Here is a 576,716-nt window from a genome sequence, read left to right as displayed (position 1 = left end):
TGCTGACATTGCTTCCAAAGGCAGTTTGGAACTCGGCAGTGTTACGAACCGGATCGTAGCCCGTAACAAAGAGGGAGACAATGCGGAGATAAAGGAATAACAAAAATATATTTGTTAAATAAAGTAAACTAAGTAACAGTGGTGTGTGTAGTCAGTAGTGTAAGTTAGTGTATGTGTGTATACATGGTGATAATGAGGGGTGATAAAAGGTGCCAAAATAAACAAACAGAAAAGAGGCGTATTTATCCGCGGGACACGTGCCCTTTTTCGCTGATGACCCTCCCAGCTCCACCCACCGACCTCCTATTAAGGAAAACAAGAGTAGAGAGAAAGAATTCAGCAGACAGAATCCTCCATAGGACCCCGGAACACCAAACCAACCAGAAAACTAGAAATGTAAACTTCAAAAAAGATATATACATAAACACAAACAAAATCCTGCCCTGGTTAAAGCTGCCCTACTGCCCCAACCAACCTCGTCCTCCCCAGACCTCACTAACCTTTGCACACAGTGTCATGGTTTTCTTCCTGGGATGAAGGAGAGGACCAAAACACAGCACGGCTAGTGTTCAACATGATTTAATAAAGAATATATTAGAACACTACAAACAACAAAACAAGAAATGTGAAAACCGAAACAGTCCTATCTGGTGCAGAACACAAAGGCAGAAGACAGGAAACAATCACCCACAAAATCCCAACACAAAACAAGCCTCTTATATATGATTCTCAATCAGGGACAACGATTGACAGCTGCCTCTGATTGAGAACCATATTAGGCTGGACACAGAAACAGACAAACTAGACACACAACATAGAATTCCCACCCAGCTCACGTCCTGACCAACACTAAACAAGCAAAACACATAAGAACTCTGGTCAGGACGTTACACACAGGAAGCATCCTTTAAGAGGAAAGAAAAAAACGAGGACAGCAGGGAACAGATGACAAGAGTGACAGGACAACACAAGAGAACACAAAATAAACAGTGGCCGGTCACGTGGATGACTTGCATACGTCACAACACTCAGGCACAATGCGTATGAGAAAATGCGTGTTCACCAGTATCTGCATAAACCACTACGTCGTCCAGATAAACAGCGCGCCCGACAAGATCGGAAACAACCCTATTCATAAGGTGCTGAAAAGTGGCAGGTGCTTTATGCAGGCCGAAACTCATAGCCGAATGCAAGTACAGACAGGAGGGTGCAGTAAAGGCAGAGATTTTGTGTGACCTACACATCAGTGGCACCTCCAATAGCCCTTTAACAGGTCAAACATTCTCACAAATTTCGCTGCGCCAACCTGCTCGAAGCAGTCCTCTGTCCGAGGAAGAGGAAATGAATCTGGCTTAATGACACTGTTTACCTTATGGTAGTCTGTACAAAATCTGTTTGTCCCTTCCGGTTTACCAACCAGGATACAGGGAGAAGCCCAGCTGGAGAAAGAAGGCTCTGCAATATCATTCTCCAGCATGTACCTGACCTCAGCATCCAGACAACTACGTTTCTCTGAAGAAACTCTATAGAACCGCTGACGGATGGGTTCAGCATCCCCATCATCAATATCATGTTCTATTAAATGTGTACGTGTAGGCGTATCAGAAAACAAAACTGGAAAACTCTGAATCAGACCGCCTCGCCTATCAGCAGGTAGATGAGTGAGAAAACTATCCAAAACATCCAGTCGCTCTGAATTTTTCAATCTACCCTGCAGTACGCAATTGTCGGGACCAGAGACATCCTCCTCACCATGCACGAACACAGCATGAAAAAAAGCCAGTGATGTAACAGTAACAGCGTAATAGGGTTTTTACATGGCACAGTTGGTGCGTTTTCTTCCGTTACGGAGTGGCAACTAGATAGTTTTGCTCAGTGCACTGGTGGACAACCGTATATGAACCTTGACACTTGGCTTGAAAAGGAGAACCAACAATTGGTAGCAGAGCAAGGATCTGGTCACCTGGACTAAAATGATGAGGCTCGGCTCGCCGATCAAATATTCCTTCCATCCTCCCCTGTGACGATGAAAGCTTCTCTTTAGCCATCTCACCAGCGGCGTACAGGTGTCGCCGGAAATCACACACATAAGATAACAGGGACTGAGGTGGCTTGGGAGACTTCCAATCAACCTGGAGCACCGCTAGAAGCCCCATACACGCAATGTCCAAACACTAGGTAATTTGAACTGAAACCTGTGCTCTCCTGTGAAACCTCCCTGGTGGCTAACTGTAACTATGGTAACCCCTCCTCCCAATCCTTATCCATCTCAGTACAATAAGCTCTCAACAAAGACTTAAGTGTTTGATGGAAACGTTCCAGTGCTCCTTGACTTTGCGCGTGATAGGCGCTAGACAAATTGTGTTTAATATGGAGCAGTTGGAGAACCTGACCCAAAAGATTAGAGGTGAAAATAGAACCTTGATCACTCTGAATAACATTAGGGATTCCAAACAGCGAGATAAACTGAGGCAAAACCTTTAGCACAGACTTAATCGTGATATACCGGAGAGGATAGGCAGCAGGAAACCTAGTGGTCTGACACGTCAGAGTGAACAGGTAACTACTACCATTCTTAGAGCGAGGCAGAGTGCCAACAAATTCAACAATCAGATACTCAAAAGGTTGGCTGACTACAAGAATAGGAAACAGCGGTATTGGCTTAATAGCTTGATTATGTTTACCCATTAATTGACAGATGTGACCGGTTTGGATGAACGCAGAAACATCCCTCTTTAACCTAGGCCAAAAGAAATGTCTCAGTATGCGATAGTAGGTTTTCTTCACGCCCAGATTTCCAGCAACATCGTTGTGGGAAGTTTTCAACACCAACTCACGAAACTTAACTGGTACAACAATCTGACTAATAGCCTCCCCCACAAAACAACTACTATGAGGCACCCATTTTCTCATCAGGACATTATCCTGCAGAAAATAGCCATGGGCGACATCTCCGAATTGTTCAATAGGCACAATTTGGTTACGCAACTCTTCTAATGTGGGGTCAGCCCACTGCTCCTTGATTAGATCGGACTGGGGCACAGATAACAAGATAACAGGGAAAGTAGTGACAGATGTCTTCGTAACATTATCGTTAGCCAGCGCAGTGACCAGGTCGCCACGGCTCATGGAACAGGTCACTGCCCATTCAGAGAACTTTGGAAAATCTGTGCGCTCTCATTGGGAATCCCAACAAACGACAGCTTAATGGAAACCACTAGAGGTGGAGACACGACAGTCCATACGCTCACCAGCCAAGTTATTCCACAGTATAACGTTGATACCCTCAAAAGACAACGATGGTCGCACCCCTACAACAACCTTGCCTTTCACCAGAATCAAACATCAATTTATGCAATAGAACTGACAGATTGTTCAACCCCCAATACTATTCCCCAAATCAGTCTCAGCAGAGAAGGGTAACACAGACTCTAACGCAAATGACTCAGAGGCACCTGTGTCACTCAAACTGGTTGGATTTTGGCGCCATTGTTTGGGTACGGCCCAGTGTTTTTGTAGACGTGTTTCTGTTGGGTGTATTAAAATTCCCCTACTGTGTATTCCTGCGCCTGTCTCCAAAATCCTTTTTACAGTTGAAGTTGGAAGTTTACATACACTTAGGTTGGAGTCATTAAAACTCGTTTTTCAACCACTCCACACATTTCTTGTTAACAAACTATAGTTTTGGCAAGTCGGTTAGGACATCTACCTTGTGCATGACAGGAGTAATTTTTCCAACAATTGTTTACAGATTATTTAACTTATAATTCGATGTATCACAATACCAGTGGGTCAGAAGTTTACATACACTTGACAGTTGACTGTGCCTTTAAACAGCTTGGAAAATTCCAGAAAATTATTTCATGCCTTTAGAAGCTTCTGATAGGCTAATTGACATAATTTGAGTCAATTGGAGGTGTACCTGTGGATGTATTTCAAGGCCTACCTTCAAACTCATTGCTTCTTTGCTTGACATCATGGGAAAATCTAAATAAATCAGCCAAGACCTAAAAAACATGGTAGACCTCCACAAGTCTGGTTCATCCTTGGGAGCAATTTCCAAATGCCTGAAGGTACCACGTTTATCTGTACAAACAATAGTACGCAAGTATGAACACCATGGGACCACGCAGCCGTCCTACTGCTCAGGAAGGAGACGCGTTCTGTCTCCTAAAGATGAACGTACTTTGGTGCGAAAAGTGCAAATCAATCCCAGAACAACAGCAAATGACCGTGTGAAGATGCTGGAGGAAACAGGTACAAAAGTATCTACAGTGGGGAGAACAAGTATTTGATACACTGCCGATTTTGCAGGTTTTCCTACTTACAAAGCATGTAGAGGTCTGTAATTTTTATCATAGGTACACTTCAACTGTGAGAGACGGAATCTAAAACAAAAATCCAGAAAATCACATTGTATGATTTTTAAATAATTAATTTGCATTTTATTGCATGACATAAGTATTTGATCACCTACCAACCAGTAAGAATTCCGGCTCTCACAGACCTGTTAGTTTTTCTTTAAGAAGCCCTCCTGTTCTCCACTCATTACCTGTATTAACTGCACCTGTTTGAACTCGTTACCTGTATAAAAGACACCTGTCCACACACTCAATCAAACAGATTCCAACCTCTCCACAATGGCCAAGACCAGAGAGCTGTGTAAGGACATCAGGGATAAAATTGTAGACCTGCACAAGGCTGGGATGGGCTACGGGACAATAGGCAAGCAGCTTGGTGAGAAGGCAACAACTGTTGGCGCAATTATTAGAAAATGGAAGAAGTTCAAGATGACGGTCAATCACCCTCGGTCTGGGGCTCCATGCAAGATATCACCTCGTGGGGCATCAATGATCATGAGGAAGGTGAGGGATCAGCCCAGAACTACACGGCAGGACCTGGTCAATGACCTGAAGAGAGCTGGGACCACAGTCTCAAAGAAAACCATTAGTAACACACTACGCCGTCATGGATTAAAATCCTGCAGCGCACGCAAGGTCCCCCTGCTCAAGCCAGCGCATGTCCAGGCCCGTCTGAAGTTTGCCAATGACCATCTGGATGATCCAGAGGAGGAATGGGAGAAGGTCATGTGGTCTGATGAGACAAAAATATAACTTTTTGGTCTAAACTCCACTCGCTGTGTTTGGAGGAAGAAGAAGGATGAGTACAACCCCAAGAACCCATCCCAAACGTGAAGCATGGAGGTGGAAACATCATTCTTTGGGGCTGCTTTTCTGCAAAGGGGACAGGACGACTGCACCGTATTGAGGGGAGGATGGATGGGGCCATGTATCGCGAGATCTTGGCCAACAACCTCCTTCCCTCAGTAAGAGCATTGAAGATGGGTCGTGGCTGGGTCTTCCAGCATGACAACGACCCGAAACACACAGCCAGGGCAACTAAGGAGTGGCTCCTTAAGAAGCATCTCAAGGTCCTGGAGTGGCCTAGCCAGTCTCCAGACCTGAACCCAATAGAAAATCTTTGGAGGGAGCTGAAAGTCCATATTGCCCAGCGACAGCCCCGAAACCCGAAGGATCTGGAGAAGGTCTGTATGGAGGAGTGGGCCAAAATCCCTGCTGCAGTGTGTGCAAACCTGGTCAAGAACTACAGGAAACATATGATCTCTGTAATTGCAAACAAAGGTTTCTGTACCAAATATTAAGTTCTGCTTTTCTGATGTATCAAATACTTATGTCATGCAATAAAATGCAAATTAATTACTTAAAAATCATACAATGTGATTTTCTGGATTTTTGTTTTAGATTCCGTCTCTCACAGTTGAAGTGTACCTATGATAAAAATTACAGACCTCTAAATGCTTTGTAAGTAGGAAAACCTGCAAAATCGGCAGTGTATCAAATACTTGTTCTCCCCACTGTATATCCACAGTAAAATGAGTCCAGTATTGACATAACCTGAAAGGCAGCTCAGCAAGGAAGAAGCCACTGCTCCAAAACCACCATAAAAAAGCCAGACTACGGTTTGCAACTGCACATGGGGACAAAGAATGTACTTTTTGGAGAAATGTCCTCTGGTCTGATGAAACAAAAATAAAACTGTTTGGCCATCGTTATGTTTGGAGGATAAAGGGGGATGCTTGCAAGCCGAAGAACACCATCCCAACCCTGAAGCACGGAGGTGCCAGCATCATGTTGTGGGGGTGCTTTGCTGCAGGAGGGACTGGTGCACTTCACAAAATAGATGGCATCACGAGAAGGAAAAATATGTGGATATATTGCAGCAACATCTCAAGACATCAGTCAGGAAGTTAAACCCTCACTAGGGTACGTGGGACGCTAGCATCCCACTTGGCCAACATCCAGTGAAATTGCAGAGCGACAAATTCAAAAACAGAAATACTCATTATAACAATTCAGAAAACATACAAGTGTTATACATAGGTTTAAAGATTAACTTCTTGTTAATCCAACCACGGTGTCAGATTTCAAAAAGCTTACCATCCAATTATCTGAGAACAGCGCCCAGCAGACAAATCATTACAAACAGTAACCAGCCAAGTACCAGAGTTACACAAGTCAGAAATAGAGATAAAAGTAATCACTTACCTTTGATGATCTTCATATGGTTGCACTCAGAAGACATTCATTTAAGACATTCAAATAATCGGTAATATTTCAACCGGACAATAATGTAGTCAATATAAAAGGTAAACAAGAAAGGCGTGCTCTCGGTCGTGCGCATGAAAAAGCTCTGTGACACTGTAGGGTCCAGTCATTCAGTCTGGTCTTACTCCCTCATTTTTCAGAATACAAGCCTAAAACTATTTCTAAAGACTGTTGACATCTAGTGGAAGGCATAGGAAGTGCAATTTGAGTCCTAAGTCAATGGATACTGTGGATGGATCAATGGATACTAAATGGATACTAAGTCAATGGATACTAAAGGCATTCAATAGAAAACTACAAAAATAAAAAAAATCCTACTTCCTGGATGGATTTTTCTCAGGTTTTCGCCTGCCGAATCAGTTCTGTTATACTCAAAGACATGATTTTAACAGTTTTGGAAACTTTAGAGTTTCTATCGAAATCTACCAATTATATGCATATCCTAGCTCCTGGGCCTGAGTAGCAGGCAGTTTACTTTGGGCACGCTTTTCATCCAAAATTGCTAATGCTGCCCCCTACCCTAGTGAAGTTAAAGCTTGGTCGCAAATGGGTCTTCCAAATAGACAATGACCCCAAGCATACTTCCAAAGTGGTGGCAAAATTGCTTCAGGACAACAAAGTCAAGGTATTGGAGTGGCCATCACAAATCCCTGACCTCAATGCTATAGAAAATGTGTGACTCAGTGACTCAGTTACAGCAGCTCTGTCAGGAGGAATGGGCCAAAATTCACCCAACTTATTGTGGGAAGCATGTAGAAGGCTACCAAAGTTAAACTATTTGACCAAAGTTAAACTATTTAAAGGCAATGCTACCAAATACTAATTGAGTGTCTGTAAACTTCTGACCCACTGGGAATGTGATGAAAGAAACAAAATCTTAAATAAATCGTTCTCTCTGCTATTATTCTGACATTTCACATTCTTAAAATAAAGTGGTGATCCTAACTGGCCTAAGACAAGGAATTTTGGTGCTACATGTGCTACATGGTGCTACATGTGCTACATGGTGCTACATGTGTCCATGCTCATCATGAAACAAGAGATGAGAACCTCTGTGAATACCGGTGACCCTCGTATTTCTATGTTTTATTCTTGTAAAAATGTTTTGTTTTCTGGTTCATATTTTCTCTAACCCAAGCCCTCCGTAGGCTACCATTACCCTAGGCCTGCTATACCGAAGGCTGGTTCAACAGCAATGAGTCATGTCTTTTTTTGCCGATTTTACGATATCATTACATTTGACACTTATTTGTTGTTAAAACAAAAACAGATTGCTTGTTTTTCGTTTCATTTATTAAAACCAAACTTATTAGCATGAATTACCTTCCTGGTTTTATGGTGACTATGTTTGTGGCGCACATACAATGCAACTTAGAGAGATGTGTGAATGCGATCTGATCTGTGAGATGGTTCCGATTATGTTCATAAAACCGGAGGGCAACATCCGTCTGCTGAAGTCTAGAAAACATATTGCATGTAACAAACAGTCACATGACCTACAGCATGGTCAATCATGTTAAAGGAAACTATCTTTCAGTATTTGTTTCATTAGTCCATTGTTGACACATTTTCCATTACGAAAACCCTGGCATGCACACATACACAAACACACACTGTAAAACAAGCATGCACACACACGTACTGTATCAGGGTTCTGGTCAATTCGGAATTTCAACCCTTGAATTTGATTTCAAATTATGAATTGTGAAAGTAGAATTTGAATTGAATTTGAATTAAAGGAAGAAAAATTCAATCCAAAGCAATTCAAATAATTTCAACTGAGACATTAGTCTCATTAATGTCTTTCCTTTGACAAATCTTTTAATAAAAGCATGTGCCACTTATTACTGTAAAGAATACAGATACCAATCCAAATATTATCTTGATTACATCTCAAACATGCCCCACAGTATTTGTTTTTAATTTTGTCATTACATTAGGTTGATCTCTCCCATTTGGGATTGTTTGATGCATTATGGGAATTTTCTATGTATTTTCTTTAATTTCTTTCAAAGTATCTTAGAATATTTCCAGACTACTGTAATTTATTTAAAATTCATTTAAGGAGAAGGAGTCTTTAAAAATAAAAAAGATCATCCATATGTTAACATAGTATTGGTCACCATATGTCAAAATAAACAAATGTATAATGTGTAGAATACATTAACCATTTAAATTTAATTGAATTCCGTTTAATTCAAATCTACTTCCTTTAATTCCAATTGAAATTAAATAGCAACTCAATTCATAAATGGCCCCAACCCTGACACATATAATGTATACACACACACACACACACACACACACACACACACACACACACACACACACACACACACACACACACACACACACACACACACACACACACAATGTAATCCATAGGGTAAGCCTTGTGTCTCGTTGACCAGGTCTTATTTGGTCCTGCATTATTGAGTAGCTCTCAGTCCATGAGGTAATGTAGTAGACATGCAGTGGTGGAAAAAGTACCCAATTTTCATACTGGAGTAAAAGTAAAGATACCTTAAAAGAAAATTCCTCAAGTAAAAGTGAAAGTCACCCAGTAAAATACTACTTGAGTAAAAGTCTAAAAGTATTTGGTTTTAAATGCACTTAAGTATCAAAAGTAGAAGTATAAATCATTTAAAATGTCTTATATTAAGCAAACCAGATGACAGATGATATTTTTTATTTACGGATAGCCATGGGCACAGTTCAACACTCAGACATAATTTACAAAAGAAGCATGTGTGTTTAGTGAGTCTGCCAGATCAGAGGCAGTAGGGGTGACCAGGGATGTTCTCTTGATAAGTGCGTGAATTAGAAAAATGTTCTGTCCTGTTAAGCATTCAATATGTAACGAGTACTTTTGAGTTTCTGGGAAAATTTACTGAGTACATTATTTTCATTAGGAATGTAGTGTAGTAAAAGTAAAAGTTGTAAAAAATAGAAATAGTAAGTACAGTACAGATACCCCAAAAACTACTTAAGTAGTACTTAAAAGTATTTTAACTTAAGTACTTTAAATCAATGCAGACATGTATCCACAAACTGCACTTGTATGCATGCACATGCGTGCGCTCACCACACATTCACACACACACAAACTCCCACACCAATGCACGCACATACATGCGCACACACATGCACACGCACACGCACACACTCAGACAGCACTGTTTGTGGGAGTCTGTTTAATCACCGAACTTCATTGCACTTGCGAGTCTGACAAAATTACTTTTAAATAATGCTGTTCAATTCCCACTTATGCTCTGAAGTGTTTACACAATCCACCCATGACTTTTCAACTTCAAAGCTTGAATTTATGCTTTATTTATTAGATGCTGATTCAAGTCTGGTTCTCCTTGAGTTGGCGAAACAACGACTCCCCATACAGCCCTTTCCTCCTCCAACCCAGTAAAGCAGGCTTTGTCCTCCAGCTTTATCAAAGGCAACCTCTCAAAACCCAACTGCCTGTAGTCATACTCTATTCAATTAAGGGCTCTGTTCAATCAGATCCGCTTTAGCTGACATCCGCATAGAATTTGTTTTGGCGGTGTCGGAGATGGAACTGCATTAGAGCTGTCAAGTCGACAAGCGGCTCCTGGCATTATACCTAAAGCGGACATTGCCATTGGCTAAAAGGAGTCGCATTAAGAGAAATCCCATGCAACCTTGTTTACAAGTTTAAACTCTGAAATGTGAGATGTAACCTACACCTCAATTAAGCTGATAGAATTCCTCATTATTTAATTTAATGATTTTCAATTTGAGTGTCAATATTTCCATATGGCTTACCCTTACTCCTTCTGACCTAACGTGAGTGGGACGGGTGGCTTCGTGACAATGATCAAGAGGAGCTGCTAACCGATTTGACAGCTCCAACATAGTTACAGTTCCGACACTGCCAAAACTATCGCTAGTTAACACTTGAGCTGATTGAATCTAGGCCTAACATTGTATAAAGCAATGTTTGTTTATTGTGTATGAGAGTGAGTGTGTACGTGTGTATGTACTTGAGTGTGCATGTGCTTGAGTGCATGCAGGAGTGGGTGGGCATGAGAAAGACAGAGAGAAAATAAGAGCTTTACAGATTTTTTTTTAAAACAGCTTCAAATCAACGTTTATTGGTCGCGTACATAGTTTAACAGATATTCTCATACAAATGCTGTTATTTTATCTAAAACATCAGGTGTACGCCAAACCCCAGCGAAGTAAATCATGCAAAGAGTTAAAGCGCAATTATGTGTTTTATCTCCAGTACTGTGCCATGATTGTCAGTTATGTAGCTGCTCTACTGATAATCTCAGTGCGTCCTTGCTGGGATGACACAATCAGTCTACTACCGGAGAATATCAACACCAAACACATTGGTTCACCGTTCCACGGGAGCGGACAGTACACAGCATACCATAATGTTCTGAATAATGGCCAAGTCTACCTCGCTCCCTATTCCACTGAACTGCGTAACAAACACAAGTCCAACATTTATCGGAAACTGTTAATAAACTACCTGTTCACTACCCTCCTGCTCTCCGGGGATGTGCAACTCGATCCTGGGCCTAACATCACAGAGCCAGCGATACTCCCCGGAGTGGAGAGCAGTGGATGGCCTCGTCCACTGATCGTCGCCGCTGTGGAAGTGGGTGAGTGCTATGGTCCCATGGTTTCTCTCGACTCACCCGGCTACAGGATAGATTTTGACTCTTCAAACATACCCAAGTCGTTATATGCGATCCCTGACTCTGCTTCTGGTACGCAAGCTGTTTTAATTAGTTCCCCGCATCCACTGCAGGCGGGAGGGATTGTTAATTGTGCTACCGAACTAATCAAAATGAAACAAAAGGGCCTAAACCCAACCTTCAAAAAACACAGAAAATGTAACTTTTTTCAATGTGTCAATCACTCTCGAGTCATCTGGGACCCACGAGCTAAGCCCAAGGGACTACTAGGGGGGCACTTGAACATTCGTAGTGTCATTTCAAAAAGTGATAAAATTCAACATCTACTCACAGACTCCAACCTTGACTTCCTCTGCCTCTCAGAGACATGGCTCCATAAAAACTCTCCATAAGTTGCTTTGATTGTGCCTGGCTACAATGTTGTCAGGAGAGACAGGATTGAAGGAAGAGGAAGGGGTGTGATGATTTACATTAAAGAACATATCCGATGTAAACAAATTGAGTGGTCATGTGATAATGAACTAGAATGTATTGGCCTGAAAGTTACACTGTCTCCCCAAATGTATTTTACCCTTATTGGAATGTAAAGGCCACCTTCCACCAAAAGTGTGTTTTTTGATCAGTTTAATAACATGGGAGAATATAATATAATATAATATAATGGGAGAATATTAATTATGAAGACAAGTCTTGTAGGAAAACCCTCAAACGGATCACTAATACCTTTGACCTTACATAGCTAGTTAAAGGACCAACCAGGGTGACTTGTTGCTCTAAAACACAGATTGATTTGGTGTTCAGTAATAAACTAGAGAGAGTGACTAAATCATTCAATATGGTTACGGGCTATCTGATCATAATCTGACACTTATAGCCAGAAAGCTGTCTAAGAGCAGGTTTAACCTCTCTACTGTTAGAAAGCCGGATCAACTCAGAATACCTAAGAGTGAATTAAACTATTTTGAAAACGCAATTAAGGGAATTAACTGGAATGATCTCTTGTCCTATACAGATGTGGAAGCTGATAGTCAGGTTCTTCTATCCACAATCCAGACTACAATAAATGGTTTCCTAAAGAAAATCAAATCCAAACCTGGCCAAAAGAGCACTCTTCCTTGGCTAAATGGAGAAATCTGGAAATTGATGAAAGAACGAGACTATGCTCTAAAAATAGCACTAAGATCCAAATTAGAGCATGACAGACGTAGGTTTACCATGTTGAGAAATAAGGTGATGAAAGAAATCAGACAGGCCAAGGCAAACTTTTTTATTAACATAATTGGTGAAGCAAAGGGAAATTCTAAATTGATCTGGGAGAATCTAAAAAAGTTAACAGGGAAAGACCATAGTAACACTGCAAAAATACTAGAAATCATGGTGAATAACAATCTAACACAGGATGCAGTCGAAATAGCAATAGCCTTCAATTCCTACTTTATTGACTCCGTTAGGGTACTGACACAGAACCCCTCCACTGGTTTCTTGGGCTCAGTGCTAGTGAATGACGCTCAACCTGTCTTCATCATAAGGGAGGTTTCTGAGTCAAAGGTGAACAAGGTGATTAGCTCACTAAAGACCTCTAAAGCCAAAGATGTGTTTGGGCTGGACTCTACCTTTCTTAAAAACTACAAAGAGTCACTCATTGGCCCCATTACTAAGGTCACCAACACATCTATTGGTCTGGGGGTGTTTCCAAGGGTATGGAAGTCGGCCATAATAACGGCCAATGGCCATCTTTAAATCGGGCGACCCTGCTGACGTGAGTAACTACAGGCCCATTAGTATACTACCTGTGGTGTCAAAGGTTGTTGAAAAGTGTGTAGCAGAACAACTGATTTCCCACCTCAACAACAGCCCCTTCACATTACACTCCATGCAGTTTGGCTTCAGAGCGAAACACTCCACAGAAACGGCCAACTGCTTTCTTCTGGAAAATGTGAAGTCAAAGATGGACAAAGGGGGCGTTGTTGGGGCTGTGTTTCTGGACCTAAGGAAGGCTTTTGATACTGTTAACCATGAGATTCTCATCACAAAATTGTCCAAGTTCAACTTTTCCCCCGATGCCTTGAAATGGATGAAATCATACCTTGAAGGCAGAACTCAGTGTGTCAGAGTGAGCAATGAGTTGTCGCCCACTCTTAGTTATGATGTGGGCGTGCCCCAAGGGTCAATACTGGGGCCCCTCCTGTTCAGCCTGTACATTAATGATCTGCCTTCTGTCTGTACTGGGTCTGAAGTTCAAATGTATGCAGATGATATAGTGATATATGTGCATGCAAAGAGCAAACAACAAGCTGCACAAGAACTCACAACTGTAATGGTCCAGGTTACAAAGTGGCTCAGTGACTCGTGTTTGCATCTCAATGTGAAAAAAACTGTTTGCATGTTCTTCACAAAGAGGGCAACAGATGCTACTGAGCCAGATGTCTATGTGTCAGGGGAGAAGCTCCAGGTGGTATCTGATTTTAAGTACCTTGGCATCATACTTGATTCCAATCTCTCTTTTAAAAAGCATGTGAAAAAGGTAATTCAAATAACCAAATTCAACCTAGCTAATTTCCGATTTATACGAAATTGTTTGACTACAGAGGTAGCAAAACTGTACTTCAAATCTATGATACTCCCCCACTTAACATACTGCTTAACTAGTTGTGCCCAAGCTTGCTGTACAACATTAAAACCTATTCAGTCTGTCTACAAACAGGCTCTCAAAGTGCTTGATAGGAAGCCCAATAGCCATCATCACTGTTACATCTTCAGAAAGCATGAGCTCCTGAGTTGGGAAAATCTTGTGCAATACACCGACGCATGTCTTGTATTCAAGATCCTAAATGGCCTGGCTCCCCCTCCACTCAGTATTTTTGTTAAACAGAAAACCCAAACATATGGCAGCAGATCCACAAGGTCTACCATGAGAGGTGACTGTATAGTTCCCTTAAGGAAAAGCACCTTTAGTAAATCCCCTTTCTCTGTGAGAGCTTCCCATGTCTGGAATACACTGCCATCAGACACACATAACTGCACCACATATCACACTTTCACAAAATGCATGAAGACATGGCTAAAGGTCAATCAGATTTGTGAACATAATCCCTAGCTGTGTATTTCCGCTTTCCATGTTGTCTGTTGTCTGTAGCTTGTGAGGTGTGGAAACACTTTGTTGCTTTTATGAATTTTGTCTTGCTGCTTTTTGTTCTATGTTGCTCTGTCTGTATGCTATGTCTTGCTTGTCCTGTTGCTCTGCGTGTGCTCACTGCTCAATGATTGTCTATATTGTAATTGTTTTTAATAACCTGCCCAGGGACTGAGGTTGAAAATTAGCCGGCTGGCTAAAACCGGCACTTTTACTGAAACGTTGATTAATGTGCACTGTCCCTGTAAAAATAAACTAAATAAACTAAAACTAAACTATTAAAGCGGGTGGATCAAAATGCGTGTGTTAGTAGCAATTAGAAATGAGAAATCAAATAACCCAAATAACATAGTACTCCAAATGCAATCTATGTGTATATACACCAAGAATATATACTTAAAATTATATGTACATTAGTAGATATATTGTATTACAGTGAGCTATGTTGAGAATCCAGTGTATAAATAGTGTAAAAACAAATCAGCCAGATCGTTCAAGATCGACTTCAAAATTGAACGTCGGTCCATGTCCTGAAGACGTCAGGAAATGCCTTCAAAACCGGCCACTGGGGGCAACAGTGAGCGCTATTTCCATCAAGTAGGCTTGGGTTTTGCTAGGGCATTGTGGACGGGGATGGTGGATGGGTGTAATCCAATGACTCTGGATTCAAAAGTTGCATGTTCATTCGCAGTAGTATACTTAAAAATACTTAAAAATAGTTTTGTTACAACCCTATCCCAAATGTTAACCCTCAACCATTTGGAATGAATGCCTAAACGTAATGTTTTAACCGTATCCCAAACCTTAACCCTTAACTTAAAAACACTTTGAAATTTGACATTTGGAGAAAGATCCTACTTGGAAGGAGCAACCCAGGGTGACAAAAACACTTTAACATTTGACGTTTGGAGCAACATCGAAATTTGATGTTTGGAGAAACATGGATAAACGTCAGAATATGAAGTCAAATTGGTAAAACTGTGAGATCGTTTTAAACAAAATGCAATGACCAGTAGTATATATATTAGAATGAGCTATGTGAAGAATGCAGTATTTAAATACACAGTGTGAATAACAGTAATAAAGAAACGGTCCAGTGTTTAATATCTCTATATACATGGGGCAGCAGCGTGTGTGTGTGTGTTTGTATGTGCATATGTTTGTGAGTGGGCATGTGTGTGTGTGTGTGTGTGTGTGTGTGTGTGTGTGTGTGTGTGTGTGTGTGTGTGTGTGTGTGTGTGTGTGTGTGTGTGTGTGTGTGTGTGTGTGTGTGTGTGTGTGTGTGTGTGTGTGTGTGTGAGTACAGGAGTTTGCGTGTGGGTGTGTGTGAGTATGTGATGGAGAAAGTGCGAGAGAGAGAGCTTGTTTGTGTGTTTTTGCGTGAGTGAGTCTGATCTGTGTCTCTTACCACAGGGGATGACGTGAAGGCTGTTCAACTGTCTGATGGCCTGAAGATAGAAGCTGTTTTTCAGTCTTTTGGTCTCGGATTTGATGCACCTGTACTGTCTCTGTCTGCTAGATGGTAGCAGAGTGAACAGACCATGACTTGTGTGGTCCTTGATGAGTTTCTTGGCCTTCCTTTGACACCAAGTGCTGTAAATGTCCTGGAGGGTAGACTTGATGTGCTGGGCTGACTGTACTATCCTCTGGAGAGCCATACGGTTGACGGCATTGCAGTTGCCGTACCAGGTGGTGATGCAGCCCGACAGAATGCTCTTGTCCATCTATAGAAGTTTGTGAGAGTCTTAGGGGCCATGCCGAATTTATTCAGCTGCCCGAGGTTTAAGAGGCGCTGTTGCGCACAATGGTGTCTGTGTTTTGGGACCATTTTAGGTTAGTGAGAGTCTGCTTTTTCGAAGAAAGACGAGCAAGTCATCATTTGATCATTGTCTTACCCATGCAAATCAAATCAATCAGTAACTCCACAACTCTCACTAAACCTTATTTTACAGTCTGCCTATGTTCTCTTGCATCAGCCACATAACAAACTCCACCACATCTGAGGGAAAGGAAAAGCTCTCTTTCATGCAGGCCGGCTGCCCGTGAAACGACTGTCCATTAATAAACATGGTCATGGAAGTTAGGCTCTGCAGGGGTTTGTTAGTGATAGCATCGGTAAATAGAAAAATCCCCAGAGGAATACTCTAAGCTTTGACTCGTAGAGCTAACACACTACTGCCAACCCGCCAATGCATGATAATAAGTCCAAAGCGAATCAAGACGGTCATAGATTAGTGTTTATTTGAAGACAGAGAGAGAGGGAGTGAGAGAGAGAAGGAAAGAAGGGACAAGAGTGGTAGAGAAAGAGAGGGAGAGGGCACAGAGGAATAATTCTCTCGTTTCCCTCCGAGAGAACTGTCCATGAATTTCATGGCAGATTATTGCCTGTCTAGCTCAGTGTCAGCCATGTTTGTCAGGCTATTCAACATAGCATTATCACTTCTTTTTAGGGCAGAGATAGGGTTTTATGTTTCAAATCCCAGCCAGAGAGCATCTTCCTCTTTGATTGGCCCCACCAAACTCTCCTAGAAAAACACATATCAGATTAAGACCAATGTAAGGCCCAATGTCTCTCATTGAGATTCAGGAAGTGTTGAGTTCCTCCATGTTAATGCTAATCATACTTAAAAGTACATATTTTCTCTCGCTCTACCGCCAAGATGGAGGGAGTGAGCAGGAGCTTAGGAGTAATGTCAGATCTCTTGCGCTACGTCTGCCTCTTCTGCCTCTCCAGATCTGAGTGCCAGTGAGACGATTATTGAAGTGTAAACTTCATCTAGGGCTCCCCAGGGATTGGCTGAGGATAGCACCTTGAAATGGAGATATAGTTACATCAAACTCACGCCAGCATTTAGACTTCTGTAGCAAAGTGTTTATCCCCTGTTATTGTACTTATTTTCAAACACAGAGTGAATTAATCTATGTTAGTGTGGTTTGTTAGGAAGTTTGTCGATGTGTGCAGTGCATTCTTAGAGAATAAGGATTAATCTCTGTCAAAAAAACACTACACAAGCCACACCAAAGACATGCTAATAGCAAGCCAGGGTGGCCTTGACCTGGATTAGAGCTGAGCTACTAGCGCTAGCTATCAATACTATATCTAGAACATATGTGATCTTGGTGCAAATTACAGATCAAAGCAGTGAGGTATTTGGAACACAGGATCAGGGTTCTCCAGGGAGAACCTTGGCCATCCCCACCCAGCTGACACACTAATCCAGTCCTCCAAGCATAGCCTCTTAGACAGACCCATCTCTTACACCCCACTGCTATTCATCTTTTTTTACTTAACTAGACAAGTCAGTTAAGAACAAATTCTTATTTACAATGACAGCCTACCCCAGCCCAGACAACGCTGGGCCAATTGTACGCCGGCCTATGGGATTCCCAATCACAGCCAGTTGTGATACAGCCTGGAATCGAACCAGAGTCTATAGTGACACCTCTAGCACTGAGATGCAGTGCCTTAGACCCCAGCGCCACTCGGGAGCTCTTCCTCCTTTTGTATCCAGGGACAAGGTTACATATCGTTGTCTCAGGTTGAAAAGAAAACAGCCGGAGTTCATTTTCATTCGGTTACATGTTGGTTTCTTCCATTTTGTTAAATTCTCTTCAAATGTGTTACTTTTCTCGATTCCTAATTGTAATATCAAACGAGGATGTTAGTGGCAAACACAAATACTTTCCACCAAACCTGGTTAAGAGGTTTGGATCAATTGCCTATACATATGGTCTTATGAATAACCATTATCCTGTAGTCAATCAGCTCCCCCTTCTGCACCAATGACTTCTATATAACCCCCATCACAACATTGAAGTGCTTCGCCCTCCCTAGTACCGACCACATGGTTGCCACAGCACCTTGTGTAAACCACATTAAAACAGCGACAGAAACGTAATTACACTTTAGGCATCACTAAGCATTGGCTCAGCAGTAATTCACTCCTTTCTTCTTCTTCCCCTCTTGACGACTGAGAAAAGGGATGAGGAAGGAAGATGCAATTTTCTGAGGACCCGGGATTCAGGGAAATGCATACGGAGGATTAAGCAGGAAATACAAAGACCCCTGTACTCTGGTATTAGACGGGCTTAGGTTCTCCAATAGGTATGCATAGAATCATTTTCCTCTCTGATGTTCTTTAGACTGGCAACCTTAGATGAGGAATATGTGGAGAAATATATATGCAACTCCTCATACTGTGGCCTTCTGTCAGAGTCAGAGCTCTTGTGGTTATGAAGCATTACATTATTAAAAGTATCTCATATTCAGCAAGCAGTCATCAATATAAAATAGCTAAATGAATCTGACTGTGGCTCGTCCGTTGACTGATTGCCAAGTCTTCCCTTGCACTAAGTGAATTAATTACATAGCCCTGTGTCAGCTATAAGCACCTGCAGAAAAGATGAATAAGAGGGAATAAAAAAAAAAAATTGTACAGTCCATTAGTGACAAATCAGGTCTCATGATTTAAAACCTGCAATTAATATGCGTACGGGCGTATGGTAGAATGTTAGAGAATATCAAATTAACTTTTAAGACCTGGGCCCTGTGCGTTGCATGAATACCAACTAATGACGATCAAACATTTAATTGGCGGATAGCGGGCGTGCACAGGTTTTTGGCATACGTGTACACCCACCCTATGTTAGAAATGTATGCCTGTGTTAAGGCCCCTGGATCTAATTAAACCAATTGAGGCAGTGCGGTGGCACACTGGATTTGCTAATGCAGTGCTGTGGAACAAGTGGAGGCAAACCCAGGGAGCTCAGAGTTGCGTGGCAACCTATGATGGTGAGCCTCTGATAAAAGCATGGCTGATTTCTACTGTGTGTTTGTGGGGGGGGGGGGGGGGGGGGGGGTTGTTATTGGTGTGTGTTTTTGTGGTGTGGGGTGTGAGTGTGGGTGTGGGTGTGTTGGTACGTGTGTGTTTATATAAATGGGAGGGGGGGGTTGTTGTTGGTGTGTGTGTGTGTGTATTTGTGGTGTGCACGTGTGTGTTTATATAAATGTAGGTGTGTTTGTGTGTGTTCAGAGGGCTCTAAGCAGCCGCATATTTCACTCAATTAGTGACACAGCAGGGAACTCTATGGCTACTCACTGGAGGAAGTTTGAGGGGGAATAGTTTGCTTTATGATCGTGATTAGTGATGAGGAGATGAGGGATTGAATATGTGTTTGAGAGTTGGGGGTGGGTGGGTTTGTGAGGAGAGAAGACTGCATAGTATGTAGAAGAGGTGGTGAGGAGTGTGTGTGTGTGTGTGTGTGTGTGTGTGTGTGTGTGTGTGTGTGTGTGTGTGTGTGTGTGTGTGTGTGTGTGTGTGTGTGTGTGTGTGTGTGTGTGTGTGTGTGTGTGTGTGTCACATCAGCCCTTCTTAATCAAGTCCAGTCAGTCTACAGCTTAGAATACCAACCGCATGTGTGTCCGCATATCTACTGGGAATGAGAACCTAGTCAATTTTGCTGCTGCAGCTGCTACCTGACAAGAGTGATGTGAGTTAGATATGCAGAGGCCTGGAGTAGTGGTCCGATGACTGATCCTTATCCACGGCTCCACTGGCACTCTGGGTCTTTGGCTTGGCTTTGCCTCTTTTCTCATATTGGTAGAACTTTTTAGTATTGGATGCAGCTAACTGGCTAACACCATCTATACATTTCATAAAAGTTGAAAATATAACCCAAGACTCCTTATTTATGCTTCAATTTAATATCTACCTCTGTCGACTTTTCTTAAATCTGTAGGTTACCTATGTCCTCCTGTTTTTGTTTTACGCCTTCGTGGGAATAACAGGTGAAACATGTGCAAATATTCAGTAAATCTGTCCCTAGAGTGGTAGAATAAAATAGACAGTAAGTCTGTCCCTAGAGTGGTAGAATAAAATAGACAGTAAATCTGTCCCTAGAGTGGTAGAATAAAATAGACAGTAAATCTGTCCCTAGAGTGGTAGAATAAAATAGACAGTAAATCTGTCCCTAGAGTGGTAGAATAAAATAGACAGTAAGACAGAGGGAGTGAGATAGAAAGAGTGGTAGAGAGCGATTGCTGATACTGAGATCTGCCTCCTATATTCAATAGTGACAGGAATTGTAGCAGTATTCTGGGTCTATTCTTCACCACACACGGAGCTTGAGAGTCAATAACATGGGTCAGCAGCCTGCCCTGGTTTATATCAACAATGTTCTGATTATGCAATCAAATGGTTTATTTATTTTCTGGTCCGTTATTAACTTAGAAATTACATGTTAGAAAAAAAGGAAAAATAAATGGTAAAATGGTAAAATTATTATTTTATAATAAATATATGTAATTATTAATTCATCTGCACGAACATAAACAACTGCCATAAACAGCTGTGGTGTGTGTGTTTCAATTTTCAAGTTTTTTTAGCTGTATGTGCAGGATACACATGGTATACACCGTCCAACGAATGCTTACTTGCAGGTTCCTTCTGGACAATGCAACAACAATAAGAAATAATAAAAGATAAGAATACGTACATAAAGTAAATGGCTCAGTAGAATAAACATTTTAGCATAAGTATAATACAGGAAGGCACAATTTGCAATTTGTGTGTGTGTTTGTGCACTTTTGCATTCGTGTGTAGACAGTTAAGCTCTGCCTGCAACTAAAGTGGTCCAGCTATAGCTAGTGTGTGACTTGAAGGTTATCTGTGTCTGCATCATCTCTCATGTTGCTCCTGGCTAGCTTCCTGTGCACTCTCATTTTTCTTCCTCTCCCTCTCTCTCTCACTCTCTCTCCACTGTTTCTTGCTGCATGCCCGTGGATTGTCATTGACTTCATCGACAACTTACCTTTTGGCATAACTGAGGAGGCTGAGCATAAATGTACACACTCATCAAATATTCTAAACCTTATTGCGTTATAGTGTATCATATTTGGCTGGCTGTGCCAACGCTTTGGGGACGCAGTCATTTTTCTGCTCCCTCTGCATTTTCTTAACCTTCGGGCAGGGGCTTTGTCCTCTCTCCACCTCCTCTGTCCCCTTCACTGGTTTTATTTGCCATTCCCCTTTCAAAAAAATGGGACTCTGCCCAGACATGTCCAGCCTATTGCCTACAGTAGTTTGGACAAGAACAGAGGAGAGGAGTCTGGGTCAAGATTGCATCTGCAGAGTCACAGACTGGGAGTGATTAAATTAAGGCACTGACAGAACAAAGTGTCCTCTCTCCCCTCACCTCATCTTTTCTGGGTGGGTCTAAATACCTCCCTCTGGATCCATTTTCCCCAGGCACAAAAGTTGGAATGGGCCTGTGGCTGGCAGCTGCTGGACTGAAAGGACAAGCTCCACCTCGTAAAGTTGAAGGGATAATAAATGGCTTAAATTCTTATAACTGCACCACTGGTGTCCATCTCTGCTGTCCCCATAGGATAACCTTTTTCGTTCCAGGTATGACCATTTTTTGGTTCCAGGCAGAACCCTCTGTGGAAAAGACTCTACATTGAACCCAAAAGGGTTCTACCTGGAACCAAAAGCGTTCTACCTGGAACCAAAAAGGGTTCTTCAAAGGGTTCTCCTATGGGAACAGCCGAAGAACCCTTTTAGGTTCAGGATAGCATTTTTTTGTAAGAGTGTAGGCGGTATATTATGGACTTTTAGCTAGGGATTGGTTGTTGACTAGGGAACTGGAAGAATGAAGAGGTACCACTGCCTATAATGGTAGAGGATGGTTGAGACCACATCGTGGTAATGCTATTCTCAGTCAACCCTTGTAACTAGCAATCACTGGCATAATGATTATTTTGCAAACATGGGCAAACAATCAAATGTTAGGGTATTTGGGTCATGAAATAGCATCCTTGATTGGCAACAGTAGGATCTTTAGCAAGCTGTGCTCAATGGAGTTAAATCTGGTTGGTATTGAATTACGAGCTACTTAATTATTCACAGTTTCACATTCAGACAAGACCTGTAATAAAGTGCCATGTAAAAAGCCCCATGAGCACTGACAAGTGATGTTCATAGGAGCACATCAAAGTTGGTGTTGAATGAAAGCTAACATTGTTGAGAAATTAAGGCATATGAAAATTATTTAACCATTTTCCATCCCAAAAATGTGGTATAAGCAAAGACTTTGATTTCTGGTCAAGCAGATTGAAAAGGGGTCTTAGAAAACATCTATCAGAACAAGTCTGAAAAGGTATTAGAAATATATTAAAAAACAATAATACTGAAGTAAAGACCCTGCCAACTAATAAATATTTAGATTTAGTTTGGCACAGATTATTTTCATTCTGTAAGTTTAAGAACTATTTCCTAGTGTCTTGTCATTCTGTTACCAAAAACCCACATATCTTTCAGATATTTTCTAATTTCTCTCCCTCATGACGAGGGAAGATAATGAAAGTTCACAGAAGTAACAAGCAAAGGTAGAACTACCAATTTGTTTTATTATTTTTACTGATAACAATTTGGTTTATGATTTATAGAGTGATGAAAACGCATCATTCTGTTACCAAATCGGCTACAACGGGAATTCATAGTAGTCACAAACCACAGTTGGGTGGAATTCATAGTAGTCACAAACCACAGTTGGGTGGAATTCATAGTAGTCACAAACCACAGTTGGGTGGAATTCATAGTAGTCACAAACCACAGTTGGGTGGAATTCATAGTAGTCACAAACCACAGTTGGGTGGAATTCATAGTAGTCACAAACCACAGTTGGGTGGAATTCATAGTAGTCACAAACCACAGTTGGGTGGAATTCATAGTAGTCACAAACCACAGTTGGGTCACCCGCTACTGTCCTCCCTTCCACTGGGATACAGTTATGTTGCGCTCATAGATGTTTTCTTTCTGTTTCTGTCACGTGGTGGTCAAAGCAAGAGATTGAACACAGTCGATCTAGAAGATCTGTTTCACAAGTTTGGGCAGTATAGTAGTACAATAAAGAAAAGTAGCGTATAGGTCAGCTCAATACAGTACTGTATTGTACAGTAAAGTAGAGTTCAGTACTCTACAGTGCAGCAGAGCACACTAGAGTAGATTACAGTATAATTTACTGCATTGTACTGTATTGTACTGCACTGTACTCTACTGTATGTACAGAACTATCCTCTAAATCAAATCAAATCATCATTGGTCACATACACGTGATTAGCAGATGTTATTGCGGGTGTAGCGAAATGCTTGTGCTTCTACCTCCGACAGTGCAGGAATATTAAGACTATATACATATGGACGAGAAATGTCAGAGCGGAACGGACTAAGATACAGTAGAATAGTATAGAAAACAGTATATACATATGAGATGAGTAATGCAAGACATGTAAACATGATTAATGCAAGATACGTTTTTTTATTTTTTTATTTCACCTTTATTTAACCAGGTAGGCCAGTTGAGAACAAGTTCTCATTTACAACTGCGACCTGGCCAAGATAAAGCAAAGCAGTGCGACAAAAACAACAACGCAGAGTTATACATGGAATAAACAAACATACAGTCAATAACACAATAGAAAAAATCTATACACAGTGTGTGCAAATGAGGTAAGATTAGGGAGGTAAGGCAATAAATAGGCCATAGTGGCGAAGGAACAAAAAAAAAAAAACATGGGATGAGGTAGTTGGATGGGCTATGTACAGGTGCAATGATCTGTGAGCTGCTCTGGCAGCTGATGCTTAAAGTTAGTGAGGGAGATATGAGACTCCAGCTTCAGTGATATTTTCAATTCGTTCCAGTCATTGGCAGCAGAGAACTGGAAGGAAAGGCGGCCAAATGAGGAGTTGGCTTTGGGGTTGACCAGTGAAATATACCTGCTGGAGCGAGTGCTACAGGTGGGTGCTGCTATGGTGACCAGTGAGCTGAGATAAGGCGGGGCTTTACCTAGCAAAGACTTGTAGATGACCTGGAGCCAGTGGGTGTGGCAATGAATATGAAGCGAGGGCCAGCCAACGAGATCATACAGGTCGCAGTGGTTGGTAGTATATGGGGCTTTGGTGACAAAACAGATGGCACTGTGATAGACTGCATCCAATTTGCTGAGTAGAGTGTTGGAGGCTATTTTGTAAATGACATGGCCGAAATGTAAACAGTGTAAACATTATTAAGCGAATTAGATATCGTAGAATGGTATAGAAAATCATACATACATATGAGATGAGTAATGCCAGATATGTAAACATTAAGTGACTAAGATACAATAAAATACAGTATATACATATGAGATTAATAATGTTTACATACCTTGCATTACTCAAGTGACTAGTGTTCCATTCCTTAAAGTGGCCAGTGAATTCTAGTCTATGCCTATAGGCAGCTGCCTCTAATGTGCTAGTGATGGCTGTTTAACAGTCTGATGGTCTTGAGATAGAAGCTGTGCTTTTCAGTCTCTCGGTCCCAGCCTTGATGCACCTGTACTGACCTCACCTTCTGAATGATAGCGGGGTGAACAGGCCGTGGCTCAGGTATTTGATGTCCTTTTGACCTTCCTGTACTATACTCTACTGTACTCTACTGTGCTGTACTGTGTTGTACAGATTTGGTCCAGTCCGGGCCTAGTACATTTTGTCTTGTTTGGTGCAGAGGTCATTAGAATATTTGCCAGTGTGTAGAGTAATACCCAAACACGCAAAGAGAATATTACATTTTTCTACCTTTGTGTACCTATTCAGGATACATCACCATGAAGAGAATGACAGTCATATTTATGGATTTCTTTATACACTGCTCAAAAAAATAAAGGGAACACTTAAACAACACAATGTAACTCCAAGTCAATCATACTTCTGTGAAATCAAACTGTCCACTTAGGAAGCAACACTGATTGACAATAAATTTCACATGCTGTTGTGCAAATGGAATAGACAAAAGGTGGAAATTATAGGCAATTAGCAAGACACCCCCAATAAAGGAGTAGTTCTGCAGGTGGTGACCACAGACCACTTCTCAGTTCCTATGCTTCCTGGCTGATGTTTTGGTCACTTTTGAATGCTGGCGGTGCTTTCACTCTAGTGGTAGCATGAGACGGAGTCTACAATCCACACAAGTGGCTCAGGTAGTGCAGCTCATCCAGGATGGCACATCAATGCGAGCTGTGGCAAGAAGGTTTGCTGTGTCTGTCAGCGTAGTGTCCAGAGCATGGAGGCGCTACCAGGAGACAGGCCAGTACATCAGGAGACGTGGAGGAGGCCGTAGGAGGGCAACAACCCAGCAGCAGGACCGCTACCTCTGCCTTTGTGCAAGGAGGAGCACTGCCAGAGCCCTGCAAAATTACCTCCAGCAGGCCACAAATGTGCATGTGTCAGCATATGGTCTCACAAGGGGTCTGAGGATCTCATCTCGGTACCTAATGGCAGTCAGGCTACCTCTGGCGAGCACATGGAGGGCTGTGCGGCCCCACAACGAAATGCCACCCCACACCATGACTGACCCACCGCCAAACCGGTCATGCTGGAGGATGTTGCAGGCAGCAGAACGTTCTCCACGGCGTCTCCAGACTCTGTCACGTCTGTCACATGTGCTCATGTGCTCAGTGTGAACCTGCTTTCAAACGTCCTGCACGGTGTTGGGCTGTAAGCACAACCCCCACCTGTGGACATCGGGCCCTCATATCACCCTCATGGAGTCTGTTTCTGACCGTTTGAGCAGACACATGCACATTTGTGGCCTCCCTGTTTAAGGTCAGCTGGGATCACCACTTTATTTTAAGAATGTGAAATGTCAGAATAATAGAGAGAATGATTTATTTCAGCTTTTATTTATTTCATCACATTTCCAGTGGGTCAGAAGTTTACATACACTCAATTAGTATTTGGTGTCATTGCCTTTAAATTGTGTAACTTGGGTCAAACGTTTTGGGTAGCTTTCCACAAGCTTCCCACAATAAGTTGGGGGAATTTTGGCCCATTCCTCCTGACCGAGCTGTTGTAACTGAGTCAAGTTTTTAGGCTTCCTTGCTCGCACACGCTTTTTTAGTTCTGCCCACAAATTTTCTATAGGATTGAGGTCAGGTCTTTGTGATGGCCACTCCAATACATTGACTTTGTTGTCCTTAGGCCATTTTGACACAACTTTGGAAGTATGCTTGGGGTCAGCTTGCGACCACGCTTTAACTTCCTGACTGATGTCTTGAGATGTTGCTTCAATATATCCACATAATTTTTCTGCCTCATGATGCCGTCTATTTTGTGAAGTGAACCAGTCCCTCCTGCAGCAAAGCACCCCCACAACATGATGCTGCCACCCCCATGCTTCACGGTTGGGATGGTGTTCTTCGGCTTGCAAGCCTCCCCTTTTTTCCTCCAAACATAACGATGGTCATTATGGCCAAACAGTTTTATTTTTGTTTCATCAGACCAGAGGACATTTCTCCAAAAGGTACGACCTTTGTCCCCATGTGCAGTTGCAAACCGTAGTCTGGCTTTTTCTATGGCGGTTTTGAAGCAGTGGCTTCTTCCTTGCTAAGCGGCCTTTCAGGTTATGTTGATATAGGACTCGTTTTACTGTGGATATAGATACTTTTGGACCTGTTTCCTCCAGCATCTTCACAGGTCCTTTGTTGTTGTTCTGGGATTGATTTGCACTTTTCGCACCAAAGTACGTTAATCTTTGGAGAAAGAACGCGTCTCCTTCCTGAAAGGTATGACGGCTGTGTGGTCCCATGATGTATATACTTGCGTACTATTGTTTGTACAGATGAACATGGTACCTTCATTCATTTGGAAATTGCTCCCAAGGATGAACCAGACTTGTGGAGGTCTATCTTTTTTTTCTTGAGGTCTTGGCTGATTTCTTTTGATTTTCCCATGATATCAAGCAAAGAGACACTGAGTTTGAAGGTAGGCCTTGAAATACATCCACAGGTACACCTCCAATTGACTCAAATGATGTCAATTAGCCTATCAGAAGATTCTAAAGCCATGACATAATTTTCTGGAATTTTCCAAGCTGTTTAAAGGCACAGTCAACTTAGTGTATTTAAACTTCCAACCCGCTAGAATTGTGATACAGTGAATTATACGTGAAATGATCTGTCTGTAAACAATTGTTGGAAAAAATACTTGTAATGCACAAAGTAGATGTCCTAACCGACTTCCCAAAACTATAGTTTGTTAACAAGAAATTTGTGGAGTGGTTGAAAAACGAGTTTTAATGACTACAACTCCAACCTAAGTGCCGCGGCTTTTGTGGAGCGATGGGTAACGATGCTTCGTGGGTGACTGTTGTTGATGTGTGCAGAGGGTCCCTGGTTCGCGCCCGGGTCGGGGCGAGGGGACGGACTAAAGTTAAACTGTTACATATGTAAACTTCCGACTTCAACTTTATATGGAATGTCTACATGTTATTTTGTTTTTAAATGTATGTAAATTATAAAGTATTTTTGTCTGTAATGTGTTTTTCATTATGTGTCGGACCCCAGTAAGACTAGCTGTCGCCATTGATGTCGACTAAATAAAATGTCATTAAAATCAAACCCTACAACAGCCATGTAATCACAAATCCGGGACCAACCACCTTTTCCTCACTGAACAATTGATGATGGCGACAGGACCATTATTTTCAGACAGTGTGACATCCTGAATTTAAAATTGACTAAAAAAAATTGTCACTGCAATACCCCATAATGTCAAAGCCGAATTATGTTTTTCGAAATGTTTAAAAAAATTATAAAAACGTGTCAGTAAGTATTCAACCCCTTTGTTATGGCAAGCCTAAATAAGTTCAGGAGTACACATTTGCTTAACAAGTCACATGATAAGTTGCATGGACTCACTCTGTGTTCAATAATAGTGTTTAACATGATTTTTTAATGACTACCTTATCTCTGTACCTCACACATACAATTAATTATCTGTAAGGTCCCTCAGTCGAGCAGTGAATTTCAAACACAGATTCAACTACAAAGTCGAGAGTTTTTCCAATGTCTCGCAAAGAAGGGCACCTATTGGTAGATGGGTACAAATTTAAAAAATCTGACAGTGAATATCCCTTTGAGCATGATGAAGTTATTAATTACACTTTGGATGGTGTATCAATACACCCAGTCACTACGAAGATACAGAAATCCTTACTAACTGAGATGCCGGAGAGGAAGGAAACCGCTAAAGAATTTAACCATGAGACCAATGGTGACTTTAAAATAGTTACAGAGTTTAACGGCTGTTATAGGCGAAAACTGAAGATGGACCAACAACATTGTAGTTAGTTCACAATACTAACCTTATTGGCAGAGGTAAAAGAAGGAAGCCTGTACAGAATACAACTATTTCAAAACATGTATCCTGTTTGCAACAAGGCACTAAAGTAATACTGCAAAGAATGTGGCAGAGAAATTAACACAAAGTGTTGTGTTTGGGGCAAATCCAATACAACACATTACTGAGTAACACTCTTCATATTTTCAAACATAGTGGTGGCTGCATCGGGTATGGGTATGCTTGTAATCGTTAAGGACTAGAGAGTTTTTCAGGATAAAAAAAGAATCGGAATGGAGCTAAGCACAAGCAAAATCCTAGAGGACAATCTTGCTCAGTCTGATTTCCACCAGACACAGGGAGATTAATTCACCTTTCAGCAGGACAATAACCTCAAACACAAGGCCAAATCTACACTGGAGTTGCTTACCAAAAAGTGCATTCGAAAGGTATTCAGACCCCTTGAATTTTTCCACATTTTATTACTGAACATTACAGCCTTATTCTAAAATGGATTGAATAAATAAAAAATCCTCATTAATCTACACACAATACCCCATAATGACAAAGTCAAAACGGGTATTTAGAAATGTTCCCAAATTGTAAAAAATGGAAAACAGAAATACCTTATTTAAGTATTTAGACCCTTTGCTATGGGACTCGAAATTGAGCTCAGGTGCTTCCTGTTTCCATTGATCATCCTTAAGATGTGTCTACAACTTGATTGGAGTCCACCTGTGTTAAATTCAATTGATTGGACATGATTTGGAAAGGCACACACCTGTCTATATAAGTTCCCACAGTTGACAGTGCATGTCAGAGCAAAAACTAAGCCATGAGATGGAAGGAATTGTCCATAGAGATCCGAGACAGGATTGTGTCAAGGCACAGATCTGGGGAAGGGTACCAAAATATTTCTGCAGCATTGAAAGTCTGCACGAACACAGTGGCCTCCATCATTCTTAAATGGAAGAAGTTTTGAACCACCAAGACTCGTCCTAAACTTGGCCGCCCAGCCAAACTGAGCAATCGGTGGAGAAGGGCCTTGGTCCTCTTTGTAGATGGGAGAACCTTCCTGATGGACAACCATCTCTGCAGCACTCCAACAATCAGGATTTTATGGTACCTCTGCCAGACTGAAACTACTCCTCAGTAAAAGGCACATGACAGCCCGCTTGGAGTTTGGCAAGAGGGATCTAAACACTCTCAGACCATGAGAAACAACAAAACCTCTTTGGCCTGAATGTCAAGCGTTACATCTGGAAGAAATCTGGCACCATCCCTACGGTGAAGCATGGCGGTGGCAGCATCATGCTGTGGGAATGTTTTTCATTGGCAGGAACTAGAAGATTAGTCAGGATCGAGTGAAAGATGAACGGCGCAAAGTACAGAGATCCTTCATGAAAACCTGCTCAGGACCTCCGACTGGGACTAAGGTTCACCTTCCAACAGGACAACGACCCTAAGCACACAGCCAACACAATGCAGGTGTGGCTTCGGGACATGGCTCTGAATGTCCTTGAGTGGCCGAGCCAGAGCCCAGACTTGAACCCGATCTAACATATCTGCAAAGACTTGACAATAGCTGTGCAGCAATGCTCCTCCCCATCCAACCTGAGCTTGAGAGAATCTGGAGAGAAGAAATACAGGAGAACCAAGCTTGTAGAGTCATGACCAAGAAGACTCGAGGCTATAATCGCTGCCAAAGGTAAATCAACAAAGTACTGAGTAAAAGGTCTGAATTCTTTTGTAAATGTGATATTTCCGTTTTATTTTTAATAAATATGCAACAATTTCTAAATGTTTTTTTGCTTTGTCGTTATGGGGTATTGTGTGTAGATTGATGAGAAAAAATAACAATTTAATAAATTTTTGCTAGTCTAGCTTTTAGAACAATAATATCCTAATTAGCCTGTCAACCGACACACAAGAGGAAGAAAAACTGCCTCACACTTGACTACTAACACCCTTTGAACAATGAGTTGGCTACACATTCTTCAAGTATACAACACCAGGAGAGCCATCAAGTGTATTGTGGCAGGTAGCTTTTCAGTTAAAGTTTTGGGCCAGTAACCGAAAGGTTGTTGGTTCGAATCCCCAAGCCGACAAGGTGAAAAATGTGCCCATGAGCAAGGAACTTAATCCTAACTGCTCCTGTTAATTGCTCTAGATAAATTTTAGTCGCTCTGCTAAATTTATTGTGCCATCAATACGGCTTATAAATTAATATGCGTAATGATCTCTGAGCCTGTTATATTGTATGGTATATAGGCCTATTTATTTTCAGTCTCAATAGACAATACAGACAGGTCTCTTTTTGGATGACCCTGGAGTGGATGCTGAAGGGATAATAGGTCAAGGCCAAAGATGGGTACTCCCAGCCAGAGCATGTGAGCCGAGTTGAGCATTTGGACATCCCGCTCATCGGTGGCACTCCATGTCCTATCCTACATCTCAAAACTTTTCCTACATCTCTGCTAAACACTGCTGCTCCAAATTCGCTCCATTCATTAAAATCACAATTTAACCAAAACCCATCTGTTTTTGTGACCTAGATCTACCGTTTGGTTTTGAAGTACTGAAACCATATGATTTGAATGAAAAGTATTTGAATAACGTGAATGTAAGAAGGGCACATCATTTCAAATAGGCTACATGTTCTATTAAACAGCATATAAACACTCTAAATAGGTCAGGAGCCTGACAGGGAACCATAACAAGGAACGAAAATTTATTATTTAAGCTATATTGTTCAATTAATTCAACGCTATAGCCTACAAAGAAATACATTGAAGCATTTGCAAGTGCGACACAATAGGCTGGTAGGGACATAAAGCGCTCAACATGTCATTGTATTAAATCATTATAGTCTATACATTTTGCATAGTCTTTGACTTCTAATTAAATACAAATGAAACTAAAAATGACTTAGTGCTTTTGAATTCATTTTTGTAATTCATTTTTAGAAACACGAGTTTGGCCAGTCTGTGGCTTCAGGCTCATGCGATGGTACCTGGAGAGCTGACCAGCAACTGAGAATATCCTTTCCATACTTGCAGAGCAACTGGGGATGCTAAACATCCTTTTGGTCATTCTTGACAGGCTAGGCAGAGATGCAGAGTTGTTTTTATTCATTTTACCAGTCCCCATTGTAGACAGTGGCCACAAAGTGATCACTGGACACGGTCAACTGCAGCTGTTGAATAACTTCAGGCGTTGTCGTATTGACACCATGACTTATGGCATAAGCAGGATGTCAGATGGCCTGTAGCCATGCTTGACACAAAGCTCTATCGCAGTCAGGAAAAGAGTGGTAATGTATTTGTATCTGACCGGAACATAATTGCATTTCATTTTGACCAACGTCACTCAGCTACTTGACCACTAACGTTATTCGCCTTACTATACTTAAATTGCTAACCGCTAGCCTAGCTAGCTACATTCTCTTTGATTACTTAATTTTGTTCTGATTTCCTTTCTTGAAGACCAATAGCAGGACGCTCCTTCGTCCCACCTCCTGTAATTATCCATTTTAGAGAAAGAGGAAGAGTATCTGCCACGAGGAAGAGTATCTACCGGATTACAGACTAAATGTGACTAGTTTCAGGAAACTAGCATATATCGCGTGTCACTACTTCACAGGAGAGCCATTTGAACGTAAACATTTTTTTTTATGGAAATTTGTTTTGGGGCAGAAATGCCTTCTGGAACATGTGAACTTTCATGTGCCTTAATAACACACTTGTATGCCAACTGTAAATACGAATACAATTGTTACATTATGAGCCTAGTTGGTTTAGCAAAACAGCAACCTTCCCACTTGCCATGATTGGCTGAGATAATGAGTGGGCTGGACATGGTGAGAGACGTTCGGATTGGTCTGCCACGCTTCTGTCTATTTGAGCTGGTCTGTATGTGTAGGTAATCCTGTCGAATGCTGTTTTAAATATATATATATTGCGTTGTAGAACTGCATAAGTGTTGCTCTCCATTTTCTGGAAGACCGAGTTTTGAAATCAGTGGAATTAGAGTATGATAGCTAAGGAGATGGAGAAAACACCTGTCTCCGGATTACATCTTCAAACTAAGGGCAACCATGGCATCCGTAGCAGAGGGAGAAGTGTCCATCCATGTATATGGGTAAGATAGTCTACCAAGTTACATTTTCAGATATTACACGTTTCTAATTTTGTCAAGTCATTTTCATTTCAAGTTAAAGTGTACTATTAGCTAGCTAATGTCACCTGGCTCGCGAGCTAACATTACGTGTATGATCAGTGTAGTAATAGTATTCGTATCTCAGAGCCATTTGCATTGTTAGTTATAGCCTAATGTTAGCTAGCTAACATTGAACCTGGTTGGTTAGCTACCTGCAGATTCATGCAGGGTAGTAACGTCATGAGTTGGGGCTATGGTTCATTGTTTAGCTAGCTAGCTAGCTGCATGTCTTAAGGATCGGTGTCCCGCTAAACATTTAGGTACATATAAGTATCTTAAATCGGCTGAAAGCTTAAGTGCTTGTTAATCTAACTGCACTGTCTGATTTACAGTAGCTATTACAGCAAAACATGCCATGCGATTGTTTGAGGATGGCGCCCCACATCAAAATATTTTTCCACCGGCATAGGTTTCATACATTCACATATAACGATTAAATATTCACTTACCTTTTGAAAATCTTCCTCTGATTTGTCATCCAAAGGGTCCAAGCTATAACATGTAGTGTCATTTTGTTAGATAAAATCCTTCTTTATATCCCAAAAAGTCAATATAGTTGGCGCCATCGATTTGAGTAATCCACTCGTTCAACTTGCAGAGAAAGGATTCTGAAAATCTACCCCTAAACTTTGTTTCAACAAGTCAGATACCCTAAAATGTAATCAAACCATAATACTTATTTCCGAAAGAAGTATGTCCAATAGGAAACCGATTTTAGCAGGTGCGTAATGTCTTCATGGAGCGTATAAACACAAATTTCCAAGACTGTGTCCTTCTACTAAAACAAATATTTGTTATTCATTTTTTAACTTACAAGCCTGAAACCTTGAACAGACTGACACCCTGTGGAAGCCATAGGAATTGCATTCAGGGAGCTAATTTTCAATATCATGTTTCTCTTGCATTTCTAAGAGGATGGTCTCTCAAAAAAAGAATTTCTCCTAACATATATATTGTGTTTATATTCTCCTACATTATTTTAACATTTCTACAAACTTCAGTGTTTTTTTTCAATTGTACCAATTATATGCATATCCTGGTTTCAGGGCCTGGGCTACAGGCAGTTTACTTTAGGCACTTCATTCAGACAGGAAGTGGAGAAAAAAGGGCTCTAGCCCTAAGTTAAATAGCCATCACTAGCCGTCTACTCAACCCTGCACCTTAGAGGCTGCTGCCCTATATACATAGAATCACTGGCCACTTTAATAATGTTTACATACTGCTTTACTCATCTCATATGTACAGTACCAGTCAAAAGTTTGGACACCTACTCATTCAAGGGTTTTTATTTTTACTATTTTCTACATTGTACAGTCGTGGCCAAAAGTTTTGAGAATGACACAAATATACATTTTCACAAAGTCTGCTGCCTCAGTTTGTATGATAGCAATTTGCATATACTCCAGAACGTTATGAAGAGTGATCAGATGAATTGCAATTAATTGCAAAGTCCCTCTTTGCCATGCAAATTAACTGAATCCCCCAAAAACATTTCCATTGCATTTCAGCCCTGCCACAAAAGGACCAGCTGACATGTCAGTGATTCTCTCGTTAACACAGGTGTGAGTGTTGACGAGGACAAGGCTGGAGATCACTCTGTCATGCTGATTGAGTTCGAATAACAGACTGGAAGCTTCAAAAGGAGGGTGGTGCTTGGAATCATTGTTCTTCCTCTGTCAAATATGGTTACCTTCAAGGAAACACGTGCCGTCATCATTGCTTTGCACAAAAAGGGCTTCACAGGCAAGGATATATCTCCTTGGAACAGTTGATGTTGAGATGTGTGTTACGCGGAGTGGAACAGGGGAACCCAAGAGCAGACTCAGACGAGGGATGATTGAAAGGTATTTATTGAAACACGGGGGAGATGGAGTGCAGGTCAGGGGAAGCTCGGGCGGGTTACTGGAAACCAGGTACTGAGGCTGGAGCGAGAGGGTTTGAGACAGTGTAAACAGGTCCGGAGGGGAATCCAAGGGAGTAGTAGAGTGTGGAATCCAGGACAGAGTAGCAGGATGACGAGACGTGGGACTGGAAACAGGGACCAGAGTCAGAATAGGCAGAACTGTAGCAGAGAGGAAAACAGCATCAGGCAAGGAAAACAGGCACAGCAGGATAACAGGATCTGAATAGCAACAAATGGCTAGAAACGTACACTGACTGAGCAGAGATTACGAAGTGGCAGGGCTGAGTATTTGTAGAGGTCTTGATTATGGAACAGTTTACAGCTAGTGGGGATCTGCTCTGACTCCAGCACACCTGTCTCTACCCACACAATCACACAGAGAGAGAGAGAGAGAGTACTGGGGGAGTGGCGGCAGGTCAAGGAGACACAGGAAATTACCTTTCAACTAGGCACAGCTGTTAATTGAAATGCATTCCAGGTGACTACCTCATGAAGCTGGTTGAGAGAATGCCAAGAGTGTGCAAAGTTGTCATCAAGGAAAAGGGTGGCTATTTGAAGAATCTCAAATATATTTAGATTTGTTTAACACTTTTTGGGTTACTATTGATTCCACATGTGTTATTTCATAGTTTTGATGTCTTCACTATTATTCTACAATGTAGAAAATTGTAAAAATAAAGAAAAACCCTTGAATGAGTAGGTGTGTCCAAATTTTTGACTGGTGCTGTACAGTATATACTGTATTTTATTACACTGTATTTTAGTGAATGCCACCCCTACATTGCTCGTCCTAATATTCATATATTTCTTAATTCCATTATTTTACTTTTGGATTTGTGTATTGTTGTGAATTCTTAGATGCAACTGCACTGTTGGAGCTAGGGACACAAGCATTTCGCTACACCCACAATAACATCTGCTAAATATGTGTTTATGACCAATACAATTTCATTTGAGATAAAGCCATGCCCTTATTAAGCCACACCTCCACTCCAGGAACACGTTGCTAAATTGAACAATTAAGGGTTCCTCCAAGAACCCCTCAACTAACCGAAGGTGCAAATTTCACCATGGAGGTCACCATTTCCTTACTGTAACTGCAATGGGATTATCATGCAGTGCTGCCCTCCCCTACGTTTCATCTTAACTGATCCTGGTTCTGCTGTAAGTCATGACATTGCACAGGTGTCTGGTGTGTGTTTGCAAGTTTCAAGGTGTTTGTTATTGTTGTGTGTCTTTATGTATGAATTTCAATGGGTGTGTTTTGGGTGTATATGGTACAAGTGTGAGCTTTTGACACTGTGAAAGCAACTTCCGTGTGTGTATTTGTGTGTTTGCTCGCGTGTGTGAGAGTGTGTGAGAGAACATGCTGATCAATAAGAATAAGTCAGCAGCATCTCTGAGGAAATGTCTTTATACTTTATCTGGTGAGGACTAGAGATCGTTACAGCCTTCTAATCAATCTCCATCACACTGCAGTTCACTCAGAATCACTGAGAGTTATTGATCTAGCGATGCACTGAAAAGTCCACAAATGGAGGGTCAGAAAATGGTAAATGATTGAAGTGTGTGTCCAAGATGTCAAATAATTGGTCTTGGATAGGAATTGTCTTGGAAAGGGATTGCTATAGAAAACTTCTCATGTTTTATCTGATGACATGTATCAATGATATGATAGTATTTCATAATGAGTTATAGTGACGGTAGTGCACCAGACAACGTGAATACATATTGTGTAAAAACAAATCAACAATTCTCAGTTATCTTAATTATTGTTGTAATAAATAGCTTCTTACTCAAAAGAGTGAAGGAATGAATATCCCTCTGTGATCCATTCTCAGATCTTCAAGGTTACCGATGATATCCTCCCCTTGGAATATGTGGCATTGTGGCTTCTCTGTTTAGCTTCAGTAATAAGCTCTGATTCTTCTGAGGTTTCTCCCGCCACAGAGGGGATGATTCCAGACATCCGCGTAATAACTTCTCAATTTGTTCAATTTTCAATTAACAGGCAGCTATTGCGAGGCGGCGAGATTAAACAAGGAAGAGAGGGAAGGGAAATATGAAAACAACAGGATGTTTCTTGTCGTAGTCTTTGATCTGGGTTTTGCTTGACAACACAAAGGATTAAAAGACTTACAAATGGAGAGAGATGGAGTCCCCCTTTAAGCTGCTTTAGCCCAGCTAGCAGATCCACTGAGTTCTGTTCTCTACTCATGGCTCTCATTTAGAATGGAAAGCACATGTGCCCGTCACTTAGAGTCTGTCAGCTCTCCTTCCTCTCTCTTTTCTCCTCAAAATATATTTCAAACCCCCTTATCATCTCACACCTTGTCATGCCAGGACGAATGAAGTGTTAGCAGGAGCACACATTAGCAGGAGCATGCACACACACACACACATACAAGCACACACACTCCTGTGTGTGTGAAAAATGCATACACAGGCACACACACCATTCACACACACGCTTGCGCACACACAAACACTCACACACTCACACACAAGGTGCCTAGCGTACACACAAATCAGGAAGAGTAGTGTCTGCCATTTTTAAGCCTGTTTGACAGTGTCTGTGAGGGGGATCTATCATTGTTTGTTGTCAGCTGAGATACTGAGATAATGGATGGATTTAATGGCTTGATTTAGGCCTCAGCCTGACTGACTGGCTAGCTTCTGACTGACTGGCTTGCTAGCTTCTGACTGACTGGCTTGCTGGCTTCTGGCTGAATGACTGACTGACTGGCTTGTTGGCTACACTCTTAGATATAAGGTTACGGTATTGTAACCTGGGGTACAAAAAGATCAGAATACATATAATGTATCTTCAGAGGTACACATATCATCTCACATGGTACTGTTTGGTACTTTTTTGGGTACATGTGTGGATAAAGAGTATAACAGTACATTTCTGTACCCAATATTTTGAATATGAAAAGGTGGTTAAAAAAAGAAGAAACCCGCTCACTGCTCTTGATAGTATCACTGTTCTTTAATAAACCTTACGTATCGGCGTCAAGGCCTTCGTCAGAGCTTTGACGACGGTGTTGAAGCCGATACGTAAAGCTTATTAAAGAGCAGTGATACTATCAAGAGCAGTGTGCAGGTTTCTTCTTTTTTCTCATCTTATTCAACTGTTACCATGCACCTGCAAAAAAAGATAGCTCAGATGTGCGAGTGCCTTTTGAATATAAAAAGGTACAATCATCACACTCTCCCTTTCAATGTACAGTGAAGGTACACTTGTTTCCCAAGGTACAAACATATTTTGTGTACCCTCAACTCTTGATGGTACTGATCTGTACCTTTGCTTAGCAGAAAAGCAATGTATTGAAGAAATGTACATATTTGTACAATGATGTACAATGATGAATTTAAAAATAACTAATGGCTTTGTCACTGGGGTGGTACACTAAAAAGGCACATTTGTACCATAATCATTATCACATTTCCCAGCATGCTCTACTTAAAACTGTTTTTAATATCTGTATATCTATATCTATGTTTTTGCATGTAAATTGATTGATTGATTAAATCTCATGCTACACAAAGATAAATAACATACATTTTTCTAAAGTAATCTAATCCGTTAGTAATATTATTTTTTACATCCGTTACTGAAATGGTTGTTTCAGTTTACAAAATGGCTTAGGTAGCCTTCCCACAATGTTCCTAACCTTGGCTGTCATTCTGAATGCTGGTTAAAAAAAGACAACTGTTGGATATCCTAATTCTGCCTGGATTCCAATAGAAAGTACACATCACTTTGCAAGTCAGCATAATGTGGCTTGCAGGTAGGGTTACTAAACTCTGATAAATTTCCCAGGTTTTCCAGATATCTCAGTTGGAAGATTCCTGGACACAGCTGGGAATAAGCAGGAAAATTATGGGAAAGTGAACAATATTTTGCAACCCTACTTGCAGGCCTCATGTGGCCTGTAAACCACGAGGTTCAGGCCACTCTATTAGGGTAAAATTAGGCCTCAAAATAAGACCTTATGACTGGGTTACCCAATGGGGTTTTATTTGGCCCCCCAAGATTTCTGAGCCAAAAATGTTTTGGGGTGTGACATTTTTATTGCTAGACATAAACGTGATTTTAATTTAATAAATCTGTTCCCAAGTATTCCCACTCATAATAGAGAGCCAGGATGTGATCGTATATAAATGCAAGCAAGGTTTGAATTGATCATGTTTCAGTCAAACATATACTATATATTAGTGGATGTGGCTATTTCAGCAACACCCTTTGCTGACATGTGTCATATTAATGCCTGACATACCTGCCCTAATGCATAGTGCCAACTGTAAAGTTTTGGGGGGGAGGAATGGGGCTGTTTCTCATGGTTTGGGTTAGGCCCGTTAGTTCCAGTGAAGGGAAATGTTAATGCTCCAGCATACATTGACATTCTAGATGATTCTGTGCTTACAACTTTGTGGCAACAGTTTAGGAAAGGCCCTTTCCTGTTTCAGCATGACAATGCCCCCATGCACAAAGTGAGGTACATACAGAAATGGTTTGTCGAGATCGATGTGGAAGAACTTAACTGGCCTGCACGGAGTCCTGACCTCAACTCCATCGAACAACTTTGGGATAAATTGGAACGCAGATTGCGAGCCAGGCCTAATCGCTCAACATCAGTGCTCGACCTCACTAATGAAGTCCCCGCAAAAATGTTCCAACATCTAGTGGAAAACCTTCCCAGAAGACTGGAGGCTGTTATACCAGCTAAGGGGGGACCAACTGAATATTAATGCCCTTGATTTTGGAATGAGATGTTCGACGAGCAGGTGTCCACATACTTTTGGTAACGTGGTGTATATGTTTGGCCTTCTTGGGTTCAATTTGCAGTCTACAAATTATTTGTAATTATGTTCCAGCCCCCTGACCATCCGCTGAAGAAAAAAATAGTCCAGCGGCTGAATCTAGCTGATGATCCCCTCATTATGAGATATCTAATATATTGTCATAAGAGTGTAATTGTTGTGAAAACATTCGCTTAGGAACTCACTTGGTGAAGGTCACAGGACTGAAAATGAAGGAATTCAACAACCATGTCTCTGTCACTACAGTCATGGGTGGTCACTCAAAAAAGCAAGGCACACTGGTAAATTATAGTGGAGGTGTGTTTTAGTGGGTTCGTGGTTTTCAGGTAGTTGTTTTGGGCCACCAGTGAGTGGAAGTGTTGTACCAGTTTAAGTGGTCTATGGTAGAGGTACATTTTCCTTTTCTAAAGGCATGCTTTTGTGCCTGCGGAATACATGTAAGAAAGGTCGTTTCTGAGGTATGAACTGGGGTACAATTATGTACATATAACTAGTGATGGGGAAACAACGTTTACTGAAGCATTGAGGTTTTCCAGCCAAATGTGTCAAAAGTAGGTTCAATACTCAAGGCTTTGATCAACACAGTGTACACTAGTGGCACCTGCTGGTCAAAATAATTTATTATAGATGACGTCCCACACACCGTAGCGGGTGCTTAGCGTAGTCTTTTTGTCTTTTACAAAACCAATCAGGTGATTGTTTGACGAAGCAAAGTTTCGTACATCATTGATCACATGCTTCTGATAAAGTGATACCGGCATCAGCACACTGCTTTGAAGTACACTGCTTAGCGATTTAGACTCATGCCTCGGCGCTCCGGTATCAAACATAACATCACTACCTATAACTAAAGGTACAAAGAACGTAGCTTACAGGGCACCACCCCAGTGACAGGCGTTTGTACTCCTTTAGGAACAAATCTAAACCTTTTTTTCTGAGAGTGTAGAATCTGACTGGCTGGCTGGTTGAGTGAGTGATCAAGGGAGCGTTTACCTCGAGATAGTGGAGGAGGGAGATGCTGGCCGACTGGCTGAGTCTACTAGGGAGGGTTTACTTCGAGGTAGTGGGGGGAAAATGCACTTACTCTCCAACTTCTCCAGAGTAAAGTTCATCCATCACTCCAGTCCAGTGTCATGTTAGTGTCTCTCTAAAGGCCATTGTCATGCTTTATTACATGACAAATGATAGGGAAGTGAGTGTTTTCTTCTTCTCTCGCTTACCTTGCTCAACCGCCGGTAACACATTTACCTAAACAACAAGCATATCCATGGGGAAACAATTCAGGGGAGAATAATGCACCAACTGAACATACCTATAATGTGTCTCTATAACGTATAATTCCAAATAACAATGTTTCGTTGACATTAACCAGGTTTCTATCAAACCACTTCAAGCCAATGAATTACCTGATGCTTAAAAAATAGTCATGACAGGGCTGATGGAAAGAGGAAATGTCGGTTCAAATTCATAAATGTCGACAGACAATTTGTTCGTTCGACATGGTGGGATATTTTTGTATCTGTAAAATTGATTATGTGAGAAATGTTGGAGGAAACGCCTTTATGCGAGAATATTGATAAACAGTGTATTCGAAAAGTATTCAGACCTCTACCCTTTTTCCACATTTTATTAGGTTCCAGCCTTATTCTAAAATTGATTAAATGAAAATAATTCCTCATAAATCAACACACAATACCCCATAATGACAAAGCAAAAAACAGGTTTTTATAAATGTTTGCAAATTTATAAAAGCTGTTAAACTGATACCTTATTTGCATAAGTATTCAGACCCTTTTCTATGAGAATCAAAATTAAGCTCAGGTGCATCCTGTTTCCATTGAACATCCTTGAGCTCTTTCTACAACTTGATTGGAGTCCACCTGTGGTAAATTCAATTGATTGGACATGATTTGGAAAGGCACACACCTGACAGTCTATGTCAGAACTAGGCCATGAGGTTGAAGGAATTGTCCGTAGAGCTCCAAGACAGGATTGTGTCAAGGCACAGATCTGGGGAAGGGTACCAACATTTTGCACTACAATAACCATCATATCGAAGTAAACTTGTCAAGGCCTACCACCACAACGTGGAAAAGCATTACAAGTTTATAGGCATGGTGGTTAAGTGCTAAGTGTTCATGTACATTTACAATTACAATAGGCTAAGTATCGAGGGTAGGCAATTATTTGAATGCTGGTGATGATGGTCGGTGCTTGGCTGCCAATTATCAAATACAATTAGCTAGCTCTTATTCTTATCTCATGATAAAACCTGTTCACTTTATCAGGGAACTCTTGGCTAGAGAGCATGCATCAAAATCAGTTTGGGAAAGTTTGCTTTTTATCGTAACAGTTTTTGTAATAAAACCATTGGTAGAGTTGAAAATGCAATGGAAACCCATTTAACTTCAGTTGTTCTTTTTATGTGCACCATGTCATCTCGCACAGCCTTTTATCCGCAACAAGTCAGTTTAATGGAAATACCTCTGGTGGGAAAATGTGCATATTGTTTTTATGCAGATTTTAGAATATTGACATGAAAATCTGTCGCCAATTGGAAGGAAATCTAGCTATTAAGACCAAATTCCACTCATTGTTACTCTACAAGGACGGACCACTATTATCTTCCTGCAACTCAGCAGCCTCGTCTGGTGTGCGGTAGGTACATTTCTTTAATTTCTTCAATCTACTGTACAAGGAGGTAGCTGATAGAATTACTCACTGATCCTCTCGTTATCAAACATTCATACTATGGGCCAGGGGTTACACACCCCTCCATGAACTGTATGTATCCATCCCTGAAGGTCACTTCCATCATCCGCACACTCTTTTATTACCGTCTGTCCCTGCAGTAGCTCAGCACCGGTCAGAGCTCTGGCACTATCAGATAGTACTAATTACCCTGATTTAGCATGGTTTACTGTCTACTCACACTTAATAACTCTGCTAATGGGTGGTCTTACGCAAGGGAAAGCAGGGGTCCATGGAAATAATGAACGCCAAACAAAGCAAATGCTAATGCTTATCAACATTATGTAGTGAGCTCGATCTTGTGGAATTTTCAGTGAAGGGAATCAACAGTGAAGTAAATGTGAAGGTCAATTAAGTAAATATAAGTGATTAAATCATGGCGGAAAAATATGTTTTGTTTCATCGTGAGTAGGGAATTTATATAAAGGCAAATTGAATGAACAGTCGCATAGAGAAAAACAAATGTGTCCTGACTGTGTACAACGGAAAAGTAGATGTGTGGTTATCGTTGGAAGAAAAAGAAAAAGGTCCCTAAAGGAAAGAGAAAAAAATCGATCACCGTGTAAATGATAAAATGATTGCCAATATGGAAGCATGCCTTCGGCATTGCCTTAATGTAAACTGACTAAGGTACAATTTGGATGGAATTGCCTGTGTGTTCTGTAATTTACATATGAATAACCTGCAAGCCATGAATTTATAGAGCGAGATTGACAATAGTACGCATTTGCTACAATTTTCCGGTTAATATTACTCACTCTCTCGGTCTCATTTGATCTGCAGAAACAAACCCAATGGAGCAGATATTCAACCAATTGTCAAAGATTATAATGCAATTTACAGATGCAAACTGCGGACTGATATATTTTAATATGATTCCCCCTCCCTCCCTTGAGCTGTACTCTCCAGCATGATTTACACGCTTGAGCTGCTACCACAGACCATGAGTTCTGGCACCCTACCTCAGAGCAGGTTGCTGTTCATTAGAGGTCTACCTGAGTTCAAACTGCTGTTGACACTGCATGGACACTGAGCACTAGCACTGGCTGCTGGTGACAAGTCACTTTTAACAAGCTGGTTCCTGCCCTCAAATAGACCTGGGCCTGTTGCTATGAGACCACTTTACTTTGGCATTATCAGTCTCATAAAAGGAGATAGTGGCATTTAAAAACCACACACAAGAGGTCTTTGTACTATTGCTCGATGTATAATACATCAACAACATTACAACGGAGCTTACGGCTAGAACTTCAGAAGACAATAATAAGAATCTCCAAGCAACATAAAAAGACTATAACAGGCTACTCAACACCTGATAATAAAGGCGACTTGTCACACGCTTGTCATTTGAGACACATATGTGGATTGTTAATCTTAATCATCAATCTATTGCCAATGATATTATTCAGGCCTAAGTCATTTCACAGGCCACCTATAAAGTAGCAGGTTGCTATGAAGTCCTAGTATTTAACAGTATCTCAGAGAGCATTATCTCTCTCCAGTCTCCGGCCAATGACAGTGGCTCTAATTGGAGTGTCAGATAACCTGGTCTATGTCAAAAAGGAGACGGGTTGGAGAGAAGCTCAAGGACTTCAGTGATTAGAATTGGATGCAGAGAAGAAAGCCTTGTTGTTAGCCTCATTAATCTTCTCTTGAGATAATGTGTAAATCACTTGTTAATGTCAATAGAACATTTGCATAAAAATGTACAGGTAACTGCCAAAATAAAGGAAACGCCAATATAAAGTTTCTTAGTAAGGCATTGGGGCACCACAAGCCAGAACAGCTTCAATGCACCTTGGCATAGATTCTACAGTTGTCTGGAACTCTATTGGAGGGACGTGACACCATTCTTCCATACGAAATTACATAATTTGGTGTTTTGTTGGTGGTGGTAGAAAACGCTGTCTCCTGAATCTCCAATAAGTGTTGAATTGGGTTGAGATCTCGTGACTGAGACGTCCATGACACATGGTTTACATCGTTTTTATGCTCACCATTTGTGCCATGTGTATGGGGGCATTGTCATTAGTGGTGGGAGTCGACTCCAAAATAATAGATTGCTCTACTCCTTGCGTCGACTCCCGGTGTCGATTTGCATTTCTGGTTGTCAAACTCGACTTCTACAATTCAGTATTTTTGCAACGGAGGAAACTATTTGCCGTTGTCTACTTTGAGAACACAAACTCACATCTTTCACAGCAAAGAAAGAGCGAGCTAGCGAGGGGGAGAGAGAGAGATGGGAGGGGCAGGTAGGCATAGGTAGGCATGTTAACCACCAGGCAGACAGTCAGAACCGTGCATCGTAATCAAAACATTATAGGCTATAGGCTATTGCAATTTCTTGGCTTACAATGTCTCGCACAAATTCACTAAAGTACGGGCTATCAATGAGTAGGTTGAGCTATTCTACATGCAACAGATCCGAAGACCAAACACACACGAACGTTTTTTATAGTGAAGAGAAAGAGCAGCAGGCGAGCCAGTGAGGGTAAGCTCAAGGGAAAGGATTGGGGCAGGGAGTCAGACAGTCAGAACTGTGCGAATAGGCTATATCTTGGTAATCTGTATCTAGCAATGTCTTGTCTAGCAATGCTTCGTAAATTCATCAAAAGTATATTACAGTATTTATTAGGCTATCAATGAGTATGGCTAAGCTATTCTTCATAGTGCCAGTGAATTGAAGTTGAACATTGCCAAATGCATCAGTTTAATTAGGCCTAAATGTGCAATAAAAATTGTGCCTAGAGATTATTTAATGAAACCCTGGCTGGCTGTTGATGTCCTAGATTAGGGCTCTCCAACCCTGTTCCTGGATAGCTACCATCCTGTAGGTTTTTGCTCCAAACCCAGTTGTAACTAACCTGATCCAACCTATCAACCAGCTAATTATTCCCGAGGGCTCCCGAGTGGCGCTGTGGTCTAAGGCACTGCATCTCAGTGCAAGAGGCTGGTTTGAATCCAGGCTGCATCATATCCGGCCGTGATTGGGAGTCCCATAGGGCGGCTCACAATTGGCCCAGTGTCGTCTGGGGTAGGCCGTCATTGTAAATAAGATATTGTTCTTAACTGACTTGCCTAGTTAATTAAAGGCTACATTTTTAAAATTATGATTATTGAATCAGCTGAGCTAGATTAGGGTTGGAGTTAAAAACCTACAGGATGGTAGAGCTCTATGAACAGGGTTGGAGAGCATTGTCCTAGCCAATAGATTGTAAAGCAGCATCCCCGCTAAACTTTTTGGAAATGTCAAGTTCACGTTCTCATCCATAAACACAGCCAAGTGCAAATACGGTTCAGCAGCTCAAATCAGCAGGATGGGGAACATTGTTATTAGGAGGCACGTCTACCATACATCACTGAAATAATGATTATTTAAATATTAGGAGACCTATACATTTGACAGCCAAGCACGAGTTATCAGTGTAGCCTGTTATCAGTGTAGCCACATAACGTTGAAATATCTTCTCACCTACAATAAAAATCTCCAGGCTCCTGTCACAAGAGTCAATTCATTTAGAAAAAAAAAAGTGAATTACAGGCAGATTGGAAAAACTAATCCTGTGCGAATCGTCCTCTGGAATAACGCACCTGCTTGAATAATTACAAAACCAACGTCTCCAGTAATACCCGTCCGCATAGGGCTATAATATGGCAGAGAATAGGCTTATCATTGTAGAGAGCGCCGCATCATCCCATGGGATCCGGCAAGGCTGCACACAGCAGAAATATCACGGAAATATTCTAGTTCCTACACATCACCTTCTATATTCAAACAAAATAGGCCTTTTATGAGCTGAGTTGATGAGCAAATGGGCAGCATCATGCTCATGTCAGTCCACTAGAACACAAATGTAGTCTTCCTAGTTGTCACACCCTGATCTGTTTCACCTGTCCTTGTGCTCTGAACTGGTTTTGACCGTTAGACTGTCCACGACCATTCTCTTGCCTACCCCTTTTGGATTACTAATACATATCAAAGACTCAAACCATGTGCCTCCCGTGTCTGCATCTGGGTCTCGCCTTGTGCCCTTATACTAGTAAGACTCTGCCTTAATGAGGTGGTGTGTACATGTGTCAAGCAAGCGTCGACTTCAACCACAGGAGTCGGAGTCAACTGTCATCCTATGGGGGCATAGCCATGGTATCCTTTTTATACATGACCCTAAGCATAATGGGTTGACTGCTTAATTAACTCAGGATCCAAAACCTGCTTTGAATATACTGTACCTTGTATCCCTCATTTACTCAAGTGTGGATCCAGAAGGTTTTGTTGGTGGGGAGTCGGGTAAAGTCCCTCTTTCCTTCTCTCTGTAGCTGTGTGGTTTACCGTATTCATGCCATTGTCGTCAACTAGAAGCAAAACAGCCAGCGCCAACTGTTTGTGTGTTGATAGAGTTTTGGTGCCAGGGCTACCTGTTTTCTGAGATTAGTTTGTTCTATCAGCTGGCTGCCAGCTGCCTGTCTCCCATAAAAAAATGATCTATTTTACCTCAGTTGTTTTCATTTTACAGCCTCCAGCTGCCCTATTAGCCCAGTTCACAAACCAGCCGCGCTGACAGTCAGAGAGAGTTCATTGTGGGTTTGCTCTCTCTGGTTTTATGGTATGTTTTTGATGTTTTGTTCTCCCAGTTTCAGAGATTGGAACATTTTAGGCTACTTCTGTACTCTGTTAACAAATGGAATACTGACAGGAGTTTGGAAACTTAAAGCATATCAATTCACCTCTCCCATGCATGATCATAGGAAGGAAAGAACAGAAGTTCATGACCAATCATTTTACCAATATGTCTCCATACATCCAACTTATTGTATAGCCTAGTTGTTACTGTGAACAGTGACACTACCACAGTTGTGCTCTTCCAACAGTATCTTTACTCTTGTCACTTCATACTGTAAACAGAGGTCTCTCTCCCTGCTGAAAAAAACAGCATAGACCAGCATAGGCTAGTGACCAACCTAAGCCGTGTTTTCGCCGGTGACCAGCCTTCGCCGTGTTTTCGCCGGTGACCAGCCTTGACCGTGTTTTCGAGGGTGACCAGCCTTTGATGTGTTTTGGACACTAGTGACTGTCACCCAACAAAACCAGCATGAAGTCACATTATGCTACCTTGCAAAGTGATGACTAAATCCTATTGGAATCCAGCCTGAGTGGGAATAGACAAATGTGTAGCATAAGATTAATTAATTAATCAATCAATGTACATGCAAAAATACAGATATTGAAACAAACAATTATAAAAATCTAACTGCTATAGAGCATGCTGGGATATATGATAATGATAGGCTTGATTTTGCTGACCAGCTTGACCATGCCGGACTAGCATACACTCCCCCCCCAAAAAAGGTTACTAAGGGGTTCTTTGTCGGTTTGTCGGTTTCTGACAGTTGGTGCAGGAATTTTTTGGTTGTGCAATCAATCCTGCAGGTGAAGAAGCCGGATGTGGAGGTCCTGAGCTGGCGTGGTTACACGTGGTCTGCGGTTGTGAGGCCGGTTGGACGTACTGCCAAACTCTCTAAAACGACGTTGGAGATGGCTTATGGTAGAGAAATGAACATTACATTCTCTGGCAAAAGATCTGGTGGACATTCCTGCAGTCAGCATGCCAATTGCACGCTTGCTCAAAATGTGAGACATCTGTGGCATTGTGTTGTGTGACAAAACTGTACATTTTAGAGTGGCTTTTTATTGTCCCTAGCACAAGTTGCACCTGTGTAATGACCATGCTCTTTATTCAGCGTATTGATATGCCACATCTGTCAGGTGGATGGATTATATTGGCAAAGGAGAAATGCTCACTAACTAGGATGTAAATATATTTGTGCACAAAAACAAGTTATTTGTACATACAGAATATTTCTGGGACCTTTTATTTCAGCTCATGAAACATGGGACCAACAAACCAGGACATCATAGTTTTTTGCAAGATGTCTCCGGTCTTGCACTTGCTGTTTCCGGTTTCTGGTTGATGACAACAGCCACACAAATACGACAATAAGTTAATTTAGCGATATTGATCATATTGTTTCTTAGATCATATTGTTAGAAAAACAAGTCAGTTCGTGGCCACTATAGTCATTTAAAGAAAGGCTATAGGTTCCAAATTAAGTGATTGATGGTTATGTTGTCAAAGGTTGAACAGCTCTTGTCACTATCATGTTACATTAAAGAGATGCACTGTTAGGAGGTTTTAATGTGCATTTCACAGCAACTTAATGGAAGTTGGAAGTTGCTGTGAATTTTGCATTACCTAACTAGTAACCTAACAGTACAATAATTGTAAAATACACAGTGACATACTAGCAACTACTGTTTCTGCTAGTAGCTCACTATACCTTTGCTGAAATGTTCTGATTACAAGGAAGCTTATAACATTAGGTGCCAACTATTCTATGTGGTGAGCACACTTGGGACCCAGCCTCACCTGGCCTCAACCTCTTGGTTGGCAGCAAACTGACCTTCCTGCCACAACATCAGGTCAGTGAACATGACAGAAAACTGACAGTAAGTTATTGAAAATTAAACAAAAACTTCCCAGTGACCAACGCCATTAAGTAATTGAAAACACACAGTAACCTCTTGACAGTCCAACTCTTGATTGTCACAAGCTCTTATAAAGATTGCAGCACTGGGATTGGACAAATAAGGTGATCAACATAATGATAAAATGACTTAACCTGGTACAACACTTCCACTAACGGTTGGCAGAAATGTAAACATCTTTTAAACCATGCCCCCAAAAATGCTAATCATCCCCCTCCAGCACATTGCCCCCACCTACATTGCAAAGTGCAGTGAAAGTAAGGTAAACAGCAATACGTCATTTTACTAAAATATTTTTACCGAAACTCAGTAGCCGTTAACTTACTGTCAAATTACAGGTCATTTTTATATTGTGTGCCAAAAGCACAGCTGAAGTATCCTATAAGTATGACTGTAGAACCTATCATTGGATCTACCTGGAAACATAGGGTTCTTCATGAGAGGGTTATAAATGGAACTCAAAATGGTCCTCCTACAGAGACAAATAAAAGGGTTCTACGTGGCACCCAAAAGGTATCCCCGATAGAACTCTGCAACCAGAGGGTTCTTCATGACAGAGTTCTACAGTGCATTAGGAAAGTATTTAGAACCCTTGACTTTTTCCACATTTTGTTAAGTTACAGCCTTATTCTAAAATTGATTAAATTGCCTTTTCCCCCATGAATCTACTACACACAATACCCCATAATGACAAAGCAAAAACAGGTTTTTAAAAATAAAAAAATATATACACTACCGGTCAAAAGTTTGGACACACCTACTCATTTAAGGGTTTTGCCTAATGTTTACTATTTTCTACATTGTATAATACTAGTGAAGACATCAAAACTATGAAATAACACATAGGGAATCATGTAGTAACCCAATTTATTTATTTTTTATTATATTTTATATTTGAGATTCTTCAAAGTATCCATCCTTTGACTTGATGACAGCTTTTCACACTCTTGGCATTCTCTCAACCAGTTTCATGAGGTAGTCACCTGGAATGCATTTCAAGTAACAGGTGTGCCTTATTAAAAGTTAATTTGTGGAATTTCTTTCCTTGTGGTGTGACAAGGTAGGTGTGGTATACAGAATATATCCCTAATTGGTAAAAGACCAAGTCCATATTATGGCAAGAACAGCTCAAATAAGCAAAGAGAAATTACAGTCCATCATTACTTTAAGACATGAAGGTCAGTCAATACGGAAAATGTCAAGAACGTTGAACGTTTCTTCAAGTGAAGGCGCAAAACCCATCAAGCGCTATGATGAAACTGGCTCTCATGAGGACCACCACAGGAATGGAAGATCCAGAGTTACCTCTGCTGCAGAGGATACGTTCATTAGAGTTACCAGCTTCAGAAATTGCAGCCCAAATAAATGCTTCACAGAGTTCAAGTTACAGACACATCTCAACATCAACTGTTCAGAGGAGACTGGGTGAATCAGGCCTTCAATTGCTGCAAAGAAACCACTTCATGGTCGATTTTGCTGAAAATAAACCACTACTGAAGGACGCCAATAAGAAGAAGAAACTTGCTTGGGCCAAGAAACAAAGTTGTCCTTTGGTCTAGAGTCCAAATTGGAGATTTTTGGTTCCAACTGCCATGTCTTTGTGAGACGCTGTGTGGGTGAACGAATGGTCTCGCATGTGTATTTCCCATCGTAAAGCAAGGAGGAGGAGGTGTTACGGTGTGGGGGTGCCTTGCTGGTGACACTGTCTGTGATATATTTAGAAATCAAGATACACAACCAACATGGCTACCACAGCATTCTGCAGCGATATGCCATCCTGTCTGCTTTGGGCTTAGTGGGACTATCATTTGTTGTTCAACAGAACAATGACCCAACACCCTTCCAGACTGTGTAAGGGCTATTTTACCAAGAATGAGAGTGATGGAGTTCTGCATTAGATGACCTGGCCAGATGACAATCCCCCAACCTCAACCAAATTGAGATGGTTTGGGATGAGTTGGACTACAGAGTTAAGGAAAAGCATCCAACAAGTGCTCAGCATATGTGGGAACTCCTTCAAGACTGTTGTGAAATCATTCCATGTGAAGCTGGTTGAGAGAATGGCAAGAGTGTGGAAAGCTGACAGCAAGGCAAAGGGTGGCTATTTGAAGAATCTCAAATATAAAATATATTTTGATTTGTGTAACACTTTTTTGGTTACGATATGATTCCATATGTGTTATTTCATAGTTTTGTTGTCTTCACTATTGTTGTACAATGTAGAAAATAGTAAAAATAAAGAAAAACCCTTGAATGAGTAGGTGTTCTAAAACTTTTGACCAGTAGTGTATTTATATATATATATATATATATATATATATAGAAATATCACATTTACATAAGTATTCAAACCCTTTGCTATGAGACTCAAAATTGAGCTTAGGTGTATCATGTTTCCATTGATCGTCCCTAAGATGTTTCTACAACTTGATTCGAGTCCAACTCTGGTAAATTCAATTGATTGGACAGTCGTGAAGGGGACACGACAAAGCCTATTCCCCTTCAGGCGACTGAAAAGATTTGGCATGGGTCCTCAGATCCTCAAAATGTTCTACAGCTGCACCATCGAGAGCATCCTGACGCGTTGAATCACTGCCTGGTATGGATACTGCTAAGCCTCCGACCGCAAGGCACAACAGAGGGTAATGCGTACGGCCCAGTACATCACTGGGGCCAAACTTCCTGCCATCCAGGACCTATATACCAGGCGGTGTCAGAGGAAGGCCCTAAAAATTGTCAAAAAATCCAGCCACGCTAGTCATAGACTGTTCTCTCTGCAAACCCGAACGGCAAGCGGTACCGGAGTGACAAGTCTAGGTCCAAGTCTAGGTCCAATCAGCTTCTACCCCAAGCCATAACACTCAAGAACATCTAATAAAATGGCTACCTAGATTATTAGCATTGCCCCCCCCCCCCCCCCCCTCCTTTACGCTGCTGCTATTCTCTGTTAACATCTAGGCATAGTCACTTTAATAACTCTTCCTACATGTAAATATTACCTCAATTACCTCGACTAACCGGTGCCCCCGCAGATTGACTCTGTACCGGTACCCCTTGTATATAGCCTCGCTTTTGTTATTTTACTGCTGCTCTTTAATTATTTGCTACTTTTATTCAATATTTATTTATGAATTTTTCTTATAGCTGCGTTGTTGGTTAAGGGCTTGTAAGTAAGCATTTCACTGTAAAGTCTACACCTGCTGTATTCGGCGCATGTGACAAATACAATTTGATTTGATTTGGTAAGGCACACGCCTGTCTATATAAGGTCCCACAGTTGACAATGCATGTCAGGGCAAAAACCAAGTCATGAGGTCAAAGGAATTGTCCGTAGAGCTCCGACACAGGATTGTGTCGAGGCACAGATCTGGGAAAGCACCACAAAAAAAATTCTGCCGCATTGAAGGTCCCTAAGAACACAATGGCCTCCATCATTCTTAAATGAAAGAAGTTTGGAACCACCAAGACTCTTCCTAGAGCTGGCTTCCCGGCAAAACTGAGCAATCGGGGGAGGGCCTAGGTCAGGGAGGTGGCCAAGAATCCGATGGTCCTCTAACAGAGCTCCAGAGTTCCTTTGTGGAGATGGGAGAACCTTCCAGAAGGACAACCATCTCTGCAGCACTCCACCAATCAGGCCTTTTTGGTAGAGTGGCTAGACGGAAGCCACTCCTCAGTAAAAGACACATGACAGCCCGCTTGAAGTTTGCCAAAAGGCACCTAAAGGACTCTCAGACCATGAGAAACAAGATTCTCCGGTCTGATGAAACCGATTGAACTCTTTGGCCTGAATGCCAAGCATCACATCTGGAAGAAACCTGGCTCCATTTCTTCGGGGAAGCATGGTGGTGGCAGCATCATGCTGTGGGGATATTTTTCAGCAGCAGGGACTGGGAGACTAGACAGGATCGAGGCAAAGATGAACGGAGCAAAGTACAGAGAGATCCTTGATGAAAACCTGCTCCAGAGCACTCAGGACCACAGACTGGGGCGAAGGTTCACCTTCCAACAGGACAATGACCCTAAGCACACAGCCAAGACAATGCAGGAGTGGCGTTGGAGAGACCTGACAATAGCTGTGCAGCGACGCTCCCCATCCAACCTGACAGAGCTTGAGAGAATCTGCAGAGAAGAATTGGATAAACTCTCAAATACAGGTGTGCTAAGCTTGTAGCGTCATACCCAAGAAGACTCGAGGCTGTAATCGCTGTCAAAGATGCTTCAACAAAGTACTGAGTAAAGGGTCTGAATACTTATGGAAATGTAATATTTCAGTGTTTTATTCTTAATAATTTAGCAAGAATGTCTAGAAACCTGGTTTTGCTCTGTCATTATGGAGTATCGTGTGTAGATTGATGAGAAAAAAAACTTTGTATTTAATCCCTTTTAGAATAAGGCAGTAACGTAACAAAATGTGGAAAAAGTCAGGGGGTTTGAAATACTTTCTGAATGCACTGTACATAGAATCCAAAAGGGTTCCCATACAGGAACATAACAAAGAACCCACAACTGTTCCTTGTGAGAGTTCTAAAAAATTGAAGGGTTCTACGTGGCACCCAAAAGAGTTCCCCCATACATAGGGGCAAATTGCAGAATGTCTATTGGTTCTAATCGTTTAACAATCTTTATTATACCCACAGATCCAGTGGTGTTGCAGGAAATTCAGGTCGCTGGTCAGTGAGCGTGACAAGTTCAATTCCCAAGTATTCAGAACTGTGCTGGTCTACAAACCACGCCCATCACTATCATATTTCCCAGCATGTTCTATTGCAGTTAGATTTTTTTATAAGTTTGTTCCAATATCTGTGTTTTTGCATTTGCATTGTGAACAGATATTGAGGCTCTGAGTAACAGTTTTTCGGCACCATTTGGTGAAAGCGCAGAAGCCTTCAGAAAGCCTCAGGTTCCCATCGGAGCTGTCATTTGTGAATGACACTTGTAGAAGTTTGTTTTAAACAATGTACATTTGTTGAATGCTAGGCACACAAATAAGATGATTTCTTGGTACATTTAAAACAAGGTCTAGTTGTGACTGCAAACGAATTAGACTGCGAACTACTCTTGGGGGGATGCATTGCTTGACTGCCGTGAGGGTGATAAGCACTATATCGCTCTTGAACTGCAGCCCCACAAACAATTTGTTCTTGAGTTCAAGTTTGTTGAGCAGAGGCTGTCTGTTTTGGTTCTATAAAGCTGTTCCCATCATAAGATTCAATTATCAATTAATGAATTCTTGCACCATGCAATAGTTTCTAAACATGTATTTTTCTTCTCTATGCTGTCTGCAGCATGATCTATTTTTCTGCACGAATATATGACATACAGTTGTTGGTGGGAGCACGTCTCTTGAGCCGCTGTGCCGGAGGAGCTTGTGTCAATCCTGCTGTAAGACTCATTGTGGCCAGCAAGTCAAACGAACAACTAAAATGAACGAGTCACTCACTCTCAGTAAAAAGAGTTGTTCAAAAAGAATGAATCATTCACGAATTGTGCATCACTAGTTCCAATAGGAATAAACATCACTTTGCAAGCCAGCATAATGTGACTTGATGCTGGTTTTGCATTAGCTTATGTGTCCAAAACACAACAAAGGCTGTTTACCTGCGAAAACACAACAAAGGCTGGTCTGCCAGCGAAAACGCAACGAAGGCTGCTAAACCAGCTAAACCATGCTGGTCAGACCAGCTTGAACAGCATGGACCAGCATGGACCAGATTCAAATGTACTCTGGTCTATACAGTTTTTTTCAGCAGGGATTTTCACTCTCTTTCTCTCTCTCCCATTTTCCTACTTGGCATTAAAGAATAGAGAATGTTAGATCTGTGATTGATGTGCAATATCCTTTAAGTGTGACAACCGAGGTGCAGAAGCCAATAAACTAGTTGTACTAAAAAACTAATGTCACCGAATGAAATGAGGGAACTCTTAAGTAGACTTGTTCGGCTTCAGCATTGGTCAATGTGTCTGATTAGGGACACATTGATTGCCATGTGTCAATATAGACACGTCATGACCAGTGGTGTGTGGTGCTTGAAGAGAAATCATTCAGGGAGAGAGGTGGTTCTGATGATGATTTATGCCTTTCAACTGGAGAGAGGGAGAGAGATGAAGGGATGCTGCAGCACGGAAAGCAGCAGAGAGAATTCATTGCATGACATCGGACTTAATTATGATAATTTGCTTTGATCTGCAATTACAGATATAGGATCTTAATTTGAGCCCAGTTTGCTACAGCAGGAAAATAATCCTGCAGCAACAAGAAATGTGAAATATTATGTGGATTATAATTCATGGATATTTTTGTAGGGGTTGATACAAGTCTGAAATTTCAAAGTGGGATTTACAAACTTGAGAAGCCTTGTTTGTCATTTAGCAGACACTCTTATCCAGAGGGACTTACAAGAGCAATTAGGGTTAAAGGGAAGATTGCAGAATTAGGTTGCTGTTAAACAGGAAGGGTTTCATCCTTCCAACTAAAAGTCTTAATACGACATATCACTTTACATTTGTATTTTGGGAGAAATGTATATTTTATCAGAATTTGTTGGAAAAGCTTTCGGAAAAGTGACGTCAAGGAAAGAGCACGAGTGAAGCCACTGCCCACATAAGATGGTAAACAAATACATCATACCATGTCCTCATTGTTTTAGAAAAAATATTTTGGCACTGAATAAAGCCAAATTATTATCTGGCCATATCCTGTGATTTCTTTATTCTATATCAGCTAAAAATGTTTTTATCACTTATAAGCGTGCAGGCTTTTAGCATAGCCCCTTTTGTCCACTGCTGGTTTACCCCTACTAGATAACCACTAACAGCCTTGAAACACATCACTTATTAGCAGTTCAGCAAATCAGTATTTCCCGTACTGTTACAGAACATCAAGATAAACCTTTACCATCATAGTAGACATTGAACGTCTATATCCAAACTAGCTAAAACTCTGTTGTTGGCTGATGGTAGATACAGCTAGCCACATGCTAACTTGAGTACTAATGTTACTAACAGTCACAGTAAATACAGGTACAATGGCTAACACAAACATTAGCTACCAATGTATCCTCAAGTTATATCGGCCAATAAAGATCAGTCAGTTCAGCAAAAATAAAGACATACCTTGAAATAAACAATCACGTTAATCCGATTGGTATTTGACCATTCATTTCTGTAAAACATGCAGTGTTGATGGACCTATTGTAGCTTGCTTGCTAGCTAGCTAGAAAGCTATCTTATTACATCCCCAAACACCATGCTAGATCCAAGTGGGCCAGTTAGTTTTGCAAGACCAGGTGTACGTATAGATAGCTATCTTCATTTTTTAGCATCTACTAGCTACATAACATGATACAACTCTTTGGGCACTTTAGTGCCTACTTACCCAATTCGCCTCCATCACCGAAGCCACCAGCAGGCTGTTCCTTTCTTGACATCAATGTGTTTTTGATAAATGTAATTCAAATTGCTAAAATAGAGGTGTATAATATTTTTTTATAAAAACTTTTGCATAAAGACCATTTCAATGGAATATAATCAATCAACATTGTTAGATTTCTGAAATATATATTGTGGAACATTTCCTTTAAAACCTCTACAGGATCGGTGAGTCGGGACGGTTGAGCTAACGTAGGCTAATGCGATTAGAGCCTGGGCGCGAACCCAGAGACTCTGGTGGCGCAGCTAGCGCTGGGATGCAGTGCCCTAGACCACTGCGCCACCCGGGAGGCCCCCTCGATGCACTTATTGATGAAGCCAATGACTGATGTGGTGTACTCCTCAATGCCATCGGAGGAATCCCGGAACATATTCCATTCTGTGCTAGCAAAACAGTCCTATAGCGTAGCATCTGCTTCATCTGACCACTTTTTTATTGATCTAGTCACTGGTGCTTCCTGCTTTAATTTTTGCTTGTAAGCAGGAATCAGGAGGATAGAATTACGGTCAGATTTGCCAAATGGAGGGCAAGGGAGAGCTTTGTACGCGTCTCTGTGTGTGAAGTAGAGGTGGTCCTTTACTCCAGTTTTATTCCCTCTGTTTTTGCCCCTCTGGTTGCACATGCTGATAGAAATTTGGTAAAACGGATGTAAGTTTCCCTGCATTAAAGTCCCCGACTACTAGGAGCGCCACCTCTGAGTGAGCGTTTTCTTGTTTGCTTATGGCGGAATACAGCTCATTCACTGCTGTCTAAGTGCCAGCCTCTGACTGTGGTGGTATGTAAACAGCTACAAAAAATAAAGATTAACTATCCAGGTAGATAGTGTGGTCTACAGCTTATCATGAGGTACTCTTCCTCAGGAGAGCAATAGCTAGAGACTTCCTTCGATACCGTGCACCAGCTGTTATTTACAAAAATACATAGTCCACCGCCCCTTGTCTTACCAGACGCCTCTGTTCTATCCTGCCTGTACAGCGTACAACAGCCAGCTGTATGTTGATAGTGTCGCCGTTCAGCCATGACTCTGTGAAGCATAAGATATTACAGTTTTGAATGTCCAGTTGGTAGTTTTATCTTCCGCGTAGGTCGTCTATTTTATTCTCCAAAGATTGCACGTTTGCTAGCAGAATGGAAGGAAGTGGAGGTTTATTCGATCGCCTACAAATTCTCAGAAATCAGCCTGCCCTCTGGCCACTTTTTCTCCGCCTCTTCACACAAATCACGGGGATCTGGGCCTGTTCCCGAGAAAGCAGTATATCATTCGTGTCGGGCTCGTCAGACTCGTTAAAGAAAAAAAAAGGATTCTGCCAGTCCGTGGTGAGTAATCTCAGACTTGATGTCCATCAGTTTTTTTTCGGTCATATGAGACGGTAGCGGCAACATTATGTACAAAATAAGTAAAAAAATAAGTTACAAACAACGCAAATAAACAAACAATCGGATGGGGACACATAAAATGTCAGCCTTCTACGCGCCATTGTTAAATCCACAAGCGTTCTATAATTACAATATTAGTTTGTGTTTCTTACATCTGCAAACAGCTAGTTTGTATTTTCTTAGCAAGTTAAGCTAAATCGTGGTTAGCCACTAATGCTAATCACTAGTTAGCTGACTAGCTAATAAAAGTACAAACGTAGCTAGCTAATACAGCTGATACCAGTGCTGGTGGAGGCCTAAATCACCATGTTGTTTTTGCAACAGTATCTTCTAAATCAAAGAGGAACAGGCGAAGTATGAATATGTTGGCTACATTAATAAATATTTAATATATCCAAAGATTATAGGGTCCCCTAGGAAACAGTGAACATCACTTTAGTTCCTACCCTGTCACAATAAATCGTCCATGGCATTTTCATTCGTTGTCATGTCAAACAACACTGTATTCAAAGTGCCCACTATTATTTATATTCTAACTATAGAATTTGAATAAACATTCTATTTCTATGATTCCAAAAGTTCACCCAAGTGTTTTGATCTAAATCGCAATTGCAACATTTGGTTAAAAATAAGGCCTAGGTTTTTTGCCCATATCGTGGCAGTTTGTAAATAACTCAAATGAGTGCAGGAAATGCAGAAATTGATGGAAATGCAGGAAATTATTTTAGGTTGATGTTGAATTGAACAGTATAAAACAATCAGAATGGAGGAAGACCCATTGAAATCATTTAGAATATATGTGTTGCTACCCTAGGGTCACGCACTACTCATAAAGCAAATGTAGAACTTTTATTAATCAAAAACATAAAATACCGTCAAAACTGATATGAAATTTTGTCCATATCGCCCATCCCTAATATTATCCTACATTCATTTCACATTTACACAATCTTCAAAGCGTTTCCTTTCAATATCAATAATATGCATATCCTTGCTTCTGGTCCTGAGCTACAGGCAGTTAGATTTGGGTATGTCATTTTAGACACTTTAGGGCACATAAACAGATTTTTCACTTTGTCAGCTCGGGATTTGAACCAGCAACCTTTTGGTTACTGGCCCAATGATCTTAACTGCTAGGCTACCTGCTGGTCATGCCTCAAATACACTACAAGTTTAAATTCTCCTGAAACAGGATGATCAAATTAAGATCCTACATCTGTATCAATGGCCGTTGAAAGAAACACTGAAGCTGCGGAGGAATCCATTAAGCATCCACAGTGATTGTCGTTTGTCGCGTTTAGCCCTTTTTCTCTCCACCACCACGGTAAAGGCAAAGTGACAGGCTGAAATCATCAACGTTAGGTGTCACTCATTCTGTTTAGCTGCTCTTTTGTTCCAAGGCCTCTTGATGCATTTACCGTACTGAAGGCAGCCTTTTGTTTCCCATATTTCCTGAGTCTGGCGAGACGATGTGCGTCATTGTCTCTGTAGAATCAGCTGCGTTTGGGAAAGAAAAGAGGGGGATTTTTGAGTGATCCTGAAGAGTCCATGCATAATACATGCGAGCGATCAGTCGGAGGCATATGGCTGAGAGCTACGCTCGCCATGTGCAGAAATTTATGCAGATTACATTATCTAGATTAAAGGAAACGGTTGGTTCAGGGATAATAAAAGAACTCAATGAATTAACACAGCAGGTTACGCGTGGCAGAAACATTTAGTTTTCAGCTGGTGTTTAAAATGTGCTTTCTGGGTCATTTTATGCATCCTTCTTAAAGTATATGTGCTTATAGATAGAGAGATTATTCTCAGAATGTGATCAGAATACATTTGTTTTCTCGGTTCTCGGTTGAAAATGACACCTCTTATAACGATGATTTGGATCTCCTGATCGACTGCATGATCAATGTCAATAAAACACATCAATCACTTGATAAACCGTGACACGTGAGACTCCCGACACCGCAGTCATTAGCACTTTTATTGACACTTCATGACATCAACATCGTCATATTGTGTCCTAATTGGGGAGATGGCTTTATGATTGTGCCATTTGAGGAAATCCCTTCATGTGGGGGTGATTAGTGAAACACGTTAATTTTCCCCAGGTCGACAGTTAAAAATCCTCCCCCGCCTACCCTCCTTGTGATAAACCATGTTTCCAGTTGGAACAGAGTCAACAGGGGAGCTCTCATTAACACATCACAGGGACACTTGATCTCTGTACACACATAGCTTTGGGGAGTACAGAGCATCTGAGACACCACAGACATAGCCATAAGAGAAAATATTAGTTGTTTGGAGGCAATGGTTGATTTGAGACCAAGCAGCCATTTTAAAATGGCCCTTGTTTGACTTTGAAGCGTTCCAACTCATCTGCAAAACACTGTGTTCTTGGCATCACGGTATGCAATTCTCCCGCAGAAGAGTATTAATGGCCAGTCCCTTTCACAGCAAAATGGTTATGGTAGACAATGACCAATACCTTTCATGGTGTACTGGGTATTCTAGCCAATGACCAGTCAAAGGGACTGGTCATAGCCTACTGAGAAGTCTGTGATGGAGTGAAGGCTGATCAATTAGTTCTCCTCCAACCTGGTAGAGCAAGTGTCCTCTGCTGATACACGCCGACCCTGGCTGCCATCCCCACCTCCGCCGGCTATCCATCAACCCACCACGTTAATACAGAACCTTCTCTCTCACTATTATCACCCCTCCTCTGTCACATACGCCACACACCAACCAGCCCCTCACCTCCTCGACCTCTGCGTGCCCAATGGAGACCCATGTCATGACCCATCACCTTGAACCATGTCTGACGCACGTCTCTCCAGGGAAAGAGCACTGGAGTGGGGGAGAGACACGCAGTTAGCCCCTGGGGTTGCCAGAGAGCCAGACCTCTCATTTGTCTGAGATGACACTCCCCTGTGTTTTTCTCTTTCTCTCTTGTTGTGGAGGAGAGGAGGATGCTGGGTAGGAATGATTGGGCAGGACAGGTGACTGTTCTGGTTTGAGTCGAAGCCGATCCCTGACGCTCCTCTGCCATGTTTTTTCCCCACTGAAGGTCGCCAGTGAAGAGGGAGGTTAAGAGGTGTCACTCTGGCTTCTCAGACGTATAATTTGCAGTGACAGACAAGTGAAACGCCTATGGCTTTGCGTTTTGGTGCTGATTCAAGACCTGGGGAATGTGTTCTCACTCTGTCTTCTCCCCTGACTCTTATTAAAGATGCACTATGCATAAATCACTCCGCCATTTTCTGGTTGCTGAAATTCTAATAGTTATGTGACAACACAAGCAAGTATAGTGTAGAGAATCATTGTACCATCTAAACCGCTATGAAATATATTTTCCATAACCAAAAATATTGTATTTTCAGCTGTTTGACACTGGTGTACAAAACCGAAAGAAAAAGGCACAATAACTAAACTTAGGACCGGGAAGCATAGAAATAGCGCACAAAAAAACAGATCTACTACTTCTTAGACTTGCTTTAAATGATAATGACAGCGCTATAACTTACATTTCTATGTGATTTTGGTTGGGTCGCCCAAAAAGTTACATATTGCAGCTTTAAATAAAGATGTATGTATTTTTTGGCTCCTTTAATGTGGTTTGAATTTCCCTTAACAAGTCATATAACAGGTTATCGTATGTGGCAAAGTTACCTGTCATGTCAGTCTCGCTAACAATGTATTTTCTTGCCCAGTCTTCACTGGGAATGCCAATGGCTGAATAATCTGGACTACTTCATCCTTTCTTGTGCGGGATGGATCCTGTAGGATCTGGCAAGGGCTTGAACTATTTTCATCAATAACAACACTAACAGACAGCATGCTTGATAGATGAGGTTAAACTATCACCTGCACTCCAGAGGATTCTCTCTGATAAGAGTTTTCGCGTTCGCTAAACATTCAAGCAGTGTTTCCCAACCCGAGTCCTCTGGGAACCCCGAACCGCTAAACATATTTGTTTGATGGGACCACTAGCACGTCTGATTCAGCGAGTCAACTAATCATCAAGCATTTGACTCGTTGAATCAGATGTTCTAATAGAATAGAACAACAAAAAAGATATGTAACAGAAATGCGTCAGAAGGACAGATGACTCACAAGGCCATGTTTTATACAGAAGATTTGTGGGCTGGGTTCTAGAGTTCATGTCTCCTGCTAAACAGTTCTGTTTTTTCTTCTCACTTCTCGTCACGCTGTAGTTGTATGATGAGGGGAATGTGATAGTTGTGCGAAGAGAAGACAGAACCTGCTAATTGGCCTCGGTGGATGTGATCTGTGATGTTGAACTGAAATAGGTTCAGCTTTGTCTTGTCTTAATGTTTTACCACAACGCTGCTGCTGGCTCACACATGGCACCTCTCCCAGTTTACACACATACAGTGGGGAGAACAAGTATTTGATACACTGCCGATTTTGCAGGTTTTCCTACTTACAAAGCATGTAGAGGTCTGTAATTTTTATCATAGGTACACTTCAACTGTGAGAGACGGAATCTAAAACAAAAATCCAGAAAATCACATTGTATGATTTTTAAATAATTAATTTGCATTTTATTGCATGACATAAGTATTTGATCACCTACCAACCAGTAAGAATTCCGGCTCTCACAGACCTGTTAGTTTTTCTTTAAGAAGCCCTCCTGTTCTCCACTCATTACCTGTATTAACTGCACCTGTTTGAACTCGTTACCTGTATAAAAGACACCTGTCCACACACAATCAAACAGATTCCAACCTCTCCACAATGGCCAAGACCAGAGAGCTGTGTAAGGACATCAGGGATAAAATTGTAGACCTGCACAAGGCTGGGATGGGCTACAGGACAATAGGCAAGCAGCTTGGTGAGAAGGAAACAACTGTTGGCGCAATTATTAGAAAATGGAAGAAGTTCAAGATGACGGTCAATCACCCTCGGTCTGGGGCTCCATGCAAGATTTCACCTCGTGGGGCATCAATGATCATGAGGAAGGTGAGGGATCAGCCCAGAACTACACGGCAGGACCTGGTCAATGACCTGAAGAGAGCTGGGACCACAGTCTCAAAGAAAACCATTAGTAACACACTACGCCGTCATGGATTAAAATCCTGCAGCGCACGCAAGGTCCCCCTGCTTAAGCCAGTGCATGTCCAGGCCCGTCTGAAGTTTGCCAATGACCATCTGGATGATCCAGAGGAGGAATGGGAGAAGGTCATGTGGTCTGATGAGACAAAAATAGAGCTTTTTGGTCTAACTCCACTCGCCGTGTTTGGAGGAAGAAGAAGTATGAGTACAACCCCAAGAACACCATCCCAACCGTGAAGCATGGAGGTGGAAACATCATTCTTTGGGGATGCTTTTCTGCAAAGGGGACAGGACGACTGCACCGTATTGAGGGGAGGATGGATGGGGCCATGTATCGCGAGATCTTGGCCAACAACCTCCTTCCCTCAGTAAGAGCATTGAAGATGGGTCGTGGCTGGGTCTTCCAGCATGACAACGACCCGAAACACACAGCCAGGGCAACTAAGGAGTGGCTCCGTAAGAAGCATCTCAAGGTCCTGGAGTGGCCTAGCCAGTCTCCGGACCTGAACCCAATAGATAATCTTTGGAGGGAGCTGAAAGTCCATATTGCCCAGCGACAGCCCCGAAACCTGAAGGATCTGGAGAAGATCTGTAGGGAGGAGTGGGCCAAAATCCCTGCTGCAGTGTGTGCAAACCTAGTCAAGAACTACAGGAAACGTATGATCTCTGTAATTGCAAACAAAGGTTTCTGTACCAAATATTAAGTTCTGCTTTTCTGATGTATCAAATACTTATGTCATGCAATAAAATGCAAATTAATTACTTAAAAATCATACAATGTGATTTTCTGGATTTTTGTTTTAGATTCCGTCTCTCATAGTTGAAGTGTACCTATGATAAAAATTACAGACCTCTACATGCTTTGTAAGTAGGAAAACCTGCAAAATCGGCAGTGTATCAAATACTTGTTCTCCCCACTGTACATGGAGGAGGGTGTGTGTGTCTGTGCGTGTGTCTGTGTTGTGCACACACACACAGACACACACATGCATAGAGCCACTCACTGACACGCACAGACACACGCACATACATGGAGGAGGGTGTGTGTGTCTGTGCGTGTCAGTGTGCGTGTTTGTGTGCACAAGCACAATGCAGATACACAACACAAACATTCACACATGTGCACACACAAACAGACACAGATGTGCATGCCCACACACACACTAAAATGTTAGTTTTGAAATGTATCCTATGTTTACTCATTTCTCTCCAGCTTGGAGTTTTCCCTTACGTTTAGGCTCTTTCAATCAAACCATTTTCGTACTGTATTGTCCTGTCCTGTATTTGTGGCCGGGGTGAAACTCTGTATGGTGCCATCCAGAATAGGTCTGAAAAGGGAACTAAAGCAACACGAGACAGTCATGTGAATACCAGCTCCCACCTCTCTTCCCCTGCTCTTTCTAAAAGACAAACAACAAAGAGATGGCTTTACGTCTCGCTCTGTGTGTATCTCTCTGTCTGAAAGTACCTGTACAGGCCTATCATGTACAGCCCTCTCTCTCTGTCTATCTGAGAGTGAGATCTGAAACCAAGACTCTCCCCAGAGAGGTGACTGAATGCCAAAGCATCCACATTATGCATATCACTGATCTTCTTCTCCACTGAGGTGTGTGTGTGTGTGTGTGTGTGTGTGTGTGTGTGTGTGTGTGTGTGTGTGTGTGTGTGTGTGGACATATTTAACTATACTTGTGGGGACCAGAAGTCCCCACAAGAATAGTAAACAAACAAAAACTTGACCAACTGGGGACATTTTGTTGGTCCCCACAATGTCAAATTCTATTCCTAGGGGGTTTCGGGTTAAAGTTGTAATTAGTGTTCTGGTTAGAATTTAGGGTGAGGAGCTAGGGTTAGTTTTAGGGTTATGGTAAAGATACAGTTTAGGGTTGTGTTAGGGGTTAGAGAAAAAGGATTTTGAATGGGACTGAATTAAGTGTCCCCACAAGGTTAATTATACAAGACTGTGTGTGTGCGTGTGGGTGGGTGGATGGGTGGGTGGATGTTTTTGCAGGTGTGCATTATGCAGGTGTGCTGCCAATGTGAAAGTATGCTCATATTTGGGTTTGGTGTGCTTTATGTCGGTGGACTTGCGCAGCATGCATCCTGCGTGTATATGTAGGTGTGTGTGTGTGTGCTCAGTATGTGTGCCACGAACATATTGACTGCAGCAGAATAATGATTCCTACTTAGCATTACAATTCCCCAAACATGATTTATGATGAAATCCCAGACTGGAAGCATTGCAAATAATATTTGAATATCTTATATCTGTGGTGCCGAGAGCTCAGCGAATACAATTTAAGCTTCCCTTTTTCTTTCACAAACTCCCAAGACTACATAGCATGCAGGTAAAACACTCACCGATTTAAGAGGCCGATTTACTCACCGATTCTAGTAGTCATTGAGATTGTGATTTGGCCCTATATACACCTACCATCCCCAGGCATGTTTTATAGCTGTGTTCCCCATTATTCACCCGCATTACTATAATAAGCTTCACATATACTCAGTGTAATGAGACCTACTGTATGAAAAATGAAAGTATGAACCCAGTCTACAGTACTGACTTGAAGTAATAAAATGGGTTGTAATCTGGCCCCTAATGTAAAAGTTAATTTCTGCACTTTCCCTCCGTCTATATTTTCGAGATCCCACGCAGAGAGAAAAAAGCTGTCTTGACAGACTGAAATTGGATGGAACTACTACTTACCTAATTTCAAGGCTTCTGACTGGCCAAGGTCTAAGCCTCAGAGTAGCCGTCCCCCAATCGTTGCGGAGAGCTGACTGCGTGTTTTTGGGTTAATGCCAGGCGCTTCAGGGCAAGATTACACCGGGAGCTTTGGGGGATTTGATTAGTGGATTCTGACATGTATTTCCATAAAAAACAGGAAGCTGTGTACCTGACTGTCTGTGGATTGATTGGTTGGAAATACCCAACTTCCCACATTTCCAATTAAATCCTGCGCTGTCAATACTACCAGTGCACAGAAAGAGGCGAGTGCTCTCTGACCTTGAGTGAAAGTCATTTGGACAACGTAAACAAAGCCTGACCAGTCTAAAATTGTACTAAAACTATTCTGGCACCTGTTTTATATAGTTGTTTTCATGGAAGTGGAGTTCAAGGAATTCTAAACTATTCAAATGAAATCTATATCAGAGGAGAAATCAAACCAAACAGTTATTTTTTCTCCAATCAAACAATTTAACAAGGTGTATGAAGCAATACCAAGTAATCTCTTATGGATAGTATTTTTCCAGCTGTGCTTTATATTTGAGCCTTTCTATGAAATCCCACCTGAGTTCTGTTGGAGTAAGCTCCTGTAGCGGATGGCTTATTGAAAGATTCGCAAATAACGATCCCACCATCGTGTGTGTGCATTCATTATGTGCAAGCATGTTTTGCACATGTGAAATAATGTGAAACCATGTGTTTTTGGAAGACATATGGTGATATTTCACATGATCGCATAACACTTCACATGTGGATTCAAATTTTCACATGAGTCATTATCATACACACACACAGTGCTTTTAACTTACATATTTTACATATGGTAACAGTCAAAAGTTTTGTCACACCTACTCATTCCAGGGTTTTTCTTTATTTTTTACAATTTTCTACATTGTAGAATAATAGTGAAGACATCAAAACTATTAAATAAATAACACATGGAATCATGTAGTCACCAAAAAAGTGTTAAACAAATCAAAATATATTTTATATTTGAGATTCTTCAAAGTCGCCGTCCTTTGCCTTGATGACAGCTTTGCACACTCTTGGCATTCTCTCAACCAGCTTCATGAGGTAGTCACCTGGAATGTATTTCAATACACCTTGTTAAAAGTAAATTTGTGTAATTTCTTTCCTTCTCAATGCGTTTAAGCAAATCAGTTGTGTTGTGACAAGATGGGGTGGTATACAGAAGATAGCCCTATTTGGTAAAAGACCAAGTCCATATTATGACAAGAACAGCTCAAATAAGCAAAGAGAAGTTACAGTCCATCATTACTTTAAAACATAAAGGTCAGTCAATACGGAAAATGTCAAGAACTAGAATGTTTCTTCAAGTGAAGTCGCAAAACTCATCAAGCGCTATGATGAAACTGGCTCTCATGAGGACCGCCGCAGGAATGGAAGACCCAGAGCTACCTCTGCTGCAGAGGATAAGTTCATTAGAGTTACCAGCCTCAGAAATTGCAGCCCAAATAACTGCTTCACAGAGTTGAAGTAAAAGACACATCTCATCATCAACTGTTCAGAGGAGACTGGGTGAATCAGGCCTTCAATTGCTGCAAAGAAACCACTTACAAAGGACACCAATAAGAAGAAGATACTTTCTTGGGCCAAGAAACATAAGCAATGGATATTAGACCGGTGTAAATCTGTCCTTTTGGTCTGGAGATTTTTGGTTCCAACCACCTTATCTTTATGAGAAGCGGAGTAGGTGAACAGATAATCTCCACATGTGTGATTCCCACCATGAAGCATGGAGGAGGAGGTGTGATGGTGTGGGGGTGCTTTGCTGGCGACACTGTCGGTAATAATTAGAATTCCAGGCACACTTAACCAGCATGGCTACCACAGCATTCTGCAATGATACACCATCCCATCTGGTTTGCGCTTAGTGGGACTATCATTTGTTTTTCTACAGAACAATGACCCAAAACACATCCCCAGGCTGTGTAAGGGCTATCTGACCAAGGAGAGTGATGGAGTGCTGCATTAGATGACCTGGCCTCCACAATCACTCGACCTCAACCCCATTGAGATGGTTTGGGATGAGTTGGACTGCAGAGTAAAGGTAAAGCAGCCAACAAGTGCCCAGCATATGTGGGAAGACTGTTGGAAAAGCATTCCTCATGAAGCTGGTTGAGAGAATGCCAAGTGTGCTAAGCTGTCATCAAGGCAAAGGGTGGCTACTTTGAAGAATCTCAAATATAAAATGTGTTTAACATTTTTTGGTTACTACATGATTCCATATGTGTTATTTCATAGTTTTGATGTCATCATTATGCAATTTAGAAAATAGTACAAATAAAGAAAAACCCTTGAATGAGTAGGTGTGTCCAAACCTTTGACTGGAAATGCACATGACATATGTTTACTTATACAGTAACTATGATTCAGCATCCTTACCTGTTGTTTGAACTCACAAGCTTTTGGTTTACTACAGCATCCCAATCTTCCTGCTACACTACCATGTCTGTGGCAGCATCTGATGTCACCTGTAATCCTACACTTTGGACATCAAAGTAAATCTCAGCTTTGTAAAAAATACACAAAATAAAACAATAATATTTATCATAGTGATTCAGAAGTAACATTAAACCAGAATAATATACCCCACCAACATTAGACAACTATAAGGGAAAACCCTCAAATTGCTGAAATAAGTCAAGGAAATCAATGATGAGAGAACCGTTAGAATAACTGATCAGTGAAATAGCGGTGCAGATGGCACTCTTCTTCTTACTGTAGAAATGCATTATAGGTAGTGAATGTTTAGGGGAACGTTGCAGACTTTGTGGCACAGCAGAAAGATCAGCATCGCTCAGTTCCATGTCACATATGAAGAGTTCCAGAAACACGTTTTCACATTATTTCACATGTGAAACGTCACGTGTAGTGTTCCAAAACTACACTATGACCAAAAGTAGATGGACACCTGCTCGTCCAACATCTTGTTCTAAAATCATCTTCTGGGAAGGTGTTCCACTGACCATTGCTGCGGGAACTTGCTTCCATTCAGCCCCAAGAGCATTAGTGAGGTTGGCACTGATGTTGGGTGATTAGGCCTGGCTTGCAGTCGGCATTCCAATTCCTCCCAAAAGTGTTCGATGGGGTTGAGCTCGGGGCTCTGTGCAGGCCAGTCAAGATCTTTCACACCGATTTCTACAAACCATTTCTGTTTTGTGCACGGGGCCATTGTCATTCTGAAACAGGAAAGGGCCTTCCCCAAACTGTTGCCACAAAGTTGGAAGCACAGAATCATCTAGAATGTATGCTGCAGCATTAAGATTTCCCTTCACTGGAACCCAAGAAGGCAATGGTAACTGAACTAAATGACTATCGCCCTGTAGCACTCACTTCTGTCACCATGAGGTGCTTTGAGAGGCTAGTCAAGGATCATATCACCTCCACCTTACCTGTCAACCTAGACCCACATCAATTTGCTTACCGCCCCATTAGGTCCACAGACGATGCAATCGCCATACCACTGCGCACTGCACACTGCTCTATCCCATCTGGACAAGAGGAATACCTATGTAAGAATGCTGTTCATTGACTATAGCTCAGCATTCAACACCATAGTACCCTCCAAGCTCATCATTATGCTTGAGACCCTGGGTCTCAACCCCGCCCTGTGTGATTGGGTCCTGGACTTCCTGACGTGCCGCCCCCAGGTGGTGAAGGTAGGAAACAACATCTCCACTTCGCTAATCATCAACACTGGATCCCCACAAGGGTGCATGCTCAGCCCCCTCCTGTACTCCATGTTCACCCATGACTGCGTGGTCATGCACGCCTCCAACTCAATCATCAAGTTTACAGACGACACAACAGTAGTAGGCTTGATTACCAACAATGACGAGACAATCTACATGGAGGAGGTGAGGGCACTCGGAGTGTGGCGTCAGCATAACAACCTCTCATTCTACATCAACAAAACCAAGGACATGATCGTAGACTTCAGGAAACAGCAGAGGGAGCACCCCTCTATCCACATCGACGGGACCACAGTGGAGAAGGTGGAAAGCCTCAAGTTCATCGGCGTACACATCCCTGACTAACTGATATGGTCCACCCACACAGACAGTGTGGTGAAGGCGCAACATCCATATATTTATATGTATATATTCTTATTCCATTCCTTTACTTAGATTTGTGTGTATTAGGTTGTTGTGGAATTGTTAGATGACATGTTAGATATTGCTGCACTGTCGGAACTAGAAGCACAAGCATTTTGCTACACACGCAATAACATCTGCTAACCATGTGTATGTGACCAATAAAATGTGATTTGATTTGAACTAAGGGGCCTAGCCCAAACCATGAGAAACAGCCCCAGACCATTATTCCTCCTCCACCAAACGTTTCAGTTGGCACTATACATTCGGGCAGGTAACATTCTCTTGGCATCTGCCAAACCCAGATTTGTCTGTCGGACTGCCAGATGGTGAAGCGTGATTCATCACTCCAGAGAATGCGTTTTGACTGCTCCAGAATCCAATGGCGGCGAGATTTACACCACTCCAGCCAACTGTTGGCATTGCACATGGTGATCTTAGGCTTGTGTGTGGCTGATCGGCCAATGAAACCCATTTCATGAAGCTCCCGACGAACAGTTATTGTGTTGACGTTGCTTCCAGAGGCAGTTTGGAACTCAGTAGTGAATGTTGCATCTGAGGACAGACATGTTATGCGCTTCAGCACTCAGCGGTCTCATTCTGTGACCTTGTTTGGCCTACCACTTCGCGGCTGAGACTTTGTTGCTCGTAGACGTTTCCACTTCACAATAACAGCACTTACAGTTGACCGGGGCTTGTTGGAAAGTTGGCATCCTATGACAGTGCCATGTTGAAAGTCACTGAGCTCTTCAGGAAGGCCATTCTACTGCCAATGTTTGTCTATGGAGATTGCATGGCTGTGTGGTCAATTTTATACACCTGTCAGAAACGGGTGTGGCTGAAATAGCTGAATCCACTATTTTGAAGGAGACACACACTTTTGTATATATATTGTATATATGGATCAGACAATGTCGTTTTTTAAATCTGTGTTTGTCAGTGTCAGCAGAGTAGGCTACCCTGTAATTTTGTCAAATATATTTTTTAAACGCTAATGTCTACAGTCATATGAAGTGTAGTAGAACTGCCTGAAATGTCTTTATAAAAGGCTAACACTGTCCTTTACAAAGAAAAGACAAACTCTGGCAAACTCCAAGCGGGCTGTCATGTGCCTTTTGCTTCCATCTGGCCACTCTACCATAAAGGCCTGATTGGTGGAGTGCTGCAGATGGTTGTCCTTCTGGAAGTTTCTCCCATCTCCACAGAGGAGCTGGAGCTCTGTCAGCATGACCATCAGGTTCTTGGTCACCTCCCTGACCAAGGCCCTTCTCCCCCGATTGTTCAGTTTGGCCAGGCGGCCAGCTCTAGGAAGAGTCTTGGTGGTTCCAAACCTCTTCCATTTAAGAATGATGGAGGCCGGGCTTCTGGTTGAGCGATGTAGAAAGAAGTCGCACGAGGTATCTCCTCCGACAAATATTTGTAAATAATTCAAAATTTTGCTTAAATTCATTCTTCCCATGACCTCAAAATGTATTTTAATTACCCAGTAATAGAGTGTACCTAAGTTAACATGAGCAAACCAGTCACACGCTTTGGAAAATTGACGGAAAAAAATTCTAGCTCCTCCAAATCAACTTAATCTAAAATGGCTACCATCCCACCTTCATTGAACGGTAATCAATGAATCAACGGATGCTGAGTAAGAGATCATTCCTGCTGCTCGTCTCTTCATAATGACGAGTTTAGGAAAAAAAAAAAGTCCTCTTTTTTTCTTTGAATGGTATTATACTATCACTTTTTATTTCATTTTTGTGAATGTTCAGGGTGGTTGGGGGGGGGGTTATGTTGGCATCCAAAGATTCTTGTGCTCTGTTGCTGTTTCTCTAAGGGATTTTAGTTTTTTTTCATGCTGCTCCTCTCTCAATCTATCTTTTCCTCTTTCTTCTTCATTTGACTTCTCTAATAAGGATTAATGTCTAGTTTAACAACAAGTCAGGATGGTATTTTGGGGCTTCAAGTCAGACTGGTGACATAGAACATTTGCGGTTAAGCGCTCCAGAGTATTTTCACATCTGAAGAGCCTGAATACTGATATCGCATTTCTTCAAGAAACGCACCTATGTGTTATTGAACATACTAGATTGCGTAAAGCATGGGTTGGACAGGTTTGGTCATTCAAATTTTAACGGCAAAGCCAGAGGAACAGCAATAGTGATTCACAAACGAGTACAGTTTTCACCCTCACAGATCATTTCAGATCCTGGAGGACATTATACAATAGTTAGTGACACCCTCTTCCAAACCCCTGTAGTACTTGCGAATGTTTACGTCCCTAACTGGGATGACACTAGATTTATGACATCTCATTTAGCCTCTCTCCCTAATCTTGACATCCACCGCCTCATCTTTGGCAGGGACCTTAACTGTGTTATTGAACTAAGACTTGACCGGTCTAATCCCAGAACACTTACTCCTTCCGGGATGGCAAAAGCTCTTTCTACATTCATGTCCCAAATGGGTTGTGTTGATCCATGGTGCTTTCTCCACAAGGTCACAAAGGACTTCTACTTTTCTTATGTTCATCAAGCCTACTCACGCATAGACTACTTTAATCTTTTAGATAGAGCCCTTCTCCCCTTAGTTAAACTACAGAATATTCTGCTATCCTCCCCCTACATTATGAACATTTAACACAGCCCTATTGTCTAACAAAGAATTTGGTGACTTTATTTCAACCAACAAAGATGGGGAAAGATCATTTCTTACAATGCTCATTATGTCAAACAAAGAAAACTGAAATGATAAGAACTGGTGCACTCAATCCTGGCAATAGTCCGCCAATATTCAACTTCACCATTAATTATATGCAGAGAGGCTGAATCTTCAAAATCAGTTGAATCTGCTTTCAACTGATAAAGCAGAGTTTCTGTTGCCACGAACAAATGGGACAGACGACAAATATGAGACCAGCCGCCTTTTGGCACACCAACTTAAACACCAGTTAGCATCTCATCTTATCTCTCAGGGACTGTATATAACTCTTCCTGTAATCTTACAAGTGATCGCTCTAATATTAATTCAACTTGTGTCATTTTATTCTAACCTCTTCAAATCCGAACCGCCATCAGATAATACGGCTATGAACAACTTTGTAGATAACTTGGATATTCCATCCATTGACATGGACATGAGTAAAGTTCTGGACATCCCTCTGCGTCTAGATGAGATAACAAAGGGTCTAAAGTTAATGCAAAGTGGCAAGGCCCCAGGCCCTGATGGCTTCCCTGTCAATGTTTATAAAAAATTCTCAGATCAACTCTCCCCATTACTATTAGATATGTTCACCGACTCATTATCACAGGACTCTCTCCCCCCAAAGCTAACTCAAGCCTCCTTCTCTCTTATACTTGAGAAAGATCCGGCGGAATGTGGTGAATATTGGCCCATTTCACTTTTGAACGCTGATGTTAAATTGTTAGCTAAGGTTCTAGCATGCCGGTTGGAACCCTGCCTCCAGGATGTCATATCTGATGATCAAGCAGGTTTCATCAAAGGGCGACAACTGTTTTACAATGTATGCCGTCTTTTGAACATTATACTCTCTCCTCCTGTCTATCCAGATTCTCTTGATGCGGAGAAGGCTTTAGACTGGGTGGATGGGATTATTTATTTCAGATTTTGGAAAGATTTCGTTTTGGGTCCAATTTTATCTCATGGATACGTCTCCTCTATTCTGCTCCTACAGCTAGTGTACACACCAACTCTCAACATTCCCCCCTCTCCAGAGGGACCGGTCAAGGATGCCCTATGGCCGCGCTCCTTTTTGCACTTGCGATAGAACCGCTTTCCTTGGATTTAAATTGATCATCATCATCCACTGGAATCCACCGAGCTGGTGAAGAACACAAAGTGTTACTGTATGCAGATGATCTACTATTATATATCACTAACCCTGTGACCTCTGCTGATAACATACTGCATGTTTTAAACACATTTTGATCATTGTCATGTCTCCTTAGCTGGCAGAATTCAACCTGTGAAAATGAACATTTCTATACCTATACCTTTTTCAATGTCTTCCGATAATTTTTTACCTGGGCATACAAATAACCTAGGATACGCAGAGCAATACTTCAAACAAGGAGACAAGATGGAGGACTGGCACTTCCAAATTTACTGCTTTACTATTTGGCAGCCAATATTCAGAAGATTATGGTCTGGTGTAATGCTCTAAGTACCAACAGAAGCACACTCCTGGCAATCATCTTCCCATTCTGCTCTTACTTGTGCCCCACTGTCCTTGTGTCCTTCAAAGTATACTGGACACCCCATTGTGCTCTCTACTATGAAGATCTGGAGACTTTCTGCCCCTACTTGTCTAGGCCCTATTTGTAACAACCACCTATTTTTACCCTCCAAACATGATCAGGCTTTTGTTTTGTGGCGAGAGAGAGGTTTGGTATGTTTCAAATATTTATTTTTAGATGGGAAGTTTGACAGTTGTAATCAAATCAAATCAAATTGTATTTGTCACATACACATGGTTAGCAGATGTTAATGCGAGTGTAGCGAAATGCTTGTGCTTCTAGTTCCGACAATGCAGTAATAACCAACGAGTAATCTAACCTAACAATTCCACAACTACTACCTTATACACACACAAGTGTAAAGGGATAAAGAATATGTACATAAAGATATATGAATGAGTGATGGTACAGACCGGCATAGGCAAGATGCAGTAGATGGTATAGAGTACAGTATATACATATGAGATGAGTAATGTAGGGTATGTAAACATAAAGTGGCATAGTTTAAAGTGGCTAGTGATACATGTATTACATAAAGGTGGCAAGATGCAGTAGATGATATAGAGTACAGTATATACATATACATATGAGATGAGTAATGTAGAATATGTAAACATTATATTAAGTGGCATTGTTTAAAGTGGCTAGTGATACATTTTTACATAAATTTCCATCAGCCACTTTAATAATGGGAATTGGAGTTGAGTCAGTATGTTGGCAGCAGCCACCAAATGTTAGTGATTGCTGTTTAACAGTCTGATGGCCTTGAGATAGAAGCTGTTTTTCAGTCTCTCGGTCCCTGCTTTGATGCACCTGTACTGACCTCGCCTTCTGGATGATAGCGGGGTGAACAGGCAGTGGCTCAGGTGGTTGTTGTCCTTGATGATCTTTATGGTCTTCCTGTGACATCGGGTGGTGAAGGTGTCCTGGAGGGCAGGTAGTTTGCCCCCGGTGATACGTTGTGCAGATCTCACTACCCTCTGGAGAGCCTTACAGTTGTGGGCGGAGCAGTTGCCGTACCAGGCGGTGATACAGCCGGACAGGATGCTCTCGATTGTGCATCTGTAGAAGTTTGTGAGTGCTTTTGGTGACAAGCCGAATTTCTTCAGCCTCCTGAGGTTGAAGAGGCGCTGCTGCGCCTTCTTCACAACGCTGTCTGTGTTGGTGGACCAATTCAGTTTGTCCGTGATGTGTACGCCGAGGAACTTAAAACTTACTACCCACTCCACTACTGTCCCGTCGATGTGGATAGGGGGGTGCTCCCTCTGCTGTTTCCTGAAGTCCACAATCATCTCCTTTGTTTTGTTGACGTTGAGTGTGAGGTTATTTTCCTGACACCACACTCCCAGGGCCCTCACCTCCTCCCTGTAGGCCGTCTCGTCGTTGTTGGTAATCAAGCCTACCACTATAGTGTCGTCCGCAAACTTGATGATTGAGTTGGAGGCGTGCATGGCCACGCAGTCGTGGGTGAACAGGCAGTACAGGAGAGGGCTCAGAACGCACCCTTGTGGGGCCCCAGTGTTGAGGATCAGCGGGGTGGAGATGTTGTTACCTACCCTCACCACCTGGGGGCGGCCCGTCAGGAAGTCCAGTACCCAGTTGCACAGGGCGGGGTCGAGACCCAGGATCTCGAGCTTGATGACGAATTTGGAGGGTACTATGGTGTTAAATGCTGAGCTGTAGTCGATGAACAGCATTCTCACATAGGTATTCCTCTTGTCCAAATGGGTTACGGCAGTGTGCAGTGTGGTTGCGATTGCGTCGTCTGTGGACCTATTGGGTCGGTAAGCAAATTGGAGTGGGTCTAGGGTGTCAGGTAGGGTGGAGGTGATATGGTCCTTGACTAGTCTCTCAAAGCACTTCATGAGACTAGTCAAGGACCATATCACCTCCACCCTACCTGACACCCTAGACCCACTCCAATTTGCTTACCGACCCAATGATCTCATAGCTACATGTAATCTGTCTCATTCGAATATTTTCCGCTGTTTTCAGGACCGTAACTTTGTTCGCTCTCATTTTCCCACCTTTCCTCAACTACCGCCCAAGACGTTGCTAGAAGAGATTTTGTCTGATTTCTAGATTATAGGACATCCTGCATTCCTCTGAACCCCCTTCAATAAACAAAATCAAGACAGACTGGGGTAGTGAACTTGAATTTGACCTTGCAGATGACTGGTGGGAGCAAGCCCTTCTTAGGGTTAACTCCACATCCTCATGTGCTCGATTAAGTTTAATTCGGTTCAAGGTCTTGCACAAAACTCACTACACCAAAGAAAAACTTAGTAAATTCCTCTCAGACACAAATTACACATGTGATAGATGTTCAATCACTATGGCAAACCACATGTATATGTTTTATTCATGTTATAAGCTGTCTGTGTATTGGTCATCCTTTTTTAATACTCTCTCTAAAAGTCTAGACATTGACCTGCAGCCTTGTCCTTTGATAGCTATATTCCATAGAATAGCTATATTCCATTGATAGCTATATTCCATAGAATAGCTATATTCCATTGATAGCTATATTCCATGGAGTTCCATCTTTGTTGCCTAGTCTCACTAAAAGTAAAGCAGACGTTGTAGAGTTTGCTTTCCTCATAGTTCGCCGGCAGATCTTGCTTAATTGGAAATCCTCCAAATCTCTCACTGTATCAGCCTGGTTGAAAGATCTAATGACTTTTCTACACTTAGAAAACATTAAATTCACTTTGAGAGGTTGTACTGATAACTTTTTCATGAGATGGCAGCCTTTAATTTCCTTTTTTGAACAGTTGCCTCTATTGATCAGGAGTAAGACTTTTGGCCAATAGTGGATATGAGAGGGAAGGGATAATATGTTGTGATATTTTTATTTTAGTGTATGTGTACATATCTGCATATCGATATGTATATTTATTTATGATTATTTCCAATTGTATGTTTAAATGTATTTTTTTCTGTATTTATGCTGCTTTTGTTAAGGGGAGGGAGGTGTTTCAACAAGGGGGATAAAATGATGTATCTGTTAAATTTTTTATTTGTATTTCTTTATGTCCAATAAAACATAAATATAAAAATAAATAACAAATAAAGAACGGTGAAGGCCACTGTGTTCTTGGGGACCTTCAATGCTGCAGAGATTTTTTGGTACATTTCCCCAGATCTGTGCCTCGACACAATCCTGTCTCGGAGCTCTACGGACAATTCCTTCGACCTCATGGCTTGGTTTTTCAGGATGCACCTGAGCTCAATTTTGAGTCTCATAGTAAAGGGTCTGAACACTTATGTAAATAAGGTATTTCTGTTTTGAATTTTGAATACATTTGCAAACATTTCTAAAAACCTCTTTTCACGTTGTCATTATGGGGTATTGTGTGTAGATGGATGAGGAAAACATTGTATTTCATCCATTTTAGTCGATGGCGAGGAGAGGTGAGAGGAAGACCATCAGACTGTGCTGAACCTTTCTGTGCCCTTGTATGTGGAGAATGCCCAAGCATCGATAGCAGAAAGTGCTGCCTAAGAGCCTCTCCCAGGGGTCTTATTACCACCGTGGCCCCTGGCCCTGTCACTGGGAGCAGGGGAGGGCTGGGGCTGGCCTAGGAGTTGCCATCACTCCAGAACATACACACATTGGTGCACGGTCGGATGCACACACACACACATGTATGTATGTAAGACACACACGTGCACAGACGGATGTACACACACACAGAGAATGGCACTGGAATGTATAGCTGCCGTTTTACAGGATTCTGATATTTTTTGTGTTGTTTTGCTCTGATCTTAACTTCTTTTGGTAAATAATGTTTCCGCAATGGCCGAAAAGAGCTTTTGGACATCAGAACAACGATCACTGACCTTTGGATGAAGATGTCTACTTCAACGATTCGGCAGCGCAGGACATACTGCTCACATCGGACCAAGCCGGGATGGGCATTTTTTTAATCCCAGAGACTCGGAAGAGAAAGAGACAGGAGCAAGAGAGGCCGACGTGCAGGCACCCTGACAAAACTACGAGAACAAGCTGGATGAGCTCCGTTCAAGACTATCCTATCAACGGGACCTGAAGAACTGTAATATCTTATGATTCTCGGAGTCGTGGCTTTACAAGGACATGGATAATATACATTTAGCTGGGTTTTCTATGCATCGGTAGGACAGAATGGCAGCTTCGGGTATGCTAAAGGAGGGAGGTGTGTGTCTCTTTGTTAACAACAGCTGTTGAGTGATCTCTAATCTTAGGGAAGTCTTGAGGTTCTGCTCGCCCAAGTTATAATACCTCATAAAAAGCCGTAGACCATACTATTTGCCAAGATAGTTTATCTATATTTTTCATATCTGTCTATTTATCACCACAAATCGATGTTGGCACTAAGACCACACCTAATGAGCTGTACAAGGTCATACACAAACAAGAAACACGTTTTGTTCCTTTTGCTTCTGTTTAAGAAACTTTTTCCAACAGAATCGGCGGAATGAATACACAGCTCACTTGCATAGCAGCCACATACAAACAGCATGATCCATGTGATCGTTGTGTCATTCCTTCTCGTTTCTACACGCTCTCCTCCTCCTCTCACCTTTTCTGTCACGCCCTGATCTGTTTCACCTGTTCCTGTTATTGTCTCCACCCCCTCCAGGTGTCGCTTATTTTCCCCAGTGTATTTATCCCTGTGTTTCCTGTCTCTCTGTGCCAGTTTGTCTTGTATGTTTCCAAGTCAACCAGCGTTTTTCCCGTTCTCCTGCTTTTTGCATTCTCCTTTTTCTAGTCCTCCCGGTTTTGACCCTTGCCTGTTTCTGGACTTTGTACCCGCCTGCCTGACTATTCTGCCTGCCTTGACCACGAGCCTGTCTGTCACTTTGTACCTCCTGGACTCTGATCTGGTTTTGACCTTTTTGCCTGTCCATGACCATTCTCTTGCCTACCCCTTTGGATTAATAAATATTGTAAGACTCCAACCATCTGCCTCCTGTGTCTGCATTTGGGTCTCGCCTTGTGCCTTGATACTTTTCCCTTTGCTTGTGGACTTCAGTGCACAACACATCAGCTGTCTGTGACCAGGTGAAAAAACCTTTCCAAGCCAAACCTTCATATCATAACCGCTAACTGCTACATAAAGCCTATATTGTTGTCACCATATTAGCTAATGTCATAATCAACATAGCTAATAGAACTAATGCCTTAGTAAACCCGCTACAATCATGCAGTACAGTGTACAGTCAGCAAGCAGTTACACCGGTGGGCCTCTGTGGCAATAAATTAATTAAATCAAAAGCTTACCTTGACTTGGAAGAGTTCCAGTGTTGGATAGTAGCCATAGCCAGCTAGCTAACATAGCATCCCTCTCTGTTTGAGTAGGCTAAACTAGCCTTAACTAAGTAAGTGAAAGTGAATAAAAAATATATATGGCTCTCTTGCTCCTCCTTCATTTTTGAAGTAATTAATTTGTTTAAAACTGTTCAACTATTGTCTTTCTCTCTCTTTGAGTCAATTACTCCCCACATTTTATGCAATGCAGTGCTAGCTAGCTGTAGCTTATGCTTCCAGTACGAGATTCATTTTCTGATCCTTTGATTGTGTGGACAACATGTCAGTTCATGTGGCAAGAGCTTTGATAGGTTGGAGGACGTCCTCTGGAAATTGTAATACTTACTGTGTAAGTCTATGAAAGGGGGTGAGAACCACGAGCCTCCTAGGTTTTGTATTGAAGTCAATGTACCCAGAGGAGGACGGAAACTAGCTGTCCTCTGGTGCTACCCTACAGAGTGCTGTTGAGGCTACTTTAGACCTTAATTGCAAAACAGTGTGTTTTAATCAATTATTTGGTGACGTGAATGTATTTAGAATAGTTTTATCTGAAAATGATAACTTTTTAAATGTTTCACAATTTTTTTTTAAATGAAATTCAGTGAGGAGGATGGTCCTCCTGAGGAGCCTCCACTGGATTATATGTATGGCCGCAACGCAATAAGCTGTTCAATATTTGGTGTGTGTGCTGCCCAAATTCCGTCAGTGTTAAGAAACAAGTAATTATATAATTTTGGAAACATGATTTCAATTTATCAGGGAGTGCTGTTTCGCAGTTACACCGGTGGGCCTCTGTGGCAATAAATTCATTAAACCAAAAGCAACTTCAGCACCCCTACTTCCCGCAGCTATGCTATAGGGAGGAGGTTGGAGACTTGACAGTGTGGTGCCAGGACAACAACCTCTCCCTCAACATCAGCAAGACAAAGGAGCTGATAGTGGGTTACAGGAAACAGAGGGCTGAGCACGCCCCCATTCATATCGATGGGGATGTAGTGGAGCGGGTCGAGAGCTTCAAGTTCCTCCGTGTCCACAACACGAAGGAGCTATCAGTGCTGGAAAATGTACGCAATTGACATAATTTGAGTAAAAAAAGGATACCTTAAAAGATGACTCAAGTAAAAGTGAAAGTCACCCAGTATAATACTACTTGAGTAAAAGTCCAAAAGTATTTGGTTTTAAATATACTTAAAGATGAACTATCACCATTTCCTGGTTGCTAAAATTCTAATAGTTCACTTAATTTCCGTTAATGTGACAAAACAAGCAAGTGTAGAGGATCATTATACCATCTAAACCACTATGAAATATATTTTACAATACCCAAAATATTGTATTTTCAAATGTTTGAAGCTGGTGTACAAAACCGAAAGTAAAAGAAGCAAAAGCAAAACATAAGAATGGGAAGCATAGAAATAGCACACATAGAACAGATCTAGCACTTATTAGACTTACTTTCAATGATAATAACAGATCTATAAAAACATGTGAATGTGTTCGGGTCACCCAAAAAGTTAGATATTACAGCTTTAGTTATCAAAAGTAAATGTAATAGTTCAAATATACTTAAGTTTCAAAAGTAAAAGTATAAATCATTTCAAATTCCTTATATTAAGCAAACCAGACGGCAGAAGATTTTTATTTATTTATGGATAGCCAGGGGCACGCTCCAAAACTTTGACATAATTTACAAACAAAGCATTTTTATTTAATGAGTCCGCCACGTCAGAGGCTGTAGGGATGACCAGGAATGTTCTCTTGATATGTCTGTGAATTGGACAATGTTCCTGTCCTGCTAAGCATTCAAAATGTAACAAGTACTTTTCGGTGTCAGGTTAATGTTACATTATTTTTCTTTAGGAATGTAGTGAAGTAAAAGTAAAAATCTAAATAGTAAAGTATATATACCCCAACAAGTACTACTTAAGTACTTTACACCACTTGGATCTATAATGGCTCACACACACCAACACACCCATGAAGGGGGCATGACAACGCCTCATCCCCATCAAGAGGGGAATAAGATTTGTCATGGGTCCTCAGATCCTCAAAAAGTTCTACAGCAGCACCATTGAGAGCATCTTGACTGGCTGCATCACCGCTTGGTATGACAACTGCTTAACCTCCGACCAGTTGTTTTGCTCTAGGATGCCCACAAGCCTGTTTTGCTCTTAACAACCTGTGGAAGGAGGCCCTCTGATAGGAGTATGAAGAACCTCGCTGGTTGTGTCGAGGCGGTGGAGAATGCAGAGGACCTCCTCCATGGCCGTACGCAGTTTCGTCAGCTGGTCGTGGTGTTGATGGAGTAGATGACCTTGTTTGTTAACCGTCTGGAAGATGGTTGAATCTGCTGCTGCTTCCATATTGTTGAGGTGTTATTCTGTAACGTATACACCGGGATTCAGGAAACAGCTACAGAAGGTGAGTTTAATACTGAACAGATATTTAAGTGGTAATGTCCAAGAAGATGATGTTTGTTGGATATATCGGAAGTCGAGGGCCGGCAAACCGTGCTAATATATTCAACAAACACTGGCTTCGAGGGCATAATCACTTTTTTACAACGGGTTACCAACATATTCAAATAAAACTTTATTTTTATGAATTTATTCGTACTATTTCATCCTTCCACAACATATAGTCCCGACACAAATCTAGGTTTGCTAGAGACGCTACCCAGTCGTTTGTTCTTTTAGTTCTGTATCTATGGACGCGACCCAGTCGTTCGTTCTTTTTGTTCTGTATCTACTGTATATACGCGACCAAGTCGTTCGTACTATAAGTTCCATTGCCATACTGGCTGGTAACGTTCTTATCCCTTGTTTGCTAGCTAGACAACTACGGCTAATTTACAGTCACGTCAAAAAGTGCAGCCAGAATAACAGCAAACTAGCTGCATTTGCATTTGTTTAAGCTGTTTTCTAGTTAAGATTTATTTGGATACACCCATAACAATGAGCTTATGATGCACGACTTTGCCCGGCAGAAAAAATGTGCTCTCTTGTAAGGTCACTGTTCAGACAAAAGAAAGACAATCCATGACATTCATTTGAGCTGATTTTAGTAAATTAAACCATACATCTTTTGTTATCCACCACAGCTGACATAGCTATAGCTACTTATTGTATGTCACTTTTATCTGTACATTCCCCTGGATTGTGCATTGGTTGAAATATCAGTCAGAGTCTTTGTTTTCAGCCAGGATGTTGCTCCAGCGTTTTCTGTCTGTGACAGATGCCAGTAGCTATGGAGTGAACCTTCGCACTGATGCCCACTCACTGACATAATCTCCCGCTCTTCTAAACCAGCATTGGACAGTTTCTGGACTGTCGTGGTCCTGATGCTGTGATTTGTGTATGTAGTTGTTCCTGCTGCGCTGCAGATCTTGGGTAGAAGTGCTGCCAGATAGTTCACACCCATCGGCTCTGATGTGTACCAGATCGAGTCCCCGATACACTCTCCTCTCTTGGAGGAGATAAAATGCAAGGGCGTTCTCCCAAGATTTCGATAGATATTTCTCCAGTGATGTCACCGGGCACAGTGGGTTCCCTAGCTGCTCGAACATGAATCCCCTCTTGGACTCCCTGCCCCTCCCCCTTGGGTCTACAAACAGGCTATGAACAACATACCTTAGACCGTTCTCGTCTGTTTTTACGAGGAATGAGCTGGGCCTTAGTTGTCTGTTCCCCTCTTTTCCTCTTCGACCCAGATGTAACTGGAGGTCGAACCACACTTTCTGGACCAGAAAATGGTATACCGGGATTCAGAGCCTGGGAGATTTGGAGCTGGGCCATGTCCTTATCGGGGATGGGAGGGTGGCTGTTTGTTTCCTTTCCTTTCCTTTCCTTCTTAGCTGTTTGATGTTCCCCAGAAATACATGATTTGAGGTGGTAAATTCAGTGTCCTTCATAAGGCACCAGCTGCGACCGATGGGTGGGTCATTTAGACACCGGTTGAGCTCACTATGGAGTGCCAGGTAGCTACTTATGCTGCACTGCTCCCACTTCCCATTTCGTACATTTCCATAAAACTGTTGGAGAAGGATGTTAAACTCTTCCTTAGTGAGTTTTGAAGTCAACAACTTTTTTATTCTCTGCTAGCCAGCCCTCGAAGCAACGCACAGCCCAGTTGGTATTCTTAACTGTGTTTTTTTCTCTAGGTCTTTGAATGCAGTATCCCCCAAATCTGCATGCATAGGTATTATTGCCATCTCTTTTTCCCATTCATCCATAGTCATGCCCCCGAAAATATCAAAAGAAATGTTCCACTCATCCATTTTAGTTTTCGCAACAAAGTATCGATTTAGCCACTCAACTGAAAAAAAGTTTGGTATGTTCGCTATGACAACCAGCTCAATACAATTAGCATGATAAAAAAATCCCCATAAAAATCTGTCAGTTCAAAATAGAGATATCTGTTTTTCAATCAACCGCATCCGCCTATGTAACACATCCGCATTTGCGGTGAAAGGTGACAGAGCTAGAGCAAAGTGTTTGTCAGACCATCCCGAAAATCGGTCTTCTCACAAAATCATCTGTAGCATCAGAACAGTTTGGCCTACAAACTGTTACCCCTCTCAGGAAAGATGACTCACAAACACGATTGTGTTCTCTGTTTTGCTCTACAACCCCCACAAGCATATTGGGACTCTTCTGAGGTCAGTACATCCAATCTTCTGTCTGTAGCATCCGAACAGTGTGGCTACACACTAATATGACCCCTCTGTGTAAAGATGAGACTCTCATGAAAACATTGGCTCAATTTACCCTATGGCCATTGTCTCAACCCCAGGGCAAACCTTTTGACCAAATTAGCCCACACAGCTACAAGGATACACTTTTATGCTAGGATTAGGACCTCATATTGAAGTTTATAGAGATCCCACCTGATGTATAGAACAATTTTAAAATAATCTGCTTTGATTTAGATACAAGCATTTTTTGGGCTAACTTGATTACCGCTTGATTACCACCTGATGACCTCTTCTTAAATAATTATTAACTTTGTGTATGGTTTTCTAGAAACAAGGGTGGCTCAACTTACCACTTTGAGTCAAATTACCCCACTCTCCCCCAAAGTGTGAATACACTTAAAATAATCGCATGAAACTGTAGGCTACTTTTCTTTCCCTCTGAGTTGTTTTGGGTTTGGGGCTGAGTGAGATCCAGGGACCCATCTCAGAGAGGAAAGGGCAACAATAGAGGGAATGCTCTAAGCACCCATGTCTTGTGTGTGTGTGTGTTTCATTGTGTCTGACCCCCCACCCTGTAACCTGTTTGAGACCACGGGAAGTTATACTTTAGCTCCCTGTCTCTGCTTGCAGCCCCACGTTCCCATCACGGTTCCCCTGCTGCTGTGCTGTGCCCTCTTCGGTGCAGCACAAGACTCATTCCTATCACCATTGTTAAATTGTGCGAAACCAATATAATATATATACTGTATATACACTGAGTTTACCAAACATTAGGAACACCTTCCTAATATTGAGTTAGGAATATTTTGCCCGCAGAACAGCCTCAATTTCATTCGGGGCATGGACTCTACAAGGTGTTGAAAGTGTTCCACATGGATGCTGGCCCATGTTGACTCCAATGCTTCCCACAGTTGTGTCAAGTTGGCTGAATGTCCTTTGGGGGGGATGGACCACACAGGAAACTGAGTGTGGAAAAACTCAGCAGCTTTGCAGTTCTTGACTCAAACCAGTGGGCCTGGCACCTACTACCATACCACGTTCAAAGGCACTGAAATCTTTTTTCTTGCCCATTCACACTCTGAATGGTACACATACACACTCCATGTCTCAAGACGCCTTAAAGTGACTTCTCATTCTTTAACCTGACTCCTCCCCTTCATCTACACTGATTGAAGTGGATTTACCAAGTGACATAAATAACAGATCATAGCTTTCACCTGGATTCACCTGGTCAGTCTATGTCATGGAAAGAGCAGGTGTTCTTAATGTTTTGTATACCCAGTTAATACACTGCTCAAAAAAATAAAGGGAACACTTAAACAACACAATGTAACTCCAAGTCAATCACACTTATGTGAAACCAAACTGTCCACTTAGGAATCAACACTGATTGACAATAAATTTCACATGCTGTTGTGCAAATGGAATAGACAAAAGGTGGAAATTATAGGCAATTAGCAAGACACCCCTAATTAAGGAGTGGTTCTGCAGGTGGTGACCACAGACCACTTCTCAGTTCCTATGCTTCCTGGCTGATGTTTTGGTCACTTTTGAATGCTGGCGGTGCTCTCACTCTAGTGGTAGCATGAGACGGAGTCTACAACCCACACAAGTGGCTCAGGTAGTGCAGCTCATCCAGGATGGCACATCAATGCGAGCTGTGGCAAGAAGGTTTGCTGTGTCTGTCAGCGTAGTGTCCAGAGCATGGAGGCGCTACCAGGAGACAGGCCAGTACATCAGGAGATGTGGAGGAGGCCGTAGGAGGGCAACAACCCAGCAGCAGGACCGCTACCTCCGCCTTTGTGCAAGAAGGAGCAGGAGGAACACTGCCAGAGCCCTGCAAAATGACCTCCAGCAGGCCACAAATGTGCATGTGTCTGCTCAAACGGTCAGAAACAGACTCCATGAGGGTGGTATGAGGGCCCGACGTCCACAGGTGGGGGTTGTGCTTACAGCCCAACACTGTGCAGGACGTTTGGCATTTGCCAGAGAACACCAAGATTGGCAAATTCGCCACTGGCGCCCGGTGCTCTTCACAGATAAAAGCAGGTTCACACTGAGCACATGTGACAGTCTGGAGACATGGAGAACGTTCTGCTGCCTGCAACATCCTCCAGCATGACCGATTTGGCGGTGGGTCAGTCATGGTGTGGGGTGGCATTTCTTTGGGGGCCGCACAGCCCTCCATGTGCTCACCAGAGGTAGCCTGACTGCCATTAGGTACCGAGATGAGATCCTCAGACCCCTTGTGAGACCATATGCTGGTGCGGTTGGCCCTGGGTTCCTCCTAATGCAAGACAATGCTAGACCTCATGTGGCTGGAGTGTGTCAGCAGTTCCTGCAAGAGGAAGGCATTGATGCTATGGACTGGCCCGCCCGTTCCCCAGACCTGAATCCAATTGAGCACATCTGGGACGTCATGTCTCGCTCCATCCACCAACGCCACGTTGCACCACAGACTGTCCAGGAGTTGGCAGATGCTTTAGTCCAGGTCTGGGAGGAGATCCCTCAGGAGACCATCCGCCACCTCATCAGGAGCATGCCCAGGCGTTGTAGGGAGGTCATACAGGCACGTGGAGGCCACACACACTACTGAGCCTCATTTTGACTTGTTTTAAGGACATTACATCAAAGTTGGATCAGCCTGTAGTGTGGTTTTCCACTTTAATTTTGAGTGTGACTCCAAATCCAGACCTCCATGGGTTGATAAATTTGATTTCCATTGATCATTTTTGTGTGATTTTGTTGTCAGCACATTCAACTATGTAAAGAAAAAAGTATTTAATAAGAATATTTCATTCATTCAGATCTAGGATGTGTTATTTTAGTGTTCCCTTTATTCTTTTGAGCAGTGTATATACACTGCTCAAAAAAATAAAGGGAACACTTAAACAACACAATGTAACTCCAAGTCAATCACACTTCTGTGAAATCAAACTGTCCACTTAGGAAGCAACACTGATTGACAATAAATTTCACATGCTGCTGCTGGAGGTCATTTTGCAGGGCTCTGGCAGTGCTCCTCCTTGCACAAAGGCGGAGGTAGCGGTCCTGCTGCTGGGTTGTTGCCCTCCTACGGCCTCCTCCACGTCTCCTGATGTACTGGCCTGTCTCCTGGTAGCGCCTCCATGCTCTGGACACTACGCTGACAGACACAGCAAACCTTCTTGCCACAGCTCGCATTGATGTGCCATCCTGGATGAGCTGCACTACCTGAGCCACTTGTGTGGGTTGTAGACTCCGTATCATGCTACCACTAGAGTGAAAGCACCGCCAGCATTCAAAAGTGACCAAAACATCAGCCAGGAAGCATAGGAACTGAGAAGTGGTCTGTGGTCACCACCTGCAGAACCACTCCTTTATTGGGGGTGTCTTGCTAATTGCCTATAATTTCCACCTGTTGTCTATTCCATTTGCACAACAGCATGTGAAATTTATTGTCAATCAGTGTTGCTTCCTAAGTGGACAGTTTGATTTCACAGAAGTGTGATTGACTTGGAGTTACATTGTGTTGTTTAAGTGTTCCCTTTATTTTTTTGAGCAGTGTATATATATATATGTGTGTGTTTTTTTTTGGGGGGGGGGTGAAGGCCCCCAGAGCCCATGGGCCCACCTGCCTTGCGTGGGCTGCAGGGGGTGTGGTACACCAGTACTACGGTTACAGATCTTAAAGCGTGTAATATGAACTCACCGATGCAGAGCCTCTACAGAGAAATGCATTGTTTTCGTCTGTGAGCGAGTCGTTTGCAATCGCCAAGCAGTAATCAAGTTATAGAGGGAGAGAGGGAGAAGACAGAGGAAGAAGGTGGTGGAGAAGGAAAGAGGGATAGAGATGGAAGGAAACCAAATTATTTTCCCACAGAGAGGATCATCTATCTGTATCTTATTTAGCTGGGTCACTCGCTACTCCCCTGGGCCTGATTACAACATTTCAGCTCACATTACCAAAGCTATTATTAATTTACTACCATATAGAGAGAGCAACAGATCATTACTTCTGTGTGTGTTGGGAGTGGGGTGGGAGAGTGTGCGTTTGTGTGTGTGTATGCGTGTGCATGTGCGTCAAGCGTGCTTGTGTGTATATGTTGATGCGTGGAAGAGGGACAAAGGGAGAGAAAATGAGAGACGTGTATATAGCGTCTGTATATTTAGGCCTATAAACGTTTTTTAAAAGGTGCTAAGTAGGACCATATAGGGTTCTTCAGTTTGACCCCATAGGGGAACACTATAACCCTCTGTGTAGGGTTCTTCAGTTTGACCCCATAGGGGAACACTATAACCCTCTCTGTAGGGTTTTTCATATAACCCACTGTAAAGGGTTCTACCTAGAACCCTCTATACATGGTTCCACCAGCCTTATTAGCCTTTAAAATTAAACTCTTTATGACAATACATTACATACAAGGCCTTTCTTTGAGAGACTAGTTATACTCTAGCACTAGACACACTTTCGTGGGTGGCAGGTAGCCTAGTGGTTAGAGCGTTGGGCCAGTAACCAAAAGGTTACTGGATTGAATCCCCGAGCTGACAAGGTAAAAATCTGTCATTCTGCCCCTGAACAAGGCAGTTAACCCACTGTTCCCCTGAACAAGGCAGTTAACCCACTGTTCCCCTGAACAAGGCAGTTAACCCACTGTTCCCCTGAACAAGGCAGTTAACCCACTGTTCCCCTGAACAAGGCAGTTAACCCACTGTTCCCCTGAACAAGGCAGTTAACCCACTGTTCCCCTGAACAAGGCAGTTAACCCACTGTTCCCCTGAACAAGGCAGTTAACCCACTGTTCCCCTGAACAAGGCAGTTAACCCACTGTTCCCCTGAACAAGGCAGTTAACCCACTGTTCCCCTGAACAAGGCAGTTAACCCACTGTTCCCCTGAACAAGGCAGTTAACCCACTGTTCCCCTGAACAAGGCAGTTAACCCACTGTTCCCCTGAACAAGGCAGTTAACCCACTGTTCCCCTGAACAAGGCAGTTAACCCACTGTTCCCCGGTAGGCCGTCATTGTAAAGAAGAATTTGTTTTTATCTGACTTTCCTGGTAAAATAAAAAATTATACGGAGTTAGTGAACTACTTTTTTCAGGCCTGCAAGTCAAATTATGTTGGGCTCTCGGTTGGCGCAGCGGTCTAAGACACTGCATCTGTGCTAAGAGGTGTTGCTACAGTCCCTGGTTCAAATCCAGGCTGTATCACATCCGGCAGTGATTGGGAGTCCTATAGGACAGTTGGCCCAGCGTTGGCCGTCATTGTAAATCTGAATTTGTTCTTAACTGACTTGCCTAAATAAATAAATATAACAAATGTGGATTTGTGAAGTGACGTGTAATTCCTATATGAATCCAGCCAGAGTGAGGCTATCCAACAATTGGAACTTTTAAACATTCAGAATGACTGCCAAGGTAGGGAAGACAATTGAGACTACCATCTTAACTGGAACTACAAACAGATTTGATTGTGTGTTATTTATCTTTGTGTAGCATAAGATCAATCAATCAATGTATATGCAAAAACACAGATATTGAAACAAAGAATTCTAAAAATCAACCTGCTATAGAGCTTGCTGGGAAATATGATAATGATGGGTGTGGTTTTGAGTGTTTTACTCTACCGACCCCATTTGGAAAAAAAATATTTATATATTTATATTTTCCGGATACATTGGCCAAATAATGTATTTTCTATGCATTTTTAAATGTCTTTTAATGTGTGACATACATTTGTAAATGTATTTGGAATAAATATGGAAATATGTTATTTGGCTTTTATTTTATTTTTTTACAATGTTTGGTGTTCGGCAGAGTAAACATTACACAATCACACTCACCTTTGGATGTTAACAGCAACACTTGGGTTATTTTACACCACTAAGTGTTTATTGACCTCTTTACAGAGTTAATTTCATTCCTGAATCAACTCTAGAAACGTTACACTGAAAGATCTAGGTGACTAGGTAACACTGGCTAATTTGATGTGTACAAATATTCCTATATAGGTACAGTTTAAATCATTCTCACACCTATCATTTTAATCTCTATAGGTTCAAAGTTAAAACACTGAGGTAAACACTAATGCTCAGGCAATATTTCAAATTAAACATCTCTAAAAAAAGCTTCTTCAGATTCTTCCAAAAACGGTTCTTAGGATGAGAAAGTTTCAGGTTGAACCATTTGCTTTACAAAGAACCCTTTTGGAACCTTTTTCTAAGTACTAGCACCGACACAGAATTGCAAGGGTTACTTCAGTATACACTAAATATACGAAAGTATGAGGACACCCCTTCACATTAGTGGATTCGGCTATTTCAGTCACACCCATTGCTGACAGGTGTATAAAATGTAGCACACGGACATGCAATCTCCATAGACAAAGGCCCCTTAGTTCCAGTGAAGGGAAATCTTAACACTACAGCAATACAATTACATTCTAGACAACTCTCAAATCAAATCAAATCGCAGTTTATTTGTCACGTGCGCCGAATACAACAGGAGTAGACCTTACAGTGAAATGCTAACATACAGGCTGTAACCAATAGTGCAAAAAAAGTTGTTAGGTGAACAAAAGGTAAGTAAAGAAATAAAACAACACTAAAAAGACAGGCTATATACAGTAGCGAGGGTATAAAAGTAGCGAGGCTACATACAGACACCGGTTAGTCAGGTTGATTGAGGGAGTATGTACATGTAGATATGGTTAAAGTGACTATGCATATATGATGAACAGAGAGTAGCAGTAGCATAAAAGAGGGGTTGGCGGGTGGTGGGTGGTGGGACACAATGCAGATAGCCCGGTTAGCCAATGTGCGGGAGCACTGGTTGGTCGGCCCAATTGAGGTAGAATATACATGAATGTAAAGTTAAAGTGACTATGCATACATGATAAACTCTGTTTACAACTTTGTGGCAACAGTTTGGGGAAGGCCCTTTCCTGTTTCACCATGACAATGCCCCCGTGCACAAAGCGAGGTCCATATAGAATATGGTTTGTCAGGATCGGTGTGGAAGAACTTGACTGGCCTGCACAGAGCCCTGAACTCAACCCCATTGAACACCTTTGGGATGAATTGGAACACCGACTGTGAGCCAGGCCTAATCGCCCAACATCAGTGCCCGACCTCAATAATGCTCTTGTGGCTGAATGGAAGTAAGTCCCCGCAGCAATGTTCCAGCATCTAGTGGAAAGCCTTCCCAGAAGAGTGGAGGGTGTTATGACAGCAAAGGAGGGACCAACTCCATATTAATGCCCATGAGCAGGTGTCCACATACTTTTGGTCATGTAGTGTATTCTGTTATGGCATGTAAATTGATTAATCAACCTTTGAGAGGGTAATTAAAAATGGCACTTATAGAGCACACATCAAAGCTGAGTGCCCTTCACTATGGGTGAGTAGGGATATCTGGGAGAAGTTTGCCTCTTGAAACGCTAGATTAATAGGTTACCCTTTGACCCTCCATAGAAGTATTAGAATGCAAGCCAAGGTAAACATTATACTGGTTGTTTTTAAATAACATCAAAATGTGAAATCCAACAAAAGTATTCATCCCCGTTGGTGTTTTTCCTATTTTGTTGCATTACAACCTGTAATTTAAATAGATTTTTATTTGGATTTCATGTAATGGACATACACAAAATATTCCAAATTTTGTATAGTGAAATGAAAAAAATTACTTGTTTCAATTTTTTTTAACAACAAATGGAAAGTGGTGCGTGCATATGTATTCACCCCCTTTGCTATGAAGCCCATAAATAAGATCTGGTGCAACCAATTACCTTAAGAAGTGACATAATTAGTTAAATAAAGTCCACCTGTGTGCAATCTAAGTGTCACATGATCTGTCACATGATCTCAGTATATATACACCTGTTCTGCCAAAGTCTGTAACACCACTAAGCAAGGGGCACCACCAAGGAAGCGGCACCATGAAGACCAAGGAGCTCTCCAAACAGGTCAGGGACAAAGTTGTGGAGAAGTACAGACCAGGGTTGGGTTATAAAAATAAAACGAAACTTTGAACATCCCACGGAGCACCATTAAATTCATTATTAAAAAATGGAAAGAATATGGCACCACAACAAACTTGCCAAGAGAGGGCCAACCACCAAAACTCACAGACCAGGCAAGGAGGGCATTAATCAGAGAGGCAACGAAGAGACCAAAGAGAACCCTGAAGGAGCTGCAAAGCTCCACAGCTGAGATTGGAGTATCTGTCCATAGGACCACTGTAAGCAATACACTCCACAGAGCTGGGCTTTATGGAAGAGTGTCCAGAAAAAAGAAAAAAATAAGCAAACATGTTTGGTGTTTGCCGAAATGCATGTGGGAGACTCCCCCAAACATATGGAAGAAGGTACTCTGGTCAGATGAGACTAAAATTGAGCTTTTTGGCCATCAAGGAAAATGCTATGTCTGGCGCAAACCCAAAACCTCTCATCCCCACATTGAAGTATGGTGGTGGCAGCATCATGCTGTGGGGATGTTTTTCATCGGCAGGGACTGGGAAACTGGTCAGAATTGAAGGAATGATGGTGCTAAATACAGTCTCCAGAGATTTGAGACTGGGACGGAGGTTCACCTTCCACCAGGACAATGACCCAAAGCATACTGCCAAAGCAACACTTGAATGGTTTAAGGTTAAACATTTAAATGTCTTGGAATGGCCTCGTCAAAGCCCAGACCTCAATCCAATTGAGAATCTGTGGTATGACAAAGATTGCTGTACAACAGCAGAACCCAGCCAACTTGAAGGAGCTGGATCAGTTTTGCCTTGAAGAATGGGCAAAAATCCCAGTGGCTAGATGTGCCAAGCTTATAAAGACATACCCCAAGAGACTTGCATCTGTAATTGCTGCAAAAGGTGGCACTACAAAGTATTGACTTTGGGGGGGTTGAATAGTTATGCACACTCAGGTCTATTGTTTTTTTTGCATAATTTCTTGTTTGTTTCATGATTTTTTTTTTAAAAGTGCATATTCAAAGTGGTAGGCATGTTGTGTAAATCAAATGACACAACCCCCCAAAAAATCTATTTTAATTCCAGGTTGTAAGGCAACAAAATAGGAAAAATGCCAACGGCGGTGAATACTTTCGCAAGCCACTGTACCACCCCTGTATCATCCCTTAAAAAGTAATATTTTTTTAATTTCCTGAACAAATCCTGAAGCAGTTTGTCAAAGTGTATTTTAGGTTTTGTGATTGGCACTGGTAGAACGACCCTGGGAGTCAAGGACGTTGCCGAAGTGCAAACGTTGATCTCAACTGTGAATGGAACTCCTTAATCTCCCTCTTGACCTCAATTATACCTCCGCCATGCATTGTGCAGAGCAGTGAAACTACCTCTGCTTCCTGTGTTTTTTTCAGAATAAAGACTTATGTGTCTTTCCAATTTTGTCAGATGTCATGGAAAGATGTTTATACCATGAATCCTTCAGCAAGAAAGATAATATTACCTTTGTTTAACTTTAAGAAACACTTCAAGTGCCAAAAGTCAACTCGACTTCTCTATTTTGGAGCGTTTTAGGGAAACTAACCTTATAGTCAAATTAATACTGTTCATGTAAAATAAAATATTGTGGCTGTACTACTACAGTCACAGTACGAGAGTGATTAAGATCTTACCACATTAATCTTGGGAAGCAGAGACTCTGAGAGGATTTAAAAGACCTCCCTTCATTTCTCCTCTGTTTTATACCCACCAGTCCACGCTTCCTGATAACGTTTTGCAAATTAAATGTTGGGAGTGAATTAAAAACAAAGTCCACTGGATATTTCTAATCCACGAGACGAGACTGCTAAACAGCTACAGGAGAAAGTGACATTTTAGCAAAAATAAGACAAAAATATGTTGTGAGTAACAAGATGTGCAGAGAAAGGAAGAGGGAGGCTAGGTGTTGTGGCGGATCAAGCCACATACTGTATCTCAAAGCAAACAGGTAGCAAGCAGATGCAGGTCCCCCAGCGATTGTAGAGAATGTGTGTTTCTGTGTGTGTGTTTATTTGTTTGTTTGTGGTGAATGTCCATGTGTGTGTGTGTGTGTGCATGTGTGGATAATAGGGGAGCGTGTGTGTTTGTATACGTGAGTGCAGGCTTGCTTTTGTGCGTGTGTGCACGCGTGTAAGTGCTTGTCTGTGCATGTGTGTGTGTGAACGCTCACTCATTAACAGAGGGAGACATGCAGATAGATACGCAACCAATTTTAATTATCATGGTGACTGCTGCACGCACCCTGCTGTTTGTTGAACTTCTGATAACCCTTATCGCTGACAAAGCTGAGCAATGAATCAACACCATGCTATCAACACTATGTTAAAGGAAAGATTTCTGTTCGCAGATGAATACCTTTGATTAATTTCAAAAGAAAAATACAGTGCCTTCAGAAATCATTCACACCCCATTGACTTTTTCCACATTTTGTTGTGTTACAAAGTGGGATTAAAATGGATTTAATTGTCATTTTTTGTCAACGATCCACACAACATACTCTGTAATGTCAATGTGTAAGAAAAATTTTAACATTTGTGAAAAATGTATGAAAATAAAACCGTCATTTATCTTTAAACACGTTTGAATCACCTTTGACAGCAATTACAGCTGTGAGTCTTTCTGGGTAAGTCTCTAAGAGGTTTCCACACCTGAAATGTGCAACATTTGCCAATTATTATTTTCAAAATTCTTCAAGCTCTGTCAAATTGGTTGTTGCTCGTTGCTAGACAACCATTTCCAAGTCTTGCCATAGATTTTCAAGTAGATTAAAGTCGAAGCTGTAACTCGGCCACTCAGGAATATTCACTGTCTTCTTGGTAAGCAACCAGTGTAGATTTGGCCTTGTGTTTTGGGTTATTGTCCTGCTGAAAGGTGAATTCACCTCCCAGTGTCTGGTGGGAAGCAGATTTAACCAGGTTTTCCTATAGGACTGTGCTCTATCCTTTTTCTTTTTATCCCAAAAAACTCCCCAGTCCTTGCCGATGGCAAGTGATGATAAGAGAGGTTGCATCTCTGGACACGCTGGTTATACTGGGTGAGGTCACTGCATGTGTGGGAGGTGGGACAATGGAGGTATCTGAAGGATGTAGAGTGGGACTAGGGGCTCCGCAGTAAACTAAAACAATGATAACTATCCTCAACAACAGTATACAAGGCATATTGACATTTGAGAGAGACATAAAGCGAGGCATAAAGCAATCACAGATGTTGATTGGGAGAGCTAGCTAAGACAACAATGGGTAAGACAACAACAGCTAATCAGCTAAGACAACAACAACAGGTAAAATGGCGATGAATGGGCTGAGAGGGTCGGTTAACTACACACAGGGCCTGAGTTCGAGGCTAGGGCCGACAGATAAACAAAAAATAAACAAAGTGGAGTACCGTGATAAAGGAACAGCCCAGCAGACATCAGCTATGTAGCCAAGTGATCATAGGGTCCAGTGAACAGCAATAGATGGAACAGGGAAGCCGCGGGGTAGTCGTTACTATGCTAGCACGCGGGAGACACAGCGTTTAAAGTTAGCAAGGCCGGGGTAAGTAGAAGCATCTGCTCCAACGTCCGGCAAAGGCCGGTTGAGTGCACAGCGGATGGAATTACGTCTACGGACCAGTTGTGGTGGAACGGCGGGGCGCTGTGTCGACAAAGGGTACGGGCCAGATGGGGAAAATGGTATTGTAGTTGTAGTAATTTAGTTTGCTAGCCAGAAGATGCGCCTTGCTCGCGGCTATCTGGTGCTAGCTTCAGGGCAGGGGCGTTAGCCACTCGGTAGCAGCTAGCTAGCAACGATGATCCGATGCAAAGGTCCAGAGCTTATGAAAAGTATCCGGTGGAGTAATGGATTCTAGCCGTGTTGGGGGAAGAGTCCGGGAGGCATCGGCTGAGTAGCCGGATGATCACAGAGTAGACCGGGAGGTGGGCCTGGCTCAGGTCTAGCTTCGGGGCTGGGTCACTCGGTGGCAGCTAGCTAGCTGTGATGATCAGGAGTAATGGTCCAGGTTTTACGGCAGGAATCCGGCGTTGTAGTGGAGAAAAAACAGTCCGAGGCTGGCAGGTATTATCCAGGCTAAAAAAATGGCTGGTGCCTGTGCAGAAGGTAAAGGCCGTTAGCAGTGGCTAACAATGACTAAATAGCTAGTAGCTAATAAGCTGGTTAGCCTCTGATGGCTAGCCTCTGATGGAGGTTCTGGCTATAAGGTCAAACATTTTTTTTTATCGCGGATCCATGTCACATTGAGTGAGGCGAGTTACCGGAAGGTACATTTAATTTAAAAATGGAAAAGAGACTGAAAAATAAATTGAATTATATACAAAAAAGACGAAAGATACAAAAAGTAAACGAGAGGACGACAAACTACGTCTGCACTGCTACGCCATCTTGGATTCTTTTTTTTACTAAATTGAGCAAATATCATATTGAATCCAATACAATAGATTATCAGTATCCCCCCAGGAGTCTTAACACGTTCGATACCAATGTATCTCAGAGAACTTATTTGACGAGCCTCCATGAAATGCGCAGCCACGGGATTTCTCTGGTCAAGAGTCCTGCTATTACTCCTGTGTAATCTATCCTTGTTTTCAGAGCACGTTTAGTTTCTCCTACATACTGTAGCATAGACCACAAATACACTTGATCAGGTAAACAACATTTTGTGTGGAACATGTAATGATGCCCTGAATCTTAATGGAATTGCCCGTGATAGGTTGATTCAACATTGTGCATTTGCTTGTCAAGGTACACCGGGTACATTGGCCACATCTGTAATTACCATCCGGCACATTGTCTACAGTAGGAAGGTGCTACGTTACCACCAGACTTCACCACTTGAGGCGCAATTGTGCATTGAATCGTTTCCACACCAAGCGTCATGTGCGTAATGGTCATGTGAGGTGAAATGTGTATATTTTTGGATGTCAGCACAAGGTCCATTGAAACGTAGTCAATAAAGCAGTGAATTGGGAGCTTAAACAGTGTGAGGGCCTTCCAGTATTTCATTTTCAACCACATAAAATATGCATTCAAGACAAACTCAAATACTATCAGAAACTTGTCGGATCGTTTTCACAGCTTTTCATTTCCTTTAAACCAGTCCAACTGATGTCATTTGGAAATCTCCCTGGTCCCTTAATGTCCTCACTCCGTGAGAAAACCAGAAATAAAGAGAAAACTTTACCCATGTCAACTAGACTGTTGCCATTATTCTGGCGAGCAAGGCTTTATTTAGGCTTTATGACTGGTTTTGTTTATGCCACATTAAAAGGTAAGCGACAAATCTTTACTATTAGGCCCATAGAGATCCTATTAAATGAATAGGGATTCTATATGTAATTCTCGGAACACCAAAAAAATTGTAAATCGCGTGCACACATAAGAGGTCCCCGTACCGGGAAGAAATTCAATTGACTTTTACCTCTTCTTACTCCCCTAGAATTAAAGCAACAACCCTACTACTGGGCTACTTAATCGAGACATTGAACACCTCCCTAGCTATTCCCTTAAGGGCTTTGTCTCAATGTAATTCTCTGTTTTTACTTTATTTGTTCGACTGCCGTAGCCTTGAGGCTAGCGGTAGCTCATGCCAGAGAGAAGCCTGGACATGTTGGCTAAACGTTTCTATCACGTCTTCGGCATAATCGCTTTGTGTTCACAAGGACAGAGCGTTTGCAGATAACCCGCTGTGCTCGCCGTGTGGGTTTGCTGCCTTATCGAAATGGGTTTGGCTTTTTTTTTCTCTCTCTCTCTCTCTGACACACACTCCTGTGGTGATACTTTCAGGAAGCACAGTAAGATCTAAAAAGCAGTATATTTTGAACATTATGATGCGATACCGTGCACTATAAACATGTGTCGTGTGTCTAAAGTGCATTACAGGTGTTGTCACAGGTGTTGGACATCCTCATTAGATTAAACCAATGCTTGTGTCAAGTTATATTGTCCCTATAAAGCCTGATGTACCCTTTCAAATTCACACTTCAAAATTGAATCCCATTTTCATATGGAGTTCACAGCCATTTGTTCTTCCCACTTAGTGGTGTTTTTCTCCCATACAGTGTCTACTCAACTCATATACCCACTCTCTCTCTTTACATGTAGAGGTAAGCCAATACCGCTCACACAGTATTTATCGAACAAGCCTAACTTGCCGTCCTTGCATTGTAATAATTGAAAAAGACATTCACACATTCAGAGTGGTGGGGAGAGTGCTTTTTAATGGACTGTTAAATGGTGCAATAGAAGGCACATAAATTGTGGCCATAAAGAGACTCAAGGAGTAGAAATTAGAGGTCATATGATATCAAAGTAATTAAAAAGGGCAAAGAAAGAAAATTGTTGCATCCTCTTGGTTTCAGTTTCTTACTCATAATGCAGTTCATAAAAGTTACTCAAATTATTTTATTTTACACTGAACACAAATATAAATGCAACATGTAAAGTCTTGGTTGCATTTCTCATGAGCTGAAATAAAAGATCTCTGACATTTTCCATAAGCAACAAAAAGCTTATTTCTCAAGTTGTTTTTGTGCACAAATTTGTTTACATCCCTGTTGGTGAGCATTTCTCCTTTGCCAAGATAATCCATCCACCTGACAGGTGTGGCATATCAAGAAGCTGACAAAACAGCGTAATCATTACACAGGTGTCCTGAGGACAATAAAAGCAATAACAGGGGTAAATTTCGATCCCAAGGGGTAAAAGATCACATAATTTCGAAACCTTTTTTTTTATCCTTCTGAAATTTGGGACTTTGTCAAGCAACTAGTTACTGACAAAGAAAAACACGTAATTTACCATGATTTCTATGTTAAAATGGAGGAATGAGAAATAATCTCTCTTGTGTATACCAGTTGTGCTGAAAATGTGGACTCAATATTATCAATGGAAACAGGATGCAGCTGAGCTCAATTTCGAGACTCTCCCCAATTTTGATCGTGTCTCATCGCTGCAACTCCCCAACGGGCTCAGGAGAGGCGAAGGTGGAGTCATGCGTCCTACAAAACATGACCCTCCTAACCGCGCTCCTTAACACCCGCCAGCTTAACCCGGAAGCCAGCCACACAATGTGTCGGAGGAAACTGTTCAAACTGTTCAACTGGCTACCGAAGTCAGCCTGCAGGCACCGGCCTGCCACAAGGAGTCACTAGGGCACCGTCATATAGGACTCCCGGCCACGGCCGGTTGTGGCACAGCCCGGAAATGAACCCAGGTCTGTAGTAGCGTCTCTAGCACTGCAATGCAGTGCCTTAGACAGCTGCATCACTCGGGAGGCCCAGATTAAAAAAATAAAAAAAAACAATTTTACAATAAGGCTGTAACGTAACAAAATGTGGAAAAAGTCAAGGGGTCTGAATACTTTCTGAATGCAGCGTATATATACCCTACCATTCAAAGGTTTGGGGTCACTTAGAAATGTCATTATTTTTTTTGTCCATTAAAATAACATCAAATTGATCCAAAATACAGTGTAGACATTGGTCATGTGGTAAATGACTATTGTAGCTGGAAACAGCAGTTATATCTATATAGGCGTACAGAGGCCCATTATCAGCAACCACCACTCCTGTGTTCCAATGGCACATTGTGTTAGCTAATCCAAGTTTATCATTTAAAAGGCTAATTGATCATCAGAAAATCCTTTTGCAATTATGTTAGCGCAGCTGAAAACTGTTGTCCTGATTAAAGAAGCAATAAAACTGGCCTTCTTTAGACTAGTTGAGTATCTGGAGCATCAGCATTTGTGGGTTCGATTACAGGCTCAAAATGGCCAGAAACAAAGAACTTTCTTCTGAAACTCGTCAGTCTATTCTTGTTCTGAGAAATGAAGGCTATTCCATGCGAGAAATTGCCAAGAAACTGAAGATCTCGTACAACGCTGTGTACTACTCCCTTCACAGAAAAGCGCAAACTGGCTCTCACCAGAATAGAAAGAGGAGTGGGAGGTCCCGGTGCACAACTGAGCAAGAGGACAAGTACATTAGAGTGTCTAGTTTGAGAAACAGACACCTCACAAGTCCTCAACTGGCAGCTTCATTAAATAGTACCCGCAAAACACCAGTCTCGATGTCAACAGTGAAGAGGCGTCTCCGGGATGCTGGCCTTCTAGGCAGCGGAGCCGTTTGTGTTACAGTATATCACCGCGTTTCTCAATCCATTCCTCTACTGCAGCACCTTGAGCATTTTCAGGTAAAAGACAAATGATCCTATTGATCTCACATATGGCATATTTTTTTTACTTTTGCTTTGATCTAGCATGAAATTATTGAAGATGTACAGTAAAATAACTACTGTGAAAATAACTTGGAGACAGCTAATATTACATAATTCTGGAAGCCAAGATAGAAACGTTTATTTTGTTCAGTCCTAAAAATTTCCCCCCAAAGTACACCAGCCAGTCTGATTTGCACTGGACCATGACATGAATACAGGCCTTATTTGAGGGTGAGCACAGGTTGTCTCACTCGTCTATTAAAATAGATAATTTCCCAGTGTGTTGAGAGGCAATCAGCACCTGTCTTTGTTTCATCACCCAACGAAATAGTTTGTTGCTATCAAAGTGCGAGGGTTCTTATGTTCCATCTGGCGGAAAAGTGATACCTCAGATCATCTCCAAAGTGTCTCTATTGCAGGTGTGTCTACACAGATAATTTGTAAAGCTTCAGCTGCAAATTAACCATGAGAGAGAGGCGTCTGGCTTATTAGCCACACCTAACACAATGAGCCTGTTCTGGCCTCTGTGGAGGCTGCAGTGCATTTAAAGGAACATTGTGAATCCATATTCAAGGCTGGAAAGAAAATTTAAGCTGAGTCCTTGGGTCTCTCAAACAAAACGTAGTACTTCTAAACATGGGAGCCCACCGAAAAATCGCAATGAGACATGCAATAGAAGACTCAATGCACCGCTTGCACAATAGGCACTCTGAATGGGTGAGGAGTTTGTTTTGGAAGTGGGCAAAGGACAAATAACTTAGATTATGTGTTATGAGAACTCTGATAAAGGCTATAACCCCACTTTCTCAGAAGACTATAGGCCTATAGGACGAGTGGGTTAGAGAAACACTACAACCACCACTAGTTAAGTGCATCCTAGGAACCTTTGTAAATAATGTCTTTGATAAAAGTCAATGACACATTTCAATGGATGCTTTACTTTGATTCCAAATCACACTTCACTGTCTGTACATATTATGCAGTAAAGGATCAAGCTTATTTTTTAAGTCGGGTCCAAACGCTAATGATAAGCAGATAGCTCAAATAAGTTGTTTCACAAGTATAGCTAATAGGACAGGATACTTCAATTACCAGACCCACTCTAGTTAATTATGGTTGTCAGGACCCGCCTAGCATCTACTTGAAAGAGTTCCCCGACCAACCAATGGAGGAAACGTTTTTTAAAAGACTTCAATCACACGTTCATCTTTCCTTCATGGGAAAATAATTACTTAATCACAGACCAGATCACCATGCTATTCAGATATCCACTAGTAGACAATGTTGCTTCGTGTTGATTAGCCTAACCAAAGCAAACTGTCTGCAATGCATTGTGTAAATTTCATACGGCACTTTGAGCGGTACCATGCTTTATGATGATAAGCGATCTACGCTATCTGTAGAGGTTTTCTAACTAAACTCTCTAAGTGCAATTTCAACTCCACCAAAATATGCACGCAATAACACACTGTTATAACTGAGTGTTGACGGGAATAGCCTCACACCTCCGGTGATGTGAGAAGCCACATTATATAACTGTATTAGTATATTGTTGAAACTAGTGGTTTGTTTACATCTTTATATATACAGTGGGGAGAACAAGTATTTGATACACTGCCGATTTTGCAGGTTTTCCTACTTACAAAGCATGTAGAGGTCTGTCATTTTTATCATAGGTACACTTCAACTGTGAGAGACGGAATCTAAAACAAAAATCCAGAAAATCACATTGTATGATTTTTAAGTAATTAATTTGCATTTTATTGCATGACATAAGTATTTGATCACCTACCAACCAGTAAGAATTCCGGCTCTCACAGACCTGTTAGTTTTTCTTTAAGAAGCCCTCCTGTTCTCCACTCATTACCTGTATTAACTGCACCTGTTTGAACTCGTTACCTGTATAAAAGACACCTGTCCACACACTCAATCAAACAGACTCCAACCTCTCCACAATGGCCAAGACCAGAGAGCTGTGTAAGGACATCAGGGATAAATTGTAGACCTGTACAAGGCTGGGATGGGCTACAGGACAATAGCCAAGCAGCTTGGTGAGAAGGCAACAACTGTTGGCACAATTATTAGAAAATGGAAGAAGTTCAAGATGACGGTCAATCACCCTCGGTCTGGGGCTCCATGCAAGATCTCACCTCGTGGGGCATCAATGATCATGAGGAATGTGAGGGATCAGCCCAGAACTACACGGCAGGACCTGGTCAATGACCTGAAGAGAGCTGGGACCACAGTCTCAAAGAAAACCATTAGTAACACACTACGCCGTCATGGATTAAAATCCTGCAGCGCACGCAAGGTCCCCCTGCTCAAGCCAGCGCATGTCCAGGCCCGTCTGAAGTTTGCCAATGACCATCTGGATGATCCAGAGGAGGAATGGGAGAAGGTCATGTGGTCTGATGAGACAAAAATAGAGCTTTTTGCTCTAAACTCCACTCGCCGTGTTTGGAGGAATAGAAGGATGAGTACAACCCCAAGAACACCATCCCAACCGTGAAGCATGGAGGTGGAAACATCATTCTTTGGGGATGCTTTTCTGCAAAGGGGACAGGACGACTGCACCGTATTGAGGGGAGGATGGATGGGGCCATGTATCGCGAGATCTTGACCAACAACCTCCTTCCCTCAGTAAGAGCATTGAAGATGGGTCGTGGCTGGGTCTTCCAGCATGACAACGACCCGAAACACACAGCCAGGGCAACTAAGGAGTGGCTCCGTAAGAAGCATCTCAAGGTCCTGGAGTGGCCTAGCCAGTCTCCAGACCTGAACCCAATAGAAAATCTTTGGAGGGAGCCGAAAGTCCGTATTGCCCAGCGACAGCCCCGAAACCTGAAGGATCTGGAGAAGGTCTGTATGGAGGAGTGGGCCAAAATCCCTGCTGCAGTGTGTGCAAACCTGGTCAAGAACTACAGGAAACGTATGATCTCTGTAATTGCAAACTAAGGTTTCTGTACCAAATATTCAGTTCTGCTTTTCTGATGTATCAAATACTTATGTCATGCAATAAAATGCAAATTAATTACTTAAAAATCATACAATGTGATTTTCTGGATTTTTGTTTTAGATTCCTTCTCTCACAGTTGAAGTGTACCTATGATAAAAATTACAGACCTCTACATGCTTTGTAAGTAGGAAAACCTGCAAAATTGTCAGTGTATCAAATACTTGTTCTCCCCACTGTAGATCCTGTTTTGTTGCCTATGGTGACTATGTCATGATGTCGCCTATGGACAATGTATACCTTCAAGTTAATCAACATTACTTCTTTTGATAGGCCTATCTACCAGAGGGTTGTTTAAACCAACAAAGTTCTCAGGCTGACAGAAAGAGTCGCTCACATCCACTCAAAGGCCCCTTCTTGGGGTATACAGTCTTTCCACATCCATTTGGAAGGAACTGGTGTTAATCTCAACAGGGTGCACTCATTAAGGTCCTGACAAACAGCTTTGACAAGGCTGTGTCACCAACTTCCTCGTTTCCTTATTTTTTCACCTGCTTTTGCTGTTAGAAATCACATAACACATTTGTTAATGTTCCATTTTATCTGATGTAATTATCCTGCTGAGTCTGAAAGGACTGCCAGGCTGAAAACCCACGGAAAGAGTTTGACACTTACCAGAGGGAGTGAGAGGGAGATGTGCAGGGGAAAGTGGTAGACACAGAGGTGAGGTGGGAGCCTTTCAAAAACACATGTCAAATTTGTATTTTCACATGTGAAATAGCTGTTTTCACATGCTGAGCTTAAATTAGAGTTCACCGGTTCACACCACCTTTTCACATGTGAGGAGAACAACATGTTTTCACCTATTGTGAATTGCAGTTTCACGGGAAATGTGCAGTTTCACATGTTAAAAGCGTTCACATTTTTAACATGTGAAATCGCAAATAATGTTATTCTCCTCACGTGAAAAGATGGTGTTAACATGTTGCAGTAGCATTGTTTCCACCGGTGGAATTAGGGTGACCACATCTAAAAAGCCCAAATTTGTCAGTGCTTGCATCCATAGGGCAGTCTATGGATTTGAGGGTGGTTACATTTCTCCAGCCCCATCCCTTAGCTTTTTACCGAAACTGGCACGAAATGTTTGTGGATGTTTCAATTAAAGATTGCTGCTCTAAACACCTTTAATAGAGTAATTGTGTTGTTATACGATGCAATCCTTTAGTGAGTCAGTTCGTTTTGTGCCATTAATATCAAGCACTAAGTCGAGAACAAAATTCTTAGTATTGCAAAAAAATACATTTTGGGGGGGTGTACTTTTACCCCTATTTCGTGACATCCAATTGGTAGTTAGTCTTGTTCCATCTCCCCTACGGACTTGGGTGAGACGAAGGTCGAGAGCCATGAATCCTCCGAAACACCACCCTGCCAAGCCGCACTGCTTCTTGACACACTGTTCACTTAATCCGGAAGCCAGCCACACCAACGTGTCGGAAGAAACACTGTCCAGCTGGTGACCGTCGCCAGCTTGCAGGGGCCCGGCCACCACAAGGAAGGACAAGGAAATGGGACAAGGAAATCCCGGCCGGCCAAACCCTCCCCTAACCAATTGTGTGCCGCCTCATGGGTCTCCCGGTTACGGCCGGCTGTAACACAGTCTGGGATCAAACCCGGGTCTGTAGTGATGCCAGACCGCTGCACCACTCGAGAGGACAAATAGTGATATTCAAAGCAAAACATCAACCCAAAAGTATTGATAGGTTAAACAAAATATTGTAAGGAAATAATTTTGAGATTTCACGTGAAAGTTTTTAACGTGAAACTGCAATTAATCTAATCTTAAGTGAAAACATGTTATTCTCCTCACATGTGAAAAGGTGGTGTTAAACTCTAAATTGAATACATGTGAAAATATAGTTTCACGTGTAAAATTTAATCTCAATATGTGAAAACGGCTATTGCAAATTTGACATGTTTTTTTTGTAATGGAGATGCCTGCAGTATGTCGTTCTGACAGCAGCTTGCCGTCTCTGGCCCTATCCTCAGCGGCAGGCTGGAAGCAATGTTTACAGCACCAGTTACGCCTCACTTGAGCAACGTTGTCAAGCACTTAACCCCACCTAACAGGCTGACCTCCGATGAGGACCCTGGGAAATAAACTATTGAATCTTCACTGAATAGGGTAATTGTGCCTGAGAAGTCAACTCATATTGATTTACATGTAATACAGATGCGGTAGGTTCTCTGTGGCATTGTTGTTTTTGTTGCTGCTATAGGAAATTGTATACAACTCTAGGCTAATGTTGAACATTTCACATTATCATAGCTATTTAATGTCAATCCACTCTGTGGAGCATTAGTCCATGAAGCGGATGGGAGATGTTTGAGATGTGAGAGAGGCTGACGACGTATTGTATTCTGCACAATAATGTGTACTACTGTATATACCAAGTTCCGCTGTATATACCAATGCTCAATCAAAGTGGTATGTTAAGACATAATCATGTAAACGATGGTGTGCCTAGTAGGTGTGCCCAAGGGCTAGCAGATACATGCACACACACACACATGTATATTGACATGCGCTAGTGATTCTCGGATAAGCTGTTTGTTCACCCACACACGCCCACAATTGTTAATAACCCATCCGCAACCGCCCGATTATGTGTGATGAAGTGAAAATCTGAGCCATGCACCTGACCATAACCCGTAAATATAGAAAATGCACAGTAGGCTACAGTCAGAGACAGCAGAATGATTTTTTGCCTCATTTACATATGTTTCTGCTTATAATTTCAGAAATGTTGTAAGGCTATTTGTTAGTCAACTTGTCTATAATTAGATACATGCAGCTTCTCTTCTGTCATTATGTGTTCCCCTAGAAGACTAAAGAAACCCTTGCTCACCAGAATACATTAATACATCGATAGAATGAATGCTTTAATCTCGTTGACATCAGTAAAGTTTTCTACATTTCTGCTTGTTTTGCAGAGAAAATGTGTTTAGGGAGAGGAGAGAAAAGGTGAAATTTTCGGTGCAAAATTGCGAACTGACATTAGTTTGACCAGTTGTAAGGAAATATAAAACGGTGAAATCGACCCAACATGTTTCTGATAAGATTTCAGTTCAGCTTGGATGCATATTTTATGTGGTTGAAATACTATCTGCTTTTATGATGCTGATAAAGATAGCACCTATACAGACCGTCCCTAACTGCCAGTAGCGGTGCATGGATAAAATCACTGAGGAAGCCAAGCCAGAAAAAAAAAGCATATTATAACCTATGTGTTGTGATAATTGTGTTTGCTCTATAACCTGTTAGTTCATATAACTTGCCACTGTGCTATATAGGCCTAAGGCAGAGACAATAAGAGACAGAGTGGCAGAATAAATTTGACCACGCCTTTGTTTCATCACAAAACCAGAGAGTAACCTCTGTCCGGTGAAATCCACAAAGCATATTGCATGTTATAAACAGTTACATGACCTACAGCACGGTCAAGCAAGTTAATGTTTCCGACATTTTCGGACTACTGAACAACTATTGATTTAGAACCACAGAGAGTTTCCACAAGTCGCAAAGAAAACAAGAGCTGCCTCCACTATTCCAGCACTATTTCAACTTCAACATTTCAACATCATTAAATCAACTATGCTTAGTCTAATACAGTGACAATCAATGTATGCTAAATATAATGTGGCTGTCCATGGTTCTGATTTCTGTGTGTGTGTGTGTGTCCGTGCTTCTACATCTGCATTGCTTTCTGCTTGGCGTTTTAGGCTGGGTTTCTGTACAGCACTTTGTGACATCGGCTGATGTAAAAAGGGCATTATAAATAAATTTGATTGATTGAATTAAAAAAAAAAACATGTTGAAATGCCAATATCTTTCTCCTCCTCTCTTTCATGTTGACAAAATGGTATATGACTCTGTCATACAGTACATGCTTTTAGCTTTTTGTTGTCCTAGGCTACCCGGCTAAAAGTGTTGCTCGCTAGCCTAACTTCCTTTCATGGGCAACGATGAGCCAGCTAGTTAACATTAGCCCACTACATCTAGCTACATATTGAACTTCCATTCTCTCAGGCCAGGAGCACATGAATGTATGAATTTATGGTTTGATCAGAATCTCTGTTATAATCATTGGCCAGTACAGAGAAGTAAAACCCCAAATCTGAATCTCCATCCATGGCTAATTTAGGAAGGGGACAATTTTTGCTAACAAGATAGCCACCGCAGGACAACACAACGTTGTCAATGACATTTCACTTTTGATGTGATGTGATTGGTGTGAAGCCAAATCCAAACTGGCTTCCCTTGACTTTTTTTTTTGGTGCACCATGACCATTCATAGTTGAGCTCACTCAGTTTAGCTTAATGATGATTGGCTATTATTTTATAATTTTTTTATCAAGGGAGAACAGAGACATAGGGGCACTGTTTCACTCGCTCGGATGCTGTCTCTGGTGAGAAATTCAGCCTCTTCTGAATTGAAGGAAAATTATGAATCACAGAGAGACGAAAGATAAATGATTGTATATGTTTTTTTCTTGGTCAATGTTTTGTCAAAACTTGACATCCATGAATACACCCCACTGCTAACTGCGGATTCGCATTCTCTCAAGATGCTGAATTTTTTAAATAATATTTCTCCACTCCTGTTCCCGAGTGTATCATTTTACTCCAAGAAATGCTTAATTCTGACAGTTGGCTACAGTTCCCTTGAAGTGCTATAGGCTTATTTGAAGTCTCCATATTGTGACTGTCGAATTTGTAGCCTATAGCTCCTCAGAATCATCAGTCTGTCACCGCCTCTGCGGAAGAAGGCGGCATTATGCTTCACATTCGATTTGACCACTTCAACAAATCTTTCCCAAACATTACTTTTCTGGGCCTTCTCTTTATTATTATTTTTTATATATATATTTTATTTAACTTCCTTTCTTCCTTTGACAATAAACAAAATCATACATAGACAAAAATAACACACAGCTTAACATTTACAGTACACCTCCACAAACACAAATGGACTCTTTACTTTCAACTCTCCATTTCGCAGCTTTCTCTTACTGAACTTTTTCTGCAAGTTCCCACAAGCAGTTGGTGATTGGTGTGGTGCGCGTACCGTTAGGCCCTGAAGACCTAAAGTTTAGGCTTACACACTAAAGACAGATAGCCTAAAAATAATAAAGGAAACACCTCAATGTAGCCTATATATAGATATTCCACAATAATTATACATGTATGAATTTTATAATGCATTGTTTTCTCTTTATTCAACCCACCTGCACACAATATTTAATTACCTTAAAAGCCCACCCCGCGCGAGTTATGAGTCAACCCGCGCTAGTGCATGTCTCTCTCTCTCTCATTCTCTGCTCCGAAGCTGAGAGCAATTGGCTTGCGCGGCTTAATTATTTCACTCTCTCTCACACAGTTTGCCCGACCGCCGACACACAGACACCGCGCTCCATCTGTCTGTATTGTGAAGCAGAGATGCAGTCGCTGTTCGCCATCCTCGGCGACAGACTGGCCCTGTGTAAACGTTATCAGTGCAGGGTAACCTGTTACTGATGACAGTCTACGACGACAAATGCTCGAGACCCTCGCGCAGCATACCCGGGTCAGATTGGGAGGAAGACGACCGGCGTAGTGATGGGACAGTTTTCGGGGGTATGCTACCGGAGTTTGGTCATCCTCTTGTTTCTCGGTTTGCAGTTCCCGGCCACGGCGGCACGAGGTAAGAACAGTTCAGAATGTGTGATTTTTGTTTTTGTCAGAACAGCTGTGTGTTGTGCAGGAATTTGCACTTGCACTATAGACTAGTCAGGGTGTGTTATATGGTATCCAATCGCACAAACTAACAGTACTATGCTTAACTTTGTCAATATTATTTTTGGTATTGTAAACATATTTTAAACGCTTTCCCTTCTTACGTCAACGTCCGCAATTATAGAACACCTATCGTATGCAAAAGAGTTATAGGCTACACATAATGTATCATCATATCTGACCCTAGACTAATTATCTTAGAAAAAAGGGGTTCCAAAAGGGTGATTTTGCTGTTCCCATAGACCCCTTTTTGGTTCCAGTTAGAACCATTTTTGTGTCCATGTAGAACCCTCTGTAGAAACGGTTCTACATGAAACCCAAAAGGGTAACCAAAAAGGGTTCTTTAAAGGGTTCTAGATAGCATTTTTTTTTAAAGAGTGTAGGGAGTAAGACAATAATGCAGTGTATTCTGTCGGCCCACACCGCAGAAGGCAGACGCGAAAATAAATCATACAACAATATTCAAGATACTACTGACTGGTTGTTGGTCATGATCCAAATGTTTCTCAGCGATAGACGCATTTTGGCTTTTGAATTAAAACACATTGATTGTGCACAGCGGAGAACCGCTCGGCCAGTTCTTCCCTGCGTTGACATGTGTTGCTGTGATGGTCTCCGGGAGAATGATGGGTTCACATCCCAAAACACTGCTCTTTGAAGTAATGCATAGTCGATAGTGACAGCTCAGACATATTGGCTTGAGTTAGACTTGTGCTGTTGGGGTGGCAGGTAGCCTGGTGGTTAGCGCGTTGGGTCAATAACCAAAAGCTCGAGGATTCCTCGAGCTGACAAGGTTAAAAGAAACTGTCGTTCTACCCTTGAACAAGGCAGTTAACCCACTGTTCCCCGCTAGGCTGTTGTGAATAAGACTTTGTTCTTAACTGACTTGCCTAGTTAGAAAAGGGTTATATTTGAAAAAACACCTCGTTTCATAATTAAATCATGTGCTTCTTGTTTTTATTATGAAAAGATTACATTAAATAGGCAACACATTGAAAACAATACTATTCGGGTCTCACTATGGACCCCATCACATGCTCTCCTCTCTACCTTGACCTCTTGACACTCACTTAGCCTATCATGTCTTACGGTGAGTCATTTGCAAGTCAATTACCAAATTAGCCATAAGGATTTTATTATTGCATATCAAGTATGGAAATAAACTGAACCTGAGTAATATAAATATTAGATTAGGGCTCTATTCAGCTTCAGGGGTTTAGCTTTTTGAGGCTGATAGTTGAGATAGTGTGAGGTATTCTACTGTGCATTGGGAGACAGAAGTTCATTAATAAGGAATTGGACCCATCCCCATCCTTTTAAGCTTGTAAATAACCCTTATTGTCGTTTTCACTCTTCCCTCCTCTGTCGTTTTTCTCCTCATTCTTACTCTCTTGGCACCAGAAACTTCAGAAACCTAATGAATTTTGTTGTTCTACATCCCACTAGAGGACATTGATATCTCCAGACCATTGATAATCTGATCAGATCCTATGTATGCTCACCCAGCCTTGGGTGATAATATCCTAATGCCGGTTTCCGACCGTGTGATATTGTTCTGTTATGTGTACTTATTTCATGATCCACTATATCAGAGACACAATTGAGACATAGCCTGCAGGTGTATAGTAAATGGAGTGATCTGAGTATTGGGGTTGAGGAGAGAAAAGAGACACACAGCACCAGCGGCAGGTTTGACAGTGCCGTTTGATGTTTCAGTTGCGACTCTCGCCATCTGATATGGAGAGAGAAAGAGAGAGAGGGGGGAGAAAGAGAGGGGCAGGGAGAGAGCGATAGGGAGGCAGAGAGAGAGAGAGATATGAATAAAGGGCTACAGAGAGGAATCATCTGTGGGAGAACCCATGTTTTATTTATCACAAATATGTCAACCCGTCTCTCCAGCGACCTCTTTGATTTAACTGACATTTAACATGAGAGGAAATCATGAGCTCAATATGGAGAGGATGCATGGGATTATCCAGGATTTTTTTCTTCTCCTTTTTTTGAGAATGACAAATCAAATTTTATTTGCCACATGCACCGAATACTATTGGTGTAGATAATAATAAGAGTAAGAATAAAGAACAGAGTAGCAGCAGCATATGATGAGGGTGAAAGTGTGTGTGTATGTAGTGTATGTGAATCTGTGTGGGTTCTGTGTAAAAGTGTCAGTGTAGTTTGTGTAAGTGAGTGCGTGTGTATATAATTTGTATACCTGGGGTCTCCAACCTTTTCTAGCATGAGCGCTACTTTTAATGGCACAATCTGCTCATACATGTTTTCCTAGCTTTCAAATTGGCACTCTCTTTGTATTTTCCCAAATTCCTCTTTCTCTGTTTTATTTTTCCTGGTTTAGGAGTCTGTCCTAACAACACAGTCAAACACCCAAGCTAACTGGCAAACATTGGCTAGCTTGCTAGCTACTTCCAGACACAAATGAGAAAACAGCTCACTGACCATTTTACTCGCCATAGCTAGGCTGTTTTTATATTATCCAGAGCATTGGTGACTAACTGTGCTGCCGGCAACAATTTACGCTTTTTTGCCAATGTTTACTGACACCGGCCATATTCAATGGGGGTTGAGCGTTCGTAAATTCGTCAGTTATTCTGCGCTCTAGCACACTCAGACAAGAGTGCTCTGAAATTGCAGTAGATAGAGAGCGAATTTACCAGCCACGTCTATCAACAGTTGTCGCAGTGACATTCTATTGAAATGGTTTCTTGCATAGTGGAGTCTTTTGTTAAGATATGTAGTTAGCTAGCTAGGTAAACAATTAACCATAATCCTTGCTCGTTACTACCCTGCATTAGGCTATAACTAGCAAAGCAAATGGCTCTGAGATACGAATAATAAGATCATACATGCAACGTTAGCTAGCGAGCTAACATTACACTTTAACTTGATATTAAAATTACTTTCTGTCAAAATTAGAAACGTGTAATATCTGAAAATGTAGCTAGCTAGAATATCTTACCCATTGTCACGTGTGCTCCCTCTCCGGCCTCTAGGTCACCAGGCTGCTCATTATGGCGCACACCTGTCACCATCGTTCTGCGTGTCGTCAGACTCACCTGGACTCCATCACTTCCCTGATTACCTTCCCTATATATGTCACTCCCGCTGGTTCCTTCCACAGGCGTCATTGTTTCTGTGTCATGTCTGTACGCTGTTCGTGTTTCTTGTTTTGTATTTAGTTGCGTTTATTTATTAAAACACTCACTCCCTGAACTTGCTTCCTGACTCTCAATGCACTCGTTACACCCATATACATCATGGATGGACGCTTCTCCCTCTCACGGATGCCATGATTGCCTTGAGTTTAAAGATGTAATCCGGAGACAGGTGGTTTCTCCATCTCCTTAGCTGTCATACTCTAATTCCACTGATTTCAAAACTCGGACCTCCAGAAAGTGGAGAGCAACACTTACAGTAGCTTGTGAAAGTCTTCACCTCCCTTGGCATTTTTCCTATTTTCCTCCAACCTGGAATTAAAATACATTTTTGGGGGGTTTGTATCATTTGATTTACACAACACTTTGAATATGCAAAATATTTTTTATAGTGAAACAAAAAAGAAATAACACAAAAAAACAGAAAACTTGAGCGTGCATAATACTTTCAAAACTGCTCCAGCTCCTTCAAGTCGGATGGGTTCCACTGGTGTACAGCAATCTAAGTCATATCACAGATTCTCAATTGGATTGAGGTCTGGGCTTTGACTTGGCCATTCCAATACATTTACATTTTTCCCCTTAAACCACTTGAGTGTTGCTTTAGCAGTATGCTTAGGGTCATTGTCCTGCTGGAAGGTGAACCTCCGTCCCAGTCTCAAATCTCTGGAAGACTGAAACAGGTTTCCCCTCAAGAACTTCTCTGTATTTAGCACCATCTATTTTTCATCTGCCGATGAAAAACATCCCCACACCATGATGCTGCCTCCCCCGTGCTTCGCTGTGGGGATGTTGTTCTCGGGGTGATGAGAGGTGTTGGGTGTGTGCCAGACATAGCATTTTCCTTGATGGCCAAAAAGCTCAATTTTAGTCTCTTATGACCAGAGTACCTTCTTCCATATGTTTGGGGTGTCTCCCACATGCCTTTTGGCGAACACCAAACATGTTTGCTTATTTTTTTCTGGCCACTCTTCCGTAAAGCCCAGCTCTGTGGAGTGTACGGCTTAAAGTGGTCCTATGGACAGATACTCCAATCTCAGCTGTGGAGCTTTGCAGCTCCTTCAGGGTTCTCTTTGGTCTCTTCGTTGCCTCTCTGATTAATGCCCTCCTTGCCTGGTCCGTGAGTTTTGGTGGTTGGCCCTCTCTTGGCAGGTATGTTGTGGTGCCATATTCTTTCAATTTTTTAATAATGGATTTAATGGTGCTCAGTGGGATGTTCAAAGTTTCTGATATTTTTTTTATAACACAACCCTGGTCTGTACTTCTCCACAACTTTGTCCTGACCTGTTTGGAGAGCTCCTTAGTCTTCATGGTGCCACTTGCTTGGTGGTGCCCCTTGCTTAGTGGTGTTGCAGACTCTGGGGCCTTTCGGTACAGGTGTATATATACTGAAATCATGTGACACTTAGATTGCACACAGGTGGACTTTATTTAACTAATTATGTGACTTCTTAAGGTAATTGGTTGCACCAGATCTTATTTAGGGGCTTCATAGCAAAGGGGGTGAATACATATGCACGCACTACTTTTCCGTTTTTATTTTTTTTTAAATTGGGGGAAAAGGGTTATTTTCATTTCTCTTTACCAATTTGGAATATTTTGTATGTCCATTTCATGAAATCCAAATAAAAATCAATTTATATTACAGGTTGTAATGCAACAAAATAGGAAGAATGCCAAGGGGGGATTAATACTTTTGCAAGGGACTGTACACAATCCATGTCTCAATTGCCTCAAGGCTTAAAAGTCCTAATTTAACCTGTCTCTTCCCCTTCGTTCTACACAGATTGAAGTGGATTTAACATCAATAAGAGATTGTAGCTTTCACCTGGATTCACCTGGTTAGTATATGTCATGGAAAGAGTGGGTGTTCCTGATGTTTTGTACACAGTGTATGTTGCATGAATTCATAATGGGAATACAATGAAATTGAAAAATTATTTAATTCTTACTCTCACAATTTCACATATTTTCAACATATACTGTATTGTCCCCATTCTACGCTTGACAAGCAGTTAACTTATTCCACCACTTGGCACTGCTGTTGTCCCTTCTTCACGACTGTGCAGGTGTGTGGACCATGTTAAGACTTAGTGATGTGGACGCCAAGGAACTTGAAGCTCTCGACCTGCTCCACTACAGCCCTGTCGATGTGGATAGGGATGTGCTCTCCCCTCTTTCTCCTGTAGTCGTCCATCAGCTTCTTGGTCTTACTGACGTTTAGGGAGAGGTTGTTGTCCTGACACCACACTGCCAGGTCTCTGACCTCCTCCCTGTAGGCTGTTTCATCGCCGTTGGTGATTAGGCCTACCACCGTCTTGTCATCAGAAAATTTGATGATGGTGTTGGAGTTGTGTGTGGCCACGCAGTTGTGGGTGAACATGGAGTACAGGAGGGGACTAAGCACACACCCCTGAGGGTACCCCGTGGTGAGGGTCAGCGTGGTGGAGGTGTTGTTGCCTACTCTCAGCACCGAGGGCCGGCCCGTCAGGAAGCCCAGGATTCAGTTGCAGAGGGAGGTGTTCAGTCCCAGGGTCCCAAGCTTGGTGATGAGCTTGGAGAGGACTACGTTGATGAATGTTGAGTTCTAGTCTATGAACAGCATTCTCACAAAGTTATTTCCCCTCTTCTACAGGTGGGAGAGGGCAGTGTGGAGTCCAATAGAGATTGTGTCATCTATGGATCGGTAGGGCGGTATGCGAATTGGAGTGAGTCCAGGGTTGGGATGATAGTGTCAATGTGTGTCATGACCACCCTTTCAAAGCACTTCATCATTACAGAAGTCAGTGCTACAAGGCGATAGTCATTTAGGAATGTTACCTTGGTTCTTGGGAACAGGGACAATGGTGGTCATCTTGAAACATGTTGGGATTACCGAATGGTACAAGGGGAGATTGAATATGTCAGCGAAAACAATTGTCTGCTGGTCTGCACATACTCTGAGAACGTGCTCTGGTTTTCCCCTTGGCCTCGCATCTGCTTCATCGGCCCACTTCCGTATTGAGCGTGTCACTGGTATTCCTGTTTGAACTTTTGTATGTAAACAGAAAGCAGGAAGATTGCGTAATGGTCTGATTTACCGAAGGGAGGTCTGTATTCAGAATGTGGTGTGTATATACACTATATATACAAAAGTATGTGGACACCCCTTCAAATGAGTGTATTCCGCTATTTCAGCCACAACCGTTGCTGACAGGTGTATTATATCGAGCACACAGCCAGGCAATCTCCATAGACACACATTGGCAGTAGAATAGCCTTACTGAAGAGCTCAGTGACTTTCAACGTGGCACCGTCACAGGATGCCTCCTTTCCAACAAGTCAATTAGTCAAATTTCTGCCCTGCTTGAGCTGCCCATGTCAACTGTAAGTGCTGTTATTGTGAAGTGAAAACGTCTAGGAGCAACAAAGGCTCAGCCGCGAAGTGGTAGGCCACACAAGCTCACAGAACGGGACTGCCGAATGCTGAAGCGCGTAGAATGTAAAAATCATCTGTCCTCGGTTGCAACACTCACTACCGAGTTCCAAACTGCCTCTGGAAGCAACGTCAGAACAAAACCTGTTCGTTGGGAGCTTCATGAAATGGTTTTCCATGGCCGAGCAGCCGCAAACAAGCCTAAGATCACCATGCACAATGCCAAGCGTCGGCTGGAGTAGTGTAAAGCTCGCCGGCAATGAACTCAGGAGCAGTGAAAACACGTATTCTGGAGTGATGAATCATGCTTCACCATCTGGCAGTCCGATGGGCGAATCTGGGTTTGGCGATGCCAGGAGAACGCTACCAGCCCGAATGCATAGGGCCAAATGTAAAGTTTGGATGGAGGAGGAATAATGGTCTGGGGCTGTTTTTCATGGTTCGGGCTAGGCCCCTTAGTTGCAGTGAAGGGAAACGTTAACGCTACAGCAGTCAATTACATTCTAGACAATTCTGTGCTTTCAACTTTGTGGAAACAGTTTTGGGAAGGCCCTTTCCTGTTTCAACATGACAATGCCCCGTGCACAAAGTGCGGTGCATACAGAAATGTTTTTTGTTGAGATCGTTGTGGAAGAACTTGACTGGCCTGCACAGAGCCCTGACCTCAACCTCATCGAACACCTTTGGGATGAATTGGTACGCTGACTGCGAGCCAGGCCTAGTTGCCCAACATCCGTGCCCGACCTCACTAATGCTCTTGTGACTGAATGGAAGCAAGTCCTCGCAGCAATGTTCGACGAGCAGGTGTCCACATAGTTCTGGTCATGTACTGTATTTGGAGCAACCATGACACAATTTTCTTTATTGCATGCTTTCAGGGGCACTATTTTGGGGGGAATTGTCTCTCCTGTCCCCATATGCCTCTCTCTGCCACATTGCTTGAATATGGCCAAGCTTGGCAATAGCGACAGAGCAATAGCGTTGCGACAATGCAGCTCTGATTTAATTACTTTCCATGAGTATGAACATTTTACATGGAAAGTCAGCCAAACCCCTCAAATTAAACTAATCTAATCAAAGATATGACTCACTCGGGGTGAATTGGATTGAAACACGATGGAGAAAGGTTCCCATTCATTATGGTAGGAATAATATGTACAGATGCAATATGTAGATACTGTATCAACCTGTTGTTTTTTCAATTTAGATCCACACATTTTTAAACCCCCAATTTCATTACATGAGAAGAGTCCTTTTCTTTACCAGCGGGACACCAACCACAGTACAGTACACAAAATGTTAAGATGATGGACTCCATTCATGTCCAGCTTTAGAGATTTTACACAGTTACCGCAAAAACATCTCAATGAACCATACAATCTCCGTTTGAAATATATGTCAGGCAGTTACGTTATTAGTATTGATTAAGTTCAAGATGAGGTTGTAGTTTACACCCTGATATTAGGCTAATTATATACTCCTCTATAGGCAGTTTTTAAAGCAGTGTGTGAGTGAAGGGTGTTTCCATGAAATAAACAGTAATTACATATATTAAATTAACACAAACCTGAAATTAGTCTTTCCATGTTCTGATGTTGACACAAAACATCCTAGAACCAAATTGCACAAGAACGTGTGTGTGTGTGTGTGTCTGTGTGTGTGTGTGTGTGGTCTTCCCTGGTGCCATTGGCATTGGATTGGATGTACTGTAGCAGAATATTCAGTGAGGATATTGAGTTGAAATGACAATAAGATTCAGTGTGTGTGGATTAATGTTAGATTTGTTTCTCCGTGGGGTTTCTTTGAAGGCTTAGAGGAGCTGTTGTCATTACAAACCTCTGCTGTGACCCCCCTCCTCACTGTTTTGGTGTGTGTTTTGTATGTGTGTGCACTCCATTAATGATCACTTCAATGTAGGGTTTACCCCAATTAGTTGACTGGTTGATTGTTTGGTCGTTAGGCTGTTGGTCGACCAACATTGTTTTAGTCGAGCAGTAACAATATATATATATACTGTGGGCCTAGACTAAAAGGCAATTTATGCTTGATCTGAAAATGGGTTTGGAGGCTCCATCTGGGGGGTGTGACGCAATTGTCGAGTCTCCAGAGGCATGCCAAATCGAGCTCCATACCGCATCGCCATGTGCCTACCAAATGTTGTAACAATGTGGAGGGCTCTATATAGCTAATTGACATTATTGGTTGATGGTAGGTGGGGGCAGTACATCCTTTATAAACAGAAACTCACTTCCTTGACAACAGCTCTGCACTGCTCCGCAAAGCGCGATAAGTATGAATGCCCTGACTTCTGCTGAGACCATATCACGGTAAATATTGCATGGCCAATGCAGAAGTCACATTGACCAATGCACTTCACTCCAGAATATCCCTCCAATTTGTGCACATTCAAATTGTTTCATAACTTCATTGTGTGAATTCCCCATTACATATATTCCCCATTACAGTTTTACATGTACTGTTAATTCCTATAATTTCTAATGTACATTCTTTGGTTACTGTAATTTCTGTTAATACATTCAATATTATTATTCCAGTCTTCCCGTTGGAGTGGACACGTTGTTTGCAGAGTGCACAACCTATGCTACACTTGTGAGTAACAAGTGTTGGTTTATGTCATTCCCTTTACGAGTTTTGTCAATTTAGTCATTGTCTTTTGTTTGGAGGACTCCTGTCAATGTTGAGTAAGGATGCGCTCGCATAGAAGTAGGCCTATAAACTACCTGGCCTGCGCGCAAATGTAGGCATATTAATCCACCCATTTGGGGATCGGATAGTATTTCTGATTGGCTTAACTCACCACTACTAATGACCTGTGGAGCGTCTCAAAGTAATGTTTTCTTCACCTCAAACAGCAAGCAAACAAAGTCTGTTTTTTTGTTTTGTTTTTAGTTTTTTTCACCCCCCTTTTTCCCCCAATTTCGGGAGAGGCGAAGGTCGAGAGCCGTGCATCCTCCGAAACACGATCCCGCCAAGGCGCACTGCTTCTTGATACAATGCTCGCTTAACCTGAAAACCAGCTGCACCAATGTGTCGGAGGAAACACCTTACACCTGGCTACCGTGTCAGCGTGCATACACCCGGCATGCCACAGGATTCACTAGAGCGCAATGGGACAAGGACATCCCAGCCGGCCAAACCCTCCCCTAACCCGGATGACGCAGGGCCAATTGTGTGCCACCTCATGGGCGATGCAGTGCCTTAGACCGCTGCGCCACTTGGGAGGCCCAGTATGTTTTTACATCCATTGAGAATTACAGTAGTTCCTCAATGTATTTGAAAAATCTTTCCAGTTCTCTCCCTTTCGATAACCACTCAGCGTGAAATGGAAAAATGTCATGCTCTGATCCAGTGGAAACGTCATAAAATAGGCTTACATGATTACTTCTTATCAGTGCTTGACTTGGACTGAAATAAGTTCTGGTACTCACTTTGGGTGGGTGCTGGTAATGTTTATATTTAGGTGCGGGAGCTCCACAATACTTTTTAGCTAATATTCTATAAGAGGAACAGGAGCTCAAGCAGTACAAAATTGGAGGTGCCGGTACTTGGCTCCGGTGAGCTCCTGCCCAAGTCAAGCATTGTTTCTTATCCTTTGCGCAAATAATCAACAGCTGTGCCTGGCCAGAGCTCACTGGCACTGGAAACTCTAAGGGGCCAGAATATTTAATACAATGTTGCAAGTTCGCTAGTGCAAGCCTAGGGCCAGACCCAAGTTAATAGTTGATACAATGTTTCAAGTTCATTGCAAACAGACCATGTGTAGTCAATGTGATTTATGGGATACTTATTTCTATCAGGATATTTTCTACCTGCAGGCTGCAATGTTTTTATTTGTTGGCTTTTTTACATTAGTAGTTGGCAATGGCAGTAGAAGTTACTTTTTAGGTTTGTATCATTTTCATTTAGATTTTAAATGAAGTGTGATTAACCACATGATAATGCTGAATTAAATTTAACTGTTTCACGGAAAATTGCATTTGAAAACCATAACTAGCACCCATATCTGTAGAAATGGTAAGATAAATTGGCATTCCACATGAAAAAGGTTACCGACTCCTCGTGTAGCCTATTACTGGCAACTTCAGGAGAGTAATGGCACAATCTACGAAAGCCAGCAGTATCGGGAATAGTTGGGTCAGGTAAATATTTTTTCTTCTTCTGGTTATCTAGATATCTTGCGCCCTCTTGAGGCATTTGTCTTATTTCATCAAACCGTAACACCTTGATCATACCGACAGTGTCATTGCGCAAAATGGTACGCAGCATCATCTAGATATGTATGCAACAAAAGTTCAACATTCACCTTCGCCTACCATTTCTGTCAAGCCGTCTGAGCATACAGTTTGACGTATGCGTTCTATAAATCCAACGTATGCACCTCACAGAACTCCCTACAACTGCCTCTACAACGCAATGCTGCAAGGCAAACGCAGCGTTCCATTGGAAATTAATGTACTTCTGGTGTACCAAAATGCATTGACGCTGACGGTGTGATCGAGGCAGATGCTTAAAGCATCAGACAAGCTCAATGCATATAGTTGATTTTATTAAAACACATAGGGTGTGTCTAGTGGCATGTATCCTAATGGTTAGAGAGTTCGACTAGTAATTGAAAGGTTGCAAGACCAAATCCCTGAGCTGACAAGGTAAACATTTGTTGTTATACCCCTGAACAAGGCAGTTAACCCACTGTTCCTAGGCTCTCATTGAAAATAAGAAGTTGTTCTTAACTGACTTGCCTAGTTAAATAAATATATGGAAAAATACACATTTTAAAATTTCAAACAATCGATTGGTCAAAAGAACAGACAACTTCAATGTCAAGCCCTTAAAATTCTCCTCTTCACATTCATACTCTTTTTACCGCTCTCTCTTTCTCTCTTCTACTCCTCCCTCTCACTCTCTCTGCCCCCCTCCGCCAGTGGGAAACGCTTAACTGTCCAGAAAGCTTTCATTTCATAAATATATCCTCCCTTTCTCCTCCGTGTTTTTTTCTCTCCCTCCCTCGCAGCTTCTGTCAGTGTAATTTGGTTTCAGCAGATTGTTGCTGTGACAAATGCTTAGGCTCTGGAGCCATTCCTCAGCTCACCTGATGGCGGGAGGAAGACAGAGTGGAATAGAGGGACGGATGGAAAGATAAGAGGACTAGGCAGAGGGGAAGGCAGGAGGGTTGGAGAGTGGCATGCCGGGGTATCTGATGTTATCCCTTATTGCCACGGCAGCATTCATCAATAACAGCAAGCATCTGTCACCTTGCTCCCTGACAAACTGTCATTTTGAGAGTAATCAAAAGCAAATACAAATGTAATGACTTTGAGGGCTGAGAAGGGAAAAAGGTGTGTGTTTGGAAAGGTTTTGATCCCGGGAAGGGAGAAAGTAAAGATTGGTGCCTGGATGAATCAATGAGAATGCACTTTGACAACATTGATACCTTTCAAATCAAATATAATTTTATTTGTCACATGCTTGTAAACAACAGATGTAGACTAATAGTGAAATGGTTACTTACGGGCATTTCCCAACAATGCACAGAGACAAAAAGACAAATAATAGAAAAATAGTAACACATGGAATAACAATAACTTGGCTATATACACGGGGTACCAGTACCGGGTCGATGTGCAGGGGTACGAGGTAATTGAGGTAGATATGCACATATAGGTAGGGATAAAGTTACTAGGCAACAGGATAGATAATAAACAGTAACAGCAGTGTATGTGATGAGTCAAAAGATTTAGTGCAAAAAGGCTCAATGCAGATCGTCGGTGTTAACTATTTAACAGTCTTATGGCTTGGTGGTAGAAGCTGTTCAGGGTCCTGTTGGTTCCAGATTTGGTGCATCGGTACCGCTTGCCGTGCTTGTAATGCTTAATGCTTGTAACACATCCATCTAATATGAAAGATAAACAGATATCAATTTATGCATCAATACTTTGCTATGCTTATATAAAACAACAATATAAGCTTTGCCATAAACCTTATTATATGAAAGTAGTATGATGCAATGTGTAGTAATAGGTCAGTGAATTACCTTGACAGTTTAAGTTAGCAAGCACAAGTTTTCAGAGGATCAACTGTATTTTGAAAACTAAAACATTTGATTTAATGACACAACTCAGTCTAGCAAATTATGGATTTAGCCAAATGATGCCAGTTCATACATATTTCATAGTGCCTTTGCCCTGTCTGTCTGTCCATCTGTCTTGTCCTCCCAGCCTGATTGGAGCATTTGTGTCAGTGAGGTGCAGCATGAGAGATTTGACATTTACCATCACACGGGTGTGATCATTCTACAGTGGTCCTTGCAGTGTACGCTCAAACCGGTGTGATTAGAATGCTTATTTAGAACGTCCAGTTATGATTGATGCAATAGTCCGCGTTTGAGCTGGCCACACTGTTTTTTCACAGAAACATTTTGCACAAACAGTCCTTACAATGTTATGTCCTGAAAATGACCAGTTTATTTTTGGATGCAATGTTCAGACATTCACAGAGGTAGCGACAGCATACTACTATCATCCAATCCGGAAAATGTAGGCTAAATTAGTCCTAGCGCTAACTGAGGAAAGATTGACGTAACACAAGAGGTCATATTTAGCTAACTCTCGGCTGACAGAAACCATAATATGAATTAGCTAATAGCAATTACTATTTACAATTCATCACATCACAGATAAGCTTACCACTGTTCAAAATAATAGAGTAAAACACTTTTTAAAAATGTCAAGTAATCCGACGATACGTAGTTTGTGCGTGCCTCCATGTTTTTTTGTTTGTTGCGTCAACCAAAGATAAGAAGAGGAGGCAAGATGAGTTTTGTCTGTTTGCAGTATGCATGTTGAAGGGGGTGTGTCATCTACCATCATTCACTTCCCATCATTCACTTTTGAAAGTTTACTTGAAAGATCAGCCATCCCTTCACCTCATTTTGTTATAACATCTTTGGTCTGAGAGACGTTTACGTGACACCCAGAATGCATTGTAGGATGTCAACAAACATGGCGGCACACATAAGCTGGCAAATATCTTAGGATTAGCTCATCATAATCAGTACAATCTTAAAAAATATATTTTACACACATCATATGTGTCCATTAGAATTTATGCAAGAATCGGAATGCATGATTTTTCACCAGGACTTGAAAATGTGAATAGAACAGTAAATACATTATGATCCATACATACGGTATGCTACAGTAGAAATGACAACACAATATACAGAAAATAAGGCACTTAATTTGATTGGAACGCAAAGTTATTATTTGTAAGGAAAACAACAATGAAGGCAATGCGGGTGCCGGAAAATGTGCCAGGGGAAAAAGTGTGTGCAAGGCCTGTTCTGACTGGAGATGCGCAAATCTCTGAATACTTGATCTGGGGAAGTGCTTGGGCTCTTGTCGAAGAGAGAAGTTTGTCCGGCTTAGTTAAGCCTCAAACATAAATTGTCCACAACAGTGAAATGGGCTACTTCTATGTGAATTAGGTGGAACACACCTCAATTAAAACTGTTGTCAGAAAATGAAACTTGTTCGAAAATAATATGAAATTGACAAGTTGAAACATAGCCTTTAGATTATTAACAGGCAGTGTGCCTTAGTTTGAGGGCCTGTTGCGTAACAATCACATTTTGGAACAGTGAGTGCATTGTGACATCACATAAATAACTCACGCTAGGGCGACCGTTAGAGAGTCCCCTCTCGACGAATGAACCTTGCCTCATTCCCTCTGTCGTCAGGCACCGTGGCTTGAAAAACCGGCAAAGCACTTCCTTACTTACAATAACATTTCCAAAGCCCTTTGAAGATCTCCTCTACGCTCTCTTTTTAATAGCCAAATCAGAAATGCTCAACTGCAGAAAATGCTTTAATGCAATATTAGCATTCAACATCAGCCTTGAACTGAACTGTTCAGAAGGCTTACAGGTTATTCTGGGCAATCATAACTTTAGCTTCCTGCCGAAGGGTTCACGTAATAATCGCTCAATTAAATTCCTATTATTCATCAACACAAAAACAACTTACTCTAACTACTTAAAACATCGTCACGCTTTCTTTAATTATTTAATTCACCATGATACAATCTGTATTACTGTAGGTGATTTGGCCCCTGCAGAGCCAGGCACTTTGTTCTTTGAGCTGTGTTTTTCTTCCAAGAGTGGGTTTTGCCTTTGTCAGAGTATTTCAGTGGTTGGGTGTATAACAGCAAGCCTCCTGCTGTTTTGCTGTGGTGAGAGACAGAGCACTACGGGACTGAGAGGCACACCTGCGTATGTAGCAGCTGGTGGAGACCGCCCCACGAATCATTGCAAACCTGTCCCCACACTTCCTACCCCGCTCCCTTTCTACCTCCCTATAGGTAACGCTCTCTGACTCCCTCTCCCATCTCCCTATCGCTGTATACTATTTCCTCCTTTCTCTCCATCTCTCCCTTTTCTCTCTCTCTCTCTCTGATGTGCTATGCTGCTCTGCCGGTGTCTACGACAGAAATGCATTATGGGTTTAATCGGCATACAAAAACTATTTTGCTATGGCACAATAGCACCGGAACTTCAAATGGAAAGGGGGTAGGGCAGGGACGGGGGTGCCATCCATGAGAAGACACAACTGCACTTGTCAGTCTACCCCTGGAGTTCACCCACCGCACTTCAGCTTGTTGTTTTCTCCCCGGCGGTCAGTAAGTGGGTGGCCCAGGGCCCTCCGGTGCTCAGGGTTGGTGGGTGGACGAGTCGGTTTACTCTGCCGATGACTGTCAACGTAATACCATTTGCTCCCCCTCATTTACATTTAAATGAAAACAAATGACAATTCATTTAAAAGTTAAATATGTGCGAGCGCAGTAACACGAGCCCCGCCCTCTCTGAATTCCTCCTCTCTTCCTTCCTGTCTATAGGCAGAGGGGATATTGAGTTGAACAGCGTAATCTAAATCTGTTTATCCACTGGGATACTGTTGCAGGTAATGTTTCCTTTCGATGCATTTGAGCAACAAGGCCGTGGCAAGGTTACGCGGCATTGAGTAAAGAGAGGGAACTTTGATGAGTGTCTCCTTCAACCCAAGGACTTCTGTCCACCATTAAGACTGATAACATCTATTGTTTTCATCGATGCAGAGTTCACAGACCGCATTCATCTAAGGCCACCTTTGTTTTGCAACACAGGCAGGTAGAATCGATAAAGAGCCGTGACTATCTCTGTTTAATTTAATCTCATGCGTTTTAAAGCACTCGCTGCTCTTCCTTCATAGCAGAGGACAAACCAGCCTCGAGCCACAGCGCCCTGCATGACTCTCATAATGTATGTACACATTATTATGGCTAGGGAGAGGGAGAGCGAGAGAGAGAGACAGAGAGAGAAAGAGGAAGAGATAGTGAAGGAGAAAAGCAGAGAATGACCTCTGTATAGGTTAACATTTACACTCTGGTGCCCTTAAATTGAGATTTTGTCTTCTTATCCCTCTGCTGTGCTCTGTGATCTCTGCTGTTTGAGTGACATGCCCGCATATTGCGCCTAGTCACAGCCTGAATACATATTTGTTAAAAATATTTATACTAGCAACTGATGAGGTTATCAGCGATGTCAAATGGCCACCGGCGGATGTGCGGTATCCAACAGCCCTAGCTCTGCAGTCAAGAACTGGTGCGATTGAGCGTTACAAAACGCTGAGTATAAGATAAGTGTCAGTTTGATCCCCTACTCAAAATAGAGCAGCTACACGTGTCCTGACAAAGCCTGTGTTCACCGCAATAAAGCGAACAAACGCATCTCAAATTGAAATGTCAAGTTGAAGTGAACAGCCCTCGAATTGAAATGTGGAAATTGAAAAGAGTGACCAGCACCAGCAGCCTTGATACAGTAACATCGCTTGTGTGGCTGCCTCCACAGGCATAACCAGGCCAGTGTCCCACTGGGCACAAACTGGTTGAATCAACGTTGTTTCAATGTAATTTGTCGCCGTATTGTGAGGTGGAATCTACGTGTAAAATACATGGGATTTGCAAAAGGTCATCAACAGTTGTTTGAGGGTGAAATTTCCACCACAGGATGTGGTCATCATGGTAACAAATTTTCAAAATAGACGCCTGTTTAAAATATGTTACATTTGTACCTCTGAAACAACATCAGACCTTCAACGTTATGTCCACTAAAAGAACAAAAAAATTGCCTGGGCAGCACATCCTACTGGAGAATTTATCTATATATGGCAGGGTTTTCCAACCCTGTTCCTGTAGAGCTGCCGTCCTGTAGGTTATCACCAACCCCAATCAAGCACACCTGATTCTAATAATCAGCTGCTTGATAAGCTGAATCAGGGGAGCTACTATTGGGTTGGTGCAAAAACCTACAGAAGGGCAGTGATGTAAATTATTTAAGTAAAAATACTTTAAAGCACTACTTAGGTCGTTTTTTGGGGGTATCTGTACTTTACCATTAGTATTTTTGACAACTTGTACTTTACTACATTCCTAAATGGAATAATGTACTTTTTACTCCATTAATTTTCCCTGACACCCAAAAGTAATCGTTACATTTTGAATGCTTAGCAGGATATGAAATGGTCCAATTCATGCACTTATCAAGAGAACATCGCTGGTCATCCGTACTGCCTCTGATCTGGAGGACAAACTTAACACAAATGCTTTGTTTGTAAATTATGTTGGAGTGTTGTAGTGTACCCCTGACTATCCGTAAATAAATAAAAAACAAGAAAATTGTGCCGTCTGGTTTGCTTAATATAAGTAATTTGAAATATATTTAAAACCAAATACTTTAACTCAAGTAGTATTTTACTGGGTGACATTTTCTATTAAGGTACACTATATATACAAAAGTATGTGGACATGCCTTCAAATTAGTGGATTTGGCTATTTCAGCCACAGGTATTGCTGACAGGTGTATAAAATTGAGCACACAGGCTTGCAATCTCCATAGACAAACATTGGCTGTAGAATGGCCTTACTGCAGAGCTCAGTGACTTTCAATGTGGCACCGTCATAGGATGCCACCTTTCTAACAAGTCAGTTCGTCAAATTTCTGCTCTGCTAGAGCTGCCCCGGTCAACTGTAAGTGCTGTTATTGTTAAATTGAAACTTCTAGGAGCAACAACGTGAAGTGGTAGGCCACATAAGCTCACAGAATGGGACCGCCGAGTGCTGAGGCGTGTAGCGTGTAAAAATTGTCTGTCCTTGGTTGCAACACTCTACCAAGTTCAAAACTGCCTCTGGAAGCAACGTCAGAAATAGCCGAACTGTTCGTCGGGAGCTTCATGACATGGTTTTCCATGGCCGAGCAGCCGCAATGCCAAGTGTCGGCTGAAGTGGTGTTAAAGCTTGCCATCCTTGGACTCTGAAGCAGTGGAAACACATTCTCTAGAGTGATGAATCATGCTTCACCATCTGGCAGTCCGACGGACTAATCTGGGTTTGGCTGATGCCAGGAGAACTCTACCTGCCCGAATGCATAGTGCCAACTGTAAAGTCTGATGGAGGAGGAATAATGGCCTGGGGCTGTTTTTCATGGTTCGGGCTAGGCCTCTTAGTTCCAGTGAAGGGAAATGTTAATGCTACAGCATACAATTACATTCTAGACGTATCTTGGCTTCCAACTTTGTGGCAACAGTTTGGGGAAGGCCCTTTCCTGTTTCAGCATGTTCCATACAGAAATGGTTTGTCAAGATCGGTGTGGAAGAACTTGACTGGCCTGCACAGAGCCCTGACATTGGAACACTGACTGCGAGCCAGGCCTAATCCCCCAACATCAGTGCCCGACCTCACTAATACTCTTGTGACTGAATGGAAGCAAAGTCCCCACAACAATGTTCCAGCATCAAGTGGAAAGCCTTCCCAGAAGATTGGAGGCTGTTATAGCAGCTTAGGGGTGACCAACTCCATGATTTTGGAATGAGATGTTCAACGAGCAGGTGTCCACATACTTTTGGTCATGTCTTGTATCTTTACTTTTACTCAAGTATGACAGTTGGGTACTTTTTCCACATTTTCAGGAGGGTACACTCCAGGAACAGGGTTAGATAGCACTAATCTACAGCTATACCTTTGGTCTCCATCCCAGGTTTGTAACCAAGCCAAGCTTAGCTTTGATATTTGTCATTGACTATTACCATTGTGCTATTGTGAGAATGATTGTTGAGAGATCTCCACTTAAAAATGAAATAGATTCAATGCTGCTATCAAAAACCTACCCTTTGGAATGACTAACAGAGCAAATGAAATGTACCCATACTTTATCAGTCATATCATCAATGATGCTATTTAAGACTATATAGCATTTGCAAATTCATCGTGTTTGGATTTTTTCTCAGGTTTTTGCCTGCCATATGAGTTCTGTTATACTCACAGACATAATTCAAACAGTTTTAGAAACTTCAGAGTGTTTTCTATCCAATACTAATAATAATATACATATATTAGCAACTGTGACTGAGGAGCAGGCCGTTTACTCTGGGCACCTCTGTGCACCTTTCATCCAAGCTACTCAATACTGCCCCTGCAGCCATAAGAAGTTAAAGCTTGGTCGCAAATGGGTCTTCCAAATGGACAATGACCCCAAGCATACTTCCAAAATTGTGGCAAATGGCTTAAGGACAACAAAGTCAATGTATTGGAGTGGCCATCACAAAGCCCTGACCTCAATCCCATAGAATATTTGTGGGCAGAACTGAAAAAGTGTGTGTGAGCAAGGAGGATCTACAAACCTGACTCAGTTACACCAGCCCTGTCAGGAGGAATGGGCCAAAATTCACCCAACTTTGTGGGAAGCTTGTGGAAGGCTACCCGAAACGTTTGACCCAAGTTAAACAGTTTAAAGGCAATGCTACCTAATACTAATTGAGTGTATGTAAACGTCTGACCCACTGGGAATGTGATGAAAGAAATAATAGCTGAAATTAATCAATCATTCTCTCTACTATTATTCTGACGTTTCACATTCTTAAAATAAAGTGGTGATCCTAACTGACCTAAGACAAGGCATTTTTACTAGGATTGAATGTCAGGAATTGTGACAAACTGAGTTTAAATGTATTTGGCTAAGGTGTATGTAAACTTCCGACTTCAACTGTATATATAACACAGGAAGATCATGTTTTTGATTGCACTACCTCATTAACAATTGATGTAAGGCTAAACAATCCTTGGGCTAACATGGCTAAATCATCAAGAGAGGCTTGACTTGAAAGTTTGTGGTTAGAGCTACCTTATCACTACAATAAACAACACATACCACCATAAATACTGAATGGTAGTCATGCTAACCACTTCCATTCTGCCACGTCATTGTAACAACAGTCCATCCCTCTAAAGCAACGAACGATACTGCAATCTACCAGCACCCTTGTAACATTTTCTATTCTAAAGTCTGTGTGTTGGATATCAGTCATCCAAAACAAGACGCTGAAAAAAGAGGGTGATAAACCCCAATCGCCCGGCAGGCATGCTGAGTCACCTCCCTCCTCCCTTTTGTTCTAGCCATTTTCTCCGCTCCTCCGTCTCATCCATCACTTTATCTATCTCTACCTGTGTGGTTTACCCAAAGACTGAACGGACTGACCACCAGAGCTGATTGCAATCTTTGGAAAGAACAAAGAAAAAAAACAGAAGGTAAAGTAATAGTGAGTGAATCGATAGGGCGATGGAGAGGAGAGGGAGACGTGGAACTCCAGTAGAGGACACTAGGGGAATCTCTTTTCTCGGCAGTGTAATCTGGCTGTGCAAGGAGAAGAGGAGGACGAGTGGTGTGTGAGGCAGGCGCTTGGGGGCCTAATTAAAGAAAGGTTGTCGTAGAGCCGGCCCCTGATCCGCTGCTCCTCTCCTCACCACACTGAAGCAGAGTTGACACGATCCATATCCCGGTCAATACAACCATGTCTACCCAGTCAAACCCAATGAGTGTGTACCTGAGCATGGTCCCACAGGAAGTGAAAACAAAAGACTACTATTCCTCACAGGTAGTTCCATTTGGGAGGTGTAGGCTACCGTTAATTCTACCTCCGCGTCTTAATTACAAATCAGATTTTTTATTGTCAGTTTCTTTGATCAATGTGTTATTGATTTGTTATTTATGGAAAACTGGGTGTGGGCTGAAGGAGGAAACTGCCCATTAAGCAGTGTTACAGGTTTTGTTTTTTCTATGTATATTTTGAGGAAGCACGTTAGCGCATAGGGTGCATCGATTGATGTCACACCTGTGCTGGCTTGCCCATCTCGGTAGTCGGAAAGTGTCTCATCTGTGTTAGTCCAGGTGATATTTAAGAGTGACTGGCCCAGTGCTCCAGTTGCGCTTGAGAGATGATGGGAGAGCTACAATTCACGTCAGCTTAGGTGCGATTTCGAGCTCAACCAATTTAAGTTTGAAAGAAGACAGTTTTTAGTTTTGTTTTGATGTAAGTTTTTTTTCTTTCTTTTAGTTTGTCTTTTCGGGGGAATAACTAGTGGACATCCATGGTGGGTGTCTTTTAGAATCCCTTACTAGTGGCTTTGCCAACTTTCAGTGGGATGGATGCCTTTCAGGATGCCTTTCAGAACCCCTTTTGAACCCATTTCTGTTTTGTTTTGGTTGTTTGTGATTTTCCTTGTTAGTTCCCTTATTGTGAGCGCCATTTTGAGTTTGTCATGTGGGAACGTAACAAAATGGAGACTCGACCGGGATAATTGTTTCCCATGAGTATGATAGTTGCTCTAATCACCAAATTTGAAGCTCTGCTCTGCCCAGATATTTGTGCATTCAAAAGTTTCTGTCACTGACATCCACCCAAAGGGGTTATAAGATTGGAATCATTTTGAAAGTTGCATGAAGACATTCTTATAAAATAAAAACCATTAACTTTAAGTTGGAAGCATTTGTGGAAAACCTTACATGTGAATTCCTAGATCAATGTACAAAGGCAAATCTGCTCGTCATTGCAAAGCATTAGGACATCAAAGTTGCACATGCTGATTGAAAGTCAGTAATTAAAGAGCACAATGAAAAGGAAAGAGAACGTGCGACCAGACTAGCAAAAAGGTGTGCATGCCATTCAATTGAAAAAGTAATCGATTTGGAAGTACTCTGAATCCAGGCAGGCCATCCTGCACCCTCAACAGAGTTTGATCTTTGTCGGAACAGCCAGCTTGTACAGCATTTCTTGTTGTGTTTTGTTTCCCCCCCTTTTTCTCCCCAATTTCAAGTTATGCGTCCTCCGAAACATGACCCGCCTAACTGCGGTACTTAACACCTGCAGGCTTAACCTGGAAGCCAGCCACACCAATGTGTTGGAGGAAAAACCACCCAACTGGTGACCGGGATCAGCTTCCAGGCACCCAGCCCACCACAAGGAGTCGCTGGAGCGCGATGAGCCAAGTAAAGCCCCCCCGCCCAAACCCTCCCCTAACGTGGATGACGCTGGGCCAATTGTGCACCGTCCTACGGGACTCCCGGCCACGGCCGGTTGTGGCACAGCCCGGGAATGAACCTGGGTCTGTAGTAACGCCTCTAGCACTGCGATCCAGTGCCTACGACCACTGCGCCATTCGGGAGGCCCATCTTGTACTGCATTTTAAACTAAAAAGAGGTGGATGTATATTGTACTGTGTTTGAGAAGATTGCCACATCCCTAAAATGGCTGTGAGACATTTGGGGAAAAGCTCAGAAAGTGTACGCCACTTTATCTCTTGACCAGAGTTCAGATTATGACACTGTTAAAGCTGTTATCCTTCGGGCTTACAAGTTGGTCCGATGCATACAGACAACAGTTCTGTATATTGTAAAAGACAGAATCAAAAAGCCATGTTGAGTTCGCAAGGGAACAATCATGTCCTTTTGATCAGTGGTGTGGTTTCAAAGAGGTCAAGAACCTTGAGGATTTAAAGACACTCCTACTTCTTGAGCAGTTCAAGAATTGCCTTCACGAAAGGGTTGCTACCTACATTCATTAGCACAATGATCTCACTTTTGAGAAAGCTGCAGTTCTGGCAGATGACTTTGTGTTGTCACATACCTTTAACAACGAAGCACCCAGTAGTTATCCCTACACAAAAGCAGTCCAGAGAAGTCACCTCCTACTAGGAGGTTTCAGTCCTTTTCTACAGTGCCCAAAGATAAAGATGGACAGAAAACTGTTTTTTCTTTTCCGCCAGTTTTTCATTACTGCCGTGAGAAAGGGCACATTGTCTCTCAGTGTCCTACGTTGAATAAGAAAAATAAGACAGAGAAAATGCAGTTTCTTCTTGTGGTAGCACTCCAGCCCATTAAGTCTTTGGTTTGGACTGGTGTATCTCCTAAACAAGATTTTGGATCAGATGTGTATGAACCCTTTGTTTCAGACGAGTTCGTGTCTCTGCAGAGTGGGAATGCTGTTAAGCAGCTGGTGAAGGTACTGCGAGACACTGGGGCAGCCCAGTCCCTCATTTTGGAGGGTGTTCTGCCTTTGTCTGGTACTTCAGCATCTGGTTACAGTGTGTTAGTACAAGGCATGGAGATGGGTTGCAAGGAAGTTCCTTTGTATAATGTGGAACTCGAGTTGGATCTTGTTTCTGGTTCTGCTGTTGTTGGATTGAGGCCTAGCCTACCGGTGAAGAGGACTCATTCATTTTGGGAAACAATTTGGCTGGAGGGGAGGTCGTGGCAAGTCCTGTTGTTTGTAAGGAACCCAGAGTAGAGGAACCCAATGGGTTATCAGAAAAGTACCCTAGAGTTTTCCAAGTATGTGCCGTTACATGTGCTATGTCTAAGACGATTACCGGGATCAAGTCTAGTGTTGAGGAGGATGTCAGCGATCCCACCATTGTCGATTTGTCTGAGACGTTTATGGGTGATCCTAATTTTGGTAAATCTACTGATTTTACCTCTCCTTTGAAAACCCCAGCGAGTTTGTAGGACCACTGTCACGTTCCTGACCTATTTTTATGTTATTTTGATTATGTTTAGTTGGTCAGGGCGTGAGTTGGGGTGGGCATTGTATGTTGTGTGTGTTTTGGTTAGTCTATGGGTGTTGTATGTGTATGGGATAGAGTATTGTTAGGTTGTCTAGTTATGTCTATGGCTGCCTAGATTGGGTCTCAATCAGAGACAGCTGTCATTCATTTGTCTCTGATTGGGAGCCATATTTAAGGTAGCCATAGGCAGTAGGCTTTTGTGGGTAGTTGTCTTGTTTAACGTTTGTTGCTTGTCTGGGCACTTGCGTTATTTAGCTTCACGATCATTTGTTGTTTTGTTTGTTTGTAATAGTGTTTTCGTTTCATGTTCATCTTTGTTCGTTTAATTAAAAGAAGATGGCTTATTTTCCTCATGCTGCGTTTTGGTCCGTCTCTCCTCCACACGATCGTGACAGAACTACCCACCACAACAGGACCAAGCGGATTGAGGAAGGAGGGAAGGAACTAAAGCAATGGAGAGAAGAGGAATGGAGTTGGGAGCAAATTTTCAATGGAGAAGGACCCTGGGCTAAGGTTGGTGTGAATCGCCGCTTGAGGAGAAGAAGGCAGCCACAGCCCAGGAGCGCTGGTATGAGGAGGCAGCACGTAAGAGAGGCTGGAAGCCCGAGAGGCTCACCCAAAAATTTCTTGGGGGGGGGGGGGGGGGCTAAAGGGGAGTGTGGCGAAGCCGGGTTGGATACCTGAGCCAACTCCCCGGGCTTACCGTGGAGTAAGAGGGCGTCGTACTGGTCAGACACCGTGTTATGCGGTAAAGCGCACGGTGTCCCCAGTACGCGTGCTTAGCCCAGTGCGGGCTATTCCACCTTGCCGCACTGGGAGGGCTAGGTTGGGCATCGAGCCGGATGCCATGAAGCCGGCCCAACGTATCTGGCCTCCAGTACGTCTCCTCGGGCCGGTGTACATGGCACCAGCCTTACAGGTGGTGTCCCCGGTTCGCCTGCATAGCCCAGTGCGGGCTATTCCACCTCGCCGCACTGGCAGGGCTACGGGGACCATTCAACCTGGTAAGGTTGGGGAGGCTCGGTGCTCAAGAGCACGTGTCCTCCTTCACGGTCCGGTATATCCGGCGCCACCTTCCCACCCCAGTCCAGTACCACCAGTGCCTACACCACGCACCAGGCTTCCAGTGCATCTCCAGAGCCCTGTTCCTCTTCCACGCACTCTCCCTATGGTGCGTGTCTCCAGCCCAGTGCCTCCAGTTCCGGCACCACGCACCAAGCCTCCTGTGCGTCTCCAGAGCCCTGGACGCACTGTTCCTTCTCCCCGCACTCGCCCTGAGGTGCGTGTCCTTAGCCCGGTACCTCCAGTTCCGGTACCACGCACCAGGCCTACAGTGCGTCTCAGCCGGCCAGAGTCTGCCGTCTGCCCAGCGGCGCCTGAACTGCCCGTCTGCCCAGCGGCGCCTGAACTGCCCGTCTGCCCAGCGGCGCCTGAACTGCCCGTCTGCCCAGCGGCGCCTGAACTGCCCGTCTGCCCAGCGGCGCCTGAACTGCCCGTCTGCCCAGCGGCGCCTGAACTGCCCGTCTGCCATACGCCGTCTGAACTGTCCGTCTGCCATGAGCCTGCAAAGCCGCCCGTCTGCCATGAGCCTGCAAAGCCGCCCGTCTGCCATGAGCCTACAGAGCCGTCCGCCAGACAGGAGCCGCTAGAGCCGTCCGCCAGACAGGAGCCGCCAGAGCCTTCCGCCAGACCGGATCAGCCAGAGCCTTCCGCCAGACCGGATCAGCCAGAGCCTTCCGCCAGACCGGATCAGCCAGAGCCTTCCGCCAGACCGGATCAGCCAGAGCCTTCCGCCAGACCGGATCAGCCAGAGCCTTCCGCCAGACCGGATCAGCCAGAGCCTTCCGCCAGACCGGATCAGCCAGAGCCTTCAGCCAGCCATGACCAGCCAGAGCCGTCAGCCAGCCATGACCAGCCAGAGCCGTCAGCCAGCCATGACCAGCCAGAGCCGTCAGCCAGCCATGACCAGCCAGAGCCGTCAGCCAGCCATGACCAGCCAGAGCCAGCCAGCCAGGATCCGCCAGCCAGTCCGGAGCTGCCGTCCCTCAGGCCGGAGCTGCCGTCCCTCAGGCCGGAGCTGCCGTCCCTCAGGCCGGAGCTGCCGTCCCTCAGCCCGGAGCTGCCGTCCCTCAGCCCGGAGCTGTCGTCCCTCATCCCGGTGTTGCCCCTTATCCCGGTGCTGCCCCTTATCCCGATGCTGCCCCTTCAGTTAGGTGGGTTTAGTTGGAGGGTGGTCATTGGGGGGGGGGTACGGAAGCGGGGAGTGACTATGGTGGTGTGGGGACAGCGTCCAGAGCCGGAGCCACCACCGTGGACAGATGCCCACCCAGACCCTCCCCTAGACATTTGGTGGTGCGTTCGGAGTACGCACCTTGAGGGGGGGGTTATGTCACGTTCCTGACCTATTTTTATGTTATTTTGATTATGTTTAGTTGGTCAGGGCGTGAGTTGGGGTGGGCATTGTATGTTGTGTGTGTTTTGGTTAGTCTATGGGTGTTGTATGTGTATGGGATAGAGTATTGTTAGGTTGTCTAGTTATGTCTATGGCTGCCTAGATTGGGTCTCAATCAGAGACAGCTGTCATTCATTTGTCTCTGATTGGGAGCCATATTTAAGGTAGCCATAGGCAGTAGGCTTTTGTGGGTAGTTGTCTTGTTTAACGTTTGTTGCTTGTCTGGGCACTTGCGTTATTTAGCTTCACGATCATTTGTTGTTTTGTTTGTTTGTAATAGTGTTTTCGTTTCATGTTCATCTTCGTTCGTTTAATTAAAAGAAGATGGCTTATTTTCCTCATGCTGCGTTTTGGTCCGTCTCTCCTCCACACGATCGTGACAACCACTGAAGGAAGAGAGGGTTCCTACAGTTGACACTTCGATGTCTAGGAAGCAGCTGATTGCTGAACAGAGTAAAGATATTTCCCTCTCCCCTCATTTTGCTGAGATATGTCTAGAGAAGGAGTTTGATAAAGTTTGTGTGGGTTACTTTGACAGAGATGGTGTTCTACTGAGGAAATGGCGTTCTCGCGCTACTTCTGGGCAAGACGATTAGCCCAGTGTATCCGAAATTGTCGTTCCAGTTACACTTTGACAAGAGATAGTAAGGTTGGGTCACGATGGTAGTATGGCAGGCCATTTTGGGGTCAACAAGATGTATGACCGTATCTTGCATAAATGTGTTGCTAATTATGTGTGTCGCTTTCTCCAATATAAACATGGAGTCTACTGGCTGTCAACAATAATACAAGACAACAAAAAAAACTTTTTGTCAAGTTTTGAGAAACAAGGGTAAAATAATGTAATCCCCTTGCAAATAACACAACCAAATAAAACTTATCTCCAAAACGGCAAAATGTGCAGTCAAAATAAATTGTGAGCCAGGGCAACACACTGGCTAAATACAAAACACATATTGGGGTTATGATCGATATAGACCACCAGGGGTGTAAAGACCAATACATAAACCTTGAAGTGCTGAAGAGCCAGTACCAAAGCAAGCGTCTCATTCTGTATTGGGCCTTCTTTATGCTCTTGAAGAAGACTAGTCAACAGCCACAGGTAGAACATCACTACCGGTTTCCACCGACTTCTCCGCCCGATCATAGCGGGTGAAGTATGGCTTCAACATGTTGACATTAAAACACAGCCAGGGTTTTTTCCTGTACTGGTATGGCGATTTATATAACCCAGATTTGATCATACCAAAAGTTTATTTTTGTTTGCGCCTTCTCCAGATTCTCACTGGCAAACTCACAGGCACGGTGCAATCTGTATCGAAAAGTGCTAACGTGCTCCAACAAATGTGTTTTTGTGTTTAAGGTGTTGCCCTGCAACAACCTCTCTCAGCAAGCTCAAAAGACCTTTGACATGCTCATTCAGACTAATGCCGAGAGATTCCTGAAAAAAAAAACATGCTGCAAACAGCATGAGAGACCCCTTCATTCCAGTCTTTCTCAAACTCAAAGCAGTAAACTCTGATGAAATCTCTCAAGAGAACCTTAAGACTCTGAGTGGTAGGCAATAGAAGGGCAATGGGTAACCCATTTGTTGTAGCACTTGCTGTTTGTCTGATTGCACGGGAATCGAAAGGTTGAAATTTATTTCACCAGGGCCTTAACAATACTGGGAGCCATGATTTTCTTCAGTGGAATGGCCTCAGGGAAACAAGTGGCCGCACACATACTGTAATGGTCAAGAGACAATTATTACTACTCTTTGCTTTGGGAAAAGGACCAACACAGTCTACCAGAACACTGCTGAAAGGTTAGTCAAAAGCAGGAATAGGCTGCAAAGGTGCAACCAGGTACAGATTGGGGGCGGCAGGTAGCCTAGTGGTTAGAGCGTTGGGCCAGTAACCGGAAGGCTGCTAGATCCAATCCCCGAGCTGACAAGGTAAACATCTGTCGTACTGCCCCTGAACAAGGCAGTTAACCCACTGTTCCTAGGCCGTCATTGTAAATAAGAATTTGTTCTTAACTGACTTGAATAGTTAAATAAAGGTAAAATAAATAACAAAAATTGGTTCAGTTTACCTGTCGGCTGGAAAATACGACAGGATTTAGCCACAACATCCTGTTTCAAACCAGGCCAGAAGTAGATTTAACTTCTGACGGCTGAAATCCCGTTAACGGGATCGATTTGACAACAGCCAGTGAAAGTGCAGGGCGCCAAATTCAAACAACAGAAATCTCATAATTAAAATTCCTCAAACATACAAGTATTAAACACCATTTGAAAGATAAACGTGTTGTTAATCCCACCACAGTGTCCGAATTCAAAAAGGCTTTACGACGAAAGCATACCATGCGATTATGTTAGGTCAGCGCCTAGTCACAAAAAAACACAGCCATTTTCCAGCCAAAGAGAGGAGTCACAAAAAGCAGAAATAGAGATCAAATGAATCACTAACCTTTGATGATCTTCATCAGATGGCACTCATAGGACTTCATGTTACACAATACATGTATGTTTTGTTCGATAAAGTTCATATTTATATCCAAAAATCTCAGTTTACATTTGCGCGTTATGTTCAGTAATGTTTTGCCTCCAAAACATCCCGTGATTTTGCAAAGAGCCACATCAATTTATAGGAATACTCATCATAAACGTTGATGAAAGATACAAGTGTTATGCATAGAATTAAAGATATACTTCTTCTTAATGCAACCGCTGTGTCAGATTTCAAAAAAGCTTTACGGCAAAAGCACACCATGCGATAATCTGAGTACAGCGCTCAGCCACCAAACAGATACCCGCCATGTTGTGGAGTCAACAGAAGTCAGAAATAGCATTATAAATATTCACTTAACTTTGATGATCTTCATCGGAATGCACTCCCAGGAATCCCAGTTCCACAATAAATGTTTGTTTTGTTCGATAAAGTCCATTTATGTCCAAATGCCAACTTTTTGTTCACGCGTTTAGTCCAGTAATCCAAATGCACAGGCACTTAGTCCAGACGAAAAGTCATAAAGTTATATTACAGTTCGTAGAAACATGTCAAACGATGTATAGAATCAAACTTTAGGATGTTTTTATCATAAATCTTCAATAATGTTTCAACCGGACAATTCCTTTGTCTTTAGAAATGAAAAGGAACGGAGCTCGCGCTCACGGCTGCGCGCGTGACTAAACTCAAGGCTTTCTGCCAGACCCTTGATTCAAACAGCTCTTATTCTCTCCCCCTTCACAGTTGAAGCCTGAAACAACGTTCTAAAGACTGTTGACATCTAGTGGAAGCCTTAGGAAGTGCAATCGGACCAAATTTTACACTGTATATTGGATAGGCAATCACTTGAAAAACTACAAACCTCAGATTTCCCACTTCCTGGTTTGGATTTTTCTCAGGTTTTCGCCTGCCATATGAGTTCTGTTATACTCACAGACATCATTCAAACAGTTTTAGAAACTTCAGAGTGTTTTCTATCAAAATCTATGCATATCTTAGCTTCTGGGCCTGAGTAGCAGGCAGTTTACTCTGGGCACGCTTTTCATCCGAACGTGAAAATAGAGCCCCCAGCCATAAGAAGTTAAGTTGCTAACGTGTGTTTGTTTTTTGTCAATGCAACTTGTTATTTAGACTGGTTTATTGAATGTGTTGGCTGTGGGTGTGATCAATCAATCAATCAATCAAATGTATTTATAAAGCCCTTCTTACATCACCCGATGTCACAAAGTGCTGTTCAGAAACCGAGCGTAAAACCCCAAACAGCAAGCAATGCAGATGTAGAAGCACTGTGGCTAGGAGAAAGGCCAGAACCTAGGAAGAAACCTAGAGAGGAACCAGGCTCTGAGGGGTGGCCAGTCCTCTTCTGGCTGTGCCAGTTGGAGATTATAACAGAACATGGCCAAGATGTTCAAACGTTCATAGATGACCTGCAGGATCAGATAATAATAATCACAGTGGTTGTAGAGGGTGCAACAGGTCAGCACCTCAAGAGTTAATGTCAGTTGGCGTTTCATAGCCGATCATTCAGAATTAGAGACAGCAGGTGCGGTAGAGAGAGAGTCCAAAACAGCAGGTCCTGCACAAGGTAGCACGTCCAGTGAACAGGTCAGGGTTCCATAGCCACAGGCAGAACAGTTGAAACTGGAGCAGCAGCATGAGCAAGTGGACTGGGGACAACAAGGAGTCATCAGGCAATGTAGTCCTGAGGCATGGTCTTAGGGCTCAGGTCCTCCGAGAGAGAGAAAGAGAGAGAATTAGAGAGAGCATACTTAAATTCACACAGGACACCGGATAAGACAGGAGAAATACTCCAGATATAACAGATTGACCCTAGCCCCCCGACACAAACTACTGCAGCATAAATACTGGAGGCTGAGACAGGAGGGGTCGGGAGACACTGTGGCCCTATCCGACGATACCCCCGGACAGGGCCAAACAGTCTCTCACATGGATAGGCAGACCATTCCATAAAATGTTGGGCTGATGTTTGGACGATGAGGTTGGCATTTATCTTTTACAATAAAAGGTGAAATTGAGGAATAAGGTTGTGAAGATCGTTTTTTCCCATCAGTTCAAAACATTTGTTTAGATGCTTTTCAGACAACAGTGTTTGTTATATTGTAAGTTCTGTTGCTACTGTTCCAATCACATATCTGTAATGGCACGCTGCATTGACCACTCAACAATGATCGTAAATATGTGATTGTACGCATCAAAGGGTTAAGAGTGGCTGGCCCAGTGCTCCAGTTGAGCTTCAGAGGTGTTAGGAGAGCGACACTTCACATCAGCTGAGGTGCGATTTCGAGCACAACCTATTTAAGTTTGAAAGAAGCCTGATATTTGGTGTTTCCCCTGTTTATTTTTGATCCGCTTTCTTTTTACTCCCTATCCTAAGTTGTTGTGGGTTTTTCTTTTAGTTTGTCTTTTTGGAGGCAAACCTAGTGGGCCTCCATGGTGGGTGTCTTGTCTTTTAAAACCCCTTAATAGTGGATTTACCAACTTTCAGTGGGCACCCACATGGATGCTTTTCAGGACACCTTTTGAACCCCTTTCTGTTTATATTTTGGTTGTCAGTGATTTTTCTTGTTAGTACCCTTTGTTGTGAGAAACATAAAACCAGCCCAGCTTCCGCTCTGCATACTGTAGTCCATCAGAGTGTAGAACAGCACCACAGGAAATTTACCTTTGGCAGAGCTGCTTCACAGAGACTACAGACTACTTGATGAACATGTGAGTGTTTGTGCGTTTCTCCTTATCTCCCTGTGCATGTTTTATGTCCTTATGTCCTCCTTGTCCGATTATCACCGTGTTTATTATAGTCCTCACATTATCACGCCAACCGGTTTTTGACATTTGGCCCTCTCCTTGCAGACCCGGCATTTCTCCAAAGTGTTTAATAACCCAACAGCGCTCTGTTTAAAAATGCCAGAAAGACACAGGTAAAACACTGACACAATGACTCGCCTCAGGGGGAATCCTTACACTGTTGAACCGCTTTATCATTTTTCCCCCAAATGCTCCCCTTTGTCCATGGAGGTCAATGGTCCCCTTACTCTCCGGCAAGAGGTTGGTGGAGAGTTGATCATCCACTCATCTCAACTGTTGCACTGCAATTCACTGGTTTGAAGAGTATGTTCAAAAGCCTTTTCACTTTCATAGAAAGACAATCAGTGTACTAGAATATACTGTATGATACTATACAGTGTAGGCTTGGGCGGTATACCCGGGTATTTGCCACGGGATGGTTTTTCAATACATTTTAATATTTGTAGCTATTTTTTAAGTAAATACCTGCAGTCAACTTGTGCAATGTGTTAGTATATAAAGTAGATTGCGTTCTTCATTTCACGTGTCACATTATTTTACGTTATGAAGCTTACTTAGTTCCCCAGAACAGTTGAGCCAGTCACTGTTTGTTTGTAAATAGCACAATAGGAGAAAGCGGGAGCAGGTGAGTCCAGCTGTGTATTGATAGGGGTCTCATTTTATATTTAAAGTTGTGTTTTTTTTGCTTCAATGGAGTGATCAGGGACATGCAACTATAGTTTTCCTTCAAAGGAAATATATTAGTGCAACATATTTAACATAAAATATTTTCATCAGATGACAACAGAAGTGCAACGCTATTTGGCTGGCAGTTTACAATGAAAAGGCAAGATATGTTTTGCATAAACGATGTTTAGACCTACCATAGAAAGAATGTAGCCAGCTACATTTTCAAATGTTTTCCTTAAAGATAGGCTGACTACACCTAAAAAATGACTGGAGAAATGAAGCTACACCATCAGTCGGAGCGCTGTCTGCTCATAGAATCCCAGCTCTTGAATTCTCATCAGGGTTTAGAAGTGCAGCTGAAGCACAAAATTATTCTGACACCGAGCAGAAATTACAATAAGTAGCATTTTAGATCTGTTTTTACATGCGTTTTATATTTTTTTCCTGCGTGAAAAACGCAGAATTATGCGTTAACACGACGCTGACTTTAACTTGCTATCTAAGTAAGTGGCTGACTTAATAAGGTGATAGCTTTCTGCTGTGTTTGAGAAGGCAAAGCCCTTTGGATTAGTTATTTGTACAGCTGCCACTGCTATCTTGATTTCCTTGAGTTTTTTCTCCTTTCCGTTCTCAGCCGGTCTGCTCCTCCCCCCTCTTCCCCCGAGCAGAGCAAGTCCGTTGCCCTAGCGACTCCAGACTAGAGGTCGACCGATTAATCGGAAGGGCCGATTAATTAGGGCCGATTTCAAGTTCGAATCCCCAAGCTGACAAGGTAAAAATCTGTCCACAATCGGTGTCCAAAAATGCAGATCACCGATTTATTATGAAAACTTGAATTCCGATTAATCGGTCGACCACTACCCTCTGTAGTGTCTTGCGGTCGGAGGCTGAGCAGTTGCCATACCAGGCAGTGATGCAACCAGTCAGGATGCTCTCGATAGTGCAGCTGTAAAACCTTTTGAGGATCTGAGGACCCATGCCAAATCTTTTCAGTCTCCTGAGGGGAAATAGTAGTCTTGATGTGCTTGGACCATGTTAGTTTGTTGGTGATGTGGACGCCAAGGAACTTGAAGCTCTCAACCTGCTCCACTACAGCCCCGTCAACGAGAATGGGGGCGTGCTCGGTCATTCTTTTTCTATAGTCCACAATCATCTCCTTTGTCAGTACCAGTCAAAAGTCTGGACACACCTACTCATTCAAGTGTTTTTCTTTATTTTGACTATTTTCTACATTGTAGAATAATAGTGAATACATCAAAACTATGGAATCATGTTGTAACCAAAAAAGTGTTAAACAAATCAATATATATTTTAGATTCTTCAAAGTACCACCATTTGCCTTGATGACAGCTGTGCACACTCTTGGCATTCTCTCAACCATCTTCATGAGATAGTCACCTGGAATGCTTTTTCAACAGTCTTGAAGGAGTTCCCACATATGCTGAGCACTTGTTGGTAAAAAGAAAGAAAAACCCTGGAATGAGTAGGTGTGTCCAATGTTGACTGGTACTGTAAATATTTATAACTTTATGAGCTGGATTGCCTGTCTTTGCAATTTGTTTATTTTTCATTTGCCCTCATTAGCATATTTAGCTAGCAGCCTCCATGCAAGTTTGCTATTACTTGTGCAAATGTTGTTAGCTTTCTGGTAATAAACACCCAATGGGCTTTTTAGCAATTTTTTGGCACCCACTTGTGTACTAAACCGGTAATAGTGCTTCTGGGCTTTTTACGTACAACAGTATCTAGGGTTTCCCTAGAATGGTGCGACAAACAAAAAACATCCAGTAAGTGGCAGTCCTTTGGGCAACAACAAGCTGTTTATGAGAGAGGTCGAAGGAAAATGTCAAGAATTGTGCAATCTCACATGCAGGTCACAAACAAATAATGGCGCAGTACAACAGTGGTTTGCGGAACACCATCTTGGAATGCACAACTCGTTGATCCTTGTCACAGATGGGCTATTGCAGCAGACGACCACACCGGGTTCCACTCCTAAAAACAAGAGGAAGCAGCTCCAGTGGGCACACGTTCACCAACACTGGACAATTGAGTGGAAAAATATTGCCTGGTTGAATCCCAGTTCCTGTTGCATCATGCTGATGGCAGAGTTAGGATTTGGCGTCATCAGCATTAGTCCATGTCAACGGTACAGACTGGTGGCGGTGGTGTACTGCCATCCAATCTGCAGCAACTGCATGATGCCATCGCGTCAACATGGACCAACATCCCTGTGGGACATTTCTGACTCATAGAATCCATACCCCAAATAATTCCGGCTGTTATGGACGCAAAGGGGGATCCGACCCAGTATTAGATGGGTGTACCTAATAAACTGACTAGTAAGTGTAAAGACATTATAGCCAGTAGCCACCTTATTGTGGTATAATTTCATAATGGCGGTACTGTGTGCATTTTGCTCCAATGAGCTGCGCCATTCCACCCAAGGCCTATAGGCTCCTTCCCTTCTTCTGTGCCCTCTTATCACCCTGACCCAGGATCACTTCACCTGATTCAATCAGCCCGGGGAAGGAGATAATGTCCCTCAGCTGATCCGTCCTGGCCTTCTGTGATCCCTAACAGAGAATAAGGTTTGCATGATAAGGGCTAAGGAGCCCCGTGCCACACTTCCTCACGCTCCCCTTAATTCCACATTAGGCTAATGGGCACCTATTCCCGCTCCCTGTTCGTTCCGGCATTCCATGGCATGGAGCTGGGATGGGGAAGGTAATGACATGCTGCTCGCTGCCACAACGGCCCAATTATTTCCAAAATGAGATTCTGCCTTTCTCCCTCTTTCCCTCTCTGTCTCTGTATGTTTTTTAATGACCATGGGAGTCTCTTTTTGGTGTCTTGCACCTCATTTGAGTGTTTAGATGTGGACGCTTAGGTCATAGGTGAAGTCCTCTATAGGGTTGTTGATGTGTGTGTGTGTGTGTGTGTTTAAGAAGGGGTGGTGTGTGGGTGTATGGCGTTAGTAGGGATTGTGTGAGTTGTTGTGTGTGCGTGCATGTATGTGTGTAGGTGCATATTCTGTGCTCCTCTGAAGGGTACTATACAGAGGCCAACAGATCCCATGTGGTCTAATTAAGGTTTTAGACAATATTGATTTCTATCTCTCTACCCACTTTGTCACACCGATCTATCCTAGTACCTTATCTGTCACTATTCTCTCTTTTACATCATCACTTTAACAATTTCATCAATATTGATTTTACAGGATGTTAGATATTTGTATTCATATATTTAGATAAAAAATAACAGAAATTCCAATATTTGTCTACCACTACATGTCTTTGCATCTGCTCGTTCAAATCCCATGGAGCGGTATATGCACCTGTGTTTACCAACATTGAGTAAATAGAACACCTGGCAAATATTGGTGTTTATCCAGCATCAACACACCAAATATTGATGTTCAGGATCATCGCTTCCTCATGGTGGACGTATGCATCTATTCCATTCTCCATTTGACACTGGCCAGTGTTGACTCTCTATCTCGTTCTCCATCTCTTCCCTGACACAGAGCTGTTTCTATGTTGTCACCAACCCCTCTGAGGCCTTGCCTATGCAACGCTACCTTAGTGATGTTATGTGAACTGCATCACCAAACAGCTGACTCGATGCCAACTTGGCTTCATGGTGTATACTGATTACAAGATGAAAGTCATGATGGGAGAGCATGGCACCCTGTTGTAAAGTGGTGGGAGGGCGCTTGGTTGTTAGAAACACATGCTTTATGGTTCGCTGCTTCCACACTGTGCAGGTCTCATACATTTTACAAGAGGGGAGATTTCAGATTGACTCCACATAAACCAACCAAGCCATATATAGTTAGTAGCCCTCATCCAAAGAGAGGTCAATTTATGGCAATAGTCATTTTTATAACACTAGGCACTAGGCCAGGGTTCCCCAACTGCCGGCCCACGTGCTGAATTTGGCTCACGGGTGGTTTTATTTGTCCCCCATGTTTTCTGAGCAAAAAAAAAAAAGGTTTTTGTTTGGATTTTTCATTGTTGGACGTAAAAGACTGTAAAAAGAATACCAGAAATCATCGATGGCCAGCATCCCGGAGTCGCCTCTTCACTGTTGACGTGGAGACTGGTGTTTTGCAGGTAATATTTAATGAAGCTGCCAGTTGAGGACTTGTGAGGTGTCTGTTTCTCAAACTAGACACTCTAATGTAGAGGGCAACTCTTGCTCAGTTGTGCACATGGGCCTCCCACTACTCTTTCTCTTCTGGTTAGAGACAGTTTGCGCTGTTCTGTGAAGGGAATAGTACACAGCATTGTACGAGATCTTCAGTTTCTTGGCAATTTCTCGCATGGAATAGCCTTCATTTCTCAGAACAAGAACAGACTGACGAGTTTCAAAAGAAACTGGCCATTTTGAGCCTGTAATCGAACCCACAAATTCTGATGCTCTAGACACTCAACTAGTCTAAAGAAGGCCAGTTTTATTGCGTCTTTAATCAGAACAACAGTTTTCAGCTGTGCTAACATAATTGCAAAAGTGTTTTCTAATAATCAATTAGCCTTTTAAAATTATAAACTTGGATTCGCTAACACAATGTGCCATTGGAACACAGGAGTGATGGTTTCTGATAATGGGCCTCTGTACGCCTATGTAGATATTCCATAAAAAAACTGCCGTTTCCAGCTACAGTAGTCATTTACAACATTAACAATGTCTACACTGTATTTCTGATCAATTTGATGTTATTTTAATGGACAATTGTTTTTCTTTTCTTTCAAAAATAAGGACATTTCTAAGTGACCCCAAACCTTTGAACGGTAGTGTAATTGTATTGAACGGTAGTGTAATTGTATGAGTCTATTTATCTAACTGCCAACTGTCCCCGTAATGCAGTTTTGATTGAGTATGTGCTGCAATCGCTGCATTGTCTGAGTACCAATAGCTCTGCCTCTCGATATTTTCAAACCAACAGCTGCTCTGATTGTTCTCGTCAAATCCATGGCTCTATTTGGCTGGGATAAGCTCAGCTATCCACATTTCAACGTAGTGATGTTCTTTATACAAGCTCACATGAATTGCTGTATCGCTGTTTGGAAAGGGGACACCTCTGTGTTCGTTCTGGGAGTACAGGGATTGCGCTTTTCATTTGTTTGTGGGTCATTCCAAATAGGTGCCTTTTGTTCATCTAATTTTAGTATTCTGTCATAAAGAGCATATGGTTAATATGTATAAAGATATTCTCCTGTAGTTTACGATACTTTTTTGCCAGTAGTTCTGAAAGTAGTGCCCACGAGCCAAAAGTGGTCCCCGGAATTTGCATACTATGTCACAAAGTTGCAGATATGTGCATCATGTGATTGCTTTCTCTTTTGCTCTAATGTGTGTGTGTGTGTGTGTCGCTAGCTGTCACGCAAATGGCGAGGGGCTGAAGCTCATTGGCTGAAACTCACATTTCTATTGGGCTGGCCAACATGGGGGGTAATTGTAGGGGAAATGGGATTCCAGAAAACATTCACTTTCAACCTAGGGATTTCGTGGCTCATTCAGGTAAGATAGTAAATCTACTCATAGATTATGCATGTATGAACTAGAAGAAGTTGACACATCCACCCCAAAGTGGGAGGTGTAAAAAATACTTACTATTCGCCAAAATACCGGAGCATGTCTTTAATAAAAAACATATTTTCTCAAGGTTAAATAAAATGACTATAGTAAGTGCTTATTGAGTGCCAAATAAAGTAACACGGTTAACCGTTCAGCCATAAATACCCTTGTGACAGAGGAATGGAAGCTTGTTATTTTCACCGGGGAGGGGTAATTGAATGGAAGCTCCACAAATGTTTTATTTATTGTTAAAATATTTCTAGTCTGTCTATCTATGGGTAACAGGGTTGACTTGTTATTCTCGACCCGCTCAGTTTTCAACCACAAAACACCAGAAAATCGCCAAAACATTTTGCACAAACACAGTTTTTACAAACATTATGTCCTCAATATAAGCAGTTTATTTTTGGATGCAATGTTCAGACATTCACAGAAGTAGAGAAAGCATAACACAATTCACATCCAAACCGGAAAACATAGAGGAAAGAGTGACCCAACACAAGCGGTCATATTGATCTAACTCTTGGATGACAGAAACCATAGTATGAATTAGATAGTAATTGCTATTATTTACAATTCAAAACATCATGGGTGACCTCACTAGTGATCGAAATAATTGTGTAAAACACGTTCTAAAATTCCAAAGTAATCTGACGGTGCGTAGTTTGTGTGCGCCGCAATGTTTTGTTGTTGTTGAGTCAACCTGTAGTGGTGTTCCTCCTCCTCTTCATCCGAAGAGGAAGAGCATGGATTGAACCAAGACGCAGCGTTATGATACGACATGATATTTATTTAACCAAGACAAAAAACGAACTAAACTTGATACAAAACAAAATAACAAAAACGAATGTAGACAGACCTGGACTACGAACTTACATGAAACACGAAGAACGCTCGAACAGGAAAAATGACTACATAAAACGAACAAACAAACAAAACCGAAAACAGTCCCGTGTGGCGTAACATACACAGACACTGACACAGGAGACAATCACCCACAAACAAACAGTGTGAACAGCCAACCTATATATGGTTCTCAATCAGAGGAAAACGTCAAACACCTGTCCCTGATTGAGAACCATATAAGGCTAATTACAAGTGACCTAAACATAGAAACACAAAACATAGAATGCCCACCCCAACTCACGCCCTGACCAACTAAACACATACAAAAATAACATAAAACAGGTCAGGAACGTGACACAACCAAAGATAAGAGGTTACAAGATGAGTTGGGTCTGTTTGTAATATGCATGTTGAAGGGGGTGTGTCGTCTACCATCATTCACTTCCAGAAGTTTACTTGAAAGACGATTAAACCATCCCTTCACCTCGTTTTGTTATAACATATTTGGTCTGACAGACATTTACATGCAATCAGAAGGCATTGTAGAATGTCAACAAACATGGCACCACATATAGCTGGCAATTAGCTTAGCATTAGCTTATCATAATCTGTACAACCTTCAAAAAAGTGTTTTACACACATCATACAGCGCCTTCTGAATGTATTCACACCCCTTGACTTTTTCCACATTTTGTTACGTTACAGCCTTATTCAAAAATGTATTAAATTTAAAAAATCCTCATCAATCTACACACATTACCGCATAATGACAAAGCATAAAAGGGTTGTTTGAAATTTTTGCAAATTTATTCAAAGCAAAAAACAGATACCTTATTTACATAAGTATTCAGACCCTTTGCTATGAGTCTCGAAATTGAGCTCCGGTACATCCTGTTTCCATTGATTATCCTTGATGTTTCTACAACTTGATTGGAGTCCACCTGATTTGGAAAAACACACACCTGTCTATATAAGGTCCCCCAGCAAAAATCAAGCCATGAGGTTGAAGGAATTGTCCATAGAGCTCCGAGACAGGATTGTGTCGAAGCACAGATCTGAGGGGTATGAAAACATTTCTGCAGCATTGAAGGTCCCCAAGAAAACAGTGGCCTCCATCATTCTTAAATGGAAGAAGTTTCGAACCGCCAAGACTCTTCCTAGAGCTGGCCACCCGGCCAAACTGAGCAAACGGTGGAGAAGGGCCTTGGTCAGGAAGGTGACCAAGAACCAGATGCTCACTCTGACAGAGGTCTAAAGTTCCTCTGTGGAGATGGGAGAACCTTCCAGAAGAACAACCGTCTCTGCAACACTCCACCAATCAGGCTTTTATGGGAGAGTGGCCAGACGGAAGCCACTCTTCAGTAAAAGGCACATGACAGCCTGCTTGGAGATTGCCAAAAGGCAACTAAAGACTCTCAGACCATGAGAAACAAGATTATCTGCTCTGATGAAACCAAGATTGAACTCTTTGGCCTGAATACCAAGCACCACGTCTGGAGGAAACCTGACACCATCCCTACGGTGAAGCATGGTGGTGGCAACATCATGCTGTGGGGATGTTTTTCAGCGGCAGGGACTGGGAGACTAGTCAGGATCAAGGGAAAGATGAATAGAGCAAAGTACAGAGAGATCCTTGATGAAAACCTGCTCCAGAGCACTCAGGACCTCAGACTGGGGCGATGGTTCACCTTCCAACAGGACAACAACCCTAAGCACACAGCCAAGACAACGCAGGAGTTGCTTCGGGACAAGCCTCTGAATGTCCTTGAGTGGCCCAGCCAGAGCCCGGACTTCTCTGGAGAGACCTGAAAATAGCTGTGAAGCGACCCTCCCCATCCAACCTGACAAAGCTTGCAGAGGAACACACAGATGCACAGATAGATGTCAAATGTTATAATTAGTAGGGAAGGCGCCAGCCAGAAAATGTGCCAGGGAGGGAAACGTTTGTGCTTGGGCTCTCATCAAAGAGAAAAGTTTGTCCAGCTCAGTAATGCCTCAAACGTAAATTGCCCACAACAGTGAAATGGGTACTTCTATTTGAATTAATGAGGAAGCGGAAAACACCTCAATTCAAACTGTTAGAAAATCAAACTTGTTAGAAAATAATTAGAAATTGACAGGTTGAAACATAGCCTACAGATAATTAGCAGGCAGTGTGCTTTGGTTTGAGGGCAGAATGGGTTAGCTGTCCTGTAGCATAACAATCACATTTTGGAATTTTTTATGCATTCTGACATCACGCTCATAAAAAAACTCACGCTGGGGCGACCATGAGAGATATTTGAAATTGACGCGTGAAAAGGTTAAGCAGCTACCGGAGGTTACTACATAACCCCGGTTCTATGAACCAAGCACAATTTATTTCCCAGAGTTTCTCTCGCGAACCCATTTTTAAATCAGGCGTGACCCCTAGTTTGGGAAATGCTGCTCTAGCTATTGGGAATGCATCCCAAAAAGTCCATCCCTTTGAGCCCCCCCCCGTTCGATAGTTTCACCTCCCTTCCTCTCTCGCTCCCTCCGTCCCTCTCCTCTGTAGGTAGTAGAACATTAACCTTTAGCCAATGACTCTTTAATGAGGGCTGGGATTTAGGGGGTTGAAGGAACTAAGGGAGCATGGGGCCTCCCCTGGCCTCTCCGGTCCTCTGGTTCCCGGCCCTGTGAACCCTGCTCACACGCCTAGAGAAGAGGCAGTGGCATAGGGGATAGCTTTTGATCTGCCAGGGCCCCTCCCCAGCCACCCTGGGCCTGAAGCCTCTTAGCATCACCACCAGAGTGTGTAAACTGAATAATGTGTGCTAGCACGCTATGAGTTGTGTGGACCTGGCTGTAGATGCAAGGAGAGCATGGATGCAAGGAGAGCATGGGGAAATGTCTGACAAAGACCCAAGGACCTTTGGCCTCTCTTTGTTCTACTATCAAAGTGACCCAGTTACGAACACCACGTCCACAGTTTGAACCTGCAGAAGGGTGCATAAGAGGGTCTATAAGAGGAATGCAGTCATTTATATGCAAGCGTTTGAGTTACTTACCAATTAGCGATGTAAAGTAACGCTAACAGTCGTTGTGATTAGCATAAATGTTCTTGGCATTGAGTCAAAGCGCATTTTGCTAATTCAGCCCCCACAAATCCTGGATTTCACTGTGAGTTTCATGTGGTTTATGAGCAACCGAAAACTATGGAAATGAAAGTGTAATGAATGAAGCAGAAGGTAACAGTATCTGACTAATTCACTGTTACGATCTGTTTGATCTCAACTGAATCCCAGCCATTAGGCCAGTAATTAACACAGTATTTATTCATCTCATATTACTGAACTTAAGTGTCTGAGGTTGCTTCCTTTGTACTGTACTCGAGTCTGTTTTTAACAGTGCATTTAGGATCTGACGATGTTAGTATCTCTTCTTGTTTCATACTGTAGTGTGGGGCTTTCATGTTATCCTGACCTCCTGCTACGGAACAGGGGGAAGTTTCCCGAAAGCTCCATGACATTAAGATAATCTTTCTTCCAAAGCTTTTGGGAACCTCACCCCATACCTGTTTCTCTATCTTCACTTCAGCTAAGTCAGTCAGTTTTGTTCACGTTACACAGCTACAGTAAATCAAATCAAATTGTATTTGTCACATGATCCAAATACAACCTTACAGTGAAATACTTACTTACAAGCCCTTAACCAACAATGCAGTTTTAAGAAAATACCCTCCAAAAAGTAAGAGACAAGAATAACAAATAATTAAAGAGCAGCAGTAAATTACAATTGCGGGGCAATATACAGGTGGTACCGGTACAGAGTCAATGTGCGGGGGCACCAGTGTCGAGGTAAATGAGGTAATATGTACAGGTAGGTAGAGTTATTAAAGTGACTATGCATAGATAATAACAGAGAGTAGCAGCAGCATAGAAGGGGGGTGGGCAATGCAAATAGTCTCGGTAGCCATTAGATTAGCTGTTCAGGAGTCTTATGGCTTGGGGGTAGAAGCTGTTTAGAAGCCTCTTGGACCTAGACTTGGCGCTCTGGTACCGCTTGCCGTGCGGTAGCAGAGAGAACAGTCTATGACTAGGGTGGCTGGGGTCTTTGACAATTTTTAGGGCTTTCCTCTGACACCACCTGGTATAGAGGTCCTGGATGGCAGCCATATGTGCTGTTATGTGATGTGTTCATATGGCGCCTTGGGATATCCTTAGTGAGAAATACAGGAGCTCAGTGAGGATATCGCCCTGCTATATTGCCCTCACACTCACTGAGAGCCATAAAGCTTGGTGCAATATCACTTCAATGTGGGATATCTTAGCAGCTAGCTTCATAGCCCTATATTTAACTGGTCACTGGAGATTGTATACAATTTAATGGAAAGTAGCACAGTTTATATTTCAAAGGAGGGTAGATGAGGCCCGGGATATTGCTGCTGAACCCCAAATGAGGTCTGTATATCTAAATAAATGCCAGAATAAAAACCCTGCATTTGGAATGGTTTCTAAGAGAAATGGAGCTGTTTTTAGTGGCAGTGATGGGATCCGAGGGGCAGTGTAGAGAACAGCCATGGTAATACAGTATCTGAGATAAAAAAAAAAAAAATGAAATTGAGCTAGCTAGCACCTTTAGCCATCTGCTATCTCTCTATTTCAGACTGGATCTGTGGCTTCTCTTTTACACACATTTAAGTGAGCTGACCGGTATTGAGTGTGACAGTCCCAGTTTTCTAACCTTTAAGAAAAGGCTAAGAATAAACAGAACAAATAAACTATTTTATGATGGCTGACAAGCTGTGTATGTCTGGCTACCTGGTCGTCTAGAAAGCCCCCAGGTGCTGAAATGTTGCTCTCCCCAACACATGCGGATAATTAGACCACAAATAACACCTTGAATGTTTTTCATGCAATGTTGGTCCTCTCTCATAACCTATACAAGGTACCGCAACCTTCCACCTGTATACAGAGGTATTGTCCAATTATTGTGTCTATTTACCTACTGTAAGTGTGTCTCAAGTAGATGATATGTCTATTTTATGCCTGTTCCTGTCTTCCTGTCTCCTCACAATGTTGTTGTTTTGCATGCATTAAGGGAAAGCAACCATTGCAATCTTTTTGATATTGAGCTGTTTTATAACAGTACATTATATGACTCTTGTCATATTATGCAAGTTATGGGCCATTGATTCCCTGATTTCTGTAACCACACAGCATACAAATATTTATAGTCATTAGTTTCTAAAAGTGGAGGATGAGTAGCCTGCCCACAAAGAGAGATGTCGTGCTCAACCCTCTGTTCCATTGGGAACTGAAATTTATGTCACCATACATCTATTCCCTGCGCTTTGTTTATGAATTTCTTTACTTTTGATGGATGGCGATGATGTGCGGTTACGGCACTCGCCTCTCGCGCCTCTCCGCCTCTCCCAGTCCACTGCCTGTGGTCGATGCAAAAAAAGATATACTCCTTATTGATTTTCCTGCGGCTACCTCAATGTCAGAACATCAGTGGAAATATGTTATGTTTGCGTGGGGGCAGGGAGGCAGGGGTGTTTCTGTTTTGTCACTATGGCGGTGGCGACGAGAGCAAGGCCATCAATTAGTGAGTCATATCTGTCTCTATTGCCTAGAACAGGTGTGGCCTTGTCATTCGAAGGGATGGTAAGTGATGATTGTGTACCTCCCTGTCCTGTCCCCTCCGTGACACCCTCTAGCTCCTTCATTACAACAAGCAGGGTCGGGCACACCATGACTGACAAACACTGGAAATGAATGATGCCAGCTATCAGACACAGAGGGCTTTGCCTAGTCAGAATTTCAAGGAGCCGTTTGAAAATGCATTTCATAGATTCATATTTGTCCTATTGGTGTGAAATAAACCACTCACGTCTTAGAAGGTGAGATGAGGCTGTGTTTGGGTTGCTCCATCCAACCTCTAGCTGTCAATCAGGTTGTTGTCATTGATAGTTTGTTCTTTGCATTGTTTTGATGAGATGTGATAGAACAGATAAGCCAAGGGTGTTGATCACTTTAATAAGGGAAGCACTGGACCACCATAAACAGGGAATGGACTGAGCCTATCAAGGTAGTATTAAATGGGATCAAATGAAAACCAACCAGTATTAGTTTACTTTTCACTGTTTTTACCCTGGTTTGATTGACATACTACTCTATAGTCAAGATATAGTCACCATATTTTATTTACTATTACTAATTACCCAAACGAACCAAATTCCCTTGTCTATTTCCCAGCTGTGTAAACCCTTCACTAGTTGTTAATTAGGCATCTCTTTACATCCTAATCAGAACCTCCTTTGCAGCAATTCCACTCCCTCGGTTTCTAGTTTAGGGATCTGTGATGTTATTTACTCGTATGGGGGTGGGAAATGGGAGTTCACAGGGAAATGCCAACGCCTCGGGGAAATGTCAAGCTCTGATCCACATTCCGGGGCGTTTATCGATCCAACTGCGTGCGCCTGCTGCCAGCTAGCCTAGAGTGGGAGGCCTGCGCACCGTGAGGTGCCCTCTCCTCCACCACTCTCTCCATTCTGTCTTTCCCAACTCCTTTTTTGTTATTTTTTGATCGGGGGGATGAGTAAGAGGACTTATGTCCTGGAAGCATCTTCATGCACTCTCCAGACCTCCTCCAGGCCTCCTCTTTCTTTCCTCTCCTACTCGGTTCGTTTTTTTCAGCTTGCATTTTCCCGAGACTCTGTTCCTTATTTAAAATTCTGGTATCAGAGTTCTTGGCGCTCTGCTCCGTGGAGGTTTGCACCTTGCCTCAAAGTGAAGCCTCACTGTTTTCATCCCGTTTCCCGAGGTAGCACAGGAGAGCCAAGAGCAGCTTTTGTTGATTTTCGCTCCCTCGCACCTACGCCACCGAGCAACTAATTCTTGCTGTTTGAAATCCCTGCTCTGGCTCGTGAGTTGGGATACAGGAGTTTGGAAGAGAAGAAGAGAGATAGGAGGAAGTGTGACTTTTCAAATTTCTTTGTCAGCAGCACAAAGGAAGATAAAAAAAATCTGGGGATTTGAGTCCAACGGCCGCTGCTAAATAGTAAAATTGAAATTTTGGCCGTCAAGCCAGAATGTCGAATTTTTCATAATCAGGTATACGCTGGCTTATATTGGTGGTCTCATGGCATTTAAAATATGGTGAATGAGGGAAGGCTCAATTATGTTTTCCCATCAGGAAGTTGGAGAGAATAGCTTTTACAGTAAATCTTTTTTATTTTTTATATCCTACCACATTCTCTCTGAAGATCAATACGTCTTCCCCTGGGTCGTAGGTGTGATTTCTCAATGACAACGAGAGCTGTGTGAGATAGTGGAATTATATGAAAGGTGTTGACAACGTTTCTCCTGAAGCAGTAGTGATTACATCACTCTTGGAGCTGTGCGTTGACTTTGAAGAAACAGATGTATAGTATGTGTGTAAAAAAGTTTGGACACAATGTACACAGTCAAGGGTTTTTCTTTATTTGTACTATTTTCTATGTTGTAACAGTGAAGACATCAAAACTATGAAATCTCATATGTAGTAACCAAAAAAAGTGTTAAATAAATCTAAATATATTTTCTATTTCAGATTCTTCAAAGTAGCCACCCTTTAACTTGATGACAGCTTTGCACACTCTTGGCATTCTCTCAACCAGATTCATGAGGTAGTCACCTGGAATGCAATTCAATTAACAGGTGTGCATTTGTGGAATTTCTTTCCTTTTTAATGTGTTTGAGCAGAATCAGTTGTGTTGTGACAAGGTAGGGTTGATATACAAAAGATAGCCCTATTTGGTAAAAGACCATATTATGGCAAGAACAGCTCAAATAAGCAAAGAGAAACGACAGTCCATCATTACTTTAACCTCTCTAGTGTATGTGGGACGGTAGCGTCTCACCTCGTCAACAGCCAGTGAAACTGCAGGGCGCCAAATTCAAAACAACAGAAATCCCATAATTAAAATTCCTCAAACATACATGTATTTTACACCATTTTAAAGATACACGTGTTGTAAATCCAGCCACAGTGTCCGATTTCAAAAAGGCTTTACGACGAAAGCAAACCAAACGATTATGTTAGGTCAGAGCCAAGTCACAGAAAAGCAGAAGTCACAAAAAGTCACAAAAAGCAGAAATATAGATCAAATTAATCAGACGACAAATCAACCCAAAGAGATATCCGCCATGTTGGAGTCAACAGAAGTCAGAAATAGCATTATAAATATTCACTTACCTTTGATGATCTTCATCAGAATGCACTCCCAGGAATCCCAGTTCCACAATAAATGTTTTGTTCGATAATGTCCATCATTTATGTCCAAATTCCTCCTTTTTGTTCGCACGGTCAGTACACAATCTAAACTCACGACGCGCGTGCAAGTCCAGCGGAAAGTACGGACGAAAAGTCCAAAAAGTTCCGTTACAGTCCGTAGAAACATGTCAAACGATGTATAGAATCAATCTTTAGGATGTTTTTAACATGAATCTTCAATAATGTTCCAACCGGAGAATTCCTTTGTCTTCAGAAATGCGATGTAACTCTCACATGAACGCGCATGGTCAGCGCATGGTCAGCTCGTGGCACTCTGGGAGAGACCTTACTCAATCTCCTCTCATTCGCCCCCACTTCACAATAGAAGCATGAAACAAGGTTCTAAAGACTGTTGACATCTAGTGGAAGCCTTAGGAAGTGCAACATGACCCCATTTCCACTGTATCTTGGATAAGCAAAGAGTTGAAAACCTACAAACCTCAGATTTCCCACTTCCTGGTTGGATTTTTTCTCAGGTTTTTGCCTGCCATATGAGTCATGTTATACTCACAGACATCATTCAAACAGTTTTAGAAACTTCAGAGTGTTTTTTATCCAAATATACTAATAATATGCATATAGGATCTGGGCCTGAGTAGCAGGCAGTTTACTCTGGGCATGCTTTTCATCCGAACGTGAAAATACTGCCCCCTACCCCAAAGAAGTTTTAAGATATGAAGGTCAGTCAATCCGGAAAATGTCAAGAACTTTGAAAGTTTCTTCAAGTGCAGTTGCAAAAACCATCAAGCGCTATGATGAAACTGGTTCTCATTAGGACCGCCACAGGAAAGGAAGACCCAAAGTTACCTCTGCTGCATAGGATAAGTTCATTATCAGCCTCAGAAATTGCAGCCCAAATAAATGCTTCACAGAGTTCAAGTAACAGACACATCTCAACATTAACTGTTCAGAGGAGACTTTGTGAATCAGGCCTTCATGGCCAAATTGCTGCGAAGAAACCATTACTAAAGGTCAACAATAATAAGAAGAGACTTGCTAGGGCCAAGAAACACGAGCAATGGACATTAGACCCGTGGAAATCTGTCCTTTGGTCTCATGAGTCCAAATGTGAGATTTTTGGTTCCAACCGACGTGTCATTTGTGAGATGCATAGTAGGTGAACGGATAATCTCCACATGTGTTGTTCCCACTGTGAAGCATGGCGGAGGAGGTGTGGGGGTGCTTTTCTGGTGACACTGTCAATGATTTATTTCAAATTCAAGGCAAACTTAACCAGCATGGCTACCACAGCATTCTGCAGTGATACGCCATCCCATCTGGTTTGTGCTTAGTGGGACCGTCATTTGTTTTTCAACAGGACAATGACCCAACACACCTCCAGGCTGTGTAATGGCTATTTGACCAAGAAGGAGAGTAATGGAGTGCTGCATCAGATGACCTGGCCTCCACAATCACCTGACCTCAACCCAATTAAGATGGTTTGGGATGAGTTGGACCGCAGAGTGAAGGAAAATCATCCAACAAGTGCCCTGCATCTGTAAAAGTTTGTGAGGGCCAAGCCAAGAGGCACTGTTGTGCCTTCCTTCCCACAGTGTCTGTGTGGGTGGACCATTTCAGATTGTCAGTGATGTGTACGCTATGGATCTTAAAGCTTTTCACTTTCTCCATGGTGGCCCCGTCGATGTGGATGGGGGCATGCTCCCTCTACTGTCTCCTGAAATCTAGGATCAGCTCCTTTGTTTTATTGACGTTGGGGGAGAGGTTACTACTATTATTATGACATTTCATATTCTTATAATACAGTGGTGATCCTAAGTGACCTAAGACAGGGAATTTTTACTAGGATTAAATGTCAGGAATTGTGAAAAACTGAGTTTAAATATATTTGGCTAAGGTGTATGTAAACTTCCGTCTTCAACTGTAGGTATTCCTCTTGTCCAGATGGGATTGGGCAGTGTGCAGTGCAATGGTGATTGCATAATCCGTGGATATATTGGGGCGGTATGCAAATGGCAGTGGGTCTAAGGTGTTGGGTAAGGTGGAGGTGATATGATCCTTAATTAACTAGCCTCTCAAAGCATTTTATGATGACAGAAGTGAGTGCTACGGGGCTATAGTAATTTAGTTCAGTTACCTTCGCTTTCTTGGGTACAGGAACGATGGTGGACATCTTGAAACAACAGACTGGGATAGGGAGACATTGAATATGTTCGTAAACACTCCAGCCAGCTGTTCTTCGCATGCTCTGAGGACGTGGGTAGGGATGCCGTCAGGACCAGCAGCCTTTGCGAGGGTTAACACTTATAAATGTCTGACTCTCGTCAGCCAACAAGAGCTCACAGTCCACAGTAGCAGTGGTGGCCCGCGTCAGCGGTACATTGTTTATCTCGAAGCAGGCGAAGAAGGTGTTTAGCTTGTCTGGGAGCAAGATGTCGGTGTCTGCGACGTGGCTGGTTTTCCCTTTATAATTGGTGACTCTCTGGAGTCCCTGCCACATACGTCTCTGTGTCTGAGTGGTTGAATTGTGACTCCACTTTGTCTCTGTACTGACATTTTGGCTGTTTGTTTGCCTTATGAAGGGCATAACTAGATAGTTTGTGCTCTACCATATTCCCAGTCACCTTGCCGTGGTTAAATGTGGTGGTACGCATTTTCAGTTTTGCGCGAATGCTGCCATCTATCCACGGTTTTTGTTTTGGATAATTCTTAATCATCACAGTGGGAAAAACATCCCCTATACACTTCCTGATTAACTCCTAATAACATCAATGTTATTCTCAGAGGCAAACCGGAACATTTCCCAGTCCACGTGATCAAAACAATGTTAAAGAATGGATTCCGATTGGTCAGACCAGCGTTGAACAGTCCTTACTATGGTACTTCCTGTTTGAGTTTCTGCCTATAAGAAGGGAGGAGCAGGATGGAGATGTGATCTGATTTGCCGCAGGGAGGGCGGGAGAGGGCCTTGTAGCTGTCCCGGAAGTGAGAGTGGCAATGGTCAAGAGTTTTTGATGCGCGTGTGGCTAAAATTTGCTTTATTAAAGTCCCCAGCTGTAACGGTCTTCGTTGGGAGAAAGAGAGGAGGACCAAAGCGCAGCAAGTGTTCTTGATGAATATTTAATGGAACAAACTGAACACTGAAATACAAAACAATAAAGTGAACGAACGAAAACCGAAACAGTTCCGTGTGGAACACACAGACACGGAAACCCAGGTGAAAAAAGGCTACCTAAGTATGATTCTCAATCAGAGACAACTAACGACACCTGCCTCTGATTGAGAATCATACCAGGCCAAACGAAAAAAACAACATAGAAAAAAACTAACATAGATAACCCACCCAACTCACGCCCTGACCACACTAAAACAAAGAAATAACAAAAGAACTAGGGTCAGAACGTGACACCAGCTACAATAAGGATGCGTTTTTCAGTTTGCACAAAGTCCAGTGTAGTTCCTTGAGAGTCGTCATGGCATTGCTTGAGGGGGAATATACACGGCTGTGACAATGACCAAAGATGATTCTCTCTGGAGGTAAGCGGTTGTCAATTTTCTAGGTCTGGTGAACAAAAGGACTTGAGTTCCTGTACGTTACCACAATCACACCTTGAGTAGTTAATTAATGAAACATACACCTCTGCGTTTCTTTTTCCCGGAGAGTTATTTATTCCTGTCTGCGCGATGTACTGAGAACCCAGCTGGTTGTATGGACGAGGACAGTATATCCGTAGAGAGCCATAATTCAGTGAAACAGAGTATGTTACAGTCACTGATGTCTCTCTGGAAGGAGATCCTTGCCCTGAGCTCGTATACTTTATTTTCGAGGGATTGAACATTAGTGATTAATATACGCTGAAGTGGTGGATGGTATGCATGCCTCTTGAGTCAGACTAAAAGTCCACTCCGCCGGCGGCGTCTTTGAGCAGTCTCTGGGATAAGTGGAATTGCCTTGGGGGTTACGAACAAAGGGTCCAATTCAGGAAGTTGTGTTTCTGGTTATAATGCTGGTGAGTTACCACCACTCTAATATCCCAAAGTTATTTTAAGCTGTATGTAATGGTGCAACGGTCGTTCTGAGCTAATAATGTGAAAAATAACACACCAAAAAATACTGCAGGGCCTACAGTGGTCTAAGGCACTGCATCGCAGTGCTAGCTGTGCCACTTGAGATTCTGGGTTCGAGTCCAGGCTCTGTCGTAGCCGGCCGCGACCGTGTGGCCCATGGGGCGGCGCACAAATGGCCCAGCGTCGTCCGGGTTAGGGAGTGTTTGCAGCATCGTCCGGGTTAGGGAGAGTTTGGCCGACAGGGATATCCTTGTCTCATTGCGCGCTAGTGACTCCTGTGGCGGGCCGGGCGCAGTGCACGCTGACACGTTCGCCAGGTGTACGGTGTTTCCGCCGACACATTAGTGCGGCTGGCTTCCCAGTTGGATGGGCATTGTGTCAAGAAGCAGTGCGGCTTGGTTGGGTTGTGTTTCGGAGGACGCGTGGCTCTCGACCTTCGCCTCTCCCGAGTTCGTACGGGAGTTGCAGCGATGAGACAAGACTGTAACTACTACCAATTGGATACCACGAAATTGGGGAGAAAAAAGGGGTGAAAAAAAAACAAAACAAAAAAATACTGCAAAGTTGCTTATGAGCCTTGAACAGGGAGACCATGTCTATCAGCACCAACTTACTGCCAACTCTATTAGCTAACATGTTACAAGAGACCTTGATGCTAGTGAAAATGATAACCGGCATGACAGCATCCCATACGACATTTAACAATTCCCAGACAATTCCTTGGGGTCAAAACCAATAGAGGACATTATGACACAATCTAGCGTGACAGACATCAGACACAGCTTGATCATCCTAATTACTCATAACGGTGGTGCTATAACAAAATAGCCCCCCTGTTAGGGTTATGTGACTCGTAGCATTGACCATCTGCCCTCTGTTGCCCTGACATATCAGTGTAGGGCCAACAGTGACCCTCTGATTCAAACGCCAAACATCAGTCAGCAATCCAATCAGCTGGGGCAGGGTGAAGAGCTCCTGGCGGTCTGTGTCATCCACTCTCCACTGTATGACCGCTACAGAAAACCATGGTCGCCCATTGTTTCATAACATCATAACAACCGTTGGATAGAGCTGGGAGTGATGGATATAACATAACTGGAAGGTAGATAGGGTATAACTGGTGTTGTTTCTGTAATAAAAAAAATGTGGGTTAAAATAAATAAATATTTGAATATATTTGAAATATCAGGGGAATAATAATCCTACAGCACATCATTAGACACATACCTGAAAGACAAGGAACTTGAAAATGAATGATATACAAAAACAGTAATTAACAGTGTTTTTGTTTTTGATTGATTTGATGACAGTCTCCGCTAAGGACGCTTTTAGACCTTCCACTGACTGGCAATGACAGTGTCTTGACTAGCTAGTTACCGTATGCATGTTGGATACTAAACAGACCGGCTGAGTGGGAGATTGGTGAGAGAAATTTGCTACCATTGATTCATTTAGATGGATTGAGGCAAATGTATTGTTTATTTGCGTAGATTGGTTGGATAGAATGGGTGTCTGTGTTCGAAAATGTTGAACATTATTTCAGATATTGATCCAGATGATTTGAATAGATTGATTAGGTAGATACTGTAAGACTCCAATGATAAGGTCACTCACTGGGGTTATTTGTTTGCTATGCGTTTTGAAACGTTCAATAGCGTTATGACGTTTCATTTGTTCCCCCTCAGATGTTAAGGGTTTTAGTAGCTATTGATTACGTACATTTAGATTGAGATATTTTATTCAATCGATTATAAAGTCAATATTTCCATTTACTTTATATATCTGTGTTCCTTTTACACTCACATTACCTCTTATTTTTTTTAAGCTTCTGGAAAATTCAGCCCTGTATCCTTAGAGCTAGTGTTCCTTTTTGTCATTGCGTATTAAGCAAGGAATTGGCACACAATCTGCGGTCGTTGTATCGTGTGGGTTTTGAAATAGTCTGAATCCACTGGGAGCTTCTGAAACGTCTAAATATACATTTCTGCTGCCATTACTGTCCTTGTCTTCTATGCCTCAGCGAAAGGGATCCTTTGTCTCCCACTGAAAATATGATACAAGTAGATTCAAAGGGCTCGATCCCAAGTCGCCCTTCATTTGATATCGGTCTACAATAGACCGCTGTGATCTCGCCAGGTTTATTAATTCATGAATCAGTTTTTGATGGCACACAGCATATTGCAGGCAGGATGAAACACTGCTGCAGCAGTCAAAGTAGAGTTAAGAGTGTTTTGTGTGTGCATGTGTGTGCGTGAGTGTTTGTGTGTGTGAGGACATCTCCACATGACAGCGCCGATCCCTTGGGGAGGGCCAACGATTCAATTACTGTATGAATTTTTTTTCTTGCATCCATCCTTTTTTATCTTTCCTTTTTTTCTCTCAGAGAGTTTAGAAGAGTCTAAACCCTAATGGTCTATACTATTTAAATCAATGAATGTGTTGAAGGACAGGTATATTTCTCTCATTCGCTCAATAACTCTCCACATTATCCTCTCACTCCCCCTTTCATCTATCTATTTCTATCATCCACCCCTTTCTTCCCCACCCATTATTCCTCCTCTTTCGTCTTTCTGAAATCCACCGCTCTAAAGTGGAAATCTCAACCTCTATATCTCTTCTTCCGCCTCATCCACTCCATCCACTTCCTTCCTTCCTTCCTTCCTTCCTTCCTTCCTTCCTTCCTTCCTTCCTTCCTTCCTTCCTTCCTTCCTTCCTTCCTTCCTTCCTTCCTTCCTTCCTTCCTTCCTTCCTACCTACCCACCCATTTCGCCACATGTATCTCTTATCCCTTTCTCCTTCCTGTCCCCCCTCTCTCTTTCCTTCCCCTCTCCTGTCATCATCCACCCACCCACCCTCCCTCCTGTTTTCCCTTTACCTCCGGTGAGGTGGCTGGTGTTGCATGCCCAGGGTGTGCTGCTCTCTCCCAGGCTGAGGTGGCTGAGGTGTGAGGGCACTGTTGGAGCAACAGTGAGCTTACATGGCTGTCATGTCGTCAGTGGAGGGAGGGTCACAGCGCTCTCTCCTTCTATGGTTCATATTTTCTCATGCTGTCACACATTCTCTCTCTCACGTTCTTTCTTTCTTTCTGATAGTAAGATTCTCACTGACACTGTTTCTCTCTCTCTCTCCCTCTGTCTACCTTTCTCTTTTTCTGGTATCTGTAAAGAAAACATGACCATGAGAGGACCTTGCCTTGCTCCTTCTTACTACAGGGTGTGACAGCCTTTTCCCGCCAAATCCTCAGTATAAACGTCGCCTTTCATCTTACCATCTTTGGCACGCATTAAATCATGAAGCTTTTACATTTTACATTTTAGTCGTTTAGCAGATGCTCTTATACAGAGTGACTTACAATTGGTGCATTCATCTTAAGACAGCTAGGTGAGACAACAACACATCGTATCACATTTTCCCTCAACAAAGTATTTATCAACAAAGTCAGTGCTAGTAGGAAAAGGCAAGTGCCTTTCTTTATTTATTTGTTGATAACGGTAGCAACAACAATGTTGAATGTCTCTTGCTCCTTGCCGGGTAAAGCAATGGCTATATTAAAGGCTAATGCTGACAAGAAAGAGGTAAAAAATTGGGCTGTTTGAAAGGGGATTATATAAACATTGCCCAATTGTTTTTACAGGCAACATACCATGCATTCTATGTGACTGGAGTATTTGTATTTCTCTCTATCTCTCGCATTCTCTCTCTCTGTGGGTCTGCATTCACATCTCATTTCCCTCTCTCCACTCTCCTGTATCTCTCCCTCTCTCTCTCATGTCTCTCTCTTTCTCTCTCTCTCACGCTTCGCCTCTCTCTATCTCCCCCTTCTCTCCGTCTGTAATTGGGCACCCCTGGTTCAAGGATCATTAGCCAGCAGAAATTAGGAAGTGTCATAGTGTTTACAACATCGGTCCCGGGCATCAATAATTCAGACAAAGCTGCACATAAAGCCATTCGGATAATTGTCGTAACCCCAAGACATTCTAACCTCCCCTATTATTGATAATGGTGAGATGTCACGATTCATTCAGGATTATCCGTAATCATAGTAGCATCCACATTAACACAATGAGTCCCACCATAGCGGCGGCATGATTTGGGTCTTCTAGTCCCTTTTAAGCATTGTGTTTTTGAGCTACAGACTTCGTCTATTTCTTCCGCATCCATTGGTACCAACCATTAGTATGTGTGATTGACGGGAGTTGAAGCTGTTTTTGTGAGACAAGGGCGGATCCCGAAGGGGCCCGGGGCCGGGTCTTAAAAAGAAAACGTCTGTTGTGGAATTGTTAGGTTAGATTACTTGTTAGATATTACTGCATGGTTGGAACTAGAAGCACAAGCATTTCGCTACGCTCACATTAACATCTGCTAACCATGTGTATGTGACCAATACAATTTGATTTGATTAGAAGCTTGATGTAGTCATTGGGTAGGAATATGGGACCAAATACCAAACTTTTGACTTTATTTATAAGAATCTTTAGAGGTGTTACTTGTTAAACACTATCTATTTCTCTGAGCAATTGTATTAGGATAAAATAATATAATTTCCCAAATAGTTTTTGCATATAATATAGCTCAGTATTTGAATTATTTATTTTATACAGTTATTATTACTCTTCTTTATCAAGGGTGTGTACAAACACTGTAGAGAAATTGCATGTACTTTTTCAGACTTATTTTTCAGACTGTGGATTGGGGATGGGATTTGGACTTTCTGAGATATAGGGTCCAGCAGGAATGTCTAAAACCAATATATTGATGATGGTGATAGTGATGCTAATGTCCCCTTGAATTAATGGGCCAGCATTCAGACATCATAATGGATCAGGGCAATGTGAGCGAGCGGAGCACAGAGCAGAGTCTGGCTTCTATTGAATTGATCATCTGCTCCGCCACTGCGAGAGAGAAAGAGTGAAAGAAAAGGAGGGTGGGTGGGGAGGGAGGGTAGAGAGAAGGTAAGGTAGAGAGAGTGGGAAATGGGGCGAGGGAAGTAGAGATAGAATAGAGGGGAGAGAAAAACATACCCACTGGGCACACCACGGCACACCACGTCATTTCAATGTGGACAATTCATAAAGATGGGCAAAAGTTAGTTGAAATTCCAATGTGTTATAAGCACAACCAAATTCCAACTAAAAAACAATGTCAGATTTTTGGTTTAGTTGTCAACCAAATGTCAATCACTGCACCATCAACCATGTAAAAGCACAGCAAAGTTGAAATGGGAATACAATGTCAGATATTTTTTTAATTTATACAACAGATTCATGTGTTACATATCACTGTGCTTAATCTAGTAGCTGAACCAAATGACCTGGATTGCAGTTGAGATTACATTAGAAGTACATGGTGCAAGGTATCAATGCCGTTCGAGATTCTGCACAGATTATTTCAGCAATTGTGAATACCTCCACAGACCTGCGACGACCTATACATTCTATCTTGAACAGGCACGCTTTAAACGATTACATAAAAATACATTTATAGTTACAGTAACCTCAAAATGTGGACATGGATGTGTTACTCATTTTAAGGTTGAATGTTACATTAGTTTGTAAGATAACCTTAATTTAAGGCTATTTACCGTATTACAAAAGCAATATTGACTTGTGTTTGGTTGTCAATGCAACCAAATATCAACATTTGAGGGAGATGTATGGTCTGCTTGGATAGTTCCATCGGTGACATTGCCTGGCTTTAATTCCAGTTTGTCTGCAAAGAATTTGTACTTAACTGACTTGCCTAGTTAAATAAAGATTAAATGAAAAAAACATGAATAATCGATGTTAGATTTATGTCTACATCTCAACCAAAAATCTAAGTTAAAGAATAGTACTAAATCAAATATAATCAAACCTGATTTTGATCTAGTCCTATTATTTAACTTTGGTTGAGATGGAGACGTGAATCCAACATATCAATGTTTCATTTGAAAACATTAAAGGCAGACTATCAGTGGCACAGATGGAACTATCCAAGCAGACCATACATCTCCTTCAAATGTTGATATTTGGTTGCGTTCACAACCAAACACAATTCAATATCACTATCATTAAACTTGAAATCAACCAGAGCTTGAAACCCTAGGCCTATGTTCTGTATATTTCATGTGAATCCTGGGTTGAATTGAAACAATAGCTGTTGATGAATTTGCAAATGCTATATAGTGTTAAACGGCATCATTGATGATATATGAGTGATAAAGTATGGGTACATTTAATTTGCTCTGTTAAACCTACCCTTTGGAATGACTTCAATAGCAACAGTAAATATATTAGTTGAAGTGGAGATTGCTCAATGATCATTCTCACGATAGCACATTGGTAAAAGTCAGGGACAAGTATCATAGCGAAGCAGGACTGGACTTGGTTACAAACCTGGATGGGAGGACAAAGGGTAGCTGTAGATGGATCAATTCTCCAGTAGGAGGTGCTGCCTTGGCCTAGCCTGTTGTTTTTTTTCTGATAGTGGATATAACATTGAAGATCTGACGTTGTTTTAAAGGTACAAATTCTACATAATGTATACACGGTATGACTATGCTGAGCTTTGGTTACCATGATGACATAATCCTGTGGTTCAAAATTTACCCTCAAAACAACAGTTTACGTTGATGACTTTTTTCAAAGCCAATGTATTTTCCATGTAGATACCACATCACAATACACTGACAAATTACTTTGAAACAACGTTGATTCAATCAGTTTGTGCTCAGTGAGTAGTCTTGATTGATTCACTCTCTCTTTGTGAAGCACAGAGGTCATTAATTGTTCTTCAGCAAAGGGCACAGGGTCTGTCTGTCCGTACGTCCATCTGTCTGCCTGTGTCTGTCTGTCTAGCAGTCTGTCTGCCCCTCCCTTTCTGCCTCTATCCATCTCCTGTATATCTATTCTGCCAGTCAGATCTGTCTATATAATAATAGTTTGTCGTATCTCTTCGTACCAAAGTGGTTAACTGGAGTGGATAAGTCCCTTGGCTGTGGCAGACTGATACTGATGATGACACTGAGAAGAGTTGGTTGGAAGCAGAGTTTGGATATTTGTTCAGGGCTTTAGTGCATTATCAGACCCAGAATGTGTCTCTAGTCTAATCTACTGTCAACAATGTTCTATAACCGGTCACTGTGCTCCTCTCTATGCCTTAACGGCTCTTTACATAACCATTTGGAAACAGTTGAATATGCTGCATTGAAACAGGCTCTTTCAAAGGTTGAAGAAGAACACAGTCTATCTCAGTTGTACCTCACACTTGGAATTTGAAGAAGAGGATTGGGTCATTCCACCAGTTCGGTGGACTTTTGAGAAGTGTAACTTGATAAAAAACAACAACTTTGATTTCATCTAATAATCGCCTGCACACGTTTCGACCACAAAACACAAGAAAATGCCCAAAAAGAGTAGAAACACCTCACCTGCTATTACACTGATTTGACTATTAGATGTTAAATGTTTCTTTTGAAAAATATATTTATAATGGAATAGTTTCACTATATTAAAACTCCGTTCAGTTCACGTAACAGGGTTGACCTTAAAAGGTGGGACAGATGTAAATGAATCACTAATCACATAAAATAAATCATTTTCAGAAATGACTTTGTCAATGCCACAAGATAACTACAGTGATGTTGAAAACTTTTGGGGGTTAAGTGGGTTAAAATCTTCCTAGAAGTCACAGATGGTGCACAGAGGGACATGTCAAAATGCTGATTTTTGGCACTTTGGCAAGTTTTTATTCAGATTGAAAATCTGATTAATTGAATTCTCCATATGGTATATATTAAAGGGCACTTCTTTTAATAAAACAGGCCTTTAAAATTCAATATTGGTGCACAATGTCTACTTAAAATATCGTAGGGACGCAAAAAGCACTCTTCATGTGATGACCTGACCACTTGTCAACTATGCTGCAATGAAAAACAAAGAGAAAGTTGTTGAATACATGAACCCTATATTTGCAGAAAAGAGCAGTTGATTATATTGAAACAGGTTCTTTCAAATGCTAAACAACTAGATTTTCATCTCAGTTATGGTTGCTTCTCTCTACCTCCCGTTCTCCCGTACCTCGATCTTCCATGATGACCCGTAATGAGCCATTTTTCTTTTCTTTCCTTCCCCTGAAGCCCCACATTCTAGCTGGTTCCACCATTAACTTGCATCATGTATCCTCCTTGCCATTCTCCCCTAGCTTCAAGCCATTCCCTGTCAAGAAGACCAAGGCTGTGGTGTGTCACTTTTAATCCTGCTGGTCTGTTCTTGTCTCTGGCCATGTTCCTGTGTGTGTAAAGGGATGCTATGCCTGGACAATGATGGCCAGCTTTACAACTAGGCCCATGTTCATTTTAATTGGACCCAATTTATCATGTATCTGAACTCCGACCTCACTCAACTGTGTACAGTATTAGTGTACGGCTGGCTAGTGCACTGCCTGTTTGAGTTGGTTTGTTTTGTTTCTTCCCTCGCTCTCCCTCTTTTGTTGCGTTCTGGTTTGTGTTCTGTAGCTTAGATATTTTTTGTCAGCTATTGTAGATACAGTAGCCTAGCAGTGTCTTGTGACAGATTGAGTCGTGGAAGAGATGAAGGGAGCAGAAGCTCGGGCGTTTGTTATTTTGAGATTCACTTGTGGAGATGCGATTGATTTCCATGTGACCGACAAGGGACCTGCTCAACTTTTTCAAAAGGGGGCCTCATGACTTATTCACCGACTGATTCCGGTTGCCTGTCAGTTACTCTCTCTGCGGGAGAGAGCAGGAGAGAAACGCATGAGTTTCAACTTGCAGACAAAATGAAATAAATAAGGTGAATGAAAGCACATATCGCACTTTTTTTTCCTTCTTTTTTTTCTTCTCACTTCTTTTTTGTGTTTTGCTGTTTTTGATTTGGCTGTCAGTTCTTTTTTGTGCTCTACCATTTTTCTATTTTATATCCACATTATGTCAGCTTAGTAAGCTTGTAGCCAGAGATTTTGGGAGGCGCACAGGGAGGTTTTGAGACCTTGTCATAGACAAGCACAGGGGCTTTCATGTGCTTTGTTTCTTTCCGTCACCTGTGGACAGTCAGTTGATAAGGGGGTTCAGTACCTAAGTAACCCGGTGCAATGTAGAGGAGAGAGATATTGTGTGTGTGTGTGTAGAGGCAGAGTTTAAGAGGGAACTGATTTTCAGTATTTCACTGAAGTTGGTCAAGGTTCCAGACTCTGAGTGTAGGCACACAATGCAGCTTGTTCACAATTTCTGTAGCAATCACTACTGTGTCGTCTGAACTAAGAGGAGAATACCAAAAACGCGTGCCTCTCTCTACTACAATCAACCTCTTACATCAGAACTTCTTTTGGAGCTTTTTCCCATTCTCCTATCTACCAGACTCAACTGTATCCACAGAACACAGAACTGCCGACCCGACACTGTAAACAACACAACTCTTACCTTATCAGACCCAGGCAATCCCGAGGTGAAAAAACAGAAATGCACTGCTTTCATTTATCTGCTTCTCTGCCCTCATATTTAGACTCACATTGAAGTTTTTGACCGTTTTCTTTTCAGGACAACCAGGGCTACAAGTAGAACACAAAACAATTTGACGTAAACAGTTGCATTCATGAGTTTTATTGACAAATAAAACAAGGTCCGCCAAGCAAAAACCAGATCGAAAATGTATTTATAAGATTGGGGCGGTAGGTAGCCTGGTGGTTAGAGCGTTGGACCAGTAATCAAAAGGTTGCAAGATTGAATCCCCAAGTTGACAAGGTAAAAATCTGTCGTTCTGCCCCTGAACAAGGCAGTTAACCCACCGTTCCTAGGCCGTCATTGAAAATAAGAATGTGTTTTTAACTGACTTTCCTAGTTTAAATAAAGGTAAAACAAAGAAAAAAAATGACGTAAGTACATCAATTGTTTGCTTAGTTGGAAATATCCAACTAGTCAGTGACAACTGTGTGGAGTTTGGAGTTTGTGACAGCAACTATGTGAGCTTATTACATTATTATAGACACTATGTCCTGGGATGTCCAATGATCTTCGATATAGAAGAACCCTTACCTTCTAACGACTCTTGTGACTCTTGTAGCTCAAAGTTCACGACTCTTGTGACTCTTGTAGCTCAAAGTTCACGACTCTTGTGACTCTTGTAGCTCAAAGTTCACGACTCTTGTGACTCTTGTAGCTCAAAGTTCACGACTCTTGTGACTCTTGTAGCTCAAAGTTCACGACTCTTGTGACTCTTGTAGCTCAAAGTTCACGACTCTTGTGACTCTTGTAGCTCAAAGTTCACGACTCTTGTGACTCTTGTAGCTCAAAGTTCACGACTCTTGTGACTCTTGTAGCTCAAACCGTTCTGACTTTACAGACATTCTTGTAAGAAGATCCGTTTTTGGTATCCGCCCTTGTCTCACAAACACTGCTCTAGCTCAGCCCCAGTTAATTGCACAGACAAATGGTTGGTATCCACGGATGCAGAAGAAATAACCAAATCCAATGCAAGCAGCAGTCTGTAGCTCCAATTTTTTTTTTTTAAGTTCACCCGTCAAAATATGTGCCTGTGTGTTTCTCATCCCTGCAGTGAGTCAGGAGTGCCCATGGCGTTAAACTCCTGGTTGACCCAGGACAGACCACGACAACCCAGGGTAAAATCACCAGAACTATTTTTTTGAGTCACTGCTGCATGGACTGGACTGGCTTTAACGGAAAAGCATTGCTAGGAAAGCAGTTTTTTGTCCACACACATTTATGGGTTTGGCTGTGCTATAGATTTCTGGGTTTGGAGGTGTTATTATTTTTTATTTTTCATTCAAATAAAATGGGAATGTCTGTAAATGCAGTTTATAAAAGAGGACAAGATACCGAGCCAAATCATCAACCACGATTGAAATTCAATAACCCTGGTCTGCAACTATTTGTTCTGCTCCAAAAAACCTGCTCCGTGTTAATTTAAGTGATTAATTACGACAACAAGAAAGCGCTAACCCTTGGAAAAACACTGCAGTGCGCTAATTATTTTTGCGTTCGCGCAACAAAAAATGCAACTGTTCAAATCTGTGTTTTTCTTCATTATTTGTTCCTTTTTTGAAAAGGCACTGAAATGGACGACTTTCCTTGTCTCTTCGGTCTTCAGCGGGGGCCTGAACAGATGATTAGACTAGACCAGAGTAACCTTCATGTTCTAAGTCCATCCAGTGAAACGCTGATGGTAGCAGACACACTGCTTTATGATGAGGAAATAGTGCCGTCCTTTCATATTTTCCGTAATCTCGTCTGTATTAGCCCTGGTGTTTCCAATAAAGCCCCACACCGTGAATTGTGCTGACGGGAAAGCTTTGCTAGTTGCGAAAATCCAGGATGAAATTCCAACGGAAACATAGCAACTCCTAAAACCTCTCATCTTCTACCTGTTGACAGACGTTTAGCTCCTCTCTGTCTCCAAGCCTCTCTAACATGCTTTGAGGCTTTTTCCATTTTTGAAAGCTTGGGATATTTACTGTTTTTCATTTGTTCCCATACTTTCTTGTTTTGTCAATGTTTTGGTTTTCCTTTTCCTTGGCTTGCTTCTAGCTGCTTGTGCTGATAGTTTGTTCTCCACTATAGTCTGCCTCTACTACTTCCACTAACCCTCCTCTTTTAAGAGACAGCATCATCCTCTGTTTGTAACAGACATGAGACCATGAGTCAGTTTGTCAAACCTGACTTCTTTGCCATTATATAACAAAAAATATCAAGAAGAGCTAATAAACTGTAGTTGCTAATAGCTCCTAATATGGAGATTACCTTGTGTTGCACAATGCAGCATCTGTCTGAAATGTGTAATTAATTATGACTTGAACACAAAGTTCGGGATGCCCCAGGGTACTGTTGATATCTGTGCCTACAACCAGCCAGGTTTTTCATCTCCTCTCAGACTGAATTAAAATAAATAATCATGTTTTATTGTCACATTACCCAGATATGTGTTGTTTTACAGGGTCAGCCATAGTAGCACAGTGCCCCTGGACCAAATTAGGGTTCAGTGCCTTGCTCAAGGAGACTCAGATGTACAAATCAGCGACCTTTCGGTTACTGGCCCAATGCTCTAACCCGGCTACCTGCCGATCTTTGAATCACTTCACCTTTGAACTTATCTTGGCTGTTGTTGATTCACTCTCCCTCTTTGCCTGCCTGCCCTCTCTCTCTTTCTCCCTCTTTTTCTCTGTTTCTCTCCTTCATGATCTCGCTCTCCCTCCCTCTCTATCCCTCACTGTCTCTCTCTCGCTTTCTCTCTCTCTTATTGCTCTCTCGCTCTTCCTCTTCCTCTCCCTCTCCCCAACACATAAACATCTCTACACTTATATAAAGAGATGGGCAACCTTGCCACCAGCTCAGACAAGAGCAGAGAGAGAGACGGTCGACTTGGTAGACTGCACCACAGGGCTCCACCAATGTAGGCTGTGCAGGTTGGGGGCCACATCTAATGTCATATAAGGAGATGTGTTTTGTGGGTGTGTGTGTCTACATGTGTGTTCTCTTTATTACTTTTTAATGGTGTCTGATTATCCAGTGTTCCTGTGGGCGGGTCTCGACCTCTCGCTGTCATTGCCGCCCACTCTCTCCATGGCTACCAGCATGCTTCTCCGCTTCTCCATCTCCGCGCTTAGCAACACCAAACCCAACTCGGGGGAAAAGTTTAATGACCACGAATGCGCTCGCCCACCGCGGTCACGAAACTAAACTGCCAATAGCCTTCTCCTAACATTCTCTTCTTCGTCATCGCTGGGACGCAACACAGCTCTCTTAAGCTCTCTTTACATCCTATTCCTTTTTTCATTAAGTGCTGAAATCCTATCTGGAGGCGTTGAAACCTTCTAGTGGGAAGTCACAGGTTTCTGGTAGAATACAATAGACCTGTTATGTGAAATGAAGAAACACACTATCATTGGTTCCAAAAGTGAATATGCAAAGTTGTCAAAGTCAGCATTAACTGCCTCTATCAGCTTGTAGCAGCGTTAGCAGATATGGGCACCATTTTCTGATTTGATTTACCTTTGAGGAAAGCAGGTACCGCAACTCAACCTTATAAAACGAAAATCATCTTTGGTAGGCGCGTACAACCAATAGTCCAAGATGAAGGGTAGTGCTTCGATTTATCTGTCTAGAAAGAATCCACAGCAAAAGTGGCACGAGGAAACTCACCATTAACAGTCTCAGATACTTCTCCAATCGTTTGGGAGGAAAGCATAAAGTGGAGTATAGTATGTCTCTGGCTTGGTAATGGGGGAATTTAGAACTCAGGTGTTTGAGGTTTTCCCTTTAAAGGCCTTCAGTAATTGGAGTGTCAGTACTGAGGGAATACACATCAAATACACATCAGACTCCCCGCTCCCTCACATCCTTCAGTGGGAGAGAGGAGAGGAGAAAGAGTGAAGGGAGGGAGAGGTAGAGGTGGCTTGAGACAGTAATTACATTTCACTATCACCGAGTAGGCAGCAGTTAAGCCTAGTTCAGTGGCAGTTATTTTTTTTGCATGTCTGAACAGCCAAAAACCACATGTAATCAGATATTTCAAGTCACATTTCTGATCTGATTCTTGGCCTTGTGACTTGTTTGTGAACGGTCAATTCTGATGTATTTGTCCTCAAGTGGTTTTTGGACTGTTATTTGGCATATCTTGTTGCTTGCTAGCTACTCTGTTGACCGTTTGACAAGAACATGTAGCTAACTAGCTTGTTAATTGTTTACAAACACATTAGTGAATGTGCTAGAATGCTAAACAGCTACCTAGCTAGCTAAATGACTGCTGTGGCAAAAAAGGACTCGTTTTGAAAGTTGTATCATCTTTTCCTTTTCCTTTAAAAGTGTTCTTACTCTATGATTTTGAACATTCAAAGCAACTGGGAAATGTCCATAGCAAGGATTGTTGTCACCTTAGTTTGCTACATAACTTCTGAGTAATAGGAAGCACGAACACCACCACCAAACAGCGTACACCGCTGCTCACACACCCGTTGTTACTATGACAACTAGCGTAGCCATGTTAACGAATGACACACAAATCCGATTTGGTCACTTGTAACTTGCTGTTTGGACAGTCAGTATTCCAAAACGATTTGAAAAACCAATCTGATTTGAGCATTAAGGCCTGCAGTGTGAACAAGGCTTTAGAGCTCAAGGCCAATTTCACATACAGACCAATGAGTTTCATCACGTCACGTGTTGTCGAGCAAAGTGTGTGTGTGTGTGTTTGGTTTTGCACATATTAGAGCAGACAACAAAGACAACTAATTCCATTCAATTGTCAGTTATGGTGTGTTTGTGTGTGTAAACGTGCTTGTAGTGCGCAAGTGTGTGCATCTGTGTGTTTGTGTACGTGTTTGTGTGCCTGCCTGCCTGTGTGCATGCATGTGTGTGTGTAGGAGATCCCAGTCAGTCTGTGCTAGGAAGTAAGGTGGGGTGAAAGGCAGTAGGTGGATGTTTTTACGTTGGGCAGTTATTACAGGCCTGGGAGATTGGCCTCTATACCGTTCTCTCTCTCTCTCTCTTTCTGTTTTGTAATTCATCACACCGCAGAACAACCATCAGCGCTCTTCAGGGAGTGTTTTGTTCAGTCCTGCTAACGCCTTCACTGTATATATCTGGCCTGCCTCTTTGAATAGTAAAACGTAGAGGGAAAATATACCCTGTAGGATGAATGGCATACTACTACAGTGCTGCTCAGTATGGGTTGTAGTGATGGAATGTGCTGATGGGAGATGGGGACTTTCAGGCTGGTATGAAGATGATAACAAAGATTATATACATTCGGAGGATGATGGCCGCTGTTTTACGGGCTCCGAACCAATTGTGCTATTTTGTGTTTTTTCACGTTGTTTGTAAGTTATTTTGGGATAGGGAATGGCGCCTGAGGAGATGGCCGCCGTTTTACGGGCTCCTAACTAATTGTGATATTTTGTGTGTTTTTTTGCAACTTATTTTGTACATAATGTTTCTGCCACCGTCTCTTATTACCGAAAAGAGCCTCTGGATATCAGAACAGCGATTACTCATCTCGAACTGGATGAAGATTGAAGAATCGGACGCAAAGGATTTACTCCAGATACCAGACCAGGCCCAAATCGCTGTCATTCGCATGAAGAGAAGACCCCGATACAGGGGACGCAGGTCCGGTTGCCTTGTTAGAATTCGCTGTGGGTAACCTGCCTCTACCATCTGTCCTATTGGCCAATGTGCAATCATTGGAGAATAAACTGGATGAGCTCCGTTCAAGACTATCCTACAAACAGGACATTAACTTCTTCAGGCTGCAAGCCCGACATCGGGATCAATATGACAACAGCCTGTCCAAGTGCAGAGCGCGAAATTCAAAATCTATTTTTGTAAAATATTTAACTTTCACACATTAACAAGTCCAATACAGCATTTGAAAGATAAACATCTTGTCAATCCAGCCAACATGTCCGATTTTTTAAATGTTTTACAGAGAAAACACCACATATATTTATGTTAGGTCACCACCAAATAAAAAAAGACAGAAAGACATTTTTCACAGCACAAGTAGGCTGCATTTAGCATGCACAAGCCAACCTAACTAACCTAGAACCAACCTAAATAACCTAGAAAAAACTACCTCAGATGACAGTCCTATAACATGTTACACAATAAATCTATGTTTTGTTCAAAAAAAATGCATATTTTAGCTATAAATCAGTTTTACATTACTGCTACCATCATAGTTACAGTAAGAAATCGCACGGGAGTAGCCAGAGAAAATACAGACACCAACGTCAACTACCTTATTACACTTCAGAAAACATTTCAGAGAAATATATGGTGGATAGCTAATGAAAGAGAAAGATCTTGTGAATACAGACAATATTTCAGATTCTTTAAATGTTTTACAGCGAAAACACCACATATATTCATGTTAGCTCACCACCAAATACAAAAAGAGAGACATATTTTTCACAGCACCGGTAGCATGCAGCTAGCATGCAGCTAGCATGCAAAGCCAACCTAACTAACCTAGAACTAACCTAAATAACCTAGAAAAAACTCCCTCAGATGACAGTCCTATAACATGTTACACAATAAATCTATGTTTTGTTCAAAAAAAATGCATATTTTAGCTATAAATCAGTTTTACATTACTGCTACCATCATAGCTACAGTAAGAAATCGCACGGCAGTAGCCAGAGAAAACAGACACCAACGTCTACTTCTAATTTCACATCAGAAAAGATTTCAGAAAAATATATGGTGGATAGCTAATGAAAGAGAAAGATCTTGTGAATACAGACAATATTTCCGATTTCTGAAGTGTTTTACAGCGAAAACACAATATATCGTTATATTAGCTTACTACAATAGCTAGCACACAGCAGCATTGATTCTAGTCAAACGCTAGCGATAGCACAGTTCGACAGATATATGAAAAAGCATCCCAAATTGGGTCCTTATCTTTGTTGATTTTCCATCAGAATGTTCTCCAAAGGGTCCTTTGTTCAGAACCGTGTTCATTTGGACCTAGAACGAACGATGTCCCTGTTGAATTAGCATGACACACTGGCCATGCCATGCTAACCTCTCCGTCTTGACAAAATTCTTGCGTCGCATCACGTCTAAAGTCCAGAATAAATTTCAATAATATAATTAAAGTATATTGAAAAAACATACTTTAGGATGATTTTGTGACATGTATCAAAGAAAATCGAAGCTGGAGGTCATATTCACCTATAACGAGTGTTTTCCAGGAGCGCGGTCCAGTTCCTACTTCGCGCCCAGAAAAAATTATAAAGTGCGCACTTATCACTCAAAGAGGTTCCTTTCAGTCCCTGACAGAGATAATCAAGTCCTTTTTTCTCTCACTTCCGCATGACAACCAGGGGAAGATGTGTGACGTGTTTGTACAGTCCCAAGTGCCAAGGCCTTTTATAGAGAGTATCTTGAAGAGAGACATAGCTTCTTGGAAAATTCACTTTTTCCAGAAAATGGGCTGTAAAAAGAGTTATGTTTCACTTAGAGAAATAATTAAACCTGTTTTAGAAACTAGAAGGTGTTTTATATCCAAAGGTAATAAATAATATGCATATTGTACGAGCAAGAATTGAGTACGAGGCCGTTTGAAATGGGCACCTTTTTTCTGGCTACTCAATAATTTCCCTTGCAGCCATAAGAGGTTAAAAACTGTAATATCTTATGTTTCACTGAGTCATGGCTGAATGACAACATGGATAATATACAGTTAGCTGGTTTTTCCATGCATAATTGCAAAAGGGTTTTCTAATGATCAATTAGCCTTTTAAAATGATAAACTTGGATTAGCTAACACAATGTGCCATTGGAACACAGGAGTGATGGTTGCTGATAATGGGCCTCTGTACAACTAGGTATATATTCCATTAAAAATCATCCGTTTCCAGCTACAATAGTCATTTACAACATTAACAATGTCTACACTGTATTTCTGATCAATTTGATGTTATTTCAATGGAGAAAAAAATAGCTGTTCTTTCAAAAACAAGGTCATTTCTAAGTGAACCCAAACTTTTGAACGGTAGTGTATGTGAGAATGCTGTTCATTGACTACAGCTCAGCATTCAACAACATAGTGCTCTCAAAGCTCATCACTAAGCTAAGGACCCTGGGACTAAACACCTCCCTCTGCAACTGGATCCTGGACTTCCTGACGGGTCGCCCTCAGGTGGTAAGGATAGGCAACAACACATCTGCCACGCTGATGCTCAACACGGGGGCCCTTCAGTGGTGCGTGCTTAGTCCCCTCTTGTACTCCTTGTTCACCCATGACTGCGTGGCCAAGCACGACTCCAACACCATCATTAAGTTTGCAGACGACACAACGTTGGTAGCCCTGATCACCGACAACGATGAGACAGCCTATAGGGAGGAGGTCAGAGACCTACAAAAACCTATCTCTCAACATGATCAAGACGCCCCCATTCTCATCGACAGGGCTGTAGTGGAGCAGGTTGAGAGCTTCAAGTTCCTTGGTGTTCCCATCACCAACATACTAACATGGTCCAAGCACACCAAGACAGTCGTGAAGAGGGCACGACAACGCCCCTCAGAAGACCGAAAAGATTTGGCATGGGTCCTCAGATCCTCAAAGTTCTACAGCTGCACCATCGAGAGCATCCTGACTGGTTGCATCACCGCCCGGTATGGCAACTGCTTGGCCTCCGACCGCAAGGTGCTACAGAGGGTAGAGCGTAAGGCCCAGTACATCACTGGGGCTAAGCTTCCTGTCATCCAGGACCTCTATACCAGGCGGTGTCAGAGGAAGGCCCTAAAAATTGCCAAAGACTCCAGCCATCCTAGTAAGACTTTTTCTCTGCTACTGTACGGCAAGTGGTACCGGAGTGCCAAGTGTAGGTCCAAAAGGCTTCTTAACAGCTTCTACCCCGAAGCCATAAGACTGCTGAACATCTAATCAAATGGCTACCCGGACTATTTGCATTGAAAGAGGACTGACTGGGGCTCCAGTGAGGTCTCTAGAGCCACATCTTGTAATTGTGTCCTTACATATTTGACCACTTGTATAAAAAAGTCTAATGATCTTCGTCCTCCATGTAGCCTATTTAAAATGGTGTTGGGGTAATCAAGCATTCTATTGTTCCGCCTTCATCTGATACTGGAAGTGGGTCACCATCTCCCCGGCTGGACCCAGGCATCACACACACGCATGCACACAGCCATGCACACACACACATATACGAACGCAGACACACACACACACACACACACACACACACACACACACACACACAAACACACTAACGTGTACACACAGTAACATGTACACACACACATACACACAGTAACATGTACACATACACATACACACACAGTAACATGTACACATACACATACACACACAGTAACATAATGCATGGCCAATTCATTAGGTCAGATTTGCCTGAATGGGGCTTGTGTCACACTACAGAGCAGTATGTAACGTCCCTTATAGCTCCCGTCTTGAACATCATACCACTCGAACAGAGGTCAATACACACTGCATCAGCCTTTCCTACCAGTCTGTGGCGTGTTACACTACGTGATGTTTAAAACTTCTTACGGCTGAAATCCTGTTAACGGGATCGATATGACAACAGCCAGTGAAAGTGCAGGGCGCCAAATTCAAACAACAGAAATCTCATAATTAAAATTCCTCAAACATACAAGTATGACACACCATTTTAAAGATAAACTTGTTGTTAATCGCACCACAGTGTCCGATTTCAAAAAGGCTTTACGACTAAAGCATACCATGCGATTTATGTTAGGTCAGCACCTAGTCACAGAAAAACACAGCCATTTTTCCAGCCAAAGAGAGGAGTCACAAAAAGCAGAAATGGAGATAAAATGAATCACTAACATTTGATGATCTTCATCAGATGGCACTCATAGGACTACATGTTACACAATACATGTATGTTTTGTTCGATAAAGTTCATATTTATATCCAAAAATCTCAGTTTACATTGGTGCGTTATGTTCAGTAATGTTTTGCTTCCAAAACATCCGGTGATTTTGCAGAGTCACATCAATTTACAGAAATACTCATAATAAACATTGATAAAAGATACAAGTGTTATGCATGGAACATTAGATAAACTTCTCCTTAATGCAACCGCTGTGTCAGATTTCAAAAAAGCTTTACGGAAAAAGCACACCATGCAATAATCTGAGTACAGCGCTCAGAGACCAAAACAAGCCATACAGATACCCGCCATGTTGTGGAGTCAACAGAAGTCAGAAATAGCATTATAAATATTCACTTACCTTTGATGATCTTCATCAGAATGCACTCCCAGGAATCCCAGTTCCACAATAAATGTTTGTTTTGTTCGATAAAGTCCATAATTTATGTCCAAATACCTCCTTTTTGTTTTCGCGTTTAGTTCACAAATCCAAATCCAGACAAAGTCAAAAAGTTCCATTACAGTTCGTAGAAACATGTCAAACGATGTATAGAATCAATCTTTATGATGTTTTTAACATAAATCTTCAATAATGTTTCAACCGGAGAATTCCTTTGTCTTTAGAAATGAAAAGGAACGCAGCTACCTCTCACGGGTGCACGCCTGACTGAGCTCATGGCATTCTGCCAGACCTCGTACTCAATCAGCTCTTATTCTCTCCCCCTTCACAGTAGAAGCCTGAAACAAGGTTCTAAAGACTCTTGACATCTAGTGGAAGTCTTAAGAAGTGCAATATGACCCCATAGACACTGTATATTGGATAGGCAAAGACGTGAAAACCTACAAACCTCAGATTTCCCACTTCCTGGTTGGATTTTTTCTCAGGTTTTTGCCTGCCATATGAGTCATGTTATACTCACAGACATCATTCAAACAGTTTTAGAAACTTCAGAGTGTTTTCTATCCAAATCTACTAATAATATGCATATCTTAGCTTCTGGGCCTGAGTAGCAGGCAGTTTACTCTGGGCACCTTATTCATCCAAGCTACTCAATACTGCCCCCAGCCATAAGAAGTTAAGGACTTAACATAATTTGTGAAGATTTTACTCACTGAAGGGTTTTGTATATAAAAGTAGTAAGTGCAATATGAAGCTTTTCCGCTGGGATTTCTTTGCTTGAATGTCATCACAAGCTGAGGATAGAATTTAATTTAACTTAACTTCTGGGTAGAGTGCAGATGAGGTAGCAGGTAGAATGCATACTAAGTAGTGTGCCCTTCAGTGAAGTGCTATGCAGTAGGCGGTCAGGGAGGATTAAGTTTCTCTGACTTGGAGGTGTTATATAGTGAAACTAATGAGTCTATAAGTCTAATGGCTCCTTTTTGTGCGAGGGCCCCGACATTTGTCTTTTTAACACTGTTCTCTGCCTTTTCTTCTTCCCTCCGCTCTCTTCCCTCACTCTTCTTTTTTGGTCCTTCGATGGAGGCTGATATGGCTTCACGTATTCCTTTAGGTTTCGTATCTCTTTCTTGTGAAAGGAACACATTCAATAATTAAATGTTTTATAAATGGTGTGCTCGTTTCGTTCCAGCGAGCTTCACTGCCTGTGTTTTCGGTCTCACTGATCGGGCTTAGTTGAAGATAGTGTGTGGCGCCGACATTACTTTTCAGGTGAACTGATTAGCTCAAGACTGATCATGGTCTGAAGTCTTGTTGGAGAGACCTGTCTGTTTCAATGGTGTCCGAAGGGACGTGAATTATGGGTCAGTCCTTGGAAATCGAATTGGTAGAATAGTTTTTTTTTAAACACTAAGAAAGCCAGAGTGTTAATGTGATTAATGATGCATTCAATTGATCGAGCATTTCAAACCCACCCAGTAGTGCCGCCATGTGTCATTTCAGTCCAGTTGGAATAGAGTGCTTTTTTGTACATTTCTCGCCGTCTCTTTCTTTCTCTCCCTCCAACCATGATATTATAACCATCTTTCTACTCATCGTGCATTTCTCTCCTCTCAAACAAACCTCTCACTGTTTCGAGTTGGGCCAGGATGTGCAATGTTTCAGGACTGCTTCGATTGCCAATTCCTATCTATCCCCTTACAAAAAAATACCTAAAAAAATCACATGAAAAAAATCCGAAGTACCTATACGGAGGTGTGTAAGGTGTCTTATCAGTGGATGACACACACACACACTTTCTCTAACCTTGAGTGTGAGCTATAGCCCAGCGCATCACACAACTAGTGGCTAATGTGTTTGCCCGGCCCATTATGGCTCATGCCTCCTCTTCCTGTTGGTCTGCCACTTCTCTTTTGATGAGGAAATATTGAGTGGAGGCTGGTAAACCCCTGGGTGGTGTCTCAGCTGCTCACACCAGCGATGTGCTCGGACTGTGAAAACGAGGGAAGGGAGGAGGGGAAGTAGAGGAGGGGAAGGGGTGAGAGGGTTTGCAGGCAGGTGGAATTGCTCTCCATCTGTTGGGCTGGAAAACCTGCCTGAGGAAAGAGAAGATGTGTGGGAGGTGAGATAGAGGAGCAGCAAGACGTGGTAATGCACTGTGTGAATGAACAGCGTGCAGAATGTACTGAAGAAAGTTTATCCACAATTCCGGCATGGTCTACAAAGTCAATGTGATGGCATAGCAAGGCATCACAATATTGATTCCAACAGTTAATCCTGAGAGCTGGTAATCAATGTAATCAATGGGAAAAACAGTAATATACCATACGTTTCCCATCAGGACATATGGCTTGGGAAACTACTGTAATATACGGTCATAGGCCTTTACCGATTTACCATGAATAAATATGGCCTGGGAAAATAAGAAGTGTATAGTTACAGAAATGATCTGGTACTTTATAGCCAGTAGTTCTGAAAGTAGGGCTCACAAGCCAAAAGTGGTCCCTGAAAATTGCATACTGTCACATACAGAATGTGCATCGCCGGAATCGCTGGTGTTCAATGTGCTCCACTTCTTTGCTCTCGTTCTCTCTTGCTCTGCTGTGGGTGCATCTTGCTAGCTGTCACTCAAATTGCTAAAGGGCTGGCCCACGTGGGTGAAAATGTAGCCCTGTCGATGCTCCTTCATCTTACTGATGTTGAGGGAGAGGTTGTTGTCCTGGCACCACACTGCCAGGTCACTGACCTCCTGTAGGCTGTCTCATCATCGCCGGTGTTCAGGTTTACCACCGTCGTGTCGTCAGAAAACTTGATGATGGTGTTGGAGTCATGCATGGCCACGCAGTCATGGGTAAACAGGGAGTACAAGAGGAGACTAAGCACACATCCCTGTTGTGCCCCCGTGTTGATGGTCAGTGTGGCGGAGGTAATGTTGCCGACCTTCACCACCTGGGATCAGTCCATCAGGAAGTCTAGGATCCAGTTGCAGAGGGAGGTGTTCAATCCCAGGGTTCCAAGCTTGGTGACGAGCTTGGAGAGGACTATGGTTTTGAATGCTGATCTGCAGTCAATGAACAGCATTCTCACATATGTATTCCTCTTATTTAGGTGGGTGAGGGCAGTGTGGAGTGCAATTGAGATTTCATCGTCAATGGATCTGTTGGGGCAGTATGCAAATTGGAGTGGGTCTAGGGTGTCTGGGATGGTAGCATTGTGTGCCATAACCAGCCTTTCAAAGCACTTCATGATTACAGATGTGAGTGCTACAGTGAGGACGGTAGTCATTGGCAGGTAACCTTAGAGTTCTTGAAAACAGAAATGATGGTGGGGATTATAGACTGGGACATGGAGAGGTTGAAAATGACTGTGAATATGCCTGCCAGCTGTTTGGCGCATGCTCTGATAATGCGCCCTGGAATACTGTCCGGACCCGGGGCCTGACGGGTGTTGACCTGATTAAAACTAACCCTAACCCTAACCCTAACCCTTACTCACGTCAGCCTCGGAGAGCGAGATCACCCAGTGCCCTGGGTCAGTGGGGGCCCTTGTGCACAGCTCTGTGTTATTTTTGTGGAAGCGTGCATAAAATGCATTGAGTTCGTTTGGTAGAGAGGCATCGTTGGGCAGATCACGTCTTGGTCTTCCTTTGTAATCTGTAAGGGACTGTAGCCCCTGCCACATGCATCAGGTGTCGGCACCTGGGTAATAGGATTCCACCTTGTTTTTATATATTCATTTGCTTGTTTGATAGCTCTGCGGAGGTCGTAGCAGGACTTCTTGTACTTGTCTGTGTCCTCAGTCGAAGCCGCGGGGTTGGCTGTGATAGCCCTGTGTGTTGTAGCCTTAGAGCTTAGCACAACCTCAGTGTTAATCCAGGGCTTTTGATTGGGGAAGCAGAGAAACTTCACGTCGGCGATGCAATTCCTTATTTTAAATGTTTACTTTTTTTTTTACCCCAGTTACGATCTTGTCCCAGGTTAGTAACTGCCGATCTGATGATCAAAAGTTCTTGTCAATCATAACAACTAATCATGGATACATTTATTGCAAAAAAGGAACGATAAAAGAATCACAAAATCAGAACCAAAATTTTTTTATTCTCAGGATGAATGTGCGCATACACACATATGCCCCCCTCCCCCCACACACACAGGCCTAGGCTCACTCTAATATGCATAGGGATGTAAGAGATCCATGAATAAGGCAGAGCGGTTGGCTCACTTAGAGCTGTATCACATGGCAGTGGAGTGTGTCGGAGCAGAGCGCTGCCGTCAACAGCCCAACATAATGGATGGCTGTGGTCGGAGCCCTGAGAGCCCAAGGGTTTCACTGCCACACACACACACACACACACACACACACACACACACACACATACACACGCACATAGACACACACATTGTTTCCACGTCATTTTATGTTCTAGATATCACCTTTTTTTCCTAAGAGTGTACAGTTATGTACATATCTGCATAAACACGCAAACACAGATACCAGTTCCTGCTCATGATGCTTGTGGTTATTTCAAGCAGGCTGCCACCTTAGATGAGGAATTTGTTGTGAGCTTTGAGCTGTTATTTAAAAAATGTATCAGTGCAGAAACCCTTAGCCTTAAATCTACATGATCAAATCAAATCAAATCAAATTTTATTAGTCACATACACATGGTTAGCAGATGTTAATGCGAGTGTAGCGAAATGCTTGTGCTTCTAGTTCCGACAATGCAGTAATAACCAACATGTAATCTAACCTAACAATTCCACAACTAGTACCTTACACACACACACAAGTGTAAAGGGATAAAGAATATGTACATAAAGATATATGAATGAGTGGTGGTACAGAACGGCATGGCAGATGCAGTAGATGGTATAGAGTACGGTATATACATATGAGATGAGTACTGTAGGGTATGTAAACATAAAGTGGCATAGTTTAAAGTGGCTAGTGGTACATGTATTACATGAAGATGGCAAGATGCAGTAGATGATATAGAGTACAGTATATACATATGAGATGGGTAATGTAGGGTATGTAAACATTATATTAAGTGGCATTGTTTAAAGTGGCTAGTGGTACATTTTTACATAATTTCCATCAATTCCCATTTTTAAAGTGGCTGGAGTTGAGTCAGTATGTTGGCAGCGGCCGCTAAATGTTAGTGGTGGCTGTTTAACAGTCTGATGGCCTTGAGATAGAAGCTGTTTTTCAGTCTCTCGGTCCCTGCTTTGATGCACCTGTACTGACCTCGCCTTCTGGATGATAGCGGGGTGAACAGGCAGTGGCTTGGGTGGTTGTTGTCCTTGATGATCTTTATGGCCTTCCTGTGACATCGGGTGGTGTAGGTGTCCTGGAGGGCAGGTAGTTTGCCCCCGGTGATGCGTTCTGCAGACCTCACTACCCTCTGGAGAGCCTTACGGTTGTGGGCGGAGCAGTTGCCGTACCAGGCGGTGATACAGCCCGACAGGATGCTCTCGATTGTGCATCTGTAGAAGTTTGTGAGTGCTTTTGGTGACAAGCCGAATTTCTTCAGCCTCCTGAGGTTGAAGAGGCGCTGCTGCGCCTTCTTCACAACGCTGTCTGTGTGGGTGGACCAATTCAGTTTGTCCGTGATGTGTACACCGAGGAACTTAAAACTTTCCACCTTCTCCACTACTGACCCGTCGATGTGGATAGGGGGGTGCTCCCTCTGCTGTTTCCTGAAGTCCACAATCATCTCCTTTGTTTTGTTGACGTTGAGTGTGAGGTTATTTTCCTGACACCACACTCCGAGGGCCCTCACCTCCTCCCTGTAGGCTGTCTCGTCGTTGTTGGTAATCAAGCCTACCACTGTAGTGTCATGATGAAATACATCTACAGCCTACACTAGGAATACATAAATAAATGATGTGTAGTTATATTGTGTTATATATCAAATATAAAATGCTATATTGTGAAAAATTCCTGCGATCATTTTATCTGTAACGCATGTATGCAGGCAGAGCTGTATGCTTGCGTGCGTGTGACATGAGTAAACATGAGAGCTCACTTATTTTGTCATGTTGTTTCACTTCAGTGGTTTTCAATAGGCTGTATTAAGGTCATTGCAGATGTGTATGGGTTGGTGACTGGTTATTGTATAACTCCAGACCTATACTGTATAATGAAATCGATTGTTAAGCAGACTCTGTGTGAGAAGGTATTGTGACATCACTGCTTCTTTTCTTCTCTCTATATAACAACAATAGTATATCAGTCATTTGTTTGCTCTTTCTTTCTCCTCTCCTTCGGTGTCCCTTCTTTCTATATCTAGCCTCTCGCTCCCTTCTCCCTCTCTCTCTTTTGTGTTTCTCTCCCCGCTCTCAGAGTATAGATTACCATTGTGTTTGTCTTTTTTCAGTCTCGTTCGTTCGGGGCACGGTAACGCAGCCTGCTGCCTGTGGTAATTGCGTTTCAAAGCGCGGGGATTAAGGTGACTTTACGCCAGTAAAACGGGAATAAGAGACAAACAACGTTTCAAATGGGTCACACAGATTCGATTCTCTCTCTACAGGCGAAAGAATAAACCTCAGTCCAGGAGAAAAAAAGTTTTTTTATGCAATTTCCTCTTCAATTGGGCATCTGATGAATAGGAGGAAACTACCTCTTCAGGCCTCCAGATGCCGCTTGGAGAAATGCTTCCCTATTATATTGCACAGGCACAGACTAGAAGACCCCAACTCAATATGATGGCGATGGACCCGAACGATTTAAAGCTGTGTATAATGAAGACCGATTGCCTAGTCATCTTCCTTATTGTCCAAAGACAGACCCATTGAGGAAACTCAGTTCGTTTGTTTTTACACAGGAAATGTTTGTCCATGTAACAATACATAGGAAGTAAGTGTTGTGTGCTGGGAGAGAGTATTGAAGTTGTTTATATATATATATATATATATGAGAGAGAGAGAGAGAGAGAGAGAGAGAGAGAGAGAGAGAGAGAGAATCCTTACAGCCATAAGAAACTACATTACCCGTTAACCCCAGCTCCTATCTGTGTAGTGATGTCTGTAAGAAACTACATTTCCCATAAACCTGGGTAGTAGTGACACTTGGACACACACTGTAGGTGGTCATGGGCTATGCCAGTTAAATATACTGTATATTTTCTGATATATTTTGAGGCAGTTTGTGAGTCTCTCCTATGACTGCTCTGTGATATGATTAGATGTTCAGCAGTCTTATGAGCTGGGCAGAAAACAGAAAATACAAAGGGAGGGATGGAGGAAGAAAGAGAAGAAATGTGTGTGTCTGTGAGCACTTGCTTTTGCGTGTGTCTCACTGGGCGAAAAGGGTCAATATCAGGGGATATCTTTCTCTAGATATATCCGTATTTCTGACATTTTATTATATACAGTATAAGTAAGCATGCTCATGCCCTTAATTTCTTATATTGAGCTAGGATATTTTCCGTAATGGGACAGTTTCTACATGCATCCAATCCAGACCTCAAATCTCCCTGCTACCGAATGAGTCCAGGGAGATATCTGGGATGAGATCCCTTCCAAGACACTCCCCTGATGCGCGTTCACCCGCTTACTAACATGTCAACATGCTGACATATCTAAGCCTTTATACTAAGGCATGAACGAATCCACATACTTTTAGAAAGGTATCATATCTGTAATCCTTACTGATCATTTTTGGATCCGTATTCCTTATATGATATGTAATATTCATCCTCATATGTCTGATTGAAAATGGGCTAAATCTGACACATGATCAATGTCCAGCACCCAAAATGTTTTACCTGTTTAGGCGCCAAAAATCATCGTGCTTCTTCACATGAAGGTGACATAACTGAGCATTTGCACTACAGTGGTTCCTCCTTTAAAAGTTGTGAGCTTATGTCGCGAGAATTAGAGGTAATTTGTGGGTTAGTATGGTACCCTGCGTCACCACTTCATTGCTCCAGACCAGCGCAAGGGGGAGTTAGAGCACTGATTATGCTTTTGGGTCCTACTGTGTCTCTGACTGACATTGAATGGGCGACATCAGCCTAAATAGAAACTGATAATTGTACATGACTTAAGTATTACTTACTGTTGCCACACTAAGGTTTTCACTATTTTATTCTGTTAGGATTATTTTTTCTTGTAGTACTGTAGGCTACTCACAACCTGTCACGTTGTACGGCACCTGAATGGCGCAATAGTCCAAGACAAGCTTTGTTGCTACAGATCCAGGTTCAATACCCGGGGCAGTCTTGACTGGGAGACCCATGAGATGACTGTAGGTTTTTGGTTTTTCTCACTGTAAAAACAGAAATAAACTATTCTAAATAACAAACTGGCTTTATTTATAAATTAGTAACAATGTCTCACACCATGTTCAATGATGGCCTTTTTCCGTGCTCATTTTACGTTATTTGAAAACAAAATAATCTCCAAAATATGTAAGGGGCATTGCACTAATAATGGCACTGACTAGGGAAACGTTCCCAATGTTCGGTTCTTAGTGCTACTCTGCACATTCAAACGAAAACAATGTAACTAATAATGACATCTTTATGCTTTCATTAATAAAATAGTGATAAAAATACTCTTTCAAAATCCGATGTTTATTTAGTTATGTATCCATAACGAATTACTATGGGAATAAATATCACAGAATTACAGAAATATCCTCCAATCCTCTATATGCAATGTATTCTATGCTTAAGTACTCTGAAGTGTTACATTTCTAACTCAAAACAGCTTTATGGTGTTTCTTCATCAACATCTTCATGCTTTCGTTAATATAATAATGATAAAAATACTCTTTCAAAATGCTGATGATTATTTAGTTATGGATCCATAACGAATTACGATGGAAAAAATATCACTTTGATATATATCACGTTGCTTACTGGAAAATACTCTTTCAAACACACGGTCACATTGTACAGCGCCATTATGGCTATAAGCAGGGATATATTTTGGCCTATGGGTGGCGCACAATTGGCCCAGCGTTTCTCTCCCTCTAAAAACAGAAATAAATGTTTTGGCCTTTACAAATATTATTTTGGCCTTTATTCAGATTACAATCACTCTCTTTCATTTAAAAACCCAGAAATAACATGCAAAATATCATTATTTATTATCAAGTTGATGTCACAGTCATATAGCCGGCACCTACATAAAGCTGAGTGATTCACTCATTCATGGCTTTGGATCAAAATAAATAAGTACCAACCTTATTTCTGATCGTCTTAAATAAAGAAATGTTTTGGTTATCCTGACCTGGACACCATGTACAGTATTATAATAGCCCATTATGGGCTATTAGCAGGAGAATATACCTTTACCAACACCTCTCTGTATTTTGATACTTTGTGGATGGGGGGTCTGGAGTGGATGGGGGCTCCCGCAGTGCAAAATGCATTGCTACAGATGCAGGTTTGATACCTGTGCCGGCCGCCACTGGGAGACCCATGAGGTGGCTTTTGGTTTTAATTTAGAATCCTCCAATCCTCTATATGGCCTTCCGTAGGCGACATGAGTCTCACTAGTGTTGAGTAATGTGCTGTTAAAAGTGGTGTAGGTCTTATTTATTTAAAGAGCATATTGAAGTTAGAAGCAATAGGATTTGAAGTAAAAGCCTACAACTTTTTTAGCACCGTTTCGCGCTGCTCTGAGGAAAGCGTGGGGACTGGTCTTGATAAATCAATGAGATTTTTATTTTCGCTTAATCTCCGTTTGGCTATTGGTTTGACTACAGTTATAAAATTAGGGTGCAGAAATGTTATGCTCTTAGTGTTACCTTTATTTAACTAGGCAAGTCAGTTAATAACAAATTCGTATTTACAAGGACAGTCTACACCTTCCTCCCCATCAGGGAATTGAACCCCGGTCTCTCACATGCACTGCCCACACAACATGGGGATTATTTAGCTAAATAGCCCTGTACTGTACTCCCGACCGTCACGTTGTACAGCACCATATTTTCCATTCTATCCTAAAGGAAACCCATAGGGTTTTTCTTGGAATAGAAGCACCATAATCAAATCAAATTAATTAAGCAAGTACCAGTCAAAAGTTGACACACCGACTCATTCCAGGGTTTTTCTTTATTTTTACTATTTTCTACATTGTAGAATAATAGTGAAGACATTGCAACTATGAAATAACACATATGGAATCAGTTAAGAACAAATTGTTATTTACAAGGACAGCCTACTCCTTCCTCCCTGTCAGGGAATTGAACCCCAGTCTCCCGCGTGCCTGCATTCTGTAGTACATCCGTTATTGAAGGCTATCAAATGCTTCTCAAAGATGCCCTCTGGTGGTCAAACCAGCACTAACTAGCATTAATGGTACCAGTGGTTCACACTTAACTAATGTGCCATAGAATTCTGCGGCAACATGCAAGCTGCGCCATAGTACGCTGCAACTTTTAAAGGAGGAACCACTGTATATTCAGTAGTAGGCTACAAGGTATGGAAAAGCAAACATTGTCATATTTATTCCAAAACATATCTCTGCTATTTCTGTTTCAAAATGGCAGCATAGCAAATCCAGAGCTCCAATCACAACACATTTTCTGTAAAGATGCAAACGTAGGCCAATCTATGCTAAAAATGTATTTTATTTATTTAACAGAAAATAAAATACCCCTGCCTGCCTTGTTTGTTATGGACGATGGATGTAGATTGAGTCATTAGCGGCGCAGGTGGTGGTCCCTTGCAGTCCAGACCCAACATGTTGGTAGTGTTGGTCTGTGATCCACTCTAAACTATCAATGCATAAATCATGAATCAAAATTGTGTTGTCATTGCAAGATAATATTGTCATTTTACCACAAGGTAGCTACTCTACCTGCTTCATTCATGACGAGAAAGCTAACTGGAACAAGCTAGCTAGCCAAGTTGCTAGTTAGCTAGCTAGCTAACGTTAGCTATCTTATATTAACTTCTCTGCGCTACGGATCCCTTTAGCGGTATCATTTTCCTAAACAACCGCTGAATTGCAGGGTGCAAAATATTACAAAAAAATATTTATAATTATGCAATCACAAGTGAAATATACCAAAACACAGCTTAGCTTGTTGTTAATCCACCTATCGTGTCAGATTTTGAAAATATGCTTTGCAGCGAAAGCAATCCAAGCTTTTGTGAGTGTATCAATCAATGCTAGAACAGCTAGCCCCAAATTAGCATGGTCACGAAAGTCAGAAAAGCAATAAAATTAATCGCTTACCTTTGATAATCTTCGGATGTTTGCACTCACGAGACTCCCAGTTACACAATAAATGTTCTTTTTGTTCGATAAATATTACTTTTATAACAAAAAAACGATGTTATATGTATTATGCGTTATGTTCAGAAAACTACAGCCTCGTTCCGGTCCTGAAAGTCAGAAGAAATTTCCCAAACGTATCAGATTCAAAAATATTACAAAAAATATTTATAATCATGCAATCACAAGTGAAATATACCAAAACACAGCTTAACTTGTTGTTAACTTCTTATGGCTGAAGGGGCAGTATTGAGTAGCTTGGATGAAAGGTGCCCATATCAAACGGCCTGCTAATATTTGCATATTATTATTAGTATTGGATAGAAACACTCTAAAGTTTCTAAAACTGTTTGAATTATGTCTGTGAGATTAATTGTTTCAAAACATATCCTGCCATGTCACTGATGCGTCGTGAAACAGTGTGGTTTGATGAAGGAATTGTCTGTATAGTTTTTTGGGCCTTTTCCCCCAGCATTGTCCCAGCCATATCTGCGGCAGCAGGAAGAATTAAGTTCTCCACTCAGTAGCTCACCAAATAAGACACTTCTAGCCCCTTCTTAATGGTATCTGTTGCTTTTATACATGTCTTACTATTTGAAAGTTGTCTTAATTCTCGCTCCAAAAACTCCTGTGGCTTATTTTTCAAATTGGCATGTTTTGTTTCTAAATGTCTGTGCAAGAGTGAAGGTTTCCCGTGAGAGAGTAACGGTTAATGTGATTGGATGTTAATTATTTGACTAGGCTACCTGTATTTGACATTGTGTTGTTATTTCGCTGAACACTAGATGGTTTAATTATATTTTTGGCAGTGAAACGAGGCTTCTCAGGTGAGAAAAAAACCTCACCCGAATGTATAGCCCCGTTGGAAAATATAAATGTACTTTAAAATGTGAATCACATTTTTATTTGGCGTACCCCAGATGGCATTGCGCGTATGCCTGGGGTATATTTTCAGCTAGTTAGGCTTGATAATGGTTGTTCCACTGGATATCATAAGGTGAATGCACCAATTTGTAAGTCGCTCTGGATAAGAGCGTCTGCTAAATGACTTAAATGTAAAATGTAAAATAATGGGGTAAAAGCTAGCTAACATAACATTTTCTTCCCTTCAGGGATACATTTTTTTACCCCCTATCAAGCCTCATGGTGACAGCTAATGTTTTAAAATGTTTGGGCATATTTTGTATTACTGGTTAATCCACCTATCGTGTCAGATTTTGAAAATATGCTTTGCAGCGAAAGCAATCCAAGCTTTTGTGAGTGTATCAAGCAATGCTAGAACAGCTAGCCCCAAATTAGCATGGTCACGTAAGTCAGAAAAGCAATAAAATTAATCGCTTACCTTTGATAATCTTCGGATGTTTGCACTCACGAGACTCCCAGTTACACAATAAATGTTATTTTTGTTCGATAAATATTACTTTTATAACAAAAAAACGCCATTTGGGTTGCGCGTAATGTTCAGAAAACTACAGCCTCGTTCCGGTCCTGAAAGGCAGAAGAAAATTCCCAAACGTATCAGATTCAAAAATATTACAAAAAATATTAATAATCATGCAATCACAAGTGAAATATACCAAAACACAGCTTAGCTTGTTGTTAATCCACCTATCGTGTCAGATTTTGAAAATATACTTTACAGCGAAAGAAATCCAAGCTTTTGTGAGTATATCAATCAATGCTAGAACAGCTAGCCCCAAATTAGCATGGTCACGTAAGTCAGAAAAGCAATGAAATTAATCGCTTACCTTTGATAATCTTCGGATGTTTGTACTCACGAGACTCCCAGTTACACAATAAATGTTCTTTTTGTTCGATAAATATTACTTTTATAACAAAACAACGCCATTTGGGTTGCGCGTAATGTTCAGAAAACCAAAGCCTCGTTCCGTTCGACGAAAATTCAAAAAGTATCCGTAATGTTCGTAGAAACATGTCAAATGTTTTTTATAATCAAACCTCCGGTTGTTTTTAACAAACATAATCGATAATATTTCAACTGGACCGTAACCTATTCAATAAAAGAGAGAAAGAAAATGGAGAGCTACCCCTCTCGCGCGCAGGAACTAATCAAAGGACACCTGACTACTTTTGAAAAATCTCGCTAATTTTTCAAAATAAAAGCCTGAAACTATGTCTAAAGCCTGGTCACAGTCTGAGGAAGCCATTGGAAAAGGAATCTGGTTGATACCCCTTTAAATGGAAGAAAGACGGGCAAGGAAACACAGATTAAGATTCCGGGTTAGATTTCCTCAGGTTTTCACCTGCAGAATCAGTTTTGTTATACTCACAGACAATATTTTGACAGTTTTGGAAACTTTGGAGTGTTTTCTATCCTAATCTGTAAATGATATGCATATTCTACGATCTGGACCTGAGAAATAGTCAGTTTACCTTGGGAACGTTATTTTATTTTTTTTTTATTATTTTTTTTATCTGACCCCTAGCGTCAAGAGGTTTTAAGGAAGACATCCTTTTCTGGAAACCAGGACAACATGAGAGGATATTTTAAAGTACTAGACAGCTTTGTGACAACAAATGGACTTTGGTGGTCAAGATGTGTTGGTATCTGTACTGATAGCGCAAAAGCCATGACAGGGAGACATAGTGGAGTGGTAACGCACGTGCAAGCAGTTGCTCTCGACACCACTTGAGTAGACTGCAGCATCCACCAAGAGGCTCTTGCTGCCAAGGCAATGCCTGACACATTGAAAGACGTTTTGGACACTACAGTGAAAATGGTTAACTTTGTTAAAAGCAAGGCCACTGAACTCTTGTGTATTTTCTGCATTATGCAATAATATGGGCAGCGACCATGTAACGCTTTTACAACATACAGAAGTGCGCTGGTTATCAAGGGGCAAAGTATTGACAGGCTTTTAAAAAAATTGATAGACAATCTTAAAGTTTTCTTTACTGACCATGATTTTCACTTGTCTGACCGCTTGCATGATGACGTGAATCTCACACGACTGGCCTATCTGGGTGATGTTTTTTTCTCGCCTGAATGATCTGATCTGTTAGCTACTTGGGAATTATCCTTGATGGAAGCTTGGGAGGTGTAAGCATGGTCAATAAAGTGCTAGGGAAGGTTAATGCCAGGATTAAGTTTTTGGCTAGAAACTCCAAGCTGCTTGATAAGGACTCCATGAACGTGCTAGCTACTGCCCTCATTCAATGCCATTTTGACTCTGCTAGTACTTCCTGGTTTGGGGTCTTATCTAAACTTATGAAGGGGAAGTTCCAGATAGCCCAGAATAAGCTGAGTCCACATACTCATATAGGCAGGAGCTGCTTTCAGGAACTACTGGCTGCCTGTTGAGGCTAGGGTGTCCCAGATTAGACTAGGTTTGATTTACAGGAGTAGTTATGGTCCTGCGCCCAGATATCTAAGTGATTACTTTCCTCGTGTTAGGGATGCACACAATCACAGCACCAGAGCAGGTGTTGCTGATGTGTGCTTATACAGGTTCAGGAGTAATGCTGGGAAAGGTACTTTCTTGTATACTGGAGCCTCAGAATGGAATGAGTTGCCTCTGTCCATAAAAACAATGTCCTCTCTGGGCAGCTTTAAAAATAAAGTAAAAATATGTTTGATGTCTTCTGTGCACCTATGAATAACCCCTATGATGTAACTGGAATGATGAGATAGATGTTCTTCTTCTCTGTTTTTGTTTTATTATTTCAATGCCATACTGTGTTCCATCTTGTCTAGCCATCTTGTCTCAAGAGGACCACAATGGAAATAAATCCCAGACTTTATTGTGCGTTATCCTCAATGATTTTTATGGCTTTCCCAAGTTTTATGTGTGCTTGTTTTTTCAAATGGTCGAATTAATAAACTTAACTAAAACTGAATCTAGGATTACAGGGACTACCCGCAACTACAGTTGAAGTCGGAAGTTTACATACACTTAAGTTGGAGTCATTAAAACTGGGTTTTCAACCACTCCACAAATGTCTTGTTAACAAACTATAGTTTTGGTCGGTTAGGGCATCTACTTTGTGCATGACACAAGTAATTTTTCCAACAATTGTTTACAGACAGGTTATTTCACTGTATCACAATTCCAGTGGGTCAGACGTTTACATACACTGAGTTGACTGTGCCTTTAAACAGCTTGGAAAATTCCAGAAAATGATGTCATGGCTATAGAAGCTTCATAATTTGAGTCAATTGTACCTGTGTACCTGTGGATGTATTATATATATATTTTTAAATAAATACATTTTACCCCCCTTTTCTCCCCAATTTCGTGGTATCCAATTGTTAGTAATTACTATCTTGTCTCATCGCTACAACTCCCGTACGGGCTCGGGAGAGACGAAGGTCGAAAGCCATGCGTCCTCCGAAACACAACCCAACCAAGCCGCACTGCTTCTTAACACAGCGCGCATCCAACCCGGATGCCAGCCGCACCAATGTGTCGGCGGAAACACCGTGCACCTGGCGACCTTGGTTAGCGTGCACTGCGCCCGGCCCGCCACAGGAGTCGCTGGTGCTCGATGGGACAAGTGGATGTATTTCAAGGCCTACCTTCAAACTCATTGCCTGTTTGCTTGACATCATGGGAAAATCAAAAGAAATCAGCCAAGACCTCAGAAAAACAATTGTAGACCTCCACAAGTCTAGTTCAACCTCGGGAGGAATTTCCAAATGCGTTAAGGTACCACGTTCATCTGTAGAAACAATGGTACGCAAATATAAACACCATGGGACCACGCAACCATCATACCGCTCAGGAAGGAGACGCGTTCTGTCTTCTAGAGATGAACGTACTTTGGTGCGAAAAGTGCAAATCAATCCCAGAACAACAGCAAAGGACTGTCAGGACCCGGTGCGTGAAACAGTCACTAATAATCGGCAGAACCCAGAAGATGAGGCAGACACAGCAGTACTAGAGATGGTGGTTTAATTAAAGAACAAGATATTCAGGCAAAGAATCTAAATCCACAAAGTCCAAAATACAGCCAAGAGGCAAAAAAGGGATATCTTCCAAAATACAAAGACAATCCACAAAGTGGTAAGAACAGCAAGGGAAAAAACAAACCTCAAAAGACTAATCCAAAACACTCAAGAACAAAACCAGAGAACCTCTGGAAAATCCAACAAGAGAAAAATATATGTTCACAACAAGGCTTGGGCTGGGGCTGGGTGCTAACATACAAACACTGAGCAAAGAACTGAGGAACACACAGGGTTTAAATACTAACAAGGGAACGACACACAGGTGCAATCAATAAAAGAGCAAGGAAAAAACAAAAGGTTCAAAAAAGGTGCAATGGGGACATCTAGTGACACAAACCAGAACAGTCCTGGCCAAAACCTGACAGAATCCCCCTCCTAGGAACGGCTCCTGACGTTCCTACCAGCCTTCTCAGGGTGGAGGGCCCTGAACTGACGAATGAGGTCAGGGTCCAGTATGTCCTTGGCAGGAACCCAGGAGCGCTCCTCGGGACCGTAGCCTTCCCAGTCCACCAGATACTGCCAGGACCGCTGCACCCGGCGGGAGTCCAGTATCCGGTGGACGGTATAAGCCGACTGGCCTCCGATGACACGGGGCGGAGGGGGTCTGCCTGCCGGGATAAGGGGAGAAAAAACAACAGGTTTTAATAAAGAAATGTGAATTGTGGGATTGATCTTAAGGGATCTGGGTAAGTGCAGGCGAAAAGTAACGGGATTGACTCTCCTGGCAATCTTAAAGGGACCGATGAATCTCTGGGACAGCTTGCGAGACTCCACCCGTAGCGGTAAGTTTTTTGTTGAGAGCCATACTCTCTGGCCGGGGTACAGGGTAGGACCGGGACGGCGACGTCTGTTGGCTTGTCGTTGGTACTGCTGTGAGGAACGCAGAAGATTAAGACGTGCCTTCTTCCACGTAAGCCGACAGCGTCTGATGAACCTCGAGGCTGAAGGCACTCTGACTTCTGCCTCCTGGTCCGGGAACAATAGAGGAGCATAGCCAAACTGACACTCGTGCGGGGATATACCAGTGGAGGAGGAGCACAAGGTGTTGTGCGCGTACTCAGCCCAAACAATGAAGGATGACCAAGGATGGTTTCCAGCTCCTGATTCATCCTCTCAGTTTGGCCGTTGGACTCCGGATGGTACCCTGAAGATAAACTGGCCGTGGCCCCTATGAGTTGGCAGAAGGCCTTCCAAAACCTTGAGGCGAACTGGGGACCTCTGTCGGAAACCATATCTTGCGGGATGCCAAAGACTCGGAACACATGGTTAATCACCAACTCAGCTGTTTCCTTGGCAGAAGGTAATTTGGTCAAGGGAACAAACCTGGCCGCCTTAGAAAACCTGTCGATGATGACTAGGATAGTAGTATTACCCTGGGACGGAGGAAGGCCAGTAATAAAGTCCAACGAGATATGGGACCAGGGTCGGTGGGGAATAGATAAAGGGTGAAGGAGTCCTTGAGGGCGGAGGTGAGAAGATTTGCCCTGGCAGCACACGGAACAGGCCTTGACGAAAGTGGCAACGTCTTCTCTTATGGTGGGCCACCAGAACTTACGCTGAATGAACTCCAAGGTGCGACCTACGCCCGGGTGACATGTGAGGCGAGAGGAGTGCCCCCACAGAAGGACTTGGGATCTTGCTGCCTTGGGAACAAACAACCGATTGGCAGGACCTCCCTTAGGACCCGGTTCGATGGCTTGAGCTTGTCTCACGGTATCCTCAACTTGCCACGAGATAGGAGCCACGATCTTAGCGGCAGGAAGAACAGTCATGTCCGTATCTTCTCTTATGGCAGGAGAGTAGACTCGTGACAAGGCGTCCGGTTTGAGATTCTTCGACCCGGGTCTATAGGTGAGGATGAACTGGAATCGGCTGAAGAAAAGAGACCATCAAGCTTGTCTGGAGTTCAACCGCTTCGCCTGCTGGATATACTCCAGATTTTTGTGGTCCGTAAACACTTGAAATGGTTGAGAAGCCCCCTCGAGCCAGTGTCTCCATTCCTTCAATGCCATCTTAACCGCTAGGAGTTCACGATCCCCCACATCGTAATTCCTCTCGGCCGGGGTAAGCCGGTGAGAGAAGAAGGCGCAAGGATGAAGCCTCTTGTCTTCCCCCCTCTGAGACAGGACAGCTCCAACACCAACCTCTGATGCGTCTACCTCCACCACAAAAGGTTCATCCGCCGTCGGTAGTGTCAGGATGGGAGCAGAGAGGATGCGCTGCTTGAGTCCTTGGAAGGCCGTCTCAGCTTCTTCTCCCCACAGAAACCTTGTGTTGCCACCCTTGGTTACAGCTGAGAGAGGGGCTGCCACCGAGCTGAAGTTCTTGATGAACTTGCGGTAAAAGTTAGTGAAGCCCAGGAAACGCTGAACTTCCTTAACGGACTTGGGGGTGGGCCAATCCGCTACCGCCCCTACCTTCTTGGGGTCCATCTGGACTCGACCGGGTTCCACTACAAATCCCAGGAATTGTACTCGAGAGGAATGGAATTCACACTTTTCCGGCTTAACGTACAAATGGCTGTCTAGGAGGCGTTTGAGCACTTGTCTGACATGCTTAGTGTGTTCTTGAAGGGAGCTCGAAAAGATGAGGATGTCATCCAAGTAAACAAACACGAAAATGTTAAGCATATCCCTAAGCACATCGTTTATGAGCGCTTGGAACACAGCCGGGGCGTTGGTCAGGCCGAAGGGCATCACCAAGTATTCGTAGTGACCAGTAGGCGTGTTGAAAGCGGTCTTCCACTCGTCACCGGGTTTGATCCGCACAAGATGGTATGCGTTCCGTAGGTCAAGCTTAGTGAAGACCACTGCTTCCTGGAGCAGCTCAAAGGCTGTGGCCATAAGGGGTAGCGGGTAGCGGTTACGAACGGTTATGGCCGTTCCTAGGACCTTGTGAAGATGCTGGAGGAAACAGGTACAAAAGTATCTATATCCACAGTAAAACGAGTCCTATATCGACATAACCTGAAAGGCCGCTCAGCAAGGAAGAAGCCACTGCTCCAAAACCGCCATAAAAAAGCCAGACTACGGTTTGCAACTGGACATGGGGACAAAGATCGAACTTTTTGGAGAAATGTCCTCTGGTCTGATGAAACTGTTTGGCCATTATGACCATTGTTATGTTTGGAGGAAAAAGGGGGAGGCTTGCAAGCCAAAGAACACCATCCCAACCGTGAAGCACGGGGGTGACAGCATCATGTTGTTGGGGTGCTTTGCTGCAGAAGGGACAGGTGCACTTCACAAAATAGATGGCATCATGAGGTAGGAAAATTATGTGGATATATTGAAGCAACATCTCAAGACATCAGTCAGGAAATTAAAGCTTGGTTGCAAATGTGTCTTCCAAATGGACAATGACCCCAAGCATACTTCCAAAGCTGTGGCAAAATGGCTTAAGGACAACAAAGTCAAGGTATTGGAGTGGCCACCACAAAGCCCTGACCTCAATCCCATAGAAAATTTGTGGGCAGAATTGAAGAAGTGTGTGCGAGCAAGGAGGCCTACAAACCTGACTCAGTTACACCAGTTCTGTCAGGAGGAATGGGCCAAAATGCACCCAAATTACTGTGGGAAGCTTGTGGAAGGCTACCCGAAACATTTGACCCAAGTTAAACAATTTAAAGGCAATGGTACCAAATACTAATTGAGTGTATGTAAACTTCTGACCCACTGGGAATGTGATGAAAGAAATAAAAGCTGAAATCAAATCAAATTTATTTATATAGCCCTTCTTACATCAGCTGATATCTCAAAGTGCTGTACAGAAACCCAGCCTAAAACCCCAAACAGCAAGCAATGCAGGTGTAGAAGCACGGTGGCTAGGAAAATCTCCCTAGAAAGGCCAAAACCTAGGAAGATATCTAGAGAGGAACCAGGCTATGAGGGGTGGCCAGTCCTCTTCTGGCTGTGCCGGGTGGAGATTATAACAGAACATGGCCAAGATGTTCAAATGTTCATAAATGACCAGCATGGTCAAATAATAATAATCACAGTAGTTGTCGAGGGTGCAGCAAGTCAGTACCTCAGGAGTAAATGTCAGTTGGCTTTTCATAGCCGATCATTAAGAGTATCTCTACCGCTCCTGCGGTCTCTAGAGAGCTGAAAACAGCAGGTCTGGGACAGGTAGCACGTCCGGTGAACAGGTCAGGGTTCCATAGCCGCAGGCAGAACAGTTGAAACTGGAGCAGCAGCACGGCCAGGTGGACTGGGGACAGCAAGGAGTCATCATGCCAGGTAGTCCTGAGGCATGGTTCGAGGGCTCAGGTCCTCCGAGAGAGAGAAAGAAAGAGAGAATTAGAGAGAGCATACTTAAATTCACACAGGACACCGGATAAGACAGGAGAAGTACTCCAGGTATAACAAACTGACCCTAGCCCCCCGACACATAAACTACTGCAGCATAAATACTGGAGGCTGAGACAGGAGGGGTCAGGAGACACTGTGGCCCCATCCGATGATACCCCCGGACAGAGCCAAACAGGAAGGATATAACCCCACCCACTTTGCCAAAGCACAGCCCCCACACCACTAGAGGGATATCTTCAACCACCAACTTACCATCCTGAGACAAGGCAGAGTATAGCCCACAAAGATCTCCGCCACGGCACAACCCAATGGGGGGGGGCGCCAACCCAGACAGGAAGATCAATCATCCTCTACTATTATTCTGACATTTCACATTCTTGAAATAAAGTGGTGATCCTAACTGACCTAAGACAGGGAATTACTAGGATTAAATGTTAGGAATTGTGAAAACTGAGTTTAAATGTATTTGGCTAAGGTGTAGGTAAACTTCCGACTTCAACTGTATATTCAATGTGCGGGACAAAATTGAGGCTAAGATTAAGAAGTTGGAGCTCTTTTCTGTCTGCATTAACAAGGACAACACACAGGTATTTCCATCATTGTATGATTTTTTGTGTGCAAATGAACTCAAGCTTACGAACAATGTCAAATGTGATATAGCGAAGCACCAGAGTGAGCTGGGTGCGCAATTACGCAGGTACTTTCCCGAAACGGACGACACAACCAACTGGATTCGTTAGCCCTTTCATGCCCTGCCTCCAGTCCACTTACCGATATCTGAGCCTCATCGAAATTGCAACAAGCAGTTCCTGAACATTCTCTCCAATGCAACCCAACATTGCAGAGTTATGTGCATCCTTTCAAGCACACCCTTCTCATTAACCTGTGGTGAGTTATTCACAATTTTTGATGAACAAATAAGGTTTTATATGTAAGATGGCTAAATAAAGAGCAATTTTTTTTATATATTATTATTTTTATTATTTGTGCCCTGGTCCTATAAGCGTTCTTTGTCACTTCCCACGAGCCGGGTTGTGACAAAAACTCACACTCATTCTTATGTTTAATAAATGTATCGTATAGTGTGTGTGTGTGTGTGGCAGGCTTTCAATGATGGCAAAAAAACACAATTTAAGAGTACGCTGACCCTGGTGCTAGAGGGGGTACGCAGCTGGAGGTTGAATGTTTGAAGGTGTACGGGAATATAAAAAGTTTGGGAACCACTGATATAGAGAAAATAAGATTTCCACATAGGCCTATCAGGAGAATGTAATGAGTCAATAACCGGCCATACCATGTATGATATCAGTAAGGAATCCCAAAATTATTTGTGCATGAAGAAAAATATGGATTTCACATTTGACAAATTACTGAGCATGTGCTGAAAACTATGAAATGCATCAGAAATCGTCCTTATTTTCAGCATATCAAAAAGCATATCAAGATCCGGATTTGAACCTCAGCCAAGAGAACCATATCAGGAATCAATATTGCTTAATATCTTGAATGTGCTGAGAAAACAGTCAGTATTTGTCAACATAAGAGAGATAATAGGATGTCACATATCTCAGGATATTGAATGAGTCCATAGGAAATATCCATGTGTAATATTCGGAGTAATTACAATATCATATATGTTTAAAAGACACATCTGGATTCAGAATGTGTCAGAATATGTTGCAAATCTACAAAACTCAAAAGATACATTGGAAATGGTCTGTATGCTGTAGGATATCAAAATGTGTCATGTAAAGATATCCCCTAATATGGACCCTTTTCACCCATTGCCTGTGCATGTGTGCTTGTTTGTGCATTCGTGTGAGTGTACCTGTATGCACGTGTGTGTATGATGTCTGTGATGAGTGTTTCCTATGGTGTGGAGGACATAAGCAGGTCACACACACACATATACACATGCCTCATTCCTGTCGCAGCAGACCCAGAGGATTAATTTAACGAGCTGTCGAACGCTTATCCTTGACAGCCCTCGTTACGAGCGTCATGTAGAAGAATCTCCATTTGACTGCCGCCTGCCGTAACTAATTGACTTATTTTGCCAGTCTAAGCAGTACTGAAAGCTCTCATATTTCATATTCATTTATTTTCTAAGGGAAACGTCAGAAAACGTCAATGATAAGACATAAGAGTGACGCGTCCTCCGAATACCAGCCGGGGGACGATACTTCCGAGACTCTTCCGTCCAGTGGATTCAATGTCCCCGATGCCAAATGTGCCACCATTTTGTCTTAATTTACTGCTTTAGTTAGCAACTCTTACAACTTTAATAGCTCGAGACAGAGCATATGTACGATTTGCGCACAGAATGTTATCCCGTAACTGAGATATCTCTTCATCTCATTCTAACTACATGATCTTTTATCAAGATTGAAGAGGTCATCTTTTTTCCCTCTCAGGTCCCCCTCCCCTGGCGCAGTAATGAATGCATCAATCTGGCTTTAGCTCGATGCTTATACCCAAACAGATCGGCCTGTTTGTGTTTTGACTGTAGTCCCTCTGCCATAATTACCAATGTTGTTGTGACACTGTATTAGACTGTCAGACTCTATTAGACTATCAGACTTTGAGACTATATTGGACTGTGTTAGACCGTGCGAGACTGTGTTAGGCTGTGCGAGGCCGTGCGAGACTGTGTGAGACTGTGTTGGACTTTGTTCTACTATGTTTGACCTTTTTAGACCATTCTAGACTGTGCGAGGCCGTGCGAGACTGTGTTAGACTGTGTTGGACCGTGTTGGACTTTGTTCTACTATGTTTAACCTTTTTAGACCATTCTAGACTGTGTTAGACTGTGAGAGACTGTGTGAGACTACATTATATTACTCTGTAAGTATGAGACTGTGCTAGGTGGTGCAAGACTGCGAGTACACATCCACACACACTTTCCCTTCGGCAACCTCCCTCACATAGCTTCTAAAAGCAGCCTTATTGACTTGAGTGCAGTTTCATTTGTCTCCTGGAAATGAGAAACAATGCCAGAATGCTGCACTCTCGCCCACATCCAGCTTAATTTAAGGAGGAACCTCAGCCAGTTGTCTTTGTTAGAGAGGAAAAGGTTCTCTCCCTCTCACTAGTGAACTTGTAACATTGTTTCAACTGGACCCTCAGTTTCCCTCACCAATGAGCTCAGGACAGACACAGACAGCTGTATTTGCGTCCCATATTTAAGTCCTTTTCAGGTGTCCCGACTTTTCTTTCTACAAAAAAGGTAAATTACACTTTTTGGTGTTTTGTAATAGATCATCTTTCCATTCATCATATGGCGTGTAAACAGTGCACTGTTTGGATGGTGGAATTATTTTGGAGTGGACGAACGTGCACAGGTAGCCTACTTTTTAATGTGATTTGTTTTACAATCAGATGAAAACCTCATGACTGGTTGTGTTCATGCCACAATAAAATGTAATACATTTTTACAGTTAAAATACATGTCTTTACTATTATTCCCATGAAAAAAAATGTATGGGCCTAATAGCGCGTGCACAAATAGGAAGTCCCGTGAAAGAAATAGAGCCCCCCGAATGTCACAGTAAAATTCACACTTTGGCCTGGAGGGATGACAGACATGAGGACAAAAGTACAGATGTGCACACGTACAAAGACACATATAAGCACACACAAACACACGCATGCAGACTCACACATGCACACAGGCACAAACACACTTGCACACACACACTCTCGGTCCCACACACATTCACATGGACAACCCTCACCCCCCCTTATGTAGCGGTTAGGGAGTGGTGATGGATTGACAGGATAATTGAAGTGAAGCTGGGCTGTGTTCCCTGTGCTAGATGGAGTACTACAAATGAAAGGCACACAGGCAAAACAGATACAGTAGAGGGCAAGAGGGCTGGACACACGCCCACTCACTCAACCATACTATCCCTACAACCCCACCAGAGGAGGAAGAGAGGAAAGATGGGGGACTAAGAGGGGGAAGAGTGGAGAGACTGATGAAGGGGAGGAGAGGAGGTGGTGGGGAAGGAGTGGAGAGATGGTGGGGTTTTGAGATTGAGAGGGGGAGAAGAGGTGCGTGGGTGTAGGGAATGAAATAGAGGGAGAGAGAGAGAGATGGAGGTGCATATGAGAGCTTGATGGTGAGGGGAGGGAGAGACACGAGGAGAAGCAGAGAGACAGATTTTGGGAGAGGAGAGATGGGCGGGACCTCATTAAGACTCCTCACTCATGTTGGAGCAGCAGGCCGTCCTGTGTTTGTGCGTTGGGGGGGTAGTGTGTCTTTGTGTGGTGCGGAGGGATGGTAGTGTGTGTGTGCGTGTGTGTGTGTGATAGATTAACCTTGCACGTGAGATGTATGTGAGAGAGACAGAGAGATAATACCCCAACATGTTTTCCATAATGTGTATGTTGTATTTGATGTTTGGTGTGACATGGTGCTTTTATTGTATTGCAGAGCTCTCCCAGAAATAAATCCAAATCAAATGTTATTTGTCACATACACATGGTTAGCAGATGTTAATGCGAGTGTAGCGAAATGCTTGTGCTTCTAGTTCCGACAATGCAGTAATAACCAACGAGTAATCTAACCTAGCAATTTCACAACAACTACCTTATACACACAAGTGTAAAGGGATGAAGAATATGTACATAAAAATATATGAATGAGTGATGGTACAGAACGGCATAGGCAAGATGCAGTAGATGGTATAGAATACAGTATATACATATGAGATGAGTAATGTAGGGTATGTAAACATTATATTAAGTGGCATTGTTTAAAGTGGCTAGTGATACATTTTTTACATCAATTTTTCCATTATTAAAGTGGCTGGAGTTGAGTCAGTATGGCTGTTTAACAGTCTGATGGCCTTGAGATAGAAGCTGTTTTTCAGTCTCTCGGTCCCTGCTTTGAAGCACCTGTACTGACCTCGCCTTCTGGATGATAGCGGGGTGAACAGGCAGTGGCTCGGGTGGTTGTTGTCCTTGATGATCTTTGTGGCCTTCCTGTGACATCGGGTGGTGTAGGTGTCCTGGAGGGCAGGTAGTTTGCCCCCGGTGATGCGTTGTGCAGACCTCACTACCCTCCGGAGAGCTTTACGGTTGTGGGCAGAGCAGTTGCCGTACCAGGCGGTGATACAGCCCGACAGGATGCTCTCGATTGTGCATCTGTAAAAGTTTGTGAGTGCTGTTGGTGACAAGCCAAATATCTTCAGCCTCCTGAGGTTGAAGAGGCGCTGCTGCGCCTTCTTCACCACGCTGTCTGTGTGGGTGGACCAATTCAGTTTGTCCGTGATGTGTACGCCGAGGAACTTAAAATGTACTACCCTCTCCACTACTGTCCCGTCGATGTGGATAGGGGGGTGTTCCCTCTGCTGTTTCCTGAAGTCCACGATCATCTCCTTTGTTTTGTTGACGTTGAGTGTGAGGTTATTTTCCTGACACCACACTCCGAGGGCCCTCACCTCCTCCCTGTAGGCCGTCTCGTCGTTGTTGGGAATCAAGCCTACCACTGTAGTGTCGTCCGCAAACTTGATGATTGAGTTGGAGGCGTACATGGCCTAGCAGTCGTGGATGAACAGGGAGTACAGGAGAGGGCTCAGAACGCACCCTTGTGGGGCCCCAGTGTTGAGGATCAGCGGGGTGGAGATGTTGTTACCTACCCTCACCACCCGGGGGCGGCCCGTCAGGAAGTCCAGTACCCAGTTGCACAGGGCGGTGTCGAGACCCAGGGTCTCGAGCTTGATGACGAGTTTGGATAGTACTATGGTGTTAAATGCTGAGCTGTAGTTGATGAACAGCATTCTCACATAGGTATACCTCTTGTCCGGATGGGTTAGGGCAGTGTGCAGTGTGGTTGTGTTTGCGTCATCTGTGGACCTATTGGGGCGGTGAGCAAATTGGAGTGGGTCTAGGGTGTCAGGTAGGGTGGAGGTGATATGGTCCTTGACTAGTCTCTCAAAGTACTGCATGATGACGGAAGTGAGTGCTACGGGGCAGTAGTCATTTAGCTCAGTTACCTTAGCTTTCTTGGGAACAGGAACAATGGTGGCCCTCTGCAGTCTTGCGAGGGTTAACACGTTTAAATGTTGCAGTGAAGGAGAGTCCACAGGTTTTGGTAGCGGGCCGTGTCAGTGGCACTGTATTGTCCTCAAAGCGAGCAAAGAAGTTGTTTAGTCTGTCTGGGAGCAAGACATCCTGGTCTGCAACGGGGCTGGTTTTCTTTTTGTAATCCGTGATTGACTGTAGACCCTGCCACATACCTCTTGTGTCTGAGCCGTTGAATTGCGACTCTACTTTGTCTCTATACTGACGCTTAGCTTGTTTGATTGCCTTGCGGAGGGAATAGCTACACTGTTTGTATTAGGTCATGTTTCCGGTCACCTTGCCCTGGTTAAAAGCAGTGGTTTGCGGTTTCAGTTTCGCGCGAATGCCGCCATCAATCCACGGTTTCTGGTTTGGGAATGTTTTAATAGTTGCTGTGGGTACGACATCGCCGATGCACTTGCTAATAAACTCGCTCACCGAATCAGCGTATTCGTCAATGTTGTTGTTTGACGCAGTGCGGAACATATCCCAATCCACGTGATCAAAGAAATCTTGAAGCGTGGAATCAGATTGGTCGGATCAGCGTTGAACAGACCTGAGCGTGGGAGCTTCCTGTTTTAGTCTCTGTCTATAGGCTGGGAGCAACAAAATGGAGTCGTGGTCAGCTTTTCCAAAAGGAGGGCGGGGGAGGGCCTTATATGCGTCGCGGAAGTTAGAACACCAATGATCTAGGGTTTTACCAGCCCTGGTAGCACAATCGATATGCTGATAGAATTTAGCGAGTCTTGTTTTCAGATTAGCCTTGTTAAAGCTACAATGAATGCAGCCTCAGGATATGTGGTTTCCAGTTTACAAAGAGTCAAATAAAGTTCGTAAGGGAATTGATCTCAGTGATTTATCAGTTAGATGGACATACCTAATTATTTTGTATCTCCTCTGTTCTCTTCCATGTGCTGTGGACCTTTGCCATCACCAACTTGCACTGGTATAGGTAAGAAAGTACTTTTAGCTTTCTCTCTACTTTTTGCATCTGTGTGTGTGTGTTTTTGCATGCCTACATGTTTGCATGCATGTGTGTGCGTGCACAAACGCATACGTGCGTGCCTGCATGCTCGTCCCTATATGCATGTGTGTATCTGAGAGACAGCCAGTCTGGTAAGGGCTTGTGCTCCCCAGCATGTTGACAGTGAACATGGCAGTTCATTAATCCGCCTAAATCCAAAGTTATTCAAGTGTGGATTCTATTTTCACATTCCCTATTGGTTCCTCTTTGTGGATTAAGCAGTAGTTCAAGAGCGAGCGGCCAGCTCTTGCCCCATGCCCAGTACATCTTATAACTATAATTGGCTTGTAATGGATTTGGGGTCGCCTTTGCATCAGTGATACGGCTGGGTCTGAGGTTGAAAAGATGACTGCTTTTGAGCCTCTCTTGTTTTTTTTTATCCAGCACATGTTGGAGCCTCTGGTTTTGGGATAATTCCTCTCTTCTCAACACAATGTCGTTTTTATCCCTGTGGTGGTACGGGGTGGAGGAGGGACGTGACAGGGCTAGAGATTAAACATGTCATGTGTCAGCCAGGCTTAAGGCCTCTGTCACCACCTATGTCGCTACCGCCAAGAACCCCATCCTCTCTATCTAGTTGAGAGGCCATGTGGAAGGCTCTGTCCTTACTTATTTTCTTGATTCTTTCCTTTCAAGTTGTCTTTTTCATGGTGGAGGGTTAAAGAACTGTTAGTTTAGCGGTACCCACAGTTTTTTTCAAAGTTAGGGAGGAAGAGGACAGAGTTTTAGTTTCCTGGGGGTTTTGAACGGTGTGGTGTGCGCGATGGCTTCGCAGCCTAGCGTGGAGGAGGCACTGTCGTTACGGCATGGATTCAGGTGTGTTCCTGAGATTGGAGTTAAGGTGGAGGAGGTTCTGCTCGTGGTCAGCGAACAGGTAGGTGCTGAATTTATACATTCCACATCCAGAATGATCAAAGCTGTGATGGTTTTCATGAACAGGCTAAATTTGGTGGGTAGGCTGATTGCTAGTGGAATATTTGTAAGCGACTAGGGTGGTAGTTGCGAATCTGCCTCCGTTTATTACGGATGATTAAATCTGTAAAGAGCTGAGTCCGTTTGGAAAGTTTACTTGCGGTTTTCATGTACTGTCGGGAGGTTTTCAGGCAGAGGCCATTAAGCATGTTGTTTTGTTCCGGAGGAAAGTGATAAGATTTCTGAATAACTATGAGCAACAGTTAAAAGTGAGGCATGGGGGGGGGCTCTACGTCGGGTTTGCCAGCACAGACACTCTACGGTGCTTTGAGTGTGGGGATTTGAGGCATAAGAGCTTTGCGTGCCCACAAATGCCGTAACCAAGGTGAGGGTACAAGCGCCAGTGGGGGACATCGAGGTCAACGTGCAGGGGGCCATGAGACTCAGTCAGCAGAGGCTGGGCCTAGTCATGCTATAGATGGTGGTGTAGATGAGACTGGGCCTAGTCATGCTAGAAATGGTGGTGTAGCTGAGGCTGGGTCTAGTCATGTTATGGATGGTGGTGTGGTGTAGCTGAGGCTGGGCCTAGTCAGGTTATGCTAGTGGATGAGTAGAGTATAGTGGGGAAGGGCAAGCGACTAGGGGAGGTGGAGGAGGGTGTCAAGCGGAAGACGAAAACGGAGGAGAAGGTGGGAGGGGCGATGCTTGTGTAGTCAAAATCACTAAGGAACCTTTTCCTGGTGCTGGCGGGAAGGCCCCGACTAGTGAGAAAGGGCAGGTGTTCAGGATGGGCGATGGAGATGAGGAGGAAGGTGAGTCTGAGGAAGAGGACGGTGAGGAGGCGTTCTTTTCAGACTCCTCCTCAATGGGTCCAGTCAGGCAGAGGGGTGAAAGTACACGGTGAGGGAACTGTCAAGGTTCCTGAATGAGACTAAAGGGAAAAAGGTTCATCTTGAAGCTTTTTTTTGCGATCTGGGAAAGTTTGTAAGATCAGTACAACACGGTATGAGGGGCATGGTGTCCTCTCAAGCAGGAAACGTTTTAGGTTGAGGAAGTGGGTCACAACCACAGGTCTACCTTCAGATTTTTTTTTTTCTGGCACTGAGGCTTTTTGAGCTTTGCTATTGGTCTCTTTCTTTGCTGGCTTTTCTCCCACTTCCTATGGAGACTCATCGGGTAGGCTCGCTTAATATAAATGGCACAAGAGATGCAGGAAAGAGGAGTCTGTTGGGTGAATATGTAAAACAAACAAAAAAAGTACAGGTGTTGTTTCTGCAGGAGACGCATAGTGATGTGGTGAATGAAGACGATTGGGGGCTCTGGTGGAAAGGGACAAGTGTGCTGAGCCATGGAACAAATGTTAGTGCAGGGGTGGTGGTCTTTTTTGCACCTGGTTTGGCTGAAAAACAATGCTCCTCAAAGGAGGTGTGTAGGGGTAGACTGCTTGTTGTAAAAGCAGAAATTAACAACTGGGGTTTTGTCCTTATAAATGTGTATGCGCCTAACGCAGGGAGCGAGAGGGGGCGTCTGTTTGGGTATTTTAGACAGGAACTCTCTCAGGTAGCGCCTGAAGAGATGCTGGTGGTCGGCGGGGACTGGAACTGTACGATGGATTTAGCAACAACAAAAAAATGGGGAGGAGCCTCATTCAGGCTCAGTAGGGGTGTTAAGGAACATCATTAAGCAGTTTGACCTAGTGGATGTTTGGAGAACTAGACATCCCAACACGAGCCAGTATACATGGGTGAAGGTCTTTGGGGATAGGGTGAGTGCAGCCAAACTAGATCGGTTTTACATGTCCAGGAATCAGAGCAATAGGCTGTTGGGCGCTACCATTCTCCCGTGGGTTTTCAGATCACCACATAACCATGACTCGGCTGTCTATTTCACCAGGGCCTCGGCAGGCATCCCTTTGGAAGTTTAATGTAAAGCTCTTACAAGATGCCACTTTTTGCTCAGGTTTCCAGACTTTTCGGGAAATTTGGAGGCAGCGAAGAGAGGAGTATCTGAGTCAATGGTGGGGTGTGAGAAAATTCCAAATTCTGCTTTTCTGTCAATAGTATACTGCTCTCTCATCCTCAGAGGCGAGGAGAGTATTGGGGATCTCAAGCGTAGTATCAGTGAAGTGGTGGTAGAGCTGCTGGGGCAAGGCAATGTAGGCCTCCAGGCTAATTTAGCTGAATTACATAAGGACATTGGCATTTTTTTCCAGCTTAAAGCAAAGGGAGCAGTGGTAAGAGCTAGGTTCTCCATGCTCAAGGAGAAGGATGCTCCCAGCTCGTTCTTCTTTGGTTTGGAAAGACAGAGCGGTGAAGCCAAGGGTATGCATTGTCCACGGCTGTCGGATAGGCGGGTGACATCTGTGGTGGGGGAGATGCGGGAGTGGACTGTGGAGTTTAATACTGAGTTGTATAGGCCAGAACTGTGTGATCCTATGTGTGCTCAGGTTTTGTTTGCACAACTCTCTAAGCTCTCTCTGCCACTGAGGGATAAAATGGACATTCCTCTGTTGTCCCATGAACTGGCAGATCCCGTAACCCAGATATCCCCCGGCCGTGCACCGGGGGTCGATGGACTCCCAGTGTAGTTTATAAAAAATTCTGGGGAATTATTTATAAAAATTGTATTTAACCTTTATTTCAACAGCGTCCTGGCCAAGATAGGCAGCACCAAGTCATTACACTATTACAGACAGACAACATGAAAATCTACAGGTAATCTAGTAAAAACCATTACACAATCATAAAACAGCAAATTAAAAACATTGACAGGTCAAGGAATCAGCCTCAAAATCCTTTATCAATGATTTAAAAACACCAAATCGGGACAAGTTCTTCCAGTTTAAAAGTATTTTGTAAGGCCTTCCAAGATGATGGCGCAGAGTACATAAAAGCCCTTTTACCAAATAATTAGAATAATTTGACTGGACTTCTTTTGCATGTTGTGTGAGTGCGTCGGGGTAGGAGAGTTGCCAATGAGCTGCCGTCGGGCGGCTCTGACATTCCTGCCCAAAAAGGGGACTTGTGTGAACTTAAGAACTGGAGGCCTGTGGCATTGCTCTGTGTAGACTACAAGATATTTGCCAAGGTCCTTGCTATCAGACTGAAGTCCCATCTGGACTCTATAGTACACAAGGACCAGACGTATTGTGTACCGGGATGCTCAATCACAGACAACTTGTTCTTAATCAGGGACATGTTGGACTTGTTGAGAGTTTCTAATGTGAACTTTATACTGGTCTCTTTAGACCAAGAGAAGGCTTTCGATAGAGTGGACCATGAATATCTATTTAATGTGATGTCTGTGTTTGAGTTTGGGGAAAGGTTTTTGGCTTGTGTGAAGATGTTGTATGCTGGGGCATCATGTATGGTCAAGGTGGAACGGGGGCTCAGTAGGCCAGCCTGGGTGAGGTGGGGCATTAGACAAGGATGCCTTCTATCGGGGCTGTTATATACACTAGCCATTGAGCCTTTTTTGGGCCTCCTATGTAGGAGACTGCAGGGAGTGTGCTGGACAGGCATGGGTGTGTTGACAGGCATAGCAGTGTCGGCGTATGCTGATGACACTTCTGTGATGGTCAGGGATGGGCAGGATATGCAGGCACTAGAGACTATTCGGAAGGTGCACTGGGGAGCTTCTTCAGCTAAGGTGAACTGGGGCAAGAGCAAAGCTCTGTTATGTGGGGCATGGAGTGATAGGGCCCCCCCCTCTGCTTCCAGGGGATTTGCAGTGCGGTTGTGAAGAGTTTAACATTTTAAGGGGTGTACCTGGGCTCGGAGAGGTGGGTCAGGAAGAACTGGGAGGGGCTGTCACAGGCAGTGGTTTTCATGACTGGCCAGGTGGAGGTGGCTCCTGTCCCAAGTGTTATATAGAGGGAGGGTGCTGATAATCAACAACCTGGCGGCATCGTCCCTGTGGCATAAGCTAGCTGTCCTCAACCCCCCCGCCGGTCTGCTCGCAGACCTGCAAAGCAAGCTGGTGGATTTTTCCTGGTCAGGCCATCACTGGTTGAGGGCGGCAGTGTTGTTCATGTCTGTCCACGAAGGAGGACAGGGCCTGGTGGAACTGGAGAGCAGGGTGGCTGCATTCATACTAAAGGCGGCGCAGAGACTGCTGTACCATACTGATGTCAGCTGGAGGGAACCAGCTTGCGCGCTGCAGAGGAGAGCTGGCGGATTAGGGTTGGACCGGCAGCTATTCCACATGACGTTGGAGAGCCTGAGTACAGCAGGTCTCTCTGATTTTTAATCTGCTGTGCTGAGAGCCTGGCAGCTGTTAACTTCTCTTGGGTAGGGGGCAGCATTCGGAATTTTGGATGAAAAGCATGCCCAAATTAAACTGCCAGCTACTCATCCCCAGGAGATAAGATATGCATATTATTAGTAGATCTGGATAGAAAACACTCTGACGTTTCTAAAACTGTTTGAATCATGTCTGTGAGTATAACTGAACTTATTTAACAGGCAAAACCCCGAGGACAAACCATTCAGATTTTGTTTTGTTTTGAGGTTACTCTCTTTTTAATGAGTTTTCATTGGGAAACCAGATTTCTAAGGGACCTTCTTGCAATTCCTACCGCTTCCACTGGATGTCAACAGTCTTTAGAAATTGGTTGAGGTTATTCCTTTGTGTAATGAAGAAGTACGGCCATCTTGAATCAGGGTCACTTGTTGTGTCCTGTTTTTAGAGGCGCATGACCAGAAGGCTAACTACAGTTTGTTTTAATCCTGTATTGAACACAGATCATCCCGTCTTCAATTTTATCGATTATTTATGGAAAAAAATCCCTAAAGTTGTATTACAAAAGTAGTTTGACATTTCTTGGCAAAGTTTACAGGTAACCTTTGAGATATTTTGTAGTGACGTTTCACAATTTGGAACCGGTGTTTTCTGGATCAAACGCGCCAAATAAATTGACATTTTGGATATATATCGACGGAATTAATCGAACAAAAGGACCATTTGTGATGTTTATGGGACATATTGGAGTGCCAACAACAGAAGCTCATCAAAGGTAAGGCATGAATTATATTTTTATTTCTGCGTTTTGAAATATGCTTCTCTCTCTTTGTTTACAATGGTGCTATCCTCAGATAATAGCATTGTTTGCTTTCGCCGAAAAGCCTATTTGAATTCTGACATGTTGGCTGGATTCACAACCAGTGTAGCTTTAATTTGGTATCTTTCATGTGTGATTTAATGAAAGTTAGATTTTTATAGTAATTAATTTGAATTTGGCGCTCTGCATTTTCTCTGGCTTTTTGCCAAGTGAGACAGGAGCGTCCCGCCTAAACTCAGATTTTTGGATATAAATATGAACTTTACCGAACAAAACATACATGTATTGTGTCACATGAAGTCCTATGAGTGTCATCTGATGAAGATCATCAAAGGTTAGTGATTAATTTTATCTCTATTTCTGCTTTTTGTTACTCTTCTCTTTGGCTGGAAAAATGCCTGTCTTTTTCTGTGACTTGGCTCTAACCTAACATAATCGTTAGGTGTGCTTTTCGGGGTTTTTTTAATCGGACTTTGGCTGGATTTACAACAACTGTATCTTTAAAATGGTGTAAAATACTTGTATGTTTGAGGAATTTAAATTATGGGATTTCTGTTGTTTTGAATTTGGCGCCCTGCAGTTTCACTGGCTGTTGACGCTACCGTCCCACATACCCTAGTGAGGTTAAGGCACACACGAGAAGGGGGTGTGGGGCCTGTGCTGTGGGTGTGGGAGGAGCCTATCTTCCACTTCAATTGGCCACCCTGCAGAAGCAACTGTTGGCAGAGGGTTTACTAAGGTTGGGTGACCTGTGGCTGATGGGGGAGGAGGGGTGGAAAACTCCTGAAGTCCTGGCACAACAAACAGGACTAAAATCTCTTAGGCTGCTAGAGAGATTCCTGGGGAGATCCAGGAGGCACTGTCTGAACCAGTAAGGGGGGTGGTTGAGCGGCCAAATGGGGAGGAGACACCAATGTTTCCGCCACTACAGGTGACGGCAGAGACTGGGAACTGGCAAGGGGGTATAAAGGACTTGTTGGACTTTAACACCCTGAGCTTAGGAGTGTTTGGGGGGGTGGGAGGTAAACACTCTTCAACCTCTGCATTAAGGTGAGGTTTAAGGTGAGCCTAACAGGAGTGAAGGCACATCAGTGGCAGGGGGTACGGTGGGTTTTAGATGGAGGGGACTCTATAAACTCCCAGTACCAAAGAGGTCAGGGGACCTCCAGTGGAGGGTTCTACATAGAGCCCTGGCCACTAATAGCTGGTTGGCACAGGTCAACCTGGGAGTCAGACAGGGGTGTCCTTTCTGTGTCATGAGTGAAACTGTGCATCATGTGTTTTCTGTGTGCGCCAGGTTAATGCCATGCATGTCTCTGTTGGAATGTCTGTGTGAGAGGTTGTGTAATTTAACTAGGCAAGTCAGTTAAGAACAAATTCTTATTTACAATGACGGCCTACCCCAGCCAAACCCTAACGACGCTAGGCCAATTGTGTGCCGCCCTGTGGGACTCCCAATCACGTCCGTTTGTGATACAGCCTGGAATTGAACCAGGGTCTGTAGTGAAGCCTCTAGCACTATGATGCCGTGCCTTAGACCTGCGCCACTCCGGGCCGGGTGGAGTTTCATGTCGGGATGTTTATAATGGGGTACATGTATTCGAATAAAGAAAAGGCTAAATGTGTGTTGTTGAATTTTCTGTTCGCTCAGGGAAAGTTCGCTATTTGACTAGCAAGGAGGAACAGGGTCAAAGGTAACAGACCCTTTACTATTATTTAATGGGATGGTCTCTGCGCTTTAGGGTGTAATTTGAGTTTCATCAAATTCTAAAAAGTGTAGAGATGTTTCAGGAGATGGTGTGTCGGGGAGGCCGTCTGTATAGCTGGGGAAGATGGGTTGGATATACGGTAGTAGAAGTGGTGAGGTTTTGGTTATTGGGATGTGTGATGTTGTAGAAGTGGTGGGGTTTTGGTTATTGGGATGTGTGATGTTGTAGAAGTGGTGGGGTTTTGGTTATTGTGATGTGTGATGTTTTGTATCGTGGGGTAGAGGGCAATGTGAGTATACAGCACAGGGGATTTTTGTTTTTTAAAGTGGGGTGGGGTGGGAGGGTGGTGTTGTGGTTTTAATGAAATGGCGACGCATCATTAAAGACAAAAAGTCAAAAGTCTCTCTCTCTCCTATTTCTTGTTCTCTGCTCTTTCTTTCTCTCTCTCTATTTTGTCTTTACAAACACACACACAAACATATTTTTCTGTCTCTCTCTCAGGAATTCAATATGTAATATTGAATGGTACCTACAGGGTATTCAACAGCATACATACAGCACATGTTACTAATAGGCTTGCAGAGGTGTGAAACACTTGCCACCTCTAAGGCTGAGTTCACTAATTGTTTTTTTGACCAATCAGATCAGCTCTGAAAAAGAGCTGATGTGAAAATAGCTGATGTGATTGGTCAAAGACCAATTAGTGGAAAATAGGTCAGAATTGGGCTGCCTGTGTAAACGGAGGCTTACACACACACACATAGCACTCTAATTAAAATTACGACTCTCTTGCCACTGCTAGACAGATACAACATGACACACAACGCACACTTATGTTAAGGTCAGAGGGTAATGGCAATACAGTTTCCACCTAATGACTTTGTGTGACAGAAAAGTTCTCAAACTTCACGGAATGTTGCTAATCAAAATGTAGCATACCAGCTTTTCTATGGTTCATTTAGATTCTGGCACACCTCATAAAGTAATGTATTGAAGTACACACACACACCAGGGTGTAATGGCCCAGCCCAAACTAACGAGACTGGAGTGTGCTACCTCGTTTTCATCCCAGAGGCTGATGGTCCATGGCCAATTATCACTTGGGCTAACGAGCTGGTCAATTAAGGATGCTCACTTATGTTCATTTAGGATGCAACGCCATAGAAGATGCCTACGTGCAAATGATGGAAAGACACTCACACAGTAGGACAGAGAGTGGTGCAGCGAAACAAGATGCTGAAGGGACAGTGTTATACTGTGTGTGAGTGTGTTTTCTGTGTTATACTCTATGCCCCCTGTGGTTTGTGTGTATGTTTTGCACATATTGAATGTCTCTGTGTTTTTGTTTGCTCTCCATACCATCTGTGCATTGTAATATGATCTAAAATTATGTATTGTGATGTTTTTTGTTTGTGTTTAGAAATTAATCTGTGCATTCTGCGTGTTAGAGGGCCTGGTTCGGGGCGAGATCTGAGTGATCTCTATTTGCGGTGGTGAGCCTCCCCAGTGCCACTCAGTCACGGTCCAGTGGTCCAGTTGAACGCGTGACCAACCCTTTTATCTTCTCTTCTTTTTTTCTGCCTCCTACCTCTCTCTCTCTCTCACACACACACACGTACAGACACACTCTCTCTCCTTCTTATTGACCCATCAATAAGGGTCCATGTGGACTGAAGCTCACACTCACTGTTCATCTGTAATGGCTGCTCTGAATAGACCCAATGCATTAAAAATCCCCACTGGGCAATAATGATGGCACAAAATGAAATACAATCCCACTGGGCACACAACCTCATTTCAACGTGGATAATTGTGTAATATTTGTTGAGACATTTGTCAATGAGATTACAACCTATATTCACACAATCACTATGCTTTCAACCATCTAAAAGCACAACCAAATTCCAATGGAAAAACAATGTCTGATTTTTGGTTAAGTTTACATTTTAGTAACTTAGCAGACACTCTTATCCAGATCGACTTACAATTAGTGCATTCATCTTCAGATAGCTAGGTGAGTTATGTCATCATAGACATCATGAACGGTCTGTTCACCCCGCTATTACCCAGAAGGCGAGGTCAGTACAGGTGCATCAAAGATGCCACCGGGAGACTGAAAAACAGCTTCTATCTGAAGGCCATCAGACTGTTAAATAGCCATCACTAGCCAGCTACCACCCGGTTACTCAACCCTGCATTTTAGAGGCTGCTCTCCTATCTACATAGACATGGAATCACTGGTCACTTTAATAATGGAACACTAGTCACTTTAATAATGTTTACATACTGTTTTACTAATTGTATATGTATATACTGTATTCTACTGTATTTTAGTCAATGCCACTGCGATATTGCTCGTCCTAACATTTATATATTTCTTAATTCCATTCTTTACTTTTAGATGTGTGTGTATTGTTGTGAATCGTTAGATACTACTGCACTGTTGGAGCTAGGAACACCAGCATTTCGCTACACCCACAGTAACATCTGCTAAATATGTCTATGTGACCAATGAAATTTGATTTAATTTGAGACAATACATCGCAATCGTTTTATCATTTATCAGCAAAGTCAGTCCTAGTAGTAAAAGACATGTGTTTTATTATTGAAATATTAGATTCACATCTCCAACTCAATAGAATAGGACAAAATCAAATCAAACTTTAAATGCACTGTAAATAACATGGGATTTGATTTAATTGAGATGGAGATGGAGATCCACCAAATTCGTTTTGTATTTGTAGACAAACTGGAATTAAAGTCAGTGGCACAAATGGAACTATCCAAGCAGACCATAAATCTCCTTCAAATGTTGATATTTGGTTGTGTTGACAACCAAACACAATTCAATATTATTAAATATAATTTAATTTGAATTCAACCAGGCTTGAAACCCTAGGACTATTCTATTGTCAATTATTTTTTATTCTGGGTGGAATTCAAACATTTGCTGTTGATGATTATAAATGCTATATAGGCCTACATAGCGTCATTGACAAAGTATGGTCAGGTTCAACAGAAGATCTCTTTGTTTCTTGGGACCTAGAACAAGCATCTCTGTTTTGTCTGAGTTTAAAAGTAGAAAGTTTGCAGCCATCCACTTCCTTATGTCTGAAACACAGGCTTCTAGCGAGGGCAATTTTGGGGCTTCACCTATGTTTCATTGAAATGTACAGCTGTGTGTCATCCGCATAGCAGTGAAAGTTAAGATTGTGTTTTCGAATGACATCCCCAAGAGGTAAAATATATAGTGAAAACAATAGTGGTCCTAAAACGGAACCTTGAAAAAATTACAGTTGATTTGTCAGAGGACAAACCATTCACAGAGACAAACTGATATCTTTCCGACAGATAAGATCTAAGCCAGGCCAGAACTTTTCCGTGTAGACCAATTTAGGTTTCAAATCTCTCCAAAAGAATGTGGTGATCGATGGTATCAAAGGCAGCACTAAGGTCTAGGAGCACGAGGACAGATGCAGAGCCTCGGTCTGAGGCCATTAAGGTAATTTACCACCTTCACAAGTGCAGTCTCATTGCTATGATGGGGTCTAAAACCAGACTGAAGCATTTCGTATACATTGTTTGTCTTCAGGAAGGCAGTGAGTTGCTGCGCAACAGCTTTTTCAAAATTTTTGAGAGGAATGGAAGATTCGATATAGGCCGATAGTTTTTTATATTTTCTGGGTCAAGGTTTGGCTTTTTCAAGAGAGGCTTTATTACTGCCACTTTTAGTGAGTTTGGTACACATCCGGTGGATAGAGAGCCGTTTATTATGTTCAACATAGGAGGGCCAAGCACAGGAAGCAGCTCTTTCAGTAGTTTAGTTGGAATAGGGTCCAGTATGCAGCTTGAAGGTTTAGAGGCCATGATTATTTTCATCACTGTGTCAAGAGATATAGTACTAAAACACTTGAGTGGATCCCTTGATCCTAGGTCCTGGCAGAGTTGTGCAGAATCAGGACAACTGAGCTTTGGAGGAATACGCAGATTTAAAGAGGAGTCCGTAATTTGCTTTCTAATGATCATGATCTTTTCCTCAGAAGTTCATGAATTTATTACTGCTGAAGTGAAAGCAATCCTCACTTGGGGAATGCTGCTTTTTAGTTAGCTTTGCGACAGTATCAAAAAGACATTTCGGGTTGTTCTTATTTTCCTCAATTAAGTTGGAAAAGTAGGATGATCGAGCAGCAGTGAGGGCTCTTCGATACTGAACGGTACTGTCTTTCCAAGCTAGTCGGAAGACTTCCAGTTTGGTGTGGCGCCATTTCCGTTCCAGTTTTCTGGAAGCTTGCTTCAGAGCTCGGGTATTTTCTGTATACCAGGGAGCTAGTTTCTTATGACAAATGTTTTTAGGGGTGCAACTGCATCTAGGGTATTGCGCAACGTTAAATTGAGTTCCTCAGTTAGGTGGTTAACTGATTTTTGTCCTCTGACGTCCTTGGGTAGGCAGAGGGAATCTGGAAAGGCATCAAGGAATCTTTGTGTTGTCTGAGAATTTATAGCACGACTTTTGATGCTCCTTGGTTGGGGTCTGAACAGATTATTTGTTGCGATTGCAAACGTAATAAAATGGTGGTCCGATAGTCCAGGATTATGAGGAAAAACATTAAGATCCACAACATTTATTCCATGGGACAAAACTAGGTCCAGAGTATGACTGTGACAGTGAGTAGGTCCAGAGACATATTGGACAAAACCCACTGAGTCGATGATGGCTCCGAAAGCCTTTTGGAGTGGGTCTGTGGACTTTTCCATGTGAATATTAAAATCACCAAAAATGAGAATATTATCTGCTATGACTACAAGGTCCGATAGGAATTCAGGGAACTCAGTGAGGAACGCTGTATATGGCCCAGGAGGCCTGTAAACAGTAGCTATAAAAGGTGATTGAGTAGGCTGCATAGATTTCATGACTAGAAGCTCAAAAGACGAAAACGTCATTTTTTTGTTGTTGTAATTTGCTATCGTAAATGTTAGCAACACCTCCGCCTTTGCGGGAATCACGGGGGATATGGTCACTAGTGTAACCAGAAGGTGAGGCCTCATTTAACACAGTAAATTCATCAGGCTTAAGCCATGTTTCAGTCAGGCCAATCACATCAAGATTATGATCAGTGATTAGTTCATTGACTATAACTGCCTTTGAAGTGAGGGATCTAACATTAAGTAGCCCTATTTTGAGATGTGAGGTATCACGATCTCTTTCAATAATGGCAGGAATGGAGGAGGTCTTTATCCTAGTGAGATTGCTAAGGCGAACACCGCCATGTTTAGTTTTGCCCAACCTAGGTCGAGGCACAGACACAGTCTCAATGGGGATAGCTGAGCTGACTACACTGACTGTGCTAGTGGCAGACTCCACTAAGCTGGCAGGCTGGCTAAAAGCCTGCTGCCTGGCCTGCACCCTATTTCATTGTGGAGCTAGAGGAGTTAGAGCCCTGTCTATGTTGGCAGATAAGATGAGAGCACCCCTCCAGCTAGGATGGAGTCCGTCACTCCTCAGCAGGCCAGGCTTGGTCCTGTTTATGGGTGAGTCCCAGAAAGAGGGCCAATTATCTACAAATTCTATCTTTTGGGAGAGGCAGAAAACAGTTTTCAACCAGTGATTGAGTTGTGAGACTGCTGTAGAGCTCATCACTCCCCCTAACTGGGGGACCAATAAGAAAGAGAGTTCCAAACCTCTCTACCAATAACAGCTAATTTTGTGTTTTCTGTTCCCCGCTCAAACCACTCCCAGACTTTCATTAAGTGAGTGCTTACCTGTTGTGTGTGTGTGTGTGTGTGTGTGTGTGTGTGTGTGTGTGTGTGTGTGTGTGTGTGTGTGTGTGTGTGTGTGTGTGTGTGTGTGTGTGTGTGTGTGTGTGTGTGTGTGTGTGTGTGTGTGTGTGTGTGTGGAATAAAGCAGTAGACAGAGCCATCTCTAACGGACATCTCACCTTTGCCCCCTGTAGATACTTTAATAATCCAATCATGTGGCCAGTTTCTGTGACCATGACAACGGAATATTAACACACCTCAGAGTCTTAGTCCTTGACATATAATAATACATTTTTAAACCCATAGTGATATTCAGTTATGTGGTAGAATGGTAATCACTCTCTTCCCATCAGTAATTTAAGAGCAGGGTAGGCCACTGGCCAGTCTTTCCTGCAAAGGGCCGACGTGACTGTGGGCGCAGATTCAACTTATCAACGTCTATAATGCGATATTAATTAAATCAGTAGTGTTGCTGCTGGGCTGGAACCAAAGTTGGCACCCACACTACACCAGCCGTTTGAGGATAACATTGGCCAGAGTCTCATAACACTGTTATGACATTGCCCCACCTAGCTGTTGATGGCCAGTGTCACACCTCCCACCCTCAACCTCCTCCAACTCTCTCTGTTTTCCTCTTTAAGTGAGCCTGCCTGGCATAGCCTAAGTAAGTGAACTCCTTCTTTTTAACACCCCAAGAGAGAGCCCATTATGATATGTACTGACTCTCCCTTTCCCCCCACTGTCCCCCTAATTTCTATACACACTGTGATTTAGGCTCAAATCAATTTAGCTCCCATTAGCACCATCCAACCTCCTCCTCCTGCCTTAGATTGGTGAAGCACAGTGGTGTACTAACGCTAATGCTACCGCTAATACGCTAGTCTCCTCCAACGCACTGCGGCAGCCATATTGTGTTGCAAATGAAGAGCCACGGCATTATGATGAATGACCCGTTTGATAGCGGCTACATTAAAGCTACATTAGTGAACCCCCCCCCCCCTTCACCACCACCCCTCCATCTTTCTATCTATCATATTCCTCACGCTCCTATTCCCCCTCTCTGCATCAAACAAAACTGCCAACTGTTATAGTTCATCATTTATTTATGCATGGCATTTATTGTTGTGTTTTTATTTGGGCCTCCTATTAATCACTTGCTTAAAGGCAAGAGATTGTCGCCTCGCACTCTAGTGCTCCGTCTCTCTCTCTAACTTTGACTCTTTTGCCCTTCCTTTTCTCATTTTCTCTCCTTTTCAACCTCTCTCTTTCTCTCTCTCTCATCCTCCTCCGGTGGATAAAGGAGAAAGGACTTTGAAGGGAAAATTAATGAAGGAACCCCAGGTCCTCGGTGCAGTCGTTTTTTGCAGAGCAGTGATTATCATATGATTATTAGTGATGGACAATTGGCCTCTCAGATCTTCCATTATGAAGGAGCTCTCAGGGATCTCATTAGCTGTCTCAGTGTAAAGGAGAAAGGGCCGGGATGTACGTCGTTCTGTTCAGGCCTAGTCCACTATCCGCTCTTATTCTGCTCTGATCTATATAGACTCGAGGGAACTACGTTCGATCACTAGGGCCTCACTTAGCAAGGCTGGACTAAAACACTGTGAGGATACATAGAAAAAGTGTATGAATTAGTAAGAGTGCTGCAATGTGTTCAGTCTTATAGTGTGTAAGAGGATAGGCTTTTTGATTGTACTAAAGCACTGTGAAGCTACATCGGAAAAGTGACTTAGTAAGAGTTCTGCAATATGTTTTAATCTGCATTGTGTAAAAATATGGTTTTTGTTTGTATTGTCATTGCATTTTATTGCAAAAAATAACATTAGCAGCGTCGAATCCGGAGGCGATTATTATTGACGTTCAAGGGAAGATTTCTAGCCTCTGATGTTGTTTGCATTTGTCTTTCTCTCTGTCCGACAGGTGCATCCATCATCAAAATGCAATTTCATTTTTTTCTACTTCTCCTCCTTGCCATTGATAAAGTTGCTGACTTGCACCAATCCTCCAGGTGGGATCGATACCCTGTTTGCGGTAATAACGGCCTGAATGCACAGTACCCCTGCTGCTTGAGGTGACACCCTCCAAGGACGAGGACTGCGGCGCGTTACAAGAGGCCTGCGCTGTTGAGCATAGGACGCATGCTTGCCTTATTCACACTATAGGGCCAAACTGAGCCAATCTGTACTGGGCTGTCCTGCTTACGCATTCACCATAGTTGCTGGAACGGTGCTTGAAACGACAACGTGAAAAGATGATATCAGAGCCAACACAGTACGGTTAGGGTCAGGCCTATAGTGTGAATCCGGCATCTGTGTGTATGTACCTGGCTCCTCTACATCCATTGACAACTTAAGGAATATGATGTAGCCTGAGGCTTTTGGAGGCCTCCCAGGCCACATCCCAAGAGGTTAAGTTGGAAAGTACAGGAATAAATATTGGATTGGTGTAAAATAGCCTCGCTAATTTAATTGAAGACTGCTGCGTGTTTTTGCTCTCTAGGATTAGTTTGGAACTCATTTCGCTCGAGGTAGTTCTTACTCGGCAAGGTTCATACTATATTCATCCTTAGTCTAAGGAGTTACAGGTTTAGGTAGATACCGTAAACATAAACCAATAAAGTGAGCCGTGACCAAAAATGTTTAGTCGTTCAGTCTTGTACAGTGTATCAATAAAGTCTGTTATGTCCTACTTTTTCTCTTGACCTTGTCTGCTTTCATTGTTCTTTTAGAGCTAACATCACACATTAAAATATACTGGCCCTTGGCGTTGAAATGATCTTTCTGACAAGAATCTTTGTCTTTGGATGATAACTTCTGATTTTTTGGGGCAGGCAACTGAAATGTCTCAATATACTTCATAGTTGACTCCTAATAAGTGAAATTTGGGTAAGTGAACTCTGCTGGTGATATCCATGCCCCATTTTAGTGCACATTGTCACAACAGGCCCACGCCATTGCATTCATCAATCGACTGTATATCAATTTATCAATCGCGTGTCAGACGTCTCAAGATGCCATGGTGCCCTAAAACAGAAAGTCTGAATAACTCAACATTACCGAGCAGGATAAAGATGTAAGATAGACAGGCAGCCGGGGCCCAGCTATAGCTGCTTCTTGCGAGAGTCATTTGTTTTTCACGTGGGCGGAAAAGATTAGCCGAGTGAGTGATGGAGGCAACCTTGATCAGCCCTTTCGCTGGATCCGGACATATATCAGATCCCACCACCACTCCCGCACAACCATCAAACCTTCACCGGCCCGGAACGTGCATATTTACCCTGGGTAAACACCCCTGTTTTTCACTCCGTCGTCAGCGCGCGGTGACGAGACTATATGAGGCATCGTTCGCCGTACGTTCACTGTAATTGCCAAGCGGGATAATGACTGGGGGCAGTTCCCTCCCGGCCTAAAAACGACAAGGAGCCATTCCCGAGGAGAGAGAGAGAGAGAGGAAGAGGAGAAGAGGGAGAGTGGGTCGGTAGAATATAAATTCTGCTGCTTTTTTTTTTTCATTACGGCTTGCTCTTATTAAACTGCCAGGGTTTGAGTTGTTTGAATTCATCAAGTCGATCCGAATTAGCTGCAAGTCATTTTGCCGAAACGGGCAAAACCAGAAGCGCTTGCGGAGATGGAGAGGGTGAATCAGTTGACTGAGCAGGGAATGGAGGGAATGGAGCAAGGAGCTGAGTGGAAGGATACAAGGGGATAGGGAAATCTGCTAGTCTCATTAGTTGTACTAATGATCATAGGGACAAAATGCACATATCACTACTGCTTTTATAATGGGGGCTGGGGATAAAGTCATATGGCACGGTCCAATTGAGATTACATGGAGGAGTGAATTATAAACCCTGAAGGTTCTACTCTATGGTTTCTATACTGAACAAAAATATAAACGCAACATGTAAAGTGTTGGTCCCATTTTTAATGAGCTGATAGAAATATCCCAGAAATGCTCCATACGCACAAAAAGCTTATTTCTCTCAGACTTTGTCCACAGATTTTATTACATCCCTGTTAGTGAGCATTTATCCTTTGCTAAAATAATCCATCCACCTGACAGGTGTGGCATATCAAGAAGCTGATTAAACAGCATGATCATTACGCAGGTGTACCTTGTGCTGGGGGCATTAAAAGGCTGCTCCAAAGTGCAGTTTTGTCACACAGCACAATGCCACAGATGTCTCGAGTTTTGAGGGAGTGTGCAATTGGCTTGCTGACTGCAGGAATGTCCACCAGAGTTGTTGCCAGATAATTGAATGTTTGTTTTAGAGCCCATAGTTTTAGAGAATTTGGCAGTACGTTCAACCGGCCTCACCACTGCAGACCAGGTGTAACCACGCCAGCCCAGGACCTCCACATCCGGCTTCTTCACCTGCGGGATTGTCTGAGACAAGCCACCCAGACAGCTGATGAAACTCTGGGTTTGCACAACCAAATAATTTTTACACAAACTGTCAGAAACCATCTCAGGGAAACTCATCTCGTGCTCATCTTCCTCACCAGGGTCTTGACCTGACTGCAGTTCGGCGTCGTAACTGACTTCAGTGGGCAAATGCTCACCTTTGATGGCCACTGGCACACTGGAGAAGTGTGCTCTTCACGGATGAATCCCAGTTTCAACTGTACTGGGCAGATGGCAGACAGCATGTATGGCGTCGTATGGGCAAACGGTTTGCTGATGTTAATGTTGTCAACAGTCTGCCCCATGGTGGCAGTGGGGTTATGGTATGGGCAAGCATAAGCTACGGACAACAAAAACACAATTACATTTTATCGAAGGCAATTTGAATGCACAGAGATACCGTGAACAGATCCTGAGGCCCGTTGTCGTTCCATTCATCCTCTGCCATCCCCTCGTGTTTCAGCATGATAATGTGCGGCCCCATGTCACAAGGATCTGTACACAATTCCTGGAAGCTGAAAAGGTCCCCAGTTCTTCCATGACCTGCATACTCACCAGACATGTCACCCATTGAGCATGTTTGGGATGCTCTGGATCGATGTGTAAGACAGCGTGTTCCAGTTCCCACCAATATCCAGGAACTTTGCACAGCCATTGAAGAGGAGTGGGACAACATTACACAGCCTAATCAACTCTATGCAAAGGAGATGTGTGTCCATTTATGCTGATGATTCAACCATATACGCTTCAGCAACCACAGCTAATGAAGTCACGGAAACCCTTAACAAAGAGTTGCAGTCTGTTTTGGAATGGGTGGCCAGTAATAAACTGGTCCTGAACGTCTCTAAAACTAAGAGCATCGTATTTGGTGTAAATCATTCTGTAAGTTCTAGACCTCAGCTGAATCTGGTAATGAATGGTGTGGCCGTTGAACAAGTTGTGGAGACTAAATTACTTGGTGTTACCTTAGACTGTAAACTGTCATGGTCGAAACATATAGATTATATGGTTGTATAGATGGAGAGAGGTTTGTCTGTACGAAAAAAGCTCTGCTTTTTTGACACCACACTCCAAAAAGCAAATCCTGCAGGCTCTAGTTTTGTCTTATCTTGATTATTGTCCAGTCGCGTGGTTGAGTGCTGCAAGGAAAGACTTAGTTAAGTTGTAGCTGACACAGAACAGAGCGGCACGTCTTGCTCTTCATTGTAATCAGATAACTAATATCAATACTATGCATGCCAGTCTCTCATGGCTAAGAGTTGAGGAGAGACTGACTGCATCACTTATTTTTTATAATAAACAATGTGTTGGAAATCCCAAATTGTTTGCATAGTCAACTTACACACAGCTCTGACCACACACTTACCCCACCAGACATGCCACCAGTGGTCTTTTTACAGTCCCAGAATCCAGATCAAATTCAAGAAAGCTTACAGTATTATGTAGAGCCATTATTGCATGAAATGCCATTCCATCTCATATTGCTCAAATGAACAGCAAACCTGGTTTCAAAAAACAGATGAAGCAACACCTCACGGCACAACACCTCTCCCCTATTTGACCTAGATAGTGTATGTATTAATATGTGTGCCTGTCCTTGAGCTGTTCTTGTCTTTTCATGTTCTGTATTATGTCATGTTTTACCCCTTATTATCCCCAATTTCGTGGTATCCAATTGGTAATTACAGTCTTGTCCATTGCTGCAACTCCCTTACGGACTTGGGAGAGGCGATGGTCGAGAGCCATCCGTCCTCCGAAACGCGACCCTGCCAAACCGCACTGCTAGTCACCATGAGGGTAATTATTACCCCCAGAGTCTCCACAACATGGGACACACTTTTTAGATGAATAGGTGCGCCTCTCACGGTTAGGTTATCATACGTTATCGCCCCTCTCTTTACAAACTCGAGAGGGTATGGTCCTGTCTCATAGGCCTGTTTAGCTTGATGGCCCTCCAGCCTGCACTTGCTTGATGGTCCTCCGACCTGCAATCGTTTTTTACAGTTATATATGTGTTGCCTTTCTTTTAGTGTATCTTATTGCCTGTTTTACTATCATCCTGAGCTAAGGTCTCCTTAAGAGAGTCATAGTTACTCCCGCCGTTTACCTGTGCTTCATTGAATTTCTTCACTTTGACACTGGGCAGAAATCACATTGTGTCAACATCCACCTCGGGCCTTCGTGATGCTTTGTTTTAATTAAACAGTCGGATTCCCCTGGTCCGCACCAGTTCTAAGTCGGCTGCTAGGCGCCGGCCAGAGACCCTACATGAACGGTGCTGGCGAGCACCGTAGCAAGGGAGATCAGTGAAAAGGGCTCAGCACCGACCGCCACCGACCGCCGGACCCAACCTCCCACCGGCCCACCGGCGGACACCGAACCCCGCATGAGAGCCCTCGAGACAGGCCGAACAATGAACTATCCTATGGTGGCGAGAGGAGGGCGATGGAGCAACTGCTCCCCCAGCCGTGGCTCGAGCCCCGCTGCGCACCTCCGCTTCGCCCCCAGCCCGACCGACCCTGTCCTTAGAGCCAATCCTTATCCCGAAGTTACGGATCTGACTTGCCGACTTGCCTTACCTACATTGTTCTAACATGCCAGAGGCTTTTCACCTTGGAGTTCTGCTGCGGATATGGAGAAAACACGGTCCAACTGACAACCAAAGTCCACTTGCAGGCGCCCGGACCACCACAAGGAATCGCTAGAGCATGATGAAACAAGGAAATACCGGCTGGCCAAACCCTCCCCTAACCCGGACAACGCTGGGCCAATTGTGCACCGTCTCATTGGTTTCCAGGTCGCGGCGGATGTGACACACCCTGGGATTGAACCCAAGGCTGTAGTGACACCCCGCTGCACCAGTTGGGAGGCCCCCATGTTTCATGTTTTGTATGAACCGCAGGAAGAGTAACTGCTGCTTTCGCAACAGCTAAGGAGGGTCCTAATAACCCCCCCCCCCCAAAAAAAAAGAAAAGATCTGTCGCACTGCAGTCACACCAGATACTGACTGGTTTTCTGATCTATGCTCCTACTTTTTTTTAAGGTACAGTATCTGAGACAAACAGAGGCATATCTGTATTCCCAGTGATGTGAAATCCATAGATTATTGCCTAATTTATTTATTTAAATTTACTGATTTCTTTAAATATGTAACCCAATAAATATGTAACTGTAACCCAGTAAAATATATTACATTTTTGCATGATATGTTTATATTTTTGTTCAGTGTATCATTTAATTTACACAACATGCATACCACTTTGAAGGTGCAAAAATATTTTTTGGTGTGTGAAACAAACAAGAAAAAAAACAGAAAAACTGGAGCATGCCAAACTATTCACCCCCCCAAAGTCAATACTTTGTAGAGTCACCTTTTGCAGCAATTACAGCTGCCAGTCTCTTGGGGTATGTCTCTATAAGCTTGGCACATCTAGCCACTGGGATTTTTGCCCATTCTTCAAGGCAAAACTGCTCCAGCTCCTTCAAGTTGCGTGGGTTACGCTGATCTACAGCAATCTTTGTCATACCACAGATTCTCAATTGGATTGAGGTCTGGGCTTTGACTAGGCCATTCCAAGACATTGAAATGTTTCCCCGTAAACCATTCGAGTGTTGCTTTGGCAGTATGCTTAGGGCCATTGTCCTGCTGGAAGGCGAACCTCCGTCCCAGTCTCAAATCTCTGGAAGACTGAAACAGGTTTCCCCTCAAGAATTTCCCTGTATTTAGCTCCATCCATCATTCCTTCAATTCTGACCAGTTTACCAGTCCCTGCCGATGAAAAACATCCTGACAGCTTGATGCTGCCACCACCATGCTTCACTGTGGGGATGGTATTCTCGGGGTGATGAGAGGTGTTTGGGTTTGTGCCAGAATTGGCGTTTTCCTTGATGGACAAAAAGCTAAATTTTAGTCTCGTCTGACCAGAGTACCTTCTTCCATATGTTTAGGGAGTCTCCCACATGCCTTTTGGCAAACACCAAACGTGTTAGATTTTTTTTCTTTAAGCAAAGGCTTTTTTCTGGCCACTCTTCCGTAAAGCCCAGCTGTGTGGAGTGTACGGCTTAAAGTGGTCCTATGGACAGATACTCCAATCTCCGCTGTGGAGCTTTGCAGCTCCTTCAGGGTTATCTTTGGTCTCTTTGTTGCCTCTCTGATTAATGCCCTCCTTGCCTGGTCTGTGAGTTTTGGTGAGTAGCCCTCTCTTGGCAGGTTTTTTGTGATGCCATATTCTTTCCATTTTTTAATAATGGATTTAATGGTGCTCTGTGGAATGTTCAAAGTTTCTGATATTTTTTATAACCCAACCCTGATCTGTACTTCTCCACAACTTTGTCCCTGACCTGTTTGGAGAGCTCCTTAGTCTTCATGGTGCCGCAGACTCTGGGGCCTTTCAGAACAGGTGTGTATATATACTGAGATCATGGACAGATCATGTGACACTTAGATTGCACACAGGTGGACTTTATTTAACCTATTTTATTTCAATTTCACTTCATCACTTTAAACTATTTTGTGTAAGTCCATTACATTAAATCCAATTCAAAATCTATTTAAATTACAGGTTGTAATGCAACAAAATAGGAAAAACGCCAAGGGGGATGAATACTTTTGCAAGGCACTGTAGGTACTTCAACTTTGTGTTTTAGCCTTCCAGATTGGTTGAATATAGCGGGGGCGAATAATATTTCATTGTGATTGGAGGGAATGTGAGTGATGTCACAGTTGGTGTGAAGCGCACTGGGCGAAAAAGGTCAATATAAGGGTTTATCTTTATCTATGTACATTCAGAAAGTATTCATACCCCTTTTTCCACATGTTGTTACATTACAGCCTTATTCTAAAATTGATTAAAATATTTAATTTGATCAACCTACACACAATACCCCATAATGGCAAAGCAAGGCATAAATGTAAAAAAATATATAATAATTGAAATACCCTATTTACATAAGTATTCAGACCCTTTGCTATGAGACTTAAATTGAGCTCAGGTTCATCCTGTTTCCATTGATCGTCCTTGAAATGTTTCTACAGCTTGATTGGAGTCCACCTGTGGTAAATTCAGTTGATTGGACATGATTTGGAAAGGCACACACCTGTCTATATAAGGTCCCACAGTTGACAGTGCATGTCAGAGCAAAACCCAAGAAATGGGGTTGAAGGAATTGTCTGTAGAGATCCGAGATAGGATTGTGTTGATGCACAGATCAGGGGATGGGTACCAAAACATGTCTGCAGCATTGAAGGTCCCCAAGAACACAGTGGCCTCCATCATTGTTAAATGGAAGAAGTTTGGAACCACCAAGACTCTTCCTAGAGCTGGCCAAACTGAGCAATCGGGGGAGAAGGGCCTTGGTCAGGGAGGTGACCCAAGAGTCGGATGGTCACTCTGACAGAGCTCAAGAGTTCCTCTGTGGAGATCGGAGAAACTTCCACTAGAACAAATATGTCTGCAGCACTACACCAATCAGGGCTTTATGGTGTAGTGGCCAGACAGCAGCCACTCCTCAGTAAAAGGCACATGAGAACCCGCTTGGAGTTTGCCAAAAGGCACCTAAAGACTCTCAGACCTTGAGAAACAATGTTCTCTGGTCTGATGAAATCAATATTGGTTTCTTTGGCCTGAATGCCAAGCGTCACGTCTGGAGGAAACCTGGCACCATCCCTACGGTGAAGCATGTTGGTGGCAACATCATGCTGTGGGGATGTTTTTCAGCCAGCGGCAGGGACTGGGACACTAGTCAGGATCGAGGGAAAGATTAACAGAACAAAATATGGAGAGATCCTTGATGTAAACCTGCTCCAGAGCGCTCAGTGCCTCAGACTGGGGTGAAGGTTCACCTTCCAACAGGACAACAACCCTAAGCACACAGCCAAGACAACGCAGGAGTGGCTTCGGGACAAGTCTTTGAATGTCCTTGAGTGGTCCAGCCAAAGCCCGGACTTGAAGCCAATCTCTGGAGAGACCTGAATATAGCTGTGCAGCGACGCTCCCCATCGGATCTGCAGAGAAGAATGGGAGAATCTCCCCAAATACAGGTGTGCCAAGCTTGTAGCGTCATACCCAAGAAGACTCAAGGCTGTAATCGTTGCCAAAGGTGCTTCAACAAAGTGCTGAGTAAAGGGTCTGAATACTTCTGTAAATGTAAAAACATTTTTTTTTTTTTTGTGATTATGGGGTATTGTGTGTAGATTGAGAGAGAAAAATATATTTTATGCATTTTATAATAAGGCTGTGACCTAACAAAATGGGGGAAAAGTGTCACTAAAGAATTAGTATTACAATTTGTAGTGGTAACATTATACGGGTTGGAAACTAGTCTTTATTTCAAAGTATGTAGGTCTGCTACTGTTCATTCAGAGAATTACAGAAAATTATATTCATAATTTTAGATTTATGGTTCACACCCAAGCTAAATATTAAACTCAGAAAATAAGCATATGTACATATCTAATTCAGAATTCGTTTAACTTTCAAAAATCTAAGTACTGCCTTGTAATTAGGCAGCATGCCATTGAATCAAGCTTAGGCTGTGCCATTTTGGGCACCTATCACGTTGCACTCAGCAATTACAGACATGCACCAAATGAGGTAGCTAGCTAGCTAGCTAGCAAGCTAGACAAGTAGCGTAGCTAGCAAGCCAACATAGTGGCACATAACCAGGAAACATTTTTAGCACATATGATGCCCAAATCCTTATGTTTAAGCAACTAATGTAACTCACTCACTTTTGTACATTGCCTTGGTCCGTACAATTGACCTTATTTTAGCTCCCAAAAAAACGTAATACTTCCAGATCAACTGTAATGTCAATACCATTGTAAAGCACAATTTCTCCACTTTCCAACATAATCAATTTCATGAACTCTACGCTGCCCATTTCTGCATGATTCGAGCTCCGCCGGGTCTTTTATAAAATGGCGGGTGGGGAAGCGAAACTAATGCGTGGTAGTGAGAAGGAGAGGTGTGTGGCAAAACGGCTTTTTTTCACTCGATCTGTCCAACTTATCACCTTATCGCCTCTAAAATGTAAATAAAACACTATAAACAGTTTATATAATGTGTCATTACATACCTATTTGAAGGTTTGTGTCGAATTTGAATCGGGTTTTTAGAGCGGTGCTAAAGTGATCTTCAGAAGTGTACAGCGGCTTTGAGAGTCATGATGCTTGTAGTGATGACGCAAAAAATGACTAGGTATCCCCCTTACCCCCGTCACCCCCGTCCATTGCTTGTTTTTAAACGATGAGAGAAGTGCTACACCTGGTGGAGAGAGATTGTAAGACAGAAATAGTTGCTTTATGCGTGCTGTACGTTACGGCATGACACGTCACGATGTAACGGAGGGTCAGTTTTTTCAACTTTTCTCCAATACTATAGAGCCATTATCATGTCGATCAACGATTGATTAGAAACATAGTTCACACCCCAGATTTTGAAGTCAACACAGTCGCTACAGTCCCATTAGTTTTCTTTGCAGCCTCGTTTGAATGTCGTGGTTGCGCACATTTGTACGGAATGGGGTGAATTTACATTAGCTAGTTAACGTTATCCATCAACACTTTTTTACAGCGCGTTGGTAAGTTAACTAGCTAGCTAACGTGTTTGGAGCGTTTTACAATTCGGATAGGGATAGAGATCTTGAGAATTGATATATTCTCCAAAGAAACGCTACCACACAAATGATGTTCAAACATTAAAATGTATAGCTACCGTTATCCTTTGAAGCAAAGTAATTAACTTACCGTGTGAACCCTATGTATCATCAACGCTACCTAACGTTACTTTCCCACTACCGGCATTTTCAAATCATACTATCTAACATTAGCTAGCTAGCTTTAGCTAGCTAACCTACCTGGCGCCTAGCTAACTAGCTAATGTTAGCCCTGCCTGGCACTTGCCAGTTAACCAGATTGCTAGCTTGACTGATATCCATTCGAAGTTCGACAAATCATACACGCACGATACAGTTAATAATCATGAATACATTTTTACCATGAAGAAATTATCCACTGTCGCGGCGACCGTCCGCCATGTTGGAATGATTTTGAAATGCTACATGCATGCCTTTGAACGTTGAGATACCCTATATGACGTCAGACATAATCAAGGTCAAACTTGACAGATATTTGTGCCTGTCAATCTATCATCAGAAGTCCTTTTTACATAAACACTCCGATACATTTCATCAGAATAAAAAAATACAAGTCTCACGAAAACAAAAGTCAGGTGCATGTTATGGGAACCTTACACAGTTATGTTACTACAACGTTTTCACATATATTATGTTTACAGAACTTAATCCAATTATTGAATAGTACTGTTCGGGTTTACAGTGAAGCTTCTCACTCTAACGTTAACTTCGTTGAGTTATTTTCTGAACAGCTTTTCACTACTTTGTTTCTCCAGTTGTCAGTTCGACCAAATAAAAAAATTACAGTTGGAACTCCCCAGCAGAAAATGTGATTCTTCTTGCTATTCAGAGGGAAATTCAAAGATTATTTGTGATTGAAAGAAAAGAGAAGCGTATCTGGAATCAATATAGCTTCATATCTTGAATGTGCTGAGAAAACACATATGTGATGTATACAGACAGTATTTGTCAACATGAAGAAAATTCAGAATTTGTCAGGATTTGCTTGATATCCACAAAACTAAAAATATGCATTGGAAATGGTCTGTGTTTTCTGGAGTATCAAAAGTATCCCCTGACATGGACACTTTTCGCCCAGTGGCGGTTGAGGAAACGTTAATGTTATTCAATGTTAATTGGTTGAAGTCATCAGGCGTGTGATACAGGGGCTGTAGGGAAATGGATGGCCTTGTGGGTTTCCTAATGTGGTTTTCCTGTTCTGTGAGAGATTCCTTATACCTCAACCAGGTTTCTTTCAAGGGTGCACAAAGCACGTGCACGGCACATGCATGGTGCGAATATACACACGCGCACACACATAGTTATGCTGTATACTCCTCTGTGCTCTCTCGAAGCCTATTCTGTTTGGGAATCCCTGTGTATTGAATGCTGATGTTGTTTGGATACCCTCCACTGTAAGGTTAGCCCAGGCCAACTTACTATTCTCCAGCACACTAAGGAGCAGAGGGAAAAACACTACTGAAGAATTTAAACACTGAATATATTAGCCTTTTTTTACTGGGCCTCATTTGAATAAAATAGCCTTTATTCTTCAGAAAAAGGAGGCTTCTAAGCCACATGGTTCTGAGTATTTTTTTTCCCATGGATTGTTACAGTGAGAAGGATGACGATTTGACCTACACTTGATTTGCGTTTTGCATGAATTGACTCATTCAAATAACGCTTTGATGATTAGAATTGCAGCATCGCAGATAGAGAAAGAGTATATAACTAATTAAGCTATTAAAACGGTTGACTTTTGATATCTGGCTTTAACCTTTGATGTAAATTTAAAAGCTGACTGAACAAATTAATTGTTAGATTTAAAGCACTCAAATCCTAATTCTGCAGAGAGTGGGTAGCATACTGCATGTTAATTGGTGAAACACAGTGTCCCACCCATCCATAACCCGGCGGAAGTAAACACTAGGATAATGTCTGGGGCAGAGATGCACCGCTTCGGTCCTAGAGAGGTGCTGGCTTGCAGGCTTTTGTTTCAACAAAGCACTAACACACCTGTTTCAACTTTTTGTGGTCCAGATTGCAGACCATTATTACTTCATTGGACACAAACTGGTTGAATCAACATTGTTTCAACGTAATTTGTCAGCGTATTGTGACATTGAATCTACATGAAAAATACGTTGGATTTGAAAACAGTACAACGCAAACTGTTATTTTGAGGGTGAAATTTAAACCACAGCATTATTTCATCATGGTAACCAAATTTCAACATAGACAAACCTTGTATAAAATATGTTGAATTTGTACATTTAAAACAACATCACATCTTGAACGATATATCCACTATCAGAAAAAAACTATAGGCTGGGCAGTTGTTTGTCACTGACTATTACCAATTTAATGTCTTTAGAATGATTGAGAATGATTGAATGACAACTACAAATACCTAGGTGTCTGTTTAGACTGTAAACTCTCCGTCCAGACTCACATTAAGCATCTCCAATCCAAAATTAAATCTAGAATCAACTTCCTATTTCGCAACAAAGCATCCTTCACTCATGCTGCCAAACATACCCTCGTAAAACTGACTATTCTAACGATCCTTGACTTCGGCGATGTCATTTACAAAATAGCCTCCAACACTCTACTCAGCAAATTGGATGTAGTTTATCACAGTGCCATCAGTTTTGTCACCACAGCCCCATATACTACCCACCACTGTGACCTGCATGCTCCCGTTGGCTGGCTCTCGCTTCATATTCGTTGCCAAATCCACTGGCTCCAGGCCATCTAAGTCTTTGCTAGGTAAAGCCCCGCCTTATCTCAGTTCACTGGTCACCATAGCAACACCCACCCATAGCACGCGCTCCAGCAGGTATATTTCACTGGTCATCCCCAAAGCCAACTCCTCTTTTGACCGCCTTTCCTTCCAGTTCTCTGCTGACAATGACTGGAACGAATTGCAAATATCACTGAAGCTGGAGTCTTATATCTCCCTCACTAACTTTGAGCATCAGCTGTCCGAGCAGCTTACCGATCATTTCACCTGTGTAAATAGCCCACCCAACTACCTCATCCCCATAATGTTTTTGTTTTTTTTGCTCCTTTGCACCACAGTATCTCTACTTGCACATTCATCTTCTGCACATCTACCACTCCAGTGTTATTGCTAAATTGTAATTATTTCACCACTATGCCCTATTTATTGCCTTACCTCCCTAATCTTACTACTTTTGCACACACTGTATATTGATTTTTCTTTTGTGTTATTGACTGTACGTTTGTTTATCCCATGTATAACTCTGTGTTTGTGTCGCACTGCTTTGCTTTATCTTCACCAGTTGTAAATGAGAACTTGTTCTCAACTGGCCTACCTGGTTAAATAAAGGTGAAAAAAAGAAAATATATACAGTGGGGAGAACAAGTATTTGATACACTGCCGATTTTGCAGGTTTTCCTACTTACAAAGCATGTAGAGGTCTGTAATTTTTATCATAGGTACACTTCAACTATGAGAGACGGAATCTAAAACAAAAATCCAGAAAATCACATTGTATGATTTTTAAGTAATTAATTTGCATTTTATTGCATGACATAAGTATTTGATACATCAGAAAAGCAGAACTTAATATTTGGTACAGAAACCTTTGTTTGCAATTACAGAGATCATACGTTTCCTGTAGTTCTTGACTAGGTTTGCACACACTGCAGCAGGGATTTTGGCCCACTCCCCCCTACAGATCTTCTCCAGATCCTTCAGGTTTCGGGGCTGTCGCTGGGCAATACGGACTTTCAGCTCCCTCCAAACATTTTCTAATGGGTTCAGGTCTGGAGACTGGCTAGGCCACTCCAGGACCTTGAGATGCTTCTTACGGAGCCACTCCTTAGTTGCCATGGCTGTGTGCTTCGTGTCGTTGTCATGCTGGAAGACCCAGCCACGACCCATCTTCAATGCTCTTACTGAGGGAAGGAGGTTGTTGGCCAAGATCTCGCGATACATGGCCCCATCCATCCTCCCCTCAATACGGTGCAGTCGTCCTGTCCCCTTTGCAGAAAAGCATCCCCAAAGAATGATGTTTCCACCTCCATGCTTCACGGTTGGGATGGTGTTCTTGGGGTTGTACTCATACTTCTTCTTCCTCCAAACACGGCGAGTGGAGTTAGACCAAAAAGCTCTATTTTTTGTCTCATCAGACCACATGACCTTCTCCCATTCCTCCTCTGGATCATCCAGATGGTCATTGGCAAACTTCAGACGGGCCTGGACATGCACTGGCTTAAGCAGGGGGACCTTGCGTGCGCTGCAGGATTTTAATCCATGACGGCGTAGTGTGTTACTAATGGTTTTCTTTGAGACTGTGGTCCCAGCTCTCTTCAGGTCATTGACCAGGTCCTGCCGTGTAGTTCTGGGCTGATCCCTCACCTTCCTCATGATCATTGATGCCCCACGAGGTGAAATCTTGCATGGAGCCCCAGACCGAGGGTGATTGACCGTCATCTTGAACTTCTTCCATTTTCTAATAATTGCGCCAACAGTTGTTTCCTTCTCACCAAGCTGCTTGCCTATTGTCCTGTAGCCCATCCCAGCCTTGTGCAGGTCTACAATTTTATCCCTGATGTCCTTACACAGCTCTCTGGTCTTGGCCATTGTGGAGAGGTTGGAATCTGTTTGATTGAGTGTGTGGACAGGTGTCTTTTATACAGGTAACGAGTTCAAACAGGTGCAGTTAATACAGGTAATGAGTGGAGAACAGGAGGGCTTCTTAAAGAAAAACTAACAGGTCTGTGAGAGCCGGAATTCTTACTGGTTGGTAGGTGATCAAATACTTATGTCATGCAATAAAATGCAAATTAATTATTTAAAAATCATACAATGTGATTTTCTGGATTTTTGTTTTAGATTCCGTCTCTCATAGTTGAAGTGTACCTATGATAAAAATGACAGACCTCTACATGCTTTGTAAGTAGGAAAACCTGCAAAATCGGCAGTGTATCAAATACTTGTTCTCCCCACTGTATATATATTTTTTTGAGAGATCTACAGTTCCTTGCAAAAGTATTCATCCCCCTTGGCGTTTTGCTATTTTGTTGCATTACAACCTGTAATTTAAATTGATTTTTATTTGGATTTAATGGACATACACAAAATAGTTTAAATGGAAAAAACAACTTCTTTCAAATGTTTGTTTAAAAACAACGTAAAAGTGGTGTGTGCATATGTATTCACCCCCTTTGCTATGAAGCCCCTAAATAAGATCTGGTGCAACCAATTACCTTCAGAAGTCACATATTTAGTTAAATAAAGTCCACCTGTGTGTAATCTAAATGTCACATGATCTCAGTATATATACACCTGTTCTGAAAAGCCCTGCAACACCACTAAGCAAGGGACACCACCAAGCAAGCGGCACCATAAAGACCACGGAGCTCTCCAAACAGGTCAGGGACAAAGTTGTGGAGAAGTACAGATCAGGGTTGGGTTATAAAAAAATATCAGAAACTTTGAACATTCCACAGAGCACCATTAAATCCATTTTTTTTAAATGGAAAGAATATGGCACCACAACAAACCTGCCAAGAGAGGGCCACTCACCAAAACTCACAGACCAGGCAAGGAGGGCATTAATCAGAGAGGCAACATAGAGACCAAAGATAACCCTGAAGGAGCTGCAAAGCTCCACAGCGGAGATTGGAGTATTTGTCCATAGGACCACTTTAAGCCGTACACTCCACAGAGCTGGGCTTTACGGAAGAGTGGCCAGAAAAAAAGCCATTGCTTAAAGAAAAAAATAAGCAAACATGTTTGGTGTTTGCCAAAAGGCATGTGGGAGACTCCCCAAACATATGAAAGTAGGTACTCTGGTCAGAAGAGACTAAAATTGAGCTTTTTGTCCATCAAGGAAAATGCTATTTCTGGCACAAACCCAACACCTCTCATCACCCCGAGAATACCATCCCCACAGTGAAGCATGGCGGTGGCAGCATCAAGCTGTGGGGATGTTTTTCATCAGCAGGGACTGGGAAACTGGTCAGAATTGAAGGAATGATGGATGGCGATTAAAAACAGCAAAATTCTGGAGCGGAAACCTGTTTCAGTCTTCCAGAGATTTGAGACTGGGACGGAGGTTCACCTTCCAGCAGGACAATGACCCTAAGCATACTGCTAAAGCAACACTCGAATGGCTGAAGGGGAAACATTTAAATGTCTTGGAATGGCAAAGCCCAGATCTCAATCCAATTGAGAATCTGTGGTTTGACAAAGATTGCTGTAGACAGCGGAACCCATCCAACTTGAAGGAGCTGGAGCAGTTTTGCCTTGAAGAATGGGCAAAAATGGTGGCTCGACAAAGTATTGACTTTGGGTGGGGTGAATAGTTATGCATGCTCAAGTCCTGTATTTTTTTTGTCTTATTTCTTGTTTGTTTCACCCCCAAAAATATTTTGCATCTTCAAGGTGGTAGTGTGTAAATCAAATGATACAACCCCCCCAAAAATCCATTTTTATTCCAGGTTGTAAGGCAACAAAATAGAAAACATGTCAAGGGGGGTGAATACTTTCGAAAGCCACTGTACACTTAAAAACTAAATATATTCAGTGTTGCTATCGAAGTCATTCCAAAGGGTAGGTTTAACAGAGCAAATTGAATGTACCCATACTTTATCACTCATATATCATCAATGATGCTATTTAAGACTATTTAACATTTGCAAATTCATCAACAGCTATTGTTTCAATTCAACACAGAAATCAACAAAAAATAGACAATACAATAAGCCTAGTGATATTGAATTGTGTTTGGTTGTCAACACAAACAAATATCAACACTGCTTGGATAGTTTCATCTGTGCCACTGACATAGTCTGACTTTAATTCCAGTTTGCCTACAAATTTATAATACATATTTTATTTATTTATTTCACCTTTATTTAACCAGGTAGGTTGGAATCACGTCTCCATCTCATCCAATAGTCTAAGTTAAACAATAGGATTTAAAGTTTGATTTAGTTGTACTCTTGTAACATTCAACCTTAAAATGATTAACACAGCCATGGCTACGTTTTTGAATTCAGTCTACTTATACATTTCTTCTTATGTATTCATATAAAGCTTCAGGTAGCCTAGTGGTTAGAGTGTTGGACTAGTAACCGAAAGGTTGCAAGATCGAATCCTCGAGCTGACAAGGTAAAAATCTGTCGTTCTGCCGATGAACAAGGCAGTTAACCCACTCTTCCTAGGCTGTCATTGAAAATAAGAATTTGTTCTTAACTGACTTGCCTAGTAAAATACATTAAAAAAAATAAAGATAGCATGCATAGGTATGTGGAGATCTTCACAAATACTGTAATAATTTGCGCAAAATCTTCACACCAAGTGTTTCCATTACCCATTTAGGCAAATTACGAATTAATAAATTGGCGACAGCCTGTATGCCACCGTTTCCCAAAATCAGTCCTTGGGACACCAAGGGGTGCACGGTTTTTGCCCTAACACTACACAGCTGATTCAAAGCTTCATGATTAGTTGATTATTTGAATCAGCTGTGTAGTGCTAGGGCAAAAAACAAAATGGACCACGTTTGGGAAACCGTGCTCTATGCCCTTCCACCTATCTGTTTCATATCTCAGGTAGTCTGCGAAAGGCAGCATGGACAGAATGTAATAATTGACAAATAGTTGCCATATTCTAATAATTCCCATGTGCCAACGTATTGCCACGGCTATAGTTTAAAAAAATACTTTGCAAGCAGAAGACATTTATAATTAAATGTGGAGTGGAGCTTTATAGTTATGCGGTGACATCACGTGCCCCGCATAACTTCAAAATAATTTGGCAATCATGATTTATTTTAAAAACAGCGTTTTCATCATCATTTGGCGCACTATAGAAAGTTCGACACAAGAAAAATCCACCCCGTTGAACCGATAAAAATGTTGGCGATCTTTAGAAAATGTCCACTAATTTCTACTGTTGCTAGGATTTTATTTAGAACGGACCACCAGTTCTTTTGCATAGCAACTATGCAAAAAGAATTAACGACTGGGTCGCATCTGTAGCAACATGACCAAAATAACACAAACAAATATTTTGGTCCGGACTGTACAATATCTTCTGGCGGAAGAATGAAATCATATGAATTTATTTATCAAAATGAAGTTGTAATGAAAATATGTAATTCATTGTTGCTGCCTCATTATTACTGCCTCTTGCCTTATTATTTAACTGTAATCCATGTCATTTGGTTCTTCTATTAGATAAAACACGGTGATAACACATTAATCTGTTGTATAATAAACAAAATATCTGACAGTTTATTCCAATTAGAATGTTGCTGTGCTTGATGGAAAGCACAGTGATAGACATTTGAAATTCAGCAAACTTTGGCTGTCTTTTTGAGTGAGTTGGTGAATATGTAATCTAATTGATCGACGATGCAACCAAATATTACCCAATTATCCATGTTGAAATGACGTGGGGTGCCTAGTGGGTTGATTGTTTGAAACAGCTGTAGTAGTGCAGGGTTGAAACAAAATCCTGCACACCCACTAGCTTCCCATGTACATGGAGTTGGAGATTCCTGGGTTTTAACACAGCATATGGTAGATCTCTTTGAGAGGTTTGGTCAGGTTTCGGAGAGTTATGGCCTCTGTGAGCAATATGAATATAAATTGGTGTAAAAGTAACAGCGATGGTTTTCCACAAGTTACAGACAACCTCTCGACTGGACAGGCTCAGAAAATTGGTTTTCCCTCTCAACTCTCACATGACTCCGGCAACAGCCCAACACTTAAATATTCAATCGGATTCTCAAAGCTTCGAAATTATCCTAGAGTTTTTGATTAGTGTTGCCTTTTTGTGGATTGCTTTTTAACGACCAGAAAATTGAATTCCTGAGTATGCCATATTCTCTCAGAGTATGATTACATTTAGCCTATCACCATGAAATGTAGAATATTTCTTCCGGACAACCTTTTCAGTCATCAAGCATGATTTTAGAAAAATGAATCCCATTAACCCCTGTGATGATTATATAATACACAATGTATTCAGAACAAGAAAGGCCACAGATTGATTTACCTATGCTAGAGGTCAACAACTGTACAAAAATATATGTATATGAAAACGACTTGCAGATATTCAAACTATGTGCAAGATACATCATAATTACATCATATTACAATATGAAATTGTAGATAATATGATACAGTGAAGCTATTGTTAACATTGGCATGAATGTAAGAAAATTATGCAGTGTTTAGCAGCACTGGCATTAATTGGAAGAAATACTGCATTGTTTACTACCAAAACATGACAGAACTGCCTGCCAAGGTAATGTGGCAACCAACCTGGATGACTTGTCTTAGCAACATTGTTTATAGTGCATTTAACGCAAAGCTATGTTCATGTTGTTTTACTTCGAGACGATGCAAGCACTTGAATAATTAAATATGAGAAATTCCACAGAGTGCCAAAGATGCTCTTCTTCAATTACATGCTGTTGGGTTTGGTGGAGAGATTATTTTGATTAATATATTTGGTAATGGTGGCTTTTCCCCAATCTGGTGATATGAAATATTAAGTTTAATGAGTAAATTCTAAGATCCATGACTGCAAAATCACCCCATGTGATCCCACCTCTGCTATAGTGATATCAAAATGAGATGTGAATTTCACACAATAAACTCAGCAAAAAAAAGAAACGTCCTTTTTTCAGGACCCTGTCTTTCAAAGATAATTCGTAAAAATCCAAATAACTTCACAGATCTTCATTGTAAAGGGTTTAAACACTGTTTCCCATGCTTGATCAATGAACCATAAACAATTAACGAACATGCACCTGTGGAAAGGTCTTTAAGACACTAACAGATTACAGACGGTAGGCAATTAAGGTCACAGTTATGAAAACGTAGGACACTAAAGAGGCCTTTCTACTGACTCTGAAAAACACCAAAAGAAAGATGCCCAGGGTCCCTGCTCATCTGCGTGAACGTGCCTTAGGCATGCTGCAAGGAGGCATGAGGACTGCAGATGTGGCCAGGGCAATAAATTGCAATGTCCGTACTGTGAGACACCTAAGACAGCGCTACAGGGAGACAGGACGGACAGCTGACCGTCCTCGCAGTGGAAGACCACGTGTAACAACACCTGCACAGGATCGGTACATCCGAACATCACACCTGCGGGACAGGTACAGGATGGCAACAACAACTGCCTGAGTTACACCAGGAATGCACAATCCCTCCATCAGTGCTCAGACTGTCCTCAATAGGCTGAGAGAGGCTGGACTGAGGGCTTGTAGGCCTGTTGTAAGGCAGGTCCTCACCAGACATCACCGGCAACAATGTCGCCTATGGGCACAAACCCACTGTCGCTGGACCAGACAGGACTGGCAAAAAGTGCTCTATACACTAACCAGTCGTGGTTTTGTCTCACCAGGGGTGATGGATGGATTCGCATTTATCGTTGAAGGAATGAGCGTTACACCGAGGCCTGTACTCGGGATCGATTTGGAGGGGGAGGGTCCGTCATGGTCTGGGGCGGTGTGTCACAGCATCCTCAGACTGAGCTTGTTGTCATTGCAGGGAATCTCAATGCTGTGTGTTACAGGGAAGACATCCTCCTCCCTCATGTGGTACCCTTCCTGCAGGCTCATCCTGACATGACCCTCCAGCATGACAATGCCACCAGCCATAATGCTCGTTCTGTGCGTGATTTCCTGCAAGACAGGAATGTCAGAGTTCTGCCATGGCCAGCGAAGAGCCTGGATCTCAATCCCATTGAGCACGTCTGGGACCTGTTGGATCGGAGGGTGAAGGCTAGGGCCATTCCCCTCAGAAATGTCCGGGAACTTGCAGGTGCCTTGGTGGAAGAGTGGGGTAACAGCTCACAGCAAGAACTGGCAAATCTGGTGCAGTCCATGAGGAGGAGATGCACTGCAGTACTTAATGCAGCTGGTGGCCACACCAGATACTGACTGTTACTTTTGATTTTGACCCCCCTTTTGTTCAGGTACACATTATTCAATTTCTGTTAGTCACATGTCTGTGAAACATGTTCAGTTTATGTCTGAGTTGTTGAATCTTGTTATGTTCATACAAATATTTACACGTTAAGTTTGCTGAAAATTAACGCAGTTGACAGTGAGAGGACGTTTCTTTATAAGTAAAGTTTATAAGTAATTTTGCATTGGTCATAACCACCAAATCCAATTGCCCTCAACGGCATTGGTAGAAAAAAACCATTGTCATTGTAAGACTTGATCCTACAGCCACGTGTGCACTTTTTGAAAAGCACAAAATAAACAGATTGAAGGCATACAGTATACGCCAACACTGCATGATGCCACGTCAGTGAGGAACGAGCCAGACATATTTATTGTTTCTTTTTCTGTGTTGCTTCTTTTATTCATTCGTGACTTGGCTACCTCATTTGCTCTATCACTTGTAATCAGGCATTCAGTTTGACAGCTAGCTCAGGGACTCCCAAGACCCAGGGAGGCTTTTTGTTGAGGATTTACGCAGGTGTGTGTTAATCCGTCGGCAAACCTGGCAGTTGTGCACTATTTGCAGTATTGTCAGTCTGACAAGCGATGATCCCACATAGGGCCACAGCAAACTGAGAGAGCCACAGTCTATCCACCCAGCTTAGCCACGGCAGTCTCAACAGTGGGGATAAACAGAGACACGGAGAGAGAGTTGAAGAGAGAGAGAGAGAGATGAGTGAAGGCTGCGGAAGGGTGTAGAGAGGGCGGAGTGAGATGGAAAGAGTTCATAGAGAGAGATGAAGTGAAAGAGACATATGAGGGAATACGGAGAGGGAGGGGAGAGAGAGTGTGTGTTGGGAGACACAGAGGGAGAGAAGAGAGGTGGAAAGATCAGGAAAGCTAACCTATGAAAGGTAGCAGACTTCGAGAGTGGTAGAGAAGTCAGGCTGAGAAGTACCGAGGGAGAGGAGGAGGAGAGGGAGAAAGGGAGGCCGAGAGGGAAGGAATGAGGGAGAGGTAATGAATAGCAAATCAGCTTCTTTATAAAACTCCTGCCTTCAGTGTTCAATCAGGCCGCCCCATATTGGCAATTTTCCTCAGGCACAATGAAGCAGGCCCTAGAGGACCCTGGCTCTGACTCTAGCAAGGAGAGAGAGTGAGAGGCGTGGGTGTACCTCGACGGGGTGGTGTCCCCGTGGTCTTTCAAGCGTGGTGGATGGATATGTGCGCAGGAGGTGCGGTGGCAGGCGGCTGTGGGAGCAATTTGCTCTTTGTCCTCGCTTTTGTTTCATCTTTATTCCCTCTCCTCTGTAATGTGACAGGTAATGAAATGGCGTGCCGGGGAGAAGCAAGCCCACTTCCTGACCCACTTGATTTGCATAGCGGGATTTCCTCTCCCCCACTGTGGCAGGAAATAGGCTCTGGGATGGCAGAGGTGATTGGCTGGGGTGTTGTACAGTGTTCCTGGTTGGGGTCAATGACGTAGAGTTGTTGTGTATTGTAGACTGAAATGAGGACTTTGCTGTTGCTCCAGCTAACCCCACTCCCCTCTTTCCATCACTTAAACACACACACAGCCTTCTATCTCAGATCTAATACACTTATACAGATGAACACATACAATAGCTAAGCCTTGAACATGCACTTTACACAGTAGTAAAGTAAAAATATGGCAATGACTAAAATGTGATGGAGGTGGTAATGATGATGATGATCATCATCCCCACCATCATCAATCAAAATATATTTATACATTTACATCAGCAGTTGTCACAAAGTGCTTATACAGAAACCCAGCCTAAAACCCCAAAGAGCAAGCAGTGCAGATGTAGAAGCACGGTTGCTGGGAAAAACTCTCTAGAAATGTAAGAACCTAGAAAGAAACCTAGAGAGGAACCAGGCTCTGAGGGTTGGCCAGTCCTCTTCAGGCTGTGCCGGGGGAGATTATAAGAGTACATGGCCATTAAGGCTAGATCATTCTTCAAGATGTTCAAACAGTGGTTATAGAGGGTGCAACAGGACAGCACCTCAGAAGTAACTGTCATTTGGCTTTTCATAGCCAGAGGTTGAGACAGCAGGAGCTGTAGAGAGAGACCTGCATAGCGTCATCAGTGGCGACGCGTCATTCATGCGTTATTTCATAGTTTTGATGTCTTCACTATTATTCTACAATGTAGAAAATAGGAAAAATTAAGACAAACCCTTGAATCAATAGTTGTGTCCAAACTTTTGACTAGTACTGTAAGTATTCAGACCCTTTGCTATGAGTCTCGAAATTGAGCTCAGGTGCATCCTGTTTCTTCCACTGATCATCCTTGAGATGTTTCTACAACTTGATTGGAATCCACAATTGATTGGACATGAATTAGAAAGGGACACACCTGTCTCTATAAGATCCCACAGCTGACAGTGCATGTCAGAGCAAAAACGAAACCATGAGGTCGAAGGAATTGTCTGTAGGTTTCGAAGACATGATTGTGTGGAGGCACATATCTGGTGAATATCACCCACTTTTTCGTGGTGTCCAATTGGTAGTAGTAACTGTCTTGTCCCAACGCTGCAACTCCCATACGGACTCAGGAGAGGCCTTGAGATGTTTCTACAACTTGATTGGAATCCACAATTGATTGGACATGAATTAGAAAGGGACACAAGAGCCATGCGTCCTCCGAAACACAACCCAACCAAGCCACACTGCTTCTTGACACAACGCACATCCAACCCAGAAGCCAGCTGCACCAATGTGTCAGAGGAAACACCGTACACCTAGCGACCTGGTCAGCATGCACTGCGCCTGGCCTGCCACAGGACTCACTAGTGCGTGATGAGACAAGGATATCCCTGCCGGCCAAACCCTCCCTAACGACGCTGGGCCAATTGTGCGCCGCCCCATGAGCCTCCCAGTCGCGGTCAGCTGCAGCAGAGCCTGGGCTCGAACCCAGAATCTCTGGTGCGATGCAGTGCCTTAGACCACTGCGCCACCCAGGAGGCCTTTCTTTTCCAAGTTTAAATGGATAAACATTCAAATGCCATGGGCCAGAAAAGGTTGAATACATTGACCATTCTGTCAATCCAGCATGACTTCTTACGCATTCAAAACAACTGGAAACTTGGAACTGGAGAATCTCAGATTTCAGTGAGTTCAAGACAACTGGGAACTCTGGGGAAAAAAATAAAAAAAAAGCTCCGACTGGGAAAATACATTTTGAACGGTCATCCAACTCGAAATTCCAAGTCGGGAACTCTGCCCTCTTTCTAGAGCTCCGACCTGAAGATCACTGACATCATGATTAAACCTTGTTTTTTTCCGAGTTCCCAGTTGTCTTGAAAGCACCATAAATCCAGAGAATGCCAGACTTTGATGACAAAGTTTGATGATAAAATGTGCCCACAAGAAGGACCGCCGCGCCACCTTCCTGTTCAGGTGAGCATAGAACAACAAGGTGAGTCCAAAAATGTATTGTATGCTGCTGCATACTGATGTAATATGCCAGGGAGATTTGTATACTGTAGCTAAGAAAGTAATACTTTGTGTATGTTATGTAGTAAGCTGTTAGTAGCCCAGTAAGCTGTTAGTAGCCCATGTGCCTCACCCTAATATTGTGGTCCCTTTCCCCCTCTTAACTTAGCCTACTGTTCTGAAATGGTGGTGCACATTTTGCCTATAGCCTGTTTTAGAGAAATGTGATCATTGAATATTGTAAGAGTTTCATTGTCTGCTTATATGCCCCCTTTATTTATCCTACGGTTCTGACTTGGTGTACAGGGAGAATACTGTAAGAACGGCCCATGTTCTGAATTCAGTCGCTGTACATTTCAACCGTGCTGAACAAATAGTTATATTTACTACATCCGTCCTAGCTCGCTCATTAATGTCTTAATCGAAATTACGGATTGCCTCTTATGCGCTCATTGTTCCCTTATGCCATAGTTTGTACATCTCAAATGTCAGTAGAAACCACAAGTCAGCCATATCAGCTATGTTTTTAAAAAGGCTGTAAATGAGGCTGAATGAACTGTTTCGCTGCCAGACAAGGCTCTGCTGATAGCCAGGTGTAGCAGTGGTAAGGATTCACTCCATGGTGCTGAAAAGAAAGCTCTGCTGTTGGGACAGCTTTATGTAGGCCTTAACAGTTTGTGGGCACCGTTTGTCACCGTTATAATGCAATTCATGTCATGTGTAGTGGCTTTGCTGGCATACTGTGCATCTAAAAAACATTGGGGGAGTTTACCCCACCAAGATTTACATGTTAAGATGTAAGATGTACTGGTCATCATCACTATCACAACAACAGTGGTGTGGATGAGTTTCATAACCCAGCTATCAGTCCTTCCACAGATCATTGATCCCGATGAGACTACACGCTTCTCTCTTTTGTCTGACTGCAATTGGTTTCGTGTCATGTCAACAGACATTTTCAAATAAAATTGCTCATTAAAAAGTGAACTGAGCGTGAGAGAAACACAGTCACACATAACTAATTTAGCCAGGCCTAATGGGACACTTGATCATGGCCGCTTGAGCATTTATGTTATTAATTTGGCCGGGCACAGTTTCCCCTCCTTCAAACTGTGGTGGTTACATAAAGGAGGGAAACAAAAAGAGCATGCTAATTGGCTCTGTGAATGTGTGATGAAATGTTGATCAGCCTGCCCTACAAACAGAAATGTTAAATGCCTTTGTTCACCCACCAAATACAGTACACATTCGCGCTCTTCCTCTCTCTCGCACACACACACACACGCACAAATCATACACAAACACTTTTACCAAATGGAGCCACAATTCAATATACAGTACAACACACACTCACACACCCATCGAGAATCTCCTTCACACACACACTCTCAAATACACACACACCACACAAACACACAGCCAATGTGATGGACAGTAGGGGTACTCAAAGGAGGTAATTACACTGGGGAGTGGTGGAGCTGACTCCAGATGGGCTCGGCAGGGCCCTACTGAAACCTGCTGAGTGTACACATCTCCCACCACACAGCAACACACACAAACACACATACACATATATACACACACACACACCAGCCCAGCCTAAAAAAACACATTCCCCTGCATTAGGCAATGTGGAGCTGGGCAGCAATCTGGAGCGATGGCTCCTAGCTACGCAAGCTGACATTTTTTATATATTTATTTAACCAGGTAGGCCAGTGGAGAACAAGTTCTCATTTACAACTGCGACCTGGCCAAGATAAAGCAAAGCAGTGTGACAAAAACAACAACACAGAGTTACACATAAACAAACGTACAGTCAATAACAATAACAAAAAAATATGTACAGTGTGTGCAAATGTAGAAGAGTAGGGAGGTAAGGCAATAAAGAGGCAAAAATAATTACAATTTAGCATTAACACTGGAGTGATAGATGTGCAAGTAGAGATACTGTGTTGCAAAAGAGCAAGAAGATAAATAACAATATGGGGATGAGGTATTTGGGTGTGCTATTTACAGATTGGCTGTACAGGTACAGTGATCGGTAAGCTGCTCTGACAGCTGGTGCTTAAAGTTAGTGAGGGAGATATGAGTCTCCAGCTTCAGTGATTTTTGCAATTCGTTCCAGTCATTGGCAGCAGAGAACTGGAAGGAACGGTGGCCAAAGAGGTGTTGGCTTTGGGGATGACCAGTGAAATATACCTGCTGGAGCGCGTGCTACGGGTGGGTGTTGCTATGTTGACCAGTGAGCTGAGATAAGGCGGGGCTTTACCTAGCAAAGACTTGTAGATGACCTGGAGCCAGTGGGTTTGGCGACGAATATGAAGCGAGGGCCAGCCAACGAGAGCATACAGGTTGCAGTGGTGGGTAGTATATGGGGCTTTGGTGACAAAACGGATGGCACTGTGATCCAGTTTGCTGAGTAGAGTGTTGGAGGCTATTTTGTAAATTACATCGCCGAAGTCAAGGATCAGTAGGATAGTCTGTTTTACGAGGTTATGTTTGGCAGCATGACTGAAGGATGCTTTGTTGCAAAATAGGAAGTCAATTCTAGATTTAATTTTGGATTGGAGATGTTTAATGTTAGTCTGGAAGGAGAGTTTACAGTCTAAACAGACACCTAGGTATTTGTAGTTGTACACATATTCTAAGTCAGAACCGTCCAGAGTAGTGATGCTATTCGGGCGGGCGGGTGCGGGCAGCAAACGGTTGAAAAGCATGCATTTGGTTTTACTAGCATTTAAAAGCTGTTGGAGGCCACGGAAGGAGTGTTGTATGGCATTGAAGCTCGTTTGGAGGTTTGCTAACACAGTGTCCAAAGAAGGAGGTGGAACAGAGAATCACCAGCAGCAAGAGCGACATCATTGATATATACAAAGAAAAGAGTCGGCCTGAGAATTTAACCCTGTGGCACCCCCATAGAGACTGCCAGAGGTCCGGACAACAGGCCCTCCGATTTGACACAATGATCTCTATCTGAGTTGGTGAACCAGCCAAGGCAGTAATTTGAGAAACCAAGGTTGTTGAGTCTGCCGATAAGAATATGGTGTATCTGAGAAGTAGTTGGTGAACCAGGCGAGGCAGTCATTTGAGAAGCCAAGGCTATTAAGTCTGCCGAAAGAATGCGGTGATTGACAGAGTCGAAAGCCTTAGTCAGGTCGATGAGGACGGCTGCACAGTACTGTATTTTATCGATGGCGGTTATGATATCGTTTAGGACCTTGAGCGTGGCTGAGGTGCACCCATGACCAGCTCGGAAACCAGATTGTATGGTGGAGAAGGTACGGTGGGATTCGAAATGGTCGGTGATCTGTTTGTTAACTTGGCTTTGGAGATTTTGGATGGATATAGATCTATAATAGTTTGGGTCTAGAGTGTCTCCCCCTTTAGAGGGGATGACCGCATCAGCTTTCCGAAAAAGAGGTTGAACAGGCCAGTAATATGGGGTTGCAACTATTTCGGCGGATAATTTTAGAAAGAGAGGGTCCAGATTGTCTAGCCCAGCTGATTTGTAGGGATCCAGATTTTGCAGCTCTTTAAGAACATCAGCTGTCAGGATTTGGTTGAAGGAGAAGCGGGGAGGGGGGCTTTGGCAAGATGTTGCAGGGGGTGCTAAGCTGTTGGCAGTGGTAGGGGTAGCTAGGTGGAAAGCATGGCCAGCCGTAGAAAAATGTTATTGAAATTATTGATTATCGTAGATTTATCGGTGGTGACAGTGTTTCCTAGCCTCATTGCAGTGGGCAGCTGGGAGGAGGTGCTCTTATTCTCCATGGACCTTAGTGTCCCAAAACCTTTTGGAATTAGTGCTACAGGATGCACATTTCTGTTTGAAAAAACTAGCCTTAACTTTCCTAACTGACTGGGTATATTGGTTCCTGACTTTCCTGAAAAGTTGCATATCACGGGGGCTATTCGATGCTAATGCAGAACGCCACAGGATGTTTTTCTGCTGGTCAAGGGCAGTCAAGTCCAGAGTGAACCAAGGGCTATATCTGTTCTTAGTTCAATTTTTTTTGAAAGGGGCATACTTATTTAAGATGGTGAGGAAAGCACTTTTAAAGAGCAACCAGGCATCCTCTACTGATGGGATGAGGTCAATATTCTTCCAGGATACCCGGGCCAAGTCGATTAGAAAGGCCTGCTCTCTGAAGTATTTTAGGGAGCGTTTGACAGCGATAAGTGGTGGTCGTTTGGCCGCGGACCCATTACGGACGCAGGCAATGAGGCAGTGATCGCTGAGATCCTGGTTGAAGACAGCAGAGGTGTATTTAGAGGGCAAGTTTGTCAGGATGATATCTAAGAGGGTGCCCATGGTTACGGATTTAGGGTTGTACCTGGTGGGTTCCTTGATAATTTGTGTGAGATTGAGTGCATCTGGCTTAGATTGTAGGATGGCCGGGGTGTTAAGCATATCCCAATTTAGGTCACCTAACAGTACGAACTCTGAAGATAGATGGGGGGCAATCAATTCACATATGGTGTCCAGGGCACAGCTGGGGCCTGAGGGGGGTTTATAACAAGCGGCAATGGTGAGAGACTTGTTTCTGTAAAGTTGGATTTTTTAAAGTAGAAGCTCGAATTGTTTGGGCATAGACCTGGATGGTATGACAGAACTCTGCAGGCTATCTCTGCAGTAGATTACAACTCTGCCCCCTTTGGCAGTTCTATCTTGTCGAAAATGTTGTCGTTGGGAATGGAAATTTCAGGATTTTTGGTGGCCTTCCTAAGCCAGGATTCAGACTCGGCTAGGACATCCGGGTTGGCGGAGTGTGCTAAAGCAGTGAATAAAACAAACTTAGGGAGGAAGCTTCTGATGTTAACATGCATGAAACCAATGCTTTTACAGTTACAGAAGTCAACAAATGAGAGTGCCTGAGGAATGGGAGTGGTGCTGGGGGCTGCAGGGCCTGGGTTAACCTTTACATCACCAGAGGAGGAGTATGATGAGGGTACGGCTAAAGGCTATAAGAACTGGTCGTCTAGTTCGTTCGGAACAGAGAGTAAAAGGAGCAGATATCTGGGCGTGGAAGAATAGATTCAAGGCATAATATACAGACAATGGTATGGTAGGATGTGAGTACAGTGTAGTTAAACCTAGGCATTGAGTGACGATGAGAGAGGTTTTGTTCTCTAGAGGCACCAGTTAAGCCAGGTGAGGTCACCGCATGTGTGGGGGGGACAAAAGGGCTTATTGTGCAGGGCTGGGGATTCTACAGTGAAATAAGACAATAATCACAAACCAAAACAGCAATAGACAAGGTATATTGACATTAGGGAGAGGCATATGTAGCCGAGTGATCATAGGGTTCAATGAGTAGCAATAGGTGAGTCAGGGAGCCGATTCAGTAGTCGCTACTACGCTAGGCGAGCTGGAGACACGGCGATTCAGACAGCTAGCGGGCCGGGGCTAGCAGATGGGCCTTCGGCGTCGTGGCAACGGAAGGGCCTGTTGAAACCACCTCGGACGATTACGTCGGCAGAACAGTTGTGATGGATCGGCGGGGCTTCGTGTTGGAAGTAAAGGGTCCAGGCCAATGGCAAAAGAGGTATTGTAGCCCAATAATTAGCTGGTGGACCTCTTCGGCTAGCCGGGAGATGGGCCTAGCTCAAGGATAACTGGTGCTTGCTTCGGGACAGAGACGTTAGCCAGGAGTAGCTAGCTAGCTGCAATGATCCGGTGTAAAGGTTCAGAGCTTGCGATACGAATCCGGAGATGTGGTAGAGAAAAAGCAGTCCGATATGCTCTGGGTTGATATTGCGCTGTGCAGGCTGGCAGGTATTGACCGAGCTGAGGCTGGCTGGAGTCCGAGTTAACGGTGAAGACCGCTAGCAGTGGTTAACTTCTTATGGCTGCAATGCCGGTAACGGGATGATATGACAACAGCCAGTGAAAGTGCAGGGCGCCAAATTCAAAACAACAGAAATCTCATGATTAAAATTCCTCAGAAATACATGTTTCTTATACCATTTTAAAGGTAATCATGTTGTTAATCCCACCAAAGTGTCCGATTTCAAATATGCTTTTCAGCGAAAGCACTATAAACGATTATGTTAGGTCACACCAAACCACAATAAGCACAGCCATTTTTCCAGCGAAAGATAGCAGTCACAAAAAGCACAAATTAGGATAAAATTAATCACTAACCTTTGATGATCTTCATCAGATGACACTCATAGGACTTCATGTTACACAATACATGCATGTTTTGTTTGATAAAGTTCATATTTATATAAGAAAATCTGAGTTTATATTGGCGCGTTACATTCACTAGTTGTGGATAAATGTAGATGATAATACAAGTTATACACATGGAATTATAGATATACCTCTCCTTAATGCAACCGCTGTGTCAGATTTCAAAAACACTACGGAGAAAGCAAACCATGCAATAATCTGCGACGGAGCACAGAACAAGAGTCAAATTAGCCGCCATGTTGGAGTCAACAGAATCCAGAAATTACATGATAATATTCCCTTACCTTTGATCTTCATCAGAATGCACTCCCAGGAATCCCAGGTCCACAATAAATGCTTGATTTGTTTGATAATGTCCGTTTGATGTCCGTTTGTTTGATAAAATCCAGAAAATCACATTGTATGATTTTTAAGTAATTCATTTGCATTTTATTGCATGACATAAGTATTTGATCACCTACCAACCAGTAAGAATTCCGGCTCTCACAGACCTGTTAGTTTTTCTTTAAGAAGCCCTCCTGTTCTCCACTCATTACCTGTATTAACTGCACCTGTTTGAACTCGTTACCTGTATAAAAGACACCTGTCCACACACTCAATCAAACAGACTCCAACCTCTCCACAATGGCCAAGACCAGAGAGCTGTGTAAGGACATCAGGGATAAAATGGTAGACCTGCACAAGGCTGGGATGGGCTACAGGACAATAGGCAAGCAGCTTGGTGAGAAGGCAACAACTGTTGGCGCAATTATTAGAAAATAGAAGAAGTTCAAGATGATGGTCAATCACCCTCGGTCTGGGGCTCCATGCAAGATCTCACCTCGTGGGGCATCAATGATCATGAGGAAGGTGAGGGATCAGCCCAGAACTACACGGCAGGACCTGGTCAATGACCTGAAGAGAGCTGGGACCACAGTCTCAAAGAAAACCATTAGTAACACACTACGCCGTCATGGATTAAAATCCTGCAGCGCACACAAGGTCCCCCTGCTCAAGCAGGCGCATGTCCAGGCCCGTCTGAAGTTTGCCAATGACCATCTGGATGATCCAGAGGAGGAATGGGAGAAGGTCATGTGGTCTGATGATTCAAAAATAGAGCTTTTTGGTCTAAACTCCACTCGCCGTGTTTGGAGGAAGAAGAAGGATGAGTACAACCCCAAGAACACCATCCCAACCGTGAAGCATGGAGGTGGAAACATCATTCTTTGGGGATGCTTTTCTGCAAAGGGGACAGGACGACTGCACCGTATTGAGGGGAGGATGGATGGGGCCATGTATTGCGAGATCTTAGCCAACAACCTCCTTCCCTCAGTAAGAGCATTGATGATGGGTCGTGGCTGGGTCTTCCAGCATGACAACGACCCGAAACACACAGCCAGGGCAACTAAGGAGTGGCTCCGTAAGAAGTATCTCAAGGTCCTGGAGTGGCCTAGCCAGTCTCCAGACCTGAACCCAATAGAAAATCTTTGGAGGGAGCTGAAAGTCCGTATTGCCCAGCGACAGCCCCGAAACCTGAAGGATCTGGAGAAGGTCTGTATGGAGGAGTGGGCCAAAATCCCTGCTGCAGTGTGTGCAAACCTGGTCAAGAACTACAGGAAACGTATGATCTCTGTAATTGCAAACAAAGGATTCTGTACCAAATATTAAGTTCTGCTTTTCTGATGTATCAAATACTTATGTCATGCAATAAAATGCGAATTAATTACTTAAAAATCATACAATGTGATTTTCGGGATTTTTGTTTTAGATTCCGTCTCTCACAGTTGAAGTGTACCTATGATAAAAATTACAGACCTCTACATGCTTTGTAAGTAGGAAAATCGGCAAAATCGGCAGTGTATCAAATACTTGTTCTCCCCACTGTATGTCTCCAGATTTGAGCGTACGATTATTTGATAAATGAGGGCCTTTGTATTGTATCCCAGATTGCCAGTCGAAAATGTATAATTTGGAGCCTTTCAGAGGCTTTCTGAGAGCTTTTCCCAAGGTTTCAGCCTGAATACCTGTCAGTGGAACACTGCTGGGCATTGATGTATGTGCTCTTTGTTATCGCAAATTATTTCTATTTGATGTTTGAAGTATTACATAGCTTTTATTCTATTACTGAGCTCTCGGGAAATAAGGGAACATTTCAAACATCTCAATTATGTATTAATGTCTGTGTGTTAGATGGACATGTCTAATTATTGTGTATCTCTTTTCTCTTTCATGCACTGTGGACCTTTGCCACCATAAATCTGTGCTGATTTAGGTAAGAGTATAATTTTTTTGTTGTGTGTGTGTGTTTGATCAATATACTTGAGCCCAGGGAGTCTTTTCAGCTTTGCTTCTGGAGATAATGGATTTTAGGTTTGTTTTGTTGTGTGCTGTTGTTCCTTAATAATGTCTCTCTAACACTGCTCTATACGCTCTTAACAGTATGAGTGAAGGTTGAGATGCCTGACTTCATTGACTTTGTCAGAATGATACGCACCCACGCACGCACACACACACACACACACACTTCCAGACAGTACAGAGATGCATAGCGTTAATCCTTTAGTTGGAGGTGGTAATGGCCATTTCATGTCTGTACAGAACCATGCGTTATAAACATCTCAGCCATTTTAATGGCAGCTACCCTTGGAATGGCTTCTGTTTCCCTCCGTTCACCTCTCCTCCTGGTGCTGAGGCCTAGTTTGCAGGCGTCATGCGGCGCCTCCACGTTTAGGCATTGACCACGTTTTGGCCACATGCAGTTAGCCTGCTTTCAGTGGTCTAGCAGCGTGCCCCATGCGGCCCCCACGAGGACAGACACACAGATGGCCACAGTGGGGGTCTGCATGATGGGCAGCCTGGCTACCAGACCACCCTGGCATCCCAGCATCTTTCTCTCCGGATGACAGTGCTCCAGCGCCGCAGAGCAGCAACATCAGAGCCCCAACGTGTTGCGAATCACGCATTAGCACTGAAATGATCTAAATGCTAATGTAGCCTCTCTTTTTATTCGCTCCAGATAATATGTTGTTGTTCGTAGGCTAATGAACATCTAGGCTTGACGGATCTGTGGATATGACCCCCTCCCCCTTCATCCCCCTCAGTTCAGGATGCGAGGGATGTTATTACAATGACGAGTCAATCATTAAAATAGTAGCTACCTTATGATGGGCGAGCACAGCATCAGAATATGATTAACCACAACAATGTTCAGCGGTAAACAGTTGCATTGCCTTGTTATTTGTTTAGTTAGTTTGCATTATTCAGTATGTATTAATTTTACAACATGTGCCCGCAACAAGGTTTTTTCTTCTCCAATGAGGCTTGTGTGGTTGAATTACTAAGCTCCCAGTTTTTAAAGGTAAATGGTTTAAAAAAGCGAGGAAATTAATAAAAATTCTGAATCTAAGCGGTTACAGAAATCGAGGGATCCAATTCCATCTCGAAAAGCTAGCCTGAAGATCAAAGCCGTGACTTTATCTCCAAACTAAGTTAGAAAACATTTAAAGAAGAAAGCAGAGAAAAGGTTATCAGTGAAGAGCATGTCATTTAGTCGGCTCTTTCTAAACTGATCCCTCAGATAAAGGGATAGATGATTTAGAGAGAGAGACTTTGGCTTTCTAGGCCCGGCGAGCAGAAATACTTTTGTTTTTAAAACTTTCATCTCAAATGATTGTCGTATTTGTACTTTATATTCTAGCTTTTCAGTGAGGCATCGCTTATAACATTCCATGTAACTATAATCAAAGCCTGTCAACATCTTTGAGAGCCTAGGCGGTGGAATCTGCGATAATCCCCCACTCCAGCAACACAGCAATTACCAGTAACTGACACAGTTTGATGTTTGACAGGTAATTATTATTGTGAATTATGTTGAAATGGCAAATCACAGCGTTTCTTTGATGGCATCTCATAATGGTTTCTCCATTAAATCAATGGGGTTTGTGGACATAATGTTCTCAGCTGGTCTTCAAGTTCTATGAGCTTTCACTACAGGGACATTGCTTCATAATATTTGTGAAAAGAAGACATCTTCCAAATATAGACTCATGTATAACCCAAAAAGATAGAATAAAGGAAAATGGCTAATGACTGTTATTTCATGCTGCTGTACAGAGTCAAAGATGATACATTGTATTACACCAGAGTGTACAGAACGTACAAACTTTTAAGCAAGAATGTGAGACGCAAGCTTAATTGATGCAGGGAGGGGAAAATTACACATTTTATGAGTGTCTCGAATGACTAGGTGGAGTTGAGTTATGGGTGAAGTGCTTCTTTGGAAGCATTAAAAGCCATCAAACTCTCACTGGAATGATCAAGTGGCAGATGAGATGTCTCCAGGTTAATTAACATCATCATGACTGAGTTCTTAATTGAGTTTGAGAGCTGCTTTCTCATCAATCTTCTTTAGAGTGCCGCAAATCACTCTCAAATAGTCGCCAGGGAGTTATACATGTATAAAGTATGTTTATTTACATTACTGGAGCATTAAAGTGGTAATTCACTACAAAATCAAAGTTTGTCAGACATTTTCAAACGTCTGATGTTGAGATGAGTTGATGGTGCATTTAATTCCCATTCATTGGGGTTGAGCCATATAGCTGGGATGGGATGTGTACTCTTCTCAACATTAGACCACTTTTGAGGTGAACTATCACTTTACAATTGAATGCAATGATTGAAAAGTATGATCAATAGTAATTTCTGTATAAAAAAGGTAATGGTACTAGGATACATCCAGTGGGGTGTCAGTGTGATAAAACCCATGCTTATTAATTTGCTATTTAGGCAGACTATTCTGTCAATCCAAATAGAATTAGTCAAATGTTTGCCTTTAGATCATTGCTGCAGTCAAGTTTGGACATGAACACAATGTTTTTTAATGGTGTTCTAAACCAAGATCTGGAAACAGAAATGATTATATTCTATTCTGTCACCTTAAAAGTGCTACTTTGGCTCAACATTATTGAAGGTTCAATTTAGTTCTTTCAATTCAATACCTTGATGAGTGCGTTCTGTGGTCTCGAAAATATTGTTAAGCAACACACATCTTAACACAATCTCTACCTTGTAATGAACTCCCTTAATGTACTGAGCAAACATTACATTGGGAATTGATTTGGTTGGAGATGTGTATTTGTCAGACAGACCAGTATGTTTATGCTTTAGTCTAAAACTCAGCTTCCCTAGCTTCTATCTCTACCGTGATTAGAAATGAGGTGCCGTATGCTATACATGTCCTCTGTGCTTCATTAGTTATGCAATTTATTGTTCGTTTTAGGTGAAAAAGCACTCTGGAGACTGATTCCGCATGTTGTTTTGAAACCGTAATCATTTATTTATTTTCCGAGACGAATATTCATTAGCGTTTTGATGTATAGGTATATTAATTTACTTCCCTTTTCGTTGTTAGGAGACCAGACATTTATGCATATTTTGTGTGTAATTAACTCACGGCGTGGTGTTGACAAAAGGTTTGGCCGCATTATGGGGGATGGATGATGCTGTAATTCTCTCTTAATTTATCCTAACAATGCCAGACTAATCAAAAGCCCCTTTCATTTCCTTATTGTGGCCTTGATTTAAAATGGATGCCTTATACCCACAGCATCCATCACCCGACACGGGAAACAAGCAAGAAGGGGATGATTTGGTTATTGCCTCATTATGACAATGTCTCAAGCCGCTTGTGAAATTGATAGGGGTAGTTTCATCTGCTGGTTAAGAGTGACCATCTCTGCCTCAGTCTCATATCTCTCTGGTCTCTGGTCTCGTCGTTGGTCTGTAGTAGTAGAGACAGTCGCCTTGGTCCCTGTACTCTCTCCTCTAACAAGGCCAGTGTTTGGCATTGAGATGGAGAGCATCCCCAGGTGGCAGGGGACAGGGGTCGGACCTCGGATAATTAGCAAAGGCACCTGGATCGTCAGGAGAGGAAAGGCACTGACATTCATTGCTCTTAATAGTGTTTCCTGAGCCTCGACCACCTCTCTGTCTCTCTCTCTCTCTAATCTCTCATCTCTCTCTTTTTTCCCTATGTGTGCTGTCTCTCTCTCTGTCACACATACAGTACACACTCTTTCTCCCTCCCACTCTCTTTCTCTCTATTGTTCCCTCACTCTCTGTCCTTCTCTCTCTCTCTGCGGGTCACCGTCCACTGTTTCCCTGACGTTGTTATCCTTGGCACCTGAGAGATAAAGTCACTCGTGATGACTGATGACCATCGGCCCATGCAGAGCCACCTCAGAGAAAGCATAATGATACAGACATGCTGTGTATTATGGCTCCTCAAGGCTATGTCTAGAGAGCCATGTCAGGGCAGTGGCTGGGCATCAGCCGTAGCATTACCAAGTCCATCGTAAATGTCCTTGTAAATAAAGCAAATGTTCGTTCAACCAATGTCCCAATATGGCAGCAAAGGCCTTGAAACAGGTTGACCGTTAAGTGTAAGTATAAGCAGCTTTATTAGACACGGTGGGCCATACAAACTGGGAGCGCACAGGGTCTTTGAAAGAAGCGCACAGGGTCTTTGAAAGAGCTGTTCATGATTCTGCGGTGATGGTGTGTTCATAATCACCAGCTGTGGTCACCTCTCTGATGCAGCGTCTCGGGAATCTCTCTGGAACACTGAAGGAGCTCATTATGACAAGTTCCAGATGTCACCTCTGCCTCTAGTGAGGCCTTGCTGACGTCATGTTGTTGGCTGCCAATCCTAGCTGTGTGTATGTGTGTGTGTCCATGGCGACGCTCTGCTGGCCTGACAACCTGGCCAACGGTCAGGGCCAATGGGCTGAGTGTTGCTGAGGGCCAAGTTTTCACGTTCTGTATGTCGCTCACTCTCGCTCTCACTCTGTTCTCAAAGCCTGCTCTACCTTCATGCTTTGCTATTTCTCATTCTCATAGATCATCTCTCTCTCCTTTTCACTCTCTCTTTCTCATCTTTTCCCTCCCTTACACTCATTCTCTCTTTTTTAACACACTGTCCTATACCGAGTCCCAACACCTACACATCACCCACCATGCATCCTGTTTGCAGCCTTAGGTAGTGTGGGTAGAGTTGATGAACTGAGATTATGTAGTCCGGCCTTGACTCACTACACAGGTGGCTATAATGAAATGTAGAATATACACATAAATTGAATACTGTATGTGAATCCACACCACTCTTATTCCTCATATGCAGGTGTAGGATCTTAATTTGACCACTCTGTTGTTCCTGAGAATTTTCACAGAAATGTTGGCCAGCTAATAGTCTAACCACCGATCAAGCAACATTACATCGGTGCAAATGTGCAAATCGGTACAAAAGTGCAAATGGACTAAACGTTCAAATCCTGTTGCTCCAGGATTATTTTTCTGCGACAATAATGGTCAAATTAAGATCCTATCTGTAGGCGGCAATGAAACCATTTAATCACTTAAATTAACCTCTTCTAAACCACTTAGTTCTACCTACACTGTGTCATGTAAGGAGAGACGTTATTTTGGGTGTCTCAATTACATTCTCTTTACATTCCAAAGCTTAGAATTTATTGATTAGAATATGCATGAGCCATTATCCCGCTATATTTCCAGCCCAAAGACAATCTAAGGAAATTGTCAGATAGCACTAACGCAAAGGCCACTTGCACTTTGTTTCACTAACTGCGTAATCACACTCAAAATGATTGTAATTGCATCCTAGCAATGCAGCAAAGATGATACTTTTATGGATTGAGATTCGGTCAGATTCAGCTATTTTCTCTGACATTTACACGCAATCAAACTGTCGCATAGTCAACCCTACAAAACTGTAATGGCAAATATAGCACTGTTATTTAAGTATTTACTTTATGTAATAACTCGAGTGTCATAAATGTGCATAAATGTTTCCTTAAATGGCTTTTGTACTTTCCCTCCAGTGAGGGGTGGCCTATATTCCTGCTCTGATTGGACTGATACGATCTGAGACATAGAATGGTGCTAACACTATTTGCCTAATATTTAGCCCACTGATGAAGGATGTGAAAACATGAACTAGTTTCTGGCAGTGTGCCTAAAAGAATAGAACTAAAAGTAATTCGTAACAAATAATTTTGTTTTTTAATTACCAGAAAGTCGTACTTGTAATGTTATTGTCACGTGTGCTCCCTATCCGGCCTCTAGCTCACCAGGCTGCTCGTTAGGGCGCACACCTGTCACCAACGGTACACGCATAATGAACCTCACCTGGACTCCATCACCTCCTTGATTACCTGACCTTTATATGTCACTCCCTTCGGTTTCTTCCCCAGTCGTTGTTGTTCCTGTGTCATGTTGGTGCGCTGTTCGTTTATTAATTAAATGTATTCACTCTCTGAACTTGCTTCCCGACTCTCAGCGTACCTCGTTATAGTTATTACCACTTAGCCTAACCGTGTAATTTCAGGTTCCATCACAAAACCACTGCTGTTATAACAGGAAAAGTTATGATTTATAGATAATATATTTTCTCTCTCCAGATATGTTTTATGTGTGTTATTAGTTTGACTACTGTTGCGTATAGGATATTTCCATGTCTACCAATCACTGAATAGATCAAATAAAAAAAGTTTGAATTAGTCAACTATAATATGTTAGCCAAGATCAAAGCGTTTATAAGTTCTATATAAATCCTGTATTTAAATGGGAAATGTTGAGTTCAGACCTTCCTCCTCTGCGTTTTTCCTCATGGATGTTGTGCTACTACCATGTTGTGTTGCTACAGTACGTGTTGCTGCCATGCTATGTTGTCTTAGGTCTCTCTTTATGTAGTGTTGTCTCTCCTGTCATGATGTGTGTTTTGTCCTATTTTTATTTCATTTATTTTTTATCCTAGCCCCCATCCCCGCAGGAGGCCTTTTGTTAGGCCGTCATTGTAAATAAGAATTTGTTCTTAACTGACTTGCCAACTAAATGTATGAATGAGTTGAGCTGCTGTATTAGCTGCTCTGTGTAGTGTGTGGGGTTGGGCGATGTCCACATTTTCATATTGCCAATTTGCCCTCATGAGAAACAATATCACATATATGTGTCACATTTGCGTGTGTGCATATGTTATATACTGGTCTTCTTTTTAAAGAGCAACTGAACACGTCCATTTGCACGTGTGTTTTTAGAAAAACGAGATTTCAGTCTTGGAGGTGTGTTTCCTGACCTATTCCGCGTTTGGTTAATGATGTTTGTTCTCCATGAAACACTATTTCACTTCCTCAAAATCCCCGTATTGAATCTAAGATAACTCTGTTATTAATTCTAAAGTTTTTGCTGAGGATGTTTTAGTTGCGCAAGTTTACATCTAAGGTGTTTGGTGCAGTAATTCTCAAATAAAAAAATGCACGACGTGTTGTCTTACTGTATGTAAACGAAGTCGTAGTTGCTGGACAGGTCTGTCTTACTGTCTATGCTATTGGATAGAGAGCAATCACTGCAGCTGTTCACCCCTGTTAGTGGGCAAATGGACAATGGACATCGTCAAATCAAAACCCAACCTTTATTTACCCGTTGTGACCCACGGATGTTCCAAACTCTGTTTTATACGAGACAGACTTTATGACCAAAAGTATCCTATTTATACTTTGTAGTATATTTTAACCCTATAATAACTGTTTCTGACTCATATTGATGCCAACATTTGTTGATTTTAAAGCCAGTCGCTCTTTAAAGAAGTAGCTGTAAGTATGTCTCCCCTAGCCCGGCTTGTGCTATACAAGAGGACCTAGTTCATGACTGTATCCCACAGGACACATTTGAGTGCAGAGAAAAGGCACTCAGATATCAGTAGCAGTGATGTTCACCAATTAGCCTCGAGAGCAATGATCACACAGATGATCAAAGCGTTAGTGCCACTTTGTGTGTGTGTACATGCGTGCGTGTGCATGTGTTAGCCTTTGACCTGCAGAGTTGGTTGTGGTGCACACTTCTCACTCTCTCTCTCTCTCTCTCTCTCTATTCAATTTAAGGGGCTTTATTGGCATGGCAAACATATGTTAACATTGTCAAAGCAAGTGAAATAGATAATAAACAAAAGTGAAATTAACAATAAAGAAATGTATAGTAAACATTACACTCACAAAAGTTCCAAAAGCATAAAGACATTTAAAATGTCATATGTCTATATACAATGTTGTAATGATGTGCAAGTAGTTAAAGTACAAAAGGGAAAATAAATAAACATAAATATGGGTTGTATTTACAATGGTGTTTTTTCTTCACTGGTTGCCCTTTCTGTCACGCCTGCTCCTGCTCCGCCAGGCTGCCCATCATTACGCACACCTGTCACCATCGTTACGCGCATCAGCGCTTCATTGGACTCACATGGACTCCATCACTTTATTGATTGCCTCCTCTTAATCTGTCTATTCCGCAATTTAATCCCTGTGTCAGTATTAATGTCGTTATGATTCCCTTGTCCAAACGCTGTCCGTGTTGTGTTTCATGTCTGTTATTTATTAAATATTCACTCCCTGTACTTGCTTCTCGTCTCCCAGCATCTATCCTCACATTTTCAGGTCACAAATCTTGCTGCTGTGATTGCACACTGGTATTTCACCCAATTTGGGAGTTTATCAAAATTGGGTTTGTTTTGAAATTCTTTATGGATTTGTGTAATCTGAGGGAAATATGTCTCTAATATGGTCATACATTTGGCAGGAGGTTAGGAAGTGCAGCTCAGTTTCCACCTCATTTTGTGGGCAGTGTGCACATAGCCTCTCTCAATAGCAAGGCTATGCTCACTGAGTCTTTACATAGTTTTAATTCATTTTGGGTCTGTCACAGTGGTCAGATATTCTGCCACTGTGTACTCTCTGTTTAGGGAAAAATATCATTCTTGTTTGCTCAGTTTTTTTATTAATTATTTCCAATGTGTCAAGTAATTATCTTTTTGTTTTCTCATGACTTGGTTGGGTCTAATTGTGTTGCTGTCCTGGGGATCTGTGGGGTCTGTTTGTGTTTGTGAACAGAGTCCCAGGACCAGCTTGCTTAGGGGACTCTTCTCCAGGTTCATCTCTCTGTTGGTGATGGCTTTGTAATGGAAAGTTCGGGAATCTCTTCCTTTTAGGTGGTTGTAGAATTTAACAGCTCTTTTCTGGATTTTGATCATTAGTGGGTATCGGCCTAATTCATTAGTTGGTGTTTTACGTTGTACACAGAGGATATTTTTTCAGAATTATGCATGCAGAGTCTCAATTTGGTGTTTGTCCCATTTTGTGAATTATTGATTGGGGAGCGGACCCCAGACCTCACAACCATAAAGGGCATTGGGTTCTATAACTGATTCAAGTATTTTTTTGCCAGATCCTAATTGTTATGTCGAATGTTTTGTTCCTTTTGATGGCATAGAAGAACCTTCTTGCCTTGTCTCAGATTGTTCACCGCTTTGTGGAAGTTACCTATGGCGCTGATGTTTAGGTCGAGGTATATATTGTTTTTTGTGTGCTCTAGGGCAACAGTGCCTAGATGGAATTTGTGGTGCTGGCAACTGGACCATTTGTGGAAGGTGCTGCTGTAGGCCTTCCTTGGTTGGGGAGAAAGCACCAGATCATCAGAAAACAGTAGACATTTGACTTCAGATTCTCGTAAGGTGAGGCCGGGTGCTGCAGACTGTTCTAGTGTCCTCGCCAATTCGTCGATATACTGAATATGTTGAAGAGGGTGGGGCTTAAGCTGCATCCCTGTCTCTCGCCACAACCCTGTGGAAAGAAATGTATGTTTTTTGACAGTTTTAACTGCACACTTGTTGTTTGATTTTATAATGTCGTATGTTTTCCCCCCAACACCACTTTCCATCAATTTGACCCTCATGCCAAACTGAGTCAAAAGCTTTTTTGAAGTCTACAAAGCATCTCTCTATCTCTCTCTCACACACACACACACACACACACACACACACACACACACACACACACACACACACACACACACACACACACACACACACACACACACACACACACACACACACACAGAGACACAGGCATGACACAACACAGATCGTCAGCACTTCAAGCACAGTCAATGACACTTAACATTTGAAAAGCTGTGAAACTCGAGCTGCCTGATCTATAGAGGGCAGGAGGGTCATACTTCCTGTCTCGCCCCGGTTATATCCCTTCTGCTGGGTTAGCTGATGGGGGCTAGGCTAACTTTGTGTGTGTGTGTGTGTGTGTGTGTGTGCATATACATTAAGTACTAGTCAAAAGTTTGGACACATTCAAGGGTTTGGACTCATTCAAGGGTTTTTCTTTATTTTAACTATGTTCTACAATGAATAATAGTGAAGACATGAGCACTATTAAATAACACACATGGAATCATATAGTAACCAAAAAAGTGTTAAACAAATCCAAATATATTTTATATTTGAGATTCTTCAAAGTAGCCACCCTTTGCTTGATGACAGCTTTGCACACTCTTGGCATTCTCTCAACCAGCTTCATGAGGTAGTCACCTGGAATGCATTTCAATTAACAGGTGTGCCTTGATGAAACTGGCTCTCGTGAGGACCGCCACAGGAAAGGAAGACCCAAAGTTACCTCTGCTGCAGAGGATAAGCTCATTAGAGTTACCAGCCTCAGAAATTGCAGCCCAAATAAATGCTTCACAAAGTTCAAGTAACAGACACATCTCAAAATCAACTGTTCAGAGGAGACTGCGTGAATCAGGCCTACATGGTCGAATTGCTGCTAAGAAATTACTACTAAAGGACACCAATAAGAAGAAGAGACTTGCTTGGGCCAAGAAACACGATCAATGAGTTCTTCTTTACATTCCATTCATCAAGGCAAAGGGTGGATACTTTGAAGAATCTAAAATATATTTTGATTTGTTACACATTTTCGTGGTTACTACATGATTCCATATGTGTTGTTTCATATTTGTGATGTCTTAACTATTATTCTACAATGTAGAAAATAGTACAAATAAAGAAAAACCCTTGAATGAGTAGGTGTGCCCAAACTTTTGACTGGTACTGTACGTGGGCGTGTATGTGGGAAATTCAAGCCACGAACATAATTCTGCATTATTTCAAACTTTCCTCAAACTGCTGTTTAACTCTTACAAAAAGCAGAGTTTGGCATTGACCTGCTAGGTTTGTCAGGGAGCATAAGGCCAAATCTAGTGTTTCATAAGACAGCTACACTACAATCATCTATCAAATGAATGGAATGTAAAGAAGGTTTCATAGTAAAGATTCATAATTGCACCGTTCATTGCAGAAGAATGTGGGAGCTGTCAGAGAGATGAGGACTGGAAGGTCAGAGATATTATCCTCTGACAGGGGAATAGAAGAGGTATGACAGAGATAGAGGGAGAGAGAGAGAAAGATACACCAAGAGAGAGACCAAGAGAAGTAAAGAGAAATAAAAGCGGTAGAGAGAAGAGAGAGAAAGGGTAAAGAGGTAGAAATAAAGGGAAATATGAGAGATTTGAAAGAGAGAGAGGGAGAGAGAAGGAGTTAGAGAGAGAGGCAGCGGTAAAGGGAATAGGACAGGAATAGCAGGAATACATGCAGTATATTTCATGTGTAGGAAATGACATGACACAGAGAGTATTGAAAATGCCCCCTGAGCCTCTTGCTCTCTCAGTCGTGAAACAATCCTCCCATTTTTACCTCTCCTGCCTCCACTCCCGCTTTATTTTTCTCTCCCTCTCCCTGATATTACCCTTGGCTAGGGATGGACACACTGAGAACGATTTTGAATTAAAATGACAAAATGGAGATCATCATCATCTCCCCAAGATCAAGTGAAAGGAAATGGCCCATGAAAAAGGCCTACCCATGCTAGTGTGGGTTTATGAGCATGTGTGTGTGTTCCTGTGCGTGTGTATGTACTTGTACGTTCGCATGTGTTTGTATGCGTGCATGTGTAGGTGCTTGTTTGTGTGTGTATTAATATGTGTTTATTTGGGTGTGTATCGACATATGTGTGTGTATTAATATGTGTTTATTTGGGTGTGTATCGACATATGACAGAAGCCCACCTCTGTGTGTGAGGTGAGGCATCAGAGATTGGGTTCTACTCAGATGGATCGTGGGTAATGTAGCGTATCAAAGGGCGGTGGGGCGGTCTGGTCCACTCGTTTCTCCTATTGCCATCACATCTAGTATGCACCCACACTCAGGACGGCTACCGCGATTCCCCTCATAGTGATGTCAGCAGTTTTGGCTGTTGGAAATATACTTGCATCCTACATGTAGCGTCCCCTGATCCCCGATATTCATGATCCCTAGTTAGATCCCTAGGGCATGGACTCTACAAGGTGTCGAAAGCGTTCCACAGGGATGCTGGCCTATGTTGACTTAAATGCTTCCCACAGTTGTGTCCAGTTGGCTAGATGTCCTTTGGGTGTTGGACCATTATTGATACACAGGAAACTGTTGAGTGTGAAAACCCAGCAGTGTTGCCGTTCTTGACACAAACCCGTGCACCTGTCACGTACTACCATACTCCGTTCAAAGGCACTTCAATCTTTTGTCTTGCCCATTCACCCTCTGAATGACAGACATACACAATTCATGTCTCAATTCCTTCTTTAACCTGTCTCCTCCCCTTCATCTACACTGATTAAAGTGGATTTAACAAGTGACATCAATAAGGGATCAAAGCTTTCACCTGTATTCACCTGTTCAGTCTATGTCATGGAAAGAGCATGTTGTTTTGTACATTCAGTGAGTGGCACAGCGGTTTAAGGCACTGCATCTCAGTGCTACAGACCCTGGTCACTACAGACCCTGGTTTGATCCCGGGCTGTATCACAACCAGCCGTGATCGGGAGTCCCATAGGGCGGCGCATAATTGGCCCAGTGTCTTCCGGGTTAGGGGAGGGTATTGGCCCGGGGTAGGCCGTCATTGTAAAATACGAATTTGTTCTTAACTGACTTGCCTAGTTATATAAAGGTAAAAAAACTAACCGAAATAGAATTCAAATAATTTAACCAACGTTGGTCAATTAACCAAAATTTCAGTTAATTGCTCAGCACTAATAAAATAATAAGCTGTAAAACATTATCCTAAATATAAACCATCAACTTAGTGAATACCATTGGTGTTTAATATGAGGGTTCAGCATGAAATATCCTTTATATTTTTGACACACTTATTTATTTTCCTATGTCAATATGTCTTTTTTGTTAATGGTTTGGCACCAAACTGGTGGCAGTTGTGAAAAAAGTTAATAGTTGGAAGAGTTAATCGAAAAATATTGCCATTGTTGATTAGATGCTTTTTTCATTAATTAGGCTATTGAACCATACGGTCTATCCACTGGAAACTCATGGACAATAAGGACACATACAGTATACAGAAAAATGTATAATATACAGCATTTTGTTTTTGTTATACAAGTAGAAAAGTGACCATAGATGACCTGTTAATGACCAAAATGACTGAAGATTCCAGTAACTTTGGTAAATTGCCGTTAGATTTGCAGCCCTGGTTGTGATACAGGGAATGACTGTTATTCTCTGTGGTGTGTTTTTGTTGTTAGATTTAATAGTGGTTATCTATATTTGAGCTTTTTCTGTCTGTGTGTCTTCCTTCTTGTTAAAAGAGATGGTCTATTAAAGTTTAACATTGTTTTTTTGGAAAGCAGAAACCTAAGGCCATTGACATCTGGTTTTAGAATTGGCTTTATGACACAACATTTAACAATGGTGTAAAATGCACAGTAAATTCCCACATAATCAGACACTACCCACTGGGCACAAACAACATTTCAACATTGTCTATTTTGATTTAGATTTGGTTGAGTTTTTTAACTAACGTGAATTCAACATGAAATCAACAAAATATTTATTTCACATTGGATTTAGGTTAAACGTTGGATGAAAACATTTTCTTACATTGATGACTTTTTCTCAGTCCAAGCAGTTTTCCATCCTATTGAATTTGAAATGATGTGGGAACAACATTGATTCAAGCAGTTTTTGCCCAGTGGGAATATTCCACAATCCATGTAGACCACTCTGAATGCTATCCAAAAAATGTCTTCATTCTAAGTAGTATGCTATGGGGAAATTGGGGGTTCTCATCTCAACTAATGTTTCCCACTCCAGGCGGTCACTGCCATCCATCCCCACCCTCATCTTTAATTACACTGTAGTCAGAGCAGCCAGACAGACAGACCGACACTTCCCAGACGCCAGGCTGATCAATACGTGGACAGGCTCCAACACCATCACATCCGTGGGAGAAATATGATCATGGAGCGAGAGTGAAAGAGAGAGAGAGAGAGAGAGAGGTGCATGGGAGAGAGACAATGAGGAAGTGGGAGGAGTGAGGGAGAGAAGAGTGGAAGAGGGCGAAAGAGCGGGAAATTAGAGAAAGAGAGAGTGTGAGAGGGGAATAAAGAGAAAGAGAGGAAGAAAGAGAGAGAGTGGGTGAGAGGCCTACGTCTCGTTACCACAGTAAATACACTGCATTTCCTCAGCAGCACCTAAGGAAATAGCTAGCACTTTTATCTCATTTAGTACCTGGCCCTCATCCTCTTGCTCCTCCTCCTCCTCTTCCTGCCTTTCATCATCTTCACAAAGAACAAGATCCCTCGCTTTGTTTCAGCACCAGAGTGGAGGGATGTACTTTATAATACAGGATACGGCCCCACAAATGCATTAGCCTCTTTCTAGGGAGAGTGGTGGTGGGAGGCATTTCTCCCTACTGAGCTACTCACAAATAGTAAAATAGCTCCTCCATATAAAAGACATCCCCGGGTGGATTGTTTGTGTGCCCGGCTCCATATCTGGAAATTAACATAGAGACCACTCACCACAGATCTCTTTGCAGGGGAATATGTTGCACATGGTGACTGTAGAGAAGGCTGAAGCAGAGACAGAGTGAGGTAGAAGGTCCAATGTTACTTTTGAGAATATGTATTCTGATATTCAGATGTAAACACTCTCGGGAGGCTGTTGCTAGGAGTCACAGAGGCATAAAACGGAAAGGAGAGAAGGAGGAATGGAGGGCTGAGTAAGTCATTAGAGTTTACTACATACCCAGAGAGAGAGGAAAGAGCAGGAAAGTGGTAAAATGAGTCAAAGAGAGAGAGAGAGAGGGGTAGAGAAAGGTAAAATAAAGGTAAAAGAGAAGTAGAGAAAGAGGTAAAGTGAGGTAAAAGAAGAGAGAGAAAGAGTTGGCGAGAGGGGCGATAAAAAGAGTGTCAGAGAGAGGCAGAGACATAAATGTGGGTGATTTACAGAACGAGGTGGGGAGAGAAAGAAAGAAAGAAAGATGAGATGGAGGGAGAGACGTAAAGAGGCCGAGTCAGGGCTATAGTGTAGAGGAGGCGTCAGCGTCAAGGGTGTCTCAATGAGAACACATAAAACACTCCCTCATTCTGTCTGCTGTCAGCACTCAGACACTGGCCCACAAATAGAGGAGTGACACGCACAGCGACACGTACACACACACACACACACACACACACACACAAGCAGGAATACACTGATGTTTGTAATAGAAACACCACAAATCATCAAAGTGCAAGTGTATGAGATACAGTATATCTGTTGGTACCCCTGCTACACTGTTATTACACAACCACACACATTAACGGGCCCAGTTTTGCAAACATACACTTTAATATAAAGTATGGTGCTATAATAGACAGTCAAGCTGGCAGGGGAGAACAACCCAACTGAGGGAGTAGAAACACAAAGGCCAAGTCCCCTTTTAAAGTCCACAGTTAGAGGTATCCCATTGCTTGTACTGTATGTCAAAGGGGACCTGAGTTGTGTGCCTTTCACGCAGGTTCCACTTATGAAGTGAGGGCTGAGGACAGAGGATTGTGTGAGCAGGCAGCACGGTGCGTGTGTGTGAGTGTCGCTGCCAGGGAGAGGAAAAGGTCAATCAGGCTGCTGAAGTGACATACTCAGGCTCAATAGCCCTAATTGACCTGTTAGAGGGGAGAATGGAGACGTGGAACATAACTTCTTAGTAAACACATCCTAGTGATGACAGGGAAAGGTATGTGTTTGTGTGTGTGTGTGTGTGTGTGTGTGTGTGTGTGTGTGTGTGTGTGTGTGTGTGTGTGTGTGTGTGTGTGTGTGTGTGTGTGTGTGTGTGTGTGTGTGTGTGTGTGTGTGTGTGTGTGTGTGTGTGAGTGAGAGAGCTGGGCGATGTAATATCGTAATAAAATTAACTATTTTGCTGGACAGTTACTTTACATTAGCGGCATGGCACTGCTCTATACATTTTGTTCCCAGTGCCAAGACAACTGAGATGGTAGCCTATGATTCAAAAGGTAATATATTTGATCTAACATATCCAGGGAATGCACGATTGATATTTTGATGTGGAACCTGTCAAAATAGGATCCAGAATGATCAGATTCTTTGGGGGCTTTTCAGAGAATTTGCTGACATCTTTGTGCATATTGGCCTGTAGGCTACATTATTCACCACCTGAGGAAGTGGGAACTCAAAATACTTAGCTAGATTGCTAACACTAAATATGATATTATTGGTACAGTATATAGCCATGTAGGCTAATGAATTAATCTATCCGTAAATGTAGGCTAATGTCCTACAAAAACTGTCCAGCGCTAGGCCTAGGTTACTTGATGTAGGCCTATTCACTGCAAATGGCGAAGTATGCTCCGTACCACGGGAGCATCAGAACCATACTACAGCCTACTCTGGTTGTAAAGTGGTGCCATTAACTCAATATTAAGAGGTAAGAAATAAATGATATACAAACAAAAAGCTGTTACCCTCCTCTCTGTAACTATAACATTAGTTGCTTTTAAAATGGTATTTCTCCTGCAATTCCATTTTGAGCAACGTTCATAATACTTGTGCTTCTCAGAATGTAACTCTGCCTCCTCTGTGCGCACAGTGGGGAGAGGGAGTGAGAGGGGCTTGCTCTCACAGCAGCCGACAGTGAAAAAGGGACAGGCAGATATTTTCATAGCAGGAATCAACATAATGCATAATGGTTTTAGAACAATCTACAGGATGATTGTGTAGCAAAATTACCCACATACGCAAAATGCGTCGGTAAGAGGAAGGCAATGCAATATTGGTGTAGGTAATTTTCGGTTTATCACAGCTTGTCCCAGCTCTAGTGTTGTACAGTATACCGAAACTTCTGTACTTTTTCAATACTAGAACATGAAAACGGTTCAGTACTGTTACTTTCGGTACTTGTGTAAAATGTCTAACGTCATATACAGATTGGGAGCTTCGAGTCCGTCTAGTTATTTGTCTCAATCTTCAAGGGTGCAGTAGCTAGTCAGGCTACTTGCACATGCAGGTGACACAGTGCGAGCCACTTTTAAGAAGCAAGCGAGGGGAGAGAGAAAATGCTGACAGCATCGCTTCTCTTAACGAAAGCATCATACCTCCAAGACCGCGCCTTGTTGACAAAACTGGCTGCAGAAGCGAACTAGGGAATACTTTGCTTGCAGAGCAGATGAGGGCCAGCCCTCTGAAATATCTAACCAAAAGGTGTTACAAAGCAGTGCAGTGCAAGGGAGGTTTAGTTCCAAAATGACTTAAACTATTTTACACATGACATTTGCATTGTAATGTTAGTCTACAAGAAGCGAAATGTGAATTATTTTTTAATGACAATGACATATATTCAGTATGACATTCATGTGAGCATTATAATATGATTAAAGCCCAAAAGTAATGTGAGATGCATTCATAACAATATTATCAGGTTTGAAGGTAAGACCCAGATGCAGACTCCCGAGAAGGTGGAGTGGCCGATGAGACGGTGCTGCTAGCAGCTGGGTTACTGAGGGGCTGTGGGGTTACCACCGTGGTAGGCTGCCTCCGACAACCTGCGGAATTGCTCCAGCAAACTGGCCAATGCCCTGTCATGGCATTCAGCCAACGTTTGGAACCCCTCCATAAGGCCACGAAGCAGTTCCTCGTGCCTCCTGATGGTGGCTCCTTGGGAGGAGATGGCGTCGCGCAGCTGGCCCGGGTCTGCTGGGTCAGTCATGGACAGTTCGTACTATCAGGTTTGAAGGTAAGACCCAGATGCAGACTGTCGGAGTAACAATGTTTATTACAGCAACAGGGCAGGCAAATGACAGGTCAAGTCAGGCAGGGGTCTATAACCAGAGTGGTGGGGGAAAGGTACAGGACGGCAGGCAGGCTCAGGTCAGGCAGAGGTAGGTAATCCAGAGTTGAGGCAAAGATACAGGACGGTAGGCAGGCTCAAGGTCAGGCAGGCGGGCTCAGAGACAGCACAGGCAAGGGTCAAATCCCTGAGGGCGAGAAAAAGTGAGACTGGGGAAAAGCAGGAGCTGAGAAAAAAACGCTGGTTGACTTGGCAAACAAGACAAACTGGCAACAGACAAACCGGTATAAATACACAGGGGATGATGGAGAAGATGGGCGACACCTGGAGGGGGGGTGGAGACAATCACAAGGACAGGTGAAACAGATCAGGGTGTGACAAATATATTTAGACTACTTCGCGTTTGCCTGGGTTTGCTAGCAGTAGCCAGCCAGCAGCCCTGGGTGGAGCATTGCACCCTGGGAAGTGAAATGCACTCTGGGATTCGTAGTATGCTGTGTAAAATCCATTGTATTTCTATGGTGTGTAGACTATTGCAATATACACTCAGTGTACAAACATCGTAATATTGAGTTCAAATCGAATTTTATTAGTCACATGCGCCGAATACAATACACCTTACAGTGAAATGCTTACTTACAAGCCCCTAACCAACAATGCAGTTTAAAAAATATGGATAAGAATAAGAAAGAAAAGGAACAAGTAATTAAAGAGCAGCAGTAAAATAACAATAGCAAGACTATATACAGGGGGGTACCGGTACAGAGTCAATGTGCGGGGGCACCGGTTACTTGAGGTAATATGTACATGTAGGTAGATGTATTAAAGTGACTATGCATAGATGATGACAACAGAGAGTAGCAGCCTCTTGGACCTAGGCTTGGCACTCCGGTACTGCTTGCCGTGCGGTAGCAGAGAGAACAGTCTATGACTAGGGTGGCTGGAGTCTTTGACAATTTTTAGGGCATTCCTCTGACATCGCCCGGTATAGAGGTCCTGGATGGCAGGAAGCTTGGCTCCAGTGATGTACTAGGCTGTATGCACTACCCTCTGTAGTGCCTTGCGGTCGGAGGCCGAGCAGTTGCCATACCAAGCAGTGATGCTACCAGTCAGGATGCTCTCAATGGTCCAGCTGTAGAACCTTTTGACGATCTGAGGACCCATACCAAATCTTTTCAGTGTCCTAAAGGGGGAATAGGTTTTGTTGTGCCCTCTTCACGGCTGTCTTGGTGAGCTTGGACCATGTTAGTTCGTTGGTGATGTGGACACCAAGGAACTTGAAGCTCAACCTGCTCCGCTGCAGCCCCGTCGATGAGAATGTGGGCATGCTCTGTCATCTTTTTCCTGTAGTCCACAATCATCTCCTTTGTCTTGATCACGTTGAGGGAGAGGTTGTTGTCCAGGCACCACAAGGCCAGGTCTCTGACCTCCTCTGTATAGGCTGTCTCGTCATTATCGGTGATCAGGCCTACCACTGTTGTGTCATTGGCAAACTTAATGATGGTGTTGGAGTCGTACCTGGCCGTGAAGTCATGAGTGAACAGGGAGTACAGGAGAGGATTGAGGACGCACACCTGAGGAGCCCCTGTGTTGAGGATCAGCGTGGCGGATATGTTGTTACCTACCCTCACCATCTGGGGACGGCCCGCCAGGAAGTCCAGGATCCAGTTTCAGAGGGAGGTGTTTAGTCCCAGGTTCCTTAGCTTATTGATGAGCTTTGAAGGCACTATGGTGTTGAACACTTAGCTGTAGTCAATGAATAGCAATCTCACGTAGGTGTTCCTTTTGTCCAGGTGGGAAAGCGGCAGTGTGAAGTGCAATAGAGATTGCATCATCTGTGGATCTGTTGGGGCGGTATGCAAATTGGAGTGTGTCTAGGGTTTCTTGGATAATGGTGTTGATGTGAGCCATGACCAGCCTTTCAAAGCACTTCATGGCTACAGATGTGAGTGCTACGGGTCGGTAGTCATTTAGGCAGGTTACCTTAGTGTTCTTGGGCATCGGAGGAATCCCGGAACATATTCCATTCTGTGCTAAAACAGTCCTATAGCTTAGCATCTGCTTCATCTGACCACTTTTTTATTTATCTAGTCACTGGTGCTTCCTGCTTTAATTTTTGCTTGTAAGCAGGAATCAGGAGGATAGAATTATTGTCAGATTTGCCAAATGGAGGGCGAGGGAGAGCTTTGTATGCGTCTCTGTGTGTGGAGTAGAAGTGGTCCAGAGTTTTTTTATCACTCTGGTTGCACATTTAACGTGCTGATAGAAATTGGGTAAAACAGATTTATGTTTCCCTGCATTAAAGTCCCCGGCTACTAGGAGTGCCGCCTCTGGATGAGCGTTTTCTTGTTTGCTTATGGTGGAATACAGCTCATTCAGTGCTGTCTTAGTGCCAGCCTCTGTGGTGGTATGTAAACAACTACGAAAAATACAGGTGAAAACTCTCTAGGTAGGTAATGTGGTCTACAGCTTATCATGAGATACTGTACCTCAGACGAGCAATAGCTCAAGACTTCCTCAGATACTCAAGACTTCCAAAAATACAGTTGAAGTCGGAAGTTTACATACACCTTAGCCGAATATATTTAAACTCCGTTTTTCACAATTCCTGACATTTAATCCTAGTAAAAATTCCCTGTCGTAGGTCAGTTAGGATCACCACTTTATTTTAAGAATGTGAAATGTCAGAATAATAGTAGAGAGAATTATTTATTTCAGCTTTTATTTCTTTCATCACATTCCCAGTGGGTCAGAAGTTTACATACACTCAATTAGTATTTGGTAGCATTGCCTTTAAATTGTTTAACTTGGGTCAAACATTTCAGGTAGCCTTCCACAAGCTTCCCACAATAAGTTGGGTGAATTTTGGCCCATTCCTCCTAACAGATTTGGTGTAACTGAGTCAGGTTTGTAGGCATACTGACTCGCACACACTTTTTCAGTTCTGCCCACACATTTTCTATGGGATTGAGATCAGGGCTTTGTGATGGCCACTCCAATACTTTGACTTTGCTGTTCTGAAGCCATTTTGCCACAACTTTGGAAGTATGCTTGGGGTCCATTTGGAAGACCCATTTGCGACCAAGCTTTAACTTCCTGACTGATGTCTTGAGATGTTGCTTCAATATATCCACATCATTTTCCATCCTCATGATGCCATCTATTTTGTGAAGTGCACCAGTCCCTCCTGCAGCAAAGCACCCCCACAACACGATGCTGCCACCCCCGTGCTTCATGGTTGGGATGGTGTTCTTCGGTTTGCAAGCTTCCCCCTTTTTCCTCCAAACATAACAATGGTCATTATGGCCAAACAGTTCTATTTTTGTTTTATCAGACCAGAGGACATTTCTCCAAAAAGTACAATCTTTGTCCCTATGTGCAGTTGCAAACCGTAGTCTGGCTTTTTATGGCGGTTTTGGAACAGTGGCTTCTTCCTTGCTGAGCGGCCTTTCAGGTTATGTCGATATAGGACTCTTTTTACTGTGGATATAGATACTTTTGTACCTGTTTCCTCCAGCATCTTCACAAGGTCCTTAGCTGTTGTTCTGGGATTGATTTGCACTTTTCGCACCAAAGAATGTTTATCTCTAGGAGACAGAACACGTCTCCTTCCTGAGTGGTATGATGGCTGCGTGGTCCCATGGTGTTTATACTTGCGTACTATTGTTTGTGCAGATGAAGATGAACGTGGTACCTTCAGGCGTTTGTAAAATGCTCCCAAGGATGAACCAGACTTGTGGTGGTCTACAATTTTCTTTCTGAGGACTTAGCTGATTTCTTTAGATTTTCCCATGATGTCAAGCAAAGAGGCGCTGAGTTTGAAGGTAGGCCTTGAAATACATCCATAGGTACACCTCCAATTTACTCAAATGATGTCAATTAGCCTATCAGAAGCTTCTAGCCTATTCCAGAAGCTTTTCTGGAATTGTCCAAGCTGTTTAAAGGCACAGTCAACTTAGTGTATGTACACTTCTGACCCACTGAAATTGTGATACAGTGAATTATAAGTGAAATAATCTGTCTGTAAACAATTGTTGGAAAAATTACTTGTGTCATGCACAAAGTAGATGTCCTAACCGACTTGCCAAAACTATAGTTTGTTAACAAGACATTTGTGGAGTGGTTGCAAAACAAGTTTTAATGACTCCAACCTAAGTGTATGTAAACTTCCGACTTCAACTATATGTGTGCACTCATGTCCATTTATCTAAGCTCACATCAAGCGCAGTTGTGTCGATATTATTTTAACATTTCCCAAACTCTAAAAACCTGTTTAGAGTAGGTTCTCTGATACTATACTTCTCATTAATGTCAGTCTTCGATATTAGCTGATATTTCCTCTCAGTAGAATACATACTGCCTAGCAGCTGCTGAATAGACAGATTCCTATTCGAAAGAAAGCAATTCCCTTCACCATTTGGGCCACTGTGTTGACCATTACTCTGGTACTGCATGGTGTAGCAATGTAACCGGTCATGTTGGGTAGTTTTCAGGTTTGTATAGTCTGGCACAGTTTCGTCTTGTTAATGCTTCAAACTCTATTTTGTTAACTTGTGTTTTCTGGGACTTTTAATAATGGGGAATGCATGGGAATGTGCTGTTTAAGGGGGAGTAGGTTGCTGACTAGTGTGAGCTCCAGGGGTAGCTGAGTGTGCATATAGAAGTAAATGTATCTGGGTCGGAAGAAAACTCCAAGCTATCCCCCAAAGGTTTCTTTACGTGGTCATACATGCACACACACACTCTTAAACTCTCCCTCAAGATCCATTCTGGCAGCGTCACGCACACACCGACACACAAACAACCATGTTACAGGCCATCCATTTGCTTAATGTCCTTAGGCTTTGAACATGAAGAGGGTTGAAGGAGAATTTTAGGAGACAAGGTATCATGTCCGTTTTCGTCTCAAGGGTGATTTAGTCTGTCGCCAGGCAGGAGAGGAGGGCAGGGAGAAGGAATTTGCGAGCGGACTGCCGGCGGTCTAAAGCCGATTTGTCTGATTGATGTTTGGACCTGTCCCGTCAGACTGACCTGTAGGGTGAGCCTGTAATTTAGGTTTCACTACAGCGAGAGTGGAACACACTGCCTCACACACACACCCACATTCACACACACACACTCGTTGCTGAGTTCATTTTACCTCCATCAGCAGTGCCCGACACTGACCATTTAGTTAACCAATCACTCTAAATGCACTTATAAACTGACGGTGGCTGTGTCTTATCTCTCAAGACAAGGAAGAAAGAAGGGAAGGAAGGGTTGTTGAGAGGAAGAAATGAAGGGGAGAGTGACGAGGGATGGCTGTTTGAGGTGTAAGGGATAGCCCGCATTGGCAAAAGAAATTGAAGGACTATTCAACGCTGGTCTGACCAATCGGAATCCACGCTTCAAGATTGTTTTGATCACGCGGACTGGGATATTCAGGGTAACCTCAGAGAATAATATCGACGTATACGCTGATTCGGTGAGTGAGTGTTTAAGGAAGTGTATAGGAGATGTTGTATCCACTGTGACTATTAACACCTACCCTAACCAGAAACCATGGATAGATGGCAGTATTTGCGCAAAACTGAATGCGTGAACCACCGCATTTAAGCATGGAAAGGTGACTGGGAATATGGCCGAATACAAACAGTGTAGTTATTCCCTCCGCAAGGCAATCAAACAAGCAAAATGTCAGTATAGAGACAAAGTGTAGTTGCAATTCAATGGCTCAGACACGAAACGTATGTGGCAGGGTCTATCACGGATTACAAAAGGAAAACCAGCGACGTCACGGACACCGACGTCTTGCTTCCAGACAAACTAAACAGCTTCTTTGCCCGCTTTGAGAATAATACAGTGCCACCGACGCAGCCCGCTACCAAGGACTGTGGGCTCTCCTTCTCCATGGCCGACGTGAGTAAGACATTTAAACGTGTTAACCCTCGCAAGGCTGCCGGCCCAGACGGCATCCCTAGCCGCGTCCTCAGAGCATGCACAGACCAGCTGGCTGGTGTGTTTATGGACATATTCAATCGCTCCCTATCCCAGTCTGCTGTCCCCACATGCTTCAAGATGGCCACCATTGATCCTGTACCTAAGAAAGCAAATATAACTGAACTAAATGACTACTGCTCCGTAGCACTCACTTCTGTCATCATGAAGTGCTTTGAGAGAAGAGTAAAGGATGATATCACCTCCACCTAACCTGCCACCCTAGACCCACTTCAGTTTGCATACCGCCCCAACAGGTCCACAGACGATGCAATCTCCATGACACTGCACACTGCCCTATCCCATCTGGACAAGTGGAATACCTACGTAAGATTGCTGTTCATTGACTATCGGTCAGCATAGGACCCTCCAAGCTCATCATTAAGCTTGAGGCCCTGGGTCTCAACCCTGCCCTGTGCAATTGGGTCCTGGACTTCCTGATGGGCCGCCCCCAGGTGGTGAAGGTAGATAATAACATCACTTCGCTGATCCTCAACACTGGGGCCCCACAAGGGTGCGTGCTCAGCCCTCTCCTGTACTCCCTGTTCACCCATGACTGCGTGGCCATGCACGCCTCCAACTCAATCATCAAGTTTGCAGACGACAACAGTAGTATGTTTGATTGCCAACAACGACGGGATAGCCTACAGGGAGGAGGTGAGAGCTCTCGGAGTGTGGTGTCAGAAAAACAACCTATTACTTAATGTCAACAAAACAAAGGAGATAATCGTGTACTTCAGGAAACAGCAGAGGGAGCACCCCCCTATCCACATCGACGGGACAGCAGTGGAGAAAGTGGAAAGTTGTAAGTTCCTCGACGTATATATCATGGACAAACTGAAATGGTCCACCCACACAGACAGTGTGGTGAAGAAGACGCAACAGGAGGCTGAAGAAATGTGTCTTGTTATCTAAAACCCTCACAGACTTTTACAGATGCACAATTGAGAGCATCCTGTCGGCTGTATCACCGCCTGGTACGGCAACTGCACCGCCCACAACCGCAGGGCTCTCCAGAGGGTGGTGCGGTCTGCACAACACATCACCGGGGGCAAACTACCTACCCCTCAGGGGACCTACAACACCCGATGTCACAGGAATGGCCAAAAAGATCATTAAGGACAAAAACCACCCGAGGTCAGTACAGGTGCCACAAAGCTGGGACCGAGAGACTGAAAAACAGCTTCTATCTCAAGGCCATCAGACTGTTAAACAGCCATCACTAACACAGAGAGGCTGCTGCCTACATACAGACTTGAAGTCATTGGCCACTTTAATAAATGGATCACTAGTCGCTTTAATAATGCCACTTTAATAATGTTTACATATCTTGCATTACTCATCTCATATGTATATACTGTATTTTATACCATCTATTGCATCTTGCCTATGCTGCTCTGTCATTACTTATCCATATATTTATATATATATATATACATGTATATATATTCTTATTCCATTCCTTTACTTAGATTTGTGTCTATTAGGTAGTTGTTGTGGAACTTTTAGATTACTTGTTTGATATTGCTGCACTGTCGGAACTAGAATCACAAGCATTTCGCTACACTCACAATAACATCTGCTAACCATGTGTATGTGACCAATAACATTTGATTTGATTTGAAATGGTTCGGAAGATAATGCTTCGTCAAGCAGCCAACCGGCCAGGCATCAATTTAATCTTCTGCAGTCTCCTGGATTTGACCATGTCACTGGCAGATTGCATTCACTCGCCTGAGATCACTACAGCGCTAAGCTCCTAATGGGGCCCAGATTGGCCCTCAACACTGGAGGGAAGAGACAGGATTTGAAGAACATTACAGGACGGTAGGCAGGCCTGGTCCCCTCAGGACTGCTAACAATCAGGTGAAGCCACACAAACACACAGAGGCAAGAACTGACACACACAGTCACACATACTGTACACAGACACATCCACACAGACATACAGTACAAACAGGTGAAGCCACATAGACAACACACAAAGATGCAGGCACAGACACAAGTGCATATGTGCTCAAAAACACGTTCACACACACACACACACACACACACACTATTGACTTTTGCATGGCTTAGTTTGGTCTCATAACACCCAAGTAGATCCTCTCAGCTCCTAGACCATCGATTTACATCTAATGAATATGCTAATATGTCTCAGGGAGCTCACGGTGGTTACCTGTGTGTGAGGAGTAAGCGTCTGATTAGGTCTGATAGATTTTAATGTGGCGTGAGGATTAAGTGTTGCTGTGATGTGTATGTGTAGGAGGGAGAAATTGCCACCTATCCCCCATAAAAAAAAAACATGTAAAAGTTGCTTTGATTAAAATTATATTCTTTTAGATTTAGACCCTCCTCGTGTTGCATTCTGGGATGCGTCAATGTCCGGGATTAGCAGTAAGCCTGGGTGTTTGGTGAATGCATTCGTTAATTGAGACACACGCAGACAAGCACACACTCTTAGATCCTCAGTCAATGACTGCCACACATTTAGTTAGGCACACAGTTAATCCACAAACACACGCACACACACACCCATACACATTTGTACACACTCACACACTGTCTCTTTCTCTCAAACACACACACACACACACACACACACACACACACACACACACACACACACACACACACACACACACACACACACACACATCTGACAGCCAGCAGGATGAATAAACAGGAGCCACCCAGGTGTAATTATGGTCCACTATGGACCTATGTCTCATGTTTATAAGATGAGGTTGTGGTCTCCTTGACCTGCTGTAACTTTGGCATTGTTTGGTATGCCACTGGGGCGCCCAGGACTACCATTAGGAAGCATATTTGTCCAAGGCCATCAAAATAATATTAATTTATAACTCTTTTATGGTGATTACTTATTCCCATCTCTCATTAATACGCACAAGCACCACTTTGGAGAGCTTCGGACATATTGTTTATACCTTTACAATTCATTTAAATGTGCACACACATAAAGGATAGGGACTACAGCAAGGGACTAGGGGTGATTTTTGGACCAGCCTTAGCTTTTAGAAATACGTAAAGTATCAGCATAATCCCCAACGTAAATGGTGCCGTTTTTGAGGAGAGCTCTTTGGAATTGAAGGTTATTAGTAGAGAAATGGCTCAGCGTTGGAACCACAGCTAGCAGTGGGCAGACATAGTTGATGGTTCTGTCCACAGTCAATCAAGACCATGTAATGAGAGCTTTATTGCCTGTGATAGCTGGGTGTTGCAGGAGGTTCCTAGCGGCTGTCACCTCTTAATTAAAGTCCAATAATATCTCTAATGAGGAGAGATGAGGGGCTTCTGTCAGTGGCCATTACTCATATTTTACCATATAGTGCTACTTTTGACCATAGCAGACATATATGCTATTTTAATTTGACCAGTTTCTCACAGCAGGAAAATAACCTTGCAGAAACAGGAAATGTGAATTATTATGTGGATTATAATAAAAGAGATATCCAGACCAATTTAAAAAACAATTATACTTAGTGGTCACCAAAGTTCCAGAGCATGTCTTTAATGGACATTTGGGGTTGATACATTTTACGTTAGGGCAAATCAAGTCTGACATTTTTAAGTGGACATTTTGAAGCTTTTTTAAACCTTGAATACACTACAAGTTTGCATTTCCTACTGCGCAGGAAAATTCTCTGTGACAACAGAGTGATCAAATTAAGAGAGCACCATAGGGAGAATAGGGTGTCATTTAAAACAAAGCCACAGATAGATGGTTGATATGTCTCCGCTGAATGCTTTCAAATGACACTGTCAGCTGTCACTGCTCTCTTTCATCTTGATCCCGGGGACTCCGAAAGGGTGTGCTGGCTTTTGTTCCAGACCATCACTAACAACCCTGATTCAACTAGTCAATGGTTTGATAATTAGTTGATTAGCTTGTGTGTAAGTGCTGACCATGGTGGAGGAACAGGAAGAACACTGCTTTCAGACAACTTTATTTTCTCCCTGTATCCCTTTGTCCCTCACCTTTAACAACCTTGTGCTGAGACAAGCAAACAGCAAACCGTGACTCTGCTGCACCGCACAGGTGTTCCTCAATGCAATAGTCAGGCAGGCGGGAGACACTGAGCAATGACTGTGACTTTGTTATTTGTGTTTGTCATGGGCATTTGTGTATAGTGTGTACTGCACTGCACACATAACCAGGTTACGTAAGTCGAGCCTGGAACACAGTGTGACCAAGAAGTCAAAAGGAGCATACTGTGATGCACCACAAGGCCAGGCCTCCCCTATGGTCATTCCACCCCACCCCCTCAACAGTCTTCACTCTGCCTCCTCCCCAGTGGCCATGTATATATTCATCACTGCCACAGCTATTATGATGTCTATAGTGCTATTTCTATTTCTGTTGTTTTTCTTACCATTTTCATCGTTTTATTTCACTAGTCCTGCATGTTGGAGCTCGAAGCCTAAGATTTTCACTGTACCCTGCCATCCCACCTGCAACCTATGTGACTATTAAACAATCTGAATCTGATCTGAATCTCTACCTCCTCCACCCTCTGTAAGGGGAAGGGGAAGGCCTGTGTGTGAAACAAGCCGAGAGCCATGTTTAACATGCCCGTGTGTCAGAGCCTGAGAAATGGGTGTAACCATCCTTGAAAGATCACAAACATATTGTTGTTGTTTTATGAGGCAACATCAGAGCGTACTTAATAGTTGGGGCATCTGAGGCGATCAAGAATGATTTGGGGAAATTTGACATTAGTAATGTACAGTAGAGTGAGTGGTTTCTGTTGTGGAGCTGTTTGTGATGGGGATGACATGAAACAGTTGAATCTCAGCGTACATTTCAGGGCTGACTGGTTGTAAATGGAAACACCACATTTCTACTCCATTGGTTAGAGATGTACGATCGTAATTTGAGCCAGGTTGCTACAACAGGAAAATAATCCTACAGAAACAGGAAAATATAATTATTATGGGGATTATAATTAATGGACATTTTTGTAAGGGTTGATACATTTTTCTTAAGGGAAGTCTTGAATTTCTAAGTGGAATATACAAACTTCAAGTTTGAAATTTCCTGCATTGCAGGACATTTCTCCTGCAACAGAGGGATCAAATTAAGATCCTACATCTGTAATTGCTGATAACTGTAGGTATAACTGTTTCTTCTTCTTCTTTCTGGGTTCCACTTTTTGGTTTTCAAACCGTACCACCAAAGATGCTTTAGTATGAAGATGCCTAGACACTTCTCCAATAGAAATCCCGGATCATGTAGGCGATGTCATGGCAACGTTAGCTAGCCATGCTAATGCGCAGAAACACGTAATTGGGTCTAATGGTTGTGTCGCGCTGAACTGCGCATGTGCATGCTGTCAGATCAAAGCACTCCGTCAATATAAAGTTGTCTTTGAAGAAAATGAAAACGTGTCAATTTGCTACTTTCACGAGGTTGAAGTAATAACATGTATTGGCTTCAATCTAGGTCGTTCCTTTAGAAATAGAAAAAAATTAACAACTAAGGAAGATTTTTTTCATTTATGTCATTGACTTCCCAAACCCCAGTCTGGTCTGTCGAGCCTGCTATGCGAAGCGTCCCCGGAAGTATCGCAATGCCTCTCCTTCCAGTTCTCTGCTGCCAATGACTGGGACGAACTACAAAAATCTCTGAAACTAGAAACACTTATCTCCCTCACTAGCTTTAAGCACCAGCTGTCAGAGCAGCTCACAGATCACTGCACCTGTACATAGCCCATCTATAAATAGCCCAAACAACTACCTCTTCCCCTACTGTATTTATTTATTTATTTTGCTCCTTTGCACCCTAGTATTTCTACTTTGCACACTCATCTACTGTCAAATCTACCATTCCAGTGTTTTACTTGCTATATTGTATTTACTTCGCCACCATGGCCTATTTATTGCCTTTACCTCCCTTATCTCACCTCATTTGCTCACATTGTATATAGACTTATTTTTCTACTGTATTTTTGACTGTATGTTTTTTTGACCAGGTCGCAGTTGTAAATGAGAACTTGTTCTCAACTTGCCTACCTGGTTAAATAAAGGTGGGGGGGGGGAAAATATATACTTTTGTTGGGTGTTGGGTCTCTGGGTTTGGAAACTCTGTGGTACCACCATGTCTACAACAGTACAGCGTGTGCATACTTGCTGACATAAACACTAGTCTCATTCCTCTCAATGTATCATCTCCTCTTCCTTTAGTAAGCAAGAGGTCTGATTCCGACACGGCCTTGTGTCTCAACCCTGTGTCTCTTCTCTATTATTCATGTAGTCCCCATTTAAAAGTCTTCTCAGTTTACTGTTGATGTTTTTTGGTTTGGCTAACGTCACCAACAACCACTCAGGTCAGATTACCAGACTGGTTAAAAGTAATGTTCAGAGCCCTCCACTGGGATTCAAAATGGAGGACCGGTTGCCCTGGCCCAATGTGTGCCTGCGACTACTGCTCAGTCCACACATAAAGACACGCTTGAGTGGAAATGAGAATGGATCTGCAGGGGAGAGTAGAGGTGAGATTTTTTTCTATCTCTCTTGGCTTTCATGAGAAGGACTGAGAAGATGCACTGCAGATGAAAGTGGCATGTGTGAAGTATTGTGCTCTTTATTTATTCAAAGACACTGTGAAGTAGGGTGTGGGGACATACAAGAGTTGGAGTATGACTGTCCTATTATTACGTTTTAAGGTTTACTCCATCCTACTAGGTTTTGCTGGTAGTAGGGATGGTAGTGGTAGTGTATCGCATGCATGACATTGGTTGGAGTTGTAATAGTAGAAGTGGTGGCAGTAGCGTAAGGAATAGGCCCATTCATATCTGTGACATTCGCAGTTCAGTCATTCAGCAGACCCTCTGACAATATATATACAAAAGTTTGTGGATTAGTTGCTGACAGGTGAATAAAATCGAGAACACAGCCATGCAATCTCCATAGACAAACATTGGAAGTAGAATGGCCTTACTGAAGAGCTCAGTGACTTTCAACGTGACACTGTCATAGGATGCCAGCTTTCCAACAAGTCAGTTGTTGGAAAGGGGCTGCCCCGGTCAACTGAACTGTAAGTGCTAATATTTTGAAGTGGAAAAGTCTTGGAGCAACAACGGCTCAGCCGTGAAGTGGTAGACCAAACAAGCTCACAGAACAGGACTGCCGAGTGCTGAAGCGCGTAGGTTGTAAAAAAAACTTCTGCCCTCAGTTGCAATACTCACTACCGAGTTCCAAACTGCCTCTGGAAGCATTGTCAGCACAATAACTGTTCGTTAGGGGCTACATGAAATGGGTTTCCATGGCCGAGCAGCTGCACACAAGCCTGAGATTACCATGCGCAATGCCAAGCATCGGCTGGAGTGGTGTAAAGCTCGCCACCATTGGACTCAGCATTGGAAACGTGCTCTCTGGAGTGATTAATCACGCTTCACCATCTGGCAGTCCGATGGACGAATCTGTGTTTGGTGGATGCCAGGAGAACGCTACCTGCCCAATGCATAGTGCCAACTGTAAAGTTTGGTGAAGGATAAATAATGGTCTGGGGCTGTTTTTCATGGTTTTGGCTAGGCCCCTTAGTTCCAGTGAAGGGACATCTTAACACTACAGCATACAATGACATTCTAGACAATTATGCGCTTCCAAGTTTGTGGCAACAGTTTGGGGAAGGACCTTTCCTATTCCAGCATGACAATACCCCGTGCACAAAGTGTGGTCCATACAGAAATGGTTTGTCAAGATTCAAAACTTGACTGGCCTGCACAAAGCCCTGACCTCAACCGCATTGAACACCTTTGGAATGAATTGGAACGCCGACTGCGAGCCAGGCCTAATCGCCCAACATCAGTGGCGACCTCACTAGTGCTCTTGTGGCTGAATGGAAGCAAGTTCCCACAGTAATGTTCCAACATATAGTGGAAAGCCTTTCCAGAAGAATGTAGGCTGTTATAGCAGGGAGAACCAACTCCATATGAATGACCATGATTTTGGAATGAGATTTTCGATGAGCAGGTTTCCACATACTTTTGGTCATGTAGTGTATGTCAGTACTGTATTTGTAAAATGATTTAGGGAATACCAGATACATGCAGAAATATCCACGTATCGGTACAGTTTAAATCATTCTGTTTTTTAAAACTCAGCAGATTACTCAAACTCCTGATGTTAAAGTTTGGAGTTGCTCAGGCACTATTTCAAATAAAGAAAATCTAATTGCAATAAAATAGCGTATTCAAATTCAGAAGGGTTCTTGCCTCCCAAAGAATCATCAAAGAACCCTTTTTTTCCTTAACACCTTAGGATGTTAAAGGTTCTAGGTGGAACACTTTGCCTTACAAAGAGCCCTGGTCTTCCAAAAAGAGTTCTTCAGATGAAAATGATTCTTGGTAGAACCCTATCCCTCTGCAAATAACCCTTTTAGAACCCTTTATTCTAAGTGTACCATTATTTTCTATTGGGCACAACCAAACACAATTGCAAATGCATCCAACAAATTTGTCGAGTCACAAGCTTTTTGTAGTCATTGCGTGGTAGGAATATGGAACCAAATACTAAACCTTTGACTACTTTAATACTACGGGTGACCCCATTTAGTCGACTGGTCGATTGTTTGGTTGATAGGCTGTTGGTCATCCAAGAATTCTTTAGTCTAGCAGTAGCAGTAAAATACACCTGTCTGTGGACTAATCCATTGTGGAGGCCTTGGGGATGGCACAGTCCATCACTCTAAGATGTGCTACTGAAATAGTATATGGTTATATTACATAAGAACAATGGTGCAACACTAATAAAACTTATATTATTTTTATAACAAATGCGCATTCCCCCGCGTTGGAAAGCGGTCCCTGTCTGCGGTTCTGAAACATCAGTGTGCTGTTGAATTGCAGCCTTTTCCTAGACCATGTTGCTATGTGCATAATAGCAAAGTTACCCAGCACTTTGGTGTTGAGGACAATGTGGTGGAAGAAGAAGTGAAGACAGGAGACAAGAAAACAGCCCTTGCCTTCATTGTCTAAGACAAGTGAGGAGAGAGGAAATGTGCTTGGCTTTATAAATCATCCATATATATCGACAGAACCAAGACAGATCCTGCTTCTGTGACCTGTTTGAGTGTTTGTTTAATAGCCTACAGATTCCCGAGCACCAAGCCTCATGCAACCACATGTCGGATAAACAATTTCACAAATTCGACTGTTTTTTATCTTCGCTATGCTGTAATAAAGGCTTTATAATTGAATTAGTGTTGTTTACATAATAGCAATCAAGAATTTTAGTTATAAAATAACAAAGCTACCCTTGAATAATTTGAATAATTAGCGTAAACAATAAATAAACCGTTACATGTCGGCAATTGCATTCACGAATGCGTATGACTGTTTGTAGTGTTTGCTGTAATAAAAGTGTCCCCCCCCCCCCAAAAGAGTTACAGACTCTCTTGTGCCTTGTAATTTATTTAGTGTTGTTTGCATTATTCCAAATGATCAGAAAAATGATTTTGTAATCTAACAGCGTATGTTTGGCACAGATAATATAAACGCAGCGCTTGCTCCTTACCTTATTTTTCTTTATCTCCAGTATTTCCACAACTAGTCACATTTATTCCACACATCTGACTTCCCCTTTACCTCCTGAGCAACCAAACATTCCCCCGTTTCGAGTTTGTCACGTCATCTGCATCTATTTTGCTGTCACGTGTGTTAGGGTGTTCGGAGTTTGTTAGAACCTATTTATTAATATGATTATGATATGCTTTAGGTCAGACACTATTGGTTAGGTACATGCGATGCATACATGTGTCACGTAAAGAGAGCAAGGGTTGAGGGAATAGGGAATTCCTAAACAAATGGGGGATTTTGTAATAGAACTTTTCAGTCAAAAATTTTTGTAATTATGTTGCAGCTTCAGCAACAAGGACAGTGTGATAAACACTGTTGATGTTCTGTGGTGGTCGCTGCAGCAGGGAGGAGAGAGACAACGGGTGCTAGTCAAACAGTCACTCGCTGTCATTTTTAACACAAGTCTCAGCCCAGCCCGGCACAATCAAATCAATTGCTTTCGGACTCCCTCTAGTCATCTGTGTGTCTTAATTATTTCATCAAACAGTTTGCTTAAAGCATCAGACAAGCTCAGTGCATATAGTTGATTTGATTGAAACACATAGGATGTGTCTATATATGGAAAAATACACGTTTTAAAAGAAATGACGAGAAATGACGACTCTCGGTATCCGAGGACAGCTGTATTTAATACACATATAAGTGAATTTGTCCAAATACTCTTGTTTCCCTAAATGGGAGGGGGGGACTATGTACAAAACGGTTAACCTGATATGGATGAAAATACCCTCAAGCTGACAGTCTGCTCTTTAACCTTATAGTCATTGTAACATTTCAAATCCAAAGTGCTGGAGTACAGAGCCAAAACAAACAAATAAATGTCACTGTCTAAAATATTTTGGGATCTCACTGTTTACCTCAGTGCAGCAGGCAAAAGCGTAAAATTGACCCTTCACTAAGCCTCTCCACCCTTGGTTACTGCCCAATAGCCCCTTCTAACCACTGGCAAAATCCCCTCAAAATGATCTCAAACTGTGTTTTTAATACACAATGAAATACCCCTTGCTAATCAGGAAACTCATGGGTATGTTGTGGTAGACTGTCATTACAATTGCTTAACGGGAACCTGGTAAAATTATGTTTGTAGCTAGTGTGGCTAACCACTGCTCTGAATTCATTGTCAGCATGCAGTCAAAGCTACTAACCACTTTTGGAGCTGACTATTTCTCTCAAATCGTATCCTGATGTCGACAGCAAATTAGAGTTGTATTAATAACATGGCCAACTTAGCTAGCTAATAAGTCTCTTCATATTATTGGTGTCCTTTAGTAGTGGTTTGTTTGCAGCAATTCGACAATGAAGGCCTGATTCACGCAGTGTCCTCTGAACAGTTGATGTTAATTGTCTGTTACTTGAACTCTGTAAAGAGTTTATTTGGGCTGCAATTTCTGAGGCTGGTAACTCTAATGAACTTATCCTCTGCAGCAGAGGTAACTCTGGGTCTTCCTTTCCTGTGGCGGTCTTCATGAGAGCCAGTTTCATTTCCAAGCATCTGCCTCTAACCCTAGGAAGCTCTTTGCCACCTTCTCCTCCCTCCTGAATCCTCCTCCCCCTCCCCCCCCCTCCTCCCTCTCTGCAGACGACTTCGTCAACCATTTTGAAAAGAAGGTCGACGACATCCGATCCTCGTTTGCTAAGTCAAACGACACCGCTGGTTCTGCTCACACTGCCCTACCCTGTGCTTTGACCTCTTTCTCCCCTCTCTCTCCAGATGAAATCTCGCGTCTTGTGACGGCCGGCCGCCCAACAACCTGCCCGCTTGACCCTATCCCCTCCTCTCTTCTCCAGACCATTTCCGGAGACCTTCTCCCTTACCTCACCTCGCTCATCAACTCATCCTTGACCGCTGGCTACGTCCCTTCCGTCTTCAAGAGAGCGAGAGTTGCACCCCTTCTGAAAAAACCTACACTCGATCCCTCCGATGTCAACAACTACAGACCAGTATCCCTTCTTTCTTTTCTCTCCAAAACTCTTGAACGTGCCGTCCTTGGCCAGCTCTCCTGCTATCTCTCTCAGAATGACCTTCTTGATCCAAATCAGTCAGGTTTCAAGACTAGTCACTCAACTGAGACTGCTCTTCTCTGTATCACGGAGGCGCTCCGCACTGCTAAAGCTAACTCTCTCTCCTCTGCTCTCATCCTTCTAGACCTATCGGCTGCCTTCGATACTGTGAACCATCAGATCCTCCTCTCCACCCTCTCCGAGTTGGGCATCTCCGGCGCGGCCCACGCTTGGATTGCGTCCTACCTGACAGGTCGCTCCTACCAGGTGGCGTGGCGAGAATCTGTCTCCTCACCACGCGCTCTCACCACTGGTGTCCCCCAGGGCTCTGTTCTAGGCCCTCTCCTATTCTCGCTATACACCAAGTCACTTGGCTCTGTCATAACCTCACATGGTCTCTCCTATCACTGCTATGCAGACGACACACAATTAATCTTCTCCTTTCCCCCTTCTGATGACCAGGTGGCGAATCGCATCTCTGCATGTCTGGCAGACATATCAGTGTGGATGACGGATCACCACCTCAAGCTGAACCTCGGCAAGACGGAGCTGCTCTTCCTCCCGGGGAAGGACTGCCCGTTCCATGATCTCGCCATCACGGTTGACAACTCCATTGTGTCCTCCTCCCAGAGCGCTAAGAACCTTGGCGTGATCCTGGACAACACCCTGTCGTTCTCAACTAACATCAAGGCGGTGGCCCGTTCCTGTAGGTTCATGCTCTACAACATCCGCAGAGTACGACCCTGCCTCACACAGGAAGCGGCGCAGGTCCTAATCCAGGCACTTGTCATCTCCCGTCTGGATTACTGCAACTCGCTGTTGGCTGGGCTCCCTGCCTGTGCCATCAAACCCCTACAACTCATCCAGAACGCCGCAGCCCGTCTGGTGTTCAACCTTCCCAAGTTCTCTCACGTCACCCCGCTCCTCCGCTCTCTCCACTGGCTTCCAGTTGAAGCTCGCATCCGCTACAAGACCATGGTGCTTGCCTACGGAGCTGTGAGGGGAACGGCACCTCAGTACCTTCAGGCTCTGATCAGGCCCTACACCCAAACAAGGGCTCTGCGTTCATCCACCTCTGGCCTGCTCGCCTCCCTACCACTGAGGAAGTACAGTTCCCGCTCAGCCCAGTCAAAACTGTTCGCTGCTCTGGCACCCCAATGGTGGAACAAACTCCCTCACGACGCCAGGACAGCGGAGTCAATCACCACCTTCCGGAGACACCTGAAACCCCACCTCTTCAAGGAATACCTAGGATAAAGCAATCCTTCTGCCCCCCCCCCCCCCCCTTAAAAGATTTAGATGCACTATTGTAAAGTGGCTGTTCCACTGGATGTCATTAGGTGAATGCACCAATTTGTAAGTCGCTCTGGATAAGAGCGTCTGCTAAATGACTTAAATGTAAATGTAAATGTATAACGCTTGATGGTTTTTGCGAGTGCACTTGAAGACATGTTCAAAGTTCTTTAAATTTTCCGCATTGACAGACCTTCATGTCTTAAAGTAATGATGGACTGTCATTTCTCTTTGCTTATTTGAGCTGTTCTTGCCATAATATGGATTTGGTATTTTACCAAATAGGGCTATCTTCTGTATACCAACCCTACCTTGTCACAACACAACTGATTGACTCAAACACATTAAGAAGGGAAGAAATTCCACTATTTAACTTTTAACAAGGCACACCTGTTAATTGTAATGCATTCCAGGTGACTACCTCATGAATCTGGTTGAGAGAATGCCAAGAGTGTGCATAGTTGTCATCAAGGCAAAGGGTAGCTACTTTGAAGATTCTCAAATATAAAATATATTTTGACTTGTTCAACACTTTTTTGGTTACTACATGATTCCATATGTGTTATTTCATAGTTTTGATGTCTTCACTATTATTGTACATTGTAGAAAATAGTTAAAATAAGAATAACCCTTGAGTGAGTAGGTGTGTCCTAACATTTCTAGAAAACAAGTTATATTAAGTTGTAGCTAGCTAGTATTAGCAACGTTTGATGGTCAATGAGACTGAGAGCTAGCTAACCAGCTGAGCTAGCAAACAAGGTAACAAAAGTATAATTTCAGATTGAAAAATAGTACATCAACAGGCTCTGCATTTCCTGAATCACAGTAGCAAGTTCCTGTCATGCACTGTTCAATTATTGAAACATTTAAACAATTAAGCACTTTTATGTTTTTCCCAATGCCCTCACTGGCTTTTATGTGTTTCAAACATGAGCTTGTCTGAGGTGTCGGAACTCGACAACATTTGCTATCATTTGGATTGCTGCGATTGGTTGCACAGAATTCTAGGGTGGGGCTTAGCGAAGGGTCAATTACACCCTCACTTTCTTTCCCTCCATATCATCTTTGATCTGTTACGTTTGCTTCTCCATCATAGGACAGACAGGGATATAATTAAAAGCATTGTGTGGAAGAAATATACAATCTGAGCGGCAATCACACTCTGGCAACCAGACAGCTCACTTGGCTAATGCAATGAGAACTCTATTATTAAAAGGATTTATGAATATATTAACTTTTTTTGTCGCTCGCAGACGTTAAGACAGGTTTAGGACATTGAAAGGATAAAATAAATCTTTAAAGTTTTAGTTTTGTCATTTCATTAAATGTCTGGCAGAGAAGTAGAATGGGACTCAATAAGAAAAGTTAATATCCTGAGAAAATAATGTCAGCGGATCGTTCTGGCGAATGTGTTAATATCATTACTCATCTGTCATCGTGCGCGAGGAAGACTATGTGGGGAAAGCGTCACTCTTGGAGCTTTTCACCCCCCCCAATAAACATATCTCCTCTGGCTAAATTAATTCCATTGGTGCACCATAAAACAGTGACCAGTCACATCGCTCAACCACAGAACAGCGCAGTCATGATAAAGACAAAATATTGGGATATGTCCTGGTGTTCAATGGTTACACTTCTCCAATCGCATCCTTCAGCTTTATACCAAACCAAGTGGCGGGTTTACGTTAGGGATTGAAACACAAATTCAGGATTGTGCCTTTAAGGCCATCATTGCAAATGATCACTATATGTATGGAACCCTGACCTGTTCACCGGACTTGCTAAAAAAGCCAACTGACATTTACTCCTGAGATGCTGACTTGCTGCACCCTCGATAACTACTGTGATTATTATTATTTGCCATGCTGGTCATTTATGAACATTTGAACATCTTGGCCATGTTCTGTTATAATCTCCACCCGGCACAGCCAGAAGAGGACTGGCCACCCCTCATAGCCTGGTTCCTCTCTAGGTTTCTTCCTAGGTTTTGGCCTTTCTAGGGAGTTTTTCCTAGCCACCGTGCTTCTACACCTGCATTGCTTGCTGTTTGGGGTTTTAGGCTGGGTTTCTGTACAGCACTTTGAGATATCAGCTGATGTACGAAGGGCTATATAAATAAATTTGATTTGATTTTGATTTGATTTGATATGTGTCAAGAAAAATAAATAAAGACAATGTCCTTCAAAATAAGCCTTGAAAAAGTTACGGTAAGACAGTATGAGACAGAGACAGAGGCAGAAAGAGAAATGTAATATCAGAATAAATAATCTCTCCATCTGTCTGTGTGTGTCACCCTCGCGGCTACAGCCGCTAAGACACATACCTTTCTATCCCCAGGCCCAAATGTCACACCTACAGCAGGAGATTAAGAGATCGTCTGAGGCTTAAGTTCAGCTTTAAGGCATCATGAAAAAGTTGGACACGTTCAAAGCCCCATCTTTCATGTGAAAGGCCTCTTCCTAATATACAGGCAGGCGATATAAAGGTGTTAACTGCCCCTGTCTATCGGCCTGATTCGTCCTGCAGCTCTACATTCTCCACTTTCTTCTTCTGCCTAACAGGCAAACGTTGGACATGATGGGCCAGTGTCGTAGTAAAATACAGTAGCTACGCGGCTCTGAGACCACTGTCCGTGGGGGATGCGCAGCCCGACTGCGCACCTCCCCAAAATTCCTAACCAGCGCAGTTCCGCATATGCATCTTCTATTCATTTGGATAGGGTGATGGAGAAATGTCTGGAGCCTGGCTGAGAATTTTAAAAGTATGAAAGCCAACGATCCAATATTCTCGAAAACTGATGTGCGTACCCGTACACGCTTTTGGACTCTGATAAGCGCTTTACACCCACCAGCCGACAGCATATTACACTCAACCATCCCCAAATAAGCACCGAAAGCAAAAAGTTGAATATACTCACTCACTTTTCCAACTCCCCATTTTTCCCATCTATGGGTTAGGAAAAAAGCTCCTCTGAGATCCCTGTGAATTTCCTGACATATTGGATGCGAGAGATGGATGCAAATGAGTGTGGTTTGAGGGATTTATTTAGGTGCATTGTTCGGCAGGATGTTAATGTGAGTCTATGAGAGGGGAGCTTCAGGAGTCGGGGCTGATGGGATGGAGATGGGAGGCTCTTTGTCAGTTTGACATCCAGGTAACCCACTTTTACTTTGCCGCTTCTTACACTTTGATTGCGAGAAGAGCTGAGGGAAGCACTATCTCCCTACCTGTCAAGCTGAGGCTGGATGAGGCTGGCATGCTGTCACCTAGGTGGATACACAAACCCTATGAAGATGCACACACACACACATATATATACACATACACACAAGGATGCACACACTCTCTGAAGTTTTGGGATGGAAAGATACACAACCTCTATGAAGTATGTAGGACACACACACACCGCCCGTGACATTTCAGAGAACACACACTATATGTCCATTTTGGGATGGGGCAATTGTTCTGGCAATTCTCACATAGAAACTTCATTGTGGGGAAGGATGTTTGACATGCTTTTTACATATATGTCACAAACAATTTATTTTTAACCTCTACGGTTCTATTTCACATTTGTCAAAAATGAGTTAGTCCCATATAATTGATCTTTAGATGTTTCTTCATATGTTTGTGAAGTTACATTTTAATTGAAAGAAATTAAGTTATATATGCATAAGCACATTTTAACTTTTCTATCTGCAATCCAATCACAAGCCTGGACAAATACAGACAGACCAATCAGAACACGTCTTTGCCATCTCCCTCTAAGTATAGTCTAGGCTAGTCTAGCCAGCAATAATGGCATGCAAGCAAAAAAACAACACTGTCAGAAATCCTAAAATATGAGTATCTCAAAAGTAGCCCTGTTGTTTATTTTAAGACGTATCATTTGGAACAATATACCATACAAGCACATAACATTTCCAGAGAGGGCTCTCTGCTAATTCTGAAGTTCTGATACATTTTATGAGCACCCCCAACACAGTGAAAAGTAAATTGATTCAAAGGGAACTCCCTCTGCTGGTGATTTGCTGAATGTGCAATCCTAATGGAGGGCTGTGATTGGTTAATGAGCTATAACCTCAATTTATATTTATAAAATGGGTCATATCATTAAAAGTACCAGAGAGCCCATTCTGGAAATTTGATGTGTTACAAAAGTATATCTTTTTTTTATTTCACCTTTATTTAACCAGGTAGGCTAGTTGAGAACAAGTTCTCATTTACAACTGCAACCTGGCCAAGATAAAGCAAAGCAGTGCGACACAAACAACAACACAGAGTTACACATGGAATAAACAAACATACAGTCAATAATACAGTAGGAACAAATATATATATACAGTGTATGCAAATGAGGTAAGATAAGGGAGGTAAGGCAATAATTTGGCCATAGTGGCGAAATAATTACAATATAGCAATTAAACACTGGAGTGATAGATGTGCAGAAGATGAGTGTGCAAGTAGAGATACTGGGGTGCAAAGGAGCAAAATAAATAACAGTATGGGGATGAGGTAGTTGGATGGGCTATTTACAGATGGGCTATGTACACGTGCAGTGATCTGTGAGCTGCTCTGACAGCTGGTGCTTAAAGTTAGTGAGGGAGATATGAGTCTCCAGCTTCAGTGATTTTTGCAGTTCGTTCCAGTCATTGGCAGCAGAGAACTGTAAGGAAAGGCGGGCAAAGGGGGAATTGGCTTTGGGGGTGACCAGTGAAATATACCTGCTGGAGCGTGTGCTACGGGTGGGTGCTGCTATGGTGACCAGTGAGCTGAGATAAGGCGGGGCTTTACCTAGCAAAGACTTATAGATGACCTGGAGCCAGTGGGTTTGGTGACGAATATGAAGCGAGGGCCAGCCAACGAGAGCATACAGGTCGCAGTGGTGGGTAGTATATGGGGCTTTGGTGAAAAAGCTGATGGCACTGTGATAGACTGCATCCAATTACCTGAGTAGAGTGTTGGGGGCTATTTTGTAAATGACATCGCCGAAGTCAAGGATCGGTAGGATAGTCAGTTTTAAGAGGGTTTGTTTGGCAGCATGAGTGAAGGAGGCTTTGTTGCGAAGGTAGGAAGCTGATTCTAGATTTAATTTTGAATTGGAGATGCTTAATGTGAGTCTGGAAGGAGAGTTTACAGTCTAACCAGACACCTAGGTATTTGTAGTTGTCCACATATTCTAAGTCAGAACCGTCCAGAGTAGTGATGATGGACGGGCGGGCAAGTGTGGGCAGCGATCGGTTGAAGAGCATGCATTTAGTTTTACTTGCATTTTAGAGCAGTTGGAGGCCACGGAAGGAGAGTTGTATGGCATTGAAACTCGTCTGGAGGTTAGTTAACACAGTGTCCAAAGAAGGGCCAGATGTATACAGAATGGTGTTGTCTGCGTAGAGTTTGATCAGAGAATCACCAGCAGCAAGAGCGACATCATTGACATATACAGAGAAAAGAGTCGGCCCGAGAATTGAACCCTGTGGCACCCCCATAGCGACTGCCAGAGGTCCGGACAACAGGCCCTCCTATTTGACACACTGAACTCTATCAGAGAAGTAGTTGGTGAACCAGGCGAGGCAATCATTTGAGAAACCAAGGCTGTTGAGTCTGCCGATAAGAATGTGGTGAGTGACAGAGTCGAAAGCCTTGGCCAGGTCGATGAATACGGCTGCACAGTATTGTCTCTTATCGATGGCAGTTATGATATTGTTTAGGACCTTGAGCGTGGCTGAGGTGCACCCATGACCAGCTCGGAAACCAGATTGCATAGCGGAGAAGGTACGGTGGGGTTCGAAATGGTCGGTGATCTGTTTGTTAACTTGGCTTTCGAAGACCTTAGAAAGGCAGGGTAGGATAGATATAGGTCTGTAACAGTTTGGTTCTAGAGTGTCTCCCCCTTTGAAGAGGGGGATGACCGCGGCAGCTTTCCAATCTTTGGGGATCTCAGACGATATGAAAGAGGTTGAACAGGCTAGTAATAAGGTTGCAACAATTGCGGCGGATAATTTTAGAAAGAGAGGGTCCAGATTGTCTAGCCCGGCTGATTTGTAGGGGTCCAGATTTTGCAGCTCTTTCAGAACATCAGCTATCTGGATTTGGGTGAAGGAGAAATGGGGGAGGCTTGGGCAAGTTGCTGTGGAGGGTGCAGGGTGGTTGACCGGGGAAGGGGTAGCCAGGTGGAAAGCATGGCCAGCAGTAGAAAAATGCTTATTGAAATTCTCAATTATCACGGATTTATCGGTGGGGACAGTGTTTCCTAGCCTCAGTGCAGTGGGCAGCTGGAAGGAGGTGCTCTTATTCTCCATGGACTTTACAGTGTCCCAAAACTTTTTGGAGTTTGTGCTACAGGATGCACATTTCTGTTTGAAAAAGCTAGCTTTCCTAACTGTCTGTGTATATTGTTTCCTAACTTCTCTGAAAAGGGAAGTTATCCAAACGCTTTGTCTAAAAATAAGGAAAATCTATTATTTATGTTGAATAAATTAATGTTACTTTCTTTATTTCAGAATCTAGACATACTTCATATTTGAGAGCACACTATATGGAGTATATTGACACCAAGATGTTGTCTGTATCATGTACGGTTCACCAGTGGTGGAAAAAGTACCCAATTGTCATACTTGAGTAAAAGTAAAGGTATCTTAGTAGAAAATGACTCAAGTAAAAGTGATAGCAACCCAGTAAAATACTACTTGAGTAAAAGTCTAAAAGTATTTGGTTTCAAATATACTTAAGTATCAAAAGTAAATGTACTTTTCCAGTCCTGCTAAGCATTCAAAATATAACAACTACTTTTGGGTGTCAGTGAAAATCTATGGAGTAAAAAGTACATTATTTTCTTTAGGTATGTGGTGAAGTAAAAGTAAAAGTAGTCAAAAATATCAACAGTAAAGTACAAATACTCCAAAAAACAACATACGTAGTACTTTCAAGTATTTTTACTTAAGTACTTTACACCACTGTGGCTCGCTGATCATAAGGTCTTACAAGAGGCAATTGTCTTTGTGATAAATAAATAATTAAAAGCAGGTCAAACATCCTTCCTCCCAATGAAGTTTCTATGTAAGAATTGCCAGAACAATCTGATATACCAAAAATATTTTCCGCCTACGCTGGGGTGAATTGCCTAATGGATACTGAATGAGTGTGGATATATTCTAGTTCCATGCCCTTCGCAAGGATTACACTTCAGACATAGATGCACTCTCTATCATTTGTTCCCATGGAGTTTATTTGTCATTTGAATGCCAGGCACACCGGCTTGTGTGTGTCAAGAACTGCAACGCTGCTGGGTTTTTCACACTCAAAATGTTCCTCTGTGTATCAAGAACATTCCACCACCTAAAGGACATCCAGCCTATGTCAGGCCAGTGGTCAAAAACGTCTCATTGATGAAAGAGGACAAAGGAGGCTGACACGAATTGTGCAGAGCAACAAACAGGCTACAGTTAGTCAACTGAACTTCCAGTACAACAGTGGTGCCCAAAGACCCATAAAATAATCCACAACTCATCGTACCTTGACACGAATGGGGTATGGCAGCCAATGACCTTACGTAGTTCCACTTCTTTCAGCAAAAAAACAAGAAACTGCAGTTGCAGTGAGCTAAAGTACAACAACACTGGACACTGGAGAATTGAAAAAACATTGCCTGGTCTGATAAATCCCGGATCCTGCTGTTTCACGCTGATGGGAGGACTAGGGTATGGAGAAAACCACATGAGTACATGCATCCATCATGCCATGTGTCAACATTGCAGGGTGGTGGTGGTGGTGTAATGGTGTGGGGTGTGTTTTCATGGATTGTGCCCCTTTATTAATAGCGGAGCAACATTTGAATGCCACAGTATTTCAGGTGCATCCCTTCATGGCAGCAGTGTATCCATTTATGAATAGATTTTTTCAGCAGGATAATGCCCCATGCCACAAGGCTAGGATTGTCCATGAACGGTTCCATGAATATTACAGTGAATTCAGCTTACTGCACTGGCCTGCCCAATCACCAGATCTCAATCCAATTGAGCATCTGTGGGATGAGATGGAACAAGCTATTCGGAGTAGAGGTCCACTACCAGCCAACTTGACACAACTGTGGGAAGCATTGGAGTCAACATGGGCCAGCATCCCGGTGGAATGCTTTCGACACCTTGTAGAGTTCATACCCCAATGAATTGAGGCTGTTCTGAGGGCAAAAGGGGGTGAAACTCAATATTAGGAAGGTGTTCCTAATGTTTTGTACACTCAGTGTATATTTGCATACTAATCTAGAACTCAGGGCATGTATTCTGATCTAGAACAGAGGCCATACTTTCTGACCTAGAACTCAGGCCATATCTACATTCTGAACTAGACTTGTGAGGTGTTGGACAATCCATATTTTACACCCTTGATTTAACCTGAGGACATACTGTATCCTCTTCCATAGCAGTTCGCAGAAAACATCTGCATTGTTTCCCAGCTGTGTGTTTGTGTGTGCTCTGTTGCTGCTCTGTAGCCTGTCACGTACCACAGCAGCACACCTCGGGCACTACATCATCTGTGTTGATGTGTTTGGAAATTGTTGTGGAAATGGTATTGTAGGCAATACGCTGCCCCAGCCAGTGCCTCTGCAGGACTTTGATGGCAATCACGACTCCATGGCGCCCTCTCCATCTTCCATTGTGTTGCTGAAAATCCCCCAGTCGGAGATGGATCCAGGAATCTCATCTCCTACTCCCTCCTCGCTTCAAGTCCTCCTCCTCCTCCTCCACTCCTCCCTGATGGAATACACTCCCCTACCTGTCAATCATCCACCAGAGAACTGGCCTCCTGCTCCTAATTTATTTATTTATTTATTTTTTTTCACCTTTATTTAACCAGGTAGGCTAGTTGAGAACAAGTTCTCATTTGCAACTGCGACCTGGCCAAGATAAAGCATAGCAGTGTGAACAGACAACACAGAGTTACACATGGAGTAAACAATAAACAAGTCAATAACATGGTAGAAAAAAAAGAGAATCTATATACAATGTGTGCAAAAGGCATGAGGTAGGCAATAAATCGAATAATTACAATTTAGCAGATTAACACTGGAGTGATAAATCATCAGATGATCATGTGCAAGAAGAGATACTGGTGTGCAAAAGAGCAGAAAAGTAAATAAATAAAAGCAGTATGGGGGGTGAGGTAGGTAAATTGGGTGGGTAGTTTACAGATGGACTATGTACAGCTGCAGCGATCGGTTAGCTGCTCGGATAGCAGATTTTTAAAGTTGTTGAGGGAGATAAAAGTCTCCAACTTCAGAGATTTTTGCAATTCGTTCCAGTCGCAGGCAGCAGAGAACTGGAAGGAAAGGCGTCCAAATGAGGTTTTGGCTTTAGGGATGATCAGTGAGATACACCTGCTGGAGCGCGTGCTGCGGGTGGGTGTAGCCATCGTGACCAGTGAACTGAGATAAGGCGGCACTTTACCTAGCATAGCCTTGTAGATGACCTGGAGCCAGTGGGTCTGACGACGAACATGTAGCGAGGGCCAGCCGACTAGGGCATACAGGTCGCAGTGGTGGGTCGTATAAGGTGCTTTAGTAACAAAACGAATGGCACTGTGATAAACTGCATCCAGTTTGCTGAGTAGAGTATTGGAAGCTATTTTGTAGATGACATCGCCGAAGTCGAGGATCGGTAGGATAGTCAGTTTTACTAGGGTAAGTTTGGCGGCGTGAGTGAAGGAGGCTTTGTTGCGGAATAGAAAGCCGATTCTTGATTTGATTTTGGATTGGAGATGTTTGATATGAGTCTGGAAGGAGAGTTTGCAGTCTAGCCAGACACCTAGGTACTTATAGATGTCCACATATTCTAGGTCGGAACCGTCCAGGGTGGTGATGCTAGTCGGGCGTGCGGGTGCAGGCAGCGAACGGTTGAAAAGCATGCATTTGGTTTTACTAGCGTTTAAGAGCAGTTGGAGGCCACGGAAGGAGTGTTGTATGGCATTGAAGCTCGTTTGGAGGTTAGATAGCACAGTGTCCAAGGAAGGGCCGGAAGTATATAGAATGGTGTCGTCTGCGTAGAGGTGGATCAGGGAATCGCCCGCAGCAAGAGCAACATCATTGATGTATACAGAGAAAATAGTCGGCCCGAGAATTGAACCCTGTGGTACCCCCATAGAGACTGCCAGAGGACCGGACAACATGCCCTCCGATTTGACACACTGAACTCTGTCTGCAAAGTAGTTGGTGAACCAGGCAAGGCAGTCATTAGAAAAACCGAGGCTACTGAGTCTGCCGATAAGAATATGGTGATTGACAGAGTCGAAAGCCTTGGCCAGGTCGATGAAGACGGCTGCACAGTAATGTCTTTTATCGATGGCGGTTATGATATCGTTTAGTACCTTGAGCGTGGCTGAGGTGCACCCGTGACCGGCTCGGAAACCGGATTGCACAGCGGAGAAGGTACGGTGGGATTCGAGATGGTCAGTGATCTGTTTGTTGACTTGGCTTTCGAAGACCTTAGATAGGCAGGGCAGGATGGATATAGGTCTGTAACAGTTTGGGTCCAGGGTGTCTCCCCCTTTGAAGAGGGGGATGACCGCGGCAGCTTTCCAATCCTTGGGGATCTCAGATGATACGAAGGAGAGGTTGAACAGGCTGGTAATAGGGGGTGCGACAATGGCGGCGGACAGTTTCAGAAATAGGGGGTCCAGATTGTCAAGCCCAGCTGATTTGTATGGGTCCAGGTTTTCCAGCTCTTTCAGAACATCTGCTATCTGGATTTGGGTAAAGGAGAAGCTGGGGAGATTGGGCGAGTAGCAGCGGGGGGGGGCGGGGCTGTTGGCCAAGGTTGGAGTCGCCAGGAGGAAGGCATGGCCAGCCATTGAGAAATGCTTGTTGAAGTCTTCGATTATCACGGATTTATCGGTGGTGACCGTGTTACCTAGCCTCAGTGCAGTGGGCAGCTGGGAGGAGGTGCTCTTGTTCTCCATGGACTTTACAGTATCCCAGAACTTTTTGGAGTTAGAGCTACAGGATGCAAATTTCTGCTTGAAAAAGCTGGCCTTTGCTTTCCTGACTGACTGCGTGTATTGGTTCCTGACTTCCCTGAACAGTTGCGTATCGCGGGGGCTCTTCGATGCTATTGCAGTTCGCCACAGGATGTTTTTGTGCTGGTCGAGGGCAGTCAGGTCTGGAGTGAACCAAGGGCTATATCTGTTCTTGGTTCTGCATTTTTTGAACGGAGCATGCTTGTCTAATATGGTGAGGAAGTAACATTTAAAGAATGACCAGGCATCCTCAACTGACGGGATGAGGTCAATATCCTTCCAGGGTACCCGGGCCAGGTCGATTAGAAAGACCTGCTCGCAGAAGTGTTTTAGGGAGCGTTTGACAGTGATGAGGGGTGGTCGTTTGACCGCGGACCCGTGGCGGATACAGGCAATGAGGCAGTGATCGCTGAGATCTTGATTGAAGACAGCAGAGGTGTATTTGGAGGGCAGGTTGGTCAGGATAATGTCTATTAGGGTGCCCATGTTTACGGATTTAGGGTTGTACCTGGTGGGTTCCTTGATGATTTGTGTGAGATTGAGGGCATCAAGCTTGGATTGTAGGACTGCCGGGGTGTTAAGCATATCCCAGTTTAGGTCACCTAACAGAACAAACTCTGAAGCTAGATGGGGAGCGATCAATTCACAGATGGTGTCCAGGGCACAGCTGGGAGCTGAGGGGGGTCGGTAGCAGGCGGCAACAGTGAGAGACTTATTTCTGGAGAGATTAATTTTTAAAATTAGAAGTTCGAACTGTTTGGGCATAGACCTGGAAAGTATGACAGAACTTTGCAGGCTATCTCTGCAGTAGATTGCAACTCCTCCCCCTTTGGCAGTTCTATCTTGACGGAAAGTGTTATAGTTGGGTATGGAAATCTCAGAATTTTTGGTGGCCTTCCTAAGCCAGGATTCGGACACGGCAAGGACATCAGGGTTGGCAGAGTGTGCTAAAGCGGTGAGTAAGGCAAACTTAGGGAGGAGGCTTCTGATGTTGACATGCATGAGGCCAAGGCTTTTTCGATCACAGAAGTCAACAAATGAGGGTGTCTGGGGACATGCAGGGCCTGGGTTTACCTCCACATCACCCGAGGAACAGAGGAGTAGTAGGATGAGGGTGCGGCTAAAGGCTATCAAAACTGGTCGCCTAGAGCGTTGGGGACAAAGAATAAAAGGAGCAGATTTATGGGCGTGGTAGAATAGATTCTGGGCATGATGTGCAGACAGGGGTATGGTGGGACGCGGGTACAGCGGAGGCAAGCCCAGGCACTGGGTGATGATAAGAGAGGTTGTATCTCTGGACATGCTGGTCTCAATGGGTGAGGTCACCGCATGTGTGGGGGGTGGGACAAAGGAGGTATCAGAGGTACGGAGAGTGGAACTACAGGGTCCATTGCAAACCAAAACAATGATAATGATAACTAGCCTGAACAACAGTATGCAAGGCATATTGATATTTGAGAGAGACATACAATAAGGCATAAAGTGATTGCAGGTCTTGATTGGGAGAGCTAGCTAAAACAACAGGTAAGATAACAGCAGCAATAACAGGGTGCTAGTCTAACACAGCAACAACAGGTAAAAATGGCGACGACTAGGCAGAGAGGGTCGGATTAACTACACACAGATCCTGAGTTAAAGCACAGAGCCGACAGATAAAACACAAATAAACAGAATGGAGTACCGTGAATTAATGGACAGTCAAGCATGCATCAGCTATGTAGCCAAGTGATCATAGTGTCCAGGGGGCAGCCGTAGATGGAGCAGGGAGGCCTCCACTAAGCTAGCACGCGGCGTTTAAAGTTAGTAGCCCGGGGGGTGGTCTGCTCAGACGGAGGGGGTCTGCTCAGACGTGGTCGTGTCGACAGAGAATCCAAGCCGGATGGCGAAAGAGAGGTTGTGAATTGTAGAATTGTGTTTGCTAACTGGTGCTAGCTTCGTGGCAGTGGCGCTAGCTGCGCTAGCTGCAAGCTAGCTGTGAGGATCAGAAGTAGTGGCTCAGGGATTATGGCAGGAATCCGGCGTTGTTGTCGAGAGACAGTCCGATGCTGGTAAATTGGTGAGTAATATCCAGGCTAATAACAGGGCTGGTGTCTGTGCGGAAGGTAAAAGCTACTAGCAGCGGCAAAAAAAAAATGGCTAAAAATGGCTAAATTAGCTTGTAGCTGATTTAGACCAGTTGTGATGGATTGGCAGGGCTCTGTGTCGGCAAAAAAAGGTCCAGTCCAATTGGCAAAAGAGGTATTGTAGCCCAAGAATTCGCTGGTAGACCTCTTCGGCTAGCCGGCAGATGGGCCTAGCTCGAGGCTAGCTCAAGGCTAACTGGTGCTTGCTTCGGGACAGAGGTGTTAGCCAGTAGTAGCCACTCGGTTGCAGCTAGCTAGCTGTGATGATACGGTGTAATTGTCCAGAGCTTGCGTCAGGAATCCGGTGATGTGGTAGAGAAAAAGCAGTCCTATATGCTCTGGGTTGATATCGCGCTTGCAGACTGGCAGGTATTGGCCCGGTATTGAAGCTGGCTGTGTCCGAGTTGAGGGTGAAGACCGCAGCAGTGGCTAACTGACTACTAGCTAGTAGCTAGTTATCTGGCTAGCTTCTGATTGGGGTTACGGTTCTAAAGTATAAAAAATAGCAGGTCCGTACCACATTGGGTGAGGCGGAATGTAGGAATGTATATTCAGTTCCTAGATGGAAAGTGAAATTAAAATATATACGAAATGTATACGAAAAATACGAAGACTATTTACACGGGACAAGACAAGACAACACACGTCCGACTGCTACGCCATCTTGGATTCAATAGTGCAGCCTGCATGTGTGTCCGTGAGTGTGCGTGCATCCGTGCGTGCGCATAAAGTTGGACAGTATGTATTTCCCCCATCGGGGGAATGCCTTGTTGACTATTGACAAGCTGTGTTTCTCTATGTGTTTACAGAGACACATGGCCTGTGTAAGTAGCTGTGTGCACAGATAAAGGCAGATTTTAGAGGAAATAAAAAATGGTGTGATGTGTTCTTGTCCGTAAGATGAGACGAGGAAGAGACACAGAGAAAGTTAATGGGCTTTCTGTGCCTTATGCCTCAACCCTGTTCTCAAATGTCAACACGGTCATGTGTTAGTAATTAGAGAATTATTATTCCGCTTTCCTACTTAATTAGCAAACAAAGAATTCATTAGAAAATGTGTTTGTTAATTTATGACTAAGCAGCCGGCTCCCGGCGGCATTAATACTGTATGTTGTGCAAAGCGTAATAATATGCTATCTGATTGGCTCGAGCAAGAGGAAATTTAGTATTTTTTTTCTGTTTCATCAATTTTTTCAAGCTCTGGTTGTACTCAGGCCCAGTTAGTGGTTAGGAGAGAGAGTGGAGTAATTCAGCCGTATATGACTATGTGAAGGTAATAAAAGGATAGTTGAGTTTGTCTTCTGAAACAATGACCCTGAAAATTACATTTTTATCATGCTATATGCCATGTTTTATCTCTTTCTCGCTTTCTCTCCCTCTTTCCCCTCCCACTCCTCTTTCTCTCCTTTGTTTTACTATCTTTCCTTATCTATATCCATCTCACTCTCTCCCTTCTCCCTCTCATTCTCTCGCTCACTTTCTCAGTCTGTCTCCCTCACTTACTCACTTAGTTTCCTCACTCACTGTCTTTCTCTTTCGCTCTCTCACTCTCTTTTTCTCTCTCCACTCTTGTTCCTGAGTCAAAATGTACATTTGGGCCTCCTGAGTGGTGGAGTGGTCTAAGGCACTGCATCGCAGTGCTAGCTGTGTCACTAGAGATTCTGGGTTCGAGTCCAGGCTCTGTCGCAGCCAGCTGTGACCGGAAGACCCATGGGGCGGTGCACAATTGGCCCAGTGTTGTCTGGGTTAGGGGAGGGTTTGGCCAGCAGGAATGTCCTTGTCCCATCGCGCACTAGCGGCTCCTGTGACGGGCCGGGCACAGTGCACGCTGACACGGTCGCCAGTTGTACAGTGTTTCCTCCGACACATTGGTGCGGCTGGCTTCCGGGTTAAGTGGGCATTGTGTCAAGAAGCAGTGCGGCTTGGTTGGGTTGTGTTTCAGAGGACGCACGGCTCTCGACCTTCACCTCTCTCGAGTCCGTACGGGAGTTGCAGCGATGAGACAAAACTTTAACTACCAATTGGATACCATGAAATTGGGGAGAAAATAAATACATTTATTTTAAAATTCTGCAGGACTTATATATTAGGCTATGTGAGAGGTTATAGACCTACAGTCAGTGTCCAGATTTGAGTTACTATTCCGTTTAACCCGTCTAAACAGTACAGTGTCCTTGACATGCCATATTTAAAGTCCCCGTCTTGTGGCTGTCAAAATTGTATAGCGCCTCACAATCATCACAAATAGCACTCCTATCATCCACTTCCACCACTTCACCAAATCTTTCCCACATATTAGGCCAGCTGTTCTGGCCCTCCCTTCTCTTTATTTTCAACTCTCCATTTTGCAGCTTTTCTCTTATTGAATTTAACACCGATAGTGTCCTTTTTGCCTCAATGGATCAACGTTAACTTTTTCTGCCCAAGTTCCCAACATTCTTGGGCGATTGGCATGTATTTATCGTGCGTAAAATTAGGCCCTAAAGCTTAGGCTTATGCACTAATGCCAGATAAAAATAATGAAAGTATAACCACAATGTAGCCTATAGATATGAATATAACTGTGGGGACTGCAGGTTATGAGTCAACCCCCGCACCACTAACACACACACACACACACACACACACACACACACACACACACACACACACACACACACACACACACACACACACAAACAGAGAGCCTGTTTTCTGTGTCTGTGTCTGCAGTCGGCTCTTTCTGTGTGAACAGCATGTCAATGACTCCCTCAAGGCATTCCCAAATTAACTCAGTCAGATCAGGACTCCCTCCATCGATATTTTTTACTCTCCTTTAAAATGTTCCTTAACCCCATGTACAGTGCATGCGGAAAGTATTCAGACCCCTTGACTTTTTCCACATTTTCAGAAATACCTTAAGTATTCAGACCCTTTTATATGAGACTCGAAATTGAGCTCAAATGCATCCTGTTTCCATTGATCATCCTTGAGATGTTTCTACAACTTGATTGTAGTCCACCTGTGGTAAATTCAATTAATTGGACATGATTTGGTTTGGAAAGACACACACCTGTCTATATAAGGTCCCACAGTTGACAGTGCATGTCAGAGCAAAAACCAAGCCATGAGGTAGAAGGAATTGTCCATAGAGCTCCGAGACAGGATTGTGTCGAGGCACAGATCTGGGGAAGGGTACCAGAGAAATCGGGGGAGAAGGGCCTTAGTCAGGGAGGTGACCAAGAATCCGATGCTCACTCTGACAGAGCTCCAGAGTTCATCTGTGGAGATGGGAGAACCTTCCAGAACGACAACCATCTCTGCTGCACTCTCACCAGTCAGGCCTTTATGATAGAATGGCCAGACAAAAGCCTCTCCTCAGTAAAAGGCACATAACAGCCCGCTTGGAGTTTGCCAAAAGTCACCTAAAGACTCTCAGACCGTGAGAAACAACATTCTCTGTGTATCTGATATAATATATTGGTTTATGGTGTTATGTAGTTTATTCTGCTTGGTCACCTTTATTTGGGCAATCCATGCTGTTCTCTGATAGACCATTCTTTGTGTAGGTCCTTCCGGGTTGTTGCTGTGACACGTGCACTGCATCAGCAGATTGTGTCTGCTCCAGAATGTGTGTGTGTGTGTGTGTGTGTGTGTGTGTGTGTGTGTGTGTGTGTGTGTGTGTGTGTGTGTGTGTGTGTGTGTGTGTGTGTGTGTGTGTGTGTGTGTGTGTGTGTGTGTGTGTGTGTGTGTGTGTGATAGAGCCATCACTCACCCCCATGGCAGTGACATCTTGTTTTTCTCTCACGCTGTGTGTGATGTATCTGTGGCCCCTTTGCGTTTTTGCCGGGGTGGCCCTTCGGTCATAGATCACCGTGGAAACGCTGCGTAGCGACGGGCGTGGCAGTCTCCCCTGACAGCGGCGGAGTGGATTGTGTGTGTGTGTGTGTGTGTGTGTGTGTCAGCTCTCTCAGCCTTCTGGTCTCACACAAACACATACACACTGACCATATGATTCACAGACACACACACACTGACCACATGATTCGGATGACACACACATACATACTGACCACATGACTCACAGACACACACACACACACACACACACACACACACACACACACACACACACACACACACACACACACACACACACACACACACACACACACACTTACCACATGATTCAGATGACCCTTGTTAATGGCTGTCAGTATGGCAGACTGGAGAGCCATGACATCAGCAGTCAAAGGGCTAAAGCCTTGCCACCTCTCCCTCTATCAGACACTATCAGACGCTGGCACTAACCACAGATATATAATCAGATTACTTATTTTTACTAGGTGATGTTCTAGCTAGCAAATGACAGGAGAATAGCAGCTGTAAATTGGTTGTATCCACGTCTGATTACTGAGTCCTGAGGTCTATTAAAAAACAGAAGTCCTCACAAGGATAGTAAAACAAGTACAATATGGGACTTTTTGCCGGTCCCCACAAGGAAAAAGGCTATTTTAGGCTTAGTGGTTAGGCTTAGGGTAAGAATTAGGGTTAGGGTTAGAATTAGGGTTAGGAGTTAGGAGTTAGGCTTAAGTATAGGTATAGGTTAAGGGATAGGTGTAGATGTTAAGGAAAATAGGATTTTGAATGGGAATAAATTATTTGTCCCCACAAAGATAGTAAAACAAACGTGCGTGCGTGCGTGCGTGTGCACTTCCATGTGCGCATCCACACCGGCAGTCATGAGTCATGACCGCAGTAAAATTCCACATGACTGTTGAGTCATGGTAATCTCCTTTGATGCACTCTGGACATGCTTTGGTAGTACCCAACTTGCTAACTACCATCAGGTTCTAATAGCCTGGTACCCAGGGCTCTATTGTCCTTCTAACCACTTATCGAGAATCACATCAAACACTTATCATCAAAACAGTATCGTGATTTTATACCTCACCTCACTGTGATTGATCAATTTGAAGAAAGGAGTTCAATAACAGGTTGAAACTGAGTGGAAAACATGGTCCTTGTATCAAAGCCTAACACATTGAAATGGACAGAGCTTTCTAACATGCTGACCACAAAATAAATGTACACGTTCATGTTATTCAGTCATTGCACTCACACTGCTCACGTGCGCCAACGAGTGTCTGCGTTGCCAAGCGCTAAAATAGAAGTCAGGTTGTATTTGTGACGCTGAACGCGGTGCAAGTCCTGCCTCTCCCATCTTCTCATTGGTTTATAGACGCATATGCCCATGTGCCATCTTCTCATTGTTTATAACCACATGGGTGATTGAAAGATGAACTGAGGTCATGTCGGTCAGCTCTGGTAATACACCTTGTTTTGAAATTAGATGCCAATCACCGTATAAAGTCCAAAGAAGAAAAAGACGGGAAGGAGGAGAGATGACTAGAAACGATTTTAGTTGATCGTTTTATGTGTGGATTAATTGTCGGAGTAGAGGACCTTAAAACTCAACGTTTATATCCCAGGACAAAATAGCTAGCAACAGCAAGCTAGCTAAATAGGACAAATTAGCTAGCAACTGCAAGCTAGCTAGCTAAATTGCCATCAATCTTTAATGCTTTTCGACCTGTCCCCAAATTAATATAATTGGTTCAGAGTTTGTTTTGATATTTCAACCTGCGTGTCGTGATAGCGTTTGGTGTGGGGGGACAAAATCAATTTGCGCACGATGGCGTCTGGTTTGGGTATGGTGTAAGGTGATGATTAATTCAAAACACCCATACACATAATAGAGCTTATGCAAAAGCATAGGCCTATGTCCAATATGAGGCCAAGCCCCCCCAAAAAACGTAATTAATATAATGATTGTGCCGTTATGGCAGAAAAACATACAAGAAAACTGATTCAAGATATCTTTGGTACTAAATTGGTCTAGCCTATACTCCAAAAATAAACTAATTATATTAATCGCCTTTGAGTGTGGACAGTATTATTATGCATACTGGATGGACTGGTTACCTTATGCTACGCACCAAACTTTCTATCCATGAGTCTGGGAGAGAAGGTATAGGCCTAGGCGACGCTTTTGGTTAATTGATTGTGCAGGGCGGCTTACAAAGTTAGCCTACAATTATAGTGAATTTGTATTTGATTTAGAATATCCTAGAAATAGGGACTTTTTTTATATTTTCATAATTAATAGGCTGACACATTACCTTTAGCTACAGAATATCTCCCCACAGTGCGTTTTCATCTCCTCCTCTTTCTCCTTTACTTTCTCGAGCGCTCAGAGAGACGGGTTGTCAACAGTTTAATGAAAGATCTATCGATGTTCCCGAACAGGTTTCACTTGGTTTCACAAATTAAGCAATGGTTAGCTGCAGGAACCAGGTTGGAGAGCCCGTGGCATACAGCGTTTGAGCAGAGTATTACCTGTTGCGCTGCATGCTCCTCAAACTCTGGTTGATGCATGGAGTGAAATAACCAGAGTAACCTACATGGCACGATTGAAAAACGAACTGGCCGGTAAACTGCCGGAATTCACTATTCCAGTGCATACGGATGACATGTATTTTTTCCCCTGCCTCTGTTCCTGCCCATTTGATAATGAGACATTCTAAATTGAAACTAATTTTACATTTTAGTAAAGACAAGATTAAATTGAGAATAGTCTGATGGGTGAAAATATGATAACTTGTTGAAAGAACAGCTTGTGCAGCCTGAGACAAGGAAGAGAGCACAAGCTTCTTTTGCAACTTTCTCAAATCATCAATAGCCTTTAGTCGCATCATGCAGCCCATACGTATGTAGGATCTTAACTTGAGCCAGGTTTCTACAGCAGGAAAATAATCCTGCAGCAAGAGGAAATGTGAATTATGTGGATTATAATTAATGGAAAAAAAATTTAGGGGTTGATACATTTTCCGTAAGAGCAAATCAAGTACAACATTTTTAAGTAGAAATTAAACTTTAGAAGCATTTTCAAACCTTGAATACACTAAAAGTGTTTAAAAAAAAGTTCTAAGACATTCTAAGGTTTGTATCATTCACAACTAAAGTTGACAAATAACTCTAAATCAAGCATATAGGACCTGTTTCAAATGATCACTTTCCTGCTCACTTGCTCCGGAATGGAAAAAATATCCTTTATTTATTCAGCTAAGTTCAATTAAAAGAATATAACAAATAATGGCACGGGACTTAAAAGCATATCTTGTCTGCTAAATGATCAAGCCTGGAGCCTATGGCATGGAGCATAGCCAGATAGGCTAACATACAGTACAAATAAATAATAGTTTTATTGTGATGGTGTATATTACATTTATCTATTCGACTTTTTTAAATGTAGATGTTCCAAAGGCGCACATCAGCGGCTTGTATGCGGCTTGTATGAGTGGAGGCCTAGAGATTCTACAAGGGATTATGTTTATTAATGGTCAATTACCATGAGACCGGCAGTCTTTTGCATGACAATAACCGACTGACAAAATGTCATGACTGCCACAGCCCTACAGTCTGTGTGTGTATGTCTCTCTGTCAGTGTGTGGGTGTGTGCTGGCGTCGTAAGGTTTTGTCGCTATCCAAACACAATTAATGCATGTCACCTCTCCACGCACCAACAAATTGGAGTGCTCCAGGCAAGAGGAGATAGCTAGCCCAGGGGCTAGTCATTCTAGTCATTTCTAAATGAAAAGGATGTCTCTTTTGTTCAGTTCCACGAACCAGAGAGAGAGAGCGTAGTGGTGTGGGTAGGAGAAAGGTAGCTGCCAGTGAGAGCTGTAACTTTCACAGCCAGAAATTGCACACACAGACACAGTCAGAATATCAGACAGACACACACACACACATACACACACACGTTAGAAAATCAATTATACACAAACACCAGGGCTTGACATTAACTCTTTTAGTTGAACTGATATTTTACTTGTCCGAAAGTTCAAGTCACGTGTGTGTGTGTGTGTGTGTGTGTGTGTGTGTGTGTGTGTGTGTGTGTGTGTGTGTGTGTGTGTGTGTGTGTGTGTGTGTGTGTGTGTGTGTGTGTGTGTGTGTGTGTGTGTGTGTGTGTGTGTGTGTCCACCATGGGCCAAAAAGGTGACAGAAAAGTGTGTTGTATGATGCAAGGAGCCACTTCACAAAAAACATTCATTATTATTACTGATAATGGGAGGCTGCTGGTCTCTGATCCCATGAATTATACAGTATCTCCTGACTTTGTGGCCTTGAGCAAGGCAATTAACCCCAATTAACCCCTTCCACAAAGTAGAATACTGCACTGATAGGCTACTGCATGAAACACATGTGGTCAGTCAACCCTCCATCTGGAGAGCTACTGGGTGTGCAGGCTTTTGATCCAACCCTGCTCAAACGCACCAGAGTCAGCTTATCAAGGCCCTGTTGAGCAGCTGATTTTTTTACAATGTGGTGTGTTCGAGCAGGGCTGGAGCAAAAGCCTGCACACCAGTTGCACTCCTGGACTCTCCTGGAGGATGGTTGGCCACCATGTAACATTACAATTACAACCAAATACTTTTTGTCTTTTAAAAGAATTCCCTCATTCAATGAACCAGGGATCAAATTGCTAAGGTGGGCGAGGTAGCTAACTAAGATGTTTATCTACACTGAACAAAAATATAAACGCAACATGTAAAGTGTTGGTCCCATGTTTCATGAGCTGAAATCAAAGATCCCAGAAATGTCCATACGCACAAACAGCTTATTTGTCACGTCCTGACCATAGAGAGTCCTTATTTTCTACTGTCGAGTAGGTCAGGGCGTGACTGGGGGGTTAGTTTAGTTTATTATTTCTATTTGGGGTTCTAGTTTTGTTTTTCTATGTTGGTGATTTTGTATGATTCCCAATTAGAGGCAGCTGGTAATCGTTGTCTCTAATTGGGGATCATATTTAGGTAGCCTTTGTGGGATTGTGGGATATTTAGGTAGCCTTTGTGGGGTTGTGGGATATTATTTAGAGTTAGTGTATGTAGTACCTCTGTAGTCACTGTTCGTTGTTTGTTTCTTGTTTTGTTTTATAGTTTCACTTTAATAAATTATGTGGAACTGTAATCACGCTGCGCCTTGGTCCTTCTCTACAAACGAGCGTGACATTATTTCTCTCATGTTTTGTGCACAAATTTGTTTACATCCCTATTGGTGAGAATTTCTCCTTTCCAAGATAGTCCATCCACCTGACAGGTGTGGCATATCAAGAAGCTGATTAAACAGCATAACCATTACACAGGTGCACTTAAATGTGCAGCATTGTCACATAACACAATGCCACAGATGTCTCAAGTTTTGACGGAGCGCGCAATTGGCATGCTGACTGCAGGAATGTCCACGAGAGCTGTTGCCAGAGAATTGAATGTTAATTTCTCTACCATAAGCCAACTCCAACATAATTTTTGAGAATTTGGCAGTACATCCAACCGGCCTCAAACCGCAGACCATGTGTATGGCGTCGTGTGGGCGAGTGGGTTGCTGATGTCAACGTTGTGAACAGAGTGCCCCATGGTGGAGGTGGGGTTGTGGTATGGGCAGGCATAAGCTACGGACAACGAACGCAATTGCGTTTTATCGATGGAAATTTGAATGCACAGAGATACTGTGTTTAGATCCTGAGGCCCGTTGTCATGCCATTCATCCGCCGCCATCACCTCATGTTTCAGCATAATAGTGCACGGCCCCATGTCTCAAGAATCTGAACACAACTCCGGGAAGCTGAAAATGTCCTACTTCTTCCATGGCCTGCATACTCACCAGACATGGCAACCATTGAGCACGCTTGGGATGCTCTGGATTGACGTGTATGACAGCATGTTCCAGTTCCCGCCAATATCCAGCAACTTCACACAGCCATGGAAGAGGAGTGGGACAACATTCCACAGGCCACAATCAACAGCCGGATCAACACTATGCAAAGGAGATGTGTCGTGCTGCATGAGGCAAATGGTGGTCACACGGACTGATTTTCTGATCCACGCACTTACATTTTTTTTAAGGTATCTGTGATTTACAGATGCATATCTGTATTCCCAGTCATGTGAAATCCATATATTACGGCCTAATTTATCTATTTCAATTGACTGATTTCCTTGTATGAATTGTGACTCAGTAAAATCTTTGAAATTGTTGTATTTATATTTTTGCTCAGTATGTTTGTAAGGTAAAAATATCCAGTGTTCAGTGGAGATATTGACAGCATAGGAGTTACTTGTCAATTAGGCTATTCTAATGATATTTATTTATTTATTTTTAATTTAACCTTTATTTAACTCTTGAGTAGAGGAGAATCCTAGCCAATTTTGAGCACTAGACATGTTTTACATCCGGAGTTTGCAGCATTGGTTTCATCCACTGTGTACCCGTATCAACTGCGTGTCTGCCAATTGAGGTTATACACGAGTACCGGTGGAAAGTTATTGTAGGACATTGGACATGGAAAGGACATTAGTACATGCTAATAGCTAAATAGTTAACTAGCGAAATAACCAGCAAAACTACACTATGTTTTGACTGGCTCTCTAGTTAGTCTGTTGTACATCATTATTTTACCTGCTGCTCAAATGTTTCTCTCTCGCTCTCGCCTTCTCTCGCTCTCTCCTCTGGCAATGGCCCACTGGCACACGCAGACCTTTCCAGGATTTTCATTGCTGACCAAAAATAAGCTATAACTGGGCAAATATCTCAGTTACTAGCAATGAATATCAATAAATGTGCAGATGCGGCTCGCTTTAATCTCAAAAATGCATCTTGCGACTGCATGATTGAAAGACCGCTCGTGTCTGTCAATGCAGGCCTACAATAATTATACTCCGATGTGCTCTGCAGAGATTGGGAGGACAGTGTGCAACGCATTGCATCCAGAGGCCACTGATCCAATTATGATCGAAGTAGCCTAATTGTTTGATATTGTATATTATTCTTGTCCTGGCCAAGCGGAAAAGCGTTAATGTCGAGCCCTGCACACACACATACTCAAACACACACACACAGCCAGAACATAGCAGACACATTTATTAATCTTTCTCCTTCAATCGGTAGTCTTCCTCCTGCAGGAGAGCTTCTGTAGTGAGGTAGAGGGATTAGATGCTGGACAGAGACTTGGTTAACTGTAATCCTGGAGATGGAGTTGGAGAATGCATCCCCGCTACCTATAAAAAAAAAACACACACGGGACGTTCAGCTCTCCAAACCTCTCGATCACATACACACACATACATACATATTCACACACACTCACATTCACACACACTTACAGGTGTTTTCACATTTAGAAAACCCTCACACATACACACGCACACAAACCTCCCTAAATCTCCCTAAACTCCCTCAGACGACACACAGGCGAGGTTCCAGGACGAAAGCTGAGGGATTTAGTTTGAGTGTAATTACACCTGATAGGCTTCACATCCTTCATAACAAGCACCGGCTGGGACACACACACACTCACACACACAACTGATTACTGTGTGAGTCAGACAGAAGAAATATGGTAGTTAATTATTGTTGCCAAATCACTCCCTGAAATGAGCGGATTGTGAAGGGCTTGGCTTTTGAAAGATCAAAGAGTGTCAATGAAGTGTAGCCTGTCGTCATATTGAGGTGGTTAAGCAGCATTTCTACGGGAATGTGGGAAGGCCTGGGTGTCATCGTCTCTCAGACTCTCCTGATTCTTTATACATTGTTGCAGATGTTTTGTTGTGGATTAAGGTCTGTGGATTAGGTTTTCCAAGTAATTGAGTTGCCTGTGGTGCACTTTTGAGATGTTGGGATATTATCGATATTTGTGGAATGTTAATGATATTGTACTCTACCCTACTCTACTCAACTTTACCTTACTCTACTCTGCTCTACGGCAGGCGGCGGGTAGCCTAGTGGTTAGAGCATTGGCTAGTAACCGAAAAGTTTCTGGTTTGAGTCCCCAAGCTGACAAGGTAAACATCTGTTGTTCTGCCCCTGAACAAGGCAATTAACCCACAATTCCTCAGTAGGCCATCATTGTAAATAAGAGTTTGTTCTTAACTGTCCTGCCTAGTTAAATTTAAAATGTTAGTTTAAAAAAAATACTCTACTCTCTATTATTGTCCCGATCCCTGTGTCTCCCCAGGTTCCAGGAGTGATGCTCTGCAGCTTGGCCATTCAGTCATTCGACTTTATTCTACTGTGCTCTACTCTAGTTTAATGTTCTGTTCTTTGTCTCCAGGTTCCAGGAGTGATGCTCTGCAGCATGGCACATCAGGGACCCTCCCCCACTTCCTGCAGGAGCCCGATGATGCCTACATCATCAAGAGCAACCCCATCAAGCTCAAATGCCGGGCCCGCCCCGCCCTGCAGATCTTCTTCAAGTGCAATGGGGAGTGGGTCCACCAGAGCCAGCACCAGTCTCAGGAACACACCGACCAGGGCACAGGTGAAACACACACTGACGTGACATAAGAATAAACACACACACACACTCACGTGCAAATGCAGGCTCACACACAAATGCACTCACAAAAACCTGCATGCACAGATATACACACTTTTATGGATGTACACACACATGCTCATGTACTTACACATACACACACACATTATACAAAAATTCCAATCGCCCCATAGGCTCTCAATTCATTTGGAGTGATAAAATGGTGCTCAGGATTGGATTGTCTTTTTCTGATGCAACTTGAACAAATACAGAATATTGGGTTTTTATTCAACTTGTGGAGAACTAGAGAAAACCCCTGGGCTGTCACTCATGTGTACATTCTTTCTTTCTCTCCCTCTCTTTCCCTCTTTTTCTCTCTCTCTCCCTCCTCTCTCAGTCTCTATCTCAGCAAACTCTCGAAACTTTAGCTCTATGCTACTCCCCACTGTGACATTATTGTATTATCTTATTATTTTCAAAGTCTTCATAAAGGTCTGACAGTGGTAAAATGTTCAAAATCAACGCAGGGCAAAGTAACGGCGTTGTTCAGTGTTAAATCCTTTGTCATTAGACAGAGTCAGCTCTCTCCTTCATCTGTGTTCTCACTTCTAGATACCAGTCACACACACACACACACACACACACACACACACACACACACACACACACACACACACACACACACACACACACACACACACACACACACACACACATACAAATGAAGGTCACCGTCATCGACTTTTGTTTGTGTTTTCTATTTGTAAGTCTAACAGCATTGATTCTTCACGTTAGATACACACACAGTACATACACACATGCATGCACACACGCACACACACAATCAGTGAATCAACACAGGACATTATCTTCCACACAGCTCCTGCCGTCTCTTTATTGCCTGGTGTCTGCTTTTGCCGAGTTACGTCCCCATCTGGCTCCTTATCAGGATTCATATGTCTGATGTGTGTGGCTGTGCTTGCATGTGTGCGTGCATGTATGCGTACCTACCTGCGTCTGTGTGTGTGAGCCTTAACAGTCCACCTGTGCCATGCAGAGGGCAATAAAACAGCAGCCTGGCTGGCTGCATCAGAGGCTTGGTTAATAGACAGAGCTGAGTGTGAGAGTCTGGGGGCCTGGTTGACAGAAACATGGGACTGTAAACACTTGGATGTGTCTGAGCGGATATTTGCATACAACGCACTGTGAAAGTGTAGACAGAAAAAAAATAAAAAAAAATAAACAAGAAATTAATTAATATCAGAACGAGCATTATCACAACGAGCAATGTCAGAGTCTGGAATATAAATACTTGGTGTGTATGGACAATATTTAAGTAGGACCAAGGTACAGTATGTGCAGCAGTAGTTATATAGGATGAGTTATGTTGAGAATACAGTATGTACATATAAAGTGATTAATCAATTAGCTTAATTTCTCAGAGCTAAAATAACATTTCAACCATACAACATTGCAGGAATGCTACTCTTATCTGTATCTAACTGCAGAAAAGATTTCAGAACAATAAACATTATGTCAACATTAAGTGACCAATTTTCAATGACTCATGGGCGGCAGTCTCTAAGGTGCAGGGCACCGGGCGGAGACCGGCTAGTGATGGCTGTCTGATGGCCTGGAGATAGCTGTTTGTCATTCTCTCGATCCCAGCTTTGATGTACCTGTACTGTCTCTGTCTACTAGATGGTAGAAGGGTGAACAGGCTTTGGCTCGGGTGGCTGAAGTCCTTGATGATCTTCTTGTTCTTCCTGCTGACCGGACCACCCTGTGGAGAGCCCTGCAGTTGCGGGTCCGACAGAATGCTCTCGATGGTGCATCTGTCTTCGTGAGTGTCTTAGGGGCCAAGCCAAATTTCTTCAGCCTCCTGAGGTTGAAGAGGCGCTGTTGCACATTCTTCACCACAGGTCCTCAGTTATGTGCTGGAAGCTTTTGACCCTCTCCTATAGTCGATGATCAGATCCTTTGTTTTGTTGAGGTAGAAGTTATTTTCCTGACACCACTCCGCAAGAGCTCTCACCTCCTCCCTATATGCTGTCTCGTCATTGTTTGTAATCAGGACTACCACTGTTGTTTCGTCAGCAAACTTGATTGAGTTGGAGACTTGGACAGCCACACAGTCATGTGAGAACAGGCAGTACAAGAGGGTGGTGAGCACGTACCCCTGTGGGACCCCAGTGTTGAGGATCAGCATGGCGGGGGTGTTGTTGCCTACCTACACCACCTGGGGTCGGCCGGTCAGGAAGTCTAGGACACAGTTGCAGAGTAGAGGTCGACCGATTATGATTTTTCAACGACGATACCGATACTGATTATTGGAGGCCCAAAAAAGCCGATACCGATTAATTGGCCGATTTTTTAAATGTATTTGTAATAATGACAGTTACAACAATACTGAATGAACACTTAGTTTAACTTAATATAATACATCAATAAAAATCAATTTAGCCTCAAATAAATAATGAAACATGTTCAACTTGGTTTAAATAATGCAAAAACAAAGTGTTGGAGAAGAAAGTAAAAGTGCAATATGTGCCATGTAAAAAAGCTAAGGTTTAAGTTCCTTGCTCAGAACATGAGAACATAGGAAAGCTGGTGGTTCCTTTTAACATGAGACTTCAATATTCCAAGGTAAGAGATTTTAGGTTGTAGTTAATATAGTATTTATAGGACTATTTCTCTCTATACCATTTGTATTTCATATACCTTTGACTATTGGATGTTCTTATAGGCACTTTAGTATTGCCAGTGTAACAGTATAGCTTCCGTCCCTCTCCTCGCCCCTACCTGGGCTCGAACCAGGAACACATCGACAACAGCCACCCTCGAAGCATCGTTACCCATCGCTCCACAAAATCTGCGGCCCTTGCAGAGCAAGGGGAACAACTACTCCAAGTCTCAGAGCGAGTGACGTTTGAAACGCTATTAGCGCCCACCCCGCTCACTAGCTAGCCATTTCACATCGGTTACACCAGCCTAATCTGGGGAGTTGATAGGCTTGAAGTCATAAACAGCTCAATGCTTGAAGCACAGCAAAGTGCTGTTTGAATGAATGCTTACGAGCCTGCTGCTGCCTACCACCGCTCACTCAAATATCAAATCATAGACTTAATTATAACATAATAACACACAGAAATACGAGCCTTTGGTCATTAATATGGTCGAATCTGGAAACTATCATTTCGAAAACAAAACGTTTATTCTTTCAGTGAAATACGGAACCGTTCTGTATTTTATCTAACGGGTGGCATCCCTAAGTCTAAATATTGCTGTTACATTGTACAACCTTCAATGTTATGTCATAATTACGTAAAATTCTGGCAAATTAGTTCGCAACGAGCCAGGCGGCCCAAACTGTTGCATATACCCTGACTCTGCGTGCAATGAACGCAAGAGAAGTAACACAATTTCACCTGGTTCATATTGCCTGCCAACCTGGATTTCTTTTAGCTAAATTTGCAGGTTTAAAAATATATACTTCTGTGTATTGATTTTAAGAAAGGCATTGATGTTTATGGTTAGGTACAGTCGTGCAACGATTGTGCTTTTTTCGCAAATGTGCTTTTGTTAACTCATTCCTCGTTTGGCGAAGTTGGCTGTCTTTGTTAGGAAGAAATAGTCTTCACACAGTTCGCAACGAGCCAGGCGGCCCAAACTGCTGCATATACCCTGACTCTGTTGCAAGAGAAGTGACACAATTGACCTAGTTAAAAGAAATTCATGTTAGCAGGCAATATTAACTAAATAGGCAGGTTTAAAAATATATACTTGTGTATTGGTTTTAAGAAAGGCATTGATGGAGGGGACAAAATGGCGCCATAGAGAGAACACTGTGTTTCAGCGAGCTCTCGTGGCATTAGTAAATTTATATTTTTTCATTAATCTCCTAGCTTGAAAAAGTGGTAGAATTGGCTAAATAAGTTATCCTACAATGAGTCTTGACGGTTATTTCTCAAAGATCTCCGACAACAAGCCCAACAGAACTACTAAGAACTCGACCAAAACCACCATCCCTGTAGATGTGCAGGAGGAGCTAGCTTACGTTAGCGAAGCTAACACCATTGAGGATCCAAGCACAATGGACCTGGTGATTCAAAACATGACGGATAACATTACTAAAGTGATCGATGTTAAGATAAGAACGGTCTAGGAAGCAATAGCAGGCCATTCAGCTGAACTACAGAGGGTTGTCAAACGTGTTGATGAGGAGGAAGGAAGAATTGCTACAGTGGAAGCTTCAACTACATCTATGGACTCTAAGATAAAAGCACTTGAGAAACAGGTGCGCGAAATGGCGAAGCACATTGGCGACTTGGATAATCGAGGACGCAGATGCAATATTCGTGTTGTGGGACTCCCGTAAAATTCTGAAGGGACACGTTCAGTAAATGTTTTTGAGGAATGGATCCCTGACTACCTACAAATGGACACTAAGGCTGGTCGTGTGAAGCTGGACAGAGCCCATCGCTCTCAAGCACCGATACCCGGTCCCAACCAGCGCCCACGGCCAGTGGTTATAAAGTTCCACAACTTCACCGACAAGCAGCGCGTCATGGATGCGGCAAGAAACATTGGCTCTGACGGTAGTCAACGTAAAGGTCCAAAGGTCTCATTCTTCAATGATTATTCCACAGCGGTTGTATGAAGACGCAAAAGGTTTGATGAGGCAAAGGCTCGACTCAAGAGAATGAAGATGGACTACGCACTGCTGTACCCGGCCACATTGAAGATTATGGTCAACGGATCGCCTAAGAAACTCTACATACCTGAAGAGGCTGCCTATTGACTCTCCTGGGTAAATAAATTTAAGCTGCACCTCCGCAGCATTGGATAACTTTTTTATTTTATTTGAATCTGATCATGAAACAGTGGTGTGAGTTCTCACGTGCTCCAGTTCAGTAATATTCATATTTTTATTATTTTTATTGCTAAAGTAACTGCCGCTATAGCTCAGGCTGAGATATGGGTGAATCTATATTGATGCCCAGGCTTGGTTTTAGGTGGAAGAGCCTCAATCTTCATATATTGATTTTCATTTACATATATATAAAGGATGAGGCTATTGAGTGGCAATGCAGACTTAAGAGTCTACATTGGAAAGTTGAAATCCCCTGCATGTTAGCTAGTGGGAAAACCCCCTTTTGGATCTTTACATTTTACAATTTTTGGGTTTAGTATAGTTCGAGTTCAGGGTTCATATCGTGTGTTTATGCTCGGTGAGATAGAAGAGAGTTCAACACATTGAAAAAGGTACCACCCCACTTTTACAGTAGGATTCAGTCTGGATATTGAATGGTCAAAGTGCAATGGCAGGTAACAGACTGCGTGTATGTACATGGAACATTAGAGGGAGCCATAACCCCATTAAAAGGAAGAAGGTACTGTCTTTTTTGAAAAAATAAAATATTGATATTGCCCTGTTGCAAGAAACTCATTTGGATGATAAGGAGCATCTGAAATTACAACAAGGGGGGTTTGGTCAAGTGTTTTTCTCATAATTTACATCCAGAAGTAGAGGTGTAGCAATTCTTGTGAAAAAGAACTTACCACTTAAGGTCTTGAATTGTGTGAAAGATAAATTTGGTCGCTTTGTTATAATTAATGGTACTTTACAAGGGCAGAACATCTCCATAATGAATATTTACTTCCCCCCTGACTTTTCAGAATTAAACTCAGACACTGCAGTGGTTGGAGGAGATTTTAATTGTTTGTTGAACCCCCTTATTGATAAGTTTCCCAGCGGTATAGCTCCACTCTCTCCTCGAGCTAAGTCACTTAAAGCTATTTGTGATGATCTGGGGTATGCTAATGTTTGGAGAACTTTTCACCCCTCCAACAGAGAGTTCACTTTTTTCTCTGCACCTCATGGATGTCAGACTAGAATAGATTACTTTTTTATGCCCAGGACGTCTTTGCAGTCTGTTTTATCCGCTAGGATAGGAAGCATAGTCATATCTGATCATGCAGAGGTGATCCTGGACATAAAACTCAACGGGGCATTCAATCTGTCAAGACATTGGAGGTTGAATACAACCATACATTCACATCATATTTTATTACAGAGTTTAAAGCATTTTTCTGTATTAACTCTCAATCAAGAGATAATCCCTCGCTCCTTTGGGAAACCTGTAAAGCGTACGCCAGGGGTCTGATTATGTCATACACAGCCACTAAGAGGCAGGAAAAAGCGTGAAAAGCAAAAAATGTTAGAGGGTGAATTAGGAACTAAAGAGAAGGACTATATTAAAACTCCCACTCCTGCCCTATTAAAGGAAATATCAGTTATTAGATCAACGTTGGACTCTCTCCTAACACAGGACGCTGAAAAAGAAAATTAGATTTGTCAGGCAAAAGCTATATGAACATGGTGATAAGCCAGGAAAGTACATGGCGTACCTAGCTAAAAAGAGAGCTGACTCACAGTCAATTGCTACTATTACTGATTCTGAGGGCAATTATTTATATGAAAATAAATTGATAAATGACTCATTTAAGAAATTTTATGCAAATCTTTATGCCTCAGAACTGCCAAATGATGCACCCAAATTAATGGAGAACTTATTTTCTAAGATTGAGCTCCCTACTATCTCCGAAGATCAGAGGTCTCTCCTTAATGCCCCTATTACCGAGGAAGAGATCATGTTCGCAATTAAGAATCTGCAAAATGGTAAGGCCCCAGAACCAGACGGGTTTTGTAGTGAGTTCTATAAAGAGTTCCATGGCCTGATCCTTGAGCCATTGCGTGATATGTTTAACCACTCATTTTCAAATGACCAGCTCCCTCAAACGCTGAGAGAAGCCAACATATCACTTATTCTCAAAAAGGAAAAATGTCCAGAGTCTTGTTCCTCGTACAGACCAATTTCCCTTCTGAATGTGGATAGAAAATTGCTTTCTAAAATTTTTGCCACCACATTAGAGGACTCACTGCCACTAATTGTGTAAGGAGACCAAACTGGCTTCATTAAGGGCCGTAAGTCATGCAACAATGTCAGGCGGCTTGTTAATGTAATTCAAGCCTACCAACAAAGTGCTAGGGATGGTATTGTGCTCTCCCTAGATGCTGAGAAAGCATTTGATCGTGTGGAGTGGTCTTACCTATTCTTTGCTCTAAATAAATTTGGTCTAGGGGACAACTTTATAAAATGGGTGAAAGTTTTATATGATGATCCTCAGGCTGCTGTCCTTACTAATGGGCTAAGGTCAAATAGCTTCTCTATATACAGAGGTACCAGACAGGGCTGTCCTTTGTCCCCTCTCCTATTTGCACTCGTTATGGAACCACTGGCCGAGGCCACCAGGATAACGCCTGCTATACAGGGGCTGCTCATTGGTGATGCTCACCATAAAATAAGCTTGTATGCTGATGATGTCCTGATATTCATCTCTAGTCCCGAGACTTCAACTACATCTCTTATTAATATTACAATTATTCAGCGAATTCTCAGGCTACAAGATTAACTTAACTAAATCAGAGGCTATGCCACTTGGTAACCTTTACTCTGTACCTAATACTTCTCCCCCCTTCCCTTTTAAATGGTCTCCCTCAGGTTTTACGTATCTGGGTATATTTGTAACTCCTAAATTCCACCAAATGTACAAAGCCAATTTTGTTCCCTTGTTTGATACAATAAGACAGGATCTGGAGCGCTGGAACTCTCTCCCGATTTCTTGGTTGGGTAGAATATCCCTCTTGAAAATGAACATTTTACCTAGACTACTTTACCCAATCCAAATGATCCCAGTATTACTCTCCAATAAGGTAATAAAGGATGTAAATGGATGGCTAAGTTCCTTTATATGGAGTAAACGCAAGCCAAGACTTAACCTGTCTGGCTCCGGGGTTCCGCTAGCGGAACTCCTCCCACATTCCACTGAAAAGGCAGAGCGCGAAATTCAAAACATTTTTTTTATAAATATTTAACTTTCACACATTAACAAGTCCAATACAGCAAATGAAAGATACACATCTTGTGAATCCAGCCAACATGTCCGATTTTTAAAATGTTTTACAGCGAAAACACCACGTATATTTATGTTAGCCCCCCACCAAATACAAAAAAGGACAGACATTTTTCACAGCACAGGTAGCATGCACAAAACCAACATAACTAACCAAGATCCAACCAAACTAACCAAGAAACAACTTCATCAGATGACAGTCCTATAACATGTTACACAATAAATCTATGTTTTGTTCGAAAAATGTGCATATTTGAGGTATAAATCAGTTTTACATTGCAGCTACCATCACAGCTACCGTCAAAAATAGCACCGAAGCAGCCAGAGTAATTATAGAGACCAACGTGAAATACCTAAATACTCGTCATAAAACATTTCTGAAAAATCGATGGTGTACAGCAAATTAAAGACAAACATCTTGTGAATCCAGCCAATATTTCCGATTTAATATAAGCTAATATAGCATTATATTAGCTTACTACAATAGCCTACCACACTACCGCATTCATTCATCAAGGCACGTTAGCGATAGCAATAGGCACGTTAGCGATAGCGAATAAACCAGCAAAATATATTAATTTTCACTAACCTTCATAAACCTTCATCAGATGACAGTCCTATAACATCAGGTTATACATACACTTATGTTTTGTTCGAAAATGTGCATATTTAGAGCTGAAATCAGTGGTTATACATTGTGCTAACGTAGCATATTTTTCCCAGAATGTGCGGATATTTTTCTAAAACTCACCTATTCTGACCAAATAACTATTCATAAACATGACTAAAAAATACATGTTGTATAGGAAATGATAGATACACTAGTTCTTAATGCAATCGCCGTGTTAGAATTCTAAAAATAACTTCATTACGACATCCAGCTACCTAATAGTACACATGTTCGACAGATATATGAAATAGCATCATAAAATGGGTCCTACTTTTGATGATCTTCCATCAGAATGTTGTACAAGGGGTCCTTTGTCGTGAACAATCGTTGTTTGGTTTTAGAACGTCCTCTTCTCCAGTCAATTAGCACGGAAAGCTAGCAAAGTAGCGCGAAGCTCTCCTTCCTGAACAAAGGCACACAACGCAACACGCCTAACGTCCCGGAAAAAAATCAATAATCTAATAAAACTATATTGAAAAAACATACTTTACGATGATATTGTCACATTTATCAAATAAAATCAAAGCCGGAGATATTAGTGGTCTATAACGACAGCTTTCCAGAAGGCAATCCCAGGCTCCTTCTCGCGCTTTCCAGAAAACAGGAAATGGGTGACACGTCATGCCAAGAGCTTTTATTCCACCTCAGACCAAGATAAACACCCCATTTCTTCTCTCACTGCCTCTTGACATCTAGTGGAAGGTGTATGACGTGCATGTATACTAATACGTATCATGCCCATTTATAGGCAGGCCCTAGAACAGAGCATCGTTTTCAGACTTTCCACTTCCTGGTCAGGAAGTTTGCTGCCAAACGAGTTCTGTTTTACTCACAGATATAATTCAAACGGTTTTAGAAACTAGAGAGTATTTTCTATCCAATAGTAATAATAATATGCAGAATTGAGTACGAGGCCGTTTAAATTGGGCACGATTTTCCCCCAAAGTGAAAACAGCGCCCTCTGTCCTCAACAGGTTAAATCCGACTCATGAAATGCCAAGCCCCCAATTTATTTTACCTGTTCAAGCGCCAATAATCATTGCACATCTTCATATCTCAGCATACATTTGTACCATATTCAATAGTAGGATATACAAGGCACGGAAAGGGAAACATAGTCTTTATTTCATTAAATGTGCTATTTCCAAAGCACCTCTGCTATTTCAGCATAGCAAATCCAGAGCTCCAATCACAACACGTTTTCTGGAAGAGATGCAAAGGTCGGCCAATCTTTGCAAAATGTTTATTTTATTTATTTAACCTTTTCATATGTGAGTTCCAAATATCTCTAACGGTCGCCCCCAGCGTAAGTTGTTTTATGCACGTGATGTCAGAATGCACTCACTGTTCCAAAATGTGATTATTACGTAGCAGGACAGTTAGCACGCACTGCCTGCTAATTATCTATAGGCTATGTTTCAACTTATCAATTTCTAATTATTTTCTAACAAGTTGTATTGGATTCTGAAATCTGAAGGGATCTGTACACCCATTCTGAACCATAAACTCTGAGAAGGACTTTGATATAGCAGAAGGAGACATAGTTCTGGGGTTGGAGCGGTCTAAAAACAGGCTAATAACACAATTCAGATCCCTGCCAAATATCAAAAGATGGGTGTTCAGAGAAGGGATTTCCCCCAGCAACCCATTGGCAAATTCAACATCATCAAAATTGGGAGCATATACATTGACCAATACTACAGGTGTGAGCCAAATGGTGCCAGTTATGATTTAATATCTCCCATTACTGTCTGAAATAACATTAGTAGTAGAGAAATGTATTATTTTACTAACCAAAATGCAACCCCTCTGGCTTTGGAGTTAAAGTCTGAATGGAAAACCTGACTAAACCTGGAGTTTTGTAGCCCTGAGTGACCTTTAATGCGTAAATGGGTCTCTTGTAAAAATACCACATCTGCTTTCAGCTTTTTCAAATGAGAGAAGCCCCTAGACCTCTTGACAGGATTGTTTATTGCCTTAGTATTCCAAGATAAAAACTTTATAGGATTAGGCCTACCTATTCCCATAATACTATTATTAGCGATGTTAGCCATCTAAAATTTTGAAATGAAAAAGGTGTGAAAACAGACCAAGCATTTGTAAAGAAAAACGGATGAAAAAAGCGAATAAAAAAATGGTACCGAAAAAAATCACGCGGAGAGGCTCCATAGCACCAGTAGTGAAATTCATTTGAAAAAGCATTCACAAAACAGTAATGTAGGTCAACAGAAACAAACATCCCATAACAGTGAAACGGAACTGTCCTGACTCAGGGAGTATTCAATCAGTGCAACACGTAAAATGTGTCTTAAGGATGGCCAAATAAGTTTCCCACAGTATGTTACCCTGTTACAAAAAATGAAAAGGGGCTGAGTGTCTGTACATGTACGAATGATCAATAGGGTGTAATAAAGTGGTGAAAAGTCTTTCAGTAAGTATCTAGACGAAAAGAAAGAAAAAAACAACAAAGGAAAGCTCTGCAAAAGCCTGGAATTGTAGCCATGCATTACTACGCTAGCCATCTTGCCAAATAAAAAGGATCTCCCAAATGTGTAGCCTAAATGACAACCACAGAAGACAGTATTAGTAATTTTTATCAGAGTTCAATAATGTTAGTGTTTCTGCTAATGTTCTTTTTTTTTCTAGAAAAGGAATGGCAACAGGGGAAAAAATGCCCTGCCGTAAAAGTCAAACATACCTTCGACTTAGAGGCTAGGCTATGCATGCTACCTGGCAAAAGAGTAGGTCATAGATCCAAGATACGGCTCAGAAGTGACTGTCGAACCAATGCTGGGCGTCCTCGTGGGAGTCAAACTGTAGCTTCCCCCGGCATGTTCAATGTGTAGACGAGCAGGGAAGCGGAGTTAGAATTTCACTTTCTTTTCATGAAGTTTGCGTTTCACATCAAGGAATTTAGCTCTTTTCTTGGCGACATTCGAGCTGAGGTCAGGAAAGATGAACACCTTGCGTTCACAGAAGTGTAGCTGGTCTCTGCCCCGCCTCTGGAGGATGCGCTCCTTGTCACGGTAGTAGTGAAAATGGACAATAAACACCCTAGGCTTGGAGTTGTCGTCTCCGCCCGCTGGGGAGGGGCCAATGCGGTGGGCTCTATCCAGCTTCGGGGGTGATGGAACGATGGCCGGACCCAGCACATCCGCGAAGAATTCTGACATGAACTTAACTGAGTCCCCTCCTTCACGTTTCTCTGGTATACCAACAACACGAAGATTGCAACGGCGAGAACGGGATTCCAGGTCATCGGTCTTGTCAATCAGCTTTTGGTTTTCCGAGCTCAGACGGGTGATAGTTTTCTCAAGTGCTACTATGCGGTCACTGTAGTCACACAGGTCATGTTCAAAGCCATCAATTCGGCGGCCTTGTTCATCCGCATCGGCTCGGACAACATCCAGGATGGCGGAGAAGGGGGCCAGAGCAGCATCAATGGCAGTTTTGAGCTGAGTGGCAATGGTAGCTGTAATTTCCGAGACCAGAACCGTACGGAGAGTTCTGAAGATCTGTGGGGAGTGTGACCACATAAGGCTCTGTAACAGTTGGACTGGAGTCGGCGCCATTACCATTCACGTTTGCCATCTCGGTCTCAGTAAAACACCAGTCTCAACGTCAACAGTAAATAGGCAACTCTGGGATGCTGGCCTTCTAGGCAGAGTTGGAAAGAAAAATCCGTATCTCAGACTGGCCAATAAAAAGAAAAGATTAAGATGGGAAAAAGAACACAGACACTGGACAGAGGAACTCTGCCTAGAAGGCCAGCATCCCGGAGTCGGCTTTTCACTGTTGACATTGAGACTGTTGTTTTGTGGGTACTATTTAATGAAGCTGCCATTTGAGGACTTGTGAGGCATCTGTTTCTCAAACTAGACACTCTAATGTACTTGTACTCTTGCTCAATTGTGCTCCTCTTTCTATTCTGGTTAGAGTCAGTTTGCGCTGTTTTGTGAAGGGAATAGTACACAGCGTTGTACGAGATCTTCAGTTTCTTGGCAATTTCTCGCATGGAATAACCTTCATTTCTCAGAACAAGAACAGATTGACGAGTTTCAGAAGAAAGTTATTTTTTTCTGGCCATTTTCAGCCTATAATCAAACCCACAAATGCTGATGCTCCAGATACTCTAGTCTAAAGAAGTCCAGTTTTATTGCTTCTTTAATCAGGACAAAAGTTTTCAGTTGTGCTAACATAATTGCAAAAGGGTTTTCTAATGATCAATTAGCCTTTTAAAATGATAAACTTGGATTAGCTAACACAATGTGCCAGTGGAACACAGGAGTGATGGTTGCTGATAATGGGCCTCTGTAGATATTCCATAAGAAATCAGTCGTTTCCAGCTACAATAGTCACAATAGTTCAAACTAACCAATAGACATGAATATTCAGTAAAGATAAGTGCAATGAGAGTTCATTCCCAACAGATCACATCATTGACGTGTGCGTGCGTGTGTCAAATCAAATCAAACTTTATTTGTCACATGCCCCAAATACAACAAGTGTAGACATTACCGTGAAATGCTTACTTACAAGCCCTTAACCAACAGTGCAGTGTCCCTGTGTGTGCATGTGTCCCTGTGTGTACGTGTGTGCCTGTGTGTACCTGTGTGTACGTACGTGTGTGTGTACGTGTGTGTGTGTGTACGTACCTGATTGTGTGTGCATGTGTTTGCACGTGCGTGTGTGTGTGTATGTGAGTCTATGCATGGTTATGTGTATAATAGCACGTAGGTGGCATCTTATTTCCCCTTTGTATGAATGTTTTAACCTCCTCCTGCAGATGCTGTGATGTTTTGTTGTCGCTAACAAAAACACAATGCCTAGCGTGATTAGCATCAAGGCTAGGCCCTGATGCTGCGTGCAGTTCTACCTTATAGGTAAACAGGCCACAGGAAACATGAAGCGTGAGTCTGATGGAGGTTGACAGTCGCGCTGCAACACTTCCCCTAAAAGCAAAGTGAAAGTCTTCTCCGCAGGGAACAAGTCTGACTGCAATCTGAACCCACTGTCAACTCTTTCAGCGGCGTGGGGTTAATGTTTCATTGTGTCTGTGGGGGGGGGGTGTGTGTGTGTGTGTGTGTGTGTGTGTGTGTGTGTGTGTGTGTGTGTGTGTGTGTGTGTGTGTGTGTGTGTGTGAGGGTGCATGCCCGCATGTGTACGCCACACGTGTGTGCCTGAGAAAATATCTAGGGACACACACAGGGAGATAAGAGCAGGCCACTGATTAAAGGATTATGGAACATCGCCCAGATGAACATTCCCCTTCCGTGTTCCAATCTCTCCTCTGCTGTACCTTCCATGTTCAATCTCCACTTCCATGTTTGAAAATCTTTGTTTCCGTGTTTCTCCAAAAATCCCATGTTTCTCTATATTCCCTAAGCGTTCATGTACTGAGAGCACAACATACTTCAAGCTCAGTTTACAGGCGATTGAAAAGAACAAGGTGCAAAGAGTAAAATGCCGCAGCAACAACATGAAAGTTACAGTTCTGAGGATGTTCAAATGGCAACACATTTCTCCTCCTCTCATTCATTTATCTCTCTACACGTTTCCCTCAGTCTTTTGATGTTGCAGATCAGAACAGTCTTGGACGCAAAGTTGGTAGGATTGCTTGTGTAATCGTCGCTTACCAGATTGAGCTTCCATAGCAGAATGCTGTGACGCTGATAAACTTAACCCAGGAGGTTTTAGGAATGGTATCAGGCCTGTTCAGGTACAGTATTATAGAGGATCACTCCTACTGGATTTGGAGAGGGAGTAACTATGTTGGAAATATTATAAGGTACTCAGATGAGGTAGCAGAATTGGGTCCATAAAGCATTAGGAATAAACCCAAAAGTGCAGCTCTTCGCCCTGATTCCAAACCCATGTCTGGATAAGGAGGGACTGGAAAGAATGGCTGTCAACAAAGAGGACGAGTGACCATGTTGCTGATATCTATCTTATCTATCTGCAAGGAAAGGGTAAGGGGCCTATGGAGAGGAGACATGCATTGGTTTGGAATTGGGTCTTTGCATGTGGGAATGGAGACAGGTGTATTGCAGGCCATGGTCCCAGTAATACATTGGTATTGGAGTGGATAAATGGTTGAGTAGGTTGAGAGACATGGATAGAAAGAATGAAAGGAGAGGAAGGAAATGAGAAGGGAGGTTATTTGTCCTTGACGGTATCTTTGACTGGGAGACAGTTGATACCCAGATGAAGATGGAGAGATAAAGAGAGATGGAAAATTGAGAGAGAGGGGGAAGGATAGAATATCCGTTCCTCTGCTCCCTTTGGTGGAAAGATGGCAGTGATAGTCGAAGAGGGAGAGGAGGGAAGAAAATAAGGAGGGAAGGGTAGCAGAGGACAAGAGTAGAGGCTATCAGTTCCTCCAAAGTCTTTGTTGAAGAGATATTTGAGGAGGAGAGGGGGAGAGAGGCAGGAGGAGAGAGGAAGGGATAGAGGGCTCTCTGTTTCTGTGGTCCATAATTTTGTATGAGGATCACAGTCGACCTGCAGAGACATCATCTACCTCCCACCAGGCAGGGGCTCAGAGAGAGAGAGAGAGAGAGAGAGAGAGAGAGAGAGAGAGAGAGAGAGAGAGAGAGAGAGAGAGAGAGAGAGAGAGAGAGAGAGAGAGAGAGAGAGAGAGAGAGAGAGAGAGAGAGAGAGAGAGAGAGAGAGAGAGAGAGAGAGAGAGAGAGAGAGAGAGAGAGAGAGAGAGAGAGAGAGAGAGAGAGAGAGAGAGAGAGAGAGAGAGAGAGAGAGAGAGAGAGAGAGAGAGAGAGAGGATTCATTCAGATCATCAGCCTACATATGCTGAGGTAAGCTCTGGCAAAAGACACCTAGAACAATCAGAGATAGGAGAGGTGCGCCAACTACTGCAACTAATATGCAGACTACTGAGCTAGACAGACCCTTTAATTCACGGGCACACACACACAGGGTTGCAGATTGCATTGTACTTATTTTTTGCAGTCTTATTCCATTCTTATTAATTTGTTTACAACTATTCTTAATTTTATTGGCACCAGTATAATAATAATATTTATATATAATGGTGTGTGTATGTATGTATGTATGTATGTATGTGTGTGTGTGTGTGTGTGTGTGTGTATGTGTGTATATGTACAGTGGGGAGAACAAGTATTTGATACACTGCCGATTTTGCAGGTTTTCCTACTTACAAAGCATGTAGAGGTCTGTCATTTTTATCATAGGTACACTTCAACTGTGAGAGACGGAATCTAAAACAAAAATCCAGAAAATCACATTGTATGATTTTTAAGTAATTAATTTGCATTTTATTGCATGACATAAGTATTTGATCACCTACCAACCAGTAAGAATTCCGGCTCTCACAGACCTGTTAGTTTTTCTTTAAGAAGCCCTCCTGTTCTCCACTCATTACCTGTATTAACTGCACCTGTTTGAACTCGTTACCTGTATAAAAGACACCTGTCCACACACTCAATCAAACAGACTCCAACCTCTCCACAATGGCCAAGACCAGAGAGCTGTGTAAGGACATCAGGGATAAATTGTAGACCTGTACAAGGCTGGGATGGGCTACAGGACAATAGGCAAGCAGCTTGGTGAGAAGGCAACAACTGTTGGCACAATTATTAGAAAATGGAAGAAGTTCAAGATGACGGTCAATCACCCTCGGTCTGGGGCTCCATGCAAGATCTCACCTCGTGGGGCATCAATGATCATGAGGAATGTGAGGGATCAGCCCAGAACTACACGGCAGGACATGGTCAATGACCTGAAGAGAGCTGGGACCACAGTCTCAAAGAAAACCATTAGTAACACACTACGCCGTCATGGATTAAAATCCTGCAGCGCACGCAAGGTCCCCCTGCTCAAGCCAGCGCATGTCCAGGCCCGTCTGAAGTTTGCCAATGACCATCTGGATGATCCAGAGGAGGAATGGGAGAAGGTCATGTGGTCTGATGAGACAAAAATAGAGCTTTTTGCTCTAAACTCCACTCGCCGTGTTTGGAGGAAGAAGAAGGATGAGTACAACCCCAAGAACACCATCCCAACCGTGAAGCATGGAGGTGGAAACATCATTCTTTGGGGATGCTTTTCTGCAAAGGGGACAGGACGACTGCACCGTATTGAGGGGAGGATGGATGGGGCCATGTATCGCGAGATCTTGACCAACAACCTCCTTCCCTCAGTAAGAGCATTGAAGATGGGTCGTGGCTGGGTCTTCCAGCATGACAACGACCCGAAACACACAGCCAGGGCAACTAAGGAGTGGCTCCGTAAGAAGCATCTCAGGGTCCTGGAGTGGCCTAGCCAGTCTCCAGACCTGAACCCAATAGAAAATCTTTGGAGGGAGCCGAAAGTCCGTATTGCCCAGCGACAGCCCCGAAACCTGAAGGATCTGGAGAAGGTCTGTATGGAGGAGTGGGCCAAAATCCCTGCTGCAGTGTGTGCAAACCTGGTCAAGAACTACAGGAAACGTATGATCTCTGTAATTGCAAACTAAGGTTTCTGTACCAAATATTAAGTTCTGCTTTTCTGATGTATCAAATACTTATGTCATGCAATAAAATGCAAATTAATTAATAAAAAATCATACAATGTGATTTTCTGGATTTTTGTTTTAGATTCCGTCTCTCACAGTTGAAGTGTACCTATGATAAAAATGACAGACCTCTACATGCTTTGTAAGTAGGAAAACCTGCAAAATCGGCAGTGTATCAAATACTTGTTCTCCCCACTGTATATATATATGTATGTATGTGTATATATATATATATATATTATTTTGTATTGTTTTCAATGTACTTTACTCAAACCAGTGAATATCACTTATTATAAATGAGATCATTAACTATCAGCTCTTGGAATATCCAGGGACTTTACTCTTCACATTTTGGTTATAAAACAACAAATCCAGAATTGATTAAAAAACATCAAAGGACAGGACATCATAATCCTACTGGAAACATGGTGTCGTGGAGAAATAGATACTCAGTGTCCCTCAGGCTATAGGGAAAGTTTACTACCATCAATCAAACATAAAAATGTTAAACGGGGCCGAGACTCAGGTGGAATCATCATTTGGCATAAGCAGGACTTGCCACTGAATGAAATGAAAAAAGGTACCAGTCACATTTGGCTAAAACTTAACAAAGGTACAATCTATTGTGACAATGATGTGTACATATGTGCAGCTTATGCTCCTCCTTCAGATTCACCATATTATGATGATCAGTTTTTTGACAATCTCCATACAGAAATCATTACATTTCAGGCAGAGGGTAAAGTGCTTCTTTGTGGAGATTTCAATGCAAGAACAGGTTCTGAGCCTGACTACACTGATGCGGGAGGTAACCACCACATATTTGGTCACCCCTCCTTGTACAGCAGCCCTATTATAAATAATAGAAACAGTCCTGACCAAATACTGAACAAAAATGGGAAGGAGTTAGTGCATCTCTGTCGAGCCTTAGGCCTGTACATGCTTAATGGTAGAATCAGAGGGGACTCTTTAGGTCAGTTTACTTACTGCTCAGCTCTTGGGACAAGTGTAGTCGATTATGCCATCACGGACATTGACCCCTCCTCCATTAGTGCATTCACTGTCAGACCACAGACACCATTGTCAGATCACAGTCAGATCAACGTGTTTTTGAAGAAATTAACCGGCAATATTCATTCAAAAAAACTGCCCAATAAACTCTTCAACATAAACCAATCATACAGATGGGCTCCAAACAGTGCAGAGGGATTCATTGAAACATTGAACTCAAAAGAAATGATGAACTCTATACAGTTTTTCAATAACTCACAATACCAAAACAATAAAGATGGTGTCAATTCGGCTACTCTAAACATCAACTGCATATTCCAAAAAGCAGCATCGAAAGCAAATTTGAGAAAACCAAAGAAATGCAACATCAGAAACAAAAAACAAAATGTTTCTGACAAATGGTTTGATAATGAATGTAAAACAATTAGAAAACACCTAAGACAAATGTCAAACAAAAAACATAAGCAGCAAAACAACCCAGAGCTACGATATGAATACTTTGAAACTCTGAAACAGTATAAACATACACTGAAACGCAAGAAACTGAATTATACCAACAAGACACTTGATGAAATTGAAAACGCAATTGACCAAAATCAGTTCTGGGACATGTGGAACAATTTAAGCACAACAAAGCCACAAGAATTAGCCATACAAGATGTAGGAATTTGGAAAACTTATTTTGATAATCTATACAAAAACATCCCACAAAAAGACTTAAAACAGAACCAATTAGAAATTAAAGAAAAATTGAAAATCCTTGAATCAGTCATTAAAAATAACCAAAATCCATTAGATTACCCAATAACCCAACAAGAACTAAATGAAAAGCTCAAATCTATTAAATCAAAGAAGGCTTGTGGTCTAGACAACATCAGAAATGAAATGCTGAAAAACAGCACACCTGAGTTGCAAAATGCTGTGCTTAAATTGTTCAACATGGTTTTAACTTCTGGCTGCTTCCCTGATGTCTGGAACCAGGGGCTCATCTCCCCTATCCACAAAAGTGGAGACAAATCAGACCCCAATAATTACAGGGGAATTTGTGTAAACAGTAACTTGGGAAAGGTTTTCTGTAGCATTTTGAATTCAAGAATCCAAACCTTTCTTCAAGAAAAAAATGTAATAACTAAATGTCAAATTGGCTTTCTCCCTAACCATCGCACTACTGACCATATATACACCTTACACACACTAATTAATAAACACGTCCACCAAAAAAAAGAGGGCAAAATCTTTGCTTGCTTTATTGACTTTAAAAAAGCATTTGATTCTATTTGGCACGAAGGGCTATTCTACAAAATTCTACAAAGTGGGCTTGGTGGTAAGGTGTATGACTTAATAAAATGTATGTACACAGAAAATAAGTGTGCAATAAAAATCAAAAACCAAAGAACAGAATTCTTTTCACAATGTCGAGGTGTGAGACAAGGCTGTAGTTTGAGTCCAAATCTTTTCAACATTTATATCAATGAATTAGCAGACATGTTGGACCATTCTCCAGCCCCAGGACTCACACTATTTGACACAGAGGTGAAATACCTGCTATATGCTGATGACTTGGTACTTCTATCACCAACCAAAGAAGGTCTTCAACAGAACATTAATATTCTAGAGCAATATTGCCATAATTGGGCCCTGGCAGTAAATTTCCCAAAAACTAAAATCATGATTTTCCAAAAACAAAACAGATGTCAGAAACACAAATATAAATTCACCCTGAACAACACCATAATTGAACACACAAAAAATTACACCTACCTTGGTCTGACCATATCTGCATCGGGAAACTTTAATATGGCAGTGAATGCACTCAAAGAAAAAGCCCGCAGAGCATTGTATGCAATAAAAATGAAATTATTCAAAATCAACATCCCAATTAGAATTTGGACCAAAATATTTGACAGTGTAATCCTACCAATAGCTCTTTACGGAAGTGAGGTTTGGGGGCCACTCAATAAACTGGACTTTAAAATGTGGGACAAACATCCAATTGAAACCCTACATGCAGAATTCTGTCGGAAAATCCTACAAGTCCAGAGAAATACACCAACTAATGCATGTAGGGCAGAATTGGGCCGCTTTCCAGTAATAATGAAAATACAGAAAAGATCATTAAAATTTTGGCTACATCTAAATTCAAGTCCAAATTCGAGTCTGCAATTTAAAGCACTTCAAACCCAAGAACTGAGCCCAGAAACGAGCCCTCTCAGTCAGCTGGTGTTGGACCTAACCAACCAAGCTGACACCGGCACTGCTTCAAAAGAAAGAATTCCAATAAACAAAATCATGAACCAATCAAAGGACTCATATTTACAACATTGGAAAAACGAAACAAAATCCCAAAGCCGACTAAATTGCTATCTGACCCTAAACAGAGAATATGAATTGGCTGAATATCTCTACTCTGTCAGAGATTCGAAGCAGAGACAGATCCTTACCAAGTACAGGCTGAGTGACCACCGATTGGCAATAGAAACCGGCAGACATAAAAAGACATGGCTACCCAAAGAGGAGCGTGTATGTGGTCACTGCACGACAGGGGAGGTAGAAACAGAGATGCACTTTCTCCTTTACTGTGATAAATATTCCTCACCAAGAGATTCATTATTCACAGAAATGACTACATTTATTCCAAATTTTAACTTATTAAACCCAGAGGAAAAACTAAAAATACTCATGGGCGAAGGAGCAATGGCTCCTCTTGCAGCCAAATATGTATTTGCCTGCCATAGCCTGAGGGACACTGAATAATAACATCTGCATAGTAAGCAGTAACTTACTTATTATGACTGTTATTGTTATTACTGTTATTGTTATTAGTATTATTATTGTTGTTTATCATTCCAAATAGTAATGGTATGGGTGGTAATGGTAATGATAGCAGTTTAATGATAGTGGTGGTGGTAGTGGTGCATTACACCATACATTACATTCGACTATTGACTGTTACCATTTTATTGTTACTATTTTTTATATTTAATTTTGTATTATTATTTACTGCCATTCTATATTATTATTTGTCATTGTTTTAATTGTATTACAATGTATATTGTATACATTGTTGCTTTGGCAATATTGACAATGTTTTTCATGCCAATAAAGCAGCTTGAATTTGAGAGAGAGAGAGAGAGAGAGAGAGAGAGAGAGAGAGAGAGAGAGAGAGAGAGAGAGAGAGAGAGAGAGAGAGAGAGAGAGAGAGAGAGAGAGAGAGAGAGAGAGAGAGAGAGAGAGAGAGAGAGAGAGAGAGAGAGAGAGAGAGAGAGAGAGAGAGAGAGAGAGAGAGAGAGAGAGAGAGAGAGAGAGAGAGAGAGAGAGAGAGAGAGAGAGAGAGAGAGAGAGAGAGAGAGAGAGAGAGAGGAATACTCAGTCATCAAGAGGAGCAGAGAGAGAACATGAGAGATATGGATACAGAGATACAAACACAGTAGCAGAAGTAATACTCCACTACGTAAGACAGAGAGACAGAAAAATATAATCGAGAAGTAAATGAGAAAGGAGGAAGAGTGACTTTAGACAAAACAGGGTTATAATAACCCCCTACAGTTTAAGTCAATTTCTGCTCCAGCGCGTTTTTATCAAAAAAAGTCTGTTTCCGTTTTGCATTGGTTGCATCTCAATTGGGGAGTCTCAATCCACTAAGTCCGCCGATGGCGGCCGTTGGCCTGTGCGATGGCTGGGAGCTGCAGTAGAGTGGCTTTTGTGAGACGAGTGGTTTCTGTCACAAAAAAAAGAACGGTTTGAGCTACAAAACTATTATGTCTCCATTCTGAAAAACTTAGACTCTCACAAACACGCACTGTTGTCGGTTTTGCTCTTTGACAACCCAAGGACGCCCATGTCCCAACTCCATACAAAATGAATATGCAGTAAAAAATAATTGCAGATGAATAGGGGTTATTCCACATAAAAGTATAAGGGTTATTCCACATAAAAGAATAAGGGTTATTCCACATAAAGATTGTCCCTGAAGTTTTCCTGAGCTTTCCTCATAGAGAATGATTTGTATCTGTCTCAGTGAGGGCACGGCAGGCGCCAATGGGGCCATCTCCATTTTGAAGAGGTCAATTTTCTTCTTCTACTACCACTATGAGTTGGTATACAAACTAAAAGGGTGCGTACTGCCACCTGGAGTTTGTTGTTCAAACAGGTATAAAGCCAAACGTTGGCTATTTACTTTCCCCTGCAGTAATGTAATGTTTGCTCACAAGCATAATTCATTCGCTGATCCCTCCCGATGACCCGGATGAAATTAGAAAATCCTAATTTCACCAAGTTTAAAATGGTGAAAGTCTTCAATGGCGCTGCCCATGCTAAAATGGTATTTTAGGCACTAGAGTCATCTATTTATCTCTATGGCTTTCCTATATCTCTCAGATGCATTTTTTGACCCTGCAAAACATACTTCTTTTTTTCCATGTATTTGTTTGTTCTTCCATGTGTTTCTATGTACTAGTAGCAGTAATAATTTGTACGTATTGTTTTCTAACTACAGATGCCGTATCTTAATTTGAGTGAAGAAAGCAGGAAAATAATCCTGCAGCAACAGGAAATGTGAATTGTTATGTGGATTATAATTAATGGACATTTTTGTTAATACATTTTCGTTAGGACAAATCAAGTCTGATCATTTTAAAGTGGAAATTACACATTTTAGAAGCCTTTTAAAACCTGAAATACACAAGTTTGCATTTCCTGCCATGCAGGAAAATTTCCTGCAACAACAGAATGATCAAATTAAGGTATGGCATCTGTACAGGGGTTCTAAAATACAACATCAAATAGCTAGATGGTCCATTTTATTAATATCCAAACAATTCCATATGTTAAGTTAGTAGATTTCTTAGAAAAGGGTATTTGACCTACAGGGGTATGACTACTACTCACAAGCTTATTTACATGTGGGTTAATCAGACAATGTGGAGACGCCATGAACACGCGTGACTTCAAGCGTTTTAAATGGCTGAATTATCATGCCTTAATGCATGCGTCCCTTTGGTTCTGGGATGAAGTGTGACACACAGCTGGGATCAGACTGAAGATGTTGCTGGGAGCATGTTCCAATGTTCCACTTGTCTGCTAGGGTTCGTCTCGCGTCTGGCCCTCAGCCAGCCAGCCACCATCCCCCCCAATGTCACATTGCACAAACGTTTCCCTGAAGCAGCGTTCAGAAACAGCAAATTAGTCATACGCTCCCCCTGAAGCTACCCGCCTGCCGCTGCGACCCCTAACCACGCCACGTCGCCTGTGTGTACGTACATGTGCACGTCTGCCTCGTGAGCATCTCTAGTGTCTACGAAGAAATAGCATTTGGATAACCCCATTCCCTAGTCATGACGCTAAGTATGACAGAGACATCCAGGGCCGAGCGGAGCACTCACACACACAAACACTAAACCACGCGCACACACGCGCACACACACACATACTCATACACACACATACTCTCACAAACACATATTCACATACTCACACACAAAACACACACAGTGCTCTGCCAAGCTGTGCTGGGTGGATCAGGAGGCACTTGTAGCTGGCGCAGGGCTACTCCACGCAGGGCCTCTCCACAGACCCAGCCAGAAGCCAGACAATGGCACAGAGAACCAGAGAGAGATCACAGCACAGGATCACTGCCGGGGAGAGGGATGGAGGGAAGAGAGGAGGATGAAGGGAATGGGCAGTGGTAGAATGAGGGTGTCTGCTCCCCCTCTTCCCCCCCCAGCGCGTGAGGGCGCCAGGCTGCCCTGCATCATGCACTCCTTCCATCCATTACGGACACCTGTCTTCCCTCGTCACGTGTATCAGCGATATTGGACTCACCTGGACTCACTAATCATCTGTTCATTTCCTCCCTTATATTTGTCAGTTCCCTTGCTCTGTTCCCGGCTGCTGCATTAATTGTCTTTTGTTTGTGTTACCCGTTTGTTGACGCTGTTCCTGTCTCGTTCCATGTCCGTTATTTATTAAATGTTTTACTCCCCGTACTTGCTTCATCTCTCTAGCGTCATTCCATGTGACAGAGGGGTGCAGGGAGAGCGTGGAGAGCGGGGGAGAAGGGAAAGAAGGTGAAGGGGAGGAGAGAGGGAGGAAAAAAGAGCAGCATTATCCATTCCACCTTTAGAAGGAGAGGGTAAAGGAAAAAGAAAAGACATGGAGAGAGAACAAGGGTGGAGGAGAGAGAACAAGGGATGCTCTACTCCTCCTCAGGGTCTGTTGTCAAGGCTTCATGGCACTCTGTCAAGAGCCATTGGCAAGACCTAAGCCCACAAGGAAAGACCTGAGCCACAAGGGAAGTCCTGAGCCACAGGGAAAGTCCTGAGCCACAGGGAAAGACCTGAGCCACAGCGAAAGGCCCGAGCCACAAGGAAAGGCAAAGATGGAGAGAGGGAGAGACATGGGCAAAGAGGTACAGAAAGAGAGGAAAGATAGAAAAGAGGGGAGAGAGGGATGGAGATGTACAGAAAGAGGGGAGGTAAGAAAGGATGTACTGGGATTGACACACACACACTATATCCATTTACAAGCACACAAAGAAAGCAAATGAGGGAAAAACGGTTAAATAATGGAATACCAGGTCACTGATACTGTGGCTAAGCTTTTTGATCTGCACACAGTGTGGAGGATTCTTGGAGAGAGTGTGACTTCCTGATTTTCTCTTACTCCATCTCCCCCTTCAGCCAGCCACCTCACACTGGCACTCACTCAATAAGACATTAGTTTGGGAGGATTATTTGATACCATTAGTCATGGCTTTCCTTGTTTGGGCCACAAATTCATTCTTGGATGCACACACACACACACACACACACACACACACACACACACACACACACACACACACACACACACACACACACAGGCCGACAGACAGACAAACACACAGCACAGCACACACACACATTGCTCCTTTATGCCCCTTTGCAGAAATGATGATCTATGTTGCTGTTCGAAATCTACCCAAACCACATTTTCCTTGTATTTTACTCTATTGAGAGAGAATCGATTTTCTCTGAGAAACATGGATGTGCCCCTTAGTTGTGGCACATACAGAAGTTTAATGTGTCTCTACAGCACCAGTGCACAGAGTCCGTCTTGATACTTTTTGAAAGAAAAACTACTGCGCACAGTGGACTTCTGAATGTTCTGACTATTATTCTGTGGAATAAACCAGAACATAAACAGCATATTAAAGATGATAATCGTGTCGTGTTGACTAAATCTACATCCCAAATGGCACCCTATTCCCTTTATAGCCCTATGGGCCCTGGTCAAAAGTAATGCAAAATTGGGAATAGGGTGCCATTTGGTACGCAGGATAAGTAAAGTAAAGTAAATTGACTAAAACAGAGTGCCTAACCACACAATTTTATGGCCTAGTCAGCATTCACTCGCAGTTCTACAATATCTTACATTGCAGCCTTCATAGTGAATAAAGATGAAGCACTTCTCCCAATGGACAGGGAGTCATTGTGATTTAAAAGATTGCTGAACCCAAATCCCCCTATAGACGTCTTATTGTATTTAAATCATAAACTAAGTCGCTTGTCAGTGAGCACTTAAACTAGAGATTACATAATCACTGGCATCAATATGAAGCTTTTAGACAGACAGACAGTCAAACAGACAGATACAGGCCTTGGTATGGACCCAAGAGGGGTCTCAAACTGAAATCTCAAGACTAACGGATGTCAAGTGCACTTGAAAAGGATCTACCGTTTTAATGTTGTACTTTATAACAGTAATTTTTCTGGTGATGGTGCTCCCCTGGGCTATTCAGCTTATCTTATGACAGGTGTGCACAACACAGGCCCTTAAGTTCCACAGTTATGTTGGTTTTCGTCTCTCCTTGGTACTTGATGCTTCTGAACGGCTGTAGTGTGGACACACCTGGTTTAACTGGTAGAAATTAGTGTCAAGGATGAAAATCTGCAGGATTGCAGCACTCTGTGTACCCTTGTCTTATTACTTCCATATTTCTGTTTATCTGTCTCAGTAAATATCTCCCCAAACACATCTCTATCAAACAGGTATGACCTACAACTGACAGCAAGTTTCAATTTTGTCTCAACCTATTTGTGGTCCTGTCTGTCTGTCTGCTGGTCCTGTCTGATGTATATTGTGGATAAAGAGTTACCTGTCTAACAGAACACAGAGGATGTTTTTTAATGGAAGCCTTTCCAACATAATCCAGGTAGAATCAGGAATTCCCTAGGGCAGCTGTCTAGGCCCCTTACTTTTTTTTATTTTTACTAACGACATGTCACTGGCTTTGAATACTACAGCGACTGAAATGACTGCAACACTTAACAAACAGCTGCAGTTAGTTTCAGAATGGGTGGCAAGGAATAAGTTAGTCCTAAATATTTCAAAAACTAAAAGCATTGTATTTGGGACAAATCGTTCACTAAACCCTAAACCTCAACTAAATATTGTAATGAATAATGTGGAAATTGAGCAAGTTATGGTGACTACAACAGTAGCTAAGATGGGGAAAAGTCTGTCCATAATAAAGCGCTGCTCTGCCTTCTTGACAGCGCTATAAACAAGGCAGGTCCTACAGGCCCTAGTTTTGTCGCACCTGGGCTACTGTTCAGTCGTGTGTTCAGGTGCCAGAAGGGGGGACTTAGGAAAATGTCAATTGGCTCAGAACAGGGCAGCACGGCTGGCCCTTGGATATACACAGAGATCTAATATTAATAATATGCATGTCAATCTCTCCTGGCTCAAAGTGGAGGAGAGATTGACTTCATCACTACTGGTATTTGTGAAAGGTATTGCCATGTTGAATGCACTGAGCTGTCTGTTTGAACTACTGGCAAACAGATCGGACACCCATGCATACCCCACAAGACATATCACAGTTCCCAAGTCCAGAACAGACTATGTAAGGCGCACAGTACAACATAGAGCCATGACTACATGGAACTCCATTCCACATCAAGTAACTGATGCAAGCAGTAAAATTTCATTTAAAAAAACAGATAAAAATACACGTTATGGAACAGCAGGGACCGTGAAGAGACACAGGCACAGACACATGCATAAACACACACACACAATAACATACGCACACGTACATATTGATTTTGTGTTGTAGATATGTGATAGTAGAGTAGTGGCCTGAAGGCACACACTTAATGTGTTGTGAAATCTGTTGTGAATATATTGTAATGTTTTTAAAATTGTATAACTGCCTTCATTTTGCTGTACCCCAGGAAGAGTAGCTGCTGCCTTGGCAGCAGCTAATGGGGATCCATAATAAATACACATACAAAATGCATGCTGGGAGTGGCCCGCTGAGAGGACTCTTGGAGCCGAAAACATACACACGTCACGTGTACAGACACACAAACACACTCTCTCACTAACCCCCAACCGTGATGGGCCTGTTTGGAACAGTCTGTGAAATTAGGTTTATATAGCAGGCAGGGAGAATAAAGTTATCATAGACAGAGCTGCTTTCCCCTTTGGAGAGCTGCCCTGAAATAGTTTTGAAGACGGTTCTTTCTAAGATATCCAGCAGAGCTTCCCTATTATGCATTAATGTTCCAATACGGTCTCATATAGTTTTTTGTAGACGTACAGTCTGTCGCTGTTGGAGAGACTTAAAAAAATATAACAACCAATTCCATACCAACCATATCTTTGTTCATGATTATGGATTGAATCAGAGCTTGAGATACAGTGGGGAGAACAAGTATTTGATACACTGCCGATTTTGCAGGTTTTCCTACTTACAAAGCATGTAGAGGTCTGTAATTTTTATCATAGGTACACTTCAACTATGAGAGACGGAATCTAAAACAAAAATCCAGAAAATCACATTGTATGATTTTTAAATAATTAATTTGCATTTTATTGCATGACATAAGTATTTGATCACCTACCAACCAGTAAGAATTCCGGCTCTCACAGACCTGTTAGTTTTTCTTTAAGAAGCCCTCCTGTTCTCCACTCATTACCTGTATTAACTGCACCTGTTTGAACTCGTTACCTGTATAAAAGACACCTGTCCACACACTCAATCAAACAGATTCCAACCTCTCCACAATGGCCAAGACCAGAGAGCTGTGTAAGGACATCAGGGATAAAATTGTAGACCTGCACAAGGCTGGGATGGGCTACAGGACAATAGGCAAGCAGCTTGGTGAGAAGGAAACAACTGTTGGCGCAATTATTAGAAAATGGAAGAAGTTCAAGATGACGGTCAATCACCCTCGGTCTGGGGCTCCATGCAAGATCTCACCTCGTGGGGCATCAATGATCATGAGGAAGGTGAGGGATCAGCCCAGAACTACACGGCAGGACCTGGTCAATGACCTGAAGAGAGCTGGGACCACAGTCTCAAAGAAAACCATTAGTAACACACTACGCCGTCATGGATTAAAATCCTGCAGCGCACGCAAGGTCCCCCTGCTTAAGCCAGTGCATGTCCAGGCCCGTCTGAAGTTTGCCAATGACCATCTGGATGATCCAGAGGAGGAATGGGAGAAGGTCATGTGGTCTGATGAGACAAAAATAGAGCTTTTTGGTCTAACTCCACTCGCCGTGTTTGGAGGAAGAAGAAGTATGAGTACAACCCCAAGAACACCATCCCAACCGTGAAGCATGGAGGTGGAAACATCATTCTTTGGGGATGCTTTTCTGCAAAGGGGACAGGACGACTGCACCGTATTGAGGGGAGGATGGATGGGGCCGTGTATCGCGAGATCTTGGCCAACAACCTCCTTCCCTCAGTAAGAGCATTGAAGATGGGTCGTGGCTGGGTCTTCCAGCATGACAACGACACGAAGCACACAGCCATGGCAACTAAGGAGTGGCTCCGTAAGAAGCATCTCAAGGTCCTGGAGTGGCCTAGCCAGTCTCCAGACCTGAACCCAATAGAAAATCTTTGGAGGGAGCTGAAAGTCCGTATTGCCCAGCGACAGCCCCGAAACCTGAAGGATCTGGAGAAGATCTGTATGGAGGAGTGGGCCAAAATCCCTGCTGCAGTGTGTGCAAACCTAGTCAAGAACTACAGGAAACGTATGATCTCTGTAATTGCAAACAAAGGTTTCTGTACCAAATATTAAGTTCTGCTTTTCTGATGTATCAAATACTTATGTCATGCAATAAAATGCAAATTAATTACTTAAAAATCATACAATGTGATTTTCTGGATTTTTGTTTTAGATTCCGTCTCTCATAGTTGAAGTGTACCTATGATAAAAATTACAGACCTCTACATGCTTTGTAAGTAGGAAAACCTGCAAAATCGGCAGTGTATCAAATACTTGTTCTCCCCACTGTATGCATAAATAAATTGAGATTCAGAGTGAATCGTAGACACACTATGGTTTCTGTACATCAAGTTAAAAGAATAATCCACTCAAAAAATATATTTAGGAATTATTTTTATTAGTCCAATGTTGATACAGTCTCAAAATGCATGATTGCATGTCACGTTTTCAAGATATATAACTTTCAAAAAGCAAATTGTAACTTGCCACATCATGATGATGCGTTTTACATCATATGATTGAGATTGCGTCTTTTCAATACCCGGGGTGTTGACGAATCACAGCGCACCTTTTTGTGAATAACTGTTATGGAACCATTTTTTCTAATGTACTGTATCCATAGAAATAATGCAAGGATACAATGCAGGTGGCAGACCTCCAATATACCATATCTATTTGAAACCATTTACTCCCATTTAGTCTCTTGGTAATCTGTATAGATGTATTAAGGCATTAGTAGAACTGAGTAATCAAAAGAGGGTCAATAACAATCCCTATCTCATTGGCATCATCCTGCATCATATGTTCTCCCCATTGCCAGTCTGAGGTAGATTACAGTGGCTTGTGAAATTATTCACCCCCATTGGCATTTTTCCTATTTTGTTGCCTTACAACCTGGAATTAAAATGGGTTTTTGGGGGTTTGTGTGATTTGATTTACACAACATGCCTACCACTTTGAAGATGCAAAATATTTTTATTGTGAAACAAACAAGAAATAAGACAAAAAAACAGAAAACTTGAGCGTGCATAACTATTGACCCCCCCAAAGTCAATACTTTGTAGAGCCACCTTTTTCAGCAATTACAGCTGCAAGTCTCTTGGGGTATGTCTCTACAAGCTTGGCACATCTAGCCACTGGGAATTTTGCCCATTCTTCAAGGAAAAACTGCTCCAGCTCCTTCAAGTTGGATGGGTTCCGCTGGTGTACAGCAATCTTTAAGTCATACCACAGATTCTCAATTGGATTGAGGTCTGGGCTTTGACTAGGCCGTTCCAAGACATTTAAATGTTTCCCCTTAAATCACTCGAGTGTTGCTTAAGCAGTATGCTTAGGGTCATTGTCCTGCTGGAAGGTGAACCTCTGTCCCAGTCTCAAATCTCTGGAAGACTGAAACAGGTTTCCCTCAAGAATTTCCCTGTATTTAGCGCCATCCATCATTCCTTCAATTCTAACCAGTTTCATCATTCCTTCAATTCTAACCAGTTTCATCATTCCTTCAATTCTAACCAGTTTCCCCGTCCCTGCGAATGAAAAACATCCGCACTACCGTGCTTCACTGTGGGGATGGTGTTCACGGGGTAATGAGAGGTGTTGGGTTTGCACCAGACATTTTCCTTGATGGCCAAAAATATCAATTTTAGTGTCATTTGACCAGAGTACCATCTTCCATATGTTTGGGGTGTCTCTCACATGTCTTTTGGCGAACACCAAACATGTTTGCTTATTTCTTTCTTTAAGCGATGGCTTTTTTCTGGCCACTCTTCCGTAAAGCCCAGCTGTGTGGAGTGTATGGCTTAAAGTGGTCATATGGAGCTTTGCAGCTCCAGGGTTATCTTTGGTCTCTTTGTTGCCTATCTGATTAATGCCCTCCTTGCCTGGTCCATCAGTTTTGGTGGGCGTACCTCTCTTGGCAGGTTTGTTGTGGTGCCATATTCTTTAAAAAATGTAATAATGGATTTAATGGTGCTCCGTGAGATGTTCAAAGTTTTGGATATGTTTTTATAACCCAACCCTGATCTGTACTTCTCCACAACTTTGTCCCTGACCTGTTTGGAGAGCTCCTTGGTCTTCATGGTGCTGCTTGCTTGGTGGTGTCCCTTGCTTAGTGGTGTTGCAGACTCTGGGGCCTTTCAGAACAGGTGTATATAGACTGAGATCATGTGACATTTAGATTGCACACAGGTGGACTTTATTTAACTAATATTGTGACTTCTGAGGGTAATTGGTTGCACCAGATCATATTTAGGGGCTTCATAGCAAAGTGGGTGAATACATACAGTGGGGAGAACAAGTATTTGATACACTGCCGATTTTGCAGGTTTTCCTACTTACAAAGCATGTAGAGGTCTGTAATTTTTATCATAGGTACACTTCAACTGTGAGAGACGGAATTTAAAACAAAAATCCAGAAAATCACATTGTATGATTTTTAAGTAATTAATTCGCATTTTATTGCATGACATAAGTATTTGATCACCTACCAACCAGTAAGAATTCCGGCTCTCACAGACCTGTTAGTTTTTCTTTAAGAAGCCCTCCTGTTCTCCACTCATTACCTGTATTAACTGCACCTGTTTGAACTCGTTACCTGTATAAAAGACACCTGTCCACCCACTCAATCAAACAGACTCCAACCTCTCCACAATGGCCAAGACCAGAGAGCTGTGTAAGGACATCAGGGATAAAATTGTAGACCTGCACAAGGCTGGGATGGGCTACAGGACAATAGGTAAGCAGCTTGGTGAGAAGGCAACAACTGTTGGCGCAATTATTAGAAAATGGAAGAAGTTCAAGATGACGGTCAATCACCCTCGGTCTGGGGCTCCATGCAAGATCTCACCTCGTGGGGCATCAATGATCATGAGGAAGGTGAGGGATCAGCCCAGAACTACACGGCAGGACCTGGTTAATGACCTGAAGAAAGCTGGGACCACAGTCTCAAAGAAAACCATTAGTAACACACTACGCCGTCATGGATTAAAATCCTGCAGCGCACGCAAGGTCCCCCTGCTCAAGCCAGCGCATGTCCAGGCCCGTCTGAAGTTTGCCAATGACCATCTGGATGATCCAGAGGAGGAATTGGAGAAGGTCATGTGGTCTGATGAGACAAAAATAGAGCTTTTTGGTCTAAACTCCACTCGCCGTGTTTGGAGGAAGAAGAAGGATTAGTACAACCCCAAGAACACCATCCTAACCGTGAAGCTTGGAGGTGGAAACATCATTCTTTGGGGATGCTTTTCTGCAAAGGGGACAGGATGACTGCACCGTATTGAGGGGAGGATGGATGGGGCCATGCATCGCGAGATCTTGGCCAACAACCTCCTTCCCTCAGTAAGAGCATTGAAGATAGGTCGTGGCTGGGTCTTCCAGCATGACAACGACCCGAAACACACAGCCAGGGCAACTAAGGAGTGGCTCCGTAAGAAGCATCTCAAGGTCCTGGAGTGGCCTAGCCAGTCTCCAGACCTGAACCCAATAGAAAATCTTTGGAGGGAGCTGAAAGTCCGTATTGCCCAGCGACAGCCCCGAAACCTGAAGGATCTGGAGAAGGTCTGTATGGAGGAGTGGGCCAAAATCCCTGCTGCAGTGTGTGCAAACCTGGTCAAGAACTACAGGAAACGTATGATCTCTGTAATTGCAAACAAAGGTTTCTGTACCAAATATTAAGTTCTGCTTTTCTGATGTATCAAATACTTATGTCATGCAATAAAATGCGAATTAATTACTTAAAAATCATACAATGTGATTTTCTGGATTTTTGTTTTAAATTCCGTCTCTCACAGTTGAAGTGTACCTATGATAAAAATTACAGACCTCTACATGCTTTGTAAGTAGGAAAACCTGCAAAATCGGCAGTGTATCAAATACTTGTTCTCCCCACTGTATGCACGCACCACTTTTTGAAACAAGTAATTTTTTTCCATTTCACTTCACCAATTTGGACTATTTTGTGTATGCCCATTACATGAAATCCAAATAAAAATCAATTTAAATTACAGGTTGTAATGCAACAAAATAGAAAAAACGCCAAGGGGGATGAATACTTTTGCAAGACACTGTATCTGAGTGATAGTCAAAATGATGATAATAAGAAAATGTCTTTATATAGATTTGTCAGGCTTCAGAGTAATCTGTGGATAATAATATGAAAGACACTCGTCTCTCTGCACACCTCTTCATCTGTTTGGGACTGATAATCTCTTATCGAATGGATATTTAATCACCTGTCTTTTACGTCTCACCAAGTCTTCTGATTACGTTGTGTGATAATCTGTTTTGATCATTTTAGCGATTTCAAGTTTCTGATCATCTGGGATATATTTGGATTATGTAATCTGTGATGGTAAACTGTGTTGGTAATTTGGGATTATAATCTGTGTGTTCCTGCAGGGCTGAAGATCCGGGAGGTGATGATCAACGTGTCCCGTCAGCAGGTGGAGGACTTCCATGGCCCTGAGGACTACTGGTGTCTGTGTGTGGCCTGGAGCCACCTGGGCACCTCCAAGAGCCGCAAGGCCACCGTACGCATCGCCTGTGAGTAGCAGAACCATACCAACAGATTAGATTTTTTTATTTTAAATAGCCAAGTAATCGGTAATATCTATACAGAATATCTCACCACCATGTGTTTCCATCTCCTCTCTCTCCTTTATTCCTTTCATGCAGATTTGCTGTCAACAGTTTAGTGAAATATGTTTTGTTGTGAAAACATGTTAGGAGGAAAGGGTGGTGAGATATTCTGTATAGCTAAAGGTAATGTGTCAACCAATCAATTATGAACATTTTAAAAATTCCCTATTCAAAATGAAATAGAAATGACTGTATGCTGCCCTGCACAATCAATGAACCAACAGCATCGCCTAGGGCTATACGTTCTCTCCCAGACTCATGGATATAGATTTTGGAGCGTAGCATAAGGTAACCAGTCCATCCAGTATGCATAATAACACAGTCCACACTCAAAGGCAATTACTATAATTTGTTTGATTTTGGAGTATAGGCTAGACCAATTATATGCCAAAGACATTTTAAATCACTCTTGTTTTGTGTATTGTAAAAGGGCACAATCATCATTTTAAGGTTTTTCCATTCGGCTGGAGCTCATGAATCTATGCATGTGCATAAGCACTAATATGCGTATGACTGTTTTTAATGAATCGTTATCTTAGAAAGCGCTGTCCATTTCGTTGTGTTAGGCTTTGAAACAACATCCACAACGACCATGTTTTACACCGTTTCAACCTGCTGTTGAACTTCTTTCTTTAAATTGGTCATCACGGTGTGTCACGCTGGTATACGGATCGGGAGACAGACGCAGGAATGCGTAATAGTTTTTTCTATTACACCCAAATTATGGCGTGTCGTGTAAAGGCACGGGACGAAGACCAAACAAACACTATACAAAACACAGGGTAGAAACCCAAACAAAAGAGCGAGGAGTACCTTGAATAAATAACACAAACGCACAATGATTAACACACAGGACGAGACTCGTAATCATCTGCGCAATCCACAATGGCACGAAAGCCAAAACACACAGCACAGGTACTCACACGCACCAACGGACATTGTAACAATAATCTACAGGACTCTGGTAAACCAAGGGCACACTTATACAATTACTAATCACTGGGAATAGGGGCCAGGTGTGCGTAATGAAAGTTCCAGAGGGATCCGTGACACCGTGAGGTGAGTTTTAAAAGTACTATAGGACTACTGTTTTGAGGATAAGTCTTTGATGTGATTTTCCATTGTATTTGCATTGACTTCAGGAGTGTTTAGAGGGACAATAGAGCCCTGAGTGCCAGGCCATTAGGACCCGATGGTAGTTAGCAAATTGGCTACTCACTACCAAAGCATGTCCAGAGTGCATAAAAGGAGATTATCGTGACTCAACGGTCACATGGAATTTTACTGCAGTCATGACTCATCACTGCCAGTGTGGCGGTAATACGGTCACCGCAACAGCCCTAATCCTGTCTCCCTGTGTCCCTCCCCTCTCCCAGACCTGAGGAAGAACTTTGAGCAGGACCCCCAGGGGAGGGAGGTGCCCATTAAAGGCATGATTGTGCTGCACTGCCGTCCACCAGAGGGAGTGCCTGTCGCAGAGGTAAGGCCTGCATGTTTTAACTCACAGTATATACCGATTTTTATTATGCTTTTCTTATAGCAAGTGTTATAATGCATTATAGCAGATTCAAGTCGTTTTTGTTGCCCACAAAGCATTTGTCAGTTACATGTATTTGTCATATTTGGATTACTACTACTCCAGGGTTACAGCATCCAAAGGCACATCTACATTTCTCTGTGGAGAGATGATTGTTCCCATTTGAACTGTTTCCACTACTAGCCCCATTCCCTTCAGCATCTGAGTGACTGGCTCTTGTTGTGTGTTTACCTCAGAGTGGAGATGTGGAGATGGTGATATAGGCCTGCTGCATGCTTGAGGCCATATCTATCTCCTCGCATCCCTACGTTGTATAGTGAAGGGATGTAGAGTTATGACTTATTAAGGTGCCATGGATATTATTTGTGAGGCTGCTCCTCTCCGTTCTCATGTCGCTTTCATCTTCAGGGTGAATAAGAAATTAGGTTTTCACCGGCATGTTTACTTTCAGTGGTATGAATGTGTGTCCAACCATGTGTGTCTTGTACATTTGCATGTTTATTGGATTGCCTTGGATTGTTGTGTGTGTGTGCCTGCCTGCCTGCCTGCTTGCCGGCGTATGTTTGTGGTGTTAATGTGTGTTCGCACCTTCCTGCCACTGGCGTAACGCAGTTTCTCTGGACACCTCCCACAAGGTCAGAGCCCCCCCCTCTAAATCTAATGAGTCAGCCAGACAGCCACTCACAAAGAATAGACTACCGATTGCTGTCCACGGTGCTAAAATTGCAACATGTCTATGCAAAGCAATGATAGGCTTTCTGTGGTGCCAAGGCATGTAGCCTATAGCTTTGCTTTAGCTAATGAATAAATGTTTATTTGTAGGCCTATTTGGTTGTCATTTTCACATGTTAAGCCTGACATTTCACGAAGTTATACACGGTGCCGCAAGGCTGCCATACTGTGTGGTTCGATACATAGTCGCATAGTAATCAGCAACCAATAGATATTTTTGAATATACAACTGCCCTGTGCAGCCTACTTGAACCTGCATGACATGAGTCGTCCTCACGCTCTCTCCCAGCTTGGATAGAAAGTTGTTGTGTGTTAAACCAGTCTAATAATGCCAAATAATGCAATCAGTCCACCCTCAAAACACAAGCTTGCCTTGGATTGTTTCATTATGCAGTCGAGACTACTATCTATAGTTGTATACAGTATTTAGCAGCTATTTATAAACTTGTTATAAGAATTACACATCAAATAGCCTAACAATGAGGGAAAAGTAGTTGGCTTGAGGATAAATTTAGCCATCATTGTTGAACTCGGGAGGTTTTGTCTGGCTAATAGCCACGGGCTGCAATCAAGGTACATTCAATCAAATTCAATTTGAGAGCCTCCCCTGTCTTCTGAAGTCCTCTTTCTGCTTCTCTTTCTCTCTTTTTCTCTTAGAAAAAAGAATCTCTGTGTCTGTGCTTTTTTTATACATAGAGGCCTATAGTAGCTACAGTATGCGACTGCGTCACCTTGCATTTTTGTGTGTAAATGTTTTCACCAAGGCCTGTAGGTCCAGGTTGCGGGCCCAACTGTTTTCTTTACCAAGTATTGACAACCCAGACAGTCTTTCCTGAGACATTGTGCATTATATGCCCATTGCGCTGCCCACAATTTAAATGTAGTCTTGAATGATGCATGGCAAGATATACCAGAGATAAGGGACAGTTGATATTGCAACCACACAACTCAAACCACTTTTTTTGGTTTGAGCCCTCAAGAACTGTTGTCCGCTAAAAATGATTTTCTGTTTGCATCTGCCAATTTATTGGCTGTCCAGTATCCAGACGACCTGTCCCAGCGCTTCCTATAAACAGGGTTGGGGAGAAACAGATTACATGTAATCCGTTACCTGTAACTGATTACAAACAAAAAAAACTGTAACAGTAATCTGTTACGTTACCAGCAAAAATGTTGTAATCAAATTACAGATACTTTGAAAAACTGGATGATTATTTCTAGGATTACTTTTAAATTCAGAAAGCATACTTTATGACACCTTTCTATTTTTTGACATTCAACATTTAAAAAAGGCGAGTTTAAGTTTGTTCCGCCAGAGGGAGTCTGACCACAAGTCAGAGACCACTATGATGACACACCAAATACGCTTGGATTGCGGGAAAAGAACAGGCATACGTTTTTTTTGTAGGCTAGTTCAAGCTACAGTGCCATTGAAAACTATTTGCCCCCTTTCTGATTTTCTCTATTTTTGCATATTTTTTATACTGAATGTTATCAGATCTTCTACAAAACCTAATATTAGATAAAGGGAACCTGAGTGAACAAATAACACAACAATTACACTACCGGTCAAAAGTTTTAAGACACCTACTCATATATTTTATACCATTTGCTTTGATGACAGCTTTGCACGCTCTTGGCATTCTCTCAACCAGCTTCACCTGGAATGCTTTTCTAACAGTCTTGAAGGAGTTCCTACATATGCTGAGCACTTGTTGGCTGCTTTTCCTTCACTCTGCTCTCCAACTCATCCCAAACCATCTCAACTGGGAAGGAGTGTGTGTCCTCTTACCCTGGCCTATCGTTGTGTGCTCACCTGGGCTGTGAGGGTGTGTCCTCTTACCCTGGCCTATCGTAGTGTGCTCACCTGGGCTGTGAGGGTGTGTCCTGTGAGGGTGTGACTGTCCCTCAGCTCTGTCTGCAGCCTCGGCAGCATGTAGTCCAGTCTCCCCAGTCTCTGCCTGTCCTTGTCAGCGTAGGGACATTTTCTACAGTGTCCTCCACACGAAGGTCTGAGAGCCGACAGTCCACCACACTTTCCTACAGAGAGAGAGAGAGTTTTTAAAAATATACACTGAGTGTACAAAACATTAGGAACATGTTCCTAATATTGAGTTGCACCGCCTTTTGCCCCTCAGAACAGCCTCAAACTCGTCTGGGCTTGGACTCTTCAAGGTGTCGAAAGCGTTCCACAGGGATGCAGGCCCATGTTGACTCCAATGCTTTCCACAGTTGTGTCAAGCTGGCTGGATGTCCTTTGGGTGGTGGACCATTTTTGATACACACGGGAAACATTTGAGCGTGAAAAACCCAGCAGCGTTGCAGTTCTTGACACACTCAAACCGGTGCGCCTGGCACCTTCTACCATAACGTGTTCAAAGGCACTTAAATCTTCTGTCCTGCCCATTCACCCTCTCAATGGCACACACACAATCCTTGTCTCAATTGTCTCAAGGCTTAACATTCTTTCTTTAACCTGTCTCCTTCCCTTCATCTACACTGATTGAAGTGGATTTAACAAGTGACATCAATAAGGGATCATAGCTTTCACCTGGATTCACCTGGTTAGTCTATGTCATGGAAAGAGCAGGTGTCCTAAATGTTTTGTGCACTCAGTGTATTCATGCTACACACACATCACAACTGCTACTACTAGACTCTTATTTTGATTGCTAATTACTGCAGAATTTAAACTCTTGCCCTCAATCCTCCCCCAAAACACATGTAAATATTGGACTATAAATTGTGCCTTCCTGTATTGTACTTCCTGTATTATGCTCAAATCTTTGATCTATTCCACTGCGCCATGTACCTTATCTTCGTATTCTTATCTTTTATTGTTTCTTATTGTTGTTGCATTATCCAGAAGTAACGTGCAAGTAAGAATTTCAGTGGAGAGTGTTTACCATGTGTATCCCGTATATTAGAGGTCGACCGATTAATCGGAATGGCCGATTAATTGGGGCCGATTTCAAGTTTTCATAACAATCGGAAATCGGTCATTTTGGACGCCGATTTTGCAGATTTTTTGTATTTATTATTATTATTTATTTTTACACCTTTATTTAACTAGGCAAGTCAGTTAAGAACACATTCTTATTTTCAATGACGGCCTAGGAACGGTGGGTTAACTGCCTTGTTCAGGGGCAGGACGACAGATTTTTACCTTGTCAGCTCAGGGATTCAATCTTGCAACCTTACGGTTAACTAGTCCAACGCTCTAACCACCTGCCTCACGAGGAGCCCGCCTGTTACGCGAATGCAGTAAAAAGCCAAGCTAAGTTGCTAGCTAGCATTAAACTTATCTTATAAAAAACAATCAATCAATCAATCATAATCACTAGTTAACTACACATGGTTGATGATATTACTAGTTTATCTAGCGTGTCCTGCGTTGCATATAATCGATGCAGTGCGCATTCGCGAAAAAGGACTGTCGTTGCTCCAACGTGTACCTAACCATAAACATCAATGCCTTTCTTAAAATCAATACACAGAAGTATATATTTTTAAACCTGCATATTTAGCTAAAAGATATCCAGGTTAGCAGGCAATATTAACCAGGTGAAATTGTGTCACTTCTCTTGCGTTCATTGCACGCAGAGTCAGGGTATATGCAACATTTTGGGCAGCCTGGCTCATTGCGAACTAATTTGCCAGAATTTTACGTAATTATGACATAACATTGAAGGTTGTGCAATGTAAAAGGAATATTTAGACTTATGGATGCCACCCGTTAGATAAAATACAGAACGGTTCCGTATTTCACTGAAAGAATACATGTTTTGTTTTCGAGATGATAGTTTCCAGATTCGACCATATTAATGACCTAAGGATCGTATTTCTGTGTGTTATTATGTTATAATTAAGTCTATGATTTGATAGAGCAGTCTGACTGAGCGATGGTGGGCACCAGCAGGCTCGTAAGCATTCATTCAAACAGCACTTTCGTGTGTTTTGCCAGCAGCTCTGCTGTTTATGAATGCAAGCCTATCAACTCCCCAGATTAGGCTGGTGTAACCGATGTGAAATGTCTAGCTAGTTAGCGGGGTGCATGCTAATAGCGTTTCAAACGTCACTCGCTCTGAGACTTGGAGTAGTTGTTCCCCTTGCTCTGCATGGGTAACGCTGCTTCGAGGGTGGCTGTTGTCGATGTGTTCCTGGTTCGTGCCCAGGTAGGGGCGAGGAGAGGGACGGAAGCTATACTGTTACACTGGCAATAGTTAAGTGCCTATAGGAACATCCAATAGTCAAAGGTATATGAAATACAAATGGTATAGAGAGAAATAGTCCTATAATTCCTATAATAACTACAACCTAAAACTTCTTACCTGGGAATATGGAAGACGCATGTTAAAAGGAACCACCAGCTTTCATATGTTCTCCTGTTTTGAGCAAGGAACTTAAATGTTAGCTTTCTTACATGGCACATATTGCACTTTTACTTTCTTCTACAACACTTAGTTTTTGCATTATTTAAACCAAATTGAACATGTTTCATTATCTATTTGAGGCTAAATTGATTTTATTGATGTATTATATTAAGTTAAAATAAGTGTTCATTCAGTATTGTTGTAATTGTCATTATTACAAATAAATTTAAGGGAGCAAACAATACATTTTAAAAATCGTCTGATTAATCGGTATCGGCTTTTTTGGTCCTCCAATAATCGGTATCGGTATCGGCGTTGAAAAATCATAATCGGTCAACCTCTACCGTATATACGGCTAATAAAATTAGAAACTTGAAACTATTCATAGTTTTTGGAATTTTCTATGCTCCCTAACTGTCTAGCTTTCGTTTTGCGTCATGGAACACATCTTCCACGTTCCACATTTGAAACTAGTTAGTTTACACATTCATGAATGTGACTCCAGCGAAGAAAGACAGTGGTTAAATAATACATAGAAGTCCAGCCGTTTCTCCAACATGGCCCTCAACCAATGTCACGCCCTGACCTGAGATATCTCTGTTTTCTTTATATTTTGGTTAGGTCAGGGTGTGACTAGAGTGGGTACGTTAGTTTTTGTATTGTCTAGGGTTTTTGTATGTCAAGGGTTGTTGTAGGTCTAGGTGTTTTGTATGTCTATGGTGGCCTGATATGGTTCCCAATCAGAGGCAGCTGTTTATCGTTGTTTCTGATTGGGGATCATATTTAGGTAGCCATTTTCCCTTTGGTGTTTGTGGGTTCTTGTTCTATGTTTAGTTGCCTGTCTGCCCTATCCATATAGCTTCACGGTTCGTTTTGTTATTTTGTTAGTTTGTTCAGTGTTCATTCGTTAAAATAAATAAGAATGTACGCATACCACGCTGCGCCTTGGTCTCCTCCTTACAACGGCCGTGACAACCAAGGAGATATCCTCATCTACAGTGGGAAAGTAACCGTCTGAACATCTCCATATGAATCTGGGGAATAACTATAACTCCTCTAACCAAACATCACTTAAAGTGGAACTGACAGCGTTTTAACTACTTCGCAGATATGAAACAAACAGACATCATATATACTTTATAAGAGGTTTTAAAAATAGGTTTTATTTGACTGCGAATTCCATGACGTAGAGTAAGGCTTTGTTGGCATAATATATGGATGCAGTTCAATGCAGTGGAAAAGCATTCTCTGGAGTGATGAATCACGCTTCACTATCTGGTAGTGAGACGACAAATCTGGGTTTGGCGGATGCCAGGAGAACACTACCTGTCCGATTGCATAGTGCCAACTGTAAAGTTTGGTGGAGGAGGAATAATGTTCTGGGGCTTTTTTCATGGTTCGAGTTAGGCCTACAATGACAATCTAGACTATTCTGTGCTTCCAACTTTGTGGCAACAGTTTGGGAAAGGCCCTTTCCTGTTTCAGCTTGACAATGCACCCGTGCACAAAGTGTGGTCTATACAGAAATCGTTTGTCGAGATCGGTGTGTTAGAACTTGACTGGCCTGCATAGAGCCCTGACCTCAACCCCATCAAACACCTTTGGGATGAATTGGACTGCCGACTGAGAGCCAGGCCTAATCACCCAACATCAGTGCACGACCACACTAATGCTCTTGTGGTTGAATGGAAGCAAGTCCCCGCAGCAATGTTACAACATCTAGTGGAAGCCTTCCGAGAAGAGTGTAGGCTGTTATAGCACCAAAGGGGGGACCAACTCCATATTAATGGCCATGATTTTGGAATGAGATGTTAGACAAGCAGGTGTCCAAATACTTTTGGTCATGTTGTGTACCTTATTCACTAATACATATTGATATCAGGATGTAAATCTCATTGTTTGCTGCCTCCAGCACTTCGAGATGCACTGTTTCATGTCAGTCATAACCTAGCTAATAGGTTAGCTTGTCTATTTATGTAGCTATTTATTTAGAAGGTTAATTATACGGATCCTAACATTAGCTAGCTAGCTGCTGGGAAGGTGACATGTCATTGGAGGAGTGGGTGAGTGGACGACTTTTCCGCCATATCGTATTTCGGTGGCTACAGCTAGAGATGCAGGTGTCATTTGGTTATCTAGCAAGAATTGTGAATCACCTTGCTAGCTAGCTATGCTGAACTTGAACGACTGTTATCCACAGTTAGCATATCTCTTAGGTGTCAATCAAATGTATTTGGCATCAATCAAATGGGAGGGCAGGCAGGCAAGTTCCCATTCAGTTGTCGAAACATGGCTTGGGACAAGCATGTATTGGCAGGCAAGTTACAGAAGGGTGAGCAGTGCAATTTTGATGGTCAACTACAAGTTTAAAAAGTTTGAGAGGGTTTATCTACTATTTCATCATTAGATTTTAGCTCATCTGGCTCTGGCTAACATTGATTAGTTGCTGATCTCTTTGTTGTTGTTGATGTGCATAGGCAACTGAGGGAGAGAGAGCCTACATGTTCATGGTTGTTTGACCAATAGGACTATAAAGTTCCCAAATGTAAGTGGACTCCCATGGTATTTACAGAAATCCATAGAGGTGTATTTTGTGAATTTTGGTAAATGCTTTCTAATGATCTAAAGTCGTGCTGTTGTTACTGCCTGTAAACACACAGTCCAGTTCAAATTTAATGATGGCAGGCCCATTTGGCAAATGGCTTATTTGCATATAGGCCTACTGTAGCTCTGATTGGTTATGGTGCACCGTTCTGTGTAGAGTCCGGTCCTGATGTGCGTTCAGTTCGCTTGAATGTTTGCTGCGTTGCAGAACAGTTTGTACTGAACGACACGTTTTCCAAAATCATTATTTTACGTTCTTGAACGGACTTTGAGGTACGTTTTCTCCCATTAGGTTTTATTTACTGCAGGGTCTATCAATTGTACAAACACACGGCTACTTTCCCACTCTATATTGCTATAGAATATTCACAAATGCCTCACTCTACGTCATTCCCAAGCATTCTATGAAAATGTGAAAATATCCGTATCTAAGTGCTTGCTTCTCAGTTAATGTAAAAAAAAAAAAAAAAAGTGTAATCTTCTTCCTGGGGGAGTATGTGAACAGATTATAATACGATTTCATGTTGCTAAAACGCTGTCAGTTCCACTTTAATGGACTTTACCACCCCTGTTGAGAATGTAGCTCGGAAGACATTTTGGATCAGAGAAAGGTTCAGAAACTGTTTAGAGATGATCAGCTGACCTACTGTGTGTTTTTGGCTGCCACGACTTAATTTACTTTGGTCATGCTGTTTATTTGAATGCTGTTTCACATTTTGATGCAATTTGCATCGTGTTATGAGTTCATGAAAACACATTATTGCTGAGCTAATACAAGCAGTGCACATATGAATCAACATTTGACTCAACATTAATTAACTTGCCGACAGTTCACTGGATTTATCTATGCATATGTAATGGTTGTGATTGTCCGTACTGTTTGAAAGCAATGCACCATATATCATCAGAGCATCCTCACATATCACTACTCTGTTTCTTTGTTCTGTTCACTCAGACAATGTCAACAATGGTGTAGTGCTGTTTTGTTAGGTACTGGAACGCCCCAAAAAATGTAAATGGTGTTATAATTTCTCAATCAATGTTTGTACCGACAGATTATTGTTTAGCATTTTAGAATATGCGTAAAATGCATCCTTAAGTTCTCCTGTGTGATGCAGCGGTCTAAAGCACTGCATCATAGAGCTTGAGGCGTCATTACAGCCCCGGGTTCGATCCCAGGCTGTGTCACAGCTGGCCGTGACCGGGAGACCCATGAGGCAGCACACAATTGGCCCATTATCGTCTGGGTTAGGGAAGGGTTTGGCCTGCTGGGATTTCCTTGTCCCATTGCTCTAGCAACTCCTTGTGGTGGGCCGGGCGCCTGCAAGCTGACTTCGGTTGCCAGTTGGACGGTGTTTCCTCTGACACATTGGTGCGGCTGGCTTCTGGGTTAAGGGAGCAGTGTGTCAAGTAGCAGAGCGGCTTGGCAGGTTCGTGTTTTCGAGGACGCATGGCTCTCGGCCTTCACCTCTCCCAAGTCCATAGGGGATATGCAGCGATTGGACAAGACTATAACTACCATTTGGGGAGATTTAAAAAAAAAAAAAATGTTTTTTAAATGCATCCAAAATGCAACATCTGCCTATGCCCACACATATTATCTCAAGAAATGTTTTGATTTTTAATACCCTCAAACACCAAATTAGGCATACTTAATCTGTCAATCGTGAATAATAAAAGTATTGTTTTACTGATGATCATTTGATCTCAATCAGTTTCATGGGAATATGCATTTAGATCTTGAATTATCTCGGTTTCGTGAGCGAATTAGAGCAGATGGTGGTGACCAGAGATGGACAGTATTGTTAAATGTATTTAAAATATATATTTGAAATACTTCTGAGTATTTTGTCACTTGTATTACACTGGTCTGAACTACTCTCCGATGTATTTTTGTCACGCCCTGGCCATAGAGAGGCTTTTATTCTCTATTTTGGTTAGGCCAGGGTGTGACTAGGGTGGGCATTCTAGTTTCTTTATTTCTATGTTTTCTATTTCTTTGTTTGGCCGGGTGTGGTTCTCAATCAGAGGCAGCTGTCTATCGTTGTCTCTGATTGAGAATCATACTTAGGTAGCCTTTTTCCCACCTGGGTTTGTGGGTAGTTGTTTTCTGTTTAGTTTAGTTACCTTACAGAACTGTTTGTTTGTCTCTTTGTTATTTTTGTTCTAGTGTTCAGTTTTAAATAAATATCATTAACACGTACCACGCTGCGCTTTGGTCCACTCCTTCTTCATCAGACGAGCGTTGTGGTTCACATTTTGTTGCCAAGCTTTCACCCTGCATTGGTATCAGAAGTCTGATAGCACTATGGTGTGATAAGAGCATCTTCTAAATGAACTATATATAAATGTATATGTAAAAATCTTAAATACTTTGTTGAGGGATAATGTACTTGATACGACTGTGATATGTTGTTGTGTCACCAACTGAAGCTATCTTATGATGAATGCACTAATTGTAAGTCGCTCTGGATAAGAGCATCTGCTAAAATGGCAATGTAAAAATTAACAATTGTAAATCATGTTGAGTATTACTCTAATGAGCTTTGCCCTGAAACAAAGCCAGTAATAATACCCAGTGTGCTTTGCAGTTCATTTTGGTATGTTCATTTCTGCATTTACATTTAGCAGACACTCTTATCCGGAGTGACTTGATCAACTAAGGTAGATAAACAACAACATATCACAGTCATAGCAAGAAACACGTTTTTGTAACCGTTACTGAGAATGTTGATGCTGTTCGGGCCAGCTACTTGCACATTTATTGTTGTATTTTACAATACAAAATACATGTATTTTATTTAAATAATTACAATTAATATATATTATTTTATACTTTGACCTTTATGGTATTTCGTATCTGTATTTTGTCATTTTTGCCCATCCCTGGTGGTAACAAATAGCATAGCTAGGCCTGCCTTTATTTTGTTTCAATCAAAGCACCTATTTTGCCTAGTGATGCCGTTGGCTTTTAGCCACATGAGAAAAACAATGCGACCACTCAGCTAATCATCCTAAAATCTCATAAGAAATAGTGGTGTTTTTGGTTTAACAGTATCGTTATACTTTGCTATTCTATTCGGTTATGTTGTGTGGAATACTAATTAAATAGCATATGACTTTGCAGACATTGATTCAGCTTTGATCTAACTTTAGTAAACAAGCACCACTGTGAGAAGTGGCGGAGCGAGGCTCTGGTGCGCTCCGGCAGCACTACACCCCTGAATGTCACTCCATCTGGCTCAGTAGTAATGGAGCCAAAATGGCACAGTCAGTCGCTGCTTGTGTCCCAGAGTACAGCTGGTGGGGACTGTGACTGGAGCAGACACATCTGAACTAGATGCTTGATGGCGCTATCTACACTCCCCTCTGTATGTATTTGGACAGAAAAGCTAACATTTTGAATTTGGCTCTATACTCCAGCATTTTGGATTTGAGATAAAATGTTTCATACCAGGTGACAGTACAGAATGTCACCTTTTATTTGTGGGTATTTACATACATACAGTGGGGCAAAAAAGTATTTAGTCAGCCACCAATTGTGCAAGTTCTCCCACTTAAAAAGATGAGAGAGGCCTGTAATTTTCATCATATGTACACTTCAACTATGACAGACAAAATGAGAAAAAGAAATCCAGAAAATCACACTGTAGGATTTTTTTTAAATGTATTTGCAATTTATGGTGGAAAATAAGTATTTGGTCAATAACAAAAGTTTATCTCAATACTTTGTTATATACCCTTTGTTGGCAATGACAGAGGTCATTGAGGTCAATACTTTTTTGCCCCACTGTATCTGTTTTACCTTTTAGAAAGCACTTTATTACCTAGTGCCCCCATTTGAAGAAGTCATAGTATTTAGACAAATTCACTTATAGTGTATTAAAGTGATCAAAGGTTTAGTATTTGGTCCCATATTCCGTGCACACAATGACTACATCAAGTTGTTGGATGCATTTAAAAGCTTGTTTTGGGTTATGTTTTGCCCATTAGGATTTTTTTTATTTTTTTTATTTTGGAGTCTTACTACTTTTATAGTAAGTAAGAATATAAGATGTCTGTGAACACTTCTAGATGAATATGGATGCTACCGTGATTATGGATAATCATAAATGAGTCATGAATACCCCCAACAAATGCTACCCTACCCCATTATAGGTGATGTAAATGTAACGCAATAGGAAGTGAATGATCATCTCTGGTAAATGATGAAAGTAGCATAATGAAAACACAATTACAGTATCAGCCACAATGAAAGGCCCATATTAACTGTCAAGAAGATGATCACACAGATTACTCAAGGCAATAAAGGAAAAAACTTTGGAGATGTGGAGAGAAAAAAATACTTTTCAATAACTTTGGAGATGTGGAGAGAAAAAAATACTTTAAGAACTTTGGAGATGTGGAGAGAAAAAAATACTTTTCAATAACTTTGAGAGGAAAATGTTTTACTTCACAATCATTAGGCTTCGTATTAAGCAACCAATCTTCCACCACCAAATTGTAATTAATCATTAAGTCGGCTGATCCAAAGTAATTTAAAGTGCTTAAAATGTAATTATGCACTGATAAACATAACATTTCCAAACGACGGCGAGATAAGACAAGGACACACCGAAGGTTTAGTGCACTGCCGCCACCGCCCCCGCCACAGCGTAATGTCACTGTCACATTCCGAAAGCTCATTTGTTTAATGTGATTTCTCCAAAAGTCATCGGAGCGTCGATGGGGAAAAGGCCGGACATGATTGAGGGAGGAGGGGATGGAGAAATGGAGAGGAAGGAGTGATGGAGGAGGAGTAAGGGGCTTGTTAATGAAACTCATAGTTAATTGAGTTGGATGGAAGGAAACGGGCAAATGCCGCAATGTTTGGTAATTGCCTTGTTGTCGCTTTCACTTCCACTGTAAATGAATGTAAATGTGGCGGCCGGTTGCTTTTTTGTTTCAGAGTGATTAGTTATTACACCTGATTTTATGTATGGGCTGATTGGAATGACCTGATTGGCGCTTAGCTTTGTTGTTGAGTCAAGGTTATGAGGTAGTAGCTATGGCTCCTTTGGCTAATTCTCTGCAAATGAGGGATGCGGGGCACTGCCAGGGGGTTAGCCACGGATGTCAACTTTTTCATATCTGCAATTTCAAGCAGCTTCAAACCGTCACAATAAATATCAAAGCCTCCATACCACTCCCACCATGGGAGTGCCAGTCACCCCGCGCCCTGCTGGCTCGCTCCTGTCATGACACCAGTAGATATGGCACAACCCTGTACCGTGACACACTTGAGGACAGTCTAACCAGTCAAACGAGATGGGTTATCAAGACAGACTACCACACTGTCAGTATCAGTTAGTCCAGACGGAACAGACACAGGAGTAACAGATGGTTGTGGGAGACAGAGGCCATGAAAAGCCTTGTGCTTCTCATTTATGGAATCAGTTAATTAGGCAACTTTTAATTAATGTATAAAGCATTTCCATTTCATATGTGTGTTCTATTTTGTTGGCGCCTTCACCTTAAGACATGTGCTTCACCAATTAAAATGTTTTGTTACGGTTTAAGAGCAAATCAACTTGGGGAGACGGCATCAGACACTTATCAACACACACACACACAAACCGTCATTATGTGCAATCACTCGATCACACACTTCATACACACACACACCTCAGAGTGGACATGGCTCAACCCAGTGCTGCTTGATGCCTTCTAATTGGAACAAATGTGGCAAATGACTGTAAACAAATCCATGTCCCACCCTCCCCGGGCTTTCTGTCTCTACGTCCTTATCACCGCCTACGTATTATCCACTCCCAACCAACCCCAACAGCCAGACTCCGGGACTTCCACCACAGAATGCAAATCACTGCCCACACACACACACACACACACACACAGACAGACAGACAGACAGACAGACAGACAGACAGACAGACAGACAGACAGACAGACAGACAGACAGACAGACAGACAGACAGACAGACAGACAGACAGACAGACAGACAGACAGACAGACAGACAGACAGACAGACAGACAGACAGACAGACAGACAGACAGACAGACAGACAGACAGACAGACAGACAGACAGACAGACAGACAGACAGACAGACAGACAGACAGACAGACAGACAGACAGACAGACAGACAGACAGACAGACAGACAGACAGACAGACAGACAGACAGACAGACAGACAGACAGACAGACACATCAGAGAGAGATGGAGAGATAGTGGGGAGGAGGAAGAGAAAGACTGGATGAGCAACAACACAAAAAGGTAATCATTAGACAGTGAGAAATAATACATGACAAATAAAGACAAATGGTGTGATGGTAAAAATAAGTCTAATTACCCTGTTTTATGTGTGAATAAATAAATACATCCACAATTGGAAAAAGAATCATAAACAATATGGCTTCCTTTTCTGGTTTGGCAGGTTCTTAGTACTGACCCTCTCTGTTGAGTTGAGTACATGTCGTTGGTAGCAGTGCTGGAGAAAGTAGTTGGAAAGGCAACGTGGGGGTTGATTATTCATTAAAGGCCAGGAACAATTGTGTAGAGAGAAAGGAAGATAGGTAGAGAAGTGCCACCAGCTTAGTTTCTCTTGGCGCTCTGGAGCAGAACTGTGAAAAGAGTGAAATTAAAAGCACATGATGAAAGACTTCTCAAAGGGAGAAAAGGGAGAAAAAAAGCCACTTGTGACATGACTGGTGATTTATGGATTTCTCTGCTCGCATTTGTCTATTGGGGGCATTACCAAAGAGCAAAGCAATCTCTGAGATTGTCTGTTATTGGTGGTTCTGGTATTCCACTGGCAAATGGACACATACACCAACAGGGCTCCCAGTGGGTTGGGGAGAATTTTTTGTCGTCAAACACACAGTCATAAATCAAGCTTTACTCCCAAATGCCCTGGCCAGTCGCTCTCATTGAGCACCTCCACCCAAAGGCACATTCATTTCAATTTACAGGGCCAGCCATGCGATATAGGGACGCATCAGTGGAGCGTTAGTTTAGTTTGTAATTCCTAATTACTTTCGCTCGCAACATGGCTGCTGAATTGCTAATGGTTGGGGTGTGTGACCCTGCTGAGAGCTTTGCTTTGATTGGTTGAGGTGGGGCTGGGAATCTCTCTGATTGGTTGAAGGGAGGCTGGGAGTTGCTTTCATAGGCTGATTCTAATAGTGAGGGTTGTAACGCCTACTTCGGGCCAGTGAATTATATGTATGTGGTGATCGATAGAGCATTGACATTAAATTCAGGGTGAGTCATTAGGAAATATTTAGTTTACAATGTTACTCCAAACCTACATGACGTTGTGTGCAAGAATTATTTCAAATGTACTTTTTTAGCAGCCTCACTCCCATTCTTAATTCTGATTGGTGGATTTCTGATTTTGACCAATGGCAGCCTCACTCCTTATTAATCTCTGTTGTTCTAGGTGGAGTGGTTGAAGAATGAGGAGCTGGTGGGCTCGGATGGGAATATCGACACGCGAGCAGACCACAACCTGATCATCCAGAAGGCGCGTTTGTCTGACTCGGGAAACTACACATGTCTGGCCAGCAACATCGTGGCCAAGAGACGCAGCCTCACCGCCACTGTGGTCGTATTTGGTAAGACAACTGGATTGAATTCATTAGGACACACCGTAGCCCGTCCTTGTTTCGGGCTACACGGGTAGCCCGTCCTTGTTTCAGTCTGTTTTATTCTATTTCGTACCTAATGAATACTACCTTTCCCTATGCAGCAGACCTTATAGAGCAAACCATTTATTTCGATTACTTTGAGCATTTGATTGAGTCTGTCTTGAGAGACAGACAGCATTTTCACTTTTGGGACTATTCTAATTAAGTCCATTGCACAAAGGCAAGCTCAATCAAGCGCAGCTTGATTTTGAGGGGTGTTCAATTATTTCACTAAGTCACAGTGTAGTCAGACACAAAGTACAACAAATAAACCATACAGAGTTGTCCTGTTTTGACACACAATTCATGGATATTATGTGAGAATTTTCCTTACAAACAACATCCCTTGTATTCTCTCTAACTAATTTACACTCAGCCTTTGTATTTTTCCGTCATTCGTCGTAGCCTGTCACATCACACGTATTTCTTTATTTCTTTTAATGTACCTGCATAGGTACGTTCCACATGCATTTTCACATTGTTAGCATCTCCTTTCTCTTGACATGTATCTGAAGAAGATCTTTTCTGCCTTCTGTCAATTCATTTACTCCAATCAGTCTCTCGTAGGCAGCAGACAGCAGTAGGTGTTAATAGCAGTCAGAAGCTGACATGTCTTGGTGTTATGTTCCATCTTGTGACGGGCATGTGATGAGTGACTTCCTGGTTGAGTTTAAACACAACGAGACATTTAAAGACATGGGGAAAGCTTTGACATAAGCTGTCAAAACTCCTCAGCTGCGTGCCTGCTAGCTACCTGGAGGCTAGGATTCTCTGTTGCTTGTGCTTTCGCAGGCTCGTACTGTAGGAAGGAAGGAAAGAGTGATAGGAACCGAATAGCGCCTATCATAACTCCACAGGACTGTGTGAACAGAAAGACAACGATAAAATCTCATTAATTAAACCTCATGAAACATCTCTCTGAATATTATATTGTTTTCCTCTTCTCTAATTTATTCATTCCCTCTCTCAAACCCACGTTGCTAGTTCAAAACCTCCTCCTCTGTGTCAATGAGACCAAATCACCACACCGACAGTCATTAAGACTGCTGGAAATCCAGCTACTGTTTTTGTCTATACACAGAACCTGTTGAGGCCTATCAGTCATCTGTGTAGCTAAACTACTTGGCCAAAAGTATGTGGACACCTGGCCGTCAAACATCTCATTCCAAAATCATGGGAATTAATATGGAGTTGATCTGCCCTTTGCTGCTAGAACAGCCTCCACTCTTCTTGGAAGACTTTCCACTAGATGTTGGAACATTGCTGCGGGGACTTGCTTCCATTCAGCCACAAGAGTACTGATGTTGGACGATTACGCCTGGCTCGCAGTCTGTGTTCCAATTCATCCCAAATATGTTTGATGGGGTTGAGGTCAGGGCTCTGTGTAGGCCAGTCAAGTGCTACCACACCGATCTCGACAAACCATTTCTGCATGGACCATGCTGAAACAGGAAAGGGCCTTCCCCAAACTGTTGCCACAAAGTTGGAAGCCAAGAAATGTCTAGAATGTCATTGTATGCTGTAGCATTAAGATTTCCCTTCACTGGAACTAAGGGGCCGGAACCATGAAAAACGGTTCTCCTCCACCAAACTATACAGTTGGCACTATGCATTCGGGCAGGTAGAGTTCTCCTGGCATCCGACGAACCCAGATTCTTCCGTCGGACTGCCAGATGGTGAAGCGTGATTCATCACTCCAGAGAATGTGTTTTCACTGCTTCAGAGTCCAATGGCGGCGAGCTTTACACCACTCCAGTGACACTTGGCATTGTGCATGGTGATCTTAGACTTGTGTGCGGCTGCTCAGCCATGGAAACCCATTTCATGAAGCACCAGACAAACAGTTCTTGTGCTGACGTTGCTTCCAGGAACTCGGTAGTGAGTGTTGCAACCGAGGACAGTTGATTTTTACACGCTTCAGCACTCGGTGGTCCCGTTCTGTGAGCTTGTGTGGCCTACCACCTCACTGCTGAGCCGTTGTTGCTCCTAGACATTTTCACTTCACAATAACAGCACTTACAGTTGACCGGGGCAGCTCTAGCAGGGCAAAATTTTGATGAACTGACTTGTTGGAAAGGTGGCTTCCTATGACGGTGCCACGTTGAAAGTCACTGAGCTCTTCAGTAAGGCCATTCTACTGCCAATGTTTGTCTATGGAGATTGTATGGCTGTGTGCTCAATTTTATACACCTGTCAGCAACGGGTGTGGCTGAAATTGTCGAATCCACTAATTTGAATTGGTGTCCACATACATTTGTATATATAGTGTACCTGACTGCCTGTCATGTTAATAATGTGCCTGGAGGCCCTGCTGGGAGAGAGAGCCTACAGACAGATGTAGTGGAGTAATGTGTTCTCACACTGACATTTGTTTCCTGTCTGGCGATGAATGATGATCAATGGACTCATAATCAGTCAATGACTCAGCTGCTTTTGAGCCCAGCACATCTGAGAGAGAGCGAGAGAGAAAGAGAGAGAGAGAGAGAGAACTCTGACATGCCTTTGGTTTCTTGGCCTTTCACACTCCTGTGTTTTAGGCAGTTAGCCTGTGTGTGTGGAGGTTTTTACTCTTCCCTCCACATACTCTGCTGTCATGTTACATTTTGCATGCTTCTCTCCTTTTCCCCCCCTCTATTTTTCTCTCCATGTTCTTCTCCCTCTCCTTCTATCCTTCTCCTTCAACCTCCTTCCCATCTCCTTCGCCTATTTTCCATCTCTCCCTCTACTTCCTTCCACCTTCTCCCCCTTTGTCTATCTCTCCAGTGAACGGAGGGTGGTCATTGTGGACAGACTGGTCCGCCTGTAATGTGCGCTGTGGGCGGGGGGTCCAGAAACGCTCCCGTACCTGCACCAACCCCGCCCCTCTCAACGGGGGCACCTTCTGCGAGGGCATGTCTGTCCAGAAGAGTACCTGTAATGCCCTCTGCCCAGGTCTGTTTGTCTATCTGGCTATCTGGCTGGCTATCTGTTCTCATTCTATCCAACTGTCTGGGAGGGGGGATATGTTTGTTGTAAGGTTGCATTATTTGCCAAAGCAATCTGTATTATGACAGCATTCCTCTCCAAGGAGGAGGTGATCTCCCCTGCTGCTGTTAGGATAATTTCCCTCCAAACCGCTTTCATAAACCGCTTTCATCGTCTGACCCCATTTCTCCCCTCCGAGAGAGAGAGAAAAGGATATAGAGAAGAGAGAGAGAGAGAGAGAGAGAGACAGGGCTAGAGAGAGAGGGCGAGAGAGGGAGAAGATTAGAAGAGTGTGAACATGGATAAAGAATATCATGCGGTATGAAAGGAAAGTACCAGAAAAAGACTCCAGCCATAGACTGTTCTCTCTGCTTCCGCACGGCCAACGGTACCGGAGCAACAAGTCTGACAGCAACAGGCTTCTGAACAGCTTCAATCCCCAAGACATAAGACTGCAAATTGCTAACAAAATGTCTAAATGGACTATCTGCATTGACCCTAATATATACACCACCGTTCAAAAGTCACTTAGAAATGTCCTTGTTTTTGAAAGAAAAGCCAATTTTTTGTCCATTAAAATAACATCAAATTGATCAGAAATACAGTGTAGACATTTTGTAAATGACTATTGTAGCTGGAGATGGCTGAATTTTAATGGAATATCTACATAGGCGTACAGAGGCCCATTATCAGCAACCATCACTCCTGTGTTCCAATGACACGTTGTGCTAGCTAATCCAAGATTATAATTTTAAAAGGCTAATTGATCATTAGAAAACCCTTTTGCAATTATGTTAGCACAACTGAAAACTTGTTCTGATTAAAGAAGCAATAAAACTGGCCTTTAGACTAGTTGAGTATCTGGAGCATCATCATTTGTGGGTTCGATTACAGGCTCAAAATGGCCAGAAACAAAGAACTTTCTTCTGAACCTCGTCAGTCTATTCTTGTTCTGAGAAATTAAGCCTATTCCATGCACATTTTCCAAGCTGTTTAAAGACACAGTCAATTTAGTGTATGTAAACTTCTGACCCACTGGAATTGTGATACAGTAAATTATAAGTGAAATAATCTCTCTGTAAACAATTGTTGGAAAAATTACTTGTGTCATGCACAAAGTAGATGTCCTAACCGACTTGCCAAAACTGTCACGTTCTGACCTTAGTTCCTTTGTTATGTCTTTATTTTAGTTTGGTCAGGGCGTGAGTTGGGGTGGGCATTCTATGTTGTTTTTTCTATGTTTTGTTCTATTGTCCTTTTCTATTTGTTTGGCCTAGTATGGTTCTCAATCAGAGGCAGGTGTCAGTCGTTGTCTCTGATTGGGAGCCATATTTAGGTAGCCTGTTTTTCATTGTGTTTTGTGGGTGATTATTTTCTGTGTAGTGGATGTCACCTTACAGAACTGTTGCGTTTCGTTCTCCTTTGTTATTTTGTTTAGTGTTCTATGTTTAATAAATATAATGATGAACACTTACCACGCTGCACTTTGGTCCTCACCTCCTTCCAACGACGAGCGTTACAAAAACTATAGTTTGTTAACAAGAAATTTGTGGAGTGGTTGAAAAACGAGTTTTAATGACTCCAACCTAAGTGTATGTAAACTTCCGACTTCAACTGTATATGTTGATGCCTAATCACCATACCCCTAGACATATTTACCCCTACCCTTCCAGTATCCCTGTACATTGTAAATATGGTATTGGCTCTGACCCTGGAACTGACCCTGTATACAGCTTACTTACTTCCTCGTGTTCTTCTTATTTCTATTTCTCGTGTGTTTTTGTTCTACTTTAATTTATTGTACTACTGAGATTGATTACTGCATTGTTGGGAAAGAGCTTGCAAGAAAGGCATTTCCCTGTACTTGTGCATGTGACAATAGAACTTGAAACTTGAAAAGAAAAAGGTTAAGAAAAAGTGAAGCAGAGAGAAAAAGGGAGAAAGAGAAAAGGAACTTGAGTGCAGCATAGTTAACAACAGAAGGATGTAGAATAGCCCTTACAGAGAAAGTGAAAGAAAGAAAGACAGAGCAAGAGAGAAGGAGTGGTGCCCGTTATCAGAGCATCTGTCTAATCAGCGCTGTCCAAGTGTTCCTCTACATGCGGTGAAATGTATGGTTTCAGACCACTGTACCAATCACCAGGGAAACGTGTTGGAGAAAAGGGAAAAAGTTATCTGGCGAGGGCAGCACTCTCCCGCCAACACAATCTCCATTCATCTCAACCACTCTTCTCTCTCTCATTCTCTCCCTCTTATTCTCTCTCTCTCTCTTTCTGTCCCTTTCCTCTCTTTCTTGTCCATAAGCCCCCCCCCCCTCTCTCTCTCTCTCTCTCTCTCTCTCTCGTCCTCTCTCTCTCTCTCTCTCTCTCTCTCTCTCTCTCGTTCTCTCTCTCTCTCTCTCTCTCTCTCTCTCTCTCTCTCGTCCTCTCTCTTCCTCTCTCTCTCTCTCTCTCTCTCTCGTCCTCTCTCTTCCCCTCTCTCTCAACTCTCTCTCCTCCACAAGACTTTCTCTCTCTGTGAGTGTCAGCCAGTGTGCAAACACAGCATTTGCATTTAGATTAGCAAGGCAAAGGGAAACCTTGAAAACCTATGGAATTGGTAAGGTGGTAAAGGAGACTTGATGGAACAAGACAAAAATAAAACTGTCTTTTCTGGCTTGAGTCAGCAACAGGATAGAACATAACATGGTACTTTTCTAATGTCGGCCCTGGAGAGAAAGAAGAGGGGGTTTTGTGTGGTGGGCTATAGGGCTGGTCCATTGTATGTGCTCTATCGGTAAGGTCCATATGGGGGGTGCAGTTATGTTCTGCTCAGCTGTTTGCTAACGCTAGGAATTTATGATATGTGTTGGGTCTAAGGTTCTGTGTGTGTCTCTCTCTCTCTCTCTGTGTGTGTGCGCGTGTGTGTGCGCGTGTGTGTGCGCGTGTGTGCGCGTGTATGTGCGAATTTGTGCGTGCATGTGTGTACATGCCTGTATTAAGCGTGTATGTTTTTTTAACCCTACCTTCCCTCTCAGTGGATGGTGGCTGGGGAGAGTGGACAGAATGGACGGTGTGCAGTGCGGAGTGTGCGAGGCAGCGCAGCAGAGAATGTACAGCCCCGGAGCCTAAACATGGAGGCAGGCTGTGTGACGGGGCCGCCCTGGGAACAGATAACTGCACCGGGGGCCTCTGCACTCAGAGTGAGTAATGTCACATGCAGCTTCATCTGGTAGATATTGTCATCATTCAAATCTTCATTATAATCTTCACCATCATCGTCTTTGTGATCGGCAGAATGTTCATCATAGGGATCATCATCATTATCGTCATCATCATCGTCAATACCACACTTATTTTGTTGAGAATTAAAACATTGCCAAAGACAGAGTAGTCTTCTATTGGCTGGCTCGTTTCCAGTTGCAACACCAGCAGTGCTGTGGACAAATCCATCCTTAGTTCCTTAGTGCTGCCATAAGCAGTGACCCACATACAGTGGTTTGACAGCATGGTATGGAAGCAGAGTTTCAATTATATCGTGACATTCAAGGGCCTTTTTTCAGGGGACTTAGTATTTTTATTTTTATTTTGTATAGAAACGTTTTATGGGCCTAAGTTAAGACGTGTATTTTAACAGTAAAAATGTCTTACCTTTTATTGTGGCATGAACACAACAATTGTCACTTCAAAAAGTAGGCTACCTGCGCACGTTCATAATACAATCCACTCCCAAATAATTCCAGCATCCAAACAGTGCACATTAGTTATAAAACACCAAACAGTGTAATGACATTGAGGGATGTTCATTAGACCTACACTCCATTAGCCTGAATTAATGTATGGGTTTTGCTGACAAATTGACCTTTTTTGTCAAAAGAAAAGTCAGGACACCTGAAAACGGGCTGAAATATTGGACGCAAATACAAATGAGAGAACAGGAGAATGATTAACTTATTAACTTAATGCCTTTTGTTACATATAGAGGAGCTCATGTCTCATGAGTTCATGGCCCCCCTGTAATCCACACACTGGATGAAAGTCCATACTTATTTCTTAATTCTTCTGATGCCCATATTTTCTCAAGTCATTTTTTAATCATCCATCCGTTCTCATCCTCCCTGAGGGAGATGCGGGAAGACAATCAGCCTTATGTTCTTCACGTCAATATCCACACACACTCACACACGCACAGACACACGCGCTCGATAAAATCCCTGGGTGATAGAAAATCCTATCACCGAGCCAATCTCACTACCAACTGTAAGACACACACATTGAGATCATGATCACATTTGGGCATGTACACACGTGCGCGCACACACATACACTCCCCGTGTCATAAAGAGTATTATCACTGGGCCAATCTCACTACCACGACAGACACACACACACACACACTTAAGGGTGCTCGTTGTAAAACAACTGCAGGTTACATCCTGTATTATTCCATTCAAGTAGAAGTGAAATGACATGGTGTCTCTGTGTCTTTGCAGATCGAAAGCTGCTACACGACGCCAAGCCACAGGGTGAGTTCTCCCCAACCACCATCCTACTTTAGAACACAATGTAGCACACAAAAACCACTATGGCTACTCTGCTATAACAGCCATTTATATGTTGTCATGCCACCTCTCACAGATACAACTCTCCAACCCAGAACTCCAACATCATGATCCAGATCCATTATTCCCACAAACATGATCATATCACCAATATTGAACATTATCTTTCCACCAGCATCATTATCCTATCGTTATTAACTATACCGTTAAGGTAGTTTCCTCAGTTAAAATGGGTCTACTTACCACTATGTTTAGCCAATTGAACAAAGTTTCTACCGGTAGCTTGTAAACATTATCAGCTAATAGTACGTTGGCAAACGCGCCCTTCTGCTGCTTGACAGGCAGAGCCCACAAAGGATGGGAAATAACCTAAACCACTCAGGTATAGTTCATTTGATTTTATATCACTCAAATATCCAGTTAATGGTGGCCAATATTGAGAGATATTGTCAGGCTACCCTCACGTATCTGAAATGACATGATCAATTGATGTTTATTGATCATGAACAGCATGCAGTGACTGCTGTATGACTCTGATGATAGAGCGACTGTAAATGTGCGCAATTGTTTTGAATGGAATAATCGGAAATGTGTATTTCTGATTTATGCTTTTCGAGAGGTGATGATATTACAACCAAAGATGATTATTCTTTTTAATTATTAATTTTATTTTAAAAATGGACCCCGTTTTCTCCACCAATATGGTGGTATCCAATTACATTGGACGTACCAAGTACGGACTCGGGAGAGGCGAAGGTCGAGAGACCTGTGCTTCCTCCGAAACACAACCCAGCCAAGGCACACTGCTTCTTGACACAATGCCCACCTAACCCGGAAGCTAGCCGCACCAATCTGTCGGAGGAAACACCGTACACCTGGCGACCGTGTCAGCGTCCACTGCGCCCGGCCCGCCACACGAGTCGCTAGTGCGCGATGGGACAAGGACATCCCTGCCGGCCAAACCTTCCCCTAACACGGACGACGCTGGGACCAATTGTGCGCCGTCCCTTGGGTCTCCCGGTCACGGACGGCTGCGGCAGAGCCTAGACCCAGAATCTCTAGTGGCACAGCTAGCACTGCGATGCAGGGCCTTTGGGAGGTCTACAACCAAATAGTTAACATTTATTAAACAATCCTTTGAAAATGGCATGCAGTTGTCAATTAGCAGAGCTGGGATCTTCTTGTCCCCCAGCAGGCAAATCGAACGCTCTGCACCTTAATGTGTCTTTTTATTCATAACAACCTATACATGAAACCTTATTATCACGATGAACACCATCAAAATAATGATCTTAATCATAAAATGCTATTTTAATGCCAATTACTTGTGACACCACAACTGTCACATTTTTACTTGTGACACCACAACTGTCACAGTTTTAGTTTTGTTTTCTTCTTCGTGGGAGTGAGGGAAAAAGACGCAGCCAGTCAGCCAGTCTGCCAAAACTTAGCGAGCCCCCAATTAACCTGCCACTTTTAGCTGCTAATGCCTCTTTTGCATATTTTGGCAAATGCTCCTTTTCTTGGAGCTTCAGTCTACTTAGCGATTCTCTCAGTCCTGTTCCTGTGCAGATCTCATTATCTTTGGAGAACAAGCTAAGCCAGCAGTGCTTCTCTTTACACACAAACAAACTTTTTTTTAAATCTGTTGTGGTGTACTGGTGAGACCGGATACAGCATAATCATTGCAGATGAGCTAATTTAATGAACTGGTCTTGTCACAATATAGGGTGTTCACCCATAAAAGTATTAATTCATTCAAGGTTTATACAAATCAATAGAGTATTGTGTCAGAAAAATTGTCCAAACCCTATGTCTCTACCATATACAGCACCTGTCAAAAGTTTGGACACACCTACTCATTCAAGGGTTTTTCTTTATTTTTACTATTTTCTACATTGTAGAATAATAGTGAAGACAGCAAAACTATGAAATAACACATATGGAATCATGTAGTAACCCAAAAACTGTTAAACAGTGTTGAGATTCTTCAAAGTAGCCACCCTTTGCCTTGATGACAGCTTTGCACACTCCTGGCATTCTCTCAACCAGCTTCATGAAGTAGTCACCTGGAATGCATATGAGCCAATCAGTTGTGTTGTGACAAGGTAGGGGTGGTATACAGCATAGCCCTATTTGGTAAAAGACCAAGTCAATATTATGGCAAGAACAGCTCAGATAAGCAAAGAGAAACGACAGTCCATCATTACTTTAAGACATGAAGGTCAGTCAATGCGGAAAATTTCAAGAACTTTAAAAATTTCTAAACAGCAAATGAACGTTCTTATTTCATCAACACTGTCAAGTACAAGTATATTAAGGTAATATTGTAGAGAACAATAGAAAGATTAATGCTATGTTATTTATAATGACATAGGGCAAAGAAAATGTTTTGACATAAATGTCATAGATGCCTCTTGAATTGCCCAGTCTTTCTCTATATTCTAGAGCAGTGAGCCCTACACAATATCCCAGTAGAACGCTAAGGGGCTTCCGAGTGATGCCAGAGCGAAACAGCCCTTTGAGATGACAGTCAGGTGCCGGGCTTGATTAGAATCCTAGTTGTGTGCGTGTGCATATGTGTGTGTGCATATGTGTGTGTCTGACACACCAGTCAGGTGCTGGGGTGATTAGGACGACTTTCCTAGCAAGCTTCCTCATTAGTGCGTTAACAGGATGCAGTGGGGGAAAATACCGCACCACAGCGGAGTGAGGAGACAGGAAATGGAGAACAATAAGCCACAGAAGGAAGCAGGTTGAAACCTGGAATCTTTCTGCCCAAAAATAACTCCTGCTAGAAACTTTTCAGTAGTACCTTAGAAGTTTTCTGGAGAAGCGCATTTAGAGAGGTTACTGTGAAAGTTTGGGGTAAACATGACTTTACTGTGCCTCTCCCAAAGCGTTTTAATTCAACATATTTTAAAATGAGGTGCAAACGTTGTGCAGCAGGGAAAGTTGTGTTGGTCTGGCCAGTATAGCAAGAGATATATATGCCACTTGACTTGACCCTACCATCATTAGGCCCATATAACACTATTATAATATGACCTTCTGAATTCTACTCTGAATATAGCTCTGAGTTGATACCTTGTCTTTTTCTCTGATGTTTATACTTTGATTAAAGTATCTCTCGCTCTCTCACCCCCCCAGGTCTGGAGGTTAGCAGTGACATAGCGCTGTATTCGGGCCTGGCGGCAGGGGTGGTGACTGTGGTGGTGTTGATTGTGGCAGTGACCCTCTACCGGAGGAACCAGAGCGAGTACGGTGTGGACGTCATTGACTCCTCCGCCCTCACTGGGGGCTTTCAGTCCTTTAGCTTCAAGACCGCCTGCCAAGGTGAGCTCAGAGAACACAAACACACAGACAGACACACATACACACACACAGACACACAGACACACAGAGACACAAACACACAGCTGAACACACATGAACTTTGGATAAGATGAGCCAGGGGGGGGCACACATACACATACACACACACATACACACGCCAAGTTGAAGCAGAAAGACACACACACTTACACTGCTCAAGACACACATTGCTGTGGTCCAACAGAAGCTCAGTGTGTGTGACTGACTGTCCTTGGTGGTTACTTTGCGCTCCATTCAATCGATGTGTGTTTAATTACTTCATTTAAAAAAGTAATTGTATCCAACAGCAAGGTTGTGTTTGGTTTGCTCAGTGACACAGTAGGGTGGTGTCAGCGCTGTCTAACTTATCTGTCTCTCTATCGTTCTCCCTTTCTCTCTATCTCTCCCTCTCGCTTTTCTTTTGCCCTCTTTCTGTCTATTTCTCTCTCTCTCATCCTGTCTGGAGTGGAGTGGAGCAGAGACCAGACACAGCTCTCATTTCTCATGATCTTGTCTCTCTCTTCCAGACAATCTCTCTCTCTCTCTCACACACACACACACACAAACACACCTCCCCTCAACTGTTCAGCACCCCCATGGTGTTGATGATGGGGGAAAACGCTGTCTCAGGTGCCGCTCCAGAATCTCCCATAAGTGTTCAATTGGGTTGAGATCTGGTGATTGAGACGGCCATGGCATATGGTTTACATTGCATTATTTGAGTTTAAAATGTACATTTAGGGGAATTAAATATATAGAAAATATTTGGTTTTGAAATTTTCAAAATACTTTCAATATTATTAATTTCCATGTTGGCTTTATGCCTTTATGCTCCATGACTCTGGAGATTTGGTGAACTCTGTCAGATTAGTGTAAAATCCTAAATGAATCAGGACTGAGCAGGGTCATCTATACCATAAGGACCCCTTATTCATGTCCTCATTACATGTAGCACAACAAGACCACTCATGGTCTGGAAAGTTCTCCACTTTTGATAGGTGTAAACAAACAATATTAGAATCACTAATAGAATATGAATTTTGGTTAAAATATGTTACATTTAATTAGGTTTAAGAGTCATAAAGCAACTGAAGAAAAGTAAATTGCTACTGCCAAAGATAAGATAAATCTACATAAAACATCAACTCAGATTTTTGTCTAACGTCCACTCCGTCAGAGTGCTGAAAGATCTGATAGAATGGTTATGTTTTTATTAAGGATTTACAAATGTATAGTTTTCCATATTTTACAAATGTTTGTATTGAACTTTAATTTTTAGAGGCAAAAATATGTCTGTTTTCAGAATCTGTTGTCAACTCTGTCAGTGGCTTGTCAACTAAACTCAGCAAAGAAAGAAACGTCCCTTTTTCAGGACCTGTCTTTCAAAGATAATTTGTAAAAATCCAAATAACTTCACAGATCTTCATTGTAAAGGGTTTAAACACTGTTTCCCATGCTTGTTCAATGAACCATAAACAATTACTGAACATGCACCTGTGGAACGGTCATTAAGACACTAACAGCTTACAGACGGTAGGCAATTAAGGTCACCATTATGAAAACTTAGGACACTAAAGAGGCCTTTCTACTGACTCTGAAAAACACCAAAAGAAAGATGCCCAGGGTCCCTGCTCATCTGCGTGAACGTGCCTTAGGCATGCTGCAAGGAGGCATGAGGACTGCAGATGTGGCCAGGGCAATAAATTGCAATGTCCGTACTGTGAGATGCCTAAGACAGCGCTACAAGGAGACAGGATTGACAGCTGATCGTCCTCGCAGTGGCAGACCACGTGTAACAACACCTGCACAGGATCGGTACATCCGAACATCACACCTGTGGGACAGGTACAGGATGGCAACAACAACTGCCCGAGTTACACCAGGAACGCACAATCCCTCCATCAGTGCTCAGACTGTCCGCAATAGGCTGAGAGAGGCTGGACTGAGGGCTTGTAGGCCTGTTGTAAGGCAGGTCCTCACCAGACATCACCGGCAACAACGTCGCCTATGGGCACAAACCCACAGTCGCTGGACCAGACAGGACTGGCAAAAAGTGCTCTTCACTGACGAGTCGCGGTTTTGTCTCACCAGGGGTCATGGTCAGATTTGCGTTTATCGTGGAAGGAATGAGCGTTACACAGAGACCTATACTCTGGAGCAGGATCAATATGGAGGTGGAGGGTCCATCATGGTGTCACAGCATCATCGGACTGAGCTTGTTGTCATTGCAGGCAATCTCAACGCTGTGCGGTACAGGGAGGACATCATCCTCCCTCATGTGGTACCCTTCCTGCAGGCTCATCCTGACATGACCCTCATGCTTGACAATGCCACCAGCCATACTGCTCGTTATGTGCGTGATTTCCTGCAAGACAGGAATGTCAGTGTTCTGCCATGGCCAGCGAAGAGCCCGGATCTCAATCCCATTGAGCACATCTGGGACCTGTTGGATTGGAGGGTGAGGGCTCAGGCCATTCTCCCCAGAAATGTCCGGGAACTTGCAGGTGCCTTGGTGAAAGAGTGGGGTAACATCTCACAGCAAGAACTGTCAAATCTGGTGCAGTCCATGAGGAGGAGATGCACTGCAGTACTTAATGCAGCTGGTGGCCACACCAGATACTGACTGTTACTTTTGATTTTGACCCCCCTTTTGTTCAGGGACACATTCAATTTCTGTTAGTCACGTCTGTGGAACTTGTTCAGTTTATGTCTCAGTTGTTGAGTCTTGTTATGTTCAACAAATATTTACACAAGTTAAGGTTGCTGAACATTAACGCAGTTGACAGTGAGAGGACGTTTCTTTTTTTGCTGAGTTTACATCACTGATCTAGGGTCCCACCAAGCCTCAGTTTTCCCATCTGATCAACCATTTGGCTCCCAAGTGGCGCAGCAGTCTAAGGCACTGCATCTTAGTGCTAGAGGTGTCACTACAGACACTGGTTTGATTCCAGACTGTATCACAACTGGCTGTGATTGGGAGTCCCATAGAGCGGCGCGCAATTGGCCCAGCGTCGTCCGGTTTAGGGTTTGGCCGAGGTAGGCCTTCATTGTAAATAAGAATTTGTTCTTAACTGACTTGCCTAGTTAAATAAAGGTTCAATAAATAAAACCAATAGACAAGTTTGTCTATTCTTAGTAGCTTTAAGTCTCATGTAGTAGTCCAACTCACTAAACACAAGTTGGAATCAAAGTTTAAAGTTCTAAAGATAAAGAATCTCTCTCAATTATAACACACACAAGTATAAAATCTAATTTCTCACTCTCTTGGCCATTAGCGGAGAGTTTTATACAGATAGTTGTTGCTTTGGAGGGGTGTTTGTTACACCTCTATTGCAGTGACAAGTACTTTGAAGCACTTCCCGGTGTCATGGTGAGGTGTTTTTAGCAACTCAGTTTCCATAGTGAAGATCTTGTTGTCGTTGAGACAAGGAAGTTGTTTAACACAATTGTTGCCAGGGTTTGCCCTGGTTGTCAGTAGTTACCACAGCCAGGTAAGGGTTAGGCATGAGGTTAGCAGTGTTACGGTTAGGTTTAACATCATATTTTAAGAAGATAAATTGTAGAAATAGGTGGGGTTTAGCCATAATTATGACTTGGTGGCTGTGGTAACTAGTGACAACCACTTGCCCTCCAGCCGTAATTGACATTCACTGTGTCACTTATTGGACCACTGATGACTAACAGTTAGCACACCACTATAAATCAAATTTTCCTTGTCACAGTTTGTAAACAGGTGTGGACTAACAGTGCAATGCTTACTTTCACATCCTTCCCAACAATGTAGAGAGAAGGAAAATAAAGAAATACATCTTTTTTTTTTTAATCTCGCATAGCTCATTGGTACACCCTTGTGGTTGAATATATGTATCTATTGTAGGTCCTAGGATACAGAATTTTGGTGTGTGGAATATTGAGGAGGGGGTTGCTGTGTGGGTGGGAGATTCTGCCTGTTCTCAACAGGCAGCCAGTCTCAGAAGGGGGACTTGACGAGGGAGACTGCAGTCCAGACACTGCTGCTCTCTTTGTTCTGAGTGTTTGCAGTGCTAGTGTTTTTAGTTAATTTGTGTATCTCACATTATGTGCCCAGTATGATAGAGCAATAAAACTCTTAGCAGATAATGACAACATGACAATAACAGTAGATGATGTAATGAAAAGTTGGAAGGTGGTTGGTAATGGAGGACATCAGGTGGATCCACGTCTGGGTGTTGGGCAGAACCCCTAGGGCGTGGAGAACAGGAGCAGAGTTAATGGGAACAGGGTAGGAGACAGACATAAACAAGCAAACAGGTTACACTTTACTGTGAGACAATGTGATAGATTAGTGCAGTGTTATAAATGGGAGACTTCAACACTTTTGGAAGCTATAGCCTACCTCAAGCTTGTCCCCCTCCGATTCAGGGCACAGAGAATCAGACTGATCCGAACTCACTGGTTTGGGTGGATGGGATACCTCCTGGGGGGCTTGGACAGCCAGTGGTCCTAAAGTCATTTGGAGAGGTAGATTTTTTTTTTTAAATATTCACCTTAACAGATGGTGACCCCAGCTAAGAGCGAAAGAGCAGCAAGGTTTCTCAGGTCTCGCCTTCCTTTTGTCCTTCTTCCAAACCAAGTAACTCACCCGGATGTAGTAGCACTTGGTCCCTCTTCTTGATTCTGCTCCGGTAGCTCTCCTGTACCTTGTCGATGTTCAGTCTCACCTTGATTGATAACAGGAATAAATGCAATTATATTTCATATCACAAATACATTTCTTACATATCACTTGGAGGGCCAGAAAATAAATTTTGGACAATCATTTTTACCTGGTCAAAAACCTCCACATCCTTCTCAGTCCGTGCCTGAAGGTGGTCCTCAAAGGTGTTCTGATCTGGTTCGACAACTTCCACCACATCAGGTGGGGTTTCAGTGATCTGAAAGTACGTCATACAAAAATAGCAATAGACAAAAACATCACTAAGTCAATCACACATTTGAAAGACTACAGTATATGGAATAATTGTATATACAATTGCATTGTTTACCTCAGTCAACAGCTGCGGTTCCCGTTCGTACTCGGTGGAGGCCTGGATGCTGTTGTGCGCAAAGAGAATTACCTTCAGGTTGTTCTCTCAACCTTCCTGGTACCAGTCAAGGGACTTGCCCATGGCAGTCTTGAGGCTCTAGTTGGTCCATTCACCAATCCTGGAGGAGGGGGTAGGAAAGCTATATCTATTGACAATGTAAGATTTTGAAATATGTTTGATTATGTACCAGGGAAAAACAAACTAATTGTAAAAAAAAAAAGAAAAAAAAAAATCATTGGTGACAGAATATAATATCCGTACCTTGTTCCAGTGTTCATGATCTCGGTCACTCAAGATGACCTGAGGAGAACCGTGTGTGTAGAAGATGTCTGTCAATCGCCTTGAAGGTGGCCTCGCCAGTCTTGTCTTTGATGGGTATCATACAAAACAAAAATTGATTTTTGGTTTCAAGCCTTTTTAATGGGTTACAGAAGGGAATTTAGAGTTAAGCATGTACTCCTCCTTTACTGACCTTAATGGGTATTGCCTCCATCCACTTGGTAAAGTGATCGGTCGCCATCAGACACCAGCTGTTGCCACTCCTGGATTTCGTGACGGGTCCGATGAGGTCCACCTCTAACATGTAAAGTGTTAGAGAGAAGATTACTTTATTCTTACCCGTATCTGTGTCATACAGTATGCAGATTTTCATATTTGTAAGGATACTGACACACACAATAATATTGAACTCTGCTGTGGTCAAATAAAGCAACCATTACAAATGACTTATCAGGGCAAAATTTGAATTGGGACACTTACCAATCATGTCACATGGTGAAACAACTTTGATGGGCTTCAATTCCGGTGCCACAGTCGTCGCCCTCTCAAACCTCTGACAGGCTAGACAGGGTGCTGACCTTTAAGCAAAAAGTGACAAATTGAAACATTGTGTGCTCTCTGATATAACATTCATTGAAATCATAATTTCAGATATAATAGGTATAAAAGGTTATTTCAATTGCCCAGCTGTCCACCTCCTTGACAATTCCCTGTCAGAATAAGTGTATGTTGATTTTGGCAATCATGCACTTCACTCCAAATTGGCCAGCATGCATCTGTCAGCACAGCCTCCTTCTCCTTAGTAAAATTTACCCTCCTGTCTGGCTGGCCATCCTTCCCCCGTAGGTACATGTGATTGTCTAACAAGTTGGAAGAGAAGAGTTGCTGAAATACTCAAGTCTAAGTACATTTGCACTGCTGTCTTTGTCGGTCTTCCACTCTTTATGTCTGTCTAGCAAAGACACCTAGTTAAAGGGCATTTTGAATTACCATAATTGCTTACACCGATCCATTTGATTGATCAAGGTTAACTTCTAGCTAGATACCTCAATATGACAGACATAACTATATCAGTGGAGGCTGCTGAGGGGAGGAGGGCTCATAATAATGGCTGGAATGGAGTCAATGGATTGGTATCAACCACATGGAAACCACATTCCATTTACTCCAATACAGACATTATGAGCCATCCTCCCCTCTGCAGCCCCCACTGAACTATATGAATAACTAGCAACATGTAGATGACCAACTAGCTAGATGATAAATGGTTGTAGAAAAATGGTTGTACATAGTGGCGGTTTCGGCACCATGATCTTGGTAAGGAAGGGTTTACGCATACAAACACACCACCAGTCCACGTGAAGGGTTTACATTGTTATTTTTTTATCAGGTACCGGCAGTGTTCCTGATATACAAAACTCAAACAAAGTAAATACATCGTCACCAGTGGAAGGTCCACCACTCTGCGTCTTTGGAGGTTCACTCCATGTTGAAATCTTCAGTTCCCTTATTCCGGTAAACCTCCTTCTCCACCTTATGGTCAGTCTCTCCAATAGCCTCCTCCTCGTTCACCTCCCGGGGTCAAAGGACAGACCAAGAAAGCAAACCCAGGGCGCAGTTAAGTAGAGGCCCCTAATTGGTTTCACCTGTCTGCCGTTTAGTCTCCAATTACAACTGGAGACAGGTGTGGCTGTTCTGCTGCAGTCTGGCAGTTTCCCCTGAGCTGTCCATAGTCCTGCCTCTGAGGAATACTTCTCATTGCTCTGGCAGCCAGAAAACACAGAAACCTCGCAGGCACATACCATCCATCCACCATACAACCCCTGAAACCGCTACATACCTTCCCCCTCAGCGTTGACCCTGTGGTCAGAGCGGTCGAAGAAAACATGGCATGCATACGGGACATGGCATCAGCATTACCATGTTTAGAACCCGAACGGTGGACGATCCGATAGTGGAACGGCTGGAGGCTGAGGAGCCACCGGCTTTAGTGTCCTTATTCTGCTTCATCCAGGTGAGGAGAGCGTGATCTGTCATCAACACAAACTTGCAGCCCAGAACATAATATTTCAAGGACTTCAGAGCCCATTTGATTGCCAAACACTCTTTTTCCACTGTTGCATATTTGGTTTTGCGGGGGATCAACTTACGGCTAATGTACATCACAGGATGTTCCTCTCCCTCCACTTCTTTTGCGAGAGTTACAGCTCCAATTCCAGTGCATCTGTCTGTACAATCAGAAGTTTCTAGAAATCCGTTGAATACAACACAGGCCGCGCATAAGGCCGTTTTCAATTTCTGAAATGCCTCTTCGGCCGCAGTGTTCCACTGTACCATGGCAAGTTTGGCCTTCCGGGTCAAGTCACACAGGGGTCCTGCAATGATTGATGAAATGTCTGTAACAACAGGTTATTCCCAGGAAAGCCCTTACCTGTTTCTTGTTCACTGGTGGAGGCCAATCCTGGATCGCAGCAAACTTCTTCTCTTGTGGTTTGATCAACCCTAGCCCTATGGAATAGCCCAGATACTTTGCTTCACTTACCCCCAGCGTGAATTTCTTTGGGTTGGCTGTGAGTCCTGCTTGTCGAAGGGCGTTAGTACACTGTTAGTCATATTAGGTGCTCTTCCCACGTGACTGTGGATTATCACATCGTCCAGCTAGGCTGCAGTATAGGATTGATGTGGCCGCAAAATGTGGTCCATCAGCCTTTGAAACATTGCAGGGGCTCCATGAAGTCCAAAGGGCAGTCGCACATATTGGAACAGCCCGTCTAGAGTGGTGAATGCCGTCTTCTCGAGAGCTGCCCAGGGTCAGAGGAACCTGACAATACCCCTTGGTTAGATCAAGTGTACTGATGAACCGGGCATTTCCCAGTCTTTCAATCAACTCATCTATTTTCGGCATGGGATAAGCATCAAATTCCAAAATAGCATTCAACTTACGGAAGTCATTACAGAATCGTTGTTGTTGTTGCCTACCCATCACCACCTGAGGGTGTCCCGTCAGGAAGTCCAGGATTCAGATGGAGGTGTTCAGTCCCAGGGTCCTTAGCTTAGTGATGAGCTTGGAGGGCACTATGGTGTTGAACGCTGAGCTGTAGACAATGAACAGCATTCTCACATAGGTTTTCCTTTTGCAAAGTGGAAAAGAGAAGTATGGAGTGCAATAGAGATTGCGTCATCTGTGGATCTGTTGGGGCGATATGCAAATTGGAGTGGATCGAATGTGTCTGGGATGATGGCGTTGATGTAAACCATGACTAGCCTTTCAAAGCATTTCATGGCTACAGATGTGAGTGCTATGGGGCGATAGTAATTTAGACAAGTTACTTTGGCGTTCTTGGGCACAGGGACTTGACATTTTCATTAAGTTCTTGACATTTTCCGTATTGACTGACCATGTCTTAAAGTAATGATGGACTGTCGTTTCTTTTTGCTTATTTGAGATGTTCTTGCCGTAATATGGACTTGGTCTTTTACCAAATAGGGCTATCTTCTGTATATCAACCCTACCTTGTCACAACACAACTGATTGGCTCAAACGCATTTACTTTTAACAAGGCACACCCTTTCACACGTACCTTCACACAGGTGTGAACATTCTACAGTGGTCCCTGAAGCGTACGATCACACCTGTGTGATTAGAACGCTTATTTAGAACGCTTATTTAGAACGACCCGTTTCGAACAATCAGCATTTGAGCTGGCCACACTGTTTTTTCAGAAACTATTTACACAAACACAGTCCTTACAAAGTTATGTCCAGAATGTGAGGAGTTTGTTTTTGGATACAATGTTCAGATATTCACAGAAGTATCTATAGCATAACACAATCATCCAAACTGGAAAAATATAGGCTACATTTGTCCAAGCGCTAACTGAGGAAAGATTGACGCAACACAAGCGGTCATATTTGTATTACTTTGGCTGACATAAACTACAATATGAATTAGCTAATAGCAATTACTATTTATAATTAATCACATCACAGGTGAGCTCACCATTGATCGAAATAATTGTGTAACACTTTCTAGAAATCGGAAGTAATCCGACGATGATTAGTTTCAGTGAGCCGCCATGCTAGATAATAAGAGAAGACAAGATTAGTTTTGTCTGTTTATAGTATGCATGTTGAAGGGGTGTGTCGTCTACCATCGTTCACATCCCACCATTCACTTCCTGAAGTTCTCAAAAAATGAGGGAACCATTACTCACCTCATTTTGTTATGACATCTTTGGTCTGACAGACGATTATGTGAAACCCAGAATGCATTGTATGTCAACAAACATGGCTCCACACATAGCTGGAATTAGCTTAGCTCATCATAATCAGTACAACCTTCAAAAAAGTATTTTACACACATAATATGTGCCCATTACAATCTATGCACGAATCGGAATGCATGATTTATCATGGGTACTTGAAAACATGTGAATAAAACAGTAAACATATCAATAATTACCACACAAAACATTTTCTGATTGTGATTTATTGATACAAGTTGCGCGTGCCGTCAGTCAATCACGTAACCTCTCACTCCCACTCTGAGCTATTCAGTGTTGTTGTTTATGTATGTAGCAAGTGAGCTAAGCTTTAGCATTAGCAATGTCTTTCAAAAGGAGACAGCTCACCAATGCGGAAATTCTGGAGATTTTTAAATATTCTGACAATGAGTCTGAGTATGAAAGTTAGGAATCAGATTCTGACAGTGACAGTGAGGAGCTGCCCCCCAGCAATTGAGAACCCTGAATCTGAGGACACCTTGTCCACTGACCAAGTCCCAGGTCCCTTTGAAGATGTTGGTAGTGATGGAGGCTGACCGACAGTAGATGAAGTACAGGAGTTCTGTGGTAGCTGGAAGGCCGCTAGCCATTTCACCCCTCCTGGCCCTGCTGTTTGCTTTGATGAGTCCCAGTCTGGAGTGCAATGTCCCTTGCCATTTCCATCTGAGGCAGTGCTTCAAATTGTTTCTGACAGAGGAGCTGGTGGGAGACATAGTAGAGACCAATCGCTATGCCTTGGAGCTACAGGAGAAGAGAGAGCCAGGAGTGGGGGGGATACCCACAATTAGTGAAATGTATACCTTCCTGGTGACAGTCCTTCTCATGCAGATAGTAAAGAAGAACTCCCTAAGAGAATACTGGAGCACAGATCCTATGTTCGCAACTCCCTTCTTTGCCACCCTCTTTTCCCAAGACAGCTTCCTAGTTCTGATGCGATGCCTGCATTTCATCAACAATGCTTCTGCCATCCTAAATGACCCGTTATACAAAATAAGAAATGTTCTTACCAGCCTGACAATAGCATTCGTTGTGCCAAACATGTGCCTATGCATTGATGAGTATGAGGGGATTGGGGTGTCCGGGTCCGTGGTGATGACCATGTTGGCTCCTCATCTCAGCAAGGGACACACTTTGTATGTGGACAATTGTTACAGCAGTCCCACACTCTTCCAGCATCTGCTCTCCAACAGCACAGGGGCCTGTGGCACAGTCAGGTCAAACAGGAAGTGGATGCCAGCATTCGGATGTAAGAAGATGCAGAGAGGGGAGGTGGAGTTCAAGGAGAATGGTCAACAGCTGGCAGTAAAGTGGCATGACTGTCCATACAGCAATCATGTCGGCCACCTAACGGGAAGGAGGACCACCTGACGGGAGTGAGAAAAATCAAACCAGACTATGTGCATGACTATAATCTCTAAATGGGGGCAGTGGAACAGCTTTGTGGAATGCACTCGGAAAACTACCAAGTGGTATAAGAATATATTTTTCCATCTGATCGACACTGCTGCCCTCAATGGCCACGTAGTTCGCCGCCAACTAACAGCTGAGATGATTACTGAACAAGGTATTTTTTGTAATTGGACATACAGTTCACATGTAAATCACATACAGAAACTATTAACATAATTAGGCACTTACTTTGATAGAAATGCAGCCTGGATTTGAACCAGGATGTCTGTAATGACCCCTCTAGCACTGAGATGCTGTGCCTTAGACCGCTGCACCACTTGGGAGTCATAAGGCCAGGGTAGCTTCAAAATACAACACAAGCTAATACTTCTCTGACGCAATTAGCATTGTTTTTCAGAGCTAATAGGAGAATGTAGCTAGCTACCTAATCATTGAGTATAACACCATAAAGGTTATGAAATGAGTAACGTTACCTCGCATGAATATACACAAAAAGACTAGGCTACAGTAGAAACGACATAACACGACATGCAGAAACTATTATAACGTAATAAGGCACTTACTTTGATAGAAACGCACGCATTTCCAAAGGTATTATTGGTAATGAAAACAACTATGACTGCGATGCAGGCAACAGACGGTAGATGTGAACACGTGTGTGTAGGACGGGAGATGCGCAAATGTCTGCAGACTTGAACTGCACAAACAATTGGGAAGTGCTTGGGGAATTTTGTCCCGGTCAGAAATGTCCAAAAAATTAATTGGTCCACAAAGGTAAAAATGATTACTTTGATGTGAATGAATGAGGAGGCGGAACACACCTCAATTCAAATAATTTGAAATTGACAAGTTGAAAAAAGCCTATAAATAAAAACAGGCTGTGTGCCTTGGTTTAAGGGCCACGTAGATTAAATGTACTGTTGCGTAACAATCACATTCCAGAATGGAGAGAACGTTCTAACATCACGTGCATAAAATAACTCACGCTGGGGGCGACCGTTAGAGATATTTGGAACTCACACATGAATTGGTGAATTGAAATGCATTCCAGGTGACTACCTCATTAAGCTGGTTGAGAGAATGCCAAGAATGTGCAAAGCTGTCATCAAAGCAAAGGGTGGCTATTTGAAGAATCTCAAATATAAAATATATTTTGGTTTGTTTAACACTTTTGGGTAATACATGATTCCATGTGTTATTTCATAGTTTTGATGTATTCACTATTATTCTACAATGTAGAAAATAGTAAAAAATAGTACATCACCGAAGACGGAAAATTAACAAAACAGTTTGACATAGAAACACTGGATTTCCGGCTTTTTTAAATGTGTATTATGTTTATTAATACCATTCCACCCATGAGGCCACTAGGTCATTTGACTGCAGTAAAGGCCTATTGAAGCTGGTGGCTTATGTGGTAAACACCTTAATGCCATCGGATAAGTCCCGAACCATATTCCAGTCTGTTCTTGTGATAGAGTCTTGTAGCTTAGCATCCGCTTCATCGGACCACTTCCTGTTTGATTTTTGCTTGTAAGCAGGAATCAGGAGTATAGTAATGGTCAGATTTGCCAAATGGAGGGTGAGGGACAGCTTTGTATGCGTCTCTGTGCGTGGAGTAAAGGTGATTTGGCCTCTAGTTGCACAGGTGTGACGTACTGGTGGAAATGAGGTAAAACGGATTTCAGTTTTCCTGCATTACAGTCACTGGTCGCTAGACGCGTCGCCTCTGGATGAGCATTTTCTTGTTTGCTTATCGCCCTATACAGCTCGTTGAGAGCGGTCTTAGTGCCAGTATCGGTTTGTGGTGATGAATGGAAAATATACATAAACTCTCTTGGTAAATAGTATGGTCTACAGCTTATCATGAGCTATTCTAACTCTGGTGTGCAGAACCTCGAGACTCCCTTTAGGCCTCAGCCCTTAGATTGCAATATCTACTAAGCTAACATAATTAATTGTTTTAAGATGGTCATAAAATGTAGCATTTAGCTATTTTAATTAGAATTTTAGGACCCCTGTAAGTGTAAATAAAACATAAAAAAATGTATCTGATGAAACATTGAATTTGGCCTTTACCACTATAGCCCATAGAAACGCATTGAATAACATGTTTATAAATGGCAAAACAGACAGTCAAAAAATGTATCATAAGGAACAAGGTTTTGAAGTGTCTGTCACATATCTGAGAGATAAAAGAAAACGAATTTGACCCTCTATCCACTTTTACAATTTTTACAGACTGGTACTGGGTTATGTACTGGTACTGTACTGGTTATGTACTGGTACTGGGTTACCTTCAGACGACTCCCATGAAACTTGTGTGCATTGTACAGCAGAATAACTGACCCCTTCATGTTCATGAGAGTCTCCAATTTCGGTGTTGGTTACATATTAGTTTGTAGCTCCAACGGTTCAGTCTGGACAGTCGGTTTTGTGAGAAGACCTCTCCGAAATGAGGACGTCCGCGACAGAGTAAAGGCTGTAGATGTCGTAGAGCCAACCACCAAAACTGTCGTGAGAGTAAACACTATTTCAATATTGGTGACATATTAGTTTGTAACTCACACGGTTTAGTTTTTACAGATGATTTCGTGACAATTTTCTTGTCCGGATTCGCTCATGTGTAGAAAAGGGCTGCTTTCACAAGCTCCGTGTTATGGAACAGGCTCATACTTTAGGAGATTGACCTGCAGCGACTACAAGAAATGATAAGTCTTGCATAAACACACAGGGAGCTATTCAATATTCAAAATAACGTCACCGTGTGACGAACGTGTGCGTCAATCGACTCCTTCATATTAGAGATTGCGCACCAGCTGTTGTTAACAAAGACGCACACCACCCCCTTGAGCTTACCCATCACTACTGTTCTGTCCTAATGATGCATAGAAAAACCAGGTAGTTGTACCTTATCCATGTCTTTGTTCAGCCAAGTTTCCAAAAAATAAGATATTACAGTTCTTCAGGTCCCGTTGATAAGATAGTCTCGAACGGAGCTCATCCAATTAGTTCTCCAGTGATTGTACATTTAAGTGATAATGCCCTTGAAGCCGGTGTTTGGAGGATATATTGGCACGGGTGTTGTTAGGCCCAAGACGAACCGTGCCAATATATCTCCCAAACACCGGCTTCAAGGGCATTATCACTTTTATACAACAGGTTACCAACATATTCAAATAATGATTGACATATTTTCATTAAAAACGTTATTTTGATGAATTTATTCATACTATGTCATCCTTCTACAAGATATAGTCCCGACACAAATCTAGGGCTGCTACCCAAGCCGGCTGGTCTGGTAATCCATTCTATCAGCTCGGTTGCCAGACACAACCCAGTCGTTCAGTCTGTTTGTTCTGTATCTATGGACAGCCGTTCGTTCTAAATGTTCCATTGCCATGCTGGCTGGTAATGTTCTTATCCCTTGCTTGCTAGCTAGCCAACAATGGCTAAATTACAGTCACATCAAACAGTGCAGCCAGAATAACATCAGTAGCTGCATTTGCATTTGTTTTTAAACTGTTTTCTAGTGACATGTGACTGGTGATGTGACATTTGACTGGCATAGAAAATGTGCTCTCTCGTCATAACACTGTTGTTCAGAGGAGCTAGCCAACAACACAGTTGCAAACTGAAGCTGGAAAGACAGCAAACTAGCTGCACTTGGTTTCGTTTGACCTTTTTTCAATTGACATTTCTTTGTATATATCCATAAAAATGATGCCAGCTGATTCATGATTTAGACTGGCTGAGAAACACGGCCTGCCTGTCTGCCTCGTCCCTACTCCCGACACCTTCATTACTATGGGACAGCTGGAGATCGAATTTGAATATTGAAACAAATGTAGGAGAGACAGAGAGCAAGGTTTAGACAAATCTCCACTGTTGAAAACTAAATGTTGGTCTAAAAGAAATGTGAGATCATGTCTAGATGCTTTTTATAGTGGAGATCAAGTTTATAAATTGCCTGGCTGGGCTGATGAGACAGTGGATTGTGCAGTCAGATGGAACAGAGTAAATAGGCATTTCAACGTCTTAGATTTAGCCAGTGGTAACTTGTGGAATAGACACCGGCTGGAATGTTCAAAAAAGTTACGATCACCACAAAAAAACAGGAGCCTGTAAAACGGCCACTATACACTGAGTCTACAAAACATAACACCTTCCTAATATTGAGTTGCACTCAATATTAAATCTAGACTTGGTTTCCTCTATCATAATTGCTCCTCTTTCACCTCAGCTGCCAAACTAACCCTGATTCAGATGACCATCCTACCCATGCTAGATTACGTAGATGTTCGTTACCATTCAGCCATCAGATTTGCCACCAATGCTCCTTATAGTACACATCGCTGCACTCTGTACTCCGTAAACTGTAAACTGGTTATCTCTGTATAGCCGTTGCAAGAGCCACTGGTTTATGCTTATTTATAAAACCCTCTTAAGGCCTCACTCACCCTATCTGAGATACCTACTGCAGCCCTCATCCTCCACATACAACACCCGTTCTGGTGGTCACATTCTGTTAAAGGTTCGCAAAGCACACACATCCCTGGATTGCAGCTAACCACTGGAACGAGCTGCAGAAAACACACCGTCTCTTCATTCAAACACTCAATCATGGACATTCTTACTGACAGTGATGGCTGCTTCACATGACGTATAGTTGTCTCTACCTTCTTGCCTTTGTGCTGTTGTCTGTACCCAATAATGTTTGTATCATGTTTTGTGCTTCTACCATGTGCTGCTACCATGTTGTGCTGCTGCCATGTTGTGTTGCTACCAGGCTGTGTTGTCATGTGTTGCTACCGTGCTATGTTGTTGTCTTAAGTCTCTCTTTATGTAGTGTTGTGGTTTCTCTCGTTGTGATGTGGGTTTTGTCCTATATATATATTTTTTTATCCCAGCCCCCGTCCCCGCAAGAGGCCTTTTACCTTTTGGTAGGCCGTCATTGTAAATAAGAATTTGTTCTTAACTGACTTGCCTAGTTAAATAAAGGTTAAATAAATAAAAAAATAAAAATTGAAGTGGATTTAACAGGTGACATCAATAAGGTATCATAGCTTTCACCTGGATTCCAGCGCCATTCTTCTTTCAGGCAAGCCAATATCAGAACTGTGTCCGATGCCGCTAGCAGCCCAACAGTACACCAACCATGGGTAACCAATAGTTGGCATGCTGCTGTCAGCTACACCCACAAAAATATTATAGTATACTATGGTATTAAAACCCATGTTGAAGTGTTGTATACGCAACCAGTCTGTTAAGCAGATGTGTTTTCTGGGGTATTCTGGGACAGTATATGAAACCTCTGGACCTTCTCTTTCCAGGGCTCTCTTTCCTAAATCCCAGTCCTACAGTATCGAGCTCCAAATAGCCGCCTGATACGATAGATTAAGTTTTCCATATTCTACCAATCCTTTGTCATGAACACGGAGACTCAGCTGCATTGATCCAAAACATTTTTTAGTTTTTATTATTTCACCCTTATTTAACCAGGTAGGCCAGTTGAGAACAAGTTCTCATTTACAACTGCGACCTGGCCAAGATAAAACAAAGCAGTGCGACAAAAACAACACATAATTACACATGGTATAAACAAACGTAGAGTCAATAACACAATAGAAAAATCTGTATACAGTGTGTGCAAATTAAGTAAGGGGGTAAGGCAATAAATAGGCCAATAGTGGCGAAGTAATTACAATTTAGCAATTTACACTGGAGTGATATGTGCAAATGAGGATGTGCAAGTAGAAATACTGGTGTGCAAAAGAGCAGAAAAACAGAAACAAATATGGTGATGAGGTAGTTAGTTGGTTGGATGGGCTATTTACAGATGGTATGTGTACAGCTGCAGCGATCGGTAAGCTGCTCTGACAGCTGACGCTTAAAGTTAGTGAGGAAGATATGTCTCCAACTTCAGTGATTTGTGCAATTTGTTCCAGTCATTGTCAGCAGAGAACTGGAAGGAAAGGCTTCCAAATGAGGTGTTAGCTTTGGAAACAGAACATCTCCGTTATACTATGTACACTATAGTTTTTAGTTACACATTTTAGTTACACTTTATTTCAATTTAAGATTATATTTATTAGTCAATCCAGTCCTTTCAGAGCCATCAGTGATGATAGCTAGGAATCAGTTTGTGACTAGAGGTCATCAATCACATTGTCCATATATTTTTGTCTGTCAATTAACTAATCAACCAACCAATCATCCAACAAATAAATTAACCAATCAACCAATCATGTATTCTCTCTTTTCCAGGCAACCCCCTGTTGATCAACTCATCCCAGCAGCCGGACCTAACGGTGTCACGGACCTACACCAGCCCCATCTGCTTCCAGGACTCCATGGATAAAGAACTCATATCTCAGGAGCCTTCGCTCTTCGACCCCCTGCCCGACCTCAAGGTCAAAGTTCACTCCTCTTTCATGGTGTCCCTGGGCGTGTCAGAGAGGGGGGCCGAGTACCACATCCAGAAAGCCCACCCCCAGACCTTCCCCCGGGGACTGGCGCCCGACTACAGCGGTGTGGGGTTGGAGGGGACCCTGAGAGGAAGGAGGGAGAAGACCCTCCTCGGCCCCCTTGCCCCGTCTACGCCATCCAGGCCCCCACTCAGGACGGCCGGGGTGTTCGGACACGCGGGAGGGAGGCTGGTGGTGCCCAATACAGGTGAGGGTTGTGATTCGTAAAGGCAATGTACCACACACATGTACACATGCAAACGCAAGCGTGCACATACACAGGCATGGAGGCTTCCACACACACAGGTCCACATACCACATACATAGAGGCACACACACGCACAGAGGAGAGGATCACGAGATACATACACACACACACACGCACGTACGCACACACACTGCTGGGTGTCAGGTCTATTTAGTGCAGGTGACAGTCAGAGAGGCCAGTCAGGGTCTCTGGGGCTCTCAAATCAATGTTGCCAACAGTGCACTTCACACACACACACACACACACACACACACACACACACACACACACACACACACACACACACACACACACACACACACACACACACTACCACCAACACTGGAGCCCACAAACAATTCCTAGAGTGCTAATCTAACTTGCCAGTAGATTAAAGTGTCACAAAGGACAGGAGACAGCAATGTGGGGCAGTGTGTGTGGATGAGTGAGAGCGTAGTGTGTGTGTGTGTGTGTGTGTCTCTGTGCGTGTGTGTGTGTGCATGCACATATGTGTGCAAGCGTGTGCGTGTGTCTCGTGATAATCTCCTCTGTTCCTCTCTCTTTCTCTCTCTGTCTGTAGGCGTGAGTCTGTTGGTGCCCCATGGGGGGATAGCTGTGGACACTACCTGGGAAATGTACATGGTCATCAACCAGGAGGACAGCAGCAGGTATAACACGACACACAGATATGGCACAGAGAATCATGCTGCCTACCTCCCTCTTATCGCTCTCTCTTTCATTCTACCACTTCATCTCACTCCATCTCTCATCCTGTTTTCCCTATTTCTCACACTATCTCTCCCACTTATCAACACCCACACGCACGGGTGTATGCAAGCCCATACACTCGCTCACTCACTCACTCACTGTCACAGACACACACACACACACATTCCAACATACAAACACAAACACACCCACATACAGTGGTTCCTCAATTAAAAGTTGCTTCATACTATGGTATAGGATGCGGTATGCTGTGGTATGGTACAGTGCGTTACAGTGCTTACCGTTAATGCCCACCAGAGGGCATCTTTGAGAATATCTACACTTTATGATTACAATTGAATTATATATTTCATTAGGAAGAAAACAAGGAAGAAGGTCAAGCCAGCCGAAGTTCATTATTGGCAGAATATTGTATGAAATACAATTGGGCATTTATATGCAATTCAATCTGGTAGTTTCAATTCAAATGTGACTCGTTCCATTCTCTATTCTCTTGTTGATATAATATCCTGGCCTTTATGATTATTTTCATTGTAGCCCATTCTCCGGTTCACAGCACTGTATTGGTTTTGACTGACAGCTGTTATAAACTTGAGCTCCGCACGCGACTAGAAGTTGCCCCTATCCCTCCCGCTAATTGGGCTTTTGCACATTTGTAATCTGAATCAGGGAAATGCTGTAAATCGATAGGAGTCGATGTGTTTTGACCTTAGAGTTGAATGCGATTATTTTAGTTTTAAAGCCACCAGATGCTTCTTTCTATTGTTGTTATTTATTCGGTAATGAGTTAAGCACACAGACTCAGCCATAAATTAGTGAGTCTGTGTGCCTGCTTGAGTGGATGAGCTGAACTCTTCAGAAACCAACGACAAAGTTACTATTGAAGGCTTGGCCTATTTAGAAGGCTATTTTGCATGTTTTAATTGGTTCAGATAGAATCTAGATTCGGGCCTACTACCAATTAAATGTTATTTATTTCTCTGCGCCCCTCACTGCATCAATACCGAATTGTCTGCTTTATATGAGGCTTTCATTTAGGAAGGTCATAAAAAACATGATACTAAGATAATATATTTCAAAAGAACAGAATAGCATGTTTTGAGTTTAATTTATCTGTGCTTAGTAGCCGAGGCTATATGGCTGCGCCATTCTTCATCCGTATCATTCAGTTCATTCAGATTCGATGTTTACAATGATCAGTTTCTGTCTGGTTTCTATCACCCATCCATCAAGAGACACGTTAGCTCCTGGGTACCAATGATTTACACCGAACCTAAAAGCATAATCAGCATTCTAACTCCCCCTTGCGGTGACGCAATATACCGTACTATATACCATAATATACCTCAATGCACTGCGGCGTAACCTGAAAACTTTTAATTGAGAAACCACTATATACACCGCCCAGCATGCAGCCTTAGTTCATCATGCACACTCTACAGGGGAGGACTTGATGTGTCAGGAAGAGGCTGGCAGTTGCAGACACGGCCAGTTGCAGACATTGCAGCATAGCCCTGAGCGACTGGCTCAGCAACTGGCTCAGCCCCCTCCTTCCTGTGTGACTAGTTAAGGCTGTGAATGTTAAAGTCTTCAGTGTTAAGGGTATGTGCCATCATTTGTCAGATAGAACAAGACAGACTAAGAGAGACTCTAGGTAACTATTGCCTGCTATGGAGAGCCCATTGCTATGACTTAGCTGTCAAGACTTTCACAAGGCTATTACTCAAGGCGAAAATGGCAAGACAGTTAAAAGACGTTCACAAGAAATGTAATACTGTTGACTTTTCTCTGAGAGGCTTCAAGAAGTTATCTCGCCACCATGAGTCAGTCTTTTTGGATCATTTTGTTTGTGATTGCTTTGCAGACCAAAAATGTGTAATATCTCGAACACATCTGGATGAAACCATCCCAACAACTTATCACCCCTGACAACCTGGTTAACAGGCTGGCCCCATCAAGGAAAGTACATTTCGACTTCTCAAGGAGTTTAAATAAGTGACATTGATTGTCACTTGCATGGGATCAAATGTGGCTATAATCCATGTCATCCCTCCTCCTTCCTCCTTCTCAGAGCACCCCAGAGGCTTCTGTGTAGCGAGGGTAAAGATAAGGATCAAAGGTCACCTATAGTTTACGCCTCAGAGCTTAGGGGTGAACTGCCTGTGTCTGTCCTGTGAGGTGTGCGCTACTCTAAACACTCCTTGATCTCCCTGAGCCCACACCTTTAGGTTTCTGCCTGGTCCCGATAACGTTGTTTGCTGTTTACTTCCTGCCTGGCATTAGAGGGAGTCTGGAGGGCAGCGCACCATTGAGCTGTCAATCACAATCTTTTGACAAGCGCATAGAGAGACCCTGGGAGAAATTAAATGTTTTCCTCCTATTCAGACTTCAGGACGAATCCAACTACTTGAGGCGGTTGGCGGTGGATCTCCACTCGGCTGCAGGATAGGAATCGATCAGCTCAGCCTTGGTGGCTCCAGGGCTGCAGTATGGAGACTGAGATGAGAGGCTTTTCCTCACTAGGGAAGTCTTCACACTGCAGTCTAGAGGCCTTGGTGGGGGTTATTAGATATTATTGAGAGATCAGGAGAACAGTTAACCGTCGAAGTTAGCGGTGCTGAGTTTAGTTGGAAAGTTTGTATTGAGAGGAGTTGGGGAGCCTTATGCTTAACACACACAGAAAGTGTGTCTGTTCTTCAGTGTTTTTCATGTCACGTGTTTGTAGCAGAGGTAGTTCATGGCGCTAGCCTCATCTAATGTGTTAAAGCCTTGGCTTCGACTCAGCGAGCTAACGAGGTCTTGTTGTGCACTGAAAAGCTTGAAACTCCATAGGGAACAGTATCCAAGGTTGTTATGATGTTTTTTTCTAAATGAAACAATAAAATCCCCACGGCGTGTTAGTGCCTTGAAGTGCAGTTATTGTTTGATCCTTGTCAGGCCACCACGGTACAGCCCGTGGCCTTAACACGAGGTCAGGAGATCTCTGTAGAGATCCGATCGGTGACCAAGTGTGAATGAGAGATCGAGTGAAAGGGAGTGAAAAGGGAAAGTGTGGCTGACGAAGAATGGAGGTGTGAGAGGGAGACTGCGAGGTTGTTAGGAGGAGTTGCAATAGAGGGATGAACGATCGAGAGTGAGAGAAGGAGTGTTGATTAGGGGTTACTACAGGTGGCCTTCAGTCAAACCTCTCTCTGTTTGCAATCATGTTACTATTCACTTGACCTTTTTATCTTGTTTACGGAGCTAATTTATGCGTAGAAAATGGTAGTCTATTTGTTTGCATGTTTTCAGAATAAGAGTTTCAGTGGATCATAGAATATCATTCAGCATCACAATGCCAGCCAAATCATTCTGACATGAAACACTCCAATCCATTATTAAAACATCAATAACCCAAAGTCACCCTACCTGATCCACCTCTCAAACTAATTCCATTGAACAAATCATTTCTATTTGTTCCCGAGATACTCAAGCCAGAACCATGAAACATTTCTAGTTTTTCATCTTTGCTCCGAGTCATGTTTTCTTTGAAAAGCAAATGTTTTTTATTCTCCTCTCTTCAGGCTAATTATTAGAGTCCGATCTGCAGGTAACCTTGATGTCCCTCTAACAAGTGGGCCTAATTACCATAGCGCACAAAGACACACACACACACACACACAAACATGCGTGCGCACATGAACACACATACATGCAGCACAGCTGCAGGCTTTCACCACTGTTGGTTTATTTATTCTGTATTTTTAGATGAGAGATCATAACCCCCGTCAACGTTATGCCGCTGATTGCTTTCATTTGAACAATGGAGACAAATTTTACACAATAGGCACTGATAATTATCTGAAAAATAAATAACGATAAAGCAGAGTGAAAATCCTGTGGCGAGTGAGGTTGATCTCACTTTGTTCACCCCATATCGTGTTCAACTGATGTTTCAGAAAACAATATAACACAGTCATATGCTTGCATATGTTTTTATTCTCCGTTGATGGTTAGCCTACCCTACACAGTGGAATGCTAGCCTACTTGTTTCCTCCTAAAAACAGGTTGTGTACCCAAACAGACCTATTCCAGCCAGTCAGTATTTGGATGTTTGTGATGTAACACTCAACACCAACAAACAGTGGTCCTGATCCCTTCATTAGAGTGTCCAGTTAATCAGTTTAGCTGAAATCACTCCTCTGACTCTGCCTCTGGTCGCTAATCGGACCGGTCACTCAGGCTTAGGCGGGGGGGACCAGCTTGGCCCTGTGACAGCAGGGTATAGCAGGACCACTCTACCCACAGTGAGATTGACCCCCAGGCCTGCAGCAGCAGGACTGAAGGATGGTTGAGGCTCAAATAGTATGAAGTCAAGCAGACATCACTTTTCATTGAGCGCTGGGCTGTAAAAATATGTGTAGTAGTGCAGGCCGTTCTGGACTGATGGCAGCCCCATCAAAGTGTCTGTGTTCGCAAGAATGGGACCATATGCCAATGTTTCTTTTTCCCCCTCTTGCTCATGTAAAGCCATTACCCACTGTTTATGCCCTATTCTGGATTTCATGTTCCTCTCATGTACACTGTCTGTGGAGAGTTTGGAGTCTAAACCCATCCTGATGTTTTTGTATGTGTGTTTTCAGCAGTACCCTATCAGAAGAGAGACAGGAGGTCCTGCTGAGCCCAGAGGTCACGTACGGTCCGCTGGGCCTTGACCTCTCCTGTCCCATCGCCATGACGATAGCCCACTGCGCTGAGGTTGCCGCCGATAACTGGAGCATCCGCCTCAAGAGGCAGACACAGGATAACAAGTGGGAGGTGAGATTATCCTGAAAACATTTCAGAACATTTAGAGGAACAGTGTGACATTTTCTCTCTCAGAATCTAACTGTGTAAAAGACTTTATGTAACCGGAGTTCAAGTAAACAACATTAAAATGGGTTCCAGACGATGCAAATGCCTGCCACTGTAATCAAATCCAAACTGGCCCAGATCATTTTTTTATTTTACCTTTATTTAACAAGGCAAGTCAGTTAAGAACAAATTCTTATTTTCAATGATGGCCTAGGAACAGTGGGTTAACTGCCTTGTTCAGTGTCACGAATGTTTGAAGAAGACCAAGGCGCAGCGTAATTTGTGGTCATCATATTTATTTAAATGAGAACCAGCAACAAAATAACAAAGTGAAACCAAAAGGAACGTACCGTTCCGTAGGCTACAAGAGCTGTACAAAAACAAGATCCCACAACATAGGTGGGAAACAAGGCTACCTAAGTATGATTCCCAATCAGAGACAACGATAGACAGCTGCCTCTGATTGGGAACCACACTCGGCCAAACACAAAGAAATACAAAACATAGAATGCCCACCCCACATCACCAAATAGAGAAATAAGGTTAGGGTGTGACATTCAGGGGCAGAACGACACATTTTTACCTTGTCATCTCGGGGATTTGATTATGTGCCATCTATTTAAAATGTTACGGTTATTTTCTACAACTTTGCTTCCTTCGTGGGCTATTAATGTGCAAGGAAAATGTCACCCAATATGCTCACATCCAATGAAACATTTCCATATACTAGATTGTGATTACAGTTGATTTCGATTTCTTTGTTCCTTCCAAAAAAGCAGGAATGTTCAGTGTTCACCTTGTCTTTTTCGCTAAAACTGAGAATAAGATTCAATCACATAATCTAAATTCCACATATTCTGTTCTTCATACTGACTTCTCAACCTCTATTCCACTGAGGTTCATTGAGCTGCCAGTTGGGAGGAACTATTTCACTCACTCATGTTAGCATGGACTTCTTTGAAAAGTAGTGAAAGCTCAAGTCCAACCAACCTCTCAAAAAAAACCTCTGCCTCTTATAACATCCCACTCTGTCTTTCTCGGAGGGACTCCCTCGTTCTCTCAAGCTCTGAGCTCCGACATCAATCCACACCCTCCATTTTTCTCCATCCATCCACCCGTCTATCCAGCAGACGTATCAGCGATGTTCTTTTAAAGGCCCAATGCAGTAAAAAAACATGATTGTCCTGTGTTTTATATTTCCACACTATGAGGTTGGAATAATATTGTGTAATTGTGAAAAATAAACGAATGCCCTTTTAGTGTAAGAGCTGTTTGAAAAGACTTGCTGAGAGGGGACAGGCATGTGGGTGTGCGTGGAACCCCATCATTACAGAAGCATCCCTTTCCACCACAATCCCTTCATCAGATTCCTTTCCTCCATCAACCATCCCTTCTTCTTCCTATGTGGTCACATCAAAGAGCAGGGACAGCAGCAGGGGCTCAGAACTATATTCTCAACCCACACACACAAACACAACAAATTAATTTTACTGTGAAATTGTGAAAATTATGATAATGCCCGTTTAGTGTAAGAGCTGTTTTAAAAAACACCTACAATTTCTGCCTGTTTTGGTGGGATGGAGTTTTGGCCTGACTGGTGTCATCACCAGAAATTGCTCTTTGCTAACAAAGTATTTTTGTTTGTTTTGTATAATTTTGATTGACAACAAACACAGTAAGGTGCTTGATTGTTGCCCAGAAATGATTTAATATTGAGATAATATAGCTACATTGGAACTTTAATGTTTAACTTACTTAATCAAAGGAGTGTTGGAGAGTGACCGGTAGCTCATCTAGGCAGAGTTGACCCCAGGGCTCAGAGCTCCTTGTGCCTTGCGGTTGACCTGTGACGATCAAAGGCCCTGGCCTATTCACTGCCTATGACATTTACACAGGATATAATATGCTGGCGAGAGACGCTTGCTGCACAAAAGGCTGCTATCAAAGACCAGTCGACGAATGACTGTGTGTGTGCGCGCTGTGGGTTATATGCTGACAGGAGAGAGGGAGAGGAGGGGGAAGAGGAAAAGATAAAAGGAGGGATAAAGAAGAAAGAGAGAGAGAGAGAAATGTTTAAAGACAGATAGAGAGAATGGGAGAGAGAAGGTGAAGAGGGAGAGAGATTGGTAATTGAATTGAAATAAATTGAGAAAGCGAGAAAGACCGAGATGAGAGAAAGAGAGAGAGAGGCCACCCTCGTCTTGCCCGTGTGAAGGAGCCGTGGCGCAACCTGTCTCCTTTACTGTGAAATAATGAGCCCTTTATCTCAGGCAGAATGCCAGGCCAGCCTCTTGAAATGTGAACCATCGCTGGAATTAGTGACATTACCAGAGATGGAAGGCATCTCTCTCCCGCTCCCTCTCAATCTCTCTCTCTCTCTCTCTCGCTTTTTTTCTCCCCTTGTCTCCCATCCCCCCTGTCTCTGTCTTTCTCTCTCTGCCCCCTCCTCACCTTCTTTCTCCCTCCTCTCTTTCTTCCTCACATTTTCCTTTAATGCTGCTAAGCTTTTGGGGTGTTTGACTCCATCATTTTTTCCCCTGCCTGCCTGGCTGGCTGTCTGGTGAGGATGAGCTATATAAAAAGTAGATTCCTTATGTCTGCTGCAGAGCTAATGGGCCAGGTGTTGCATCTAGGCCAGTGGATTACATTACTATATTATGCAGCCTGGCTTTATAGGGTTTAACCATGCCTTATAAGCTTAGTACAGAGGGCCACAGGGTCACTGGGATGGTGCAGTAGGTGATTTAGGAGGGGAATTTAGCACAGAATGAAGGAGAAATGACCTATGCATACGGTTATGTGGTAATCACGTTACTGTTCACGATGCCCAATGTGCTGATTGCTTCTTTATCCATCTTTATCCATCCAGATTAAGGCCCCAACCCGCACCTAACTCCTTATTTTCTTCTCTCTTCCTCTCCCACAGGAAGTAATGTCGGTGGAGGAGGAGAGCACTTCCTGCTACTGTCTGCTGGAGGCTCAGTGCTGCCACCTGCTGTTGGAGCATCCAGGGCGCTACGCCCTGGTGGGGGTGCCTCTGAGCCAGGAGGCTGTGAAGAGGCTGAGGTTGGCCGTGTTCGGTAGTGCAGACAACACCAATCCACTGGGATACAGCCTCAGAGTGTACTGTGTCGATGACACCCCCTACGCATTCCAGGTATGGAGAAGGTGAATGGATGGATGGATGGCTTGATGGGTGAATGGATGGGTGGCCAACAAGATCGCATAGTTTCCCTTCGAAATTCGACGTGGATGAATGTCTATTTTTTATGCATTAATTCCGTGTGGATACAGGGTAAATTCTGTGTGGTTACAGGGTTAAAACAAAAACAACTCAAAGGGTTACGTTTAGGATAGAGGGATAAAGGTTAGACCTATGGTTTGGGGAAGGCTTAAAACAAAATAATTTAAAAACGACACGCTATTAGCATCAGGTATCATCAGCATTCACAGGGCTTGCGAGAAAGAGCATTGTGAACTGGTATATCACAGTGGTCTGAGCAGTGCTCTCCAGCTCTTTTTTGTTTGGTGTGCACCGAGGAAGGCATATATCAACGTTCTCAGGACCATTTCAAACATCCCAAATAAAAGTGTGTTTCTAGCGATCAGTCTGGGGTGGCTACTTGGCTGGCTAACTAACTAACTGATTGGCTGACTGGTTGAGTGACTGACTGACTGGCTGACGGATGGATGGATGGATATATTGACCGACTGCCTATCACACTAGTTTAGGCTGAGAGTAATTTGTGAGAGGACAAGAAGTCAGTAACCCTTGTCTAACAGCTAGCCTGCAGTAGTAGGTTTCATCTGACAGAAAGTACTATGCAAAGGTTATACTGTACACAGGACAGCTTGCTTGGATGTGTGTCACAAACACAAACAGACCCCACAAAGCCACAGGACAGCAACACAATTAGACCCAACCAAATCATGAGAAAACAAAAAGAGAATAACTTGACACATTGGAAAGAATTAACAAAAAAACAGAGTAAACTAGAATGTTATTTGGCCCTAAACAGAGAGTACACAGTGGCAGAATAACTGACCACTGTGACTGACCCAAACTTAGGGAAAGCTTTGACTATGTACAGACTCAGTGAGCATAGCCTTGCTATTGAGAAAGGCCGCCGTAGGCAGATCTGGCTCTCAAGAGAAGACAGGCTATGTGCACACTGCCCACAAAATGAGGTGGAAACTGAGCTGCACTTCCTAACCTCCTGCCATGACAATATTAGAGACACATATTTCCCTCAGATTACACAGATCCACAAAGAACATCGAAAACAAACCCAATTTTGATAAACTCCCGTATCTACTAGGTGAAATACCACAGTGTGCCATCACAGCAGCAAGATTTGTGACCTGTTGCCACAAGAAAAGGGCAGCCAGTGAAGAACAAACACTATTGTAAATACAACCCATATTTATGTTTTTATTTTCCTTTTTGTACTTTAACTATTTGCACATCGTTACAACACTATATATACATAATATGACATTTGACATTTCTTTATTCTTTTGGAACTTCTGTGAGTGTAATGTTTACTGTTCATTTTTATTTCCCTTAAATTGAATTGAGAGAGACAGAGCGAGAGAGACAGAGACAGAGTGAGAGAGAGAGAGACAGAGTGAGAGAGAGAGAGACAGAGTGAGAGAGAGAGAGACAGAGACAGAGTGAGAGAGAGAGAGAGACAGAGCGAGAGAGACAGAGTGAGAGAGAGAGAGACAGAGCGAGAGAGACAGAGTGAGAGAGAGAGAGACTGCTCGACAACTAGGCAACGAGGAGGGACTTTTAATTACAAAGACAACGTTGCAATGTTTCGTCCCCTGTCTTCTTTCTGGGGCTTAATTGAATATTTGCAGCGTGTTAATTAAACGTGTTTTAGCATTCTATTCCGTGTGATGAACCTGGCAAGGGAGCACACGCATTACAGACGGAGGGTGGATAAAGAGAAAGAGAGATGGTTAGGGAGAGAGTGTGTGTGTGTGCATTCTCTCTTTAGTTCTGTAAAGAGATGATGTATGGATCGTATTCGATGAAGAGTAGCTACGGCCTTGTCACACAAACTAATTTCAATCATTCTCTCATTCTCTCTCATATCGACACCCATTATCCTCTTTCTGCCTCGTTCACACAAAAAGACAAACACACACACACCTACACACACACACCTATACACCTCTGACAGCAGCCAGTTGCTTTAAATCTGTGTGTTATTCTCCAGAGAGGTTGTGATTGGACAGATCTTGGCTCATTGGAGCAGATTCAGTTCTGGACGCATCAGTCAGAGGGGAGCCTTGCATGGTGAATAGAGAGAAATTGCATTTGGGGAACCCACCAGCCAATTTTCTCTATCTCTGTCACTCTGCCCTTTTTATTTGTCCTGTTTTGGTGGGGGGTTTTGGGCTTCATACGACGAATGATTTCCCTTGCGATGCCCAGCAGGGTTGCGATTTTTCCATTTCCTAAACTCGGTCCTGGGGACCCCAAGGGGTGCACGTTTTGGTTTTTGCCTTAGCACTACACAGCTGATTCAAATTATCAAAGCTTAATCGTGAGTTGATTACTTGAATCAGCTGTGTAGTGCTAGGGCAAAAACCAAAATGTGCACCCCTTGTGTTCCTCAGGACCGAGTTTGGGAAACACAGGCCTACGCCTTTCACTTTGTGATGGAGATGGCAGACACACCCATGCACACAGACAGACAGACAGACAGACAGACAGACAGACAGACAGACAGACAGACAGACAGACAGACAGACAGACAGACAGACAGACAGACAGACAGACAGACAGACAGACAGACAGACAGACAGACAGTACATTCGTACGCACAGACACACACAAGGACACACACACACTCAGCTCCAGGTCTCCCTAGAGAATCACACAACAATACCCACGGATGAGAACCCAAAAAGCGTGAAATCACCAAAGTCCTTTCATCAATAGAAAATGCTATTCTGGAAGATTAGGCTTGATTTCTGTCTCTTTGTGTGGCTTCTCATGTGATGTCAATGAATTCAACTGAAACAGCATTTTAGGGGAATTGTGCTGCCTGATCTTATTTATTGGACGTTTTGATGCCAGGATTTGTTTATTTGTTTCATTGTGTGTTTGGGAGGTTTCATTCCAAGCGTGACATGATTATGGAATTCTTTCTAAATGAGGAAAAATGCCTTTTAAGCAATTCTTCCACTTGCTTTCTCTTGCAAAGGGGGATAACTGAATACCTAATCTGCCCATGAGCTGTTTAATGTAACTGGTTAGAGCTGTTTAGAAATTCAGGGGGAGTTAGTTGTTCAGAGCTAGGGTTGCAAAGGGAGGGTATATTACTGGAAACTTTTTAAGTTTATCAGTAAACTACCAGAATTTTGTATCTTTCAAGGATGTTATGCAATCTGTCACAATTATTCTAGTGGCCTTTTTGGGTACTTCAGATTATCCCAGGTGTCTCTGGCCCTCCATGTGGCCTTATCACATGTTAAATATATGAAATAATTAAATAAGATGATTTTAAAATAAAACATAGAATGACAAAGCTGTAAAACATTTTCCTAAATATAAACCATCAACTTAGGGAATACCATTGGTGTTTAATGTGAGGGTTTCAGCATGAAATATCCTTTAGATGTATTTACACACTTACATTTTATTTTACTATGTCAATATGTATTTGTTGTCAATGTTCTGGCAGCAAACTGTTGGCAGTTGTGAAAAAAGTCAATATTTGGATGAGTTGCAGAGGTAATTGTTGATTAGATGCTTTTTTCATTAATTGGGCTATTTTCTCTAGAACCATATCGTCTATCTACTAAAAACTCACGGACAATACGGACACGGATATAATAAATTAATTATTTATACGGGTTAAAAAAAAATGTAGTTATTCAAGTATAAATTAACAACGTCACGATAGATTGCCATATAGTTTCTGTTAATTACCAAAATTACAGAAGATTCCAGTAACTTTGGTAAATTACCGGTAGCTTTGCAACCCTATTCAGAGCACTGCTTCTCACTGCAGTCCATGGGGGTTGCAGATGAAGGAGAGGGGTTGTGACTGAGTAATATTGGTTTTCTATGTTCTGTAATCCATGTATACTGTTCTGCAACGCTGTAAACACACCCGGATTTAATGTAATTCTCACCCTTTTATCTCTCCTTCCCTCATCTCCCTATCAGGAAGTGGCATCGGCCGAGCGGGTGAGAGGCGGTTGTCTCCTGGAGGAGCCCAAGACGCTGCTGTTCAGGGGGAACTCCCTCAGCCTGCAGCTCTCCATCCAGGACGTCCCCCAGTTCCTCTGGAGCATCAAGCCTTTCACCACCTGCCAGGTAAAGGATGGAGGAATGTGTTGGGAGCGGGTGTCGGGGGGTATGTGGGAGGGGGTTAGAGAGGGAGTGTGGGTGTGCATGGAACCCCATCATTACAGAAACCTCCCTTCCACCACAATCCCTTCATCAGTCCTTTCCTCCTTCAACCATCCCTTCTTCTTTCTCGGTGGTCACATCAAAGAGCAGGGACAGCAGCAGGGGACCAGAACTATGTTCTCCACCCACACACACAAACACAACATATTAATTGACTTGCTGTTTGTTTGTCATTGAAACTACACAGTATGTATTAACTGAATTGACTTTGAAGAATGGAATGTTAACATGCAAGTCATTTAAGACTGGCCACCTCCAATTCAGTTTGCTCATGGATACACAACCACATCCCCAAGAGGCTGCTGCCCTTCAACGATTAGCTGAAGTCGTTTAGTGGCTAAAGTGATCATTGACCTGGTCTGGTCTTAAAAGCCAAGAGCAGTCATTACTGTGATTTTCTTGTGTTTTGTATATATTTACACACTATGAGGTTGGAATAATACTGTGAAATTGGGAAAATTATGTTAATGCCCTTTTAGTGTAAGAGCTGTTTGAAAAGACCGCCTGAAATTTCAACCTGTAAATTAGTTAATAGACCAATAAGAAATAGAGTTCCAGATCTCTCTGCCAATAACAGCTAATTTTCAGTTTTCCCCTCACCACTCAGACCACTCCTAGACAGTCCTACAAAATTCTTTCTTAAGAAATTACTCTTTGCTAAGAAGATATTTTTGGACCTTTTAACTAGTAGTTAAAAGGTGAAATATAGGAAAGAAGCAATACAATTAGCTTGCATTCAGGCATAGTGTTTAGCAAATCTTGTCATCCTGGACCAGTATTCAAAATGTGTCTCAGAGTAGAAGCTGAGGCACATGCTGATGTGCTGATGTAGGATCAGGTTCATGTAATCTTATTAATTAGGATCTAAAAGGCCAAATGAATTCTATATCACTACTCCTACTCTGATACTATTTGTGAATACGGGCCCAGAGCTAGATTAGGTCTATAGTTTATGGCTGTACCCGACTACAAAAAATCTTGGTCAACCAAGAGTCGTCTGTTCTTTCGACCAATCGATTGGTAGACATTTTTAAACATGTATTTTTCAATATACAGTGGGGAGAACAAGTATTTGATACACTGACAATTTTGCAGGTTTTCCTACTTACAAAGCATGTAGAGGTCTGTAATTTTTATCATAGGTACACTTCAACTGTGAGAGAAGGAATCTAAAACAAAAATCCAGAAAATCACATTGTATGATTTTTAAGTAATTAATTTGCATTTTATTGCATGACATAAGTATTTGATACATCAGAAAAGCAGAACTGAATATTTGGTACAGAAACCTTAGTTTGCAATTACAGAGATCATACGTTTCCTGTAGTTCTTGACCAGGTTTGCACACACTGCAGCAGGGATTTTGGCCCACTCCTCCATACAGACCTTCTCCAGATCCTTCAGGTTTCGGGGCTGTCGCTGGGCAATACAGACTTTCGGCTCCCTCCAAAGATTTTCTATTGGGTTCAGGTCTGGAGACTGGCTAGGCCACTCCAGGACCTTGAGATGCTTCTTACGGAGCCACTCCTTAGTTGCCCTGGCTGTGTGTTTCGGGTCGTTGTCATGCTGGAAGATCCAGCCACGACCCATCTTCAATGCTCTTACTGAGGGAAGGAGGTTGTTGGTCAAGATCTCGCGATACATGGCCCCATCCATCCTCCCCTCAATACGGTGCAGTCGTCCTGTCCCCTTTGCAGAAAAGCATCCCCAAAGAATGATGTTTCCACCTCCATGCTTCACGGTTGGGATGGTGTTCTTGGGGTTGTACTCATCCTTCTATTCCTCCAAACACGGTGAGTGGAGTTTAGAGCAAAAAGCTCTATTTTTGTCTCATCAGACCACATGACCTTCTCCCATTCCTCCTCTGGATCATCCAGATGGTCATTGGCAAACTTCAGACGGGCCTGGACATGCGCTGGCTTGAGCAGGGGGACCTTGCGTGCGCTGCAGGATTTTAATCCATGACGGCGTAGTGTGTTACTAATGGTTTTCTTTGAGACTGTGGTCCCAGCTCTCTTCAGGTCATTGACCAGGTCCTGCCGTGTAGTTCTGGGCTGATCCCTCACATTCCTCATGATCATTGATGCCCCACGAGGTGAGATCTTGCATGGAGCCCCAGACCGAGGGTGATTGACCGTCATCTTGAACTTCTTCCATTTTCTAATAATTGTGCCAACAGTTGTTGCCTTCTCACCAAGCTGCTTGGCTATTGTCCTGTAGCCCATCCCAGCCTTGTACAGGTCTACAATTTATCCCTGATGTCCTTACACAGCTCTCTGGTCTTGGCCATTGTGGAGAGGTTGGAGTCTGTTTGATTGAGTGTGTGGACAGGTGTCTTTTATACAGGTAACGAGTTCAAACAGGTGCAGTTAATACAGGTAATGAGTGGAGAACAGGAGGGCTTCTTAAAGAAAAACTAACAGGTCTGTGAGAGCCGGAATTCTTACTGGTTGGTAGGTGATCAAATACTTATGTCATGCAATAAAATGCAAATTAATTACTTAAAAATCATACAATGTGATTTTCTGGATTTTTGTTTTAGATTCCGTCTCTCACAGTTGAAGTGTACCTATGATAAAAATGACAGACCTCTACATGCTTTGTAAGTAGGAAAACCTGCAAAATCGGCAGTGTATCAAATACTTGTTCTCCCCACTGTATAGACAGACCCTACAGTATGCTTTAACAAATCAACTACATGTAGGCTACTGAGCTTGTCTGATCCTTTAAGCACTGCGATTAAAAATGAAGACACAAAATACTAAAGAGGGAGCCAGAGATCGATATAGCCTAACCAGAAGAAAACAACCTGTTCCCGACACACCTCCTCCTGTTGCCCGCTGCTGCTGGCCTTCGCAGATTCTGCCATTATACTCTTAAAGATAACGGTAATAGGCTACACCAACGGTTGGCAACCTTTTCCATTTGAAGTGCCAAGTTATCATACCATTTCTACTGATCTGCATGCCAGTTATGATTTCCATATGCACATTTTCATGAAACAATTTAATTTATAACGAAGTCTTCATATCTCAAAATCAATATCATGTGGTTAATCCAAATTATATCTGAATGAAAATAATACAAATCTAAAAGGAACTTCTATTGCCAATATGTAAAAATAGCCTACATAAGCCAAAAAATAAAAACATTGCAGCCTGCAAGTAGAAAATATCCAGATTTAAAAATAAATATCCTATAAATCACATTGACTACGCATGGCCTGTCTGCAAGGAACTTGAAACAGACATTGTATCAACTATTAACTTGGTCCAGCCCGATCGTGCTAGCAAACTTGCAACATTGCATGAAATATTCTGGGCCCTCAGAGTTTCCTTCACCAGTGAGCTCTGGACAAACAGACACAGCTGTAGACTATTTTCGCAAGGGATAGAAGTAATCAGGTAGGACTATTTTATGAAATTTGTAACGGATCAGAGGAGGATTTCTTTTTCCTTGTTCATCCTGAGTGGTTATGGAAAGGGATCGAGCTGGAAAGATTTTTCAAATAGGCTACGTTGAGGAACTATTGTCTTTCTCAGTGGATGTAAAAACAGATTTAATTTGAGGCAAAGAAACATTTTATTTGAGAAGCTACACAGTGATAATGAGTTAAAACAATCAGAAATAGTATCAGATCCCCAAATGGGCACATTTATAGGCCTACATTAATTAAATGGTAAATGTACTACTGGTGGTACTGGTGTGCCATCCCCGCGGCCTCTGCAATGGATCGTGTACCATAATTTTTTTATATATATATATTTCCAACCACTGCTCAACAACAAAAAATATTGGTCGACCAACAGCCTATCGACCAAACGATCGACCAGTTGTCTAAATGGGGTCAGCCGTACTAAAGGGTATTTAATATGTGACTGACCGCCTTGATTCAGTCTTATGTAGAAAATTTAGATTTTTTTTATTTTTACAGTGGATAAAAGCAGGGACACAGAGCTACAAAATGGTATATCATACATTGCATTTGAGGAACAATGGGAAAGTAATTTTGCTTTCGAAGTTGATAAACTTGTAACCTCACTTTTGAGAAAATGGCCTTTGAATCGTTGGTACCTACTGGAGAGCTCTTCTTTGTCTACACTCATTCAGTATCGTTCACAGCCTCTTAAGCTTTAGCCCCACCCATCTCTTTTAGAGCGTACTGTCCTAACAACAGCAGTCAAGCACCCAAGCTAACTGGCTAACGTTGGCTAGCTTGCTAACTACTTCCAGACACAAATGAGAGAACAGCTCACTGACCATTTTACTTGCCCTAGCAGAGCTAGTTAGGCTGTTTCTATGTTATCCAGAGCATTGGTGACTGCAACTGTGCTGCTGGCAAGAATTTGCACTTTTTTGCCAATGTTTACTGACACCGGCCATATTCAATGGGTGTTGAGAGTTCGTAAATTCGTCAGTTATTCTGTGCTCCATCTATCAACAGTTGTCGCAGTGACATTCTATTGAAATGGTTACTTCCATAGTTGAGTCTTTTGTTAAGACATGTAGCTAGCTAGCTAGGTAAACAATGAGCAATAATCGCAATTCATGATGTTATTCCACTGCATGAATCACCAGGTAGCTAACCAACCAGGTTCAATGTTAGCTAGCTAGCATTAGGCTATAACTAGCAGAGCAAATGACTCTGAGATACGAATAATAAGATCATACACGTAACGTTTGCTAACGAGCCAGCCAGCTAAAGTTAGCTATCTAGATAACAGTACACTTTTTAATTTATTTAACCTTTATTTAACTAGGCAAGTTTAACTTGAAATGAAAATGACTTTGTCAAAATTTGAAATGTGTAATATCTGAAAATGTAGCTAGCTAGACTATCTTACCCGTGCTCTGAAATCGGAGTAGATAGCCTTAGCGAAATTACCAGCTCCGTCTATCAACAGTCGTCGCAGTGACATTCTATTGAAATGGATACTTGCATAGTGGAGACTTTTGTTAAGACATGTAGCTAGCTAGCTAGCTAAACAATTAACCATAATCCTGTAGCGGTATTTATTAGAGAGGAGTAAAGATAAAGATTTTGTTCGGGCGCCAGGCAGGTATTAACCATGCCGAAAGGAAAAGAGTAGAATAGAGAGAGTACATCAGCAGAAGAGACTGCCTAGAGTGTTGCCTGTTTACCAGATAGCCAGTGGAGAGAAAAGAGAATACACACCCTATAAAACCCACATCACAGCACAGGGGTAACCCCACCAAGAATACCTCATACAATAATAATAATAATAATAATAATGGCAGAGCAATTGAACAGCAACTTCATACAAGAAAGAACCCTGTCATCAACAGAGGATTTGCAGTAATATGTATTATCTTCCAGTGGAGGAGTGCAGAGGGTATGAATGTGGGGGGGTGTTCATAAACACAACAAAGGCCTTAAAATTGTCCACAATCTTCTCGGCCACATGTCATTTGTACACCCCACCTCAATACAGTTCAAATAACAATACACAACTTGCAAGCAACCTCCCTTTTAACTAAAATGTCCACCCAAATACTTCTGGCAGGGCAATAATAGTCCAGCTCTAAGGAACTTCAATGGGAAGTGCATTTGAAAAATAGAACGTCTGTTGCAGGGTAAAGCACTGGAACGATAGAGGGATGAGAAAGAGAGAAAGAGAACAAGAGAGATCTTAGCTGTGGTCTTCAGGCGTGCGGGTGTACTGTCTGACCGTCCGATGGTTTGTTGGTTTGTATGTCAAAGCTTCGCAACAATGTTGCTACTAATCCATGTGATCCATAACCGGCGCGGTCCCAAACAAAAACAACCACGACCTAGAGCGGTCACACCGATGATTGAGTTAAATACTTTATAAACTACACACGCTGAAAACACAAAACTTCTGCAGCATAGCACACACAATCAAACTGTCGCGCCACCCAAGAGCTCCTCCCAAAGAGCTGAACAAGCTGTCTTTATTTCGTCCTTCCTTACTGCTGATGCGGTCTTAAAGTGTCAGCGCACGGTGAAGGCTTCGTGCAGGATTTCGCCACAATCCCAACTCATGACGTTACTACCCTGCATGAATATGCAGGTACAGTGGTTTTTTCTTTTAAAGTTGCAAACCTTGCGGGCTGCCGCAGAATTCTATGGCACGATATTTAATTGTCAGCTGTTGTTACCATTAATGCTAGTTAGTGCTAGTTTGACCACCAGAGGGTATCTTTGAGAAGCATTTGATAGCCTTCAATATTGGCTGTACTAGAGAATTGAAAACTTTTTTTAAGAACATAGTATATGGGATTGATTATAAGAAATGTAGCTTAATTCATTTGATTAATATTATGGTGTTTCTATTCCAAGAAAAACTCAAAATTAAACCCTCAGGGTTTCCGTTAGGATGGAACGGAAAATATGGCGCTGTACAACGTGACGGTCGGGAGTAGGCTACAGTACTAAGAGCATAACATTTCCACACCCTAATTGTAGTCTAACCAATACCCAAACGGAGATTCAGTGAAAATAAACATCTCATTGATTTATCAAGACCAGTCTCTATGCTTGTCTCAGAGCAGTGCTGTCTTGACCTCTGAATGCTGTCTCTTCCATTAATTTTGAATGAGTATTTTCCAGTAAACAACCATTTGTTTACCTTCATTAGCTTACTTTGTTCCAATATTTCTGTCATTCAGTGATAGTTATTCCCATAGTAATTATTTATGGATCCATAAGGAAATCAAAATCTGCATTTTGAAAGAGTATTTTTATCATTATTTTATTAACGATAGCATAAAGATGCTGATGAAGAAATATAGTACTGTACAATATATGCTTTATCTGACATTTTGTGGTTGCATGAGGTCACCCACACACACTTTAAACATTTGGATAATAAAGCATTTAAGCCGCCTGCATTTGTTTACTAGGCTACTGTGCAGTCTGACAAGTAAACATAGCCTACAGTACATACTATAGTAAACATGGTAAAGTTCTTATTTCCTTACATAAGGGAGAGCAGGTCATGTCCAGACTTTCTCGGTGATCTCAAGTACTCATTAACTCTGTCTTCAATGGTTTTTGGGGTGCATCAGTCATGGACAGAAACTTCTGAGACACAGTATTAATGACGAACACCCGGAGGTTCACTGGTAAGCCACATTTGCCTCGGGATCCATCCCAGTTGGTATTCTGTGTCCACTTGTGGTATCTCTCTTCTGTTACACATCCTTGGAATAGCAGAACAACATAACGGTCCGGACGGCCCTTGCTGTGCCTGGTGAGCATTTGGTCAAGTTCTGTTGTCAGACGAGGAATGGAAATGTTAGGGTGAACCGAAAACCTGATGAACCCGCCAGGTATGTTGACTGCCTGTCGGAGGTGGAGTTCCAGAGATCACAGGTGTGCCTGGTATGGATTGTGACTCCATCTCGTTCCTCGCCCTCTTCAACGCGTCATCCTACACCTGACTCTTCGCCATAAGCGCCTGATCCTCTGCCAATGATGAGTGACTATCTGCCAATGCCGCCTGGCTCTGGACCAATGCATCAGCTGTCGCCCGTATCTCTGCCAAAGTATCTATTGTCCTGCTAATAGTCCATAATGGCGCTGTACAACATGACCGGTCGGGAGTAGGCTACAGTACTACAGTAAGAGCAAAATAATCCTAACATTTCCACACCCTAATTGTAGTCTTAAGTTTCTCTTAGAATAAATACCTTAGTGTAACAACAGTTTTAGTAAGTAATACTGACGAGTAGTAACAAAAAATATGTGTGCAGGACAGAGGAATTGCAGTTCTTAGACTTTTTGTTCTAAATTCAATCACCTTCTTCATCCTCATCATTCAGTTCATTGAAATTCAATTTTGAAGTTCTGCACAATTATCAGTTTCTATTTGGTTTATATTACCCATTCATTGTCAGTTAGCATAATCAGTGCTCTAACTCCCACTTGTGCTGGTCTGGAGCAATGGAGTAGTGACGCAGGGTATTGTACTAAACTACAAATTACCTCTAAGTCCTGCAGTATAAACTTTTAGTTGAGCTACCACTGTATTTAACCAACCAGGTTCAATGTTAGCTAGCTAATGTTAGACTATAACCAGCAAAGCAAATTGCTCTGAAATACGAATAATAAGATCATATACGTAACGTTAGCTAGCGAGCCAGCCAGCTTCGTTAGCTAGCTAGCTAACAGTACACTTTAACTTGAAATGCAAATGACTTTGTCAAAATTTGAAATGTGTAATATCTGAAAATATAGCTAGCTAGACTATCTTACCCGTATAAATGGAATGGACAATCCTCCTTGTCACGGATGCCATGGTTGCCTTTAGTTTGAAGATGAAATCCGGGGACTTGTGTTTTCTCCATCTCCTTAACTATCATTCTTCAATTCCACTGATTTCAAAACTTGATCCTCCAGAAAGTGGAGAGCAACACTTAAGAAGCGTGCTATATGGCAGACCAATCCGAACTCATATCTCAGCATGTCTAGCCCACTCATTATCTCAGCCAATCATGGCTAGCGGCAAGGTTTGCTTCTTTTTTTGTGGCTAAACCAACTACTGTAGGCTCATAATTTAACAATTGAATCCTACAGACGAAGAACCATATATGTGACAATTTTTCCATTTTAAGATAATCAGTTATTTTTATATTATCAATTGTGTGTACCACATTAGGTGTTTTATGGTTGACAAATAATTCACCATACCCATATCTTCCAACAACAATTAATATTTTTTTGTTATTTCAAAAAATACTTTTTTATTGTCGTTTTAATTTTTAGAATGTGGAAGAACAGTATATCTCCAGTGACGATTTCAGTTTGTGGAAGAACAGTATATGTGATGTACACCTGATATGATGTTTTAAGTACTTTCAAGTACAGATGCCCTTCATGTAAATAACGTAACTGCAATATGTAGTTAATTCATTTGTATGGAGGTTCATTTGAAGGTGGTCTATCAACTTCAGCACTGATGACTTTTCTTAAAAGTTGAGTCATGAAATCTTAGTCTCATTTAAAATGAAGCCCTCAATGTGAACATACCATAGAATAACTACACAAATAGAATACAATTAAATTAATTCAATCAAAACAAGCACAACTTACCTCACCTCGCTCATCAACTCATCCTTGACCGCTGGCTACGTCCCTTCCGTCTTCAAGAGAGCGAGAGTTGCACCCCTGCTGAAAAAACCTACACTCGATCCCTCCGATGTCAACAACTACAGACCAGTATCCCTTCTTTCTTTTCTCTCCAAAACTCTCGAACGTGCCGTCCTTGGCCAGCTCTCCCGCTATCTCTCTCAGAATGACCTTCTTGATCCAAATCAGTCAGGTTTCAAGACTAGTCATTCAACTGAGACTGCTCTTCTCTGTATCACGGAGGCGCTCCGCACTGCTAAAGCTAACTCTCTCTCCTCTGCTCTCATCCTCCTAGACCTATCGGCTGCCTTCGATACTGTGAACCATCAGATCCTCCTCTCCACCCTCTCCGAGTTGGGCATCTCCGGCGCGGCCCACGCTTGGATTGCGTCCTACCTGACAGGTCGCTCCTACCAGGTGGCGTGGCGAGAATCTGTCTCCTCACCACGTGCTCTCACCACTGGTGTCCCCCAGGGCTCTGTTCTAGGCCCTCTCCTATTCTCGCTATACACCAAGTCACTTGGCTCTGTCATAACCTCACATGGTCTCTCCTATCATTGCTATGCAGACGACACACAATTAATCTTCTCCTTTCCCCCTTCTGATGACCAGGTGGCGAATCGCATCTCTGCATGTCTGGCAGACATATCAGTGTGGATGACGGATCACCACCTCAAGCTGAACCTCGGCAAGACGGAGCTGCTCTTCCTCCCGGGGAAGGACTGCCCGTTCCATGATCTCGCCATCACGGTTGACAACTCCATTGTGTCCTCCTCCCAGAGCGCTAAGAACCTTGGCGTGATCCTGGACAACACCCTGTCGTTCTCAACTAACATCAAGGCGGTGGCCCGTTCCTGTAGGTTCATGCTCTACAACATCCGCAGAGTACGACCCTGCCTCACACAGGAAGCGGCGCAGGTCCTAATCCAGGCACTTGTCATCTCCCGTCTGGATTACTGCAACTCGCTGTTGGCTGGGCTCCCTGCCTGTGCCATTAAACCCCTACAACTCATCCAGAACGCCGCAGCCCGTCTGGTGTTCAACCTTCCCAAGTTCTCTCACGTCACCCCGCTCCTCCGCTCTCTCCACTGGCTTCCAGTTGAAGCTCGCATCCGCTACAAGACCATGGTGCTTGCCTACGGAGTTGTGAGGGGAACGGCACCTCAGTACCTTCAGGCTCTGATCAGGCCCTACACCCAAACAAGGGCACTGCGTTCATCCACCTCTGGCCTGCTCGCCTCCCTACCACTGAGGAAGTACAGTTCCCGCTCAGCCCAGTCAAAACTGTTCGCTGCTCTGGCACCCCAATGGTGGAACAAACTCCCTCACGACGCCAGGACAGCGGAGTCAATCACCACCTTCCGGAGACACCTGAAACCCCACCTCTTCAAGGAATACCTAGGATAGGATAAAGTAATCCTTCTGACCCCCCCCCCCCCCTTAAAAGATTTAGATGCACTATTGTAAAGTGGTTGTTCCACTGGATGTCATAAGGTGAATGCACCAATTTGTAAGTCGCTCTGGATAAGAGCGTCTGCTAAATGACTTAAATGTAAAATGTAAATGTATGGATCAATGTGATGTGCCAATATGCAGGTCCATTATGCAGATCCCTACGGTCAATATTACAAAACGTTCAGAAAACCATTCACTTTGCATTTAACACTATGATCAGCAATTAAGTTTTGAATTGCATTAAACCCATGCTAAAGGCAAGAAATGTCCTTCTGTACTGAGGTGACAGCAGTAAATAAGTATTAACTGCTTAGAGTTAATGCTAAATGTGGTGACAGAGAGACGTACTGTATATTGTAATGAATAAAAAAAGGGAATCAAGATCAAATGAATACGCACATACTGTATGTGATGACTTATGTTTTTAATTAATTCAGATTAAAAAAAATTCAAATGATCACACACAAAATAATTCTCAACAGAACACATTGTACATAACATTTTCTACACTAGGAACAACATCTTAAAATTAAATTAATTCAATATATTGTGCTGGTTCAAATCCTACACAAATTGATTCACATAGAAAACACCTACTATACATTTAATTTCCTACAATAGGGGTGACATGTCTTCTGAAATGTATTCAGATTGAACATACTATACAGGTTCAGGGGATCATAAACTCACAGAAAAAACTGTGAATTATGCAGCTTGGTTTAACAACAAATTATTCACTCTGCAGTGATTTATAAAAAGAGCGTGCAGCAGCTGGCAAGTAGTTGAGCATGGTCATCAGATCTTGGTACTTGTTTTTTTTTATGGGCAGAGGACTCTCATATGCTCTAGGGTAGTGGCTTGCAAAATAGGGAGGTTGAGGTGTAGCTCCTTGTTTTGGTTTGGAGATCAGCCACGATTTCCATCCCTCAAATAGACTGTGGCTCTGTCTGGCGTACAGAATCCAAGGATCAACTGAAATTAGAACAGAAACATTTTAAGTTCCTGACATCAATAAACAACTTTCATAGTCAAGCATTAGGATATTTTATTGTTAGAACTTCATGTTGCATGTTGATGGGATGTTAGTAAACTATTCTCTGTGCAATACCTGTGACTTTTAACCACCTCACTGAGGTGATCTGTAGTCCAGCTGGTCGCTTGAGAACAGAATCTGGGAGGTGCCTGAAGTCTTCACATTGCATCCTCATCACCTTGAATGGTTTTGCTGGTTGTGCTTCAAGTATCATCTTTGAAACATCATCAGGTGTATGAAGGACTGACACCTTGCGCCTCTTCTCGATGGTGGCAAAAGATCGATCACAAGGAAGAAAAGAATGACCAGACCATGAACTTCTGCTCAACTTGGGTAAAGTAACCCATAGAGACGAGCATCGACATCAGATTGAGCATCCGCCAGTTGTTATTCTGCCCACAGCATCTGTCACTGAAGATGATCAACTTGCGCACCTCTGGTTTGGTGAGTGGCGTGAATTTTGTCTTCACCCACTTCAATATGCAGCTTGCCACCTCAATGAACCCTCGGTGTGCAATCCCCTCATGCCAAACACACATGTATGCAGGATCTTCTTTTCCAAGTTCCTGGATGCAAAGGTTAAAATTTGACAGCTGCCGCTGGTAGTAGACATTGGAGTGGGTCAGATTAGGGGTGTACATCACCCCTGTAGATCCACAGAAATGACATGGCAGTCAGCATTGGCTTTAGCCCACTCAGTGTCACTTTGAAGCTGTGTGTAGGCCTTTTCGGCTTTTCGATGGTGCAACTCACTTTCAACTGCAATCTTCCTCTTCTCCTCTTCAGATGTTGCTGCTGACATCTTAGTGAAGAATGCGTCACATTTGCCACAGGTGTCACTCCTTGGTTGGCCGAAATTGAGACTCTGCTGTTTGAAAATGCTTTGGTATTCTTCTCTTCTCTTCATATTTTCACTTGCCTGAAGACGGCTGTTGGTTAGCTGGAACACAGACATGAAAGTGACCTTGAACACATTCAATCTCTGGCCTGCTTGCTGTACATGGTATTTGAAGGTTTGTTTCCGTCGTTTGTTCTCCTTTGTATCCTCAGGTTTACGTCTCCGTTTCACCTCATGCTGCAATAAAAATTGACAATGATAAATTCAGAATTGAATATACTGTAGCACATTCAGGGTATTGCTTGATCAGGACCTGATCTTGTGTAACACTGCACTTTTAGAGTTAATTAATGTACGTATCATTACTGTCAAAGTTAAACTATGCAAGTGTTCAATATAGCTATTATAATAATAGGCGTTTTGTCTTATTTCTAACCTGTTCTAAGCCGGAGAGAATCAACGATTGTTGTTTCACGTATGGGACAGTGTAGAAACTGTTGAACAGATGCAGCTTGCGCTCATCAGTCAACTTTCCACAATCCTTTCTGCACATCGTGGAACATGCTCTTCCCTGCAGGATACAGTGTAACGTTACCTATAACTAGCTAGCTACTGTAGCCATGTCGAATCATCCGGTGGATGGAGAAAAATTAGCTAGCTATGTTTCTTCTATAATCTAGCAATAATATTTGTAACGATAATGTATAAGTTAGTAGCCAACGAACTTTAGCTAATATGTTTTCTCTATAGTTACAAATTAGACAACCCAGAACATACATGTTAGCTACTGTACTCTATAGCTAGCTTGATTGTTTGATATACGGTTCTTCCACATACCTCTTTTGGACAGCTTTTCCCAGTTTTTTCTTGGCCCTTACGATTTGTATAGGGTTTTCCCGCATCCCGTAAGATCTTCCTTTGCCTGTCTTTCCATTATTTTAGTTTTGTTTTACGTTTCTTTTCCACATTTTGGCGATTTTCATCAGCAACAGAAAAGTTGTGCGCTTGTCCGTCCATTCTGAGTGGTGCACATAAACGGTTATTCCACGAGAGCCTATCTTTAAATTTAAAAATATTGTTAATTAGCGCATGGAAAGCTTGTGAAACCGGTTCACTATAGAAAAAGGGTGTCCAATAATGATTTTTCATGTATATCTCTTTTTTTTTTTTTTGGCACATATATGGTTCTTCGTCTGTAGGATTCAATTGTATTCATATTTACAGATGGCACACAAATTTGTTATTAAGGCACATGAAAGTTCACATGTTCCAGAAGGCATTTCTGCCCCCAAAAATAATTATGATTAAAAAAATGATGATTTAAAACAAATGTTTACATTTTAATGGCTCTCCTGTAAAGTAGTGACCCGCGACATACGCCTAGTTTCCTGAAACAAGTCACATATGTTGATATCTCTGTCACTTTCTCTCGCGCTCGCTCTCTCTCTCAATTCAAGAGGTTTATTGGCATGGAAAACATATGTTAACATTGCCAAAGCAAGTGAAGTAGATAATAAACAAAGTGAAATGAACAGTAAACATTACACTCACAGAAGTTCTAAAAGAATAAAGACATTTCAAATGTCATTATTTATATATACAGTGTTGTAACGATGTTCAAATTGTGAAAGTACAAAAAGGAAAATATTTTTTTTTAAATTGTTCTTCGCTGGTTGTCCTTTTCTTGTGGCAACAGGTCACAAATCTTGCTGCTGTGATGGCACACTGTGGTATTTCACCTAGTAGATACGGGAGTTTATCAAAATTGGGTTTGTTTTTTATGTTCTTTGTGGATCTGTGTAATCTGAGGGAAATATGTGTCTCTAATATTGTCATAGATTTGGCAGGAGGTTAGGAACTGCAGCTCAGTTTTCACCTCATTTTGTGGGCAGTGTGCACATAGCCTGTCTTCCCTTAAGAGCCAGATCTGCCTACGGCAGCCTTTCTCAATAGCAAGGCTATGCTCACTGAGTCTGTACATAGTACTTCAGATTCTAGTAGGGTGAGGCCGGGTGCTGCAGACTGTTCTAGTGACGTCGCCAATTTGTTGATATATATGTTGACGAGGGCGGGCTTAAGCTGCATCCCTGTCTCACCCCACGGCTCTGTGGAAAGAAATGTGTGTTTTTTGCCTATTTTTGTGTTCATGGATTTTATAATGTCCTATGTTTTTCCCCCAACACCACTTTCCATCAATTTGTATAGCAGACTCTGCCTTTGTTTTGATTTGTTTATTTGTCATTTAGGGTGTGCAGGGTGAATACGTGGTCTGTCGTACGGTAATTTGGTAAAAAGCCAATTTGACATTTGCTCAGTACATTGTTTTCACTGACGAAATGTAAGAGTCTGCTGTTAATGATAATGCAGAGGATTTTCCCAAGGTTGCAGTTGACACATATCCCACGGTAGTTATTGGGGTCAGATTTGTCTCCACTTTTGTGGAATGGGGTGATCAGTCCTTGGTTCCACGTATTGGGGAATATGCCAGAGCTAAGGAGGATGTTAAAGAGTTTAAGTATAGCCAATTTGAATTTGTTGTCTGTATATCTTATCATTTCATTGAGGATACCATCAATACCACATGCCTTTTGGGGTTCTCACTCTCTCTTCTCTCTCTCTCTCTGTCTCTCTCTTCCTCCAGGAGTTCTCATTCTCTCAGGTGTGGGCTAGTAACCAGCACCCCCTGCAGTGTGCCTTCTCATTGGAGCGTTACAGCCCCGCCTCCTCCCAGCTGTCCTGTAAGATCAGTGTGCGCCAGGTCAAAGGTCAGGAGCAAATCCTCCAGGTCTACACCTCCGTGGTCGAGGTAAGGGGAGGAGTGTGTGTGGGAGGAAGAATGTGTGTGTGTGCGCACGTGTGGCCCTGTGTTTGTGAGTGCCCGTCTTAATGTGTGTGTGTGTGTGTGTGTGTGTGTGTGTGTGTGTGTGTGTGTGTGTGTGTGTGTGTGTGTGTGTGTGTGTGTGTGTGTGTGTGTGTGTGCACGCACATGCATGCGTGTATTAATGCGTGTGTGTGTAAACCCCAAATGGAGGTGATGCTGTTATACTAATAGGCTCTCTCATTAGAGTGAATGTCTCCGGATTTGACTGAAGAGCTTTTCTTAATGAAGCTCTCAGGGGGCTCTTGACTTGTATATTGCATCGGTTTAACTCTTTGAAGCCATATAATCCGCTGTTATCTGTAGAAATGCATTGAATTATGAAATAAAACTTATCCTGTAATGGTTTCTTCCTCCAGAGTGAAAAGGAGGTAGTCCCCTTCTTCACTCAGTCGGACTGTACCATCACATCACAGATGGGGTCCAGGGCTTTCAAGATCCCACTTTCCATCCGCCAAAGGATCTGTGCCACCTTCGACACAGCCAACGTCAAGGGCAAGGACTGGCAGCTGCTTGCACAGAAACTCTGCATAGACAGGTGAGATACTATACGCATGCACTTGCGCGCGCATACACACACACACACACACACATTCACACACAGAAACGCTTTCTGGTACCATAAACAAAGAAACCCTGGTCCCCATCCTTAATTTCTAGTCCAACTGTTATACTGGCCCGTTGTCACGTTCTGACCTTAGTTCTTTTGTATTTTCTTTGTTTTAGTATGGTCAGGGCGTGAGTTGGGTGGGTTATCTATGTTTTGTGTTTCTTTGTTGTGTTTTTCGTTTGGCCTGATGTGGTTCTCAATCAGAGGCAGGTGTTAGTCATTGTCTCTGATTGGGAACCATATTTATTTATATATTTTTTTTTTTACCCCCTTTTCGTGGTATCCAATCGCTAGTAATTACTATCTTGTCTCATCGCTACAACTCCCGTACGGGCTCGGGAGAGACGAAGGTCGAAAGCCATGCGTCCTCCGAAGCACAACCCAACCAAGCCGCACTGCTTCTTAACACAGCGCACCTCCAACCCGGAAGCCAGCCGCACCAATGTGTCGGAGGAAACACCGTGCACCTGGCCCCCTCGGTTAGCGCGCACTGCGCCCGGCCCATTACAGGAGTCGCTGGAGCGCGATGAGACAAGGATATCCCTACCGGCCAAACCCTCCCTAACCCGGATGACGCGAGGCCAATTGTGCGTCACCCCACGGACCTCCCGGTCGCGGCCGGCTGCGACAGAGCCTGGGCGCGAACCCAGAGACTCTGGTGGCGCAGCTAGCGCTGCGATGCAGTGCCCTAGACCACTGCGCCACCCGGGAGGCCCCGTTTCAGTGTTTTCACCATTCGGGACTGTTTCGGTTTTCATTTTGTTTCACTTTGTTAGTTTTGTATTTTGTCGTATTCATTCTCATTAAAATACATTATGGATACGTACCACGCTGCGCATTGGTCTGACATTTCCTACTCCTTGTCAGATGAGGACGAATTCCGTTACACCCGTGCAATGTTCACCATGTTTAAATTTGACTAGCAGCCATCTTGAGTTTTAAGTCAATTTAATTCAGGTAGTCTAATAAATAATATTGATTAATAATGAAACTGCACGCTACAGAAATGTGTCTAACGTCTACTTTGTTTGCTCTATTGGCTTGGTCAATATGACTCATCATGAAATGACAAAATTACAGAAATGATCAATCTTGACTGATTCAACTCTGTCTACCAATTGTCCCCATGGCTGTGCCCAGTTCATTTGCATACTGGTTGGTTTTTAGTCTGAACCTTCACCACCAAGGGAAAGGGGGAGACCTAGTCAGTTGTACAACTGAATTCATTCAACTTCATTTTGATGCCAATCCTTATCTGCTATCACCAAGCAGCCCTACCCGAGACCAGGCCACAGGCACACATGGCTGATCTCATTATATATCTGTACACACACGCACACACACATACACAGACTGAGAGACACACACACACTGAGAGACATACATACACAGAGACACATACATACACAATAGCTGGAGGAGATTGTGTATTTGGGTAAACTGCAGGAAGGTCTCAGGCCACCGGTTGCTCAGGCTGGAGCTGTAAGAGAGAAAACGAGAGAACAAGTTTATAATTTGATGATAATATTATGAGGGAAAAATGTTGAGACTGGTGTTTTGCGGGTACTATTTAATGAAGTTGCCAGTTGAGGACTTGTGAGGCATCTGTTTCTCTAACTAGACACTCTAATGTACTTGTTCTCTTGCTCAGTTGTGCACATGGGCCTCCCACTCCTCTTTCTATTCTGGTTAGAGCCAGTTTGCGCTGTTCTGTGAAGGGAGTAGTACACAGCGTTGTACGAGATCTTCAGTTTCTTGGCAATTTCTCGCAGGGAATAGCCTTCATTTCTCAGAACAAGAATAGACTGACGAGTTTCAGAAGACAGTCCTTTGTTTCTGGCCATGTTGAGCCTGTAATCGAATGCACAAATGCTGATGCTCCAGATACTCAACTAGTTTAAAGGCCAGTTTTATTGCTTCTTTAATCAGTTTTCAGCTGTGTTAACATAATTGCAAAAGGGTTTTCTAATGATCAATTAGCGTTTTAAAATGATAAACTTGGATTAGCTAACACAACATGCCATTGGGACACAGGAGTGATGGTTGCTGATAATGGACCTCTGTACGCCTATGTAGATATTCCATAAAAAATCTGCCGTTTCCAGCTTCAATAGTCACTTACAACATTAATAATGTCTACACTGTATTTCGGTTAAATTTTATGTTATTTTACTGGACAAAAAAATGTGCTTTTCTTTCAAAAACAAGGACATTTCTATGTGACCCCAAACTTTTGAACGGTAGTGTATGTCCCTCTCTCCCTCCTTCATTCCCTCCATCCCTCCCTCCTGTAGAAGTATTTCTGGGATAGCTGCCAGAACGTTATTTGCTTAGGATGTTGGGGATTTTAGCGGTTCGATATTGGGTGATCTCTATTCCCTCAGCAGAAGAAGAAACAGTCAATAATAGATGGCTCATTTTTTAGCCATCTTGGCTGCGTTTACCCAGGCAGCCCTATTCTGATCTTTATGTCACTAATTGGTATTTTTACCAATGCGATCAGATGTTTTGACCATAATTGGGCTGTCTGTGTAAACATAGTCCTGGTGTCTTGTTTCCACGTAGCCTACCATTTCCACCATCACTCTCTCTCTCCCTTAATCTCCTTGTCCTGCAACCCCCTCCCTCCCCCTCTCTCTGATCTTCCATCTATCTTTTACAAGTGTGGAAAACGGGGGAGGGTAAAGTTTACTGAGTAAACGGGTGACATAAACCAGAAAACTGTGCTGGTAAACAACATGAGGCATTTTGGGAATGGGAGAAGGATTTGGGGAGTATTTTCTAACCAGTGGAAGCAGCCAGCAGCATTTTGCTATTATATCTCTGGGTGTGTGGGAGCATCATCACCACGCCAGAGAGAGAGAGAGAGAGAGAAAGAGAGAGAGAGAGAGAGAGAGAGAGAGAGAGAGAGAGAGAGAGAGAGGGAGGACGCAGAGAGCTGTGGGTTGGCAGCGCACTACATTGCTGCCTGCCATAAGTTGAGGGACAGTGTCTGACAGACCAATCAACCTGCACATGTACTCTACTGTGTGCTTATTGTTATTGTTGAATGTATGGTTATTTTGACCCTTGGTTATTGTTGTTACTGTTGTCCCGTTGACAATTTTGATTCTCATTTTATTTATTTTTATATTGTAAATATCCAAAATAAGCTTGAGAGAGAGAGAGAGAGAGAGAGAGAGAGAGAGAGAGAGAGAGAGAGAGAGAGAGAGAGAGAGAGAGAGAGAGAGAGAGAGAGAGAGAGAGAGAGAGAGAGAGAGAGAGAGAGAGAGAGAGAGAGAGAGAGAGAGAGAGAGAGAGAGAGAGAGAGAGAGAGAGAGAGAGAGAGAGAGAGAGAGAGAGAGAGAGAGAGAGAGAACGTAGAACACCAAATAATGCATGCAGAGCAGAATTAGGCCGATACCCACTAATTATCAAAATCCAGAAAAGAGCCGTTAAATTCTACAACCACCTAAAAGGAAGCGATTCCCAAACCTTCCATAACAAAGCCATCACCTACAGAGAGATGAACCTGGAGAAGAGTCCCCTAAGCAAGCTGGTCCTAGGGCTCTGTTCACAAACACAAACACACCCCACAGAGCCCCAGGACAACAGCACAATTAGACCCAACCAAATCATGAGAAAACAAAAAGATAATTACTTGACACATTGGAAAGAATTAACAAAAAAAACAGAGCAAACTAGAATGCTATTTGGCCCTAAACAGAGAGTACACAGTGGCAGAATACCTGACCACTGTGACTGACCCAAACTTAAGGAAAGCTTTGACTATGTACAGACTCAGTGAGCATAGCCTTGCTATTGAGAAAGGCCGCCGTAGGCAGACATGGCTCTCAAGAGAAGACAGGCTATGTGCACACTGCCCACAAAATGAGGTGGAAACTGAGCTGCACTTCCTAACCTCCTGCCCAATGTATGACCATATTAGAGAGACATATTTCCCTCAGATTACACAGATCCACAAAGAATTCGAAAACAAATCCAATTTTGATAAACTCCCATATCTACTGGGTGAAATTCCACAGTGTGCCATCACAGCAGCAAGATTTGTGACCTGTTGCCACAAGAAAAGGGCAACCAGTGAAGAACAAACACCACTGTAAATACAACCCATATTTATGTTTATTTATTTTAACTTGTGTGCTTTAGCCATGCATTGACAGCACTGATGTATGTAGTATGACATTTGTAATGTCATGTTTTGAGAGAGGAGAGAGAGAGAGAGAGAGAGAGAGAGAGAGAGAGAGAGAGAGAGAGAGAGAGAGAGAGAGAGAGTCTACTGTGATGTAACAGTGCCCTCTGGTGAATGTGAGTTTTAACAACAGCTAAGGTGGTGCGATAGCGGTGAGGGGTAGGAAGTATATGCTGAATTTGATATTCAGGATAATAATATAAGAGATGCAATATAGTTATATTTGTTTCCTTCTTACTTTTCATCATCCACTCATTTTTCCCCTCATACTTCTAGTCCAGTGTCTCCCAAACCTCTTCCTGAGTAACCACAGCTAGTACCTCTTGTTGGATCTATTCCAGTACAAGCATATCTGGTCAACTACTCATCAAGCCCCAGTATTCGATATGAACAGTGTCCTCCCTATCTCTGTTTCTCTGCCCCCCCCACTTCCCTCTACCTTCCCTCTAGGAACCTGTGTTACTTTGCGCGTCAGGAGAGCCCATCGGCTGTGATCCTCAGCCTATGGGAGGCCCAGCACCAGGACACAGGGGACCTGGACTCTCTGGCCAGCGCTCTGGAGGAGATCGGCAAAGTCCACTCCACCCACTCCACCTCCAGTAGGACCAGCACGCAGAACACCACAGGGACCACCACAAGGACCACCGCTACCCTGGGCCGCAGCATTGAGGAGCTGGACGCTGAGTTCACCTAACCAGGGGAGGGATGAACGGATGAACTGGAGCGCCAGCAAAGGATCACAAGGCTGGGAATGAACTAGCCTAAACAGGGGAGGAATGGATGGACCCTCACAGTGGAGGAGGTCATACAGAAGACTCCAGCCAGGGGAGGATTGGACAGAGAGCAGACATGACTAAGTACAACAGGGGAACTAATTAACTACTTTAACTAAAGTCAGACCACCAGGCTGAATGGAGGGGTAAGAGGGACAAGATGATAGGAGAACAAGAGGTGCTAGAAGAGAAGGGTATAAGGGAGAGAATGAAAAGGGGTGAGGGGGACAATGGTTTGAGAGGGGAGGGGTGAAGACCAGGGCTAGGGGTGCAAGAAGAGATGGGGATAAGGGACCGGGGACAAGGGATAGTGGTGCAAGAGGAGAAGAGGTGCCAGGGAGAGAGGGAGAAGGGAGAAGGGGACAAGCAAGCAGTGTAGTGGGTTCTAGAGGTCTGAAGGTCCTGCCACAAGAGGGCAGCTACTGTTGTTTAGGTAGAAACAGAGGAACTAACTACAGTAACCCAGGGACTAATCCACAACAGAGTCAAAAAGTGAACCACAACTGAACCACAAACCAACAAGTGGCACTCTTTCTAACCTGGACAATTAGGCCCCACCCCTCTAGTCATTCCCCTCGGTAGCAAGAATTCTTTGTGTGACGTGAAGATGTTGTTGTTTATTTTATATTTATAATATCTCTCTCTTTTCTTTCTTTTCTTGTGTTTTTCCTTGCACATTGAAGGTGTGTTAATGCATAGGCCTACTGTGGAACCAGAGAGAAACAAGCTCTATCTAGGTATTCAGATGTTGACAACATGTTGTGAAAAACAGTCAGTTATGACGTCTGCCATATGACGTCACAAACATTTGGGTTACCCATACCTGGGGTTACCCATACACACACGAGCATACTACTTAGAATGAAGGAATGTATTTGGGCATACATTCAGAGTGCAATGTATTGGGGCATACATTCAGAGTGGTGTGCTTTGTGGTATATGTTGATATTGGTCACGCAGCCAATATGTAATTTTACTGAATGGCACTGAAAAAGTTCTGGTGTCACACTAAAGCCGTGACATTAATTAACAAATGGCTATCTGCAGATGAATGAAGGAGAATGTATGAGGTATGGTCGAAACATCCCAGGCTGTCACATGGGCAAGATCAACACCCACACACAAACAAGCAGAATGGCACTTTCCTATCAGGTGGATATTTTTTACCTAAATGTATTGGTCAGAAAATGAATTGAAGTGATTAGAGTATTTACGTGTGCTGTTAACCCTTAAACTCCCATTCCAGTGGTGCCCTAGGCCAAGTCAGGCTAACTAACTAACCCTTAGCCTACTACCAGGAAACACAAACACAAATATTATTCAACTTCAAAAAGTTGCCCACCCACATACACACACAAAATAGGTCAAAATAAAAAAAGGTAAACTGTGAGGAACAGTGTGTAGAACTGTCATGGTGTTGTTTCATGGAATTTACAGTGTTTTTACATGCTAGTACCTAACTATAGTAAGCTGTCCAGTCTCCTCTACTTAGTGTGGGAGACGCCAGGCACGTGGCAGAGGTGCTCCCAACGTTGTTACAGCATTTAAACCCATCACACACGATAGCAGGAGCTGCAGCTTGGAGATGATGAACTCACACACTCTGAACTGATCTGAAATACACACACACACACACACTCTGGGCACATGCACACACAGTTCTCCAATGTAGTGAGGTGTATGCCTATTTGAATATCTGGAACGCAAAAAATAAGCCGACGGAAAGAGCTATCTATACACATCAGTTTGTGGGTGCATGTGTGCGCACCTGGAGGTGTTTGTGTGACGTGAATTTGAAGATCTGTCTTTGTCCCTTTGGAGAATCCAGCCTAGTGCTAGTATTTGAGTTCATTCTGATGTGTGATGTGTGTATCTCTCACAAGCTACTGTCTTTAGAGCTGTATTCCTTTGGAGAAAAATAAAGAAACAGTACTGATTTGAGTAAAACGATATCTATGTCAGACGTACTGAGACATTCATCTGACAATGTATCGCTTTTTTTTGGAGCTGCTGTTTTCACATAATCTGCCCTTCCTTATTAGGAAGAAATCTAAGAGAAATCTAAGACATCCTTCCTAGTTCTCATACTGCAATTATTATATTTTTGGTTACAGTAAAACGTAACTATTAAAAATAGTTGAATGATGGTTTTATCCTGAAAATATTATTATGCATACAGTGAGAGGCATTTATAATTAATTAAATTCAATTAAGCCATGAACGTTCTTTACACATACTCTATAATCACATTTGATTGACTTAGCTATGTTTTACAACGCTATACATTTTCAATGTTAAGCAGGTGAATAGTACGATGATTATTATGCTGCTTATCACTGTTTGTAGTGTATTTTTGCTGATTTATGTTTGTTTTTTTCCTCAACATGATTTGCAAATGTATATACTCTATCATGTTTTGAAATAAATATGCAGTGACATTCACTTGTTTTCTTTGGTCTGAAAATGACATTGTAATAAACCTTAGGCCGGGATTCAATCAACATTGTGCCTCCTAAAGGTCATTTTCGCTTGAGCCAACATTTGCTGTGTTTACCATCAATGCAATCTCCTTTTAAGCATTGTCGGCTGTACAGTGCAGTGCTCTATAACATGCCTTGGATTGAATCCTGGCCTTAGGTTTATTACAATAACTAGGGTGTCCACCCACTCTGCACAGAGTGGGTGAAAACGTGCTTTGGTGATGAAATGTCACTTCTTTATGTTATAAACAGTAGCGGTGTGTGGGTAAAATCACTGAGGAAGAAAAAAATCATACTACAACCTACTGTACAGTAACAGTCAAAAGTTTGGACACGCCTACTCATTCCAGGGTTTTTCTTTATTTTTACTATTTTCTGTATTGTAGAATAATAGTGAAGACAACAAAACTATGAAATAACACATATGGAATCATGTAGTAACCAAAAAAGTGTTAAACAAATCAAAATAGATTTTAGATTCTTCAAAGTAGCCACCCTTTGCCTTGATGACAGCTTTGCACACTCTTGTAGGTGTATTCAAACTTTTGACTGGTACTGTATGTAGTGATGAGTACCCAATACTGCCCATAAGTATGTCTAAGCTTTGACTGAACTCTCAAAAGTATGCCTTACTTTAAAGTGACAAACCTATAAACATTTATAACTGAGTTATCAACATATATAACTGCTAAAAGTTGACCTTATTTATAGTGGCAATCACCAGACATTAACAAATGAGTTACCAACATTTATAACTGCTGAAAAGATACCTTTAAAGAAAGTGGAAACCTACTGACCATTTATTAATGAGTTATGAGCCTACCAATATGTATACCTTATGTCCCTTGCATTCAATGCTACGGGCAGCAACAATGGCATACACTTTTTTGACCAGACAGCATCAGATAGATGGCCTGCACATACTGAGACAGAGGGAAGCTGTTTTGCTCGCTAGGATGCCTTCTCCAATGAGATGCATTCAGCCTCTTGCGAATTGAAGGAAAATTATGAAACACAGAGAGACGAAAGATAAATTATTTAAAAAAATGATTGGTCAAGTTTTTTGTGGAAGCATCCATGAATACACGCCAGATATAATTTGTTGTATTCTGAATTGTTCAGTGGGGTCTTTCTCGAACATATCATTCACATTATATAAAAGATATAGCGATTTCGTAACCTAATACATCCGATAATAAGCACTGAGATCTGTTTAACAGAGCGGTGTTGCATTCTCACTGCGTCTTTTGTGGATTTTATATGTTGTGGTGGTCGTCTGCAAAGTTGTTTCCTCTGGTTGCAAGAAGCTAAATTAATGAGACAAGTTAAATTAAATGTAAAAGTCTTTGAAAAGCTGGTGGTGTGCTCAGTGCTCCTTTGACATTTCACAGAGATACGCTTGTTTTTGTGAGAAAACTTCAGAAAAATAACAGGAATTTTACATGAATATGAAAAGCGTATACTAAAATATGAAAATGCTACATCAAAATCAATATTTATCTTACCTCTATAATGTTTTAGGGGTAACATAAAGGGGTTATAATTACGTTATCAATGATTAGGCCTATTTAATCATGTGTAAAGCATTATAAACCATTAATAAATGGTTATATCACATTGGTAAAAATAGCGCAATAACTGGTCAGTGTTTGCCAAATAGCGAGCCAATACAATCCATTCGGAAAGTATTCAGACCTCTTGACTTTTTCCACAATTTGTTCCTTTACAGCCTTATTCTAAAATGGATTACATTTTTTTATTCTCATCAATCTACACACAATACCCCATAATGACAAAGCAAAAACATTTTTTTAGAAATGTTAGCAAATTTATCAAAATAAAACAAACGTAAATATCACATTCACATTAGTATTCAGACCCTTTACTCAGTATTTTGTTGAAGCACTTTTGGCAGTGATTAAAGCCTCGAGCCTTCTTGGGTATGACGCTACAAGCTTGACACACCTGTATTTGGGGAGTTTCTCCCATTCTTCTTTGCAGATCCTCTCAAGCTTTGTCAGGTTGAATGAGGAGTGTCGCTTCACAGCTATTTTCAGGTCTCTCCTGAGATGTTCGATCGGGTTCAAGTCCGGGCTCTGGCAGGGCCACTGAAGGTAGTTAGCTACACACAATAATACCAAAGACAATATCAGCATGTAACGTAGCTAGTTAGCTGTAACATCGCCAAAACAAACTGCACTATCAATTAAGGATTCTACAATTTCACCATGTTCAACCTGCAGATTGATGTGCCTCACAGAGTGGAGTTTAACATTCGCAACGGCAGATATCCTTTTGAGATAGGAAACGTTGCCTATGCTACATCAATGGGCCACGCAGTGCATTCTGGGCGATTCTGGGAAAAGGAACACTCCTTTAAGGAGTGAATGGGAGTCTATTGGACGCTAGCTTAAAAACACAGCACAAATTTCATTAACAAGAAGTTCAACATTTCAAATATTTTCTGAGATAAGATAATTAACTTGCTATCTGTAATATCGTATAGCTTTGGAATCGTGATGTTACGTACCAGAGGTGGGACCAAGTCACTGTTATTCCAGTCACAAGCAAGTCTCAAGTCACAAGGTCCGTGTCTCAAGTCGAGTTCCAAGAAGGGGTCAAGACTCGAGTCAAGACCAAGTCATGCATTCTAAGAGCATGTCACGTATGCTTGTCACCATACATCTCAGCCGGATTGACGAGTTTCCTGCGCCTCTGCAGAGGTGACCGGTCCGCTCCTGTTCACCGGGATCGTCATTTTGGTCGGTGTCCTGCGGCTGGAGCCACGCGTCGGGGAGGGAGTACAGTCACATGTGCTCCCTCTCCAGCCTCTGGGTCACCAGGCTGCTCGTTTTGGCACACACCTGTCACCATCCTTGCGCACAACTGCGCGTCATCAGACTCACCTGGACTCCATCACTTCCTTGATTACCTGCCCTATACATGTCACTCCCTTTGGTTCCTTCCCCAGGCATCATTATCTCTGTTTCATGTCTGTGTGCTGTTAGTGTTTCTTATTTTGTATTATGTTCCGTTTAATTTACTAAAACACTCACTCCCTGAACATGTTTCCCGACTCTCAGCGCACATCGTTACAAAGCAAGTCACAAGTTTTTTTTTCAGATCCTCAGAGAGTTCTTTGCCATGAGGTGCCATGTTGAACTTACAGTGACCAGTCAGTATGAGGGAGTGTGAGAGCGATGACACCAAAGTTAACACACCTGCTCCCCATTCACACCTGAGACCTTGTAACACTAATGAGTCACTTGACACCGGGGAGGGAAAATGGCTAATTGGGCCCAATTTGGACATTTTCACTTAGGGGTGTACTCACTTTTGTTGCCAGCGGTTTAGACATGAATGGCTGTGTGTTGAGTTATTTTGAGGGGACAGCAAATTTACACTGTTATACAAGCTGTACACTCACTACTTTACATTGTAGCAAAGTGTCATTTCTTCAGTGTTGTCACATGAAAAGATATACTCAAATATTTACAAAAATGTGAGGGGTGTACTCACTTTTGTGATATACTGTATAGGGAAGGTAATCAGAGAGGTGATGGAGTCCAGGTGACTCTGATGACGCGCAGTTGCGCAAAACGATGATGACAGGTGTGCGCCATAACGAGCAGCCTAGTGACCTAGAGGCCGGAGAGGGAGCACACGTGACAGTTGGTACCAAAATCCGGGGTGTAAACTATGTTTCTATTCAAGCGTTGATTGACATGGTAATAGACCAATAGTATTCGAGAAAAGTTTTTTAAAAACGGACCCCTCTGACGCTGTACGATACATTATGAAGTATCACAACGTATTGTACGGCACGCATTATGCAAGACATTGTGTGCCGTACAGCGTCTTCCCACCAGGTATAGCGCTTCTCTCGCAGATTAAAAACAAGAAAGTGAAAGGGACAGGGAAAGGGAGATACCTAGTCAATTGTACAACTGAATGCATTCAATCAATCAATCAAATGTATTTATAAAGCCCTTTTTACATCAGCCGAGTGCTATGCAGAAACCCTACCTAAAACCCCAAACAGGAAGGAATGCAGATGTAGCATCACAGTGGCTAGGAAAAACTCACTAGAAAAGCAGGAACCGAGGAAGAAACCTAGAGAGGAACCAGGCTCTGAGGGGTGGCCGGTCCTGTTCTGGCTGTGCCGGGTGGAGATTATAACTGTACATGGCCAAGATGTTCAAATGTTCATAGATGACCAGCAGCGTCAAATAATAATAATCACAGTGGTTGTAGAGGGTGCAACAGGTCAGCACCTCAGGAGAAAATGTCAGTTGGCTTTTCATAGCCGACCATTCAGAGTTGGAGACAGCAGGTGCGGTAGAGAGAAAGAGTCGAAAACAGCAGGTCCGGGACAAGGTAGCACGTCCGGTGAACAGGTCAGGGTTCCATAGCCACAGGCAGAACAGTTGAAACTGGAGCAGCAGCACAACCTGGTGGACTGGGGACAGCAAGGAGTCATCAGGCCATGTAGTTCTGAGGCATGGTCCCAGGGCTCAGGTCCTCCGGGAGGGAGGGAGAATTAGAGGGAGCATACTTAAATTCACACAGGACACCGGATAAGACAGGAGAAATACTCCAGATATGACAGACTGACCCTAGCCACCCGACAGATAAACTATTGCAGCATAAATACTGGAGGCTGAGACAAGAGGGGTCGGGAGACACTGTGGCCCCGTCCGACGATACCCCCGAACAGGGCCAACCAGGCAGGTTATAACCCCACCCACTTTGCCAAAGCACAACCCCCACACCACTAGAGGGATATCTTCAAACCACCAACTTACTACCCTGATACAAGGCTGAATATAGCCCATGAATATCTCCCCCAATTTTTTTGCGTCATCTCTGCATACCATCATGACTCTCAAAAGCCGCAAAAGCGGTTTACTTGTGTAGATAACTTTGGCGCCGCTCTAAAAACCGTATTAAAATTCGACACAAACGTTCAAATAGGTATGTAATGACACGTTATATAAACTCTTTATAGTGTTTTATTAAAATTGTAGAGGTGATAAGTTGGACAAATCGGGTGAAAAAAGCTGTTTCCCCACCTGACATATCTCCCCCTTTCACTACTACTCAGTAGCCTTTGCTTCCCCCTCCGCAATATTCAAAAAGACCAGGCGAAGCTCCATTGCCTTCTTCAATCATGCAAAGACAGGCATGAAGGTCGCGTCATTGATTTTGCTGGAAAGCTGAGAAATTGTGTTTTACAATGGTATTCATAGTACAGTTGACGTATAAATGTTTTGGTGGCGTTAAATACAGTCACATGTACGGAACATTGTCAAGTACGGAAGTTTGTTAGTTATCGTTAGCTAGCTGGCAGCTAACGTTTGCTAGCTAGCGAAGCTAAATGGCCAGCAAACGTGATCTACTTAGCTAGCTAACTATATCATGCCAAAGAGCATCTTGTGCTAAATTGTCCAGCAGAACTTCTATTTTCAAAAATACGTTTTAGGTTTTACTTAATGCTAGTTAGCCAACGTTTCTTAGATAACTATGTAGGACAGAGCAAAGGTGCTAGCAAACTTCTTCTTCTTCTTCTATGGTCTATTGTTGTTTGCAAAATTTTGTGTGTATCCCGCCACCTACTGTTTGGGATGGAAAACAGGATTTCCCAAAAATGTAACAAACTACTAAAAACTACCCAAAATGTTTTTTTTTAAATAAACAAAACTAAATCAATAAACTTTTCTGTTAAAAAAACAGATCTGATCCTTACACAGGCTCAAGGGGAGTCTAGAAGAGCGGGCCGTCTAGCGGCGTCTTCAAATATAAAATCCTTAATTTCCCAAAACTTTTCTGCCGCAGCCACAATAATATCCAGTTTCATTGACATCTTTGATACTTGAGCCGTACAATTTTTAACTGTGACAATGAACGCCACAAAATCCACCTTTTTAACACACAGTGTATCTTTTGACTGGCAGAAAACATTTACTACAGGCTGTGGTACATCCACTATCATAACTTCACTAGCGTCACTTGTTTTCTCAACTCTTTTAATTGCCTCCGCATGGGAGATTTTATTGACCACTCTAACTTTTGCCACCTCAATCTCCTTCACCTTTATCTTCCTGCCTGGTCTCATAGACTAGACGTAGCATAGTACTCGTAAATGTGTGACACTGACATTATTATGATATGATACCTTTGGCATGGTTATATAAGACAGACGGTTACATAAGGCAAAAACTAAAGTAGGATGGTTGGTTGGGGTGGATGGGCAGGTTATATAACGTCTAACAACCCAAAGTTTGCAAGTTTGAATATCATCACGGACAACTTTAATGATCAACTTTTCAATGACTTAATAATTTTTTGCTACTTTGCAATTACTTAGCATGTTAGCTAACACTTCCCCTAAGCCTGACCTTAACTGGGTGATTCTCATAAAATCTTTCCAAACATGAAATATTTACAAAGACTTGCATCAACAAATGTCCTTTTCAGGCATTAATAACAAGGTCTGAAGTATTTGAGCTTTAATTTAAAAACATTTACTGACAATTTAACACCTTTTTGACCATATTTTCCAAAACAAGTCCTTAAAAATCTCATTAGTGCAACGTTCTGAAAACGTAAAGACAATTAGGAAAGCTAATACATTTTCTATTTTTTTTTAAATGTATTATTAACAGTCATGCACAGTTACTTGAAACTCTGACATAATACATATTTTTTTAAATAAAATTTTTACTTGATTTTGACTGATTTCTCTCATTATCGCAACACCTTCCGCAATGTACATCCTACATTTTTTTATATTTCATTGAAACCTGACATATTTTCAAAATTATGTGGCAATTCTTTTTTTTCATTCATTAAATTAACATTAAATGAACACCTATTGCGGTAATGATTCATAGGTTTCATAAATGAGGTTGATGATTTCGGTAATGATAATAGTATACTAAAACTGAGGTATGGTTTAAAACATTATTACATTTAATGTAGAAAATAAATGAGATAATATTGGCACAATCATGGATTCAAGTTCAATTAATTTAATTTTGCAGTGCTTCAAAAGTACATAACATACATAGGCTAAAAACAGAGAACACATAAAAACAACACATACAAAAACATTACAACAATGCTAAACAGGGCAACATTAGAACATATGATAAAAAAAACACGGAAACCATTTTACCACGGCTTTGAAAAATTACAGACCACCTAGGGAAAATACCACATTCTGATTTGTCAATACTTGTCACGTGGGGGTACATTAATTCTGAACAACCATGCTAACAAGAACAGGTGTAGAATTTGCGCACAGCTAAAATACCAAACAAATATACATTCACATACCATACTGTGCGCACCATAAACTTCTAATTCATGGAAGTAGTCCAGTTAATTCAGGAGCAGGTACTATTTTTTCCCCCAAATGTTGATTGGTTGTGTCTCGTATACATTTGTTTCTAAACTTCAAAACGATTGTGAATTAATTACTTTGGCAAGGTAGCTGTGGTATAAGCAGGATATTGCACTAGTAGAAAATCAGTTAACCGCATTCCTGTGGGTTAAATGGCCCTCCGCTTCAAGGTAATGAGATCAACTTGGAGGTAGGGTGCACGTGGCTGTTGTATGGCGGTTACCCTCACAGTCTAGTCCTATCACCACCCCAATGCCTCCTGCTACCCTCTGTATCCCCCTTCCAATTCCAGTGTTTTACACACGTTTGTTTGTGTACTTTGCCCAGATCTCAGGCAACGCACAGAAGTGTTGAGCTGAGGATGTGTGCAGGTTGTGGCTCTGGGATGATGGCTTTTAATGTTGTCCAAGTAGTACCAGACTTTTCCTCCCTCAAATCTGATGGATGGAATGAAAAATGTGTCTGCTCCAGCACAACTGATAGTGTTGACCTCGTATTGACCATTGCCAATCTGGAAAGGAAGTAAAACAAAAAAGACTTAATAGGACTTAGGATTTATCATCAACAACATAACGTGTCCATACCACCAAATATTTCTACATACCTGTGTGATGGTGTCAGGGAACAGTTCTCCGTCATATTGTACGAGGACCCTCTTTACCACATCCAAAACTGGCTCAGCATTCTCCTTTTCTGACTCGACATTGTCACAGAAGTCAAATTATTTTGGACTGAAGCATCCACAGGCAAAATCGAAAAAGCAGGACACTTCTCGGGTGTGGGAAAGGCCTCGTTTTGTCCATGTCAGCTTCAGGAGAAAATAATAGTAATTTTAAGTGAAATTCAACTCAGACATACACATCATCCATTACTTGATATTAGTATAACATACCGAAAGCCAAAATAAGTCACAAGCAGAGAATGATGCTCAAGGCTCAATATGGTGCAACGTCTAATGCCTGTATTTTTTTATTGATCCGTTATTTATATCCGTTATCCGTTAGACATAGAGAATACAGACTATTGTTGAAGCACTGTTTTGCATGTATCTTTACACTTGCATCACATACTGACGAAACTTCTAGAATCCAATGATGCAATATCTTTCAATCTTAAACCATCTCTCTTTTAGAGTTTGTAGGATATTTCCTCCAGGAACCCAGGTAAGTATATACGTTTCTCTCTTTTTAGTAACATCCATTATACATTCATAGTATGAACAGTAATTAACTACATTTCAATACTCAATTTACTTCAGTTTTAAACCATCTCTTGTTTACAGTTTACAGGATATTTCCTCCAGGAACCCAGGTAAGTATAAAGGTTGTTTTTAACTGACATTCAGTTAAACACTCACCTGATGAATTCTCATGGTCCCAGGTACTGCCTTCAGGTACGGCGGTACTAATTCGCCACTTGTTTTGATGTCCTCCTCTGTTATTTTGAAGAGCCTCACAGATGAATTGAGATTCAGCTGCTCAAAGAGAATGTAGGCATCTGGTATGCTGGTACCACAGGACACAATTCTATCAGCCAGGTTTTTTAGGGCGCCGCCCACTCCATCAGGAGCACTGTTTCCATGGGACGCCTCTGTGAAATTCCATGTTACATGCTTAAATCCTCCAACGAACGGCACTGTTGAGACTAGGTAACATCCTAGTCTCACCACGGACTGCCGCCCGTGGTGACTCCTTGCTGTCCCCAGTCCGCCTGGCCTTGCTGCTATTCCAGTTTCAGCTGTTCTGCCTGCGGTTATGGAACCGCCACCTGTCCCAGACCTGTTGTTTTTCAACTCTTGATGATCGGCTATGAAAAGCCAACTGAAAATTATTCATGATTATTATTTGACCATGCTTGTCACTTATGAACATTTTTGAACATCTTGGCATAGTTCTGTTATAATCTCCACCCGGCACAGCCAGAAGAGGACTGGCCACCCCTCATAGCCTGGTTCCTCTCTAGGTTTCTTCCTAGGTTTTGGCCTTTCTAGGGAGTTTTTCCTAGCCACCGTGCTTCTACACCTGCATTACTAGCTGTTTGGGGTTTTAGGCTGGGTGTCTGTACAGCACTTCGAGATATTAGCTGATGTACGAAGGGCTATATAAAATAAAATTGAATCCTTACTCAACAAACGCATCCCAACAAGAAACGATTAATTATTGTTCATACATACAGACGGTGTCCTTTTTTTTGTCCATTCAGGACATTAATCTGCACCAATTTTGCAGTTCTGCCATCTCTCCTCACCATAGCCTCCAATCCTGATTCTTCACGACGCACTGTCACATGATGTCAGAGCCAACACAAAAATCCTGGGCACGTTCACAGATGGGCAGATCAAACAAAGTCGGAGGAATTTCTCCAAAAGTAGCGAACCAAACCAATAATATGGCTTGAGATCTTCAGATGAGGCCTTCATTCCTGGAATAAATAAGTGTACCAATATATCATCAAGCAAGACACATCGTGTGAGTTGACCATTGGTCTGAAACCAACCATTCCGTTCCTGGGACAGAGCAACAATGCATCACACCCAAAAGGGATAAAATAACTATTGTTTAACTGTGCAACAATTGAAATAAGGTTGCATGATGATACATAAGGGTTTAATCGTATAAAATAGTATTTTCAGATGTTTTGGGAAGATGGGCAGTGACTCTGATGTCCTAACTTCAGGGGGAAGATGGTTCCACCATTGGGGTGCCAGGACAGAGAAGAGCATGGACTGGGCTGAGCGGGAGCTGCCCTCCCATAGGGGTGGGATATCCAAGAGACCAGAGGTGGCAGAACAGAGTACTCGGGTTCAAATCAAATTATATTTGTCACATGCACCGAATACAACAGGGGACCTTACCATGAAATGCTTACTTACAAGCCCTTAACTAACAATGCAGTTTAAAGAAAAATAAGAGTTAAGAAAATATTTCCTAAATAAACTAAAGTTAAAAAATAAAAGAGTAACAATAAAATAACAATAACGAGGCTATATACAGGGTTGGGGTGTAGGGTTTGAGTAAAGCCTGAAGGTAGGGAGGGCAGTTCCTCTTGCTGATCAGTAGGCAAGTACCATGGTCTTGTAGTGGATGGTGGAGTGTGCAGAGGAGCGGGGTGACTTTGGGAAGGTTGAACACCTTTGGCAGCGATTACAGTGATTACAATTGTCTTTCTGAGTAAGTCTCTTAAGAGCTTTCACATTGTGCAACATTTGCCCATTGTTCTTTTCAAAATTCTTCAAGCTCTGTCAAATTGGTTATTGATCACTGGTAGACAAGCATTTTCAGGTCTTGCCATTGATTTTTAAGCAGATTTAAGTCAAAACTGGAACTCGGCCACTCAGGAACATTCACTGTATTCTTGGTAAGCAACTCCAGTGTAGATTTGGCCTTGTGTTTTAGGTTCCTGTCTTTCTGAAAGGTGAATTAATCTCCCAGTGCCTGGTGGAAAGCAGACTGAAATAGGTTTTCCTCTAGGATTATGCCTGTGCTGAGCTTCATTCCTTTCCTTTTGAAATCCTGAAAAACTCTGCAGTCCTTAACAATTACAAGCATACCCATAACATGATGCAGCCACCACTATGACTGAAAATCTGGAGAGTGGTACTCAGTAATATGTTTAATTGAATTTGTCCCAAACATAACACTTTGTATTCAGGACAAAAACTTAATTGCTTTGCCATGTTTTTTTGCAGTATTACTTTAGCGCCTTGCTGCAAACAGGACACAAGTTTTGGAATATTTTTATTCTGTACAAACGTTCTTTTCACTCTGTCATTTGGGTTAGTATTTTGCAGTAACTACAATGTTGTTGATCCATCCAAATGTTTCTCCTATCACAGCAGTTTCCTTCCTCTCCTGCAACTGAGTTAGGAAGGATGCCTTTATCTTTGTAGTGACTGGGTGTATTGATACACCATCCAAAGTGTAATTAATAACTTCACCATGCTCAAAGGAATATTCTATCTCTGCTTTTGTTTTTTTTACCCATCTACCAATAGGTGCCCTTCTTTGCGAGGCATTGGAAACCCTCCCTGGTCTTTGTGGTTGAATCTATGTTTGAAATTCACCACTCGACTGAGGGACCTTACAGATAATTGTACGTGTGGGGTACAGAGATGAGGTAGTCTTTCAAAAATCATGTTATACATTGTTATTGCACACAGAGTGAGTCCACGCAACTTATAATGTGGCTTGTTAAGCACATTTTTACTCCTGAACTTAGGTTTGCCATAAGAAAAATGTTGAATAGGTATTGACTCAAGACATTTCAGCTTTTCATTTTTTATGAATTGACATAATGGGGTGTAGGCAAGTGACAAAAAAATCTCAATTTAATTCATTTTAAATTCGGGCTGTAACACAACAAAATATGAAAAACGTCAAGGGGTGCGACTACCTTCTGAAGCCACTTTATGTGCCATAGAGTGCAGTATATGTACGCGACCACTAGATGGCAGTATATGCAAGACCTATGTTTTCCCCAGCTATTTCTACTCAGTCGAAAATGGTGAATAGGCATATACAGACATCTTCATGTTATTAAGCTTTATATGGTAAGTAGTTTCCAGGACATATTATGCAGCCTCACATTCTGGTACAGTATGTGTAGCCCTTTAAATATCTGTGTAGTGCCTCAGTTTACCATGGCACCGTGTGCAGCTAGCTACACCCTGTCAGATCATGACTGAAGCCTCTCAGCACATGAACAGGGGACAGCTCATAGAAGTACAATTAAAAGAACAACAAACATCCCCAACCGCTCATAGAGTTAGAATGAGTAGAACGAACATTCCCATTCAAAAAATGTTCTGTGCAATGGAAAGAAAAGTGTTTCCAACCCATCTTCAACAAAAAGGGAATCAGGTGTTCGACTAAGGAACTTGAAAATCCCCCAAATATTCCTTACCCCAGGACACTTCAACGGGTGACTGTCCAGGAAATGTAAGAAATGTAAGAAAAAGAAGCACTCTGTTTCTGCATAGACCTGATGATTTATTGACGGGAGATACAAACAGGCGTGTATGTTCTGTACACAGAATCATAATACATGATGCTAAAATGCAGAACTTTCACAGTTTTATGACCTACAGATATATTGGATTTATGCTTATAGCAACAGACTTAGAATTTCTACAATTTGGATTGAGATTTTAAATTGCATACTTATCACGCCTTCTCTCAGAATCGAATGCCTTTCTCAGACAGCTCTCTACACATGACGCAACAATGACAAACTCTACATGCCAGCCATGCCACGGGGCGGCAGGTAGCCTGGTGGTTAGAGCGTTGGACTAGTAGATTGAACCCCCGAGCTGACAAGGTCAAAATATGTTGTTCATCCCCTGAACAAGGCAGTTAACCCACTGTTCTTAGGCTGTCATTGAAAATAAGAATTTGTTCTTAACTGACTTGTCTAGTTACATAAATAGAAAGTGTCTCTCTCCCAGGCAGGCAGGCCTTATGTGTCCCAGGGCCAGCTACAGTGAGGCCAGCCAGACCATGCCTCCTACCCTTCCAGACGCTACACATCCATTGGTAAACCCAGACCTCCACCCCCTCCTTCCCCCCCAGCCCTACCCTAATACTCTCTCCCACTTCACCCCCCCCCCCCCCCCCCACACCCGGTCTGCCTGCCCCTGAACAACTGCTCTGACTCAAACGGATTAAAGATGACTCTCTTCTCTCTCTTTCTCTCTCTCTTTTTTCATTCTCTCTCTTGACTTTTCTTTTCTTTCCATGCCGGATGAAAGGGCTCCCAGACACCCACTCCATGCGCATACCATTCAGGCCTGGACACACAGGAAGTCTGTGTGCTCACTGCTGCACAGAGAGGAGGGGAGGGGTCAGGGGGGGTCAGGAGGGGGAGGGGGGAACAGAGTACAGAGGGAGAAAGTGGGAGAGTAAATAGAGAGGGGGACTAGAGAGAGAGGGGTAAATGCAAGTCATGTGAACCTCATGAGCGCAAACTTTTACAAAAGTCCACATTTTGTTTTCTCGCTCACCAACTGGGCTTGTTTTGGAGTGCAATCTTTTATTACCCTTCTTTTCTCACTGTCTTTCACTCTCTCCCTTTTATGCTGTTGTGTGTTATAGTTGGGACCAAACTCATTTGTGTTTGTTGAGTTGACCTATATTGCTGTATGTTCCTGCATACAATCAGATATGATGTAGGCCTGTCTTTAATTGACTTGGAATTTTGAACAAAACAGCTCACTCTTTCCTGGGTGCATTGAACCAGTGTTGCTGTTGTGTTGCTCATCAAACACTAATTGAAACGTGAAACGTTAAATCTGATTTGCACACTACTGACATATTTTGTAGTCCCATCTTTACGATGTAGTAACATGTTTGTGTTGCTTCCATGTTGTGCTGCTGACATGTGTTGCTGCCATGCTGTGTTGTTGTCTTAAGTCTCTCTTTATGTAGTTTTGTGGTGTCTCTTGTCGTGATGTGTGTTTTGTCTTACATTTTTATTTTTAATCCCAGCCCCGTCTCCGCAGGAGGCCTTTTGCCTCTTGGTTGGCCGTCATTGTATATAAGAATTTGTTCTTAACTGACTTGCCTAGTTAAATAAAGTTTCAATAAAAAAATTGAAAATGAGAAGTAGTCTGGGTAGTACATGATAGCATCATAATGTCGTCTCTCTGAGGATCCTTGGGATTTTGTGGATGCAGCAGATAGTATAGCTATAGCACCTACAGTACCACTCAAATGTTTTGACACACCTACTCATTCAAGGGTTTTTCTATATTTTTACTATTTTCTACATTATACGATAATAGTGAAGACATCAAAACTATTAAATAACACATATGGAATCATTTAGTAACCAAGAAAGTGTTAAACAAATCAAAATATATTTATATTTGAGATTCTTCAAAGTAGCCACCCTTTGCCTTGATGATAGCATTGCACACTATTGGCATTCTCTCAACTATTTCTTTCCTCCTTGATGAGTTTGAGCCAATCAGTTGTGTTGTGACAGAAGATAGCCCTATTTGGAAAAAGACCAAGTCCATATTATTTCAAGAACAGTTCAAATAAGCAAAGAGAAATGACAGTCCGTCATTACTTTAAGCCGTGAAGGTCAGTCAATCCGGAAAATGTCAAGAACTTTGAAAGTTTCTTCAAGTGCAGTCGCAAAAACCATCACTCGCTATGACTAAACTGGCTCTCATGAGAACCGCCACAGGAAAGGAAGACCCAGAGTTACCTCTGCTGCAGAGGATAAGTTCACTAGAGTTAACTGCACCTCATATTGCAGCCCAAATAAATGCTTTACAGAGTTCAAGTAACAGACACATGTCAACATCAACTGTTCAGAGGACACTGTGTGGATCAGGCCTACATTGTCGAATTGCTGCAAAAAAAACACTACTAAAGGACACCAATAAGAAGTAGAGACTTGCTTGGGTCAAGAAACATGAGCAATGGACATTAGACTGGTGGAAATCTGTCCTTTGGTTCCAACCACTGTGTCTTTGTGAGACGCAGAGTAGGTGAACCGATGATCTCTGCATGTGTCGTTCCCACCGTGAAGCATGAAGGAGGAGGTGTGATGGTGTGGGGGTGCTTTGCTGGTAACACTGTCTGGGATTTATTTAGAATTGAAGGCACACTTAACCAGCATGGCTACCACAGGATTCTGCAGCGATACGCATCCCATCTGGTTTGCGCTTATCATTTGTTTTTCAACAGGACAAAGACCCAAAACACACCTCCAGGCTGTGTAAGGGCTATTTGACCAAGGAGAGTGATGGATTGCTGCATCAGATGACCTGGCCTCTACAATCACCGAGCCTCAAACCAATTGAGATGGTTTGCGATGAGTTGGATCGCAAATGTGGGAACTCCTTCAAGATTGTTGGAAAAGCATTCCTCATGAAGCTGGTTGAGAGAATGTGTGCAAAGCTGTCATCAAGGCAAAGGGTGGCTATGTTGTTTAACACTTTCTTGGTTATTACATGATTCCATGTGTTATTTCATAGTTTTGAGGTCTTCACTATTATTCTACAATTTAGAAAATAGTAAAAATGAAGATAAATTAGATGTGTCCAAACTTTTGACTAGTACTGTATATAAAGTATATACATTGCTATATAAAAAGTCAGTGAAGCCATTTGAAATATATTGTTTTTCTTCAAGGTACCGTAGCATTGGTAAGGAAATTAGCTTTACTATGCATATTCTATGGAAATTTCAGTTGCGTGTGTGTGTGTAACCACACATCTCCCACTCCCAAGGACCGGCGTCAAGTCGCATGCTTTGAATCACTGTACATTTGTGCCTGGTAGAGAGCCAACTGCCTCTCGCTGGATCAGACAGCGGCTGACGCATGGTTCCTCCTCCAATGTCTCTGTTTCTCTCTCACACACTTTCTCTCTTTCTCTCCCCTCTTTTTCCTTTCCCTCGTTATCTCCCTCTCTTAAAATGTTTCATTTTGTTCTTTTTCTCTTTCACACTTTCTTTCTCCCTTTCTCTGCCCTCGTTTTCCTTCTCTGTTCCTTCTCTCTCTCTCTCCAAATTGTTCTCTTGTCTCTCCAATAAACACTCACACACTGTACATCTACATACCATGCACACACACCGAGAACAGGCTCATTTCCCACCGTGTTCATGGTGTTAATCCTGTGGTGAGCCGAGGCAGCCTCCCTCTCCTCTGATAGGTTTGGTTAGGGAAAAAGTGTCAGGTGACTAATCAGGCCACATTACAATACAGTTTGATCATGACCTCCTGACTGCCTAGCTCTGAGCGTGTGTGTTTTTGTGTGTGTGTGTGTGGCTAGCTGGCTCCTTCCATGGAATTTGCAGAGGTGCCAGGGAAACACCATGACGTCACTGGCCTGCTCCAGGACCCTACAAAGAGAGACACATTCCTCTCTGTCAGATCTGAGCCTTCACCATGTTAACACTGACTGTGCTGCACCGACCGACCGCAGCCAGACTGAACCAGTCAGAAGTCTCCCTCTTACATTCCTTCTCTCTCTCTCTCTCTCTCTCTCTCTCTCTCTCTCTCTCTCTCTCTCTCTCTCTCTCTCTCTCTCTCTCTCTCTCTCTCTCTCTTCTTTTACCAGGCCCCAACCCACCAACGCACGCTTGCCTGTTTTAGATCTATCGCTTCTGTGTGAGTGTGTGTGTATGTGCATGCGCATTCCCCTAACCCGGTGAGCAGCAGAAAGATAAGCAGTAATCCCCTGCCTTTCCGGCCTTGACCTCCATCTCAACAGAACACACACCCCGGCGATCCCTGACCTTTGACTGTAAACAGACAGGTCAGCTTATCCGGTTGTTGCCCTTAAGCTATCTCACTCTGCAGGCACTCCTTGCAGCTCTTAAAGCACCCCTGTACTTAAAAAAAACACCCTGTTGAATTCCCAATGAGTGTTTGTGAGATAGTCAAGAGAAGAGCTCCTCTAAAACCGTTGTATTGAATTCCTAAATGTGTGTTACGTATTCAAGAAAAAGGCTCCCTCAAAGGAATAATTCAAGATTTTGGGAATGAAGCCCATTATCGACTTCCCCAGGGTCAGATGAATTGTGAATATCATTTTGATGTCTTTGCGCTAAGCTAGTTAGCATTGGCTGCAAAACTACTTCTAACTTCATAAAAACATAACATTTTTATCCACTAGTACATTTGATTCTGGGTAAGTAGATAAATGGCTTCATTGCCAAAATCACAAATTATCCCTTTAAACATTGAATTCCCAATGTGTGTTTGTTAGATACTGAAATTCTTCTTCCGTATGCTTGTTGTAATGTTGCCAAGAATTGCTACTTAGCAGCACTACAAGAGTGTGGAGTGTGGTGGCTGGCTTCCGGGTTAAGCGGGCATTGCGTCAAGAAGCAGTGCGGCTTGGTTGGGTCGTGTTTCGGAGGACGCATGGCTCTCGACCTTCGCCTCTCCCGAGTCCGTACGGGAGTTGCAGCGATGAGACAAGACTGTAACTACCAATTGGATACCACAAAATTGGGGAGAAAAAGGGGTAAAATAATGTACCACAGGAGGTTGGTGGCACCTTAATTGGGGAGGACGGTCTCGTGGTAATGGCTGGAGCGGAATAGGTGAAATGGTATCAAATACATCAGGTTTCCATGTGTTTGATGCCATTCCATTTACTCCGTTCCAGCCATTATTATGAGCCGTCCTCCCCTCAGCAGCCTCCACTGGTGTGTACACTGACCTCTGTAGTCTGTACTGCAGGGACATGTACAGTTTCTATGGCTGTATTGTTCAGTGTATGTCAGGGTGTTGACAGCCGAAATGCTGTGAATGCATGGGTCATGTGGGTGGAGGCTGGCCTGCACAACTGCTGTGTACTAAGTCATGATCCCACTGTCTGGTTTGTCAGTTTGTCTCTGCCGTCAATTAGTGCCGTTGAACAACTCACTCTCACCCAGTGTCAACCCACCCTGACATAGTCTGACAAGATAAACTGGAGGTTACTTATCAACATTGTCATCCTTTCCTGGTGCCTATAAGGTCATTACAATGCTGCATAGGGAGACAACCATATATACAAATGTTCCTGTCTAAGTCAAGTCTGTCGGCTAATGCTTTGGGTGCTGTAGTAGTGGTTACACTTCTGAGAAAGTTACTGTTAGTTTGTGCAGATTGTTGCATCATAATTTGAACAAAAAAAATTAATTGTGTATCGGTCACACGTGTTACCACTTAGTGTCTTGTAAAGATAAATCCAAAGGGGGTTTAGAAACAGTGCTAGGGCTAATGTGTCGATCGAAGAACATGATGGAAGTGATCAGATGTTTAGCATTCATGAGGATAAGACAGTTGTGTCCAATACAGGGAACACTGTAAAAGAGCAAATTAAAGTCTTTCAACTCAGTCTGTTGGAAGAGCAGAGCAGATGTAGTCAGGGGCAATATCATATTTTCATAGAACTGCACAGCCGGTTGTTGATTAGCCCTTGGATACTGTAGAGTACCACACCCTGGCAATTAACATGCGATTACTGCCACATTATCATGTTTAGTGCAACATGAGACATCTCTATATCAGTCTGTTCCATCTGCACAGTAAACTATTTAATGCAGTAATTCATGCATTTCATGTAGTAGTTAACGCTCAGTAAAACAGAGTATGTGGTGTAGTATTTCATGACATAGTTCATGCACAGTAAAACAGAGTATTTTCAAGCATGAGAGCACTGAACCACATGAGGTCTCGCCTGGAATTGAATTTCTAAGTGAGTCCTCCAGCCAGGTGCAAACAGAACCCCTGTTCCCCCCGTTCTCAACAGGCAAACTGGGCATTAAACCAACATCTCCCGTCCAAGCTCAACAGCCCGAAGAAACAATATGCTGCAGGCGTCACAAGATAAGTTGTTGACGCTCAGGAAGGTTTTCCTTCCCTTTATTTTTGGTCCCCTTTCCCTCCACAGGTCAGAGCTGGTGTAACAGCCAACCCCTCTCCCCTCCTCCAAGTGGAGTCCTCCTCTATCTGACTTCCCATCCGCCCACACAGGAAACACAAGGTTACCACGTCAACTAATGAATCTAATGGAATCACTGTATGAAAATGGTATTTATTCACGAAATTGAGGTAGCAGACAGTAATGGATGATTTTGGGGTGATTTCTTAAAAAATAGGAGCAGACATGCAAACAGTGCAAGTTTTTGAGAGCTAAAATTCATTGAGTACAGTTCCAGCTCCTGTGCCCAAACTAGTCAGTGTGTAACAACAACTTCAAGCTCTATCAGGAGAGGCCAGAGAGGCTTGTAAACAAGCCTATCACAACACTTCCTGTTGTTGAGCACGTCGTCAAATGGCCTCACCAGCAGCAACAGAAGCAACACAGGAAGTGAACCGAGTGGAAGAAATGGTCGCCAATTATTTCCTAGATAGTACAAAAGCTGAAACACATGTTTATTTTATGTGAAAACTTTTGAATGGGGATGATGCATCTGTTATTTAACTTGAACTCTTTTGCCATGCCAAAATTGTGTTTGGTTCCATCATGTTTATATCTTCTAATCAAACTATGGTAGTGAGACATGAGGGATTTGGCAGAGAGTTTAGACCTAAGAGAACTGATGATGAAAAATATTATTTTCAACACTTCCTTTTAGTATTATGCTGTGAATGGACCCACTGCACATTATTACTCTTTTCCTCTGAATTGCAGTGTGGATTTCATTACTAAAGCCAAATAAAGCGGTAGTGTGAGTAAACCGCATCTCTATGTAAAGAATGAGATGTTTAAACTTGCCAGGATTAGGGTTTCCAATGGCAAGCCACAAGAATGAGTCACGGTCCCGTGTCAAGCCCTCTACAGTTTGATGGTTACCCACAAGTCTCACTACAGTGGCACTTAAATGTTTTTCTACTTTGTTCCTTTTCACAACAGAGGTCAAAATCAAATAAAAGTTATTGGTCACGTACACAGATTTAACAGATGTTATAGCATACGCAGCTAAAGAATTTTGTTAATAGCTCCTAACAGTGCAGCAAAAATGTCAAACAAGTACACAAATAATAATCAAAAACAAGAAACAAGAAAACAAGACTGTCAGAATGAATACAGTTGACAACCCAAACAACAATGTGTCAGTAATCCAAAATGCAATCTGTATGTAAATACACCAAAAAGATACACTTGATATGTACAGCAGTAGATGTATTACAGTGAGCTATGTCGAGAATCCATTGTATACATTTACAGTGTACCAAAATGCAAAGTACAGTAGTAGAAAAAAAGTATGTGGACACCTGCTCGTCAAACATCTCATTTCAAAGACATGGGCATTAATATGGAGTTGGTCCCCCCTTTGCTGGTATAACAGAATCCACTCTTCTGGGAAGGCTTTCCACTAGATGTGGGAACATTGCTGCAGGGACGTGCTTCCGTTCAGCCACAAGAGCATTAGTGAGGTCGGGCACTGATGTTGGGGGATTAGGCCTGGCTCACAGTCGGCGTTCCAATTCATCCCAAAGGTGTTTGATGGGGTTGAGGTCAAGGCTCTGTGGAGGCCAGTCAAGTTCTTCCACACTGATCTCAACAAACCATTTCTGTTTGGACCTCGCTTTGTTCACGGAGGCGTTGTCATGCTAAACAGGAAAAGGCCTTCCCCAAACTGTTGCCACAAAGTTGGAAGTGCCGAATTGTCTAGAATGTCATTGTATGCTGGAGCGTTAAGATTTCCCGAACCATGAAAAACTGCCACAGACCATTATTCCTCCTCCAACAAACTTTACAGTTGGCACTATACATTGGGGCAGGTAGCGTTCTCCTGGCATCTGCCAAACCCAGATTCGTTTGTCGGATTACCAGATGGTGAAGCTTGATTCACCACTCCAGGGAGCTTGTTTCCACTGCTCCAGAGTCCATTGGCGGCGAGCTTTACAACACTCCAGCTGACACTTGCCATGGGGATTTTAGGCTTGTGTGCGGCTACTCGGCCATGGAAACCCATTTCATGAAGCTCCCTACGAACAGTTATTGTGCTGACATTGCTTCCAGAGGCAGTTAGGAACTTGGTGGAGAGTATTGCAACCTGAAATAGCCAAATCCAGTCATTTGTAGGGATGTCCGTCCACATACATTTGTATATATAGTGTACATTAGAATGAGCTATGTGAAGATTACAGTATATAAATACACATTGTGAAAAACAGTAGAAAGAAAATAAAACGGTCTGGTGTTTTATGTCTCCATATACATGGGGCAGCAATGCTGGCTGTGTGTGTGTGTGTGTGTGTGTGTGTGTGTGTGTGTGTGTGTGTGTGTGTGTGTGTGTGTGTGTGTGTGTGTGTGTGTGTGTGTGTGTGTGTGTGTGTGTGTGTGTGTGTGTGTGTGTGTGTGTGTGTGTGTGTGTGTGTGTGTGTGTGTGTGTGTGTGTGTGTTTTGTGTGAGTCTATCTTTGCCTCCTACTCCAGAAGATGGCTTTTCAACAGTCTGGTGGCCTGGAGATAGAAGCTGTTTTTCAGTCTTTTGGTACCGGCATTGATGCACCTGTACTGTCTCTTTCTGCTAGATGGTAGCGGAGTGAACAGACCTTGACTCGGGTGGTCCTTGATGATCTTCTTGGCCTTCCTGTGACACTGAGAGCTGTAAATGTTCTGGAGGACAGGCAGCATGCCACTGTTGATGCGTTAGGCTGACTGCAACACCCTCTGTAGAGCCATTCGGTTGAGGGCGGTGCAGTTGCCAGGCAATGATGTAGCCCGACAGAATGCTCTCAATGGTGCATCTGTAGAAGTTTGTGAGGGTCTTAGGGGCCATGCCGAATTTCTTCATCCGCCTGAGGTTCTTCACCATGGTGTCGGTGTGGTGGAACCATTTCAGGGCCTAAGTGATGTGCACTCTGAGGAACTTGAAGCTTTTGACCCTCTCCACTGCAGCCCCGTCAATGTGGATGGGCTCCCTCTTCTGTCTCCTGTGGTCCACAGTCAGTTCCATTGTTTTTTTTTTACATTGAGGGAGAGGTTATTTTCCTGGCACCACTCTGCTAGGGCTCTAAGCTCCTCCCTGTAGGCTGTCTCGTCGTTGTTGGTAATCAGGCCTACCACTGTCATGGTTAAAAGGGAGTACATGAGGGGGCTGAGCACACACCCCTGGGGGCCTACGTGTTGAGGATCAGCGTGGCGGAGGTGTTGTTGCCTACCATGACCACCTGGGGTCAGCCTGTCAGGAAGTCAAGGACCCAGTTGCACAGGGAAGGGTTCAGACCCAGGGCCCTGAGCTTAGTGATAAGCTTGGAGGGTACTAAGGTATTGAAGGCAGAGCTTTAGTCGATGAACAGCATTCTCACATGAGTATTCCTCTTGTCCAGGTGGGATAGGGCAGTGTGCAGTGCAAAGGCGATTGCGTGGATCTGTTGGGGCGGTGATATGATACTTGACTCTCAAAGCACTTCATGATGACAGAGGTGAGTGCTACCGGGCGGTAGTCATTTAGTTCAGTTGCGTTAGCTTTCCTGGGTACGTGAACAATGCTGGACATCTTGACGCAAGTGGGGACAACAGACTGAGATAGGGAGAGGTTGCAAATGTCAGTGATGGCCATATTTTACCAAAGAGAACCGTTTTAGTCAGAGACGTATAAGTGGTCTTAGTTTGTAGAGTGGGTAACAGGACATTCCTTCGCTCTCTCCATGTCTTTTGTCAATGGAGCATTTCCCTAGCATAGTTGGCATACCAGTTGTCAACATGGACCCAGACACACTCATACAAATGCTGCACAACTCAGGCAAAACAACATGCTACATACAGTACGATGATCAAGCTGCAATATAGTCTTGTTCGCCATCTGGTTAAGTTATCATAGAGAACCTAGCCTAGCAAGGGAGGATGTCAATGTGACCAATATTAACTCTGTAGACCTGTTGCATCTGGTCATTCACATAGGAGTGAAGTTCGGAGCCTACAGCGTTCTAATCATACCTCCAGATGTGGCATTACCTGTGGAACTACAGCTAATTTGCATCTTGGGTTGCTTGACTAAGCCTTTACCTTATTTGATACCCAAAACACATGTCCAATGGAAGCCAGAGTTTATCCAATGGTATTGAATTATACCATTACACCATTCTGGAGATGGACTGTAGATCTACATTTAATTGAGAGTCGTAGTAAGTCCTGCCAGTGTAAATTTAATTCCACACAGAAGGGCGATTCAGTGCTATGCTGTTGTTTTTTCCAGCTGTGCAGTGCCAAAGCCTGACACTATAAATATGGTCTCAGAAAACCAGAAACACTTTACATTGACACTAAATATGAGAAATTCATAGACATAAATACGTTGGAATTGTTTTTAAATATGTGACGATTTGCAATATCAACCAATTTGAGAGTAATTTTCATGGAAATACCATTCAAACAGATTCATTTAAATTACTGTAAGTTAAGTTTCACTTCTTTTATTTTATGGTCAAAAATACTTTACAGACAGATAAATGGGAAGTAGGCATAGGCTAGCCAGTGAACTGACCTAGTAATTCCTAATTCTTTACTCTGTACTTGAGTAAAGTCACAGGTTTGCTGATTGCACAATATCACTGTTGCCTCACTGTCTGGCACTGGCAGAATGGATCCTATGATTTAAAGGAACTATCCAGTGAAAATCTCACTTTCGAAAGTTCATATTCTGTTAACTCATACCCAATTAATGTTGTTGACTCATCCTATACTCGTAAATGGGGCCAAGCATGAATTGGAGAAAAAGCATTTTTTAAAGCCACCTCAAACAGAGCATTTCCAAAATGCTTGCTACTTCCTCATAGAGGACGATGTCATCTTCCTGACGAGGATGAGCTGGTCGACACACGTGAATATTTTTGATGACCAGTATACGCCCACACCATTGTTGCTGGGGTATGGTCACACCATTCCAAAACAGAAAAGATGCTTTTTAACATACATGTACTTAATACAAATAATATGGAAGGAAAACAATTTCACTCATATTGTACTTAATTATTGATCATATTTCATAGAAATCTGAAACACTGGACAGTTACTTTAAAGAAGCAATCACGTGTTGGAATTCCCCAGGGTGCAATTGTTTACTCCTAATGACTCAGGTGATGCGAGAGCCATACATATGGCTTATTCAGGTAGGCCTACGTTACAGAAGGTTCAGATATAGTACACTTGATATTATCGGCAAACATTGTAATCCGCAATATATTTAACACAAAATGTTGGAATGAATGAAGTAGATGGCAGGTAGGTAGCCTAGTGGTTAAGAGTGTTGGGCCAGTAACTAAAAGTTAGCCGGTTTGAATCGCTGAGCCGACTTGGGGGAAAATCTGTTGATGTGCCCTTGAGCAAGGCACTTAACCATTATTGCACCTGTAAATTGTTCTGGATCGGAGCGTCTGCAAATGACTCAAATGTAAAGAGAAAAAATACTCTATCCAATGTGCATAAAATATTATATTTATTGATGTCAACCTACTTCTAAGTTAACTCATGGGAGTGACATTCTTTTTTTTTCTCTCCAACTGAAGTTATGTGATTGGTGTATGGGCATGACGTCAATGAGTATAGAGGACTTACTTTGAAAGAAGTATGCCATTGGTAGTGGGACTGTCCCAAGTGAGAGTGCTCAAGGCTGACAACTCTTCAGTATCTTTTTTATATATAACTAAATGCATGGAAACAACCGCATGTTTTAATAGCGGATTTTTTTATTTACAATGTTTTTCTTTTGCAAGTAGTCGTGTTTTGAGGAAGTTTTAGATTTCATAACGAGGTTGAATTTTGGATGATAGTCGCTTGAGTTCGGAGTTCCAAGATGAACTTCAATCTGACGTTCATCAAAAGTTCGGTAAGAAAATAAAATATTGTACAGTGCCACATTAAACTATGTTGTTTTATTATGTTTTGATAACACTGAAATGTATGAGACGTGTATCACTCTATTCGAGAAGTGTGTCGCCGATAATTGCAGCCTATAGCCTGTCAAGACCACTGGTTGAACTGAACTGAAGTGATTAGTTGAAGTATGAACGATACAAAGTCATTTTTACTCCGGCTGAAATAGTAGCCAATGGCGCGATGCTATGGAGATTAAATACTTTGTATAACCTGTTACAAACGAAGACTTAAATTTGCCCGAAGTTTATAACTTGCTCTCGGCAAGGGGCCACGCTCGAGCAGCCGCTGTGCGGCTGATCAAGAGAAGCAATAGGCTACTGCAATCTCAGCCATCCATCCATTAGATAACATTTCTCAAGACGTATTGGTTTAACTATAACTTTCGGTAGTGTCTCAAGTTGTAGCCCACGTGCAGTAGAACACCATGGCGTGATAACTGCTGCGCATTTTAAGTGGTGTGTGTTTGTTTACTGGCAAACAGTATTGGAAGTGTATACTGTACGCTCCTCTACTGTACATATGGTGTATAATTTCGACCCCTTCCCCCATGACAACAGTCACCATCTGGTGCTGAACATGATCCCACGCTATTAATTCAGCCCCCAGGCATCAGCACTGTCTTGGACATTGGGTCAAACAAACCAGACCCTGCTAGCATCTTCTAAATTGGTGTCTTATAACAGTTTTAAACATTGGCTAAATGACTGTCATGATTTAATTATATGATTGTATATATTTCTTTATATTCTTGTATAGGCTAGTTATTACCTTGATGTCAATGGGTGTACGCCTACTTACGACTAACACAGCTAACTACAGTATAGCCGAAGCCTACCTTTCAATGTAACCCACCATGTTGATCAAAACATGGTTTAGCACCTCTCTATTAGAAGTTTCAAAGTATACAGAACCCTTGGTATGCAGAGAAATGTGGTCTGCAAAATATCACAGCTTCAATATTCATGAATACATTGCGGGAAATGAATTTTAACTGTCCTAGATTCCTAGGTCACACATGCACACAGACAGACAGAAGCACACACACACACACACACACACACACACACACACACACACACACACACACACACACACACACACACACACACACACACACATGCCTATATATTTAATTGAGAGTCGTAGTAAGTCCTGCCAGTGTAAAGTTTATTCCACACAGAAAGAGCCATTCAGTGCTGTGCTGCTGTTTTTTCCAGCTGTGCAGTGCCAAAGCCTGACACTATAAATATGGCCTCAGTAAAACCTGAAACACTTTACCTTTGATAAAAGACCATTTGGGTTTGACACTAAATATGAGAAATTCATAGACATAAATACGTTGGGATTGTTTTTAAATGTGTGACGATTTGCAATATCAACCAATTTGTGTGTAATTTTGATGGAAATACCATTCAAACAGATGCATTTATTGCCACACAACCATAGGTTGGTGGTATTTGCTATTTTATTGTCAGTTGGTTAATGGTTATTGTCAGTTGGGTAGGGGTAGGCAACATAAAAGGACATCACTTTTCCATTTCTACAAGTCAGCACCAGGGGTTGTTTTGGACAGAATAGCCTAATCACCAGATCCAAGTTTGAAGTCATGCATTGCTCCGCTACTTGACTTTGCTTTCTGGTGTGGCGATGTCATTGTTTATCTTTTCTGTAAACTACAGAAACTTCTGGAGTCTTCTCACCAGTCAGTGCTTGTTGCTAGGGGACTATGCGGGGGACTTTCAAACCCCTTAACCCCTCTCCATTGCAAATGACTGCAGTGTATGTACATGTCCCTTTAGTAAATACTGATTTACGGATTATCAGTGGCATCAATCTAGTCGTGCCCAGTATGGGTTCACACAGGAAATCTCTGAGGTCAACAACAAAAAAAGACAAACATCAAGGAGTTATAGGCCTACCTACTACTTCTATATTAGTAGAAGAACAAGTTCAAAAGTGTTGCTTAGGATATTGGTCAACAGAGTGATTGTTTCTGCTACTTCATGGTAGATATTGGTCACGTGGAAAACATAGGCCTATTCTCTAGAACCGCATTTTAGAATATGTCTCTTCAACACTAGAACCGCATTTTAGAATATGTCTCTTTAACACTAGAACCGCTGGGCCTAGAGGGACCCCCCTTCAAGCTAATGAGCAGTCATTCTGACTGCGAAAATTCTAAGAGTGCAATAAATGTCATATAAAATAATCATTTGGTTATGTTTCTGAAGGTAACACAAAAACATTTAAGGATTGTATTTTTGAATACCATCTCTGGTATAATGAAATAGAATGGTACCAGGCTGGCACCTCTTACATTCCACTGCAAGCACTTGCATGGATAAAGTAGAGAAGTCACATGCAGACTACAGCCTACATTACGATGCAACCCCAGTGCAAGCATTGTAATAAGAAGGCAGGTGTCAACATCCACTCACACGTCTCTCTGTTCTGTTGTCAATTAGAGTTCATATCAAAACTCAGAAAGTAAGAGGAAGGATGTGGGGAACAGCTGTGACGGTGTCAATGTATTTTAACACTATCATTTTTATCGCCAAGGACCAGAACAAAGGAAGTGATGTTTTAATATTTACGCCATTGAAGAGACATTCTACGTACTTTGAAATTCATTCTATGTTACTCAAAATTCATAATTCAAAGGTGTTGATAAGGAGTAGTGAAGGTGACATGTTCCTTTATTGACTCAACCACGGGTTCCTGGCCGTCAAAGATCTCAGCTTAATAGCCTCTGACAAAGACTTGTTTATCTGTTGTAAATGTTAGATTGACGTCATGTGTTCACCAAGATTTATCAGGAAATAACCTGTTGCCCACACCTTATGTATGACTCAGTTTCCTGTTTACTGTAGCCCCTGTAGACACATAGAGCAAGAGAGAGAGAAATAGATAGAGACAGACAGACAGCTGGCATTTATGACACCCGCTCAAGCTGAGGAACATGCCAAGACGTGTTTGATGTAGTTGAAGTTGCTCTTACATTCTCAAATGCATGCCTTCACTACAGTAGACCGATCAGTTTGATGCAGTTGTCATCCACCAATGACCTGTTACTCAGGGAACATACACTCAGTGGCCAATTTATTAGGTACCCTCATCTAGTACCGGGTCGGACCACCCTTTGCCTCCAGAACAGCCTGTATTCTTCGGGGTATGGAAACTTTGCTCAATCAAGGTAACTAACGTGTGCCAGGAAAACATTCCCTCATACCATTACACCACCGCCACCAGCCTGTACCGTTGACACCAGGCAGGATGGGGCCATGGACTCATGCTGCTTACGCCAAATCCTGACTCTGCCATCAGCATGACCCAACAGGAACCGGGATTCGTCTTGCCATTCTCTACCTCTCTCATCAACGAGCTGTTTTTGCCCACAGGACTGCCGCTAACTGGATGTTTTTTGTTTGTCGCACCATTCTCAGTAAACCTTAGACACTGTCGTGCGTGAAAAACCCAGGATGCCAGCCATTTCTGAGATACTGGAACACGGCGAGCCTGGCACCGACAATCATACCACGCTCATAGTCGCTTAGGTCACTCGTTTTGCCCATTCTAACATTACATCTAACAGTAACTGAATGGCTCGATGCCTGTCTGCCTGCTTTATATAGCATGCCAAGGCCACGTGACTCACTATCTGTAGTAGCGAACCATTTTTGAGAACGGGATGGTGTACCTAATAAACTGGCCACTGAGTGTAGTTAGTGAACCTTGTACTTTATTTCATGGTACATCAGTTACCAGGTATTTATTAATAAATTAGATAGCCAAATGGAAACTACATGGTTTGTTTCTTTGGGGATTCATTAACCATCACAGTGCTTTACAGTGTAAAGAACACATTTCTCTGACTGTACTAGTAAAGTATAGATCTACTGAACTAGTAAAGTAGCCTACTAGTTCAACTAGAGCTGAATTCAAGAAAACTCAGACAGTTTGTGATGTCAGAATTATCTGAATTGAACACAGACATCTGTAACCGTGGCTGGGAGGGCATATGCTATCAATGACAGTGGCCACACTTCTGTTTAAAATTTGAGTTCAAACTGTCTCAAAGGTGTCTCGCAATCCTGCCAAGTTCTCTATGTATTTTTCCCTCCTAGATCTTAGACCAAAAAAATGCTCAAATGTTCAGAGGATGTTGAACGAGACCCAACCTTTGTTCATAGGTTGGGATAGTGTTTACAAAGACATAAATCATACGTTGAGATAGTCACTTAGGCCCTGTAGATCTGTTGGCCCAGACACATAGTCTGAATTTTTCCTCTGATGTGTTTATGGAGAAGACTATAAAGTATCCAGGGGCTTCAAATAGCTTTTTACTTGGAGACACCCCTGTTAAGGAGCTAATGTGATTGTCTTTGGAACAAGTTAATGGATTCAGGATTCTCTAAAGAGATTTGTGAGTGAGTCACTCTTCTCTTTCTCTCCGTCTTCCCATCTTTCTCTCTCTCTCTCTCACGCCGCACTTTCAACAGCCTACCTACATCTGTGTCATTCCTTTCTAACTCGGGCAAATTTGATATACACGAGTTAAAAAGAACATAATCTGCTCTAAAATGAGCGCAAAAACTTCAACTCAATCTAGTAGGTTAAGTTGGCTAAGTATGGTGTTACCGCAAAGTTAGTTTCACAGAAAGTCCAACTATTTGTCCATAAAGAGTAGTTAACTCTATGGAACACCTGTTTGAGTCTCCTTACCACAACTCTTAGACATTACAGTACACGTCTTTCTCACACTTCATCGAGTCAGATTTATTGTGGTCACTCAGAGTCTCATTGTCAGTCATGTCACCAACCACAAGTGTTTGGCTTTGAGCAGGAATTTCGTCATAACTAACGTCACAAAGGTTGTTTACACCTCGTACTGAGGTGAAAGCCAACTAACCAACTAACCTAACCTGTCACTCACTGTAACCCAGCGTCACACACAGGCACACACAAACACAATGTGCTATGGTACAGTAATCAATGAACCCTACCCCCATGAGAAAACTCAGTGTGTGTGTGTGTGTGTGTGTGTGTGTGTGTGTGTGTGTGTGTGTGTGTGTGTGTGTGTGTGTGTGTGTGTGTGTGTGTGTGTGTGTGTGTGTGTGTGTGTTTGTTCCCTGAGTATAAATAACTGCCGGAGCGGATACGGCCCAGTGGCTCTCGGGCCCGGCCTTGACTAGAAGGACTAGGACTGTCGAGAGAGAGAGAGAGAGAGAGAGAGGAGCTGAACCCGACATGAAGCCTCTGCATTGTCTGGGCCTTCCTGTACTCCCTGGGAGGAGGGGGCCACACCGTTTCACACGCTCCCTACTGATACGCTGTGCGCGTGACTGGGGAAACTGTATGTGTGTCATTGTATTTTGGTGGCTTCGTGTCATGTTTGTGTGTGTGTGTGTGTGTGTGTGTGTGTAACTGTGCGTGTGTTGTTGTGGTTATTGTTGTGTCTTTTTGGTGGCTTTATGTACTGCTCCATATTTGTCTGTGCTGTTTCTCATATAACAAAGTCAAACTTTCACCCCCCCATATGTTTTTATGTTACACTCTTAGAAAAAAGGTGCTATCTAGAACCAAAAAGGGTTCTTTGGCAGTCGCCATAGGAGAACCCTTTGAAGAACCCTTTTTGTTTCCAGGTAGAACCTTTTTGGTTACAAATAAAACCCTTTTGGGTTCCACGTAGAACCCTTTCCACAGACGGTTCTACATGGAACCCAAAAAAGTTCAACCTGGAACCAGTACGGGTTCTTTTATGGGGACAGCCAAAGAACCCTTTTGGATCCCTGTTTTCTAAGTGTCTGATGAAGAATAGCTGTGGTGGGTGAGTAACTTGTTCTTAATGATACAAGCTGGGATGTACCATACCCCAGACCCCTACCACAGAAGAGGTATGCGTACTGCATACAGTATGTCACCTGGTTTAGTCCTGAAAGACATAACCAGAGCATGTCTTCTCCTCCCAGCTTTAAAAGAAAAGCAGGATTTATCTCAGAAGTAGAAGACCAGTTTACTTTCAGCATCTTGTCAGGGTTATCTATGTGGGTTTGAATGGTAAAGTAGTTTAGCGTGAGCTTACTCAGAGTAAAATTAGTCAATTGAACACACTCACATTCAGGAATTTCCAGATTTAAAGGAGGAGAGAAACTAAAGTAAAGGAGTGGTGAGTCATCAAAACATGAATGGATGAATTTCTAAATTATACACTGCCATGAGGAATGTTGCTAGTGTACGTGTGTTGTCAGTCAAACGTGTAATTGATATACGGTATTGTACATTTGGCTACAAGGCAGTGTTTTGTAATGGTATTCAAGGTTACCTAATGTTTACATGGATTTATAGGTAGAAAAGATAATAGAGCAAGGGTCTGAACAGACTAAGAACAAGATGTGGTTTGTGTCCTGAAGAACAGTCAAACTGAAAACCCGCAACAAATACCTTGTTTCTTGTTGTTGCCTTTTAGTTTTGGTCTTTCAGTAGTTCAAGACGCAAACCACAAAGGGTCTTGTTCTTAGCCAGGTACTTTGTTTAGGGGTGACTGGGATGAGTAATAGTTGAATGTTGTGTCGTGTGAAGACTTATAATATAGGTCCCCAGGAAGTTGTAAAACTGGCCTAATACAGTGATTATAAGCAATTGACCCACAAGACACCATCCCTCGTCTATTTATTGGCACGTTTACAATGGATAAGGGACTGTTTCTGTCCAACTATATCGCAACCCTAAATAAATGGGGGTAAAATAGACACTGAATGAAATTAGGGAATTTAGACAGTTCTTATTCGTTTGCTATTAGGACATAGCTAGATCTACATAAAATATGACATGGGACGCAAACCCATCTTGACATCACCCCGTAGCACTCACTTCTATCAACATGAAGTGCTTTGAGAGACTAGTCAAAGACACCTCTACCTTACCTGTCACCCTAGACCCACTTCAATTTGCTTACCGCCCCAATAGATCCACAAACGATGCAATCGCCATCACACTGCTCACTGCCCTAGCATGTAAGAATGCTGTTCATTGACTATAGCTCAGCATTCAACACCATAGTACCCTCCAAGCTCATCATTAAGCTCGAGGCCCTGGGTCTGAGCCCCGCCCTGTGCAACTGTGTCCTGGACTTCTTGACAGGCCGCCCCCAGGTGGTGAGGTAGGAAACAACACCTCCAGTTTGCTGATCCTCAACACCGGGGCCCCACAAGGGTGCGTGCTCAGTCCCCTCCTGTACTCACTGTTCACCCATGACTGCATGGCCAAGCACGCCTCCAACTCAATCATCAAGTTTGCAGACGACACAACAGTAGTAGGCTTGATTACCAACAATGACGAGACAGCCTACAGGGAGGAGTTGAGGGCACTGGGAGTGTGGTGCCAGGAAAATAACCTCCCACTCAACGTCAACAAAACAAAAGAGATGATCGTGGACTTCAGGAAACAGCAGAGGGAGCACCCCTCTATCCACATCAACGGGACAGCAGTGGAGAAGGTGGAAAGTTTCAAGTTCCTCGCTGACGAACTGAAATGGTCCACCCACACAGACAGTGTGGTGAAGAAGGCGTAACAGCGCCTCTTCAACCTCAGCAGGCTGAATACATTTGGCTTGACATCTAAAACCCTCATAAACAGATGCACAATTGAGAGCATCCTATTAGGCTGTATCACCGCCTGGTATGGCAACTGCACCGCCTGCTACCACAGGGCTCTCCAGAGGGCAATGCGGTCTGCCCAACACATCACCGGGGGCAAACTACCTGCCCTCCAGGACACCTACAACACCCGATGTCACAGGAAGGCCAAAAAGATCATCAAGGACAACAACCATCCGAGCCACTGCCTGTTCACCCCGCTATCATTCAGAAGGTGAGGTCAGTAAAGGTGCATCAAAGCTGGGACCGAGAGACTGAAAAACAGCTTCTTTCTCAAGGCCATCAGACTGTTAAATAGCCATCACTAGTACATTAGAGGCTGCTGCATATATAGATAGACTTCAAATCACTGGCCACTTGAATAAATGGAACACTAGTCACTTTAAAATTGTTTACATATCTTTCATTACTCATCTCATATGTATATACTGTATTCTATACTATTCTACGGTATCTTAGTCTACGCCGCTCTGACATCGCTCATCCATATATTTATACATTTTTAATTCCATTCCTTTACTTAGATTTGTGTGTATTGGGTATATGTTGTGAAATTGTTAGAAATTACTTGGAGCTAGAAACACAAGCATTTTGCTACACCCACAATAACATCTGCTAAACACGTGTATGTGACCCATACTATTTTATTTTATTTGACATCGACTTTTGCGATTTCAAAACATCTGTCAAACAATAATTTCCATGCGAAGTGTCCCTTTAAGTGTCTCTCCACGTTCTGTGTCTCTTCATCTCAGCCTACCTTCCTCTTAGCAATACTTTCCTTGACTAATCGGAACCTCCGTAACAGGGCCTGTTTCCTCCATCCGCCTGTCCAGTTAATCTGAGCGGATGGGTGTTCAGTATTCCCACTGTCACGTATTTCCCTCCCAGATAATAGATGAGAGAATAGGCGAGGCTAATGGGAAAGGCATGATTGGGATACGGAGGAGGGTCAGGGTCCCAAATCTCCCACTCTCCGGATCCAGGGGCGTAATGAGGTACAGCGTGCTGCTCCTTATATCAGATACGGCGATGATTGAAATCATCTGTCCTGTATCAAATAAAGTACATTCTCCCCTGGCCCTTCTACTGTGTGTGCATGTGTGTGTACACTGTGCTCACTTGTGTGTGTGTGTGTGTGTGTGTGTGTGTGTGTGTGTGCGTGTGTGTCTTTCCTTCGCTCTCCCTGAGATAATGAGGCTCACTGTACGACCCACAGGAGGGGAATTAAACTCCTGTAAATGCCACATTGATAACTTGCTCCACTGAAAGGGGGTCCTGTCATTCAGCAATAAATACAATCTCAGTGTACACGGTGGCATGTGTTCAATGTGCCAGGGCAATTTGGAAGTACCCGAATGCAGTGACAGGAACTGGTTGAGAGTGCGGCTCAGTGATGCTCAGATAGGCTGCAGTCCATTCATTCTCTCTCTCTCTCTCTCTCTCTCTCTCTCTCTCTCTCTCTCTCTGTCTCTCTGTCTCTCTGTCTCTCTGTCTCTGTCTGCCATGTGCAGGGCAGGATGTCTGCTGTACTGTACAACACTAGAGTGTTTAGTATTGGTGGGCTGCCAGAGACAAGGGATTGTGGCTTTAGGACTTGGAGGGCTCTCTCTCAACGCTGAGGTTGAGGTGGCCACTCTGGTCCTCTTCCTTACCAAACATATACCACATGGCGGCTGGTCAGTGTGTGTGTGTGCTGTCTAGTGTTTAGATAAGGGTATGGTGAGGGATATTGTCTTCTGCAGCACTTAGCATTGTTAGCCATTATACCAGGGTACTGTAACTACAAGGAAATAACCAGTGTAATATGAAAAACACAAAAAGGTGTGTGAAAAGTGGTAAGGCCTGTAGGAAAGAATAGCTTTGTAGCTGTGATGTTGGTCGATCCGGTTTTGATGTCTGCATTTAGGACTTGATACTGTACAATATGTCAGTCTGTCTACCCAGTTTCATACCAAGAGCTTACTGTACATGTACAGAAGTGATTTTGTGCAGAATACAGATGTTTTTCTAGTGGTGTAAAGTACTTAAGTAAAAATACTTTAAAGTACTACATCGTTTTTTAGGGTATCTGTACTTTACTATTTATATTTTGACTACTTTCACTTTTACTTAAAGATTCATAAAGAGAATACTCCATACATTTTCCTTGACACCCAAAAGTACTCGTTACATTTGGAATGCTAAGCAGGATATGAAAGTGGTCCAAGTAGCCTAGTGGTTAGAGTGTTGGACTAGTAACTGAGAAATTGCAAGATCGAATCCCTGAGCTGACAAGGTACAAATCTGTCAGTCTGCCCCTGAACAAGGCAGTTTTAACCTGCTGTTCCTAGGCTGTCATTGAAAATAAGAATTTGTTCTTAACTGACTTGCCTTGTTAAATAAAGGTAACGTTAAAAAGAATTCACGCACTTATCAACAGAACATCCCTGGTCATCCCTACTGCCTCTGATCTGGCAGACTCACTAAACACACATGCTTCGTTTGTAAATTATGTTGTAATGTTGGAGCGTACCTCTGGCTATCCGTAAATTAAGAAAACGGTGCCGTCTGGTTAGCTTAATATAATGCACCTGAATTTAAAATTATTTTTACTTTTAATTTTGATACTTAAGTATATTTTAAACCAAATACTTATAGACTTTTACTCAGTTAGTATTTTACTGGGTGACTTTTACTTTTACCTGAGTCATTTTCTATTAAGGTATCTTTACTTTTACTCAAGTATGACAATTGGGTCCTTTTTCACCACTGCTTTTTCCCAATTCAACACTTGAGCAGCAAACCTCAGTCACACAAGAAACTCTCACACTCTAATGGCCATGGCTCAATGGGAAAATTCCATTGTTAGATATTCCTCCCCATAAAGTGAACTTTTCCCTCTGTGGGGCGCCTATAAACTGCTGAGAGAAGAACAGGTTTGTCTGTGAGGATGGGATGGCTGCTGAATGGCGGAATCTAGTGATCCACAGGCCCAAGAATGCACTCAGACAGGAAATTATGTCACCGTTCAGCAGTCCTGTGTGTGTGTGTTTGTGTTCTTTCCAGTATAGACAGGCCACCTGGCTTTTGATTGGGCACATAACCATGGTTACCCTTCTAAGCAAGCCTGATTACTGTCTGTGGGATTCGCCATGGTTTCTCTACTTCTTTTTATATGATGTGGTTCCAATGCATGGCTCAAGCTCTCCTCTCTCCTTCCCTGGTTGTGTTTTTCTCCTTTTTTCCTTCTTTCCTTCTCACAAATTTCAGAAAATGAACACATACTTGCACACTGTCATTTTCCTCGCTTGCCTTCTTTTTCACACGGCCTCAGTCACACTCAAGTCTTTTACTCCCTCTATACAATCTTACAAGCTGTTATAATCCTCTCTCCCTCTCGCTTGTTCTCTGTTTGTGCCTGCAATTTCTCTCTCTCTCGCTCTCTCTCCCTTCTCTCTTTGGCTCTTCTCTCTCACAATAGCCCTATTCCCACTGCGAGATATGAAGGAGAGTCTGTGGAGCAGAGTGGTGAAAGAGATTCCCCCGACCACTGGGACCTGTGGTGCCACCTCTGAAATCATCATACATTGTTACAACATATCCTATTTGTATGATCTACATTTTACATGTTTTTGCTGGGGATGGGCTTCCATAGTTTTACGTGGCTCAGTGTAGCCGGCAGCTACTGTGGCAATTTCAGAATGTAACAGACTGTTACTGCAATTGCAGGTAAAAACTCAATAAAACAAGTCTCAAATGTTAGGAAAATGTCAACATTTCAGCTGTTTCAAAAACATTGCTCTGCTCTGACCATTTATACTGTAGAGGTGTTGGCTCAACGAGACAATTCTGTTCGTACTGCTCGATGCCTAGCAAGTATACAAGTTTACATTTGAGTAATATGTGCAGTTGACGGTATTTTTATGAAAAGTGTAGTAGGTGTGAAGAGGCTCTGTGTTTAGATGAAGCTAAATGGTGTGATTGTGAGTGCTCTGCCGGTCGTCGGCCCCTCCGCTCTACCTCCCTGTGTCTGTGGAAAGTCTGACATGAGCAGATAGAACGGGGAGAGTAGATGGGAGGGGGGAGAAGGAGAGAGCAGCAGGAAACTCCCTGTGAACAACAAGACATGACCACCTTCCAGAGAACCAAGTCAGGAGCGACAGGAGCTTAGAGTCAGGAGTCAACTCTGTTATCAACAGCAGCCTGTCAGTCAGGAGTCAACCTCAGTCTGACAAGATGGCAACTCCAGTCTGTTAGTCAGAAGTCAACTCCAGTCTGTTAGTCAGGGGTCAAAACCCACTAGTGTTCCAGGAATGCCCCTGGTTCAGAAGATTGACCCCAAGAGACACATGTAAGAAGTGGTGTGTTATGATGAGCTTCTGTTGGTTGTCATCGACAAAGTGGAGTTTTATAATACCATTGCAACCGTTGCTACACACAGGAAAAAAAGTGCTACCTAAAAGGGTTCTTCAGCTGTCCCCATAGGAGAACTCTTTGAAGAACCCTTATTGGTGCCAGGTAGAACCCTTTTGGTTCTAAGTAGAACTGTTTTGGGTTCCATGTTGAACACAGGGTTCTACATGGAACCAAAAAGGGTTGTCCTATGGGGACAGCCGAAGAACCCGCTTGGAACCCTTTTTTCTAAGAGTGTATGTTTCTCCAGCGTCTTCGTTTACCAGCTATTGCCCGTGCACACACAGACTTATTCTGAAAACGGTAACTCTACCTTTTGAGGAAAGTCTACCTACTATTGGTACTATACTTTTTTTTGTTATAGTACCCAAAATTGTATGTTTACATGCACACTGATAATTCAATATTAAACTGATTATGGCAGTAGGCCGAGAATGGAAATAGTCTTGTAAACACCTTACATAGCTTATCTTCATCGGCATAAGGTCAAAATCAAAGTAAGCGCATGCCAATTAAAATTCCTGGTTTTCGAAACAATCGTTCAAATTATTAGGACATGTAAACAGTTTAAATGGCGTTCCAGCGGTGTATCTGATCTGCACCTGTGCCACACCGGCAGCTCAAGTCTCCCTGTTATGCGCGAGTGAAGTGAGTTTAGAAAAACTGAAAGTATGCATCTTAGAAATAGTTTTCACACAGAAACCTTATACGTCTGATCTCAGAATCAAATAGGCTTCACAAAAATAACATGGTCACTGTGGTAGAATGTTTATTTTGATTAGGCGATTTTCTGCATTAACAAAAGTTTTTGATTTCAGACATGTCCATGTAAACAGGATTATTAGGGAAATCGTTCTTAAAAAGCACGTAAACATTTTAAACAAACTATTAGATTAATCTGACTATCCACAATAATTAAATTATTCTATGCATGTATCTGTGCTCAGTGACTTCCATATATCTGTGATTTAATTTGACCATGGGAAAAATAAAAGAGCTATTGCCTAAAAATGATGGGTTCAATTAAACTGAGCCCTGTGTGCGAGGTATGGGGGTCGGAGGGTGATTGGATAAGGCGGGGTACAAGAGAGCCAAAACCTCCCAAAACTAGGCCGCTCATTTACACGGGAAGGTTCGCGTTACGTCCGAGGCGGTTTGTGGTGGTGTCGCATGTCAGCCCAGTCAAAGAGCCCGGCTTTAAGAATGTGGGTCATTTGAAGTAGAGGAACTAAAGCTTGTTGTTCGGCCGTGAATAGGGCCTTCTCACAATGACACGATGAAAAGGTGTGTGAACAAACACCCATGCCTGGGGGACACACTAAAGTCCTCTGCCGTATTCTTTTCTGTCCCTCCATCCATGCAAGCCCTGTTATTATCTAGCACATGAATGGATTACTGGGATGATGGGAATCAATCTGTTATAGGCAGCAACGTGCTAGCTTTAGCTATAAGATATCTTATCTCTTTACTAGGGAGGATCATGGTCATCCAAGACAATAGGTTTAACCAATATGACATTTTGAATAGGTTGAAATGGTTTGGATGAGCTTTGAACTCTCATAAGCGTCTGTTTGTCTATGTGTAAAAAAAAATATTGGTGCAAGGAGAGGGATGGAAGCAACATTGTGACAAATGCAATCTGTTTTTAACTCCCTTCATGTCTTTAACCCTTGAATCTTCTCTGAACACCAGAACAGTGATGCCACCTGGCCATTCAACATTGTCAGAATCCTACTTCAACTGTACTGAATGACTCATTCACTCCACACTCCACACCTTCATTTAAAACCAGTACCTGGTGTAAACCTGTATACGAGGGCTGACCCCAATTGGTCGACTGTTTGGTCGTTAGGCAGTTGGTCGACCTAAATTATTTTAGTTGAGCAGTAACAAATATACAGTTGAAGTTGGAAGTTTACATACACTTAGGTTGGAGTCATTAAAACTCGTTTTTCAACCACTCCACACATTTCTTGTTAACAAACTATAGTTTTGGCAAGTCGGTTAGGACATCTACTTTGTGCATGACACAAGTAATTTTTCCAACAATTGTTTACAGACAGATTATTTCACTTATAATTCACTGTATCACAATTCCAGTGGGTCAGAAGTTTACATACACTAAGTTGACTGTACCTTTAAAGAGCTTGGAAAATTACAGAAAATTATGTCATGGCTTTAGAAGCTTCTGATAGGCTAATTGACATAATTTGAGTCAATTGGAGGTGTACCTGTGGATGTATTTCAAGGCCTACATTCAAACTCAGTACCTCTTTGCTTGACATCATGGGAAAATCAAAAGAAATCAGCCAATCAACCTCAGAAAAATAATTGTAGACCTCCACAAGTCTAGTTCATCCTTGGGAGCAATTTCCAAACTCCTGAAGGTACCACGTTCATCTGTACAAACAATAGTACACAAGCATAAAAACCATGGAACCACACAGCCATTGTACCGCTCAGGAAGGAGATGCGTTCTGTCTCCTAGAGATTAACGTACTTTGGTGCGAAAAGTGCAAATCAATCCCAGAACAACAGCAAAGGACCTTGTGAAGATGTTGGAGGAAACAGGTACAAAAGTATCCATATCCACAGTAAAACAAGTCCTATATCGACATAACCTGAAAGACCGCTCAGCAAGGAAGAAGCCACTGCTCCAAAACCGGCATAAAAAAGCCAGACTGCGGTTTGCAACTGCACATGGGGACAAAGATCGTACTTTTTGGAGAAATGTTCTCTGGTCTGATGAAACAAAAATAGAACTGTTTGGCCATAATGACCATCGTTATGTTTGGAGGAAAAAGAGGGAGACGCTTGCAAGCCAAAGAACACCATCCCAACCGTGGAGCACGGGGGCGGCAGCATCATGTTGTGGGGATGCTTTGCTGCAGGAGGGACTGGTGCGCTTCACAAAATAGATGGCATCATGAGGAAGGAAAATTTGGTAGATATATTGAAGCAACATCTCAAGACATCAGTCAGGAAGTTAAAGCTTGGTCGCAAATGAGTCTTCCAAATGGACAATGACCCCAAGCATACTTCCAAAGTATGGCTTAAGGACAACAAAGTCAAGGTTTTGGAGTGGCCTGAAGCCCTGACCTCAATCCTATAGAAAATGTGGGCAGAACTGAAAAAGCGTGTGCGAGCAAGGAGGCCTACAAACCTGACTCAGTTACACCAGCTCTGTCAGGAGGAATGGGCCAAAATTCACCCAACTTATTGTGGGAAGCTTGTGGAAGGCTACCCAAAATGTTTGACCCAAGTTAAACAAGTTAAAGGCAATGCTACCAAATACTAATTGAGTGTATGTAAACTTCTGACCCACTGGGAATGTGATGAAAGAAATAAAAGCTCAAATAAATAATTCTCTCTGCTATTATTCTGACATTTCACATTCTTAAAATAAAGTGGTGATCCTAACTGACCTGAGACAGGGAATTTTTACACGGAATAAATGTCAGGAATTGTGAAAAACTGAGTTTAAATGTATTTGGCTAAGGTGTATGTAAACTTCCGACTTCAACTGTATATACACATTTGTGCTCATCTCAGTAAACTAATCCATTGCGGAGGCCTATACTTAAAGCCATTGTATGCTTGATCCGAAAATGTGGATCGGAGGCAGAGGCATACAGAGGCCAAATCGAGCTCTGTACCGCATCGCCATGTGCCTCCCGAATTTTATAAACATAATTTCTAATCTACAATGTTTGTTATTTTGGTTACGGAAATTTCTGTTAATACATTCAGTATTATAATTCCAGTCTTCCCATTAACATTGTCGGAGTGGACACGTTGTTTGCAGAGTGCACAAACTATGCTACACTTGTGAGAAACAAGTTTTGGTTTATGACATTCCATTTATGAGTTTTGGCAATTTAGCCATTGTCTTTTATTTGGAGGACTCCTGTCAATGTTGAGTAAGGATGCGCTCGCATAGAAGTAGACCTATAGGCTACCTGGCCTGCGAGCAAATGTAGGTATATAATTGTGCCCATTTGGGGATCTGATAGTATTTCTGATTGGTTTAATGCACCACCACTAATGACATGTGGAGCTTCTCAAAGTAAGGTTTTCTTCACCTCAAACAGCAAGCAAATAATATCTGTTTTTACATTCATTGGGAATTACAATATTTCCTCAATGTTTTTGAAAAAAATTTCCAGTTCTCTCCCTTTCGATAACCACTCTGCGTCATAAAATAGGCCTACCTTATTACTTCTTATTAGTGCTTGACTTGGACATAAATAGGTTCCGGTACTCATTTTGGGTGCTGGTTCTGTTTATATTTAGGTGCAGGAGCTCAAGCAGTAGAACATTTGAGGTGCCGGTACTCAGCTCCAGTGAGCTCCTGCCTAAGTCAAGCACCGCTTCTTATTCCTTGCACAAATAGCCTACAGCTGTGTCTGTCCCGAGGTCACTGGGTGGAACACTCTGAGGGCCCAGAATATTTTTGAATAGTTGGCAATGGCAATAGAAGTAACTTTTTCGGTTTGTATCATTTTCATTTAGATTTGGATAGAATTTTGATTAACCACATGACAATAGTTTTGAGATATTCTAAATTAAATTGAACTGTTTCACGAAAATGTGCATTTGAAAACCATAACTGACACGCAGATTGGTAGAAATGGTAAGATAAATTGGCATTCCACATGAGAAAGGTTGCCGACTCCTCGTGTAGCCTATTACCGGCAACTTCAGGAGAGTAATGGCAGAATCTGCGAAAGCCAGCAGGAGAGGGAGGAGAATAGTTGGGTCAGGTATCTAGATCTCTGGCGGTGTCTTGAGGCATTTGTCTTATTTCATCAAACTGTAGCTTAAAGCTTTAGATAAGCTCAATGCATATAGTTGATTTGATTAAAACACATAGGGTGTATCTATATATGGAAAAATACACGTTTAAAAATGTAGACCAATCAATTGGTTGAAAGAACAGACGACTTCGGTCGCCCAAGATTTTCTGTTGTCGGGGACAGCCCTGCTGTGTACATACACATGTTATGTTGTTCTGTCCCTGTTTTCTAACTCTGGCCGGCTCTCCTAATTGGCTTTCCTGTGCAGATGTTCAGATCAGATAGTTCATACAAGGTTTCTTACGAGAACATATACAGTCCTCTGGGTGGGTGGGTGTGAACCTGGCAATGTGAACCTCTCCCTCCCTCCCTCCCTCCTGTTCTCTCTCTCTCTCTCTCTCTCTCTCTCTCTCTCTCTCTCTCTCTCTCTCTCTCTCTCTCTCTCTCTCTCTCTCTCTCTCTCTCTGTCTCGCTCTCTCTCTCTCTGTCTCTCTCTGTCTCGCTCTCTCTCTTGCTGCACTGACAATCATCTCTTTCCAGGCCATCATTGTAAATAAGAATGTGTTCTTAATCGATTTGCCTGGTTAACTAAAGGTTAAATAAATAAATAAAATTCTCCTCCATCTCCCCCTCCATCCATCTCTTTCTCCCTCCATCCCCTTCTCTCTCCCTCCATCCCTCTCTCGTCTAGGTGGTGGTGTTCCTGCTGTGCTCTTGGCTGGTGTGCTGTGGGGCAGAGCTGAATGGCGTGGTGGCGACCCAGTGGTCCGGCGATGACAGGAACCGAACGCTGCAACACAAAAACTGTGTGGAGAACCAGCAGTACCTCCACCAGGGCCTCTGCTGTCTCAACTGCCAGGCTGGTAAGGAGAACCCAGTCCCAAAACCTGATCTAGAACCCAAGCGAGAATGTTGGTCTTATACACTGCCAGGCTATCAGTCCAGGCCAGACGAAACTGAGTTTCTAAAACCTGAGCCCGGAACCAGAACTAGAACCACCCCTTATGAACAGAACCAAGAACCCAATATAGAACCAGTCCTTATGATAAATTGTAAGCAGGCATTCCAGAGAGAAGGTAACTCGGACTGGGTGTACAGCTTCTTTAACATGGTTCCTATTAGAGTCTGTGCCTTAGGACAGGTTCTTATAGAGTCAGAGTAATGCCAAATATGTGAGGATAGCAAAGCAGAACCCATGCCCAAGCTAGCACCTGGGAACCCAACCCATGCTTTTTAACAAAACCCAGTAGTAAACATTCAGGGAGTAGGGTTTGTTTTAAAAGTGGAAGTAGTCCCATTAAAACTGAACCACTGCCTTACTGATGCCAGCGCTGTGGAATGAGCCAAGGACATTATAGCAGTACTAGCGTCCTTGCTATTGCTAGGAAGCTATTGCTAACAAGCTATTACTATTGCTAGCATTAGCAAGCTAGCGAATACTTTTCGGATTAGATTACCTGTTTTGACCTTTTGGGTCAGTCAGGCAGACAGACAGATAGGGAAAGAAAGAGACAGGCCTAGGCGTAGAGATACACCCACAGTTGAAATACTTACACTAGTAAATTAGCTGCAATAAGATAGCATTTTGATAAGTCGCTAACTGCGCTGCCTCTATCTGTAGCTTGTTAGTCAGAAATGCCAATGACCTTTTCAAGCTTTTCCTCTGTACATTTCTCACGCTCCCTCGTTCCCTCGTTCATTCTCTTTCCCTCTCTTTCTGGTGTGATAGTATCTTTTCTCTGAACACATGATAATAAGCTGCCTAAAGCATTGCATGCATGAACAGAGCACGAAAAATGATAATGTTACATTACAATCAAGAAAGTAGACACAAAACCACTACCGTAGTATTAAGTTAACATATGCCATGCCAGTTAGCAAACACACACACACACACACACACACACACACACACACACACACACACACACACACACACACACACACACACTACCATCACAACACACACATACGTAAGCACACTACCCTCTGTGTTACTCGAAGAAATGCTACAGGTTAAAGTTGTCCTAAATTTGGTTAAAGGTTAAATAAAACAATTAAAAAGGCTATAACAGAGTATTTGTATTTGTGTACAATTTCTATTAATTGATTGGTTTATTGGTCCACAGGTACATTCATGCTGAGGGCGTGCGACCGGGACATGGAGCAAGGGACGTGCATGCCCTGCGAACATGGCTTGTCCTACACAGAACACTCCAACGGGATGAACCGCTGCCTGCCCTGCACCCACTGTCGCATGGGTAATGGAGTCCTCTGACTTGTATTTGTAGTCCTGTAACTGTTGTTTGTTGTTTTACCTTTTACCTGCCCTCTTTAGCTGTCCTTAAAGGATTGTGTTACAACAAGTTTGTGTCGTTATAAGAAGAGACTCTCCATTTCAAATGAAGTTAGCTATTTCTGGTCAATCAAGCAGAGTGACCCTATCTTTTGTCTGTTGCCAATTCATAAACTATTAACCAAGGTAGACAACCATTCTGGAAGGCTTTTCATGGAGCATTGGGCAATCACAGTTTAACTTGATAGACTTTTGTTCCAGAGAGGGCAGAATAATACATTGTGGCTTTCTCCCTGTTTTAAAAGCTCCATGGTAATATGATCCAGTGGTATTACATGGCATATGTGGGTGGGTCTTTGTTGTTTTGTTTCACACACACTGAATGCAGATTGTTTGTTACCTGTCTCAGGAGAGTCGTGTGTGTGGTTGCGTTACCTTGCACAGCAGTTGGATGTGATTGTGTTGTATTGTCTCCCACACCGTGTGTCTTTGTGCCAAACGAAAGGCCTGACCCAAAGAAAAGAGACTATGGAGACTACTGTTACAGGAGATTGACATGTTTTGTTCTTCCCCACTGGGCAAAACTGGTTGAAGCAACGTTGTTTCCATGTTATTTCAACCCCCAAAATCAATGTGATGGTGTGGGAAACTAATTGGATTTGCAAAAAGTAATCAACGTAAGGGCATTTAGTCATTTTTTCACTCAACTTTTAACCTAAATCCAATGACGTGGAAATTGTTTGTTGATTTCATGTTGAATTCACGTTAGTTGACAACTCAACCAAATGTAAATCAAAACTAGACGTGAACTAACATCGGTGCCCAGTGGCTAGTCACTGAGGTGTGGAGAAAGAACATTATTATATGAGTGCATTAGTGCATACACACCTCAGAGTCCACACTGTGTAAACAGACAAATCTTTGTCTTAAAACTCTCGCTCGAAAGCACAATTTTATTAAGTTGTGGTGTAAAAAATGATGTTTCAGAAGGCTTTCATCAAATAGTCTCTCACGCCTTATACAGAGAGAGCATCTAAGAAAAGACCGATTTAAATCAAAACTAAGAAAATGTATCCTCCAGCTACTATATCATCTTGTTAGTCTTTTTCTTTAGCCAGCTATATTACAAAGTTACTTTCTGCAGGATTACTTAAGAATTCATTTTCTTATCATTCACATGTTGTGAAATTGTTTTTTTATGGTTCTTGGGTCATTGTTTTAAAAGATTTTATGAGCGCACTATGATCTTTTGAGTAACGCAGTCAATTTAGTGGCTATTTTTGACCTTGGCATCGGTTTAGTTTATTGGTCCGACTCATATAAACATATGACTACACCTTACCTTACAGTGCCCTAAATACCTGGTGTTTTTTTTTTTAAATGCCTGATAAGGATATTGCAAGGTAATTGCATAAGAATAACCTAGTGATGTATAGTGCCTTCGAAAAGTACTCAGACCCCTTGACTTTTTCCACATTTTGCTAGGTTACAGCCTTAAATAGTTTTTTCCCATCATCAATCTACACACAATACCCCATAATGACAAAGCAAAAACAGGTTTGTAGTAATTTTTGCTCATACATTTTTTGTTGTTGAAATATCACAAATATCAATAAGTATTCAGACCCTTTACTCAGTACTTTGTTTTTAAATATATATTTTTTAAATCGTTAGTTTTACCCTTTTTTCGTGGTATCTAATTGGTAGTTACAGTCTTGTCTCATCGCTGCAACTCCCGTACGGACTCGGGAGAGGCCGAGAGCCGTGCGTCCTCCGAAACACAACCCAACCAAGCCGCACTGCTTCTTGACACAATGCCCACTTAACCCGTAAGCTGCACCAATGTGTCGGAGGAAACACCATGCACCTGGCGACTGTGTCAGCGTGCACTGCGCCCAGCCCGCCACAGGAGTCACTAGTGTGCAATGGGACAAGGACATCCTTGTCAGCCAATCCCTCCCCTAACCCGGACAATGCTGGGCCAATTGTGCGCCCACCCCATGGGTCTCACGGTTGCAGCCGGCTGCAACAGAGCCTGGACTCGAACACAGAATCTCTAGTGGCACAGCTAGCACTACGATGCAGTGCCTTAGACCACTTCGCCACTCGGGAGGCCATTACTTTGTTGAAGCACCTTTGGCAGTGATTATGGCCTCGAGTCTTCTTGGGTATGATGCTACAAGCTTGGCACACCTGTATTTGGGGAGTTTCTCCCATTCTTCTCTGCAGATCCTCAAGCTCTGTCAGGTTGGATGGGGAGCGTTGCTGCATAGCTATTTTCAAATATTTTCAGAGATGTTCGATCGGGTTCAAGTCCGGGCTCTGGCTGGGCCACTCAAGGACATTCAGAGACTGTCCCAAAGCCACTCCTGCGTTGTCATGGCTGTGTGCTTAGGGTCGCTGTCCTGTTGGAAGGTTGAACCGTCACCCCAGTCTGAGGTTCAGAGCGCTCTTCATCAAGGATCGCTAGAAACAGGATGCACCTGAGCTCAATTTCGAGTCTCATAACAAAGGGTCTCAATACTTACGTAAATAAGGTATTTATTGATTTTTTTTTATACATTTGCAAAAAAAATAGAAACCTGTTTTTGCTTTGTCATTATGGGGTATTGTGTTTAGATTGCTGAGGACATTTTTTTATTTAATCCATTTTAGAATAAGGCTGTAACGTAACAAGGGGTCTGAATACTTTCCGAAGGCACTGTATACCAGCTGAAAATAAACTGCTACCTGTATTATTGAATGTAGAATATATTAGTACTCTCTCCCTCTCTCCCTTCACAGACCAGAGCCAGACAGTGCCCTGTACCAGTACAGCAGACACCCAGTGCCAGTGTCAAACGGGAACCTTCTGTGTGCCAGAGCAGGCCTGTGAGGTCTGCAAGAGATGTGCCAAGTGAGTGCCAGCTTAAACATTTACACCCAGGCCTCTAAATAAAAATAAATACAAGTTAGGCACACAACATAACATTTAGGACCACAAGAAATTGTAGAAAATTGATTGAGATACAGGTTATATTGGGCCTATAAGAATTCCAGCTACTTTTGAAGCACGTTTTAGAAGTGAATATGTAATGAATAAGTCTATAAAGATGTGTTTATTATAAAGCTGTTGATACAAATACCTGTCATTGAAATTACAGTCATTTTTGGAATACTGTGAAAAAAGCACTATTTCCTATTGAGATTGTACACTGTTTCTTTAAGATTGTCAAGCTAGTGAGTGAAGACATGCAAGAGATCTGTCAGAAGCTTTCCACTTTCCTTTCTTTCTGTGCCCCATAATGTTTGGATATACTGGTAAATTACCAGATTGTTAGCTACCTAGCTAATGAGGTATCATGACTGAACAAGGTGTGAACAAATGGTTAATGTTCCGCGAGTAGTTTTAGAACGGCCCATAACATGGTTTATGAATGTAATAACAAACCGTATTTTACTATACACTGAGTGTACAAAACATTAGGAACACTTTCCTACTATTGCGTTGCACCCCCTTTTGCCCTCAGAACAGCCTCATTTGTCGTGGCATGGACTCTAATAGCTGTCGAAAGCGTTCCAAAGGGATGCTGGCTCCAATGCTTGCCACAGTTGTGTCAAGTTGGCTGGATGTCCTTTGGGTGGTGGATCATTTTTGATACACACAGGTAACTGTTGAGTGTGAAAAACCCAGCAGCATTGCCGTTCTTGAGAGACTCAAACTGGTGCACCTGGCACTTACTACCATAGCCCGTTCAAAGACTTTTGTCTTGCCCATTCAACTTCTGAATGGCACACATACACAATCCATGTCTCAATTGTCTCGAGGCTTAAAAATCCTTCTTTAACCTGTCTTCTCCCCTTCATCTACACTAATTGAAGTGGATTTAACAGGTGACATCAGTAAGGGATCATAGCTTTCACCCGGATTCACCTGGTCAGTCTATGTCACGGAAAGAGCAGTGTTTTGTACACTCAGTGTATACCGGTATTGCCCTTACGAAAAAAGATTGCTGTTAGAGTGCTGTATAACTGCAGTATGCTGAAAATACTGCGTCCAAAATAACACGTTTCTTGCAGTGTAACTTCAGAAACAGTGCAGTATCACTTCAGTTTAGAGGTCGACCGATTATGATTTTTCAACGCCGATACCGATTATTGGAGGGCCAAAAAAAACGATACCGATGAATCGGACGATTTTTATATATATATATTTGTAATAATGACAATTACAACAATACTGAATGAACAATGAACAGTTTTATTTTAACTTAATATAATACATAAATAAAATCTATTTGGTCTCAAATAAATAATAAAACATGTTCAATTTGGTTTAAATAATGCAAAAACACAGTGTTGGAGAAGAAATTAAAAGTGCAATATGTGCCATGTAAAAAAAGTTAACGTTTAAGTTCCTTGCTCAGAACATGAGAACATATGAAAGCTGGTGGTTCCTTTTAACATGAGTCTTCAATATTCAATATATATATATTATAATATATATATTCAATATATAGGAATTATAGGACTATTTCTTTCTATACCATTTGTATTTCATATACCTTTGACTATTGGATGTTCTTATAGGCACTATAGTACTGCCAGCCTAATCTCGGGAGTTTATAGGCTTGTAGTCATAAACAGCGCTGTGCTCAAGCATTGCTAAGAGCTGCTGACAAATGCAGGAAAGTGCTGTTTGAATGAATGCTTACGAGCCTGCTGCTGCCTACCACCGCTCAGTCAGACTGCTCTATCAAATATCAAATCATAGACTTAATTATAATATAATAAACACACGGAAATATGAGCCGTAGGTCATTAATAAGGTCAAATCCGGAAACTATCTTTTTGAAAACAAAACGTTTATTCTTTCAGTGAAATACGGAACCGCTCCGTATTTTATCGAACGTGTGGCAACCCTAAGTCTAAATATTGCTGTTATATTACAACCTTCAATGTTATGTCATAATTATGTAAAATTCTGGCAAATTAATTACGGTCTTTGTTAGGAAGAAATGGTCTTCACACAGTTCGCAACGAGCCAGGCGGCCCAAACTGCTGCATATACCCTGACTCTGCTTGCACTGAAAGCAAGAGAAGGGACACAATTTCCCTAGTTAATATGGCCTGCTAACATTAATTTATTTTAACTAAATAGGCGGGTTTAAAAATATATACTTGTGTATTGATTTTAAGAAAGGCATTGATGTTTATGGTTAGGTACATTGGTGCAATGATTGTGCTTTTTTGGCGAATGCGCTTTTGTTAAATCATCACCCGTTTGGCGAAGTTGAAGTAGGCTGTGATTCGATGATAAATTAACAGGCACCGCATTGATTATATGCAACACAGGACAAGCTAGTTAAACTAGTAATATCATCAACCATGTGTAGTTAACTAGTGATTATGTTAAGATTGATTGTTTTTTATAAGATAATTTTAATGCTAGCTAGCAACTTACCTTGGCTCCTTGCAGCCACAAGGTCCTTTTGATGCTGCACTTGGTAACAGGTGGTCAGCCTGCCACGCAGTCTCCTCGTGGATTGCAATTTAATCGGCCATAATCGGCATTCAAAAAGGCTGATTACCAATTGTTATGAAAACTTGAAATCGGCCCAGATTAATCGGCCACGCCATGCCGATTAATCGGTCGACCTCCACTTCAGTTATTCTGCAATTACTGCGTTCAAAATACCGTAGGCGACTGCAATTACTGCAGTTTCAAAACTGATATCTTTTTTTGTAAGGGTGATGTATGGACCAGTTTAGATTTTTTGTCTTTACTTTACATAACGGTACTTAAATGTCTGGTTTGTTTAATGTTATATAAATGTAATAACTGAGTGATGAAACTCTAAATAGTAATAGACTGCTGACAGTTGAGAACTGCTAATTATTTTACAAGAGCTTCGGGTTTAGCACATGTACTTTTCTTTCTATGAATATTGCCTTTGAGGCAGCGCTGGCACCCTAGAAATCAGTCCCTTGTGGCTAAAGTAAGAACTGCCATTGAATCCATTGAAAATACATGGTTATAGATGAGAATAATAAATAATACAAATGAAAAGTGACTTTTCACCAAATAGAGGCATACAAAGACAAAACAGATGTGGTACAGTGTGGGAATTATAACAAATGAATGAAGGAAATTCAGAAATGCAGAAAGTTATTTTGGGTTGAAGTTTAATTGAACAGTATAAAACACAGAGAGAAAACCCTATTAACCTCTTTCAGCTAGGGGGCACTATTTTTATGTTTGGAAAAATAATGTTCCCAAGGTAAACGGACTATTTCTCAGGCCCAGATGCTAGAATATGCATATAATTGACAGGTTAGGATAGAAAACACTCTAAAGTTTCCAAAACTGTCAAAATATTGTCTGTGAGTATAACAGAACTGATTTTGCAGGCAAAACCCTGAGGAAATCCAACCCGGAAGTGCCTTTTATTTGGAAAAATCCCTGTTCCATTGGCTGCCCATCCTCCATTTAAAGGGGTATCAACCAGATTCCTTTTCTAATGGCTTCCTCAGGCTGTGACCAGGCTTTAGACATAGTTTCAAGCTTTTATTTTGAAAAATGAGCGAGATTTATCAAAACGCGTCAGGTGTCCTTTGATTAGTTCATGCGCCCGAGAGTTGTAGCTCGACATTTTCTTTCTCTGTAGTATTGAATAGTTTACCGTCCGGTTGAAATATTATCGATTATGTATGTTAAAAACAACCTGAGGATTGATTATAAAAAACCTTTGACATGTTTCTACGAACATTACGGATACTTTTTGGATTTTTCGTCTGCCCTTCAGGACCGGCACGAGCCTGTGGTTTTCTGAACATAATGCGCAAACCAAATGGAGGTTTTTGGTTATAAAAATAATCTTTATCGAACAAAAATAACATTTATTGTGTAACTGGGAGTCTCGTGAGTGCAAACATCCGAAGATCATCAAAGGTAAGCGATTCATTTTATTGCTTTTCTGACTTTCGTGACCAATCTACATTGCTGCTAGCTGTTCGTAATGTTTTGTCTAGTGATCGATAAACTCACAAACGCTTGGATTGCTTTCGCTGTAAGGCATATTTTCAAAATCTGACACGATAGGTGGATTAACAACAAGCTAAGCTGTGTTTTGGCATATTTCACTTGTGATTTCATGAAAATAAATATTTTTAGAAAAAATAAATAATTTGGCGCTCTGCAATTCAGCGGTTGTTTACGAAAATGATCCCGTTAAAGGGATCCGTGCGTCAAGAAGTTAATACCACTTACAATGTATTTGGTGTCCACCCTAGGATCATGCACTACTCATTAAGCATATTTAGAACTTGTATTATTCAAAAACATAAAATACTGTCAAATACCATCATCCCGTAAAAAATAAGAAAAATATTGTGATATGATATTCTGGCCATATCGCCCAGACATATTTTCTCTGTGGTATAGTAATGGTGCAATCATGACGGTCATGAATCTGCGCTCGCTTTCTTCTCTAGGGCACTAGGAAATAGAGGTACAGCGACGCGTAATCATTACAACAATTATTATGTGGTAGATTTTTTTTCTAGGCGCATTGGTCCGCCCAAATAAAAATTCCAGGTCGCACAGAAAAATATTTAGGAGCATATACGACCAAAATTGTCACAATTTAGACCCTGTTTACACCTCCAGACCCCAGTCTAGAGATCACACCACTTGGTATACTTAAAAGTAGCCTGGTCCCAGATCTGTTTGTGCTGTATAGCCAACTTCTATGGTCATTGGCATGACCATAGGAGTTGGCAAGACCACACAAACAGATCTGAGATTAGCACTATGTCATATTTGAACCGATTCTCTACTGAAGTAACACTAGCCCCATCAAAGAATAAAATACTAATTCCTCTATCTCTTTTCTTGTCTTCCCAGGTGTAAAGCGGGGGAGGAGGAGGTGAAGAAATGCACCCCCATCTCCAACACTGTGTGTAGGAAACGGGACGTCTCTACTACCCTCCACCCGACTGCCATCTCCACCCCCGCCCCCATCTCTGCAGAGACCATAGGTAGGTCTACATAAGCAGTGGTGGAAAAAGGACTCAAAGTCATACTTGAGTTTGAAGTAAAGATACCTTAATAGAAAATTAAATACTAAAGTATTTGGTTTTAAATATACTTACGTTTCAAATTCCTTATATTATGCAAACCAGACAGCACAATTTGTATTTTATTTCTTATTTACGGATAGCCAGGGGCACACTCCAACACTAAGAAATTAATTTACAAATGAAGCATTTGTGTTTAGTGAGTCCGCCAGATCAGAGGCAGTAGGGATGACCAGGTATGTTCTCTTGATAAGTGGATGAATTGGACCGTTTTCCTGTCAAAATGTAACAAGTACTTTTGGGCGGCAGGGAAATTGTATGCAGTAAAAAGTACATTATTTTCTTTAGGAATGTAGTAAAAGTAAAAGTTGTCAAAAATATAAATAGTCAAGTAAAGTACAGATACCCGAAAAAACTACTTAAGTAGTACTTTAAAGTATATTTATGTAAGTACTTTACTCCACTGTACATAAGTCTTTATCTCTCTGTTTTATAGGCTCTGAATCATTTTTATTGAGGACCAATCAAATAAAGAGAATGAACAGCATATAGTTGATGTCATATGCTCGTCAGTGGAGCGCAAATTCCTACTTTAGTAAAGTGTCTGAGACATGATTCTAAATCAGTGGTATTCAAACTCGGGGTTGCGACCACTAGTGGAGTCTCGGGGGAAATGCAGTGGGGTCGCCCCAAATATATTTGTATTATTTTATGTACACCAAATTAAGAGTACAGATTATTGTATGGGACAATATGCAAATGTTTTTGAGAAAGATAATTAGAAAAATACAATTATATTGAGTCAATGTATTTATTGGTTTCTTTTCATTTTGATAAGAGATAAAAATGCAATGAATTGAAGGTCATTTGTTGATTTAAAAATCTAAATATACAGATTTTAAAGTTGTGTCATTAGATTTGGGGTGGGGTCGCAAGAAATTATTGTGGAAAAAATGGGGTCCCCAGAATTCTGGCAGGAAAAAATGGTGTCCCTGCTGAAAATGTTTGAATACCAATGTTCTAAATGGTTGTTTCCTCATTTCCCCTTCCCAAAAGTTACGCCATTGGTCATTCTGCTCTTGCTCTTCCTCCTCTTCATCGTGATTGGTGTGTGGCTTTGGATCAAGAGGCCATGTACATTTCGGCCAGGTGAGTAACCAAAATAAATGTCCCTTGCCACTCCTGTGTATTGAAATACATATTGACTCAAAACATTGTAGATTGGTTCTCTAATAGTTCTCTTTGTGTTTTAGTTTGTCTCTCAGGTTCAGACAGTCGCTGTGACTCCAGTGACATTGTGAAGATTGCCATTGTAAGTTTTCCCATCTCTATCCCTTTAGTTATGCTACTGGGGTTATGTTATATATCGTCAGTGTAGATCAATATATGTCTGTTGGATTGATATGAATCTCTGGTGGTGAAATGTTTTAATTCGTCTTCTCAGAATGTCTCAGAGTGTACTTTGATCTGCTAAGTGAACTTCCATGCTTCACACTCGCTCTCCATGCCGTCTCCTTATCTCCCTCACCACCTCTCTCTCTCTGTCTCGTCCTCTCTTTCTCTCTCTCTCTCTCTCTCTCTCTCTCTCTCTCTCTCTCTCTCTCTCTCTCTCTCTCTCTCTCTCTCTCTCTCTCTCTCTCTCTCTCTCTCTCTCTCTCTCTCTCTCTCTCTCTCTCTCTCTCTCTCTCTCTCTCTCTTTTTATTTATCTCTCTCTCTTTATTTATCTCTCCCTCAGGGTGAGAGTGGACCCACAGCAGAGGAGAGACAGAACAGCCAGAATGCTGGCCTGGAGGGGGAGGAGGGTGAGGAGGTCCGTCCCGAGTCACGTCCCCTGCTGCAGGAGACCCAGGGTGGCCTGATCAAGGCCTCCCCTCCCCTGGGATTGGGGGAGGACGAGGACCGGGGCCTGGGCGACAGCCTGCCCAACACCACCAGCTCCTCCCAGACCAGCCTGTCGGCCCTGCCCACCGCCGGGGCAGCCTCGTCGGGCAGCTCCCCCCGACACAGCCCCTCCGCCCAGAGACTGCAGCCCACAGCCAGGGTGAGTGAGGCAGGGGTGATGGTTGGGGGCTGTGGGGTAGGAGAGCTTGAGGGATATGGGGGCAGAGGAGGTTAGGCGAGGACCAGAGCCAGAGAGGGGAAGGTAGGGGATACAGCGATAGCAGGATGGGGGGACAGAGGGACAGGGACCCTGGGGCTAGGTTTGGCCTAGGACACAAAATCACACAAACCCTACGTGCACCAGATCATGTGAGTACAACTTCAGTTCTAGAGGGCAGAGACTGGAGTTGTGCATTCCTGCAACAGACACATGTCCTAAGAAGTGCAATAACATTATCAACGTTATCAGTATTTTAACCAAGGCAGACTTTCATAATACTAATACTATTTTACATATTTCTAAACGGATAACAGATTTGTCCCTGGTGGCCCCTGGTGGTCTGTAGAAGGGCTGTGGTTAACTCTTGTTTTTCCTTCTGTCGTGTTTCAGGATGATCCTCTGCAGAAGAGACTGGTGTCCCTGAAAGGTAAGAGACCTCACACAGAGCTGAGGGTGGGCCGGGTCCTAGTAGGGAGGGGTTCCACACACACACCATAAACAACACATTCATCCTGTCCTGACTGGGGTCTGTTTAGAAGAGAGAATTTTTACTGAACAGTCAGATAGAAATCTATTGGGTAGAACAAATACTGTGTGATTGTCAGGTAAATAGGGTGTACTAGTTACATTTCTATATGCACGGTTCGGAGCATTTCACCTCACTGAATACACCCCATAGAGACGGAATAAGTCAGGCCTCAGAAAATCAAAGCAATCATGAATTTGATCCATTATTTAATTATGGATTTTATATGGGGTCCTTTCATCCTATGATTTTAATTTGATGAATAGAAACTCCTGTAAGGTATATAATTAGTAGAGTGTGTGCTACTGAACAATACTAGTATGTAGTCACTGTAGCTTGGCTTTGTTTGTTTCTCTCCCTGAAGTAAATTCTGTGTGTCTAGCGCTTATTTACTAACGGCTCCACGTTTAAACCTCGTTACCTCTGTATTCAGTGGTTGATTGCTTTATGAGTTAACTCTCCGGCACTATAAGGTTAGCAACAATTTACAATTTGGACCCTAACAAGGAGCTCTATTGTAAGGCTGAGAAAATGGACAAAATGTGACAGGGGAAGCACACTGCCTGAACAGACCCCTACAGATTATGTTTTTTAAATCATTTTATTTCGTTTTTTATTTAACCTTTATTTAACTAGGCAAGTTAGTTAAGAACAAATTCTTATTTACAATGACGGCCTACACCAGGCAAACCCGGACAACGCTGGGCCAATTGTGCACCGCCCTATGGGACTCCCAATCACAGCTGGTTATGATACAGCCTGGATTTGAACAAGTGTGTCTGTAGTGATGCTTCTAGTGCTGAGATGCAGTGTCTTAGACCGCTGTGCCACTCAAGACCCCAATACACAAATATACAGATAAAAAGGCAATAGACAACTTAACATTCCACAAACATAGACCCAAAACAAGTCATGACATTGGTTGGGACCAAACTTCAACATAAAGAAAAAAGACAAATAAAGACAATACCGCCAATTTAGACGTACATACATTTCAACAAACATTAATGACCGCCACAGATTCTGAAATAGATAATAGTTGATGCGGAGCACCATTAAATCAGTGCAGGACTGTTCATGTTTATCTACAGAAAGCTCTTGTATTATTGTTTTTGCAGCTTACCTTTTTTTAAATTAATTATTTAAAGTGCAATAATCATTAAAAGGAAATATCATGATAAAGAGTTATGTTTTCTAAGATAATGGGTGGGAGTTGTTTTCCTGATCATGTGACTGGTTCAGGAAAAAAGTTTGAACCTTAGTTAGTGTCTATAACTAGAGCCCATATTTTCTTGGTGGTCAGGAAAGGAGGAAAAACTCCCCTGTTTTTGATATCAGCAACAATGAACCAAGGTACCATTTCTTCTTTCTCTCCCCAGGGGATGAGACGTCCCTGAAGAAGAGCTTTGACCTCTTCGATGAGTGCCTGGACGTGCGGATCCACAACAAGTTTTTTCGCTACATCGGCGTCCATGACAACCACATCAAGATGGCGGAGAGTGCCCCCCCTGGCGACAAGGTGTATGACCTACTGAAGAACTGGATGCAGAAGGAGGGCCTGAAGGCGGACATCAACGCCCTGCTCCAGGCCCTTCTCAGTCTGGACCAGAGGCGCTCCGCTGAGAGCATTGCCTTCGCTGCCATCCAGAAGGGCTACTACAAACACGCAGACATGCCCTGACACCCCCAGCCCACTGGGGGGCGCTGCCTCAGAGACGTGTGGATTGAGATTAAATAAAAAACATTGATGAAAGACAACGTCAACTCTTATCGGCCTAATTGGCCTGATGTATTCTGCCTATATGCCTGTGCTTCTAAAACAACATCAATGGAGGAGTTGGAGATAAACAATGTTGTCTTTTGAATATCTGCCAATATGGTCTGGTGTATTTGGCCTAAAGGCCAGTGCTTTCTAAAACAAAACCTAAAAAACAAAATGGAGGATTTGGAGATGGACCTTGTTTTCTTTTGAAGATAGCATTATCGGCCTGGTGTGTCCGGTCTTCATGGTGTTCTAAAACAAAACAAAAACATAAAATGGTGGAAGAGTTGGATGTTGTTGATGGATGTTGATGTTGTTTTCCAGTGGGTGGGTCTGGAGCTCAGCTTTGACCTCCATGATTTTACGCCCCACCCCTTCTCTCTGAGCGACTGACATGGCTTATAGGCCAATACCGAACCCTGGGACAGGGACATACACTGGTTTGTAGGAGTGGCATTAGCTTGCGCGTTCCTATGCCCAGGCGTTGCTGACGCCTGCCAGATATTACAATGCCTGGATAGGTATTTTAAGTATCAGCTAATCACAACATATGTTATACCAATCTGTCAGTCGATGACACAGTTGATGGCGTGGCATGCAACCATTGGTTGATGCATGTAACGTCTGAGCAAGGGAACGCAACCACTATGTCACTGATACTGCGTCTACTTGATGCACTGGCCTCTGGCACGTGTAGGGTTTAGAGCTATAGGTAACAAATGCCCATATTAGGCAGAAGGTTATATGTTTAAAGTACATGTAGAGATAGGCCATTTAAGCATAATGCTGTTAAAAATTACAGTAAAATACAGACGATATTGTACTATGTTAGTTTAAAATGCAGGTTGGTATGAGTCATGACCATATTAGAAGTATTTTAGCCAAAGTTAGATATGGTCCATTTTAATATTTGCATAATTGTGTGTAAATATGTGTTATACGGTAGTCCGTTACTGTTACTGTTTTGTTTTTTGAAGTTTCAGAATTCGTTTGTGATTTAAAACGTGCCATAGGCTCATTTAAAGTGTATAAGTGCAGGCAAGGGCGAGGATGTTAAAAACAAAATGCATAAGTGACTAAACTGAATGTTTTATAGACTGCGTTGTTAGTTATTTCGTTTTTCAGTGTTGATGCGTTCTCACGCAACACTTGTTGGAAGGAGTTTCCGTAACTATTTCTTTTGTTAGTCAAATGTTTCTCAAACATTTCCCACAAACACTCAGAGCCCTCAAGGTTTCATAGCTGTTTTATTTATTGACATATTTATTTTAAACGGATGATAATTACGTTTCGTTATTTATTCATTTACCAACACAGCAACCCTGGAAAACTAAATAGGGCAGTAATGTGTTGCTACGCTATCATGACTACATTTATCTAGAGGACAACATGACTGAGATCAAATAGACAGACAGGAGTGGCTGAACTGCATTTGGGGTTAATCCTGTCCTGCTCGATGGCGCCACACTGATCAAAGACGATGTTCAGTCAGTGCACATACTGTCAAAGAAGTTCATAGTTACAGTATATATGCCATTTCTGCACATAGAGTTTCTTGTTCAGTCAAGGTGGTCATCAGACGGTCACTTTTGTGTTGGGGATCTTGTAATTATGATTAACTCAACATTTGTGGACTATTGAAAAACATTTTTCTTTCTGCCTGATTCACACTGTACTTTTCACATTGTCCAGTATAGCTCTGCTCGGTTTGGCTCAGTAGTGGGAAAAGGGTAATAATGTATTGATAAAAAGTTGGACTCCTTTATACATGTCAACAAAGACATGCATATACAGGTACGCAAATCACGTTGTTTCTCATTGTTTGGCTCTGTCAAGAAGATGAAGGAAAGCTTTTCTGGATATTTAAGTCCAAGTTATTTTTTCTTTTTCGAAAAGTCCAAGTTTATTTCCTGTAGCGTCCTTTGTACATACATTACCAAGAGTGGTTTTATGTGCTTCACATTATATATATATATATATATATAGAGAGAGAGTTTTATTAACAAAAAAGAAAAGCCTTAAAGCTGAAGGAACCGAATGAAGTGTGAAGTAAAATACGTAGAATAGACTAAGCGAGGCCTTAAGTGGTTAATTGTTAGACCTAAGTACTAGTATATGATTACTAAGTATGAGCACATTAAACTTGGTTTAGCCCCTTTTTCCCTCTATTCTAGTGGCTACACTTATGTAAAAGAGCGAAGAATTCTTCTTTATAGCTGACAGATTTGAAGCTACAGTGCTGGCACTGCCATCTATTGACGGACAATGAAAAAACAGCCTGCATCAATTTCTATGGACCTTTTTTTTCTAATTCTTCATAATGCTTTTCTACAAACTTTGTTTAACACACCTCTTCCATTATAATATTACCTTTGAGACTGCTTTTGGCTCTTTTTTTATGAACTTTTAGGAGTTAGGATTATACATTGGCGTTCATATCATGTTTGCGCTGTGGCGGTCTCACACCTCACTTCTGTTTATTTAGTTGCGTAGCTCAAAAACGTTTTCCTTATTTAAGTCATTTTCTCCCTTAGACAATTGTTTGCTAGTGTCTGGATTTCAGATAAGAATGTGTCAAAGCCATTGTGTTTGTTTAATGTCCATTTGAAATAAACATTTTGTACAAATATCCCATCTTTGCCTTTTGTATTGAATCTTGTATTAAAGGGATAGTTTACCCAAATTATAAAATGACACATTGGTTTCCTTACACTATAAGCATAAGGTATAACAGCAATTCATGCTTTGGTTTAGTTTCCCTGGCAATATTTCCGCATGCTAACATTTTAGCATTTGTGGCACAAATCCCATTCAAGTCATTGGACTGATATTAGCAGTTTTTTTGTTGCATCATGTCCAAATAATCTAAAAGTATCTAAGGTGTATTGTGAAGCTCCACAAAGTCACTTATACAGGAGATAATTTGAACACGATGTGCGGAAAATGTTAATATCACTTCAATGGGATTGGTGCCACAAATGCTAAAACATTAGCATGTGGAGACAGTGACAGGGAAGCTAAACCAAGGCATGGATTGCTGTCATACATTGTCCATAGATGGCTTACAGGGTAAGGAAACCAATATGTCATTTTGTAATTTGCATATTTTGTATTTCAAAACTGAATAACTTGAATAATTAATTCCAAATTATTTTAATACTGCACTCAGTGGTTTTGTATATTATACAACAATGTGTGAAAGAATGGCGTATTATTAAGTATTTAAGAATATTGTTATATACAGAGAATTGATGAACTATTTGTTTCTTAATTTCAATAAACTAGCTTGCTATTGTGTACTAGCTGGCTGCACAAGCAACACTGGTGAACATAATGTCCTGGAACAGAGCTAGTGTGTTGAAGAGTGCACTGAGATGGTGGGCAGATAAGATTGTCCCTTGACTAATATTTGTGTGTGTGTGTGTGTGTGCAACCCCTCCCCCCCAAAAAGCAAATACCTTACTGTTGTACTTGAAGACATGGTCAGTCAATCCGGAAAATTTAAAGAACTTTGAAAGTTTCTTCAAGTGCAGTCGCAAAAACCAGCCCAAATAAATGCTTCACAGAGTTCAAGTAACATACACATCTCAACTGTTTTTAAAAATTTAACAAGGCAAGTCAGTTAAGAACAAATTCTTATTTACAATGACGGCCTACCCAGGACAAAGCTGTGCCAATTGCACGCCGTCTTATGGGACTCCCAATCACAGCCAGATGTGATACAGCCTGGATTCGACCCAGGGACAGCAGTGGCACCTCTTGCACTGAGAAGCTGTGCCTTAGACCGCTGCACCACTCAGGAGCCTGTTCAGCAGAGACTGCGTGAATCAGGCCTACATGGTTGAATTGCTGCAAAGAAACCACTACTAAAGGACACCAATAAGAAGAAGAGACTTGCTTGGGCCAAGAAACACGAGCAATCGACATTCGACTGGTGGAAATCTTTCCTTTGGTCTAATGAGTCCAAATTTGAGATTCCAACCGCCGTGTCTTTGTGAGACGCAGAGTGGGTGAACGTATGATTTCTGCAGGTGTCGTTCCCATCGTGAAGCATTAAGGAGGAGGTGTGATGGTGTGGGGGTGTCTTTGTGAGACGCAGAGTAGTCGTCCGGTGTTTATATAGGGCCACTCAGTGTTAATTTAACACTTTTGTTAGTGTTCATATTGAAACACTCGGAGTGTTATTAAAATATAACACTTCAGATGTTGTTCAAATGACCCATGGGAGTGTTTTTTCAACACCCTCAGTATTAAGTATCAACACCTTTCAGTGTTCAGGATCAACTTTAAAGAATGAATCCTGTAGCTGAATTGATACCAGGAAGTGCTCAATATTCACACTAGAAAATAACATATTTTTTGTCTGGTTCTCTCCCACTCAAAAATCAAACCTGCAAGTTGTAAGTGACTTAAATAGGAGCAATAAAGGATTCCTTACAAGAGTAGTAACTCTGCTTTGCTTCATTTATTTAGGCCAAAGTGAATACAGCATCACAGGCACATTAAAATGAAAACGGTGCATCACAGGCACATTAAAATGAAACCAGTGCATCACATATAGTACATGTACCGAGGCGCTCATCACAGTGAAAACAATGCATCACAGCCGCGTTAAAATGAAAACAGTGCATCACAGGCGCCTCAGTACATGTACAATATGAGAACAAGAGTATTTGGAGAGTTGCTATTTAACACAAGTGGAAGTTCTCCTAAGACTAGGTATGCAATTTTCTTGACAAAGTTGCCAATAATCTGACTACTGCTCTATCATGTCAAACAAAGGAACAACATAAAGGCTCTCATCAGCACCATAAGCACTTTGAAGGACAAAAGGCTTATAACATTTCAGATCATCAACTTTGACAACAACTTTGTCATCAACACCATCAAACACAGTGAATGCATGGTAATGTTCACTGAAATTATCCGTATGCAACTTGTCCAGCAATAGGTATACAGTATTGTCAACCACAATGATCTAATGCTCCATCTTACAGTAAGATGCAGTAAGATGGAGCATTAGATCATTGTGGTTGACAATACTGTATACTACTGTATACCTATTGCTAACAGTCCCTCTCTGTACTCCATGCCATCCATCTTATTCCAGCTGGTAGAGTAAATGGCTTATTGCATAGTGACCTGAAGTGACGCTGACAACTCATCACCACCAGTAAAATCACTCAGGGAAAATGCTTTCATCGGTCCATATTCAGTATGTCGCAATGGTGATGTCTCCCAGTGATGGTCTATAGCAAATTGGTGTTTTTTGGCAAGGGACTTAGTAATGTTTTTGAAGTTTGAGGGTGTTCTTAAAGAGTTTGTGCTTTGCCTCAAACCTCATGATCCACATATTTAATGAAGGACAGATTTGTCTTATGCATGCTGGGTAATGTATCATAAAGTGGTGTTTAGGTAACACGTTTTTATGTAAGTACAACTGTTTAAAAAGTGGGCGATGTTCAATTATCAAATGATTTAGATTCACAGTCATGCCTTGGCTAAGAAAAGAGGAAAAAACGATGATTATTTGCAGTAGGATGAGCAGCAAATTCCAGTTCTCATTTCCTGCCGGAGCAACATCACCAAAATCAAGGGAACGTTTCTCACAAGATAGAGTTTGAATAGAATTAAGTGCAAGGCTATTTCCACTGTTCTCTAGGTTGACTTTAGTTGGACGGTTTTTGCGCTCCAAGTACCCATAGTCAAACGAGTAGATTCTAGAGAGAAGCGCACGTTTCAAAATGACATTTTCAGAGACATATTCAAACAATTTTAACTCAAACAGAGCCACCCCTTCAAGAATATCATGCATTATGTAAACTATTATTTTAATTATTATTTCAAACATGGAAGTGCTGCAAACTGTTTAGTTTAGAATTTTTTACACCATACACAGATGGGAGCTGTGGGTCTGATTGCAACTGATTCAAATGCATTTCAAATTGATCTTTATCACGCAAGACAATCTTAGGGTCCTCCTCACTGTAATGGCTGTCGACCATGGCTCCCATCAAGATGGTCTACAATGCTGCAGCATGACTGCAACACAAAGTTTTTTTTTTAGGTCACTCTCCACATGTTAAGACAAAGAGACAACCCCAAAAATTAATTACACGCCAATTACTGTATCATCTTAACTTATGAACCTAACATAACTTATGAAAGTGCACTAGTCTGCCCACAGCATCACTGGCACTGAGCTTGGTCCTCTTCCCTCCTGCTGGTGGTGGGAGGAGATGAAGCAGCAGCAGAGAGGACATATCCTTGTTCCAGTCTGAGGGCAAAAAAAAGGCAAAACACCCCAAATCACAAAACAATATCACTGAGTTTGAAACATCGCGCTACCCACGAGAGAATCCACTTACTGGTTTCCCTGTCATTCTCTGGCAGTTTTTCTGCAGACTTCAGGAGGCGACGCAAATTGGTGGTCGTAGTCAGGGATTTTGTCAGTTTGATGACTTTGGGCTTCAATACAGTGTCCCACTTTTCAAGGAGCTTACAGGATGTTTCATCGTCGAACATCAGCAAAAGTCCTGATTCACCTAAAACAAAGTGGATCAACTCAACTTCATGACCAACACAAAATCATGTTCTCAATCAGACAAGTAGCCTATAGTTCTGATTCCAAGACATACTACATCACTCACCAATCCTTTGATGACCAGAAACCTGGGAAAGACTGAGGACATCTGTGCTTCTGTCTGAACTATAAACTAGTTCCTGGCGATACTGGAACACTTCCTTCATCTTCTGATAGATTTGTTTTTCATCGGCCAAGGGTACAAGAAATGATATGGCCTCCTTGCAAGCATCACCAACAAGATGGTGGTCCAGGTCAGTCTTCCTTCTATAGGTTGGGCCTCCCGACTGGGGTGAAATACTCTTCTTGATGGGTCGATATGAGGTCTTCCTTGTTACCGTCTTCAGGCGATAATTCAGATATCCTTTGCACGTGTCAGGATCATAGAACTGTTCCTTATTTTTAGACCTGATTCTATGACTGTGTGATGCCCCTTTCAGTCCACAGAACAAGTGTCAATATATTAAAGCAAGCATGCTCTACCAGCACTTACATAGCCTTTGGCAAAAGGCTCAACGAAGGTAAGAGGGTCACAATTCCAAGAGCATAACGTTCTCTCTGTTGATGAGTGGGAAGTTTTGTTAATGAAGCTACTGTATCTTTCTACAGTCTCATAATGATGCCAAATAACAGTAATGTATAGTTTGATTGTTTTGATCCATTGTTTGTGGCCAGATTGGCTGATGAGAAGCTTACCCATGCATCTCTCTCCTGGTTCTGTGGTCCAATGTTTTGGTTGTCTGGTACTCTTCTAATACGTCTTGCCCACCAGGTCTACTAGTCAGGGCATTTCGGACCATCTCTTAAAACTTTTTAGGGATAGGGGGCAGCATTTTCACTTTGGATGAATAACGTGCCCAGAGTGAACTGCCTCCTACTCTGTCCCAGATGCTAATATATGCATATTATTATTACTATTGTATAGAAAACACTGAAGTTTCTAAAACTGTTTTAATGATGTCTGTGAGTATAACAGAACTCATATGGCAGGCAAAAACCTGAGAAAAAATCCAAACAGGAAGTGGGAATTCTGAGGCTGGTCGATTTTCAACTCATCGCCTATTGAAATTCCAGTGGGATATGGATCTGTTAGTACTTCCTACAGCTTCCACTAGATGTCAACAGTCTGTAGAACCTTGAATGAAGCTTCTACTGTGATGTGGAGCCGGATGAGAGGGGAATGAGTCAGTGGTCTGGCAGAGAGCCAGGTCCTGGTCATGCGCATTCCACATGATATCGACTTGCGTTCCATTACTTCTATAGACACAAAGGAATTCTCCGGTTGGAACGTTATTGAATATTTATGATAACAACATCCTAAAGATTGATTCTATACTTAGTTTGACAAGTTTATTCGACCTGTAATATAACTTTTTGAAGTTTTCGTCCGACGTTTGCCTGGACCTGCACGAGCGTTTGGATATGTGTACTAAACGCGCTAACAAAAGTAGCTACTTGGACATAAATAATGGACATTATCGAACAAAACAACAATTTATTGTGGAACTAGGATTCCTGGGAGTAAATTCTGATGAAGATCATCAAAGGTAAGGGAATATTTATAATGTAATTTCATGTCGACTCCAACATGGCGGAGAAATGTTGTTTCTATCTGAGTGCAAGTATTGCATACATGTATTGTGTAACATGATGTCCTATGAGTGTCATCTGATGAAGATCATCAAAGGTTAGTGGTTAATTTTATCTCTATTTCTGCTTTTTGTGACTCCTATCTTTGGCTGGGAAAATGGCTGTGTGTTTTTTGGACTTGGCGGTGATCTAACATAATCATATGTTGTGTTTTCGCTGTAAAGCATTTTTTAAATCGGACACGATGGGTAGATTAACAATATATGTATCTTTCATTTGCTGTATTGGACTTGTTCATGTGTGAAAGTTACATATTTCTAAAAAAATATTTTTGAATTTCCTGCGCTGCCTTTTCAGCGGAATGTTGTCGAGGGGTTCCGCTAGCGGAACGTGGGTCCTAGAAAGGTTAAGACAAGAGAAAAGTTCAACAATTTAGGGTTGGTTTATGCTGTTGAAATTTCCATGAAGAGCAAACACAGAAATGGGATTATCAACATCCAATATCAGTTATCATTATACCTCTTTTGCTGCTGTGGAGTCGATGTCCTCATATCCTAATGTTGTGTTGGCCTTTTTAGACGGTCTTTCTGGAGATCTCAGGTCTAAATCACTTGACGAGAGGGATAATGTGTCTGTGCAAGAACTAGGTGTCGAACAGCCTGCAGGAGAAAAGACTGAGCACAAACAATAGATCAAAGCAATCAATTTACAGTCGTGGCCAAAAGTTTTGAGAATGACACAAATATTAATTTTCATATACAGTACAGACATAGCTGACATCTTTGCACAAAGAGTATTTTCTGTGATTTTATTGAGCAGAGAGTAGGAGAAAAGAAGGGAGTATGAACCAGCAACATATTGTATATGGCACACAGCAAATTGGCCAGTTTTACCTAGTGGTGATTTTTCAGTGTAACATATATTGTTGATTCAGGAGTTAGATTAGGTGGTGTAAAATAACCCTTGTGTTGTTGTGTTGTTGTTAATAACCAGAGTTGAGTGTGATTGTGTCATTTTTACTCTTTGATTAGTAAAACGCTCAAAACCAGGCACGTCATTAGCATATTTCCCAGCATGCTCTATTGCAGGTTGATTTTCAGAATTGTTTCAATATCTGTATTTTTTGCATGTAATCATTGGTTGATTAATCTTATGCTACACAAAGATGAATAACGTACATTTTTCTAAACAAATCCAATCTGTTAGTAGTGAGACGTATTGCACCCGTTACTGAAATAGTTGTTCCAGTTGATTTAGATCGTTCCATTAGTCAATCTTCCCTACCCTGGTAGTCATTCTGAATGCAAGTTGTGGGTGATTAAAAATTCAAATTGTTGGATATCTCAACCTGTCTGGATTCCAATAGGAATTGCACATAACTTTGCATCCAGCATAATCTGACTTGCAGGCCTGATGTCACCTGTAAAACCAGGAGTTTCCTAACAACACTGTGTTAGGTTATATCTAGGCCCTCAAAGAAATACCTTATAATATGCAATGTAGTGTCATAAAGAGTTTAATTTTAAAGTCTAATAAGGCTGGTGGAACCATTCATAAAGGGTTCTAGGAAGGTCCCTTCAAAGATAAAAGGCTTCTCGGTAGTACACTTCATGGAGTGTTGTAGGAAGAACCTTTAGAGGATAAAATAGTTATTAGTAGAACAGTTTACTCCTTCATAGAGGGTTCTAGAACATTTTACACGTGATTCTATGAAGAACCCTACATAGAGAGCTACCTAGCACCAAAAGGTTTTCCCCTATGGGGACAAACAGAAGAGCCCTATATGGTTCTACTTAGCACCTTTTTGCATGCATGCTCCTGCTCCCTCTGTTAAAACTGTATCATGATAATGTAGCCTACTATACACTATTACTCTCTTTGTGAAACGTTTAATTAAGTTTAGTTGCCATATAAGGATAGCCCATGTGTCTTCATCCTTCTCAGTGGTCTTTGTTTATGCAGAGAGGGAGCCCATGGTGGTCACAATTGGACAATGCACAAGTAAATTAACAAAGCTTTGCGGGTTGTTTACATATCTTGTTGGCTAATAAAACGTATATCAATGCTAATGCTAGGGGCGGCAGGTAACCTAGTGGTTAGAGCGGTTGCTAGATCGAATCCCTGAGCTGACAAGGTGAACATCTGTCGTTCTTCCCCTGAACAAGGCCGTCATTGTAAATAAGAGTTTGTTCTTAACTGACTTGCCTAGTTAAATAAAGGTTAAATAAAAAATAAAACAAATATAAAATGCACAATCGAAATATTATTTGCGAAATTATAAACACAAGGAACCATAATTTTGGGGAAAATGTTTATGGAGATGCCGGGGATTGAACCCGGGGCCTCATACATGCAAAGCATGCGCTCTACCACTGAGCTACATCCCCTTCCACTTACCTAGAGAGAAAATAAGGCAATACAAATATAAGCTCACAAATAGATACACTACAAAACTATAAAAACATCCATTAATCATTCAAACTGTCTGCAAAGCGATACACGCCTCCCAGATTTAGTTAGTTGCCTACGGACGAAAACGGCCATTTTCCACAACCTTCTCCACAAGATGGCAGTAAGGCCGTTTTCTCCATACTAACGTTCCATATCAACCTCAAAGCTTGATTTCACCAGATATTTTATATCACCAGAGAGATTGGATATCGGTGTTATCAAATCTTTCTGGTTAAATCAAACTATGTTTCTCCTCTTCCTCTCTGATTACATATAGCAAAAACGTATTGTAGAAGGTGGGCAAGTTTTTTTTGATTATATCACTTTTAGAATGTAGAAGCTATATGTTACCTAGTTGACCATTTTTACATCACATCAGTCAGGCGGGAAATGCTTTGCTGAGTTCTAGAACGTGCACGGGTGACATTGAAGGTCAGGAGGAGCCGTCTGCTGCAAGAAGTATTCAAATATTTTGCTGCTCTAAACAGTCAAAATACTACAAGAAATGAGTATACACGACTAGATATCATTTTATGAAGAATCCTCTTTTTCCATATGTTTACTGCTTGGTTTATACTTTTAGTAAAACACCAGATCAGGCAGTGTTTAGGCCCAACCAAACGGTCAGCAGAAATGGACCTCACTGAAGACCAGGGGCAGTTGGGCCCACTGACCACTGATGAACCATTCACCATGAAGGAGATAACACAATGTGCAGATATATTAGTCTACATGAAGACTAGCCTATTTGCATAATCACTAAGTCTTGATAAGCACAACTAGATAAATGGTTTGCAAATGATTTATAAGCAAAGTCATACTAAGGATGGATGATATACTGTATATTATAGGTGATGTTTGTCTATGGCGATTGCATGGCTGTGTGCTCGATTTTATACACCTGTCAGCAACGGGTGTGGCTGAAATAGCCGAATCCACTAATTTGAAGCGGTGTCCACATACTTTTGTATATATAGTGTAGCTCTGCTGCTAACGCTACTGGTCCCCCTCACACTTGTTCTCAGATCATCTCTTACCTAAAGAAGAACAACTTCAACCTCAGGCTCCGCATATTCTTCTATGAGGAGCTGCTGCAGCAGAGGTGTGATGACTCTGTCGAGGAAACAGTGAGTGTTGGGGATCAGAGACAGATCTTAACAAAGTAATGTACAGTCATGTAACTACTTTGAAGAAATACTGTACTGGTAGTCCTACTGTATAACTCCATGTGTTTTTGTGTCAACACAGAACATTGACCTAAAGGTAGAAGTTGAAACACTGAAACAGGAAATGAGGGAGCTGCAGAGTGTCTCTGCCCTTGCACTGTAAGTTTGGTCAAGGATATTTCATTTTGACCGAATAGAAATACAATTGATTGGTATTGTAACTAATTTGCCTGCGTTTTGTATGATCTAGTAAAAATGACCCAAAGCAGCTGAGAGAGTACGGCAACACCAAGATCCAGCTGCTGGAGAAGGTATCTGGGGGGGAAAACGGTTCAATCTTAGCATTTAGAATTTATTCATATTCCCAGTAGCTGTGTGTGGTAAAAACACTGGGAAAGCCCAAACAGGGGGGAAAAGCCATAGTACAACCTGTATGTGTTGTGATAATTGCGTTGTTTGCTCTATAACCTGTTAGTTCATATGCCTTGCCATCGTGATCTATAGGCATAAAGGCAGAGATAATAAGAAGACACAATGGCAGAATAAATTCAACCATGCCTTTGTTTCATCACAAACGGGAGAGCAACATCTGTCCGGTGGAGTCCACAAAGCATATTGCATATAGCAAACAGTTAAATGACCTACAGCATGGTCAATCAAGTTCATGTTTCCGACATTTTCGGACTACTAAACAAACACCTTCGGACTACTAAACAAACACCTTCGGACTACTAAACAAACACCTTCGGACTACTAAACAAACACCTTCGGACTACTAAACAAACACCTTCGGACTACTAAACAAACACTCGGACTACTAAACAAACATCGGAGAGTTTCCGCAAGTTGCAAAGAAAACACTACTCAAGCACCATTTCAAATTCAGCATTTCAACATCATCAAACCTATGCTTAGTCTAATACAGTGACAAAAAGATTCCCAAAACAATTTAGTCCAATCAACCTATGCTAAATATCATGTGGCTGGCCATGGTACTTATTTCTGTGTGTGTGTGTGTGTGTGTGTGTGTGTGTGTGTGTGTGTGTGTGTGTGTGTGTGTGTGTGTGTGTGTGTGTGTGTGTGTGTGTGCGTGCGTGCGTGCGTGCGTGCGTGCGTGCGTGCGTGCGTGCGTGCGTGCGTGCGTGCGTGCGTGCGTGCGTGCGTATAACAGAGTCCTCTCCCAGTCTATGACTCTGTTATACAGTACACACTTTTCGTTTTTGTTGTCCTAGGCTACCTGGCTAAAATGCTTTCTCGCTAGCCTAACTTCCTTAAGTAAAACCACAAGTCCAAATACCTATCTCTATCCATGGCTAATTTAGGAAAGGGCCAATTTTAGCTAGCTAACTAGCCATTGGAGCACCACAACGAGATGCAACAGTTTTCTTTTGTCAGTGACGTTTGTCCAAACTGGCTTCCCTTGACACCTTTTTTGGTGCACCAGGACCATTTACAGTTCAGTTCACTTAGTTTAGCTCAACATTGATTGGCTATTATTGTATTTTTTGTATCAAGGGAGGCCAAATGCTCGCTGGCTTCCCTTGCATTCAATGCTATGGGTGGCAACAATATCTTACTCTTTTTGACCGGACAGCATCAGATAAATGGGCTACACATACAGAGACAGAGGGGCGCTGCTTTGCTCGCTCGGATGCTTTCTATGGTGGGATACATTCAGACTCTTGCGAATTGAAGGAAAATTATGAAACACAGAGAGATGAAAGATCAATTATTTTATATGCATTATTTATTTATATAAAATTTGAGGGGGAAGCCTGGCTTCACTTGGCATCCGTCAATACACGCCGTATTCCATAACTAAGTGTTCTCCAATGTCCTCCAATAATGTTTCCATTTATTTCCAGGATCTGGATTCGTCCAGAGTGGAGGGGGGAAAGGTGACGGCCATGTTGGAGCAGGAGAGGATGTGTTTCCTGGAGACGGAGCCCGAGTTTCAGGGGGAGGGTCACTCCCAGTCGGACGCCCCCAGACTGACCATTCCCAGTCCAATGCACCCACCCAGATTGACCCTCTACCCCAGGACCAGAACCTGGAGCAGTACCAGGACCTGCTCAGCCTGCTGGAAGAGAGAGACCGGTAGGAGAGACTAGAGACCTCCTGGTTCATTTTGTTCCCTCCATAGAATCACACACCAAACAAAGTTTGACCTTACATGTTACACCAATGGACTGCCTCTCTCTCACTATTTAATTCTCTCTCTCTTCCTCCACCTCCTTCTCCTTCTCTCTCTCACAGGCTTATAGAGCAGCTGCAGGCATCTGTAAAGTCCCAGGAGGCTCTAATAGACCAGCTGAGGAACAGCGGTGCTGGCCAGGGTAGCAGAGACTAGCCAACAGCCAACCCCAACTGCCAGCTGTCGTCTCTCATCGCTCAGAGAGAGATGGACCTGCACGTCAGTGCATGTATGTGTGTGTGTGTGTGTGTGTGTGTGTGTGTCAGTCACTGACCTTTAAAACCTTTATTTCTCAGGCTCTGAAACAGGATCATAACAGAGAGAAGAGGAAATATGACAGACACTTGAATGTTGGATGAATCAAATCAAATCAAATTTCATTAGTCACATGCGCTGCATACAACAGGTGTAGTAGACCTTACAGTGAAATGCTAACTTACGAGCCCCGAACCAACAATGCAGTTAAAAGAAATACGGATAAGAATAAGAAATAAAAGCAACAAGTAACTAAAGAGCAGCAGTAAAATAACAATAGCAAGACTATATACAGTACATGGGGGTACTGGTGCAGTGTCAATGTGAAGGGGGCACCGGTTAGTTGAGGTAATATGTACATGTAGGTAGAGTTATTAAAGTGACTATGCACAGATGATAACAACAGAGAGTAGCAGCGGGGTAAAAGGGGGGGGGGGGGCAATGCAAATAGTCTGGGTAGCCATTTGATTAGGTGTTCAGGAGTCTTATGGCTTGGTGGTAGAAGCTGTTTAGAAGCCTCTTGGATCTAGACTTGGCGATCCGGTACCGCTTGCCGTGCGGTAGCAGAGAGAACTGTCTATGACTAGGGTAGCTGGAGTCTTTGACAATTCTTAGGGCCTTCCTCTGACTCCGCCTGGTATAGAGGTCCTGGATGGCAGGACGCTTGGCCCCAGTGATGTACTGGGCCGTTCGCAGTACCCTCTGTAGTGCCTTGCGGTCGGAGGTCGAGCAATTGCCATACCAAGCAGTGATGCAATCAGTCAGGATGCTCTCGACGGTGCAAATATAGAAACGTTTTGAGGATCTGAGGACCCATGCCAAATCTTTTCAGACTCCTGAGGGGGAATAGATTTTATCGTGCCCTCTTCACGACTGTCTTGGTGTGCTTGGACCATGTTAGTTTCTTGGTGATGTGGACACCAAGGAACTTGAAGCTCTCAACCTGCTCCACTGCAGCCCCGTCAATGAGAATGGGGGCGTGCATGGTCCTCTTTTTTCTGTAGTCCACAATCATCTCCTTTGTCTTGATCATGTTGAGGGAGAGGTTGTTGTCCTGGCACCAGACAGCCAGATCTCTGACCTCCTCCGTATAGGCTGTCTTGTTGTTGTCGGCGATCAGGACCATGCACGCCCCCATTCTCATTGACGGGGCTGCAGTGGGGTGCAGCTTTTTGAGCTGCAGCTTTTTGTCTCCCACTCTACTCCCCTTCAGGCCTAATAGTGCTTCGATGCTGCAACCACTGTGAGTACGTGGGCACCATCAAAGGAGAGAAGAGGTTCAAGGGAGCCCACTGGCACTGCTACCGCTGCCGAAACGGCTTCAACCGCAGAGATGAGGCTATTAAACACTATAAGACCCACTTCCGGAACCCTCACACCACCTTCCAGATACAGGTCACACAGGTACTGGCACGAAACCACTGTAATAATACAGTGCCTTCAGGTGGTCTTCATACTGCTTGACTTATTCCATATTTTGTAGTTGCAGCCTGATTTCAAAATGGATTAAATATGTATTATTTCTCACCCATCTACACACAATAACCCATAATGACAAAGTGAAAACATGGTTTAGAAATGTTTGCAAATGTATTGAAAATGAAATACAGATATCTAATTTACTTTAAGTATTCACACTCCTTTGCTATGACATTCCAAATTGAGCTATACCATGAAGTCCAAGGAACTGTAGATCTCTGAGAGAGAATTGTGATGAGTTGTATATATGAGGGGAAGGGTATAAAAACATTTCTAGTGTTGGAAAGTTTCCAAGAGCACAATGGTCTCCATCATTGGGGAAATCGAAAAAATATGAACCTGGCCGTCCGACCAAACTAAGCAACCGGGCAAGAAGGACCTTGGTCAGGGAGGTGACCAAGAACCCAATGACCACTAACAAAATGGGAGAACCTGCCAGAAGGACAACACTCTCTACAGCACTTTAACAATCTGGGCTTTATGGGAGAGTGGAAAGACGTAAAAGACTCAGATCATAAGGCAGAAGTTTCTGTGGTCTGATGAGACAAACATTTTTACTCTTTGGCCTGAACACAAAGCGGAATCTTTAAAAAAATATATATTTTTACTCCAGATACACTTATACAAACAACTTACAGAGACGCACACAATGACTACATCTCATCTGCCCAGATCTGCATACTCACACCTCCATCCCTAGTGCATTATTCTTGGCAGCATCATGCTATGGGGATGCTTTTCAGTGGCAGGGACTGGGAGACTGGTAAGGATAGAGGGAACAATGAATGGAGCCAAATACAGGCAAATCCTTGATGAGAACCTGCTTCAGAGTGCAAACGACCTTAAACTGGGATGACGATTTATGTACCAACAGGACAATGACCCAAAGCAATGCTGGAATGGCTTCAGAACGAGAATGTGAAAGTCAATGAATGACCCGTTCAAAGGCCAGACTTGAATCCCATTAAAAATCTGTGGAAAGACTTGAAGATTGCTGTTCACCGCCACTCCCCATCTAACATAACAGGGCTTGAGAAAATCTGAAAGGAAGCATGGGAGAAAATCCCCAAATCCAGATGTGCAAAGCTGACAAGACATACCCAAGACGATTAAAAGCTGTACTAGCCGCCAAAGGTGCTTCTACAAAGTATTGACTCAGGCTAGTGAATACTTATGTAAATTAGATTTCTGTATTTCATTCTCAAAAAATTTGCGAACTTTTCTAAAAACATGTTTTCACTTTGTCATTATGGGGTATTGTGTGCAGATGGGTGAGAAGAAAAATCAATCTCATCGATTTTGAATTCAGGCTGTAACAATGTGGCATAAGTCAAGGGTTATGAATACTTTCTGATGGCACTGTTCTCCATTTGAACACTGAGCATGATATATGCAAGCACAGTACCCTCTGTGCCATAGGTAAACTCTCAGCAGAGACTTTACAATGCTTACCAATGGCAGGGTATACTCTGTCCATTCACTTCAGAGTTTGAACTTCAGAGTTTGTTCTGTTAGGTGACCTAAACTGGGATATGCTTAACACCCCGGCAGTCCTACAATCTAAGCTAGATGCCCTCAATCTCACACAAATCATCAAGGAACCCACCAGGTACAACCCTAAATCCGTAAACATGGGCACCCTCATAGACATTATCCTGACCAACTTGCGCTCCAAATACACCTCCACTGTTTTCAATCAGGATCTCAGCGATCACTGCCTCATTGCCTGTATCCGCTATGGGTCCGCGGTCAAACGACCACCCCTCATCACTGTCAAACGCTCCCTAAAACACTTATGTGAGCAGGCCTTTCTAATTGACCTGGCCCGGGTACCCTGGAAGGATATTGACCTCATCCCGTCAGTCGAGGATGCCTGGTCATTCTTTAAAAGTAATTTCCTCACCATCTTAGATAAGCATGACCCGTTCAAAAAATGCAGAACTAAGAACAGATATAGCCCTTGGTTCACTCCAGACCTGACTCCCCTTGACCAGCACAAAAACATCCTGTGGCAGACTGCAATAGCATCGAATAGTCCCCGCGTTATGCAACTGTTCAGGGAAGTCAGGAACCAATACTCGCAGTCAGTCAGGAAAGCAAAGGCTAGCTTTTTCAAGCAGAAATTTGCACCCTGTAGCTCTAACTCCAAAAAGTTTTGGGACACTGTAAAGTCCATGGAGAACAAAGCACCTCCTCCCAGCTGCCCACTGCACTGAGGCTAGGTAACACGGTCACCACAGATAAATCCATGATAGCTAAGTAGGAAGAGCTACAGAAACCAGGTACACTGACCAGCACAGCAGCAAAGAGATGGTTAAAATAACATGATTGCTCATTTTGGGGAGGATAATTTCTCATAATTTGAATGTGTGAAAGATAAATTAATAGTAATCTATTTCAACATGTTATTGTTCATTTTAACATGTTTAAAGCACTAACGTTCTCTTTTTAGTATCTGAGGGGGTCAGCCTGAACCCTGTCCCCCCATCTTTCTTTGACATGTTTGGTTGAACGGAAAATAGACTATTTAATGTGTCCATTCCAACTTCTTTCTGTACTTCTGACGTGGCCATGTTGATGTGTCCCCTGTGCTGTGGCGCCCCCCCCCCCAGCTGGCCAGTGTGGTGCAGGCCAACGTCAAGATGTTTGAGGAGCTGAAGCTGTACCGCTCTGCAGAAAACAGCCAGCAGAGAATCGATCAGCTGGTGAGTGGAAGATTTTAACTGCTACTGTAGCGATGATCCTAAGTGTTTGTTGAATACTCTCAAGGCCACATGCCAGATATGTAAAGCCTCTTAGAAGAGCTATGCATTCTGTATGATTAGTAAAAATTCATGAGCTTTAATAGTATTCACGAGCTGGAATGTCAAAGGGCTTTATTGCCCACTGAAGCAAAGTGGTTTCTCGTTTAAAAGGAGCCATCCTTTTGTAAACCCACTGAACATCACACATCATTGAGGCTCATTGGATGATATAAGAGAGTCTTTGACAGCTGATGTTTCCTGTCTGTCTCTCAGGTGAAGAGTTTGGAGAAGCAACACCGCACTCTCATCCACACCCAGCTAGCCTCCCTGAGGACAGAGCTACCGCGCCCGGCAGGAACTGCCGCACCCATCAATGGCCACTCGGAGCTCACCGTCAGCCTCATCGGTGAGGAGGCCACTGGCCCTGGGGAGATGACTCTCCTGAAGGAGGAACTAAGTGAAACAAGAGTAGAGGGGGAGGGAGGAGCATTGACCATGGGGGTTGTTCAGATGGGCCCTGACCCAGGGGACTTGGTATCAATATTGGGTGATGTATGTTTGGTGGCTGGGCAGGAGGCGGAATTATCGGTTCCTGAGCTGTACAGTGTTGACTCTGGGGCAGAGGGCTTCCAGAATTCTACTGAAGGCCTTGAAGACAAAGCGGGGGAGGAGCCATCTTTGTCAAGGAAACGCAGACCCAAAGAGGAACCAGGGGGAGAGAGCGAAGCCAAACTGCAGTGCATCTGTTGAAGCCGTGCTCTTTGTTCAAATCAAATTGTTTTTGTCACGTGGCGAGTACAACAGGTGTAGACCTTACAGTGAAATGTTTACTTAGATGCCCTTAACCAACAATGCAGTTTACAGAAAAATACCTAAAACATTTTTATAAAAGTAACAAATAATTAAAGAGTAGCCGTAAAATAACAATAGCGAGGCTATATACAGGGGGTACCTGTACAGAGTCAGTGTGCGAGGGCACAGGTTAGTTGAGGTAATATGTACATGTAGGTAGAGTTGTTAAAGTGACTGCATAGATAGAGAGTAGCAGCAGTGTAAAAGAGAGGGGGGGGGGCAATGAAAATAGTCTGGGTAGCCATTTGATTAGATGTTCAGGAGTCTTATGCCTTGGGGGTAGAAGCTGTTTAGAAGCCTCTTGGACCAAGACTTGGCACTCCGGTACCGCTTGCCGTGCAGTAGCAGAGGGAACAGTCTATGACTAGGGTAGCTGGAGTCTTTGACAATTTTTTTGGGCCTTCCTCTGACTCCGCCTGGTATAGAGGTCCTGGATGGCAGGAAGCTTGGCCCCAGTGATGTACTGGGCCGTTCGTACTACCCTCTGTAGTGCCTTGCGGTCGGAGGCTGAGCAGTTGCCATACCAGGCAGTGATTCAACCCGTAAGGATGCTCTCAATGGTGCAGCTGTAGAACCGTTTGAGGATCTGAGGACCCATGCCAAATGTTTTCAGTCTCCTGAGGGGGAATAGGTTTTGTCGTGCCCTCTTCACGACTGTCTTGGTGTGCTTGGACCATGTTAGTTTGTTGGTGATGTGGACACCAAGGAACTTGAAGCTCTCAACCTGCTCCACTGCAGCCCCGTCGATGAGAATGGGTGCGTGCTCGGTCCTCCTTTTCCTGTAGTCCACAATCATCTCCTTTGTCTTGATCACTTCGAGGGAGAGGTTGTTGTCCTGGCACCACACGGCCAGGTCTCATCTATCTTGCCTTTCTCTCTCTCTAGTCTTTTTCTGACCGTACTTGGGAGTTTCTTTATGGAAGGGTACCTTTCCCACGAGGTGTTCTATAAGGCTGTCCAGGCTGAGCCAGGCAAAGTGCAGCAGTGTGGGAAGAACAACTGAAACCACAGTCCCTAATGTGGCTGTGAAAGTCAAGGCATCCTTCACTCCCAGCAGTGTGTGAGCTCTACTAGTGTAACCAATAACCATGTTATTTTTTGTTCTGACTGTTCCAATGTTTTCATAAAGCTTGTTTGTTCAACTGTTTGTTCAATTGTTCTACTAAACATTGTATTTACAGACTGGCGGAAACTAACTAACCATCTGTCTTGACGAGACAGTCATGTCACTATGCAATTGTAGTTTGTTGTTATACAATATGTTGCTTGTTAACTTGCATAAAATGTAGACCGTACATAGCATACAAATCAATACTGCTACAACCATCCATTTCATGCCTATGTATTTGCCTTGTATGACAAAGCTACTATGTAGTTTTCTGCTTACCAGTATTCATGCATTTATTTTTTGCATCCCAAAAGTTGTAGACATGCCTTAGTGGTTGTGACAAATGAAAAGCATTCACTTTACATGAACTTATAGTTGCTGAATAAAGAAAAGGAAGTGGGATCCTTGGGATGTCACAACTCTGACATCACCCCATTGAAGTTGAAATGTAAAACAGTTAAGGGTTTAAGGTAGTGATGGGCATTCCGGCTCTTTTTCAGTGAGCCGGCTCTTGGCTCCCAAACGGCTCTTTAAAAAAAAATCTATGTTTTGTATTTGTTTTAAAGTCAAACAGTTTGCGTTAGTTTGACTATGATTGGTGTTAAAACAATTCTAATTAAATTATTAAATGAAATCATACTCTACCTTAACCACAATGTAATTAAAAATACATTGGTTTGTTATGAAAAAGAATGCTATTAAACATGTGCATTTAAAGTGTAACTTTTTAATGTATATAACCAAAGTGCATATAAATCTAACCATTCAAAACGAATACAATCTGAACAGCATAATAAAATATTGCACCATATCAAAGAAAAATAAATAATGTGCAAAACTGCAGCATCCCACTTAAAACAAATTAAATCTAGAGTCTGTTTCCTATTTCGCAACAAAGCATCCTTCACTCATGCTGCCAAACATACCCTCGTAAAACTGACCATCCTACCGATCCTCGACTTCGGCGATGTCATCAATAAAATAGTCTCCAACACTCTACTCAACAAATTGGATGCAGTCTATCACAGTGCCATCCGTTTTGTTACCAAAGCCCCATATATTACCCACCACTGCGACCTGTACGCTCTCCTTTGCTGGCCATCGCTACATATTCGTCGCCAAACCCACTGGCTCCAGGTCATCTACAAGTCTCTGCTAGGTAAAGCCCCGCCTTATCTCAGCTCACTGGTCACCATAGCAGCACCCACTCGTAGCACGCGCTCCAGCAGGTATATCTCACTGGTCACACCCAAAGCCAATTTCTCCTTTGGCCGCCTTTCCTTCCAGTTCTCTGCTGCCAATGACTGGAACGAATGCAAAAATCACTGAAGCTGGAGACCCATATCTCCCTCACTAGCTTTAAGCACCCGCTGTCAGAGCAACTCACAGATCACTGCACCTGTACATAGCCCATCCAACTACCTCATCCCCAAACTGTATTTATTTATTTATCTTGCTCCCTTGCACCCCAGTATCTCTACTTGCACATTAATCTTCTGCACATCTACCATTCCAGTGTCTAATTGCTATATTGTAATTACTTCGCAACCATGGCCTATATAAATAGGCCTTACCTCCCTTATCTTAACTCATTTGCACTCATTGTATATAGATTTTTCTTTTCCTACTGTATTATTGACTGTATGTTTGTTTACTCCATGTGTAACTCTGTGTCGTTGTATGTGTCGAACTGCTGTGCTTTATCTTGGCCAGGTCACAGTTGTAAACGAGAACTTGTTCTCTACTAGCCTACCTGGTTAAATAAAGGTGAAATATATATTTTTTTAACATTAAACTGGTCCTGCTTTTCTCTCTCTTCTTTATTGCCATGTTATACCCAGCAGCACACAGCAATGCTGACCATATTTTGCTTTTATGAGAGATTTGCATTCAGAAATACAAGCTGCCTCACTTGAGGGGCTCATGTGGTTTCTTCTCTCAGTAATTATTTGTCCCGTTTTTGAGAAGACCCTCTCAGAGGGAACGGATGTGGCCACTATGCAGTCTCCCTGTCATGACTTTAGTAAGCCGTGGCTAGACAGAGGCCTTGTTCTTCCACCAGCTCAGAGGATCTGCAGATCTTCAGAGGATCTGCAGATCTTTGGAGGGGCTCTTCCAAATAGGATCGAACCTCCATTATGGCATCTGCTGAGGGATTCCTTCGTGCTGCATCCCCAGTTGCTCTCTCATCAAACAGCAGACGTTTGTGGCACTACTGCTGGTGCTTCTTCACCATCTGATCCCTCTTCTTCCTGTTGCCCTGGTAAAATGTTGAATTCCACCTTGTAGTGCAGTCTTGTTTAGGCCTCAGCTCAGGCATCCCCATCTGCAGACTTTAGTTTTTCAGCACCTACTGTGCTCCTGTGGAAGTATTCCACAGCTGCTTTCACTTTGTCCACAGTGGGCTTCATCACCTTCAGAGCATCTCTTACAATCAGGTTGATTGTGTGGGCAAGACATGAATGATGGGTCCATTTTAAAATGTTCATGGCTTTGGTTATGTTAGCTGCATTGTCGCTAACACAACCGACCACTTTTCCATCTACTTGCCATTCTCTGGCCACTCTCAACAGTTCCTGTGCCAAGTTCTCTGAGGTGTGTCTGTCGCTGAACTCAAAGCAGTCCAGAAGACAGCTAGACATTGAAAAATCTTCAATGAAGTGACATGTAACCGACATGTAAGAAGTGGTTACCCTTGATGTCCAGCAATTATTCGTAAGGCAAACTGCAGTAGCTTTTTGGACTCTTTTCCGCATGGAGACTGTGTGCTCTCGTACAGTTGTGGAATAAGTGATTTTGAAAGGGTTTTCCTGCTTTGAAATGTGTACATTGGATTTAGACTATTGCTATAATTTCTAAAACCTCTGTCCTCCATGATCGAAAATGGCTGGAAATCGGTGGCAATCATTTTAGCCAATGCTATATCAATTTGGCCTTGTTTTGCTACAGACATAGACTTGGCATAAACTGGTCCATAGAAGACTGCGTTGCTGTGGGTCGTGGAGTAGGCCCACTTGACTGAGTGGATACATCTCCACATGTGGCGGTGCACCACTATTACTAGCAGGCCCGCTAGTTTCTCAAAGCTCCGCCACAGTTGGGTGCACAGTTCGCATATTTTTTATTTTTTATTTGATTTATTTCACCTTTATTTAACCAGGTAGGCCAGTTGAGAACAAGTTCTCATTTACAACTGCGACCTGGCCAAGATAAAGCAAAGCAGTGTGACAAAAAAAACAACACAGAGTTACACATGGGTTCAACAAAAGTACAGTCAATAACACAATAGAAAAATCAGTATACAGTGTGTGCAAATAGAGTAAGGAGGTAAGGCAATAAATAGGCCAATAGTAGCGAAGTAATTACAATTTAGCAGATTAACACTGGCGTGATAGATGTGCAGATGATGATGTATAAGTAGAAATAGTGGTGTGCAAAAAAAGTAAATAAAAACAATATGGGGATGAGGTAGGTAGTTGGATGGGCTATTTACAGATGGGCTGTGTACAACTGTAGCGATCAGTAAGCTGCTCAGATAGCTGATGCTTAAAGTTAGTAAGTCTCCAACTTCAGCGATTTTTGCAATTCATTCCAGTCATTGGCAGCAGAGAACATGAAGGAAAGGTGGCCAAAGTTGGTGTTGGCTTTGGAGATGACCAGTAGTACGTACTACGGGTGGGTATTGTTATGGTGACCAGTGAGCTGAGATAAGGCGGAGCTTTACCTAGCAAAGACTTATAGATCACCTGGAGCCAGTGGGTTTGGCGACAAATATGTAGCGAGGACCAGCCAACGAGAGCATACAGGTCGCAGTGGTGGGTGGTATATGGTGACAAAACGGATGGCACTGTGATAGACTGCATCCAGTTTGCTGAGTAGAGTGTTGGAGGCTATTTTGTAAATGACATCGCCGAAGTCGAGGATCGGTAGGATAGTCAGTTTTACTAGGGTATGTTTGGCAGCGTGAGTGAAGGAGGCTTTGTTGCGAAATAGGAAACCAATTCTAGAATACATTTTGGATTGGAGATGCTTAATATGAGTCTGGAAGGAGAGTTTACAGTCTAGCCAGACACCTACAGTTGATGTCAAAAGTTTACATACACCTTAGCCAAATACATTTAAACTCAGTTTTTCACAATTCACATTTAATCCTAGTAAAAATTCCCTGTTTTAGGTCAGTTAGGATCACCACTTTATTTTAAGAATGTGAAATGACAGAATAATAGTAGAGAGCATTATTTATTTCAGCTTTTATTTATTTCATAACGTTCCTAGTGGGTCAGAAGTTTACATACACTCAATTAATATTTGGTAGCATTGCCTTTAAAGTGTTTAACTTGGGTCAAACGTTTTGGGTATTCTTCCACAAGCTTCCCACAATAAGTTGGGTGAATTTTGGCCCATTCCTCCTGACAGAGCTGGTGTAACCGAGTCAGGTTTGTAGGCCTCCTTGCTCACACATGCTTTTTCAGTTCTGCCCACACATTTTCTATAGGATTGAGGTCAGGGCTTTGTCAATACCTTGACTTTGTTGTCCTTAAGCCATTTTGCCACAACTTTGGAAGCATGTTTGGGGTCATTGTCCATTTGGAAGACCCATTTGCGACCAAGCTTTAACTTCCTGACTGATGTCTTGAGATGTTGCTTCAATATATCCACATAATTTTCCTTCCTCACAATGCCATCTATTTTGTGAAGTGCACCAGTCCCTCCTGCAGCAAAGCACCCCCACAACATGATGCTGCCACCCCCGTGCTTCACGGGTTGGGATGGTGTTCTTCGGTTTGCAAGCCTCCCTCGTTTTCCTCCAAACATAACAATGGTCATTATGGCCAAACAGTTCTATTTTTGTTTCATCAGACCAGAGGACATTTCTCCAAAAAGTACCATCTTTGTCCCCATGTGCAGTTGCAAACCGTAGTCTGGATTTTTTATGGCGGTTTTGGAGCAGTGGCTTCTTCCTTGCTGAGCGGCCTTTCAGTTTATGTTGATATTGGACTCGTTTTACTGTGGATATAGATACTTTTGTACCTGCTTCCTCCAGCATCTTCACAAGGTCCTTTGCTTTTGTTCTGGGATTGATTTGTAATTTTTGCACCAAAGTACGTTCATCTCTAAGAGACAGAACGCATCTCCTTCCTGAGCGGTATGACGGCTGTGTGGTCCCATGGTGTTTATACTTGCGTACTATTGTTTGTACAGATGAATGTGGTACCTTCAGGCGTTTGGAAATTGCTCCCAAGGATGAATCAGACTTGTGGAGGTCTACATTTTTTTTCTGAGGTCTTGGCTGATTTCTTTTGATGATGTCAAGCAAAGAGGCACTGAGATTGAAGGTAGGCCTTGAAATACATCCATAGGTACACCTCCAGCTGACTCAAATTATGTCAATTAGCCTATCAGAAGCTTCTAAAGCCATGACAAAATTTTCGGGAATTTTCCAAGCTGTTTAAAGGCAGAGTCAACTTAATGTATGTAAACTTCTGACCCACTGAAATTGTGATACAGTGAATTATAAGTGAAATAATCTGTCTGTAAACAATTGTTGGGAAAATGACTTGTGTCATGCACAAAGTAGATGTCCTAACCGACTTGCCAAAACTATAGTTTGTTAACAAGAAATTTGTGGAGTGGTTGAACAACGAGTTTTAATGACTACAACCTAGGTGTATGTAAACTTCCGAATTCAACTGTAGGTATTAATTGTTTCTAAGTCATATTCTAAGTCAGATCCGTCCAGAGTAGTGATGCTAGTCGGGCGGGCGGGTGCGTTGAAGAGTATGCATTTAGTTTTTCTAGCGTTTAAGAGCAGTTGGAGGCCACAGAAGGAGTGTTGTATGGCATTGAAGCTGCCGGTGTAGGTTGTCCATAGAACCGGCTTTATATAAGATTTTTGGGGGACAAATTCTCCACTGTGCTCTAACATTGTCTACATTATTAAAATGCATCCAAATGCTACTGTGCTTCTGACTCATTTTCCAGCTGTTTACACAGCTGTCTTTCCTCTCTCTCCTCGGTTGCTAAGTGTGTGACAGTGAGTGAGTTGGCTCGGCCCTCCCTCACGTACCTTTGGTTCATTGGTTGACACTGCGTGTCTGACTGACAGGAACAACAGGTGAGGCTGTTAGTCTGAGCAGACAGTCAGAACGAATGTGTGTGCGCTTGAGCATTTAGACCTATATTATTTATTTCTTTTTTTGTTCTTTTAATTAATTCATTATATTCATTTAAATATTTTGATTATTCATATCTTAATTGTTTTTATTTTTATAAATAGATTCGGCTCTTCTGATATGCGAGCCGGCTCCCAACGTTCACCTACAAGATCCGGCTCTTAGGCTTGTTCGCGAACGACCCATCACTAGTTTAAGGTAGGGACGTGAAATTTGACGTGACACCTGTGTACCACAATGCTATCACGGGGACTGATATTGCGAGGTGAAAGGGTTGTCACTAGTTACAACAGCCACAAAGTCGAAATTGGCAGTCAAACTCCTCACTTGGTGAGAAAAATAAATAAATAAACGCCACCAGCTGGAGAAGACAGATTTTGGTCCCTGTTATCCCTCTCGCTTCGCTTCTTCCTCTCTGGCTATATCAAAGACAGTACAGAAACTTTTTGGCTATATCGTAAAAATGCATGAAAACTAAAAATATATTTTTGGTCTTAATTTAATGTTAGGATTAGGCATACGGTTAGCAGTGTGGTTAGGTTTAAAATCAGATTTTAAGAAGATCAATTGTAGAAATAGGCGGGGTTTAGTGATTTGTGGCTGTGATAACGACCAGGTGAAAGTTCAACCGAACTCCAGACATAATGGAAGTAAATCAGGCAAAACAAGAGCATCTACTTGCATTAAAAGGTATTTTACTGAGTTAAATATGTGATAACATTGTTTAAAACATTCGGGTCGCGTTTGATTTGCCCGTTATGTTGATATCTAAAAAGAAGAGGTTGTTTACATCTGAGACTGACAACTAACTTACTTGCTAATGTGTGGCTAACATAGATGCCAAGTAAACGTCAAATAAGCATATGATGAACAAACTATCTAAATGCGTAGCTAGTATCGAGTAAACTAAAACAGCTTGCTGTTGATTAGGGGTGTCTTTTTTTTTCAGGAGCCAACCTTATTAGCGTAACGAATTAACGTTTGATTGTAACTAGCTAATGTTAACGTTACCAATATTCTGTCACATAATTTGCCTTATCATGCACAAATTGCATACTATGTCTAGAGTCTTAGATATGCAGTTTTAAAAGCTGTTCTTGGTCTTGTAAGCCTTACATCAATGTTGATAGCACACAGGACAGAAGGTTGTGGGTTCGCGGACCACCGTGTACAGGAGTTGGGGTGGAAAGATCTTGTTCATAGTAAAAGCATTGCTTTCATCTATCGTATTTTCAGGTCCAATAAAAAAAAAACATTTTACAAACATTTCATGTAATTTTACACATTAGCAGAATGCTTTAATACCACACAAGTTAACGAAATTGCAGGATTAGAATGGACATAGAGATAGACATATGTTCGTTTTATCATATTTCCCAAATATTTGTGTCTTGTTTGCAACAAAACGTTCCCTGTTTGCAAATAATAAAATCTGAGACATCATTAGGAATCTGGGCATGATACTTTCAAAAGTTAGGCCTACCTTTCCACCCCAGACAGAGTAGGCCTACCAATGCAAAAAAATGTCAACTTTAACTGCTGGCTATTCTTCTTCCGTAGTTTAACCCAACGAGAGGTCACAAGTATTTCCCTAAAAGCTGTCTGGGTTTAAACATTGTCTATTGTACAGAAAGTGAATAGCTTAATCAATTGATAATGACAGAATTACATTGCTTACCAAGTAAAGTAAAAAAAAAAAAAAAAAGGTCTCCTCAGCTATAGGTTGTAGCTCACGCCTCAATCACACTGACAGTCATTGTGCAAAATGGTATGCAGCATCATCTCGATAAACTACATTACCAAAAGTATGTGGACACCTGCTCGTTGAACATCTCATTCCAAAATCATGGGCATTAATATGGAGTTGGTCCGCCCTTGCTGCTATAACAGCCCCGACTTGTCTGTGAAGGCTTTCCACTAGATGTCGAAACATTGCGGCGGGGACTTACTTCCATACAGCCACAAGACCATTAGTGAGGTTGGGCACTGCTGTTGGGTGATTAGGTCTGGCTTGCAGTCGGCATTCCAATTAATTTCAAAGGTGTTCAATGGGTTTGAGGTCAGGGCTGTGTGCAGGCCAGTCAAGTTCTTCCACATGGATCTCAACAAACCATTTCTGTATGGACTTCGCTTTGTGCACGGGGGCATTGTCATGCTGAAACAGGAAAGGGCCTTCCCCTAACTGTTGCCACAAAGTTGGAAGCGCAGAATCATCTAGAATGTAATTGTATGCTGTAGTGTTAAAATGTCCCTTCACTGCGACTAAGGGGCCTAGCCTAAACCATGAAAAACGGCCCCAGATATTATTCCTCCTCCACCAAACTTTACAGTTGGCACTATACATTTGGGCAGGTAGCGTTCTCCTGGCATCCGCCAAACTCAGATTCGTCCGTCGGACTTCCAGATGGTGAAGCGTGATTCATCACTCCAGAGAATGCGTTTCCACTGCTCCAGAGTCCAATGGCGGCCAGCATTACACCACTCCAGCTGACACTTGACATTGCGCGTGGTGATCTTAGGCATGTGTGCGTCTGCTCAGCCATGGAAACCCATTTCATGAAGCTCCCGACGAGCAGATCTTGTTGTAACGTTGCTTCCAGAGGCAGTTTGTAACTCTGGTGTGAGTATTGCAACCAAGGACAGATGATTTTTACGTGCTTCAGCACTCGGCGGTCCCGTTCTGTGAGCTTGTGTGGCCTACCACGTCACGGCTGAGCCGTTGTTGCTCCTAGACATTTTCACTTGACAATAACAACACTTACAGTTGACCGGGGCAGCTCTAGTAGGGCAGAAATTTGATGAACTGACTTGTTGGAAAGTTGGCATCCTAGGAAAGTCACTGAGCTCTTCAGTATGGCCATTCTACTGCCAATGTTTGTCTCTGGAGATTGCATGGCTGTGTGCTTGATTTCATACACCTGTCAGGAACAGGTATGGCTGAAATAGCCGAATCCACCAATTTGAAGGGGTGTACACATACTTTTGTGTATGTGTGCAACAAAAGTTCAACATTCACCTTCTACCATTTCTGTCAAGCTGTCTACGCATACAATTTGATGCATACGTTCTATAAATCCAACGTGTGCACCACACAGAACGCACTGCAACTGCCTCTGCAACGTAATGCTGTTAGGCAAATGCAGCATTCCATTGGAAATAAATGTACTTCTGGTGTACCAAAATGCATTGACGCTGACGGTGTGATCGAGGCATCAGCTTCTGAATGTAAAAGAAACGAAACAATGATATTCCCATATGCAGTATGGGAGTAATGTATTTCCTGGGTATTTTACAGCTTGTTTCTAGCATAAAGCATCTCGGACCACTTTATATAATCGGAATCCATTTTATTTTCTTAAAAATCTTAAATTAACAAGGGGTAGGCTTGTGCTTTTTGACATTTTCTTTAATTTAAAGTTAGGCCTATAGCATACCCTCTCATACCCCCTCAAATCGAGTTTTGGATTTTACTTCACTTACATGGAGGTAGGCTATTTAAAGGGTGCATGGTGTGTGAAGGAATTGACCGACAAATCTATGGATGTAGCAGCCTATAGCCTAATTTCGTCTTTCAAACAGGTCGTCCTACCTCTTATTTATTAAAATAGACACCAACACAAATCCCTCTTGTTGTTAGTAAATTCTAATTACAATGAAGACATTTTAAATGAATTATGCCTTCTCGAATTTGCATACTTTAAGCACCACGAGCTGTCCATTTCCGATTGATAGCGCTGCAGGCTGCTGCATCAAGTTTCAGCAACACAATGTAAGTTACTCGAATCTGGCTTATTGAGAGGTCAATAACTCTGATAAATACATAATGGGAAAGAAACATATAATGTTTTATAAAAATCATTTATAAACTAGGTGGTTCGAGACCTGAATGCTGATTTGGCTGACAGCCGTAGTATATCAGACCATATATATATATGGGTATGACAAAACAAATTACGATGGTAATCAGTTTATAATAGCGATGAGGCACCTCAGGGGTTTGTGGTATATGCATTCGGGAAGTATTAGACCCCTTGACTTTTTCCACATTTTGTTATGTTACAGACTTATTCTAAAATGGATTAAATAAAACATTTTCCTCATCAATCTACACACAATACCCCATAATGACAAAGCAAAAACAGTTTTTTATAAATGTTATTACCTTATTTACATAAGTATTCAGACCCTTTGCTATGAGACTGGAAATTGAGCCCAGGTGCATCCTGTTTCCATTGATCATCCTTGAGATGTTTCTACAACTTCACTGGAGTCCACCTGTGGTAATTCCAATTGATTGGACATTATTTGGAAAGGGACACACCTGTCTATATCAGGTCCCACAGTTGACAGTGCATGTCAGAGCAAAAACCAAGTCAATGTGTCGAAGGAATTGTCCGTAGAGCTACGAGACAGGATTGTGTCAAGGCACAGATCTGGGGAAGGGTACCAAAAAATTTCTGCAGCATTGAAGGTCCCCAAGAACACAGTGGCCTCCATCATTCTTAAATGGAAGACGTTTGGTACACCAAGACTCTTCCTAGAGCTGGCAGCCCAGCAAAACTGAGCAATCGGGGAGAAGGTCCTTGGTCAGGGAGGTGACCAAGAACCCGATGGTCACTCTGACAGAGCTCCAGAATTCCTCTGTGGAGATGGGAGAGCCTTCCAGAAGGACCGGCATCTCTGCAGCACTCCACCAATCAGGCCTTTATGGTAGAGTGGCCAGACGGAAGCCACTCCTCAGTGAAAGGCACATAACAGCCTGCTTGGAGTTTGCCAAAAGGCAGCTAAAGACTCTCATGCCACAAGAAACAAGATTCTCTGGTCTGATGAAACCAAGATTGAACTCTTTGGCCCGGATGCCAAGCGTGATGTCTGGAGGAAACTTGGCACCATCCCTACGGTGAAGCATGGTGGTGGCAGCATCATGCTGTGGGGGTGTTTTTCACCAGCAGTGACTGGAAGAATAATCAGGATCGAGGTAAAGATGAACAGAGCAAAGTACAGAGAGATCCTTAATGAAAACCTGCTCCAGGGCACTCAGGACCTGAATGGCGCAAAGGTTCACCTTCCAGCAGGACAACTACCCTAAGCACACAGCCAAGACAACGCAGGAGTGGCTTCGGAACAAATCTCTGAATGTCCTTGAGTGGCCCAGCCAGAGCCGGGACTTGAACCTGATCGAACATCTCTGGACAGACCTGAAAATAGCTGTGCAGCAACACTCCCCATCCAACCTGACAGTGCTTGAGAAGATCTGCAGAGAAGAATGGGAGAAACTCCCCAAATACAGGGGTGCCACGCTTATAGCGTCATACCCAACAACTCAATTAATCGCAGCCAAAGGTGCTTCAACAAAGTAGAGTAAATGGTCTGAATACTTGTGTAAATGTGATATTTCAGTTTTTTAAATTTTTATACATTTGCAAAAAAAAAATGCTTTGTCATTATGTGTAGATTGATTAAATTGCTTTTTTTAATCATCAATTTTAGAATAAGGCTGTAATGTAACAATGTGGAAAAAGTCAAGGCGTCTAAATACTTTCTGAATGCACTGTATATCACTCGAGGTGGTGAAAACTTAAATTCATTTGGAGTAACTATCACAACACTTATTTTTTCCTTTTACAGGCAGGCATGTGAAGAAAATCAATTTGCATATTTACCAATGGGCCCCAGGGGACTGGTAATTCCCCCTTTGGACACAGGACTCACATCCAAAAAAACAACTACATTTCCTGTTAAATCGAAATAACAAATTAAATTAGAATTACAACCTTTTGATAACTAAATTTTTACTTGATTGTATCCCATGAGGTAATTCAAGGAATAGTAAAATAGACTAGAGACAGGTGTCCCTCATTCAGGGGCAGCGCTCTCTCTCTGTCCTTCTCGTTGTCCGAATCACACATATGACTATTGCTAAATTATAAACTTTTTCCTAATCATTAGTGTTTACATATTACATTTAAATCTCATCCAATGCCTCAAGTGAGGGTGATCAGGCCTCACCAGAAAGTCAGAACAAAGGTCAGAGGTCATTCAACCCCAGTAAGTGTTTCTTTCCCTTCTCTACCCTTGTACCTCAGATATTATTTAAAGACATTTCAAACATTTCGTGTACCAGGTTTCCTTCGGGTTTTTCAGCACATTTCTTATCAAGAGAAGTGATGTATGCAACAAATTCAGAAAATAGATACTTCAGACAATTTAATTTTTGTTCCCTTTTAAGATGCATCCTTTTTAACTTGTGAAAAAAAAACACTAAAACCAAATAAAAAGACCCCATGCAATAAATAAAATTCAGTATTAACATCACTAACAAATATTCAGAACAGGTGGGTTGTGTGTGGTAACACAGGGCAAAAACAAATGGCCAGGCCTTACTTGATTAGGAGCTGGGTACCTTTATACTTAATAGAACTGCACAATTTTACTAACTACTCTCCCAAGGGAACAGCCTCTGGATACATTTCAAAGGGAGCGATATATCTTCTCCTAAAAGTGAAAATGTACATTCCTTTAGTTTTCACTTTGCCAAATCTTAATCAGTAACAGAACTGTTTTAATTGCAGACAAAACAAAACATGATAACTTCTGTTCACAGAGAGGCCACTGTCCTCCCTCCACTCTTTAATCGTTTGTGTTTTAAACTACCCCAACTAGGGTTGCACATGGAAATTTCCGGAAAGTTTCCGACCCTTTGCAACCCTAAACCCAACGTTTACTGTAAGTACTATTACCAACCTCCGTTGGATATTCACTATTGCTTTCACACTCATTAATGTATACTATTTTAAGATTTAATATGCACTAAATCGAGACAGATCTACTCATTAACAACATTTTTAAAGGTAATTTTAGGTTTGGTAACCCCAATGCTGGCGCTTGACACAATTACTTTTTAAAACTTTACAATTACAATTGTTTCTTTAACGCTGCAAACAATAACTCACAATATTACTACACTCTAATTACAATTGTTTCTTTAACTCTACAAACAATTACTCACAATATTAACTCCACTCTAATTCCTCGTGAGGACCCCTCCTCCCTTTAGTCAACTCTATAAAGCAATTGAGGAATAAGACGGAATAAAGTGTCTGACGTGATTAAAAACCTCCACGATTTTCTGAGCTTGCAAGGAATGTTTGGACGTGCCAATTTGAACTTGTTACCTTTTTAGAATCCATTCCCCTGGTATTTTGCATAGATTATCCAACCCCAAAATTGGTTCCACACCCGTCGCCTGTTCGGGACTAAAATCTACGACGACCCTAAATCTACGACCGATCGTAACACAATGGGACTACTGAATAATCTCAGGCTTTCTAGATGCCTATCCATCTCCCCAAGATGTCAGAAGGAGTAGTAACAGGTGTAGGAACTTTGCCTACCTTGTTTAAATGTGCCGGCTCCTGTTCCACTGATTCGGTCTCTCCAGTTCGACACTAAATCGTGACGAATCCTGCCGACAACGCCAACTGTTAGGTTCTGAACAAACTGAGTAAACCTCAAACGGACAACTAGAAAAAGCTCAAACCAAGTTTATTCACCCACTGGGTCATACAGCTACAAAGCCAAGACATGATTACACAACTCCTTACACATCTAGACAACCAATATCTCTGTTGTTAGGCAGGAATTGAATTGGTTCCTCTCATTGGGGTAGTCACAGCCTTGTCTGTTACTAAAACCTTTGTGGAAGTGTATGTGTGAGAGAGTACTGCAGTAGGAGAGTCGTTGTAGTGGGCCTCTCTAGCCCCCCTCCCAGAGGTTTCTTCTCACTTCATCTGTTGATTTGACCTCGACACATTCCTCACTCCTCCCTAGTTCTGCAGCCGGCCTGCCTTATCAGAGACTAACAATTGCCTTTCGCCTCCCTCATCAGAAACATGTAACAGAAGATGTTTCTAGTAACTTAGTAACTTTCCATACACCTAGTTCCCATATACCCTTCATTGACCCCAACATATACATTCCTTATACATGTAAAGTAATTCATGATTTATAGTATGGCAACGTGAATCAGTACATTTCAAGTTAGATCCTAACAGTAAGTGTGTTTTGCATTTGTGAAATAATTTTGGATGTGATTTAAAAGTAGAAGGATTTATGTTTCTAGAACTGTACCGCAATTGAGAATCGGTTCATGTTTAGAGTATTTGGCTGTTTTGACTTCCAGAGCAAATTTGCCCTTTTTAAATAGAGCATGTGAGGTCCTTGGATTATAAGGAGTAACGTTAGGCTCCTTTAGTCCATTATTGGGCTAACTGTAACCGAGCTATGTATCATTTATTTAGCTAATATTGGATTATGTCTTCCAAGCTATACATATTTAGCTACTAAACTCCGCAAAAAAGAAACGTCCTCTCACTGTCAACTACGTTTATTTTCAGCAAACTTAACATGTGTAAATATTTGTATGAACATAACAAGATTCAACAACTGAGACATAAACTGAGCAAGTTCCACAGACATCTGACTAACATAAATGGAATAATGTGTCCCCGAACAAAGGGGAGGTCAAAAGTAACAGTCAGTATTTGGTGTGGCCACCAGCTGCATTATGTACTGCAGTGCATCTCCTCCTCATGGACTGCATCAGATTTGCCATCTCTTGCTGTGAGATGTTACCCCACTCTTCCACCAAGGCACCTGCAAGTTCCCGGATATTTCTGGGGGGAATGGCCCTAGCCCTCACACTCCGATCCAACAGGTCCCAGATGTGCTCAATGGGATTGAGATCCGGGCTCTTCGCTGGCCATGGCAGAACACTGACATTCCTGTCTTGCAGGAAATAACACACAGAACGAGCAGTATGGCTGGTGGCATTGTCAGGATGAGCCTGCAGGAGGGAGGAGGATGTCTTCCCTGTAACGCACAGTGTTGAGATTGCCTGCAATGACAACAAGCTCAATCCGATGCTGCTGTGACACACCACCCCAGACCATGACGGACCCCCCCACCTCGAAATCGTAACGTGTAACGCTCATTCCTTCGATGATAAACGCAAATCCGACCATCACCCCTGGTGAGACAAAACCGCGACTCGTCAGTGAAGAGCACTTTTTGCCAGTCCTGTCTGGTCCAGCGACGGTGGGTTTGTGCCCGTAGGTGACGTTGTTGCCGGTGATGTCTGGTGAGGAGCTGCCTTACAACAGGCCTACAAGCCCTCAGTCCAGCCTCACTCAGCCTGTTGCGGACAGTCTGAGCACTGATGGAGGGATTGTGTGTTCCAGGTGTAACTCGGGCAGTTGTTGCCATCCTGTACCTGTCCCCCAGGTGTGATGTTCGGATGTACCAATCCTGTGCAGGTGTTGTTACACGTGGTCTGCCAATGTGAGGACGATCAGCTGTCCGTCCTGTCTCCCTGTAGCGCTGTCTTAGGCGTCTCACAGTACGTACATTGCAATTTATTGCCCTGGCCACATCTGCAGTACTCATGCCTCCTTGTAGCATGCCTAAGGCACGTTCACGCAGATGAGCAGGGACCCTGGGCATCTTTCTTTTGGTGTTTTTCAGAGTGAGTAGAAAGGCCTCTTATTAGTGTCCTAAGATTTCATAACTGTGACCTTAATTGCCTACCGTCTGTAAGCTGTTAGTGTCTTAACGACTGTTCCACAGGTGCATGTTCATTAATTGTTTATGGTTCATTGAACAAGCATGGGAAACAGTGTTTAAACCCTTTACAATGAAGATCTGTGAAGTTAATTCATAACAATCCAAATATCTTTGAAAGACAAGGTCCTGAAAAAGGGACGTTTCTTTTTTTGCTGAGTTTAGTTACCATTACTACTGTTTTAGCTGGATGATAGCCGTTGTTACTTAGGTAGTGTAAAGCATAGCACAGAGAATTTTCCACCTACCATTACTTGACGACACTTCCTCAATTCCCGACTTGGACGACAACACGTGTCTTCTAAACTTCCATTGCTAGTTGCAGGTGGTTTGTTTGAATTTAGAAAAGGCTCCGTTATTAAATTATACATTTTTTTGCTGCCATCTTTGTTAGGGTATGTGTTACAGGTATTAGGGTTACCCTAATATTATCACAGATGAAAGGTGAAGTTATCATTTGGTATTATCATTGTAAAGTAAGAGGATTTGCAGCATCATATAGAGCTGGGGTAGCTACCCAATTACTTTTTGAGAAGGTTCGGTCACACATTTGTTAGGTGGCAAAGGTCTGGATTGATATTGTCATTTATCGGTGTAGTAACAAACCCCCACCTCTTAAACCCATGCGCCTTCAAACTGTTTTGTTGGCTGAGAGAAAATGTTGCAGTGTTATAGCTAATTTCCTGCAATTCTACACATTGTTCCATGCCTTGTGTGGGTAAATCCATTTTAATTAAATCACTTTTTGACATCACTCCTTTTGATTTGAATCAAAACTTCCATTCATATTTGCCTTTTGTAGAAGTGCTCAGAAAGGTACTTTTTGGACCTGAATGCAAAAACATTCAAGAGATAAAGGTGCTGAAATCTGACCTATTTTGCACATTCTACAATACCATGAGACATCCATGGCTTCATCACTGGAAAGTATAAATGGTTGAGATTTGATCAAATCTAAAAGTTTACAAACAGTGTTGTCAAACTATATATCTTTTTTTTTCACCCAAAAAAACCTTTTAGAACCTTAAACGTCAATTATCTAAAACATTTGAATTTTTTTCATATTAACATATGATGTAGCTTAGTATCCATTTGTGTTGTCCCCGCCATTGGTTGACACACATGTTCTTGAATACAGGGTGGGTGTCATGTTTTGGCTGATAAATGTACTAAAATTGAAATAACATTTACATTTTAACTTTCAAATGGTACCACATCAGAGAATGTTGACTTGAATGGGAATATCTGTTTTAAATTATACTGTCAATCCTCCATAGGAAACCTATTGAAATCATAGAAATATAGATACTAGAATAGGCATAACCATTTAAGTTGACATTCGACATTGGGTGGACCGGCGGCCTTCTTTGTGCTAGTAATTAGAAGTAAAAATGACAATGGTGTACCAGCTAAATTGCAGTGGTCTGAATGATCGGTCCATTCTATTAATTATATATCTATGATTGAAATGACATCCACCCTGTAGGTAGTTATTTCATTGTTTTGATGTCTTCACTATTATTCTACAATGTAGAACATAGTACAAATAAAGAAAAACCCTTGAATGAGTAGGTGTGTCCAAACGTTTGACTGGTACTGTATATATGTGTTCCTTATCTTTCAGTGATGGGGTCATAATATTTTGTAGCTTAAACAGTTCAAAAGTTGAGGCCAGAAACCGCTCTGTTTATTACAACCGCATCTAGCGACTACCTATGAACCAAGTGCGATTTTAACCTAAACTAAATTAGAGCCACTGAATACGTCGATTGGCACGTGTGTTTTTCTGTTGCTGATTAGAGAAACAAGATAGAAGTGTTGGTGTGTTTCCTGACCTATCCTGAATTTGGTTAATGATGTTTGTCCACCATGAGACACTGTAGATGTGGAAGCCTATTTCACTTCCTCAAAATCCTCAGAATGAATCTAAGATAACTCAATAAATCTGTAATTAATTTAGATGTTTTTGCTGAGGATGTTTTAGTTGCACAATTTTACATCTAACTAAGGTGTTTGGTGCAGTATTTTTCAAGTAAAACATTTTTTGTGTGTTAGTTTACATACTGTAAGACAAGTCTGAGCTGCTGGGCGGGTCTGTCTCACTGTCTATGCTATTGGATAGAGAGCAATCACTGCATCTGTTCACCCCATGTTAGTGGGAAAATGGACATCATCAAATCAAAACCCAACCTTCGTTTACACTTCGATCACACCGACAGCATCATTGCGTTTTAGTACACCAGAAGTACATTCATTTCCAATGGAACGCTGCGTTTGCCTTGCAGCATGGCGTTGTAGAGGCAGTTGCAGTGTGTTCTGTGTGGTGCACACGTTGGATTTATAGAACGCATACGTCAAACTGTATGCGTAGACGGCTTGACAGAAATGGTAGGAGAAGGTGAATGTTGAACTTTTGTTGCATACATATCCAGATGATGCTCCGTACTCGTTTGCGCAATGACGCTGTCAGTATGATCGACGCGTTACCCGTTGTGACGCATGGATGTTCCAAACACCATTTTAGACAAGACGGACTAGATTACCAAAATTATCCTATTTACACTTCACTTTGTAGTACATTTTGACACTAGAATAACGGTTTCTGACTCATATCGATGCCACATAGGTCGTTTTCAAAGGCACTCGTTGCTTTTTAAAGGCAGCTGCTCTTTAAAGTGTCAAATAGCATATTATTTCACGTTAACATGGAATTTTGATCTAGAATTGCAAGCAAGTAAACTAGCCTTATCCTAACTGAACTATTTTTATCTCTTTTATCCTTTGCCTTTCACAGTGATGCGGTTAACAAAACCCACTCTCTTCACTAACATGCCAGTGACATGTGAAGATCGAGACCTCCCAGGTAAGTATCTTGATTTATTTTACTGCCAACATGTAGTAAAGTTGTATAATCTTTATTAGGCCTATCCAATTTTCTTTGCAGCTGTAATTCAAAATAAATGGCATAGGCGTATCAATATAGAACAGAGAAAAGCTAATAAGTATTCGACCCCAATAAGTATTCAGTCAATAAGTATTCGACCCCTTTGTTATGGCAAGCCTAAATAAGTTCAGGAGTGAAGATTTGCTTAACAAGTCACATGAAAAGATGCGTGGACTTTGAATGACTACCCCATCTCTGTACCCCACACGTGCAATTATCTGTAAGGTCCCTCAGTCGAGTAGTGAATTTCAAGCATAGATTCAATCACAAAGACCAGGAAGGTTGTCCAATGCATTGCAAAAAAGGGCACATTTTGGTAGATAGGTAAAAAATATAAGGATATCCCTTTGAGCATGGTGGAGTTATTCATTAAGCTTTCGATGGTGTATCAATACACCCAGTCACTACAAAGATACCGGCATCCTTCCGGAGAGAAAGAAAATCGCTTAGGGATTTTACCATGAGGCCAATTAAAACAGTTAGAGTTTAATGGCTGTGATAGAAAAGAACTGAGGATGGACAACAACATTCTAGTTACTCCACAATACCCACCGAGCACATTTGGTTCCTTGGAAGTTTTGGGAACTTACGTTTTTGGTTTCGCATTGGATCTGGGAATGAAGCCATGCGTTTCCTGACCGGTAAAATGTTAAACTTTGCAGGTAGGTTTTATTAACGTTCTGAGAAAAGTAAATTATAGGTTATTTGAAGGTAATTATGTTTCACTATGACTTTTAATAACACTGCTAACTTAGGTTAAGTGTTTTGAACTCCAAGCAGAGATATGACACATACATGTATTTGCTTTGGCATTAATCATGCAAACACATTTATTTTTTAATGTGGCACGGTGTCAAGTGAGATTCAAACCTATGATCTTCTGTTCTCTAGCCTTGGAATTAGTCCACGAGGATGGAGCTAGTATGCCATGTTTATTTTTGTTACTCATGCGAAACTGTTCAGTTTAGTCTATATAAACAGACCCCATTTCAAAGGAAACAAGCACTCATTAAGATCGGGTGTGGCCAATTAGTGGCGTGGCCAACACACCTGAACACACTCAACAATATAGAGGATAGAAAAAGTTTTGTTGATGCTGAGAACGGAATGTATATGTTTTAAATAACATTAGTAACGTTCTAAGAAGGTTTTCTTGTGGTTTTTATGGAAAGTTTTTTTTAATGTTCTGAGAACATGACTTTAAATGGAACCATGAGGAAACCTGTAGAAAATGTTATGCTGAAGTACGGAAATTTCCACTATTGGAGAACATTCCCAATGTCAAACCAGTTGCAGAACGTTCCTAGAACATTACCCAAATTTAAATGAGATGCAACCATGTTTGAACTTTTAGGAGACGTTCTGTTAAAGTAATGAAATACCAAGAAAATAATGTTTGTTTTGTCAAGATATTCCAAAGCCTAACAGCTATCCTGCACCATTCCCAGAAATTTGTGGGAAGGATGTATGCTAAATAACCATAGCACAACCATACTCTCACCAAGCTCTAAGAAACATGGTTCTCAAAACATTATGTGCTAGCTGGGTACTAACCTAAATGACAGAGTGAAAAGAAGGAAGCCTGTACATAATACAAATATTCCAAAGCATGCATCCTGTTAGCAATAAGGCACTAAAGTAATACTGCAAAAAACGTTACAAAGAAATGAACTGTTTGTCCTGAATACAAAGAGCTATGTTCGGGGAAAATCCAAAACATCACCGAGTACCACTCTTCATATTTTCAAGCATGGTGTTGGCTGCGTCATGTTATGGGTATACTTGTCATCAGCAAGGACTAGGGAGTTTTTTTAGGATAAAAATAAACTGAATAGAGCTAAGCACAGGCAAAATCCTAGAGGAAAAACTTAGTTAAGTCTGCTTTCCAACAGACACTGGGAGACATTCACCTTTCAGCAGAACAGTAACTTAAAACACAAGGCTAAATATACACGAGTTGCTTACCAAGACAACATTGAATGTTCCTAGTTACAATTTTGACTGAAAGGTAGACTCCGCTAAATGACGTTGCCATGAGCAGCACCGCAGATATTGCCATGAGCGAGATGCAAGACTTCGCTCTCACACAGTCATACACAGTATATGTGCACGCTTCGCTTCACTCTGTTACAGCGTGGTAGGCATGGGACAAAAATGGCTGAGAAGTTTAGCCACGTGCTTCAACGCTCTTAGTTGTTGCTGTTTACTCTGTGCACCTACGTAATATCTTTGAGTCTACCTTTAAATTGTCTTGAAAATCTATGGCAATACATGAAAATGGTTGTCTAGCAATGATCAACAACCAACTTGACAGAGCTTGAAAAGTTTTAAAAAGAATAATGGGCAAATATTGTACAATCCAGGTGTGCAAAGCTCTTAGACTTAACCCAAAAGGACTCACAGCTGTAATCGTTGCCAAGGTGATTCTAACATGTATTGACTCGGGGTTGAATACTTATCTAATCAACATATATTAGTGTTTTACTGTGTTAGAAGTTTTCTCCCACTGACAGAGTATTTTGTGTAGATCGTTGACATATGACAATTCAATCCATTTTAATCCCACTTTGCAACACAACAAAATGTGGGAAAAGTCAAGGGTTGTTATTACTTTCAGAAGGCACTGTGTGTATATATATTTATTATATATTATAATGTCAAGCTCACAGTGAGCCTATGGTAAAAACATTGATGTAGTGCTATTTAAATCCACAGCCCATACCAACACATTCACATGTCATGTTTCTCTTTGAAATCAGTATCACTCAGACAGAAAAACAGATGCCGACAGATGCCGGACTCTACATTTCACGACCCATGGGTACATCATTTATGACAACTGCACGCAGTCCTATATTCATAGGATTGATATGCAACTTTTCAGTGATATTTAGGGATATTCAGTGGTATGCCCCTGTGATATGCAACTTTTCAGGGAATTTAGGAACCAATATACACAAGCAGTTAGGAAATTTAAACAGAAATTTGCATCCTGTAGCACAAACTCAAAAAAGTTCTGGGACACTGTAAAGTCCATGGAGAATAAGAGCACCAGCTGCCCACTGCACTGAGTCTAGGAAACACTGTCACCACCGATAAATCCACGATAATTGAGAATTTCAATAAGCATTTTTCTACGGCTGGCCATGCTTTCTACCTGGCTACCCCTACCCCGGTCAACTGCCCTGCACCCCCCACAGCAACTCGCCCAAGCCTCCCCCATTTCTCCTTCACCCAAATCCAGATAGCTGATGTTCTGAAAGAGCGGCAAAATCTGGACCCCTACAAATCAACCGGGCTTGACAATCTGGACCCTCTCTATCTACAATTATCTGCCCAAATTGTTGCAACCCCTATTACTAGCCTATTCAACCTCTCTTTCGTATTGTCTGAGATCCCTAAAGATTGGAAAGCTGCCGCGGTCATCCCCCTCTTCAAAGGGGGAGACACTCTAGACCCAAACTGCTACAGACCTATATCTATCCTACCCTGCCTTTCTAAGGTCTTCGAAAGCCAAGTTAACAAACTGATCACCGACCATTTCGAATCCCACCGTACCTTCTCCGCTATGCATTCTGGCTTCCGAGCTGGTCATGGGTGCACCTCAGCCACGCTCAAGGCCCTAAACGATATCATAACTGCCATCGATAAGAGACAATACTGTGCAGCCGTATTCATCGACCTGGCCAAGGCTTTCGACTTTGTCAATCACCACATTCTTATCGGCCGACTCAACAGCCTTGGTTTCTCAAATGACTGCCTCACCTGGTTCACCAACTACTTCTCTGATAGAGTTCAGTGTGTCAAATCGGAGGGCCTGTTGTCTGGACCTCTGGCAGTCTCTATGGGGGTGCAACAGGGTTCAATTCTCGGGCCGACTCTCTTCTCTGTATACATCAATGATGTCGCTCTTGCTACTGATGATTCTCTGATCCACCTCTACGCAGACGACACCATTCTGTATACTTCTGGCCCTTCTTTGGACACTGTGCTAACTAACCTCCAGATGAGCTTCAATGCCATACAACTCTCCTTCTGTGGCCTCCAGCTGCTCTTAAATGCAAGTAAAACTAAATGCATGCTCTTCAATCGATCGCTGCCCGCACCTGTCCGCCCGTCCAGCATCACTACTCTGGACGGTTTTGACCTAGAATATGTGGACAACTACAAATACCTAGGTGTCTGGTTAGACTGTAAACTCTCCTTCCAGACCCAGATTAAGCATCTCCAATCCAAAATTAAATCTAGAATCGGCTTCCTATTTCGTAACAAAGCATCCTTCACTCATGCTGCCAAACATACCTTTGTAAAACTGACTATCCTACCGATCCTTGACTTCGGCGATGTCATTTACAAAACATCCCCTAACACTCTACTCAATAAATTGGATGCAGTCTATCACAGTGCCATCCGTTTTGTCACCAAAGCCCCATATACTACCCACCACTGCGATCTGTACGCTCTCGTTGGCTGTCCCTCGCTTCATACTCGTTGCCACACCCACTGGCTCCAGGTCATCTACAAGTCTTTGCTAGGTAAAGCCCCGCATTATCTTAGTTCACTGCTCACCATAGCAGCGCCCACCCGCAGCACGAGATCCAGCAGGTATATTTCACTTGTAACCCCCAAAGCCAATTCCTCCTTTGGCCGCCTTCCAGTTCTCTGCTGCCAATGACTGGAACGAACTGCAAAAATCGCTGAAGCTGGAGACTAATATCTCCCTCACTAACTTCAAGCACCAGCTGTCAGATCAGCTCACAGATCATTGCACTTGTACATAGCCTATCTGTAAATAGCTCATCCAACTACCTCATCCCTATACTGTATTTATTTATTTATTTGTTTATTTTGCTCCTTTGCACCCCAGTATCTCTCCTTGTACAGAACATGAACGTGCATCTATCACTCCAATGTTTAATTGCTATATCGTAATTACCTCGCCATTATGGCCTATTTTATTGCCTTACCTCCCTTATCTTACCTCATTTGCACACACTGTATATATATATTTGTTCCTACTGTATTATTGACTGTATGTTTCTTTATTCCATGTGTAACTCTGTGTTGTTGTATGTGTCGAACTGCTTTGCTTTATCTTGGCCAGGTCGCAGTTGTAAATGAGAACTTGTTCTCAACTAGCCTACCTGGTTAAATATAGGTGAAATAAATAAATAAAAATATGTATGTTAACCCTTTACACTTTTTGGAATTGGCCTATATGGACGTGACTTTCTGTTTCTTACAGAAGAAATATGAAACGCATATGCATAACCATGGTAGCAATTGAAAGGGAACAGTTTGGAGATAATGCAAAATTGATTCGACTGAAGCTGACGACACAATCAATTTTCAATCAATTTTATTTTATATAGCCCTTCGTACATCAGCTAATATCTCGAAGTGCTGTACAGACACCCAGCCTAAAACCCCAAACAGCTAGTAATGCAGGTGTAGAAGCACGGTGGCTAGGAAAAACTCCCTAGAAAGGCCAAAACCTAGGAAGAAACCTAGAGAGGAACCAGGCTATGAGGGGTGGCCAGTCCTCTTCTGGCTGTGCCGGGTGGAGATTATAACAGAACTATGCCAAGATGTTCAAAAATGTTCATAAGTGACAAGCATGGTCAAATAATAATCATGAATAATTTTCAGTTGGCTTTTCATAGCCGATCATCAAGAGTTGAAAAACAACAGGTCTGGGACAGGTGGCGGTTCCATAACCGCAGGCAGAACAGCTGAAACTGGAATAGCAGCAAGGCCAGGCGGACTGGGGACAGCAAGGAGTCACCACGGGCGGCAGTCCCGACGCATGGTCCTAGGGCCCAGGTCCTCCGAGAGAAAGAAAGAGAGAAGGAGAAAATTAGAGAGAGCCAAGATTTTCAAAATTTCCATAAATGACAAGCATGGTCAAATAATAATCAGGAATAAATCTCAGTTGGCTTTTCATAGCCGATCATTAAGAGTTGAAAACAGCAGGTCTGGGACAGGTAGGGGTTCCATAACCGCAGGCAGAACAGTTGAAACTGGAATAGCAGCAAGGCCAGGCGGACTGGGGACAGCAAGGAGTCACCACGGCCGGTAGTCCCGACGTATGGTCCTAGGGCTCAGGTCCTCCGAGAGAAAGAAAGAGAGAAGGAGAAAATTAGAGAGAGCCAAGATTTTCAAAATGTTCATAAATGACAAGCATGGTCAAATAATAATCAGGAATAAATCTTAGTTGGCTTTTCATAGCCGATCATTAAGAGTTGAAAACAGCAGGTCTGGGACAGGTAGGGGTTCCGTAACCACAGGCAGAACAGTTGAAACTGGAATAGCAGCAAGGCCAGGCGGACTGGGGACAGCAAGGTGTCATCATGCCCGGTAGTCCTGACGTATGGTCCTAGGGCTCAGGTTCTCAGAGAGAAAGAGAGAACGAGAGAATTAGAGAGAGCATACTTAAATTCACACAGGACACTGGATAAGACAGGAGAAGTACTCCAGGTAACCAACTGACCCTAGCCCCCCGACACAAACTACTGCAGCATAAATACTGGAGGCTGAGACAGGAGCGGTCAGGAGACACTGTGGCCCCATCCGAAGAAACCCCCGGACAGGGCCAAATAGGAAGGATATAACCCCACCCACTTTGCCAAAGCACAGCCCCCGCACCACTAGAGGGAAATCCTCAACCACCAACTTACAATCCTGAGACAAGGCCGAGTATAGCCCACAAAGGTCTCCACCACAGCACAAACCAAGGGGGGGCGCCAACCCAGACAGGAAGATCACGTCAGTAACTCAACCCACTCAAGTGACGCACCCCTCCTAGGGACGGCATGAAAGAGCACCAGCAAGCCAGTGACTCAGCCCCTGTAACAGGGTTAGAGGCAGAGAATCCCAGTGGAGAGAGGGGAACCGGCCTGGCAGAGACAGCAAGGGCGGTTCGTTGCTCCAGAGCCTTTCCGTTCACCTTCACACTCCTGGGCCAGGCTACACTCAATCATATGACCTACTGAAGAGATAAGTCTTCAGTAAAGACTTAAAGGTTGAGACCGAGTCTGCGTCTCTCACATGGGTAGGCAGACTGTTCCATAAAAATGGAGATCTATAGGAGAAAGCCCTGCCTCCCGCTGTTTGCTTAGAAATTCTAGGGACAATTAGGAGGCCTGCGTCTTGTGACCGTAGCGTACGTATTGGTATGTACGGCAGGACCAACTCGGAAAGATAGGTAGGAGCAAGCCCATGTAACGCTTTATAGGTTAACAGTAAAACCTTGAAATCAGCCCTTGCCTTAACAGGAAGCCAGTGTAGGGAAGCTAGCACTGGAGTAATATGATCAAATTTCTTGGTTCTAGTCAGGATTCTAGCAGCCGTATTTAGCACTAACTGAAGTTTATTTAGTGCTTTATCCGGGTAGCCGGAAAGTAGAGCATTGCAGTAGTCTAACCTAGAAGTAACAAATGCATGGATTAATTTTTCTGCATCATTTTTGGACAGAAAATTTCTGATTTTTGCAATGTTACGTAGATGGAAAAAAGCTGTCCTTGAAACAGTCTTGATATGTTCGTCAAAAGAGAGATCAGGGTCAAGAGTAACGCCGAGGTCCTTCACAGTTTTATTTGAGACGACTTTACAACCATCAAGATGAATTGTCAGATTTAACAGAAGATCTCTTTGTTTCTTGGGACCTAGAACAAGCATCTCTGTTTTGTCCGAGTTTAAAAGTAGAAAGTTTTCAGCCATCCACTTCCTTATGTCTGAAACACAGGCTTCTAGCGAGGGCAATTTTGGGGCTTCACCATGTTTCATTGAAATGTACAGCTGTGTGTCATCCGCATAGCAGTGAAAGTTAACATTATGTTTTCGAATAACATCCCCAAGAGGTAAAATATATAGTGAAAACAATAGTGGTCCTAAAACGGAACCTTGAGGAACACCGAAATGTACAGTTGATTTGTCAGAGGACAGACCATTCACAGAGACAAACTGATATCTTTCCGACAGGTAAGATCTAAACCAGGCCAGAACTTGTCCGTGTAGACCAATTTGGGTTTCCAGTCTCTCCAAAAGAATGTGGTGATCGATGGTGTCAAAGGCAGCACTAAGGTCTAGTAGCACGAGGACAGATGCAGAGCCTCGGTCTGACGCCATTAAAAGGTCATTTACCACCTTCACAAGTGCAGTCTCAGTGCTATGATGGGGTCTAAAACCAGACTGAAGCATTTCGTATACATTATTTGTCTTCAGAAAGGCAGTGAGTTGCTGCGCAACAGCTTTTTCTAAAATCTTTGAGAGGAATGGAAGATTCGATATAGGCCGATAGTTTTTTATGTTTTCCGGGTCAAGGTTTGGCTTTTTCAAGAGAGGCTTTATCACTGCCACTTTTAGTGAGTTTGGTACACATCCGGTGGATAGAGAGCTGTTTATTATGTTCAACATAGGAGGGCCAAGCACAGGAAGCAGCTCCTTCAGCAGTTTAGTAGGAATAGGATCCAGTATGCAGCTTGAAGGTTTAGAGGCCATGATTATTTTCATCATTGTGTCAAGAGATATAGTACTAAAACACTTAAGTGTCTCTCCCGATCCCAGGCCCTCGCAGAGCTGTGCAGATCCAGGACAGCTAAGCCCTGGAGGAATACGCAGATTCAAAGAGGAGTCCGTAATTTGCTTTCTAATGGTCATGATCTTTTCCTCAAAGAAGTTCATGAATTTATTACTGCTGAAGTGAAAGCCATCCTCTCTTGGGGAATGCTGCTTTTTAGTTAGTTTCGCAACAGTATCAAAAAGAAATTTTGGATTGTTCTTATTTTCCTCGATTAAGTTGGAAAAGTAGGATGAGCGAGCAGCAGTGAGGGCTCTTCGGTACTGCACGGTACTGTCTTTCCAAGCTAGTCGGAAGACTTCCAGTTTGGTGTGGCGCCATTTCCGTTCCAATTTCCTGGAAGCTTGCTTCAAAGCTCGGGTATTTTCTGTATACCAGGGAGCTAGTTTCTTATGACAAATGTTTTTCGTTTTTAGGGGTGCAACTGCATCTAGGGTATTGCGCAAGGTTAAATTGAGTTCCTCAGTTAGGTGGTTAACTGATTTTTGTCCTCTGACGTCCTTGGGTAGGCAGAAGGAGTCTGGAAGGGCATCAAGGAATTTTTGTGTTGTCTGAGAATTTATAGCACGACTTTTGATGCTCCTTGGTTGGGGTCTGAGCAGATTATTTGTTGCGATTGCAAACGTAATAAAATGGTGGTCCGATAGTCCAGGATTATGTGGAAAAACATTAAGATCTACAACATTTATTCCATGGGACAAAACTAGGTCCAGAGTATGACTGTGGCAGTGAGTAGGTCCAGAGACATGTTGGACAAAACCCACTGAGTCGATAATGGCTCCGAAAGACTTTTGGAGTGGGTCTGTGGACTTCTCCATGTGAATATTAAAATCACCAAAAATTAGAATATGATCTGCTATGACTACAAGGTCTGATAGGAATTCAGGAAACTCAGAGAGGAACGCTGTATATGGCCCAGGAGGCCTGTAAACAGTAGCTATAAAAAGTGATTGAGTAGGCTGCATAGATTTCATGACTAGAAGCTCAAAAGACGAAAACGCCATTTTTTTTTTTGTAAATTGAAATTTGCTATCGTAAATGTTAGCAACACCTCCGCCTTTGCGGGATGTACGGGGGATATGGTCACTAGTGTAACCAGGAGGTGAGGCCTCATTTAACACAGTAAATTCATCAGGCTTAAGCCATGTTTCAGTCAGGCCAATCACATCAAGATTATGATCAGTGATTAGTTCATTGACTATGACTGCCTTTGAAGTGAGGGATCTAACATTAAGTAACCCTATTTTGAGATGTGAGGTATCACGATCTCTTTCAATGATGGCAGGAATGGAGGACACAACCGTTCACAAGACTGAATCCAAACATTACACTGATTTTATGTGCATTTTATATTTACTGTACTTTTCACTGCATTTGTTGTTAATTAAATGTGAAAATACTCTGGATCCATTCAGTAGCATGATAAGAATATTCCTGGAAAATGTGTTGTAGGTGCAACATAAGACAAAAAAATTACAAGGGTTTGGGTGAAAGGACTAACTGGTGTCTCCAAGTGGCCACACCTCTCCAAAGTGTGCACATTTCTTAAATAATTTCAATGCACTTTTATGACTCAACTATAAGGGGCTTTTTTGAGCTCTCCCAGCTGTGCTGTTGAGGAACTACAGCAAGCACACTTGTAGTTGTTTTGAACACAACTCTGCATCCCCGCCATCACACAATTACTGTTGTTGTTTACGCAATCCAAAAACGGTCCATTATAAATCACAATCTAGGTCAGGTGGGCATCATTTGAAAGCTTGTTCTATTGTCAACATGACTAGCTAAGTTTTATAGAAAATTGTATGATAGTGTTAGGTTTTCACAAGGCAATTCAGGTAAACAGATCATCATTTTGGTACGCATAGAGTGCATTCAGGTGCATGTGCTGCAGTTAATTTTCTTCACAGTAGCATAGGTGGAAATCCCAGGGGGGACGGGGGGGACACGACCCCCCCATCCTGGGAAAAATATGATTTGTCCCCCCCAATATATCACTGTAAACATAACTATGTAATTTCAATAATATTAATAATACGCAATGAAAGCACTTGTGCTGATTATAGACACTTAATAGCGCGTTTTTAAGTTTCACAAGATTGCGACCCCCCCCGCCCTTTGCCTCACAATGATTTGATCCACTGCCAGTTCCTTAGCTGGCAAGGTAATAGAGTGTTCGTATCTACTGTCCGAAAGGCACTCAATGTACGTAACTGACGTGAGGTAATCCAGTCAATCACGCCATAGCAATGTATATATTTTTTTAATGTTGCAGGGTTCACACACTAGCTGAATTTGCAGAGCTAGCGCGCAAACTAAAGCAAACATTAACTATCAAGCTAGCTAGTACCTATTCCATTTATGTGGCGTCGTCAAAGATGGAATATTTGCTATCGTCAGTTTATTCCAAGATTAGCATGCAGCTGTAGTGCTTCAAAGTCCCTGTGATAAGGTTAGCGATAAACTGAAGTCCAAACTGAACAGAACTACACTCTCTTATACCAAAACGCAAAGTAAGAACTCTAGTAGCCTAATATCTCAAAGACTAGTTGATAAAATGTTCATAAGAAAGAAGTGAAATGCTAATGGAAATGTTTCACAATGATGTCATTAGGCAGAGCAGGCAACAGATGGCACACAGACAGCAGAGCTGGGGACAGATATGCAGGGACAGATTGGCAGAGACAGGGAGTCTCAGGTAAGTTTGAGTCTTTGTTTGGCAACATTATGAAAGGTTCTCAATTTTTTTTAGTTGTAAAATAGGGACATAATTGGAAAATGCCATGGATACCCCCACTCAACTTAAACTGGTGACTAAACTAAGATTTGTTTAAGGCAATGGTATTGCTGTTGTGATTAATTGTGTAGTTTTGGGTACCGGTAGTTAGGAGTACAGCAAACACCTTATTTATTTTCTAGGAGACTGACTGTGAGTCAGTGAGGGTGGTGAAAGGGAAAGAGCCAAGGAGAGAGACTTCAGAGGACAGTGTCACAGCCACGGCAGGACCAGGTGTCACCCTTGTTGCCAGCAGCACCAGTATAGGGGACAGTGGCACAGCATCATCCAGTTACCTCAGTGATGGCACAAAACCATATCAGCCACACCCACAATTTATAGAACCGCAAACTCTTGCCAACAGAGTGTTGACGTTTCAAGAGAGATGGTTTCGCGATTTCCCCTGGCTACATTATAATCCATCAATAAAAGGAGTGTTGTGTTTTCACTGGAGCCAAGGGTTTTCAAGCCAGCCATCTTTTGGCCAAAGAGCGGATGCTGCCTTCATTAGTGCAGGATTTAGGAACTGGAGAAAAGCCATTGAAAAATTCATAGCACATCAAAACTGCCAAACCCACCGCCACTTTGTAACTGTAACAGCACACCAGCTAAATCCAATCAGTGTCCAGTTATCCAGCGCGTGGGGTAAACAGCAGGAGGACGCAAGGCATTGCTTGATGAAAATTGTTAGTTCGGTGCGGCATGTAGTAAGACCGGGACAAGCCTTTAGAGGCCACACGGATGACAGTGGGAATTTATACCAGCTTTTGAAACTCAGGGCAGAAGAGGATGATCCCATTTTACTGAAGTGGTTAACAGAGCGTACCACAATGTACACAGGCCCAAAAAGCACAGAATGAAATTCTGAACATCATGGCCAATACAGTCATTCGAGGCATTGCGGCTGAGATTAGGTCTCTTCCGATTGTACAATTTTCATTAATTGTTGATGGTACTCAAGATGTCTCTGGTGCTGAACAGGAGAGTGTCTGTCTGCGTTATGTTGACCATGACCTTGTCCCTCACGAGGAGTTTATTGGGCTATACAGGGTGTCGGAGACAACAGGCGAGGGCATTGCGAAAGTGGCAACTGATGTGTTGTTGAGGCTCAATTTGCCCATGTCTGGCTTACGTTGGTGCCTCAAACATGGCAGGAAAATACACAGGTGCACAGGCAATTGTGAGGAGGCAGCAGCCATTAGCCCTCTATGTCCATTGTGGAGCACACTGTGTAAATCTGATTACACAGGCTGGCTGCTCAGCCTCCCCACTGATCCGGGATTCCCTTTCTTGGGTCCATCAGTTAGGTGTCCTCTATGGCCAGTCAGGAAAGTTTAAGAGCATGTTTGAATCAATTGCCACGTCCAAAGATACAAATCTGACCACCCTGAAACCCCTATGTCCAACAAGGTGGACTGTGCGGAATACTGCTATTAGAGCTGTGCTAGGGCAGTATGAGCGGGTACTCAGCAGCCTAGAGGAGATGGCAAAAACTGCATCCAAGACAGCTTCAACTGCCAGTGGCTTATTCGAGCACTTCAGCAAAGGCAAGACTGTGTTGGGCCTCACACTTGCCTCTGCTGTTCTTGGAGAGCTTGAATGTCTAAACATTTCACTGCAGAAGAAAACTCAGACTGTCTCTGGTATGCAGGCTGCAGTCGAGTGTGTGCGGTCATCTCTTAGGGGCAAGAGAAATGACGAAAGCTACCTTGCACTGTATGAGAAAGCAACAACTTTGATTGACTCTATTGAATCCATTGAGACGCACTCAAGACGATTTGCTGGCAAAGCAGTGGATCACTATAGGGCAGAATTTCTTAAAGTGTTGGATGGTGTGGAGGTTCAGTTTGGCGACCGTTTTGACCAGGACAGTCTAAACGTCCTGCAAAAGTTGGAAAGAGCGCTTCTCACGGGGGAGTTGGATGAGTCTCTAGATCAGTACCCTGAGCTGAACATAGATTCTCTTTCAGTGCAGATCCCTCTCTTTCACAACAAATACCCCTGTAGCAGCAGTGGAGAGGCAGCAGAGGTCCTCAGGAGGCTTCCAGTGGAGGTGCGGGGTTGTTTGACCAAGTTGAGGTGCTGATCAGAATTTTGTTTGTGGTGCCAGTGTCTTCATGTGAGGCTGAGAGGAGTTTCAGTGCACTCCGCAGGTTAAAGACTTGGCTACGGGCTAGCATGGGCCAAGAGAGACTGAACGGCGTAGTTGTCTGTAATGTACATAAAGACAGGCTGGACAGTCTCAAGAGGGAAAATATATGCCAGCAATTTGTTGGATCCATTGAAACCCGCAAACATATGTTCGGTTCTTTTGTTCAGTAGTGTGTATAGCAGTGGTTCTCAACCTTTTTTGGGTACTGGAACCCCTGCATATTTTGAGGCAAGGCAGGCAAGGTTTTCAGTGGTCCTCAGGGACCACCACCCCCTCTATTATATGTAAACTTACTGGAAACCTTGTGGTACTGACTACATTCATTACACTTTTTTATTTCACGGACACCTTGCAATTAGTCCATGGACCCCTGTTTGAGAACCCCTGGTGTAATTGATATTTGTTCTTTTGTTTAGTAGTTTTTAGTACATGACAGTACACTTACAAATTATTTATTTCATGTTATTTTATTTAAAATTGCATACTTTGTGTGACATACTTGTCCATAGCTGCTGTTTGAAGAGTTGAGACACTGACTGAAGGATATTTTGTTTGATTTATTTGGGTTTTTCATTGAAGTAGTTATTTTGCTTTTAGAACTGTACTTATTTTAAGCTTTTTGTTCTTGTAAAGATATTGTAGTAGACTCAGGCCAGGTGCACATATTTAATCACAAAGTCAAATTAAAAGGTCAATTCAATACGGAGACCAACTTTGTGATGGTTCTCAATGGAGATTCTTTACGATGAGATCACACCATGTTCATTGTATTTATGAAAACTACTCCCATACAGTGTACAGTACCATTGCCGCCTACTGGCCTTTCTTGATATTGCTGGTTGTAAGTACAAATACCTGCATACATACTGGACTGATAAGGAACACTGCTATAACTATTATTAGTAGAAGTATTATAATGATTTAAACAAGTTGGGACAACCCTTCAGTTAACTACTGTACCTAACAATTATCCAGTAGTAGTGATTATGGTCCCTCAATATACATTTAACATATTACAACGTAGGCTGTGTTACAGCACTACTTTTGGTGTCCCCCTCAGGAATTACTCCTGAGAAAATTTCATGTAATTGTCCCCTCCAAGGTTGATATCAGATTTTCGCCCCTGCACAGTAGACAAACAGGCTCATTCTGTTCAGAATAACCCATGGTATGACGCCATGTCATCTTGTAACTGTACGTCAAACGGTAATCAAACATTGGCATTGCATGTGATATGAGTTTTATGATATGGAAATGTGGAGTATATATTTGGAGTCACGGGTGTTTGGCTTGCTTGTATGACATCACAGCAGTATTTATTATAATCCTCAACGTCTCATCTTTCAAAATACATTGAGCCCTTTTAATTTACAGCATTTCCCTCGCTCAGTCAAATGTTTAGCGAAAGTTGCCTAAATAGCGGGAGGGATGGGGGGGGATCTTGTCGCACGCAGTGCTCAAGTTCAAACCATACAGCATGAAGCCTGATGTCATGTATAGCGTATTACGGTACAGCCACTGCGTTACAATTTTAAGTGTTTATCATTGCCCAGATAGGGTATTTTCAACCTGTATACGGGTACGAGTGTAAAGGACTACCAACAGAACATGTAAATCAGCTAGCTTTCCTTTTACTGGGGTTAAGCCTCTAGTTAAAATTCCAGGCATGACGACAGTAAAATGAATTGAGCCAATTCGTTCGTTAACCTCTAAAATTCTGTCGTTATTCACATTATGTGCAGGACAACAATCCTGTCCCCATGAGTAGGGCAGACATGTCACATCTCTCAGCTGAAATGACAGAACGTGAGGCAGGTTGAAGAGGATAATTCCTCGGCTCCCATGAAGCTAGGAAAGTGGCTACTGAGACCAGTGACAATCATAATCCAGAAGTAAACTCTGAGGTTATAAGGGACCCCGAAGGTGGTGCAACTCTCTACGGAATACAAAAGAAGGCAGCCAAACATCAATGCTGGCCTTCATTCGAACAATCCGGAATCATCAAACAGCCAAGCGGCCCAGGGTACCAAGCGCCCCATCAGAGTCTGGAGTTAGGTCACCTGCAGAAAGAACGGCTGATATGGAGGATGTACACTACCGTTCAAAAGTTTGGGGTCACTTCGAAATGTCCTTGTTTTTGAAAGAAAAGCAAAAAAAAAATTGTCCATTTTTAAAATAACATCAAATTGATCAGAAATACAATGTAGACATCCTTAATGTTGTAAATGACTATTGTAGCTGGAAAGGGCAGATTTTTTATGGAATATCTACCACCACCCACTCCTGCTGCTGGACCCCCAACTGCATTGGACATCATCCCAGACATACTGCACACAGAGGAAAAGAACCCAAAAGAGTTATAAACATGTGTCACACGCCATTTTATGACAAAAACTTGAAACAAATCTGAGTACAATTGAACAGTAATTCCTACATTCTGACTTCTTCAAGAAATTATAACAGGATTATGAATTAGTGGGATGTAGGGTATTTTTGTATAGTAAAACATAAATCTAATTTTATTTGTCACATGCTTCATAGACAACAGGTGTAGACTAACAGTGAAATGCTTACTTACGGGTCCTTTTCCAACAATGCAGAGTTAAAGATAAGATACACATTTTAATAAAAAATTTAAATTGTGACACGAGGAATAAATACACGCTAAATAACGAATACAAATAAAGAGTAAAAAATAACATGGCTCTATACACTACCGTTCAAAAGTTTGGGGTCACTTAGAAATGTCCTTGTTTTTGAAAGAAAGCACTTTTTTTTGTCCGTTAAAATAACATGAAATTGATCAGAAATACAGTGTAGACATTGTTAATGTTGTAAATGACTATTGTAGCTGGAAACGGATGATTTTTAATGGAATATCTACATAGGCGTACAGAGGCCCATTATCAGCAACCATCACCCCTGTTCCAATGGCACATTTTGTTAGCTAATCCAAGTTTATCATTTTAAAAGTCTAATTGATCATTAGAAAACCCTTTTGCAATTATGTTAGCACAGCTGAAAACGGTTGTACTGATTTAAAGAAGCAATAAAACTGGCTTTCTTTAGTTGAGTATCTGGAGTGTCAGCATTTGTGTGTTCGATTACAGGCTCAAAATGGCCAGAAACAAATAACTTTCTTCTGAAACCCGTCAGTCTATTCCTGTTCTGAGAAATGAAGGCTATTCCATGTGAGAAATTGCCAAGAAACTGAAGATCTCGTACAACGCTCTGTACTACTCCCTTCACAGAACAGCGCAAACTGGCTCTAACCAGATTAGAAAGAGGAGTGGAAGGCCCCGGTGCACAACTGAGCAAGAGGACAAGTGCATTAGTGTCTAGTTTGAGAAACCGATGCCTGAGAAACCAATGCCTCACAAGTCCTCAACTGGCAGCTTCATTAAATAGTAGCTGCGAAACACCAGTCTCAACGTCAACAGTGAAGAGGCGACTCCGGGATGCTGGCCTTCTAGGCAGAGTTCCTCTGTCCAGTGTCTGTGTTCAGTTGCCCATCTTAATCTTTTATTTTTATTGGCCAGTCTGAGATATGGCTTTTTCTTTACTATTCTTGTCAGCTATTGACAAAGTGGAGACTAGGAAATTTCAACGGAAAACCTCTGGAGGCAGATGAGGGAACAGGATCTTTCCTTGAAAAAAGCACTGAAGTCTGGTCTGAATGATGACAGACGTATATTTACAGCACTGAGAAATAAGGCAGGAAGGAATATATATATATATATATATATATATATATATATTAAAAAAAAGAGAAGACAAAAAAAGCAAAAGCAGAGTTATTTTTTTAGAGGGATCAATGACGCAAAAGGAAATGGCAAACTAACAGGGGCTGAATTATCCTGAATTTAAGGTTAATGGGATTCTAATTCAAGACTCCGATTTCATATCCACCACTAACATTTTTTTTGACTGTCAGGGAACTGGCTCAAAGATTTTCAACCATAGATAGTAATAAACCAATATTCAGAATTCCTGAAGTCTCAGCGTCAGCAGTGGACAGTATTATTAGCTTCTTCTGGAGCTCTAGAACAAAATATGCATTTGGTCTTGACACTGTATTCCCCTATTGTACATTTAGTTAATCTGTCCATCAAATATGGGTTCTTCCCCAGTGCTTGGAAATCTGCTGCAGAGATACCGGTTTTATATCTGGTGACCCAACACTGGTGGAAAATTACCGACCTACAAGCATTCTTCCAGTGCTATCAAAAGTAGCTGAAAGATGGGTGGCTGATCATCTGACTGATCACCTCATTCAGGGCAACTTCATACATCAAATGCAATTTGGATACAGAACTTACCATTCTACCGAAACAGCCAATTGCTATTTTCTGGAGTGCATTAAATCTAAACTGAACATAGGTGCTGAGGTCGACGCAGTCTTTTTGGATTTTAAAAAGGTCTTTGATACTGTGAATCATGAGGTCCTCCTATCCAAACTATCCTCCCTTAATGGATAGTTATTAGTTGGATGTATTCCTATCTGACAAACAGAAGTCAAAGGCTGCGTTTGGGGGACACTGTCGGACTCTCTTTACTATAACATTGGGGTCCCACAAGGGTCAATATTAGGCCCCCTTCTCTTTACCATCTATATAAATGATCTTCCACTTGCTTGCCACAAGTTAACATGCAGACAATACAGTTCTGTATGTACACTCAAAAAATAGACAACTATTTGTTAAGTTAACTGAAGCTATGGTACATGCTTCTACATGGATTACTAATTCTTGCCTGCATTTAAATATCGACAAGATTGTTTGTATGTACTTCTCTAAGAAATCCATTTATTCTTCCCAACGAGCTGTTCTTGTTAATGGGGAGAATCTGAAAGTTGTGTCTAACTTCAGGTATCTCGGTGTCATTTTGGACTCCAACTTGACAATTTAAGAAACGTGAAGAAGGTGGTGAACACGGTCAAGTTTGGATTATCCAACTTCAGGTTTATAAGACCTTTCCTTCCTCAGCCTTGTGTTTAAGATCCTGCATGGTCTTGCCCCTCCACCTCTATGCTGGCATATCATGCTCAAGGAAAGCACCTCCAGGATAACAAGGGCAGTAACTAGAGGGGATTGCGTTGTCCAATTTTGACTCAGTAAAATCGATCAATGCAATGCCCATGGACTTGAGAAACTGCACTGATTATTGTATTTTTAAATAGAAATTGAAAACATGGCTCAAATCTATCCAAACCTGTACACATGAGTTATCTGTGGTTCCTCATATGTAAGACAACAGCTGATGATGGTGTTGTTAGAATTATGTATTATTGGATGTACTGTATTTTGTATTGTTTTAGTGAGTATTGGTATAGTGTGCTGTGTAAAGGCACTTACCTGCCCAGGGACTATGGGTGCACATTAGCTTTTGGCTAACCCCAGCACATTTACATGGATGTTGTGATATTGATGTTGATAAATATGCATTGTCCCCCGAAGATAATTTACAGTGTTTTTCATTTTGGAGGCCTGCCACCTGCAATGTGAGCACTGGGCTGGTAACCCAACGCCACAGAACCCATAAATCACAGTGACACTTCTGGGTAGGGACACCATTTCATTTCTCCACCCTGGTATAAATAAAGGCAGAGCCGTAAATCAAGATGAACGACTAGAACACTATATTTCAGAGACAGAAAATAAATTGTGATCGTTTTTATGCCACCCAGCTCTCGTATCTTCCACACTGCTCCTCTGAAGGCAGCCTTTTACTCAGAGATTTAGAATATTGACGTTGATCATCAATATTTAATTGACAAAACTAACATGATGGGAAATATGATGATACTTGACTATTGTGTGTGTGCGTGCATTCTACAGGAGATTTGTTCGGTCGGCTCATGAAGGAGGACCCATCCACTATTAAAGGATCAGAGGCTTTAATGCTGGGAGAGATGCTCACGCTACCTCAGAACTTTGGGTAATAAACACTACAACAACAGCCCTTTGAACCCTTTTACGTATATAGAACAGGATGAAACATCTAGAGAAGCACACACAACTAGCTTTTAACATTCAGTTTACACTGAATGTACAAAACATTTAGAACACCTTCCTAATATTGCCCTGAGAACAGCAATTTGTCGGGGGAATGGACTCTACAAGGTGTAGAAAGCGTTCCACAGAGATGCTGGCCCATGATGACTCCAATGCTTCTCACAGTTGTGCCAAGTTGGCTGGATGTCCTTTGGGTGGTGGACCATTCTTGAAACACATGGGGAAACTGTTGAGTGTGAAAAACCCAACAGCGGTGCAATTCGTGACCCCTTGACTTTTTCCAATGACATCGCCCTTCTGCATCTGTGGTGAAAGGTAGCAGAGCTAGAGCGGTATTTGTCAGACCATGCGACATCCCAAAAATCTGTCTTCTCACAAAAACGCCTGTAGCGTCCAAACGGTTTGGCCTAGAAACCAATCGATTGAATGCTGAGACTCTCATGAACACAATGGTGTTCTCCACTTTTGGTAGTGGAAGTATACAGTGCATTTGGAAAGTATTTAGACCCCTTGACTTTTTACACACTTTTTTACATTACAGCCTTATTTCTAAAATGTATCAATCTACACACAATAATACCCCATAATGACAAAGCAAAAATGTTTTTTTTGTTGCTAATTTCTAAAAACTTTAACTGAAATATCACATTTACATAAGTATTCAGACCCTTTACTCAGTACTTTGTTGAAGCACCTTTGGCAACGATTACAGCCTTGAGTTTTCTCTCCAGAGATGTTCGATCGGGTTCAAGTCCGGGCTCTGGCTGGGCCACTCGAGGACATTCAGAGACTTGTCCCAAAGCCACTCCTGCGTTGTCTTGGCTGTGTGCTTAGGGTCGTTGTCTTGTTGGAAGGTGAACCTTCGCCTCAGTCTGAGGTTTTGAGCGCTCTGGAGCAGGTTTTCATCGAGGATCTCTTGCTCTGTTCATCTTTCCCTCGAACCTGACTAGTCTCCTAGTCCCTGCCTCTGAAAAACATCCCCATAACATGATGTTGACACCACCATGCTTCCTCCAGACATGACGCTTGGCATTCAGGCCAAAGAGTTGAATCTTGGTTTTATCAGACCAGAGAATCTTGTTTCTCATGGTCTGAGAGTCCTTTAGGTGGCTTTTAAGCAAACTCCAAGCGGGCTGTCATGTGCCTTTTACTGAGGAGTGGCTTCCATCTGGCCACTCTACCAGACACGCCTGATTGGTGGAGTGCTGCAAAGATGGTTGTCCTTCTGGAAGGTTCTCCCATCTCCACAGAGGAACTCTGGAGCTTTGTCAGAGTGACAATTGGGTTCTTGGTCAACTCCCTGACCAAGGACCTTCTCCCCCAATTGCTCAGTTTGGCAGGGCGGCCAGCTCTAGGAAGAGTCATGGTGGTTCCAAACGTCTTCCATTTAAGAATGATGGAGGCCACTGTGTTCTTGGGGACCTTCAATTCTGTAATCAAGTTGTGGAAACATCTAAAGGATGATCAATGGAAACAGGATTTACCTGAGCCCAATTTTTAGTTTCATAGGGTCTGAAAATGTATGTAAATAAGGTATTTCTGTTTTTTATTTTTAATACATTTGCACACACACAAAAAAAAACTGTTTTCACTTGGTCATTATGGGGTATTGTGTGTAGATTGATGAGGAAACAAATGTATTTATTCCATTTTAGAATAAGGCTGTAACGTAATAAAATATGAAAAAAGTCAAGGGGTCTGAATACTTTCCGAATGCACTGTATATGGAGATATATACCATACATGAATCATTTTCACTGAAAAGAAAAGTGTTGTTTCTGGTCTTCAGTGGGCATTGTTTTTGTGTCTAGTCCGTTGTCTTTGTGTGTGACACTTGCGTAATAACTTTCCTTTGCACAGAAATATCTTCCTTGGCGAGACCTTCTCGAGTTACATTAGTGTGCACAATGACAGCAGCCAGTTGGTCAAGGACATACTAATAAAGGTACAATACAGATTTACATCAATCCAATGGAAACATCTTTCATCTCTGATGAATCCACTTGTCCTATTCACACTCCTTTTAAGTGAAATCCCTCTTTTTTTTGTCATGTCTTACAGGCAGACCTGCAGACCAGCTCTCAGAGGTTAAACCTATCAGCGTCCAACAACGCCGTCACAGAGCTGAAGCCTGAGTCCTGCATTGATGATGTCATCCACCATGAAGTCAAAGAGATTGGGACTCACATGTATGTTTTCTTTTCTGACACGGAGTCAATCTGGAATGACACCCTATTCCCCATATAGTACCCAACTTTTGATCAGTGCTCTATATAATTCTGGGAAAAGGGTGTCACTCGAGACACAGCTATGGGGCAGATGTACATCAACACATCTGCAAAGATGCATAGGAGTTAATTTGAGTGCTAAAATGCAAAGAATTTGTGTCTCTACTCCAGCTTGGTTTGTGCTGTCAGTTATACCACACAGGCCGGAGAGAAGCTGTACTTCAGGAAGTTCTTCAAATTTCAGGTGAGCTTCAAAGCATCCTTTATTTGAACTCTCCCATTCCCCCTCACTGAGTTATATTGGAAGAGCAGACCTCAACCCTGAACAATGTCACTATTCCACGTCTGCTAAGTAACTAAAATGTCAATGTAATAAGGCAATAGCACACAAGTTTTGGCTTTCGACTACCGAACAATCTCACTACCTACTATCCTCAGTCTCAGACGGGGATCTACTCTGAGTCACACAATGAAACTAAATCCAACTTCTCCAGTAATACTTTTTTGTATAAGATATACCGACTGTTTTAAATCAAATTTGTTGGCTCATGGATTTAAGTATTTTTCTGTTACCAGAGATAAATGGCTATATTTTCTAATGTTGTGAAGGAAGATTTTTTTTTTTTTATTGCTGTTGAATGGAGGAATCGTTTGAGAAATCATTTGAGACATTTGCATCATTTAGCTTGCAATGTATTCTCAATCAGGTTCTGAAGCCGCTCGACGTCAAAACCAAGTTCTACAATGCAGAGGTATGTTTGTTTCTCTCTTTCTCCCAGCTGCACTGTTTTGTTATCTGTACCAAAACAATGACAAATACAGTTACCAGCTTATTCAACTTTCCACCGTTGTCAACATACTTTAGCTATCTTCACTCATACATAGTCACATAAATTTCCACTATCAATTCAGCAATTGGTTTTTAATTCAACATAAAAATTGTTTGCTGTATGTCATGTTTCATTCCATGGTCAGGCATTTTCCATTGGTGACACATATAGTAAAATTTGCTTATTTTCTCTCATAGTACTGTTTCATTCGCTAGAGCATCAGAAGTATTGTCACTTTCATTTGACATGTAACCTTCATTTGTTTGTCTCTTGTGTTTATATTTTCCCCATTAGAGTGACCTCAGTTCCGTGGTAATAGTTTTTTCTGTTTTCACTGCTCTTAACCCTCGCTTTCTTAATCATTTTTGTTGCAGCAATGTCTGTCTCTCTTTTTCTGTAGCCAATGTGCAAGAGCAAAGGCAAAATAATTAAAAGGCATGCATGGACGTTAACACGCTATTGTGGGGAATAAAAGTCTGTAGAAAACTCAATGGTACATTAGCCTGGCTGATGCGAGGGAGAGCTGTGACACACTGCTCTGAACAAGAGGCCGTTGATGGTACAATATTTGCACAGAAATTGGCTTGAGCTTTGATTGGGTCTCAAGTTTTTTATTTTTTTTCTGGGGGGTTGAGACCTTTAGTTGTTTGGATTTGAAAATCCAACAGTTGTATTGGAAGGGGGCAGTGATCGGGAGCTGTGTGAGGCTGTCCATGTGGGTGTTTGAGTGAGAAAGACATGGAGGAGAACCAATCAGTAAAAAAGCACAGGCCCCTTCAATATCAACGCATCATGCCGACAACATCAAAATAACCTTTCCAGACTGTGAAGTCAGGAAGATTTCAAGTTTGGCTTCAGCCGGACTAGAGAGTGATTACTTTTCGCAAGGAAATCAGAGGTATCATGCTGCATTAATAAAGGTCCATGAAATGCTTTTTCCACTGTTTTGCCGTTGCTCTGACTTTTCCTCTTCAATGCTTTTTCCCTCTTGCTAACTCATCTCTCACAGGACTTTCGCAGCCCTAGACAAAATTGGTGTAGGGCTGTGAAATGGCACCCTATTCCCTATATAGTTCACTACTTAGGGCTCTGGTGAAAAGTAGTGCACTATAGTGAATAGGGTGCTATTTCAGACCAAGCCTGGGTCTGTATGATTGTAGTGGGGTTTCCATTTCTACAGTTCTTTTGAAGGATTGGATTCAGAATGTAGATTTGAATGATATCTCTGATGTAAAGGGCTGTACGTTTTAATGATGTTTGTGGAGTTGGTGATTTATGAATCTGATTTTGTAAATGTATATGTTTATTTCACTCTTTAACTGAAAGAAACTCTTTCAAGAGTCCAAATAGATCTGATCAAGTGAAACATTGTTCACATAAACCTATGGCCAAAAATAGCTGCACTACATTGGGTATAGGGTGCTATTTGAGATGTGTCAGATCTGAGGGTTTGGGTTGGGTGGATGACTGGTCAGGCTCGGCATGGGAGATGGGAAGTAGAGGTGCTCTGCTCTGTAACAATAACCCCAATCTGTCAGTCTGGCAGAATGTTTCTGTCTGTGGTCCCTACTTAATCACTAGCCTTTGGATTAAAGGCATGAACTAATCTCGGAGCAGTCCTCTGTTCAGTTCAGTACTAATCCACTCCTCAAAGGTAAACTGAGCAGACTTTTGAACTCCATTTGGGCCCCACTGGTTGATTTTTATAGGACTGACAAAGAAACAAAAACCCTGTCTTACTGGGGTTCTAATAAGTAACATTTAAGACACATTCATACAGTACATGCCTAAGTTATACAGGTACTTTGTGGTGTTTTCTAGATTCTACCTGTATAAATGACATGTTTGCAGAAAAATGTGACACACAGTAGGCCTAAATTAAATCTACAATATCACCTTGAGTGGCCAATATAAGTACATTGAAAGGGGATTGAAGTCGAAGTGCTGCCCAGTTAGATCCTTTGAGGTGTTCCTCTAGTTAGTATTGGTGTCTAACGTTAGCGCCGACCCAGACAGACGAGGTGTTCCTGGAGGCCCAGATCCAGAACATCACCACGTCGTCCATGTTCATGGAGAAAGTGTCCCTGGAGCCCTCTGTGATGTACAACGTCGCTGAGCTCAACACTGTGGAGACAGAGGACGAAGGGTAAGGGAGACACACACACACATTTGTTTTGATTGTACAGTAAAAAGGCAGTACAATAAAGAAAAGGGGAACCAACGAGTTTCTAGTGTCAATACTTTGTGTTATTTTACTGCTTTCTTTTGTTAAAACATTTAGAAAGTGAAAGCTGTATGACTATTCTGATTTGGAAACTATGCTGCTTACAAAATACAGCATTCACTTGGCCAGGTTTTGTCCGTGTAGCTGAAGACGCCCCCACTATATGTCAAAGGTAATAGGTTTTCAGACTTCTCCACCCTGACTGTGTTCCAGAACGTCTACATTTGGGAAGATGTCTTACTTGCAGCCCATGGACACGCGCCAGTACCTCTACTGTCTGAAGCCCAAGCCAGAGTTTGCAGAGAAGGCGGGCGTCATCAAGGGTGTGACGGTGATCGGCAAACTGGACATTGTGTGGAAGACCAACTTAGGAGAAAGAGGAAGGCTGCAGACAAGCCAGCTACAGAGAATGGTACCAGTACATTATCAGTTACAGTTTATGATTCCTAGTCACAGTATACAATATGGTTGTTGCATAACGGGACATTCTCAGTCTCAATGCTGTGTTTGTCTTTGTGGTTATTTGTTGAGTGGTGGTGATGATGTTTAGTAGTGGTGATGATGTTGAGTGGTGGTGTTGATGCTGTCATTGTTCTTGTCAGTCATACCTGGGCTGTTGCCAAATGTGCCCCTTCGGAGAATTACAATGGAAATAGCATAGCTCAAGATGATGATTGTATTCGCAGCATTGACGAAAGCTCAGCCTTCAACACCATAGTACCCTCCAAGCTCATCATTAAGCTTGGGGTTCTAGGCCTGAACCACGCCCTGTGCAACTGGGTCCTGGATTTTCTGACGGGCCTTGCCCAGTTGTTGAAGGTAGGAAACAACACCTCCACTTTGCTGATCCTCAACACAGGGGCCCCACAAGTGTGTGTGCTCAGGCCCCTCCTGTACTCTCTGTTCACCCATACGTGGCAACGCAGGCCTCCAACACAATCATCAGGTTTGCAGACGACACAACATTAGTAGACCTGATTACCAGAAATGACGAGACAGCCTACAGGGAGGAGGGTAGGGCCCTGGTGGAGTGGTGCCAGAAAAATAACCTCTCCCTCAACGTCAACAAAACGAAGGAACTGATGGTGGACTACAGGAAACAGCAGAGGGAGCACGCTCCTATCCACATCAACGAGACCGCAGTGGAGAAGGTGAAAAGCTTCAAGTTCCTCGGCGTACACATCACTGACAATCTGAAATGATCCACCCACACAGACCGTGTGGTGAAGAAGGCGCAACAGCGCCTCTTCAACCTCAGGAGGCTGAAGAAATTTGGCTTGGCTTCTAAGACCCTCACAAACTTTTACAGATGCACAATTGAGAGCATCCTGTCGGGCTGTATTACCGCCTGGTATGGCAACTGCACCCTCCGCAACCGCAGGGCTTTCCAGAGGGTGGTGCGGTCTGCCCAACGCATCACCGGGGGCACATTGCTTGCCCGACAGCACCCAATGTCACAGGAAGGCCAAAAAGAACATCAAGGAGATCAACCACCCGAGCAACAGCCTGTTCATCCCTCTACCATCCAGAAGGTGAGGTCAGTACAGGTGCATCAACGCTGGGACTGAAAGACAGCTTCTATCTCAAGGCCATCAGACTGTTAAATAGCCATCACTAGCCGGCTACCACCTGGTTACTCAACCCTGCACCTTAGAGGCTGCTGCACTATATACACATTTAACCTTTATTTAACTAGGCAAGTCAGTTAAGAACAAATTATTTACAATGACGGCCTACCGGGGAACAGTGGGTTAACTGCCTTGTTCAGGGGCAGAACGACAGATTTTTACCTTGTCAGCTCGGGGATTTGATCCAGCAACCTTTCAGTTACGCTCCATGTTTAGGGGTGGCTACCTGCCACCCCTAAACATGGAATCACTGATCACTTTAATCATGTTTACATACTGTTTTACTAATTTCATATGTATATACTTTATTCTATATTTTAGTCAATGCTCATCTGACATTGCTCATCCTAATATTTATATATTTCTTAATTTCATTATTTTAATTTAGATCTGTGTGTATTGTTGTAAATTGTTATATACTACTGCACTGTTGGAGCTAGGAACGCAAGCATGTCGCTACACCCGCAATAACATCTGCTAAATATGTGTATGTGACCAATAACATTTGATTTGAATTTATTCTCAATTAGGTAATGCAGTCATTCTACACGTTTTCTAAATTGGCCTACAATTGCATCACAAGTTGCGTACCAACCAAACGACCACCCCAAAAAGCGGAAAATTAACAAAATACAGAACACAGTGCAATCTAAAGTGACCTAAACGGTCCCAGATGATGCCCTTCTTGTTAGCCTAACATTAAGAAAATCGGTCCAAAATTGTAGATGGTAAATCCGAAAAATGTATGTACCAACGTTTCGGTCTCAGTCGACCTTCATCAAGGTAATATTTTTCCCTCTGTTCGCCGCCAGGCTCCAGGTTACGGAGACGTCAGGCTATCACTGGAGATGATCCCAGACACTGTCAACCTAGAGGAACCCTTCGACATAACCTGTAAAATCACCAACTGCAGGTATAGTCATACAGACTCCTCAAATATTATTGTACACCAGGGTTGGGGTATATAGCGTTTCAATTCACTTGACTGAATTCAATTAAAAATGAATTGAAATGGAATTGACCTCAACTCTGCTATACGCATGTACTGATCTTTATATGCTTTAGTCAACTCCCCTGTCGGTCATTGTCATGCCATTTCATTCATGTACGAGAAGGAATGACAACCGATAGTCAGATGGCTTGGTTAAAGAACATACCGATGTGTAACCAGGCTGGTTGTGTGTGTGGTTGCAGTGAGAGGACCATGGACCTGGTGCTGGAGATGTGTAACACCCGCTCCATCCACTGGTGTGGTGTATCAGGGAGACAGCTAGGCAAAGTCAGCCCCAGTGCCTCACTCGCTTTGCCCCTCAAACTCCTCTCCTCTGTCCAGGGACTGCAGGTATTTCTAAAGTTATTCACGTTATAATACTTGGTAACACTTAGGTTAAAGCAGAGAGGTATCAAGCTTTAATACTTGTCACAAGCATGCAATACAATATTTGTTTTGTCTTTTAATAACAAGGCTTATATGTTATGTCCCTCGATCCATAATATTTTCAACTGCCTCAAACTGGCTGTTATTTAGTGTGTGGTCATTGTGAGATGATTAAATGATATTGTAAGGCCTTACCATTTTATTGACATGTTTAACGAATGCCCCACTTCACTTTTCCCAAAAATAAAAATGTCATCTGAAAAATGAAAAAGTTGCAATATTATAGCAAAAAGAATGTCCTCAAGCCTCCAGTAAAGAGAGATACACAACTTCTCACGGATTATGGCTGAACTTTGCCTCTTATCTTCCCCAAGAGGCTAAAATCTGTTGATTAGGTCACTAGCTGTTGAACTAAGTTTGCTGTAGTATTTAAGCAAGAAGGTCCACTTTTCAAAGTTTTATTTTCTCGCTCGCCTTGACAATAAATTCATGAAACATTCAATTGGCCTAAATGGGATCATACATGCTCATGACAAGTTTTACAATGCATTGTAACTGCATCACAATGCATTATACCTGGATGCTTTTATAGTGTTACCCACAAAGCATGTATGACCCTTTATGATATCTTATTATAGCCAAGGCTTATTATTATGTTACGTCTCACTTTGACTGTTAATAGTTAAAATATATTGCTGATATTAACCATAACTAATTACCATTTGCTTGTATTTCAGAGTATATCCGGCCTGAGACTGACCGACACATTTCTGAAGAGAACGTATGAATACGATGACATTGCACAGGTGTGTGTGGTCTGTCCATACATGAGCCGGGAGAGCTAAGACCTTTCCAGACCCTTCTAGAACCCAGCACTAAATCTCAAATCTCCATGGACCAACTTCCAAACTCTGCACCTATACTAACACCTTACAGTACACACCCCAAGGTTATCATGTTTTAACAGATGTTATGTTTTTAAGTTTTCTTTGCATAAAAAAATCTGGATTTTAAATGAATGTGCATTTAAATGTGAATAAAAGCAGTAATTTAATCCATGGTTGGTTGTGCTTTCACTATAAAAACATGTATGGTGCACTATATACAGTGCTTTCGGAAAGTATTCAGACCCCTTGGCTTTTTATTAGGTTACATCTGTATTCTAAAAAAATATATATATATACAATCTACACACAATACCACATAATGACAAAGCAAAAAAATATATTTTGAATTTGAATTTACATAGGTATTCAGACCTTTTACTCAGCACTTTTTTTTAAGCACTTTTGGTAGCGATTGCAGCCTTGAGTCTTCTTGGGTATGATGCTACAAGCTTGGCACACCTGTGTATGGGGAGTTACTCCCATTCTTCTCTGCAGATCCTCTCAAGCTCTGTCAGGTTGGATGGGGAGCATTGCTGCACAGTTATTTTCTGTTCTCTACAGAGATGTTCAATCGGGTTCAAGTCCAGGCTCTGGCTGGGCCACTCAAGGACATTCAGAGACTTGTCGAACCTTCGTCCCCCAGTCTGAGGTCGTGCGTGCTCTAGAGCAGGTTTTCATCGAGGATCTCTCTGTACCTTGCTCCGTTCATCTTTCCCTCAATCCTTACTAGTCTCCCTGTACCTTCCACTGAAAAACACCCCCACAGCCTGATGCTGCCACCACCATGCTTCACCATAGGGATGGTGCCAGGTTTCCTCCAGACGTGATGTTTGGCATTCAGGCCAAAGAGTTGAATCTAGGTTTCATCAGACCAGAGAATCTTGTTTCTCATGGTCTGAGTCCTTTAGGTGCCTTCTGGCAAACTCCAAGCGGGTTGTTATGTGCCTTTTAAAGAGAAGTAGCTTCTGTCTGGCCACTCTACCATAAAGGCCTGATTGGTGGAGTGCTGCAGAGATGGGTGTCCTTCTGGAAGGTTCTCCCATCTCCACAGAGGAACTCGAGAGCTCTGTCAGAGTGACCATTGGGTTCTTGGTCACCTCCCTGACCAAAGCCCTTCTCCCCTGATTGCTCAGTTTGGCAAGGCGGCCAGCTCTAGGAAGAGTCTTGGTGGTACCAAATTTCTTCCATTTAAGAAGAGGTGTTCTGTGTTCTTGGAGACCTTCAATGCTGCAGAAATGTTTTGGTGCCCTTTCCCAGAACTACTCATTCAAGGGTTTTTAATTATTTTTACTATTTTCTACATTGTAGAATAATAGTGAAGACATCAAAACTAGGAAATGACACATATGGAATCATGTAGTAACCAAAAAAGTGTTAAACAAATCAAAATATTTTTTAGATTCTTCAAAGTAGCCACTCTGCCTTGACAGCTTCATACACTCTTGGCAGCTTTACACACTCAAGGTACTGTACAAATCTGCCTCTGAAGCGATTTCATTATATGATTTCACAACAAGACTTTCAACAGAAATCAATTGCAATACATTTTATTGAGACATATTTTTGGGCAAAACATTATGCTGCTTTGTTTTACAAGCATATTCATTAGCTTGTCTGACACATATCAGATGGAAGAGCATGCAAAATCAACAAGACTGAATGAGTCTTATACTAGCTATCAACATTGCTTCAGCTATGTCAAATGAAACTGAAAAAAAATGGAAATGGCATTGACATGTGTGTTTGCTATGGTTGTAAATACAGGGGTGTTGGGCTGCAGACACTACATACTTTCAAGGACACGTTCATTTATCTTCAAATTAGCAGTCAGATAATTGCTATCGAAAGCAATGCTAGAATTCCACATGATCAAGGCTTAGGGGCTTTGTTTGACCCAACAGAAACTATAGCAAAATATTTGGTACAAAAATAACGGTTTGAACAGAAAACAATGTAACCGTTCTGTCGTGTGTAACTGTCATGTAATCATGAGAAAAAGGATACATGCTCCCTGTTCAAATACTTCACACATGCATCCTTTATCCCTTTCAGTCCTTCCTTAATAATAATTTCCTCCCTTTTACACATTCCTTAATTCCTTCCTCCTTTCTCTAATCTCTTTTTGCACCTTTCTTAATTATTTTCTCCCTTTCACTCCTTCCTTAATTCCTTCATCCCTTTACTCTCATTCCTTAACTCCTTCCTCAATTTCTCCCCTTCCTTAATTCCTTCCTCCCTTTCCCTCATCAAGGCAATTACTACAAGCAATATTAATAAATCAAATCCTGGGGCCAGTACTTGCAGGTGCAATGTTACAGAACGTTAACATAGAACTGTATTATGTAGAATAGGGAATTGTATCAGCTCTATTCATTTAATTTCTATCTGGTTTCCTCTCACTGAATACACCCCTGCATTCTCCTACATACAATTTTGTTGGATCAGTGAAATCTTTCAGAGGACCAAAGGATCTGTAATTCAGTATAGGAACAGGGCAATGGTAGGACATTGCTACTACAGCACAATATACAAACACAATAGAAAAACACAAATCCATTTGGAATAATCCTTGTTCTGATATTTCTTAATTTCTTCTTTCTCTCTCTTCTTTTTTGTGTATTAGTATTGTACTGTTAGACAATTACTGCACTGCTGGAGCTAAAAACCAAGCATTTCGCTGCACCTGCTTTAACATCTGCTAATCTGTGTACACGACAAATACACTTTATTTAATTTGGGTCTCTAGGACTGTGCATAATGTTTGGTGGAAATGTATTTGAAACTAATTGGGTGTTTTGAATGTGTTTCAAACTCTGTTTCCTGATTGGGTATACTGAACAAAAATATAAAAGACAATTTAATAGATTTTACTGAGTTACAGTTCATATGAGGAAATCGGTCAATTGAAATAGATTCATGAGGCCCTAATCTATGGATTTCACATGACTGGGAATACAGATATGCATCTGTTGGTCACATATACCTTAAAAAGAATAGGCTTCATAATGGACCTCAGGATCTCGTCACATTATTTTTGTGCATTCAAATTGCCATCTAAAAAATACAATTGTGTTTGTTTTCCGTAGCTTATGTCTGCCAATACCATAACCCCACCGCCACCATGGAGCACTCTGTTCACAATGTCAACATCAGCAAACCGCTCACCCACACGTTGCCATACACGTGGTCTGCGGTTATCAGGCCGATTGGACATACTGCCAAATTCTCTAATACGACATTGGAGGTGGCTTATGGTAGAGAAATTAACATTAACTTCACTGGCAACAGCTCTGGTGGACATTCCTGCAGTCAGCATGCCAATTGCACGCTCCCTCAAAACTTGAGACATATGTGGCATTGTGTTGTGTGACAAAACTGCACATTTTAGAGTGGCCTTTTATGGTCCCCAGCACAAGGTGCACCTGTGTAATGATCATGCTGTTTAAATCCATTTCTTGACATGTCACACCTGTCAGGTGGATGGATCATCTTGGCAAAGGAGAAATGCTCACTAATAGGGACGTAAACAAATTTGACACAACATTTGAGAGAAATAAGCTTTTTTTGTGCGTATGGAACATTTTGGGGATCTTTTATTTCACCTCATGAAATCATGGGACCAACACTTTACATGTTGTGTTCATATTTTTGTTCAGTGTACATAGAATGTGTTAGATACTCTGTCTCCTGATTGGGTGTGTAAAATGTTTCCTCTCCTCTCTGAAGACCCAGTCCCAGTGAAGTGCCATCGTACCCATCTCTATCTGTCCCTTCATTCCAGCTCGGCCGGTGATGTGAGTTTAAGGAATGGGTGTAGAGATTGTAATCACGTCATATGGTTGCCCTTCCTTTATTGAAACATACGCTGAAGGTAAGAAACATTGACATGCCTTCAAATGTCCTTTTCACCTTGTGTAACAACATTGTAATAACAGTTTAGTAATTAATAAGCAGATCCTGATCCATCTATTGCCGGTAAAACAAAAGTGCACATGTACAATCAGGTCTCTGCTATGATATAACTGGACAGGTGGCATCCAATCCACCACAATCTCCATGCTAATTCTCACCATTCCATTAGAGCACATGAAGGGGAGGAAGCCTCTTTAGACTATGGAGATGCACTCTAAGAGCGAGCCCTAACCTCTGTGTTGTAGTACACAGACCTGTGTGGATCACGAGTGCTCCTCAGCACTGCCACTGAAGGAGCGGCTGCGGATGTGGTTCCTCAGCTGTTCGATCAACTCTGGGTTCTGATGCTGGATCTGCTGGGCAAACTGCTGACCGCTGCAAACAAATAGATCAGAGTTAGCATTTAGTGTTTCTCTGCTTTACTTATTTACTCATTGTGTCAGGCAGCTTGTGATACAAACAGGATGTAGCATCCTACATCAAATATTTAAAAGAAACTTCTAAAATAATTTAAAATGTCAAGGGAAATTCATGATAATTTAAGTCCAAATTAAACCTCACTAATTCTTGATGTGTCTGATGCTTATTTAAATGTGTAATTAGAGCCCTAATATCATAAACAGAGAGTCCCTGTGTATGTTACAGTAATAGCCCTATGGTGCTGCCATACGCTTCAATCAGGCTGGAGATGTCTGACAGTCCTCCCACTCCTGCTGCTGGACCCCCAACTGCATTGGACATCATCCCAGACATACTGCACACAGAGGAAAAGAACCCAAAAGAGTTATAAACATGTGTCACACGCCATTTTATGACAAAAACTTGAAACAAATCTGAGTACAATTGAACAGTAATTCCTACATTCTGACTTCTTCAAGAAATTATAACAGGATTATGAATTAGTGGGATGTAGGGTATTTTTGTATAGTAAAACATAAATCAAATTTTATTTGTCACATGCTTCGTAGACAACAGGTGTAGACTAACAGTGAAATGCTTACTTACGGGTCCTTTTCCAACAATGCAGAGTTAAAGATAAGATACACATTTTAATAAAAAATTTAAATTGTGACACGAGGAATAAATACACGCTAAATAACGAATACAAATAAAGAGTAAAAAATAACATGGCTCTATACACTACCGTTCAAAAGTTTGGGGTCACTTAGAAATGTCCTTGTTTTTGAAAGAAAGCACTTTTTTTTGTCCGTTAAAATAACATGAAATTGATCAGAAATACAGTGTAGACATTGTTAATGTTGTAAATGACTATTGTAGCTGGAAACTGATGATTTTTAATGGAATATCTACATAGGTGTACAGAGGCCCATTATCAGCAACCATCACTCCTGTGTTCCAATGGCACGTTGTGTTAGCTAATCTAAATTTATAATTTTATAATTGATCATTAGAAAACCCTTTTGCAATTATGTTAGCACAGCTGAAAACTGTTGTTCTGATTAACGAAGCAATAAAACTGGCATTCTTTAGACTAGTTGAGTATCTGGAGCATCAGCATTTGTGGGTTCGATTACAGGCTCAAAATGGCCAGAAACAAAGAACTTTCTTCTGAAACTCGTCAGTCTATTCTTGTTCTGAGAAATGAAGGCTATTCCATGCGAGAAATTGCCAAGATCTGCCTAGAAGGCCAGCATCCCGGAGTCGCCTCTTCACTGTTGACGTTTAGACTGGTGTTTTGCAGGTACTATTTAATGAAGCTGCCAGTTGAGGCATCTAGACACAATAATGTACTTGTCCTCTTGCTCAATTGTGCACCGGGGCCTCCCACTCCTCTTTCTATTTTGGTTAGGGTCAGTTTGTGCTGTTCTGTGAAGAGAGTAGTACACAGCGTTGTATGAGATCTTCAGTTTTTTGGCAATTTCTCGCATGAAATAGCCTTATTTTCTCAGAACAAGAATAGACTGACGAGTTTCAGAAAAAGGTCTTTGTTTCTGGCCATTTTGAGCCTGTAATCAAACCCACAAATGCTGATGCACCAGATACTCAACTAGTCTAAAGAAGGACAGTTTTATTGCTTCTTTAATCAGAACAACAGTTTTCAGCTGTGCTAACATAATTGCAAAAGGGTTTTCTAATGATCAATTAGCCTTTTAAAATGATAAGATTGGATTAGCTAACACAACGTGCCATTGGAACACAGGAGTGATGGTTGCTGATAATGGGCCTTTGTATGCCTATGTAGATATTCCATTAAAAATCATCCGTTTCCAGCTACAATACTCATTTACAACATTAACAATGTCTACACTGTATTTCTGATCAATTTCATGTTATTTTAACAGACAAAAAAAAGTGCTTTCTTTCAAAAACAAGGACATTTCTAAGTGACCCCAAACTTTTGAACGGTAGTATATATGGGGAGTAGAAAATAACATGGCTATATACAGGGAGTACCAGTACCAAGTCGATGTGCAGGGGTATGAGGTAATAGAGGTAGCTATGTACTGTACATATACAGTAGGTAGGGGTAATATTGATTGGCTGTGTCTCGATAGATTCAGTGGGGTGGCTTTCACCTAGTTATTCATCCAGATCAGTGCAGATGAAGGAAACGAGATGAGGAAAGGATGCCTCACACTATTGAGCCCCAGCCCTGGGTATGCTGAAACATGCCGAACACTCACAGCTGTTGCACTTGCTGGTTCTGCATCACACTGGCGGCCTGTAAATACACACAAAGCCAATCACCATGTCACCCATTTAAATGTGTGAAAATGACAATTAATTAACAGCGTTGATGGGGAACCGGATGCATTCTCAAGAGGCGTGGCTACTTAGTGCTGGTACCAATTTTATAGCTGTCTAGTAAAACTATTCATGATTCAGCCCAGCTTCTGCCATGTAGGATTGGTATGCTTATAATGACATGCACTCTCTGCCTGGCAGGCATTCCATCAGCCACCCATTCAATCAACCAGTCATGATCAACACCTTGAATGTCCCCAGGCCCCTTGACAATGGCATTGGTGGAATACCAAGCCAACTGTGTAAGGCATGCGGTTAATTTTAGGACGCATTAACCGTATCACAAACACTCATAAAAGAAGTATGAGGAATCTGTGTCTAGGATTTGTCTAGACCAGGGATGGCTTTGGCCCTGGAGGGACTGCAATGTGCATCAGACCTGGGTCGAATATAGTATTTATTTTCTTTCAAATATTGCAGGTGCGCCTGATTTTCTGATGTAATAGAACCAATGGCATAGTCCCAAAAGTGCATACCCCCACCCCCCGCATCTGGTGCACCGTATAAGCACATCCAAAGTACATTAAGGAAAACAACATCTATTTCCACCCAGGCACAGTGCATTCGGAAAGTATTCAGACCACTTGACTTTTTTCACATTTTGTTATGTTACAGTCTTATTCTAAAATGTTTTAAATTGTTGGTGTTTTTTTCATCAATCTACACACATCAATCTTTGGTGCTACAAACTTGGCACACCTGTATTTGGGGTGTTTCCCCCATTCTTCTCTGCAGATCCTCTGAAGCTCTGTCAGGTGGAATGGGGAGTGTCGCTACACAGCTATTTTCAGGTCTCTCCAGATGTTCGATCGGGTTCAAGTCCGGGCTCTGGCTGGGCCTCTCAAGGACATTCAGAGACTTGTCCCGAAGCCATTCCTGCATTGTCTTGGCTGTGCGCTTAGGGTTGTTGTCCGGTTGGAAGGTGAACCTTCGCCCCGGTCTGAGGTCCTGAGCGCTCTGGAGCAGGCTTTCATCAAGGAATGCTCGGTTCATCTTTCCCTCAAACCTGACTAGTCTCCCAGTCCCTGCCGCTGAAAAACATCCCCACAGCATGATGCTGTCACCACCATGCTTTACCGTAGGGATGGTGCCAGGTTTCCTCCAGACATGACACTTAGCATTAAGGTCAAAGAGTTGAATCTTGGTTTCTTCAGACCAGATAATCTTGTTTCTCAAGGTCTGAGTCTCCATTAGGTGCCTTTTGGCAAACTCCAAGCGGGCTGTCATATGCCTTTTACTGAGGAGTATGTCTGGCCACTCTTCCATAAAGGCCTGATTGGTGGAGTGCTGCAGAGATGATTGTCCTTCTGGAAGGTTATCTCATCTCCACTGGGAAACTCTGGAGCTCAGTCAAAGTGACCATTGGGTTCTTGGTCATCTCCCTGACCAAGGCCCTTCTCCCCCGATTGCTCAGTTTGGCCGGGCGGCCAGCTCTAGGAAGAGTCTTGGTGGTTCCAAACTTCTTCCATTTAAGAATGATGGAGGCCACTGTGTTCTTGGGGACCTTCAATGCTGCAGACATTTTTGGTACCCTTCCTCAGATCTGTGCCTTGACACAATCCTGTCTCGGAGCTCTACGGACAATTCCTTCGACCTCATGGCTTGGTGTTTGCTCTGACATGCACTGTCAACTGTGGGACCTTATATAGACAGATGCGTGCCTTCCAAATCATATCCAATCAATTGAATTTACCACAGGTGGACGCCAATGAAGTTGTAGAAACATCTCAAGGATGATCAATGGGAACAGGATGCACCTGAGCTCAAAAAAGTATAGACCTGTTTTCACTTTGTCATTATGGGGTATTGTGTGTAGATTGATGAGCATTTGTATTTATTTAATCAATTTTAGAATAAGGCTGTAACGCAACAAAATGTGGAAAAAGGGAAGGGGTCTGAATACTTTCTGAATGCACTGTACATGTTGTGTGCAGATGTTTGTTCCAGCCAAGCACTAATCATAGTCTTACCATGCTGATGAAGGCAGGGTTGTTGATGAGGCTGGCCATGTCAAATCCCAGTCCCGTAGCTATCTATAACAAGCAAACATTCAAAATCTTCATTTTGTATTTGTATTTATTATGAATCCCTATTAGCTGCTGCCAAGCAAGGCATGTGTGTATAGTAAGTATGCTATCGTGTGTGTGTATATGTGTGTCTGTGCCTGTGTGTGTGTCTCTTCACAGTCCCCATCTCTTCACACTCCATAAGGTGTATTTTTATCAGTTTCTTCAATCTGATTTTACTGATTGCATGAGTTACTTGATGTGGAATATACAGATGAAGTCAGAAGTTTACCTATACTTAGGTTGGAGTCATTAAAACTCATTTTTCAACCACTCCACAAATTTCTTGTTAACAAACTATAGTTTTGGCAAGTCGGTTAGGACATCTACTTTGTGCATGACACAACTCATTTTTCCAACAATTGTTTACAGACAGATTATTTTACTTATAATTCACTGTTTCACAATTCCAGTGGGTCAAAAGTTTACATACACTAAGTTGACTGTGCCTTTAAAGAGCTTGGAAAATTCCCGAAAATTATGTCATGGCTTTAGAAGCTTCCGACAGGCTAATTGACATCATTTGAGTCAATTGGAGGTGTACCTGTGGATGTATTTCAAGGCCTACCTTCAAACTCAGTGCCTCTTTGCTTGACATCATGAGAAAATCAAAAGAAATCAGCCAAAACCTCAGAAAAAACATTGTATACCTCCACAAGTCTGATTCATCCTTGGGAGCAATTTCCAAACGCCTGAAGGTACCACGCACATCTGTACAAACAATAGTATCTAAGTATAAACACCATGGGACCGCAGCCGTCATACCGCTCAGGAAGGAGACGTGTTCCGTCTCCTAGAGATGAATGTACTTTGGTGCGAAAAGTGCAAATCAATCCCAGAACAACAGCAAAGGACCGTGTGAAGATGCTGGAGGAAACAGAGACAAAAGTATCTATATCCACAGTAAAACGAGTCCTATATCGACATAACCTGAAAGTCCACTCAGCAAGGAAGAAGCCACTGCTCCAAAACCGCCATATAAAAGCCAGACTACGGTTTGCAACTGCACATGGGGACAAAGATCGTACTTTTTGGAGAAATGTCCTCTGGTCTGATGAAACAAAAATAGAACTGTTTGGCCATAATGACCATCGTTATGTTTGGAGGAAAAAGGGAGACGCTTGCAAGCCGAAGAACACCATCCCAACCATGAAGCACGGGGGTGGCAGCATCATGTTGTTGGGGTGCTTTGCTGCAGGAGGGACTGGTGCACTTCACAAAATAGATAGCATCATGAGGAAGTAAAATTATGTGGATATATTGAAGCAACATCTCAAGACATCAGTCAGGAAGTTAAAGCTTGGTCGCAAATGGGTCTTCCAAATGGACAATGACCCCAAGCATACTTCCAAAGCTGTGGCAAAATGGCTTAAGGACAACAAAGTCAAGGTATTGGATTGGCCACCACAAAAGCCCTGACCTCAATCCTATAGAAAATATGTGGGCAGAACTGAAAAAGCATGTGCGAGCAAGGAGGCCTACAAACCAGACTCAGTTACACCAGCTCTGTCAGGAGGAATGGGCCAAAATTCACCCAACTTATTGTGGGAAGCTTGTGGAAGGATACCCGAAACGTTTGACCCAAGTTAAACAATTTAAAGGCAATGCTACCAAATACTAATTGAGTGTATGTAAACTTCTGACCAACTGGGAATGTGATGAAATAAATAAAAGCTGAAATAAATCATTCTCTCTACTATTATCCTGACATTTCACATTCTTAAAATAAAGTGGTGATCCTAACTGACCTAAGACAGGGAATTTTTACTATAATTAATTGTCAGGAATTGTGAAAAACTGAGTTTAAATGTATTTGGCTAAGGTGTATGTAAACCTCAGACTTCAACTGTATATTTGAGATTCTTCAAATAGCCACCCTTTGCCTTGATGACAGATTTGCACACTCTTGGCATTCTCTCAACCAGCTTCACCTGGAATGCTTTTCCAACAGTCTTGAAGGAGTTCCCACATATTCTGAGAGCTTGTTGGCTGCTTTTCCTTCACTCTGCGGTCTGACTCATCCCAAACCATCTCAATTTGGTTGAGGTCGGGGGATTGTGGAGGGCAGGTCATCTGATGCAGCACTCCATTACTCTCCTTCTTGGTAAAATAGCACTTACACAGGCTGGAGGTGTGTTGGGTCATTGTCCTGTTGAAAAACAAATGATAGTCCCACTACCAATGAAACATGGTGAAGCCCCAAAATTGCCCTTGCTAGAAGCCTGTGTTTCAGACATAAGGAAGTGGATGGCTGAAAACGTTCTACTTTTAAACTCGGACAAAACAGAGATGCTTGTTCTAGGTCCCAAGAAACAAAGAGATCTTCTGTTGAATCTGACAATTAATCTTGATGGTTGTAAAGTCGTCTCAAATAAAACTGTTTAGGACCTTGGCGTTACTCTGGACCCTGATCTCTCTTTTGACGAACATATAAAGACTGTTTCAAGGACAGCTTTTTTCCATCTACGTAACATTGCAAAAATCAGACATTTTCTGTCCAAAAATGATGCAGAAAAATGTATTCATGCTTTTGTTACTTATAGGTTAGACTACTGCAATGCTCTACTTTCCGGCTACCCGGATAAAGCACTAAATAAACTTCAGTTAGTGCTAAATACGGCTGCTAGAATCCTGACTAGAACCAAAAAATTTGATCATATTACTCCAGTGCTAGCCTCCCTACACTGGCTTCCTGTTAAGGCAAGGGCTGATTTCAAGGTTTTACTGTTAACCTACAAAGCGTTACATGGGCTTGCTCCTACCTATCTTTCCGATTTGGTCCTGCCGTACAAACCTACACGTACGCTACGGCCACAAGACGCAGGCCTCCTAATTGTCCCTAGAATTTCTAAGCAAACAGCTGGAGACAGGGCTTTCTCCTATAGATCTCAATTTTTATGGAACGGTCTGCCTACCCATGTGAGAGACGCATCATCGGATGGGGCTACAGTGTCTCCTAACCCCTCCTGTCTCAGCCTCCAGTATTTATGCTGCAGTAGTTTATGTGTCGGGGGGCTAGGGTCAGTTTGTTATATCTGGAGTACTTCTCCTGTCTTATCCGGTGTCCTGTGTGAATTTAAGTATGCTCTCTCTGATTCTCTCTTTCTCTCTTTCTTTCTCTCTCTCGGAGGACCTGAGCACTAGGACCATGCCTCAGGACAACCTGGCATGATGACTCCTTGCTGTCCCCAGTCCACCTGGCCGTGCTGCTGCTCCAGTTTCAACTGTTCTGCCTGCGGCTATGGAACCATGACCTGTTCAGCGGACATGCTACCTGTCCCAGACCTGCTGTTTTCAACTCTCTAGAGACCGCAGGAGCGGTAGAGATACTCTTAATGATCGGCTATGAAAAGCCAACTGACATTTACTCCTGAGGTGCTGGCTTGCTGCACCCTCGACAACTACTGTGATTATTATTATTTGACCATGCTGGTCATTTATGAACATTTGAATATCTTGGCCATGTTCTGTTATGATCTCCACCCGGCACAGCCAGAAGAGGACTGGCCACCCCTCATAGCCTGGTTCCTCTCTAGGTTTCTTCCTAGGTTTTGGCCTTTCTAGGGAGTTTTTCCTAGCCACCGAGCTTCTACACCTGCATTGCTTGCTGTTTGGGGTATTAGGCTGGGTTTCTGTACAGCACAGAGATATCAGCTGATGTACGAAGGGCTATATAAATACATTTGATTTGATTTGATTTAAGCCCAAACCAGATCGGATGGCGTATCGCTGCAGAATGCTGTAGTCACCATGCTGCTTAATTAAGTGTGCCTTGACTTCTAAATAAATCACAGACAGTGTCACCAGCAAAGCACCCCCACTTCCTTCTCCATGCTTTACGGTGGGAAATACACTGCGGAGATCATCCATTCACCCACACCGCATCTCACAAACACACAGCGGTTGGAACCAAAAATCTCAAATTTGGACTCAAATTTCCACCGGTCTAATGTCCATTGCTTGTGTTTCTTGGCCCAAGCAAGTCTCTTCTTTTATTGGTGCCCTTTAGTAGTGGTTTCTTTGCAGCAATTCGACCATGAAGGCCTGATTCACAAAGTCTCCTCTGAACAGTTGATGTTGCGATGTCTGTTACTTGAACTCTGTGAAGCATTTATTTGGGCTGCAATTTCTGAGGCTGGTAACTCTAATGAACTTATTCTTTGCAACAGAGGTAACTCTGGGTCTTCCATTCCGGTGGCGGTCCTCATGAGAGCCAGTTTCATCATAGCGATTGCACTTGAAGAAACTTTAAAAGTTCTTGAAATGTTCCGTGTTGACTGACCTTCATGTCTTAAAGTAATGATGGACTGTCGTTTCTCTTTGCTTATTCGAGCTGTTCTTGGACCTGGTATTTGACCAAATAGGGCTATCTTCTGTATACCCCCCCATCTTGTCACAACACAACTGATTGGCTCAAACGCATTAGGAAGGAAAGAAATTTCACAAATGAACTTTTAAGAAGGCGCACCTGTTAATTGAAATGCATTCAGGTGACTACCTCATGAAGCTGGTTGAGAGAATGTCAAGAGTGTGCAAAGCTGTCATCAAGGCTAAGGGTGGCTATTTGAAGAATCTCAAATCTCAAATATATTTTGGTTACTACATGATTCCATATGTGTTATTTCATAGTTTTTATGTCTTCACTATTATTATACAATGTAGAAAATAGTAAAAATAAAGAAAAACCCTTGAATGAGTAGGTGTTCTAAAACTTTTGACCGGTAGTTTAGTACTGTGCGCCTCCCATAGTCTGTTCTGGACTTGAGGAATGTGAAGAGACCTCTGGCGTCTTGTGGGGTATGCATGAGTGTCTGAGCTGTGTGCTAGTAGCTTAAACAGACAGCTCGGAGTGTTCAATATGTCAATACTTCTCACAAATACAAGTAGTGATGAAGTCAATCTCTCCTCTATTTTGAGCCAGTGTACACATAGCTCTCCATGTACATTTAAGGGCCAGCCGTGCTGCCCTGTTCTGGGCCAATTGTAATTTTCCTAAGTCCCTCTTTGTGGCACCTGACCACACGACTTGATAGTAGTCCAGGTGCGACAAAACTAGGGTCTGTAGGACCTGCCTTGTTCATAGCGTTGTTAAGAAGGCAGAGCAACGCTTTATTATGGACACACTTCTCCCCATGTTAGCTACTGTTGCATCAATATGTTTTGACCATGATGGTTTACAATCCAGGGTTAATCCAAGCAGTTTAGTCTTCTCAACTTGCTCAATTTCCACATTATTCATTACAAGACTTAGTTGAGGTTTAGGGTTTAGTGAATGATTTGTCCCAAATACAATGCTTTTAGTTATTTATTGCTACTCATTCTGAAACTGTCTGCAGCTCTTTGTTAAGTGTTGCTTGCAGTGATTTCACTTGCTGTGGTAGCTGACGTGTATAGTGTTGAGTCATCAGCTTTCATAGACACACAGGCTTTACTCAGAGCCAGTGGCAGGTCATTAGTAAAGAGTGAAAAAATGAAGGGGCCTAGACAGCTGCCCTGGGGAATGCCTCACTAAACCTGGATTATGTTGGAGAGGCTTCCATTAAAGAACACCATCTGTGTTCTGTTAGACAGGTAACTCTCGATCCACAATAGAGCAGGGGATCTAAAGTCATCATGATCGATAATGTCAGAGGCTGCACTGAAGTCTAACAAAACAGCTTCCACAATATTTGTAATATCAATTTCTCTCAGCCAATCATCAGTAATTTGTGTAAGTGCTGAACATGTTGAATGCCCTTTGCTATAAGCGTGTTGAAAATCTGTTTTTAATTTGTTTACTGTGAAATAGCATTGTATCTGATCAAACACAATTTTTTCAAAAGGTTTACGAAGGGTTGGTAACAGGCTGATAGGTAGGCTGTTTGAGCCAGTAAAGGGTGCTTTGCTATACTTGTGTAGTGAAATGACTTTTGCTTCCCTCCAGGCCTGAGGGCACACACTTTCCTGTAGGTTTAGATTGAAGAGATGGCAAATAGGAGTGGCAAAATTGTCCGCTATCATCTTCAGTAATTTTCCATCCAAGTTGTCAGACCCAGGTGGCTTGTCATTGTTGATAGACAACAAAATTACAATGCTTGTCTTTCATAATTTGGTCATTTAGGTTCAGAATTTGTTGTTGGCATGTCATTTCTATGTTTGCCAATGAAAAAATAATTAAAGAAGTTGGCAATACCAGTGGGTTTTGTGATGAATGAGCCATCTGATTCAATGAATGATGGAGCCAAGTTTGCCTTTTTGCTTAAAATGTAATTTAAGGTGCTCGAAAGCGTTTGACTATCATTCTTTATATAATTAATCTTTGTTTCATAGTACAGTTTGACGCTGAATCGGACAAGATAAATCTGTCTGTAGGTTCAGTATAATATCATTTTGTACCACTGCTAAAAGCAGGAATATTAAATGTGTCTGATAAAGCTGTTGACACAATTGGGATATCTTGACACACTTGAATACTTGTGGGATATAAGATACACATTTAATAGTACATGAAGAACTCTAGAGTTGTGTTCACATGTAAATAAAGTGTCCATTATTGGAGCTGTAGTGACAGTATTTGTAGGGGAGTAATGATATAATATTACATGTGTTAACAGTGTTTTTGCTTAGATTGACCTTCAGACATGAAATCACACAAGGAGGTAAAACAGCACTACTTACAGGACTGACTGCCTCTTTTTGCTTTTGCTCAGCAATCTTCAGGTTGGATTTGTAGGTGTCGTTCTCTGGATCTAACACCAGAGCTTTCTTAAAGTAGGAGATGGCCTCTGGGTACTTATTCATAGCAGTAAATGCCAATCTAGAGACACACAGGGAATAAGAGACATTGGAGAAGTGCAGAAAATTTAACTCCAGAGCAAAACAATAGCTATTTTCAAGCCAAATTCTTGCATTATCACCAGATCCTGCTATTGCTCTGTAAACAAAGTTCCAAAAAGCAATGCCATATTCCTCAAATGATACATGACTAGACATTGTAAACAACATTTCCACTACTCTCCCATGTCTAACTCACCCCATTCTCCCATAGGCTTTACTGTAGCTTGGGTCGATCCCTATGGCCCTCTCACAGTCCCCCGTTGCTTCTGTGTAGTTACCCAGTCTACTGTGGGCTGCAGCCCTGCGGTGATGACAACAGCCAGACACACAACCAGACGCTCAGGTTCATTTATTTGCACTCAGATCAATAAGGCAGGCACATGCAAAGGCTGCAGCAGCTGTGTGCCTGCCTAGTAGGCTGGTTCACCAGATGTGTATGCCACTATGTCTTTCAGCTCAGACAGTACTGTAACTGTGACTGCATTATCTATGTATAGTACAAGCATAACATGAGTTATTGTCACAGTTTTACAAATAATTACCAATATAGTTGGTATAAAAACACAATAGATACAGACATAATTTAGGTGTTATGTTATATATTTCTCATTTGAATACAGTATTAATACTTCTCCATTTCAGAAGCGGTTGTGTGTACCTGTTGCAGTAGTAGACAGCGTTTCGGAGGTCCAGATTGATGGCTTTAGAGTAGCATTCCACCGCGCAGCTGTAGTTCTCCTCTTTCATGTGATTATTCCCTGAAAATAAAATGGCGTTTTATTTCAGCCTGATGATCAGGTCACGTCTACTGACAGATTTTACGACAACATTACAAACCATTGTCAATCTGAAGGAAAACGGAAGTGCACTTAAACTGAGTTTGCACTCATCCAAAGTGTATTTATCATACGTCTACACTACATATTAAAACAGTGGCAGGTACCTTCATTCTTCAGTTGTTCTGCCCTCTCTGTGTCTTCTGGTGATGGGGACGTCTCTGGTGGCGCTGGGTTATTCTGATCATTCTGAGGAAAATACAATGACAGATAAAGTAAAATATCAATAAAGCCTAATATACATTATACATTATTGTAGTTTACTGATTGTGAGGTTACTGATTTGAGAATGATTGATGAACTGCACACAGACACGTTAATGTTGTAGTTAAGGTAAAAGAGGTTGAAATAAGGTAGAGAATCAGAGAGTAACCCCACCTTGAGGAGAGAATTGAGGAATATTTCAGTAAGAGGTTGTGGTGCTGCGAGATGACAGTCACTGGAGTTAATCTTGAAGGTGGTCTCCAAACATTGTATTGCAACTACAAGGGAAAAAATGGTGTTGTAATAACACAATAGTCAACACTGAGATGTTTATTTTATTGTTATACAGGTAACTGCCAAAATAAAGGAAACACTTGAGATATAGATATTGAAAGCAGGTGCTTCCACACAGGTATGGTTCTTGAGTTAATTAAGCAATTAACATCCCATCCCATGATTAGAGTCATGTATAAAAATGCCCAGTTGCCCATTATTGTGGCTGCCATGGCTAGAAGAAGAGATCTCAGTGACTTTGAAAGATAGGTCTCAAAGGAGCATAGGGTGTTTTAAAGTTGTTGTTGTGTGTGTTTGTCTCTGTCACCAGAGCTTAACCCAATTAAATACTTATGGGAGATTCTGGAGTGGTGGCTGAGACAGCGTTTTCTACCACCAACAAAACACCAAATGATGGAGTTTCTTGTGGAAGAATGGTGTCGCATCCCTCCAAGAGAGTTCTAGACACTTGTAGCATCTATGCCAATGCATATTGAAGCTGTTCTGGTGGGTCATGTTGGCCCAACACCCTATTATGACAATTTATGTAGGTGTTTATTTTATTTTGGCAGTTATCTGTGGGTCCATTTGATAAGAAGACATAGTGCACATGTTATTGTAGTCCACCCACAACTGAGTCACCAACCAAGTGTACAAATCCCTGAATTGGAGAGAGCAGGGTACAGTATTTTCATAAACGGAGAGTGATCCTACGCTGATCTACCTTCGAGGCTTTCCTGCTCATCGGAATTCAAAGCACCACAGTGAGTTTGATCTCGCAGGAACTGCACAATAGAGAATGCCAAGCGCTTCTCCACTGCCATTTTCGCTGCAAAAAAATAATATAGCATTTAGGGATACATAGAATAGAATCCCACACAGTGAGAGGCTGTAGAGTTCATTCAAACTAGAATAAGCGTCACGAATGTTTGTTTTATGACAGTTCTATTGTTACTGGTCTCCCTTACAGTATGATTAGCTCAAGCCACTGTAATGTGGTACATTGGAGCCAAGTTGTTAATACATTGCACCAAATATAATACTTTACTGCCTGTGGTAAGATGCAGGTCTGTTTCCAAGACAACTCAAGAGGGAAGTTGAGTGTGTGTATAAGCCATTCTGTATGAGTCAGGGAAAGGGGGATACCTAGTCAGTTGTACAACTGAATGCCTTCAACTGAAATGTGTCTTACAGTTCATGAATCCTTCAGATTATTCAACATAATTCAGATTTCAATGTGATACACACTTGTAGCGTTGGGATTTGGTAGTCTTTTCATATCTATTGTCTACTCATTTTAATTTTGGATTGTGAAACATATTTACAATACTAATACTGAGGATCTTGCATTACTGTACAGTAGTACTGCATAAACATCAAGCACAACCAGGTGTGCCATTATAAATTATCCATAATATACACAACAGGGAACCCATGTTTTCCCATATTATTAGATAGAAGAATATGGGATATTACTTGACATTGCACTGAAATAAATTATGACACAATCAATGTTTGGAATGGCATAATACAAACATACATTTTAATGAATTCTCTCTATTGTATCATTGACAGTTTTGCAACCATGCGTAATTGTAAAACCCTCAAATGTATAATCATGCTTGTTTGACATTTCAAAGCAAGGCAACTCTAGCCCTCTGTTCTGTTGACATCAGCCTCATAACAAAAGATGTAGTGATGACATGGGATGATGCGGTGTAGCTGCTAATGCCAGCTACACCGCACTTGGGATTTTCATCCCATGTCAACCTAATGCATCCTTATCTAAAGTAAACAGCAGTCTTTGATGACAGACATATATTTATTATTTACATAGCGTGTCCAAATACATGAATCTTCCCGGATCATCACCGAAAGTGCGCCTCTCTACCCATGCAGTGCAGTCTGCAACCTATAATGGCAGAGCATCGCTATAATAAAGCTGCCTATACAAGGGAGAAAAACAAAGCCAGCTCCACTGCTCATTCCTATCCTTCTAAATACAGTACTGTAACATTGTAAATAACAAGTCAAGGGAGGGAGTCAAGGGATGCCATTCGACGACCCCGCCCAGTGCGCCCACCTACCTGAGATATTTTGCAGCTGTCCCTGCTAACGCGTCATGAGAACTTCTCAGATTGATGCATCTCTGGCGCCTGCGCATTTACAACGGAAGTAACCCGATTCAGTAGCACTACTGGAGCTGTGAAGAGGAGAGGTTGAATAAGAGAGGGTTTTGCGAATTGCACGTAGAAAACGTCATGAACTTGCTGCTGTCACGTTTTCGATACGAATTGTAGTGTGTCGAACGCTGTGCAATTAGGCTACTGTCAAAGTCGTGGTTGTGTTTGTTAATTCCACATGAATAGAGCCCCACAGTGGAGGTGTCATAATACCCACAAAACCTAGCTGTCAAACAGGAAAATGGTTCCAATCGTTTTTCTACCATAAATGTTTCCCTTTGGGAATATTAGAAACACTTAAAATAAAGGCTGTGTTTCGTGTAGGCTTACTGTGGCGTGACAATTTGATAACCATGTAAATCTCTCTGACAAGAAGACTTTTATCAATATATTTGGCTCTATTTACTCTCATATTCGCAAATGCTAATTAGCATAAAAGTAGACATCCT

At 42.4% G+C, this 576,716-nt stretch overlaps 4 protein-coding genes, 1 long non-coding RNA gene and 1 other non-coding gene across 20 annotated transcripts; 3 read left to right on the top strand and 3 right to left on the bottom strand.

Annotated features, from left to right (window-relative positions):
* Positions 1-108,307: 108,307 nt before the first annotated feature.
* LOC139552206 (netrin receptor UNC5D-like) lies at positions 108,308-432,989 on the top strand. Of its 6 annotated transcripts, none has more exons than XM_071363699.1 (17): positions 108,309-108,680; positions 317,099-317,305; positions 350,880-351,023; positions 352,496-352,599; positions 367,806-367,980; positions 370,816-370,983; positions 374,033-374,197; positions 375,488-375,520; positions 378,707-378,892; positions 396,216-396,623; positions 397,243-397,330; positions 402,017-402,188; positions 405,151-405,381; positions 409,411-409,560; positions 424,736-424,900; positions 425,332-425,510; positions 430,225-432,989. In XM_071363699.1, exons 1-17 carry the CDS (start codon positions 108,596-108,598, stop codon positions 430,466-430,468), a joined length of 2,904 nt encoding a protein of 967 aa, XP_071219800.1. In that variant the 5' UTR covers positions 108,309-108,595; the 3' UTR covers positions 430,469-432,989. The 6 variants fall into 6 exon arrangements, with proteins under 6 accessions (XP_071219803.1, XP_071219804.1, XP_071219800.1 ...); XM_071363698.1 differs by having other exon boundaries at positions 402,014-402,188; XM_071363702.1 differs by lacking the exon at positions 370,816-370,983 and having other exon boundaries at positions 108,308-108,680.
* Positions 432,990-440,038: 7,049 nt separating this feature from the next.
* On the bottom strand, positions 440,039-442,084 carry LOC139551937 (uncharacterized). Its single transcript, XR_011670339.1, has 3 exons — positions 441,790-442,084; positions 441,037-441,240; positions 440,039-440,943 (listed from the first exon to the last, which is right to left on the bottom strand). It is a non-coding gene; the product is annotated as an uncharacterized lncRNA (long non-coding RNA).
* A 15,386-nt stretch (positions 442,085-457,470) lies between these two features.
* Positions 457,471-491,993, top strand: LOC139552201 (tumor necrosis factor receptor superfamily member 10B-like). Its single transcript, XM_071363684.1, has 10 exons — positions 457,471-457,719; positions 475,307-475,478; positions 476,745-476,876; positions 479,696-479,807; positions 484,797-484,930; positions 486,026-486,118; positions 486,223-486,281; positions 486,706-487,011; positions 487,462-487,498; positions 488,977-491,993. Exons 1-10 carry the CDS (start codon positions 457,687-457,689, stop codon positions 489,276-489,278), a joined length of 1,380 nt encoding a protein of 459 aa, XP_071219785.1. The 5' UTR covers positions 457,471-457,686; the 3' UTR covers positions 489,279-491,993.
* A 7,854-nt stretch (positions 491,994-499,847) lies between these two features.
* trnaa-ugc (transfer RNA alanine (anticodon UGC)) lies at positions 499,848-499,919 on the bottom strand. Its single transcript has one exon. It is a non-coding gene; the product is annotated as a tRNA-Ala (tRNA).
* A 16,596-nt stretch (positions 499,920-516,515) lies between these two features.
* LOC139552204 (trafficking protein particle complex subunit 13-like) lies at positions 516,516-557,378 on the top strand. Of its 10 annotated transcripts, none has more exons than XM_071363689.1 (14): positions 516,565-516,644; positions 522,618-522,680; positions 528,367-528,435; positions 547,860-547,959; positions 549,897-549,981; positions 550,098-550,225; positions 550,454-550,508; positions 550,972-551,016; positions 551,389-551,406; positions 553,107-553,240; positions 553,532-553,730; positions 555,759-555,859; positions 556,141-556,288; positions 557,062-557,378. In XM_071363689.1, the coding sequence occupies exons 1-14, from the start codon at positions 516,599-516,601 to the stop codon at positions 557,167-557,169; spliced, it is 1,299 nt and encodes a 432-aa protein (XP_071219790.1). In that variant the 5' UTR covers positions 516,565-516,598; the 3' UTR covers positions 557,170-557,378. The 10 variants fall into 10 exon arrangements, with proteins under 10 accessions (XP_071219794.1, XP_071219792.1, XP_071219797.1 ...); XM_071363687.1 differs by having other exon boundaries at positions 516,567-516,644; positions 550,436-550,508; XM_071363693.1 differs by lacking the exon at positions 522,618-522,680 and having other exon boundaries at positions 516,516-516,644.
* A 3,667-nt stretch (positions 557,379-561,045) lies between these two features.
* LOC139552200 (small glutamine-rich tetratricopeptide repeat-containing protein beta-like) lies at positions 561,046-576,287 on the bottom strand. The gene is made up of 11 exons (XM_071363683.1): positions 576,172-576,287; positions 574,809-574,913; positions 573,986-574,089; positions 573,715-573,796; positions 573,430-573,529; positions 572,968-573,072; positions 572,613-572,751; positions 565,860-565,922; positions 563,769-563,806; positions 561,794-561,877; positions 561,046-561,498 (listed from the first exon to the last, which is right to left on the bottom strand). Exons 2-11 carry the CDS (start codon positions 574,906-574,908, stop codon positions 561,387-561,389), a joined length of 927 nt encoding a protein of 308 aa, XP_071219784.1. The 5' UTR covers positions 574,909-574,913; positions 576,172-576,287; the 3' UTR covers positions 561,046-561,386.
* Between the last annotated feature and the right edge of the window lie 429 nt (positions 576,288-576,716).

The sequence above is a fragment of the Salvelinus alpinus genome, chromosome 24 (genome assembly GCF_045679555.1).
Source record: "Salvelinus alpinus chromosome 24, SLU_Salpinus.1, whole genome shotgun sequence".
Classification (NCBI taxonomy): domain Eukaryota; kingdom Metazoa; phylum Chordata; class Actinopteri; order Salmoniformes; family Salmonidae; genus Salvelinus; species Salvelinus alpinus.
The sequence above is the reverse complement of the archived record's forward strand: the minus strand, read 5'-3'. Positions and strand labels throughout refer to the sequence as shown.

What these genes read in the sequence shown, in the direction of transcription:
- LOC139552204 (XM_071363687.1), top strand. Translation starts at nt 516,599, where the DNA reads ATGGAAGTAAATCAGGCAAAACAAGAGCATCTACTTGCATTAAAAG. An exon ending in GCATCTACTTGCATTAAAAG is followed by an intron (nt 516,645 to 522,617) that starts GTATTTTACTGA and finishes TACCCCAACTAG; the next exon opens with GGTTGCACATGGAAATTTCC. An exon ending in CCCTAAACCCAACGTTTACT is followed by an intron (nt 522,681 to 528,366) that starts GTAAGTACTATT and finishes TGCCTTTCACAG; the next exon opens with TGATGCGGTTAACAAAACCC.
- LOC139552200 (XM_071363683.1), bottom strand. Translation starts at nt 574,908, where the DNA reads ATGGCAGTGGAGAAGCGCTTGGCATTCTCTATTGTGCAGTTCCTGCGA. An exon ending in AAAGCCTATGGGAGAATGGG is followed by an intron (nt 572,752 to 572,967) that starts GTGAGTTAGACA and finishes GTGTGTCTCTAG; the next exon opens with ATTGGCATTTACTGCTATGA. An exon ending in ACCCTGCCTTCATCAGCATG is followed by an intron (nt 563,807 to 565,859) that starts GTAAGACTATGA and finishes GTGTATTTACAG; the next exon opens with GCCGCCAGTGTGATGCAGAA.
- LOC139552206 (XM_071363698.1), top strand. Translation starts at nt 108,596, where the DNA reads ATGGGACAGTTTTCGGGGGTATGCTACCGGAGTTTGGTCATCCTCTTG. An exon ending in GGCCACCGTACGCATCGCCT is followed by an intron (nt 351,024 to 352,495) that starts GTGAGTAGCAGA and finishes CCCCTCTCCCAG; the next exon opens with ACCTGAGGAAGAACTTTGAG. An exon ending in AGCCTTTCACCACCTGCCAG is followed by an intron (nt 409,561 to 424,735) that starts GTAAAGGATGGA and finishes CTCTTCCTCCAG; the next exon opens with GAGTTCTCATTCTCTCAGGT.
- LOC139552201 (XM_071363684.1), top strand. Translation starts at nt 457,687, where the DNA reads ATGAACTTCAATCTGACGTTCATCAAAAGTTCG. An exon ending in GCCATGTACATTTCGGCCAG is followed by an intron (nt 486,119 to 486,222) that starts GTGAGTAACCAA and finishes TTTGTGTTTTAG; the next exon opens with TTTGTCTCTCAGGTTCAGAC. An exon ending in GAGACTGGTGTCCCTGAAAG is followed by an intron (nt 487,499 to 488,976) that starts GTAAGAGACCTC and finishes TTCTCTCCCCAG; the next exon opens with GGGATGAGACGTCCCTGAAG.